Here is a 567,273-nt window from a genome sequence, read left to right on the forward strand (position 1 = left end):
GCAAGGAAAGCGACTTCCAGCAAAGTCTATTATCACACATGGAAGACTTATATTGCGTGGTGCGAATCTTTAGGATTTCCTCCACGTACCTATTCGGTGACTCGAATATTGGCCTTTTTGCAACAAGGGGTTGAGCAGAAGCTAGCCTTGAGCACCATCAAGGGTCAAGTTTCAGCATTAGCAATCTTCTTTCAGAAGCCTTTAGCTACCAAATCCTTGGTGCGGAATTTCATCCAGGGGGTGCGGCACCTGGCTCCTCCAGTCCGCGCGCCCTTACCGCCCTGGGATCTTAATTTGGTTTTGTCGGTTCTACAGAAACCTCCCTTTGAAAACATCAGGGAGATTCCCTTGCTTACTTTATCCCAGAAGGTGGCCTTCTTGGTGGCTATTACTTCTGCTCGCAGGGTGTCAGAACTGGCTGCATTATCATGCCAGTCCCCATACCTAGTGATTCATAGGGATAAGGTAGTACTTCATCCTAAGCCATCTTTTCTTCCTAAGGTGGTTTCAGATTTTCATCTGAATGAAGATATTGTACTACCTTCCTTGTGTCCTCAGCCCAAGCATCATCGGGAACATGCGTTGCATTCCTTAGATGTGGTTCGGGCAATCAGGGTATACCTGAAAGCTACGGAATCTTTCCGTAAGACGGATTCACTTTTTTGTGATCACGGATGGCCCCAGAAAGGGTTTGCCTGCATCTGCCGCGACCATTGCCAAATGGATTAGACAAACGGTGGTACAGGCTTATTCTATTAAGGGTCAGAGTCCTCCGTTCCCTGTTAGGGCGCACTCCACTCGAGCGCTCAGTACTTCCTGGGCCTTTCGCCATCAGGCGTCAGTGGTCCAGGTATGTAAGGCGGCCACCTGGTCGTCGGTACATACCTTTACAAAATTCTATAAAATTGATGTGACGGCATCGGCGGATGCCTCATTTGGCCGCAAGGATTTGCAGGCCGCAATTTGAGGAGACCGGTGGTCTACCTCGAGGGTTTTTTTCTGTTTGAAAAAAAAAAAAAAAAAAAATTTTTTCTCTTTTTTTTGTTGAGTCTCATCATTAAGGATGAGCATTGTAAACTTCTAGTTGGCACCGGTTGGGCCTTCTAGATTGGGATTTGATTTCATTTTCCCACCCCTCAGTTGTGATACTGCTCTGGGACGTCCCGAAGGTGGTGTATCACCGAGGACTACGTCTGTCAATGAGCGCTAGAGAAAAATGGATTTTTGTAAAATCTTACCGTAAAATCCTTTTCTCTTAGCTCATTGACAGACGTAGTCCCCGCCCCTCTGTTTTTTGAGTTGGGTTAAAATCTCTAAAGACTGCTTTTTCACATAACTGATTTGCTGAGGCAGAGAGAGAGAGGATATACCCTCTGGGACTGCCCCTAGGGTGTGGCCAGAGCTTTTTAATTTCCTGTCTAGTCCTGCTCCTGTGGAGGCAACATAACCCGAAGGTGGTGTATCACCGAGGACTACGTCTGTCAATGAGCTAAGAGAAAAGGATTTTACGGTAAGATTTTACAAAAATCCATTTTTTTGGAAGTACACTGCAAAGCACATTAATGCATTATGCTCTACTGCACCACACATCCATCCAAAGATTGGTTTAAATACACTTATAGAGGTGTACAGAGTCACGCTCATCTAAAGTGTACTAAGTGTAGTGTTTTAATATAGTGAACCATTAACGGGTAATAGTATATATATTAAAAATAAATCACTAATAACAATTGATATAAATATAAATATAAATATAAAGTGCATTAACAGTGGTGAATATAAAGTGCAACAAGAATAAGTGAAATAAATCACATATAAAGTCCCATGCACAGTAAAATTAATATAAAGTGCAGCAGCAATAAGTGAAAAAAATCGCAATAAGTGAAAAAATCGCATATAGAGTCCCATGCACCAACAGACTTCAGTGCAGTCTCCAAAGGATTCTTCCACACACAACCAGATGTTCAATCCCTTCACCACATGGACACCCAATGTGTAAAAACGCTTACCAGAAATCACCGACCCCTTAGTTATAGGGGGTCAGTGTAAGCAGAATGATATTCATCAAAAGCCAATATTACAGAGTAGATTAGAGCCCTCCTGGAGGATCCACCTTGCAATCGCCAGTATAATATATAACTTCAGAATCCTTAGCCAGCCCCACGTTCCTCAGCAGTGTAAAGTAAAGGAAAGGCCAATATAGTACAGGCAATATTTATTGAAATAAGGTAGATACAGGCAATATTTATTGAAATAAGGTAGATACACTTACATTTAGCAGGAAAAAAACAGGCATTGGATCAAACAAATGCTGGGGATATCGAGTGGTGCTTCCACGTCTCAATGCGTCTCATCCGGTCCCAGAAATAACATAGCAGTGTGATTGCACTCCTAGGTCCCGACCGGTTTCGATAGCACACAGGCCGTCGTCGCCAAGGGTCATAGGCCAAGGGTCAAGCCTTCCATATTGTTCCAATGTGGCCTTCACTCTGTATCTCTCCTCCAGTGGGATTCCTCCTCCCCTCTCCTCAAATCGGTGTTTGGAAACTCCGAAAAATGAATTGAAATCACATAGTGTAATACTGCAACATAACTTGATCGCCACAAATAAAAAAAAAACCCATATTACTCACAAAAGTGCGTGTATATATATATATATATATATATATATATATATATATATATATATATATATATATATACAGTGGGTACGGAAAGTATTCAGACCCCCTTAAATTTTTCACTCTTTGTTATATTGCAGCCATTTGCTAAAATCATTTAAGTTCATTCTTCTTCCTCATGAATGTACACATAGCACCCCATACTGACAGAAAAACACAGAATTGTTGACATTGTTGCAGATTTATTAAAAAAGAAAAACTGAAATATCACATGGTCCTAAGTATTCAGACCCTTTGCTGTGACACTCATATATTTAACTCAGGTGCTTTCCATTTCTTCTGATCATCCTTGAGATGGTTCTACACCTTCATTTGAGTCCAGCTGTGTTTGATTATACTGATTGGACTTGATTAGGAAAGCCACACACCTGTCTATATAAGACCTTCCAGATCGCAATGCACGTCAGAGCAAATGAGAATCATGAGGTCAAAGGAACTGCCTGAAGAGCTCAGAGACAGAATTGTGGCAAGGCACAGATCTGGCCAAGGTTACAAAAAGATTTCTGCTGCACTTAAGGTTCCTAAGAGCACAGTGGCCTCCATAATCCTCAAATGGAAGACGTTTGGGACGACCAGAACCCTTCCTAGAGCTGGCCGTCCGGCCAAACTGAGCTATCGGGGGAGAAGAGCCTTGGTGAGAGAGGTAAAGAAGAACCCAAAGATTACTGTGGCTGAGCTCCAGAGATGCAGTCAGGAGATGGGAGAAAGTTGTAGAAAGTCAACCATCACTGCAGCCCTCCACCAGTCGGGGCTTTATAGCAGAGTGGCCCGACGGAAGCCTCTCCTCAGTGTAAGACACATGAAAGCCCGCATGGAGTTTGCTAAAGAACACCTGAAGGACTCCAAGATGGTGAGAAATAAGATTCTCTGGTCTGATGAGACCAAAATAGAACTTTTTGGCCTTAATTCTAAGCGGTATGTGTGGAGAAAACCAGGCACTGCTCATCACCTGTCCAATACAGTCCCAACAGTGAAGCATGGTGGTGGCAGCATCATGCTGTGGGGGTGTTTTTCAGCTGCAGGGACAGGACGACTGGTTGCAATCGAGGAAAAGATGAATGCAGCCAAGTACAGGGATATCCTGGACAAAAACCTTCTCCAGAGTGCTCTGGACCTCAGACTGGGCCGAAGGTTTACCTTCCAACAAGACAATGACCCTAAGCACACAGCTAAAATAACGAAGGAGTGGCTTCACAACAACTCCGTGACTGTTCTTGAATGGTCCAGCCAGAGCCCTGACTTAAACCCAATTGAGCATCTCTGGAGAGACCTAAAAATGGCTGTCCACCAACGTTTACCATCCAACCTCACAGAACTGGAGAGGATCTGCAAGGAGGAATGGCAGAGGATCCCCAAATCCAGGTGTGAAAGACTTGTTGCATCTTTCCCAAAAAGACTCCTGGCTGTATTAGATCAAAAGGGGGCTTCTACTAAATACTGAGCAAAGGGTCTGAATACTTAGGACCATGTGATATTTCAGTTTTTCTTTTTTAATAAATCTGCAACAATGTCAACAATTTTATGTTTTTCTGTCAGTATGGGGTGCTATGTGTACATTTATGAGGAAGAAGAATGAACTTAAATGATTTTAGCAAATGGCTGCAATACAACAAAGAGTGAAAAATTTAAGGGGGTCTGAATACTTTCCGTACCCACTGTATATATATATATATATATATATATATATATATATGTGTGCGTGCGTGTATCCCTATAAACCCAGTGTCAGCTCCGCCGTGCAAATATATGAGCATCAATCATTCTATATACCTTACCAAACCTAAAATAATAGTGTGTCCTCAATTGATCCTCCCTGATGAGAATTCCTCGCTCTGTACCCTTCAGGTTGGCCGAATTCTTTCCCTCCCAGTCTTCTCTTTGTTGGAGAGAGCGTGGTTCCACTGGTATACTGATACACATATTATGATATTGTAAACATCTCAATAGTTTATGGGGGAGCGTCTTCCAAATCATAGCAAAGATAACTGGTTTCATAATATCCCCCTCCCCAGCACAAGCATTAATGAATTTGGATATAGATATGTTCCCTCCAACATTTCAAACTGTTGTAACCCGCATACTTTTAGTGGCCCAAATTATAACTCTGAGAAACTGGAAGACACAAGTACCTATACTCTCGGAAACTATTGAACTGGTCAAAACCAACTTTGTAAACAAACACCTTCTAGATTTTCTTCAAGACAAGTACCAGACGTTTCTTAAAGTTTGACACCGTTGGGTCACCTGGTGTACCTTTATGTCAGTCCATATGATGACTTGTCTCTGTATGTGTACACCTGCAGGTTTTATTTCCTCTTTTTGTGTATGCTACGCTAAAATATTTATTAATTGTAACTTACAATTTTTTCTATGCATTTTTGATACTAATCGCTCTTCACTTCCAACCACTTAACCCCATTTGTTTTTTCCTTTTTGTATTAGTTACCTAGAACCCTAATAAAAACTGATTGATAAAAAAGTATCTCTGTATAGACAGCTGACGACATGTTCAAAAATAATTTCTAAAGGGAGACAGCTGCACATTGTAAACAATCCTATTTGATTGAGAAATAGACAGGTCTACATTCTACGGTATGTAGCATCTAGAAGTATTTTTTAAAATGATTTCTACTCACAGTGACTTCATTATAATATGATGTACAAACAGGGAGACTCATAGCAATGCTTACCGGGAAACATGCAAATGCCATACATTATCTGCAGGCAGGAGCTACATACTTTTGCGCCTCAGTACGAATTTCCGACTTCATCTCGTTTGCTGAACCTCCCTCTCTTTTTCCTAGACATCTACTTTTACTAATTTATTGTCCTTCCATTTGGCTTCACATTGCTAAGATTCCCCTAGTAATTGTACTACCTCTACTGTGGGCCCCCCTATGCATGTAGAAAATGGTAAATTAAGACCTAAACACAGGAATAGCTAAAAAAAAAAACCGAGAGCCTTGGTGCAGTCACAGTTAACTTTCCTTTTGGGATAAAGCCTTTACATCTTTTTGGGATATTGACTTCGCAAATAAAATCTGATCATTGTAAGCGCCCCAGTCAGCGGTAAATGGTTTGTCTCATGCCTGTAACTGCTACGTCTTCATAACAGCTTGTTCTCTTGAAAAACAACAGACTTACTGGCCAGATCACTAGCTTAAATACAACTAATGCAACCATCACATCAAAGAATTAGTAAACTGTAAAACAATTAATGTTAACTTTTTGGGTTTAATAGTGCTTAAGCATGGATAAAATAGATACTTGTGAGCAAACCAGGAGATATGAAATGCATCTACAGGTAGAAACATTTCTGAATGCAGAGATTTTGCTAACAATTAATACATTTGGCAAGAGGAGCTAAGTTTGGAGTGTTGTTTTTTATACTTTTTCATCTCTTTGGTGGAGAGTGGAGACAGACTGTAGCACCCAGCTCCTGGATTATCCATGTGTTGTAGGAGGAGCGAGTCTTGAGTGGAGCTATGGATTCGGGTATGTTCTTGTAAAAAGTGTCACATTATCATTCCATATGCGACTATATACAAAACACTATATAACATAAACCCTAACTTTAGTAAGAAGGGTTCCTACCATACCTGCTGGATTTGTTTATTCTATATTATGGAGAATGTAACAGGAGTAGGCAAAACACACAAAGGTGGGTTGGGAAAACCCAACACTTTAAGGTGGGCTGGATAAGAGTCTGAAATTATGGCAAGGAAATCTGAATGTTGGAGTATACGAGACATAAAAGTCTACTGGTGGACTTAGACCATTAGGCTCATAATAGTGCTAAAAGTAACATTACCAAAAATAAATTACAGTGGAGCTCCACCCAAGAGGGGAAGCTCCGCTTATTTGCACCCTCCACTGCCACATTTGGCACTTATTTGTAGGTGGGGGGGGGTTAGCAGGTACCCTTTCCAACTTCCTGGTAAGATCGCCACAAAGAGGTCTTCATAATTTGCGGCCCCTCCCCGTTCCACCCACTGTCTTCTGTGACCTGTGTGTGTCCCAGAAGTGGAGGGGACTATTCAGGCTTTACTGACGGTTTACCTTACTTTCAATGTGCCGGCGCCTGCACCCAAAGCCCGATGGACGAATCGGCTTGGGGTGCCGACATCCCAAGATCTCTGGACAGGTAAGTGTCCTTATATTAAAAGTCATCAGCTACAGTTTTTGAATCTGGTGACTTAAATTTTTTTTATTTTTGTACAGGCCCGAACTTCGTTTACAGGCTGGAACTCCGTTTATTTTCAAATATTAGGTAAATATGAATTACAACTAGCAAAAGCAGAGACAGAAGCACTGGCATTGTGTGCAAAGTCTACTTATCATAAAACATTTGGGAAATCTGCCTAAAAATATTAGTGCCAAGTTAACCCTGAACACCTGCTTCATTAACTTTCTTCAGGTTGGCCCAGAATGTGGACAGATAAGATTAGGAAGATGGGGAGGTATAAAAGCTGGTATGAGGCTATAGAAGACACAACTGGATGAACATCATGAAGATCCTTCTACTTCTCTGTGTTCTTGGCTTTGCAGGTGAGTTTTACCATTCACTTTAGGTGAACTTTGCAATTCAATTATATTTTCTTCACACTTTACTAGTATTCTACTCCAAGAAATTCCCAGTTCAGTAATGATCTATATTTGCCTACAGACTGATTGCTAAAATAAGAAAACTGTAGGAATAAACAACTGCTGTAAAGAATTAAGTAATACACATTTGCTTCATGCATATACACTTGGAACATTTTTTTTTTTTTTAGTTTTAAAAGGTGCAGCGCTCAGGAACCTTAAAACATCCCTTACACATATAAATTATTAATATAAACATACAGTATGTAATGACAATATAGGCCTAAATTCTTTGTGCAACATATGTCCGTTAGAAAGGTGCAAAATTAGCAAAAAGTGCTAATTATGTACTTCAAAATAGTCCATATAGTTGAAAAAGGTTTTTCCTGCAGTTAATCTATTTATTTATTTATTACAAGTACTTATATCTTAGTTTTCAGTGCAAAATCTCCAATTCCTCCATACATGATTTCAATACGCTATAAACTTTTCCAATGCTTGTGATTTTTAGTGCCACTCTACACCCTCCCCAGCCATGTATGTGACTCCTTAAATTTGTAGGAAGGTCTCAATGTGCTCTTTTGCAAAAGAGCCAGCTTTACAGGTTAGGTCCAGCAAGGTGCATGACACCTTCTGGGCTTTGCTCTATTATTTATATCTGATAGCTTTATAGTACACACGGAAGACCGCTTTTGCTGTAGTTCTGGGAGCCCGACGCTGAACCTTCTGAACTATGCATCTTAAACAGGAGATACTCCATAGACCCTCCAGGATCTGAGAGGAGAGAAGCACACAATGCAGCTGTTATGCCCTCCCCTCTCCTCCTGCCCAATCACAGAAGCCTTGGTATTATGTGAGCACATTCACAAAATACAAAGGCTTCTGTGAATACGTAGCAGAGGGGAGCGACAGGCATGGCTGCTTTGTGTGCTTCTCTTCTCTCAGGTCCTGGTGTGTCTCTCCGACAGAACAATAAACCTGTGAAATGTAAATAATAGAGATAAGTCCAGGAGGTGTCATGCAGCTCCTTGGCTAAACTCATAGTGTGTCTCCACTTTTTTAAAGAGGCTTAATTCCTGGAATTTAGCTTAATTTACAGTCCCCAAAGGTCATAGGCTCTGCTAAGCAGGGCTACGAGAAAGGGGCAACAGGATTGCCACTCTGCTCTTCTTGGCTTTGTGGTTGATGGTGAGCTGGTAAGACCTGCCAAGCTTAATCAGCCAATCAGGAGAGAGATCTTGCCTGTAATAAGGACAATTTTAGGCTGCCTTATCCCTGGCAGGGTCAGCAGGCCAAGTTGGTAAAATATCAAGATTTGCTCAAGGTATCCTTATAAGGCAACCTAAAACTGTCCTTATTACAGGTAAGAGCTTGCCCCTGATTGGCTGATTAACCTGGGCAGGTCATACTAGCTCACTATCATCCACAAAGTCAATAAGAACAGAATGGCAATCCTGGGGTTCCTGTCCTGCCTGGGCCTGGTTAGCAGGGACCATGACCTTTGGAGACTAGTTAGGCTGCCTAACCAGAGAAGAAAGGGAGAAAGGAGGATAAGCCGTGAAGCTGGAACTTTTGAAAACACATTGGGATTGATGTACTAAAACTGGAGAGTACAAAATTCTGGTGCACCTCTGCATAGAAACCAATCAGTTTCCAGTTTATTTTGTCAAAGCTTAATTGAACAAGGTGAAGTTATAAGCTGATTTGCTACCATGCACGGCTGCACCAGATTTTGCACTCTCAAGTTTTTGTAAATCAACTCCTTTGAGACCTTCTTATTAATTTAAAGGGTCACATACATCTGGTGAGCTATTTTTTCACAAGGTGAGGAGTGGAATGGCACGGAAAATAAAAATCACTGGAAAAGTTAATATATTGAAATTTAGCATGGAAGCTCTTGAGATTTTACTCTCAAAATTGAGATTAACTGCACAGAAATGTTTTTTTGGACTATACAGACTATTTTGAAGCACATATTTTGCACTTTGAATTTGGGAGTACTTAACTAATGAACATATTTTGCACAAATAATTTAGGCCTATTTTGTCACTATACAGCCCTGGCCAAAAGTTTAGAGAATGATAGAAATATCATTTTCACAAAGTCTGCTACCTCAGTTTTTATGATGGCAATTTGCATATACTCCAGAATGTTATGAAGAGTGATTTGATGAATTGCAATTAATTGCAAAGTCCCTCTTTGCCATGGAAAATAACTAAATCCTAAAAAAAAACATTTCCACTGCATTTGTGAAGAAGGCTTTAGAGCACCCAAGAAAGCCCAGCAAGGGCCAGGACCGTCACCTACAGTTGATTCAGCTGCGGGATCGGGGGAACCATGGGTGCAGAGCTTGCTCAGGAATGGCAGCAGGCAGGTGTGAGTGCATCTGCACGCAGAGTGAGGAGAAGACTTTTGGAGGGTGGCCTGGTGTCAAGGGCTACGAAAAAGCCACTTCTCTCCAGGAAAAAACATCAGGGACAGACTGATATTCTGCAAAAGGTACCGGGATTGGACTGCTGAGGAATGGGGTAGTAAATGTCTCTGATGAATCCCCTTTTCCGATTGTTTGAGGCATCTGGAAAAAACCTTGTCCAGAGAAGAAAAAGTGAGCGCTACCATCAGTCCTGTGTCATGCCAACAGGTAAGCATCCTGAGACCGTTCATGTATGGGGTTGCTTCTCAGCAAAGGGAGTGGGCTCACTCACAAGTTTGTTGAAGAACACAGCCATGAATAAAGAATGGTACAATAACATCCTCCAAGAACTACTTCTCCCAACCTTCCAAGAACAATTTGGTGAGGGACAATGCCTTTTCCAGCATGATGGAGCACCTTGCCAAAGGGCAAAAGTGATAACTAAGTGGCTTGGGGAACAAAACATGGAAATTTAGTGTCCATGGCCAGGGAAACTCCCCAGACCATTATTCCATTGAGAACTTGTGGTCAATCCTCAAGGCGGTATGAACAAAAAAATGCCACAAATTCTGACAAACTCCAAGCAATGATTATACAAGAATGGGCTGCCATCAGTCAGGATGTGACCCAAACATTGATTGACAGCATGTCAGGGCGAATTGCAGAGGTCTTGAACAAGAAGGGTCAACACTGAAAATATTGACTCTGCATAAAATTCATGTAATTATCAATAAAAGCACTTATGAAATGCTTGTAATTATACTTCAGTATACCATAGTAACATCCGACAAAAAGATCTAAAAACACTGAAGCAGCAGACTTTGTGAAAATTAATATTTGCGTAAGTCTCAAAACTTTTGGCCACGGCTGTATGTTTATGTTAATAATTTATGTGTGTAAGGTTTTTTTAAGGTTCCTGAACTTTTGCACTTTTCAAAAATGTATTCGATTACTATTGTCCAGGTAAGGATTATATTTTACAAGTAGATAAAAAAAAAAAAAACACAAAATCACCTGCGCTTGAGAGAGGACAGAGTAACATTTGACAACATTCACATCCTATATTTCTTGGATAAGATCCGGTTTGCTGCCCTCATAAGAACAGGGAGGTCTAGGAACACTGAAACTATAAAGCAAAATAGAGGGCGTACCATTATCCCTAAAACATAACTTTATTTCATATAGAGGTGGTAAATATTATACTCACAGAATGGCACATTAATCAAAAGTTCATTATATAGAAACACCAATATCCAGTCCATGATTCATCATATAACATAACAGGATAATTGAATATCCAACCGGTTAGCCTGTTGGAAATTGCACATAACAATCCTGTGATTTGCTGGTTTTAAGCAAGGTTTGCTCAAATCAGCCATATACTCTAAACATATAATCAGCTCTCCTTTGCCCCCTCTCTTCTCCGTTCACTTCTGGGGACCAAAGTTTATACTCCCAAGTTTCGAAGAACATGTGACTAGCTCGATGTGATCAATAAAGAACCCCTGCACATGCTGGATTACAACATATACATAGGGATATACTTCACCAGCCTATGGCACTGATCATGTGTCCACTTTCTACTTGTTGTATGCCTTTAAGCAGGTATGTCCTGGTCACTGCAGCTCCTCGCACCCTCCACTGGGGGGCGGATAAAAAGCAGGTTCCAAACTGTAATAGAGGGAAGCGCACACAGACCTCGGGCAATATCGCCTGGACCCTGGCTTCTATGTGTTCAAATCCCATGAAAACACGTTCCTGCAAGTGTTCAGCTGCAGCAGAGGAGAAGTAATGGGGTGGGGGGGTTGGGTGCTGTCCTCCTCCTTGATCCCCTTCTCTGTTAGAATAAATCCACCATGCAGCACTTCCCAATGGGCAGTGAAAGCCCATTGGGAAGTGCTGCATGGTGGATTTATTCTAACAGAGAAGGGGATCAAGGAGGAGGACAGCACCCAACCCCCCCACCCCATTACTTCTCCTCTGCTGCAGCTGAACACTTGCAGGAATGTGTTTTCATGGGATTTGAACACATAGAAGCCGGGGTCCAGGCGATATTGCCCGAAGTCTGTGTGCGCTTCCCTCTATTACAGTTTGGAACTAACTCGATGTGACAGTTCTGTCTCATGACTTCATAGCCCTGTGTAAGCTATGACTCCAGTGACTCAGCTTACCTTGGAACTTTCTTCACTTCGGGCAACAGAACAGAGTGGTGGGGGTGATACAGAGAGATAAGCATTTGCTGCTGGTGAGGACTACATTAAAGTAAATTGGTTGTTTAGTCTTGCAAGTTCACTTTAAGAAGCTCCTTCTGAGATGCTTTAGAATTAACATTGATTTGTGTAAACATGAGCTCCATATGTGGCAGGAGAAAAGAAATGTCTACATCCATTTCTCTCTGAGTTAATGGAGATCACAGTTTTTTATTGCTTTAGACTGAGGGCTTTTTGCCTGTTTGTACCACCCCTGGCCGCCAGTGTGAAAAAGCCATATAGAGCAAGTCAAATGCTTTGAGCTGTTTATACATCCAAATCTTTCTGAGCTGCTGGAGTTCACACTGTTTTATGGCATCAAACTTAGGAGCAAGTCAAATGCTTTGAGCTGCTTCTACATCCATCTTGTTCTCTTTGAGTTGCTAGAGTTTAAATCGTTTTTAAGGCATCAACCTTAGGAGCAAGTCAAATTCTTTGAGCTGCTTCTGAGTTTCTTTGAGGTGTTTTAAGTTGCCTTTGCATTAACTGGTGGGATCTTTTTTACATTAATGTCCCATAATCCCCTGTACACTAGGCCTCAAAGAGAAAGGACTGGCACTGTATGCTCATGGGGCTCTATTATATTAAAGAGTATCATCATTCTGAAGATGTTATAAGGCACTGTAAACCATTATGGAAGGTGATTAGGCCATAGTCAGGAAGCCTAGGGGATAGGTGACAAAGCTTTATGTAACTTCATATTATATTTCTTTCCAGCTGCAACCCCTTTTGATGATGATGATAAGATAGTAGGCGGATACCCTTGCAATGTGCCATACCAGGTCTCTCTGAATTCCGGGTACCATTTTTGCGGAGGATCCCTGATCAATGAGCAATGGGTTGTATCTGCTGCTCACTGCTACAAGTCGTAAGTATATTCATTTTTCAGAGAGTCTGACCTTCTATGTGCTACTGGCCATCCATTTGAGGCCATATATCCGAAGAGATGGTGAAAGCAAGAACTAACCAAAATAATAAACGGACGTTGACACAGTCACAACTGTTCATAACCCCTTTCGGACCACCTGCTGCAGAAATACTGTGGCAGGCTGGCCCTCCTGCGTGAACCGCCATAGGTATACGTCAGTCGCGTGCCTGCAGCTGGGGGGAAAGCGCGTGCCGCCACCGGCGCGCTCCTGCCCCCACTCGGCAGTGGGGACTCCGATTGCTGCCTGCCACCCGTGATCGCTCCCCGCTGAGAGAGAAGAACGGTCAGCTGATGTAAACACAGCTGACTGTTCTTCTCTCTGGAATGATCACAGAGCTCTTGTGATCCTTCTATATAGAATCACAGGTCTTTGTGATCATTTCACAAGCCCCACCCCCATACGGTTAGAAACACGCCCCTAGGTACACATTTAACCCTTTGATCGCCCCTGGGTTAACCCCTTCCCTGCCAATGGCATTATTACAGTAACAGTGCATATTTTTAGCACTGATTACTGTAGTAATGTCTGTGGTCCCCCCCAAAAGTGTGAAAAATTTCAGTTAGGGGTCCGATCTGTCCTCCGAAATGCCGCAGTTCCGCTAAAAATCGCAGATCGCCGCCATTACTAGCAAAAAGAATTAAACAATAAAAAAGACATAAATCTTTCCCGTAGTTAGTAAATGCGATAACTTTTGCGCAAACCAATCAAAATACGCTCATTGCGTTTTTTTTTTTTTTTTTTTAACAAAAATATGTAGCAGAAAACAAATTGGCCTAAAATTGTTTTTTTTTTTTTGGGAATGTTATATAGCAGAATGTGAAAAATATTGTTTTTTTTTTTCCAGAATTGTCGCTCTATTTTTGTTTATAGCGCAAAAAAGAAAAATCAAATACCACCAAAAGAAAGCTCTATTTGTGGGGAAAAGGGCATCAATTTTATTTGGGTACAGCGTCGCACGACCGCGCAATTGTCCGTTAAAGTAACGCAGCGTCTTATCGCAAAAAATGGCCTGGTCATTAAGGGGGCAAATCTTTCCGGTCCAGAAGTGGTTAAAGGACCTTTAAGCCTAAAAGACATGTATACGAGCTGCTAATACCATCTCAACTATGTAAACATTTTCATATCACTAAAGAACTAATAAAATGTGCTTAACGTTCTTAAGTTCCAAAAAGCCATTGGAATTCTTGTCTGTTTTTTTTTTTTTATAACTTGTTCAGACGCATTGAAGTCAGAATTGGAGAATATGACATCAGAGCCACAGATGGAACAGAACAGTTCATTCAGTCGGCAAAGATCATCCGTCATCCAAAGTACAACTCTTACACGATTGACAATGACATCATGTTGATCAAGCTGTCTGAGCCAGCCCAGCTCAATGAAGTAGTTCAGTCCATCCCTCTTCCATCTCAATGTGCACCTGATGGTACCCTATGTCTGGTTTCTGGCTGGGGGAACACCATGAACACCGGTGAGTACTGAAGGCTGCCCTTTTACTGCATACTACCCAAAATATCACATGCTCAAAATGAGTACCACATTGGAGGATCTGAAGTCAGAGAGAAGACAATTCTTCAAGGGAATCTGTGCTGTAATAGATATGGTAGCTGCCATTGCTGTTCTTCTTATGAAAATGATAGGTGCTTGGCTGTCTTTGGCTTGTAAAGTTTCTGACCCATTACGCCCAAAAAAGTATCCAGAAAGTGGAGTCAGAGCTGATCTCCATACTATATACATAACAGCAAAGCATCTATTATTTCCAGAAGTTAAGGTCTGCAATAAAGTCATGTGTTGGGTTTAGGTATGAGTAGGGATGCACCGATCCGACTTTTTTGGTCCCGATCTTTTGCTTTGTGAATTTGCCGATCCAGAGTCCGATCCGGAAGTACTGTTTTGTGAGCTTATAACAAAATAATACTTCCGGATCGGTATCGGCAGATACCTTATAACATTGTGCATTCAAAATCTAAAATGTCATGGGTTTAGTCTTTAAGAGGTTAAACTTCCCTCCTCCGGCAGACGGAACGAAAAGATACATTGTAATCATTGTGTTTACTTAACTGGGAGAGTTGAAAGGCATTTGCAGGAGGCTCTTTTTTTTTTCTTTGACAGCTGTTCTCTGCTCCCTCACAAGCTATAAAGAGAAAAACCGGATCGGCCCGTGGATCTGTTAATTTTACCGATCTCCCGATCCAGCTATTTTGCCCGTATCGGGGCCGATATCCGATCCAAATATCGGATCGGTGCATCCCTAGGTATGAGTACCTTTAGGTAACTATGCCATTGATCATTTATAGGTGCAAAATAAAGGAAAAATGTTGTCATGGCTGAGTAACACTCGTCCAGTGAATTTAATAAAAGTAGACCTCCCAAGAAAATTTGATATTGTGTAGTGTAGTCATAGGGTGATTTTTTTATTGTTAGTTGACTCTTATAAGTGTTTTTATGCTCTTAAGTTGAATTTGCGCTCATTTGTGTAGTGGATTTCAATATCTTTTTTTTTTTTTTCTCTTGCAGCCTCCAACCCAGACATTCTGCAGTGTGTTGATGTTCCAGTTGTGCCTGCTGCAGACTGCTTGAAGTCCTATCCAGGACAAATTACAGATAATATGATCTGCTTGGGCTTCCCAGAGGGCGGAAAAGATTCCTGCCAGGTAACAAGTGTGAACCTGATTTCATAAAAAAAAAAATATCTATAGAAACAGAAATGGAAAGACAGGAGTAGACTTTTTAATAATAACTTTGGTGAAATAACAAATAGAAATTACACCAACATAGGGTGGAACTGTGGGTGCATAGTAGGTAGTGACAGAGGCTGCATCCTATTGGCTAGAGCATGCAGGTATCGGAAAAACATGAACTTTTTAGGCACCATTAACTGATTTTATAATAGGAGCCTAAAAAGTCCTTTTTTTTTTTGATACCTGCAAACTTTGGTGAAATACAATCTTGTATTTGAAAAATAAATAATGTAGACTTTACACTTTACACCGTGTTTCCCAGAAAATAAAACCTATCCTTAAAATAAGCCATACTGTTATTTTTGGGGAGGGCTGCAATATAAAGCGCTGCGCAAACTGTTGGCGCTATATAAATCCTGTATTATAATAATAATAATAATAAGCCCTACCCCGAAAATAAGCCCTAGTTTAGTGTTTGTAAAATCCTAGAATCCACTCTATTACCTTTTTATATACAGTAATGTCCAATGTGTTTCTGTAATATAATAGTGTGAAATACCTTCGGTACAGCGCCCAGCTGATCCCCCGCTGCTGTCCTTTTCTTCTCCCAGCTGTCAGCAGGGGATCTCTGCCCCTCCCCTCTGCAGTGTTCAGAGCGGGCCACGAAAGCGCAGAGTATTATATTATAATTGTGTGAAATACCTTTGTTACATCGCCGCTCAACGCCTCCGTGACCCCCAGCTGTCAGCGGGGAATAAGAGAAGGATAGCAGCCGGAGATCAGCTGAGCGCCGAGCAGCGCTATACCCTAAAATTAGCCATATAAAGGTCATCCAAATGACCTTCGGAGGCCAGGCGCGACGTTATTGCGTCAGGTCCGGCCTCGGCAGTTGTAAACACTGCGGTTGCCTCGGCTAGGAGACCGAGATCATTTTTTTAAATTTTTATTTTAGGCTTTCCAGCCTAGAGGAAAGATCTAGGGGCATATAGACCACGGATCTCACTGTAAAGAGGACCTGTCATGCCCTATTCCTATTACAAGGCATGTTTACATACAATGTAATAGGAATAAAAGTGATAAAAAAAAAAAAAAAACTGTAAGTGTCAAAATATAAAAAATAAACGTAAAAAAAAATATTTACAGCTTCCCCGCATGCTCGCATTCAGAAGTGAACGCATACGTACGGCTCTCCTGCATATGTAAACGCCATTTAAACCACATGTGAGATATCGCCGCAAGTGTTAGAGCGGGAGCAATAATTCTAGCTGTAGACCTCCTCTGTAACTCTAAACTGGTAACCTGTAAACATTTTTAAAGTGTCGCCTATGGAGCTTTTTAAGTACCGACGTTTGGTGCCATTCCACAAGTGTGCGCAGTTTTGAAGCATGACATGTTAGGTATCAATTTACTCGGCATAATATCATCTTTCACATTATGCAAAAAATTTGGGCTGACTTTAGTGTTTTTTTTAAATTCATGAAACTGCATGTGAAAATTTGCTGCGTAAATACTGTTTAAAGACATAAAAATTTGCAACAACCATCATTTTAGACATAAATATAAACAAGTCACGCTAAGTGATTGAGTACATAAAGTGAATAAGAAAAACATAAATTAGTGTGGAAAAATGTCCAATAAATATAATAAGAAGTTCATAAATTCCTTCCACAAATGGAAGACAAATGAATCGAAGTAACCCAAATAGGTGAATCCACAACTGATAAGTGTTCTGCTTACCAGAAACTAGTGAATAATACGCCCATATGCTGATCACACTCCGCCAAGTATGGTGAACCCGTAGATAGTCCAAATACCGGGAACTGTTCCAATAAGGACCATTTTAGACATAAAAAGTTGCAACGACCACCATTTTATTCCCTAGGGTCTCTGCTAAAAAAGACATATATAATGTTTGGGGGTTCTGAGTAGTTTTCTAGCAAAAAAATTATGAATTTTACATGTAGGTGAGAAGTGTCAGAATTGGCTTGAGTGGCAAGTAGTTAATCCCCTTTTTGTTTGATCCAGGGTGACTCCGGTGGACCAGTTGCTGTCAACGGAGAGCTCCAAGGTGTTGTGTCTTGGGGAAGAGGCTGCGCACTGCCCAATTATCCTGGAGTTTACACCAAAGTCTGTAATTACATCTCCTGGATTGAGGATACCATCGCCAACAACTAATTTCTGATGTCATCATGATTTCCACCTACGAAATATGAACACTGCAGAACCCTTGTCCGTCCACAGCTTCGTCCAACATTTTCCAGATTGCAACAAAGTTTATTCTTCCACCTTCTATAAAAGCTATAAATTGAGACCATTCCACACATTATCATGGGTGTTGTAAATTATGTCATCACATGATGGGCTGTGCGATTGGAAAGTATGAAATAAAATTTACATTTAGCACTAAAACTTGTGTCTTCTTTTAATTGAAGTAAAATTGGCAATTATCAGCTATGCTCTGATCTTAACTATAGTCCTTCATAAATGGCCCAGTATTTGCACACATCATTTACTATATGCTGGCAGGGTAGGGGGTCAATAGAAGACAAATAATGAGCTTCAACTAGTGCTTCTTGTTACTTCTTGCTGAAACTTAAACAATCTGGGAAAAATCTGAAGCTACCTCCAGTATGGTCTTTTTTTTTTTCTTTTATGTATTGAAGCCCAAATTTGGCCCCAATTTATTTATTTATTTTTTTAATTCGGGATCGAATACGGAAGGATTGGAGTCAGAGGTTTGTCTGCGTCTTAAAGGGAAGGTTTCCAGTGACTTTCCGTCAGAAGAGGAATTTATGAGAACTCTCTCCCACGGACACAAAGACAATAACCCATTTTTAATACAATGAGGAAGGGTTAGACCTTCTGATCTTCACAATTTTTTATTGAGTTTAAACCAGAACTCTATTCTGCAGGCATCTAACTTCTATACTGTGCCCAGCACAGTGTGGGTTTCTGCTCTTATTCTAGCATTTATCTGGCATTTTTTACCTTAATAAAGAAAAGAAAAAAAATAATTTGCATGACCATCCCTGGCCCTTTCAGCCTGATCCACATTGGCCTTTGGGAGGAGGATGTAAGGAAAGGGTAATTTCTAGAGTTATATACAATGTCCGGCTGGCTTATATAAGTTTCATAAATACACCTGGATGTAACCAGGTAAAAAACAAGTCCATAGGAGGTCAAAATCCATAGAAGGATTATAAGGGGATAAATAGAGAAACACCTGCAGGTACTGTCCACAGAGTTGTGACCCGCTCTGTGAAAACCAAATGGGAGAAGAGAGAGGGAAGGAAGCACCAGCTAAGTGTAGTATCCCAAGTAAAGGAATTTATTAAAGGGATTAAAAACATTCACAAGAATAAAAAGTGTACATGCTCATCTGATATGACAAAAAAGATCCAACCATCATCCATCCTGCAGGGCCACTGAGGTCTGGTTGCGACTGTTGGGGCTGTTAAGAGCCCTGGTCCTGGAGCCTGCACAAGTCCCAGGAGGCCACGCTAACCAGTGTGGAATCCACAAGAGGCAGTGACGTCACTGGAAGGCAGGACCAGAGGAAGGCAAGGCCTTACTCCCGGGACTCGTGAAGGCTCCAAAGCCGGGCCTTCACCACCCCAAGCAGTCGGAACCAGACTTCATCGGCCCCCTCTTTTCTTCCCTTTGGGAGGAGGCAGGTGGGGCCAGCACATCACTGTAGTTACACCCATTCAACAGTTACTGACATTTAGCAGACGTCATGCCTATCTAAATGGATACACATATCTTTGTCTAAGAGCTCATTCCTACCTGAGCGATTTGAGGCATGATTTCAAGCTTTACCAGAAGCTCTTTTAAGAGTTACATTAGGAATTTCATTATTTTCAGTAGTGTCCATTCACACCTGAGCAAAGTAACACTTAAAACTTGCTGCTTGAAAAAGTTCATGAGCTTCTTTTTGGGGCAGATTTTTGTGTTTTGGCCCCAATAGAATTCAATGGGAGCACCTGAAAAATGCATGAACATATAGTACCCAGTAATTAGCCTTCCACTGGCTAAAAATACTAGATGAAAAAAAGATCCAACCAAAAATGAAGTGTGATTTGGGACTGAATTTGACCTGTAGAACAGTGGTTCCCAACCTTTTTGGCACCAGGGACTGGCTTCTCAGGCGAGATCAGGGGGTCGTTGGGCGCTTCAATCATTCTGACACCATGGTTGATATGGTGTCAGGATGATTGAAGTGCATTATTCTATTATACATTGTAATATACAGTATAATAGAAATAGTTCAGTTTACCATAATTCTCACTCTAGCCTGTCAACAGGTACAGCTTGCCATTGTAGCCTGCCACCAGATGCATTGTGTCACTTATCACTGTAGCTTGCCACCACATGCAATGTGTCACTAGCCTTTCACAGCCACCAGATGCAGAATGTCACTAGCCTGCCACAGCCACCAGATGCAGAATGTCACAAGCCTGCCACCACCACCAGATACAGAGTGTCACTAGCTTGCCACATCCACCAGATTCAGAATGTCACTAACCTGCCACCACCACCAGATGCAGAGTTTCACTAGCCTACCACATCCACCAGATTCAGAATGTCACAAACCTGCCACATCCACCAGATTCAGAAGGTCACTAGCCTGCCACATCCACCAGATTTAGAGTGTCACTAGCCTGCCACATCCACCAGATTCAGAATGTCACTAACCTGCCTCCACCACCAGATACAGAGTGTCACTAGCCTGCCACCACCACCAGATACAGAATGTCACTAACCTGCCTCCACCACCAGATACAGAGTGTCACTAGCCTGCCACAGCCACCTGATGCAGAATGTCACTAGCCTGCCACAGCCACCAGATGCAGAATGTCACTAGCCAGCCACCACCACTAGATACAGAGTGTCACTAGCCTGCCACCACCACCAGATGCAGAGTGTCACTAGCCTGCAACCACCACCAGATACAGAGTGTTACTAGCCTGCCACCACCACCAGATAACGAGTGTCACTAGCCTTCCTCCCACCAGATACAGAGTGTTACTAGCCTGCCACCACCAGATAATGAGTGTCACTAGCCTTCCACCACCACCAGATACAGAGTGTCACTAGCCTGCCACCACCACCAGATACAGAATGTCACTAGCCTGCCACAGCCACCAGATACAGAGTGTCACTAGCCTTCCACAGCCACCAGATACAGATTGTCACTTTGTAAGGGTCAAGTGCAGTTAATGAACTTACTAAAGCTTCCTGCAGTATATCCCCAGTGCTACAGCTTCCCTAGAAATCTGGCATTCGAGTAAGGGGAAACCGGCACATACACAGTACAGGATAGGGATCTGCTCCTATCGTGATTCAGTATGCATGGAGGCCATCCTAAGAGCAGTGATGCGGGAGGAGATGCGGTCTCTCTGCTCTCCTACTGCTCACCGCGGCCCAGCTTGAAACAGGACATGGACCGGCACCGGTCCACAGTCCGGGGGGTTGGGCACCCCAGCAAACCAGGTGCTGCGTTGTACATGTGTTTACAGTGCAGATCTGTAGATCACACTGCACAGACACTGAGAAAATACACTGCATTCACACACAGAGAGCAACACAGGACTCTACTGTATACTATTAGCTGCAGCTCCAGAATCCTAGGTAGTATTCAGCGTGGACAGGGAACGGGCTCTGCAATAACTCATTTAGTTACATAGTTAGTGAGGTTGAAAAAAGACAACAGTCCATCCAGCTCAACCTAAAGTGTGTGTGTGTTTGCTGTTAACCGTACATTGTATACCCCTGTATGTTGTGGTCTTTAAGGTGCCCATCTAATAGTTTTTTGAAACTATCAATGCTCCCTGCTGATACCACTGCTTGCGGAAGAGAATTCCACATCCTTACTGTTCTCACAGTGAAGAACCCCCTGCGTATTTTAAGGTTAAACCGCTTTTCCTCTAGTTTTAGTGAGTGGCCACGTGTCTTATTGTATCTCCTTTCACTGAACAGGTTTTTCCATATGCTAGGGTTGCCAGTACAATATTTGTACATTGATATCATATCCCCCCTCAAGCGTCTCTTCTCCAGAGAGAATAAGTTCAGTGCTTGTAGTCTTTCCTCATAGCTGATGCCCTCCATTCCCCTAATTATTTTTGTTGCCCTTCTCTGGACTTTCTCCAGTTTCAGCACATCCTTCCTGAGGACCGGTGCCCTGAACTGGACAGCATACTTCAATCAGATGAAACTGCCTCAATGGAAGTTGTCTGCACCATACTGTGAACCCATTCAAGTGAATGGGGCCACTATGTGTGCAATGCTTATAATTGCAGTGATTAACCACTTCAGCCCCGTAAGGATTTGCCCCCTTTCTGACAAGGCCCTATTTTGCGAATCGGCACTGCGTTACTGTAACGGACAATTGCACGGTCATGCAAAGCTGTACCCAAACAAAATTGACGTCCTTTTTTTCCCACAAACAGAGCTTTCTTTTGGTGGTATTTGATCACCTGTGCGATTTAAAATTTTTGCGCTATAAACAAAAAAATTGACAATTTTGAAAAAAAAAATAAAACAATATTTTTCACATTCTGCTATATGACATTCCCCCCCAAAAAAAAAAATAAAAATAAAATTTTTTTTACATTTTAGGCCAATTTGTTTTCTGCTACATATTTTCGGTAAAAAAAATTGCAATAAGCATATTTTGATTGGTTTGCGCAAAAGTTATCGCGTTTACTAACTACGGGAAAGATTTATGTCATTTTTATTGTTTTTTTTTTTTACTAGTAATGGCAGCGATCTGCGATTTTTTGCAGGACTGCGACATTGCGGCGGACAGATAGGACCCCTAACTGACATTTTTGACACTTTTGGAGGGGACCAGTGACATTACTACAGTAATCAATGCTATAAATATGCACTGTTATTGTAATAATGACACTTGCAGGGAAGGGATTAATACTGTTGGTGATCAAGGGGTTAAATATATGCCTCATGCTTACTGACGTGTGTGGGGGCAGAGGGGGGTTCTGTGACAGACACAGAGATTGCAGTTTCAGCTATGCTGAGTCTGCAGATCCCTTCCTGTCTTTCACTGAGAAGATCCGCCTGCTTTGTTTACATAAGCAGGCAGGTCTTCTCACAGTTTCCCCGACGATCGGGGAAGGGAGGTGGCAATCGCCACCTCTCCTCCTCTGGCCTGACTCCCGCTGTGTTTAGCACGCCGCCGGAATCACTAGCAGTCCAGTGACGTAAGTCTACATCGCTGGACCCGGGGGAGCCGCACTGCCGCAGTAATATTACTGTGGGCAGTCGGCAAGTGGTTAAAGGGTCTTGCAGAATGCGATACAATGGTTTCTTACCACCTGTCAAATAGGGGTTTATTTACTAAAGCTAGAGAGGGCAAAATTAGTCACAATTCTGCAGAGAAACCAATCCGCTGCTAACCTCAGCTTGTTTATTTAAGTTTTAGCAAAAAAATCTGAAAGCTGATTGATTTCTCTGCAGAATTGTGACAAAATTTGCCCTCTCTAGCTTTAGTAAAAAAAATACTCTCTGAATGAGAGTGATCACTCTTCAGAGAGCACCACTAGTGTGAACGATTCCTTATACACCCGAACAACTGCAATTCCTCCCTCTTCCCCCTCTCCACAGGAATAGGAGGAGGATTCTTTTGGCCGCAGCTTCAGTCCTGGGAGCGCTGCCCACCACTCAGCGGGAGGAGAGGATACCCAGTAATAATGTGAGCTATATGGTCTCATGGAATCCCCAAAAAAGTGTCCTAAACCGAAGAAAGACTGAGGTGGGCTACAAGTCCCAGGAGAGGGAATTGTTGATGATGAAGAGGGAACTGTCAAGCCTGCACTGGTAAGACAGGCTCATATGGGGGTGAATGGAGAATAGTGTGCTGGTTGAAGCTCCTATGGCTGGTTTCCTAAAGGGGGCCAAGTGTGCTGCAGATAGCTAGAGGAGAAAAGACATAAGCTACTGCTGAGAGACTGCAGGGTGGGAATTGTATTGCTGAAAGAGAGAGAGAACCATGTGTGCTATGCTGTAATGGAACCTACAAGTCCACTTTGCTGCTTTGAGACTATAGGTGTTGTGTTTTTGCGGGTGAGGCCACTTCACACTGCATGTGAGGGTACCTTTTGCCATGTACGCGCTCACTAATGCCTGGGACCAGGCGGGGACCACATTCATGTAAAAGTCAAACATGGTGGTACCCCAGCTTAGAGCTGAGCCGTGCACTGTGTGCAGCGCTTTAAAGTACATTCCTCTGGATTGGTGGTTTCCCTTGGGGTGGGCATTAGTGGGTAGTCTTTGGGAGCCCTGGGGACTATATACTGACAGGTTGGTAGAGGTTTGTTTCATTTGTTACTAGCTGGTGATCTGGCTGACAGTGAGGCAATTGCATGAAACGGACAGAATAGGTAAGAACATGCTACTCTTTCTGGTGGAAAACTAAATTACCTTAAAGGTGGGATAAAAGGATTGAATGTGTATCTGTCCTTTGTTTTATTTTATAGTCTGGTGAGTTTTTGAGTTGGTGTAAAGGTGGGAGTTTTTTCTTTGGCTACTACTGGACCTGTTCTGGCTATGTGTCCTTATTGGATGACATCTACCTGACTTTTAGAGAGATGGAGGTGGAACCTGGAATGAGAAACCCTAGCTTCACTGGATACTAACTTACCAGTGCTTGGCTTGAATATCAGCCTGTTCATAGTGAGTATCGTGTGTTATGTATTTTCTGGTGCACTTTTGACCAGATAGCTTGCTGAGACTATACTGGTGGTTGTCCTATATTAATAAGTAGATTTACTGTATTTCTCTTTCATTCAGTGACTGACACAGCTCTCCATTATTCAGAACCATAGGTTATATTGCCCGCTACAGGACTAGGACACTATGCAGAAAAAAGACTTGGCTATGCCTATGGGCAGTCCCAGGTGGAATACTCCCCCTCTCTGCTATAGGTCTTCAGTTTTTTTCTGCCTAGTCAGGAGAAAGGACCTAATTCCTTTTCTTTTTACTGGCATTTTTTTCTCCTGTTTTTTTTAAATCTACAATCAACTTCCGGACTGGGCGACGGGCTGGATAATCTAGATCCAGTGGTCCCCCCCAATCTGGCCTGTGAGCTTGTGCAGACCACAGCTCCACACTGGGTTGGCCGCTACAGGCCCCATCCTGGACCGAGGTGGCCAGCGAGTTAAAAGTCTCGTGGGGCGCCAATAGTCAGTGTTACCCTGGCCGACAGCCCTCCACTTTGGTGGCGAGGAGGTTTTGTCTTGGGAGTGTTACCCACATGCACGATGGATCGGAAAGTAGATGGCCCCTTCCCTCCTTTCCTGGACGGTAAAGGGAGAACGAGTACTCCCTGTGTAGTCAGTCCCTCCTGGGTTCACCTCCAACACCCCCCCCAGTGGGGCAATGGGCTGGCACTTCTACTTGCCCTAAGTCCCCCTGGCCTAGGTATCTAGTGGGAGCACTGTCCCCCCCTCCACCCTCTGGGTTGTTTTTTACTGGGGGGGGGGTCTCCCTTGGACTTGCCTGTGCTGCTGTTTGGCCTGGGGAGCTGATAACCGGGCTTCCGCGGGTTCGTTGCTCCACGCAGTCAGACCCTGCAGTAATTTAGGCCATGGTTTTGCAGCTGGACGCTCTGTGGGGTGGCCCTAATGAAGGCAGCTGAAGCCGCCACTCTTTGTTTTGGCGTCCACCCTCCCCTCCACTGCCCTGGTTGCTCCCGGTCCCCTCAGATCCGCGACCTCGCTCCCGGGCTCCTGAAAATTTCATCAGTGGCTTGCGACCTACTAGGCAGTGTGGCCCAGCCGGGCTCTTCCTTCTGGAGGGGCGGCGCTGTGGGGGTGGTCCGGGTCACCTGCGACTGTAGCCCCCATTACACTGTAGGGCCCCTTCCTAGCAGTGTTGTGGGGCCCTAGAGGAATTCTACCTGCGGAACTTCAAACATCACAGTGGATGGCCCCCTTTATGGGGGCTTTTTTTGCAGCCTCCTCTGTGGGCCCTTGGAGGGGTGTCAGTGGTCTGTGCCCCCTGTGTGGGGCCTCAGTCGGCACCCTCTGTCTGGGGCCTCAGTCGCGGCCCCCTTTGCGGGGCCTTAATAAGCGGCCCCCTCTAGGGACTTTTAGTGTTTCCTGGAATCGGCCCCCGCCCTCCACTGCCTCATCTGTCGCCAGGTACTGTATCTGGCTCTGTTGCCGTGGATATGCCCACCCTGCGGGGTTGTACCTACATTCCCTGACCTGTCAGATAAGTGAGAATGATTCCTCCACAGCTGTAGCTATGCCCGAGAGGCGCTGGTTGGCGCACTGCTTACATCCATCCAGGGGACTTTGCAGATTAGGGGTGCAACTGAGGCAGCTGTGTAGGTGGCCATCCTTTTTCTTTTGGCACTCACAAGCGAACGTGTTTCCTTATCCCTCCTGTTTTGAAACCCCCCCTTGTGGTTCCTAAACGCTTTGCTGTGAGGTACCCCTTTAAGGAGTCGCTATTCAAGAAGTGGACTGTTTCAATGGTGGTGGACTAACCCCCCCCCCGTCTCCAGGTTGAACAAGGCAACTATGATTCCGGAAGAGGATTCGGCTGACAGGAAGGAAGAGGCTGTGGCCTGCAATATGTTCACTACTGCTGGCCCAGGGCTTAGGCCAGTACTGGCCATTGCCCTGGTGTCACAAACTCTAACTGGGCTAAGCTTTTGCGCCGTGGCCTGGAGGGTGAGCAAGTTCGCCCTGTCTTTGCTGAGTTGGTCCAGGGGCTGCAGTTTGTCTGCACTGCCTCTTTGGACACGGCACCCCTGATTCCTAAGGTATCTGTTTTACCAATGGACTTGGACACGTATTGTGGCTTAAGTGTTGCTGTGCAAACCAGACTTCTAAAGAAGCTCTGACTGCTTTACCCCTTCAAGGCGATCGCCTGTTTGGGACTACCCAGGATGACATCATTAAGAGTCTCTCAGGGGGGAAGATAACCTTTCTTTCACAGTCTGGATAGGGTAAAGAACCTTGTCACAGACGTGAACCGTCTTTCACTGATCACAAGAAGTTTTATACGTCACTCAGGGTCCACTGACAAGGGTTCAAAACCTTTCAAGTCCTCCTCGGGAGGTTTCAAGTGGCCCTGGTCTGGCAAGCCGAGAGTGGGATTCCCTAGAACCACGGACAAGGGTTCTTCAGGACTGTGGGCCTCTTCTATGAACTCTGATCTTTAGTTCTTTTCATAGATTTTTTTATTGGATACAAGTCAGGTGATTGGCTGGGCCATTCTAGCAACTTTATTTTTTTTTTCTTTGAAACCAATTGAGAGTTTCCTTGGCTTTGTGTGTGGGATGATTGTCTTACTTAAATGTCCACCCTCGTTTCATCTTCATCATCCTGGTAGATGGCAGCAGATTTTTAGCATGAATCTCTTGGTACATTTTTCCATTCATCCTTTCTTCGATGATATGAAGTTTGCCATTACCATATGCTGAAAAACAGCCCCACACTTTCTTGTGCATCATCTTTAGAAGAGGCTTTCTTCTGGGATGACAACCATGCAGACAAATTTGATGCAGTGTGCGGCGTATGGTCTGAGCACTGACAGGCTGACCCCCCACCCCTTTAACCTCTGCAGCAATGCTGGCAGCACTCATACATCTATTTCCCAAAGATAACCTCTGGATATGACGCTGAGCACGTGCACCAAACTTCTTTGGTCGACCATGGCGAGGCTTGTTCTGAGTGGGACCTGTCCTGTTATACGGCTGTATGGTCTTGGCCACTGTGCTGTAACTCGGTTTCAGGGTTTTGGAAATCTTCTTATAGCCTAGGCCATCTTTATGTAGAGCAGCAATTCTCTTTTTTCAGATCCTCAGAGAGTTCTTTGCCATGAGGTGCCATGTTGAACTTCCAGTTACCAGTATGAGAGAGTGAGAGCGATAACACCAAATTTAACACACCTGCTCCCTATTCCCACCTAAAACACTGTAACACTAACGTGTCACATGACACCAGGGAGGGAAAATAGCTAATTGGGCCCAATCTGGACATTGTCACTTAGGGGTGTACTCACTTTTGTTGCCAGCGGTTTAGCGGTGCTGTACACTCACTAATTTACATTGTAGCAAAGGTTCATGTCTTCAGTGTTGTCACATGAAAAGATAGAATAAAATATTTACAAAAATGTGAGGGGTGTACTCAGTTTTGATGGATACTGTATATTCTCTGTATATTCTCCCAGTATTTTACAGGCTTGTCTAAATGTAGTGCAGCAAACATTCAACATGCTTGCTTTTTCTTCAGTAATGGAGTCTTGCATGGTGAGCGTGCATACAGGCCATAGCGTTGAGTGCATTATTTATTGTTTTCCTTGCAACAATTGCAACTGCTAATTCCAGGTATTTTCCAAGCTATCCACAAGTGGTCCTTGGCTCTTGGACAACTCTTCTGATAATTCTATTTCACTCCTTTGTCAGAAATCTTGCGAGGGGCACCTGGTGGTGGCCAGTTTATGATGAAATAATGTTCTTTCCACTTCCAGATTATGGCCCCAACAGCGCTCACTGGAACATTTAGAAGTTTAGAAATCCTTCTGTAGCCAATGCCATCAGTATGTTTTGCAACAATAGGCTTGAAAAGATCTTGAGAGAGCTCATTGCTTACCCATCATGAGATGTTTCTTGTGTGACACTTTGGTAACAAGACACCTTTTTATAGGCCATCAGTTGAGACTGAACCAGATGATATTAATTTGCACTGACAAGGGGCAGGATTGCTTTCTAATTACTGATAGACATCAGCTGGTGTCTTGGCTTTCAATACCTTTTTACACCTACCTTTCCACGTGTTCAATACTTTTTCCCTTTGTCATTCTATTTTATTTCTATTTTATTACACATAACTTCATTTCTAAACGTATTTGTTTTGATTTCTTTGTATTTATGGAGTGCATGGGTTGCTACCAACATGTGGTGAACATTTCATGTCAATAGCACCTTTAGAAATAGATTTACCTAGAAAAATGGTGACGTGTTCAATACTTATATATACAGTGCCTTGCGAAAGTATTCGACCCCTTTGAACTTTGCGACCTTTTGCCACATTTCAGGCTTCAAACATAAAGATATAAAACTGTAATCTTTTGTGAAGAATCAACAAGTGGGACACAATCATGAAGTGGAACGAAATTTATTGGATATTTCAAACTTTTTTAACAAATAAAAAACTGAAAAATTGGGCGTGCAAAATTATTCAGCCCCCTTAAGTTAATACTTTGTAGCGCCACCTTTTGCTCCGATTACAGCTGTAAGTCGCTTGGGGTATGTCTCTATCAGTTTTGCACATCGAGAGACTGAAATTTTTGCCCATTCCTCCTTGCAAAACAGCTTGAGCTCAGTGAGGTTGGATGGAGAGCGTTTGTGAACAGCAGTTTTCAGTTCTTTCCACAGATTCTTGATTGGATTTAGGTCTGGACTTTGACTTGGCCATTCTAACACCTGGATATGTTTATTTGTGAACCATTCCATTGTAGATTTTGCTTTATGTTTTGGATCATTGTCTTGTTGGAAGACAAATCTCCGTCCCAGTCTAAGGTCTTTTGCAGACTCCATCAGGTTTTCTTCCAGAATGGTCCTGTATTTGGCTCCATCCATCGTCTCATCTATTTTAACCATCTTCCCTGTCCCTGCTGAAGAAAAGCAGGACCAAACCATGATGCTGCCACCACCACCATGTTTGACCGTGGGGATGGTGTGTTCAGGGTGATAAGCTGTGTTGCTTTTATGCCAAAGATAACGTTTTGCATTGTTGCCAAAAAGTTCGATTTTGGTTTCATCTGAGCAGAGCACCTTCTTCCACATGTTTGGTGTGTCTCCCAGGTGGCTTGTGGCAAACTTTAAATAACACTTTTTATGGATATCTTTAACAAATGGCTTTTTTCTTGCCACTCTTCCATAAAGGCCAGATTTGTGCAGTATACGACTGATTGTTGTCCTATGGACAGAGTCTCCCACCTCAGCTTTAGATCTCTGCAGTTCATCCAGAGTGATCATGGGCCTCTTGGCTGCATCTCTGATCAGTCTTCTCCTTGTATGAGCTGAAAGTTTAGAGGGACGGCCAGGTCTTTGTAGATTTGCAGTGGTCTGATACTCCTTCCATTTCAATATTATCGCTTGCACGGTGCTCCTTGGGATGTTTAATGCTTGGGAAATATTTTTGTATCCAAATCCGGCTTTAAACATCTCCACAACAGGATCTCGGACCTGCCTGGTGTGTTCCTTGTTCTTCCTGATGCTCTCTGCGCTTTAAACGGACCTCTGAGACTATCACGGTGCAGGTGCATTTATACGGAGACTTGATTACACACAGGTGGATTCTATTTATCATCATTAGTCATTTAGGTCAACATTGGATCATTCAGAGATCCTCACTGAACTTCTGGAGAGAGTTTGCTGCACTGAAAGTAAAGGGGCTGAATAATTTTGCACTCCCAATTTTTCAGTTTTTTATTTGTTAACAAAGTTTGAAATATCCAATAAATTTCATTCCACTTCATGATTGTGTCCCACTTGTTGATTCTTCACAAAAAATTACAGTTTTATATCTTTATGTTTGAAGCCTGAAATGTGGCAAAGGTCGCAAAGTTCAAGGGGGGCAAATACTTTCGCAAGGCACTGTATGTTTTTAGAAATTGGATTTTGTGTAATAAAGTATATTGGATATTTGAGAATATATGTGAAGGGTGCACTGATATAAAACTAAAGCTGCAATCAAAGATCCATATACCTGATTTGGAATAATGAAATTGAAAAAATAGTGGTCTGGTGCGCTATGCTGAATGAAAAATAATAATGTACAACTCATTTTATCTTCCGTGTAAAAGAGAACCATAAATAAACTCTGTGTATCTGTAATCAAATAATATGATCCAAATGTGTCTCAAACAAAGTAAAACTTAATAGTGACTTGTGTCCAAACATAAAGTCCACAAATGTCCATAGTATATAAACCACAAATCCTCTAGTGGAAAATGAAGAGATGTGGATCCAACAAAACAGTGAATGTCCAACAACAATGCGAATAACGTGCAAGTGAATCCCACCACCTCTAGGGCTATCTCCTTACTAGACGGATGAGGGCCACCTCTCCCTTCTGCGCATGCTCAGCCCCAACTCTTTCGATAGCGTCGTACCCTTCCCGCCTGTCCTCAGTGCGCAGGCGCGGACCCTCAGTAGGTGGACGGAGGCCGGCCCAGGCGGTGTAGGCGTGTGTCTCGCTGCACCACGTGGCCGGGCGTACAAGCTGCTACCAACGCTGCTTGCAGTATGGGGAGAGTCTGTGGATGAAATCACGGGAGAAGTGTAAGAGCCATAGAAGAGCTGTGCTGAGATACCCAGAGTTGTTCTACTGTTTCCGGTGGAAGAAAGATCCTTTAAGGGGATGGATCCATGCATTATATAATATTCATCTGGTAAGAGGCTTGGCATATCTGTCTCTCTCACAGGGTGAATAAGAGCACGGAATCACTTCCATACCACAGGAGTTTACTCTTGGGGGAGTTTATTGCACCTTAACCTTTTCCGTCTGGTAAGGAGATAGCCCTAGAAGTGGTGGGATTCACTTGCACGTTACTCGCATTGTTGTTGGATATTCACTGTTTTACTGTATTTGGATCCACATCTCTTCATTTTCCACTAGAGGATTTGTGGTTTATATACTATGGACATTTGTGGACTTTATGTTTGGACACAAGTCACTATTAAGTTTTACTTTGTTTGAGACACATTTGGATCACATTATTTGATTACAGATACAGATTGTGGTTCTCTTTTACATGGAAGATAATTATTTTTCATTCAGCATAGCGCACCAGACCACTATTTTTTATCAATATTGGATATTTGGATTTATTGGATTTTTAGATGTGATTGGATGTATTCTGTTATGAAATGTAAATACTGACAGGCCACTTATGAACACCCCCTTTTTTCGTATTTGTTGGTTTTTAAAAGTTTCTCTGTGAAATGTACTATCCCGTGTTACTACACACACACCATGCTGTCAAGTGTTTGCATTTAGGAGGAACACTGCTGAGCCTCTGCCCACTCCACCAGTCCAGCATACCTCAGAATGGGGTCCCGTGAGTGCCTAGCATGGACCTCAGGTAAGCTCTAGTTAACTCCTCCTCTCTTGTATCATGCGGTCAGGTACATAAGGTCTCCATACTGCAGGTTTTATCCCGGTTACTTTTGTGGAACTGACCGCTAGGGAGGAAACCAGAACACCAATCCACCTATGCCAGGTACCTCACCTCATGACTGGCTGCTTTTACTTTTCACTAGTTACTGGTTACCCATAGCAACTGCATTCCTTCTCCTCCTTCTTGCCTCTTCTTGTTAACCCTTGAGTAGCAGCTTTGCTTCATACTCCACACGTGCTTTACTGACCCTGTTCGTCTTTATACCAGGAACCACTATGCACTCCTTTGAATTACTTCAGACCAGGTTTGGAACCGTTTGACAACCTTCACTGTAACTCTTCTTTGCAGAACAAATAACAGATACAACATAGTCCAGGCCCTAAACAAACTAATGGGGGTGACTGTTCAGGCATAACTTTAAAGGTGTTAATTCATAAATGGTAATCTGCAATTACTGGTAGTGTCTACCGGAACCCCAAGATTTTGTGGGGCTACCTGCTGGCTCTTGAACTCCTGGACTCCAAAAATGTGGTGTGTTTACTCGCTCTCAAGCTTCCGTGGCGGCCCAGAGGACTGCACCTTACTTCTATTTATGTATCACACAGGGTTGAAGGCTGGCCCAAGACCAAAAGCCTAAGAACTGAGGTTCTGGGTGTTAAACCTTTCCCAGCCTGGGCGAGTCAAATACCTTACTAGTGCAGTACACTGTAGTCAACCTGCCTACATGCTCCAAAAACTGCCTTTGCCATCCTGATCACTGCTTCTGCACCTGAGTTCTGCTGCTGAATATGGGAGCCCACACACTTGGGGCTGCCACGTGGAGTAATCCTGGGGTATTTCCTCCCAGATCTGTACCAGGGCATCACTGAGCTCCTGAACAGACTGAGGTGCAACCTTGCGGCATCGAATGGACCGAAACATAATGTCCCAGAAGTGTTCTATTGAATATAGGTCAGGAGAGCATGGGGGCTATTCAAATGGTATCAATTCCTTCATCCTCCAGGAACTGGCTGCATACTCTCTCCACATGAGGCCGGGCATTGTCCTGTACCAGGAAGAACCCAGGACCCACTGCATCAGCGTAGGGTCGGTTAATGGGTCCAAGGATTTCATCATAATACCTAATGGCATTTAGGGTGGCTAGCGATTGTCTAGCCTGTAGAGGTCTGTGCATTCCTCCATGGATATGGCTCCCCAGACCATTACTGACCCACCACCAAACCATCCTGCTGAACAATATTACAGGCAGCATATCATTCTTCACTGCTTCTCCAGACCCTTTCACGTCTGTCACTTGCACTCAGGGTGAGCCTGCTCTCATCTGTGAAAAGCACAGGGCACCAGTGGTGGACCTGGCTATTCTGGTTTTTAATGGCAAATGCTAAACAAGCTTAACTGTGCCAGGCAGCAAGCACAGGGAACACTAGAGGATGTCAAGCCCTCAGGCCACCATCATGAGGTCTGTTTTTGATTGTTTGGTCAGAGATATTCACACCACTGGCCTGCTAGAGGTCATTTTGTAGGGCTCTGGCAGTGCTAATCCTGTTCATCCTTGCACAAAGGTGCAGATACTGGTCTTTCTACGGCCCTGTCCAACTCCTTTAGAATAACTGCATGTCTCCTGGAATCACCTCCATGCTCTTGATACTGTGCTGGGAGACACAGCAAACCTTTTGGCCATGGCACGTATTGATGTGCCACCCTGGAGGAGCTGGACTGCCTGTGCAACCTCTATAGGGTCCAGGTATCGACTCATGTTACCAGTAGTGACACTGACCCCAGCCAAATACAAAACTAGTAAAAAAAAACAGTTAGAAAAGATAAGTAGGGGGAAAAAATGCCAGTGGCCTCCACCTGTAAAGCCATTCCTGTTTTGGAGGTTGTCTCATTGTTGCCCATCTATTGCCCCTGTTGTTCATTTCATGAACACTGAAGTAGCTGAAACTGATTAACAACCCCCTCTGCTATTTAACTGACCAGATCAATATCCCAGGAGTTTAATTGACTTGCTGCTATACTCTGAATAAATTTATTTTTATAGGTTGAATATAAAAACAAAAATCACACCATAGTTTAGGCCATTAGTGTTAGTTTATTCATTGATGCAGATAGTATTTGCAATATTTTTCTAAAATCATTAGAAATTATCTTTCTGGATAGAGGTTTAGTTGGCAGCCACAGTGCTGGAGATCCAAGAGTTGTAGTTGCAGACCCTGGTGTAGACTCCGGGGTAGTTCTTCTGAGCACAGCCATATCCCCAAGAGACAATACCCTGGAGCTGTCCGTTACAGACCACGGGGCCACCGGAGTCACCCTGAGGAGACAGATTTTTCAAATCAAATAGACATCTTCAAAGTCGTCAACCACATTTAAAAGAACAATCTCCTTTTTAGCAGATGTAAAACTTAGAGAGCTTCCATAACCACTGCAGCAGTGCTGTATGGTCAAATGATCTTATATACTGTAAGAGGAAAATAATTCCTTAAGAGAACAATTACTCATGGCAGGGTTTCTCAACCAGGGTTCAATGGAACCCTAGAGTTCCTCGAGCAAGGAGCAACTTCTGCCTCTCAGATAAGTTCCCACTGACACCATTGATCTTTTTAGCTATCTAGAAGGGGGTAATTCTTCCCAATGACCATAAGTGTAAGGAGCATTCTTCCCACTGACCATTACACTAATGTATCATGAGTTGTAGATTTAGTCATTTTTAGCAGTGGTTCCCTGAGACTGGAAAATTATTTCAAGGGCTCCTCTGTGTTGAAACAGTAAAGAAAGGCTGACCTGTGGCATTCTTATACCTTGTGGTATATCTTGTCTAATACCTAAAGCCCATTGAACTTTCAGTTTCAATAAGCTAAATACATTCCAAAGGTATACAATCAAAAGGTGTTCACTGTCTTACAGTGCATTTTCTTTCTAAAGGAGCCATAGCCTGGGAAGAAATGCATATCCCCTGCCAGCATCTGCAGAGTGGGGCCCTTGCTTTCTGTGGGGAAGTCGTAGTCTCTCTGCAGAGGTCTAACACACCCAAGCTGTGTCAGACCTATAACCAGCAAAGCCCACGCTCCCTGCTGATTGGAGAACTCTGAATCTAGCTCAACAAAGGGGCATGCTAGACCTTTACAGAAAGACCACTACATCCCCACAGTGATCAAGGGAACTTCTCTAAAGCATGCTGGCAGGGGATAAAGTTTTATATTCAGGATCTGCATGTCTAATTAAAATTAACATAGGGCTTTGAACATAACTTGTTCGGACGCACATGGAATGTATTTTGAATTTAACAGGAAGTTCAGTTGGAATTTAACCACTTGAGTTCCATCTGCCATTTTTAGAACCACACTGGAATAGTGCCTTTCTATCCCCAATGCGCCTGTGGCCTTTGCCTGCACTGGCACACTGCCAAAGGTGTTCTATCAGGTTAAGGTCAGGACTCTGTGCAGGCCAGTCAAGTTCCTCCACCCCAAACTCACTCATCTATGTCTTTATGGACTTTATTCACTGGTGCGCAGTCATGTTGGAATAGGAAGGGACCATCCCAAAACTGTTCCCAAAAAGTTGGGAGCATGAAATTGTCCAAAATGTCTTGGTATGCTGAAGCCTTAGGAGTTCCCTACATTGGAACTAAGGGTCCAAGCCCAACCCCTGAAAAATAATCCCCCTCCACTAAATGATTTGGACCAGTGCACAAAGAAAGGTCCATATAGACATGGATGAACGAGTTTGGAGTGGAGGAACTTGACTGACCTCCACCTGAAAGAACACCTTTGGGATGAATTAGAGCAGAGACTGCGAGCCAGGTCTTCTCATCCAACAACAGTGTCTGACCTCACAAATGTGCTTCTGGAAGAATGGTCAAACATTTCCATAGACACACTCCTAAACCTTGTGGACAGCCTTCCCAGAAGAGTTGAAGCTGTTATAGCTACAAAGGGTGGGCCAACTCAATACTGAACCCTACGGGCCAAGACTGGGATGCCATTAAAGTTCATGTGCGTGAAAAGGCAGGCATCCCAATACTTTTGGTACTATAGTGTGTGTGTGTATATATATATATGTATATATATATATATATATATATATATATATATATGCAGTATTTACATAGTGACAGCGTTGGGCCCTGCAGCTGTAAAAAAAAAAAAAAAAGAGCCGCACAGGCTTCTCACGAATAGAGATTGAGAGACTCCAGAGTGGCTGTTCTAAGCATAGGTAACTGGAATTGGAACACCCAGCATTAGTTCTGGAGTTTGAAGGCTTCAAAGAGTCATTGGAGGTACGAAGTTCTATATCACTTTGTCCAAGTTTTACTGAGGACCAGCAGGCTGTGTGTGTGCGCAGGAGCAGCCAGGGCAAGGGGCAGTGCTACAGGGAGCAGCAGGGGCACATCTGTACTGACCAGGCTGGCACCTGGATTCTCAGTGGTGCAGAAGCATAGTGGAAACTGGATTGAGAGTCTGTTATCCAGGCTGAGAGCTGTGTAGCCCGAAGTGAGCTGTTAGGAACAGGAAGCTTTTTTTGTTAGCTTTAAATGCTGTTTGAAGCTGAACTGCCTGTGTGGGGATACTAATGTAAGGAACTTTATTTTTAAAGTGCACCAAAGAGCCCTAAAACCGTGTTTTCTGATATTTGGTACCTCAAAAAGCTGGCTTTGCAAGTTTTTTGATTCCTGTACGTTTGGGGATGTAGTACTTTGTTTCCCGACCCTACTCGCAAATACCTCTACAAATACAAAAATGATCATAGATTACCTGGCAGGAGTCCTTTCCACCGGCCAGATAGCCAGCACAGAACATATTTCTGGTGATTTCTCCGGGGTAAGAATTTTGGCACTGGCTATCTGTCAAAATTGGGGCATTGAGACACTGCAGGAGATCTGGATAATTAGCTGAAAGGGAAAAAAACAAAAATATAGGTCAGCAAAAAAAAAAATTAATCTTCTACTGTTGACCTTTCCAAGATTTAGGAGGGGTAGACAAGCTCTTGGGGGTAGCAAATACATAATTTTAGATGTAAAGCACAAGGCTAAGAAATAATATTTTGTGACTTACTTCCACTGCTCAGAGTGTTACCCCATCCTGAGATCAGACAGCTGGTGCCGGCAGCGGCACAGCCAGAGGGAAGAGGTGCGGCCTTGACGTAGGAGTTGAGGGTGGCGGGAGAGGCAAGCTTGATCAACATGATGTCGTTGTCCAGAGTTCTGGAGTTGTAGCTTCCATGTCTGATGACCCTGGCAGAGTTGATGTACTGCTCGGTACCCTCATTCAGGGCAATGTTGTGTTCTCCTAGTCTGACCTGAATGCTCCTGGAAAAATCAGCAAAACGTACATATTTATCATATAAAATTATCTTTATGCCTTTATGTAGGTAATTAAAGGTATTTTACATAGCACCAGTGTGCCTTTAAGTGTTCAATCTTAGCAGTTAGGTTGAGTAATAAGGTAATTGGTTGGGGAAGGTTTAAGCTTCACTTATTGGCATTTTTTTAAATGGGCCCCCTAAAAATATACTTAACAGTAACTTTTCTTCACCACAAGATGTCCTCAGTCTACCCAGCATCACTTGATGCATAAGATTATGGATGGACTGTGATTGCAGCGCATTCTAGCCCCACCCCTGAGCACCTTTGTATTCATGCAGATAGCTATGCTGATGTCATTATGTTAGCACCACATTCTGCATCCATCAGGAGCACCCACTACAGGGAGAAAACCCTAGCCTCACTCTTGAGCATCTTGTATTCATGCAGACAGTTATGCTGATGTCATCATGTCAGCCCCACTTTCTGCATCTGTGAGGACCACCCACCACAGGGATAAAACCCTAGTCCCACCCCTGAGCATCTTGTATTCATGTAGACAGTTATGCTGATGTCATCAAGTCAGCACCTCTTTCTGCATCTGTGAGGACCACCTACCACAGGGAGAAACCCTAGTTCCACCCCTGAGCATCTTGTAATTATACAGACAGTTATGCTGATGTCATCATGTCAACACCACTTTCTGCATATGTCAGGACCACCCACTGCAGGGAGAAAACCCTAGCCTCACCCCTGAGCATCTTCTATGCATGGATACAGTTATGTTAATGTCATCATGTCAACACCACTCTCTGCATCTGTGAGGACCACCCACCGCAGGGAGAAAACCCTAGCCCCACCCCTGAGCACCTTGTATTCATGCAGACAGTTATGCTGATGTCATCAAGCCAGCACCACTTTCTGCATCTGTCAGGACCACCCACTGCAGGGAGAAAACCCAGGAAAAAAAGGATTCAGTAAATCAGGCAACTGGCCAGAAGACAATGGGGGTTAGCCATAAGAGGAGCAAATGCAGACCCCAGAGTTGGCAGTCTATGTGCAAATTTAGCCTGCCTAGAAAAAAACCCACTCCTCCAGACCACCATCTACCCATCAAGGCATATTCATATTTGCAAGACCCCTCCCAAAAGCAAGCCCGCTGCGTGCATCAGGGCTGAGGGCTCTTGAAATAAGTACTAACTGAGGCAGGGTGCTTTGATGTTTTCAGTAAACAATGTAAAGCACCCTACCAGCCATGATCTGCCTACATTGCACAGAGAAACCCCGAGCCCCAGTGATGACATAGCTAGGACTAAAATAAGGCATTTTAAAAAATAGAAAGTTTGTTTTAATGTCAGTAGCATGTTGGTGGGGATTGGGGAAGGAACCAGGAAAGTCAAACTTCAGCTTTAATGATAACTACTGAAAACATGTTCTTTGACTATTAAAAAAAAGTAAAAAATAAAGGATTGAACAGGAAACATACAGGATTTAAGGAAGAATAGAAATTGCTCTTACGATTTGTAGCAGTGAGCAGCGGAGATCACCCATAGGCTGTTCATCAGGGTCCCTCCACAGAAGTGGTATCCGGAGTTCAGGGAAACCTGGTAGGGGACAGAGTTCTTGGAGCAGGTGAAACCTCCAACAATCTTGTCATCATCATCAAAGGCAGCTGCAGTCAGAGATAGAGAAAAGTACTGTTTATTGTCCAGCCACTGCAACAACAGATTGCTTAGAGTGTCACTGAACCCACATCATAAAAACTATCAATAAATGCTGTATTACATGATGTTCATACTCACAAACATTTCCAGGTTGAAGCTGCTGCGGCCTATCTCCCCCTTCTGTTCATGTCCCCAATTCAGCTAGGGATTTTGCAGAGCAGTGTTGGCAACTCTGCACATGCTCAGTTCTCAGTGAGTTTCTATGCTGAGCATTTCCTCCCTATCACATCTGAGCAGCCCATGTGACTATAGAGTCACACATGTGGGCGTATACACAGTGGTAATTGACAGCCCACTCCCTCCCTCCTCCTCGAATCCTCAATGCCAACCAACCAGCTAAACACAATGGGGTGGGATATTACATGTGGATTATTGATGCTGGCTGCTGGGGAATCTGTTGTTGCTGCTGGGGGTCTTTTGTGGCTGGGGTGGTATTTTGTTGCAGGAGGTCCATTGTTGCTGGGGGGGTCTATTGTTGTGTGGGGGATCTTTTGTTGCTGGGGTGGGGTCTATTGTTTCTGGGATGGAGTCTGTTAAATTCCATACAAATTACTTAGTAGCTGTGACGGACTCCGGATAGCCCGACTGGGTATCTCTGCCAAGAAGCTGCTTCCTAAGTTCTGGAATACGAGATCCGTGAATCTGGCTATAGTTACCCCAATAACTCGACAGTACAAGTTTTGGAGTGAACCAGAATAAGAACTGTTTATTCAAACACAGGCACAAAGAGATATACACTGTGGGACAATCCCCCCTCCCCCTTGGCAGCCAATCCACATACACATATACGTCCCATAATAGGTTGATCTTAAGGCAGACTGAAACAATAGAACAATGGGATACAGGTACTTAACAATAACAAACACCACCCCACTTCACTATCTAGCAAGGGTCTATGAGACACTCCTGCAATATTCTAGCAATCTGAAAAGTCAAACCTTCCATCTTCATATATTTCCTGAGGGACACTGTTCAGAAATATTATTGTCCCAAGGGAAAGAGGCCCTTCACTCTTTCAACACAAACCACACATATAGAACCCAGGATAATTGGGGTAACACGAAATGCTGATTCTGGTGTGGTTGTACAGGGAGTCTGATTAGTGCAGATCCGACTGGGGTTCTTGGTCACCTTGTGCCCCTAATAGACACAGGGTGACTTACACATATGAGGGTCGGGGAAGCTGGACAATGAGTTTTCTAACCTCTCTAAAGTAATCTTGGTTCCACGAGCCCCCCAACCAAAGTGACTCCTGTCACAGTAGCACAAAATAATACTTGGTTCTGTATTCTCTAAAAGTGGCGGTACAGAGAGGTTGGTAGGGGTGGGACCAAGGAACGGTGGTCAGAGGTGGGTAGGGGGCAGAGACGAAAGATAAATCAGAAGGGGGGAGTTCCTGCACCTATTCTCTGAGAAAAATAGCCCTGGGAGGGACACAGCCTGTGACTGGCAGATATCTGCCCCCACCATGTTATTGCTAAAAAATAATAAAGATTTGATTTCAAATATATATTTGTATGACAATTAAAAACAGTTTATCGATATTATTTACTTATTTTTACTCTGTATGCCAAAGGCTGTTTTTTTATTTTATTTTGAACATGTGACGAGCAGCAGAGGACTAGAAGCTCCTCCTGCCTATGTTTCCCTGCAGACAGGCTGGGAGAGAGCTGAGTCATGTGACGGCTGTATATTAATTAGGAAAAAGGTACTTAAAAATTTTTGTTTTTTAATTAAAATAATTACAGTGCCATCATCCACACAAAGAAAGAGGATGGTTAATGTAAATTAAACAGAGTGTATTTAGTATAATTTTAAACCTGAACCCCAGGCTTTCTGCTAAACACAGATGAAACATGAGGGAGCTTTATACCTACCAAAGGGTTTGCAGCTCTGTCCATCCAGTTCTGAGATTTACACAGCTCCGCCATGCCACAAAACCCTGCCTGATAGGGTAGGAGACTAGCTTATTTTTTTTCCCCTCCAGTTAATAACCTTTCCCTCCCTGATTTCTGCTTTCTCCTTCTATCAAGATGCCTCTTGCTAGCACACGAGTGTTGCAGAACAGCTAACTAGCTCCTTTTACTGCTTCTCTTTCTCCCATTATAAGCTCTGCTGTGCAGTACCTCTCCCAGTCTGAACTCTGCTTTACAGGGACTTCATGTGGCTTATACCAGGTCAAATTTCAATAAAAAAATAAATAAATACAATTATGTAGTAATTAAAACAGATATGTGTCTTTTTGATTTGCCTGGAATTCAGCTTATTATGAAATAAAACAGAGCAGTGAAAATACAGTTTTCAAGAGAGCATTAATAAATAGTGGTGTTCTATGTTGTGAATGAACAATCACCTTTGAATTATTAAATTAGACAACCTACCACAAACAGGTTGACCCCACAGATATCAAAGTAAGGTATTTGCCTTTTGCATAGATATAACATGGTAAAGAGTCATTTTGATACCTATATTTTCTTGAATGCTATGACTTCCTATTATCGTCAGCTCCATCTAGTGGCCAAAATGTGGTATATTTCCTGGTTGAATTATTTCATTAATATATACTGCATTTTGGCCCCCAGATGGAGCTGGCAATCATAGAGGGTTATACTGGAAAGGATTCATGGAAAATGCTTTACAGTCTGGACAAATGCTCATGACATTTGTCCAACTAATATTTTTCAAATAAACCCCTTAGTTTATGATCTATTTAAATAAAAATGAACTCATGAGACAGAAAGCTTATGTACAGTGCAATGAAAACTCATACCTGCCAAGCCCAGGAGGGCTGCAATTACGAGGAACTTCATGGTGGATTTCTGAGATGTTGAGTGTAAGTTTTAGCTGCTCTTGTCCTGAATTTATACCCTGAAGAAAAGCGCGGTGGGATTCTGTCCAAGGACACACGGCCTTGGCAATTAGAAATGCAATTAAATAAATCATATTGTGGCATGTCTATGGACAGTTGCCCTAATTGCCTTATGGCTTGATGTATAAAATTCCCATGCGTGGCAAAAAAAAAGAAGATTAAAAATCTGTTTATCGTCTTACCTGTTTCGCTAAGAACATTTAAACACCATAAAATAAGGTTTATTTATACAGTGCACACTTTTCAGAGGATTGTTAAAAAGCATGAATAAAAAATAGAAATATTATAAAAATAAAAATAGCGAAGAACAAAGTTTAAAACATTGCTAATGTTATTATATATGATACCAGTTTTATGTGTAAACTCCAAGAGAAAGATATTGATATTTTGCAGCTCTCATTTATTTTGGAAAATAAAGAAAAAACAGGAAAATGCATTTTTTTCTTCTTTTTTCAATTTTCAAAACTTTGTGACAAAAAGTGAGATCTGCAAAACACTCAACAGGCCTCTCTGCAAATAGCTTAGGGTGTCTACTTTCCGAAAAGGGGTCATTTGGGGAGGGGTTTGTGCTGTCTTGGCATTTCATGGCCTCCGAAACTGTGATAGGTAGTCAGGAGTGAAATCAACAATTTACGCCCTTGGAAAGCCATATACTCATGGCATGTGTGAGCAATATATCATTTAGTGACAACTTTGTGTTAAAAAAGAAAAATTGTATTTTCCCAAATGTTGTGGCAAAATATAAAATATTCCATGGGCTCACTATGCCTCTCAGAAAACAGCTTGGGGTGTCTACCTTCCAAAAATGGGGTCATTTGGGGGGGTTTGTGGTATCTTGACATTTCAGGGCCTCCTAAACCGTTATAGCTAGTGAGAAAATGCAATGAAAAATGTACGCCGTTTGAAATTCTGATGGTGGCGATTGGTTTTCGGGGTCCCGTACACAGCTAGGCTCACAAAAAGTCTCACATATGTGGTATCCCTGTACTCAGGAGAAGCAGCAGAATATATTTTGGGGTGTAATTACACATATACCCATGGCATGTGTGAGCAATATATCATTTCAATGACAACTTTGTGAAAAAAAAAAAAAATTTTTTAGTCATTATTCAAACACCTGTGACAAATAAATTAAATATTCAATGAGCTCAACATGCCTCTCAGGACATTCCTTAGGATGTATACTTTCCAAAAAGTGGTAATTTGGGTGGGTTTTGTACTGCCCTGCCATTTTAGCACTTCATGAAATTAGATAAGCAGTCAGAAAGTAAAAGCTGCATAAATTCCAGTATTTACACCATAGTTGTAGATGCTATAAATTTTCCGCAAACCAATAAAAATACGCTTATTGAGATTTGTTTTGTCAAAGACATGTAGCTACATACATTTTGGCCAAAATATATGACATAAATTGAGTATATTGTATATTTTTTAAAAGACAAAGTTGAAAATGTAATTTTTCTCAAAATTTTCGCTCTTTTTTTATTAATATCGCAAAAAATAAAAAGCGCAGAGGTGATCAAATTCCACCAAAAGAAAGCTCTGTTTGTGGGAAAAAAAGGACATAAATTTTGTATGGGTACAGCATTGCATGACAGCGCAATTCTCAGTTAAAAACACGCAGTGCCAAGTTGAAAAAAGGGGTCTGGTCTTTGAGCAGCCAAATCCTCCAGGGCTTAAGTGGTTAAAAAATCATTGCAGTGAGTGAGTGCACTGCTGCAGCAGTAGTGCACTGACTCCTCCCTCCAATCCACTGTCTAGCTGTTTGTTGTTGTTGTCTAGCTTTTTTTCTAGCAGTTTAATTTGCACTGACTGCAGTGTTAAAAATGATAATAAATAGACATTAACATTTTCAGTAACAGATTTGTGTTGAAATTTGTGTTTATTTTGCAAAGCTTTAAATGTTCAAAATATCGGCGCATGTCAGCTGATACCGATATGCAAAAATATCGGTATTAGCAACAACCGATATCGGTTGATCACTAGTTTGTGGTCGTTATGATGTTGGAATACTGCCCTGCGGCCCAGTCTCTGAAGGGAGGGGATCATGCTCTGAAAAGATAGAATAAAATATTTACAAAAATGTGAGGGGTGTACTCACTTTGTGAGATAGTGTATATTCTCCCAGTATTTCACAGGCTTGTCTACATGTTGTACAGCAAATTTTAAAACGAGCTTCAACATGCTTGCTTTTTCTTCAGCAATGGAGTCTTGTGTGGAAAGTGTGCCTACAGGCCATGGCGTTTGTAATGATGTCGTGCCCGGAGTACCCTAAAAGCTGTCGTGAGCAACCATCCTTGTCCCCACTGGCAGCCATCTTGTTTAGTGACACAGGCAGAATTCCAGTTTAAGCTGTAGCAGCAGATGTGTACTCAGCAGAGATATTTCTTTCCCCCCTCTCTCTCACTCAAAGTAGCCCCCACCTTCCCTTTGGCATTAGTATGCAAGGCCTCAAAAGAGTGCCTTATCTCCAAACACATCCTGGCTGGCAGGTTGTAAAGTCTTATCTGCCCTTCTAGCAGGAGTTGGGTCTCCGAGAACAGCATGGGGTCTGAGCAGATGTCCAGTGAAGCTGCCTTGTAAATTCCCCAAGCCAAATTGTAAATTTACATCTCACAATCCATGCTCAAATCATACCTTTTTACCCGAACATAACACATTGACAAAAAGTAGATATTTGGATGCCCCAAAAAATACAGATCAAATTATGATCAAACATGAACACCTTCATGCCTAGGAAAGACAAGCTAGCGATCAGATGCCTTACAGGTCAGAGGTTATTCCGAAATAATAAATAAAAAATTCAGCGCACCTGTATAAAATAATAATAGAAAGCTGCTATGCACTAAAGGATCAATAAACCAAAAGTCCCAATAACAAATATATAACAAAAAGTGCAGCGCTGTCAAAAATGGTTTATGAAGATGATATCAAGGAGAACAGTCCACAGGTGCAAATTATGGTGAAGCATGCACAAGATATGAACATTCAGTGCTCTTAAATGTGCTGGTAATCCTCCACCCAGTCTCATTAGCCTCTCACCTCACACTTAGCCCCTGTGTCATCAGACGGGCTAGTAAGACATAAAACTTTCTCCAAGGATATCACCAATACAGATCAGATCAGTATTCCTCTTCATCAGAAAAATAAGGCTCACAGGTAACAGATCACAGGTCCAAAAATCGGGTCACAGGTCCATAGGAAAACAAAGGTCCGGATATAGTGCATTACCGCAATAAAAATACTTTATTGAACATAGCATAAAATCATAAAATTACCTTGTAAAGCACTATACAAGTGCATGTGATGAGCAGATCGTATTACACACAGCGGTCTCGACCACAATGGATGGCGGGTGGTGTCACCGGCCGCTCCCCCTTCGCACACGTTACATTAGCTGAGGAAGTCCCGTACCATGGGACGTAACGCGTGCGAAGGGGGAGGGGCCGGTGACACCACCCGCCATCCATTGTGTATGCTTCACCATAATTTGCACCTGTGGACTGTTCTCCTTGATATCATCTTCATAAACTATTTTTGACAGCGCTGCACTTTTTGTTATCCCAAAATAACCCGTGTTTAGTGTCTGTAGAAAATAGATTAAATATCGTACAATCCAATGTCAGTTTCAAGCATGTAACTGCTACATATTTCCAGATATGAGTTATTTTAATACTCTGTCTAAACGGGATGTGTCTTAGCATGTGTGAGCTCCAGGGGGACCGCCCATGGACCCAGAGCCTATTGGCCAAGTACTTCTGGAGACACCCCCTGGAGGGTCAGAGAAAAAGGACAGGAACTGATAGAGAGTAAGTTCTCATCCTACCATCCAAGCCATAACATCGCTCAAGGGGAACCAATCATACCTGTTCAGCTTCTGAAACTAAGATAATATTAAGGAACGTTTTAATGCAAGTATTTTCATTCTTTCTAAATTGCTGTATTGTGTCTCTATTTCTTTGTAACCCATTTTTCTGTAAATATTTTTATTCGCACCAATTTTAACCTTTCTTATAATTAAACCTTATTTTAAAAAGTGTTAACTTTGTCTCTAAGCTCTTAAACGCAATCTGACCCAAAATAACCTGTCTCCTGAAAGAGCGCTACTGTTAGGATAAATCCTTCGGACATTCCTGTCTGCATGTGACAGGGCATGTTACAGATGATTATTCTAAGGTCATAGTTGATATTTCTAAAATCACGAGCGTCCGCTGGGCTCATTCAAACGTAGCGGTGGTGACAGACAAAGGGTTAATCGTTTAATTAACCCGGTGACAATCGCTCTCAGTCTGCTGACATCTAGATTGTGGTCCCGCAAGCTGGACAATCTGCGTGCTGGGTGAAGCTGAGAGTGGCATTGTTACGCAAGTGACGGCAGGGTGTGAGATCGCCTGGTCTTTGGTCACGAGGTGGATGAGAAGGCCAGGGGTCTGATAACCGTCACATATTGGCTGGCAGCATACGTGGGATAGCCTTGCATTTAAGAGCATTCAGTGCACTGTTAGGAATTAGCTCTGCACTGAAGGATGGTAACGGTTGTGGAAAGCAATCCTTAGAGACAAACTGGTGCATATTATTTTTTGTTTTTGAAAAGAGACATACAGCAATCTCTACTTTCTACAGCTCCTTCCTATCTTGCTTTCTGTTCTATCTTTTCTGCTTGCAAACATGCCTGGTTTATCAGAATATAAGAAAATGAACAAAAATGAACTTACTACGGAGTGCACATCAAAAGGACTTGGCGTCAGTGGCAAAACTCGTGAAGTAATGATTCATGCCCTGCAGGAGTATGATATTCGGGCAAGCCAAAATCTGGCGGAACCAGAGGAAGAGGCTTTCATTTCTTCAGAGCCCAGTGATTCAGGCACGGCCGCGCAGGATGGGCCAGCAGAGACTGACACTAGAATACCACTGGATGTCTGTCACCTCCACTCCACAACATGTGCAGACCAGCCCCAGCTTGCCTGCAACCAGCATAGACTCTCCTCAAATGCAGGAAACACTTCAACGTGTCAAGGGGATGGATCCTATGGCGTACCTGCAGTTTATGGAACGCCAGGCTGCAGCTGAGAGAGAGGAACGCCGGGCGGCGGCGGAAAGAGAGGCTGAGAGAGCCGAACGCCAGGCTGAGAGAGAGGAACGCTGGGCGGCGGCTGAGAGCGAGGATGCACAGAGGGAGGCTAATCGTCGGCACGAACTGGAGATGGCTAAGCTCCCGTCGCAGCGACAGACTCAGAACCTCGGATCGCTAGTGCACAGGGACACCTCTCTGCTTGTGAGCCCGGCAGCCAAATTTCCAGTCATGGAAAAGGACAGTGACATTGATGTGTACCTACTGTCGTTTGAAGACTTGCCGTCAGTACCAGCTGCCCCAAGCACAATGGGCTCGGTACCTGACGCCAGGGCTGCGAGGCAAGGCCCTGGACGCTTACATTGAATTGCCAACAGAAAAGGATGGTGATTATGAGGCCATAAAGGCTGCAATCACCCAAAAGTACCAGTTAGCCCAGGAAGTGTACTGGAAGCGATTTAGGTCCCTGCAAAAGGGGCCTGGGGACTCATATATGGATGTGGTAAGCCGCTTACACACCACGTTCCATCAGTGAACTAAGGGCTTGAAGGCCATTACGTTTGAGTCCCTGGAGGATCTCATGATTGGAGATCAATTGTTGCACATCTGTCCTACAGACGTCAGACAGTTTTTGCTGGAACGAAAGCCAGCCTCTGCCCAAGAAGCAGCAGAACTGGCAGATACCTACATCCACATTTGGGTATCTGACCATCGCAAGGCTCCTCTGTATGGTGCGAAAGGAGGGAAATCACACATGGAAACACCTCCTGCACCTAGGAGTCAAGCTCCCCAGCAACCAGCCCCTGCAGTTCCTGGTGTCTCCTTCACTGCATCTGACACCCGCAGATGCTACACCTGTGGAAAAGCGGGACATCTCAGGACACAGTGCCCTGAGTGGGAAGCAGATGACATCACCTGGTCAGCAGGCCAGCAATTCTTCCTCCGTGCTGTTTGTCCGCAGGAAATCCCGGGTGACCGCCGCCAACTTGCATCCCGTCACCGTGGGCAACCGGACTGTCACTGGTTTCCGGGACACAGGAGCTGAAGTCACCCTGGTCAAACCAGAAGTGATAAGAAGAAGGGACATCATCCCTGGAAAGGTTTTTACCCTCACGTACCCCGTGCCCGTGTTTTCATTGATTGGGGTGCTGGGAGTGGGTTGAGGGAGGTGTGAGTCTCTGAGGAAATCCCCACAGATGTTTTGTTGGGTGCCGACCTAGGCACCCTTGTTTCTTACTACACCCCTGCTAAAAGCACCCTGGATGCCTCTACGGAACTCTCTGGACTTGACAAGGTACTGTGTGCAGATATTGGGTTAATGTCTGGGCAACCTATGGATGGACAGAGAGAGGGGGAGGGAAAGGGTGGTGTTGAATTACCAGGTCCTCCATCTTTTGAAGAAGGAAGGGGGGCCCTCTTGCCTGTGAAGTTACCAGGGGTATGCTGTAGTAATGTTCATGATGAGGCTAATGATGATGCAAATAATGTTGATGATGATGATATTAATGATGATGATGATAATGTTGATACTAATCATAATGCTAATGATGTTTTACCCATGTTGGTGGTCCCTCGCAGTGCGGCACCGACAGTGGAGATGCAGGCCCTGGTAGCAGAGCAGCAGGAGGAGGTCTTGGTGCCCTCTCCCTGTTCTGACCCAGTGGTCTCCACCTCTGTTAGGCCTCAGCAGCTGTCTTTGTTCGCCACAGGACAGCTGGCTGGGACTTATAGTATTGCCTGTCAGGCAGCACTGCGGATCGACCAGACTTTCCAATCACTCAGGAATGGAGCTGAATGGCCCCCTGATGTGATGAGTAAACAGCTTGACTGGGACAATGGGCAGATAGGTGTGACAGGACAACAGGCAGGAGGCCTGGAAACTGAAGGGGTTAAACAGCTGTTCATTGTGTCCAGTCAACCTCACCGACATGTACTGAAGGTGTCACTTGATCTGTGTGGTAAGGGTCTCTGTGAGATCAGAAGGGGCCGGCCCGGAGTGAAGCACCAGGGCTTGTGGCTTAACCTGATTCTCACACAGCATCCTAGCCCAGCACATGCCAGGGGCAGAGTTAGTATCCCTGAACTGGGAAAGACAGGTATCCTGTTAGCGGTAGCTGACACTCAGGGCGTGGGTTTGGGCCTTCAGCTGAAGCCCCCCTTCTCCCTCCAGGTATCTATGCCGCTGGCAGTGCTTACTGCATGCCGCGTCAGAGATATCGGAGACCCTGGGAGGACACACCCTGACGTCCACGAGATGCGCGCCTGGGTGTCTGCTCCCCCCATACCTGCGACCCCCCCTGTCTCACAGGAGGCGCAGGCCGATGGGGAACAGGAGACCGAGAGAAGGCTTTGTGGAGCCTTTAGCAGGCTGAATGTCAGCCCTGCGATTGTGGCCTACCCCATGCCCAGGAACAATGAGGTGTCAAAGCAGCAGGCTGGTTCCGCTGTCTAACCACCTTGAACCTGAGAAGGGGGCGTGGACCAAACCTTCTAACCTGGAAGGCTCAGGACGAGCCAACCTTCCCCACCCCATGTGGCTTAACTGCGTCTACGGCAGTGCTAGATGGGGTTGGGAACGCATAAGACACCTCCCTAAGGGTCACGTGGGATCCACGGGGAGAGGTCGAACCTGGTGCAGTGGCCTGCTTTAGGGGCCTGGTAGTGTTCGGCCCTGTCTGGGTGGAACACCCAGAGCTCCTGTCCACAGTCCCAAACATTCTGGCACGGCCTAGTTTGGCAGTTCTGCATAGTAACTGCCAGATGGACCTGTCAGCAGTTTGGTACTGGGAACAGCAGGGAGGAGTAGGCACCCAGAGATCTGGAACTGAGGATACCAGGACCTGGCCTACTCCTCAAACCACAAATTTGGGTACGTCATTCCTGGGTACAGCTGGCCACAGGAGGATGCTGAGGTGCGAAGATAGTGGCTCAGCTGAACCTGTGACTGACCAACCCAATGGTACCCTGGTTACACTGGCATCCTTGACGCCAGTGTGTCAGAAGGACCGTCCGGCCCTGACGGAGGTACTGGCCCATGCACCTGGGGCCCGGAATGAAACGCCCAGTCCTGGCACAACCCTATGCCATTGCCTTTGGGCCAGATGCAGCCCTAGGCCAGAGGGATGCTAAAAGAGAGGAAACTCTCATCCTCTATTTGAGCCGGAAGCTGCTCCCCAGGGGAGTAGCCTCTGTCACCCAGCAGAAGAAAGGCAGCACCCATGGCAACGCTGATGGTTTGTCGCGTCAAGCCGGGCCGCAGGAGACGGGTGCGTCCGGATGGAAAATTGTAATCCTCTCCTATGCACCCACAAGAGGGGGAGGTGTAATGATGTTGTGCCCGGAGTACCCTAAAAGCTGTCGCGAGTAACCATCCTTGTCCCCACAAGCAGCCATCTTGTTCAGTGACACAGGCAGCATTCCAGTTTAAGCTGTAGCAGCAGATGTGTACTCAGCAGAGATATTTCCTTCCCCCCTCTCTCTCACTCAAAGTAGCCCCCACCTTCCCTTTGGCATTAGTATGCAAGGCCTCAAAAGAGTGCCTTATCTCCAAACACATCCTGGCTGGCAGGTTGTAAAGTCTTATCTGCCCTTCTAGCAGGAGTTGGGTCTCCGAGAACAGCATGGGGTCTGAGCAGATGTCCAGTGAAGCTGCCTTGTAAATTCCCCAAGCCAAATTGTTAATTTACATCTCACAATCCATGCTTGAATCATACCCATTTTACCCGAACATAACACATTGACAAAAAGTAGATATTTGGATTCCCCATAAAATACCGATCTAATTAAGATCAAACATGAACACCTTCATGCCTAGGAAAGACAGGCTAGCAATCAGATGCCTTACAGGTCAGAGGTTATTCCGAAATAACCTGTGTTTAGTGTCTGTAGAAAATAGATTAAATATTGTACATTCCAATGTCAGTTTCAAGCATGTAACCATTACATATTTCCAGATATGAGTTATTTTAATACTCTGTCTAAACGGGATGTGTCTTAGCATGTATGAGCTCCAGGGGGACCGCGCATGGACCCAGAGCCTATTGGCCAAGTACTTTTGGTGACACCCCCTGGAGGGTCAGAGAAAAAGGACAGGAACTGATAGAGAGTAAGTTCTCATCCTACCATCCAAGCCATAACATCGCTCAAGGGGAACCAATCATACCTGTTCAGCTTCTAAAACTAAGATAATATTAAGGACCGTTTTAATGCAAGTATTTTCATTGTTTCTAAATTGCTGTATTGTGTCTCTATTTCTTTGTAACCCATTTTTCTGTAAATATTTTTATTCGCACCAATTTTAACCTTTCTTATAATTAAGCCTTATTTTAAAAAGTGTTAACTTTGTCTCTAAGCTCTTAAACACAAACTGATCCAAAATAACCTATCTCCTGAAAGAGCGCTACTGTTAGGATAAATCCTTCGGACATTCCTGTCTGCATGTGACAGTGTGTGTTACGGATGATTATTCTAAGGTCATAATTGATATTTCTAAAATCATGAGCGTCCGCTGGGCTCATTCAAACGTAGCGGTGGTGGCAGAGAAAGGGTTAATCGTTTAATTAACCCGGTGACAATCGCTCTCAGTCTGCTGTCACTGGTTTCCGGGACACAGGAGCTGAAGTCACCCGGGTCAAACGAGAAGTGATAAGAAGAAGGGACATCATCCCTGGAAAGGTTTTTACCCTCACGTACCCCGTGCCCGTGTTTTCATTGATTGGGGTGCTGGGAGTGGGATGAGGGAGGTGTGAGTCTCTGAGGAAATCCCCACAGATGTTTTGTTGGGTGCCGACCTAGGCACCCTTGTTTCTTACTACACCCCTGCTAAAAGCACCCTGGATGCCTCTACGGAACTCTCTGGACTTGACAAGGTACTGTGTGCAGATATTGGGTTAATGTCTGGGCAACCTATGGATGGACAGAGAGAGGGGGAGGGAAAGGGTGGTGTTGAATTACCAGGTCCTCCATCTTTTGAAGAAGGAAGGGGGGCCCTCTTGCCTGTGAAGTTACCAGGGGTATGCTGTAGTAATGTTCATGATGAGGCTAATGATGATGCAAATAATGTTGATGATGATGATATTGATGATGATGATAATGTTGATACTAATCATAATGCTAATGATGTTTTACCCATGTTGGTGGTCCCTAGCAGTGCGGCACCAACAGTGGAGATGCAGGCCCTGGTAGCAGAGCAGCAGGAGGAGGTCTTGGTGCCCTCTCCCTGTTCTGACCCAGTGGTCTCCACCTCTGTTAGGCCTCAGCAGCTGTCTTTGTTCGCCACAGGACAGCTGGCTGGGACTTATAGTATTGCCTGTCAGGCAGCACTGCGGATCGACCAGACTTTCCAATCACTCAGGAATGGAGCTGAATGGCCCCCTGATGTGATGAGTAAACAGCTTGACTGGGACAATGGGCAGATAGGTGTGACAGGACAACAGGCAGGAGGCCTGGAAACTGAAGGGGTTAAACAGCTGTTCATTGTGTCCAGTCAACCTCACCGACATGTACTGAAGGTGTCACTTGATCTGTGTGGTAAGGGTCTCTGTGAGATCAGAAGGGGCCGGCCCGGAGTGAAGCACCAGGGCTTGTGGCTTAACCTGATTCTCACACAGCATCCTAGCCCAGCACATGCCAGGGGCAGAGTTAGTATCCCTGAACTGGGAAAGACAGGTATCCTGTTAGCGGTAGCTGACACTCAGGGCGTGGGTTTGGGCCTTCAGCTGAAGCCCCCCTTCTCCCTCCAGGTATCTATGCCGCTGGCAGTGCTTACCGCATGCCCCGTCAGAGATATTGGAGACCCTGGGAGGACACACCCTGACGTCCACGAGATGCGCGCCTGGGTGTCTGCTCCCCCCATACCTGCGACCCCCCCTGTCTCACAGGAGGCGCAGGCCGATGGGGAACAGGAGACCGAGAGAAGGCTTTGTGGAGCCTTTAGCAGGCTGAATGTCAGCCCTGCGATTGTGGCCTGCCCCATGCCCAGGAACAATGAGGTGTCAAAGCAGCAGGCTGGTGCCCGCTGTCTAACCACCTTGAACCTGAGCAGGGGGCGTGGACCAAACCTTCTAACCTGGAAGGCTCAGGACGAGCCAGCCTTCCCCACCCCATGTGGCTTAACTGCGTCTACGGCAGTGCTAGATGGGGTTGGGAACGCATAAGACACCTCCCTAAGGGTCACGTGGGATCCACGGGGAGAGGTCGAACCTGGTGCAGTGGCCTGCTTTAGGGGCCTGGTAGTGTTCGGCCCTGTCTGGGGGGAACACCCAGAGCTCCTGTCCACAGTCCCAAACATTCTGGCACGGCCTAGTTTGGCAGTTCTGCATAGTAACTGTCAGATGGACCTGTCAGCAGTTTGGTACTGGGAACAGCAGGGAGGAGTAGGCACCCAGAGATCTGGAACTGAGGATACCAGGACCTGGCCTACTCCTCAAACCACAAATTTGGGTACGTCATTCCTGGGTACAGCTGGCCACAGGAGGATGCTGAGGTGCGACGACAGTGGCTCAGCTGAACCTGTGACTGACCAACCCAATGGTACCCTGGTTACACTGGCATCCTTGACGCCAGTGTGTCAGAAGGACCGTCCGGCCCTGACTTAGGTACTGGTCCATGCACCTGGGACCTGGGGCCCGGAATTGAAACGCCCAGTCCTGGCACAACCCTATGCCATTGCCTTTGGGCCAGATGCAGCCCTAGGCCAGAGGGATGCTAAAGGAGAGGAAACTCTCATGCTCTATTTGAGCCGGAAGCTGCTCCCCAGGGGAGTAGCCTCTGTCACCCAGCAGAAGAAAGGCAGCACCCATGGCAACGCTGATGGTTTGTCGCGTCAAGCCGAGCCGCAGGAGACGGGTGCGTCCGGAGGGAAATTGTAATCCTCTCCTATGCACCCACAAAAGGGGGAGGTGTAATGATGTTGTGCCCGGAGTACCCTAAAAGCTGTCGCGAGCAACCATCCTTGTCCCCACAAGCAGCCATCTTGTTCAGTGACACAGGCAGCATTCCAGTTTAAGCTGTAGCAGCAGATGTGTACTCAGCAGAGATATTTCCTTCCCCCCTCTCTCTCACTCAAAGTAGCCCCCATATTCCCTTTGGCATTAGTATGCAAGGCCTCAAAAGAGTGCCTTATCTCCAAACACATCCTGGCTGGCAGGTTGTAAAGTCTTATCTGCCCTTCTAGCAGGAGGTGGGTCTCCGAGAACAGCATGGGGTCTGAGCAGATGTCCAGTGAAGCTGCCTTGTAAATTCCCCAAGCCAAATTGTTAATTTACATCTCACAATCCATGCTCGAATCATACCTTTTTACCCGAACATAACACATTGACAAAAAGTAGATATTTGGATTCCCCATAAAATACCGATCTAATTAAGATCAAACATGAACACCTTCATGCCTAGGAAAGACAGGCTAGCAATCAGATGCCTTACAGGTCAGAGGTTATTCCGAAATAACCTGTGTTTAGTGTCTGTAGAAAATAGATTAAATATTGTACATTCCAATGTCAGTTTCAAGCATGTAACCGTTACATATTTCCAGATATGAGTTATTTTAATACTCTGTCTAAACGGGATGTGTCTTAGCATGTATGAGCTCCAGGGGGACCGCGCATGGACCCAGAGCCTATTGGCCAAGTACTTTTGGTGACACCCCCTGGAGGGTCAGAGAAAAAGGACAGGAACTGATAGAGAGTAAGTTCTCATCCTACCATCCAAGCCATAACATCGCTCAAGGGGAACCAATCATACCTGTTCAGCTTCTGAAACTAAGATAATATTAAGGACCGTTTTAATGCAAGTATTTTCATTGTTTCTAAATTGCTGTATTGTGTCTCTATTTCTTTGTAACCCATTTTTCTGTAAATATTTTTATTCGCACCAATTTTAACCTTTCTTATAATTAAGCCTTATTTTAAAAAGTGTTAACTTTGTCTCTAAGCTCTTAAACGCAAACTGATCCAAAATAACCTATCTCCTGAAAGAGCGCTACTGTTAGGATAAATCCTTCGGACATTCCTGTCTGCATGTGACAGTGTGTGTTACGGATGATTATTCTAAGGTCATAATTGATATTTCTAAAATCATGAGCATCCGCTGGGCTCATTCAAACTAACTAATGGGGCGTGACGGTTAAAGCATAACTTTAAAAGTGTTAGTCCATAAATGGTAATCTGCAATTACTGGTAGTGTCTACCGGAAACCCCAGCATTTTGTGGGGCTACATGCTGGCTCTTGAACTCTTGGACTCTAAGAACTTGGTGTGTTCACTCACTCTCGAGCTACCGTAGCGGCCCGAGGACTGCACCTTACTTCTATTTATGTATCACACAGGGTGGAAGGCTGGCCTAAGACCAAACGCCTGAAAACTGAGGTCCTGGGGGTTAAACCTTCCCCAGCCTGGGCGAGTCAAATACCTTGCTAGTGCAGTACACTGTAGTGCACTGCTGCTGAATATGGGAGCCCACACACTTGGGGCTGCCACCTGGGGTAATCCTGGGGTATTTCCTCCCAGATCGTCCAGACGCCAATCGGACCTGTAATGACACATGACTCCCATTGGATGGTGGATCTCCATGGGGTCACCCTCTGCACCGCCCACCCAGGGGGCCCGCTTTGATGCAGCTGATCCAGATTAGAATTACACTTGCACATATAAAATGCTGGATGTCTCAGTACAATTGAGACACTCCAGCCAGGAGGAGAACACACACACTGGGAAGCTTTCTGTCTAAAGGAGGTAAAAAGAACTCTATACTTTTTAGATTTCCTTAATCATTCTACACTATATAATTAGCTAAAACATATGTCTTCCTTTTTGTTTATTTTCAAGAGCAGATGGCAACTACTCTAGTGCTCCACCTAGAGGATGTGCACTGAATATCTTCCTTATTAGACTTACAAGCCTAAAGTGTGGGTCCTTAAATTTACAATCAATCACTCGCTACCTAAACGGTGGGTGTATATGGTCACCTAATACCTATACATATATATATACAATCTTGTGAAGTAGCAATGAAATTTTGTTTACTAATGCCCCATACACACGTGCAGATTATCTGCAGACTTTTGTCTGCAGACTTACCAAAACCATATAATATGAGGTCAAACCTAAACACTTTCAATTTGTATGCAATCCAGCAGGCCCTTGCACTACATAGAAAAGGTAAGTCTGCAGACAAAAGTCTGCAGATAATCTGCACGTGTGTACGGGGCATAAGAAACCTTAAATCACCAAAACCACTAACAGATTTATAATACAAATCTATGTCTGTTGTGTAGAGTGATATATACATATATATATCCAATTCTGAACTATAGGGAGATTGACAATTGTGGAATGGCATCGTGCTGAGTGTATAATTTTCAGCACTACGCATCCAGTCTTCTTACAAATATATTTTTCAATATTTCAGTTCTAAGAATTGCAAGTCTAAATCTGGATACTCCTGTGTCACTACATTTTGGACCCCATGTGATGTCTTGACGTGCCGGCCCCCTCCTTCCTACTCACACTCGTTGCTCTCAAAACCTACACCTCTCCACTTTTGGTGTTTGGTAAGGTGAAGGTATTGTGGGATCTTGGAGCGATCTCGGGCATACTACTCCCTGCGGGTCGAACAGCTAAAGTTTTTATACAGGCGACTATGCTTAGAACTGTGACGTATCACATGAATATCTGTAATGGAACTATGGTCAAAAGCCCCTGAGGAAGAGACTTTTTGAAACGCGTAGGGTCTCCAGGACCAAACCCCAGGTTCCTCCATGTCACGTTCGTCACAATTTAGCTTTGTTCAGGCGCCATTTCTGAGATTTTAAAGTCATTTGAACATATATTTGTAAACGGTATATACTTTTCATTTTGTATTAATACATTTATACCTTTTTGACATATTTATGAGTTATTACTCGCTACAGTCCCATTTAGGGGGTCCCCTTCCTCTTTTACGCTCACTATTCAGTTGAGGGATGAGGGTTTTTTAACTCACCACTCTCCTTTTCCTGTACCCAACCTCCATACCAATAGATCTGTACTAGGGCATCACTGAGCTCCTGAACAGACTGAGGTGCAACCTTGTAGGCATCGAATGGACCGAAACATAATGTCCCAGAGGTGTTCTATTAGATATAGGTCAGGCGAGTGTGGGGGCTATTCAATGGTATAAATTCCTTCATCCTCCAGGAACTGGCTGCATACTCTCTCCACATGAGGCCGGGCATTGTCATGTACCAGGAATAACCCAGGACCCACTGCACCAGCGTAGGGTCAGTCAATGGGCCCAAGGATTTCATCCCAATACCAAATGGCAGTCAGGGTGGCTAGCCATTGTCTAGCCTGTAGAGGTCTGTGCGTCCCTCCATGGATGTGGCTCCCAGACCATCACTGACCCACCACCAAACGGTCCTGCTGAACAATATTACAGGCAGCATAACATTCTCCACTGCTTCTCCAGACCCTTTCATGTCCGTCACATGTGCTCATGGTGAACCTGCTCTCATCTGTGAAAAGAACAGGGCACCAGTGGTGGACCTGCCTATTCTTGTGTTTAATGGCAAATGCCAAACGAGCTCCACTGTGCCAGGCAGCAAGCACAAGGCCCACTAGAGGACGCCATAATGAGGTCTGTTTTTGATTGTTTGGTCAGAGATATTCACACCACTGGCCTGCTAGAGGTGATTTTGTAGGGCTCTGGCAGTGCTAATCCTGTTCATCCTTGCACAAAGGTGAAGAGATGTATAGTAACTAAGTAGAACTACTTCACTACTGTACTTAAGTACCGAAAGGCGGTATCTGTACTTTCCTAGAGTAGAATTTTTTTCTCCTACTTCCACTTTTACTTCACTACATTTTACTGTTATAAAAATTACCACTGCCAGAACAGTAGATAGCAGGTCTCATGAAGCTCAAAACATGTGTAGTATCAGCACATACGAAAATAAATGCTACTGTATGTATAAATAAAAGCTGCATTTGAAATAATAAAAAACAACATGATGTTCAAACTTTTGACTTCTTTCTTTAATAACTACATAACACAGTACTTGTACTTTTACTTTCAGTACTTGAGTAGCAATTTTTTTTCAAAACTACTGGTACTTTTACTTTCAGTACTTGAGTAGCAAACTTTTTTAAAAAACTACTTGCAATACTTAACCACCTCCCATCCGAGCTGTAGCCGAAGTACGGCTGCAGCGCGGACTCACATTTTCGGGAGGCCGTCTTTAAACGAATGAATGGCCAATGTGAATGGCCAATCACAGCGGCCATTCACCACGTGATCGGACCGTCCAATGAGAGATGATCTCATATGTAAACATATGAGATCATCGCCAGCGCTCCTTCCTCACACAGAGACTGCAGTGTGAGGAAGGAGAGAGCCGATCAGCCGTCGGGGACAAAGAAAAATGTAATCAGGGCACTGATCACCAGTGCCCTGATTACAACAAAGGTAAACTAAACACACTAACTGCCCACCATCAATGCCCACAGTGCCCGCCATCAGTGCCCACAATCAGTGCCCATAGTGCTGCCAGTCAGTGCCCATCAGTGGCTGCTCATCTAGGCACTGATGAGCACTGACTGGCAGCACTATGGGCACTGAGTGTGGGCACTGATGGTGCTGCCCATCAGTGCTCATCAGTGCCGCCCATCAGTGCTCATCAGTGCCACCCGTCAGTGTCAATCAGTGCCACCCGCCAGTGCCCATCAGTGCCGCCCGTCAGTGCCACCTCTCAGTGCCCAGCAGTGTCACCTCTCAGTGCCCAGCAGTGCCATCTCTCAGTCCTCATCAGTGCCGCCTATCAGTGCTCATCAGTGTGGCATATTAGTACCTCCTCATCAGTGCCACCTCATCAGTGCCCATAAGTGCCACCTCATCAGTGCCCATAAGTGCCACCTCATCAGTGCCCATAAGTGCAGCCTATCAGTGCCCATCAGTGCCGCCTCATCAGCGCACATCAGTGAAGGAGAAAAATGTATTTATTTTCAAAATTTACTCGCAGAAAATAAGAAAAACTTTTTTTTTCAACATTTTCTGTCTTTTTTCTTTTTTTTTTGTAAAAAATAAAAAACCCAGAGATGATTAAATACCACCAAAAGAATGCTCTATTTGTGTGAAAAAAATGATAAAAATTTCATATGGGTACAGTGTAGCATGACCGCGCAATTGTCATTCAAAGTGTGAGAGCACTGAAAACTAAAAATTGGTCCCCTGTTGTTCATTTCATGAACACTGAAGTAGCTGAAACCAATTAACCACCCCCTCTGCTATTTAACTGACCAGATCAATATCCCAGGAGTTTAATTGACTTGCTGCTATACTCTGAATACATGTATTTTTATAGGTTGAATATAAAAACAAAAATCACACCATAGTTTAGGCCATTAGTGTTAGTTTATTCATTGATGCAGATAGTATTTGCAATATTTTTCTAAAATCATTAGAAATGATCCTTCTGGATAGAGATTTAGTTGGCAGCCACAGTGCTGGAGATCCAGGAGTTGTAGTTGCAGACCCTGGTGTAGACTCCGGGGTAGTTCTTCTGAGCACAGCCATATCCCCAAGAGACAATACCCTGGAGCTGTCCGTTACAGACCACGGGGCCACCGGAGTCACCCTGAGGAGACAGATTTTTCAAATCAAATAGACATCTTCAGTCATCAACCACATTTAAAAGAACAATCTCCTTTTTAGCAGATGTAAAACTTAGAGAACTTGCATAACCACTGCAGCAGTGCTGTATGGTCAAATGATCTTATATACTGTAAGAGGAAAATAATTCATTAAGAGAACAATTACTTATGGCAGGGTTTCTCACCCAGGGTTCCATGGAACCCTAGCATTCCTCGAGAGTTTGCTAGAGTTCATTGAGCAAGGAGCAACTTCTGCCTCTCAGATAAGTTCCCACTGACACCATTGATCTTTTTAGCTATCTAGAAGGGGGTAATTCTTCCCAATGACCATACGTGCAAGGAGCATTCTTCCCACTGACCATCACACTAATGTATCATGAGTTGTAGATTTAGTCATTTTTAGCAGTGGTTCCCTGAGACTGGAAAATTATTTCAAGGGTTCCTCTGTGTTCAAACAGTAAAGAAAGGCTGACCTGTGGCATTCTTATACCTTGTGGTATATCTTGTGTAATACCTAAAGCCCATTGAACTTTCAGTTTCAATAAGCTAAATACATTCCAGAGGTATACAATCAAAAGGTGTTCACTGTCTTACAGTGCATTTTCTTTCTAAAGGAGCCATAGCCTAGGACGAAATGCATATCCCCTGCCAGCATCTGCAGAGTGGGGCCCTTGCTTTCTGTGGGGAAGTCCTAGTCTCTCTGCAGAGGTCTAACACACCCAAGCTGTGTCAGACCTATAACCACCAAAGCCCCATGCTCCCTGCTGATCGGAGAACTCTGGATCTAGCTCAACAAAGGGGCATGCTAGACTTCTACAGAAAGACCACTACATCCCCACAGTGATTAAGGGAACTTCTCTAAAGCATGCTGGCAGGGGATAAAGTTTTATATTCAGGATCTGCATGTCTAATTAAAATTAACATAGGGCTTTAAACATAACTTGTTTGGATGCACATGGAATGTATTTTGAATTAAACAGGAAGTTCAGTTGGAGTTTGTGGCCTTTGCCTGCACTGGCACACTGCCAAAGGTGTTCTGTCGGGTTGAGGTAAGGACTCTGTGCAGGCCAGTCAAGTTCCTCCACCCCAAACTCACTCATCTATGTCCTTATGGACTTTATGCACTGGTGCACAGTCATGTCATCCCAAAACTGTTGCCACAAAGTTGGGAGCATGAAATTGTCCAAAATGTCTTGGTATGCTGATGCCTTAGGAGTTCCCTACACTGGAACTAAGGGTCCAAGCCCAACCCCTGAAAAATAATCCCCCTCCACTAAATGATTTGGTCCAGTGCTCAAAGAAAGGTCCATATAGACATGGATGAACGAGTTTGGGGTGGAGAAACTTGACTGACCTCTACCTGAAAGAACACCTTTGGGATGAATTAGAGCAGAGACTGCGAGCCAGGCCTTCTCATCCAACAACAGTGTCTGACCTCACAAATGAGCTTCTGGAAGAATGGTCAAACATTCCCATAGACACACTCCTAAACCTTGTGGACAGCCTTCCCAGAAGAGTTGAAGCTGTTATAGCTGCAAAGGGTGGGCCAACTCAATACTGAACCCTACGGACCAAGACTGGGATACCATTAAAGTTCATGTGCGTGAAAAGGCAGGCGTCCCAATTTGTTACGATATAGTGTGTGTATATATATATATATATATATATATATATATATATATACAGTATTTACATAGTGACAGTGTTGGGCCCTGCAGCTGTAAAAAAAAAAAAACGAGCCGCACAGGCTTCTCACGAATAGAGATTGAGAGACTCCAGAGTGGCTGTTCTAAGCATAGATAATTGGAATTGGAACACCAAGCATGAGTTCTGGAGTTTGGAGGCTTCAAAGAGTCATTGGAGGTATGAAGTTCACGTTGTCCAAGTTTTACTGAGGACCAGCAGGCTGTGTGTGTGCAGGAGCAGCCAGGGCAAGGGGCAGTGCTACAGGGAGCAGCAGGGGCACATCTGTACTGACCAGGCTGGCACGGGCACCTGGAGTCTCAGTGGTGCAGAAGCATAGTGCGAACTGGATTGAGAGTCTGTTATCCAGGCTGAGAGCTGTGTAGCCCGAAGTGAGCTGCTAGGAACAGGAAGCTTTTTTTGTTAGCTTTAAATGCTGTTTGAAGCTGAACTGCCTGTGTGGGGATACTAATGTAAGGAACTTTATTTTTGAAGTGCACCAAAGAGCCCTAAAACTGTGTTTTCTAATATTTGCCATCTCAAAAAGCTGGCTTTGCAAGTTTTTTTTATTCCTGTACGTTTGGGGATATAGTACTTTGTTTCCCCACCCTACTCGCAAATAACTCTACAAATACAAAACTGATCATAGATTACCTGGCAGGAGTCCTTTCCACCGGCCAGATAGCCAGCACAGAACATATTTCTGGTGATTTCTCCGGGGTAAGAATTTTGGCACTGGCTATCTGTCAAAATTGGGGCATTGAGACATTGCAGGAGATCTGGATAATTAGCTAAAAGGGAAAAAAACAAAAATAAAGGTCAGCAAAAAAAAAAAAATAATAATCTTCTACTGTTGACCTTTCCAAGATTTAGATGTGAAGCACAAGGCTAAGAAATAATATTTTGTGACTCACTTCCACTGCTCAGAGTGTTGCCCCATCCTGAGATCAGACAGCTGGTGCCGGCAGGGGCACAGCCAGAGGGCAGAGGTGCGGCCTTGACGTAGGAGTTGAGGGTGGCGGGAGAGGCAAGCTTGATCAACATGATGTCGTTGTCCAGAGTTCTGGAGTTGTAGCTTCCATGTCTGATGACCCTGGCAGAGTTGATGTACTGCTCGGTACCCTCATTCAGGGCAATGTTGTGTTCTCCTAGTCTGACCTGAATGCTCCTGGAAAAATTTGCAAAACATACATATTTATCACATGGTAAAATGATCTTTATGTAGGTAATTAAATGTATTTTACATAGCACCAGTGTGCCTTTAAGTGCTCAATCTTAGCAGTTAGGTTGAGTAATAGGGTAATTGGTTGGGGAAGGTTTAAGCTTCACTTATGGGCATTTTTTTAATACTAAAAAAATACTTTCAGTCTGATGCGTTTGCCAACAGTACCTTTTCTTTTATGGTTACGTAGTCCTTTGGTGATTGTGGTAAGATTCCTACGCTTCTGGAGCGTGTATTGGGAAGGTTAGTGTAGAACTGAAGATGAGCATGTTGTGGAGGGAACATAGCTCTGTCTCTGGCAGTAAGCATAAGTTTTTCCTTAATATGGTAAAAGTGCAAACTCAGGATTACGTCCCTGGGGACATTGTCAGCCAGATAGGACGGTTTGGGAAGACGATGTATCCTATCTATGGTCACGTCCACGTCTGTGGCTTCAGGGAGCAAGGTTTTGAATAGGGCAGTGACTCCCCTGATCTTTAGATTGTTAGGCCTTGCCCTATCTTCAATATCTGCCATTTTGGCCTGTAGCTTATCCATCTCATCCTCCCTGCTATTATTAGCATCAACAAGCTCGTTTATAGTAGAAGCATACTCCCCCATTTTGCGTTCAATATGGTCCACCCTCTGTTCAACAGCCTGGAGATCCTTCCCATATTTGTGCATGCAGGAAACCAGGTCATTTTGGAGGGAGCTCTTAAGGGACACTAGCATATCCTTGAGGACTGTATCTAGGACAGGCTGGTTGTTGGTGGGAAAGTTGTTGATAGAGTCAGTGAGGGCCCTAGTGTCATCCTCTTCATCCCCCATAGGACTCACCTCCTTGCTGGTAGAGTTACCTCGGATACAGAGACCAAGGGCTTCAGGACTCCCAGAGTGTGGTGTGGATATAAAGGATCGGCATGGGAGCCAGGCTGGGGGTCACAGAGTCATCTGGGGATGCAGCTGGTGCAGGGAGAGAGAGAGCCGGCCGGCGCCATCTTGGCTGGAAGCGAATGGCGGAGGGGAGAAGAAGGCCGTCAGCTTCTGGGGCTGCCCTTACTCCTGCGACTTCTTAGAAGCATTCCCTGGCATCTCGGCAGGTAGAGGAGTCTATCTGCGCGGTGATCGTATCAGCGGTAAGCCCGGATGGAGCTGGATTGTGCCCTGATGCAGCAGAGCTCACAGCTTAGACGTCCAGCTCGACACGCTGCAGGCCACGCCCCCAACAGTACCTTTTCTTCAACACAAGTTGTCCTCAGTCTTCCCAGCATCGCTTGACGCATAAGATTATGGATAGACTGTGATTGCAGTGCATCCTAGCCCCACCCCTGAGCACCTTTGTATTCATGTAGAGAGCTATGCTGATGTCATTATTTTAGCACCACTTTCTGCATCCGTCAGGAGCACCCACTACAGGGAGAAACACCTAGCCTCACTCTTGAGCATCTTGTATTCATGCAGACAGTTATGCTGATGTCATCATGCCAGCCCCACTTTCTGCATCTGTGAGGACCACCCACCACAGGGATAAAACCCTAGTCCCAACCCTGAGCATCTTGTATTCATGGAGACAGTTATGCTAATGTCATCATGTCAACACCACTCTCTGCATCTGTGAGGACCACCCACCACAGGGAGAAAACCCTAGCCCCACCCCTAAGCATCTTGTATTCATGCAGACAGTTATGCTGATGTGATCAAGTCAGCACCTCTTTCTGCATCTGTGAGGACCACCTACCACAAAGAGAAACCCTAGTTCCACCCCTGAGCATCTTGTAATTATACAGACAGTTATGCTGATGTCATCATGTCAACACCACTTTCTGCATATGTCAGGACTACCTACTACAGGGAGAAAGCCCTAGCCCCACCCCTGAGCATCTTGTATTCATGCAGACAGTTATGCTGATGTCATCATATCAGCACCACTTTCTGCATCTGCCAGGACCACCCACTGCAGGGAGAAAACCCAGGAAAAAGAGGATTCAGTAAATCAGGCAACTGGCCAGAAGACAATGGGGGTTAGCCATACGAGGAGCAAATGTAGACCCCAGAGTTGGCAGTCTATGTGCAAGTTTAGCCTGCCTAGGAAAGCCCACTCCTCCAGACCACCATCTACCTATCAAGACATATTCATATTTGAAAGACCCCCCCAAAAGCAAGCCCACTGCGTGCATCAGGGCTGAGGGCTCTTGAAATAAGTACTAACTGAGGCAGGGTGCTTTGATGTTTTCAGCAAGCAATGTACAGAACCCTACCAGCCCCTCCTACCAGCCATGATCTGCCTACATTGCATAGAGAAGCCCAGCGCCCCAGTGATGACATAGCTAGGACTAAAATAAGGCATTTGAAAAAGTAGAACGTTCGTTTTAATGTCAGTAGCATGTTGGTGGGGATTGGGGAAGGAACCAGGAAAGTCAAACTTCAGCTTTAATGATAACTACTGAAAACATATTCTTTGACTATTAAAAAAAATGTAGAAAATAAAGGATTGAACAGGAAACATACAGGATTTAAGGAAGAAGAGAAATTGCTCTTACGATTTGTAGCAGTGAGCAGCGGAGATCACCCATAGGCTGTTCATCAGGGTCCCTCCACAGAAGTGGTATCCGGAGTTCAGGGAAACCTGGTAGGGGACAGAGTTCTTGGAGCAGGTGAAACCTCCAACAATCTTGTCATCATCATCAAAGGCAGCTGCAGTCAGAGATAGAGAAAAGTACTGTTTATTGTCCAGCCACTGCAACAACAGATTGCTTAGAGTGTCACTGAACCCACATCATAAAAACTATCAATAAATGCTGTATTACATGATGTTCATACTCACACACATTTCCAGGTTGAACCTGCTGCTCTCTATCTCCACCTTCTGTTCATGTCCCCAATTCATCTAGGGATTTTGCAGAGCAGTGTTGGAAACTCTGCACATGCTAAGTTCTTAGTGAGTTTCTATGCTGAGCATTTCCTCCCTATCACATCTGAGCAGCCCATGTGACTATAGAGTCACACATGTGGGCGTATACACAGTGGTAATTGACAGCCCACTCCCTCCCTCCTCCTCCATGCCCACCAACCAGCTAAACACAATGGGGGCAGGATATTACATGTAGATTGATGGAGGCTTCACTTCCCTCTTATTCTAAAACACTTATTTTGATATCTTGATTGATGCTGGCTGCTGGGGAATCTGTTGTCGCTGCTGGATTTTTTTGTGGCTGGGGTGGTATTTTGTTGCAGGGGGTCCATTGTTGCTAGGGGGGTCTATTGTTGTGTGGGGGATCTGTTGTTGCTGTGGTGTGGTCTACTGTTTCTGGGATGGAGTCTGTTAAATTCCATACAAATTACTTAGTAGCTGTGACGGACTCTGGATACCCCGACTGGGTATCTCCGCCAAGAAGCTGCTTCCTAAGCTCCGGAACATGAGATCCGTGAATCTGGCTATAGTTACCCCAATAATTCGACAGTACAAGTTTTGGAGTGAACCAGAATAAAAACTGTTTATTCAAACACAGGCACAAAGAGATATACACTGTGGGACAATCCCCCCTCCCCCTTAGCAGCCAATCCACATACACATATACTTCCCATAATAGGTTGATCTTAAGGCAGACTCAAACAATAGAACAAATTGATACAGGTACTTAACAATAAAAAACCCCACCCCACCTCACTATCAAGCAAGGGTCTTTGAGACACTCCTGCAATATTCTAGCAATCTGAAAAGTCAAACAGTTCATCTTCATATATTTCCTGAGGGACACTGTTCAGAAATATTATTGTCTCAAGTGAAAGACTCTTTCAACACAAACCACATATATAGAGCCCAGGATAACCGGGCTAACACGAAATGCTGATTCCGGAGTGGTTGTACAGGGAGTCTGATCAGTGCAGACCCGACTGGGGTTCTTGGTCACCCGGTGCCCCTAATAGACACAGGGTGACTTACAGATAAGAGGGGTCGGGGAAGCTGGACAAGGAGTTTCCTGACCTCTTTAAAGTAATCTGGGTTCCACGAGCCCCCCAGCCAAAGTGACTTATGCCACAGTAGCACAAAATAATACTTGGTTCTGTATTCTCTAAAAGGGGCGGTACAGAGAGGTGGGTAGGGGTGGAACCAAGGGACGGTGCTCAGAGGTGGGTAGGGGGCAGAGACGAAGAAAAAGTCAGAAGAGGGGAGTTCCTGCACCTATTCTCTGAGAAAAATAGCTCTGGGAGTGACAGCCTGTGACTGGCAGAAATACGCCCACACCATGCTATTGCTAAGAAATAATAAAGATTTGATTTCTAACATATATTTGTATGACAAATAAAAACAGTTTATCAATATGAATTATTTATTTTTTTCTCTGTATGCCAAAGGCTGTTTTTTTTTTTGAACATGTGACGAGCAGCAGAGGACTAGAAGCTCCTCCTGCTTATGTTTCCCTGCAGACAGGCTGGGAGAGAGCTTGGACATGTGACCGCTGTATATCGATTAGAAAAAAGGTACTTAGATGTTTTTGTTTTTTAATTAAAATAATTACAGTGCTGTCATCCACACAAAGAAAGAGGATTTAATGTTTAGTATAATTTTAAACCTGAACCCCAGGCTTTCTGCTAAACGCAGATGAAACATGAGGGAGCTTTATACCTACCTACCAAAGGGTTTGCAACTCTGTCCATCCAATTCTGAGATTTACACAGCTCTGCCATGCCACAAGACCCCGCCTGATAGGGTAGGAGACTAGCTTTTTTTTTTTTTTCCTCTGCGGTTAATAACCTTTTCCTCCCTGATTTCTGCTTTCTCCTTCTATCAAGATGCCTCTTGCTAGCACACAGGCATTGCAGAACAGCTAACTAGCTCCTTTTACCGCTTCTCTTTCTCCCATTATAAGCTCTGCTGTGTAGTCCCTCTCCCAGTCTGAGCTCTGCTTTACAGGGACTTTATGTGGCTGATGCCAGGTCAAATTTCAATAAAAAAATAAATAAAATTATGTAATAATTAATACAGATTTGCATTAATATGTGTCTTTTTGATTTGCCTGGAATTCAGCTTATTGCAATATAAAAGAGAGCAGTGAAATTACCATTTTCAAAAGATCTTTAAAAAATAGGGTTGTTCTATGTTGTGAATGAATAATCTCCTTTGAAATATTAAATTAATGTAAAGGAAGATGTTCTGAGGTATTACAGCAACAAACCTCCATCCCTGAAATTATGAATACAATAAGGGGGAGGGGAGGGATAATAGTGGCCATGGGACTTTTAATGAGGTAGGTTGTCAAAACAAAAAAAAAAAGAAAAAAATATATATTTTATTTATTGTTTTTTTTTATTTTTTTGTTTTGCCAAAACAAAAAAAGTATATAAAAAAAAATATATATTTTTTTTATTTGTTTTGGCAACCTACCTCATTTAAAGTCCCATGGCCACTATCCCCCCCCCCCCCTTATTGTATTTGAAATATTAAATTAGACAACCTACCACAAACAGGTTGATCCACAGATATCAAAGTAAGGTATTTGCCTTTTACGTAGATACAATATAGTAAAGAGTCAATACTATCGTTTTGATACCTATATTTTCTCTAATGCTATGACTTCCTATTATTGTCAACTCCATCTAGTGGCCAAAATGTGGTATATTTCCTGGTTGAATTATTTCATTAATATATACTGCATTTTGGCCCCCAGATGGAGCTGGCGATCATAGAGGGTTATACTGGAAAGGATTCATGGAAAATGCTTTACAGTCTGGACGAATGCTCATGGCATTCGTCCAACTAATATTTTTCAAATAAACCCCTTAGTTTATGATCCATTTAAATAAAAATGAACTCATGAGACAACAGAAAGCTTATGTACAGTGCAATGAAAACTCATACCTGCCAAGCCCAGGAGGGCTGCAATTACGAGGAACTTCATGGTGGATCTCTGAGATGTTGAGTGTAAGTTTTAGCTGCTCTTGTCCTGAATTTATACCCTGAAGAGAAGCGCGGTGGGATTCTGTCCAAGGACACATGGCCTTGGCAATACGAAATACAATTAAATAAATCATATTGTGGCATGTCTATGGACAGTCGCCCTAATTGCCTTATGGCTTGATGTATAAAATTCCCATGCGTGGCAAAAAAAAAAGAAGATTAAAGATCTCTTTATCATCTTACCTGTTTCGCTAAGAACATTTATTCCGAAACCCCATAAAATAAGGTTTGTTTATACAGTGCAAACTTTCCAGAGGATTGTTACAAAGCATGAATAAAAAATAGAAATATTATAGGAATCAAAATAGCAAAGACCAAAGTTTAAAAACATTGCTAATGTTATTACATATGATACCAGTTTTTTGTGTAAACTCCAAGAGAAAGATATTTGATTAGACGCCCGTCACTCATGCTTATTCTCAGCATGCTGTACACTGGGGTGGGCTACACGTGGAATGGGGAAGGGGGTACTTCGCACCTCACACCATAAAATATTTTGGTGGTGGCAGCAAACAGTAATAAATTCCTGTGGTTGCCCTCCCAAGTAGTAACAACACCCAAAAATAATTATTGTTATCGGCACACTGGAATAGTCCCAGTACTTGAGTTTCCACCTTAATAAGGCTTACGTTACCGGAGAAGCATCTATGGCCTCTAAGGAAAGGATTTTAAGGTGAACCCCATGCCAAAAAGAACCCCCACAAAAAGTGCATTGGGTCCCTCAAAATCCATACCCTTATCCCAGCATGCAGCCCCGACAGGCCAGGAAAGGAGGGGAACAAGCGAACGCCCTCATCCTCCCCAAAACTACATGACCTAATTGGGAGGGGGTACGTTGAACCCCTCCTGACATAGCACCTTGTCCCCATATTTGTTTATCTCAGATCCTGCCCCCCCCCCCCCCCATATGAATGACTAACCCTACTCAATCATGAAAAAAAGTAAAAAAAAAAAAAAAAACAAGACAGTTTTGACAAGTCCTTCATTAACAAAGAAATAAAAATGTTTGGTGAACCCAATCTCAGAGTCAAACCCCATTAAAGTCCGTAGAGTGGCATCTTGTTCAATTCTGGCCCTTTTGTGGCTGATAGGTAAACTAATGTCATAATAAGGCATTGCATGGTAAGATAGCGTACGATGGGGGAGAGGATCATTTTATGCAGCTTTGAATGCATCATTGACAATGCACAAATCTTTTAAATAACACGTTTGAGGGATCCATTTAAGTATTACTAAACCCAGGACTCTGCATTCACTATATCTGCTCTCCCACGCTATACAGAACATGGGCATGTAATTATTTTAGTAAATATGAACGGCTAAATATCGTTTCTCATCAGCAGTATATATAGTCTTGTGACTATCAGTGTCTGGCCGAGCACTGGTTAACCACTTGCCGACTGCCTAACGACTATCTACGTCGGCGGTCAGCCCCTCACAGGCAAAGTGACGTAGTACTACGTCGCTAGCCTGTGAGGCTCTAGGGAGCGAGCGTGCGCTGCCGGAGGTGCGCTCCCGCTCGCTCATGGACCCCCCCGCGTGTGTGAGCGGCGGACCCGATGTCCGCCGCTCACTCGCGATCGTCTGTTACACCGGGAGAAAGGCAGGCGGCTAATGTAAAGCCGCCTGTCATTCTCCCTTGTGTAACAGCAGAGATCATACGGTCCTGCTATGTAGGACCATAGATCTCTGCTGTTACATGAAAAGCCACATCCAATCACAGTTAGAAGACCCTCCCCTAGGGACACACTTAACCCCTCCTTCTTTAATAAAGTTAACCCCTTCCCTGCCAGTGTAATTTTTACAGTAACAGTGCATATGTATAGCACTGATTACTGTAGTAATGTCACTGGTACCCCCAAAAATGTCAGTCAAGGGTCCGATCTGTCCGCCGCAATGTCGCAGTCCCGCAAAAAAAATTGCAGATCGCCGCCATTACTCGTTAAAAAAAAAAAAACAATAAAAATGACAAAAATCTTTCCCTTAGTTAGTAAACACAATAACTTTTGCGCAAACCAATCAAAATACGCTTTTTGCAATTTTTTTTTACCAAACATATGTAGCAGAAAACAAATTGGCCTAAAATGTTAAAAAATTTTGATTTTTACATTTTTTTTGGGGGAATTTCATATAAAAAAAATGTGAAAAATATTTTTATTTTTGCAAAATTGTCGCTCTTTTTTTGTTTATAGCGTATGATCAAAAAATCGCACAGGTGATCAAATACCACCAAAAGAAAGCTCTGTTTGTGGGAAAAAAAGGACGTCAATTTAATTTGGGTACAGCGTCGCACGACCGCGAAATTGTCCGTTAAACTCACGCAGTGCCGAATCGCAAAATAGGCCCTGGTCAGGAAGGGGGTAAAATCTTCCGAGGCTTAAGTGGTTTTAAAGCTTGTGGGAGTTTTCATCCTGCTCTGATTCTCCTATCAGGATTTAGGACCCCTGACCTTCTGTCTGGACAGTGCTGATTGGCCCTGTGCTGAGCACATGTACCCTCCCCCCCAAAAAATAAAAAATAAATACTCTCTAGCAATACACACCAAACTGAGCGTGTACAGAGTGACTCCAAGACTCTGTTCTATCAGCAGATGATTTAAGGATAGTAAAAGAAGGGGAGGATCAGAAAAGACAGTATCAAGCAACCTTTTTACCCCTTAGGTTCAATAATGAGTATACCAAGCATGCTTTACTGCGTATACAGACTGACTTTACTGTTGTAGGTTTAGTAACATTTTATAGCTGTATGTGGTGTGTAGGGACTCACATCAAATGTAGTGCGTTTAACCACTTTACCACCGGAGGATTTTGCTGTCTTCCGTCCAGGCCACTTTTTGCGATTCGGCGCTGTGCGACTTCAACTGACAATTGCGCGGACGTGCGACGCCGTACCCAAACGAAATTTACGTCCTTTTTTTCCCACAAACAGAGCTTTCTTTTGGTGGTATTTGATCACCTGTGCGATTTTTACTTTTTGCGCTATAAACAAAAAAAGAGCGTTTATTTTGAAAAAATAACAATATTTTTAACATTTTTTTATATGAAATTCCCCCCAAAAAAGATGTAAAAACCAATTTTTTTAAAAATTTTTGGCCAATTTGTTTTATGCTACATATGTTTGGTAAAAAAAATCGCAATAAGCGTATTTTGATTGGTTTGCGCAAAAGTTATTGCGTTTACTAACAAAGGGAAAGATTTCTGTCATTTTTGGTGTTTTTTTTTTAACGCGTAATGGCGGCGATCTGCGTTTTTTTTTTTGCGGGACTGCGACATTGCGGCGGACAGATCGGACCCTTGACTGACATTTTTGACACTTTTGGGGGTACCAGTGACATTACTGCAGTAATCAGTGCTATATATATGCACTGTTACTGTAAAAATGACACTGGCAGGGAAGGGGTTAATTTTATTGGAGAGGGAGGGGTTAATGTATGCCTGGTGCTTACTGACGTGTAGGGGGGGAGGTGACTGTGTGAGTCATGGACAGATCGGATGTCCAGCTATGCTGAACAGTCCGATCTGTCACTCCCTGTCACTATGGAGATCCGCCCGCTGTGTTTACACACAGCGGGCGGATCTCCAGACTCGATCCCCGACGATCGGGTAAGAGCAGCGGCGATCGCCGCTGCTCCTCCCCTGGCCCGACTCCCGCTGTGAATGAAAACAGCGGGAGCGAGCCCAGAAGGGGGAGTGTCCAACGACGTTAATACTACGTCGCTGGACGATAACGAACCACTCTGCCGCAGTAGTATTACTGTGAGCGGTTCTAAAGTGGTTAAAGGACACCGCCACTCGCTTTTCTTCCTTTTAAGGGCTCTCCTCGCCCATGTTTATTAAAAGAAAGTTCATCAAGCAGAAACAATCTGGGTCATTAGTAATTAATAGATCCAACACGACATTCTTTCTAGTAGGAGAATGCACCAAGTGAGACATGTAGTTGTCCTGTAAGATATTCATGAAGAGATGGGTCTTTGGTGAGTGTGCAGTCCCCTCTTCCCAGTCAATGTCGGGATAATTGAAGTCCCCCAATATGATGACTGATCCCAGCTTTGCCACGTTACCCAACAGTGATATAAATGCCAACTCTACCTCCTCCCTTTGGTTGGGTGGTCTATAGCAAACCCCCACAATTACTTTCCCTTTTACTTCTTCCCTATGGAGTTCTACCCACACAGATTCTAACTCCATACTCATCCCTTACATAATATCACTCCTCTCTACCACCCTTACATTATTCTTGACATAGAGAGATACCCCTCCCCCTCTTTTTCCTACCCTGTCCTTCCTATGCACAGAATACCCTTGGATATTGGCCAACCAGTCGAGGGGTCGAACCAAGTTTCTGTTATTCCCACAAGGTCTATGTCCTCCTCGTGTACTAACATTTCCAGCTCATCCATTTTATTAGATAGGCTCCTGGCATTAGCATATACCCCTCTTAGTTAAGTGGAAGTTGATAGTGAATAGTGCTTAACCACTTCAATAGAGGGCAGTTACACCCCCTTTCTGCCCAGGCCAATTTTCGGCTTTTAGTGCTGTTGCATTTTGAATGACAATTCCGCGGTCATGCAACAATGTACCAAATTTATGTAATTTTCTCCCCACAAATAGAGCTTTCTTTTGGTGGTATTTGATCACTGCAAGTTTTTTTCTTTTTTGCTACACAAATAAAAAAAGACCGAAAAAGTTGGAAAATAAATAAATAAATTGTTGTTTTTGTTATAAAATGTTGTAAATAGATACGTTTTTTCCAGCACTGATGAGCACTGATGAGGCTGCACTGCCAGGTACTGATGAGGAGGCACTGATGGGGTGACACTGATGGGGTGGCACTGATAGGCGGCACTGATGGGAGGCACTGATATGCAGCACTGATGGGCACTGATTTGTGGCACTGATAGGTAGCACTGATATGCAGCATTGGTGTGCACTGATAGGCAGCACTGATGGGCACTGATAGGCAGCACTGATGGGCACTGATAGGTGGCACTGATGGGCACTGATAGGTGGCACTGTTCGGTACTGTTGGGCACTGATAGGTGGCACTGGTGGGCAATAATAGGCACTGGTGGGTGGCACTGATAGATGGCAATGATGGGCACTGTAGGACAGCACTGATAGGTAGCAATGGTAGGCAGCACTGATGGGGAGGGCATCACTGGCAGGCTCCCTGAACCCTGATTGCCATCCCTGGTGGCCATGGTGGGCATCCCTGGTGGTCATGGGTGGGCATCCTTGGTGGCCATCGATGGGCATCCCTGGTGGCTCTAGTGGCACCCCCCCAAGGGTCTGCACTGGTATTCAATGCTCTGATTACCAGCACAGACCCTTCCCCCTGTCAGGAAAGCCGAAGATCAGCTCTCCTCTACTCGCACCTGTCATGCACGAACTGAGGAAAGCCGATCAACGGCTCTTCCTATTTACTATGTGACCAGCTGTGATTGGACGCAGCTGGTCACATGGTAAAGAGCCTACGTCATTAGGCTCTTTACCGGGAATGGAGATGCGGTGAGTCAGAGTGACACACCACACCACCGATCGCCAATCTGCGTGCCAACTGCTCGACGTCATATGACGGCAGGTCAGGATAATGCAACCACCTTCCCGCCATCAATTGCCTATAGGGCGGGCGGGAAGTAGTTAATTTTATTCCTGTATAGTGTGCGGTTTGTCCCCACAGACCCGCCAGTTCAATTCAATACAGGAGGAATCAGAGACGCTAAAACGTTTGCGTAAACCAATTAATACACACTTATTGGGATTTTTTTTTTATCCAAAAACACGTAACAGAATACATATTGGCCTAAATTGATGAAGAAATTAGATTTTTTTAAAACATGTTTTATTGGATAAGTTATATAGTAGAAAGTAAAAAAATATTGTTTTTTTTTTCAAAATTGCAGATTTTTGTTTGTTTATAGCGCAAAAAATAAAAAAGCGCAGTGGTGGTCAATTACCACCAAAAGAAAGCTCTATTTATAGGGGCAAATTGCATACATTTTATTTGGGTACAGTGTTGCAGGACTGCGCAATTGTCAATTAAATTAACGCAGTGCCGTATCGCAAAAATTGCATTTTGGAGGTCAAATGGTAACAATGGGATGAATTGGAAATCTGATTGCCTGCCAAGTCTTCACATCCAATATCAGTACCTGACACTGCAAATGTTCTTTTGGCTCAGTGGGTACACATTCCCAGAAGAGTGGAGGCTGTTAACCACTTCAGCTCCCGAAAGGTTTTACCCCCTTAATGACCAGGCCATTTTCTGCGATTCGGCACTGCGTTATTTTGACGAAAAATTGCGTGGTCATGCGATCTACCCAAATACAATTGATGTTGTTTTTTCCCCCCACAAATAGAGCTTTCTTTTGGTGGTATTTGATCACCTCTGCGGTTTTTAGATTATGTGCTATAAACAAAAAAAGAGCGAAAATTTTGAAAAAAAATTCAATATTTTTTACTTTCTGCTCAATAACATTCCCAATAAAAAATTTTAAAAAATGTAATTTTTTTTATCAGTTTAGGCAATTTGTATTTTGTTACATATTTTTGGTAAAAAAACATCAAAAAAGCGTATTTTAATTGATTTGCACAAAAGCTATAGCGTTTACAAACTTCGGGATAGATTTTTGGAATTTTTTTTGTTTTTACTAGTAATGGCCATCAGCGATTTTTAGCGGGACTGCGACATTGCGGCGGACAGATCGGACCCCTAACTGACATTTCTGACACTTTTGGGGGGACCAGTGACATTACTACAGTAATCAGTGCTAAAAATATGCATTGTTACTGTAATAATGACACTGGCAGGGAAGGGGTTAACACTGGGGCTGATTAAAGTGTTAAATGTATGCCTAATAATGCTTACTGACTGTGTGTGTGGGGGGAGGGCTCTGTGACAGGCACAGAGAGATCAGGGTTTTAGCTTAGCTAAGCTGGATACACACTATACAACTTGTTGATAGATTTCCTTTAGATTTACCTTCAACTATGTAGTGCAAGGGCCTGCCTGATGGCATACAAATTGAAAGTGTTTAGATTTGACCTCACATTATATGATTTTGGTAAGTCTAATGCCCCGTACACACGTTCCGATAATCATACGATAATCGTACGACTAATCTTTCGCAAATTGTTGCATGGTACTAAAATCAAAACCAACTCTGGGTACAAACCATCAGATTTTCTTCGTTCGATTCACTGACCATTTGTTTTTTCGTAGCTGTTCGGTGGGTATTGTTTACTTTCTCCCATCTCCTTCCGGATTATTTTACTGTTTCCGATCATGCGTGGTATTTGTCGATCGATTTTTAGCGGACGCATACTGTACTGATGAAACTATTGTCGTTCGATAAGCTGTCGTACTGTCGTGATTGGCTGTCGAAAGCTGTGTACTAACGATCAGATTATTGTGCGATCAGGTCGAAAGCGAGTTTTGTCGTACGATTATCGGAACGTGTTTACGGGGCATTTGGGTCTTTTCACACAGTCCGCTGTGCGGTGCAGACCCTTCTCTGCTCAGTGGGGTTCGATCCGCTGATCCCCGCTGAGCAGGCGGATGACAGCTCCGTCTCCGCACTGTGTGCGGAGAGGGAGGTGTCAGAGCCCTGCTGCTCTCTATGGGGGAATCGGATGAGAACGGACCGCCTGGATGGCCGCTTGGATGTTAGGCCTCTGTATGTGGCTAGGCTGTGTAAAAGTGTTACACATGTGGTATCGCCATACTCAGGAGGAATAGCAGAATGTATTTTGGGGTGCAATTTTTGCTATGTACATGCTATGTGTTGGAAATATTTCATAAATGGACAGCTTTGTGTAAAAAAAAATGCGTTTTCATTTTCTTTCCACATTTTCCAAAAACTTGTGGGAAAATTACATCTTCAAAAGACTCATTATGCCTCAACAATTATACGTTGGGCTGTTTTCTTTCCAAAATGGGGTAATTTTATGGGGGTTTCCATTGTCCTGGTGCTCCAGGGCCTTCAAAAGTGCGATAGGTTGTCAGGAAATTATATGTGTAATTTATGCTCCTAGAATGCCGGACGGTGCTACTTGGATGTTAGGCCTCTATATGTGGCCAGGCTGTGAAAAAGTCTCTCACATGTGGTATCGCCATACTCAGGAGGAGTAGTAGAATGTGTTTTGGGGTGTAGTTGCAAGTATACATATGCTGTGTGAGATTTGTAAAAAAAAAAAAAAAAAAAATCTTCATTTTGCAAATAATTGTGGGAAAAAATTACAACTTCAAAAAAACTCACCATGCCCCTTATTAAATACCTTGGAATGTCTACTTTACAAAAAGGGGTCATTTGGGGGGTATTTGTACTTTCCTGACTTTTTAGTGTCTCAAGAAATGAAATAGGCCTTCAGTACATCAGGTGTGATCAAGTGTGATCAAATTTCAATGATTAGCGCCATAACTTGTGGACTCTATAACTTTCACAAAGACCAAATAATATACACTTATTTGGGTTATTTTTACCAAAGATAAGTAGCAGTATAAATTTTGGCCAAAATTTGTGAAGAAAAATTACTAATTTGCAAAATTTTATGACAGAAACAAAGAAAAATGCGTTTTTTCACAATATTTTCAGTCTTTTTTTATTTATAGCACAAAAAATAAAAAACCCAGTGGTAAATAAATACCATCAAAAGAAAGCTCTATTTGTGTGAAAAAAAGGACACAAATTTTTTATGGGTACAGTGTTGCATGACTGAGTAATTGTCATTCAAAGTGTGAGAGCGCTGAAAGCTGAAAATCGGTCTGGGCAGGAAGGGGGTGAAAGTGCACTGTAGAAAAATGTGGTTAAGTTTTTCAATGTTAAACCTCATTTGCCATTTATTTGACCACACCATTAATTTACTCAGGTCCTGTGGTAAAGGTTTCTATGTCCTGTTGTGAGGCTATTGCCCTACTTATTTTTGTGTCATCAGCAAACACTGTGATTGAGCTATTTATCCCGTCCTTTATATCATTTATGAATAAATTAAAAAAAGAAATGGTCCCAGGACAGATTCTTGCGGTACCTTACCAACCACTCTAGACCATTCTAAATACACATTATTTATTACCACTCTATAAACACACCCCTGTAGCCAGTTTTCTATCCAAGAACAAACCCTATGGTCCATACCCACAGACCTCAATTTGTAGATTAAGCGTTTATGGGGGAACTGTTTGAAATGTTTTTGCAAAATCCAGATACTGTACACCACATCTACCGGCCTTCCCTTATCTGGATGGCAGCTTACTTCCTCATAGAATGTTAACAGGTTGGTTTGGCAAGAGCGACCTTTCATAAACCCATGCTGATTATTACTAATGATACTGTTTTCTTCAAAAAATTATTTGATATCATCTCCTCAAATAGTTTACAAACTACCGATGTTAGGCTGACTGGCCTGTAGTTTTCAGGAATATATCTCTGCCTTTATGAATATAGGTACCACGTGGGCTTTTCTCCAATCAGCTGGTACCATTCCTGTCAGTATGCTGTCCATAAAGATAGCGGTCTGGCTATAACCTGACTGACTTCTTTGAGGACTCTCGGGTGTAAGCCATCCGGTCCTGGAGATTTATTTATGTTAAGCTTTTCTAACCCTTTCCAGACTACAGGCTCTGTTAGCCACAAGGGTAGATGCAGTGACGTGTTACCAATAATACATTCATGGTTGTTATACCCATCCTTTTCCTGTATAAAGACCAAGGAGAAGAAAGCATTTAGTATAGCTGCCTTCTCCTTGTGATTAGTAACCATCTTCCCTCATCGTCCATTTCGGGACCTCTCCTTTTTACTGTAAATATATTTAAAAAATTTCAAAGGATTTTTTTTTTTTACTCTCTTCTGCTATGTGTCTCTTATAGTCTTTTTTAGCCTCCCTGATTGCGTTCTTACATTCCTATTTGCATTCCTTGTAGACAATGACCCCTCAGCTTTATACTTTTTAAAGGCCATTTTTTTTGCCCTAATTTACGTTATAGTTTAGTCACCCAGGTTTAACCTTCGCTCTTCTATATTCATTACCCATTGGAATGCACTTAATGATACTTTTATTTAAAATGGTCATAAAGCACTCTAATTTTTCCTCCGTGTTCAATGTTTTAAGGATTTGGTCCCATTCAATATCTTGTAGTATTGAGCTCAGTTTAGAAAAGTTTGCTCTCTTTTAGTGTTAAGGAGTATACTAAATATTATTAAGATTGGTTCCTGCACTCCCTGTTGAATTGTTCATTCAAAGCTGATATTAAAGAGGGCTATATTTATATAAAAATTCACTGTGTGAATTTCTCAGAGTTTGCACAGATGTTGCAAATAATCCCTGGATTGTATCTACTATGTGTATTTTCAATGGTCATCAGCTCCATCATGTGGCCATAATGTGGTAGATTCTTGAAATACCCCAGCCAGGAAAATATCATTATTACCACTAGATGGACCAGACAATCATGGTAAATAAAACATATTATGGGATTAAGGATTAAGCCTCAGCATTTTTGCACAGCATTTATATATATATATATATATATATATATATATATATATATATATATATATATATAGATTTCTAAGTGTTTGGTGGATGCAGGAAAGTTAAAGTTGAACTATAGGAAAAACTTTTTTTTATCTTTTTTGGATAGAGTAAGGGAGTGTTCTAATCCATCTCCACTCTATCCAAAACTTAATAAAAAACAAAAAAAAAAACATTTTGCCTTCCGAACAGTTCCTTCTTTCTATTGTCCCTTGATAAAGTCATGTGCCAGTGACGCAACGCATCAGAAAGAGTCGGGTGACGTCACTTCCGGTTGTGGTCGAGACTGGAAGTTTGGATTCATCAGCGATCTGCTGCTTTGTGTCCCCACTGTTACTCCTGCTAGACTCAACTATGTAATTTTAACTGTAAGTGCCTACATTGTTTTTAAATAAACCTGCTTGACATACTACACCATGAAGATGTTTATTCTTATTCCATGTGCGAGCCGAGTAACATCCATTATTGAGTGACATTCACTCTATGAAGACCTGTGACTCTATTGTTGCGTGTTACCTTTTCTTTTAAGGTGAGCGGCCACTGCTGCACATGGTGGTGGATTGGAGTGATTGATCACTGGACTACACAAGTTGTTGGTTTCCATATGATTCTGAATCAGCAATATAGCACTTATATAGAACTTTATGTTTATTTATATTTGTGGTGTTCACTACCCTCACATTGGACATGCTATTTTTCACAATGGATTTGTTTAAGTGATATTCATGTGTTTGTTTAATTTTTTAGGTCATTATATTCACCTAATATATTTGTGATATACACTGCGTCTATATATATAATATTCTGTCAATAATATGGATATCTCTTTATAATTTGTGATTTCATTTAGAAATATATAAATGATAGAATATATCCATACATATATTTACCATTTGATTGTGTATGTGGTGACACTACAGGTGGTGACCGCTTTATCTGTTACATAGTTACATAGTTAGTGAGGTTGAAAAAAGACACAAGTCCATCCAGTTCAACCCATGATGCGTGTGTGTTTGCTTTTAACCGTACATTGTGTACCCCTGTATGTTGTGGTCTTTAAGGTGTACATCTAATAGTTTTTTGAAACTATCTATGCTCCCCGCTGATACGACTGCTTGTGGAAGAGAATTCCACATCCTTACCGCTCTTACAGTGAAGAACCCCTTACGCACTTTAAGGTTAAACCGCCTTTCCTCAAGTTTTAGTGAGTGGCCACGTGTCTTATTGTATTCCCTTTCTCTGAATAGTTTGTTCCTTATGCTAGGGTCGCCAGTACAGTATTTGTACATTGATATCATATCCCCCCTCAATCGTCTCTTCTCCAGAGAGAATAGGTTCAGTGCTTGTAGTCTTTCCTCATAGCCGATGTCCTCCATTCCCCTAATTATTTTTGTTGCCCTCCTCTGGACTTTCTCCAGTTCCAGCACATCCTTCCTGCGGACCGGTGCCCAGAACTGGACAGCATACTCCAGATGTGGCCGGACCAGAGTCTTGTAGAGCGGGAGAATAATCTCTTTATTTCTGGAGTGAATCCCCCTTTTTATACATCCCAGTATTCTGTTGGCTTTGCTTGCGGCGGCTTGGCATTGCATGCCACTGCCAAGCCTGTTGTCTACCAGTACCCCCAAGTCCTTTTCCATCCTAGACTCACCCAGAGGTTCACCCCCTAGTGAATAGCTTGCTTTCTGGTTTCTGGCACCCAAGTGCATTACTTTACATTTTTCTACATTAAACCTCATCTGCCATGTGGTTGCCCACCCCGTTATTTTGTTCAGGTCTGCTTGCAAGATTTCCACATCCTGCATAGAAGATATTGGCATGCCTAATTTAGTATCATCTGCAAATACTGAGATTGTACTAGATATCCCCTCCTCTAGATCATTTATGAATAAATTAAACAGGATTGGTCCCAGGACAGAACCCTGGGGGACCCCACTTTCCACACCCGCCCAATCCGAGTACTCCCCATTAATCACCACCCTCTGGACTCTCCCCTGGAGCCAGGTCTCTATCCAGGTACTCACCTTATGATCCATACCTACCTTCCTTAGTTTGTACAGTAAGCGTTTGTGAGGAACGGTGTCAAAGGCCTTTGCGAAGTCCAGATACACCACATCCACAGGCTTACCTTTATCTAGGTGGCAGCTCACTTCATCGTAGAAGGTTAACAGATTGGTTTGGCACGAACGATTTTTCATGAATCCATGCTGATTTCTACTTATAATACCATTTTCATTACTAAAGTCTTGTATGTGGTCCCTTATCATCCCCTCCAAAATTTTGCAGACTACTGATGTTAGGCTGACCGGCCTATAGTTACCCGGGATATATCTCGGCCCCTTTTTAAATATTGGTACCACGTTGGCTTTTTTCCAATCAGCTGGCACCATACCCGTCTGTAAACTATCCTTAAAGATCAAGAATAATGGTCTGGCAATCACCTGGCTGAGCTCATTAAGAACCCTCGGGTGCAAGCCATCCGGTCCCGGGGATTTATTTATGTTAAGTTTCTCTAGTTTAGCTCTAAGTCTATCCTCTGTTAGCCATGGCGGCACTTCCTGAGGTGTATTATTTAGTTCGGCCTTACAAGCGGGTTTCGTGTAGCCCCCCGATTCCTTTGTGAAGACTGAAGAAAAGAAATTATTTAACACTTCCGCCTTTTCTCTGTCCTCAGTGGCCATTTTTCCTTTATCATCTTTTATGGGGCCAATGTGCTCTGGCCTGGCTTTCTTACTGTTTATATACTTAAAGAACTTCTTGGGGTTCTTTTTGCTCTCCTCCGCTATATGTCTCTCGTGTTCTATTTAGCCGCCCTGTTATTATAATACACACATTTTTTGTTTTTATTTATATTTTTTACATTCTAGTTACATGCTTCTCTTTCATTTTTTGCACCTATGTATCCACACACAGAGTAGCGCACAAGCCATCTTTTTTACTTCTTCTTTCTATTGGTGAGATCACAGAGTTCCAGAGTTTGCTCTCGTAGTGTGCCAATTATAATGGACTCTTGCCAACCCTGCTGGAGCAGGAACACCCAAATGTCCAAGTGGAGAGGAACACTTTTTCGAGCTCCTGGAACTGTCCCCCCTCATGTGACTCCCCCATACTGTGCATGCCTTGCTCTTCTTTTCTACCTGCATGCCCAGGACCTGTATGGTGGGTGTCGCAGAGTAGAGGGTAAGGAGACCAGTGGTAGTCCCTTCGCTGATCTCCCTAGCTGCAAAGAACCTGGAAACACGTATAACATCACTAACAGTTTCTGGTGTCATTTTCCATGGCCCCTGTGGCCAGGTAAGAAGCTAATAGAGTGCAGTCTGTGTTAGTTTCAATGAAAGGCAGGTGAGACATCGGAGGTCTAATAGATCCCTGGGATCTTGTTAAAGAGAACCTGTCACAAAGGCACAGATAAGAACTGCTGAGATCCATCCTAGCTCCCGTCTCAGCTTTCAAACTCAAAGACCATTATGCGGGGCTCTGTGGATGGTAAAACTAAATCAGCCAAGGATGGTAAGTGCAGTGGGAACCAGGGGGTTTGAGGATGGTGTAAGGTGTTAGTTCACCTTTTCAATTGTATCACTTTAACCAAAACATATCAGATCAGTGCTGGAAATGTCATAAACAACTGGAAACACCCATCCACTTTAGAAAAATGTAGAGGCCCGAGTCTTCAACCTTTTGCAAGTTAAAATTCCATTGGACCTGTCTTTATACCTGCTGACACTTATCCAACAGTCTAAGTTTTCCAGAAGGTTATTTTTATGCTTACTGCTATCAGATACTTAATGACATCTCATTGGATAGACACACGGCCACACAATTCCCGACTTGTACTCATGAATTTTAGAGGTTAAACTTATGGAAGCTCTTACAGTGAAGGTAGGTAATACCCTTGTGGCTCTGGAGTGTGGGGTCCCTGAGTCCACCTGGATGCCACTTTATAAATGATATGTTGAGCCTTTGGTTCAGGGGATTCGGAAATTAACTATACCCAGCAGACATGCTCCCCCCCCCCCCCCTTTTTTTTGTGGTTTGTTTGGGTAGTTTGTTTTTGTTGTTCTTAATTGAAGCTATTTTTTTCCTCAAGGAAGGTGTTGGGAGTATTTTGGTAAACTGCATTACATGTATATTATAATTGTAGAATTTGTTTTGGGAAGGGAGGTGTGAGGTGCTAAAAGGTAACAGCGGGGTTTACATAATTGGTTCTGCGTCTGTGTATATGAAACAAGATCTTACAGTTGACAAGATTATATTGCGGTGTTTTTCGATGTTAAGCTGTATTTTGATATGCCTGTTGAAATACATCGGAACATTGTCTAATAAAGATACATTTAATGTAGAAATTGCAGATACAATATGACATGTTGGTTGTTAATTGGCGGCAATAGTGTCTTGGATCCAGGAGTTGTAGTTGCAGACCTTGGTGTAGACACCGGGGTAGTTCTTCTGGGCACAGCCGTATCCCCAGGAGACAACACCCTGCAATTCCCCACCACACTCCACGGGGCCACCGGAGTCACCCTAAGGAGAAAAACATCCATTTCACAATAAGTATCCATAAAGTAACTAATTGTTCCAAAGCATTTCTCACAGTTATAAGTGACAGACAAAAATCCCCCCCACACCAATCTCTCGGAACTGAAAGGGAGCCATCTGTACTCCAAACCTATGCCAAAAAACAAAACACTGCACACTGATGACATATCCAACATCATGACTTTAATCATCCAACATCAAGACTTTTTTCTAGAAAAGACAGTGGCCTTATGTGTGTAATGTTTCTTTTATTTTGATAATTTATCTTTAGCAAATCCATGGCAGTTTAGTTTACCAACCTCTTGTAGGCCACTCTCCTAAAAACAAAGACAAAGCACATTACCTGGCAGGAATCTTTCCCCCCTTCCATGTAGCCAACACAGATCATGTTAGCTGTGATTTCTCCAGGATAGGCGCTGTTGCATTGAGCATCAGTCAGGATTGGGGCGTTAACACAATGCAGGAGATCTGGATAATTGGCTGAAAAAAACAAGAAAGGGCTTGATTTATAGCCAAAACTCTAGGCACAATAACTATAATTTCACTGTATTCCTTAAAAGATAATGTAGCGCACTCCTAGGTAGGTGCTAGAGTGAGTGCATATAGTTTTTGGTTTCTCTGCTTAACAGGTAGACAGCTAGGCAAATGTATATGCGGTCTGCCTAACAGAGAGCTGTGATTGACTGGTAGAGTCTGCTCTGTGTGTTCTGGTGCTGCTCATGCTGTCTTGAAAGTTTCACACTGGTCTGGTAGCTATTGGATGTACTGGACAGTAGGTGGAAACCTTGCACATGCCCTGGCCAATTAGAAGGGTATGTGCCCCAAGGCATGCTAGACGACTGTATTTATATCTAAAGAGCACATGGGCTCTGGGTCTTCCTTTACAGAGAGAGGTTCAGTTGGGGAGGGGGCCATGCAGCCTTAGGGGGGAGACCAGAGGGCCTGAAATACTGAAGCTGAAACCCATGGTTCTCTTGCAAGCTGACTGAGGGTCGGGAGGATTCCCATGGATCCTGTCTGGTATCACAGAGGAAGATGACTTGCGGCCAGGGCCTTGTAAATACAGACCCCCCTAAAGGGATCATAGAGACTGTGTTTCTAAAATCTCCCTTTTGGTGCTATAAGTCAACATACTGGGTGTAAGCAAAAACGGACAGTGGCTAGTGTTTTGAAGAAGCAAGGACCACTAGATTCCTTCTACTACAAAGGGGCTTGCTCTATTCTGTACAGCCTGCTACATTGAAGAAGTTGTCCTCCCTTGTGAATAGTTATTTTGGCTCATCCCACTAAATCCCTTCCTATCCAAGTTCTGCAAATAAAATACAAAAAAAAAAAAAAATCACACCCCCTAGATTGGTTATTAGAGACAACAAGCGTAATCCTGTGTGCTATTGACTGTGTGAAAATACCCTGTGACTGGATGTAGATTAATCAGTGGGAGACACGTATTCAAGTGGCCCCTGCGGGGGTAGCGCTACAATAAGTTCACCTTTTGTACCATGTTATATTTTACACCCATATTCAGGGTGTAACGTGTAACATGTTACAAATGTACTGGCCCCAGCATCCCCGACTCCCCTGTTTTAGTAGTGGACAGGAGATATTCTCCCCCTGCTCACTGGCACAATCTGCCAGCTCAGCCGTGTCATGTCATGCATCCACTATGTTCTGTGAATGAATGAATGGACTACAACTACCAACACCCTTTACGGTTGTCCGCTTGTAGTTTCCAATGAACTACCATGGCGCTGTTGAGTGCTCTAGTAGTTCATTGATTCTTCCTGTCAGGGTGAAACTGCCTGGCCGTACGATGAGACAACTTACACTGATAGGTCTGCAGGAGACCTGCATGACATCAGTGATCTACTGTCCGCTGGTGCAATGCTTTCCAAGCACCTAAAACAAAAATAGTAAATGCACATTTTTTTTTACCTGCAAAAAAAGGTACATGCATTATTTTGTGTTAAAAGGTGAACTTATCCTTATCCGACTGAAAGATGGTTACAGCATGGGAGGGCATCTATGGACGTCCTCCTGTGATCGCGCTGCGTGACCCTTACAACCCAAAGATGTTCTATCGTGTTGAGGTCTAGACCAGTCAAGTTCCTCCACCCCAAACTCGCTCATCCATGTCTTTATGGATCTTGCTTTGTGCACTGGTCCAAATCATTTAGTGGTGGGGGGATTATGGTGTGGGTTTGTTTTTTAGGGGTTGGGCTTGGCTCCTTAGTTCCAGTGAAAAGAACTCCTAAGGTGTCAGCAAAACAAGACATTTTGGACAATTTCATACTCCCAACTTTGTAGGAACAGTCTGGGGATGGCCCCTTCCTGTTCCAACATGACTGCGCACCAGTGCACAAAGCAAGGTCCATAAAGACATGGATGAGCGAGTTTGTGGTGGAGGAACTTGACTGGCCTGCACAGAGTCCTGACCTCAACCCAATAAAATACCTTTGGAATTAATTAGAGCGGAGACTGCAAACCAGGCCTTCTTGTCTAAAATCAGTGCCTGACCTCACTAATGCGCTTCTGGAAGAATGGTCAAACATTCCCATAGACACACTCCTAAACCTTGTGGACGGCCTTCCCAGAAGAGTTGAAGCTGCTATAGCTGCAAAGGGTGGGCCAACTCAATAATAAACCCTACGGACTAAGACTTGGATGCCAACAAAGTTTATGTGCGTGTAAAGACAGGTGTCCCAATACTTTTGACTATATAGTGTATATTGACAGCAAGAGACATTTTTTGGGGAGTTTTTTTTTTCTTCTTTAATAAAGGGCTTCTCAAACAATTGGGCTGATGGGCACTGATGGGCAGTGATAGGCAGCACTGAGGAGCAGACAATGATGAGCACTGAAAGGCAGCACTGATGGGCACAGATTGACATCACTGATGGGCACAGATTGACATCACTGATGGGCACAGATTGGCATCACTGATTGGCACTGTTGGGGCTGCACTGATGATTTTCTGTGCAGGTCTCCCCTGTGAGGAGATGCCGCTGATTGGCTCTCCTCTCCTTACACTCTGTCAGTGCGAGGTGAGGAGAGCCAATAACTGACATTTCCTTGTTTACATGTGATCAGCTGTGATTGGACACACATGGGTAAAGAGCCCCGTCATTGGCTCTTTACTGAGATCCGGGTTGCACTGTGTCCCTGGGACACAGTGAGCCCACGATTGCTGCGCTGCACACCCCTGCGGGTGCTGGAGCGCAGTGAGACTGGGGCAACGTCATGTGACTTTGTCCCAGAATGAGAGAGCATCCCGCCCCCCCCCCCCCATCATTAGTCTACATGGCGGGCGGCGAGATTTTAGCAAACTGTTACAGATTCCTACCTTTTGTTATTCTGAAGAAATAGCTGTTTGTTTCTGTGTGTCTATGTGCAAAGTGAATGTGAGTGATTCTATCAATATCAATTAGCTGCTGCACCTGCAGGGCTCTAATGAGGAAAGTGGCAGGGTCTACAACCCTTTAGGCATGATTTCCCTTTGAGAGTATCACACCAAAAAAATTATACTTTTGTTGCAGGGGATGCAAAAAATCTGACTTGTATCTTAGTACAGACTTCTGGGAAAATCAGTGAGCCAATCACACAAGCAGGAAATTACATCTGTGTACAGAACGCCTGCAGGCGGCCATATTACATTTTACAGAAAACTACAGCGGCTGCAGCTTGAAAAGGAAAGGTCATTTTTGATGACATTCAATTACAATATGACTTGTGTTGCAGTTGTATATTTATATTATTTTTTGTATTATTTGTTTTTTTCCTCTGAAAGCGGAGTTATCCTTTAAGCTGGAGAAGCATCTGAATTTATTTATTTATTTAATTTTACCATATTGACTTTTCTTTGCTAATTCTTCTCTTTCCTTTATGACACGGCTCAGGAAAAGGCAGTAGATGTGCAGGTCAATAGTTATGTGGTGTAGATGTAAATTTATTGGTTTCTGGAAAAAAAAAAATCTAAATGGAAGAAAAATATAATTGAGAAAATAATAGATCCTCAGACTTACAGCCGCTGCTGAGTGTGTTACCCCACCCAGAGATCTGACATCTGGTCCCAGGGGACGCACAGCTGGAGGGAAGGGGGATGGCCTTCACATAGTTATTGAGAACAGCTGGAGCAGAGAGTTTGATGAGGAGAATGTCATTGTCCAGGGTCCTGGAATTGTATTTGGGATGTTTGATGATGGTCTTGGAGCTGCTGATAAACTGTTCTGTGCCTTCACTTACAAAGATGTTGTGTTCTCCCAGCCTGACCTCCAACCGTCTGTAGAAAGATCACAGCCTACATATAACAACAGTACTCTCTATATCAGTGTGATATAGCATTTATATTGTATTTTTGGCTAAAATCTGTAATAACTGCTAACTTCACTGAAAGAATAGTGAATTGCAAAAGCCATATTCTACTAAATTACCTCTAGTGAATGTTGCCAAATTAATTTCTCTAAAAATAGATTTTTTACAATTGCTTAGTCTCTTCACACACAAGATTTGGTAGCCATAAATAACAATAAAAAATAATAATATAAATAATAATAATAATATTGTTATCATTATTATTATTACAGTAGTAGTAATTATAAAAGTATAGTGTAGGTGTATTTTTTCTTTCTTTTTTTTTGGAGAATATTTCTGTTAATGCTCTATCGTTTTGAGATTGATCTGCATTAGTTTTCAAAATTTTGTTATTATTATTATCATTGTCCTAGATATTATTTTTAATAACAATAGAAATAACAGATATTATTAATAGCCAAAAGAATAATAATGGTAATAACAATATTAATAATAATAATACTAATACTATAACATCATATTATCATTATTATTATTATTATTATTATTATTATTATTATTATTATAAGAGTAATTATAGGAGCTCTAGGTGTTTTTTTTTTTATTATAAAATATTTCCAGTATATGCTTTATCATTTTGAGTTTGGTCTGTAGTAGTCCAGAGACAGTGTGGTTTTAAATCTTTTGTTATTATTAGTGTTGTTATTATTATTATTATTATTATTATTATTATTATTATCATTATTGTTATTATTAATAATAACAAGAATCATAATGCCACTAATAATGATAATAACAATAATGATAAAAACAGCAGATAATAATACTAATAGCCAAAACAATAGTGATAATAATAATAATAAAAATAATATAATAATAATAATAACAATAATAATAATAATAATAATAATAATAACAATAATATTATTATTATTATTATTATTATTATTATTATTGCTATTATAATATTGCTATTATAATCATTATTATTATTATTATTAGAGAAATTATGAGAGTATAGCTCCAGGTGTCTTTTTTTTTTTTGTAGAATATTTCAATATTTTAGTATATGCTTTATCATTTTGAGATTGGTCTGTAGTAGTCCAATAGACAGTGTGGTTAATTAATATTCGTGGAATAGTTCAGTATTTGCTTTAGAGTTTTGAGATTGGTCTGTCCTATCCAGGAGATAGGGTGGTTTTAAATCTTTTGTTATTATTGTCCTAGATATTATTTTTAATAACAATAGAAATAACAGATATTATTAATAGCCAAAAGAATAATAATGGTAATAACAATATTAATAATAATAATAATAATAATAATAATAATACTATATCATCATATTATCATTATTATTATTATTATTATTATTATTATTATTATTATTATTGTTATTATTATTATTATTATTATTAGAGTAATTATAGGAGCTCTAGGTGTCTTTTTTTTTTTTATTATAAAATATTTCCAGTATATGCTTTATCATTTTGAGATTGGTCTGTAGTAGTCCAGAGACAGTGTGGTTTTAAATATTTTGTTATTATTAGTGTTGTTGTTATTATTATTATTATTATTATTATTATCATTATTGTTATTATTAATAATAACAAGAATCATAATGCCACTAATAATGATAATAACAATAATGATACAAAAAAACAGATAATAATACTAATAGCCAAAACAATAGTGATAATAATAATAATAATAATAATAATAATAATAATAATAATAATAATAATAATAATAATAATAATAATAAAAAAATAATATCATATAAATAATAATAATAATAATATTATTATTATTATTATTATTATTATTGCTATTATAATCATTATTATTATTATTATTATTATTAGAGAAATTATGAGAGTATAGCTCCAGGTGTCTTTTTTTTTTTTGTAGAATATTTCAATATTTTAGTATATGCTTTATCATTTTGAGATTGGTCTGTAGTAGTCCAATAGACAGTGTGGTTTATTAATATTCGTGGAATAGTTCAGTATTTGCTTTAGAGTTTTGAGATTGGTCTGTCCTATCCAGGAGATAGGGTGGTTTTAAATCTTTTGTTATTATTATTATTATTATTATTATTATTATTATTATTATTATTATTATTAATAGTATAAACATATAATAATAATAATAATAATAATAATAATAATAATAATAACAACAACAACAATAACAATAATAATAATAATAATTATTATTATTATCATTATTATCATTATTATTTGTATTATTATTATTATTATTATTATCATCATTATTATCATTATTATTTGTATTATTATTATTATTATTATTATTATTACTACTGTTATAGTAGTAGTAATTATGGGAGTATAGCTCCAGGTGCCATTTCCTTTTTTGATTTTGTTTTTTGATTGTAGAATAGTTCAATATATGCTTTAGCATTTTGAGACTGGTCTGTAGTAGTCCAGGAGACAGTGTTATTATTAACAATAAAAGATGATAATATAAATATTAATAATAATAATACTACTAATAATGATAATAATATGTAGAAACAGTTTCAAAGAAATGCCTCTAAATGTATCTTTGGGTAAACCTGCACAAACAATTGAAACATCTTATTAATTTTACTTATTCTTTTTCTTCTATTATTTAACATATTATGGGGCATGTTATAGAATACTTGGGTCTATTCACATCAAACAATTTTCCCCAAGGAAGCTTACATCTCTCCACAGCACACATATGCACACAAGAGGCAAGGAAGGAGGAAGCCAATATAGGCTACTGGTATGGAGGAGGAGCACCTGGTGGAAACCCATGCAAAGGGGATGAGGACATAACTGCATGCAGATTATTTTTTTCAACATACACCAGGGCATTAAAAAAGAAAAAAAAAAAGTGGCTGCATTGCTTATCTACAGTTCAGACCTGTACCCCCCCCCCCCCCAGTACATGTTGTTCTCCACAAGATGTCCTTGGTCTTCCAAGTGACATACTTGCTGTAGTCCCCAAGGTGAGAGGGATTACCATTGGGATGGAGAACCGACAACTGGGCTTTAAGTGTTACCTATATAGCCACAAACAATATAAGTCCACTCTGCCTTTGCAAAGCCAGTTATTTCCTTGCAAAAGTAGCAAGTGACATCACCGATGTACATAACCTGTGCAGAGAGCAGAGCTGTGGGAGGGGCCCAGCAACTCCACCCACTACAGGCTGCCTGCAGAAAACTATACATTCATTCTTTACTTACTGTTTTTGACAATGAGCAGCAGAGACCACCCATTGGCTGTTGATTAAGGACCCTCCGCAGAAGTGATAGCCAGCATTTAATGACACCTGCCAGGGGACAGAGTTCTTGGTACAGACGGAACCTCCAACAATCTTATCGTCATCAAGGGCAGCTATAAGGAAACAGCATGTTGAAAATGACACGCGAGAGGATCATATAAAAACATTCATACATTGCTGACTCCTGACATGATAAAATCTAATATTTGCTACAAATGAATAAAGTCATGAAGCATCCAGGCATAAAAAATGATTTGTTCTGGACCGGGCCTTTTTCTGACACTGGTTGTTTACAAGTTAAAATCAGTTTTTTTGCTAGAAAATTACTTAGAACCCCCAAACATTACATACCGTGTTTCCCCGAAAATAAGACCGGATCTTATATTAATTTTGGCTACAAAAAACACACTAGGGCTTATTTTCAGGGGGTGTCTTATTTATTTACGGTACGTACAATAATTTACATTTATTCAAAAACAGTCATGTCATGATGACGCTCCTAAAGTGGTTAAAACCCTAACAAAAAAAATCCTGATCCTTTAGGGCCCGGGTGGCAAACACAAGGCCCGCGGGCCGAATCCGGCCCGCCAGGCCTTTTCATGCGGCCCGCGGCTGCCTGCCACCTCTGTCAGTGTAAAGAAAAAAAAAACATCCTCCGCATCTCTTTGCGCAAGCGTGGCTGGCCGGTCTCCAAGGAGACATCTCACGCTCCCTCTCCTAGCGGCGCCGCCTGTGTTTGTGTGCGAGCGCGTGCGCCGGCCGGTCTCCATGGCGACATCCTACACTCCCTCTGTCCTAGCGGCACCGGCAGATCGAGCTGTGCGCATGCCCGAATCTCCTGCTCTGTCTCTTCAGTCCCTCTAGTGGCGCTGGCTAGTACTGTCAGTGCTTTTTTCTTTTTTTTTTTTCCTGTCAGCTAGTTGCAACTCTGAGAGCGGGATTTTTGCCCAGTATAAACTACATAGGCAAAACTTGTACCAGAGCAGGGACAGATAGAAAGGTAGGATAATGTACAAATGTGAGAGAGTTCTTTTGGGTTTTTTTTGGCGAGGGACTGGGGTGGGGTGGTGAGGGCTGTGGAGGCAGGTGGGAGGATGGGAGCAGAACACACTCCTGAGCCCCGCACGCCAAAACTCCACACGCAACCCCGCACTCCATGCGCAGCGCACTCCTGAACCCGCACTCCATATGCAGCACACTCCTGAACCCCGCACTCCATACACAGCGCACGCCAAAACTCTTCACGCAACCCCGCACTCCATGCGCAGCACACTCCTGAATCCCGCACTCCGTACCCAGAGCACGCCAAAACTCCGCACGCAACCCCGCACTCCATGCGCAGGGCACTCCTGAACCCGCACTCCATATGCAGCGCACTCCTGAACCCCGCACTCCGTCCCCAGTGCACGCCAAAACTCTGCATGCAACCTCGCACTCCGTACGCAACTCTGCACACAACCCCGCACTCCATGCGCAGCACACTCCTGAATCCCGCACTCTGTACCCAGCGCACACCAAAACTCTGAACGCAACTCCGCACGCAACCCCGCACTCCGTACACAGCGCACTCCTGAACCCCACACTCCGTACACAGCGCACTCCTGAACCCCACACTCTGTACGCAGTGCATTTCTGAACCTTGCACTCTGTACATAAACACACTTCTGAACTCTGCACTCTGTATAAAGCGAATATAAACAGAAATGATATAACCCTGCTAGTGAAAAAATAATAAAGACGCTGCAGCTTCCAGTGTGATATCACCAAATAACAATGTAAATAAACAAGCTGCGCTAAGTGAAAAAAGACATAAATAACTAGTCTCAAAAACACAACTAGATTGTGCAATCATGTGCTCAAATAAGTGATCAACATATATTAACTCGGTACCAAAAAAGGTGAATGAATAGAGATCAGAAATACAATGAATAATTGGGTGGAAAAAAATATGTAAATAAAGTTTTTAATAAAAGTCCATAAGCCCAATCAGGGGATGTGACACACAGTGAACAATTGAAAAAAGATGTGCAATCCACTCAGAGTGATCAATCCTCCACCAACATATAAGCTGCTTACCAGATGCTGGTAAATATATCGCCTGTAGTACCGATAGGAGATAACTAAATGCGCTCATACGGACACAAGAGGCATCATGATTCAAAATTTCCCATGGGCCAGCTCAGTTTCGCTCACACAGTCCCCCAAATGCACCACCCGTGTGGCCAGGTCTGGTAAATGTCTGCTTTTCTAACAGCTCCTGGACTTGCTTTCAGCATACAGGATGGTGGAAATAATCCTCGGGCTGAAGAGCCGACACCAGGAAGTAAAACCTAAAAATACACGGTGCGCCCTCTTATGCGTCCTCTTTTAGCTCCATGTGGCTATATCTTTATAGCCCGTCCCAAAATCGCTATAGCCCTACCTTCTCTTTTCGCCGCTAACTAGATTTTGTGAGAACTCTGTCACTTCACGATTCCGTTATCGTGAAGTGACAGAGTTCTCACAAAATCTAGTTAGCGGCGAAAAGAGAAGGTAGGGCTATAGCGATTTTGGGACGGGCTATAAAGATATAGCCACATGGAGCTAAAAGAGGACACATAAGAGGGCGCACCGTGTATTTTTAGGTTTTACTTCCTGGTGTCGGCTCTTCAGCCCGAGGATTATTTCCACCATCCTGTATGCTGAAAGCAAGTCCAGGAGCTGTTAGAAAAGCAGACATTTACCAGACCTGGCCACACGGGTGGTGCATTTGGGGGACTGTGTGAGCGAAACTGAGCTGGCCCATGGGAAATTTTGAATCATGATGCCTCGTGTCCGTATGAGCGCATTTAGTTATCTCCTATCGGTACTACAGGCGATATATTTACCAGCATCTGGTAAGCAGCTTATATGTTGGTGGAGGATTGATCACTCTGAGTGGATTGCACATCTTTTTTCAATTGTTCACTGTGTATCACATCCCCTGATTGGGCTTAGGGACTTTTATTAAAAACTTTATTTACATATTTTTTTCACCCAATTATTCATTGTATTTCTGATCTCTATTCATTCACCTTTTTTGGTACCGAGTTAATATATGTTGATCATTTATTTGAGCACATGATTGCACAATCTAGTTGTGTTTTTGAGACTAGTTATTTATATCTTTTTTCCCTTAACGCAGCTTGTTTTATTTACCCTGTATAAAGCGTACTCCTGAACCGCACATTCCTGAACTCTGCACTCTGTATATAGCACACTCCTGAACTCTGCACTCTGTATATAGCACACTCCTGAACTCTGCCCTCTGTACACAGCGCATTCCTGAACCCTTCACTCTGTACATTGCGCATTCCTGAACCCTTCACTCTGTATGTAGCGCATTCCTGAACTCTTCACTTTGTACATACTATACTCTTAACTTCTGATGGTGGAGAGCTCTTGACATCTGATGTATGGGGGGTGGGGTGCTCTGGGTGTCTGCTTATAACTATTTGATTTATATCATCTTGTGGAAGATACCAGCAATGTATGACACTCCTTTTTGGACTTGCATTATCTGGTACAGCAGTGTGAGTGGGCTCCGTGCTGGTCTGCACCTGCCCTTCACAGCACTGCAATGGTAAAATAATATGGCAGGTGGAGCAGTAAACTTTGGATATACTGACCAATTCCATGTCACTTTACAGAGGTATAGGGACCCAAAAACTACAATCAAATCACCCCAAAATGTCCAAGAAAAGAAAAGTCGATGCAGAGGGAAGGCAATTTAATGAGAGATGGGAAAGTGAATACATGTTTGTACTTGATGGAGACAAGCCGGTATGTATTATTTGCTACGAAGCAGTGGCAGTGATGAAGGAATACAATTTACACCGGCACTTTGAGACCAAACATGGAGCCAAATATGCTAACCTTAGCCACCAAGAAAAGAAACAAAAGGTCCAGGAATTAAAAGGCAGACTGCATTCTCAACGAAATATTTTTGCAAAAATGACAGCAAAAAATGATGCAGCAGTGAAAGCCAGCTTTCTTGTGGCTGAAGAAATTGCGTGGGCTTCAAAGTGCTTTTCAGAAGGTGCATTTGTAAAGCAGTGTATGCTAAAGGTATGTGAGCAGGTGTGCCCTGAGCAGAGACAGGCTTTTAACAATGTCAGCTTGTCAAGAAACACTATCACAGACCGAGTCAGGGACTTAGCATGTAACCTTACAACACAGCTGGCTGAAGAAACATGCAGTTATCTGGCGTTTTCATTAGCTGTTGACGAAAGCACCGACAATACTGATACAGCTCATCTAGCCATTTTTGTTAGAGGTGTGAAGGGCGACTTGTCTGTCAGTGAGGAGCTCTTGGATGTGGTCGCTATGCAAGGGACAACAACTGGGAGGGACATCTTCAACGCAGTGGAGGAATCCATAAATAAAATGAAATTACCTTGGGAAAAGTTGGTGGGGCTTACTACTGATGGAGCACCTGCAATGTGTGGAGAGAGAATAGGCTTGGTTGGACTGTTAAAAGAGAAAATGAAAATAAGTAACTGTCACATGCAGCTGATAACTTATCACTGCATTATCCACCAAGAAGCTCTGTGTGGCAAGGTTCTGGAACTGGATAACATAATGTCCACGGTCACGAAAACAGTGAACTTTCTTTGTGCACGGGGCCTGAATCATCGCCAGTTCCAACAATTTTTGAAGGAGGTGGGCACGGAACATACAGATGTGCCATACCATACAGATGTAAGGTGGCTGAGTAGGAGCACTGTTCTCAAGAGATTTTTTGAGCTTTTGGAAGAAATTGCTCTTTTTATGCAAAGTAAAGGGAAGCCCTTGCCTGAACTGTCAGATCCAAATTGGCTGTGTGATTTTGCCATGCTATGTGACATAACAGAGCATCTCGCCCAACTGAATCTGAGGCTGCAGGGCCGCAAACAAGTCATAACGGCAATGTATGATGCAATCACAGCTTTCCAGGAGAAACTGCGCCTATGGAAGTCACAGCTTGAAAAAGAAAGTCTTGCCCACTTTCCTATCTGTCAGAGCATCTCAACCAAATTCCCAGGTGCTTTTTCATGTGCTCGATTGGCTACCAAAGTGAACCGTCTGATTGATGAATTCAACCGACGCTTTTCTGACTTTAAGGAACAACACTTAACCTTTAGCAGCTTTGCCAATCCCTTCAACATCCATGTTGACAGTGCACCACATCACCTTCAGATGGAATTAATAGAACTTCAGTGCAACAGTAGCCTGAGAGCAAAGTTCCAGGATGTGTCAGTCAACGACTTTTACCGTCTCCTCCCCCCTGATTTGATGCCACAGCTCCGACTTCAAGCTGCCCGTGTTCTGTCCATGTTTGGGAGCACCTATCTATGTGAACAGATGTTTTCAGTCATGAATCTGAACAAGACCAAGCTTAGATCACGCATCACTGATGATAACCTCCATGCTGTTTTGCGGATTGCTACAGCACAAGACCTAAAGCCAGACATTGATGGACTGACCTCAGGAAAACGGTGTCAGTCATCCAGTCAGAAAAGTTGAACAAAGTTAATGCCTTGTGTTTGCCATATGTGTAATAAACAGTGCTTGGCAATATTTGTATGTTTAAAAAAATGTACTTTCTGTTACCAAAACGAATTGTTCAATAAATTGTACAATAATTGTATTGTTGAATATCGGCTTGCCATTATTACTTCTAAGCTTCTGCTTTCAGAGTTAGTTATTACTTAAATTATCACTAAAACCAGTAATAATCGAACGCAGTTACAATTATTTATGATAATACAGAGTGGACACATAGTCCTACAGATACCACCGGCCCCTTGAGGGCAACTATACTGCTGATGCGGCCCCCGATTAATTTGAGTTTGACACCCCTGCTTAAGGGCATGATAGACAGCACAGTGTATTGTGTCATTTACCCCTCTCTTTGTTCTAAAAAACCTGGAATAAAACAATAAAATATTTTTTAAAAATGTCCTGTGTCCCCTGTCTTCCCTGTCAGCTCAGGAGTCAGCATTAGGACATTCTGTAATCACAAAAATAAACCTTGGTCAAAATCAGTTTTGTAAAAAGATTATAGAATGTGCAGTGTGTCTCCTTTTGTATTTTTATAGTGGAAAATACCCTATTTACAGCACCGTTGGGTGCTCACATGACCCACCGGAACTCTTCTTCCCAGCTTTGAGCACTGCAGAGTAAGGGGCCGCTGACGTCAACCGGGAGGAGAGCAGAAGCTCTACGGCAGGTCATGTGAGCGCCCAGCTGCACTGTAAGTAAGGTATATTCCACAATAAAGTTACAAAAGGAGACACACTGCATATTATATAATCTTTTTGCAAAATGGATTGCATGTTTTTACAACGACTTTAACTAGGGTTTATTTTCGGGGTAGGGCTTATATTGCAGCCATCCCCAAAATTAAAGCTAGGTCTTATTTTCAGGGTAGGGCTTATTTTCAGGGAAACAGGGTATATATATATATATATATATATATATATATATATATATATACAATAAACCCCCGCACCATCGCGGTTCAGTTTTTGCGATCCCGGTATATTGCTGTTTTATTTGTAATGTTCTTTTACTATATAAATCATTAAAAATGAAATATTTTTGTGTTTTTCCATAGCTCTTGCTATGTCTCTCAGTATCTTTTATGTGTTTAAATGAGTTTCTATTGTTTTAAAAGTGTGTTTAACCACTTCAATACTGGGCACTTCCACCCCCTTCCTGCCCAGGCCTATTTTCCCCTTTTAGCGCTGTTGCATTTTGAATGACAATTGCGCGGTCATGCAACACTGTACCTACACCAAATTTATGTCATTTTCCCCCCACAAATAGAGCTTTCTTTTGGTGGTATTTGATCACCTTTGGGTTTTTTCCTTTTTGCTAAACAAATAAAAAAAGACCGAAAAGTTTGAAAAAAAAAAAGTTTTTTTGTTTATGTTATACAATTTTGTAAATAAATACGTTTTTTTCCTGCGCTGATGAGCACTGATGAGACTGCACTGACAGGCACTGATGAGGAGGCACTGATGGGGTGGCACTGATGGGGTGGCACTGATAGGCGGCACTGATAGGCACTGATATGTGGCACTGATAGGTAGCACTGATATGTAGCATTGGTGGGTACTGATATGTGGCACTGCTGGGCACTGATAGGCGGCATTGATGGGCACTGATAGGTGGCACTGATAGGTAGCACTGATGGGCACTAATGGGCACTGATAGGCGGCACTGATGGGCACTGATAGGCGGCACTGATCGGCACTGACAGGCGGCACTGATGGGCACTAATGGGCACTGATAGGCGGCACTGGTGGTCAATAATGGGCACTGGTGGGCGACACTGATAGATGGCAATGATGGGCACTGGTGGGCAGCACTGATAGGGAGGGCACTGGTGGGCAGCACTGATGGGGAGGGCAATGGGGGGCTCCCTGAGCCCTGATTGCCATCCCTGGTGGCCATAGTGGGCATCCCTGGAGTCATAGTTGGGCATCCCTGGGGTCATGGGTGGGCATCCCTGGTGGTTCTAGTGGCACCCCCCCCCCCCCGAGGGTCTGCACTGGTAATCAATGATCTGATTACCAGTGCCGACCCCCCCCCTGTCAGGGGAGCCGCCGATCGGCGCTCCTTTACTCGTGCCTGTCAGGCACGAACTAAGGAAAGCCGATCAACGGCTCTTCCTGTTTACTATGTGACCAGCCGTGATTGGACACGGCTGGTCACATGGTAAAGAGCCTACGTCAGTTTGACTCCTCGTATCACCGATCGCCGCTCTGCGTGCCCCCGGGGGGCGCGCAGAGCTGTATTATCCTGCCGCCGTCATGATAATCTGGACGTCCGGTCAGGATAATACAACCACAATCCCGCCGTCCTTTGCCTATAGGGCGGGCGGGATGTGGTTAAAGACCTTAAAATGCTTTTACACGTACAGTGACAGTAAAAAAAACATGCCTACAATGCATTTTAATAGGGTTTTTCTATTTCGCGGATTTTCACTTTTCGCGGCTGGGTCCGGAACGTAACCCCCGCAATGGAGGGGGGTTTACTTTATATATATATATAGATATATATCTATATATATGTATATATATAGATATATATATATATATAGATATATACATATATATTTATATATATATTAGCAGAGACCCTAGAGAATAAAATGGAGATCATTGCAATATTTTTTATCACACCGTATTTGCGCAGCGGTCTTACAAACGCATTTTTTTTTTTGGGGGAAAAAATTTACTTTTTTAAATAAAAAAATAAAAAAACAGTAGAGTTAGCCCAATTAGTTTTTTCTATAATGTGAAAGATAATGTTACGCCGAGTAAATAGATACCCAAAATGTCATGTTTTTAAAAATTGCGCACGCTCGTGGAATGGCGACAAACATTGGAACTTAAAAATCCCCATAGGTGACCTTTTAAAAATTTCTACAGGTTACCAGTTTAGAGTTATAGAGGAGGTTTATAGCTCCAATTATTTCTCTCACTCTAACGATTGCGGCAATACCTAATATGTGTGGTTTGAACACCGTTTACATATGTGGGTGTGACTTGCATATGTGTTCGCTTCCGTGAGCTAACTGTGACGGTGCGCATTCATTTTTATTTTTTTCTATTTATTTTTTATTTATTTTTTTATTTTTACCCTTTTTTTTTTTTTTTTTAGTTTTTTTTTAACACTTTTATTCCTATTACAAATAATGTAAACATCCCTTGTAATAGAAATAAGCATGACAGGTCCTCTTTAATGTGAGATCTGGGGTCAGAAAGACCTATCAATGTGTGTCAAAGGGGAAAACACACACAAATATTGGTACCAATTGATTTGAATTGGGCTGCTGCTACCACTCAGATGCTTTTCCTCAGCAATAGGTATAGTACAGGTAATGGGTGAAAGTGCTGCGCTGCCATTAAATGAATCAATATATATGATAACCTTCGGGGAAAAGTGAAATATCCCAATAATGAATACAGTGCATTAAGCCCGATGGCTGGAAAATTAAGTATACACTTAAATCACAATACATATAAAAAAAACGTATTTGCGCTATAAACAAAAAAATAGCGAAAATTTTGAAAAAAAAAAAAAAAAGAGTTCCCTTGACTGGAACTAAGGGGCCAAACTCAACCGCTGAAAAGCAACCCCACACCATAATCCCCCCTTCACCAAATGATTTAAACCAGTGCACAAAGCAAGGTCCATAAAGACATGGATGAGCGAGTGTGGGGTGAAGGAACTTGACTGGCCTGCGAATAGTCCTGTCCCCAACCTAATAGAGCACCATTGGGGTGAATTAGAGCACAGACTGCGAGCCAGACCTTTTTGTCCAACATCAGTTCCTAACCTCACAAATGGGTTTCTGGAAGAATGATCAAATATTCCCATAGACACACTTCTAAACCTTGTGGACAGCCTTCCCAGAAGAGTTGAAGCTGTTATAGCTGCAAAGGGTGGGCCAACTCAATATTGAACCCTACGGACTAATGCCTCGTACACACGCAACGATTGTTGGCTGTGAATTTTCGGCCAACGTCCGATCGGCCAATTGTCGGCTTGTTAGTATGATGCTTCCGACAAACGACTCCGACTTTTCGACCGAACAAAATCTGGTGTGCATGCTATAAAATTTTTGTTGGCCGTCAACAGGACGGCCGATTTTCCGTCAATCAGTACCGATTTCGGCAGACAAAAATCTGATGAGCAAGACTGGGCATGCTCAGAGAAGAAAAAACACAGGGAAAGTAAACCAGCACATGACATCACTTCTGAAGTTGGTTTTTGTTGGCCGAGAAAATTCGTGTGCAGTCTAGAGCACATTTCAACCAACACAACACCACTGGACAAAAGACGGCCGATCGGTCGGCTGATAATTGTTGCGTGTGTACGAGGCCTAAGACTGGGATGCCGTTAAAGTTCATGTGTGTGTAAAGGCAGGCGTCCCAATACTTTTGACCACATAGTGCAGTTGTAACATTCTCAAGCATAGCATGCTAGGACATGCTCAACAGCACTTGCCAAAGAAAAATGTCTCTCTGTGCTTAGGGAACAGAAGGATACTCAGATAGGATATCTGTAGCCCAGTGCTTCCTATTGATCCCACAATTGTACAAAACAGAATTTGGAAAAAATGCTATGTTCCTACGCTTGAAAATAATTGGGTGATTTTAATCAATACAGCTTCATCTTTTTCATTAAAACAATAAACATTCACTTTCATAATTGATCATTCTCTTCCGTTTGGGAAAAAGCGCCTGTCAATGACTAAGCCCTTCAGGAAAATTCCAGTATTGCCATATCTCCACCAGCTAAACCATGACCCTTGGACAACTCCGAAACTCTACTGAAAACAAGGGGATTAGAGTATGCATCAACAGAGGTGGCAATCCGAATGCATAAAGTAAACAGTGTGCCACATCCTGATGGGAATTATGGGAAACTAGATATGAGATAAGAGATATGGACTTTACAGGCACATAAATAAAAAGTATCAAAATTTTTTAACCACTTCCCGACCACCCGCCGCAGTTTTACTGCGGCAGGGTGGCTCTCCTGGGCAAACCGACGTAGACCTAAATCGGTCGTGCGCGGGAAGCTAAGGGACTCGGCAGCGGGGAAGCCGACAGGGACAGCGCATATGTATAGCATAGGCGTGCGCACAGGGTGTGCCGGGTGTGCCTGGGCACACCCTAATCACCTAGGGCACATTAGCATTATCGCTCTGTTTGCCAGTGAGGAGATGGAAAAGATCTCCCTCTGACTTGATCTGCCATAAGAGAAGTGCCACACACTTCTATTTCACTGTGCCAGCAGGGAGAGTAATGTACCGGGGCCATATACATGTAGGCACACACATGCATGTGTATTGAAACTTTGGGGTGCACACCCTAATGCAATAGGCTGCGCACACCTATGATGTATAGCACTGATTACTGTAGTAATGTCACTGGTCCCCCCAAAAGTGTCAAAAATGTCAGTTAGGTGTCCTATCTGTCCGCCGCAATGTTGCAGTCCCGCTAAAAATCGCAGATCGCCGCCATTACTAATAAAAAAAAAACAATAAAATCCCGTAGTTAGTAGACGCGATAACTTTTGCGCAAACCAATCAGAATACGCTTATTGCGATTCTTTTTTTTATCAAAAATATGTAGCAGAAAACAAATTGGCCTAAAATGTTAAAAAAATTGTGATTTTCTTTTTTTTTTTTTGACAGCAGAATGTGAAATATATATATATATATATATATATATATATATATATATATATATATTTCAGAATTGTCGCTCTTTTTTTGTTTATAGCGCAAAAAATAAAAATCGCACCGGTGATCAAATACCACCAAAAGAAAGCTCCATTTGTGGGGAAAAAAAGACATTGATTTTATTTGGGTACAGCGTTGCATAACCACGCAATTGTCCGTTAATAACGCAGTGCCGAATCGCAAAATATGGCCTGGTCAGGAAGGGGGCAAATCCTTCCGGTCTTAAAGTGGTTAATACATAATAGTGACATACGATACAAAAAGGGAAACATAAAAAATTGGCATAGATACAGTAATACAGGCATAAAACCCAAATAGCAATGCCGGTCAGAAAGCTGGATCCCCTGGGGCAGTGATGGTGAACCTTGGCACCCCAGATGTTTTGGAACTACATTTCCCATGAAGCTCATGCACTCTGCAGTGTAGTTGAGCATTATGAGAAATGTGGTTCCAAAACATCTGGGGTGCCAAGGTTCACCATCTCTGCCCCAGGGGATAATGATAAGGTTACCAAAAGCCCATCAGGGGATGTCGGCCTGGTCGCAGTGCTATGTGGTAATGGTCAGAGTGTCAGCTCGACATGTTTCGCAAAACCGCTTCTTCAGGAACATAACTCAACACTACGGATACAAAAACATTGAATCAATATCCAAAGAGCATAACAAAATATTATCAACATCCAGCATTGCTATTTGGGTTTTATGTCTGTATTACTGTATCTATGCCAATGTTTGATGTCTTGTATGTTTCCCTTTTTTATATTCTATGTCACTATTATGTATTAATACATGTTGATACTTTTTATTTATGTGCCTATAAAGTCCATATATCTTGTCTAGTTTCCCATAACTCAGAAACTCTACTTTTAAAGAAACTCATTTTTGGTATTTGAATATAGTCAAGTGAACAAGTGAAAAGCAATCCATACATGTCCATACAAAGTTAGACTCACCAGCTGCCCCGAGGAGCACAAAAACTACAAAAAGCTTCATGCTGGAACACTTGGCCTTATCTGAATGTCAGCACTAGTATTTATACATTATTAGGGTTTGAAACTCCCTCAAGTTACTATTTAGAGCATTTAACGTGATATGGAGGAAGGCGTGTTTATGGGTGTCCTTGCTCACAATCCTATTTCTAAAATGTGAGCGAAATGGAAATGGTCCCACAAGTGCTAGTATCTGATCAAAAAAAGAACATGTGACATTTTGCTTTTTCATAACAAATATGGCTCTCTTTATCTAATCGATAGATATGTTATTGATTGACTCAAATATTTGTTTAACTGGAAAGTGGCCAAGAACAATTTTTGACCGAAATTATAATATGAGTTAAAGCCTAACTCCACGTTTCATGTTCCTTCAAATAGTTTGTTTGGGCCAAAGGGGGTCTTTAGATGATCTTTGAGCTTGTATTTCTGATATCTGTGGCCCTGAATCCTGCTTGATACATTTATTGACTCGGCTCGGCTTTCATCTGACCCGTCTGGATTACCCCTGTAACAATGTATTCCAATAGATGATCTGCAACTCTGTATATCTTCCATTAAAATCTGTCTTTTTAAATCATTCCATAGAAAACACAGACATATGGATGTTGATCTGTTTCAGTTTTAGTGTGCATTAGTTATGTCTAAGGCCGCTAGAGGCTGAAACGCGTTAACATCTTTGTACTAAGGTTGTGTTTTCTGTGGAATGGTTAATAAAGGAAGATTTCAATTAGCAATGTTGGGGATTATTTTCTTGGACTATATTGTTACAATTGTGCGACTGTGGATCATGCACCCATTTTCTCAAGGGATTTCTTTGATTCATAAGGTTGCAGCGCCCTATTTTTTGCAGTTATTCTGGATTTCCCCTGCCTGTTTTTGTCTGCTGCCTACCTGTGTTACCAACCTCAGACTGGACTCTTGACCAAGATTTTGTCTATCGATTCTGTACCTTGTTGCCTGCATGTTGCTACCCTTTGCTCTTCTCAGACCTTGATCCTGCTCGTGATTTTTCTGTTTCCTGCGCAGCTGACACTTAACTTGGCTTGTGACCTAGCTCTACTCTCTACTAGTTTGGAAAAAAATCAGGGTGCCCTCATCACTGTGCTTCTGCTTGCATGACACCAGCGCCCCCAAGTACAAGTCTTCGGTTCCAACTTCTGGTACCAGTACCCTTTTATTGCCATAGCAGTTGATGTCTCAACTTTTAGGCTTCCTCTGATTGACTGGGATGGGGATCTTAATGTCATCTGCCCACCTCTCTGCCTCAGCCAATCAGAGGAAACTTTGTATTCAATTATCGAATACAAACTTCCTGTGAATGGCTCAGCCAGGCTTTATTCTTTTCCAGAAGTGTAAAGGGAAGTTCTTGTCCCACTGCCGCAGCACAGTGCTGTATAAAGTATGTAGCTGAAGTTACAGAAAGTTTACTTGTTAGTGCAGTAAATAGTTCATTTTGGTCAACTTGGCCCAATTGAATTGTTTAATTACTTAAAGACTGCCTGCCCACAATGTACTGTGTACAGGCGGCCTGTACAGGCACAGTGATGTACAGTACCTGTACATTGCTGGCCTCTTCCAGGTAGAGGGCATGCACCCTTGCCTGCCGACTCCCGCTGTGATTGGACACCGCAGGATTTTGTCAGCAGGTCCCAGCCATGAATCACAGGTACCCCAGCAAGATCCCCCAGGATTTTGGCCCGCTCCTACTTCCCTCACCACTGGGCCATTCACAAAGCACAGCCCGCTTTGCACATTTGCAGTAGGGAACCGGCTGTGAAGTCGCAAGGCTTCACTACCGGTTTCCCCGTACGAGGAATGGCGGCAGCAGCACCCGAGAGACGATTGAAAAATCAGCTGGGGTGCTGGCATTCCGGTATCCCTGGACTGGTAAGTGTCTTCTTATTAAAAGTCAGCAGCTAAAGTATGTGTAACTGCTGACTTTTAATTTTTTGGTGGAGGGGCTGGAGCTCCGCCCACACAGCCGCGTCATTCATTTACACAGCAACGTGTGTCTGAACGCACACTTAGTGGTTGTTGGCTTGTAGTTCTCAACGAACTACCATGGCACTGTGGACATTCATTGAGTCTTTCTGTCTGCGAGTATCGGCCTGCCCGTACGGGATATACGGACAAGCCGATACACTGACAGTGTGCAGGAAGCCTTCATTTTATCAGTGATCTGCTGATCACTGGTGCAAGTCGTCATAAGCTCCTAAAATAAAAAATGATAAATGCACATTTTTTTTTACCTGCAAAAAGATGTGCATTTATTATTTTTCATAGAAAGGTAAACTTATCCTTTAATCTTTTTCCATTTGCTCACAAAAAGTGCACTGTCATGTTAGAACAGAAAGGGGCCATCCCCAAACTGTTCCCACAAAGTTGGGAGCATGAAATGTAAAAATCTAAAATGTCTTGGCATGCTGATGCCTTAAGAGTTCCCTTCACTGGAACTAAGGAGCCATGCCCAATACCTGAAAAACAACCCCACGCCATAATCCTCCCTCCACCAAATGATTTGAACCAGTGCACAAAACAAGGTCCATAAAGACATGGATGAGCGAGTCCTGACCTCAATCCGATAAAACATCTTTCTGATGAATTTGAGTGGAGACTGCAAGCCAGACTTTCTCGTCCAACATCAGTGTCTGACCTCACAAAAAGTGTCCCAGTCGGAGGGTGGAGAGAAGGTTGGTGCCATTGTTGCATACAACCATTCCAGGTTCAAGCTGCCATGGCATCAACCACCTCTGAGCGTGCCTCTGCAGAGCTGACAGAATCTCTGGCCCGGTATGGCTCCTGTCCCCTAGACAGACCAACTGAAGCGCTGCATGGCATCTTTTAGCCTGACTGCATGCATAGCCCCTTGAATGCTTAGGGAGCACTGCTGGTTCAGAGGACAATTCAGCAGAAGAGGACATAGAGGTGGAAGAAGAGTAGGGGGTGGAGCAGACAGATGAGGCAGAATTAGCAACAGCTTTTTGGAGGCGTGGTGGCAGAACAAGCTCTAGCACTGAACCTTGTCCTGCATCCCTCCCAGCTGCCACCAGATTTACCCAGTGCGCCATGAAAGAAATATAACGTTCCTGTCCATGCCTGCTGGACCAGGAGTCAGCAGTAATGTGAACCTTCCTCATGATGGTAGAAGCTGGAATGGCCTTACGCGAGAATAAATGTATTTTTAGAACCTGCCACTGTGGTACAGCACATTCCACAAATTCTTGAAAGGGGGCAGAGTCTACTAGATGAAAAGGCAGCAGTTGTAGTGATAGCAATTTGGCCAAGCTAGCATTTAGACGCTGAGCATGTGGATGGCTGGGACAGTGATTTTTTAATACGGTTCAGCAACTGGGGTAGCAAAATTTGCTTGCTGGTGAAATCAACAGGTGGTGTACTGCTAGCAGATTGGGTGAAAATATCTGTGGCACTCATTGTTATACCATCATCCCTCTCAGTGCAGGTTTTTGAGAAGACATGAGGTATAGTAGGGGTAGAGATCTCAGATGAGGAGCAAGGTGAAGTATGCTTTTTTTTTTATGATGTTAGTCTTTCAGGTGCTGTTGCCAACAGACTGCATGGCAGGTCGTCATATGTCTTGTCAAGCATGTGGTGCCAAAGCGGCTGGTGTTCTGGCCATGCTTAATCCGCTTCAGACAGAGATTGCAAACAGCAGCGCTGCGGTCTACTGCACATGTGTTGAAAAAAGCCCACTCCAATGAACTTTTGGAAGTCAGCGTGGAGCTAGCAGTGCCCTGCACCTATGGAGCTCTGTGGTGTGATGCAATAGGGTGGCTGCCCTTAAGGCGGCCCCTGGAGCACATCCTGCCTTGTTGGAGTTGTGCCACCTCCTCCTCCTTCTCACTTTCCTTCTCAATTCTCTCAGGCACCCAAGTACAGTCAGTGACCTCATCATCCCCTCCCTCCTCATCACTAGAGCAAACTTGGCAGTATGCTGCAGCTGTGGCAACATGACTTCTAGTTTCTTGTCTGTCATTGTCACCCCCTCTCTCTAGGCTCACGTTATTCCCTTCTTCAACCTGGGAACCAACATCGGATGATTCAAAGTGCTGCGCATCTTCCAGCATCATGTAACTGACACTATGATCCAATAATTCAGGTGACTCCTCCATGCATGATGGTGAGGCTACGGAAGGAGTAGCTGTAGACAAGGAGCCTGTGGAATGGGCCACTTTGGCAGCTGCGGTGGAAGGCAAACTTGTATGAGCCTGTGTGACAGAGGGCGAGGAAGATGAAGACGGCTTAGTTATCCACTCCACCAACTCTTCTGCATGTTATGGCTCAAAAACACGGCCAGCACCGGAAAAAAGGGCAGGCGTGCCCCGCCTGCAGAGGATGCACCATGTTATTAGTGCTGGTGCACCAACAACAAAAACACCCATGTCTGGAGCAGAAGGAATAGCGCCTGAGATGCACAAGGCCTTACAGCAATTGTGCCCTTAATATTATTAGTGCTGGTGCACCAACAACAAAAACAACCATGTCTGGAGCAGAAGAAATAGCGCCTGAGATGAACAAGGGGGTACAGCAATTGTGCCCCTCATATTATTAGTGCTGGTGCGCCAACAACAAAAACACCCGAGGGTGGAGTAGAAGGAAAAGAGCCTGAGATGCACAAGGGGGTACAGCTATTGTGCCCTTAATATTATTAGTACTGGTGTGCCAACAACAAAAACACCCATGTCTGGAGCAGAAGGAATAGCGTCTGAGATGCACAAGGGGGGTACAGCAATTGTGCCCTTCATATTATTAGTGCTGGAGCACCAACAACAAAAACACCCACGTCTGGAGCAGAAGGAATAGCGTCTGAGATGCAAAAGGGGGTACAGCAATTGTGCCCTTAATATTACTAGTGCTGGTGCGCCAAGAACAAAAACACCCACGTTTGGAGCAGAAGAAATAGTGCCTGAGATGCACAAGGGGGCAGCAATTATGCCCTTAATATTATTATTATGTAATAGTAAATTATTGGTAAAAGAAAAAATAATTGCTGCTTACACAGAAGGTCGCACTAGCACCCGCGACAAAGAAGATATATATATATATATATATATATATATATCAATTAAATAAAAAAGGGTATCAGTGGGCCGACACAGACGTGTTGTATACAATACACTTCAGTGGCCCCACTACAATTACAGCACAAAACTGACTGCAGTACACTGTGTAACATAAGAATCAGCCCAAAACTACACTACACTGGTTGATATACAGTATCTCACAGAAGTGAGTACACCCCTCACATTTTTGTAAATATTTTATTCTATCTTTTCATGTGACAGCACTGAAGAAATGACATGTTGCTACAATGTAAAGTAGTGAGTGTATAGCTTGTATAACAGTGTAAATTTGCTGTCCCCTCAAAATAACTCAACACACAGCCATTAATGTCTAAACCGCTGGCAACAAAAGTGAGTACACCCCTAAGTGAAAATGTCCAAATTTGGCCCAAAGTGTCAATATTTTGTGTAGCAAAAATTATTTTTCAGCACTGCCTTAATCCTCTTGGGCATGGAGTTCACCAGAGCTTCACAGGTTGCCACTGGAGTCCTCTTCCACTCCTCCATGATGACATCACGGAGCTGGTGGATGTTAGAGACCTTGCGCTCCTCCACCTTCCATTTGAGGATGCTCCACTGATGTTCAATAGGGTTTAGGTCTGAAAACATGCTTGGCCAGTCCATCACCTTTACCCTCAGCTTCTTTAGTAAGGTAGTGGTCATCTTAGAGGTGTGCTTTGGGTCGTTATCATGTTGGAATACTGCCCTGTGGCCCAGTCTCCGAAGAGAGGGGATCATGCTCTGCTTCAGAATGTCACAGTACATGTTGGCATTCATGGTTCCCTCAATGAACTATAGCTCCCCAGTGCCAGTTGTACTTTAGTTGCCCACATAGGGGCTTCTTCCACATAACATGCATAAACGAAAATATTGAGCCACCTGGCTCGCTTGTTGGCAGCACTGCTGCTCCTCTTACCAGTCCCTTTGACTGTTTTGTCCAGCTCTCCTTGAACACTTGGCTGTCCAACCTTCAGTCACAGTGCCCTGCTGTATGGCACACCTCTGGCCTAAGAATTGGGGTTCTCCTGACACCCTTGATAGGAGCGTACCTGACTCCTGGAACTGAAACCTACTGTTTCCTGGCTGGGTTCTCTGACCCTTTGATAAGACCTCTGTCTCATGGCTTCTGGCTGGGGCCCCCTGATCCCAGATGAGACCTTCTGTCTCCCACACTGGGGGTGGTCTCCAAGCTGGAAGCTGTCTCTAAAATGGGGGCCCTGAGCAATTCTCAGACCTGGGTATATAATGACCCTGCACACCTGTGTAGTCAGCCAGGTTGCAGGTGCCCAGCAAAACCCAGACACAAGATTGACTTTTCCAATCCACAGCTTTTCCCACTCAGAAATTATAATTTTGAACCTCACATTAACCCTAATGCAAATCCTGTGTAACATTTTCCTATATTCTTACAGTGACAGAGCCTCCCTCTGTCACACTATATATATATTTACATACACAGACATGTTGTCCCACCACAATACATATACTGTGGTGGGGTGGCAGTGGCACGTGCAGGCAGAATCATGTACATATATGTCATGGTGCCTACTGGGGCTAAGGGAGTAGCTGCATGCCCCTTGCAACTGCTGTGTCCACCGGACACAGCGGATTGTGGCTCATGATACCGTTCCACTTTGAGTGGCCCTGAGCTAATGGGATCGCTATGCGACCACAAGATCACAATGTCTACAAAGCTATTATAAATGAATCTAATTTCTAACAGTTTTGCTTCCTATACTAGTGAGCTGTGATTGCCCCACAGCTATCACATGGTACCTGGGCCTACTCAGAGCACCCTGTACCATGTGATTTGCTTTTAGCCAATCACATATCAGTAGTAATCACAACTGTCATGAATGAAACTTTTATGTATGACAGTTCAAAATATTGCTGGTGCAAAGATTTTCATTGTATCACCAATCAAAATGTTAACATAAAAAACATTGATTCCCCCACCCAGAGTAGTACAATGTCACTATGGTGACACTATGGTTACTATGGTGACACTGAACTCCTCGGAAGAAAGTAACATAACAAAAACATAGATTAAAAATGTATTTCAATAAAAAAATCTTAAAGTTTTTTTGTATACACATTTTTGTTTTTCTCCATTTTTAACATACTGTCCTCAGTCAGTGTCCCTAATCCCCACCAATCATATGCAGACGCATAAAAATATCGGTCATTTGCTTAGGCTAAGGACTGGTTCACATCACAAAAACCACACTCCAGATCTGTTACGGATGCATTTCTGTATAGGCGCTTTTAATACGTTTTTGACGGTGTGTTTTTGATGCATTTCCGTGCATTTTTCACTCTCTTTCCAGCATCCGCCATCTTGCTACTCCTCACAGGTGTGTCCTTTTTAGCTGCATCTGGCAGCTGGGATGACATCACATCTCCCTCCCACTCACCAGATTGGCGGCCTGCGGGGGGCGACTCCACCAATGTCCCCAGACTAGCTGACCCTCTGACGGTGGCTCCTCCTGCTGCACAGATCTCTCTGGCACGGTCTTTCCTGCGCCTGGTTCAGTGACCCTTTCACTGCTGCCATTAAAGCATTGCTCAGCAAACACAAATTGCACTGTGAAGCAGACAGTGTCCCCTGCCACAGATATACACAAGCATCCACTTCATCTGTCGCCACTCGAGTCTCGGCCACATTCCTTCGCTCATGTGCTAACCAAACTCCTTCACTGCTACTGCTGAGAACCCTTCTGTTACTATCGACTGTGTAGCAGACATTTTCTTCTATAGCATATGCACTGTCTCAACCCTTGACTCGCCAATTCCCACGCCCCGGGTGAACTCTTTCTTGGCCATAACTTGGGAATATACTTGCACTGGTGACTGTAAAGCAGACATTTTCTTCCATAGTGCAACACAGCCTTTCTTCAACCACACTCTCCCAACCTGCACAGTAAGACATGGCGTTTGCTGGGTACTTTAATTGGCCGTTGCCAATGGCAACCACTGCAATATATCAGAGGATAATGCTGGATAATGCCTTCAAATATAGCACTGCCCCCATAGGTGTTGCTGAGTATGAAGATCTCTGTGTCTCCTCATGATTATCCTGCAGCCAGATGATTGAGTGTTTTTACACAGTCAGGTGCACACTCATCCACTTGTTATCCAATTACTAGTCCAGGGTAATTTGTTTTTTTTGTATTCATTGGTAGAACTTGGATAGGAGAAGGGATTGGCGGGAAACTCCAACTTGAACTATGCACGGTAGAGGACAAATCTCACTTAGCTTTGCTTAATTGAACTGAATAGCAGACCCTCTGCTGAACCATGCATTTGTATGGAAAAAAAGTCCTTTGCACACTCTTGCAGCAGACCCAATGAACACTGACTCTTCAGGACACTACTCAGTATCCTCTTCAACTGGCACTCGTCCGTTGACTAGCATGAAGGGATTTCCCTCACCGAACAGGCCCCTAGATGTAGATCTATACTCACAGCAACCAGAAACAGATCCTTCCAGGTATCTCCCACCTTCCCATTCAGTTCTGCCAGACATCAGGGTTGCAGCTTCTGTAACTCCGGCCCTCTGGTTAATCACCTGAGGCTGCATGGCAGCCTGTACAGAGGAGGGGCAGCAGCCCCCTCCCTCTGGGATCACGCACTCCAGCCGAGGACCCCCTGCACACGTGCTCTCTTAGTTTAAATACAGTCACCCAGCATGCCTTGAGTCACTTTCCTCTGCCAATGGCCAGGGCTGTATCTGCACCTATGCTCCCATTTGTCAGGTTTCCTCTCACTGTTCAATACGCCCCATCCTATTTGACCACTGTGAAACTGGCATTTAACATGAGCAGCATCTGATCACACTGAGCAGACCCTATCAATGGATTACTGCTCCCTGTTAGGCAGAGAGTCCTTTAATTTGCCTGACAGTTCTCCTGGTAAGCAGAGAAACCCAAAAACTATGCACTCTCTAGCACCTACCTAGGAGGGTGCTACACATAATTAATAATTTACTAGCCTGTCAAATACAAAGCCTGGCCTGCTCTTCAGTGACCACAGCCCACCCTGATCTAAGATAAGAAGGTGCAGGAAATTGATATGATCTGAGATGTAAAGGTGTAGGAATTGGGTCTGATCTGAAATGTGAATGTGCAAGAATTGGGCTGATCTGAGATGTAAAGGTGTAGGAATTGAGTCTAATCTGAAATGTGAATTTGCAAAAAATGGGGTGATTTGAGGTGTGAAGGTGCAGGAATTGGGCTGATCTGAGGTCTGAATGTCCAAGAATTGGGGAGATTTGAGATGTGAATGTGCAGGAATTGGGGATGATCAGAAAACTGAATGTGCAGGAACTGGGCTGATCTGAGTTTTGAAGGTGCAGGAATCGGGTCTGATCTGAGATGTGAAGGTACAAAAATTGGGGAGATCTGAGATGTGAAGGTGCAGGAATCGGGGTGATCTGAGATGTGAAGATGTAGAAATGGGGGTGATCTGAGATGTGAAGGTGCAAGAATTGGAGTGATCTGAGATGTGAAGGTGTAGGAATAGAGTGATCTGAGATATGAAGGTGCAGGTATTGGGGTCATCTGAGGTGTGAAGGTGAAGGAATTTGGGCTGTTCGGAGGTGTGAAGGTGCAGGAATTGGGGTGATCTAAGATGTGAAGGTGCAGGAATTAGGGTGATCTGAGATGTGAAGGTGCAGGAATTAGGGTGATCTGAGATGTGAAGGTGCAGGAATTGGGGTGATCTGAGATGTTATGGTGTAAGAACTGGGGCTGGTCTGAGGTGTGAAGGTACAGGAATAGGGGTGATCTGAGATGTGAAGGTGCAGATATTGGGGTGTTCTGAGATGTGAAGGTGCAGGAATTGGGCTGATCTAAGGTGTCAGGGTGCAGGAATTGGGGTGATATGAGATGTGAAGGTGCAGATATTGGGGTGGTCTGAGATGTGAAGGTGCAGAAATTGGGCTGATCTAAGGTGTCAGGGTGCAGGAATTGGGGTGATATGAGATGTGAAAGTGCAGGAATTGTGGTCATCTGAGGTGTGAAGTTGCAGGAATTAGGGTGATCTAAGATGTGAAGGTACAGGAATTGAAGTGATCTAAGATGTGAAAGGTGCAAGAATTGGGAGGAGGGTGCTACACATAATTGATAATTTAATAGCCTGTCAATTACAAAGCCTGGTCTGCTCTTCAGTGACCACGGCCCACCCTGATCAAAGATAAGAAGGTGCAAGAATTGGAGATGATCTGAGATGTAAAGGTGTAGGAATTGAGTCTAATCTGAAATGTGAATTTGCAAGAAATGGGGTGATTTGAGGTGTGATGGTGCAGGAATTGGTGTGATCTAAGATGTGAAGGTTCAGGAATTGGGGCCGATCCGAGGTGTGAAGAAGCAGGAATTGGGGGGATCTGTGAATTGAAGGTGCAGGAATTTTGGGTGATCTGAGGGGTGAAGATGCAGGAATTGGGGTTATCTGAAATGTGAAGGTGCAGGAATTGGGATGATCTGAGATGTGGAGGTGCAGGAATAGGGGTCATCTGAAATGTGAAGGTGAAGGAATTGGGGGTCATCTGAGGTGTGAAGGTGCAGGAACTCAAGCTGATATGAGGTGTGAAGGTGCAGGAATTGGGGTGATCTGAGATGTGAAGGCGCAGGATTTGGGGTGATCTGAGATGTGATGGTATAAGAATTGGGGCTGATCTGAGGTGTAAAAGTACAGGAATTGGGGCTGACCTGAGGTGTGGAGGTGCAGGAATTGGGGTGACCTGAGATGTGAAGGTGCAGGAATTGGGATCATCTGAAATGTAAAGGTGCAGCAATTGGGGTGATCTGAGATGTGAAGGTACAGGAGTTGTGGTCTTCTGAGATGTGAAGGTGCAGGAATTGAGGTGATCTGAGATGTGAAGGTGCAGGAATTGGGGTGATCTGAGGTGTGAAGGTACAGGAATTGAGGTGATCTGAGGTGTAAAGGTGCAGGAATTGGGGTCATCTGAAATGTAAAGGTTCAGGAATTGGGTGATCTGAGATGTGAAGGTGCAGGGATTGTGGTCATCTCAGATGTGAAGGTGCAGGAATTGGGATCATCTGAAATGTAAAGGTGCAGCAATTGGGGTGATCTGAGATGTGAAGGAGCAGGAATTGAGGTGATCTGAGATGTGAAGGTGCAGGAATTGGGGTGATCTGAGGTGTGAAGGTACAGGAATTGAGGTGATCTGAGGTGTAAAGGTGCAGGAATTGGGGTCATCTGAAATGTAAAGGTTCAGGAATTGGGTGATCTGAGATGTGAAGGTGCAGGGATTGTGGTCATCTCAGATGTGAAGGTGCAGGAATTGGGATCATCTGAAATGTAAAGGTGCAGCAATTGGGGTGATCTGAGATGTGAAGGTACAGGAGTTGTGGTCTTCTGAGATGTGAAGGTGCAGGAATTGGGGGGGTCTGAGATGTGAAGGAGCAGGAATTGAGGTGACCTGAGATGTGAAGGTGCAGGAATTGGGGTGATCTGAGGTGTGAAGGTACAGGAATTGAGGTGATCTGAGGTGTAAAGGTGCAGGAATTGGGGTCATCTGAAATGTAAAGGTTCAGGAATTGGGTGATCTGAGATGTGAAGGTGCAGGAATTGTGGTCATCTCAGATGTGAAGGTGCAGGAATTGGGGTGATCTGAGATGTGAAGGTGCAGGAATTGTGGTCATCTCTGATGTGAAGGTACAGGAATTGAGTCTATTCTGAAATGTGAATTGGCAAAAAGGGGGGGATTTGAGGTGTGAAGGTTCAGGTATTGGGGCTGATCTGAGGTGTGAAGGTGCAGGAATTGGGCTAATCTGAAATGTAAAGGTGCAGGAATTGGGGTGATCTGTGATGTGAAGGTGCAGGAATTGGGGTGATCTGAGGGGTGAAAGTGCAGGAAATGGGGTTATTTGAAATGTGAAGATGCAGGAATTGGGGTGATCTGAGATGTGAAGTTGCAGGAATTGGGCTCATCTGAGATGTGAAGATGCAGGAATTGGAGTCACCTAAGGTGTGAAGGTGCAGGAATTCGGTCTGATCTGAGGTGTGAAGGTGCAGGAATTAGGATGATCTAAGATGTGAAGGTGCAGGAATGGGGGCAATCTAAGATGTGAAGGTGAAAGAATGGGGGTGATCTAAGATGTGAAGGTGCAGAAATTGGGTCTGATCTGAGGTGTGAAGATGCAGGAATTGGGGTCATCTGAAATGTAAAGGTGCAGGAATTGGGGTGATCTGAGATGTTAAGGTGCAGGAGTTGTGGTCATCTGAGATGTGAAGGGGTAGGAATTGGGGTCATCTGAGGTGTGAAGGTGCAGGAATTGGGTTCATATGAAATGTCAAGGTGCAGGAATTGAGATGATCTGAGTTGTGAAGGTGCAGGAATTGGGGTCATCTGAGGTGTGAAGATGTAGGAATTGAGTGCATCTGAGATTTGAAGGTGCAGGAGTTGGTCTGATCTGAGGTGTGAAATGCAGGAATTGGGGTTATCCTAGATGTGAAGGTGCAGACGTTAGTGTGATCTGAGGTGTAAAAGTGCAAGAATTGGGGTCATCTAAGATGTGAAGGTGCAGGAATTGGGGCTGATCTAAAGTGCGAAGGTGCAGGAATTGGGGCGATCTGAGATGTAAAGGTGCAGGAATTGGGGTGATCAGAGGGGTGAAAGTGCAGGGATTACGGCTAACTAAAATGTGAAGGTGCAGGAATTGATGTGATCTGAGATGTGAAGGTGCAGGAATTGGGGTGATCTGGGGTGTGAAGGTGCAGAAATTAGGGTGATCTGAGATGTGAAGGTGCAGGAAATGGGGTCATCTGAGGTGTGAAGGTGCAGGAATCAGGGTCATCTGAGATGTGAAGGTGCAGGAATTGGGGTGATCTGAGGTGTGAAAGTGCAGGAATTAGGGTGATCTGAGGTATGAAGGTGCAGGAATCGGGGTCATCAGAGATGTGAAGGTGCGGGAATTGGGCTGATCTGAGGTTTGAAGGTGCAGGAATTGGGGTGATCTGAGACGTGAAGGTACAGGAATTTGGGTTATCTGAGTTGTGAAGGTGCAGGAATTGGGGTGATATGGGGTGTGAAGTTGCAGGAATTGGGGTGATCTGAGGTGTGAAGGTGCAGCAATTGGGGTGATCTGAGATGCGAAGGAGCAGGAAATGGGGTCATCTGAGGTGTGAAGGTGCAGGAATTGAGGTGATCTGAGATGTAAAGGTGCAGGAATTGGGGTGATCTGTGATGTGAAAGTGCGGGAATTGGGGTGATCTGAGGGGTGAAGGTGCAGGAAATGGGGTTATCTGAAATGTGAAGTTGCAGGAATTGGGGTGATTTGAGGTGTGATTGTGCAGGAATTGGGGTGATCTGAGATGTGAAAGTGCAGGAATTGGGGTGATCTGAAGTGTGAAAGTACAGGAATTGGGTTGATCTGAGGTGTGAAGGTGCGGGAATTGGGCTGATCTGAGGTTTGAAGGTGCAGGAATTTGGGTGATTTGAGATGTGAAGGTGTAGGAATTTGGGTTATCTGAGTTGTGAAGGTACATGAATTGGAATGATCTGAGTTGTGAAGGTGCAGTGGCTAGGGCTGATCATTAGCAGTACAACTATGAGTACAAACATTGAGAAAATATACAACCCTAGGATGCTAATGTTCACAGGCCCAACAGCTATCTAATGCTTATATATTGATGTTTATTCTTGGAAAGGTTGCTGACCTTTAGTCTAGTTTATATGTTCTTGTAGCATATCATGAACTTCTTCTTAAACCTATTTTAAACTAATCAGCAAACAATTTAGAACCTTGGCTGAGTTATTAATCTAGCAAAACACACATCAGAGTACACTGAGCTCATGAACGTGCTGCAGCCTATATATTGTGATTACACAATATGTGTATTCTAATAATCTTTAGCTACAATGATTATAATTTTAGCTGTAGCTGAAATTCAAGAACATGTAAACCTCAACAGAATTTTTTTTAAAATACCTGTTTTCATGTTTTTTCTTCTTATTTAGTTATCTTATTTACTTATTTTTTAAGTAAATTACTGTTCCTACCAGCCAATTCCTATCTACATACACTCCAGCGATGACTGCGTGGTCTTTCTCAGGGAGGGTTTCAACAGCAGACTATGTTTGCATAATACGTATTGTTGTGCCAGTTTGTTTTCTCCATTAGAAGCACAAGTAACAAGGTGACAACAGAGGAGCACAATTGAGTTACAGAGACAGGGTGTTGTCAAAACATGAAGTACAGGAAGTGCCTGATCAATAATCTTCATGGTAGGCCTGCCAGGTACTATTTTATTGAACTCTGCAGATTTTTAAAAAATTCAAATTATTTTTTTTATGATAACACGGTAAAGTTTAAATGATATTTTAATGATTGGGTTACATCTACTTTAAAGCAAAACATATTGTAAAAAAGGAACATGCTCAGTGTAGTATACAACCCCTGTGAGTGGAGGACTGATAATACATTGGGTTTTATGGGAGCACTGTAGTCACTGATTTACATATTGTCCGAGCAAACCCTGTTGCTGTCAGAATAAACAGATCAGTGCTGCAGCTGAATGGCGTATCTGCAAAGCAAACAACAGTTAACAATAAAACACAGTAACAATAAAATATTAACTCAATAAAACAACAACTTTTTATTTTTTTATTGCAGCCTGTACCAAAAAAGAGTAAAAAATGTATGGTGAAGCATAGGGGTCATCCGCTCTCTGTCCATCCCAGCCCTTATGCTTTGCCATATATGTGCTTTTTTTAACTGCAGTGGTGAAATCTCTTCCTACAGTGCTGGAGTCACTGATTTACATATGCTGAAAGCAAATACTGTTGCTGTCAGAATAAACAGATCAGTGCTGCAGCTGAATGAACAGTAACAATAAAACATTACAAAATAGCAGTCTAGTATACAGTACAGTAAAACAGTAGAATGACGTACCTGCAAAGCAAACAATGGTTAGCAACGAAACACAGTAACAATAAAACATTACAGTATAGCAGTATAGTATAAAGTACAGCAAAACAGTAAGAACAGAATATTAACTCAATAAAAGGACAACTATTTTTGACTTATTTTTTAAACTTTTTTTTAAACTATAAAAAAACTTTAAATGTTCCAGGCTAGGGTCTCTCAAAATGCAAAAGCCATCTAACATCTTTCAAGATGAAAGTGTGCACTAGACTGTGCCATGCTGTACCCTATACTAATACTTTACTAGTGTGTGGTAGCGGCGGAAACAGTCCCCGATGCAGAGACCAGGTTGGCCAGGACAGGAGAGACACGCCTATATCCACATTTGCTACAGACATGACATCTTCTTTGTGGTGCTCTTTGGGTAGGGATACTGGGGAGGACATCCCAAAAATGCCTCCCATGCAGCTGGCTCACTGCATCTGGATTGGGAAATTGGGCCACAGCACCTTCTGGATACAAAAGGGCTGTAATGATCTCTTCCTGGAATTTTAGGAAGGATCCACTTCTTCCTGATGATTTGTATAGCACATAAACGTTCAGCAGAGCCAATTGGAATAAATATACAGACATTTTTTTGTACCAGCATCTGACCTTAGGGGTAACTAAGTATCTGGTCATTGAAGTCCACCCCTCCTATGTTAAGGTTGTAGTTGTGGATACAGAAGGGCTTCTCAACAACACCAGTCGTAGTTGCAATTTGGACTGTCGTATCTGCGTAAATGGAAGACAGAATGAAAACGTTCAGTTTGTCCCTCCACTTTACTGCAAGTAATTTTATTACACTTCAAGCAGGCTCTCTCCCCCCATCTAATTCGGGAATTTACAAGTCGCTGAGGAAACCTCCGGCGATTAAATCTCATGCGCCAATTCCAAATTCAAAAAGGTTTCTAAAAAGTGCCACGCTTGAGTATTAATTGTCTACGTACAAGTTGTTCCCTTTTCCAAATAAAGGTAACACCAATTCCCAAACAATCTTGCAGCTTCTTCTTATGTAGTCTTGGCAGTTTGGGGGGCTCCACATTGCTATCTTTTCCCTCGTAAACCAGGAAACAACATGTATAGCCTGTTGCCCTGTCACAGAGCTTATACATTTTGACCCGATAGCTGGCTCGCTTGCTGAGGAGAAACTGTTTAAAAACAAGGCAGCCAGAAAGCGTAATCGGGGCTCATCTATGCAGACAGCTTGTTGGGGCATAAACAAGGCTGCAAATTTTTGGTTTAAGTGATTTACGAGGGGCCAAATTTTGTGGAGCTGATCATATTTAGGGTCATCCCGAAGGTGACAGAGTTTATTGTCATTGAAGTGCATGAACCGCAATATTTGCTTGCATCTAGTCCTGGCCATGGCAGCAGAGAACATGGGTATATGATGAATTGGGTCAGTGGACTCATTCTTTTTAGTATTGCCCATGAGGAGGAATAGGCCCAGAAAAGTCTTCAATTCGGAAACTGTAATAGGTTTCCATGCAAATTCTCTTGCAAGGGTTACATTTGGGTTTGCGGCAATACATTTATAGGCAAACATGCCACAGTGGGTGACTTTTATGTAGCAATGTAGGTACACAACAATGAAGGATATTCTTGTGTTATGGTGTTGTGTGGTGTGTCATACTTCACTGTGCATTTGGGTGCCAGTCACAGTGAATGGCACCACCCACACAGCAGGCACATCAGCAGTGTGGGAATGCACGATTTAGTGCACGTTGAATAAGCCACTGAACAGACACACAGAAAGGAGAATTAATCCACTGGATAGCCAATTTCTACCAAATTCTCATTAAGAATTTTAAGAGACCACAGATGATAAAGCAGTGTAATGTTGGTGGCATCAGGACATTTTTAATGAGGGAGAAATACCCCATTCCTTCCAGTTTTTGGTTTTATCACCATACTTTAAATATTTATACATAAATATGTATTTTTTACAGATACGCATTCATGCATAATGCACCTTCTCCTGAGGAAGTGGAGCATTCTCCACAAAATGCGTTGAGCGTATTTGATGCATCTTTGCCATACTTATGCGTTTAAATGTCCGTTTTATAGTATTGTTTCTGCAATCATGTATTATTCTTTAACAAAACTGTATAGAAAGACTTCAATACAAATTGGCTCTTTTTTATCGTTATGCATAAATTATAAGAATTAGAGTAGGAGTTTAGGCTATACAATACCCCACCTTTTAAATGTTGCTTTCCCACTGCTCACTATTGTACTGCATAGAATTTAGCATACAGGTTCATCCAAAAAAATTATAATATCATCAAAAAGTGAATTCATTTCAATAATTCAATTTAAAAGTGAAACTCATATATTATATAGATTTGTTACACTCAGAGTGATATACTTCAAGCATTTCTTTCTTTTAATTTTGATGATAGTTCAGCATCTCAGAAAATTTGAATATTACATAAGACCAATAAAAAAAAAGGATTTTTTTAATACAGAAAGGTTGGCGCACTGAAAAGTATGTCCATGTACATTATAGTATGCACTCAATACTTGGCTGGGGCTCCTATTGCATTAGTTACTGCATCATTGTGGCATGTCATGGAGGTGATCAGCCTGTGGCACTTCTGAGATGTTATGGAAGCCCAGGTTGCTTTGATAGCGGCTTTCAGTTTGTCTGCATTGTTGGGTCCGGTGTCTCTTATCTTCTTCTTGACAATACCCCACGGATTCTATATGGGTGTTTAGGTCAAGCTAGTTGGGTGGCCAATCGAGCACAGTGATACCATGATCATTATACCAGGTATTGGTACTTTAGGCAGTGTGGGCAGGTGCCAAGTCCTGCTGGAAAATGAAATCAGCATCTCCATTAAGCTGGTCAGCAGAGGGAAGCATGAAGTGCTCTAGAATTTCCTGCTAGAGGGCTGCACTGACGTTGGACTTGATAAAACACAGCGGACCAACACCAGCAGATGACATGGCTCCCCAAACCATCACTGACTGTGGAAGCTTCACACTGGACCTCATGTAACTTGGATTCTGTGCCTCTCCACTCTTCCTCCAGACTCTGGGACCTTAAATGCCAAATGAAATGCAAAATGTACTTTCATCTGAAAAGAGAAGAACATATTTTATATTAATATTTTATGTTACCAAAAAAGAGAGCAGCACTCACAGGTCTTGAAAGGTGAACGTACAATAACAGTTTTATTCAACGTTTCGACAAGGCACAAGCTTGTCTTCCTCAGGCTTGTGCCTCATCGAAACATTGAATAAAACTGTTCTCGTGCGTTCACCTTTCAAAATCTGTGAGTGCTGCTCTCTTTTTTGGTTTATATGCGCTGCAGTGTCTGCTGTGCCCCCGGTCCCATTTTCTTTTATCCCTGATTTGTGTGCAGTGGCAGCCATTGGATATCAATATTTTATGTTATGTAGGTGGAGGTTATGATTTTCACATGTTAACATCTTTTTCAGTTTTGTTAAAAAAAGGATGGTAGTTTCCAAACTTAGTGAGCCATTAGAGGAATGACTTGTCCCCATACAGTTCCATATATGATTTTTGCTGTGTTGTGCTCCTAACCCATAGCTTTCTAGAGGTTCTTTGTGGTAGATTAAATGTTTATTTATAATAATAATAATATATATACATATATATATATATATATATATATATATATATATATATATATATATATATATATATATATATATATATATATATATAAAAATGTATACATTTTGTAAAAAAATACATACATACAGTATATAGTATCAGTTAAAGAAAAACATAGAAAAACAGCCAAAATAAAAAAAACAAAACAAAACCATAATAGTTTGTTTTTAAAATGTTTAGCTTGTCCATCCCCTATAAATTATTTTCTTTTAGTGTATATATGTTGAATGTTACCAAGGGGCATTCATTCAAGGTTCTAAATTATTTGCTTATTAGTTTAAAATAGTCCTGGGTAAACAGTCATTTAACTCTCTAGTCCTTCTCTCTCTATACATTATCTTTACATTGCCTTGTTCAAGGATACGTTATCAAAAGTTGAGGGGAGTTCAAGATGAAGTATTTAATTTTTTGGGTATAAATACTGGCTGCTACCACCGTCAACTCATCTGGTCTGGATTTCACCATGAAGTTCCTTCTGATCTGTATGCTCCTCGGAGCTGTTGGTGAGTTGTCCAACTTAATACTATCTGAACGTCTGTCCTTCCTCATGTCCAGCATCTCAATGTATTTAAAAAAAAAAATGTCACTGGTAATCCAAGACATAATGTAAGTAAGTCACTTTGGGGTCAATTCACTAAGCTTTACCACATAGGGGGACCAATTCATGAAACAGGAACTAAAAAAGGTGTGATATTTAACACCACCCTTTTGGTGGCAGTAACCAGTGCGAAACCAGAAAGAGGTGCACATTCATACCTTCAGAAAGGGGCATTCCACCCACAAGAGCCTAATTCAACCCACAGAAGATCCACAGAAAGTTGCCTAATTCCACCCACAGCACACCCACAGGAAAGGGGTACTATTCCAATCACAGAAAGGGGTGCAATACTATTCTCAGAGAGGGGTCTTATTGCACCCACAGAAAATTGACACTATTCCACCAGCAGTGGACACACAAAAATGTGGCATTATACATCAAGTATTTATTTATTTTTTATTATTTAATCAAAAAGCATGACGCGCAATGCAAATTAACGACATAACGACTGCCCAGCGCAGATATACTGCGGCAGGCAGCCGCTGCTGGGCAAAGTGACGTAGGGGTAAGTCACTCGCTCAGCCGCCTGTAGGGGGCGACGGCCACTCGCGATCTCCCGCAGGAGAGGGAGAAAGGCAGATGGTTGATGTAAACACAGCCGTCTGTCATTCTCCCTGATCTAACTGCAGAGACTATATGATCCTGCTATGTAGGATGGTATGTCTCTGTGGTTACATCACAAGCCACGCCCCCCCCCACAGTTAGAATCACACCCTTAGGGACACACTTAACCCCTTGATCATCAATAAAGTTAACCCCTTCCCTGCCAGTGTCATTTTGACAGTAACAGTGCATATTTATAGCACTGATTACTGTAGTAATGTCACTGGTACTCCCAAAAGTGTCAAAAATGTCAGTAAGGGGTCCGATCTGTCTGCCACAATGTCGCAGTCCCACAAAAAAATCGCAGATCGCTGCCATTACTAGTAAAAAAAAAAAACAATAAAAATGGCATAAATCTTTCCCGTAGTTAGTAAACGCAATACGTTTTTTGCGCAAACCAATCAAAATACGCTTATTGTGATTTTTTTTTACCAAACATATGTAGCAGAAAACAAATTGGCCTTAAATGTTAAAAAATGTTGATTTTTACATTTCTTTTGAGAATTTCATATTAAAAAAATGTGAAAAATATTGTTATTTTTTCAAAATTGTCGCTCTTTGTTTTTTATAGTGCAAAAAATATAAATCGCACAGGTGATCAAATACCACCAAAAGAAAGCTCTATTTGTGGGAAAAAAAAGGACGTCAATTTTGTTTGAGTACAGTGTCGCACGACCGCGCAATTGTCCGTTAAAGTGACGCAGTGCCGAATCGCAAAATAGGGCCTGGTCTTTGAGCAGCCAAATCTTCCGGGGCTCAAGTGGTTAAATGCAAACATCGGCTAAAATTTAACATCAAGAACTTAAAAAAAAAAATAATAATATATATATTTTTTTAAGTAAACGTTGTTTACAACACTTTTGTAAACAACGTTTACTTAAAAAAATATATATTATTATTATTTTTTTTTTTAAGTTCTTGATGTTAAATTTTAGCCGATGTTTGCATATAACCACTTGAGCCCCGGAAGATTTGGCTGACATACAATGGAGTATGTCAACCATGACAATTAATCCAGCTTGAAGTGACCTATTATATTAGCCACTGTAAAAGTTTTGGTTATATACACCAATACAACAAGTTAAACTAAGATAGAAAAAAAAATAATCAAAAAAATGTTAAAAAATTATTAAAAAAAAATATATATAGGTAAGTTTTCTTTAGTTTCCACAATATAAACATAGGCAGCAGTAGCAGCAGCAGCAGCAGCAGCAGCAGCAGCAGCAGCACAGAATTGGGCCAAACACATGGAACAATTTAGTAAAGAGTACTTTCAAAAGCTCTAGTAGGCAATACATTTACAAAAAAAACCCCCACATTTTTATGAATGTATGGCATGATGGATTTAGTAAAGGAGCGCAGCACAGCTTAACAGCTATTTTCAGGCAACAGAGTTCCACATGGATTACCAAGCATCAGGAGACATACATTTTAGAAGGTAGTTCATATTTCAATGCCTCCAGATACAGATTACTGTAAAAATATGTAAGATTAAAAAATTGTTTTTTTGCAAAAGAAAAATAACAAACAGGGTAAAACGTAAAATGTTATAAGGAAATGACCTTAAACAACCCTTAACCGCTGACACGTGTGATACCGCGTGAGACAATGCGGTAATTAACAAACAAATGAAAAAATAACACATTCGCTATTTAACGCTAAATTCTTGAATTTGAACTTTCACAACTGATTTCCCGCATACGCTATTTTACCGCAATTTATTTGCTGTTTGTTAAATATTAGTGAATTGACCACATTGTCTTTTTGTTAAAAGTCAACTTCATCAAATATTTTTTACATAGATTAGGGAAAGGCTAAAAATCATTTACATGTTACATACTAACTCCATAGGCTTTGAGGGGAAATTACCCCAAAGAGGAACACAATTAAAGGTTATGCCCCATCAATTTTTTTCATGAATTCCAATGTATCTAAGGCAAACATTTTATTTTATTTTTTTGGGAGCTGCTGGTTACGGGTTCTCCTGGGTTACCCAGTGCAACAACTTGACAATATATCATATTCTAAGTGCTTAGCTCAGTCAGAAAACAGTCCAGGGGTTTTGGTTTTTGTTGATTTATTTGAGAACTGGGATAGGAGAAGGGATGAGTGGGATACTCCAACTGAATAACTATGCACAATTTGCTGAGACTTCTGGTTAATACTTGATGTGGCAAGGCCGCTGCTTCACCTTGCCACTTTAGTGAAGAAGATTTAAATAAAATGTACTGTACTGTGAATCACTCTTCATGGTCCTAGTTGGCACCCCCTTTGTCCCTACTCTTCAGGGTTCTAAACGGCACCCCCTGTACTCTGACACTCTGTGAGAGCTGACCACTTGATCCTCTGACTTCACTGGAGTGGCCCCCCTTCCTTGGCAGACCCTTTGGCAAGTCCCCTGGTACTCACGAACACTGTTTTTCCCGGAAAACTCTGCCAGCAGCTCCACTGTTAGCTCCACTAGATCTTCTGCAGCTCAGCTCCACACCTGGTTCACTAGTCCGACTGCCTAAGACCACGTTCCTCATGCAACAGGAGGAGAGACCAGCCGTCAGCCTTCTCCTGGGACTCTGCTTCCCGCCAAAGACGCCCTGTCACATGTCCTCCTGGCTTTTATGAGCAATCCCAGGATGCAATGCAAGAGTGCGCACCCACTGAGACTCCCACAAAAGCCAATGTGTCACTGGCTGGGTTTCCTCCGCTGTCCAACAAGCTCCCTTATTGGATACAGTGAGGACACTCCCTCAGACCCAGTGAATCACACCTGGAAACATGCAACAGGCAACCTAATAGATCAGGCTCCCCTGATAAGCAGAAGGAGCATATATGCATTTATCTAGCACCTACCTAAGAGGGTGCTACATGTACCCAGAATTCAACCACAGACAAGACCAATAGTATTATCGCAAACAGAAGATGTATCGATACAGTTACTCTTGTCTTATGTGGATGGTCGTATTACTACTATTATAATATTATTGGTCTTGTTTGTGGTTGAATTCTGGGTAGACATACATTACATGATTACAGGGAGACATTATCTCCCTTCTTTGTTGTTCATCTCATTGTGGATGGGGCTAGCTGGGCAACATGACCTAACCCCTTCTCTTTTTTAACATATGTGATGGTTTTATTGTTTGTTTCAATAAATTTAGTTTTATGCAAGTTTCTTTGTATACATGTCTCATGTTGTGCCTCTAAAGTCCACGCTTGTTATATAGGGATCTCTATAGGAGAAGCCATGTTTCTCTATTCACTGTGCATTTCCAAGCTTGTGTACAACAATTTGGTGAACACTACAAATTCTGGATGGACCCTCTGTACACAGCTATACACCCTTTCCAGCAAACTTTGCTATGAAAAACAGGGACTTTTAGTTCCCACATGCAATACATGCTTAAGCTGGCCAACTGCATCAAAGTAATCCCTCTTATGGCCAGTCCTACAATGCTCTGCCACTGCAAATACTATGGTGGACACCATGCCAACCTGGGGCAAAAAGACACATAGTCTAAATCTGATAGTTTAAATACATGTACAAGCTATTTGGATTTGAGCACAGGTATAACTTTTCTCTCAACGATTTGGTTAAGGCACTTTCCAGTTTTAGATTCGCTATTCCCCTTTGCACAAAGCCAGCTCAAGGTCGGATAGGGTTTAACTACTTTCCCCCGGTGCTATAGCCAAAAGAAGGCTACAGCACGGGCTTTTAATGCCGGGAGGGCGTCTATAGATGTCCTCCTGTGATCACGCTGTTTGTGTGCCCCCTGCGGTGCGTGGGCAACGGGCTTTGTGATCATCATGTCCTTTGGGCGTAGCTGTTTACAGAAAAGGGTAATCACAATTTCTCTTTACCACGTGATCAGCTGCCAGCCAATGACAGCTGATCATGGAAGTAAACAGAAGTTGGTTATCGGCTTTTTGTCTTCTCACGATTAGCGTAAGGAGAAAAGAAGAAAGTCGGTAACTGGCTTCTGTGCCCAATGGTGCTGCTAATCAGTGCCACCTATCAGTGTCACATATTAGTGCCCACCAGTGCTGCCAATCAATGCTACCAATTAGTGCCCATCAGTGCCTCATCATCAATGTTGCCTATTAGTGCTGCCTAACAGTGCCCCATCAGAGCCCATATGTGCCACCTCTTACTGCCCGCTATTAGAGCCCACCAGTGCCAACTATCAGTGCCCATCAGTGCCACCTATCAGTGCAACCTCATCAGTACCTCCTCATCAGTGCCTCCTTATCATTGCCCACCAGAGGTGCCTTATCAGTGCCTATCAGTGCAGCTTCATCAGTGCCCCCTATCAGTCTCCACTCCATGAGTGCTGCCTCATCAGTGCCTATCAGTGCCCATCAGTGCAGCTTCATCAGCTCACATCAGTGAAGGAGAAAAATTACCTGTTTGAAATTTTTTTTTAACAAACTATGAAAAATGTTTTTTTCTTTTTCAAAGTTTTTTTGTTTCTTTAGCAAAAAGTAAAAAGTCCAGTGGTGATTAAATACCAACAAAAGAAAGCTCTATTTATGTGAAAAAAATTATAACAATTTTGTTTGGGTAGAGCGGTGCATGACCGCGCAATTGTCATTTGAAGTGCAACAGCGCTGGAAGCTGAAAATTGGCCTGGGCAGGAAGAGGATATGAGTGCCCCGTAAGCAGGTGGTTATTGGATTTGGTGTAGGGAAATTTGAGTGGCCAGCTAAGTGCTGACCTCAGCTCTGCTTAACACCTTTGAGTGAATTCTAACTCCGATAGCAAGCCGGGATTTGTTTGATGATTTGCTCTGGCAAATTGGTAAGGGGGCGGGGGGGGGGGCATCATTCCATATTCATTACTTTAGAATGGCAGTCCAACAAACTTATTTAAGTGTAATTGTCAGGTTTTCACAAATGTTTGGCTATGTAGTGCACACAATACAATGACTTAGGGATTTCCAAGGATATACACGACATTGTGGAATGTGGTTGGATGGTAAAGTGGACACGAATAGGTCCATAAAGGATGACAAATGGGTGATTTAATTACATCATCTTGAGTTTTTCGCCATCTACTTGGATGTGTTTCCATTAGCACACACCCTGCATCATCTAACCTCAAGTGGTCAGCTCCTTCCTGTGGCATGACCTAAAGTCTGAGCAGGAAGTAAGGCAGAAGTAATCAAGCAGTGTATTTAAACAGCGATGAAGAGAGTAAGGTAAGCCTGTGTGTAATTATTGGAAAGCTATTTTATTTTTGCAAAATAAGTACATTAATGCTATATTAGTACTTAGGGGAACTGGAATTTAGAAAAAAAACAAAACATGTGAACAAAGGTGAACTTATCCTTCAAGGTAAAAAACCTTCTGCATGCAGCCCCCCTTTCCTGAGCCTAATTTCCATCCAGCTCTGTGCACGGGAGCAGCAGCTTCCATAAGCTCTCTCTCTCTTCATCAGACAGAGAGGCAGCAGTGAGAGGCATTTGGCTCCTGCTGCTGACAATACCAGCCAGTGAGGGGGGTGGGGCCGAGCTACGCTTTGTCCATCAGCCGGCTCAGGAGTGATCAAGCAAAAGTGCCTCCACAGCAAGCTGCTTATTATGGGGGCACTCAAAAGGAGGGAGTTAACAGGAGCACCAGCGGGGGACCCCTGAAGAGGGGAATCAGTGCTGCTTGGTGAGAAACCATTGCAGGGGAGCAGAAGCTTCCATAAGCTATCTCTCTCTCCTCATCAGACAGAGAGGCAGCAGTGAGAGGCATTTGGCTCCTGCTGCTGTCAATACCAGCCAGTGAGGGGGGTGGGGCCGAGCTACGCTCTGTCCATCAGCCGGCTCAGGAGTGATCAAGCAAAAGTGCCTCCACAGCAAGCTGTTTATTATGGGGGCACTTGACAAGGGGGAGGGGACAGGAGCACCAGCGGGGGACCCCTGAAGAGGGGATGCAGGGCTGCTTGGTGAGAAAACATTGCAGGTAAGTATGACATGTTTGTTTTTAAAAAAAATAATACAATTTTGCCTAAAGGATTACTTTAAGCAGATTATTCATAGCCCTAAAACTTAACACATGTACCTAGTCTGTCTGGTTCTGGCTGCACAACAGAATTCCTTTCTAGCAGGGAAATAGAGCATGTGCTAAGATTCTCTTTCAATAGACATAGTTTTAACTTGCCATATCTTCCATTACACAAGTCTCTCTATAGAGCAATATGCTCTGGCTTTTTCAAGATTTGTGAGATATGAGTCAGACCATCATGAAGGAAGCTCTCTCCTATGCTGAGAACAATTACAGCTTTGCACTAACAGCCCTTGAGTTTTCTCATTTCTCAGGTACACACAGCACTCTTTCCTAGCCAAACTGACTTTCCAACTGCATCTCTCAGGGTAGAAACAAAGTTAATTGTCTGTTTAACCATTATATACAACGTTGAAAGTTATCCCTTATTATGCTTCACAGAACAGCACGTGATTTTCTAACTTTTTTACTCATTACTAAAATAGGAGCATGCAGGTCAGACTGGGAGAGCACAGCATCGCTGTCTCTGAGGGACCGAGCAGTTCATCAACTCCGTCAAGGTTATCAGATATGCCAGCTACAACTCCAGAACCATCGACAATGACATCATGTTGGTCAAGCTGGCCTCTCCTGCCACCCTCAACTACGTCAGAGCGGTGTCCCTGCCCACTGGCTGTGCTGCCGCTGGCACCAGCTATGTGATCTCCGGATGGGGCAACACTCTGAGCAGTGGAAGTAAGTAGAAAGAAACCAACATGGAAATATAGTATCATATTGCAGGTAATATGGAAATACTGTATGTGTCAATAATAGGATTAAAGTTTTGTTTGGAGATTTTTTAAAGCATCCTCCTATGTTCTCGAAAAAGCATCCATGGTCTTTGCTACTGATGTATAAAGGGATAGTTACTGTTGGTCCCCCAACTATCCTTAGTAGACTTTTTTTTAGATGTCTTAATTCAATTAATTCCAGGTTTTTAATACTCTCATAATACTATCAACAATAGTGTACATTTTCAAAATGGATATACCGTATTTTGCCGCAGTGGAGCCAGGTGGGGAACACATTTTTCCTCAATAGAAAAAAAATAAATAAAAAAAATGGGCCAGAGTTTATAAAGGCTCTGTGCTTTTTTCTGCAGGTTTAGGGTTCTGAGGATATAAGGTTTTTTTTTAAAAAAAATATTTTTCATTAATTTATTTATTTTAGTTGAACATAATTAACATGTCTTTGTTTAGCCTAAGTATGGAATTATAATTTTGTTTCTAAATCACTGCATCTCCAATAGATTGTACATACAATTGCCTAAAAGTTTAAAGATTACCTGAAAGTGTTAATCACCTTGTGATTTCAGTTCCATTTACCCATTTTACTCTTACTCTTTACTCTTCTATTAGGTCCTTATTCTACAGCGCATCACAGAACTTTGAAACATTCATATTAGAAATAATTTAGTAAATGTCATTATATTTTATTTTTAGCCAGCATGCCTAACCTCCTGCAGTGTGTGAACGCCCCCATCCTGACTTCCACCCAGTGCAGCAACGCCTACCCCGGCCAGATCACCTCCAACATGATCTTTGTTGGCTACCTTGAAGGTAGCAAGGATTCATGCCAGGTGATATACCCTTACTTTTATTTTACTATTAGGACAAGACATTATTACTGAATCTATTTAATAATGAAAATAAACCTTTGTGTGTCAATAGTGAAATGCAGTCTAAACAGTTAAAGTGGAACTAAACTCTCTCAATCAACACATAGTATAGTAAATCGATAGGAAGCTGTAATAAATTTACTTGATAATTTACTTGATAAGCACACCCTCCTGCCTGAGCTAAGAGCAGATGAAAATAAATACTACAAAAATCATCTGCCCTTACTCAAAATTGTCGCAACTAGAAATTGTAATGAGTGTTTTTCAAAGTGATTTCTCAACTAAATAAAGCATGGAGACATGAATGGATGGGTGAGTTTGCTGTGAATATAAAAAAAAAAAAAATGAAATAAGGTTTTTAGTTTACGGTGCTTAGATACAGTTTAGTTCCGTTTTAAAAATGTCTGGTTTTTATGTATTAGTGCTTTAGCCATATATCAAACTGTTCTGTGCCATTGCTATATGTTAGAGCACTAGTCCAGATCCCCAACATGCTGCTGGTCGCACACACCCCCAGCAGGGTCACAACTAGTGTGCTCCAATCAACAATTTCCATGATCCCTGAGCTGCATTGTTGATTTGAGCATCATGTATGGGGTGTGTTGGTCCACTTGACACCATTACGCTATTATTTTACCACCCCATTATTTTGTTCAGGTCTGCCTGTAAGGTTTCCACGTCCTGCCCAGAAGTTATTGCCCTGCTTAGTTTAGTATCATCCGCAAATACCGAGATTGTGCTAGATATCCCCTCCTCTAGATCGATTATGAATAAATTAAACAGGATTGGTTCCAGGACAGATCCTTGGGGACCCCACTTTCCACACCCGCCAATCCGAGTACTCCCCATTTATCACCACCCTCTGGACTCTCCCCTGGAGCCAGTTTTCTATCCAGGTACTCACCCTATGGCCCATACCTTTGTACAGTAAGCGTTTGTGGGGAACTGTGTCAAATGCCTTTGCAAAGTCCACACCACATCCACAGGCTTACCTTTATCTAGGTGACAGCTCACTTCATCGTAGAAGGTTAATAGATTGGTCTGGCAAGAACAATTTTTCATGAATCCATGCTTATTACTACTAATAATACAGTTTTCATTACTAAAGGCTTGTATATAGTCCCTTAACATCCCCTGCAAAATTTTGCAGACTACTGATGTTAGGCTGATCGGCCTATAGTTACCCGGGATATATCTCGGCCCTTTTTTAAATATTGGTACCACGTTGGCTTTTTTTCCAATCAGCTGGCACTATACCCGTCTGTAGTATATTCCTTTGCTTTCCATATGTTTTTTTATCAAACAGCCACATTTCAATCATGTCCTCAGGTTCTAATCATTCTTTCCTTTTGTTAGGGTGACTCTGGTGGCCCTGTGGTTTGTAATGGACAGCTTCAGGGTATTGTCTCCTGGGGATGCGGCTGTGCCTGGCTAACTACCCCGGTGTCTACACCAAGGTCTGCAACTACAATTCCTGGATCGCCAGCACCCAGGCTGCCAACTAAATTATCTTATTTAGTCATTTTAATGGTCTTATACTTTCTATTACTTTACAAAACTATGTATTAAATGGTTTGTGAATAAATATACTGTACCTTAAAAAATGTTGTTTATTGTTTAGATTCAACAAAACCTAACCCCCCCCCCAAAAAAAAAATAAAAAAAAAATAAAAAATAGAAAAGCCATATTAGTGGAAAAACACAAAACACAAAATGCTATTATAATAGGGGGATGTGAGGTAAATGTAAATGGTCAAAAAGTTTTGAAAGTGTGAAATGTATCAAGAAATTGTTAAATATCAGTAAAATAATCACAGCTCATACAAATAAATATATACAAACATGAATATAAATTAGGTGCCGCTAGTGCAAGACGTGTTAAAGTGCGATATATGATATACAGATGAATCAGAGAAGTGGTGGCCTGTGCAAAATAGATAGGCTCAATGCATAGTCAAAATAAAAGATAATTATAAACAATGTTGATAAAATCAATCTGCCGTGGATAAGCAATAAAGTGATATCGTGTAAGGTATAGTGTAAGGTAGTAAAAAAGTCAATAAAGTGGCTAGTGAAACCAAATTATATAAACTATATAGTTCTAATCAACAAAAAAACGGTGGTACTAATATTAAATATCGATCTTTGGTGGACCATGGAGGATAAGAATAATTAGTGAGAATATATCCTTGTTAAGGAAAGGAAGACATATGTGTTTTAATCACTAATGTGTGGAGAGAATAGAGTAATTCATGCACAATCAAATTGGGTATATTTGGAATAAAAGAGGCTGTATCTAATCAGATAAATTGATATAGGGGAGGAGTGAAATAAAAATATGTGAAATGTAAACCAATAGGTGATATCTAAGGCAACAGTCAATGGAGAGGGTATAGTACACTGGATCCATAACTCTAAAAATTGGAAATAAAACAGTTCAGATCTATATCTAAGTTAAGGCCACTGGGTTGGAGGGATTCTAGTAGGTAAATCCATCTAGTTTCATTTTGTGATATTTTCTTTAACTTAAATCATAGTGCAGCGCAGTCATAAACCCTCTTACAATAAATGATATGACTCAAATTGCATATTCAAACAATGGAATTTGCAGAGTCAACAATGAAAATAATAATGATAATAAGGGAGACAGTCTATAGCTTGGAGTGATGTAAGAGAGAAAAAAGTCTACCTGTGGTCTGGTGAACAACAACATTCAGTGTGACTTCTGTGCTCGCAGCTTCCCACCACCAAGCATTATCTGCCTCTCACCTTAATGGTACGACCCTACAGGGTCAAATCGCATAAATCACTTAAAATCAGGAAACTCAGCTCCAAGCACACAACCATCAGAGTTTAGAAAAGCAGTCTTCACCGTGGAATGAATGGCTGATACAAACAACTCTCCTGGATACATCCCCAAAAATATGTAATAAAAAACCAAAGGGATCTAGTGCTCTCTGTATATATTGCCAAATGTATTAGCCCAAAGACAAGAATCGCACTTACATTGTATCCATAGATAATAAGCATAGAAAATGCAGAGCGTGCAGCGTGCTGTGATGCTTCCTAGTTACTTCCTGGTTAGTACGGCCGTGGATCATGTGACCAATCCCCCGTATACGTTACGTCTGAGTAGGCGGGAATTCTTCAGCGGGGATATGGATGTGTCAATCATCCGACTCTTTATAGTAGTAAGCTCCGCCCTCGTCCTACCTCTGGCGTTCACCATCGCCATGGAGATGAACACTTCCTCTAAACGGAAGCTGACAGACAGGGACAGAGTAAATATTGCCTCCCGATTCAACTTAGTCCAACTTCCGGCATCAGCCGTCACTATGGGAACATACGTTCAACTCGGAAGTGGATGGACATATAACAATTAGAATTTAGGAATATTACCTAAGCCAAAAAGGATTTTTAAAAACCTTTATTGCAAATTCTATTTGAAACGTGCCAGTTTAAATTGTATCCATCTTTATAGTTAATTATGCATAATAAATTGCAGAATCCAAATTAATGGATCGATCAACGATACTTGGTGTTGGTCACATAGAAACACGGCCATAACTACAACTGACCACAAGATGTCAGCACACTGCTCACTCTGTTAAAACCATATTAAACACAATGGGATACATAACAGTAAAAATTGTGAATATTTATCATAAACCATAAATGTACATAAATCTAAATTTTATTTTTATTACACATAATAACAGTACAATTAAATAATATCACTAAAGACATAAAAAAGATTAATATATAAAACATTTTTTTTATATATATAAAACCTTTTATATTTACAAAAAAAAGACCGTAAAATAACCTTTTATCTATCCCATATAAAACAATTAAGGTCAAAGTCAACGTTAAGTCCTAGTGGCGTTAAAACTTTAGCCTCATAGATCCAGAAAGACTCACGATGACTAAGTTGTCGAATAAAGTTACCACCTCTCCAATGATGGCTGACTCTTTCGATCCCCCAGAATTTCAGACCACTCTGGTTTTTTTGATGATGATTTTTAAAGTGCCTTGATACATTATGGGTTATTAGACCCTTACAGATGTTATTCACATGTTCTCCGACCCGTACATGCAAAGCTCTCTATGTGCGTCCAATATATTGCAACCCACAGTCGCACTCTAACATGTAAACCACACCTTGTTACATGTTATCAAATTCCTAATTTTGTAATTTTTTTGTGTGACTGTGGATATAAAGTCCTTCCGCTTTTTTATATTTTTCTTGCAACTCTTGCAGGTGGCGCACTTGCCACATGCATAGAAGCCTGCTAAAAAGGGGGAACAACCCATTATTCTTGATTTGAGGGGGGTCGACTACTCCTGGGGCAACTTTATCTCTAAGGGATGGGTCTTTTCGATAAACAAATTTAGGCTGATCAGACAAGACTGGGCCCAATACCCTATCTTCTTTCAAAATAGCCCAATGTTTACGAATAATTCATTCGACTTTTTTATGCTGAATGTTAAAATCTAAGACCATCCAAAATTGGTTATCTACCTCTTTATTTTTAGAATTATCTAATAAGCTTTCCCTACTTGTATTTTTAACCCATTCTAATTCTTTTTTTATGTCCTCTTGTACATATCCCTTCTCTAAAAACCTTTCTGCTAAAACATCAGACTGTGAAATAAAATCATCCTCAGTGGTGCAATTCCGCCTTAAAAGCGTGAATTGTCCACGCGGGATATTGCATAACCACTGTCTGTGATGGCAGCTATCTAAGGGAATAAAAGAATTTCGATCCATTGGTTTAAAATAATTGCATGTTTTAAATACACCGTCAGCCTTATACACTTCTAGATCCTAGAAAATAATTTGTTCATTTTGTAAACTCCAAGTCAAGGTAATATTTTTATCATTGCTATTTAATTTGTTCATGAAAAATTCAAGGCTGTCTCTGTCGCCTTCCCAAATCATGAACAAATCGTCAATGTAACGCCGGTAGCATTTAAGCTGTGGGGGCGGATTATCAAATACAACGTCCTCCTCCCTGTGGGCCATGAACAGGTTGGCCACACTGGGAGCGAACTTAGCCCCCATCGCTACTCCTTTGACTTGTAAATAATAGCAATGATCATACCAAAAGTAATTTTTCTTTAGGCAAAATTTTAAACTCCTCTGGAGAAACCTTATTTGCTTTCTAGATAACTCTGAATTCGACAAAGCCCATTTAACTGCACTCAACGCATCTGAGTGATCTATAATGGTATATAATGATCCCACATCAGCTGTGATCATTATACACTCAGAGGAAGAGGACAACGTCTTCAATATTTGTATGATGTGCTTCGTATCTTTAAGGAATGATTTTGTCTTTTGCACAATAGGCTGGAGGAAAAAATCTATATATTGTCCCAACCTGGCCGTGACGGAATCAATCCCATTTACTATAGGTCGGCCAGGGGGATTTTCCAATTGCTTGTGAATTTTTGGCAGGCAGTATATTATGGGCCTCCTACAAAATAGGGGATCCAAGTAGAGAGCCTCTTTGTGGCTCAGTACACCACTAGACTCACCCTTGGTGACTAGACAAGTGCAATTCTTCCTTAAAATCAAACATAGGATCTTTAGACAAAATTTGGTAAGTAGAGCGGTCAATTAAAAGTCTTAACATTTCATTTTTATAATATGTGCCACTGAGGACTACTAAACCCCCCCCCCTTTGTCCGCCGGACATATGACGATATCACTTCTATTCTCTAGAGACTGAATTCCCCTCTTGATACATTGAGGATCATAGGCTTTTTTATATTTCAGTTTATCTAGATCAAACCATGTGTTTAAACACATCTAGATGTTAAGTGTCCTGACCCGGCGGGTTAAGGTAGATTTATTTCTTAGGGAGGAATGATGATAAGTCGAGGGGATGGAATTACGAGTGATAGGGTTAGACAGAAAGTATTTCTTTATACTTAACTGTCTAGTGAATTTTTGGATGTTAACGTAGGTTCGGAATTTATTTAAATTTCTAATGGGGGCAAATTTCAACCCTTTATCCAAGACTTTAAGTTCGTCTTCCGTAAGGGGAACGCCACTTAAATTATAAATTCCTGTGCCTATCTGGGTCTCTGTCTTTTTGGTTTGTCGTCCTCCTCTACATCCTCTCTGTTTTTTCTTTTGCCTATTTTGTAATTGGCATTGTCTACATGATAATGGTTCCCTCTCCAGGAATGGTTTTGGGACGAAGTTCCTGGGAGTGGGGAATGGGATTGGGTTTGTGGCCCCCTCCATGGGGACCTCCCTTCCTCTAAAAATACCTTCGGTCTGGTGTTTCCTCGGAATCCTGGAGGGGGGTGAATCGATGGCACCTCTAGGTAGTTTCTCTGTTGGGCATATGCTCCCTGTTGGGATCTACCTCTTCCTCTTCCTTTTCCCCTTCCTCTACCTCTCCCTCTTCCTCTGGCTACTTGCCAATCTTCTCCCTCTCTAATGATAGGTTTTTGGACAAAATAATTATTATTGGGAGGAGGAGGAGGGGGAGGATTGGAGGAATGTCCTTTACCTTTTCATCTTCCTCTTTTGTTATTATTAATTTTTTTAGAGGGGTATAATAACTCGGAGAGGTAGGTATTGGGACATAGTAGGAGTTCCTTTGGGGGGCTGCCTCCAACTGGTCAGTATTGTTACCGACCTGGGAGGCATCGTTAATTTCCATATCCGAAGTAGTTTGGCCAATCTGAAATGATTGTTGCCACTTATAAATCTGCCAAATCCCGTTGGAACTTACTTTTCTTTTTTTCTTGGGTTTCTTTATCCTATTTTTCTATTTTTATTTTAAGATCATTTGTTAATTTAGTAAGCTGTGGATGGTCTTTAGCTAGTTCAACTTTATCATTAATGTCCTTAATTTGTGTTTCTAAAACAGTCATTTTTTTCTTTTTATGAATAAGTAAAAACACTAAAAGTTCCAGGCCTTTACTGGTAAAAAAACTCTTCCCAATCTTTGAGGGATTCGCTATCCAATAAGTCGTCGTTTGGAGGGACATCCCACCTCAGACGGCGTGGGATAACTTTAGCTATTATATAGTGTTCAAATGACACTATATCCCACCAAACTTTTCTTTTCTTTTCAAATAAATATCCCAACTTTTTGAATAAATAAGGGAGATCTCCAGGATCTTTTTGCGTTGTTGGTTTATTTGAAAATATCTCATTGAATTTAATTTCTCTTTTCTCTAAATATCGGAAAATCTCCATATTCTGCTGCTAAATCGTATAGATTGAATAATTAATACTAGAATGTAATAAAGATTCAGCACTGAATTTTTGAAAATATGTCGACCAGCAATTTTCACTCAAGGGCAATCTGAACACCTTCAACATATAACTTAAATCATTGTGCAGCGCAGTCATAAACCCTCTTAGAATAAATGATATGACTCAAATTGCATAATCAAACAATGGAATTTGCAGAGTCAACAATGAAAATAATAATGATAATAAGGGAGACAGTCTATAGCTTGAAGTGATGTAAGAGAGAAAAAAGTCCACATGTGGTCTGGTGAACAACAACATTCAGTGTGACTTCTGTGCTTGCAGCTTCCCACCACCAAGCATTATCTGCCTCTCACCTTAATGGTACGACCCTACAGGGTCAAATCGCATAAATCACTTAAAATCAGGAAACTCAGCTCCAAGCACACCACCATCAGATGTTTACAAAAGCAGTCTTCACCGCGGAATGAAAGGCTGATACAAATGACTCTCCAGGATACATCCCACGAAATATGTAATAAAAAACCAAAGGGATCTAGTGCTCTCTGTATATATTGCCAAATTTATTAGCCCAAAAACAAGAATGCACTTACATTGTATCCATAGATAACGAGCATAGAAAATGCAGAGTATGCAGCGTGCTGTGCTGTGATGCTTCCTATTTACTTCCTGGTTAGTATGGCCATGGATCATGTGACCAATCCCCCGTACGTGTTACGTCCGAGTAGGCGGGACTTCTTCAGCGGGGATATGGATGTGTCAATGATCCGGCTCTTTATAGTAGTAAGCTCCGCCCTCGTCCTACCTCCGGTGTTCACCATCGCCATGGAGATGAACACTTCCTCTAACCGGAAGCTGACAGACAGGGACAGAGTAAATATTGCCTCCCGATTCAACTTAGTCCAACTTCCGGCATCAGCCGTCACTATGGGAACATACGTTCAACTCGGAAGTGGATGGACATATAACGATCAGAATTTAGGAATATTACCTAAGCGAAAAAAGGATTTTAAAAAACTTTAATTGCAAATTCTATTTGAATCGTGGCAGTTTAAATTGTATCCAGGTTTATAATGAATTATGCATAATGAATCCAAATAAATGAATCGATCAACTTGTTACATATGAAAGGTTTTATATATATATATAAAAACATTTTTTATATATTAATCTTTTTTATGTCTTTTAGTGATATTATTGAATTTTACTGTTATGTGTAATAAAATTTAAATTTATATTTATGTACATTTATGGTTTTATGATAAATATGCACTATTTTTACTGTTATGTATCCTATTGTATTTAATATGGTTTTAACAGAGTGAGCAGTGTGCTGACATCTTGTGGTCAGTTGTAGTTATGGCAGTGGCGGCTGGTGCTCAAAATTTTTGGGGGGGCGCAAAAAGAAAAATGTAATAGGTATTGCTTCGCGTCAAAAAACGCAGTAAAAAATTGCGTAACTTTGAAGTCATGGTACAGGCATGGCACAGGTGATGGTATAGGCATGGCATAGGTGATGGTACAGGCATGGCACAGGTGATGGTATAGGCATGGCACAGATATGGTATAGGCATGGCACAGATATGGTATAGGCATGTCACAGGTCATGGTACAGGAGATGGTATATGCCCCCTTTCAATGCAGTGACCAGCGTACATGCCCCCTTCAATACAGAGTTCAGCGTGCGTGCCCCCTTCAATGCAATGAACATTGTGCTGTGCCCCCTTCAATGCAATAAACACTGTGCTATGCCCCCTTCAATGCAATAAACACTGTGCTGTGCCCCAACAATGCAGAGTTCAGCGTGCATGCCCCCTTCAATGCAACACTGTGCTGTGCCCCCTTCAATGCAATAAACACTGTGCTGTGCCCCCTTCAATGCAATAAACACTGCGCTGTGCCCCCTTCAATGCAATAAACACTGCGCTGTGCCCCCACAATGCAATGAACACTGTGCTGTGCCCCCTTCAATGCAATAAACACTGTGCTGTGCCCCCTTCAATGCAATAAACACTGTGCTGTGCCCCCTTCAATGCAATGAACTCTGTGCTGTGCCCCAACAATGCAGAGTTCAGCGTGCATGCCCCCTTCAATGCAACACTGTGCTGTGCCCCCTTCAATGCAATAAACACTGTGCTGTGCCCCCTTCAATGCAATAAACACTGTGCTGTGCCCCCACAATGCAATGAACACTGTGCTGTGCCCCCTTCAATGCAATAAACACTGTGCTGTGCCCCCTTCAATGCAATAAACACTGTGCTGTGCCCCCTTCAATGCAATAAACACTGTGCTGTGCCCCCTTCAATGCAATGAACACTGTGCTGTGCCCCAACAATGCAGAGTTCAGCGTGCATGCCCCCTTCAATGCAACACTGTGCTGTGCCCCCTTCAATGCAATAAACACTGTGCTGTGCCCCCTTCAATGCAATAAACACTGTGCTGTGCCCCCACAATGCAATAAACACTGTGCTGTGCCCCCTTCAATGCAATAAACACTGTGCTGTGCCCCCTTCAATGCAATAAACACTGTGCCCCCTTCAATGCAATGAACACTGTGCTGTGCCCCAACAATGCAGAGTTCAGCGTGCATGCCCCCTTCAATGCAACTGTGCTGTGCCCCCTTCAATGCAATGAACACTGTGCTGTGCCCCCTTCAATGCAATGAACACTGTGCTGTGCCCCCACAATGCAGAGTTCAGCGTGCGAGCCAATGCAGAGCGCCACAGCATTGTCCCCAATGATTGCAGAGCGCCACAGCATTGTCCCCCAATGATTGCAGAGTGCCACAGCATTGTCCCCCAATGATTGCAGAGTGACACAGCATTGTCCCCCAATGATTGCAGAGTGCCACAGCATTGTCCCCCAATGATTGCAGAGTGCCACAGCATTGTCCCCCAATGATTGCAGAGTGCCACAGCATTGTCCCCCAATGATTGCAGAGTGCCCACAGCATTGTCCCCCAATGATTGCAGAGTGCCACAGCATTGTACCCCAATGATTGCAGAGTGCCCACAGCATTGTCCCCCAATGATTGCAGAGTGCCACAGCATTGTACCCCAATGATTGCAGAGCACCACAGCATTGTACCCCAATGATTGCAGAGCGCCACAGCATTGTCCCCCAATGATTGCAGAGTGCCCACAGCATTGTACCCCAATGATTGCAGAGCACCACAGCATTGTACCCCAATGATTGCAGAGCGCCACAGCATTGTCCCCCAATGATTGCAGAGTGCCACAGCATTGTACCCCAATGATTGCAGAGTGCCCACAGCATTGTCCCCCAATGATTGCAGAGTGCCACAGCATTGTCCCCCAATGATTGCAGAGTGCCACAGCATTGTACCCCAATGATTGCAGAGTGCCCACAGCATTGTCCCCCAATGATTGCAGAGTGCCACAGCATTGTCCCCCAATGATTGCAGAGTGACAGCATTGTCCCCCAATGATTGCAGAGCACCAAAGCATTGTACCCCAATGATTGCAGAGCGCCACAGCATTGTCCCCCAATGATTGCAGAGTGCCACAGCATTGTCCCCCAATGATTGCAGAGTGCCCACAGCATTGTCCCCAAATGATTGCAGAGTGCCACAGCATTGTCCCCCAATGATTGCAGAGCGCCACAGCATTGTACCCCAATGATTGCAGAGTGTCAGCGTGCGTGCTCCGTTCAAACTTACCTGGCGGCGGCGCGGCTCAGCTTCTTCCTCCTCTTCTGTGGCGGGTCCTTCTCCCTCGTTGTCTCGGCGGCGGGAACCGGCGGGCGGCCTCTCCTCTTCTCTGAGCGGCGGTGACGGTGAGTGATTGACGCACGCACCGGCACCGCCCCCATTGCGACGTCAGCGATATCCTGGATGATGATTGGTCCAGGCTGTAGACTGGACCAATCACAGCCAGGATATCAGAAAGTGGGGGTGTCCAACCGCAAAGACTTGCGCCCAGGATACCCCCCTACCTCCCCAGAAGGCAGCCAATCGGCGCCTCTTCTGGGAGGTAACCCCACCCCCCCCAGCCACCAGTTCCTTGGGTCCAGGCCGGCGAACCCAATTTTTTTTTTGAACAACTTTATTTGTTCGTTTTGTTTTTTTTTTTTTCTTTTTTTTTTTTCTTTTTTTTTTTAGGGGTAGGGGGGGCGGCGCCCTGGCGCCCCCTATGCACGGGCCGCCACTGAGTTATGGCCGTGTTTCTATGTGACCAACGACAAGTATCGTTGATCAATTAATTTATTTGGATTCTGCAATTTATTATGCATAATTAATTATAAAGATGGATACAATTTAAACTGCCACGATTCAAATAGAATTTGCAATAAAGGTTTTTTAAAATCCTTTTTGGCTTAGGTAATATTCCTAAATTCTAATCGTTATTCTAATCGTTATATGTTCATCCACGTCCGAGTTGAACGTATGTTCCCATAGTGACGGCTGATGCCAGAAGTTAGACTAAGTTGAATCGGGAGGCAATATTTACTCTGTCCCTGTCTGTCAGCTTCCGGTTAGAGGAAGTGTTCATCTCCATGGAGATGGTGAACACCGAAGTCAGGACGAGGGCGGAGCTAACTACTATAAAGAGTCGGATCATTGACACATCCATATCCCCGCTGAAGAAGTCCTGCCTACTCGAACGTAACGCGCATGGGGGATTGGTCACATGATCCACGGCCGTACTAACAAGGAAGTAACTAGGAAGCATCACAGCACGCTGCACGCTCTGCATTTTCTATGCTCGTTATCTATGGATACAATGTAAGTGCGATTCTTGTCTTTGGGCTAATAAATTTGGCAATATATACAGAGCACACTAGATCCCTTTGGTTTTTTATTACATATTTCGGGGGATGTATCCTGGAGAGTCGTTTGTATCAGCCATTCATTCCGCGGTGAAGACTGCTTTTGTAAACATCTGATGGTTGTGTGCTTGCAGCTGAGTTTCCTGATTTTAAGTGATTTATGCGATTTGACCCTGTGGGGTCGTACCATTAAGGTGAGAGGCAGATAATGCTTGGTGGTGGGAAGCTGCGAGCACAGAAGTAACACTGAATGTTGTTTTTCACCAGACCACATGTGGACTTTTTTCTCTCTTACATCACTTCAAGCTATAGACTGTCTCCCTTATTATCATTATTATTTTCATTGTTAACTCTGCAAATTCCATTGTTTGATTATGCAATTTGAGTCATATCATTTATTCTAAGAGGGTTTATGACTGCGCTGCACTATGATTTAAGTTATATGTTGAAGGTGTTCAGATTGCCCTTGAGTGACAGCTGCTGGTCTACATATTTTCAAAAATTCAGCGCTGAATCTTTATTACATTCTAGTATTAACTATTCAATCTATACGATTTAGCAGCAGAATATGGAGATTTTCCGATATTTAGAGAAAAGAGAAATTAAATTCAATGAGATATTTTCAAATAAACCAACAGTGCAAAAACATCCTGGAGATCTCCCTTATTTATTCAAAAAGTTGGGATATTTATTTGAAAAGAAAATAAAACTTTGGTGGGATATAGTGTCATTTGAACACAATATAACAGCTAAAGTTATCCCACGCCGTCTGAGGTGGGATGTCCCTCCAAACGACGGCTTATTGGATAGCGAGTCCCTCAAAGATTGGGAAGAGTTTTTACCAGTAAAGGCCTGGAACTTTTAGTGTTTTTACTTAACTGTAAAAATAAAAAAATGACCATTTTAGAAACACAAATTAAGGACATTAAAGATAAAGTTGAACTAGCTAAAGACCATCCAGAGCTTACTAAATTAACAAATGATCTTAAAATAAAAATGGAAAAATAGGATAAAGAAACCCAAGAAAAAAAGAAAAATAAGTTCCAACGGGATTTGGCAGATTTATAAGTGGCAACAATCATTTCAGATTGGCCAAACTACTTTGGATATGGAAATTAACAATGCCTCCCAGGTCAGTAACAATACTGACCAGTTGGAGGCAGCCCCCCAAAGGAACTCCTACTATGTCCCAATACCTACCTCTCCGAGTTATTATACCTCTCTAAAAAATTTAATAATAACAAAAGAGGAAGAGGAAAAGGTAAAGGACATTCCTCCAATCCTCCCCCTCCCCCTCCTCCCAATAATAATTATTTTGTCCAAAAACCTATCATTAGAGAGGGAGAAGTTTGGCAAGTAGCCAGAGGAAGAGGGAGAGGTAGAGGAAGGGGAAAAGGAAGAGGAAGAGGTAGATCCCAACAGGGAGCATATGCCCAACAGAGAAACTACCTAGAGGTGCCATCGCATAATCGATTCACCCCCCTCCAGGATTCCGAGGAAACACCAGACCGAAGGTATTTTTTAGAGGAAGGGAGGTCCCCATGGAGGGAGCCACAAACCCAATCCCATTCCCCACTCCCAGGAACTTCGTCCCAAAACCATTCCTGGAGAGGGAACCATTATCAAGTAGACAATGCCAATTACAAACATAGGCAAAAGAAAAAACAGAGAGGATGTAGAGGAGGACGACAAACCAAAAAGACAGAGACCCAGATAGGCACAGGAATTTATAATTTAAGTGGCGTTCCCCTCACGGAAGACGAACTTAAAGTCTTGGATAAAGGGTTGAAATTTGCCCCCATTAGAAATTTAAATAAATTCCAAACCTACGTTAACATCCAAAAATTCAGTAGACAGTTAAGTATAAAGAAATACTTTCTGTCTAACCCTATCACTCGTAATTCCATCCCCTCGACTTATCATTATTCCTCCCTAAGAAATAAATCTACCTTAACCCGCCGGGTCAGGACACTTAACATCTAGATGTGTTTAAACACATGGTTTGATCTAGATAAACTGAAATATAAAAAAGCCTATGATCCTCAATGTATCAAGAGGGGAATTCAGTCTCTAGAGAATAGAAGTGATATCGTCATACGTCCGGCGGACAAAGGGGGGGGGGGGGGTTAGTAGTCCTCAGTGGCACATATTATAAAAACGAAATGTTAAGACTTTTAAGTGACCGCTCTACTTACCAAATTTTGTCTAAAGATCCTATGTTTGATTTTGAGGAAGAATTGCACTGTCTAGTCACCAAGGGTGAGCCTAGTGGTGTACTGAGCCACAAAGAGGCTCTCTACTTGGATCCCTTATTTTGTATGAGGCCCATAATATACTGCCTGCCAAAAATTCACAAGCAATTGGAAAATCCCCCTGGCCGACCTATAGTAAATGGGATTGATTCCGTCACGGCCAGGTTGGGACAATATATAGATTTTTTCCTCCAGCCTGTTGTGCAAAAGACAAAATCATTCCTTAAAGATACAAAGCACATCATACAAATATTGAAGACGTTGTCCTCTTTCTCTGAGTGTATAATGATCACAGCTGATGTGGGATCATTATATACCATTATAGATCACTCAGATGCGTTGAGTGCAGTTAAATGGGCTTTGTCGAATTCAGAGTTATCTAGAAAGCAAATAATGTTTCTCCAGAGGAGTTTAAAATTTTGCCTAAAGAAAAATTACTTTTGGTATGATCATTGCTATTATTTACAAGTCAAAGGAGTAGCGATGGGGGCTAAGTTCGCTCCCAGTGTGGCCAACCTGTTCATGGCCCACAGGGAGGAGGACGTTGTATTTGATAATCCGCCCCCACAGCTTAAATGCTACCGGCGTTACAATGACGATTTGTTCATGATTTGGGAAGGCGACAGAGACAGCCTTGAATTTTTCATGAACAAATTAAATAGCAATGATAAAAATATTACCTTGACTTGGAATTTACAAAATGAACAAATTATTTTCTTGGATCTAGAAGTGTATGAGGCTGATGATGTATTTAAAACACGCAATTATTTTAAACCAACGGATCAAAATTCTTTTATTCCCTTAGATAGCTGCCATCACAGACAGTGGTTATGCAATATCCCGCGTGGACAATTCACGCGTTTAAGGCGGAATTGCAACACTGAGGATGATTTTATTTCACAGTCTGATGTTTTAGCAGAAAGGTTTTTAGAGAAGGGATATGTACAAGAGGATGTGAAAAAAGAATTAGAATGGGTTAAAAATACAAGTAGGGAAAGCTTATTAGATAATTCTAAAAATAAAGAGGTAGATAACCAATTTCGGATGGTCTTAGATTTTAACATTCAGCATAAAAAAGTCGAACGAATTATTCGTAAACATTGGGCTATTTTGAAAGAAGATAGGGTATTGGACCCAGTCTTGTCTGATCAGCCTAAATTTTGTTTATCGAAAAGCCCCATCCCTTAGAGATAAAGTTGCCCCAGGAGTAGTTGACCCCCCTCAAATCAAGAATAATGGGTTGTTCCCCTTTTTAATGCATGTGGCAAGTGCGCCATCTGCAAGAGTTGCAAGAAAAATATAAAAAAGCGGAAGGACTTTATATCCACAGTCACACAAAAAAAATTACAAAATTAAGAATTTGATAACATGTACCACACAAGGTGTGGTTTACATGTTAGAGTGCGACTGTGGGTTGCAATATATTGGACGCACATTGAGAGCTTTGCATGTACGGGTCGGAGAACATGTGCATAACATCCGTAAGGGTCTAATAATCCATAATGTATCAAGGCACTTTAAAAATCATCATGAAAAAAACCAGAGTGGTCTGAAATTCTGGGGGATCGAAAGAGTCAGTCATCATTGGAGAGGTGGTAACTTTATTCGACAACTTAGTCGTCGTGAGTCTTTCTGGATCTATGAGGCTAAAGTTTTAACGCCACTAGGACTTAACGTCGACTTTGACCTTAATTGTTTTATATCGGATAGATAAAAGGTTATTTTATGGTCTTTTTTTAACATATAAAAGGTTTTATATATATAAAAAAATGTTTTATATATTAATCTTTTTTATGTCTTTTAGTGATATTATTGAATTTTACTGTTATTATGTGTAATAAAATTTAAATTTATATATATATGTACATTTATAGTTTTATGATAAATATGCACAATTTTTACTGTTATGTATCCTATTGTATTTAATATGGTTTTAACAGAGTAAGCAGTGTGCTGACATCTTGTGGTCAGTTGTAGTTATGGCCGTGTTTCTATGTGACCAACAACAAGTATCGTTGATCGATTCATTTATTTGGATTCTGCAATTTATTATGCATAATTAATTATAAAGATGGATACAATTTAAACTGCCACGATTCAAATAGAATTTGCAATAAAGGTTTTTTAAAATCCTTTTTGGCTTAGGTAATATTCCTAAATTCTAATCGTTATATGTCCATCCACTTCCGAGTTGAACACATGTTGCCATAGTGACGGCTGATGCCGGAACTTGCAAAAAACAAACAGGGGAGGCGCCTCTAAGTGCAGTAAGTTTTGAATCCAACAGACACACAAAGTGTAACAACTCACATGGGATATAGAATGGTAGGCTCGATCTGATCCCAGGAAATGGTGGTAAAGTCCAAAGTCCAGAGTCCGGGAGAATGGGTGACCGAAGCCAGTAGATGGAATCGGAGGACAGAACAAGCCGGCTGCTATCTTCCGGGACCGGCTGATCTCCGCGTGTCAAGCTGGAACGCAGCGTCTGCCACGTGACATCACCAAGACCAGAGGGATTACACAATGTGTTTCAGAGCATTCGCCAAGCTCACAGTGAGCATGCGTGCTCTTTTTTCAAGTGTTAGTGCAGAGACATTAGAGGGAGCCAAAGTTTATGAAAACTATAAGTTTATGAAAACTTTATAAACTTTGGCTCCCTCTAATGTCTCTGCACTAACACTTGAAAAAAGAGCGCGCATGCTCACTGTGAGCTTGGCGCATGCTCTGAAACATGTCGTGTAATCCCTCTGGTCTTGGTGACGTCACGCGGCAGGCGCTGCGTTCCAGCTTGACACGCGGAAATCAGCACAGCACAGCACACTGCACGCTCTGCATTTTCTATGCTCGTTATCTATGGATACAATGTAATTCTTGTCTTTGGGCTAATAAGTTTGGCAATATATATACAGAGAGCACTAGATCACTTTGGTTTTTTATTACATATTTCGGGGGATGTATCCTGGAGAGTCGTTTGTATCAGCCTTTCATTCCACGGTGAAGACTGCTTTTGTAAACATCTGATGGTTGTGTGCTTGGAGCTGAGTTTCCTGATTTCAAGTGATTTATGCAATTTGACCCTATAGGGTCGTACCATTAAGGTGAGAGGCAGATAATGCATGGTGGTGGGAAGCTGCAAGCACAGAAGTCACATTGAATGTTGTTGTTCACCAGGCCACATGTGGACTTTTTTCTCTCTTACATCACTTCAAGCTATAGACTGTCTTCCTTATTATCATTATTATTTTCATTGTTGACTCTGCAAATTCCATTGTTTGATTATGCAATTTGAGTCATATCATTTATTCTAAGATGGTTTATGTCTGTGCTGCACTATGATTTAAGTTATATGTTGAAGGTGTTCAGATTGCCCTTGAGTGACAGCTGCTGGTTGACATATTTTCAAAAATTCAGCGCTGAATCTTTATTACATTCTAGTGATATTTTCTTTGTCTTGTTGTCACCTCGCCAGTGACCTTTGATTGTGTCAATACCGTAGAAGACTTTTCCATTTGGGTTTCGATTATGTACCTTAGAGAAATGTCTGGACAGACTATGCTTGGGGAAACCATTTTTTATATTATTGATATGCTCCCTGATACACACATGTAGTGGTCTGGTGGTCCGTCCGACATATTGGAGTCAGCATGGACGTTCTACCACGTATGTTACATGAGTACTGTTACAAGTAATCAGGTCATTTATTTGGAATGTCTTGTTATTGACCCTTGATTTAAACATAGTCCTTTTCCTTTGTTGTAATCGGTTAGTTTTTCATGCTAGGCATTTATGACATCGGATAAATCCCTTCATGTCCAGAAATAATCTGATGGTTTGTGGTGGTCTACCACATTGTGGACCAACTGGTTCCTCGATGTGGGGGCCTTCCGGTATATGAATTTTGGTCTATTTGGTAGAATTTTGGAAAGCATCTTATCAGACTTCAAAATAGGCCAATACTTGTTAAAGATTTTCTCCACCGATCTAAATTGATTATTAAATCTGGTAATAAAGGCGCAGTCAAATTGTCCCTTATTTTCTTTCTTTTTACCCATAAGCAGATCCTCTCTTTTCATGTTTTTAACTTTATTCTTTGTGGTCTCTAGTATCATCTTTTGGTAACCTTTCTCTTCAGAAAGTAGTAGTAGTAGATCCGCTTGTAGTTCATATTCTTCATCTTTTGCGCAATTCCATCTCAACCTCATGTATTGTCCCTTAGGGATATTTTGTTTCCATTTGTAATGATGACAACTGGAGGTCGGAATATACCCATTTTTATCGGTGGGTTTGAAATATGTTCTTGTTTGTAAGTCCCTTCTTCTTTATACAACTGCAGATCCAGAAAATCAATCTGTTCCCTACTATAGTTGCCCGTGAATTTGTATGAAAATATCCAGGGATTCTTGTGGTCCCTCCCATAACATAATAATGTCATCAATGTAACAGTGATAAAAATGTAGGTACGGCCTGTGTGTACTGTATATTAGTTCATCCTCTAACATATTCATAAAAAGCTTTGCGACGCTAGGTGCGTAGCAAGCCCCCATCGCAACACCTTTTGTCTGTACGTAGATAGTTTTGGTGTATCAAAAATAATTACTGGCCATAGCCAATTTTAACCCCTCAAGAATATATTTAATTTGTACCTGTTTAAGGTCTATTTCCTCATATAAAGCTTTTTTAACTCCTTTTAGGCCATCCAGCTGATCAATGCTAGTATATAGAGAGTTAACATCTATGGTGACCAAAATGCAGGATTCAGCAATGTCTAGATCTTGGATCTCTCTAATGAGCTGTGTGCTGTCTTTAAGGTAGGATTTGCCTTTGCATATGGCTTAAGAAACTTGTCTAAATATTCTCCAAGTATTGAAAATATAGAATCCACTCCACTAACGATAGGTCTTGCCAGTGGTTTGTCAAGTTTCTTATGTATTTTCGGTAGATGGTATATTACCGGTGTTTTAGAAGATCTTGGGAGTAAGTATCTCACCTCTTTTTTCTGTGAATATCCCAATGTATTTGCCTTTGTTGATATATAGTTCGAGTTTCTTTTTGTATTCTTAAATTGGATTAGATTTAAGTTTCGTGTATGTACCAGGGACCTGCAGAAGATTGGTCATTTCATCTTCATGGTCCTGTTTCATTAAAATGACTAGTGTTGAGCGAACACGGACTGTATTATTCGTGTTCGTACCGAATAATTGGATTTTTTGTACCCGAACACGGACACGGACACTTTACTGTATGTTCGGGTAAAAATCCGTGTTCGGTCGTTTTATTTCCGGGTTTTGCATGCTTTGGCGCTCTTTTCATGGCGGGCTTTCAACAGCCAATCAACAATCGTTTAACTGGTGTGCCTTAAGCCATCCCAGCCATGCCTGCAAATGTCTCAGTAGCTGTGATTGGCCGTCTGAAGCATGTGACCAAGTCTTTATAAGTTCGAGGCAGCCGCAGCGGCGTCATTATGCTGCTTAGATTCAGGGACAGAGCACACATCAACGTGCTGGCTGCTGATTAGGGAAAGATAGGCAGGAAAAAACCATTTGTGTCCGGATAGAATTGAGGGACAGGTCGGAGTGTTTAGGCAGGGCGAGTTGTAGGCATTTTAGGGATAGAGTCTGCTGAATTATAGGGTCAGTGTCTTCTACAAACTACAATCGATATTGCTGTGTGGGGGGTGGGGTCTGCACTCAATCCTGATCTACGATCTCTTCTCAATCCTGTTAGGGACAGAGTCTGCTGAATTTTAGGGAAACTGTGTTCTACAAACTACAATCGATATTGCTGTGTGGTGTGGGATTGGAGATAGGCAGGTGTCAGTGATCCACATCCATTTTTCTGTGTGTGAGCTGCAGTGAACACAATCTTTTTGGGCTGCAGTGAACACAATCTTTTTGGGCTGCAGTGAACACAATCTTTTTGGGCTGCAGTGAACACAATCTTTTTGGGCTGCAGTGAACACAATCTTTTTGGGGTGCAGTGAACAAAATCTTTTTGGGGTGCAGTGAACACAATCCTTTTTGGTGTGCAGTGAACACAATCTTTGTGGGGTGCAGTGAACAAAATCCTTTGTGGGGTGCAGTGAACACAATCTTTTTGGGGTGCAGTGAACAAAATCCTTTTTGGGGTGCAGTGAACAACATCCTTTTTGGGGTGCAGTGAACACAATCTTTTTGGGGTGCAGTGAACAAAATCCTTTGTGGGGTGCAGTGAACACAATCTTTTTGGGGTGCAGTGAACACAATCTTTTTGGGGTGGAGTGAACAACATCCTTTTTGGGGTGCAGTGAACAAAATCCTTTTTGGGGTGCAGTGAACAAAATCATTTTTGGGGTGCAGTGAACACAATCTTTTTGGGGTGCAGTGAACACAATCTTTGTGGGGTGCAGTGAACACAATCTTTTTGGGGTGGAGTGAACAACATCCTTTTTGGGGTGCAGTGAACAACATCCTTTTTGGGGTGCAGTGAACACAATCTTTTTGGGGTGCAGTGAACACAATCTTTGTGGGGTACAGTGAACAGAATCTTTGTGGGGTGCAGTGAACACAATCTTTGGGGGGTACAGTGAACACAATCTTTGTGAGGTGCAGTGAACACAATCTTTGTGGGGTGCAGTGAACACAATCATTGTGGGGTGCAGTGAACTCAATCTTTGTGGGGTACAGTGAACACAATCTCATACTTCTGAAGGTTTGAGGGTGCTGCCTGTTCCATACTCCCCCTACTCCTCATCTAGCCTTTTAGGGGTACAAACAATAGTAATTGGGGCCTAGTGTGGTTGTGTACGTGTGATATACATACACTTTTTTGGGATCATATTTTCTATTCCGCTATTTAATCAAAAACCTTTGGGGATCAGTTAAATTGGGGGATAGTCTGTGTTGGTACGTGTGAGAGAGATCCACCTTTCCAAGTTGTTGGGGTTCATCTCATACTTCTGAAGGTTTGAGGGTGCTGCCTGTTCCATACTCCCCCTACTCCTAGCCTTTTAGGGGTACAAACAATAGTAATTGGGGCCTAGTGTGGTTGTGTACGTGTGATATACATACACTTTTTTGGGATCATATTTTCTATTCCGCTATTTAATCAAAAACCTTTGGGGATCAGTTAAATTGGGGGATAGTCTGTGTTGGTACGTGTGAGAGAGATCCACCTTTCCAAGTTGTTGGGGTTCATCTCATACTTCTGAAGGTTTGAGGGTGCTGCCTGTTCCATACTCCCCCTACTCCTAGCCTTTTAGGGGTACAAACAATAGTAATTGGGGCCTAGTGTGGTTGTGTACGTGTGATATACATACACTTTTTTGGGATCATATTTTCTATTCCGCTATTTAATCAAAAACCTTTGGGGATCAGTTAAATTGGGGGATAGTCTGTGTTGGTACGTGTGAGAGAGATCCACCTTTCCAAGTTGTTGGGGTTCATCTCATACTTCTGAAGGTTTGAGGGTGCTGCCTGTTCCATACTCCCCCTACTCCTAGCCTTTTAGGGGTACAAACAATAGTAATTGGGGCCTAGTGTGGTTGTGTACGTGTGATATACATACACTTTTTTGGGATCATATTTTCTATTCCGCTATTTAATCAAAAACCTTTGGGGATCAGTTAAATTGGGGGATAGTCTGTGTTGGTACGTGTGAGAGAGATCCACCTTTCCAAGTTGTTGGGGTTCATCTCATACTTCTGAAGGTTTGAGGGTGCTGCCTGTTCCATACTCCCCCTACTCCTAGCCTTTTAGGGGTACAAACAATAGTAATTGGGGCCTAGTGTGGTTGTGTACGTGTGATATACATACACTTTTTTGGGATCATATTTTCTATTCCGCTATTTAATCAAAAACCTTTGGGGATCAGTTAAATTGGGGGATAGTCTGTGTTGGTACGTGTGAGAGAGATCCACCTTTCCAAGTTGTTGGGGTTCATCTCATACTTCTGAAGGTTTGAGGGTGCTGCCTGTTCCATACTCCCCCTACTCCTAGCCTTTTAGGGGTACAAACAATAGTAATTGGGGCCTAGTGTGGTTGTGTACGTGTGATATACATACACTTTTTTGGGATCATATTTTCTATTCCGCTATTTAATCAAAAACCTTTGGGGATCAGTTAAATTGGGGGATAGTCTGTGTTGGTACGTGTGAGAGAGATCCACCTTTCCAAGTTGTTGGGGTTCATCTCATACTTCTGAAGGTTTGAGGGTGCTGCCTGTTCCATACTCCCCCTACTCCTAGCCTTTTAGGGGTACAAACAATAGTAATTGGGGCCTAGTGTGGTTGTGTACGTGTGATATACATACACTTTTTTGGGATCATATTTTCTATTCCGCTATTTAATCAAAAACCTTTGGGGATCAGTTAAATTGGGGGATAGTCTGTGTTGGTACGTGTGAGAGAGATCCACCTTTCCAAGTTGTTGGGGTTCATCTCATACTTCTGAAGGTTTGAGGGTGCTGCCTGTTCCATACTCCCCCTACTCCTAGCCTTTTAGGGGTACAAACAATAGTAATTGGGGCCTAGTGTGGTTGTGTACGTGTGATATACATACACTTTTTTGGGATCATATTTTCTATTCCGCTATTTAATCAAAAACCTTTGGGGATCAGTTAAATTGGGGGATAGTCTGTGTTGGTACGTGTGAGAGAGATCCACCTTTCCAAGTTGTTGGGGTTCATCTCATACTTCTGAAGGTTTGAGGGTGCTGCCTGTTCCATACTCCCCCTACTCCTAGCCTTTTAGGGGTACAAACAATAGTAATTGGGGCCTAGTGTGGTTGTGTACGTGTGATATACATACACTTTTTTGGGATCATATTTTCTATTCCGCTATTTAATCAAAAACCTTTGGGGATCAGTTAAATTGGGGGATAGTCTGTGTTGGTACGTGTGAGAGAGATCCACCTTTCCAAGTTGTTGGGGTTCATCTCATACTTCTGAAGGTTTGAGGGTGCTGCCTGTTCCATACTCCCCCTACTCCTAGCCTTTTAGGGGTACAAACAATAGTAATTGGGGCCTAGTGTGGTTGTGTACGTGTGATATACATACACTTTTTTGGGATCATATTTTCTATTCCGCTATTTAATCAAAAACCTTTGGGGATCAGTTAAATTGGGGGATAGTCTGTGTTGGTAAGTGTGAGAGAGATCCACCTTTCCAAGTTGTTGGGGTTCATCTCATACTTCTGAAGGTTTGAGGGTGCTGCCTGTTCCATACTCCCCCTACTCCTAGCCTTTTAGGGGTACAAACAATAGTAATTGGGGCCTAGTGTGGTTGTGTACGTGTGATATACATACACTTTTTTGGGATCATATTTTCTATTCCGCTATTTAATCAAAAACCTTTGGGGATCAGTTAAATTGGGGGATAGTCTGTGTTGGTACGTGTGAGAGAGATCCACCTTTCCAAGTTGTTGGGGTTCATCTCATACTTCTGAAGGTTTGAGGGTGCTGCCTGTTCCATACTCCCCCTACTCCTAGCCTTTTAGGGGTACAAACAATAGTAATTGGGGCCTAGTGTGGTTGTGTACGTGTGATATACATACACTTTTTTTGGATCATATTTTCTATTCCGCTATTTAATCAAAAACCTTTGGGGATCAGTTAAATTGGGGGATAGTCTGTGTTGGTACGTGTGAGAGAGATCCACCTTTCCAAGTTGTTGGGGTTCATCTCATACTTCTGAAGGTTTGAGGGTGCTGCCTGTTCCATACTCCCCCTACTCCTAGCCTTTTAGGGGTACAAACAATAGTAATTGGGGCCTAGTGTGGTTGTGTACGTGTGATATACATACACTTTTTTGGGATCATATTTTCTATTCCGCTATTTAATCAAAAACCTTTGGGGATCAGTTAAATTGGGGGATAGTCTGTGTTGGTACGTGTGAGAGAGATCCACCTTTCCAAGTTGTTGGGGTTCATCTCATACTTCTGAAGGTTTGAGGGTGCTGCCTGTTCCATACTCCCCCTACTCCTAGCCTTTTAGGGGTACAAACAATAGTAATTGGGGCCTAGTGTGGTTGTGTACGTGTGATATACATACACTTTTTTGGGATCATATTTTCTATTCCGCTATTTAATCAAAAACCTTTGGGGATCAGTTAAATTGGGGGATAGTCTGTGTTGGTACGTGTGAGAGAGATCCACCTTTCCAAGTTGTTGGGGTTCATCTCATACTTCTGAAGGTTTGAGGGTGCTGCCTGTTCCATACTCCCCCTACTCCTAGCCTTTTAGGGGTACAAACAATAGTAATTGGGGCCTAGTGTGGTTGTGTACGTGTGATATACATACACTTTTTTGGGATCATATTTTCTATTCCGCTATTTAATCAAAAACCTTTGGGGATCAGTTAAATTGGGGGATAGTCTGTGTTGGTACGTGTGAGAGAGATCCACCTTTCCAAGTTGTTGGGGTTCATCTCATACTTCTGAAGGTTTGAGGGTGCTGCCTGTTCCATACTCCCCCTACTCCTAGCCTTTTAGGGGTACAAACAATAGTAATTGGGGCCTAGTGTGGTTGTGTACGTGTGATATACATACACTTTTTTGGGATCATATTTTCTATTCCGCTATTTAATCAAAAACCTTTGGGGATCAGTTAAATTGGGGGATAGTCTGTGTTGGTACGTGTGAGAGAGATCCACCTTTCCAAGTTGTTGGGGTTCATCTCATACTTCTGAAGGTTTGAGGGTGCTGCCTGTTCCATACTCCCCCTACTCCTAGCCTTTTAGGGGTACAAACAATAGTAATTGGGGCCTAGTGTGGTTGTGTACGTGTGATATACATACACTTTTTTTGGATCATATTTTCTATTCCGCTATTCAATAAAAACCTTTGAGGATCAATTGAATTGCGGGATAGTCTGTGTCGGTACGTGTGAGAGAGATCCACCTTTCCAAGTTGTTGGGGTTCATCTCATACTTCTGAAGGTTTGAGGGTGCTGCCTGTTCCATACTCCCCCTACTCCTCATCTAGCCTTTTAGGGGTACAAACAATAGTAATTGGGGCCTAGTGTGGTTGTGTACGTGTGATATACATACACTTTTTTTGGATCATATTTTCTATTCCGCTATTCAATAAAAACCTTTCTAGGGCAAGATCTTAAATTACAGAAATATGAGGAGACCGTCAAATAAGGGCCGTGGCCTGGGTCGTGGTGCTGCTGGTAGAGCTCCTGTTGCAAGGAGAGGACATGGTCGATCTGTGCCAGCTACACGCACAAGTGAAACACCTTCCTCAAGTGTGAGTAGGCGACAGAACCTGCATCAGTATTTGGTAGGGCATCAAACGCCCCTAGAAGTGATGAGGCCAGAACAAGTTGAGGCGATAGTAGATTGGTTTGCTGCTGACAGTGCCTCCAGTTCCTTCACATTGTCTCCCACCCAGTCTACTGCAGAAAGGTCAGAGTTGGCACCTGCAGCCAATGTCCAACCGTCTTTCACCTCACCCCCTTGCAAATCAGGCCAGCAGTCTGAGCCCCAAGCCATACAGCAGTCTCTTATTCTTTTTGAGGACTCTGTCAGCAGGGTTTCCCAGGGCCATCCACCTAGCCCTGCCCCAGAAGTGGAAGAGATTGAGTGCAGCGATGCCCAACCACTTATTTCTCAAGATGAGTACATGCAAGGATCATCGCAGCACGTCTCCGATGATGACGAAACGCAGGTGCCAACTGCTGCGGCGTTCAGCATTGTGGAGACCGACAAGGAGGGCAGGGGTGAAGACTGGGTGGAAGATGATGTGGAGGACGATGAGGTCCTCGACCCCACATGGAATGAACGTCATGCAGGTGACCTGAGTAGTTTGGAGGAAGAGGCGGTGGTCGCACAGAGCCACCAGCACAGCAGAAGAGGGAGCAGGGTGCAGAAGCGGAGCGGCCGTGCCCTAGACACTACGCCCGCTACTGCCCAACGCAGCAAGGGAACGAGCGCACCAAAGTCAGCTCAAAGGAGTTCTCTAGCGTGGAAGTTCTTTAGAAAATGTGCTGATGACAGGACACGAGTGGTTTGCACCCTGTGCAATCAGAGCTTGAAGCGAGGCATGAACCTTCTCAACCTGAGCACAACCTGCATGATCAGGCATCTAAGTGCAAAGCACGAGCTGCAGTGGAGTACACACCTTCAAAACCAAGAAACGTCTCTGGCTCATCCTGCTTCCTCTTCTGCTGCAGTCTCGGCCGCTCCAGCCACATCTGTAGTGATACCGGCACCTGCCACCCCGCAAACAGACGATCTGTCAGCAACACCACCACCTGGGTCACCAACAACCATCTCCACAATGTCCCGTGGAAGCGTTCAGCTTTCCATCTCCCAAACACTTGAGAGGAAGAGGAAGTACCCCCCTACCCACCCGCGATCCCTGGCCCTGAATGCCAGCATTTCAAAATTATTGGCCTTTGAAATGCTGTCATTCCGTCTGGTGGAGACGCACAGTTTTAAAAACCTTATGTCGGTGGCTGTCCCACAGTACGTCGTGCCCAGCCGCCACTACTTTTCCAGGCAAGCCATCCCTTCCCTGCACAACCAAGTGGGGGAAAATATCAGGTGTGCACTGCGCAACGCCATCTGTGCCAAGGTCCACCTAACTACGGATACGTGGACCAGTAAGCACGGTCAGGGGCGTTATATCTCCCTAACGGCACACTGGGTAAATGCAGTGGCGGATGGGCCTGAGGCGGATAGCAATTTGGCGCATGTCCTTCCACCACCGAGGATTGCAGGGCGCTTCAGTTTGCCTCCTGTTCGTAACTCCTCCTACTCCGCTTCCTCATCCTCTACCGCCTCCTCATCCGGACAGCGTAACACCTTCACCACCAACTTCAGCACGGCCAGGGGTAAACGACAGCAGGCAGTTTTACAACTTGCCTGTTTGGGGGACAAACCACACACCGCGCAGGAGTTGTGGAGGAGCATGGAACAGCAGACAAATGAGTGGTTGCTGCCAGCGAGCCTCAAGCCCGGCCTGGTGGTGTGTGATAACGGGCGAAATCTCATAGCAGCTCTGGGCCTAGCCGGTTTGACGCACATCCCTTGCCTGGCGCATGTGCTGAATTTGGTGGTGCAGAGGTTCCTTAAAAACTACCCCGATATGTCAGAGCTGCTGCAGAAAGTGCGGGCCGTTTGTGCGCACTTTCGGCGTTCTCACCCTGCTGCTGCTCGCCTGGCAGCGCTGCAGCGTAACTTCGGCCTTCCCGCTCACCGCCTCATATGTGACGTGCCCACAAGGTGGAACTCCACCTTGCACATGCTGGAAAGACTGTGCGAGCAGCAGCAGGCCATAGTGGAGTTTCAGCTGCAGCACGCACGCGTGAGTCGCTCTGCGGAACAGCACCACTTCACCACCAATAACTGGGCCTCCATGCGAGACCTGTGTGCCTTGTTGCGCTGTTTTGAGTACTCCACCAACATGGCCAGTGGCAATGACGCCGTTCTCAGCTTAACTATCCCACTTCTATGCCTCCTTGAAAAAACAATTCGGGCGATGATGGAAGAGGATGTGGCACAGGATGAGGAGGAGGAGGAGGATGAAGAGGTAACATTTCCAAGGCTTTCAGGGCAGTCATTCGCAAGGGGCTCCGAGGGTGGGTTCCTGCACACGCAAACGCCAGGGACGCAATTGTCCAGCAGGGGCACAGTTCTGGAGGATGAGGAGGATGAGGAGGAGGAGGAGCTGGAGGAGGAGATGGAACCATGTTCACAGCAGGGTGGCACCCAGGCCAGCTCATGGCCATCACTGGTGCGTGGCTGGGGGGATACAGAGGACACGGACGATACACCTCCCACAGAGGACAGCCTTTCGTCGCCTCTGGGCAGCCTGGCACACATGAGCGATTACATGCTGCAGTGTCTCCACAACGACCGCCGAGTTGCCCACATTCTAACTTGTGCTGATTACTGGGTGGCCACGCTGCTGGATCCCCGTTACAAGGACAACGTACCGTCCTTAATTCACTCACTGGAGCGCGATCGCAAGATGCGCGAGTACAAGCGCACGCTGGTAGACGCCATGCTGCTGGCATTCCCATCTGACAGCGGGGCCACAGTGGAAGCACAAGGCAGAGGAGGAGGAGGAGGAGGTCGCCAACGCAACCAGGGCACCGCCAGCACCTCAGAAGGCAGGGTTAGCATGGCCGAAATGTGGAAAAGCTTTGTCAGCACGCCACAACAAACAGCAGCACCAGCAGCTCAGATGGAACGTCTTAGCAGGAGGCAGCATTTTACCAACATGGTGGAGCAGTATGTGTGCACACGCCTACATGTAGTGAATGACGGGTCTGCCCCCTTCAACTTCTGGGTCTCCAAATTGGGCACATGGCCTGAGCTTGCCCTTTACGCCTTGGAGGTGCTGGCGTGCCCTGCAGCCAGTGTATTATCTGAACGGGTATTTAGCACGGCTGGGGGCGTTATAACAGACAAGCGCAGCCGCCTGTCCAGAGACAATGTGGACAAGCTCACGTTCATTAAAATGAACCAGGCATGGATCCCACGGGACTTTTCCGTACCTTATGCAGAATAGCAATGGATACCGACCTTACCCACCCATTGTTCCATTTTTGCTCTTTCTCACTCTTTTGGGGTGTACCCTCATTTAAAATTTTTGAAAAGAAGCAGTGTTGGCTACCTCGTCCTCCTCCTCAGGGCCAGATTAATGTAGGGGCTATTGGAGCTGCAGCTCCAGGCCCCTACCTTTTATATAGGCCCCGGGTTGGCCATATTCACTGTTACCGCTCTTCTGTCACTTGTAAACACAGAAGTCTGGCTTCTATGCTCGCTTCCCCAGGCAGCACCCTCAGAACCTCCCCACACAGCGTGAAGGCCGGACAAGGAGGGACAGTTGGCGATGCATGGATGTGTTTATGGGCTTCAGAGACAGCATCCCATGTTGAATTAGGCATGCATGGCTGCACCCTTCCTCCTCTGGGTGCATGGCAAGGCACGGCCCTTAAGGCCCTTCAAAATCCTCAGCACCAAGCCCATGATGCTGTTAATCCGGCCCTGGTCCTCCTCCACCGCCGCTTCCACCTACACCGCCCATAGGTGTGCGCAGCCTATTGCATTAAGGTGTGCACCCCAAAGTTGAAATACACATGCATGTGTTTGCCAGCAGGGAGAGTAATGTATCGGGGCCATGTACCTGTAGGCAAGGAGAAATAGAGCAACATCCACCACCACCTCAACCTCCCTCCTACTCCATATGGGCCTCGTCCTTCAGAGATGAAGAAGAACATTGTTTTATTTTTCTGATTTTTTTTTGTTGTTTTAAGTTATTTCCCTATCCACATTTGTTTGCAGAGCACTTGCCATGCTCTTAATTACGTTTTGCTGCCATTTGCAGCACTCTAGCCCTTTCCTTTGGTGTTTTAGAGCCATTTTAGTGCCTTAAAGTTCGGGTCCCCATTGACTTCAATGGGGTTCGGTGTCCGGGAAAAGTTCGGTAAAAGTCCGGGACACGGACCCGGACTTTTTTTTAAAGTTCGGCCGAACCCGTCGAACACGGACATCTAGGTGTTCGCTCAACCCTAAAAATGACTAACCCCCCGCCTTTGTCCGCTGGGCGGATTACCACTTCTTTATTCTTCTCTATATTCCTAATAGTATTCCAAATTCTCTTGTTTTCTTTACTTTGGACATTTAGTTTCTTAACATCATGTTCCACCATTTTCTTAAAAGCTTTTACACAATTATTATAGGGACTTTAGGATTAATAATGGAGTGATTCATAAGATCTGTATGTTTGAATTGGGTGGTGTGTTTGGGTTTATATTCTCTTTTCAAATTAAAACATTTCTTAATATTTAACTTCCTAATACATTTCTGGACGTCGATATAGACCTCAAATTTGTCAAAGTCTTTATTCGGAGCATATTTGTGGCCCAAATCTAAAACCACAAGTTCGTCTCTGGTGAAGTTCACTCCGCTCAAATTGAATATTCCGGTGCCTAATGTTCTCGTCTTCTTTTTCTTCCTTCCGCCGCGTTTACCTCTGGTGCGTTTCCTCTTTCCCAACTTCCATTCCATGCATTCGGCCTCCCAGAATTTGGATTGTACGATGTAGGGTTTCCTCCTCTTCCATGGTGTGGTGGCCCCTGGTTGTTCATAAGGCCCGGCATCCATCGATTGGCTGTATATGCTGGGGGTCCTCTCCCTCCTTGCCTCCTTGGTTGGTTGTACCAACCTTGGTGCCGTGGAGGTCTCACTCGATTGGGCCCTTGAAAAAAATTCTCCTGTTTTTGATAGTGTCTGTTAGTGTCTGTCATTGCCACCCCTTCCTCTGGGTGTGTAAGGTCTCCTATTCCCTAATGGGGAGAATCTATTAAAGATGGGGACCTGATAGTGAGGAGATTCATATGTATGATTAAAGGACCTTCCTTCTCTGTTCTGCCAAAGGGTCTTGGGTGGGTAATCATAATTATTCCTTTTTGGTCTAGGTGGGTATTCATAAATATCCCTATTAGGTCTGGTAGGCCTGAATGTGGGGTCTCTTGGTGTTAATGGGATGGGTGTTTCCGGTCTTCCCTCTCTGGGGTAGATTCCTTGGATACAAATACTGGTATGGAGTCTGGTATTTCCATGGTTTCTTCTCCTATGGATGATTGCCATTTGTAAACTCTATGGTTTTTGCAGTCTAGGGTATCCCTGCTAATTTTCTTCTGTTTTTTTATTTGAATCTCGGTGTCATATTTGGCAATAGCCGTTTGTAATTCCTTTTCTTTGTCCTTATACTCTTTGGTTTGTGAAAAATGTGTTAAAAGATTTATGAGCTGTGATATTTTTCTCCACCTCTTTTAGCTTGAATTTCCTCCTCCCAATGATTTGGTGAAACAATTCCATTTCGCATGTGTTAAAGAATGCATATCCATCCATCAGACCTTGTTCACTGAGTCCATCATTGGGGTGGACATCCCATGGGAGTTTTCGTGGAGTGATTCTTTCTTTGGTGTACATCTCTAAAGTAGAGATGTCCCACTATACCCTAAGTTGCTTTTCAAGGGCATGTTTGAGTTGTTTGAATAGACAGTTGAGGTCATGATTAATGATGACCCTTTGATGGTTAAACACCTCCTCTATATTAATATTTCTGTTTCCGATGTAGCTAAAAATATCCATAGCTGCAGATACTAGTACCAAAAAGGTGCAGATAAATAAAAAGAAAAAAAATCTGCGCTAAAGATAGTAGGTATGGCTGCTGCCTACCTCTGAAATATGACCCCACCGGGGTATATCTAATAATAATAGGGGGATGTGAGGTAAATGGCGCTGCCTCTCTCAATATGTTCGCAAGGTCATGTAAATGGTCAAAACGTTTTGAAAGTGTCAAATGTATCAAGAAATTGTTAAATATCAGTAAAATAAGCACAGCTCATACAAATAAATACTTATGGGTAAAAAGAAAGAAAATAAAGGACAATTTGACTGCACCTTTATTACCAAATTTAATAATCAATTCAGATCGGTGGAGAAAATCTTTAACAGGTATTGGCCTATTTTGAAGTCTGATAAGACGCTTTCAAAAATTCTACCAAATAGACCAAAATTCATATACCGGAAGGCCCCCACATTGAGGGACCGGTTGGTCCACAATGTGGTAGACCCACCACAAACCATCAGATTATTTCCGGACATGAAAGGATTTATCCGATGTCGTAAATGCCTAGCATGCAAAACTAACCCATCACAACAAAGGAAAATGACTATGTTTAAATCAAGGGTCAATAACAAGACATTCCAAATAAAAGACCTGATTACTTGTCATAGTACTCACGTAATATACGTGGTAGAATGTCCCTGCCAACTCAAATATGTCGGACGGACCACCAGACCACTACATGTGAGTATCAGGGAGCATATCAATAATATAAAAAGTGGTTTCCCCAAGCATAGTCTGTCCAGACATTTCTCCGAGGTACATAATCGAATCCCAAATGGAATAGTCTTTTACGGCATTGACACACTTAAAGGTCACTGGAGAGGTGACAACAAGACAAAGAAAATATCACAAATTGAAACTAGATGGATTTACCTACTAGAATCACTCCAACCTGGTGGCCTTAACTTAGAAATAGATCTGAACTGTCTTATTTCCAATTTTTATAGTTATGGATCCACTATACTTATAGGTACTATAGGTACTATACCTTCTCCATTGACTGTTGCCTTAATTGCCTTAGATATCAGCTATTGGTTTACCTTTCACATATTTTTATTTCTCTCCTCCCCTATATAAATTTATCTGATTAGATACAGCCTCTTTTATTCTCAATATACCTAATTTGATTGTGCAGGAATTACTCTATTCTCTCCACACATTAGTGATTAAAACACATATGTCTTCCTTTCCTTAACAAGGATATATTCTCACTAATTATTCTTATCCTCCATGGTCCACCAAAGATCGATATTTAATATTAATACCACCAGTGAACAATTACTTATCCCAGTCTTCATCCCTTCATAATTGGGTTCATAGTACAGGTTTACTACTTCTACATACCAAATAGATTTTTTTGGTTAATACAGTTCTAAATATGGATTTATCTATTTTTATCTTATATATGGTTTTTATTTTTGTTATTTTATTTATTTTTTATTTTTTGCAACTCTAACATATTTAATCCTTTTTTTATTAAGTTAATAATCTTTATTTTTCAATTTTATTATTTCATAGTTCAAATAAAAACGTTATCTATACACTTAATTTTAATTATATAATGTATATTGTAGACCTTGGTAATACAGCCCTTACACAATATTTATTTTTGTGCAATAGGCTATGGTTACTGACATACATATATACATATTTAATGTCCATCTCTGCCCGGAGATGTTCCTTTAATCCTTGCCCAGTAGCCATTTTTAATTCGATTTTTTAAGTCACTACCGGCCTCAAACACCATTTCTCTTTTTACTTAGCAACTAAAGCATTTGGTATTAATATTTTTGCTATTGGCCACGAGTATTTGCTACTCGTGTCTTATAGTTTTTTCCATCTGCCTGGCAACACTTGACCACTCTCTGATGTGCTCAGTGATAGGCTGTGATGAGTACATTGAACTCCAGTGATTCCCGGTTGCCTAGTAACCATCTATTTTATATGTGGACGGAGGTGGCGTGATTGACGCTGCTCCTGATGATGTCAACCTGACGAAAGAGCGTCATCGCGTCATTTCCGTTCTTTGCTGGCACGCACATCCGGCGGGTGGATCTAAATAAATTACATCATGAAGCAATACTTCACTATGTGAGTACTCTTTTTCCTATACATGGCCTGGAGCTCCCCATAATTTATTTCCTAATGTCATAATGACTGAATGGAGTATAATCCTGCATTCTTGAGGATCCAACTGGATGACCAGAGCCTTTGGGATCAGTGCCCCTTATTTGATGGGATATTACCCCTAATTTATACCACGCTCCTTACCCCTTTAGGGGTACATAGCTCCAGTGAGTATTGAGAGGGGAGCACTTTTTTTCCTCACCTGCACAGCCAGTTTTGGATCACCTCAAGGTTCACCACTCTTTGGGATTACATTGAATTATGCACCTGATGTACTATTAATATTTGTATATTCGTTCACCTTTGCACCAGTCACTTTAATAAATATTTATGATATTTTGTTTTTTGTCATTTTAGCATTTATTATAAATGATTTAGCTGTTCGAATTTTGTTGATTAGAACTATATAGTTTATATAATTTGGTTACACTAGCCACTTTATTGACTTTTTTACTACCCCACATTATATCAATTTATTGCTTATCCACGGCAGATTGATTTTATCAACATTGTTTATAATTATCTTTTATTTTGACTATTCATTGAGCCTATCGATTTTGTATGGCCCACCACTTCTCTGATTCATCTGTATATCATATATTGCACTTTAACACATCGTGCACTAGTGGCACCTATTTCATACTCATGTGTGTATATATTTATTTGGGATTATTTTACTGATATTTAACAATACCAATTTCATGATACATTTGAAACTTTCAAAACATTTTGACCATTTACATGACCTTGTGAAGATATTGAGAGAGGCAGCGCCATTTACCTTACATCCCCCTATTATTATTAGATATACCCCGGTGGGGTCATATTTCGGAGGTAGGCAGCAGCCATACCTACTATCCTTAGCGCATATTTTTTTCTTTTTACAAAATGCTATTATTTTTTCTGAACATATTTATTCCTAAAAAGGTTCCCAGCCAAAATAAATTATTTATAAGGGTTAAAAAAAAAAAACCCACTAAATACGATGACTACTAAAAACAGAATTTGCTGCTCATTAGCATGATTGTTTATATATTTAGGATTTTTTGCGTGGCCACGTTAAAAAGGAATATCTGCATGGAAAGATGCACCCATTGCTGTGCCCTACATCAATGGTTTCCAACAGCTGCTGGACTGTGTGGGAGCGGGTCTGGAATAGGGACCAGGTGGAGATTAGGGTCATATGAAGAATCTAACATTAAGGCAGTTTCTGAGCTTAGAGTAAATAAAAGAATATAAGATCAGCGCTAGAACCAACCACAGCTGCTAGCAATGAAGGAGTTACACAACCCTCAAGAAATGGATAGTCCATTGATGTTGGCTGCTGGGAGATTTATAATTGCTGGGGGGTGGGTCCTATTTTGCTGGATGGTCAATCATCTCTAAGAGACATCTGCTGCTGAGGAAGGGGTCTATTGAAGCTAGCTGCTGTAAGCGCATTGTTGCTTCCATTGTTGCTGGGATAAATCTATCATTGCTAGGGTAAATCTGTTGTTGCTGGGGTGGATGTATTGTTGCTAGCTACTTTTACTGCTTTTCTTGTTGTCATTAACAAAGTCCATACACATTACTTAGTACCACAAAATGATACTTGGCTCTGTATTCTTTAAAAGGGGCGGTACTGGTAGGTAGGCTGGGGGTGGAACCAAGGGAGGGTGCTTGGAGGTGGGTAGAAGTCAGACCCAAAGGGTGACTTGGAAGGTAGGAGTTCCTGCACACATTCTCTGAGAAAAAAAGCTCTGATTTAAAGTATATCTAAATTCAAGAAAAAAAAATATATATATTGAAGTTTACCAGATCTTAGGTGTGTTTGCCAGTTTTTTTTCTGTTTTTTGGACTAAATACACGTTTTGCAGGTATAGAAAAATAACTGTTGGTTCTGCATATACTCTGTCTCTGTTTAACTTTCTGCACAGTGCACTGAAACCTCAATGTTATCAACCTTCCAAGCTAGTTCTTGTAGACTACAGAACACCTCTTTCTATGTTATGGTGATTACAAGTAAAGGAGGTGTTTGTAGTTAGAATCAGGAGAGCAACCTAGGGTGACTATGCTGCTCCTCCATAGACACAGTACAGGAAATTAGGGTTTTCACCCTGGAAAAATCAGGGTAAAAAAAAAAAAAAAATCTTACATGGGCTCACATAAAACATATAATGAAGATAAAATGTACAAGAAAAATTGCGCTAGGACATAAAAATATCAAACGTATTGAAAGGAAGTGCTTTATTAAATATGATAAAACTCTGCACACAGGGTACTCACATTAAATCAAAAGATAAAAGCATGTAGTAAAAACGTATATCTGTTTCTCATCCAAAAACATGGCCGACCTCCAGCAGCATAACAGCATCTTGTGGTTAAGCTCCTCCCAACATGTTTCGTCACACTTGACATCATCAGGGGGCGTCATATAATGAAGATAATCATATAATGAAGATAATCACTGAGCCTCTTCTTTACCAGCTATAAATGGGGCTCATTGGGGTTTCAGACACAAGGGTTGTGTTCATTATATACTCTATTTGAACCAAAGTAGCATTTAAAGCGGCTCTTCAGTCATTTTTTTCATCTTTCCATCTATTAAATCTTCTGCCCTTGTTGTTTCAACTTTGGATAGTAAAACATTTTTTTCTCCCAGTAAAGAACCTTATACAGCCCACTTCTTCTTTCTTGTCTGGTTATTAGCCTAGGCTAATCACATCATGCACAACTCTCTCTCTCTCACTCTTGTGAGAGTTTGCCAGCAAGGGAGGAGGGTGAGTCTTAGGAGAGCCAAGGAGAGCTGGAGGGGGCTGGATGAGGGTGGAGATAACAGGAGACTGCAGAGATCCATGTGTATTCATCAAGAGAGGAGAAGTGTGCAGGCAAGCAGTGGTGGAAGTGTGTCTTTCTGTATATATATATATATATATATATATATATATATATATATATATATATGTGTGTGTGTGTGTGTGGGTGTGGGTGTCTGTAAATATATACAGTAACTCACAAAAGTAAGTACACCCCTTACATTTTTGTAAATATTTTATTGTATCTTTCCATGTGAAAACAATGAAGAAATGACACTTTGTTACAATGTAAAGTAGTGAGTCAACAGCTTGAATAACAGTGTAAATTTGCTGTCCTCTCAAAATATCTCAACACGTAGCCATTAATGTCTAAACTGCTGGCAACAAAAGTGCGTACACCCTTAAGTGAAAATGTCTGACTTGGACCCAAAGTGCCAATATTTTGTGTGGCCACCATCATTTTCTAGCACTGCCTTAACCCTCTTGGGCATGGAGTTCACAGAGCTTCACAGATTGGCACTGGAGTCCTCTTCCACTCCTCCATGACGACATTACGGAGTTGGTGGATGTTAGAGACTTTGTGCTTCTCCGCCTTCTGTTTGAGGATGTCCCACAGATGCTCAATATTGTTTAGTTCTGGAGACAGGCTTGGCCTGTCCATCACCTTTACCCTCAGCTTCTTTAGCAATGCTGTGGTCATCTTGGAGGTGCGTTTGGGGTCATTATCATATTGGAATACCCAGTCTCCGAAGGGAGGGGATCATGCTCTGCTTCAGTATGTCATGGTACATGTTGGCCTTCATGGTTCCCTGAATGAACTGTAGCTCCCCAGTGCTGGAGGCACTCATGCAGCCCCAGAACATGACACTCCCACCCCCATTCTTGACCGTAGGCCATACACACTTGTCTTTGTAATCCTCACCTGGTTGCCGCCACACACGCTTGACGCCATCTGAACCAAATAAGTTTATCTTGGTCTCATCAGACCACAGGACATGGTTCCAGCAACCCATGTCCTTAGTCTGCTTGTCTTCAGCAAACTGTTGGCGGGCTTTCTTGTGCATCATCTTTAGAAGAGGCTTTCTTCTAGGAGGCCAGCCATGCAGACCAATTTGATGTAGTGTTCGGCGTATAGTCTAAGCACTGACAGACTGAACCTCCACCCCTTCAACCTCTGTAGCAGTGCTGGCAGCACTCATATGTCTACTTCCCAAAGACAACCTCTGGATATGACGCTGAGCATGTGCACTCAACTTCTTTGATCAACCATGGGGAGGCCTGTTCTGAGTGGAACCTGTCCTGTTAAAGCGCTGTATGGTCTTGGCCACCATGCTGCAGCTCAGTTTCAGGGTCTTGCCAATCTTCTTATTGCCTAGACCATCTTTATGTAGAGCAAGAATTATTTTTTTCAGATCCTCAGAGTTCTTTGCCATGAGGTGCCATGTTGAACTTCCAGTGACCAGTATGAGAGAGTGAGAGCGATAACACCAAATTTAACACATTCACACCTGAAACCTTGTAACACTAAGGTGTCACGTGACACCGGGGAGGGAAAATGGCTAATTGGGCCCAATTTGGACATTTTAACTTCGGGGTGTAGTCACGTTTGTTGCTAGCGGTTTAGACATGAATGGCTGTGTGTTGAGTTATTTTGAGGGGACAGCAAATTTACACTGTTATACAAGCTTTACACTCACTACTTTACATTGTAACAAAGTGTAATTTCTTCATTGTTGTCACATGTCTCAGCGCCAATTGAACATACAGGCGTAGGAAGAATTGGGGTTGGAGGCAATAAATTGATCTGCCTAAAGGTTTGTTTGGTCCACCATGTACTGCAGCAAATCTTGGGGAAAAAACAAATAAAAATAATCTAATAGGGAAAAATTGGAAGTGTTGGGCTGCACACCTGGCTGTGCGGTGAAAGGGGGGATTATAGTTGATACTGAGCTGGCAGGCAACCATACGGGGTTTGCCAGGCCATCAGGAAGGTGGGTTTGGGCCCGGCTTCTTCGGGTTGCACTCGTTATTCCAGTGCTGGTACTGGGCTCCTCTTCTTGGGGTCTAGCTGTGGCGGTGTTGGTGCTGCTAGTTGTAGGAAGGTGTTCTGGGCTTACTCTCCTTATTCTCCTTATCCTTTTAGGAGGAGGGACTGTTTCCTCCTCGGATTCAAGGTCTGATCCGCTATCCTCCACTTGCTCGTATTCCGAACCGGTATCAGATGATGCGAGCTCCCCGATGCTCTCATCATCCAACACGGTTAGCATTTCATATGCCTCCTCTGCTGTGAAAAGCCTTTTAGACATACTGGCGGTACTGATGGGTATTGGCGGTACTGATGGTACTGATTGGTACTGGCGGTACTGGTGGGTACTGTCGGTACTGATGGGTACTGGCGGGCTGTTGGATGTGCTGACATATGATCCAGATGTGCTGACAGATCCAGATGTTCTGACAGATCCAGAAAAGGCAGGGATGGGCTGTGACACTAGGTGACAGGTCCTCTTTATTGGGGGGGGGGGGCTGTGTAGTGCACTTTTACAGTAAAAATTAAGGATTTTTACCCACAGATCACTGATCTCTGCTGTTCTCCTCACACAATCGATGTGTGTGAGGAGAACAGCTCAGATCAGTAGTAACGGCTCTCCTGTGTTATTGTTGTGACCGGCTGTGATTGGACACAGCCGTTCACGTGGTAAACAGCCAATTTTATTGGCTGTTTACCCTGATCGGGTATGCGCTGTGTCCAAGGGACATACTACATGCCCGATCGCCGGGTCAGGATAACCCAACCACATTTCCGCCATCATTCTGTAATAGGGCGGGCGGGAAGTGGTTAAATATGGGAGATACTTACTCCTTACATGGGAGAAATGTGCTAGCTACAGAAACCACTGCTTAACCACTTCTGGACCGCCCACTGTGTATTTATGTCTCTACTTTCACGTTAAATGCTGGAGTTATGGCAGCAGCTAGCTGCCATAACCCCGGTATTTTTCTACACGGCGGGCGATCCTCTTTAACATGAAAGTGGTCCCAGCAGTGGATTCACTGTGGGATCACTTTTATGGGTGGCGGGAGAGGTGCCCCCCCCTCCCGCCGCTTCCTGGTCATTTTCCTCACTTACCGGAGCCTTTGGTAGTGGGGAAAACGATCCAGTCCTTTAAGTGTAATAAGTGTAAGAAATAGGCCTGGTCCTGAGTAAGCAGTGATTTCTGCAGCTAGCACATTTCTCCCATGTAAGGAGTAGGTATCTCCCATGGTTAAGAGAAGTGGGTTTTATATATTATTCTATGAATAGTGTAGAACCCACTGAAAATGGGGTGCTTTGATGCAGTGGTGGGCTTTAGCACGGTATGGCTATATGGTGTGACTAAATCCTCATATATTCTCATTAAAATCAGGTGTTTTTTAAGTACCCTTGTAGGATGGTGAGACTTAGGAAATGTGTGTCTGTGTCTATGTACAGTGCCTTGCAAAGGTATTCGGCCCCCTTGAACTTTTCGACCTTTTGCCACATTTCAGGCTACAAACATAAAGATATAAAACTGTAATAAGAATCAACAACAAGTGGGACACAATCATGAAGTGGAACAAAATTTATTGGATATTTCAAACTTTTTTAACAAATAAAAAACTGAAAAATTGGGCGTGCAAAATTATTCAGCCCCCTTAAGTTAATACTTTGTAGCGCCACCTTTTGCTGCGATTACAGCTGTAAGTCGCTTGGGGTATGTCTCTATCAGTTTTGCACATCGAGAGACTGAAATTTTTGCCCATTCCTCCTTGCAAAACAGCTCGAGCTCAGTGAGGTTGGATGGAGAGCGTTTGTGAACAGCAGTTTTCAGTTCTTTCCACAGATTCTCGATTGGATTCAGGTCTGGACTTTGACTTGGCCATTCTAACACCTGGATATATTTATTTGTGAACCATTCCATTGTAGATTTTGCTTTATGTTTTGGATCATTGTCTTGTTGGAAGACAAATCTCTGTCCCAGTCTCAGGTCTTTTGCAGACTCCATCAGGTTTTCTTCCAGAATGGTCCTGTATTTGGCTCCATCCATCTTCCCATCAATTTTAACCATCTTCCCTGTCCCTTCTGAAGAAAAGCAGGCCCAAACCATGATGCTACCACCACCATGTTTGACAGTGGGGATGGTGTGTTCAGGGTGATGGGCTGTGTTGCTTTTACGCCAAACATAACGTTTTGCATTGTTGCCAAAAAGTTCGATTTTGGTTTCATCTGACCAGAGCACCTTCTTCCACATGTTTGGTGTGTCTCCCAGGTGGCTTGTGGCAAACTTTAAACAACACTTTTTATGGATATCTTTAAGAAATGGCTTTCTTCTTGCCACTCTTCCATAAAGGCCAGATTTGTGCAGTATACGACTGATTGTTGTCCTATGGACAGAGTCTCCCACCTCAGCTGTAGATCTCTGCAGTTCATCCAGAGTGATCATGGGCCTCTTGGCTGCATCTCTGATCAGTCTTCTCCTTGTATGAGCTGAAAGTTTAGAGGGACGGCCAGGTCTTCGTAGATTTTCAGTGGTCTGATACTCCTTCCATTTCAATATTATCGCTTGCACAGTGCTCCTTGGGATGTTTAAAGCGTGGGAAATCTTTTTGTATCCAAATCCGGCTTTAAACTTCTCCACAACAGTATCTCGGACCTGCCTGGTGTGTTCCTTGTTCTTCATGATGCTCTCTGCGCTTTAAACGGACCTCTGAGACTATCACAGTGCAGGTGCATTTATACAGAGACTTGATTACACACAGGTGGATTCTATTTATCATCATTAGTCATTTAGGTCAACATTGGATCATTCAGAGATCCTCACTGAATTTCTGGAGAGAGTTTGCTGCACTAAAAGTAAAGGGACTGAATAATTTTGCACGCCCAATTTTTCAGTTTTTTATTTGTTAACAAAGTTTGAAATATCCAATAAATTTAGTTCCACTTCATGATTGTGCCCCACTTGTTGTTGATTCTTCACAAAAAATACAGTTTTATATCTTTATGTTTGAAGTCTGAAATGTGGCAAAAGGTTGCAAAGTTCAAGGGGGCCGTATACTTTCGCAAGGCACTGTAAATCCAGGAAGTGAACAGGCTGCACCTTCAGCTGCCCACAGTTAAAATGGCTGCAGCCAGACTTAGTGGAGGGAGATTTTCTGCTGCATATTTGGCAAGTACAGAATCACAGTAGAAATAAAATAATATGCAAAGTGGTTGGAGGGAAGCTTCGGAATGGCATAGATGTTTTTATTACCTATTCCAGATTTTTGTTGGGCTTGTGTCAATGGCATCAGTTTGACATCAGTCAGCTTGCGGGTGTGACTGGAGTAGAGCTAGCAGATATCAGATGTCCTTTTCTTCCGTCGTGCATTGACCCAGCAGCTTCCAGGTATGTGTTGGGAGCAGGGCTGCAGTCCAACTATCTTCTGCCATACGCAGGCCTGACAGCTTCCAGGTGTTTGTCAGGAGCAGGGCTGGAGTTCTTCCTTCTAATTTCTCTGGTCAGTTTTTTTGTTTCTTGAAAACAAAAGTTTATTGATAACAACAACAACAATACATCGTTCAAAGAAAGAGGGCAATGATCAACGTGGTACAAAAATAGTACAGCCATAGGCAAAGTGGTACATACATGTGACTCGACAGTACAGAAATGCACAGGCAACATAGCTGAAGTAGCCAATGCATAACAGACCTAAATAGGTTAGAAGAAGACATTTTCCAGTAGTCAACAGGAAGAGACTCCGCCTAATAGGGGAATGATATAGGTACAGTGTAACGTTCATGCGTTTTTGTTAGTGGATGGATTTACAGCTGCAGAATTATTACACTCAGTAGCCTTGTAGAGATTCTGTTGAACAACATATCCAACTCTCAGGACTTCATCACAGTGCACAGCCTGTTATGCAATATACATATACTCAATCAGATGTTTAATGGAGGGATAGAATATATGAGAATGTATAGATGAGAGACAGGCAATTGTATGGTGAACACTAAGAGTAGTATTAGGAGAGTTGCAGGTGATGGTAAGCAGATAGGTTCTGATGTCAAGTATAGTGCAGATGGTGAGAGGACACAGATGGAGTATACTTAGACAGAGTAACCTAGTGCAAAGATAGTTGAAGGTAGTCCCAAGAGCTAACTGTCTATGCAGATGATAGTAGATAGATAGATACAGATAGTCCTGGTAATTGCAGTAGAAGACAGTAATTAGATAGATACAGATAGTCCTGGTAATTGCAGTAGATGACAGTAGGAGATTGGTTAGTAAGAATCCCCTGTGGGGTACTTATCACTTAGATAGGTTAGTAGTAACAGTGTCCTTAGAGAGAGGTGATCCCGTAGCGAAATACGGACCAGCAGCGAGGTTCCGGCTTCAGTTCAGCAAAGGGAAATGTCAGCAGCTCCGACTTCACAGGAGAAGGTGCGGTGAACATGTGGTTTGAACGAGCAATGAGTGAGAGAAAGCCGGCGATTGAAATAGCCGCTCATAGCGGCGCTCGGCAATGATGTCATCCGGTCTTAAAGGTGTATGCGTCTCTTGGATAACAAGATGGGATGCAATTTAGTAAGAGAGAAATAGGGAACAAGGGTACCAGAGGTACCAGAACATTACATACAGACAACAGTACTAATCAGAGCAGGTAACATCACTCTCCAACCATCTACCCCAAACTTTCTCATATTTAGTTGGGCAGCCCCTATGGCGGTATATCAGTTTTTTGTATAAGAGGGTTGAATTCACGTCAGCTCTCTACGTCTGTATTGTGGGGGGTTGCGCCTGTATCCACAACCTAGCTATCAATTTTCGGGTGCTAAAGAGTGTATCATGGAGAAATGTAGCAAGGAATTTATCTATGTCCGTGTCTGGGAACAGACCAAGAAGACATATCTTTGGGTCAAGCTGAAGTGGGGAGCCCATATGGTCGTTTAGGAATTTAATTATTTGCAGCCAAAAGGATTGGATTAGCGGGCACGACCATATCAAGTGCAAAAAAGTGCCTGTCTGTGTGTGGCATCTAGGGCCTGTTGAACTATAGTGTGGACGATATTGTGAGATCCACACTGGGGTCAAGTAGGCTCTATGTATAATATAAAGCTAGGTCAGTCTGTCAGACAGTTTTGGGGAGGAGAGGTGAGGGCAGTCCAGTACAACGTCCCAGTCCGTCTCATCCAGTGGACCCAGATCTCGCTCCCATTGCACCTTAGTCCTTGTCTGGTCAGTTTTAGCTTTAACGGGTCCTGAGAGTCTGTGTGGTCAGCAGCTCGATTTACCCTGGAGTGGTGTACCCAGGGGGTCACCTCAATCACCTTAATGGCTGTGGGGGTTGAAAGTAGGACTATATAAGGACCCCCCCATTTTTGTCCTAAGGTGGTTGCATTCCACTCTTTCACCCATACTGTATCTCCTGGCACAAAGGGATGGACTAGGTTTAACAGATTTATGGGGAGCTTTTCCTTGACCCATTTACCTATGTCCTGCATATTGTCCTCTAATTTCTGTAACAGCTCACGGTTCACCCCCCCCCCCCTCCATCCGGTGTAAGTCTCCCTTAATGTTTTTTTATGATGGGTGGGGGCCTACAATATAGTACTTCAAAAAGGCACAATTGTGTCCTTTTTGTTGGAGTACTCCGAATTCTCAGCAGAGCAATGGGCAGCATCAGGGTCCACTTAATTTGGGTTTCCTGACAGAGTTTGGTCAGTTGCGATATCAGGGTATAATTCTTCCTTTCCACTTTTCCAGAGCTTTGAGGTTGATATGCAGAATGTAGTTTTCAAGTGATCTTGAGTGCTGTTGCTAATTCCTGGAGGCACTTGTGAACAAAGGCCGGGCAGTTGTCTGAACCTATGGTTGAGGGGATTCCATATCTGGGGATGATTTCATGGAGCAGGTATTTGACCACTTCTTTTGTAGTCTCAGTTTGTGTGTGCCAGGCCCCTACCCAGCCCAAATGTAGGAGCAGACGACCACCAGCAAATATTTGTATCCTCCTAAGGGAGGCATGACAGTCAAGTCAACCAGTAATTCTTCCATCAGTGAGGCTTCTACAGCTTGTATTCCGGGAGTTGGTACAGGCCCTTGTCTGGGGTTGTTTCAGGCACATTCTATGCATCTGCTGGCTGCTGCTTGTGCCAGTGTGGGTAGCCGGGGAATATAAAAATGTCTCTCTAGGGCCTTTTCAATGGCTGTTTTGCCTATGTGTCTTCCCCTGTGGAATTCTGTCATTATTTCAGTTGCTACTGCAGCTGGGATGACAATTCTTTCGTCCTGAAGCTGGTACCACCGGTCTTCGTTAATTAAGAAAAAAGTTATCACTGGGTGTGAGACCACCCAGTGATGAGGGGTAAGAGTACTCGCTGACTCACCAATTAGGTGTGGATTTAGCCTGAATGCATATGGGAAAATAAAAAGGAAAATACAGCTGTGTAGTACTGACTGTATAAAGTAGGCTTACAATAGACCATGCAGCATAATGTACAAAATTATTTATTGATCTTCAATAGATGGTAAAATACCATCTGTGTAACCTCACACCTTCCAGACAAGCAAGACAAGACACATATCTCAACATATCACTAAAAACCATCCCGGATGGGTAAACTATGTGTTGGAGCCTGTATTCATAGACTAACTCAGCAGTATAGTGGATAATCTCTTAATTCAGTGACAGTCACAAAATAGCACCGGAAATTAGAGTATCGACCTCTGGTGGATGAATATGTAGCTCTAAATGAAAAGCTATGACCCTTAGAAAATGTAGCCTTCACGCGAGTCGAGTTACTTTTAACAAATATTCCATAGATCTTATTCCTTAGCATGTAGATTGAATCAAATCTATGAGCATTCAGATGTGGCTCTTATACGTTCTTGAAGTTGAGAATGAGGGAAAGAATTCTAGGAAGTCTTCAGAGCCAAAGATAATGGGGCTAGGTCAATATTTCTTATGTCATAAATGACAAATTCACTCCACAAGTGGTCATTCAAAATTTGCATATACAGAGTTATTAGTAGTTTTTAGCAAGCCATTAAAACTAATTAAGCAGAAAAAGAGGAATGCATGAGTGGCGCTGATTTGCACATTGAGTAGCACATATGTGCCAAGCACATCAATTATCACAGTACAGTCACAGTTAAGTCTTTCTTATCAATTGGGTGCTTACCACTCTACTATACCATAAATCGCCACTTCGCTATATCCTCCTCCTTTTATGTCTTCCGCATGTCAGTGTCAAGACCGCAGCTTCAAAAGTATAGAGAAGGCTTGTAACTTTCTCCAAAGTTCATTTTCTGCCGTTCAGATGACCGAGTGCATAAGCTGGCCACTTGTTTGTTTGCTTCCTCACATGTGAGACGGCATTTGGAACGCACGTTGGTCTCTCTTCTGGGTGTGATGATGTCACTATGTTGATGCGTTTCATCCGCCAATCAGCAGACGTCTTCAAAACAAAGAGGGGTTATTCTAATGTTCCTTATATACTCTATTGGAAAGTGCTTGTTAACCACTTTTGGACTGTAAGGATTTGCCTCCTTAATGACCAGGCCATTTTTTGCAATTCGACATTGCATATATTTAACGGAAAATTGCGTGGTCTTGCAACACTGTACCAAAATAAAATTGATATATTTTTTTTCCCCCACAAATAGAGCTTTCTTTTGGTGGTATTTGATGACCAGTGCGATTTTTAATTTTTGCGTTATAAACAAAAAGAACGACAATTACTATGAAAAAAAAACAATATTTTTCACATTCTGCTATATAACATTCCCCCCCCAAAAAATTTAAAAATCTAAAATTTTCATCCTTTTTAGGGCAACTTGTGTTCTGCTACATATTTTTGGTAAAAAAAAATCACAATAAGCGTATTTTGATTGGTTTGCACAAAAGTTATCGCGTCTACAAACTAAGGGAAAGATTGTTTTTATTTATTTATATTTTATTACTAGTAATGGCGGCTATCTGCAATTTTTAACGGGACTGCGACATTGCGGCGACAGATCGGACCCCTAACTGACATTTTTTACACTTTTGGGTGACCGGTGACATTAATACAATAATCAGTGCTAAAATATGCACTGTTACTGTAATGATGACATTGGCAGGGGAGGGGTTAACCTATTGGGTGATCAAAGGGTTAAATGTGAGCCCAGGGGAGTGTTTACTAACTGTGGGGGGGGAGGGGTTTGCGAAATGACCATAGAGACCTGTGATCCTATATAGAAGGATCACAGGCCCTCTGTGATCATTTCAGAGAGAAGAACAGTCAGCTGTGTTTACAACAGCTGACCGTCTCTCTCAGCGGGGAGCGATTGTGGGTGCCCGGGAAACAATCACGGCCGCTGGTCCCGTGTATCGGCATCCCCGCTGCCCAGTGACCAGTGACATTAATACAGTAATCAGTGCTAAATAATATGCACTGTTACTGTAATAATTACACTGGCAGGGAAGGGGTTAACACTGGGGGTGATCAAAGGGGTTAAGTGTGCTCCTAAATGTGCTTGCTAACTGTAAGGGGAGGGGAGGGCTCTGTGACAGGCACATGGAGATCAGTGTTTCAGCTTAGCAGAGACACAAAATCTCACTGTGCCTGTCTGACAGGAGAGCCACCTGCTTTTTTTTACCTAGGCGGCTCCTCTGTCAGTTTCTTTGAAGATTGCGGGAGGCCGGCGGTGATCGAGCCCGCTCCTCTCACGGACTGGCTCCCGCTGTGTCTAATCTGGCAGCGTGCATGCCCTGCCGAGACCGCATGCAGATAATCACGTACATGTACGGGATTACGGGCAGCTGAACTGCCCTGCCGCAGTAAATCTACGTGGGGCGGCCGGCAAGTGGTTAATCTTCCAGGAGAAGCTTTATTTAATCTTAATTATTTTTTACAGAATTTTTTGCATCGTGTACAGAATATAGTTACATTGGATCTCAAAGGCAAATTAAGTTGTTGCAGTGGTAAAAAAAAATTGAGGAAAAATATTCTATGCTATTATAATTATTTTCTATGCAGAATCAGATGTTCATGTACACTGCTCATATTTAGGACAGTATACAATCACATATATGCATAACAATATTTTTATTTTATTTTTTCCTTTCATGGTTATGTTATTGAGGCACTTTGTAGTATACTACTTTATCAATAGCATATATTTTTTTTTTTTTTCATTATTTCTTTTGTCACTACCGTCTTATATTTAAATGTATATAAACTTAAATTACAGTTCTCTCATCAGAAATAAAAGGCTGACATTTTTTGAATACCAATCTCTGGACAGATACACCATACAAGATACAAATTAATGCATCTCTATATTCATGAATACATCCTGAAATGTATTTTATTTAATGGCAAGCAGTGTAAATATCTGAATTTAACTTGCTATCAGGCAAGTCCCTACACAGCAGGGCTTAGAGAAGGATAGAGAGAATAAGCACAGTACGCCAATCAGATGTGCCACAGTACAATAATGCAGTCCAATCACATGATCCTCCTCCAAATTCAAAGCCAATTGGGCCTGCTGGATCCATTACCGCACCACTGATTACTAAAGCCACCACCATTACTAAAGCTGTTTTTACAAACAAGGTTGCTCTTTATTGAAAAAGACAGGGGTAAATAACAGTATACAACATAGGTGTAGCCAGTGTACAGCATCGCACAACAGGGGGGAAATTGGTGTACTGGAAACAGATGCACAATCACATAGGGGGAAATACAGCATAATCACAAACAAAGAGTATACAGGAAAGAAAAGTATCGCCCACAGATAATACAATCAGCGCAGTCAAACATCAATATGCAGATCATGAATTAATTCGAACCATCCAACCAGGGTTACCAAATTTTCTCATACTTTTGGGGGCAATTCCTATTGATGTAGGTGAGTTTATACATCGGGAGAGCCCCGTTGAACAGGGCCTCCCACGCGGCCGACGTAGGGGGGGGGGGGACCCAGCGAAGGACTATTTCCTTTTTAGCATAGTATAGCAGCAGAGAAATCAGCAAACGAGAATACTTAGAGCGCCTGACCTTATCGGCAATGCCCAAGAGTGCCAGCTCAGGGTGCGCGTGACCGAGAGATGGATACGAGTGTTCAGGATGTCAAACACCGCCCCCCAGAACTCCGCCACCCGCGGGCATGTCCAAAACATGTGGAAGTACAAACTCTCTGCAGTAAGACACTTAGGGCACTCTGCTGACCTCGCAGGGTACATTCTGTGCAGTCTCTGTGGAGTGAATTAAACCCTATGGAGGAACTTGGTCTGAATAAGTTTGTCCCTAGAAGCAATTATCAGTCTGGAGCCATTCCCCAAGCAGTCCTCCCATTCCTCGCTATCCATGTCAGGTATGTCCGAAGACCACCACTGCCAGAGACGCTCCAACGCAGGGGAGTCTGTAGCCAACAGGGTAGCGTAAAGGGCAGAGAGAGGTTTAGGAATTTCAGCCTGTGCCAGCACATCCTCCAGACGGTCAGTCTGCAGGACAGGGGTGACCGGGAACTGAGCATTAACCGCATGGCACAACTGTAGATAACGGAAACCTATCCAATGGGGTAAGGCAAATGACCCTCCCAAGTCCAGGAGAGTACGAAGCGTGCCGAGGGGCATAGTGTCTTTCAAGCGCTGGATGCCGCACCGGGCCCATACCTGCGGATCAGGAAGCATCCGCAGGTGAGGGAGCCATGGGTTGCCCCAGAGGGGCTGGTAGGGAGACCAGGTGTTAGGCTGGAGAAACCGTGCCCTGGCCACCTTCCAAATCCGCAGAGTGGTTTTAGTGGGAAGAGGAAGGGACAGGTACGCACCCGCGCCCCAGTAGGCCAGGTTGCCAAGAGAGGCCAAGGAGCCCAGGCAAGCCGCCTCCAGGCATGTCGCCGCGTTCGACCAAGACCCTGCGAACCACCAGTGAATGGTGACCAACATGGCTGCCCAAAAATAACATTTAAAGTGTGGAAGGGCCAAGCCTCCCGAGGCAATCGGGAGTTGCAAGGTAGAGCGCGCCAAACGGGGGTGCGAACCAGCCCACAGAAACGCACTAATGCAGCTGTCCAGGTCTCGGAAGAAGGCGGCAGGAATCCATGACGGGGAGTGATGAAAAACATAAAGAAATTTAGGCAAAAAAAACATTTTGATAATATTGAGAGGCAAGGCAGCCCAACCAGCGTAACGCACCCGCAACCATTCTAGAATAGGGAGGACATTATTAGCAAGGTACGCCCCCTGATCTTTGGTAAGCCTAACACCTAAATATTTAAAATCATCAACCCACAGTAGAGGGGAGGGGGCTGCAAGGGTCCTGGAGTCCGGATCCAGAGAAAACAGGACAGATTTACTCCAATTAATCCATATCCCCCAGAACCCATCATAAGAATCAAAAATGGCCAGGGCCGCCCGTAGGGAGGAGGACGCATCAGCCAGATACAAAAGAGCATCATTGGCGTACAGGGACACCTTTTCCTCGAGGGGACCAATCTGCCAGCCGCGCACCGCCTCAGAGGAATGGAGCAGGGTAGCCAGGGGCTCCAATGCCAGGGCAAAGAGTCCCGGCGAGAGGGGGCACCCCTGCCTCGTCCCCTTACCCAATGGGAATGCCTCAGAGGTGGCACCGTTGGTGCGAACCCGGGCCAACGGGTGCTGGTAGAGCAAGCGCAACCATCCCAAAAAAACTAGGACCAAACCCAAAGCGACGCAACACACTCCAGAGATAAGGCCACTCAACCGAGTCGAAGGCCTTTTCTGCATCGAGAGGGGCCACCACCCGCTGACGATGCGAAGCAGAGAGGTTAAGGAGGAGGCGACGGAGGTTAATGTCCGTCCCCTTCCCCGGCATAAACCCTGTCTGATCCACATGTACAAGATCCTCAAAAACCAAGGCCAAGCCAAGAGCCAGAACCTTGGCTAAGAGCTTAGCATCGGCGTTCAGCAGAGAAATCGGGCGATACGAGGCACAGTCCTGCGGATCCTTGGCAGGCTTGAGTATGAGCACAATGAGGGCCTCAGAGAACGAGTCCGGCAAGGCATCCAGGTCTGCAAACCTGCCCATCAACTCCACCATGCGGGGGCGCTAGCTGTTCCTGAAAACAGGAGAAAAACTCAATAGGTATACCGTCAGGGCCCGGGGCCTTTCCGGACTGCATCCGGGCCAAGTCGACCTGAATCTCCTCTAGCATGATAGGGGCATCCAACCTGTCCCTAGCGTCTGCATCCAGCTCAGGGAGTGAAATGCCATCTAGAAATCGTTCCAAGTCCTCTTCACTATAAGCCACCCTGGAAGTATAAAGAGTGTGGTAATAATCACTAAAACAACTGTTAATGTCAGCTAAGTCAGTCAGGAGAGCACCAGACAGCGAGCGGACCCGACCAATGTGTGTGATGGCGGTCTGTTCAATCAACAGCCAGGCAAGGAGGCACCCATTCTTATCTCCATATTCAAAAATGCGCTGACCAGGTAGAAGGAGGGTGGAGGCGGTCCAGATCCAGAGTAGGTGACAGATTAAAATCCCCCAACAGTAGTACATTAACTACATCATAGGAAATAATGAGCTGCATAAGGGTGTAGAGAAATGCAGGGTCAACAGGGGGAGATAAATACAAACCCACAAGAACAAAGGGTACAGAATATATGGTAGCATGTAACAGCACATAGCGTCCACCCGGGTCGGTCCGAACTTCCAGCAGGTGGAAGGGTAACGATCTGTGGACAAGGATACTGACCCCCCTGGCGTAGTTAGAATATGTGGCGTGGTAATGAGTGCCCACCCAAGCCCGTTTAAGGCCCAGAATACGAGAGCCCAGCAAGTGAGTCTTCTGCAGCACACAGATGTGGGGGGCAAATCTACGCAGGAAGGTAAAAACCAACGAGCGCTTAACCGCAGAATTTATGCCCCGCCCATTCCAGGAGATCACGTCAACCTTAGCCATAGAGAGACAAGAGACTCACCGCCAGGGGGGCGGGCGCCAACCACCACCCCACCAGCGCCAGAGGGGGCAGGCCAGCCACATACCACCAGGTCCCACAGAGCAGAGCGCCAGGCCACGGCCACACAAGAGCACACATAAAGAGCAACAACAGTAAAAAACAGTAAAAATGCAAAAAGAACAAAATAGAAAAAAAAAACAAAAACAAAAATACCCATCAGTACCAAAGACCAGCAACGGCTGGGTCCCTCCACCCCCTACCCCGCCCGACCCCATCCAAGAGGTAGGCATGGATCCCCCAACCCCAACAACAGTCAAGTCAGGTAGGTGGCGTGCAACCAAGGGCCAACGGGCAACAGGGTAGCGTAGCAAAAAGAGGCACAACAGGTACCAATTCAGTGCAGCTGCTTAGTGCAGCCGAGAGCAAAAGACAAATAGGATCCAGAGGCTTGAAAAAAAAAAGGTTAGGCCGCAGCCGTCCAGCATCCCAACAGGTGCAGCATAGGGGACAAAAGTCTACCGGGTCCGGATGACCACAGGCCCCAATGAGTCCAGGAGCAGTCCTACGATCAAGGGGCACCAGGAGAAAGACCAATCCAGGCTGCCAGGATCAGGGTACGTTACACGGGGGGGATACGGAAAGGGCAGCAGCACCCGGGGATTGCAGATCACAAGCGGAGCTTCAAGGCATGATCGCAGGGCTCAGAGGCAGGCAAAAAAGGAAAAACTCACCCTCTGGGAGGTAGTTGCTCCAGCCAGTCCGAGGCTTCCTTCAGATCCAGAAAGAATCGGGTGGTCTCCCCATCAGCCACTCTCAGCTTGGCAGAAAGAGCATGTTGTACTTGAGACCCCTGGTGCGGAGGGCCGCTTTAACAGCATCGAAAGAGCGATGCTGCTTCTGGGTCTCCACCGTGTAATCCAGAAAAATCATCAACCTGGCGTTTTGATAGGAGAGGGAGCATGCAGCCCTGGCTGCCCGCAGAGTCTCATCCTGGTCCCTGAAGTTAAAATACGAAGGATCAGCGTGCGCGGCGGGGAGCCTTCAGGGCCTGGGCGCGGGGGGGGCCCTGGTGAGCCCGTTCCACGATGTAGTGTGGGGAGTAGTGAGCTGCGGGCAGGAGGGATTTCAGCAGGTCCTCCACAAACAGCGTCGGGTCCCTGCCCTCCGCACGCTCCGGAAGGCCCACAATGCAAGGGTTGTTGCGCCTGTTGCGGTTTTCGGCATCCTCGGTGCGGTATTTCAAGGCCCGGACCCTGGAATGGAGGACCTGCAGAGAGGCCGAGTGTTCCGCGAGGGTGTCCTCCACTGGACCGACACTTTGCTCCACCAAGGTGAGTCTTGAGTGGACCTTGTCGAAGTCCTGCCGCAGCAGACCCACGTCCATCTGAACCACCTCTATTTTAGAGTTAAGGGCCGATTGACAGGACACGATAGCCATGACCTCCAGGATGCCAGGTGGGTGTGCAGCATCAGCAGCAGTCGGTTCCGTCTGCGAGCCCATGCTGGCAGTGTGTGGCGGCAGCTGCGGCCTAGCCGGAGCGGGAGCAGAGGCCTCAGGGGAACCAGTGTTCGGAGGAAAACTGAGCTTCTTCCCCCTCTGAGACCTCCCGGAGGACCTGCAGGGCATGCAGAAGGCAGGAGCGGTGCACAGGTGGGTAGAATCAAGCCACGGATAGAAAGCAGGATGGAACGCTCTAGGAGCTCACAGCAAGCACGTCTGCTCAGGTCGCCATCTTGGACACGCCCCACTAAAGCTTTTTTTACTCCCATGTATAACCTCTCAATGGGGAAATGATGACCATGCCTGATTCTATACCACCCCCCCCCCCTTTTGGGGGATTCAACTAAAGACCTTGTACATGATTCATATGTATCACCCCTACAATGAGGGGAGAGGAACTGGAAGGGGCCCCCCATTGGAGAGATCTCGTAATGGTCTATTTTTCCTCTTTACCTTTAACATGTCCTACACTCCCTATCTCTTCCTTCTCCTACTATTAATTCCTAATAACCTCAAGTGCCACCCCTTTCCCCTTTTTTATTTATTTATCCCAGCTAGGAGGGTTTTATTAGCCAATGTATTTTGTCTCCTTTTTGCACTCCGTATACCCCTGGCAAACCCTCCTACCTCAACTAAACATGCTTTGCCATGGCTCCCCAAATCATCATGGACAGTGAAAAATGTTGCATTCCATTTGGAAATCAAGATCCCACAGTCTGGAGGAAGAGTGGAGAGGCACATAAGTTGCATGAGGTCTAGTGTAAAGCTTCCACATTCAGTGATGATTTGGCGAGCCATGTCATCTGCTGGTGTTGGTTCACTGGGTTTTATTGAGTCCGAAGTCAGCGCAGCCCTCTTCCAGGAAATTCTGGAGCACTTCATGCTTCCTTCTACTGACCAGCTTTATGGAAATGCTGATTTAATTTTCCAGCAGGACCTGCTCACACTGCCAACATTTCTAATACCTTGTTTAATGAGTCTGTGGGGTATTGTCAAGAAGAGGATGACAGACACCAGCCCCAAAAATGCAGATGAGCTGAAGGCCGCTATCAAAGCAACCTGGGCTTCCATAACACCTCAGCAGTACCACAGACTGATCGCCTCCATGCCACGCCGCAATGATGCTGATTTATCTGCAATCCCTCTGGTAAGCAGAAGGGATGCAAAACTATACTCTCTCTATAGCACCTACCTAGGAGGTTGCTCCATGTACATGGACATACTTTTCAGTAAGCCAACATTTCTGTATTAAAATTCCTTTTTTTATTGGTCTTATTTAATATTCAAATTTTTTGAGATACTGAATTTTGGGTTTCCACTATCTGTAAGCCAAATTCATCAAAATAAAAAGAAAGAAATGCATGAAATATTTCACTCTGTGTGTAACCCAATCTATATAAAATATATCAGTTTCACTTTTTGAATTGAATTACTGAAATAAAATAACTTTTTGATGATATTCAAATTTTAGGAGATGCGTATATACTGTATATATATATAATTTTTTTTTTTTTTAATCTTCAAATCCCCTCTCACTTATCCACTTATTTGGTCTTTGCCCAGTTATTTGATGTTCATTGTCAGGTGATTGACACATGTTGCCTTTCTCGGTTCCTCGCAGCGACGGCTCCTGAGCGGGCAACTTGATTTACCTGTGTTACTCCTACTACTGCTTATTGCAACACACTACTTGTGTAACTACATAATCGACATATTCTTGTACTGTATGTTCCAAAAATGTTTTCAATAAATCTTTAGGAAGTTAGTAAAGAGAGCCCACAATTTTATTTTCTGCACAGATGTATACTGTTAATATAGCAGTTGTTCACCACTTGCCACCCATGTAACGCATACACAATATTGTCAAAAGTATTGGGACACCTGCCTTCACACGCCCATGAACTTTAATGGCGTCCTAGTCCATTGGGTTCAATATTGAGATGGCCCAATCTTTGCAGCTATAATAGCTTCAACTCTTCTGGGAAGGCTGTCCAATAAACTCGCTCATCCATGTCTTTATTGACCTTGCTTTATGCACTGGCCCAAATCATTTTGTGGAGGGGGGATTAGGGAGTGGGGTTGTTTTCCAGGGGTTGGGCTCGGCCTCTTAGTTTCAGTAAAGGGAACTTTTAACGCATCAGCATACTAAGACATTTTGGAGGATTTCATACTCCCAACTTTGTAAGAACAGCTTGGGGATGGCCCCTTCCTGTTCCAACATGACTGCACCCCAGTGCACAAAGCAAGGCCCATAAATACATGGATGAGTGAGTTTGGGGTGGAGGAACTTGTCTGGCCTGCAAAGAGTCCTGACCTCAACATGATAGAGCACCTTTGGGATGAATTAAATCGGAGACTGTGAGTCTGGCCTTATCATCCAAAATCAGTGCCAGACCTCACAAATGCACTTCTGGAGGAATGGTAAAACATTCCCATAGACACACTCCTAAACCTTGTGGACAGCCTTCCCAGAAGAGTTGAAGCTGTTATAGCTGCAAAGGGTGGGCCAGCTCAATATTGAATCCTACAGACTAAAGCCCCGTACACACGATCAGATTATCGAATGATCTGTCGTCTGTTTTTTTTGTGGCATGCTAGTCTGATGTGGAAAGTGAAGAGGTTATTTATTTCATACAAATTTTCCCGTACGACAGAATTCTACTTCAGAAGTGATGTCATGTGCTGGATTGTTTTGTATGTGTTCTTTCCTCTCTGAGCATGCCTAGTCTTGCTCTTAAGATTTTTTTCCATCAAAACCTGTACTAATGAGACCAAAATCGGACGTTCTTTTGAAGGACGACAAAAATTATATAGCCTGCACATCAGGAGTTTGTCAGCCGAAAAGTCGGAGTCGGCTGTCGAAAGCACCATACTAACAATACGAAAATCGACAGATCGGTGGTCAGATAAATTTTCCCTACAGATTTTCTTATCGTGTGTACGGGCCTTAAGACTGGGATACCATTAAAGTTCATATGTGTATAACGGCAGGTGTCCTAATACTTTTGAAAATATAGTGTATGTGCATCGTCAAAGAGGGTGGGCTTTAACACCCACACTCCGCACATATCTTGAGCATGCTCACTGCACATTTCCAGCAGAGCGATCGAGCTGTCGTATACAGTTCTTGATCTCTAGTCATGATCAGTAGGTGGCAGGAAGGGTTCCATATCATCACTGTCACAGCCAATAACAGTGGTCATGTGTTTAGGAAGTCTGTCCTATCCCCCCGGGCATAATGACCCACTTAAATGAGAACTAAAGTCAGAAAAAAATTATAAGCAGGCAGACCCTTGATTAGAGAAGAAATATGCAGTGTCTCTTCTGCAGGAAAAAAAATGAGAGGGAGTGACATCATACCATGCTTACAAATCAAGATTGCCAAAAATCGGCACCCAGAAGAAACCAAGGAGAAGATGGCGGCGCTGGCGGAGGACTTTACAGACATCAGACCTCTAGAGTAGAGGTGAGTACTCCTTGGTTGAGTTTGGCTTTAATGGAATGCCAGGTCTGGGTCGGAAGGGGTTAAGTTATGATTTACTGGCCCTAAGTAAGTATATGGATGATAAGCTTTGGCTTTTATCTGACCTCTTAGCCTGCATACTTGCTCCAGGTCAGTGACTCAGAAGTTTGGTAAACTGGAGACAGTTAAGTTACTAAAATTTTCAGAAGCAGGTCACTGGTTTAAAGTGAAATTCCAGCTTTAAAAAAGCAGGTTCCATCTTACTGACTACACTGATGGACTTCATACATGTAGTCTCGCTACAGGGCATTAGTAGCTCTTAGGTGGTTGCTGGAGACTCATAAGGAATCAACCAAAGGTTACAATGGAACTAGATCATCCTTGTTAAAAGAAAAGATCCAGGGTTCATGCCTACAAGAAGAAATGTCTCTTATTTAACCCATGGACTGCTTTTTATTGCTTCTGCAAAACCCAATGTAAAATCTGTCCTTGATTTTCAACAAGAACATTCCCTAAATAAAGTGGTTTTCAAGACTCAAGGTTCTTTACCCTAAAGCATTCTGTGCTGGGTGCAGTTCCTCCCCAAACCCCCCCCTCCCCATATATTTACCCGAGCCCCACCTCAATCCAATGATGTGCATGAGAGCAGTGGCTCTCCTAGGTCTCTCTCTTCTCACTGGCTCACACAGCAGTGGGAGCAACTGGCTCCTGCTGCTGTTAATCACATCCAGTGAGCCAATGAGGAGAGAGCAGGGGGAGCAGCCAATGAGGAGAGAGCTATGCTCTGTGTGTGAATGGACACACAGAGGGGGGCTTGGGAGCGAGGCTGCTTGAGTGCCTCCAGAGCAAGAGGCCTGCTATTGGGGGCACTTGGCTGGGATGAGGAGCCAGGACCCCAAATGAAGAGGGAAACTATTGCACAGAGCAGGTAAGTATACCATGTTTGTTATTTTTTTTATCTTTTCCTTTAGAATCACTTTAAATATAGCACTCTTCCTTTCTCATACAGTATAATTATTTTAACTTGATTCTGAGGTGCATATGCATGTCATTCCTAGGTGTTATACCTACACTATATAACCAAAGATTTGTGGACACCTGACTATCTATCACATCTATATAAGCTTGTTAGACACCCAATTTCAAAACCATAGGATCATAAGTTTTGACTCTGATCTTTTTTTTTTAACTCAGCATTTTATTGTTTTCAAATACATTACATACTTATCTACAATATATCGATAACATTTACATCGCCACTTCACCCAGCCTCCCCCCATCCCGGCAAGAAATAACCAAAACACACGATAAAACACAAAAAAAAAAAAAAAACCCCCTTCCTTGGAGGATACACACCATGTGATTCCCTTATGCCTTCTGCACAAAAAAAAAAAAAAAAAAAAAAAACACTTCTATTATACCTTCTTTAATATCCATTAGTGCACTTTGACCTTCGACCCGACAGGGAGAAGGAAGTTTGTACTCTCCCACCCGTGGATAGGAACATAATATAACACACAAACATAAACAACAAAAACATAAGAGGAGGGGAGGTGGAACCCTTCCCTACTCCCCCCCATGTCATATACCGTGAGCATTTCACTCAATTCGTGAGACCACACACCAAAACACGTTAATTAACCCCCCATTTCGCCAGCCCTCACAAATCCAAACTCATCCGTGAGAAAAAAAAAAAAAAAAGAAAAAAACCCCACAAGCGCCGACACAGAAATCATTTCTCTTCGGCATAAGGAAGAAAGTCCTCCCCTTTCCTCTCCCCCTGTCCTTGACAGCGGGAGGGAAGAAGAAGAAAAAAAAAAAAAAGGGGGGGGGATGGGGGGAGAAAAATCCCCTTCCCAGACAAGACATACACAACATATATTCCGGATAACCCGCCTAATTGTCAAAACCTCACCTATCTATCTCCTCCACTGTCACACCCGGTATAGAGAGAGCAAGACAGAAGATCGCAGAAGAAAGGAAAAAAAAAAAAAAAAAAAAAGAATTTGAAAACAGTAAAATTAAAAAAAAAAAAAATGAATAAAAATAGCCTCTCTCCCGCCCTCTCCAACCCACCTCCCCCCCTCCCCCCCGCGCCCGCCCCCCTATCCTACTGTCTGTAAGTATTCCTCTGAGCATGTGAACAACGTCCAGGGTTGCCATCATACCCTATGCCGCTCTTCCATACTTAATCGTGCTGCAGTTAATGATTCCATCCTCTGAATCTCCCTTATTTTGGAGAGCCACAAACGTACTGTTGGGCTCTGAGTCTGTCCCCACATAGCTGGTATACAGGCCTTCGCTGCGTTCAATAAATGTATCAAAATAGAATTTCTATATCTTTTAATAGAATTACTCGTACAATGTAGTAGGCACAATGCCGGATCTTCTCTTACCTTAATTGTTGTTAATTCCTCAATTATTCGGGCCACCTCGTTCCAAAACTCCCCAATTGCTGGGCATGACCAAAATATATGTATCATAGTCCCCCCCTCTTCTCCGCATCGCCAACATTTGTCCGAGTGTTTTCGATCCATTTTGTGCAGGATCCTTCGGCACCCTATACCATCTGGTTAATACTTTATAACTAATCTCCTGATATCTGCTGGCAATTGATGCTTTATGAGCGAGTCTCAGGATTTTATTTACTTGTTGTTGATTGAAAGAGACAGCAAGATCTTTCTCCCATTTCTGCACAAACCTCGGACGGTGTAGGTCCTGTATACCCCCTAGGAGCGAGTACATGTAAGATAGTACATGCGGAATTCGCTCCCCACCCTCACATAAAGACTCAAATGGTGTTAATGACCTTGGGATATACCCACTATTTTGTAGCTGTTTACAATAGTGTCTGATTTGGAATGCACTAAAAATGTCCAACTTCCCTTCGGGCCATGTCATTATCTCTTCAGTAGTTGGTGGATCACCTTGAGTCCATACGTCCCTCAGACGTGCTCTACCCGCCTTGGCTAGCTCTATAATTTTCCCATTGGTATTCCCAGGGATAAAGGAGGCGTTTCCTACCAACGGCGTCAAGGGTGAGACCGAGGGTGCTACTGCTTGATGGTTTTGTAGTTTTGTTGCTATATGTAGCGTTGCCCCTATTGTCGGATGGGAGAGTATTTTGTCTGTTTTCAGAATGGGAGTCCATGGGGCAACTGGTGTGGGAGAATTCATAATCTCTCTTTCCATATGTGCCCACTGTTTGTGTGATTGGTTGCAGTGCCAGTCATACACCCTCATAAGGTGGGCCGCCCTATAGTACCGTAACAGGTCAGGCAATCCCACCCCTCCCTTTGCCTTCGGGAGGGTTAAGATCTGCATCCCTATACGGGGAGATTTTTTCGCCCAGATAAAATTTTGAAATAAACTTTTAACCTGAACAAAGAAAGCCATTGGTATTGTAATTGGCACAGCTTGTATAACATACAGAAGTCGGGGCAGCACATTCATTTTTAAAGCACTACATCGGCCAAACCATGACAATACCAATGTCTGCCATTTCTGTACATCAGTCCTCAATATCTTCAGAAGTGGGGAGAAATTTACCTCAAACAAATCCGAAGGTTTTGAAGTGATATGTATTCCTAGGTATTCTATTGATTGATTGTTCCACTGAAAAGGAAAACATTGCCGCAAGTTCTTATATTTTCCTGCAGGCATAGAGACGTTTAATGCCGATGATTTAGATATGTTTATTTTGAAAAAGGATACCTCTCCATATTTACTAATAGCGTCTAGTATTTGTGGGAGTGTTTTTTCGGGCTCTGTCACAAAAAATAGTAGATCATCTGCATACGCTGCCACCTTGTGTTGTCCCTTTGCCACATTAAGTCCCGCTATTTCCGCATTTTGACGTATATTCCACAAAAGGGGCTCTAGCGCAAGAATAAAAATCAGTGGGGACAGAGGACATCCCTGGCGAGTGCCGTTTTTAATCTGAAAGAAGTCAGAATTCCACCCATTTACCCTGACCGCCGCCGAGGGCCTAGAATACAATGCCATAATGTAAGTCAACATTCTTTCTCCTAGGCCAATGTGCGTCAGGGTGGCCCTGATAAAGTTCCAGGCCACCCTGTCAAAAGCCTTCTCGGCGTCTACGGCCAACAGCATCATTGGCACTTTCCGTCGTTGCGCATTGTACACTAGGTCCACTGCTCGGGTGGTGTTGTCCCTCACCTCTCTTGTAGGGACAAACCCCACCTGATCATAATGGATTAGGCTCGGTATGTATGGCAGAATCCGGTTCGCAATCATCCTTGCGAATAACTTGGTATCCAAATTCAGCAAGGAGATTGGACGGTAACTTCCACATATCGTTGCATCCTTCCCATCTTTGTGGATAAGGGTGATGTACGCCCGTAGAGAATCTATTGGCATACTTCCTCCCTCCCCAATATAATTCAAATGCGCTAGTAGAGGAGCTTTCAGGATCTCAAAAAATTGCTTATAATATACAAAGGAGAAACCGTCTGGACCGGGGGCTTTGTGTGGTTTTGTCTGCGCCAAGGCCAACTTAAGCTCTTCCTCTGAAATCCTCTCCTCCATCACGCTCGCCTGGTCCAGTTCCAATGTCCGCATGTCCGAATTTTTGATATATTTGATCGCCTCGTCGAAGCCAGCCCCCCCCACTCTGGCTGGCTCCGAGGAGGCGATGTCATATAATCCTTGATAAAATCTACTAAATTCCTCTGCAATTTCTTCTATTCCAGATATTTTTTGTCCCCCTTTTGCACGTATATGGTTTATTACCGTTCGTTTCTGCGGTCCCCTTAAGGCTCGGGCCAGCATCGCCCCCGGTTTGTCTGAGTATTCATAGAAATGTCTTTTTTGTGCCACTAAGGATCTCATAACTCTCTCATATAGCAATTCATTGAGTTTTTCCCTGGCCTTCGTTAAGGGCGACAGTTGTATCTTCGCTACTGTTTTTTTATGCACTAAACTCAAAGTCTCTATCTGAGCCAACAACTCAGCAATCTCTCTCTCTTTTTCACGTTTGCGTTTGGCACCCAACCGTATCATCACTCCTCTGATGACACACTTGTGTGCCTCCCAAATGCTCGATGGTGTCGCTTGCTCGCTCGTGTTTTCCTGGAAATACCTTTCTAATTCTGTCTGAATCTCTGTTTTTGTTTCTATTGATTGTACTAAGATTTCGTTCAATCTCCATGTCGGTGGCCTTTTTGGGCCTGCTTCAAAATTTATTGTGATATGGATAGGTGAGTGATCCGACATGGAAAAAGATCCAATCTGGGACGACACTACTCTGGATAGCTCTGTCTGTGAAATCAGAATCCGATCAATCCTGGAATATCTATTATGTATTGGGGAGAAATACGTATAGTCTTTCTCCTCTGGATGCATAATTCTCCAGGGGTCAATTAAACTAAGCAGGGACAACTCCCTGCTGAGTTTTTTCAACCGAGCGTATGGTAAATGTGACGTTCCCACTGACGTATCCAACATAGGCTCGGCCGCGTAATTGAAATCCCCACCCATAATTAGTGAACCCTCTTGGAATTCAAGGATTATTGGTGTCAAAAGTAATAGAAAAGCCAGCTGGCTACTGTTGGGGAAGTATGTATTTACCAGAGTGATCATTTTATTCCCAATCTTGCCTTTTAACATTAAATATCTTCCCTGTGGATCTGAGCGCGTGTCGATATGGGTCCAAGCAACCTCTTTTGCTATAATAATGCTAACTCCCTTTGACTTTGCTATTGGAGATGGGGCATGGTATGCCCACGGGAAGTTCTTATTATGTAGCCTCGGAATTTTTTCATGTTTAAAGTATGTTTCTTGAATAAATGCAATCTGTGTTCGGCTGCGTCTCATGTCCAGCAGCAAACGTGATCTTTTTTCGGGGGTTGAAAGCCCCCTGACATTTAAGGACGTAATTTTAGTACCTTGCATTCTACCACCTTCTTACCTGATCCTTCCCTGTCTTATTTTTATTCCTATCTTACTTAAACCGACAGGAATCTCACGACTCCCTTCCCACTAAAACTTCACTTATATAGTACAGCGGGGACTAGGGCGGGAGAGGTGGGAAGGAGAGAGAGAGGGAAGGGACAGGAGAAGAAAAAATCAGGAGAAAGCAAAAGGAAGAGAAAGAAAAAAAAAATAAAAAATAGGGGGGAGTGACCCCCCCCCCCTAACCTCTTCCCCGTTCCCCTCCGCCTTCCGCTCCCCCCACTACCGGTGTGTCAGTGTGTTTGACTAACTTTGGTCTACTCTTGACCTTGCGTACCACAACGCGTCCTATTTGGGCGGGCAATCAAGATGCGCGCCGTGAGGAGGACTTCTTACTACCTTTACGAATAACACGACATCCACACAAAAAAAAAAAAAAAACAAGGGACAAAAATCAAGACAACAGACCTTCGAGGGTCCGTGCGTCCCCGGGCGTCCGCCCTTCTCACACAACTGTATCGGGTGGGTTTGGATTTGGGGGGTTCTAAATGGGTATCATGCAGCGCATTAATAGTACATTATATCACAACTCACCACATTATCATATATCACAACACCCCTTGATTTATCAATTCCAGACCCGTCTTATGGCAACCCCCCTCCACCCCTTAACCCCAACCCCTTGTATGTATGGTCCAGCAAGCCCCCCTCCCCGTAATTACGGCCATTACCTTTAACAAATAGCTGATGCCTGTCTACCCATCTACCTAAATTAACTTGGCCCGCTAATTATTCAACACATCCCGACTTCGGCCCATCTGTCTATCCACCCTCTCCCTCCTGCTACTTAATTCCTCGAGAGCTAGTTCTACGGTATTAATACATCTAACCAGTCTGCTACCTCAATTGGCTGTATTTTTAAGAAAGAAAAAAGTCCTTGCAACTGGTCAGGGCATCTCAAAATAAACATAGAGTCCTCCTTCTTTATCCTTATGTGGAATGGGTGTCCCCAATGGTACGTTGCCCCTGCTTTCCGAATTTCTTCAAACAAAGGCTTGACCGCTGCACGCATTCTTAGTGTCTTTTTAGAAAGGTCTGGCAGGATCCTGATCTTTGACCCTTCGTAATCAAAGGGGCCCCTATCCCAGACTTTCAACATAATTTGTTCTTTTTGAGCAAAAAAATGAATCCTTGCTAATACGTCCCGGGGGAAATCCGCCCCCACACTACGGGGAGCTCTCACTCTATGGACTCTGTCTATTTCAATGGCCTCTGTAAGGGGTCGTTCCAGTAGGCCATTGAATATTTCACCGAGCTTACCCCTTAATTCCGTACTTGAGATATCTTCAGAGAGACCCCTGAGACGTATATTGTTCCGACGTTGTCTGTTCTCCCCGTCATCCTGTTGTAATTGTAGCGTGATAAATTTATTAGCCATTGATTTCTGCACAGCCTCAATATGTTCCACTCTCTGCATTGACTGACTTTGACCATTCTCTACCACCACAATCCTGCCATCCAAATTATTAATCTGTCCCTTTAAGGAGGTTATTTCAGTAGTTAAAGAACTTACTATGTTTGCAGCTATTTCCATCAAGTCCTTCTTAGTAGGCATCATGGCTAGGATCTCCTTCCAGCTCTCTGGCTGCGTTTGCAGGGCTTGAGGTGATGGAGACTGTGCTGTTGGCCATTCATCCCGAACTGTGGATATCTCATCCCTTTTTCCGCCTATAAGTTGTTCTTGGATTTCCTTACTGTTACCTGAGCATTTAGCGTCTTTTTTTGCCGCCATCTCGGTGTTTGCAGCCGGCCGCTTTGGCGCCATACTAGCGCGTTCTTCCACCCCTCCACTCCGAGACCCCCGGAGAAAATATGTGGAAATATCCACGCTCCGGACCGACAGGCCTTGGCTCCTCACACCGGGCACTTCTCCAGCTTGCATGAGCTGATCACGAGCACTATTCAATTGTCCTCCTCTGCTTGCGCCTCTGAGGGAAATCCACCACCATTCACTCCTCCACAGCTATATACTCCTTCGGCATGCTGGAGGTTAAGCGACTCTCAATCCTCTGTAAGGCCCCCACCGCCTCCGCTCGCCACTCCAGACACAGAGTCAGGATCCGAACTAGCGCGGGGTTGCCCTCGTGACTTCAATAGCGTACCTCCGCCGCCACTCGTACCCCTGCTTGCGGAGCTGCACGCCGTCCGGCTTCGGCTGTCCCCACGCTCAGAGGCGGTGTGTGAGCTCCGAGGTGAGCCGCAAGTCTCGCGAGGTTTCCGGGGAGGGATATGCCGGGCTACCACTGATTACGGGCGGACGCCATTGCGGAGAGCACGGAGCTCCTCAGCGAGCCTCCTCACGGCACCATCTTCCTGCCACGCCCCCTTGACTCTGATCTGACCTCTTAGCCTGCATACCTGCTTCAGGTCAGTGACTCAGAAGATGGTTAAGCCAAATATAATTAAGCTACTAATATTTTCAAAAGTAGGTCACCTGTTTAACCCCAGCATTAAAAAAAAAAAAAAACATATACTGTTTTACTGACTACTGATGGACATCATTGTATTGCTACAAGGCATATGTAGCTTTAATTTGGTTGCTGGAGACATAAGGTTGTCAGCCAGATAATAAATGGGACCAAGGAAATTTCATTTAAAAATGCCAGGCCTGATACCCACAAAACAAAATGTGTCTTACTTAGCTCATGGATGTATTTTCCTTGCTCATGTAACACCCAATATAATATCTGTCCTCATTTCCTACAAGGAAATTCTTTAATTACATATAGCACTTTTCCTTTCTCATATAATTCTTTATTATTTGATTCTGGGGTGTGTTTACATATTAACACTAGGTTTCATACAAAAGTTTGAAGCAGATCTATGTGTTACACTTACACTATTTGACCAAAGATTTGTGGACACCTGACCATTACACAAGCTTGTTTTAATATCCCATTCCAAAATCATAGGATCAACAGTTTTGAGATACCTGCTCTAGGTCAATGACTCAAAAGATGGCTTAACTGGAGACAGTCAAGCTACTAATATTTTCAGAAGTACCTCACCAGTATAAGTCGAACTCCAGCTTTACAAAAGCAGATTGCCTTTTAATGACTCCACTGATGGACCTCAATGTCTTGCTTTAGGGCACCAGTAGCTTTTGGGTGGTTGCTGAAGACTCATAAGGCATTAACCAAGTACTAAAGGGGACCCAGATAATTTATTTGAACAAATTTCAGACCTCATTTCCACAAAAATTAATGTATCTTACTGAGCTCATGGACTGCTTTTCGTTGCTCCTATAAAACCCAATGTATTATCTGTCCTCCACTCATTTCCCACAAGACCATTTTTAATTAAATACAGCTCTCTACTGGGGTTGTATACTACACTGAGCCTGTTCCTTTTTTAGGTTTAGTTTTGCTTTAAGAGATGTAACCTAATGACTAAAACATCATGTAAACTACAACTTGTTAACATAAATTCAAAAAATAATTAATAAAAAAGTGCAGCCATTGATGTACAATCAATATTATAAATATAACATATTATGCATAATACTTTTAAAATTGGAATCACAAATAAAGTCTCTTGCATCAATAATTTTCCAAATTAAATATGTGAAAAAACATTCTACTTGTGATTAATCATTATCTTGTGTATTTCCACCACTGTGTTCTATTTATTCCTTGTGATCATCACCAGTTGTGCTCTCACCTGGACTTGATGACCTTACATATTTATGTTAGGTCAATTGCGCTTTTGTCTGCATGCCAGGAATATAAACTTCATGTCAGGGTTACCTGATCCGAGGCCGAGGTGCTGAGAGGGCTCCCCTTGCGGCTCAGTGCGGCACACCCCTGGAGATGGTACAAAGGGTGTGGCGCCCCAAGTGGCACGGGTTACCAGCTGCAGGCAGGTAGGTAGAACCAGAGCAATCCGAGAGCGAACTGGAACAGGCTGGAATCGCAGCAGGGTATGAGTCTTCAAGGCTCTGAAGCAGCCGGGCTACCTTGTGCCAAGGAATAGTCTCTAGTAGCGGAAACCGTGGTACAAGCCGAGGTCATGCACAGGAGACAACCAGAATAGCCGAGGTCTTGAAGCAAGCTGGGGTCATACACAGTAGGTAACGGAAGCAAGGTCAGTGGGAGAAGCCAAGGGTCAAACCAGGAGCAGGAGATCAAACGGAATCAGGAACAAGCCAAGTCACAACAGGAAATCTAAACAGGAAACAGGAAGCACAGGAAACACAGGAAGCTGAGAGATAATCCAGCAATGAGTCTGATCCTATGGCCACCTTTTATAGGCCATTTCCCTGACAGGCCAGCAGAGGGCTGTGTCAGTTGAGTCAGGAGCGTCCATTTCTATTACTGGCAATGTTGCCAGTTCTCCTATGGCCATTTCCCTGACACTTCATAAATTGATGCAAGAGACTGTATTTGTGAATTCAATTTTAAAAGTATTGGGCATAATTATGATATATTTATAATATTGATTCAGAGTTTAATAAAAGACCACATAGATGAGTTCTTGCTGGGAAAAAAACATTTAAGGCAAATGTGAGCCGGATTAATGAAAGACAGAAGTTGTCAGACAAATCTGATTTCTTTTTCTGAGGAGGTAAGTAAAACATTGGACATAGGGGTGGCTGTGGAAGTGGTACACTTAGATTTAGCAACAGCATATTGCACAGTTCCCTACGCACGGCTAATGTGTAAGGTAAAGTATACAGGCTTGGAAAAATCAGTTTGTAATTGGATGGAAAACTGGCTAAAAGACAGATTTCATAGAGTAATGGTTAATGATTCTCACTTTGAATGGGCTAAGATTACAAGTGATGTACCCCAAGGTTCAGTGTTTGGACCCTTACTTTTTTTTTAAAAAATATATTTTATTTGAAACTTTCAATTACAAAATAAACAGAAACATTAACAGAGATGTCACAGATTTTCTAGGCACACTAGCATTCAATAGGATAATATGCAGGCACAAGCCCCCGCATGTTTGTCATTTCCACAATGGCTGACTGCGGTGAATAATGGTGTACATTCAAATCTGGGGAAGGCCCAGAGAACAACACTATTACATTACATGTGGAATAAGCAAGAGATGGAGGCCTACACTCCTGGAATCTGGGGGGGGGGGAGGCGGAAGGGGGGGGGGGGAGGGGAAGGGGAGATGGGAGAGGAAAGCCGGGAGTGGGAGGAGGAAAGATAAAGGAAGGGGAGGATGGATAGTACCATGGTTTACGAAGTTACCGAGTTCACCCCCTTCCCGTCAGAAGGCCAACGAGGATGCAATCAGGTTGCACGTAAATTGAAAACAATCAACATCAGATTAACAATAAATAAGGTGAAAGTGATTAGTTTAGGCGTCAGAATCGGTGCAAGCCGTGATGGGTGGAATTAATTTGTGTGGAAGTATAGAACCAGGGGAGGTCCCAAATGGATGTGAAGGTGCTAGATGTGAAGATGAGGGGGTCACCCCTGACCAAGGTAATTTGTCCACATATGGGTGGACCCTTACTTTTTAATACATTTATCAATGATATAGGGTCTGGGATTAAATGTACCATTTCAGTCTTTGCAGATAACACCAAGCTATGCAGTGAAATAACTTCCTTGCAGGATGTCTCCAACTTACAAGCCAACCTCAATGCACTGTTTCATTGGGAAACTAAGTGGCAAATGAGGTAAATGTAAAGTTATGCACTGGGGGGCTAGGAATATGCATGCATTATAAATAGGGGAGTCAATGGTGGAGAAGGATCTGGGTGTTCTGGTAGATCATAAGCTTAACAATAGCATACAATGCAAAGCCGTGGTTTCTAAAGCTAGAAAAATATTTTCTTGTATTAGGAGAGATACGGACTCCAGAGAGAGAGCTATCATTTTGCCCTTGTACAAACCATTAGTAATACCTTATCTGCAATATGCAGTTCAGTTTTGGGCACCAGTTCAGGAAAAGGATATTGAGGAACTGGAGAAAGTGCAGAGAAGAGCAACCAAACTGATAAGAGGCATGGATTCTTTCCTTAATGTACATAATATAACAGGGTACTAACATTTATAGGTAAAGTTAATCAAGGGAATATCCGATTGCCTGTTAGGAGACCAGGAAGGACATTTTTTTCCCCACTGGAGCAAATTCGATCATGCTTTATTTATTTATTTTTACTTCCTCTGGATCAACTGTGGGTATAGAATTGTATATATCAAAGGTATTCAAACTATGGCCCTCCAGCTGTTCAGGAACTACAATTCCCATCATGCCTAGTTGTGTATCCAGGTTGATTTAGACTGTGCACTCTGCAAGTGCAATTGCTCCAGAGCTTAGTAAATGAGGCAAAGCTTCACTTTGCAAAGAATACCCAATCACATGCAAGGAAAATAAAGAAAACAGAATTTTTGTTTTCCCATGATGCGATGATGGAAGGCAGCAGAGCTTCTGCTCATTTACTAAACCCTGCAGCAACTGCTCTTTCCAATTAACTGTAGCACCCTCCTAGGTAGGTGCTAGGTAAAACACATATGTGACCCTGTTCTGCTTATCAGGAGGGTCTGATCTGTCAGTTAGCCTGTCAGATGTTTCCAGGAGTGTTCTGTTGAGCCTGGGGAGTCTCCCCACTGTATCCAATGGGGGACCTTGTTGGACAGTGGAGGAAACCTAGCCAATAGCACACCAGGGTTTATGACTGTCCCAGTTGGTGGGCATTGCTGCAATGCATCCTGGGATTGGCAATAAATCTGGAGGGAGCATGTGACAGGGTGTCTTTGGGCAGGAAGCCAGGTCTCAGGAGGAGCGTGATGGCTTTCTCTCCTCCTGCTGCTGAGGAAGGTGGTCCAGGCAGTCGGCCTAGGGACCAGGGGATGAGCTGTGCTGTAGAGGATACGGTGTGTGCTGACCAAGTGGAGCTGTGGGGCAGGATTCTTCCGGAAAACAGTTTCGTGAGTACCTAAGCATCTATCCAGGGGTCTGCCTAAGAGAGGGGACCACTCCAGAAAGGTCAAGGGGATCCAAGAGCCCGGTGCCCAGAGTGTTACTGTAAAAGGGGGTGCCAAGTTGTAAAGCCCTGAAGATTAGGTGGTAAAGGGGGCGCCTGAAGTTGCACAGCTGTGCAGTCTACTTTAGAGGACAGCTACCTCATGAAAGGAGTGCCTTAGGAAGCTAAATTACTCTTTCACAGTCAAAAGGCAAAGTAAATTAAGCGGCCTAGCCGTGACTAGCTCAACTCAGCGTTACTCAGCATTTAACCAGCGTTAAACAGAATTTATCAGATTGTCCCTGCTCATTGTGCACTTGTGTACAGTTTAGTTCTGTTGGAGTATCCCAATCATCCCTTCTCCTATCCAAGTTTCTAATAAAACATAAAACCAACAAAACTGGACTGGTCCTTGTCTGAGGTAATATCACTTGGAAACATGTCTAAATGTTCTACTGTTGCTAATGGTAACCCAGGGGAACCCGTCTTCAGTCTTGGGAGTAGTGCTACATTTGGGGGCTCATCCGGGATGTCGCCTTGAGTTACTGGCCCGGTTGCTAATGGCAGCGGTCGAAGAAGATTTTCAAAATCTCCATTTTTGTGTCCGGGACTTTGTTCTAATTCTCAAACCAATTGTGAGGCCTGCTCTACAGAAGATAGGGAGAGTGGGATGAAGACAAAAGTGCACTTTGAAGGTTGCCCACAGCAATGCAAAATTTTCATTTAGAACTGTAAAATGGCGGGAATCTTCCATCTGAGCTATGAACTGTATGCCACTGTGAAATGCTGGATGGCGGAAAAAGGGCCTTTGACTGTGCAGAAAGACTGTATCTGCCTGACAGGAAAAGGTGCAAGCGTGGACAGAGAAAATGGCAGCCAGGGGTACGTGGATCAGTGTGCCAGGGGCTGTGTGTGTGTCAAGGCTAAATGGAATGATATTGACCGTGCATACTACAGCGGGACATTTATTCTGTATAGCGACAGTGTCAGTACTGTGAAGATAGCAGTCGGCCATGCCGGGAAGTGCAGTGGGGCTTTCTTCGGAGACAGTATGGTGACGGGCCTTGCTTGTACATGTGCTGGGAGGAGGACTGTTGACCATGCATACGACAGCGGGACATTTCTCTGGACTGGCAAAGAGGGACAGCTGGCTCAAGGGGATGGAGGCGCAGCTGGGGCCCTGCTACAAGCAAGAAGAGTGGATGCATGTCTGGTGAGGGATATGGTCCGCTTTGCAGTACCTTCTATGTCGGCTTAGGTGATAGAGTGTGGCATTAGAGGGGTTACTGCACCGCGCGGGAAAGCGCAAGCTAGAAAATTCTGCCTAGCAGGAAGAGCCACCGCCAAACAAGGAATGTGGGTGGAGACGTCGGTCCCGGTCAGCCAATCAGGAGTGACAAGGGGAGTCCATAAATTTCTTACACCTTTGGGTGTGGCTGAGAGGGAGACACGTGCAAGGAGAACCAACATGGAGTTTGCTGGAGAGCGAAAGTGTGCAGCCACAACTATTCCACCCATCGGCGGAGAACCTGTTGGAGCAGACCAAAGAGTCGAGGGGGACTGTCCTGTGGGATACAGGAGTGCGGATGGTGCCCGATGGAGGACTGGTGTTGTGCACCGGAGGAGGCGGGGAACACGGGTGCGGGCGTGGAGCCAGTGCGGGCACAGCGGCTATCTGCTGCTGCGGACTGAGAAGAGTGAGGGTCGGCTTAGACAGTTATGTGTGTCGTGGGAGACAGGGACCGTTCGAGCTATGACAGTTATGGAATCGGGGCCCCTCCGCATAGGCGGGAGGGGGGTCTTCAGAGTATTGATGCGGCTGGAGGCCATGCAACCTGGCAGTGGTTCAGCTTACCCATCAAAGGAAACCCAATCACCGGACGAAGGGTGCATGCAGGTAGTCAGGGCCGGGAAGTGGCCACCATATGCACTGAATGTCCCCGCAGCAGTAACAGGGTCTGCTCCCATCCCTATTAAGGAGAGAAGATGGAGAGTGTGAGCAGTGAGGAGGAGGTCGGGTCCATCAATGTGGGGTCTGCCTAAAAGAAGGGACCACTCCAGAAAGGTCAAGGGGATCCAAGAGCCAGCTACCCGGAGTGTTACTGTAAAAGGGGGTGCCAAGTTGTAAAGCCCTGAAGATTAGGGGGTAAAGGGGGCGCCAGGAAGGGTCCTGAAGTTGCACAGCTGTACAGTCTACTTTAGAGGACAGCTACCTCAGGAAAGGAGTGCCTTAGGAAGCTAAAGGACTCTAGCCGTAACTAGCTCAACTCATCGTTATTTAGCATTTAACCAGCGTTAAGCAGCATTTAACCAGCGTTAAACAGCATTTATCAGATCGTCCCTGCTCATTGTGCATAGTTTAGTTCTGTTGGAGTATCCCACTTCATCCTATCCAAGTTCCTAATAAAACATAAAAACCAAAGAAATTGGACTGGTCCTTGTCTGAGGTAAAATCACTTGGAAACATATATGAATGTTCTACTGTTGCTAATGATAACCCAGGGGAACCCGTCTTCAGCAGCTCCCTTGGGAGTAGTGCTACATAACCTTTAGTAAATAAACCCCATTGTGTCGCCTCCTCACCCCCTTTTTGAACCCCTTGGATGCCACACAAGCAACTCCATTGGGTCATGATCAGCAGGCGTATAGGGGATATAATTCCTGTAACAGCTGCAAAGCAAACAATGACCCTGCCCCCTTGTGACATCATCAACCCAGCATTCCCCAGTGAGTGATGTCACAAGGAGGCAGGCTCACCCACTGATGTTATCAGATGACTCCACCCCTTAGCTATATAGGAACTGTAAGACGGAGGAGCATGCAGTCCGCGGGAAGTGTTGGATGAGCCCGGAGGTTTTTTGTTTTTTTATTTTTTTTGGTGGTCAGCATGAGATGGATCTACATCAGGGGACATTGTTTTTTATTTTTTTTTTAAAAAAAGGAATTGTCAAAAATGTGTTTACTGTCTTTATTTACTTTTTACACATTTTTGGTGAATGGGTAGGATACTCACATGTCTAGTAATTATTCAACGTAAAATGTTTGTAAAATAAATAAGGTAACTCCTTTCCACCTAGCCCCCGGCATCCCTTTAATTTAGCTAATATACCAGGGACAGGAAGTTCTATGCAATCATATAACCCCTGAGATTGGCTGTCACAGTTGTCACATGATTATGGGCTGGTCCTGTTGACTCCTGATCATTACTAGAGACCAGGATACATCTTTGACAGGTTGGGCACTGTGCTGGGAATGTACAGTGAGGGTGTTCTCAGTATAGAAAACTCTGCCACCCATGGATGTAAATGTGTGGTGTTTTGGGAGTTGAAGCCCACCCTCTTTGCCTCTTTGCAACAGGTTAGGTTTATTTGACAGAGGGAATTTAAAATGTAGGTGAATTGCACTAATTGCAGAGAATGTTGGGGTAAAATGGGGGTATTAAGCTGTTATTTTTTGTTCTGGCAGGACCAACTGAAAAAAAAAAAATGATTAAACAGATATAATGAAACCCTTTTGATGGTATACTAACAACAACATTTCGGGAAAAGAGGGCCTGGCCTTGAAACACATCGGTTTATGCAAAACTGAGTCAGTGACAGAGGGTGAGTTTATGGTCCTTCATTGGTCATGTGTATCTAGTGATATAAAAGGATCAAAACTAGGGATGGGCCGAAAACGGTGAACCCCATTGAAGTCTATGGGAGCAGAACATGAAAAATCAAAATTGCCCATTTTTAAGGCTTATATGCCCAGATAAGGGTCTGGTATGGATTTTGGGCGGGACCTCATGCCATTTTTTCAAAATTTTGGCATGGGGTTCCCGAACAGGGAAATGTTCGGACCGAGCGTGAGTTTGCCCAACCCTAAACAAAACGGGGACGAGTGTTGTATTTTACATACTGCTTTCAAATACTCTTGTAAATATTTCAAGTTTTTTAAGGCCCGTGAGCTCTCTGTTTTGTTTTTGGTCCAGTTTGAAGATTTTTCTAGTCTTGCGACAGCTGCAATACCGAGAACACTACTGTCTAATTGTGGTCCTATTGGAGCATGTGAAGGAGCGTTGGGCAGTTGGCTACCCTTCGAAGTGTATTCTGTAGCACTTGAGCGCTGGCTGGGAGCAAATTAATAGTATATTAAACAAAAAGGGAACAAATAGGAATGTTTATACACACTTTAGGCCCCTTTCAAACGGGCTGTCGCATCAGGTAGGCCAGTCAGTTTTTCAGGCAGACTAGATCCGACCTTGGAATCTCCCCTATGGAGCGGCCAATGTCAGCGGTGACATGTCCACTGCCATCCCCCACTATCTGATCCAATCCTGTCTGCAAAATCCAGATGGATGGTGGTCCTATTTTTCATCCGTCGGATTGGATAGGTTAGGGTGAAAAGGGACTGGCGGTTTGTTTTTGCCCAATTTCCCCATAGAGGAACACAGTAAGCGGAGACAGACCTGTCATCCACCTGCTCAGTGGGGATCAGTGGAGTGATCCTCCCCATGAGTAAGCAGGGGCCTAACAAGCCAGGACAGTACAAATATCCCTCAAATTAGCCTTTTTTGAAAAGTAGACATTCCAAGGTGTTTAGTAAGAGGCATGGTGAGTTTTTTTTTTAAGAAGATTTTAGCATAGACCTTTATGCAGAGTGGTTTCAGGAAAATGCATTTTTGCCTGCTTATTACATTCATGTACAGTGCATTGCGAAAGTATTCGGCCCCCTTGAACTTTTCGACCTTTTGCCACATTTCAGGCTTCAAACATAAAGATATAAAACTGTTTTTGAAGAATCAACAACAAGTGGGACACAATCATAAAGTGGAACGAAATTTATTGGATATTTCAAACTTTATTAACAAATAAAAAACTGAAAAATTGGGCGTGCAAAATGATTCAGCCCCCTTAAGTTAATACTTTGTAGCGCACCTTTTGCTGCGATGACAGCTGTAAGTCGCTTGGGGTATGTCTCTATCAGTTTTGCACATCGAGAGACTGAAATTTTTGCCTATTTCTCCTTGCAAAACAGCTCGAGCTCAGTGAGGTTGGATGGAGAGTGTTTGTGAACAGCAGTTTTCAGTTCTTTCCACAGATTCTCGATCGGATTCAGGTCTGGACTTTGACTTGGCCATTAACACCTGGATATGTTTATTTGTGAACCATTCCATTGTAGATTTTGCTTTATGTTTTGGATCATTGTCTTGTTGGAAGACAAATCTCCGTCCCAGTCTCAGGTCTTTTTTAGACTCCATCAGGTTTTCTTCCAGAATGGTCCTGTATTTGGCTCCATCCATCTTCCCATCAATTTTAACCTTTTTCCCTGTCCCTGCTGAAGAAAAGCAGGCCCAAACCATGATGCTGCCACCACCATGTTTGACAGTGGGGATGGTGTGTTCAGGGTGATGAGCTGTGTTACTTTTACGCCAAACATAACGTTTTGCATTGTTGCCAAAAAGTTTGATTTTGGTTTCATCTGACCAGAGCACCTTCTTCCACATGTTTGGTGTGTCTCCCAGGTGGCTTGTGGCAAACTTTGAACAATACTTTTTATGGATATCTTTAAGAAATGGCTTTCTTCTTGCCACTCTTCCATAAAGGCCAGATTTGTGCAGTATACAACTGATTGTTGTGCTATGGACAGAGTCTCCCACCTCAGCTGTACATCTCTGCAGTTCATCTAGAGTGATCATGGGCCTCTTGGCTGCATCTCTGATCAGTCTTCTTCTTGTATGAGATGAAAGTTTAGAGGAACGGCCAGGTCTTCGTAGATTTGCAGTGGTCTGATACTCCTTCCATTTCAATATTATCGCTTGCACAGTGCTCCTTGGGATGTTTAAAGCTTGGGAAATCTTTTTGTATTCAAATCCGGCTTTAAACTTCTCCACAACAGTATCTCGGACCTGCCTGGTGTGTTCCTTGTTCTTCATGATGCTCTCTGCGCTTTAAACGGACCTCTGAGACTATCACAGTGCAGGTGCATTTATACGGAGACTTGATTACACACAGGTGGATTCTATTTATCATCATTAGTCATTTAGGTCAACATTGGATCATTCAGAGATCCTCACTGAACTTCTGGAGAGAGTTTGCTGCACTGAAAGTAAAGGGGCTGAATAATTTTGCACGCCCAATTTTTCAGTTTTTTATTTGTTAACAAAGTTTGAAATATCCAATAAATTTAGTTCCACTTCATGATTGTGTCCCACTTGTTGTTGATTCTTCACAAAAAAATTATAGTTTTATATCTTTATGTTTGAAGCCTGAAATGTGGCAAGAGGTTGAAAAGTTCAAGGGGGCCGAATACTTTCGCAATGCACTGTATTTGAAGCCAGGCATTGATTTTGGATGATAAGGCCAGACTCGCAGTCTCCGCTTTAATTCATCCCAAAGGCGCTCTATCATGTTGAGGACAGGACTCTGTGCAGGCCAGTCAAGTTCTTTTACCCCAAACTCGCTCATCCATGTCTTTATGGGCCTTGCTTTGTGCACTGGTGCGCAGCCATGTTGGAACAGGAAGGGGCCATCCCCAATCTGTTCCCACACAGTTGGGAGTATGAAATCATCCAAAATGTCTTAGTATGCTGATGCCTTAAAAGTCCCCTTCACTGAACCTAAGAGGCCAAGCCCAACCCCTGAAAAACAACCCCACACCATAATCCCCCCCTCCACCAAATGATTTAGGCCAGTGCATAAAGCAAGGTCCATAAAGACATGGATGAGCGAGGACAGCCTTCCCAGAAGAGTTGAAGCTATTATAGCTGCCAAGGTTGGGCCAACTCAATATTGAACAAAATGGACTAGGACGCAATTAAAGTTCATGTGCGTGTGAAGGCAGGTGTCCCAATACTTTTGACAATATAGTGTATGCATTACATGGGTGGCAAAACAAATTACAGTTTTATATCTTTATGTTTGAAGCCTGAAATGTGGCAAAAGGTCGAAAAGTTCAAGGGGGCCGAATACTTTCGCAATGCACTGTATACCTTAGTGGTTTTGCTTGAATTTATATAACAGACTAAATTTTGAGCTAAATCACACATTTTGGTCTATCTCTGTTGAAATGCTTGACCCAACTGTACACACCTAAACACAAACTAACACTGTATATTTTTTTTATGAATTACATTTATTTGACAGGTGCTGTAGGTAAAAACAAAGTGAACGGAAAAAAACATTACAGCCATTTGGTTGAATGAGCGGGTATATTCGTTTATGTTTGTTGATGGCAACAGGGCTGGAAATGTAGCTATTGTAGTGCAGGACTTGCAGAGTATTTTTGCTTAAATGGCTTCCTTAAAAAAGTTTTAATTGATCAATGATATGTTTGTAAGATTGTATCTCAATAATTACCCATGTTGTGAAATGAAATATCAGTGCAGCTGATTTTTAATATAACACACAATACATTTTAGTTTCTTATAATATTTTATTCACATTCCAGCTGATATATAGCTGTGGATAGATAACATGAAAAGTCTAGTATTTAGTTGGCAGCCTGGGTGCTGGCGATCCAGGAGTTGTAGTTGCAGACCTTGGTGTAGACACCGGGGTAGTTTCTCAGAGCACAGCCGTATCCCCAGGAGACAACACCCTGGAGCTGTCCATTGCAGACCACGGGGCCACCAGAGTCACCCTGAGAAAAGAAAAAAATATGTTTCAATTTATAAAGTCATAACATTTAAGGACTCTCCAAACACAATTGAGAGGAGGAGATTCCCATTCCAAAGTCTATTCTTCTTGACAGTTTATTGCATATATTATTCATTATTGAACACAGATATCTAGGCAAATCCAACTTTTCTGACAGCAAACCACTTATACATTTCTTAGGGTACAACATGTGCAGAGACATGTTCAACATTTCATAAAGTTAATAGCTCTAATATTTGAACATGAAACATATTTGCGAAGTTACCTGGCAGGAATCCTTGCCACCTTCCAAGTATCCAAGACAGATCATGTTGCCAGTGATCTCACCAGGGTAAGCATTGCTACACTGGGAAGCAGTCAGAATGGGGGCATTTAGACACTGCAGGAGGTCAGGGTAGTTGGCTGCAGAAAAGGAGAGACATAATAAATTACATAGAAATAAATGGATGAGTGAAAATGTTGATTATACTAGGAAGTAAAGCAAAGATGAAGCCTCTAAGCGGCTGTTAGTCAACCAGTTTAGGGAAAGGTCTTAAGTAACTGTTAGCTGAATTTGGTATGCTCACACCTAGATAGACCCCCAATTATGCCAAAGGTTTTTTTTTCTCAGATTCTTCCCTATATTTATCCATATTCCTTGGATAAATAAAGATTATGGAATTGTTTAAAATCCCGCACTTAGTTTCTTTTTTTGCCCTCTGCGTGTGATTGGGGAGATTTTTTTCTTGCTTTCTGTCCTGTAGGGATAACAGGAAGATGGAGGACATCTCTTCAAAGTGAGAGTAAATCCCTACTCAGACCATTGCATTATTTACCTTATATTCTTCTTCTGGTGACAATTAAAAATTTGCATATAACTTCACATTTAGGGCAGTGCTATTGAACACCAGGTTAAAACACAGAGAGAGAAAATCCCAAGTAGGGACACAGACAGCAATACAATCCCTTCACCATTTCATCTAGAAAAAAATGTCCTGGCTTTAGATACACTTTAACTTGACAATTGGCTAAGGAGATTAATGGTCAGTTATACAACTGCCTTGACTTACTTCCACTGCTGAGAGTGTTGCCCCATCCGGAGATCAGGCAGCTGGACCCAGCAGCAGCACAGCCACTGGGCAGAGACACAGTCTTGACGTAGGAGTTGAGGGTGGCGGGTGAAGCTAGCTTGATCAACAGAATGTCATTGTCCAGGGTTCTGGAGTTGTAGCTTCCATGTCTGATGACCTTGGCAGAGTTGATGAACTGCTCGGTGCCCTCAGAGGAAGCAATGTTGTGTTCTCCCAGTCTGACCTGAAGGCTCCTGGATAGACATAAAGAGTGTGCAATGAAGTTATGGAATCCAGATCTACTATCTAATCTGCATTGGACATTTAAGAGTGATGTAGGCTGAAAATAGATACTTTTCCATCCTTTAAATCAGAACTCGGGGCAAAAAGTTTTCATTTAAATTTATATTTTTTTGAAGAGTCAGACAAATATCCAAAAAGTTACAACCCCTAAACATACAGAGGAAGCATGATGATTGAATCTGAGGTCCATATTTCATAGTGGTAAGCTAAGCTATGTGTCACGATTACACATACATATGTGACTGAATGAGAAGGTGATCACTATTCACTGTGGATGTTAAAAGTTTCAATATCAACACTCTTAGAGGATCCGCTGTCTACAAGTCCCACAAAAGGATATAAATCAACATTGTGTGGACAATGTTTCCTTCTAGTCTATGTTTGGGAAAGCAGCCCTCAGCATTGGGAATCTGGCAACCTTTACAATTAAATGTTTTTTCATCTTGCTAGTATATGCTTGTTGTTTGAAGTTTGAATAAAATTATGTAATGTCCACCGCTATCGAGATTTTACTTTATTAACACTAATTTGGTCAACATTACCATGTCGAATAGAGTTCCATGTTTACTTTTAAGTCCCATAAAATTATCCTGTGACAAATGTATAACTTTCTGCCTTGTATACAGTGTATGTCGGCAGTAGAACATTCAGTGAAGGAGAATTTGAAATGTTTTTGCATTATTTTCCATTTTCTTTTAAAGTGAGTTTGCCAGGACAGAAATATGGATGCTGCCTACGATTTCCAGCATAATGATTTCCAGCATTTCCAGCATAAATGAGAGTGAGAGAGGTTTGGAATGTCTATAAGACCACCAGGGATGCTTGCAGAATTGCATCAGCAGTTTTTTTTTTTTTTTTCTGTAAGAGAATTTATACCATGGGAATAAGGAGGACCATGGTTCATGGTAAGCACTATGGATAGTCTTAGGCTGACCATAGACAGATCGGAATTCAACTGGTTCAGCAGGAACTGGCCAAATGTCTATCCATGAATGGCCATTCGCATTCATGGGAAGCCAATCTACATGTCAACTTTTCATGAATAGACTTGTTGGTATATTTTCACTTAATCAGCTCATGTAGCCAATCAGCTGCAGCGCTGATCAGTATATACTGACATTGGGAGAGTCCCGCCCTCAGAATGCAATGACACAGCAGGGAGGACATCCAAATACACCTTGAATATGTGAATGGGAAACTTAGTTCAGTCTTTTTTTTTGTTCAGCCAACTGGCTAAATGAAAAAAAAAAAGAAAATGAAGCCATGTATAGCTAACTTTTTTATTTGTCCCAACTTGTCACTTTTGTAGGACAACTCGGTCTGCATGTCAATAGGGTGAAGAATATAAAAATTGAAATAAAAAAAGAAAGTGTACTTAATATTTAATGACATGTAATAATCTAATGCAATACCAGAATTAAATATTGTTGTGATAGTAATCTTTTAATATAAAGTAAATCAAGAAATCAGACCAACCAGTCATCCCGTCTATAATCAAACTAAGCATACAGCCAGCCAGTTAGACAATTATGACTCCAAACTATCCTAGTACAAACTGTTGCCATCACAATTCTACTTACGCCTTGTAGCAGTGAGCAGCGGAGATCACCCACAAGGAGTTGAGGAGGGCTCCACCACAGAAGTGATATCCAGAGTTCAGAGATACCTGGTAAGGGACGGAGTTCTTGGCGCAGGTGTAACCTCCAACGATCTTATCATCATCCAAAGCAGCTGGGAATAAAATACACAGTGTCATTCAGAAACTCTATGTAAAACTATTAAGACCAGCAAAACTACAAAATAAGAAGTACTTTGTGCATATGTTAGCATCTAAATTTCTGCATACAAGGATTTTTCCTTTTAAGTAAAGGTAAAGAGGACTCACCAGCTGCTCCGAGGAGCACACAGATCAGAAGGAGTTTCATGGTGTTTAGGTGACCAGTGAGTGACCATTTGGACTGTAACATGGGTATTTATATGTTTAGCTGCATGCCACCTATCTGTGTCTGTATGTGTAAACTTCTGTTAATGTATAGACAATATTTTCAAAATATGCCTAAAATGGGTATATTTATCAGCAACCTTGAGATAAGGTTTTGGTAATGGAAGGAAATCTTTATCAAATGTAAATATAATTTTTATCACTCTACACATCCACAGAAAACGTGTATAGATTATAGTTACATTGGTCCTCAAAGACAAATTAAGTTGTTACAGTGGTAAAAAAAAATTGAGGAAAAATATTCTATGCTATTATAATTATTTTCTATGCAGAGCAGAATCAGAAGTTCATTTACACTTCTCTTATTTAGGACAGTATACAATCACATATATGCATAAAAAAATATTTTTATTTTATTTTTTCCTTTCATGGTTATGTTATTGATGAACTTTGTAGCATACTACTTTATTAATATCAGATTTTTTTTAATTTTTTTTATTATTATTACTTTTGCCACTACAGTCTTTGATTTAAATGTATATCAACTTAAATGACAGTTCTCTCATATGATAGAAAAGGCTGACATTTTATGAAAGCCAATCTCTGGAGAGATACACTATAAAAGATACAAATTAATGCTGCTCTATTTTCATTAATACATCCGAAAATTTAGTTTATTTAATTGAAAGCAGTGTAAATATGTCAATGTAACTTGGTATCAGGCATTAACAGTCCCTGTACAGCAGACCTCAGAGAAGGGTAGAGAGAAGAAGCACAGTACACCAATCAGATGTTCCACAGTATAAGGAGGCAGTCCAATCACAGGGTGGGGGTGGGAAGGAGACCCTTAAGTGCTACTCCACGTCGGAGACTCAAAAAATGCTAAAGTCATGGAAGAACTCATCTACCTATTAAAGGATTCCCCCTTCAAATTCACAGCCACTTTGGCCTGCTGAATCCATTAATGCACCACTGATTATTACTAAAGCTTTTTTTTTTACTCCCATGTTTAACCTCTCAATGGGAAAATGATCATCATGTCTGATTCTATACCCCCCCCCCCACACACACACACACACACACCTTTTGGGGGATTCAGCTGGTCCATTTTTCCTCTTTACTTTTAACATGTCTTTCATTCCCAATCTCTTCCTTCCCCTACTATTAATTCTTATTAAATCCCAAGTGCCACCCCCTTCCCCCCTTTTTTTTTAATTTAGCCCCAGCTAGGAGGGTTTCATTAGCTATTGTATTTTGTCTGCTTTTTGCACTCCTTATTAAGGATGATCGAACTTTTGAAAAGTTCGGTTCGACCAGAACACCCGAATTTCCCAAAAGTTCGGTTCGGATTTCAGAACCCCTTTGAAATCAAGGGGACCCGAACTTCGGTAATAAAAAAACACAATGTTTAAGCCCTAAAACCCAATAAATGCCCCTAAAAAGTGCCTAGGGTTCTGGGTCATGCCCCATTAACTATTAATCACACAAAAAAAAGTTCTTAAAAATTGTCTTTTTGATAAAAAAGCCAATTATTGAAAAATTAAAAAAAAAAAAAGAGATTTTTTGATTTTTACTTTGGAGTTAGTATCTGGGGGTCTAAAAGGTGTGCATGTGAAGTTTCAGCTCTGTAGCATGTCCAGAACCATGAAAAAAAAAAGATAATTTTTCAGTAGAACAGGGATGTGGGTCGGGACCCTCCTTTAACTTTAACACCTATATGATCTTTTTTTCTGGTTCTGGACATGCTACAGAGCTGAAACTTCACAGGTACACCTTTTAGACCCCCCAGACACAAAACCACACAAAAAAGTTCTTAAAAATTGTTATTTTTGATAAAAAAAGCCAATTATTGAAAAATTAAAAAAAAAAAAAAAAATAGATTTTTACTTTGGATTTAGTATCTGGGGGGTCTAAAAAGTGTACATGTGAAGTTTCAGCTCTGTAGCATGTCCAGAACCATGAAAAAAAAGATAGTTTGTATTAGAAAACTTTCAGCACAGGAGGTTGGCTCCGCTGCTGTAACACCTTGCCGGTTTAATAGAAGGCATTTTTTTGGGTTCTTTGCAGTCAGGAAAAACATCTGAACTTGTGTATAGTGGTACTGTGCACAAGTTCTGATGTTTTGCCTGCCTCCAGAAACCCCCAAAAAATGCCAGCAAAAACACACCTGGGCATTTTTTTTTGACGCTAGCGTTTTTTTTGGCATTTTTTGGGGTTCTTTTGAGGCAGGCAACATCTGAACTTGTGTATAGTGGTGTTTATACACACATCCATATATTTATATACTCACCTAGACATATATAGGTGTGATAGTAGCAGAAATAAATGCTTGCGCTAATGAAATCATTTACAGTAATATATTTCTGCTACTATCACACCTATATATGTCTAGGTGTGTATATAAATATATGTATGTGTGTATATATACCACTATACACAAGTTCAGATGTTTTGCCTGCCTCAAAAGAACCCAAAAAAATGCCAAAAAAACGCTAGCGTCAAAAAAAAAATGCCCAGGTGTGTTTTTGCTGGCATTTTTTGGGGGGTTTTGGAGGCAGGCAAAACATCTGAACTTGTGCACAGTACCACTATACACAAGTTCAGATGTTTTTCCCGACTGCAAAGAACCCAAAAAAATGCCTGCTTTGAAACCGGCAAGGTGTGGAGAGAAGCTAACCCCCTGAGCTGAAAGTTTTCTAATACATACAATCCTTTTTTTTCTGGTTCTGGACATGCTACAGAGCTGAAACTTCACAGGTACACCCTTTAGACCCCCCAGGCACAAAATCACACAAAAAAGTTCTTAAAAATTGTTATTTTTGATAAAAAAAGCTAATTATTGAAAAAATTTTAAAAAAAAAAGAGATTTTTTTGATTTTTACTTTGGATTTCAGATCTGGGGGGTCTAAAAAGTGTACATGTGAAGTTTCAGCTCTGTAGCATGTCCAGAACCATAAAAAAAAGATTGTTTGTATTAGAAAACTTTCTGACAGGGGGTTGGCTTCGCTGCTGTAACACCTTGCCGGTTTAATAGAAGGCATTTTTTTGAGTTCTTTGCAGTCAGGAAAAACATCTGAACTTGTGTATAGTAGTACTGTGCACAAGTTCTGATGTTTTGCCTGCCTCCAAAATTCCCCAAAAAATGCCAGCAAAAACACACCTGGGCATTTTTTTTTTTTTGGCTCTAGCGTTTTTTTGGGCATTTTTTGGGGTTCTTTTGAGGCAGGCAAAACATCTGAACTTGTGTATAGTGGTGTATATACACACATCCATATATTTATATACACACCTAGACATATATAGGTGTGATAGTAGCAGAAATATATGCTTGCGCTAATGAAATCATTTACAGTAATATATTTCTGCTACTATCACAGTAGTCCCGGACTTTTTCCGAACTTTACCCGGACACCGAACCCCATTGAAGTCAATGGGGACCCGAACTTTCAGGCACTAAAATGGCTCTAAAACACCAATGGAAAGGGCTAGAGTGCTGCAAATGGCAGCAAAACGTAGTTAAGAGCATGGCAAGTGCTCTGCAAACAAATGTGGATAGGGAAATAACTTAAAACAACAAAAAAAACCTGAAAAATAAAACAATGTTCTTCATCTGTGAAGGACGAGGCCCATATGGAGTAGGAGGGAGGTTGAGGTGGTGGTGGATGTGGCGGTGTCATAGGCGTGCGCACAGGGTGTGCCGGGTGTGCCTGGGCACACCCTAATCACCTAGGGCACATTAGCATTATCGCTCTGTTTGCCAGTGAGGAGATGGGAAAGATCTCCCTCGGACCTGCTCTGCCATAAGAGAAGTGCCACACACTTCTAATTCACTTTGCCAGCAGGGAGAGTAATGTACCGGGGCCATGTACATGTAGGCAAACACATGCATGTGTATTTAAACTTTGGGGTGCACACCCTAATGCAATAGGCTGCACACACCTATGGGCGGTGTAGGTGGAAGCGGCGGTGGAGGAGGACGAGGTAGCCAACACTGCTTTTTTTCAGTCATTTTAAATGAGGGTACACCCCAAAAGAGTGAGAAAGATCAAAAATAGAACAATGGCTGGGTAAGGTCGGTATCCATCTCTATTCTGCACAAGGTACGGAAAAGTCCTGTGGGATCCATGCCTGGTTCATTTTAATGAACGTGAGCTTGTCCACATTGTCTCTGGACAGGCGGCTGCGCTTGTCTGTGATAAGGCCCCCAGCCGTGCTAAATACACGTTCAGATAATACACTGGCTGCAGGGCACGCCAGCACCTCCAAGGCGTAAAGGGCAAGCTCAGGTCATGTGCCCAATTTGGAGACCCAGAAGTTGAAGGGGGCAGACCCGTCATTCACTACATGTAGGCGTGTGCACACATACTGCTCCACCATGTTGGTGAAATGCTGCCTCCTTCTAAGACGTTCCATATGAGCTGCTGCTATTTGTTGTGGCGTGCTGACAAAGCTTTTCCACATTTCGGCCATGCTAACCCTGCCTTCTGAGGTGCTGGCGGTGCCCTGGTTGCGTTGGCGACCTCTTCCTCCTCCTCCTCCTCTGCCTTGGCCTTGTGCTTCCACTGTGGCCCCGCTGTCAGGTGGGAATGCCAGCAGCATCGCGTCTACCAGCGTGCGCTTGTACTCGCGCATCTTGCGATCGCGCTCCAGTGAGGGAATTAAGGACGGTACGTTGTCCTTGTAACGGGGATCCAGCAGCGTGGCCACCCAGTAATCAGCACAAGTTAGAATGTGGGCAACTCGTCGGTCGTTGTGGAGACACTGCAGCATGTAATCACTCATGTGTGCCAGGCTGCCCAGAGGCAACGAAAGGCTGTCCTCTGTGGGAGGTGTATCGTCTGTGTCCTCTGTATCCCCCCAGACATGCACCAGTGATGGCCATGAGCTGGCCTGGGTGCCACCCTGCTGTGAACATGGTTCCATCTCCTCCTCCATCTCCTCATCCTCATCCTCCTCATCCTCCAGAACTGTGCCCATGCTGGACAATTGTGTCCCTGGCGTTTGTGGGTGCAGGAACCCACCCTCGGAGCCAATTGCGAATGACTGCCCTGAAAGCCTTGGAAATGTTACCTCTTCATCCTCCTCCTCCATCATTGCCCGAATCGTTTTTTGAAGGAGGCATAGAAGTGGGATAGTTAAGCTGACAACGGCGTCATTGGCACTGGCCATGTTGATGGAGTACTCAAAACAGCGCATCAAGGCACACAGGTCTCGCATGGAGGCCCAGTTATTGGTGGTGAAGTGGTGCTGTTCCGCAGAGCGACTCACGCGTGCGTGCTGCAGCTGAAACTCAACTATGGCCTGCTGCTGCTCGCACAGTCTTTCCAGCATGTGCAAGGTGGAGTTCCAACTTGTGGGCACGTCACATATGAGGCGGTGAGCGGGAAGGCCGAAGTTATGCTGCAGCGCTGAAAGGCGAGCATCAGCAGGGTGAGAATGCCGAAAGTGCGCACAGATGGCCCGCACTTTCTGCAGCAGCTCTGACATATCGGGGGATTATTTTTAAGGAACCTCTGCACCACCAAATTCAGCACATGCGCCAGGCAAGAGATGTGCGTCAAACCGGCTAGGCCCAGAGCCGCTATGAGATTTCGCCCGTTATCGCACACCACCAGGCCGGGCTTGAGGCTCGCTGGCAGCAACCACTCATTTGTCTGCTGTTCCATGCTCCTCCACAACTCCTGCGTGGTGTGTGGTTTTTCCACCAAACAGGCAAGTTTTAAAACTGCCTGCTGTCATTTACCCCTGGCTGTGCTGAAGTTGGTGGTGAAGGTGTTACGCTGACCGATTGAGGAGGCGGTAGAGGATGAGGAAGCGGAGTAGGAGGAGTTAGGAACAGGAGGCAAACTGAAGTGCCCTGCAATCCTCGGTGGTGGAAGGACATGCGCCAAATTGCTATCCGCCTCAGACCCATCCGCCACTGCATTTACCCAGTGTGCCGTTAGGGAGATATAACGTCCCTGACCGTGCTTACTGGTCCACGTATCGGTAGTTAGGTGGTCTTTGCCAGAGATGGCGTTGCGCAGTGCACACCTGATTTTTTCCCCCACTTGGTTGTGCAGGGAAGGGATGGCTTGCCTGGAAAAGTAGTGGCGGCTGGGCACGATGTACTGTGGGACAGCCACCGACATAAGGCTTTTAAAACTGTGCGTCTCCACCAGACGGAATGACAGCATTTCAAAGGCCAAGAATTTTGAAATGCTGGCATTCAGGGCCAGGGATCGTGGGTGGGTAGGGGGGATACTTCCTCTTCCTCTGAAGTGTTTGGGAGATGGAAAGCTGAATGCTTCCACGGGACATTGTGGAGATGGTTGGTGACCCAGGTGGTGGTGTTGCTGACAGATCGTCTGTTTGCGGGGTAGCAGGTGCCGGTATCACTACAGAGGTGGATGGAGAGGCCGAGACTGCAGCAGAAGAGGAAGCAGGAGGAGCCAGAAACCTTTCTTGGTTTTGAAAGTGTCTACTCCACTGCAGCTTGTGCTTTGCACTTAGATGCCTGATCATGCAGGTTGTGCTCAGGTTGAGAAGGTTTATGCTTCGCTTCAGGCTCTGATTGCACAAGGTGCAAACCACTCGTGTCCTGTCATCAGCACATTTTCTGAAGAACTTGAAGAGAACTCCTTTGAGCTGGCTTTGGTGCGCTCATTCCCTTGCTGCGTTGGGCAGTAGCAGGCGTAGTGTCTAGGGCACGGCCGCTCCGCTTCTGCACCCTGCTCCCTCTTCTGCGGTGCTGGTGGCTCTGTGTGACCACCGCCTCTTCCTCCAAACTACTCAGGTCACCTGCATGACCTTCATTCCCTGTGGGGTCGAGGACCTCATCGTCCTCCACATCATCTTCCACCCAGTCTTCACCCCTGCCCTCCTTGTCGGTCTCCACAATTCTGAGTGCCGCAGCAGTTGGCACCTGCGTTTTGTCATCATCGGAGATGTGCTGCGATGGTCCTTCCATGTACTCATCTTGGGAAATAAGTGGTATGGCATCGCTGCACTCAATCTCTTCCACTTTTGGGGCAGGGCTAGGTGGATGGCCCTGGGAAACCCTGCTGACAGAGTCATCAAAAAGAAGAAGAGACTGCTGCATGACTGAAAGAAGGATGGACATTGGCTGCAGGTGCCAACCGTGACCTTTCTGCAGTAGACTAGGTGGGAGACAATGTGAAGGAACTGGAGGCACTGTCAGCAACCCAATCTACTATCGCCTGTGCTTCTTATGGCCTCATCACTTCTAGAGGCGCATGATGCCCTACCAAATACTGCTGCAGGTTCTGTCACCTACTCACACTTGAGGAAGGTGTTTCACTTGTGCGTGTAGCTGGCACAGATCGACCACGTCCTCTCCTTGCAACAGGAGCTCTACCAGCAGCACCACGACCCAGGCCACGGCCCCTATTTGACGGTCACCTCATATTTCTGTAATTTATGATCTTGCCCTAGAAAGGTGTTTATTGAATAGCGGAACAAAACAACAACAGTATCGCACGGGTGTATCTCACAGTCAAATATGCAAACTATGCCGCAATTTAATTTTTTTTACCCCAAAAGGGTGTTTATTAAATAGCGGAATAGAAAAACAGTATACAAATACAACGGGTGTATCTCACAGTCAAATATGCAAAGTATGACGCAAATTTAATTTTTTTCACCCCAAAAGGGTGTATATTGAATAGCGGAATAGAAAAAAATATATAAAACGGTATATCTCACGCGTACAAACACGGACTAGGCCCCGATTACAATTTTTTGTACCCTAAAGGCAGGATGAGGAAGAGGAGTAGGAGGAGTTCGGAACAGGAGGAAAACTGAAGCGCCCTGCAATCCTTGGCGGTGGAAGGAGATGCGCCAAACAAATTTAAAAGGTGTATCTCACACGTACCGATACAGACTATGCCGTAATTTAATTTTATGCACTCCAAAAGGGTGTATATTGAATAGCGGAATAGGAAACATTTTATAAAACGGTGTATCTCACACGTACAAACACAGACTAGGCCCGATTGCAATTTTTTGTACCCTAAAGGCAGGATGAGGATGAGGAGTAGGAGGAGTTTGGAACAGGAGGCAAACTGAAGCACCCTGCAATCCTCGGTGGTAGAAGATGCGCCCCAAAAGATTGGAAGGTGTATCTCACACGTACCGATACAGACTATGCCGCAATTTAATTCTTTTTACCCCAAAGGGTGTAGATTGAATAGCGGAATAGAAAATATGATATCAAAAGGTGTATCTATCTCACACGTACAGACCCAGACTAGGCCCCGATTACTATTTTTTGTACCCCAAAGGCAGGATAAGGAGTAGGAGGAGTTTGGAACAGGCAGGAGCCAAACTGAAACACCCTGCAATCCTCGGCGGTGTAAGATGAGCCCCAAAAATTGGAAAGGTGTATCTCACACGTACCGATACAGACTATGCCGCAATTTAATTCTTTTTACCCCAAAGGGTGTAGATTGAATAGCGGAATAGAAAAAATGATATCAAAAGGTGTATCTATCTCACACGTACAGACCCAGACTAGGCCCGATTACTATTTTTTGTACCCTAAAGGCAGGATGAGGAGTAGGAGGAGTTTGGAACAGGCAGGAGGCAAACTGAAGCACCCTGCAATCCTCGGCGGTGGAAGATGCACCCAAAAATTGGAAAGGTGTATCTCACAAGTACCGATACGGACTATGCCGCAATTTAATTCTTTTTACCCCAAAGGGTGTAGATTGAATAGCGGAATAGAAAATATGATATAAAATTAGTGATTTTTCAATAGCACATGTGAACACAGCAGTGTCTTATGTCAGTCAGCTCTGCTGCAGGCTATGAAGGGGAAAAAAAAAGAAAATTCCCCTTTAAGTTTGTAATTTTTAAATAGATTAGTACAGACTATGCCACAATTAAATTTTTTTAACCCAAAAGGTTGTATATTGAATAGTGGAATAGAAAAAAGTATATAAAATTGAAAATCATTCAATAGCACATGTGAACACAGCAGTGTCTTATCACAGTCAGCACTGAAGCAAAAACGCTGCACACAACTGACTGATAAAAATAGATTCTTTTCTCCCTCCTCCTCAGCGGGCTTAACTGAGGGCAAAACGATTGTGTTCACTGCACCAACCCCCACACAGCAAAATCGATGTAGAACACTGACCCTGCCTATTCTCCAGCCTCACCCTAATATTCTTGATAAGATCGTTCACTGGCACTGCACAACCAACCCCCCACACAGCAAAATCGATGTAGAACACTGACCCTGCCTATTCTCCAGCCTCGCCCTAAAATGCCCTAATAACTCGCCCTGCCTGCACTCCGACCTGTCCCTGCATTCTTTTCGGACACAATACAATTTTTCACTGTCTGTCCCTAATCAGCAGCCAGCACGTATGATGTGTGCTCTCTCCCTAATACTACAGCAGAATGACGCAGCGCGCTGGGTCTCGAACTTATAAAGACATGGTCACATGCTTCAGATGGCCAATCACAGCTACTAATACATTAGTAGGCATGGCTGGGATGGCTTAAGGCACACCAGTTAAACGCTTGTTGATTGGCTGTTGAAAGCCTGCCATTAAAAGCGCGCCATTACATACAAAACAGGAAGTAAAATGACCGAACACGGATTTTAAACCCGAACATATAGTAAAGTTTTCGGGTCCGTGTTCGGGTAACAAAAATCCAATTATTCGGTACGAACATGAATAATACAGTCCGTGTTCGCTCAACACTACTTATGAGTTATCTTTTAGTTGCATAAGTATACAAATATAGCTATCTTAATCATATTGTTTATTATTGTGACACTAACTTTATCTTTCTTAGTTGACTCTTGTGATGTCTTATGGAGTCAACTTGTACTTTAATTCTCAGTAAAGCTACTTTGGTTAAGCAAAAGTCTGTGTGTTGCACTTTGTGTCACCCAGAGGGACTGCGGCTGGAGAAAGGTAACAAGTTACTTATTGGGGTGATCTCCTGAATTCTTTGTTCTCCTGTAGCCATTTGGTATTATAGTCCCATTTCGTGTCAGTTGTGCCTAGGGAGGGTTTGAGCCAATTCCAGGGGTTGGTAGGCAGGACGTAGACCCAATAATCTAATCAGCAGCTCCTGCGGGGGTGGTGCTACAGTATGATTTACTGGCTCTAAGTAGGTATATGGATCATTAGCTTTGGCTTTTCATGGACTGCTTTTCATTGCTCCTATAAAACTCAATGCATTATCTGTCCTCCACACATTTCGTACAAAAATATTTTTATTTAAATACAGCACTCTACTGGGGTTGGATACTATGCTGAGCATGTTCCTTTTTATGTTTAGTTTTGCTTTAAAAGATGTAACCCAATGACTAAAACTTCATATAAACTACAATCAATATTATAAATATAACATATTATGCTCAATACTTTAAAAATTGGAATCACAAATAAAGTTTCTTGCATCAATGATTTTTCAAATAAAATATGTGAAAAAACATTCTATTTGTGATTAATCATTATCTTGTGTATTTCCACCACTGTGTTCTATTTATTCCTTGTGACCATCACCAGTTGTGCTCTCACCTGGACTTGATGACCTTACATATTTATGTTAGGTCAGTTGCGCTTTCATCTGCATGCCAGCCAGCATGCAGCAATGTATCTAGTATTAGAACTGGAATATAACTTCATAAATTGTTGCAAGAGACTGTATTTGTGATTGGAATTTTAAAAGTATTGGGCATAATTATGATATTTTTATAATATTGATTGGGAGTTTAATAAAAGACCACATAGATGAGTTCTTGCTGGAAAAAAACATTTTAAGCAAAAGTCAACATGAATTCATGAGAGACAGAAGTTGTCAGACAAATGTGATTTCTTTTTATGAGAGGTAAGTAAAATCTTGGACAGAGGGATGGCTATGGACGTAGTATACATGGATTTTGCAAAAGCATATTACACAGTTCTCCACAAATGATGTATAAAGAAAAGTCTACAGGCTTGGAAAAATCAGTTTGTAAATGAATAGAAAACTGGCTAAAATATAGAATTCAGAGAGTAGTGGTTAATGATTCTTACTCTAAATGGTCTAAGGTTATCAGTGGTGTACCCCAAGGCTCAGTGCTGGGACCCTTACTTTTTAATATCTTTATAAATTATATAGGGTCTAGTATGAAAAGTAGCATTTCAGTCTTTGCAGATGACACCAAGCTTTGCAGTGGAATAACTTCCAACTTACAAGCTGACCTCAATGCACTGTTTCATTGGGCAACTATGTGGCAAATGAGGTTTAATGTTGATAATGTAAAGTTATGCACTTTGGGGCTAAGAATATGCATGTATCATACATACTAGGTGGAGTAGAACTGGGGGAATCCATAGTGGAGAAGGATCTGGGTGTTCTGGTAGATCATAAGCTTAATAATAGCATGCAATGCCAAGCTGCGGTTTCCAAAGCAAACAAAGTCCTTCCTTGTATTATGAGAGGTATGGACTCCAGAGAGAGAGAGAGATCGAGATCATTTTGCCCCTGTACAAATCATTAGTAAGACCTCATCTGGAATATGCAGTTCAGTTTTGGGCACCCGTTCTTAAAAAGGATATCAGGGAACTGGAGAAAGTGCAGAGAAGGGCAACCAAACTGATTAGAGGCATGGAGGAGCTTAGCAATGAGAAAAGATTAGAGGAACTGAATTTATTCTCTCTGGAGAAGAGGAGATTAAGGGTAGATAAGATCAACATGTATAAATACAGAAGGGGTCCATATAGTGAAATTGGAGTTCAGTTGTTCACTTTAAGGTCAATACAGAGGACAAGGGGGCACTCTTTACGTCTAGAGGAAAACAGATTTTGTCTCCAAATACGGAAAGGTTTCTTCACCGTAAGAGCTGTGAAAATGTGGAATAGACTCCCTCCAGAGGTGGTTCTGGCCAGCTCACTAGATTGCTTTAAAAAAGGTCTGGATTCATTCCTGGGTGTACTTAATATAAGTGGGTACTAACTTTTTTTTAGGTAAAGTTGATCCAGGGAATATCCAACTGCCTCTCGGGTGATCAGGAAGGAATATTTTTCCCCTGCTGTAGCAATTCGGATCATGCTTTGCTGGGGTTTTTTCACCTTCCTCTGGATCAACTGAGGGTATAGGATTGTGTATATGGGATTGTATGGTTGGGTTTTCAATACTGTTTTTTTTTTTTTGTTGGTTGAACCAGATGGACTTGTGTCTTTTTTCAACCTGACTAACTATGTAATTATGAATATGCATGCATCATACATACTAGGGTGAGTACAACTGGGGGAGTCAATGGTGGAATGGGATCTGGGTGTTCTGGTGGATCATAAGCTTACTAATAGCATACAATGCCAAGCTGTGGTTTCTAGAGCTAGAAAAATCCTTTCTTGTATAAGGAGAGGCATGGACTCCAGAGAGAGAGATATAATTTTGCCCCTGTACAAATCATTAGTAAGACCTCATCTGGAATATGCAGTTCAGTTTTGGGTACCAGTTCACGAAAAGGGTATTAACCACTTAAGCCCCGGAAGATTTTACCCCCATTCCGACCAGGGGGTATTTTGCGATTCGGCACTGCGTGACTTTAACGGACAATTGCGCGGTCGTGCGACGCTGTACCTAAACGAATTTGGCGTCCTTTTTTTCCCACAAACAGAGCTTTCTTTTGGTGGTATTTGATCACCTGTGCGATTTTTTGATCACGCGCTATAAACAAAAAAAAAGCGTCAATTTTGCAAAAATAGCAATATTTTTCACATTTTTTTATATGAAATTCCCCCCCAAAAAAATGTAAAAATCAAAATTTTTTAACATTTTCGGCCAATTTGTTTTATGCTACCTATGTTTGGTAAAAAAATCGCAAAAAGCGTATTTTGATTGGTTTGCGCAAAAGTTATCGCGTTTACTAACAAAGGGAAAGATTTTTGTCATTTTTGTTGTTTTTTTTTTTTTAACGCGTAATGGCGGCGATCTGCGATTTTTTTTGCGGTACTGCGACATTGCGGCGGACAGATCGGATCCTTGACTGACATTTTTGACACTTTTGGGGTTACCAGTGACATTTCTACAGTAATCAGTGCTATATATATGCACTGTTACTGTAAAAATACACTGGTAGTGAAGGGGTTAACTTTATTTGGGAGGGAGGGGCTGTGTGTGTCCCTAGGGGCGTGCTTTCTACTGTGATTGGCTGTGGCTTGAGCTGTAAGGACACTGATCAACGGATCTACATAGTAGATCCATGTGATCAGTGTCTTTACAGCGAGGAGAATGACAGGCAGCTTGTTTACACAAGCTGCCTGACATTCTCCCTCTCCCCCGCGGATCGCCGAGTGGCCGGCGGACATCGGGTCCGCTGGTCACACGCGCGGGGGGGTCCGTGATCACGCGGGAGTGGGAGCGCGCCTCCGGGGGCGCGCGCTCGCTCCCTAGACCCTCACAAGCAAGCAATGTAGCCCTACGTTAGTTTGCCTGTGAGGGGCTGACCGCCGACGTAGATAGTCGTGCGGCGATCGGCAAGTGGTTAAGGAACTGGAGAAAGTGCAGAGAAGAGCGACCAAACTGGGTACCAACATTTATAGGTAAAGGTAATCAACGGAATATCCGGTTGCCTGTTAGGGGATCAGTAAGGAAACTTTTTCCCCTGCTGGAGCAAATTGGATCATGCTTTATTGTTTTTTTTTTTTTTGTTTTTTTTTTTACTTCCTCTTCAACTGTGGGTATAGGATTGTATATTCAACCAGATTAACTATGTAACCATGTAACTATATTGTCACCATATGGACTTGCTCATATCCATGTTTGGATTGTTCTTCAGAGAGCATTTGACATGCAATGAGGAAGCATCTGGGTTGATTTACTAAAGGCAAATAGACTGTGCACTCTGCAAGTGCAATTGCTCCAGAGCTTAGAAAATGAGGTAACGCTTCACTTTGCAAACAATACCCAATCACATGCAAGGAAAATAAAGAAAACAGCATTTTTGCTTGCACATGATTGGATGATGGAAGTCAGCAGAGCTTCTGCTTATTTACTAAACTCTGGAGCAACTGTTCTTTCCAATTAGCCTTTAGTAAATTAACCCCATTGTGTTGCCTCCTTACCACCTACTTTAACCCCTTGGATGCCACACAATCAACTCCATTGGGTCATAATCAGCAGGCGTAGAGGGGATCCTGCAACAACTGCAAAGCAAACAATCACAGCCAGGTGGTGATGCCACCTGGTGACCCCGCCCCTTGTGACATCATCAACCCAGCATACCCCATTCAGTGACATCACAACAAGGCAGGCTCACCCACTGATGTCATCGAATGACTCCACTCCTTAGCTATATAGGAACTGTAAGACAGAGGAGCAGGCAGTCCGTGGGAAGCGTTCAACAAGGCTGGAGGTTTTTTTTTTCTTTTTTTCGGCAGGCAGCGTGAGATGGATCAGGGGACATTGTCAAATTCTTATTTACTGTCTTTATTCACTTTTTACACACTTTTTTGTGAAAGGGTAGGATACTCATTCACATAGGGGGGGCTGGGATCTGGGAGCCCCCTTGTTAAAAGGGGCTTCCAGATTATGATAAGCCCCATGCCCACAGACCCACACAACCACTGGCCATGGTTGTGGGAATGAGGCCTTTGTCCCCATCAAAATGGGGACAAGGTGCTTTGGGGTGGGAGGCAGAACCTCTCCTACCCCAAAGCACCCACCCCCCATGTTGAGAGCATGTGGCCTGGTATGGTTCTGGCGGGAACGGCGCTCGCATGTCCCCATCTTTCCTAAACCTGCTGGGCTGTATGCTCAGAAAAATAATTGGTATAAATTTTGAGGGGACCCCATGCTGTTTTTTTGGGGGGCATGGGGTTTCCCTTAGAATAAATACCAGACCTAAAGGCCCACGCTGTTTTTTTTCAGAATTTTCAGCTGTCAGTGGGGAAGCCAGTTGACAGCTGATAACTCATCGGTTGTTAAGGATGCAGTGGCCGGCTTCCCAGCCCGCTGCTTAACAACCAGCTTTTCTTCACACAGAATTTGAGTCAGTCAATCATTTGTCAACCGATCCGAATTCCAATTGTTCTGAAAATTCAAAATTCGTTACAGAATAAATAAATGAAAAAAATTTTAACGAATTTCAACAAAATTTGTTACTATTTAATTTGGAGATTTAGATACATCTGAATCTCCGAATAACAAAAACGTAGTCTGAATTTTTATTCAGACTGAAACAAATTGCACATGTCTAGTAATTAATCACTGCAAAATGTCTTTAAAACAAATAAGGTAACTCCTTCCCACCCAGCCCCTGGCATCCCTTTATTTTAGCTAATATACTAGGGGTAGGAAGTTCTGTCCGATCATATGACCCTTGAGATTGGCGGTCCCAGTGGTCACATGATTATGGGCTGGTCCTGTTGGCTCCTGATCATTACTAGAGACAAGGAGACGTCTTTGACAGGTTGGTCGCTGTGTTTGGAATATGCAGTGAGGGTGTTCTCAGTATAGAAACCTCTGTCACCCATGGATGTAAATGTGTGGTGTTTTAGGAGTTGAAGCCCACCCTCTTTGCAACAGGTTAGGTTTATTTGGCAGAGGGAATTTAAAATTTAGGTGAATTGCACTAATTGCAGAGAATATTGGGGTATAAAGGGGGTATAAAGCTGTTATATTTTGTTCTGGCAGGACCAGCTGAAATAAACTTATTAAACAGATATAATGAAATCCTTTTGATTGTATACTAAAAACAACATTTCGGGGAAAGAGGGCTTGGCCATTGAAACACACGTCAGTTAATGCAAAACTGAGTCAGTGACAGAGGATGACTTTATGGTCCTTTATTGGTCATTTGTATCTAGTGATATAAAAGGATCAAAACTACGGATGGGCCGAAAACAGTGAACCCCATTAAAGTCTATAGGAGCTGAACAGGAAAAATCAAAAGTGCCCATTTTGAAGGCTTACATGCAAGCCCCAAAGCACCCCCCCCCCCGAGTTGAGGGCATGTGGCCTGGTATGGTTCAGGCGGGGGGCACTTGCTCGCTCCCCCCCCCTTTCCTGACCTGCCAGGCTGCATGCCCAGATAAGGGTCTGGTATAGATTTTTGGGGGGGACATTTTTTTAAATTTTTGTGTGGGGTTTCCCTAAAATCCATACCAGACCCCAAGGTCTGAACGGCTGAACAGGCAAATGTTTGGCCCAAACTCATGATCGGGCCAAACTGTTTGCTCAACCCTAATCAAAACGGGGATGAGTTGTGTTTTACATACTGGTTTCAAGTGATCTTGTGAATATTATACGTTTTTTAAGGCCGGTTAACTCTCTGTTTTGTTTTTGGACCAGTTTGAAGATTTTCCCAGTCCTGCGACAGCTAAAATACAGAGAACACTACTGTCTGATTGGGTTCTATTGGAGCATGTGAAGGAGCGTTGGGCAGTTGGCTACCATTCAGAGTGTATCCTATAGCACTTGAGCACTGGCTGGGAGAAATTTAATAGTATATTAGACGAAATGGAGCAAATAGGAATGTTTATATACACTTTAGGCCCCTTTCAAATGGGCTGTCTGATCGGGTCAGTCAGTCAGTTTTTCAGGCAGACCAGATCGGACCGTGCACTCTCCCCTATGGAGCAGCCAATGCCAGCTGTGACGGGTCCACTGCCATCCGCCACTATCTGATCCAATCCTTTCTGCAAAATCTAGGCGAATGGTGCTCCTATTTTTCATCCATAGGATTGGATAGGTTAGAGTGAAGACGGACTGGTGGTACATTTTCACCCAACTTCCCCATAGAGGAGAGCAGGACTGTGTTTGTCTCCACTCTGCACAGTGAGCAAAGACAGACCTGTCATCTGCCTGCTCAGCGGGGATCAGTGGAGAAACAGAGGCGCCTGTGTGGAAGGGGCCTAACAAGCCAGGACAGTACAAATATCCCCCAAATTAGCCTTTTTTTGGAAAGTAGACATTCCAAGGGATTTAGTAAGGAGCATGGTGAGTGTTTTTGAAGTTGTCATTTTTTTTACTGCTTTTTTATTTTTAATTTTTTTTTAACTAAACAGTTCCCTAGCTGGTCCAAATATGAGGTAGCTGAGATTTGAGCTACTTAAAAGCCATCACAATGTATACTCAGGGACTTGGAAGACTTTAGCATGGGCATTTATGCAGAGTGGTTGTTTATGTTTATTACAGTCATGTGTACCTTAGTGGTTTTGGCAGAATGTATTTAGCAGACTAAACTTTAAGCTAAATCACACATTTTGGTCTATCTATGTTCAAATGCTTGACCCAACCGTACACACCTAAACATAAACTATCACTGTATATGTAAAACATTACAGCCATTTGGTGGAATGAGCGGGTATATTCGTTTAGGTTAGTTGATGCCAACAGTGCTGGAAATTTAGCTATTGTAGTGTGGCAGAACTTGCAGAGTATATTTGCTTAAATGTCTTCCTTAAAAGAGTGTTAAGTGATCAATGATATGTTTGTAAGATTTTTTCTCAATAATTACCTATGTTGTGAAATTAAATGTTAATGCAAACAGAGAACAGGGATCGTGGGGCTTTAAATAAGGCAGGTCAAGAACTGAGATATACAAAAATAGAATTTAAACGTAATAATTTATTATACATACAGTGATTGATACAAATGTTGACAGTGTGATGGACTCCGGACACCCCGACTGGGTATCTCTGCCAAAAAGCTGCTTCCTAAGCTCTGGAACACGAGATCCGTGAATCTGGCTATAGTTACCCCAAGAACTAGACAGTGCCAGTTTTAGAGTAAACCAGAATAAGAACTGCTTTTTCAAACACAGGCACAAAGAGATATACACTGTGGGACAACCCCCGATCCACATACACATATACTGTACATGCCATAATAGGTTGATCTTAAGGCAGACAGAAACAATAGAACAATTGGATACAGGTACTTAACAATAACAAACCCCACCCCACCTCACTATCTAGCAAGGGTCTATGAGAGACTTCAACAATATTCAAGCAATCTGAAAAGTCAAATTGTTTATCTTTATATATTTCTTGAGGGATATTGTTCAGAAATATTATTGTCCTAAGTGAAAGAGGCTCTTCATTTTTTCAACACAAACCACACATATAGAACCCAGGATAACCGGGGTACCACGAAATGCTGAGTCCTGTGTGGTTGTACAGCGAGTCTGATTAGTGCAGACCCGACTGGGGTTCTTGGTCACCCTCTGCCCCTAATAGACACAGGGTGACTTACACATAAGAATGGCCGGGGAAGCTGGACAAGGAGTTTCCTGACCTCTCTAAAGTAATCTGGGTTCCACGAGCCACCCACCCAAAGTGACTCCTGTCACAGACAGCAGTTACAAATATGATGCAGACATGTATACAAAAAAGGCTGACACGAAAAAATATATATAGTAAAGACATTGTTATAATAGTAATAAGATATATTCAGTAAAAAAGTACATGCTTGTCACTAAATGTTGCATCTTTGCATCTAAGTAACTCTACGCGTTTTGTGGATCCCTGTCCACTCATCAGGAGTTTAAAGCCATAGAATTACCTGTAAATGTATAACATGCGAATTTGTATAAAAATACACGAAATCTCAAAGAAAAAAAAGAAAAAAAGAAAAAACTTTGCCTCATCACTTACACATGTCGGCATCAAAAATATACCCAGCATCTGGGTAGAAATGAACGCACCAGGGCAGACGTCTAAACCAGGGCCATGGCAAGGATGAACCACCCAGTCCAAGGGGGAGGGGAAGGAAGAGTTGGGAAGGCAGCCAGAAGGCAAACCAGGACATATGGAACCATTCGTGAGAAGTGAACCTACATGTAGAGAGGTGCAAATCTAAAAAAAAGTATATATATATATATATTATATTTATAATATTTTTTTTTGTTTTTTTTTCCCCCATGTATATGGTTTTAACCTCCATTTTATCCTTTGGTCACTGAGCACTGTTTAGTGTCTTTCACGAATCTCCCTCAGTACCTTTGAATTTCCCATGGCTTTGGGGAACACATTATCAGACACTAATCTCTACCTATCTACTTATTAGCATATACTTTTCACTTTTTAATGTATATATATATATATATATATATATATATATATATATATATATATATATATATATATAAATGTGGACGCCTGAATATATTTTAAGATAGCAATTGTACCAGCATCCCAAAAAGATATATCATATGGGAAATTTTAGGAATACCACACAACCAACCTCCCAATTGGTCGATGGGGGGGAAAAAAGGGAAGGGGGGGGGGAAAGGGAAAGAAAATGAAGGGGGAATGTGTCTAGGACTTTCAAGGTACCTTATTCAATAATAAACAATAGTAAAATCTATAATTTTTATTGTGAGAAAACAAGATAATAAAATCACATGACAAAAAATATGGATACAATCCGTGTTACCATATACTCCAAATAATGTATTACATGTACAGTATAAGTTTTGCAATCCTGGAGTGGATTTTCAAACTTCAAACAATGCGCAACCTCGACATGTTTCGTGGTATACCCACTTCTTCAGGAGGATGTTATGCACATTAATACTTGCATCTAGTAATGACAATAGGATGATTAATAATGACATTTAACAATGAACAGTATAGCAAAGATCATACAGCTCAAAATAGGGGAGGAGCCATCTTACCCAAAATTGGGAGCGTGGGTAGATCACAAATTATAGGACCCAGCCATCATGTGCCTCTCACCGGCGGACATGGGGGACACTATATATAGATTGGTTATAAAAGGTATACATGTTTTATCGGCTAGTATAATTTAGAAAATTAATCACCACCATCACCAAAAAAGTCAAAGGGAAAACAAGAGAGATATATAAAGGATGGGGAAAGATAGAGAAGGAAAAGGGGAAAAAAAGAGGGGAATGGGGAAGGGGAGGGGGGGGGGGTTTGGGGGGGAAGGGAGGAAAAAGGGGCCAGAAGGAAGGAAGAGGGAGGGGAAAGAAAAGAAAATAGGTAAAAGTGGGGAGAAAAACATAAGGCAGAGGGAAAAAAACAAAAGATGGGTGTAGGATATAATGAAGGAAAGACAAAAGAAAGATGGAAGGATATGGTGGTGGCTTAGATGGATAAAACCATGAATGAAAATAAGGAAAAGGAAATCACCAATCACCCAGTGAGAAAGCACCCCGGTGTTTTGGAGGTCATGCTTATATATGTCTATAACCAGACAAAGAAACATACCCCAGAACAAATCATACGGAGCCACCCACTGATGAGGTAAGTATATAAAATCAAATCAATCCCAACCGATTTCCAACCTGGACAGGGGTCAGACAGAGGAGGATAATGTATAAGCACTATATAGATGGTATAGTGCTGATAGCTGTTATATCCCACTTGATGATGGAAATTCAAAGGACAATTTACTTGTATCCAGACCCGTTTCCCTGGGCCAGGAAAGACACAGGGAATAGACCACCTGCAAAATATATAAACTGTATGAGCATGGATTAGCCCTATACATCTCGGTTATGTGGTCATGTAATGGCACCACACTGTAGCCTAATGATAGCTGTCCAGGTTTGTCTTACCCTCTAAGGTCCTCAGTCTGTGTGTCCAGGTGGATGGTAAGGAATGCTAGCGTCAGCCGCCATTGTTAATAGCGGGCGCTATTTAAGTGTCCGCCTAGTGGGCGGACGTCACCGCACTCTGTGGAGGTGCGTGACGTCAGACCACTCTGACCACCAAGGTCCGCGCATGCGCGAATGAATCTCTACCTGGGGGGTTGGGAGAGGATGGTCTTTTCGGAGGCCAGCTTTAAATCTTACCTTGAATGTGTGCCCTTCTGGCACAGATTCATAGATGACTTGTTCCTTGCCTGGACAGGCACTGAGCAGCTTCTGGAGGAATTCCTGGACAGGCTGAATGAGAATGAGTGGAACTTACGTTTCACCTATTCTCACAGCAAATCTGAGATTCCTTTCTTAGATCTATTAATTTTGAAATCTCCTGAGGGGTATTTATCCACGGATTTATATCGCAAACCCTCAGCAGGGAATACTTTACTACATGCCACCAGTGCACATCCTAGACCACTCATTCATAGTATTCCCTACGCACAATATTTAAGATTGCGTCGCAATTGTTCTCGAGACGAGGACTTCTTTGCTCAAGCCAATCTGCTACGTCAACGTCTCTTGCAAAGGGGATATACTCGCACCAATCTAAGGAAAGCTTTCAATAGGGCTGCCGCATTAGATAGATCCTCTCTACTCCATCCGCCTCCTAAAGCTCCCCCTTCTAACACTGTGAAATTGATCACTAAATTCTCTACCCATCACCAGGAACTACGTACCATTATTGCACAACACTGGCATATGCTCACAGAGCATCATGTGTTAAACAAATATGTCAGGGATACCCCAGAATTAGTGTTCCGTAGAGCTACCTCTCTACGCGACCGCCTAGTACATAGTCACTACAATGTAAGTGAACGCAGAACCATGGGCTCTCGTGGTACATTCCCCTGCGGGGACTGCCCACGTTGCCCGTGGATACTAGCGGGCACCACATACCGCTTACCAGACGGTAATTTGTTTTCACCACGTGTCCATATCACATGTGAAACTAAAGGAGTCATATACTTGATGATATGTGACTGTAAAGCCTTTTACGTAGGGAAAACAAGACGGGAATTAAAACAACGGATTGGGGAACATTTATATTGCTCTAACACGGGCAAACTGACAGCAGTAGGCAGACACATCGGCCTACATCATAGGTTTCAACCTGAGGTGGTTAAGTTCTTTGCCTTAGAGGCCGTCCCAGAAAACCCTAGGGGTGGAAACTGGGACAGGGAACTACTACAGTGTGAAACCCGGTGGATAGAGAGATTGAATGCGGTAGTCCCCCCAGGGCTAAATGAAGTAAACAGTTACAAACCTTTTTTGTAACTGTCTAACCATGTCCAATTATTTATTGACATATATTTCATTTCATTTTATTTTTCTTTTTCTTCCCTCCTATCTTAATTCTAATTCTATTTATTTGGCCTTGTCTGTGCCTTACTCCATCCCCCTCTCTTCCTTCCTTTCCTCCTATCCCCTTCCCTTCCTTTCCCCTTTTTATTATTTTTATTATTATTTTCATTATTATTATTTTTCCCCCTACCATATCTTTCCCTCCCCTTTACTCTATCCACCTATCTATTGGAATACCCTAACAATCAATGATACAATTAACCACTAGATGGTGTTTTTCTAATATGAGTACTTCTTTGTGTTAAGTGTAATAACACGTATATATATATCCATATGTTTAATATGACATACTCTATTTGTCAATGATGTGTATTGAACGTTGTATGGGGCATATTATATATTTTTTGCTGCATATTTAACCCCCTTTTTGTTTGTTTCCATCTACAATTTGGGAGCCTTGGCTGGATCTGGATTCGGGGGCGGGGCCAACTCTCACTGGCGGACATGTGACCCCATGGTTGGGAGCGTCATATCACGCTCAACCAAAGTCACGGATTATTTCCGGTGATGCCGCGCACGCGCGTTCATTCGCGCATGCGCGGACCTTGGTGGTCAGAGTGGTCTGACGTCACGCACCTCCACAGAGTGCGGTGACGTCCGCCCACTAGGCGGACACTTAAATAGCGCCCGCTATTAACAATGGCGGCTGACGCTAGCGTTCCTTACCATCCACCTGGACACACAGACTGAGGATCTTAGAGGGTAAGACAAACCTGGACAGCTATCATTAGGCTACAGTGTGGTGCCATTACATGACCACATAACCGAGATGTATAGGGCTAATCCATGCTCATACAGTTTATATATTTTGCAGGTGGTCTATTCCCTGTGTCTTTCCTGGCCCAGGGAAACGGGTCTGGATACAAGTAAATTGTCCTTTGAATTTCCATCATCAAGTGGGATATAACAGCTATCAGCACTATACCATCTATATAGTGCTTATACATTATCCTCCTCTGTCTGACCCCTGTCCAGGTTGGAAATCGGTTGGGATTGATTTGATTTTATATACTTACCTCATCAGTGGGTGGCTCCGTATGATTTGTTCTGGGGTATGTTTCTTTGTCTGGTTATAGACATATATAAGCATGACCTCCAAAACACCGGGGTGCTTTCTCACTGGGTGATTGGTGATTTCCTTTTCCTTATTTTCATTCATGGTTTTATCCATCTAAGCCACCACCATATCCTTCCATCTTTCTTTTGTCTTTCCTTCATTATATCCTACACCCATCTTTTGTTTTTTTCCCTCTGCCTTATGTTTTTCTCCCCACTTTTACCTATTTTCTTTTCTTTCCCCTCCCTCTTCCTTCCTTCTGGCCCCTTTTTCCTCCCTTCCCCCCAAAACCCCCCCCCCTCCCCTTCCCCATTCCCCTCTTTTTTTCCCCTTTTCCTTCTCTATCTTTCACCATCCTTTATATATCTCTCTTGTTTTCCCTTTGACTTTTTTGGTGATGGTGGTGATTAATTTTCTAAATTATACTAGCTGATAAAACATGTATACCTTTTATAACCAATCTATATATAGTGTCCCCCATGTCCGCCGGTGAGAGGCACATGATGGCTGGGTCCTATAATCTGTGATCTACCCACGCTCCCAATTTTGGGTAAGATGGCTCCTCCCCTATTTTGAGCTGTATGATCTTTGCTATACTGTTCATTGTTAAATGTCATTATTAATCATCCTATTGTCATTACTAGATGCAAGTATTAATGTGCATAACATCCTCCTGAAGAAGTGGGTATACCACGAAACATGTCGAGGTTGCGCATTGTTTGAAGTTTGAAAATCCACTCCAGGATTGCAAAACTTATACTGTACATGTAATACATTATTTGGAGTATATGGTAACACGGATTGTATCCATATTTTTTGTCATGTGATTTTATTATCTTGTTTTCTCACAATAAAAATTATAGATTTTACTATTGTTTATTATTGAATAAGGTACCTTGAAAGTCCTAGACACATTCCCCCTTCATTTTCTTTCCCTTCCCCCCCCCTTCCCTTTTTTCCCCCCCATCGACCAATTGGGAGGTTGGTTGTGTGGTATTCCTAAAATTTCCCATATGATATATATATATATATATATATATATATATATATATATATATATAATTTTTTTTAGATTAACACCTCTCGACATGTATGTTCACTTCTCACGGAATGGGTCCATATGTACTGGTTTGCCTTCCGACTGCCTTCCCAACTCTTCCCTCCCCTCCTCCCCCTTTGGACTAGGTGGTTCATCCTTGCCATGACCCCAGATCATACTTCTGCCCTGGTGCGTTCATTTATTACACACCCCCTCCCAGATGCTGGGTATATTTTTGATGCCGACATGTATAAGTGATGAGGCAAAATTGTTTCTTTTTTTTTTCTTTGAGATTTCATGTATTTTTATACAAACCCACATGTTATACATTTACAGGTAATTCTTTGGCTTTAAGCTCCTGATGAGTGGACAGGGATCCATGAAACGTGTAGACCTACTTAGATGCATAGTTGCAACATTTATTGACGACCATGTACTTTTTTACCGAATACATCTTATTACTATTATAACAATGTCTTTACTATATGTATTTTTTTGTGTCAGCCTTTTTTGTATACATGTCTGCATCATATTTGTAACTGCTGTCAAGTGTTTGATTTAACCATTAGAGATGGAGGCACTGTGTTTTCTTGGGATCAAATTCCTGTCTTTAAAATTAAATATAAGTGCAGCTGATTTTTAATATAACACACAATAAATTTTAGTTTCTTATAATATTTTATTCACATTCCAGCTGATATATAGCTGTGGATAGATAACATGAAAAGACTAGTATTTAGTTGGCAGCCTGGGTGCTGGCGATCCAGGAGTTGTAGTTGCAGACCTTGGTGTAGACACCGGGGTAGTTCCTCTGGGCACAGCCGTATCCCCAGGAGACAACACCCTGGAGCTGTCCATTGCAGACCACGGGGCCACCAGAGTCACCCTGAGAAAAGAAGAAAATATGTTTAAATTTAGAAAGTCATGTTATCATTAAAGGACTCTCCAAACACAATTGAGACAAAGAGGTTCTCATTCCAAAGTCTATTCTTCTTGACAGTTTATTGCATATATTATTCATTAAATATTGAACACAGATATCTAGGCAAATCCAACTTTTCTGACAGCAAACCACTTATACATTTCTTAGGTAGAGGTGTACCGAACTGTTCGCCGGCGGACAGTTCCCGGCGAACTTAGCATGTTCGCGTTCGCCGCTGCGGGCGAACATATGCGATGTTCGGTCCGCCCCCCATAATACATCATTGAGGCAAACTTTGACCCTGAACTTCACAGTCAGCAGGCACATTTCCAGCCAATCAGCATACCTCCCTCCCACACCCTCCCACCTCCTATAAATAAGCAAGGGCAGCATCCATCTTAGATCATTCTGAAGCAGTGTGTGTTAGTGAGAGCAGGGAGAGCTGCTGCTGCTGCTGATGTTAATAGCTAGGGACAGTTGTTAGTCAGTGTTCCTGGTCTTGCTAGTCAGTGTTCTTGGTCCACTACTGCTGTAAGGACAGCATCCTGACAGCACCCCAAAAAGCCCTTCTAAGGGCTGGTATTTGTGTAATTTTTTATATATATATATATATATATATCTAGTGTCCCCAAAAGCCCCTTAAGGGCTGGTAATTGAGTTTTTTCTTTATATATATATATATATATATATATATATATATATATCTATTGTACACTGCAGTTGCCTGCCCGCTGTGTGTGAGAGGCCACAGACCCACCACAGACTGTACTGTGTGCACACCACACTCATTTCGGGTGGCACAGGCACAGTACCTTGCATTTTAAAAAATATTTTTTTTTTTCCTCTGTCATAATTGCAGTGAGTGCTGTGTCAGGTCCACAGAGTGTACTGTACCCACTGCAGTGCACTGCCCACCACTGATATATATATGGTGGCACAGCATCTTGTTGCAAATTGAAAAAAAAAAATATTTTTATTATTGCAGTTGCCTGGGCTGCCAGTGACTGTCAGGTCCACAAAGTGTACTGTGCCCACTGTAGTGCCACTGCGTGCCCACCCACCACTGATATATATACGGTGGCACAGCAGCTTGCAAAGTAAAAATATATATATTTTTTTTATAATTGCAGTTGCCTGGGTGCCAGTGACTGTCAGGTCCACAGAGTGTACTGTGCCCACTGCAGTGCCACTGCCCACCCACCACTGATATATACGGTGGCAGGCATGACTTTTTTTGGATTAGTGTCTGGGGGGGTCTAAAAAGCGTACCTGTGAAGTTTCAGCTCTGTAGCATGTCCAGAACCAGAAAAAAAAGATCATATAGGTGTAAAAGGGGTTCCCACCATCCCTGCTCTACTGAAAAATGATCTTTTTTTCTGGTTCTGGACATGCTACAGAGCTGAAACTTCACAGGTACACTCTTCACAGGTACACTTTTTAGACCCCCTAGACACTAAATCACACAAAAAAAGTTCTTAAAAATTGTCATTTTTGATAGAGAGCCAATTATTGGAAAAATTAAAAAAAAAAAACTTAAAAAAAAATTTCTTTGTATTTATTGTCTGGGGGGGTCTAAAAAGCGTACCTGTAAAGTTTCAGCTCTGTAGCATGTCCAGAACCAGAAAAAAAGATCATATAGGTGTAAAAGGGGTTCCCACCATCCCTGCTCTACTGAAAAATGATCTTTTTTTCTGGTTCTGGACATGCTACAGAGCTGAAACTTCACAGGTACACTTTTTAGACCCCCTAGACACTAAATCACACAAAAAAGTTCTTAAAAATTGTCATTTTTGATAGAGAGCCAATTATTGGAAAAATTAAAAAAAAAAAAAACTTAAAAAAAAAAAACTTAAAAGAAAATATATTTGTATTTATTGTCTGGGGGGTCTAAAAAGCGTACCTGTGAAGTTTCAGCTCTGTAGCATGTCCAGAACCAGAAAAAAAGATCATATAGGTGTAAAAGGGGTTCCCACCATCCCTGCTCTACTGAAAAATTATCTTTTTTTTCTGGTTCTGGACATGCTACAGAGCTGAAACTTCACAGGTACACTTTTTAGACCCCCTAGACACTAAATCACACAAAAAAGTTCTTAAAAATTGTCATTTTTGATAAAGAGCCAATTATTGGAAAAAAAAAACTTAAAAAAAAAAATGTCTTTGTATTTATTGTCTGGGGGGTCTAAAAAAGCGTACCTGTGAAGTTTCAGCTCTGTAGCATGTCCAGAACCAGAAAAAAAGATCATATAGGTGTAAAAGGGGTTCCCACCATCCCTGCTCTACTGAAAAATGATCTTTTTTTTTCTGGTTCTGGACATGCTACAGAGCTGAAACTTCACAGGTACACTTTTTAGACCCCCTAGACACTAAATCACACAAAAAAAGTTCTTAAAAATTGTCATTTTTGATAGAGAGACAATTATTGGAAAACTTAAAAAAAAACTTAAAAAAAAAAAATGTATTTGGATTTATTGTCTGGGGGGTCTAAAAAGTGTACCTGTGAAGTTTTAGCTCTGTAGCATGTCCAGAACCAGAAAAAAAATAGAATTAGGGTTAGGGCTAGGGTTAGGGTTAGGGCTAGGGTTAGGGTCAGGGCTAAGGTTAGGGTTATTTTTAGTGCTTAGGGTTAGAGGGTTAGAGTTAGAGGGGTAGGGGTAGGGTTACTAACTCTAACCCTAAGTATCTCACCGTAACCCTAACCCTAGCCCCTAACACTAAACCTAACCCTAACCCTCTAACCATAACCCTAACCCTCTAACCTTAACCCTAACCCTCTAAGCCTAGCCATAAAAATAACCCTAACCCTAAACCTAACCCTAGCCCTAACCCTAGCCCTAAGCCTAACCCTAGCCCTAACCCTAATTTGTATTTTTTTTCTGGTTCTGGGCATGCTACAGAGCTGAAACTTCACAGGTACACTTTTTAGACCCCCCAGATGCTAAATCCAAAGAATTTTTTTATTTTTATTTTTTTAAAATTTTTCCAATAATTGGCTCTCTAACAAAAAATTACAATTTTTAAGAACTTTTTTTGTGTGATTCAGGGTCTGGGGGTCTAAAAAGTGTACCTGTGAAGTTTCAGCTCTGTAGCATTTCCAGAACCAGAAAAAAAATTAGAATTAGGGTTAGGGCTAGGGTTAGGGTTATTTTTAGTGCTTAGGGTTAGACGGTTAGGGTTAGAGGCGTAGGGGTAGGGTTACTAACTCTAACCCTAAGTATCTCACCGTAACCCTAACCCTAGCCCCTAACACTAAACCTAAGCCTAACCCTAACCCTTAAAGCCCAGTTCCTGTCCCATTTTGGTCGGTTCTGGTCTGTTTGCGGTTGTTTGCGGTGCGTTAAACGGGTAGTTTGGTCTGTCACTGTGAAGCGGGCGTAATCCTTACACTACCTGATCGATACAACATCATACCTGATCGTATACACACACTGGATGTTTTAAAGCACGTTATTCCAAACAATTTAGGAATGTTAGGTGATTTATGCCCTTTATGGAATAAAACCCGACTCTGCGTCAACTACGTAATTTTCCATGGGAGTTTTGCCATGGATCCCCCTCCGGCATGACACAGTCCAGGTGTTTGTCCCCTTGAAACAACTTTTCCATTACTATTGTGGCCAGAAAGAGTCCCTGTGGGTTTTAAAATTCGCCTGCCTATTAAAGTCTATGGCGGTTCGCAATGTTCGCCGGTTCGCAAACATTCGCCGATGTTCGCGTTCGCCGTTCGCGAACGGCGAATTTTATGTTCGCGACATCACTATTCTTAGGGTACGACATGTTCAACATTTCATAAAGTTAATAGCTCTAATATTTGAACATGAAACATATTAGCGAAGTTACCTGGCAGGAATCCTTGCCACCTTCCAAGTATCCAAGACAGATCATGTTGCCAGTGATCTCACCAGGGTAAGCATTGCTACACTGGGAAGCAGTCAGAATGGGGGCATTTAGACACTGCAGGAGGTCAGGGTAGTTGGCTGCAGAAAAGGAGATATATAATAAATTACATAGAAATAAATGGATGAGTGAAAATGTTGATTATACTAGGAAGTAAAGCAAAGATGAAGCCTCTAAGCGGCTGTTAGTCAACCAGTTTAGGGAAAGGTCTTAAGTAACTGTTAGCTGAATTTGGTATGCTCATACCTAGCTAGACCCCAATTACGCCTAAAGCTTTTTCTTCCTCAGATTCTTCCGTATATTTATCCATATTCCTTGGATAAATATAGATTATGGAATTGTTAAAAACCGTGCATTTCATTTCTTTTTTTTTGCCATCTGTGTGTGATTGGGGAGATTTTTTTCTTGCTTCCTGTCCTGTAGGAATACCAGGAAGATGGAGGACATCTCTTCAAAGTGAGAAGAAATCCCCACTCATACCATTGGATGATTTACCTTATATTCCTCTTCTGGTGACAGCTAAAAATTTTGCATATAACTTCACATTTAGGGCAGTGCTATTGAACACCAGGGAAAAATAGAGCGAGAGAGAGAAAATCCCAAGTGGGGACACAGACAACAATACAATCCCTTCAACATTTTATCTAGAAGAAAATGTCCTGGCTTTAGATACACTTTAGCTTAACAAGTGGCTAAGGAAATGAATGGTCAGTTATACAACTGCCTTGACTTACTTCCACTGCTGAGAGTGTTGCCCCATCCGGAGATCAGGCAGCTGGACCCGGCAGCTGCACAGCCACTGGGCAGAGACACAGTCTTGACGTAGGAGTTGAGGGTGGCGGGTGAAGCTAGCTTGATCAACAGAATGTCATTGTCCAGAGTTCTGGAGTTGTAGCTTCCATGTCTGATGACCTTGGCAGAGTTGATGAACTGTTCGGTGCCCTCAGAGGAAGCAATGTTGTGTTCTCCCAGTCTGACCTGAAGGCTCCTGGATAGACATAAAGAGTGTGCAATGAAGTTATGGAATCCAGATCTACTATCTAATCTGCATTGGACATTTAAGAGTGATGTAGGCTGAAAATAGTTACTTTTCTATCCATTTAATCCAAACTCGGGGCACAAAGTTTTCATTTCAATTTATATTTTTTTGAAGAGTCAGACAAATATCCAAAAAGTTACAACCCCTAAACATACAGAGGAAGCATGATGATTGAATCTGAGGTCTATATTTCATAGTGGTAAGCTAAGCTATGTGTCACGATTACACATACATATGTGACTGAATGAGAAGGTGACCACTATTCACTGTGGATGTTAAAAGTTTCAATATCAACACTCTTAGAGGATCCACTGTCTACAAGTCCCACAAAAGGATATAAATCAACATTGTGTGAACAATGTTTCCTTCTAGTCTATGTTTGGGAAAGCAGCCCTCAGCATTGGGAATCTGGCAACCTTTACAATTAAATGTTTTTTCATCTTACTAGTATATGCTTGTTGTTTGAAGTTTGAATAAAATTATGTAATGTCCACCGCTATCGAGATTTTACTTTTTAACACTAATTTGGTCAACATTATCATGTGGAATAGAGCTCCATGTTTACGTTTAAGTCCCATAAATTTATCCTGTGACAAATGTATAACTTTCTGCCTTGTATACAGTGTATGTCGGCAGTAGAGGCCACACTCAACATTCAGTGAAGCAGAATTTGAAATGTTTTTGCATTATTTTCCATTTTCTTTTAAAGTGAGTTTGCCAGGACAGAAATATGGATGCTGCCTACGATTTCCAGCATAAATGACAGTGAGAGAGGTTTGGAATGTCTATAAGACCACCAGGGATGCTTGCAGAATTGCATCAGCAGTTTTTTTTTTTTTTCTGTAAGAGGATTTATACCATGGGAATAAGGATGGCCATGGTTCATGGTAAGCACTATGGATAGTCTTAGGGTGAAGAATATAAAAATTGAAATACAAAAAGAAAGTGTACTTAATATTTAATGACATGTAATAATCTAATGCAATACCAGAATTAAATATTTTTGTAATAGTAATCTTTTAATATAAAGTAAATCAAGAAATCAGACCAACCAGTCAGCCCCTCTATAATCAAACTAACCATACAGCCAGCCAGCCAGTCAGACAATTATGACTCCAAACTATCCTAGTACAAACTGCTGCCATCACAATTCTACTTACGCCTTGTAGCAGTGAGCAGCGGAGATCACCCACAAGGAGTTGAGGAGGGCTCCACCACAGAAGTGATATCCAGAGTTCAGAGATACCTGGTATGGGACGGAGTTCTTGGCACAGGTGTAACCTCCAACGATCTTATCATCATCCAAAGCAGCTGGGAATAAAATACACAGTGTCATTCAGAAACTCTATGTAAAACTATTAAGACCAGCAAAACTACAAAATAAGAAGTACTTTGTGCATATGTTAGCATCTAAATTTCTGCATACAAGGACTCACCAGCTGCTCCGAGGAGCACACAGATCAGAAGGAGTTTCATGGTGTTTAGGTGACCAGTGAGTGACCATTTGGACTGTAACATGGGTATTTATATGTTTAGCTGCATGCCACCTATCAGTATGTGCAAACTTCTGTTAATGTATAGACAATATTTTCAAAATATGCCTAAAATGGGTATATTTATCAGCAACCTTGAGATAAGGTTTTGGTCATGGAAGGAAAACTTTATCAAATGTAAATATAATTTTTATCACTCTACACATCCACAGAAAACGTGTATAGATTATAGTTACATTGGTCCTCAAAGACAAATTAAGTTGTTACAGTGGTAAAAAAAAATTGAGGAAAAATATTCTATGCTATTATAATTGTTTTATATGCAGAATCAGAAGTTCATTTACACTTGTCTTATTTAGGACAGTATACAATCACATATATGCATAAAAAAAATATTTTTATTTTATTTTTTCCTTTCATGGTTATGTTATTGATGAACTTTGTAGCATACTACTTTATTAATATCAGATTTTTTTTTATTATTACTTTTGCCACTACAGTCTTTGATTTAAATGTATATCAACTTAAATGACAGTTCTCTCATATGATAGAAAAGGCTGACATTTTATGAAAGCCAATCTCTGGAGAGATACACTATAAAAGATACAAATTAATGCTGCTCTATTTTCATTAATACATCCGAAAATTTAGTTTATTTAATTGAAAGCAGTGTAAATATGTCAATGTAACTTGGTATCAGGCATTAACAGTCCCTGTACAGCAGACCTCAGAGAAGGGTAGAGAGAAGAAGCACAGTACACCAATCTGATGTTCCACAGTACAAGGAGGCAGTCCAATCACAGGGTGGGGGTGGGAAGGAGACCCTTAAGTGCTACTCCACGTCGGAGACTCAAAAAATGCTAAAGTCATGGAAGAACTCATCGACCTAGTAAAGGATTCCCCCTTCAAATTCACAGCCACTTGGGCCTGCTGAATCCATTAATGCACCACTGATCATTACTAAAGCTTTTCTTTTTTACTCCCATGTTTAACCTCTCAATAAGAAAATGATCATCATGTCTGATTCTATACCCCCCCCCCCCCACACACACACACACACACACACCTTTTGGGGGATTCAGCTGGTCCATTTTTCCTCTTTACTTTTAACATGTCTTTCATTCCCAATCTCTTCCTTCCCCTACTATTAATTCTTATTAAACCCCAAGTGCCACCCCCTTCCCCCTTTTTTTTTTAATTTAGCCCCAGCTAGGAGGGTTTCATTAGCCATTGTATTTTGTCTCCTTTTTGCACTCCTTATATCCCTGGCAAACCCTCCTACCTCAACTAAACATGCTTTTAACATGGCTCCCCAAATCATCACGGACGGTGAAAAATGTTGTATTTCATTTAGAAATCAAGATCCCAGAGTCTGGAGGAAGACTGGGAGGCACAGAATCCAAGTTGCATTGGGTCTAGTGTGAAGTTTCCACAGTTAGTGATGATTTGGGGAGCCATGTCATCTGCTGTTGTTGGTGCACTACCAGGACATTCTAGAGCACTTCATGCTTCCCTCTGCTGACCAGCTTTATGGAAATGCTGATTTCCTTTTTCAGCAGGACTTGGCACCTGCCCACACTGCCAAAAGTACCAATACCTGATATAATGATCATGGTATCACTGTGCTTGATTTGCCAGCAAACTTGCCTAACCTAAGCCCCATAAAGAATCTGTGGGGTATTGTCAAGAAGAGGATGAGAGACACCAGACCCTACAATGCAGATGAGCTGAAGGCCGCTATTAAAGCAACCTGGGCTTCCATAACACCTCAACAGTACCACAGGCTGATCGTCTCCATGTCACGCCACGTTGATGCAGTAATTCATGCAAAAGGAGCACCGACCAAGTATTGAGTGTGTACTATACTGTGTGTAGCACTGTCCCTGCCACTGAAGGGCTTGCTGTTTGATGAATTCTTGGGCCTCCTCTGATTACCAGCAAGCAGTCACTTAGGGTACAGTTCACACATTCATCCTTACTGCCAATTGGTTTTTAGTATTAATTGTGGAACTTTTGTGTATACTCCGACTGGAACTATATATATATATATATACATATATATATGGAAAAGGTTAAGTCTCCTTGCTCTTTCTCCAGCAATAGACTTGGTGATCTACTTTATCTTCAGTATACTCTCTAGCATCCCCTTTACTAAGACCCATCCACTGACTCTTCTAGCTACATGGTTAGATAGTTACTCAGGTTGAAAAAAGACACAAGTCCATCTGGCTCAACCAATAAACAAAAAAAAAAAAAAAAACAGTAAAGAAAACCCAACCATACAATCCCATATACACAATCCTATACCTGCAGTTGATCCAGAGGAAGGTGAAAAAAAACCCAGCAAAGCATGATCCAATTTGCTACAGCAAGGGAAAAAATTCCTTCCAGATCCCCCCAGAGGCAATCGGATATTCCCTGGATCAACTTTACCTATAAATATTAGTACCCAGTTATATTATGTACACCCAGGAAAAAATCCAGGCCTTTTTAAAGCAATCTAGTGAGCTGACCAGAACCACCTCTGGAGGGAGTCTATTCTACATTTTCACAGCTCTTACGGTGAAGAAACCTTTCCGTATTTGGAGACAAAATCTATTTTCCTCTAGATGCAAAGAGTGCCCCCTTGTCCTCTGTGTTGACCTTAAAATGAACAACTCAACACCAAGTTCACTATATGGACCCCATATGTATTTATACATGTTGATCATATCCCCCCTAATCTCCTCTTCTCTAGAGAGAATTCAAATTGTAAATTCAGTTAAAATAAATTCAGTTCCACTAATCCTTCCTCATAGCTGAGCTTCTCCATGCCTCTTATCAGTTTGGTTGCCCTTCTCTGCACTTTCTCCAGTTCCCCGAAATCCTTTTTAAGAACTGGTGCCCAAAACTGAACTGCATATTCCAGATGATGTCTTACTAATGATTTGTACAGGGGCAAATTATATCTCTCTCTCTGGAGTCCATGCCTCTGTTAATACAAGAAAGGACTTAGCTTGCTTTGGAAACCGCAGCTTGGCACTGTATGCTATTATTAAGTTAGGATTAGTGTTGAGCGAACACGGACTGTATTATTCGGGTTTGTACCGGATAATTGGATTTTTGCTACCCGGACACGGACCCGAAAACTTTACTGTATGTTCGGGTTTAAAATCCGTGTTCGGTAATTTTATTTCCTGTTTTGTATGTAATGGCGCGCTTTTAATGGCGGGCTTTAAACAGCCAATCAACAAGCGTTTAACTGGTGTGCCTTAAGCAATCCCAGCCATGCCTACTAATGTATTAGTAGCTGTGATTGGCCATCTGAAGCATGTGATCCATGCCTTTATAAGTTTGAGAGACACAGCGCAGTGCGTCATTCTGCTGTAGTGTAGGGAGAGAGCACACATCATACGTGCTGGCTGCTGATTAGGGACAGACAGTGAAAAATTGTGCCCGAAAAGAATGCAGGGACAGGTCGGAGTGTAGGCAGGGAAAGTTATTTGAGCATTTTAGGGACAGGCTGGAGAGATTAGGCAGGGACAGAACAATCGTCTGTTAGCGATCTACATCGATTTTGCAGTGTGGGGGGTGGTGCAGTGAACAATCTTTTTGCCCTCACTTGAGCCCACTGAGGAGGAGGAGGGAGAAAAAAATATATTTTTATCAGTCTGTTGTGTGCAGCGTTCAGCTATATTTTACTACAGATTGCTGTTCTAATCTGCTATTTAAAAACTACAAAGTTAAAGGGGAATTTTTTTTCCCCCTTCATAGCCTGCTTGCTGCTGAGCTGACCGTGACATAAGACACTGCTGTGTTCACATGTGCTATTGAGTGATTTTCAATTTTATATACTTTTTTCTATTCCACTATTCAATATACACCCTTTTGGGTTAAAAAAAAAAATTAAATTGTGGCATAGTCTGTACTAATCTGCTATTTAAAAATTACAAAGTTAAAGGGGAATTTTTTTTCCCCTTCATAGCCTGCTGCAGAGGTGACCATGACATAAGACACTGCTGTGTTCACATGTGCTATTGAGTGATTTTCAATTATATATACTTTTTTCTATTCCACTATTCAATATACACCCTTCTGGGTTAAAAAAAATTAAATTGTGGCATAGTCTTTACTAATCTGCTATTTAAAAATTACAAAGTTAAAGGGGAATTTTTTTTTTCTCTTCATAGCCTGCTGCTGAGCTGACCGTGACATAAAACATAAGACACTGCTGTGTTCACATGTGCTATTGAAAAATCACCAATTTTATATCATATTTTCTATTCCGCTATTCAATCTACACCCTTTTTGGGTAAAAAGAATTAAATTGCGGCATAGTCTGTATCGGTACGTGTGAGATACACCTTCCAAATTTTTGGGGCGCATCTTCCACCGCCGAGGATTGCAGGGTGCTTCACTTTGCCTCCTGTTCCAAACTCCTCCTACTCCTCATCCTGCCTTTAGGGTACAAAAAATTGTAATCGGGGCCTAGTCTGGGTCTGTACGTGTGAGATACACCTTTTTATATCATATTTTCTATTCCGCTATTCAATCTACACCCTTTTGGGGTAAAAAAAATGAAATTGCGGCATAGTCTGTATCGGTACGTGTGAGATACACCTTCCAAATTTTTGGGGCGCATCTTCCACCGCCGAGGTTTGCAGGGTGCTTCAGTTTGCCTCTTGTTCCGAACTCTTCCTACTCCTCATCCTGCCTGTAGGGTACAAAAAATTGTAATCGGGGCCTAGTCTGTGTTTGTACGTGTGAGATACACCGTTTTATAACATTTTTTCTATTCCGCTATTCAATATACACCCTTTTGGAGTGTAAAAAAATAAATTACGGCATAGTCTGTATCGGTACGTGTGAGATACACCTTTTTAAAATTGTTTGGCGCATCTCCTTCCACCGCCGAGGATTGCAGGGTGCTTCAGTTTGCCTCCTGTTCCGAACTCCTCCTACTCCTCTTCCTCATCCTCATCCTCCCTTTAGGGTACAAAAAATTGTAATCGGGGCCTAATCTGTGTTTGTACGTGTGAGATACACCGTTTTATAAATTTTTTTCTATTCCGCTATTCAATCTACACCCTTTTGGGGTAAAAAAAATGAAATTGCGGCATAGTCTGTATCGGTACGTGTGAGATACACCTTCCAAATTTTTGGGGCGCATCTTCCACCGCCGAGGTTTGCAGGGTGCTTCAGTTTGCCTCTTGTTCCGAACTCTTCCTACTCCTCATCCTGCCTGTAGGGTACAAAAAATTGTAATCGGGGCCTAGTCTGTGTTTGTACGTGTGAGATACACCGTTTTATAACATTTTTTCTATTCCGCTATTCAATATACACCCTTTTGGAGTGTAAAAAAATAAATTACGGCATAGTCTGTATCGGTACGTGTGAGATACACCTTTTTAAAATTGTTTGGCGCATCTCCTTCCACCGCCGAGGATTGCAGGGTGCTTCAGTTTGCCTCCTGTTCCGAACTCCTCCTACTCCTCTTCCTCATCCTCATCCTCCCTTTAGGGTACAAAAAATTGTAATCGGGGCCTAATCTGTGTTTGTACGTGTGAGATACACCGTTTTATAAATTTTTTTCTATTCCGCTATTCCATATACACCCTTTTGGAGTGTAAAAAATTAAATTACGGCATAGTCTGTATCGGTACGTGTGAGATACACCTTTTAAATTTGTTTGGCGCATCTCCTTCCACCGCCGAGGATTGCAGGGCGCTTCAGTTTGCCTCCTGTTCTGAACTCCTCCTACTCCTCTTCCTCATCCTCCCTTTAGGGTACAAAAAATTGTAATCGGGGCCTAGTCTGTGTTTGTACGTGTGAGATACACCGTTTTATATCCTTTTTTCTATTCCGCTATTCAATATACACCCTTTTGGGGTGAAAAAAATTAAATTGTGGCATAGTTTGCATATTTGACTGTGAGATACACCCGTGCGATACTGTTGTTGTTTTGTTCCGCTATTCAATAAACACCTTTCTAGGGCAAGATCATAAATTACAGAAATATGAAGAGACCGTCAAATAGGGGCCGTGGCCTGGGTCGTGGTGCTGCTGGTAGAGCTCCTGTTGCAAGGAGAGGACGTGATCGATCTGTGCCAGCTACACGCACAAGTGAAACACCTTCCTCAAGTGTAAGTAGGCGACAGTATTTGGTAGGGCATCATGCGCCTCTACAAGTGTTGAGGCCAGAACAAGTAGAGGCGATAGTAGATTGGTTTGCTGCTGACAGTGCCTCCAGTTCCTTCACATTGTCTCCCACCCAGTCTACTGCAGAAAGGTCAGAGTTGGCACCTGCAGCCGATGTCCAACCGTCTTTCACCTCACCCCCTTGCAAATCAGGCAAGCAGTCTGAGCCCCAAGTCATGCAGCAGTCTCTTCTTCTTTTTGATGACTCTGTCAGCAGGGTTTCTCAGGGCCATCCACCTAGCCCTGCCCCAGAAGTGGTAGAGATTGAGTGCAGCGATGCCCAACCACTTATTTCTCAAGATGAGTACATGGAAGGACCATCGCAGCACGTCTCCGATGATGACGAAACGCAGGTGCCAACTGCTGCGGCACTCAGAATTGTGGAGACCGACAAGGAGGGCAGAGGTGAAGACTGGGTGGAAGATGATGCGGAGGACGATGAGGTCCTCGACCCCACATGGAATGAAGGTCATGCAGGTGACCTGAGTCGTTTGGAGGAAGAGGCGGTGGTCACACAGAGCCACCAGCACAGCAGAAGAGGGAGCAGGGTGCAGAAGCGGAGCGGCCGTGCCCTAGACACTACGCCTGCTACTGCCCAATGCAGCAAGGGACCAAGCGCACCAAAGCCAGCTCAAAGGAGTTCTCTAGCGTGGAAGTTCTTCAGAAAATGTGCTGATGACAGGACACGATTGGTTTGCACCCTGTGCAATCAGAGCCTGAAGCGAGGCATAAACCTTCTCAACCTGAGCACAACCTGCATGATCAGGCATCTAAGTGCAAAGCACGAGCTGCAGTGGAGTAGACACCTTCAAAACCAAGAAAGGTCTCTGGCTCCTCCTGCTTCCTCTTCTGCCGCAGTCTCGGCCTCTTCATCCACCTCTGTAGTGATACCGGCACCTGCCCCCCCGCAAACAGACGATCTGTCAGCAACACCACCACCTGGGTCACCAACCATCTCCACAATGTCCCATGGAAGCGTTCAGCTTTCCATCTCCCAAACACTTCAGAGGAAGAGGAAGTACCCCCCTACCCACCCGCGATCCCTGGCCCTGAATGCCAGCATTTCAAAATTCTTGGCCTCTGAAATGCTGTCATTCCGTCTGGTGGAGACGCACAGTTTTAAAAGCCTTATGTCAGTGTCTGTCCCACAGTACGTCGTGCCCAGCCGCCACTACTTTTCCAGGCAAGCCATCCCTTCCCTGCACAATGAAGTGGGGGAAAAAATCAGGTGTGCACTGCGCAACGCCATCTGTGCCAAGGTCCACCTAACTACCGATACGTGGACCAGTAAGCACGGTCAGGGGCATTATATCTCCCTAAAGGCACACTGGGCAAATGCAGTGGCGGATGGGCCCGAGGCGGATAGCAATTTGGCGCATGTCCTTCCACCACCGAGGATTGTAGGGCGCTTCAGTTTGCCTCCTGTTCCTAACTCCTCCTTCTGCGCTTCCTCATCCTCTACCGCCTCCTCATCCGGTCAGCGTAACACCTTCACCACAAACTTCAGCACAGCCAGGGGTAAACGACAGCAGGCAGTTTTAAAACTTGCCTGTTTGGGGGAAAAAACCACACACCACGCAGGAGTTGTGGAGGAGCATGGAACAGCAGACAAATGAGTGGTTGCTGCCAGCGAGCCTCAAGCCCGGCCTGGTGGAGTGCGATAACGGGCGAAATCTCATAGCAGCTCTGGGCCTAGCCGGTGCCCTGGCGCATGTGCTGAATTTAGTGGTGCAGAGGTTCCTTAAAAATTACCCCGATATGTCAGAGCTGCTGCAGAAAGTGTGGGCTGTCTGTGCGCACTTTCGGCGTTCTCACCCTGCTGCTGCTCGCCTGTCAGCGCTGCAGTGTAACTTCGGCCTTCCCGCTCACTGCCTCATATGTGACGTGCCCACATGGTGGAACTCCACCTTGCACATGCTGGAAAGACTGTGCGAGCAGCAGCAGGCCATAGTGGAGTTTCAGCTGCAGCACGCACGCGTGAGTCGCTCTGCGGAACAGCACCACTTCACCACCAATAACTGGGCCTCCATGCGAGACCTGTGTGCCTTGTTGCGCTGTTTTGAGTACTCCACCAACATGGCCAGTGCCGATGACGCCGTTGTCAGCTTAACTATCCCACTTCTATGCCTCCTTCAAAAAACGATTCGGGCGATGATGGAAGAGGATGTGGCACAGGATGAGGAGGAGGAGGAGGATGAAGAGGTAACATTTCCAAGGCTTTCAGGGCAGTCATTCGCAAGTGGCTCCAAGGGTGGATTCCTGCACACAAAAACGCCAGGTACACAATTGTCCAGCAGGGGCACAGTTCTGGAGGATGAGGAGGAGGAGATGGAGGAGGAGATGGAACCATGTTCACAGCAGGGTGGCACCCAGGCCAGCTCATGGCCATCACTGGTGCGTGGCTTGGGGGATACAGAGGACACAGACGATACACCTCCCACAGAGGACAGCCTTTCGTTGCCTCTGGGCCGCCTGGCACACATGAGCGATTACATGCTGCAGTGTCTCCACAACGACCGCCGAGTTGCCCACATTCTAACTTGTGCTGATTACTGGGTGGCCACGCTGCTGGATCCCCGTTACAAGGACAATGTACCGTCCTTAATTCACTCACTGGAGCGCGATCGCAAGATGCGCGAGTACAAGCGCACGCTGGTAGACGCGATGCTGCTGGCATTCCCACCTGACAGCGGGGCCACAGTGGAAGCACAAGGTCAAGGCAGAGGAGGAGGAGGAAGAGGTCGCCAACGCAACAGATGAAGAAAATTGTTTGATTTTTCTGTTTGTTTGGTTGTTTTTAGTTATTTCCCTATCCACATTTGTTTTCAGAGCACTTGCCATGCTCTTAACTACATTTTGCTGCCATTTGCAGCACTCTTGCCTTTTCCATTGTTTTTTTTAGAGCCATTTTAGTGCCTGAAAGTTCGGGTCCCCATTGACTTCAATGGGGTTCGGTGTCCGGGTAAAGTTCGGAAAAAGTCCAGGTCACGGACCCGGACTTTTTTTTCAAGTTCGGCCGAACCTGCCGAACACGGACATCCAGGTGTCCGCTCAACTCTATCCAAGACCAAAAATGGGGAGGAGAACAAGATCCCACATCCCATTCACACTTCAAAGACCTATGAATAATAGCCACATAACTACTCAAAGATAATTAAGGAGGGTTGAAGGGGAAGGTTTGGGAGATTGATAAAATCAAGAGTAAATGCATAAATATAACAAAAGGACTGAGAGAAAGAAAAGGGGATATAACAATAATCCATCCTTTATTACCTCCTTGTGTTGTGATCCGCATCAATAGAGAGTCGAGAGGAGCCGCTACTGGCGTCCTCCCCACGCTCTCTACTTAAAGCCGGTCCCACCGGAAGTGATGCGTCGCCCGCTAGCATCGCTTCCGGTGCGGCCACATCACTACTACCATGACAACCGCTAGTAGGCGGAGAATCCACCCGCAGCGGCGCCACGTAGTCCCGGCCAATTGGCCGGGAGAGATAGAACCCAAAAAGGATCTAATCTCTGCTTTGCGCCCGAGCCTACACTATGGGGCAGTTTTAATAACGATTCTAATGAAACCTAGAGCCGCACAATACAAAAGAAACAGACATGCAAATACAAATTCACAAAAGTGTATTATTCAAGTATCAAATTATATAGCAGTATATTTGGAGTACCAATAATATAGGTACCAGTTTAACTAGTCAGGCGTACATTTGTAACATCCTGGAAAAATATCATCCCCCCAGCCACATATAGTTACAACAACACATGACATGTACATATATGTAACATACAACACCAGGACATGAGTCAAAAAGAACAAGGACACAAACAAAAAAACAAGACACAAGAAATAAAAATCATACTTTGTCCATGCAATATCCGTAAGTATATATACTAACATAGACCTAAAAGTATGAGGTCACTGTAAAGAGTGAACAACAAGGTATTATTAATAATCATAATAAAGAAAATGAAGTATACAAATGACAAATATGATGTCCTATAATCATGATAAAGTAAAGACCATATGATCCCAAAAGTTTTTTAGGAGTTTTTTTATTTTAAAGAAAAGGTTTGTACGAAACCGCCGTGTTAAGGCCAGGCCATGTCGTTGCCTGTAAATTAAAAATACACTTGGCCTCCTTCTGTAGTATTCGGTTATCGAAGTCACCCCCACGAGGGTTTTTGGGGATGACCTCAAGAACCGAAAACGAAATAAAGTTAGGATTAAACCCACGATACATGCCTACATGTTTGCATATGGGCGTATACTGTAAATCAGCCCCACTTCCATGTAGTAAAGGTGATCTTGAATTCTTTTAGCTAGTTTTCTTTTTGTCTTCTTTACATAGAATGCTCTGCAAAGGCAGTTTGCGATGTAAACCACACCCTCTGTTTGGCAATCAGCAAAGGCACTGCATTTATGTATTCCACCCCTAGGGAGGGGAAAAGTATCCCCTTCCTGGACCCATGGTCATTGATCACATGCCCCACATCTGAATGTCCCCACAGTACATACCAACCCATTCTCCAGTTCCTGAGGTGGGCAGTAGTGGCTATGGACAAGAGAATCCCTGATGGATCTAGACCTGCGAAAGGTAATTTGTGGTTGTGTCTTAACATATTTTGCGATCACACGGTCCTCTTGTAAAAAGCGCCAGTTTTTAGATAGAATGGTTCGAATTGCTTGATGGTCAGCATTTAATTTCGTAATGACCATAGTGGTACCATCTTGTTGGCCCACAATCGTGCCTTTGCTTATTGCCAAACAGAGGGTGTGGTTTACATTGCAAACTGCCGTTGTGGAGCCTTCTATGTAGGGAAGACGAAAAGAAAACTAGCTAAAAGAATTCAAGATCACCTTAACTACATGGAAGTGGGGCTGATTAATACGCCCATATGCAAACATGTAGGCATGTATCATGAGTTTCATCCTAACTTCATTTTGTTTTTGGTTCTTGAGGTCATCTCCAAAAACCCTCGCGGGGGTGACTTCGATAACCGAATACTACAGAAGGAGGCCAAGTGGATTTTTAATTTACAGGCAAGGACATGGCCCGGACTTAACACGGCAGTTTCATGCAAACCTTTTCTTTAAAATAAAAAAACTCCTAAAAAACTTTTGGGATCATATGGTCTTTACTTTATCATGATTATAGGACATCATATTTGTCATTTGTATACTTAATTTTCTTTATTATCATTATTAATAATACCTTGTTGTTCACTCTTAGTCTTTACACTTACGGATATTGCATGGACCAAGTATGTTTTTTATTTTTTTGTTTCTTGTTTTTTTGTTTGTGTCCTTGTTTTTTTGACTCATGTCCTGGTGTTGTATGTTACATGTATGTACATGTCATGTATTGTTGTATCTATATGTGGCTGGGAGGATGATATTTTTCCAGGATGTTACAAATGTACGCCTGACTAGTTAAACTGGTACCTATATTATTGGTACTCCAAATATACTGCTATAAAATTTCGATACTTGAATAATACACTTTTGTGAATTTGTATGTCTGTTTGTTTTGTAATGTGCGGCTGTAGGTTTCATTAGAATCGTCATTAAAACTGCCCCATAGTGTAGGCTCGGGCGCAAAGCAGAGATTAGATCCTTTTTGGGTTCTATCTCTTCCAGCCAATTGGCCAGAACTAGGTGGCGCCGCTGCGGGTGGATTCTCCACCTACTAGCGGTTGTCATGGTAGTAGTGTTGCGCCTGCACCGGAAGTGATGCTAGCGGGCGACGCATCACTTCCGGTGGGACCGGCTTTAAGTAGAGAGCGTGGGGAGGACGCCGGTAGCGGCTCCTGTCGGCTCTCTATTGATGCGGATCACAACACAAGGAGGTAATAAAGGATAGATTATTGTTATATCCCTTTTTCTTTCTCTCAGTCATTTTGTTTAGAGTTGAGCGGACACCTGGATGTCCGTGTTCAGTGGGTCCGGTCGAACTTGAAAAAAAGTCAGCGTACGTGACTTTTTCCGAACTTGACCCGGACACCGAACCCCATTGAAGTCAATGGGGACCCGAACTTTCAGGCACTAAAATGGCTCTAAAAAAACAATGGAAAGGGCTAGAGTGCTGCAAATGGCAGCAAAATGTAGTTAAGAGCATGGCAAGTGCTCTGCAAACAAATGTGGTTAGGGAAATAACTTAAAACAACAAAAAAAACAGAAAACTAAAACAATTTTCTTCATCTGTGAAGGACGAGGCCCATATGGAGTAGGAGGGAGGTTGAGGAGGCGGTGGATGTGGCGGTGTAGGTGGAAGCGGCGGTGGAGGGGGACGAGGTAGCCAACACTGCTTTGTTTTAGTCATTTTAAATTAGGGTACACCCCAAAAGAGTGAGAAAGATCAAAAATATAACAATGGCTGGGTAAGGCCGGTATCCATCTCTATTCTGCACTAGGGAGGATCGAACGGTTCGGGTCGACCATTGGTTCGGCCCGAACATTGGGTGTTCGAGGTTCGGCCGAATTTAGAACTTTTTGCCCAAAAAGTTCGGAATTCGGCAACCAGAACCGACCAAAATGCAATGGGACAGGAAATGGGCTTTAAAAGCCTGTGATTGGACCAGAACCATTAGTAAAAGCCAATTGAGGGGGCAGGAGAATGCTAGGAATGTGATTGGAGTGACTAGGGGGTCCCTAGGCCAATCATTAGTGAATACGCCCCCCAGTATATAAGATAGCCCCCGCCAAATTCCTAGCATTGTTATACAGGACATGGAAGAGAATGGAAGCAGTTCTGTTAATTTTACTTTAAACGTGTCATTTAGCATTTATTAGTGTGAGGAAAGGGATATCTAGTGTAGTTAGAGTGCTCCTTTACACTTTAGTTAGCTTCAAAAATGTAGTTTCTGTAGGGAAAGTGTGAAGTGTCAGGGTGACCGTAATGTAGTGTAGGGTGAACTGACAGTGACTGCTATGGCACAAGTTCAGATGTTTTGCCTGCCTCCAAAGAACCCAAAAAAATGCCCAAAAAAAACGATAGCGCCAAAAAAAAAAAGCCCAGGTGTGTTGTTGCAGGCATTTTTTTGGGGTTTTTGGAGGCAGGCTAAACATCTGAACTTGTGTATGCGGGTATATATAAACACATACTTATATGTATATACACACCTAGACACATATAGGTGTGATAGTAGCAGAAATATATGCTTGCGCTAATGAAATCATTTACACTAATATAGTTACGCTCCTATCACACCTATATCTGTCTAAGTGTAAAATACATATAAGTATGTGTGTTTACACAAGTTCAGATGTTTTGCCTGCCTCCAAAACCCCCCAAAAAATGCCTGCAACAACACACCTGGGCGTTTTATTTTTTGACGCTAGCGGTTTTTTGGGCATTTTTTTTGGGTTCTTTAGAGGCTGGCAAAACATCTGAACTTGTACTATACACAAGTTCAGATGTTTTTCCTGACTCCAAAGAACCCAAAAAATGCCCAAAAAAACGCTCGCTACTAAACCGGCAATGTGTGAAAAGCGAGAAGCAAACAGCCTGTGTTCTAAGTGACAAAATACAAAAAATCTTTTTTTTTATGGTTCTGGACATGCTACAGAGCTGAAACTTCACAGGTACACCTTTTAGACCCCCCAGATACTAATTTTTTTTTTCAACAATTGGCTCTCTGTCAAAAATCTATCAAAAATGACAATTTTTAAGAACTTTTGTTTGTGTGATTTTGTGTCTGGGGGATCTAAAAGGTGTACCTGTGAAGTTTCAGCTCTGTAGCATGTCCAAAACCCCAAAAAAAAGATCATATAGGTGTAAAAGGAGGGTCCCACCATCCCTGCTCTACTGAAAAATTATCTTTTTTTCTGGTTCTGGACATGCTACAGAGCTGAAACCTCACAGGTACACTTTGTAGACCCCCCAGATACTAAATCCAAAGAAATTTTTTTTTTCATTTTTTCAATAATTGGCCCTCTATCAAAAATCTATCAAAAATGACAATTTTTAAGAACTTTTTTTTGTGTGATTAATAGTCCCTGTGGCATGATCCAGAACCCTAAACACTTTTTAGGGGCATTTATTGGGTTTTAGGGCTTTAAAATGGTGTTTTTTGATTACCGAAGTTCGGGTACCATTGATTTCAATGGGGTTCTGAAATCCGGGCCGAACTTTCGGTAAGTTTGGATGTTCTGGCCGAACCGAACTTTTGAAAAGTTCGATCATCCCTATTCTGCACAAGGTACGGAAAAGTCCTGTGGGATCCATGCCTGGTTCATTTTAATGAATGTGAGCTTGTCCACATTGTCTCTGGACAGGCGGCTGCGCTTGTCTGTGATAACGCCCCCATATGTGTATGTCAATCGATTTTCTCCATGGTATCCATGTTCGTGCTGTTTTAAACCCTATTTTATTGATTGATATGTTTTTTGATCAATTGCTGCCTGACTTTTTATTCGTCATGGAGCCATTTATAAAACAAATCCTATTTGGCACCAATCTTTCAATTTTCTCATTAACAGCTAATATGCTCACCTCACTCAAAGTCCCACTGGCCCCCTTATTTTCTTTTCACAATTTCAGGGATGGAGGTTTTAGCTGTGGTGTTGCAGATCTATTTCTTAAAATATACATAAATTGGGTGGAAGACACCCGCGTGCCCCTTTTTATCTGCCTGCATCTGTTCTCACAAATATAGCGGTCCAATTTTGTTATCAGCCTATCTGAAATGCTATCTTTAATATATTTTTTATAGATATTTTTATAGATATTTTCAATAATATTGCCTTCATTTGTTTCCTGCCCAGATGGTTCTCTGATTCCGGGGTTGCGATGCTCGGCCTGCTACCCCGCCCTCCTTCTTTGCATGAGTGGGGGGCGGAGATTGTCATGCTGAGCATCGGCGTCATGCCTTTAGCCCATCCACTGTCCGTTTTTGCGGATCAGTGGATTCGTTTTTTTCTTCCACTCTGACTGCTGGGAGGGGCTAGCGAGGTGGGCGGAGTCCGGCACCCACCGGAAGCCGAGTCTGTCCCATCCCGCCCCTTCCCTTGGCGTCCGCATGGCGCTGGCGGGGACTCGCCCAGGTCTGGGGAGATATAAACCCGATGGATCATTGGGATCCTATTTCAATATGCGTTGCCTGCACCTTGGTTGTATTCATCACCGTCTCGACATCCTCTTTGTAAGTTACTAATATCTCAACACCTATTCCCTTTAACTCACACTTGTTTTTTCTTTTTCTTTTTTTTTTTCCCCTCGCACACATTTCCTTCCAATCCTGGAAGCAGGGTCCTTTTTGCTTCTTTTCCCTTTCTACCTACTCGCCTAATTGGCTTGCATGGCACTTTGGTGTTTCTCTTTGGGATCCTATGGTATTCATTCCTTTTATTTTGAACTTCCTCACACTTATCACCCTAATATGGACCTTGTCCTTTATTAGTATATATTCATATACGTTATTTACACTAAATAATCCAATGTTGTTTTTGTACAGATCATTGGGTCACATATGTGTGAGAATATTGGCAAAATCTATTTTCTTTGTGGGGTCCATCTGGCTCCTCCCCCCTGTTCCACCTTGGACCTCTTGTGGCGTGCACCCGCCTCAGCCCCGAATCAGACGTATACCCATTCTGGTGCATCCAGCAATGAGAAATGTTTTTTCCTTTATATCCTTTAAAATCCCAGAATATCCTTGGAGATTTTCTGGTCGATTAATTAATACAATCGTGTCTCTGTAAGTATTCAAACTCTTCAGATTTTGGCTGTTCTCAAGTTGAATTTTCCGGTATACTTGTTTTATTACTAATATATCTGTGCCAAATAATTTTACTTATAGGTATTTTTACAAAGATCCTGAAGAGTGGATGTAAATTCCACGAAACGCGTAGAGCTAAAAAATGACAGATCACGACATGAATTCATGGAATGTTGATGAGACCGTATCTCTGATGCGTGTGGATGTGGACATTTTCCCTATTTTGATTTGAAGTATTCATGTAATGTGTATTATTTGTATGTATATGGTTCCTAATATGGTATATATTCATTTTTTGATGTTACATACATATGTGTATGTCAATCGATTTTCTCCATGGTATCCATGTTCGTGCTGTTTTAAATCCTATTTTATTGATTGATATGTTTTTTGATCAATTGCTGCCTGACTTTTTATTCGTCATGGAGCCATTTATTAAATAAATCCTATTTGGCACCAATCTTTAAATTGTCTCATTAACAGCTAATATGCTCACCTCACTCAAAGTCCCACTGGCCCCCTTATTTTCTTTTCACAATTTCAGGGATGGAGGTTTTAGCTGTGGTGCTGCAGATCTATTTCTTAAAATATGCTGTGAACATGGTTCCATCTCCTCCTCCATCTCCTCCTCCATCTCCTCCTCATCCTCCAGAACTGTGGACAATTGTGTACCTGGTGTTTGTGGGTGCAGGAACCCACCCTCGGAGCCACTTGGGAATGACTGCCCTAAAAGCCATGGAAATTATCCCTCTTTCTCCTCCTTTCTCCTCAATTATCTTTGAGTAGTTATGTGGCTATTATTCATAGGCCTTTGAAGTGTGAATGGGATGTGGGATCTTGTTCTCCTCCCCATTTTTGGTCTTGGATAATTAAATTATACATGAGTAATATGCTATATTATATGGACATTATATATAGTGATGATGCCCAATATAGCTCAATGCTTATCTCTCCTTATATAGATTCAGTATCATAGTTGTTAGACAATCCGGGGGTAATGAATTGGGAAATAATCAGGGATTATTGGATACCCTTTTAATGATTATATATATATATATATATATATATATATATATATATATATATATATATATATATACAATATATATATATTTTTTTTTTCTGAATCCTTTATATAGACTCTCCCTATCTCCACCTATTGCCTGCTGGGGTGTTATTTACCTTGAAGCCGGTCCAGTCTGCACCCTCATTACCGCCCCTATGGGAGGATCATGGTGTGCCCCCCCCTGGGTGGACGGTTGGGGATCGTTGGTTGATGGCTCTGATGACACCTTCTGCCAAATCAATGTGTAATTTTGATAAATAAAATGAAGTATGGTAAGCATGGACTTAACTATATGAATGGCTGTTTTATATGCTCAAATTAATTGATCTATGATTGACATTACTGGTGTTGTATTTTCTTTTTTTTCTCTTTGTATTTTTTCTTACTTGAAGCGGTTTTTAGGTGAATCACTTGCCTACATTTCTGACGAAGCAACGAATAATCTGCGAAATGCATTGAATGGGCAAATGTATCAACTACTGATCACCTATGTATATGTCATACTCATGTTATGTATCATGACCGAATCAATTATGCTGCTATATGTATTTGACTAAATTTGGAATAAATGATATTTTGTCATTTTATGCTTGCCTATTTTACTATTAGTATCAGACCCGATACAGTCCCACCCATTTATGACCATAACTGGTTTCTAGGGCCAGCAGGTCAGACATTTGTTTTCAATAATTGACTAAGGGATGTGGATCTGATATGGAAAACCGACGGGATAAATCTTTACCTTTTAAAATTGGAATCACAAATAAAGTCTCTTGCATCATAATTCTTCCAAATAAAATATGTGAAAAACCATTCTATTTGTGATTAACCATTATCTTGTGTATTTACACCACTGTTGTTCACATGTGTTCTATTTATTCCTTGTGACCATCACCAGTTGTGCTTTCACCTGGACTTGATGACCTTACATATTTATGTTAGGTCAACTGCGCTTTCGTCTGCATGCCAGCCAGCATGCAGCAATGTATCTAGTATAAGAATTGGAATATAAACTTCATAAATAGACGCAAGAGACTTTATTTGTGATTCCAACTTTAAAAGTATTGTTCATAATTATGATATATTTATAGTATTGATTGAGAATTTTTTTTTTTTTTTTAAAGATATGTGTATTCATTTTATAAAACAGATTACACAACTCTAGCACAACGCAGTGTGCAATTTAAAAAACAAACAACAACACTCAAAAAAACAAAGCAAAAAAAACAACCCCATCAATAAACAATTTCTCTCTCCACTCCTCTCCCCTGCAAGGTTATCCTATCTGCAGTTTACAGTCAGTGATTACATAGAATGTACACACCTTCGCCTACAGTTTCATCATAAGCAGGTATGCCATTTGTCAAAGTGTGACGTATAGGTAGTATAAACACATTTTTATACTCGTGGCAAATCAGGAGTAAGGGTCAGAGGACAGGCAATCCACCAATCCCATATTTTGTGAAATGTTTTATCTCTTTTCCTATTCTCAAAGGTAAGCTTATACATCAGAAGCGAGTCATTGACCAGTTTTAACCACAGCGATCTTGTTAAAGATATCGATGCCTTCCATGATAATAGTAGCATACAAAGTAAAGAATTTGCAGAAAAGTAAAGAATACGGAGCAATCTCTTAGCACTAGAAGGGATGGCCAGATCCCCAAAGATACCCAGGAGACAGTTTTTAGGTTTCACAATGTTTGGCAGGCCCAGTGCAGATGAAATGAAGGAGTTTGTGTCTCTCTAGAACTCCTGGACTAAGCCCCGGTTCACACTTCTGCGTGTGCGGGGTTCGCATGTAATGTCGGAGCGCACTGCTCCGACATTACATGCGATCAGCTGTGCGGTGCGAGTTTAGCCATACAGTTTGTATGGCTAAATTCGCATCGCACCCGCAGCAAACACGCACAGGAGGCATTTTTGCTGCCGCATCAGGATCGGATCGCACAGCGGTTCACACTTGTGCGATCCGATCCTGTGCGAACTGCACGATCGCACTGCGATATGCGATCAAACTGGGGGTGTCGTTAAGATTACATTGACACCCCCAGCGTATCGCATATGGCAGTGTGAACTGCCGGGGGTGCGTGTGCGATGCGGGAAAAGGCTGCGAATTCGCAGCCTTCCCGCATCGCATATATGTGAACCGAGCCTAAAGGACACGTCCAGAAGCAGTGGAGAAAGTCAGCATCCTGACTGCAACCCAGTGCCATCTTAAGAGCATTAAAGGGCCCCGGGCAATGCAGTGCACTGGGGCCCAGGCTACACAATCACTCACGAGAATAAAAATTCAAATCATCGATAAGGAGATATTTATTGGTATTTATTGGTACAGCAGTGCCAGGCTAATGACAGCCTCAAAGTTGGGCGGCTGGCTCTGGTGAACACACACACGAACGGGAGTCAGACTCGACTGTCCTGTGTGTGCCTGTTCCTGTGGAGGTGGACAGGCATTCCTGCAGTTGTGGGCTTCCCCTCCACGGCCCAAGTGGCCTGACAGAAGCGCAGGGCCAACAGGCACTTGCCACCTTCTAAGTTCAGCTGTGGGATGCACATGGGAATCGGAATTGATGCTTGGCTGGGGCTGGGTCACTGGGCAGGTGGGGCCCCCCGGGCAAGTGGGGCCCTCGGGCAACTTCCCAGCGTGCCCAATCGGTAAGATGGCCCTACGGCAACCCCTAAAACACTCGGCCAAATTAGATCATCCCATCTTAAAAAGTCTAGCAGGAGTGAGATGTGAATGGTGGAACATTTTTAGTTGTATAATGCGATCTCTAGAGCAGGGATTCCCAAACTACGGCCCTGCAGCTGTTGCAGAACTACACATCCCATGAGGCATTGTAAAACTCTGACATTCACATACATGACTAGGCGTGATGGGAACTGTAGTTCCTGAACAACTGGAGGGTCGTAGTTTGGGAATCCCTGCTCTAGAGGATATCACTGAAGTACCGTATGTATCACTGAATTCAGACCAGTCTGATTCTGTAAGGAGTATATCCATATCTACCAATTTAGCCTGCGCAGTTTGAAATCTAGAGTTAGAATCAGCAATAAGAGCAGCATAATACATAGACATAAGCCTAGCGGGATCAGGGTGGCTCAGCATTTTCTCCATGAAAGGGATCTCAATAGGATTCTTCAACTAACCAAACTGTGCACGCACTGCATGTCTAAGTTGATAATAATAGAAGAGATATGTGCAGGGTAAATCAAAGTTTGTGCGCATCTGGTGAAAGGATTTGAACCCTTGTGAGGTATATAGGTGACACAGGTATTTAACTCCCCTAGAATACCATCGCTGTGGGTCAGGCAAAACATAAAACTCTCTGAGGTTGGGATTCAACCAAAATGGACTATTGGGGTATGTGGACCATGAGTCTTTGGAAACTGTAGCCACTACAGATTGAAACAGGGATAGGGATGTATTTAGCAGTGACATACCCGGAAGATCCAGAGTGCGCCCCCTATATATAATTTTATGGAGAGTTTCCATAGAGGAGGCAATAGCCCCTATGTAGTAGTACAGTCATTGGCCGAATCTGGGTGCAGCCAATTATGAATGGGAACCCCTTGGATCACGGTGGTGGTGGTGACCCTTTGAGAACTACACCTGTATATCAAATCATCCCAGGAGAAATATTGAAGGATCATGGACTGATTGATATCAATATTATTATTTCCTGATGCTATTATTGACATGTGTGTAATGTTGGACTTTGTGCAGTCTTACCAGTCGTATTTTTATACACATACGTATATGGCACTTGCTTTTTGTTAAGTTTGCGCTACTGGTTCATCTAGAAGTTATTGTGGAATACCTTCTGTTTATCCATCGTGTACGTATATGAATGGGAACCAACTGGGATGCCAAATAGTATAGGTAAAAGTTAGGGAATGCCAGTCCCGCTAGCCGGGCAGGGAGTTGCAGTGTCTCCATTGCCACTCTGGGTGAACGGCCACTCCACAGGAATGCTGTGTAGATTGTGTGAATACAATTAAAAATTGATTTGGGAATTTTACATGGTGAGTTGGCCATAACATAAAGAAGTTTAAGGAGGTAAATCATCTTGATGACATTGGCCATTTCCCATGAGGTCTGAAGGCAGATCCATCCACTGCTTGGTTTGCAATTGCAGCTGAATCAGCAGAGGGCACAAGTTATTGCTAATGTACGAGGATAAAGGCAACTGGTTTACAAATCCCAGGTATCTAAATGTGGATACAACCTGTAGTCTGGAGTCCGGGTGATTTTTGGGAATAGCATCCAGATCTAGTGGAACGATTGAGAATTTAATAAAGGCCATATAGATGAGTTCTTGCTGGAAAAAAAACATTTTAAACCAACCAAACCGATAAGAGGTATGGATTCTTTCCCTAATGTACATAATTGAACTGGGTACTAACATTTATAGATAAAGTTAATGAAAGGAATATCCAATTGCCTGTTAGGGGATCAGGAAGGACATTTTTCCCCCACTGGAGCAATTTGGATCATGCTTTATTGTTTTTCTTTTTTTTCTTTTTTATACTTCCTCTGGATCAATTGTGGATATATGATTGTATATATGGAGGTTTTTTTGTCACCATAAGGACTTGGTCACATCCATGTTTGGATTCCTCTTCAGAGAGCATTTAACAGGCAATGAGGAGACATTGGGGTTGATTTACTAAAGGCAAATAGACTGTGCACTCTGCAAGTGCAATGGCTCCAGAGCTTAGTAAATAAGGTAAAGCTTCACTTTGTAAAGAATACCCAATCACGTGCAAGGAAAACAAAGGACATAGCATTTTTGCTTGCACATGATTGGATGATGGAAGTCAGCAGAGCTTCTGCTTATTTACTAAACTCTGGAGCAACTACTCTTTCCAATTAGCTTTTAGTAAATTAACCCTATTCTGTCACCACCTCACCACTTACTTTAACCCCTTGGATGCCACACAAGCAACTTGATTGGGTCATCATAATAAGCAGGCGTACAGGGGGAAAAAATCCTGCAACAGCTGCATAGCAAACAATCACAGCAAGGTGGTGATGCCACCCTTGGTGACCCCGCCCCCTTGTGACATCATCGACCCAGCATGCCACCCCATTTGTCAACCGTTTCAAATTCTAATCATTCCGAAAATTCGAAATTTGTTACAAAACAAATAAATGAAACAAATTTTAACGAATTTCAACAAAATTTGTTACTATTTATTACTATTTCATTTGAAGATTCAGATATATCCGATTCTCCAGATAACAGAAAATTTGTCCGAATTGAAATGAATTGCACATGTCTAGTACTTAATCAATGCAAAATGTTTGTAAAATAAACAAGGCAACTCCTTCCCACCCAGCCACTGGCATCCATTTAATTTAGCTAATATACCAGGGGCAGGAAGTTCTGTCCGATCATATGACCCCTGAGATTGGCTGTCACAGTGGTCACATGAATATGGGCTGGTCCTGATGGCTCCTGATCATTACTAGAGACCAGGATATGTCTCTGACAGGTTGGTCACTGTGCTTAAAATATGCAGTGATGGGGTTCTCAGTATAGAACCTTCTGCCACCCATGGATGTAAATGTGTGGTGTTTTGGGAGTTGATGCCCACCCTCTTTGCCTCTTTGCAACAGGTTAGGTTTATTTGGCAGAGGGAATTTAAAATTTAGGTGAATTGCACTAATTGCAGATAATATTGGAGTATAAATGGGGTACAAAGCTGTTATGTTTTGTTCTGGCAGGGCCAACTGAAATAAACTGATTAAACAGATATAATGAACCCCTTTTGATGGTATACTAAAAACAAAATTGCAGGAAAAGAGGGCTTGGACCTTGAAACACGTTGGTTGTTGCAAACTGAGTCAAAGACAGAGGGTGACTTTATGGTCCTTCACTGGTCATTTGTATCTAGTGATATAAAACGATGGGCCGAAAGCAGTGAACCCCATTGTAGCCTATGGGAGCCAAACAGGAAAAATCAAAAGTGCCCATTTTGAGGGCTTATATGCAAGCCCCAAAGCACCCACCCCTTATGTTGAGGGTATATGGCCTGGTATCGTTCGGGGGGGGGGGGGGAGCACACGCTCGCTAGTCCCCCCCTTTCCCGACCTGCCAGGCTGAGTGCCCAGATAAGGGTCTGGTATGGATTTTGGGGGGGAATCCCATGCCATTTTTTAAAAAATTTTGGTGTGGGGTTTCCTTAAACTCCAAACCAGACCCCTATGTCTGAACGGAGGAACAGGCAAATGTTCGGCCCAAACTCATGCTTGGGCCGAACCGTTCTCCCTACACGAAACGGGGATGAGTGTTGTGTTTTATCCTACTGGTTTCAAGTACTCAATATTTCAAGTTTTATAAGGCCGGTGAGCTCACTGTTTTGTTTTTGGTCCAGTTTGAGGATTTTGAGAACACTACTGTCTAATGGTCCTATTGGAGCATGTGAAGGAGCATTGGGCTGTTGGCTAATATTCGGAGTGTATCTTGTAGCACTTGAGCGCTGGCTGGGAGAAATGTAATAGTATATTAAACAAAAATGGAGCAAAAAGGAATGTTTATATACACTTTAGGCCCTTTTCAAACGGGTTGTCCGATCAGGTCCGCCAGTCAGTTTTTCAAGCAGACCAGATCAGACCTTGCACTATGGAGCAGGCGATGTCAGCAGTGACATGTCCACTGCCATCTGCCACTATCTGATCCAATCCTGTCTGCAAAATCCAGATGGATGGTGGTCCTATTTTCCATCTGTCTAATTGGATAGGTTAGGGTGAAAACGGACTGGCGGTCCATTTTCACCCAAATTCCCCATAGAGGAGAGTGGGACTGTGTCTGTCTCCACTCTGCAAAGTGAGAGGAGATGGACCTGTCACCCACCTGCTCAGCAGGGAATCAGTGGAGTGATCCCCCCGATAAGTAAGCAGGGTCTGCCAAACAGAGGCGCCTTGTGGAAGGGGGCTCACAAGCCAGGACAGTACAAATATCCCTCAAATTAGCCTTTTTTTGAAAAGTAGACATTCCAAGGGATTTTTTAAGAGGCATGGTGAGTATTTGTAAAATAAATAAATAGTGTTGCGCAAATATAAAGTGACAAAAACTATTCAATGTGCATTAAAATCATTAAAACCCCAGGAATCAGTATAAGTAGTAAAATATTAAAGTGCAAATAGTGTCAATAAATATGATATAATTTCATAGAGGAGAAAAAACTGAAGATAAATAGATAAAACGTCCAAAGCAGTTCAGTGTAAAAAGGTGTATAGCCGTACTAAAACTAGAAAATAGAGTCCAAAATACAATCCTAAAGTGATCTGTGCTCCCAGAGAAAAGTGACAAGAGTGTCACAGTGGACAGCCAGCCGTGCACCCCCTTGTGAATGGGTGCTCTCCTCAAATCTTTAAAAAGAGTGCATGGGTTAATAGATCCAAAAGATCATCCATCCATATCCTTCAGGGCTCCTCTCATTCACAGGAGTAGCAGCGTAAACCAATGCAGCATATATGTAAACAAAAAGACTTGCAATAGTGCATGAAATCCTTAAACAACCAACTTTATTATGCAAAGAGGTGGATTGATCTCACTCACATTTGTTGGTGCAGCAAATGCACTTGGACAAACACATCAGATAAATAGTGGAAATCGTGGTGGTATAGTGGGAGAGACTATGCAGCGCCGCCGGTCTCCACAGCGTGCGCTGATAGCTGACAGCCTCACCAAAGCAACGGTGTATCGCTCCGTCCGTCCTTGCCCCTCCCCTACGCGTGACGACACAGGGACCACGTGTCTTCCTCAGGGGGATATGATGGTGAGTATTTTTGAAGTTGTCATTTTTTATACTGCTTTTTTTTTTTAACTAAACAGTTTCCTAGCTCATCCAAACATGAGGTAGCTGAGATTTTAGCTACTTTAAACCATCAAAATATATGATCAATGACTTGGAAGACTTTAGCAGGGACCTTTATCATTGTGGAGTGATTTCAGGAAAATGCATTTTTGCCTGTTTATTACAGTCACGTGTAGTGGTTTTTGGCAGAATTTATCTAGCGGACAAAATTTTGAGCTAAATCACAGATTTTGGTCAATCTCTGTTGAAGCCACTCGGCTGTCATTACAAGGAGTGGGAGGGGACATCCCCCCCTCCCGCCGCCTTCCATGACCCCAAGATCCCTTCACAAGAGTACCTGTGAAGTAGAAAAAAAAAAAAATTAAATGTACAAAAATATACCTCCTAGATAGGTGCTAGAGAGAGAGTATAGTTTTGAATCCCTTCTGCTTACCAGAGGGAATGCAGGAAAATCTATTCTGTTCTCTGCCTACCAGAGAGCAGGATCTGCTAGTGAGGTCTGCCCAGTGTGCTCAGGTGCAGCTCGGTCTGAAGAGTATTTCACATTGGTCCAATAGGGAGGCATAATGGACAGTGGGAGGAAACCTGACTAATGGGTGCACAGGCATTTAGTACAGCTCTGGTGATTTGGCCGAGGAAAAGTGCATCGTTGCATGTCCTAGATACTGTATAAATGTCACGTGTGGTCAGGGTCTTTCAGCTGGGGAGCAGAGTCCCAGAGGGAGGGGGGGTGCCTTTTCCTCTTTAGAGGTGCCATGCGACCTCAGGTGGTTGACCTGAGGGCCTAAAGAGCTAGAGAGGAAAAGAACCTGGAGGTCCTGTGAAGCTGACTAGAATGGAGTAGTGGGGGTACAGATCTGTGTCAAGGGCCCTAACGTGGGGGGGGGGGGGCGCCTGCAGCTGACCTTACAAGCGGACCTCAATGCACTGTTTCATTGGTCAACTATGTGGCAAATGAGGTGTAATGTTGATAAATGTAAAGTTATGCACTTGGGGGCTAAGAATATGCATGCATCATACATACTAGGGGAGCAGAACTGGAGGAATCCATAGCAGAGAAGGATCTGGGTGTTCTGATAGATCCTAACTTAATAATAGCATACAGTACCAAGCTGCGGTTTCCAAAGCAAGCTAAGTCCTTTCTTGTATTAACAGAGGCATGGACTCCAGAGAGAGAGATATCATTTGCCCCTGTACTAATCATTAGTAAGAAATCATCTGGAATATGCAGTTCAGTTTTGGGCACCAGTTCTTAAAAAGGATTTCGGGGAACTGGAGAAAGTGCAGAGAAGGGCAACCAAACTGATAAGAGGCATGGAGGAGCTCAGCTATGAGAAAGGATTAGTGGAACTGAATTTATTTTAACTGAATTTATAATTTGAATTCTCTCTAGAGAAGAGGAGATAAGGGGGGGATATGATCAACATGTATAAATACATAAGGGGTCCATATAGTGAACTTGGTGTTGAGTTGTTCACTTTAAGGTCAACACAGAGGACAAGGGGGGCACTCTTTGCATCTAGAGGAAAATAGATTTTGTCTCCAAATACGGAAAGGTTTCTTCGCTGTTAGAGCTGTGAAAATGTGGAATAGACTCCCTCCAGAGGTGGTTCTGGCCAGCTCACTAGATTGCTTTAAAAAAGGCCTGGATTCTTTCCTGGGTGTACATAATATAACTGGGTACTAATATTTATAGGTAAAGTTGATCCAGGGAATATCCGATTGCCTCTGGGGGGATCTGGAAGGAATTTTTTCCCCTGCTGTAGCAAATTGAATCATGCTTTGCTGGTTTTTTTTCACCTTCCTCTGGATCAACTGCAGATATAGGATTGTGTATATGGGATTGTATGGTCGGGTTTTCTTTACTGTTTTTTTTTTTTTGTTGTTGTTTATTGGTTGAGCCAGATGGACGTTTTTTCAACCTGAGTAACTATCTAACCATGTAGCTAGAAGAGTCAGTGGATGGGTCTTAGTAAAGGGGATGCCAGAGAGTATCCTGAAGATAAAGTAGATTACCAAGTCTATTGCTGGAGAAAGAGCAAGGAGACTTAACCTTTTCCATATATATATATATATATATATATATATATATATATATATATATATATATAGTCAGAGTTGTATAAAGTACTCGAAAACCATACTTGAGTAAAAGTACAAGTGCTCGATCAAAAAGTGACTTGAGTAGAAGTGGAAGTGCTCGATCAAAAAGTACAGATACCGCCTTTCGGTACTTAACCACTTGCCGACTGCGCACAGTATATTTACTGCGGCAGTCAGCCCCGGCCAGGCAGAGTGACGTAGGTCTACGTCGCAAGCCTGTGACCGGCTTGTGAGCCAATAGCGGGCTCGTTCACTGAGGAGTCCGCGCGTGTGACCGGCGGACCCGATGTCCGCCGGTCACACTACGATCGTCGGTAGAGAGGGAGAAAGGCGGGCGGCTTATGTAAACAAGCCGCCTGTCATTCTCCCCTGTGTAAAAATGGAGATCAGACGGTTCTACTATGTAGAACCAATGATCTCTGTTTTTACAATAGTACACATGTCCCATCACAGTTAGAAACACGCCCCTAGGACACACTTAACCTCTCCCTCTCCAATACAGTTAACCCCTTCCCTGCCAGTGTCATTTTTACAGTAACAGTGCATATGTAAAGCACTGATTACTGTAGTAATGTCACTGGTAACCCCAAAAGTGTAAAAAATGTCAGTCAAGGGTCCGATCTGTCCGCCGCAATGTCGCAGTCCCGCAAAAAAAATTGCAGATCGCCGCCATTACTCGTTAAAAAAAAACACCAAAAATGAGAAAAATCTTTCCCTTTGTTAGTAAATGCGATAACTTTTGCGCAAACCAATCAAAATACGCTTTTTGCGATTTTTTTTACCAAACATATGTAGCATAAAACAAATTGCCGAAAATGTTAAAAAAGTTTGATTTTTACATTTTTTTGGGGAATTTCATATAAAAAAATTTGAAAAATATTGTTATTTTTGCAAAATTTACGCTCTTTATTTGTTTATAGCGCATGATCAAAAAATCGCACAGGTGATCAAATACCACCAAAAAGAAAGCTCTGTTTGTTGGAAAAAAAGGACGTGAAATTAGTTTAGGTACAGCATCGCACGACCGCGCAATTGTCCGTTAAAATCACGCAGTAAAAAATCGCAAAAAAAACCCTGGTCAGGAAGGGGGTAAAATCTTCCGGGGCTTAAGTGGTTAAGTACAGTAGTGAAGTAGTTCTACTTAGTTACTATACATCTCTGTATATAGTCCCAGTCGGAGTATCCACAAAAGTTCCACAATTAATACTAAAAACCAATTGGCAGTAAGGATGAATGTGTGAACTGTACCCTGAGTGACTGCTTGCTGGTAATCAGAGGAGGCCCAAGAATTCATCAAACAGCAAGCCCTTCAGTGCTTCAGGGACAGTGCTACATACAGTATAGTACATAGTGTTGAGCGAACACGGACTGTATTATTTGTATTTGTACCGAATAATTGGATTTTTGTTACCCGAACACGGACCCGAAAACTTTACTGTATGTTCGGGTTTAAAATCCGTGTTCGGTCATTTTATTTTCTGTTTTGTATGTAATGGCGCGCTTTTAATGGCGGGCTTTCAACAGCCAATCAACAAGCGTTTAACTGGTGTGCCTTAAGCCATCCCAGCCATGCCTACTAATGTATTAGTAGCTGTGATTGGCCATCTGAAGCATGTGACCATGTCTTTATAAGTTTGAGAGCCCCAGCGCGCTGCGTCATTCTGCTGTAGATTAGGGAGAGAGCACACATCATACGTGCTGGCTGCTTATTAGGGACAGACAGTGATTCTGTGAAAAATTGTGTCCGAAAAGAATGCAGGGACAAGTCGGAGTGCAGGCAGGGAAAGTTATTAGAGCATTTTAGGGACAGGCTGGAGAGATTAGGCAGGGACAGTCTTCTACATCGATTTTGCTGTGTGGGGGGTGGTGCAGTAAACGATCTTATTGAGCATATTAGGGACAGGCTGGAGATTAGGCAGGGACAGTATACATCGATTTTGCTGTGTGGGGGGTGGTGCAGTGAACAATCTTTTTGCCCTCACTTGAGCCCACTGAGGAGGAGGAGGAGGAGGGAGAAAAAAAAATCTATTTTTATCAGTCAGTTGTGAGCAGCGTTCATCTTAGATCTATTTTACTACAAGGTAAAGGGGGGGGGGGGGGTTTCCCCCTTCATAGCCTTTTTGCTCCAGTGCTGACTGTGACATAAGACATTGCTGTGTTCACATGTGCTATTGAGTGATTTTCAATTTTATACACTTTTTTTCAATTCCACTATTCAATATACACCCTTTTGGGTTAAAAAAAATTAAATTGTGGCATAGTATGTACTAATCTATTTAAAAATTACAAACTTAAAGGGGAATTTTCATTTTTTTTCCCCTTCATAGCCTGCTGCAGAGCTGACTGTTGCATAAGACACTGCTATGTTCACATGTGCTATTGAAAAATCACCAATTTTATATCATATTTTCTATTCCGCTATTCAATCTACACCCTTTGGGGTAAAAAGAATTAAATTGCAGCATAGTCTGTATCGATACTTGTGAGATACACCTTTCCAATTTTTGGGCGCATCTTCCACCGCCGAGGATTGCAGGGTGCTTCAGTTTGCCTCCTGCCTGTTCCAAACTCCTCCTACTCCTCACCCTGCCTTTAGGGTACAAAAAATAGTAATCGGGGCCTAGTCTGGGTCTGTACGTGTGAGATAGATACACCTTTTGATATCATATTTTCTATTCCGCTATTCAATCTACACCCTTGGGGTAAAAAGAATTAAATTGCGGCATAGTCTGTATCGGTACGTGTGAGATACACCTTTCCAATTTTTGGGGCGCATCTTCCACCGCCGAGGATTGCAGGGTGCTTCAGTTTGCCTCCTGCCTGTTCCGAACTCCTCCTACTCCTCATCCTGACTTTAGGGTACAAAAAATAGTAATCGGGGCCTAGTCTGGGTCTTTACGTGTGAGATAGATACACCTTTTGATATCATATTTTCTATTCCGCTATTCAATCTACACCCTTGGGGTAAAAATAATTAAATTGCGGCATAGTCTGTATCGGTACGTGTGAGATACACCTTTCCAATTTTTGGGGCGCATCTTCCACCGCCCAGGATTGCAGGGTGCTTCAGTTTGCCTCCTGCCTGTTCCGAACTCCTCCTACTCCTCATCCTGCCTTTAGGGTACAAAAAATAGTAATCAGGGCCTAGTCTGGGTCTGTACGTGTGAGATAGATACACCTTTTGAAATCATATTTTCTATTCCGCTATTCAATCTACACCCTTGGGGTAAAAAGAATTAAATTGCGGCATAGTCTGTATCGGTATGTGTGAGATACACCTTTCCAATTTTTGGGGCGCATCTTCCACCGCCGAGGATTGCAGGGTGCTTCAGTTTGCCTCCTGCCTGTTCCGAACTCCTCCTACTCCTCATCCTGCCTTTAGGGTACAAAAAATTGTAATCGGGGCCTAGTCTGGGTCTGTACGTGTGAGATACACCTTTTTATATCATATTTTCTATTCCGCTATTCAATCTACACCCTTTGGGGTAAAAAGAATTAAATTGCGGCATAGTCTGTATCGGTACGTGTGAGATACACCTTCCAAATTTTTGGGGCGCATCTTCCACCGCCGAGGATTGCAGGGTGTTTCAGTTTGCCTCCTGTTCCGAACTCCTCCTACTCCTCATCCTGCCTTTAGGGTACAAAAAATTGTAATCGGGGCCTAGTCTGGGTCTGTACGTGTGAGATACACCTTTTGATATCATATTTTCTATTCCGCTATTCAATCTACACCCTTTGGGGTAAAAAGAATTAAATTGCGGCATAGTCTGTATCGGTACGTGTGAGATTCACCTTTCCAATTTTTTGAGAAAAAAAGAATGAACAACAGTTCAAAAAGTGGGACTTTAAATGAGGCTCTGCCCAATGGGGCTAGACACCTCCATCCCTATTCATAAGAATATGGGGGAATATGGTAAAAAAAGGGATAATAAAGACGGGTACGTAGGGCAGTGGGCTTATATAAAGATAATATAGTAGATACATGATATAGTAGATACATAATAATATGCCAGTAATCATTGTACATTAGTAGAATATAACCCATTGCCTGAAGAGGGTAATACATAGGGGGAGCGGTAAAAAAGGGGGGGGAAATGGGACTTTAAATGAAGTGTGTGAGCAGGTGGTGGGTAATAAAAAATGTAAAATCATTGGTAGAAAGAAACACATAGGTTTAATAATACATGTAAATTGTATAACATTGCATTGATTGCATGGTACATACATATAATGCGTAAAACCATAATACAATACAGGACATGATAATAAAGGCACATTAGGATAGTATAACATGTACCTAAAATAAAAACATAGTCTATGTAAGCAATTGTAAAGTCCATATAGAGGGTATAGTGGATGCATCGATAATAGGCTCGACGCGTTTCGTGGGCAATTCCACTTTATCAAGAGCAAGTGCATCATGGATATAATAGTAGATCAATACAGATGGTAAAATTTAAAACATCCTGAAGTATAGGTCCAGAGGGCTAGAACATCCCCGCCGGGAGCTGAGGGAGCCCCCCCAGTATCCAACATAGGGCACATCAAATTTAACATCCCAGAAGGCAGAAAAATAAAGCCAAGATAAGTCATAAGGGACGGTATAAAGTGGTCATCACCAGAGGTATCTGTGTGAGTGAATAAAAATGTGTATGTAAGTATTCAATGATAATGGCATAAAAATGGATAGTCTAAGAAAGGTAGAGAGTGATAATCAATCAAGGGTTAAAAGAAAATATGTACCAACAAGATGATGGTAGTGAGTCGAATCAAGAAAAAGTGGGTGGTGCAGAGAAAACGTACCAGGAAGTGAGAAATGTCTGAGGTGAATAAGGGAGCCACCAAGCAAGACTACCGAAAAAATGTCATAAAATAAACAAGTGAAGGTGATAAAGGAAATAAAGGTGCAGGAAAGAAGCATGTCAACGTATGTACCTCAGTTGGTCATGGTGGGAGCCCCCAACGTCACGTCCACGCTCACCATGGGAAGGAGACCGCCGCATCTCGGATGATTCCGCATCCAGGATAACGGCGAACACCCTCCCCATAAAAGGGCGCGAGAATGGAGTCACGTGCCGCACGCAGTGGCGCCAAAATGACGTCACGCGTGCCGCCGTGGTGACGTGACGCCGATGCGCCGAGATGAACCGCCCAAGTCCCCCGCGTCCAATAAGGATGAGGGGGAGGAGGGAGGCCCCCAGAGCGCATCGCAGCTCCCGGCATGAAGGACCGCCCAATGATTGAACAATTCGTCAGAAAGGATCATGTCACTGTATACTGATATATAAACAAGCCATGAGGTCATGAAAAAGGGATAGATTGCAGGCAAATAATCACCTAGCAAAGCCCAACCACAGTCACACACTTCCATCCCTAATCATTGAGAAAAAAAGAATGAACAACAGTTCAGAAAGTGGGACTTTAAATGAGGCTCTGCCCAATGGGGCTAGACACCTCCATCCCTATTCATAAGAATATGGGGGAATATGGTAAAAAAAGGGATAATAAAGACGGGTACGTAGGGCAGTGGGCTTATATAAAGATAATATAGTAGATACATGATATAGTAGATACATAATAATATGCCAGTAATCATTGTACATTAGTAGAATATAACCCATTGCCTGAAGAGGGTAATACATAGGGGGAGCGGTAAAAAAGGGGGGGGGAAATGGGACTTTAAATGAAGTGTGTGAGCAGGTGGTGGGTAATAAAAAATGTAAAATCATTGGTAGAAAGAAACACATAGGTTTAATAATACATGTAAATTGTATAACATTGCATTGATTGCATGGTACATACATATAATGCGTAAAACCATAATACAATACAGGACATGATAATAAAGGCACATCAGGATAGTATAACATGTACCTAAAATAAAAACATAGTCTATGTAAGCAATTGTAAAGTCCATATAGAGGGTATAGTGGATGCATCGATAATAGGCTCGACGCGTTTCGTGGGCAATTCCACTTTATCAAGAGCAAGTGCATCATGGATATAATAGTAGATCAATACAGATGGTAAAATTTAAAACATCCTGAAGTATAGGTCCAGAGGGCTAGAACATCCCCGCCGGGAGCTGAGGGAGCCCCCCCAGTATCCAACATAGGGCACATCAAATTGAACATCCCAGAAGGCAGAAAAATAAAGCCAAGATAATTCATAAGGGACGGTATAAAGTGGTCATCACCAGAGGTATCTGTGTGAGTGAATAAAAATGTGTATGTAAGTATTCAATGATAATGGCATAAAAATGGATAGTCTAAGAAAGGTAGAGAGTGATAATCAATCAAGGGTTAAAAGAAAATATGTACCAACAAGATGATGGTAGTGAGTCGAATCAAGAAAAAGTGGGTGGTGCAGAGAAAACGTACCAGGAAGTGAGAAATGTCTGAGGTGAATAAGGGAGCCACCAAGCAAGACTACCGAAAAAATGTCATAAAATAAACAAGTGAAGGTGATAAAGGAAATAAAGGTGCAGGAAAGAAGCATGTCAACGTATGTACCTCAGTTGGTCATGGTGGGAGCCCCCAACGTCACGTCCACGCTCACCATGGGAAGGAGACCGCCGCATCTCGGATGATTCCGCATCCAGGATAACGGCGAACACCCTCCCCATAAAAGGGCGCGAGAATGGAGTCACGTGCCGCACGCAGTGGCGCCAAAATGACGTCACGCGTGCCGCCGTGGTGACGCGACGCCGATGCGCCGAGATGAACCGCCCAAGTCACCCGCGTCCAATAAGGATGAGGGGGAGGAGGGAGGCCCCCAGAGCGCATCGCAGCTCCCGGCATGAAGGACCGCCCAATGATTGAACAATTCGTCAGAAAGGATCATGTCACTGTATACTGATATATAAACAAGCCATGAGGTCATGAAAAAGGGATAGATTGCAGGCAAATAATCACCTAGCAAAGCCCAACCACAGTCACACACTTCCATCCCTAATCATTGAGAAAAAAAGAATGAACAACAGTTCAGAAAGTGGGACTTTAAATGAGGCTCTGCCCAATGGGGCTAGACACCTCCATCCCTATTCATAAGAATATGGGGGAATATGGTAAAAAAAGGGATAATAAAGACGGGTACGTAGGGCAGTGGGCTTATATAAAGATAATATAGTAGATACATGATATAGTAGATACATAATAATATGCCAGTAATCATTGTACATTAGTAGAATATAACCCATTGCCTGAAGAGGGTAATACATAGGGGGAGCGGTAAAAAAGGGGGGGGGGGAAATGGGACTTTAAATGAAGTGTGTGAGCAGGTGGTGGGTAATAAAAAATGTAAAATCATTGGTAGAAAGAAACACATAGGTTTAATAATACATGTAAATTGTATAACATTGCATTGATTGCATGGTACATACATATAATGCGTAAAACCATAATACAATACAGGACATGATAATAAAGGCACATTAGGATAGTATAACATGTACCTAAAATAAAAACATAGTCTATGTAAGCAATTGTAAAGTCCATATAGAGGGTATAGTGGATGCATCGATAATAGGCTCGACGCGTTTCGTGGGCAATTCCACTTTATCAAGAGCAAGTGCATCATGGATATAATAGTAGATCAATACAGATGGTAAAATTTAAAACATCCTGAAGTATAGGTCCAGAGGGCTAGAACATCCCCGCCGGGAGCTGAGGGAGCCCCCCCAGTATCCAACATAGGGCACATCAAATTGAACATCCCAGAAGGCAGAAAAATAAAGCCAAGATAAGTCATAAGGGACGGTATAAAGTGGTCATCACCAGAGGTATCTGTGTGAGTGAATAAAAATGTGTATGTAAGTATTCAATGATAATGGCATAAAAATGGATAGTCTAAGAAAGGTAGAGAGTGATAATCAATCAAGGGTTAAAAGAAAATATGATGGTAGTGAGTCGAATCAAGAAAAAGTGGGTGGTGCAGAGAAAACGTACCAGGAAGTGAGAAATGTCTGAGGTGAATAAGGGAGCCACCAAGCAAGACTACCAAAAAAATGTCATAAAATAAACAAGTGAAGGTGATAAAGGAAATAAAGGTGCAGGAAAGAAGCATGTCAACGTATGTACCTCAGTTGGTCATGGTGGGAGCCCCCAACGTCACGTCCACGCTCACCATTCCCCCCCCTTTTTTTACCGCTCCCCCTATGTATTACCCTCTTCAGGCAATGGGTTATATTCTACTAATGTACAATGATTACTGGCATATTATTATGTATCTACTATATCATGTATCTACTATATTATCTTTATATAAGCCCACTGCCCTACGTACCCGTCTTTATTATCCCTTTTTTTACCATATTCCCCCATATTCTTTCCAATTTTTTGGGTGCATCTTACACCGCCGAGGATTGCAGGGTGCTTCAGTTTGCCTCCTCCCTGTTCCAAACTCCTCCTACTCCTCATCCTCATCCTGCCTTTAGGGTACAAAAAATTGTAATCGGGCCTAGTCTGGGTTTGTATGTGTGAGATACATCTTTTTATATCATATTTTCTATTCCGCTATTCAATCTACACCCTCCGGGGTAAAAAGAATTAAATTGCGGCATAGTCTGTATTGGTATGTGTGAGATATACCTTTCCAATTTTTTGGGCGCATCTTACACCGTCGAGGATTGCAGGGTGCTTCAGTTTGCCTCCTGTTCCGAACTCCTCCTACTCCTCATCCTCATTCTGCCTTTAGGGTACAAAAAATTGTAATCGGGGCCTAGTCTGTGTTTGTACGTGTGAGATACACCGTTTTATAAAATTTTTTCTATTACGCTATTCAATATACACCCTTTTGGAGTGTAAAAAATTAAATTATGACATAGTCTGTATCGGTACGTGTGAGATACACCTTTTTAAATTTGTTTGGTGCATCTCCTTCCACCGCCGAGGATTGCAGGGAGCTTCAGTTTGCCTCCTGTTCCGAACTCCTCCTACTCCTCTTCCCCATCCTCATCCTGCCTTTAGGGTACAAAAAAATTGTAATCGGGGCCTAGTCTGTGTTTGTACATGTGAGATACACCGTTTTATAAAATTTTTCCTATTCCGCTATTCAATATACACCCTTTTGGAGTGTAAAAAATTAAATTACGGCATAGTCTGTATCGGTACGTGTGAGATACACCTTTTTACATTTGTTTGGCGCATCTCCTTCCACCGCCGAGGATTGCAGGGCGCTTCAGTTTGCCTCCTGTTCTGAACTCCTCCTACTCCTCTTCCTCATCCTCATCCTGCCTTTAGGATACAAAAAATTGTAATCGGGGCCTAGTCTGTGTTTGTACGTGTGAGATACACCGTTTTATAAAATTTTTCCTATTCCGCTATTCAATATACACCCTTTTGGAGTGTAAAAAATTAAATTATAACATAGTCTGTATCGGTACGTGTGAGATACACCTTTTTAAATTTGTTTGGCGCATCTCCTTCCACCGCCGAGGATTGCAGGGAGCTTCAGTTTGCCTCCTGTTCCGAACTCCTCCTACTCCTCTTCCCCATCCTCATCCTGCCTTTAGGGTACAAAAAAATTGTAATTGGGGCCTAGTCTGTGTTTGTACGTGTGAGATACACCATTTTGTAAAATTTTTCCTATTCCGCTATTCAATATACACCCTTTTGGAGTGTAAAAAATTAAATTACGGCATAGTCTGTATCGGTACGTGTGAAATACACCTTTTTACATTTGTTTGGCGCATCTCCTTCCACCGCCGAGGATTGCAGGGAGCTTCAGTTTGCCTCCTGTTCCGAACTCCTCCTACTCCTCTTCCCCATCCTCATCCTGCCTTTAGGGTACAAAAAAATTGTAATTGGGGCCTAGTCTGTGTTTGTACGTGTGAGATACACCGTTTTATAAAATGTTTCCTTTTCCGCTATTCAATATACACCCTTTTGGAGTGTAAAAAATTAAATTACGGCATAGTCTGTATCGGTACGTGTGAGATACACCTTTTAAATTTGTTTGGCGCATCTCCTTCCACCGCCGAGGATTGCAGGGCGCTTCAGTTTGCCTCCTGTTCCGAACTCCTCCTACTCCTCTTCCTCATCCTCCCTTTAGGGTACAAAAAATTGTAATCGGGGCCTAGTCTATGTTTGTACGTGTGAGATACACCGTTTTATAAAATTTTTCCTATTCCACTTTTCAATATACACCCTTTTGGAGTGTAAAAAATTAAATTACGGCATAGTCTGTATTGGTACGTGTGAGATACACCTTTTTTAATTTGTTTGGCGCATCTCCTTCCACCGCTGAGGATTTCAGGGTGCTTCAGTTTGCCTCCTGTTCCGAACTCCTCCTACTCCTCTTCCTCATCCTCCCTTTAGGGTACAAAAAATTGTAATCGGGGCCTAGTCTGTGTTTGTACGTGTGAGATACACTGTTTTATAAAATTTTTCCTATTCCACTATTCAATATACACCCTTTTGGAGTGTAAAAAATTAAATTACGGCATACTTTTCATATTTGACTGTGAGATACACCCGTTGTATTTGTATACTGTTTTTCTATTCCGCTATTTAATAAACACCCTTTTGGGGTAAAAAAAATTAAATTGTGGCATAGTTTGCATATTTGACTGTGAGATACACCCGTGCGATACTGTTGTTGTTTTGTTCCGCTATTCAATAAACACCTTTCTAGGGCAAGATCATAAATTACATAAATATGAGGAGACCGTCAAATAGGGAATGCATGGAATGAAGGTCATGCAGGTGACCTGAGTAGTTTGGAGGAAGAGGCGGTGGTCGCACAGAGCCACCAGCACAGCAGAAGAAGGAGCAGGGTGCAGAAGCGGAGCGGCCGTGCCCTAGACACTACGCCTGCTACTGCCCAACGCAGCAAGGGACTGAGCCCACCAAAGCCAGCTCAAAGGAGTTCTCTAGCGTGGAAGTTCTTCAGAAAATGTGCTGATGACAGGACACGAGTGGTTTGCACCCTGTGCAATCAGAGCCTGAAGCGAGGCATAAACCTTCTCAACCTGAGCACAACCTGCATGATCAGGCATCTAAGTGCAAAGCACGAGCTGCAGTGGAGTAGACACCTTCAAAACCAAGAAAGGTATCTGGCAGTCTACTGCAGTGGAGTTGACACCTTCAAAACCAAGAAAGGTCTCTGGCTCCTCCTGCTTCCTCTTCTGCTGCAGTCTCGGCCTCTTCATCCACCTCTGTAGTGATACCGGCACCTGCCACCCCGCAAACAGACGATCTGTCAGCAACACCACCACCTGGGTCACCAACCATCTCCACAATGTCCCGTGGAAGCGTTCAGCTTTCCATCTCCCAAACACTTGAGAGGAAGAGGAAATACCCCCCTACCCACCCGCGATCCCTGGCCCTGAATGCCAGCATTTCAAAATTCTTGGCCTTTGAAATGCGGTCATTCCGTCTGGTGGAGACGCACAGTTTTAAAAGCCTTATGTCGGTGGCTGTCCCATAGTACGTCGTGCCCAGCCGCCACTACTTTTCCAGGCAAGCCATTCCTTCCCTGCACAACCAAGTGGGGGAAAAAATCAGGTGTGCACTGCGCAACGCCATCTGTGCCAAGGTCCATCTAACTACCGATACGTGGACCAGTAAGCACGGTCAGGGACGTTATATCTCCCTAACGGCACACTGGGTAAATGCAGTGGCGGATGGGCCTGAGGCAGATTGCAATTTGGCGCATGTCCTTCCACCACCGAGGATTGCAGGGCGCTTCAGTTTGCCTCCTGTTCTGAACTCCTCCTACTCCTCTTCCTCATCCTCTACCGCCTCCTCATCCGGTCAGCGTAACACCTTCACCACCAACTTCAGCACAGCCAGGGGTAAACGACAGCAGGCAGTTTTAAAACTTGCCTGTTTGGGGGAAAAACCACACACCGCGCAGGAGTTGTGGAGGAGCATGGAACAGCAGACAAATGAGTGGTTGCTGCCAGCGAGCCTCAAGCCCGGCCTGGTGGTGTGCGGTAACGGGCGAAATCTCATAGCAGCTCTGGGCCTAGCCGGTTTGACGCACATCCCTTGCCTGGCGCATGTGCTGAATTTGGTGGTGCAGAGGTTCCTTAAAAATTAACCCGATATGTCAGAGCTGCTGCAGAAAGTGTGGGCTGTCTGCGCGCACTTTCGACGTTCTCACCCTGCTGCTGCTCGCCTGTCAGCGGTGCAGCGTAACTTCGGCCTTCCCGCTCACTGCCTCATATGTGACGTGCCCACAAGGTGGAACTCCACCTTGCACATGCTGGAAAGACTGTGCGAGCAGCAGGCCATAGTGGGGTTTCAGCTGCAGCACGCACGCGTGAGTCGCTCTGCGGAACAGCACCACTTCACCACCAATAACTGGGCCTCCATGCGAGACCTGTGTGCCTTGTTGCGCTGTTTTGAGTACTCCACCAACATGGCCAGTGCGATGACGCCGTTGTCAGCTTAACTATCCCACTTCTATGCCTCCTTCAAAAAACGATTCGGGCGATGATGGAAGAGGATGTGGCACAGGATGAGGAGGAGGAGGATGAAGAGGTAACATTTCCAAGGCTTTCAGGGCAGTCATTCGCAAGTGGCTCCGAGGGTGGGTTCCTGCACACACAAACGCCAGGGACACAATTGTCCAGCAGGAGCACAGTTCTGGAGGATGAGGAGGATGAGGAGATGGAGGAGGAGATGGAACCATGTTCACAGCAGGGTGGCACCCAGGCCAGCTCATGGCCATCACTGGTGCGTGGCTGGGGGGATACAGAGGACACAGACGATACACCTCCCACAGAGGACAGCCTTTCGTTGCGTCTGGGCAGCCTGGCACACATGAGCGATTACATGCTGCAGTGTCTCCACAACGACCGCCGAGTTGACCACATTCTAACTTGTGCTGATTACTGGGTGGCCACGCTGCTGGCTCCCCATTACAAGGACAACGTACCGTAGTAATACACTCACTGGAGCGCGATCGCAAGATGCGCAAGTACAAGTGCACGCTGGTAGACGCGATGCTGCTGGCATTCCCACCTGACAGCGGGGCCACAGTGGAAGCACAAGGCCAAGGCAGAGGAGGAGAAGGAAGAGGTTGCCAATGCAACCAGGGCACGGCCTGCACCTCAGAAGGCAGGGTTAGCATGGCCTAAATGTGGAAAAGCTTTCTCAGCACGCCACAACAAACAGCAGCACCAGCAGCTCATATGGAATGTCTTAGCAGGAGGCAGCATTTCACCAACATGGTGGAGCAGTATGTGTGCACACGCCTACATGTAGTGAATAACGGGTCTGCCCCCTTCAACTTCTGGGTCTCCAAATTGGGCACATGGCCTGAGCTTGCCCTTTACGCCTTGGAGGTGCTGGCGTGCCCTGCAGCCAGTGTATTATCTGAACGTGTATTTAGCGCAGCTGGGGGTGTTATCACAGACAAGCGCAGCCGCCTGTCCAGAGACAATGTGGACAAGCTCACGTTCATTAAAATGAACCAGGCATGGATCCCACAGGACTTTTCCGTACCTTGTGCAGAATAGAGATGGATACCGACCTTACCCAGCCATTGTTATATTTTTGATCTTTCTCACTCTTTTGGGGTGTACCCTCATTTAAAATGACTGAAAAAAAGCAGTGTTGGCTACCTCGTCCTCCTCCACCGCCGCTTCCACCTACACCGCCACATCCACCACCACCTCAACCTCCCTCCTACTCCATATGGGCCTCGTCCTTCACAGATGAAGAAAATTGTTTAATTTTTCTGTTTTTTTTTTGTTGTTTTAAGTTATTTCCCTATCCACATTTGTTTGCAGAGCACTTGCCATGCTCTTAACTACGTTTCACTGCCATTTGCAGCACTCTAGCCCTTTCCATTGGTGTTTTAGAGCCATTTTAGTGCCTGAAAGTTCGGGTCCCTATTGACTTCAATGGGGTTCGGTGTTCGGGTAAAGTTCGGAAAAAGTCCGGGACACGGACCCGGACTTTTTTTTCAAGTTCGGTCGAACCCGCCGAACACGGACATCCAGGTGTCCGCTCAACTCTAATAGTACACACTCAATACTTGGTCGGTGCTCCTTTTGCATGAATTACTGCATCAACGTGGCGTGACATGGAGACGATCAGCCTGTGGTACTGTTGAGGTGTTATGGAAGCCCAGGTTGCTTTAATAGCGGCCTTCAGCTCATCTGCATTGTAGGGTCTTGTGTCTCTCTTCTTGACAATACCCCACAGATTCTTTATGGGGTTTAGGTTAGGCAAGTTTGCTGGCTAATCAAGCACAGTGATCCCATGATCATTATACCAGGTATTGGTACTTTTGGCAGTGTGGGCAAGTGCCAAGTCCTGCTGAAAAATGAAATCAGCATTTCCATAAAGCTGGTCAGCAGAGGGAAGCATGAAGTGCTCTAGAATTTCCTGGTAGTGGACCAGAAACAGCAGATGACGTGGCTCCCCAAATCATCACTAACTGTGGAAACTTCACACTAGACCCAATGCAACTTGGATTCTGTGCCTCTCCACTCTTCCTCCAGACTCTGGGATCTTGATTTTCAAATGAAATGCAACATTTTTCACCGTCCGTGATGATTTGGGGAGCCATGTTAAAAGCATGTTTAGTTGAAGTAGGAGGGTTTGCCAGGGATATAAGGAGTGCAAAAAGGAGACAAAATACAGTGGCTAATGAAACCCTTCTAGCTGGGGCTAAATTAAAAAAAAGGGGGGGAAGGGGGTGGCACTTGGGGTTTAATAAGAATTGATAGTAGGGGAAGAAAGAGATTGGGAATGAAAGACATGTTAAAAGTAAAGAGGAAAAATGAACCAGCTGAATCCCCCAAAAGGTGTGTGTGTGTGTGTGTCGGGGGGGGGGGGTATAGAATCAGACATGATGATCATTTTCTTATTGAGAGGTTAAACATGGGAGTAAAAAAAAAAGCTTTAGTAATGTTCAGTGGTGCATTAATGGATTCAGCAGGCCCAAGTGGCATTGAATTTGGAGGGGGAATCCTTTACTAGGTAGATGAGTTCTTCCATGACTTTAGCATTTTTTGAGTCTCCGACGTGGAGTAGCACTTAAGGGTCTCCTTCTCACCCCCACCCTGTGATTGGACTGCCTCCTTGTACTGTGGAACATCTGATTGGTGTACTGTGCTTCTTCTCTCTACCCTTCTCTAAGCTCTGCTGTACAAGGACTGTTAATGCCTGATACCAAGTTACATTGAGATATTTAAATTAAATAAACTAAATTTCCGGATGTATTAATGAAAATAGAGCAGCATTAATATGTATCTTTTATAGTTTATCTGTCCAGAGATTGGCTTTCATAAAATGTCAGCCTTTTCTATCATATGAGAGAACTGTCATTTAAGTTGATATACATTTAAACCAAAGACTGTAGTGGCAAAAGTAATAATAAAAAAAAAAAATCTGATATTAATAAAGTAGTATGCTACAAAGTTCATCAATAACATAACCATGAAAGGAAAAAATAAAATAAAAATATTTTTTTTTGCATATATGTGATTGTATACTGTCCTAAATAAGAAAAAGTGTAAATGAACTTCTGATTCTGCATATAAAATAATTATAATAGCATAGAATATTTTTCCTCAATTTATTTTTTACCACTGTAAAAACTTAATTTTTCTTTGAGGACCAAAGTAACTATAATCTGTACACTTTTCCTGTGGATAAAAAATTATATTTACATTTGATAAAGTTTTCCTTCCATTACCAAAACCTTATCTCAAGGTTGCTGATAAATATACCCATTTTAGGCATATTTTGAAAATATTGTCTATACATTAACAGAAGTTTGCACATACTGACACAGATGGGTGGCATTCAGCTAAACATATAAATACCTATGTTACAGTCCAAATGGTCACTCACTGGTCACCTAAACACCATGAAACTCCTTCTGATCTGTGTGCTCCTCGGAGCAGCTGGTGAGTCCTCTTTACCTATACTTAAAAGGAAAAATCCTTGTATGCAGCAATATAGATGCTAACAAATGCACAAAGTACTTCTTATTTTGTAGTTTTGCTACCCTTAATAGTTTTACATAGAGTTTCTGAATGACACCGTGTATTTTATTCCCAGCTGCTTTGGACGATGATAAGATCGTTGGAGGTTACACCTGCGCCAAGAACTCCGTCCCTTACCAGGTATCTCTGAACTCTGGATATCACTTCTGTGGTGGAGCCCTCCTCAACTCCTTGTGGGTGATCTCCGCTGCTCACTGCTACAAGGCGTAAGTAGAATTGTGATGGCAACAGTTTGTACTAGGATAGTTTGGAGTCATAATTGTCTAACTGGCTGGCTGTATGGTTAGTTTGATTTTAGAGGGGATGACTGGTTGGTCTGATTTCTTGATTTACTTCATATTAAAAGATTACTATCACAAAAATATTTAATTCTGGTATTGCATTAGATTATTACATGTCATTAAATATTAAGTATACTTTCCTTTTTTATTTCATTTTTTATATTCTTCACCCTATTGACATGCAGACCGAGTTGTCCTACAAAAGTGACAAGTTGGGACAAATAAAAAAGTTAGCTATACATGGCTTTGTTTTCTTTTTTTTTTTCATTTAGCAAGTTGGCTGAACAAAAAAAAAAGACTGAACTAAGTTTCCCATTCACATATTCAAGGTGTATTTGGATGTCCTCCCTGCTGTGTCATTGCATTCTGAGGGCGGGACTCTCCCACTGTCAGCATATACCGATCAGCGCTGCAGCTGATTGGCTACATGAGCTGATTAAGTGAAAATATACCAACAAGTCTATTCATGAAAAGTTGACATGTAGATTGGCTTCCCATGAATGCGAATGGCCATTCATGGATAGAAATTTGGCCAGTTCCTGCTGAACCAGCTGAATTCCGATCTGTCTATGGTCAGCCTAAGACTATCCATAGTGCTTACTATGAACCATGGTCCTCCTTATTCCCATGGTATAAATTCTCTTACAGAAAAAAAAACAAAACTGCTGATGCAATTCTGCAAGCATCCCTGGTGGTCTTATAGACATTCCAAACCTCTCTCACTGCCATTTATGCTGGAAATCGTAGGCAGCATCCATATTTCTGTCCTGGCAAACTCACTTTCAAAGAAAATAGAAAATAATGCAAAAACATTTCAAATTCTCCTTCACTGAATGTTGATTGTTGCCTCTATTGCCGACATACACTGTATACAAGGCAGAAAGTTATACATTTGTCACAGGATAATTTTATGGGACTTAAAAGTAAACATGGAGCTCTATTCGACATGATAATGTTGACCAAATTACAACAAGCATATACTAGTAAGATGAAAAAACATTTAATTGTAAAGGTTGCCAGATTCCCAATGCTGAGGGCTGCTTTCCCAAACATAGACTAGAAGGAAACATTGTCCACACAATGTTGATTTATATCCTTTTGTGGGACTTGTAGACAGCGGATCCTCTAAGCGTGTTGATATTGAAACTTTTAACATCCACAGTGAATAGTGATCACCTTCTCATTCAGTCACATATGTATGTGTAATCGTGACACATAGCTTAGCTTACCACTATGAAATATAGACCTCAGATTCAATCATCATGCTTCCTCTGTATGTTTAGGGGTTGTAACTTTTTGGATATTTGTCTGACTCTTCAAAAAAATATAAAATTAAATGAAAACTTTGTGCCCCGAGTTTGGATTAAATGGATAGAAAAGTAACTATTTTCAGCCTACATCACTCTTAAATGTCCAATGCAGATTAGATAGTAGATCTGGATTCCATAACTTCATTGCACACTCTTTATGTCTATCCAGGAGCCTTCAGGTCAGACTGGGAGAACACAACATTGCTTCTTCTGAGGGCACCGAACAGTTCATCAACTCTGCCAAGGTCATCAGACATGGAAGCTACAACTCCAGAACCCTGGACAATGACATTCTGTTGATCAAGCTAGCTTCACCCGCCACCCTCAACTCCTACGTCAAGACTGTGTCTCTGCCCAGTGGCTGTGCTGCTGCCGGGTCCAGCTGCCTGATCTCCGGATGGGGCAACACTCTCAGCAGTGGAAGTAAGTCAAGGCAGTTGTATAACTGACCATTAATCTCCTTAGCCACTTGTTAAGCTAAAGTGTATCCAAAGCGAGGACATTTTCTTCTAGACAAAATGTTGAAGGGATTGTATTGCTGTCTGTGTCTCCACTTGGGATTTTCTCTCGCTCTATTTTTCCCTGGTGTTCAATAGCACTGCCCTAAATGTGAAGTTATATGCAAAATTTTTAGCTGTCACCAGAAGAGGAATATAAGGTAAATCATCCAATGGTATGAGTGGGGATTTCTTCTTACTTTGAAGAGATGTCCTCCATCTTCCTGGTATTCCTACAGGACAGGAAGCAAGAAAAAAATCTCCCCATTCACACACAGATGGCAAAAAAAAGAAATGAAATGCACGGTTTTTAACATTTCCATAATCTATATTTATCCAAGGAATATGGATAAATATAGGGAAGAATCTGAGAAAAAAAAAAGCTTTAGGCGTAATTGGGGTCTAGCTTGGTGTGAGCATACCAAATTCAGCTAACAGTTACTTAAGACCTTTCCCTAAACTGGTTGACTAACAGCCGCTTAGAGGTTTCATCTTTGCTTCCTAGTATAATCAACATTTTCGCTCATCCATTTATTTCTATGTAATTTATTATGTCTCTTCTTTTCTGCAGCCAACTACCCTGACCTCCTGCAGTGTCTAAATGCCCCCATTCTGACTGCTTCCCAGTGTAGCAATGCTTACCCTGGTGAGATCACTGGCAACATGATCTGTCTTGGATACTTGGAAGGTGGCAAGGATTCCTGCCAGGTAACTTCGCTAATATGTTTCATGTTCAAATATTAGAGCTATTAACTTTATGAAATGTTGAACATGTCTCTGCACATGTTGTACCCTAAGAAATGTATAAGTGGTTTGCTGTCAGGAAAGTTGGATTTGCCTAGATATCTGTGTTCAATATTTAATGAATAATATATGCAATAAAATGTCAAGAAGAATAGACTTTGGAATGAGAACCTCTTTGTCTCAATTGTGTTTGGAGAGTCCTTTAATGATAACATGACTTTCTAAATTTAAACATATTTTTTTCTTTTCTCAGGGTGACTCTGGTGGCCCTGTGGTCTGCAATGGACAACTCCAGGGTGTTGTCTCCTGGGGATACGGCTGTGCCCAGAGGAACTACCCCGGTGTCTACACCAAGGTCTGCAACTACAACAGCTGGATCGCCAGCACCCAGGCTGCCAACTAAATACTAGTCTTTTCATGTTATCTATCCACAGCTATATATCAGCTGGAATGTGAATAAAATATTATAAGAACCTGAAATGTATTGTGTGTTATATTAAAAATCAGCTGCACTTATATTTAATTTCAAAGACAGGAATATGATCCCAAGAAAATACAGTGCCTCCATCCCTAATGGTTAAATCAAACACTTGACAGCAGTTACAAATATGATGCAGACATGTATACAAAAAAGGCTGACACAAAAAATACATATAGTAAAGACATTGTTATAATAGTAATAAGATATATTCGGTAAAACATGGTCGTCACTAAATGTTGCAACTATGCATCTAAGTAGCTCTACACGTTTCATGGATCCCTGTCCACTCATCAGGAGCTTAAAGCCAAAGAATTACCTGTAAATGTATAACATGTGGGTTTGTATAAAAATACATGAAATCTCAAAGAAAGAAGAAATAAACAATTTTGCCTCATCACTTACACATGTCGGCATCAAAAATATACCCAGCATTTGGGGGGGAGTTGTAATGAATGAACGCACCAGGGCAGAAGTCTGATCTGGGGTCATGGCAAAGATGAAGCACCCATTCCAAAGGGGGAGGAGGGGAGGGAAGAGTTGGGAAGGCAGTCGGAAGGCAAACCAGTACATATGGACCCATTCCGTGAGAAGTGAACATACATGTCGACAGGTGTTAATCTAAAAAAATGATATATATATATATATATATATATATATATATATACATTAAAAAGTGAAAAGTATATGCTAATAAGTAGATAGGTAGAGATTAGTGTCCGATAATGTGTTCCCCAAAGCCATGGGAAATTCAAAGGTACTGAGGGAGATTCGTAAAATTCCAGCTTCCCCCGGCCCCTCTTATGTGTAAGTCACCCTGTGTCTATTAGGGGCAGAGGGTGACCAAGAACCCTAGTTGGGTCTGCACTAATCAGACTCGCTGTACAACCACACAGGACTCAGCATTTCGTGTTACCCCGGTTATCCTGGGTTCTATATGTGTGGTTTGTGTTGAAAGAATGAAGGGCCTCTTTTACTTGGGACAATAATATTTCTGAACAATATCCCTCAAGAAATATATAAAGATAAACAATTTGACTTTTCAGATTGCTTGAATATTGTTGGAGTCTCTCATAGACCCTTGCTAGATAGTGAGGTGGGGTGGGGTTTGTTATTGTTAAGTACCTGTATCCAATTGTTCTATTGTTTCTGTCTGCCTTAAGATCAACCTATTATGGGATGTATGTGTGTATGTGGAGCGGGAGTTGTCCCACAGTGTATATCTCTTTGTGCCTGTGTTTGAAAAAGCAGTTCTTATTCTGGTTTACTCTAAAACTGGCACTGTCTAGTTCTTGGGGTAACTATAGCCAGATTCACGGATCTCGTGTTCCAGAGCCTAGGAAGCAGCTTCTTGGCAGAGATACCCAGTCGGGGTGTCCGGAGTCCATCACACTGTCAACATTTGTATCAATCACTGTATGTATAATAAATTATTACGTTTAGATTCTATTTTTGTATATCTCAGTTCTTGACCTGCCTTATTTAAAGTCCCACGATCCCTGTTCTCTGTTTGCATTAACATTTAATTTCACAACATAGGTAATTATTGAGATACAATCTTACAAACATATCATTGATCACTTAACACTCTTTTAAGGAAGACATTTAAGCAAAAATACTCTGCAAGTTCTGCCACACTACAATAGCTAAATTCCCAGAACTGTTGGCATCAACTAACCTAAACGAATAGACCCGCTCATTCAGCCAAATGGCGGTAATGTTTTTTATATATACAGTGTTAGTTTATGTTTAGGTGTGTACGGTTGGGTCAAGCATTTCAACATAGATAGACCAAAATGTGTGATTTAGCTTAAAATTTAGTCTGCTAAATAAATTCTGCCAAAACCACTAAGGTACACATGACTGTAATAAACAACCACTCTGCATAAATGCCCATGCTAAAGTCTTCCAAGTCCCTGACTATACATTGTGATGGCTTTTAAGTAGCTCAAATCTCAGCTACCTCATATTTGGACCAGCTAGGGAACTGTTTAGTTAAAAAAAATAAAAATAAAAAAGCAGTAAAAAAAATGATAACTTCAAAAACTCTCACCATGCTCCTTACTAAATCCCTTGGAATGTCTACTTTCAAAAGAAGGCTAATTTGGGGGATATTTGTACTGTCCTGGCTTGTTAGGCCCCTTCCACACAGGCGCCTCTGTTTCTCCACTGATCCCCGCTGAGCAGGTGGATGACAGGTCTGTCTTTGCTCACTGTGCAGAGTGGAGACAAACACAGTCCTGCTCTCCTCTATGGGGAAGTTGGGTGAAAATGTACCGCCAGTCCGTCTTCACTCTAACCTATCCAATGCTACGGATGGAAAATAGGAACACCATTCCTCTGGATTTTGTAGACAGGATTGGATCAGATAGTGGCGGATGGCAGTGGACCCGTCACCGCTGGCATTGGCTGCTGCATAGGGGAGAGTGCACGGTCCGATCTGGTCTGCCTGAAAAACTGACTGACTGACCCGATCAGACAGCCCATTTGAAAGGGGCCTAAACGCTCCTTCACATGCCCCAATAGAACCCAATCAGACAGTAGTGTTCTCTGTATTTTAGCTGTCGCAGGACTGGGAAAATCTTCAAACTGGACCAAAAACAAAACAGAGAGTTAACCGGCCTTAAAAAAACGTATAATATTCACAAGATCACTTGAAACCAGTATGTAAAACACAACACATCCCCATTTTGATTAGGGTTGGGCGAACAGTTTGGCCCGATCATGAGTTTGGGCCGAACATTTTCCTGTTCAGCCGTTCAGACCTTGTGGTCTGCTATGGATTTTAGGGAAACCCCTCGCCAAAATTTTAAAAAATGGTCCCCCCCAAAATCTATACCAGACCCTTATCTGGGCATGCAGCCTGGCAGGTCAGGAAAGGGGGGGGGCAAGCGAGTGCCCCCCCGCCTGAACCATACCAGGCCACATGCCCTCAACTCGGGGGGGGGGGGGTGCTTTGGGGCTTGCATGTAAACCTTCAAAATGGGCACTTTTGATTTTTCCTGTTCAGCTCCTATAGACTTCAATGGGGTTCACTGTTTTCGGCCCATCCCTAGTTTTGATCCTTTTATATCACTAGATACAAATGACTAATAAACGACCATAAAGTCATCCTCTGTCACTGACTCAGTTTTGCATTAACTGACGTGTGTTTCAATGGCCAAGCCCTCTTTCCCCGAAATGTTGTTTTTAGTATACAATCAAAAGGATTTCATTATATCTGTTTAATAAGTTTATTTCAGCTGGTCCTGCCAGAACAAAATATAACAGCTTTATACCCCATTTATATCGCAATATTCTCTGCAATTAGTGCAATTCACCTACATTTTAAATTCCCTCTGCCAAATAAACCTAACCTGTTGCAAAGAGGGTGGGCTTCAACTCCTAAAACACCAAACATTTGCATCCATGGGTGACAGAGGTTTCTATACTGAGAACACCCTCACTGTACATTCCCAGCACAGCGACCAACCTGTCAAAGACGTCTCCTTGTCTCTAGTAATGATCAGGAGCCAACAGGACCAGCCCATAATCATGTGACCAATGGGACCGCCAATCTCAAGAGTCATATGATCGGACAGAACTTCATACCCCTAGTATATTAGCTAAAATAAAGGGTGGGAAGGAGTTAACTTATTTGTTTTAAAGACATTTTGCAGTGATTAATTACTAGACATATTCAATTTGTTTCAGTCTGAATAAAAATTCAGACTAAGTTTTTGTTATTCAGAGATTCAGATGTATTTAAATCTCCAAATTAAATAGTAACAAATTTTGTTGAAATTCGTTAAAATTTGTTTCATTTATTTATTCTGTAACGAATTTAGAATTTTCAGAACAATTGGAATTCGGATTGGTTGATAAATGATTGACTGACTCAAATTCTGTGTGAAGAAAAGCTGGTTGTTAAGCAGCGGGCTGGGAAGCCGGCCACTGCATCCTTAACAACCGATGAATCATCAGCTGCCAACTGGCTTCCCCACTGACAGCTGAAAATTCAGAAAAAAAACAGCGTGGGCCTTCAGGTCTGGTTTTTATTCTGAGGGAAACCCCATGCCCCCCCAAAAAAACAGCATGGGGTCCCCTCAAAATCTATACCAATTATTTTTCTGAGCATGCAGCCCAGCAGGTTTAGGAAAGATGGGGGACATGCGAGCACCGTTCCCGCCAGAACCATACCAGGCCACATGCTCTCAACATGGGGGGTGGGTGCTTTGGGGTAGGAGGGGTTCTGCCTCCCACCCCAAAGCACCTTGTCCCCATTTTGATGGGGACAAAGGCCTCATTCCCACAACCATGGCCAGTGGTTGTGTGGGTCTGTGGGAAGGGGCTTATCATAATCTGGAAGCCCCTTTTAACAAGGGGGCTCCCAGATCCCAGCCCCCCCCCCCTATGTGAATGAGTATCCTACCCTTTCACAAAAAGTGTGTAAAAAGGGAATAAAGTCAGTAAATAAGAATTTGACAATGTCCCCTGATCCATCTCACGCTGCCTGCCGAAAAAAAGAAAAAAAAACCTCTGTCCTTGTTAAACGCTTCCCACGGACTGCCTGCTCCTCCGTCTTACAGTTCCTATATAGCTAAGGGGTGGAGTAATTCGATGACATCAGTGGGTGAGCCTGCCTCGTTGTGATGTCACTGAATGGGGTATGCTGGGTTGATGATGTCACAAGGGGCGGGGTCACCAGGTGGCATCACCACCTGGCTGTGATTGTTTGCTTTGCAGTTGTTGCAGGATCCCCTCTACGCCTGCTGATTATGACCCAATGGAGTTGATTGTGTGGCATCCAAGGGGTTAAAGTAGGTGGTAAGGAGGCAACACAATGGGGTTAATTTAGTAAAGGCTAATTAGAAAGAACAGTTGCTCCAGAGTTTAGTAAATGAGCAGAAGCTCTGCTGACTTCCATCATCCAATCATGTGCAAGCAAAAATGCTGTTTTCTTTATTTTCCTTGCATGTGATTGGGTATTGTTTGCAAAGTGAAGCGCTACCTCATTTTCTAATCTCTGGAGCAATTGCACTTGCAGAGTGCACAGTCTATTTGCCTTTTGTAAATCAACCCAGATGCTTCCTCATTGCATGTCAAATGCTCTCTGAAGAACAATCCAAACATGGATGTGAGCAAGTCTATATGGTGACAATATAGTTACATGGTTACATAGTTAATCTGGTTGAATATACAATCCTATACCCACAGTTGATCCAGAGGAAGTAAAAAAAAAAAAAAAACAATAAAGCATGATCCAATTTGCTCCAGCGGGGGAAAAAGTTTCCTTACTGATCCCCTAACAGGAAACCGGATATTCCGTTGATTACCTTTACCTATAAATGTTGGTACCCAGTTTGGTTGCTCTTCTCTGTACTTTCACCAGTTCCTTAATACCCTTTTCGTGAACTGGTGCCCAAAACTGAACTGCATATTCCAGATGAGGTCTTACTAATGATTTGTACAGGGGCAAAATTATATCTCTCTCTCTGGAGTCCATGCCTCTCCTTATACAAGAAAGGATTTTTCTAGCTCTAGAAACCACAGCTTGGCATTGTATGCTATTAGTAAGCTTATGATCCACCAGAACACCCAGATCCCATTCCACCATTGACTCCCCCAGTTGTACTCACCCTAGTATGTATGATGCATGCATATTCATAGTTACATAGTTAGTCAGGTTGAAAAAAGACACAAGTCCATCTGGTTCAACCAACAAAAAAAAAAAAAACAGTATTGAAAACCCAACCATACAATCCCATATACACAATCCTATACCCTCAGTTGATCCAGAGGAAGGCGAAAAACCCCAGCAAAGCATGATCCGAATTGCTACAGCAGGGGAAAAATATTCCTTCCTGATCACCCGAGAGGCAATTGAAAATTCCCTGGATCGACTTTACCTAAAAAATTAGTACCCACTTATATTAAGTACACCCAGGAATGAATCCAGACCTTTTTTAAAGCAATCTAGTGAGCTGGCCAGAACCACCTCTGGAGGGAGTCTATTCCACATTTTCACAGCTCTTACGGTGAAGAAACCTTTCCGTATTTGGAGACAAAATCTGTTTTCCTCTAGACGTAAATAGTGCCCCCTTGTCCTTTGTATTGACCTTAAAGTGAACAACTCAACTCCAATTTCACTATATGGACCCCTTCTGTATTTATACATGTTGATCTTATCCCCCCTTAATCTCCTCTTCTCCAGAGAAAATAAATTCAGTTCCTCTAATCATTTCTCATTGCTGAGCTCCTCCATGCCTCTTATCAGTTTGGTTGCCCTTCTCTGCACTTTCTCCAATTCCCTGATATCCTTTTTAAGAACTGGTGCCAAAAACTGAACTGCATATTCCAGATGAGGTCTTATTTATGATTTGTACAGGGGCAAAATGATCTCTCTCTCTGGAGTCCATACCTCTCCTAATACAAAAAAGGACTTTGTTTGCTTTGGAAACCGCAGCTTGGCATTGCATGCTATTATTAAGCTTATGATCTACCAGAACACCCAGATCCTTCTCCGCTATGGATTCCCCCAGTTCTACTCCACCTAGTATGTATGATGCATGCATATTCTTAGCCCCCAAGTGCATAACTTTACATTATCAACATTAAACCTCATTTGCCACATAGTTGCCCAATGAAACAGTGCATTGAGGTCAGCTTGTAAGTTGGAAGTTATTCCACTGCAAAGCTTGGTGTCATCTGCAAAGACTGAAATGGTGCTTTTCATCCTAGACCCTATATAATTTATAAAGATATTAAAAAGTAAGGGTCCCATCACTGAGCCTTGGGGTACACCACTGATAACCTTAGACCATTTAGAGTAAGAATCATTAACCACTACTCTCTGAATTCTATATTTTAGCCAGTTTTCTATTAATTTACAAACTGATTTTTCCAAGCCTGTAGACTTTTCCTTATACATTAGCCATGTGTGGAGAACTGTGTAATATGCTTTTGCAAAATCCATGTATACTACGTCCATAGCCATCCCTCTGTCCAATGTTTTACTTACCTCCTCATAAAAAGAAATCACATTTGTCTGACAACTTCTGTCTCTCATGAATTCATGTTGACTTTTGCTTAAAATGTTTTTTTCCAGCAAGAACTCATCTATGTGGTCTTTTATTAAACTCCCAATCAATATTATAAAAATATCATAATTATGCCCAATACTTTTAAAATTGGAATCACAAATACAGTCTCTTGCATCAATTTATGAAGTTTATATTCCAATTCTTATTACTAGATACATTGCTGCATGCTGGCTGGCATGCAGACGAAAGCGCAACTGACCTAACATAAATATGTAAAGTCATCAAGTCCAGGTGAGAGCACAACTGGTGATGGTCACAAGGAATAAATAGAACACAGTGGTGGAAATACACAAGATAATGATTAATCACAAATAGAATGTTTTTTCACATATTTTAGTTGGAAAATGATTGATGCAAGAATCTTTATTTGTGATTCCAATTTTTAAAGTATTGAGCATAATATGTTATATTTATAATATTGATTGTACACCAAGCACTGCTCTTTTTTATTAATTACTTTTTGAAATTATGTTAACACGTTATAGTTTATATGAAGTTTTAGTCATTGAGTTACATCTTTTAAAGCAAAACTAAACATAAAAAGGAACATGCTCAGCATAGTATCCAACCCCAGTAGAGTGCTGTATTTAAATAAAAATATGTTTGTACGAAATGTGTGGAGGACAGATAATGCATTGAGTTTTATAGGAGCAATGAAAAGCAGTCCATGAAAAGCCAAAGCTAATGATCCATATACCTACTTAGAGCCAGTAAATCATACCTTAACCCCTTCCCACCCAGACCTGGCATTCCATTAAAGCGGAACTCAACCCAGGATTACTCACCTCTACTCCAGAGGTCTGATATCTGTGAAGTCCTCTGCCTGCGCCGCCATGTTCTCCTTGGCATCTTCTGGATGCAGATATTGGGCAATCTTGATTTGTAAGCATGGAATGATGTCACTTCCTCTCATGCATGAGAGTCATTAATCTTGGCACACTGTCAATGTGGTGGAAATGTAAGCTGAGCTGCACATGTACATTCTGCACAAGATTGTGAATAGGCTGGTCAGTTTTTTATTCATCTTTTTTTCTGCAAAGAGACACTGCATGTCTCTTCTCCAATCAAGGATCTGCTTGCTTGTAATTTTTTTCTGACTTTAATTCTGATTTAAGTGAGTCCTTATGCCCTGGGGGATAGGACATACTTCCTGATCACATGACCACTGGTATTGGCTGTTTCCGTGATGATATGGAACCTACTGCCACCTGCTGATCATGACTAGAGACCAAGATCGCTCTGCTGGCAATGTGCAGTGAGCGTGCTCAGCATATGTGCGGAGTGTGGGTGTTGAAGCCCACCCTCTTTGCCGATGCACATACACTATATTTTCAAAAGTATTGGGACACCTGCTTTGACACGCACATGAACTTTAATGGTATCCCAGTCTTAATCTGTAGGGTTCAATATTGAGGTGGCCCACCCTTTGCAGCTCTAACTGCTTCAACTCTTCTGGGAAGGATGTCCACAAGGTTTAGGCGTGTGTCTATGGGAATGCTTGACCATTCATCCGGAAGTGCATTTATGAGGTCAGACACTGATGTTCGAAGAGAAGGCCAGGCTCACAGTCTCTGTTTTAATTCATCCTAAAAGTGTTCTATCAGGTTGAGGTCAGTACTCTGTGAAGGCCAGTCAAGTTCTTCCACTCCAGAGTCGCTTATCCATGTCTTGCTTTATGCAATGGTGTGTAGTCATGTTGGAACAGGAAGGGGCCATCCCCAAACTGTTTCCACAAAGTTGGGAGCATGAAATCATCCAAAATGTTTTGGTTTGTTGATGCCTTAAAAGTTTCCTTCACTGAAACTAAGAGGCCAAGCCCAACCCCTGAAAAACAACCCCACACCTTAATCCATCCTCCACCAAATGATTTGGGCCAGTGCACAAAGCAAGGACCATAAAGGCATTGGTGAGCAAGTTTATTGGACAGCCTTCCCAAAAGAGATGAATCTGTTATAGCTGCAAAGGGTGGGCTAACTCAATGTTGAAACAATTGGACTAATACGCCATTAAAGTTCATCTGCGTGTGAAGTAAGGAAGGACTGATTATCGGCAAAGTGCTTGAGGCATCACCCCGGTACCGACGTCCATAGACAACGGTCGGCTGTCTTGTAATGACAACCGATGCGGCTGAGAAGCCACTCGGCTGTCATTACAAGGAGCGGGAGGGGACTTCCCCCCCTCCCGCCGCCTTCCGTGGCCCAGGGTTTCCTGTCCCGGGTTTCCTGTCCCTCCGGGAGACCCAGGCAACCAGCCTGCATGGCCACCGAAGACCCCGATCAAAGCCACATTCAGCTCTGATAGGGTGTCCATTTTTTTTATCTGGCACCAGTACCCGGAAGTGATGTCATGACATTACTTCTGGATACTGGCGCCAGATAAAAAAAAAATGACAGCATTCAAAACAGTCAAACTTGGCGTGCAAAGGAGGGGTTTTGGGTCTTTTAGACCCCCAGATCCCTTCACAAGTACCTGTGAAGTAGAAAAAATAAAAAAAAATGTTTTTTAAATGTACGAAAATATCGGCCCATATCGGCCGATACTGATATGCGATGACCAAAATATCGGTATTGGTATCGGCAATGAAAAAATAATATCGGTCAATCACTAGTGTGAAGGCAGTTGTCCCAATACTTTTGACAATATAGTGTTTGAATTACATGGGTGGCAAGTGGTGAACAGAAAATAAAATTGTTGGTTCTCTTTACTAACTTCCTAAAAATTTATTGAAAACATTTTTGGACCATACAGTAGAAAAATATGTTGATTATGTAGTTACACAAGTAGTGTGTTGCAATAAGTAGTAGTAGGAGTAACACAGATAAGTAAAATTGCCTGCTCAGGGGCTGTCGCTACGAGGAACAGAGAAAGACAACATGTGTCAATCGTTCATCTGACACTGAACATCAGATAACTGGGCAAAGACCAAATCATTAGATAAGTAAGAGGGTATTTGAAGATTAAAAAAAAATTATATACATATATATATATATATATATATATATATATATATATATATATATATATATATATATATATACATCTCCTAAAATTTTAATATCATCAAAAAGTTAATTTATTTCAGTAATTCAATTCAAAAAGTGAAACTGATAAGTATGATGAGTAATATATTTCAAACATTTCTTTTTTTCATGGCTTACGGATAGTGAAAACTCAAAATTCAGTATCTCAGAAATTTAGAATAATAAATAAGACCAATAAAAAAAGGATTTTTAATACAGAAATTTTGGCTTACTGAAAAGTATGTCCATGTACATTTAGCAACCTCCTAGGTAGGTGCTAGAGAGAGAGTGTAGTTTTGAATCCCTTCTGCTTACCAGAGGGAATGCTGGTAAATCTATCCTGTTCTCTGCCTACCAGAGAGCAGGATCTGCTAGTGAGGTCTGCCCAGTGTGCTCAGGTCAGCTCGGTCTGAAGAGTATTTCACATTGGTCCAATAGGGAAGCATAATGGACAGTGGGAGGAAACCTGACTAATGGGTGCACAGGCATTTAGTACAGCTCTGGTGATTTGGCCGAGGAAAAGTGCATCGTTGTATGTCCTGGATACTGTATAAATGTCACATGTGCTCAGGGTCTTTCAGCTGGGGAGCAGAGTCCCAGAGGGAGGGGGGCTGCCTCTTCCTCTGTAGACGTGCCATGCGACCTCAGGTGGTTGACCTGAAGGCCTAAAGAGCTAGAGAGCAAAAGAACCTGGAGGTCCTGTGAAGCTGACTAGAATGGAGTAGCGGGGGTACAGATCTGTGTCAAAGGCCCTGACATGGGAAGGGGGGTTGGGGGGGCGGGGAACTGGAGAAAGTGCAGAGAAGGGCAACCAAACTGATAAGAGGCATTGAGGGACTCTGCTATGAGAAAGGATTAAGGGAACTGAATTTATTTTACCTGAATTTATAATTTGAATTCTCTCTAGATAAGAGGAGATTAGGGGGATATGATCAACATGTATAAATACATAAGGGGTCCATATAGTGAGCTTGGTGTTGAGAAAAATAGATTTTGTCTCCAAATATGGAAAGATTTCTTCACCGAAAGAGCTGTGAAAATGTGGAATAGACTCCCTCTAGAGGTGGTTCTGGCCAGCTCACTAGATTGCTTTAAAAAAGGCCTGGATTCTTTCCTGGGTGTACATAATATAACTGGGTACTAATATTTATAGGTAAAGTTGATCCAGGGAATATCCGATTGCCTCTGGGGGGATCAGGAAGGATTTTTTTCCCCTGCTGTAGAAAATTGGATCATGCTTTGCTGGGTTTTTTTCACCTTCCTCTGGATCAACTGCAGGTATAGGATTGTGTATATGGGATTGTATGGTTTGGTTTTCTTTACTGTTTTTTTTTTGTGTTGTTTATTGGTTGAGCTAGATGGACTTGTGCCTTTTTTTAACCTGACTAACTATCTAACCATGTAGCTAGAAGAGTCAGTGGTGACAGTGGATGGGTCTTAGTAAAGGGGATGCTAGAGAGTATTCTGAAGATAAAGTAGATCACCAAGTCTATTGCTGGAGAAAGAGCAAGGAGACTTAACCTTTTCCATATATATATAGTTCCAGTCGGAGTATCCACAAAAGTTCCACAATTAATACTAAAAACCAATTGGCAGTAAGGATGAATGTGTGAACTGTACCCTAATCAAACAGCAAGCCCTTCAGTGGCAGGGACAGTGCTACATACAGTATAGTACACACTCAATACTTGGTCGGCGCTCCTTTTGCAAGAATTACTGCATCAACGTGGCGTGACATGGAGACGATCAGCCTGTGGTACTGCTGTGGTGTTATGGAAGCCCAGGTTGCTTTAATAGCGGCCTTCAGCTCATCTGCATTGTAGGGTCTGGTGTCTCTCATCCTCTTCTTGACAATACCCCACAGATTCTTTATGGGGCTTAGGTTAGGCAGGTTTGCTGGCCAATCAAGCACAGTGATACCATGATCATTATACCAGGTATTTGTACTTTTGTCAGTGTGGGCAGGTGCCAAGTCCTGCTGAAAAATGAAATCAGCATTTCCATAAAGCTGGTCAGCAGAGGGAAGCATGAAGTGCTCTATAATGTCCTGGTAGTTGACCAACAACAGCAGATGACATGGCTCCCCAAATCATCACTAACTGTGGAAACTTCACACTAGACCCCACTTGGATTCTGTGCCTCCCAGTCTTCCTCCAGACTCTGGGATCTTGATTTCCAAATGAAATGCAACATTTTTCACCATCCGTGATGATTTGGGGAGCCATGTTAAAAGCATGTTTAGTTGAGGTAGGAGGGTTTGCCAGGGATATAAGGAGTGCAAAAAGGAGACAAAATACAATGGCTAATGAAACCCTCCTAGCTGGGGCTGAATTAAAAAAAAAGGGGGTGGCACTTGGGGTTTAATAGGAATTAATAGTAGGGGAATGAAGAGATTGGGAATGAAAGACATGTTAAACGTAAAGAGAAAAAATGGACCAGCTGAATCCCCCAAAAGGTTTGTGTGTGTGTGTGTGTGTGTGTGTATAGAATCAGGCATGATGATCATTTTCCCATTGAGAGGTTAAACATGGGAGTAAAAAAGCAAAAAGCTTTAGTAATGATGAGTGGTGCATTAATGGATTCAGCAGGCCCAAGTGGCTGTGAATTTGAAGGGGGAATCCTTTACTAGGTTCTTCCATGACTTTAGCATTTTTTGAGTCTCCGACCTGGAGTAGCACTTAAGGGTCTCCTTCCCACCCGCACCCTGTGATTGGACTGCCTCCTTGTACTGTGGCACATCTGATTGGTGTACTGTGCTGCTTCTCTCTACCCTTCTCTAAGCTCTGCTGTACAGGGACTGTTAATGCCTGATACCAAGTTACATTCAGATATTTACACTGCTTGCAATTAAATAAAATCAGTTTCCGGATGTATTAATGAATATAGAGCTGCATTAATATGTATCTTTTATAGTGTATCTGTCCAGAGATTGGCTTTCATAAAATGTCAGCCTTTTCTATCATATGAGAGAACTGTCATTTAAGTTGATATACATTTAAATCAAAGACTGTAGTGACAAAAGTAATAATTAAAAAAAAATAAAATATAATCTGATATTAATAAAGTAGTATACTACAAAGTTCATCAATAACATAACCATGAAAGGAAAAAATAAAATAAAAATATTTTTTTTATGCATATATGTGATTGTATACTGTCCTAAATAAGATAGGTGTAAATGAACTTCTGATTCTGCATAGAAAATAATTATAATAGCATAGAATATTTTTCCTAATTTTTTTTTTTTTTTTACCACTGTAACAACTTAATTTGTCTTTGAGGACCAATGTAACTATAATCTGTACACGTTTCCTGTGGATATGTAGAGTGAAAAATTACATTTACATTTGATAAAGTTTTCCTTCCATGACCAAAACCTTATCTCAAGGTTGCTGATAAATGTACCCATTTTAGGTATATTTTGAAAATATTGTCTATACATTAACAGAAGTTTACACATACTGACACAGATAGGTGGCATGCAGCTAAACATATAAATACCCATGTTACAGTCCAAATGGTCACTCACTGGTCACCTAAACACCATGAAACTCCTTCTGATCTGTGTGCTCCTCGGAGCAGCTGGTGAGTCCTCTTTACCTTTACTTAAAAGGAAAAATCCTTGTATGCAGCAATATAGATGCTAACAAATGCACAAAGTACTTCTTATTTTGTAGTTTTGCTGGTCTTAATAGTTTTACATAGAGTTTCTGAATGACACCGTGTATTTTATTCCCAGCTGCTTTGGATGATGATAAGATCGTTGGAGGTTACACCTGCGCCAAGAACTCCGTCCCTTACCAGGTATCTCTGAACTCTGGATATCACTTCTGTGGTGGAGCCCTCCTCAACTCCTTGTGGGTGATCTCCGCTGCTCACTGCTACAAGGCGTAAGTAGAATTGTGATGGCAACAGTTTGTACTAGGATAGTTTGGAGTCATAATTGTCTAACTGGCTGGCTGTATGGTTAGTTTGATTATAGAGGGGCTGACTGGTTGGTCTGATTTCTTGATTTACTTTATATTAAAAGATTACTATCACAAAAATATTTAATTCTGGTATTGCATTAGATTATTACATGTCATTAAATATTAAGTATACTTTCCTTTTTTATTTCAATTTTTATATTCTTCACCCTATTGACATGCAGACCGAGTTGTCCTACAAAAGTGACAAGTTGGGACAAATAAAAAAGTTAGCTATACATGGCTTCGTTTTCTTTTTTTTTTCATTTAGCCAGTTGGCTGAACAAAAAAAAAGACTGAACTAAGTTTCCCATTCACATATTCAAGGTGTATTTGGATGTCCTCCCTGCTGTGTCATTGCATTCTGAGGGCGGGACTCTCCCAATGTCAGCATATACCGATCAGCGCTGCAGCTGATTGGCTACATGAGCTGACTAAGTGAAAATATACCAACAAGTCTATTCATGAAAAGTTGACATGTAGATCGGCTTCCCATGAATGCGAATGGCCATTCATGGATAGAAATTTGGCCAGTTCCTGCTGAACCAGCTGAATTCCGATCTGTCTATGGTCAGCCTAAGACTATCCATAGTGCTTACCATGAACCATGGTCCTCCTTATTCCCATGGTATAAATTCTCTTACAGAAAAAAAAACAAAACTGCTGATGCAATTCTGTAAGCATCCCTGGTGGTCTTATAGACATTCCAAACCTCTCTCACTGCCATTTATGCTGGAAATCGTAGGCAGCATCCATATTTCTGTCCTGGCAAACTCACTTTCAAAGAAAATGGAAAATAATGCAAAAACATTTCAACTTCTCCTTCACTGAATGTTGAGTGTAGCCTCTATTGCCGACATACACTGTATACAAGGCAGAAAGTTATACATTTGTCACAGGATAATTTTATGGGACTTAAAAGTAAACATGGAGCTCTATTCGACATGATAATGTTGACCAAATTAGTGTTAATAAAGTAAAATCTCGATAGCGGTGGACATTACATAATTTTATTCAAACTTCAAACAACAAGCATATACTAGTAAGATGAAAAAACATTTAATTGTAAAGTTTGCCAGATTCCCAATGCTGAGGGCTGCTTTCCCAAACATAGACTAGAAGGAAACATTGTCCACACAATGTTGATTTATATATCCTTTTGTAGGACTTGTAGACAGCGGATCCTCTAAGCGTGTTGATATTGAAACTTTTAACATCCACAGTGAATAGTGATCACCTTCTCATTCAGTCACATATGTATGTGTAATCGTGACACATAGCTTAGCTTACCACTATGAAATATAGACCTCAGATTCAATCATCATGCTTCCTCTGTATGTTTAGGGGATGTAACTTTTTGGATATTTGTCTGACTCTTCAAAAAAATATAAATTTAAATGAAAACTTTGTGCCCCGAGTTTGGATTAAATGGATAGAAAAGTAACTATTTTCAGCCTACATCACTCTTAAATGTCCAATGCAGATTAGATAGTAGATCTGGATTCCATAACTTCATTGCACACTCTTTATGTCTATCCAGGAGCCTTCAGGTCAGACTGGGAGAACACAACATTGCTTCTTCTGAGGGCACCGAACAGTTCATCAACTCTGCCAAGGTCATCAGACATGGAAGCTACAACTCCAGAACCCTGGACAATGACATTCTGTTGATCAAGCTAGCTTCCCCTGCCACCCTCAACTCCTACGTCAAGACTGTGTCTCTGCCCAGTGGCTGTGCTGCTGCCGGGTCCAGCTGCCTGATCTCCGGATGGGGCAACACTCTCAGCAGTGGAAGTAAGTCAAGGCAGTTGTATAACTGACCATTAATCTCCTTAGCCACTTGTTAAGCTAAAGTGTATCTAAAGCGAGGATATTTTCTTCTAGATAAAATGTTGAAGGGATTGTATTGCTGTCTGTGTCTCCACTTGGGATTTTCTCTCGCTCTATTTTTCCCTGGTGTTCAATAGCACTGCCCTAAATGTGAAGTTATATGCAAAATTTTTAGCTGTCACCAGAAGAGGAATATAAGGTAAATCATCCAATGGTATGAGTGGGGATTTCTTCTCACTTTGAAGAGATGTCCTCCATCTTCCTGGTATTCCTACAGGACAGGAAGCAAGAAAAAAATCTCCCCAATCACACACAGATGGCAAAAAAAAGAAATGAAATGCACGGTTTTTAACAATTCCATAATCTATATTTATCCAAGGAATATGGATAAATATAGGGAAGAATCTGAGAAAAAAAAAGCTTTAGGCGTAATTGGGGTCTAGCTTGGTGTGAGCATACCAAATTCAGCTAACAGTTACTTAAGACCTTTCCCTAAACTGGTTGACTAACAGCCGCTTAGAGGCTTCATCTTTGCTTTACTTCCTAGTATAATCAACATTTTCACTCATCCATTTATTTCTATGTAATTTATTATGTCTCTTCTTTTCTGCAGCCAACTACCCTGACCTCCTGCAGTGTCTAAATGCCCCCATTCTGACTGCTTCCCAGTGTAGCAATGCTTACCCTGGTGAGATCACTGGCAACATGATCTGTCTTGGATACTTGGAAGGTGGCAAGGATTCCTGCCAGGTAACTTCGCTAATATGTTTCATGTTCAAATATTAGAGCTATTAACTTTATGAAACGTTGAACATGTCTCTGCACATGTTGTACCCTAAGAAATGTATAAGTGGTTTGCTGTCAGGAAAGTTGGATTTGCCTAGATATCTGTGTTCAATATTTAATGAATAATATATGCAATAAAATGTCAAGAAGAATAGACTTTGGAATGAGAACCTCTTTGTCTCAATTGTGTTTGGAGAGTCCTTTAATGATAACATGACTTTCTAAATTTAAACATATTTTTTTCTTTTCTCAGGGTGACTCTGGTGGCCCTGTGGTCTGCAATGGACAGCTCCAGGGTGTTGTCTCCTGGGGATACGGCTGTGCCCAGAGGAACTACCCCGGTGTCTACACCAAGGTCTGCAACTACAACTCCTGGATCGCCAGCACCCAGGCTGCCAACTAAATACTAGACTTTTCATGTTATCTATCCACAGCTATATATCAGCTGGAATGTGAATAAAATATTATAAGAACCTGAAATGTATTGTGTGTTATATTAAAAATCAGCTGCACTTATATTTAATTTCAAAGACAGGAATATGATCCCAAGAAAATACAGTGCCTCCATCCCTAATGGTTAAAGCAAACACTTGACAGCAGTTACAAATATGATGCAGACATGTATACAAAAAAGGCTGACACAAAAAATACATATAGTAAAGACATTGTTATAATAGTAATAAGATATATTTGGTAAAAAAGTACATGGTCGTCACTAAATGTTGCAACTATGCATCTAAGTAGCTCTACACGTTTCATGGATCCCTGTCCACTCATCAGGAGCTTAAAGCCAAAGAATTACCTGTAAATGTATAACATGTGGGTTTGTATAAAAATACATGAAATCTCAAAGAAAAAAGAAATAAACAATTTTGCCTCATCACTTACACATGTCGGCATCAAAAATATACCCAGCATTTGGGGGGTGTAATGAATGAACGCACCAGGGCAGAAGTCTGATCTGGGGTCATGGCAAAGATGAAGCACCCATTCCAAAGGGGGAGGAGGGGAGGGAAGAGTTGGGAAGGCAGTCGGAAGGCAAACCAGTACATATGGCCTCATTCCGTGAGAAGTGAACATACATGTCGACAGGTGTTAATCTAAAAAAAAATGATATATATATATATATATATATATATATATATATATATACATTAAAAAGTGAAAAGTATATGCTAATAAGTAGATAGGTAGAGATTAGTGTCTGATAATGTGTTTCCCAAAGCCATGGGAAATTCAAAGGTACTGAGGGAGATTCGTAAAAGTCCAGCTTCCCCGGCCCCTCTTATGTGTAAGTCACCCTGTGTCTATTAGGGGCAAAGGGTGACCAAGAACCCCAGTTGGGTCTGCACTAATCAGACTCGCTGTACAACCACACAGGACTCAGCATTTCGTGTTACCCCGGTTATCCTGGGTTCTATATGTGTGGTTTGTGTTGAAAGAATGAAGGGCCTCTTTTACTTGGGACAATAATAATTCTGAACAATATCCCTCAAGAAATATATAAAGATAAACAATTTGACTTTTCAGATTGCTTGAATATTGTTGGAGTCTCTCATAGACCCTTGCTAGATAGTGAGGTGGGGTGGGGTTTGTTATTGTTAAGTACCTGTATCCAATTGTTCTATTGTTTCTGTCTGCCTTAAGATCAACCTATTATGGGATGTATGTGTGTATGTGGAGCGGGGGTTGTCCCACAGTGTATATCTCTTTGTGCCTGTGTTTGAAAAAGCAGTTCTTATTCTGGTTTACTCTAAAACTGGCACTGTCTAGTTCTTGGGGTAACTATAGCCAGATTCACGGATCTCGTGTTCCAGAGCTTAGGAAGCAGCTTCTTGGCAGAGATACCCAGTCGGGGTGTCCGGAGTCCATCACACTGTCAACATTTGTATCAATCACTGTATGTATAATAAATAGATTCTATTTTTGTATATCTCAGTTCTTGACCTGCCTTATTTAAAGTCCCACGATCCCTGTTCTCTGCATTAACATTTAATTTCACAACATAGGTAATTATTGAGATACAATCTTACAAACATATCATTGATCACTTAACACTCTTTTAAGGAAGACATTTAAGCAAAAATACTCTGCAAGTTCTGCCACACTACAATAGCTAAATTTCCAGAACTGTTGGCATCAACTAACCTAAACGAATAGACCCGCTCATTCAGCCAAATGGCTGTAATGTTTTACATATACAGTGTTAGTTTATGTTTAGGTGTGTACGGTTGGGTCAAGCATTTCAACATAGATAGACCAAAATGTGTGATTTAGCTTAAAATTTAGTCTGCTAAATAAATTCTGCCAAAACCACTAAGGTACACATGACTGTAATAAACAACAACTCTGCATAAATGCCCATGCTAAAGTCTTCCAAGTCCCTGACTATACATTGTGATGGCTTTTAAGTAGCTCAAATCTCAGCTACCTCATATTTGGACGAGCTAGGGAACTGTTTAGTTAAAAAAAATAAAAAAATAAAAAAGCAGTAAAAAAAATGATAACTTCAAAAACTCTCACCATGCTCCTTACTAAATCCCTTGGAATGTCTACTTTCAAAAGAAGGCTAATTTGGGGGATATTTGTACTGTCCTGGCTTGTTAGGCCCCTTCCACACAGGCGCCTCTGTTTCTCCACTGATCCCCGCTGAGCAGGCGGATGACAGGTCTGTCTTTGCTCACTGTGCAGAGTGGAGACAAACACAGTCCTGCTCTCCTCTATGGGGAAGTTGGGTGAAAATGTACCGCCAGTCCGTCTTCACTCTAACCTATCCAATGCTACGGATGGAAAATAGGAACACCATTCCTCTGGATTTTGTAGACAGGATTGGATCAGATAGTGGCGGATGGCAGTGGACCCGTCACCGCTGGCATTGGCTGCCGCATAGGGGAGAGTGCACGGTCCGATCTGGTCTGCCTGAAAAACTGACTGACTGACCCGATCAGAAAGCCCATTTGAAAGGGGCCTAAACGCTCCTTCACATGCCCCAATAGAACCCAATCAGACAGTAGTGTTCTCTGTATTTTAGCTGTCGCAGGACTGGGAAAATCTTCAAACTGGACCAAAAACAAAACAGAGAGTTAACCGGCCTTAAAAAAACGTATAATATTCACAAGATCACTTGAAACCAGTATGTAAAACACAACACATCCCCATTTTGATTAGGGTTGGGCGAACAGTTTGGCCCGATCATGAGTTTGGGCCGAACATTTGCCTGTTCAGCCGTTCAGACCTTGTGGTCTGCTATGGATTTTAGGGAAACCCCACGCCAAAATTTTAAAAAATGGTCCCCCCCAAAATCTATACCAGACCCTTATCTGGGCATGCAGCCTGGCAGGTCAGGAAAGGGGGGGGCAAGCGAGTGCCCCCCCACCTGAACCATACCAGGCCACATGCCCTCAACTCGGGGGGCGGGGTGCTTTGGGGCTTGCATGTAAGCCTTCAAAATGGGCACTTTTGATTTTTCCTGTTCAGCTCCTATAGACTTCAATGGGGTTCACTGTTTTCGGCCCATCCCTAGTTTTGATCCTTTTATATCACTAGATACAAATGACCAATAAAGGACCATAAAGGACCATAAAGTCATCCTCTGTCACTGAGTTTTGCATTAACTGACGTGTGTTTCAATGGCCAAGCCCTCTTTCCCCGAAATGTTGTTTTTAGTATACAATCAAAAGGATTTCATTATATCTGTTTAATAAGTTTATTTCAGCTGGTCCTGCCAGAAAAAAATATAACAGCTTTATACCCCATTTATACCCCAATATTCTCTGCAATTAGTGCAATTCACCTACATTTTAAATTCCCTCTGCCAAATAAACCTAACCTGTTGCAAAGAGGGTGGGCTTCAACTCCTAAAACACCACACATTTGCATCCATGGGTGACAGAGGTTTCTATACTGAGAACACCCTCACTGTACATTCCCAGCACAGCGACCAACCTGTCAAAGACGTCTCCTTGTCTCTAGTAATGATCAGGAGCCAACAGGACCAGCCCATAATCATGTGACCAATGGGACCGCCAATCTCAAGGGTCATATGATCGGACAGAACTTCATACCCCCTAGTATATTAGCTAAAATAAAGGGTGGGAAGGAGTTACCTTATTTGTTTTAAAGACATTTTGCAGTGATTAATTACTAGACATGTGCAATTTGTTTCAGTCTGAATAAAAATTCAGACTAAGTTTTTGTTATTCGGAGATTCAGATGTATCTAAATCTCCAAATTAAATAGTAACAAATTTTGTTGAAATTCGTTAAAATTTGTTTCATTTATTTATTCTGTAACGAATTTAGAATTTTCAGAACAATTGGAATTTGGATTGGTTGATAAATGATTGACTGACTCAAATTCTGTGTGAAGAAAAGCTGGTTGTTAAGCAGCGGGCTGGGAAGCCGGCCACTGCATCCTTAACAACCGATGAATCATCAGCTGCCAACTGGCTTCCCCACTGACACCTGAAAATTCAGAAAAAAAACAACGTGGGCCTTCAGGTCTGGTTTTTATTCTAAGGGAAACCCCATGCCCCCCAAAAAAAACAGCATGGGGTCCCCTCAAAATCTATACCAATTATTTTTCTGAGCATGCAGCCCAGCAGGTTTAGGAAAGATGGGGGACATGCGAGCACCGTTCCCGCCAGAACCATACCAGGCCACATGAGTTTAGTAAATGAGCAGAAGCTCTGCTGACTTCCATCATCCAATCATGTGCAAGCAAAAATGCTGTTTTCTTTATTTTCCTTGCATGTGATTGGGTATTGTTTGCAAAGTGAAGCGTTACCTCATTTTCTAATCTCTGGAGCAATTGCACTTGCAGAGTGCACAGTCTATTTGCCTTTAGTAAATCAACCCAGATGCTTCCTCATTGCATGTCAAATGCTCTCTGAAGAACAATCCAAACATGGATGTGAGCAAGTCCATATGGTGACAATATAGTTACATGGTTACATAGGTAATCTGGTTGAATATACAATCCTATACCTACAGTTGATCCAGAGGAAGTAAAAAAAAAAAAAAAAACAATAAAGCATGATCCAATTTGCTCCAGCGGGGGAAAAAGTTTACTTACTGATCCCCTAACAGGAAACCGGATATTCTGTTGATTACCTTTACCTATTAATGTTGGTACCCAGTTTGGTTGCTCTTCTCTGCACTTTCACCAGTTCCTTAATACCCTTTTCGTGAACTGGTGCCCAAAACTGAACTGCATATTCCAGATGAGGTCTTACTAATGATTTGTACAGGGGCAAAATTATATCTCTCTCTCTGGAGTCCATGCCTCTCCTTATACAAGAAAGGATTTTTCTAGCTCTAGAAACCACAGCTTGGCATTGTATGCTATTAGTAAGCTTATGATCCACCAGAACACCCAGATCCCATTCCACCATTGACTCCCCCAGTTGTACTCACCCTAGTATGTATGATGCATGCATATTCATAGTTACATAGTTAGTCAGGTTGAAAAAAGACACAAGTCCATCTGGTTCAACCAACCAACCAACAAAAAAAAAAAAAAAACAGTATTGAAAACCCAACCATACAATCCCATATACACAATCCTATACCCTCAGTTGATCCAGAGGAAGGCGAAAAACCCCAGCAAAGCATGATCCGAATTGCTACAGCAGGGGAAAAATATTCCTTCCTGATCACCCGAGAGGCAATTGAAAATTCCCTGGATCAACTTTACCTAAAAAAAAATTAGTACCCACTTATATTAAGTACACCCAGGAATGAATCCAGACCTTTTTTAAAGCAATCTAGTGAGCTGGCCAGAACCACCTCTGGAGGGAGTCTATTCCACATTCTCACAGCTCTTACGGTGAAGAAACCTTTCCGTATTTGGAGACAAAATCTCTTTTCCTCTAGATGTAAAGAGTGCCCCCTTGTCCTTTGTATTGACCTTAAAGTGAACAACTCAACTCCAACTTCACTATATGGACCCCTTCTGTATTTATACATGTTGATCTTATCCCCCCTTAATCTCCTCTTCTCCAGAGAGAATAAATTCAGTTCCTCTAATCATTTCTCATTGCTGAGCTCCTCCATGCCTCTTATCAGTTTGGTTGCCCTTCTCTGCACTTTCTCCAATTCCCTGATATCCTTTTTAAGAACTGGTGCCAAAAACTGAACTGCATATTCCAGATGAGGTCTTATTTATGATTTGTACAGGGGCAAAATGATCTCTCTCTCTGGAGTCCATACCTCTCCTAATACAAAAAAGGACTTTGTTTGCTTTGGAAACCGCAGCTTGGCATTGCATGCTATTATTAAGCTTATGATCTACCAGAACACCCAGATCCTTCTCCGCTATGGATTCCCCCAGTTCTACTCCACCTAGTATGTATGATGCATGCATATTCTTAGCCCCCAAGTGCATAACTTTACATTATCAACATTAAACCTCATTTGCCACATAGTTGCCCAATGAAACAGTGCATTGAGGTCAGCTTGAAAGTTGGAAGTTATTCCACTGCAAAGCTTGGTGTCATCTGCAAAGACTGAAATGGTACTTTTCATCCTAGACCCTATATAATTTATAAAGATATTAAAAAGTAAGGGTCCCATCACTGAGCCTTGGGGTACACCACTGATAACCTTAGACCATTTAGAGTAAGAATCATTAACCACTACTCTCTGAATTCTATATTTTAGCCAGTTTTCTATAAATTTACAAACTGATTTTTCCAAGCCTGTAGACTTTTCCTTATACATTAGCCATGTGTGGAGAACTGTGTAATATGCTTTTGCAAAATCCATGTATACTACGTCCATAGCCATCCCTCTGTCCAATGTTTTACTTACCTCCTCATAAAAAGAAATCACATTTGTCTGACAACTTCTGTCTCTCATGAATTCATGTTGACTTTTGCTTAAAATGTTTTTTTCCAGCAAGAACTCATCTATGTGGTCTTTTATTAAACTCTCAATCAATATTATAAATATATCATAATTATGCCCAATACTTTTAAAATTGGAATCACAAATACAGTCTCTTGCATCAATTTATGAAGTTTATATTCCAGTTCTTATTACTAGATACATTGCTGCATGCTGGCTGGCATGCAGACGAAAGCGCAACTGACCTAACATAAATATGTAAGGTCATCAAGTCCAGGTGAGAGCACAACTGGTGATGGTCACAAGGAATAAATAGAACACAGTGGTGGAAATACACAAGATAATGATTAATCACAAATAGAATGTTTTTTCACATATTTTAGTTGGAAAATCATTGATGCAAGAATCTTTATTTGTGATTCCAATTTTTAAAGTATTGAGCATAATATGTTATATTTATAATATTGATTGTACACCAAGCACTGCTCTTTTTTATTAATTACTTTTTGAAATTATGTTAACACGTTATAGTTTATATGAAGTTTTAGTCATTGAGTTACATCTTTTAAAGCAAAACTAAACATAAAAAGGAACATGCTCAGCATAGTATCCAACCCCAGTAGAGTGCTGTATTTAAATAAAAATATTTTTGTACAAAATGTGTGGAGGACAGATAATGCATTGAGTTTTATAGGAGCAATTAAAAGCAGTCCATGAAAAGCCAAAGCTAATGATCCATATACCTACTTAGAGCCAGTAAATCATACCTTAACCCCTTCCCACCCAGACCTGGCATTCCATTAAAGCAGAACTCAACCCAGGATTACTCACCTCTACTCCAGAGGTCTGATATCTGTGAAGTCCTCTGCCTGCGCCGCCATGTTCTCCTTGGCATCTTCTGGATGCAGATATTGGGCAATCTTGATTTGTAAGCATGGAATGATGTCACTTCCTCTCATGCATGAGAGTCATTAATCTTGGCACACTGTCAATGTGGTGGAAATGTAAGCTGAGCTGCACATGTACATTCTGCACAAGATTGTGAATAGGCTGGTCAGTTTTTTATTCATCTTTTTTTCTGCAAAGAGACACTGCATGTCTCTTCTCTAGGGTTGAGCGGACACCTAGATGTCCGTGTTCGACGGGTTCGGCCGAACTTTAAAAAAAAGTCCGGGTCCGTGTCCCGGACTTTTACCGAACTTTTCCCGGACACCGAACCCCATTGAAGTCAATGGGGACCCGAACTTTAAGGCACTAAAATGGCTCTAAAACACCAAAGGAAAGGGCTAGAGTGCTGCAAATGGCAGCAAAACGTAATTAAGAGCATGGCAAGTGCTCTGCAAACAAATGTGGATAGGGAAATAACTTAAAACAACAAAAAAAAACAGAAAAATAAAACAATGTTCTTCTTCATCTCTGAAGGACGAGGCCCATATGGAGTAGGAGGGAGGTTGAGGTGGTGGTGGATGTGGCGGTGACATAGGCATGCGCACAGGGTGTGCCGGGTGTGCCTGGGCACACCCTAATCACCTAGGGCACATAGCATTGCCAGTGAGGAGATGGGAAAGATCTCCCTCGGACCTGCTCTGCTCTATTTCTCTCTGCCTACAGGTACATGGCCCCGATACATTACTCTCCCTGCTGGCAAACACATGCATGTGTATTTCAACTTTGGGGTGCACACCTTAATGCAATAGGCTGCGCACACCTATGGGTGGTGTAGGTGGAAGCGGCGGTGGAGGAGGACCAGGGCCGGATTAAGAGCATCATGGGCTTGGTGCTGAGGATTTTGAAGGGCCTTAAGGGCCGTGCCTTGCCATGCACCCAGAGGAGGAAGGGTGCAGCCATGCATGCCTAATTCAACATGGGATGCTGTCTCTGAAGCCCATAAACACATCCATGCATCGGCAACTGTCCCTCCTTGTCCGGCCTTCGCGCTGTGTGGGGAGGTTCTGAGGGTGCTGCCTGGGGAAGCGAGCATAGAAGCCAGACTTCTGTGTTTACAAGTGACAGAAGAGCGGTAACAGTGAATATGGCCAACCCGGGGCCTATATAAAAGGTAGGGGCCTGGAGCTGCAGCTCCAATAGCCCCTACGTTAATCTGGCCCTGAGGAGGAGGACGAGGTAGCCAACACTGCTTCTTTTCACAAATTTTAAATGAGGGTACACCCCAAAAGAGTGAGAAAGAGCAAAAATGGAACAATGGGTGGGTAAGGTCGGTATCCATTGCTATTCTGCACAAGGTACGGAAAAGTCCCGTGGGATCCATGCCTGGTTCATTTTAATGAACGTGAGCTTGTCCACATTGTCTCTGGACAGGCGGCTGCGCTTGTCTGTTATAACGCCCCCAGCCGTGCTAAATACCCGTTCAGATAATACACTGGCTGCAGGGCACGCCAGCACCTCCAAGGCGTAAAGGGCAAGCTCAGGCCATGTGCCCAATTTGGAGACCCAGAAGTTGAAGGGGGCAGACCCCTCATTCACTACATGTAGGCGTGTGCACACATACTGCTCCACCATGTTGGTAAAATGCTGCCTCCTGCTAAGACGTTCCATCTGAGCTGCTGGTGCTGCTGTTTGTTGTGGCGTGCTGACAAAGCTTTTCCACATTTCGGCCATGCTAACCCTGCCTTCTGAGGTGCTGGCGGTGCCCTGGTTGCGTTGGCGACCTCCTCCTCCTCTGCCTTGTGCTTCCACTGCGGCCCCGCTGTCAGATGGGAATGCCAGCAGCATGGCGTCTACCAGCGTGCGCTTGTACTCGAGCATCTTGCGATCGCGCTCCAGTGAGTGAATTAAGGACGGTACGTTGTCCTTGTAACGGGGATCCAGCAGCGTGGCCACCCAGTAATCAGCACAAGTTAGAATGTGGGCAACTCGGCGGTCGTTGTGGAGACACTGCAGCATGTAATCGCTCATGTGTGCCAGGCTGCCCAGAGGCAACGAAAGGCTGTCCTCTGTGGGAGGTGTATCGTCCGTGTCCTCTGTATCCCCCCAGCCACGCACCAGTGATGGCCATGAGCTGGCCTGGGTGCCACCCTGCTGTGAACATGGTTCCATCTCCTCCTCCAGCTCCTCCTCCTCCTCATCCTCCTCATCCTCCAGAACTGTGCCCCTGCTGGACAATTGTGTCCCTGGCGTTTGTGTGTGCAGGAACCCACCCTCGGAGCCCCTTGTGAATGACTGCCCTGAAAGCCTTGGAAATGTTACCTCTTCATCCTCCTCCTCCTCCTCATCCTGTGCCACATCCTCTTCCATCATCGCCCGAATTGTTTTTTCAAGGAGGCATAGAAGTGGGATAGTTAAGCTGAGAACGGCGTCATTGCCACTGGCCATGTTGGTGGAGTATTCAAAACAGCGCAACAAGGCACAGAGGTCTCGCATGGAGGCCCAGTTATTGGTGGTGAAGTGGTGCTGTTCCGCAGAGCGACTCACGCGTGCGTGCTGCAGCTGAAACTCCACTATGGCCTGCTGCTGCTCGCACAGTCTTTCCAGCATGTGCAAGGTGGAGTTCCACCTTGTGGGCACGTCACATATGAGGCGGTGAGCGGGAAGGCCGAAGTTACGCTGCAGCGCTGCCAGGCGAGCAGCAGCAGGGTGAGAACGCCGAAAGTGCGCACAAACGGCCTGCACTTTCTGCAGCAGCTCTGACATATCGGGGTAGTTTTTAAGGAACCTCTGCACCACCAAATTCAGCACATGCGCCAGGCAAGGGATGTGCGTCAAACCGGCTAGGCCCAGAGCTGCTATGAGAATTCGCCCAGGCCGGGCTTGAGGCTCGCTGGCAGCAACCACTCATTTGTCTGCTGTTCCATGCTCCTCCACAACTCCTGCGCGGTGTGTGGTTTGTGCCCCAAACAGGCAAGTTGTAAAACTGCCTGCTGTCGTTTACCCCTGGCCGTGCTGAAGTTGGTGGTGAAGGTGTTACGCTGTCCGGATGGGGAGGCGGTAGAGGATGAGGAAGCGGAGTAGGAGGAGTTAGGAACAGGAGGCAAACTGAAGCACCCTGCAATCCTCGGTGGTGGAAGGACATGCGCCAAATTGCTATCCGCCTCAGGCCCATCCGCCACTGCATTTACCCAGTGTGCCGTTAGGGAGGTATAACGCCCCTGACCGTGCTTACTGGTCCACGTATCGGTAGTTAGGTGGACCTTGGCACAGATGGCGTTGCGCAGTGCACACCTGATTTTTTCCCCCACTTGGTTGTGCAGGGAAGGGATGGCTTGCCTGGAAAAGTAGTGGCGGCTGGGCACGACGTACTGTGGGACAGCCACCGACATAAGGTTTTTAAAACTGTGCGTCTCCACCAGACGGAATGACAGCATTTCAAAGGCCAATAATTTTGAAATGCTGGCATTCAGGGCCAGGGATCGCGGGTGGGTAGGGGGGTACTTCCTCTTCCTCTCAAGTGTTTGGGAGATGGAAAGCTGAACGCTTCCACGGGACATTGTGGAGATGGTTGTTGGTGACCCAGATGGTGGTGTTGCTGACAGATCGTCTGTTTGCGGGGTGGCAGGTGCCGGTATCACTACAGATGTGGCTGGAGCGGCCGAGACTGCAGCAGAAGAGGAAGCAGGATGAGCCAGAGACGTTTCTTGGTTTTGAAGGTGTGTACTCCACTGCAGCTCGTGCTTTGCACTTAGATGCCTGATCATGCAGGTTGTGCTCAGGTTGAGAAGGTTTATGCCTCGCTTCAAGCTCTGATTGCACCGGGTGCAAACCACTCGTGTCCTGTCATCAGCACATTTTCTAAAGAACTTCCACGCTAGAGAACTCCTTTGAGCTGACTTTGGTGCGCTCGTTCCCTTTCTGCGTTGGGCAGTAGCGGGCGTAGTGTCTAGGGCACGGCCGCTCCGCTTCTGCACCCTGCTCCCTCTTCTGCTGTGCTGGTGGCTCTGTGCGACCACCGCCTCTTCCTCCAAACTACTCAGGTCACCTGCATGACGTTCATTCCGTGTGGGGTCGAGGACCTGATCGTCCTCCACATCATCTTCCACCCAGTCTTCACCCCTGCCCTCCTTGTCGGTCTCCACAATGCTGAACGCCGCAGCAGTTGGCACGTGCGTTTCGTCATCATCGGAGACGTGCTGCGTTGATCCTTGCATGTACTCATCTTGAGAAATAAGTGGTTGGGCATCGCTGCACTCAATCTCTTCCACTTCTGGGGCAGGGCTAGGTGGATGGCCCTGGGAAACCCTGCTGACAGAGTCATCAAAAAGAAGAAGAGACTGCTGTATGGCTTGGGGCTCAGACTGCTTGCCTGATTTGCAAGGGGGTGAGGTGAAAGACGGTTGGACATCGGCTGCAGGTGCCAACTGTGACCTTTCTGCAGTAGACTGGGTGGGAGACAATGTGAAGGAACTGGAGGCACTGTCAGCAGCAAACCAATCTACTATCGCCTCCACTTGTTCTGGCCTCATCACTTCTAGGGGCGTATGATGACCTACCAAATACTGATGCAGGTTCTGTCGCCTACTCACACTTGAGGAAGGTGTTTCACTTGTGCGTGTAGCTGGCACAGATCGACCACGTCCTCTCCTTGCAACAGGAGCTCTACCAGCAGCACCACGACCCAGGCCAGGGCCCTTATTTGACGGTCTCCTCATATTTCTGTAATTTAAGATCTTGCCCTAGAAAGGTTTTTATTGAATAGCGGAATAGGAAATATGATCCAAAAAAGTGTATGTATCTCGCACGTACAAAACCACACTAGGCCCCAATTACTATTGTTTCTACCCCTAAAAGGATGGATGAGGAGTAGGAGGAGTATGGAACAGACAGCACCCTCAAATCTTCAGAAGTATGAGATGAACCTCAAAAACTTGGAAAGGTGGATCTCACACGTACCGACACAGACTATCCCGCAATTCAATTGATCCTCAAAGGTTTTTATTGAATAGCGGAATAGGAAATATGATCAAAAAAAGTGTATGTATCTCGCACGTACACCACTACACTAGGCCCCAATTACTATTGTTTGTACCCCTAAAAGGATGGTTGAGCAGTAGGAGGAGGAGTTTGGAACAGGCAGCACCCTCAAATCTTCAGAAGTATGAGATGAACCCCAAAAACTTGGAAAGGTGGATCTCACACGTATCGACACAGACTATCACGCAATTTAATTGATCCCCAAAGGTTTTAATTGAATAGCGGAATAGAAAATATGATCAAAAAGAAAGTGTATGTATCTCACACGTACACCACCACACTAGGCCCCAATTACTATTGTTTGTACCCCTAAAAGGATGGTTGAGCAGTAGGAGGAGGAGTATGGAACAGGCAGCACCCTCAAATCTTCAGAAGTATGAGATGAACCCCAAAAACTTGGAAAGGTGGATCTCACACGTACCGACACAGACTATCACGCAATTTAATTGATCCCCAAAGGTTTTAATTGAATAGCGGAATAGAAAATATGATCAAAAAGAAAGTGTATGTATCTCACACGTACACCACCACACTAGGCCCCAATTACTATTGTTTGTACCCCTAAAAGGATGGTTGAGGAGTAGGAGGAGGAGTATGGAACAGGCAGCACCCTCAAATCTTCAGAAGTATGAGATGAACCCCAAAAACTTGGAAAGGTGGATCTCACACGTACCGACACAGACTATCACGAAATTTAATTGATCCCCAAAGGTTTTAATTGAATAGCGGAATAGAAAATATGATCAAAAAGAAAGTGTATGTATCTCACACGTACACCACCACACTAGGCCCCAATTACTATTGTTTGTACCCCTAAAAGGATGGTTGAGGAGTAGGAGGAGGAGTATGGAACAGGCAGCACCCTCAAATCTTCAGAAGTATGAGATGAACCCCAAAAACTTGGAAAGGTGGATCTCACACGTACCGACACAGACTATCACGCCATTTAATTGATCCCCAAAGGTTTTAATTGAATAGCGGAATAGAAAATATGATCAAAAAGAAAGTGTATGTATCTCACACGTACACCACCACACTAGGCCCCAATTACTATTGTTTGTACCCCTAAAAGGATGGTTGAGCAGTAGGAGGAGGAGTATGGAACAGGCAGCACCCTCAAATCTTCAGAAGTATGAAATGAACCCCAAAAACTTGGAATGGTGGATCTCACACGTACCGACACAGACTATCACCCAATTTAATTGATCCCCAAAGGTTTTAATTGAATAGCGGAATAGAAAATATGATCAAAAAGAAAGTGTATGTATCTCACACGTACACCACCACACTAGGCCCCAATTACTATTGTTTGTACCCCTAAAAGGATGGTTGAGGAGTAGGAGGAGGAGTATGGAACAGGCAGCACCCTCAAATCTTCAGAAGTATGAGATGAACCCCAAAAACTTGGAAAGGTGGATCTCACACGTACCGACACAGACTATCACGCAATTTAATTGATCCCCAAAGGTTTTAATTGAATAGCGGAATAGAAAATATGATCAAAAAGAAAGTGTATGTATCTCACACGTACACCACCACACTAGGCCCCAATTACTATTGTTTGTACCCCTAAAAGGATGGTTGAGGAGTAGGAGGAGGAGTATGGAACAGGCAGCACCCTCAAATCTTCAGAAGTATGAGATGAACCCCAAAAACTTGGAAAGGTGGATCTCACACGTACCGACACAGACTATCACGCAATTTAATTGATCCCCAAAGGTTTTAATTGAATAGCGGAATAGAAAATATGATCAAAAAGAAAGTGTATGTATCTCACACGTACACCACCACACTAGGCCCCAATTACTATTGTTTGTACCCCTAAAAGGATGGTTGAGCAGTAGGAGGAGGAGTATGGAACAGGCAGCACCCTCAAATCTTCAGAAGTATGAGATGAACCCCAAAAACTTGGAAAGGTGGATCTCACACGTACCGACACAGACTATCACGCAATTTAATTGATCCCCAAAGGTTTTAATTGAATAGCGGAATAGAAAATATGATCAAAAAGAAAGTGTATGTATCTCACACGTACACCACCACACTAGGCCCCAATTACTATTGTTTGTACCCCTAAAAGGATGGTTGAGCAGTAGGAGGAGGAGTATGGAACAGGCAGCACCCTCAAATCTTCAGAAGTATGAGATGAACCCCAAAAACTTGGAAAGGTGGATCTCACTTGTACCGACACAGACTATCACGCAATTTAATTGATCCCCAAAGGTTTTAATTGAATAGCGGAATAGAAAATATGATCAAAAAGAAAGTGTATGTATCTCACACGTACACCACCACACTAGGCCCCAATTACTATTGTTTGTACCCCTAAAAGGATGGTTGAGGAGTAGGAGGAGGAGTATGGAACAGGCAGCACCCTCAAATCTTCAGAAGTATGAGATGAACCCCAAAAACTTGGAAAGGTGGATCTCACACGTACCGACACAGACTATCACGCAATTTAATTGATCCCCAAAGGTTTTAATTGAATAGCGGAATAGATAATATGATCAAAAAGAAAGTGTATGTATCTCACACGTACACCACCACACTAGGCCCCAATTACTATTGTTTGTACCCCTAAAAGGATGGTTGAGGAGTAGGAGGAGGAGTATGGAACAGGCAGCACCCTCAAATCTTCAGAAGTATGAGATGAACCCCAAAAACTTGGAAAGGTGGATCTCACACGTACCGACACAGACTATCACGCAATTTAATTGATCCCCAAAGGTTTTAATTGAATAGCGGAATAGAAAATATGATCAAAAAGAAAGTGTATGTATCTCACACGTACACCACCACACTAGGCCCCAATTACTATTGTTTGTACCCCTAAAAGGATGGTTGAGGAGTAGGAGGAGGAGTATGGAACAGGCAGCACCCTCAAATCTTCAGAAGTATGAGATGAACCCCAAAAACTTGGAAAGGTGGATCTCACACGTACCGACACAGACTATCACGCAATTTAATTGATCCCCAAAGGTTTTAATTGAATAGCGGAATAGAAAATATGATCAAAAAGAAAGTGTATGTATCTCACTCGTACACCACCACACTAGGCCCCAATTACTATTGTTTGTACCCCTAAAAGGATGGTTGAGGAGTAGGAGGAGGAGTATGGAACAGGCAGCACCCTCAAATCTTCAGAAGTATGAGATGAACCCCAAAAACTTGGAAAGGTGGATCTCACACGTACCGACACAGACTATCACGCAATTTAATTGATCCCCAAAGGTTTTAATTGAATAGCGGAATAGAAAATATGATCAAAAAGAAAGTGTATGTATCTCACACGTACACCACCACACTAGGCCCCAATTACTATTGTTTGTACCCCTAAAAGGATGGTTGAGCAGTAGGAGGAGGATTATGGAACAGGCAGCACCCTCAAATCTTCAGAAGTATGAGATGAACCCCAAAAACTTGGAAAGGTGGATCTCACACGTACCGACACAGACTATCACGCAATTTAATTGATCCCCAAAGGTTTTAATTGAATAGCGGAATAGAAAATATGATCAAAAAGAAAGTGTATGTATCTCACACGTACACCACCACACTAGGCCCCAATTACTATTGTTTGTACCCCTAAAAGGATGGTTGAGCAGTAGGAGGAGGAGTATGGAACAGGCAGCACCCTCAAATCTTCAGAAGTATGAGATTGTGTTCACTGTACCCCACAAAGATTGTGTTCACTGCACCCCACAAAGATTGTGTTCACTGCACCTCAAAAAGGATTTTGTTCACTGCACCCCACAAAGATTGTGTTCACTGCACCCTAAAAGGATTTTGTTCACTGCACCCCAAGAAGATTGTGTTCACTGTACCCCCCAAAGATTGTGTTCACTGCACCCCACAAAGATTCTGTTCCCTGTACCCCACAAAGATTGTGTTCACTGCACCCCACAAAGGATTTTGTTCACTGCACCCCAAAAAGATTGTGTTCACTGCACTCCAAAAAGGATGTTGTTCACTGCACCCCAAAAAGGATTTTGTTCACTGCACCCCAAAAAGATTGTGTTCACTGCACCCCACAAAGATTGTGTTCACTGCACCCCACAAAGGATTTTGTTCACTGCACCCCAAAAAGATTGTGTTCACTGTACCCCCCAAAGATTGTGTTCACTGCACCCCACAAAGGATTTTGTTCACTGCACCCCAAAAAGATTGTGTTCACTGTACCCCCCAAAGATTGTGTTCACTGCACCCCACAAAGATTCTGTTCACTGTACCCCACAAAGATTGTGTTCACTGCACCCCACAAAGGATTTTGTTCACTGCACCCCAAAAAGATTGTGTTCACTGCACCCCAAAAAGGATGTTGTTCACTGAACCCCAAAAAGGATTTTGTTCACCGCACCCCAAAAAGATTGTGTTCACTGCACCCCACAAAGATTGTGTTCACTGCACCCCACAAAGGATTTTGTTCACTGCACCCCAAAAAGATTGTGTTCACTGTACCCCCCAAAGATTGTGTTCACTGCACCCCATAAAGGATTTTGTTCACTGCACCCCAAAAAGATTGTGTTCACTGTACCCCCCAAAGATTGTGTTCACTGCACCCCACAAATATTCTGTTCACTGTACCCCACAAAGATTGTGTTCACTGCACCCCACAAAGGATTTTGTTCACTGCACCCCAAAAAGATTGTGTTCACTGCACCCCAAAAAATGATTTTGTTCACTGCACCCCAAAAACGATGTTGTTCACTTCACCCCAAAAAGGATTTTGTTCACTGCACCCCAAAAAGATTGTGTTCACTGCACCCCACAAAGGATTTTGTTCACTGCACCCCAAAAAGATTGTGTTCACTGCACCCCAAAAAGGATTTTGTTCACTGCACCCCAAAAAGGATGTTGTTCACTGCACCCCAAAAAGGATTTTGTTCACTCCACCCCAAAAAGATTGTGTTCACTGCACCCCACAAAGATTGTGTTCACTGCACCCCAAAAAGGATTTTGTTCACTGCACCCCAAAAAGATTGTGTTCACTGTACCCCCCAAAGATTGTGTTCACTGCACCCCACAAAGATTCTGTTCACTGTACCCCACAAAGATTGTGTTCACTGCACCCCACAAAGGATTTTGTTCACTGCACCCCAAAAAGATTGTGTTCACTGCACCCCAAAAAGGATTTTGTTCACTGCACCCCAAAAAGGATTTTGTTCACTGCACCCCAAAAAGATTGTGTTCACTGCACCCCACAAAGGATTTTGTTCACTGCACCCCAAAAAGATTGTGTTCACTGCACCCCAAAAAGGATTTTGTTCACTGCACCCCAAAAAGGATGTTGTTCACTGCACCCCAAAAAGGATTTTGTTCACTCCACCCCAAAAAGATTGTGTTCACTGCACCCCACAAAGATTGTGTTCACTGCACCCCAAAAAGGATTTTGTTCACTTCACCCCAAAAAGATTGTGTTCACTGCACCCCACAAAGATTGTGTTCACTGCACCCCAAAAAGGATGTTGTTCACTGCACCCCAAAAAGATTGTGTTCACTGCACCCCACAAAGATTGTGTTCACTGCACCCCACAAAGGATTTTGTTCACTGCACCCCAAAAAGATTGTGTTCACTGCACCCCAAAAAGGATGTTGTTCACTGCACCCCAAAAAGGATTTTGTTCACTGCACCCCAAAAAGATTTTGTTCACTGCACCCCAAAAAGGACGTTGTTCACTGCACCCCAAAAAGATTGTGTTCACTGCAGCCCAAAAAGATTGTGTTCACTGCAGCTCACACACAGAAAAATGGATGTGGATCACTGACACCTGCCTATCTCCTATCCCACACCACACAGCAATATCGATTGTAGTTTGTAGAACACAGTTTCCCTAAAATTCAGCAGCAGCCTCTCCCTAACAGGATTGAGAAGAGATCGTAGATCGGGACTAAGTGCAGACCCCACACAGCAATATCGATTGTAGTTTGTAGAACACTCTGACCCTAAAATTCAGCAGCAGCCTGTCCCTAACAGGATTGAGAAGAGATCGTAGATCAGGATTGAGTGCAGACCCCACCCCCCACACAGCAATATCGATTGTAGTTTGTAGAAGACACTGACCCTATAATTCAGCAGACTCTATCCCTAAAATGCCTACAACTCGCCCTGCCTAAACACTCCGACCTGTCCCTCAATTCTATCCGGACACAAATGGTTTTTTCCTGCCTGTCTTTCCCTAATCAGCAGCCAGCACGTTGATGTGTGCTCTGTCCCTGATCTAAGCAGCAGAATGAAGACGCTGCGGCTGCCTGGAACTTATAAAGACTTGGTCACATGCTTCAGACGGCCAATCACAGCTACTGAGACATTTGCAGGCATGGCTGGGATGGCTTAAGGCACACCAGTTAAACGATTGTTGATTGGCTGTTGAAAGCCCGCCATGAAAAGAGCGCCAAAGCATGCAAAACCCGGAAATAAAACGACCGAACACGGATTTTTACCCGAACATACAGTAAAGTGTCCGTGTCCGTGTTCGGGTACAAAAAATCCAATTATTCGGTACGAACACGAATAATACAGTCCGTGTTCGCTCAACACTACTCTTCTCCAATCAAGGATCTGCTTGCTTATAATTTTTTTCTGACTTTAATTCTGATTTAAGTGAGTCCTTATGCCCTGGGGGATAGGACATACTTCCTGATCACATGACCACTGTTATTGGCTGTTTCCATGATGATATGGAACCTACTGCCACCTGCTGATCATGACTAGAGACCAAGATCGCTCTGCTGGCAATGTGCAGTGAGCGTGCTCAGCATATGTGCGGAGTGTGGGTGTTGAAGCCCACCCTCTTTGCCGATGCACATACACTATATTTTCAAAAGTATTGGGACACCTGCTTTGACACGCACATGAACTTTAATGGTATCCCAGTCTTAATCTGTAGGGTTCAATATTGAGGTGGCCCACCCTTTGCAGCTCTAACTGCTTCAACTCTTCTGGGAAGGATGTCCACAAGGTTTAGGTGTGTGTCTATGGGAATGTTTGACCATTCATCCGGAAGTGCATTTATGAGGTCAGACACTGATGTTCGAAGAGAAGGCCAGGCTCGCAGTCTCTGTTTTAATTCATCCTAAAAGTGTTCTATCAGGTTGAGGTCAGTACTCTGTGAAGGCCAGTCAAGTTCTTCCACCCCAGAGTCGCTCATCCATGTCTTGCTTTATGCAATGGTGTGTAGTCATGTTGCAACAGGAAGGGGCCATCCCCAAACTGTTTCCACAAAGTTGGGAGCATGAAATCATCCAAAATGTTTTGGTTTGTTGATGCCTTAAAAGTTTCCTTCACTGAAACTAAGAGGCCAAGCCCAACCCCTGAAAAACAACCCCACACCTTTATCCATCCTCCACCAAATGATTTGGGCCAGTGCACAAAGCAAGGACCATAAAGGCATTGGTGAGCAAGTTTATTGGACAGCCTTCCCAAAAGAGTTGAATCTGTTATAGCTGCAAAGGGTGGGCTAACTCAATATTGAAACAATTGGACTAATACGCCATTAAAGTTCATCTGCGTGTGAAGTAAGGAAGGACTGATTATCGGCAAAGTGCTTGAGGCATCACCCCGGTACCGACGTCCATAGCCAACGGTCGGCTGTCTTGTAATGACAACCGATGCTGCTGAGAAGCCACTCGGCTGTCATTACAAGGAGCGGGAGGGGACTCCCCCCCCTCCCGCCGCCTTCCTTGGCTTGCCCGGGTCTCCTGTCCCTCCGGGAGACCCAGGCAACCAGCCTGCATGGCCAACGAAGACCCCGATCAAAGCCACATTCAGCTCTGATAGGGTGTCCATTTTTTTTATCTGGCACCAGTACCCGGAAGTGATGTCATGACATTACTTCTGGATACTGGCGCCAGATAAAAAAAAATGACAGCATTCAAAATAGTCAAACTTGGCGTTTTGAATGCTTTTAAGTGCAAAGGAGGGGTTTTGGGTCTTTTAGACCCCCAGATCCCTTCACAAGTACCTGTGAAGTAGAAAAAATAAAAAAAATGTTTTTTAAATGTACGAAAATATCGGCCCATATCGGCCGATACTGATATGCGATGACCAAAATATCGGTATTGGTATCGGCAATGAAAAAATAATATCGGTCAATCACTAGTGTGAAGGCAGTTGTCCCAATACTTTTGACAATATAGTGTTTGAATTACATGGGTGGCAAGTGGTGAACAGAAAATAAAATTGTTGGTTCTCTTTACTATCTTCCTAAAAATGTATTGAAAACATTTTTGGACCATACAGTAGAAAAATATGTTGATTATGTAGTTACACAAGTTGTGTGTTGCAATAAGTAGTAGTAGGAGTAACACAGGTAAGTAAAATTGCCTGCTCAGGGGCTGTCGCTACGAGGAACCGAGAAAGACAACATGTGTCAATCGTTCATCTGACACTGAACATCAGATAACTGGGCAAAGACCAAATCATTAGATAAGTAAGATAGGGTATATGAAGATTAAAAAAAAAATTATATACACATATATATATATATATATATATATATATATATATATATATATATATATATATATATATATGCATCTCCTAAAATTTTAATATCATCAAAAAGTTAATTTATTTCAGTAATTCAATTCAAAAAGTGAAACTGATAATTTTTATATAGATGTGTTACACACGGAGTAATATATTTCAAACATTTCTTTTTTTCATGGCTTACGGATAGTGAAAACTCAAAATTCATTATCTCAGAAATTTAGAATAATAAATAAGACCAATAAAAAAAGGATTTTTAATACAGAAATTTTGGCTTACTGAAAAGTATGTCCATGTACATGTAGCAACCTCCTAGGTAGGTGCTAGAGAGAGAGTGTAGTTTTGAATCCCTTCTGCTTACCAGAGGGAATGCTGGTAAATCTATCCTGTTCTCTGCCTACCAGAGAGCAGGATCTGCTAGTGAGGTCTGCCCAGTGTGCTCAGATCAGCTCGGTCTGAAGAGTATTTCACATTGGTCCAATAGGGAAGCATAATGGACAGTGGGAGGAAACCTGACTAATGGGTGCACAGGCATTTAGTACAGCTCTGGTGATTTGGCCAAGGAAAAGTGCATTGTTGTATGTCCTGGATACTGTATAAATGTCACATGTGCTCAGGGTCTTTCAGCTGGGGAGCAGAGTCCCAGAGGGAGGGGGGCTGCCTCTTCCTCTGTAGAGGTGCCATGCGACCTCAGGTGGTTGACCTGAAGGCCTAAAGAGCTAGAGAGCAAAAGAACCTGGAGGTCCTGTGAAGCTGACTAGAATGGAGTAGCGGGGGTACAGATCTGTGTCAAGGGCCCTGACGTGGGAACAGGGGGGCAGGGAACTGGAGAAAGTGCAGAGAAGGGCAACCAAACTGATAAGAGGCATTGAGGGACTCTGCTATGAGAAAGGATTAATGGAACTGAATTTATTTTAACTGAATTTATAATTTGAATTCTCTCTAGAGAAGAGGAGATTAGGGGGATATGATCAACATGTATAAATACATAAGGGGTCCATATAGTGAGCTTGGTGTTGAGGAAAATAGATTTTGTCTCCAAATGTGGAAAGGTTTCTTCACCGTAAGAGCTGTGAAAATGTGGAATAGACTCCCTCTAGAGGTGGTTCTGGCCAGCTCACTAGATTACTTTAAAAATGGCCTGGATTCTTTCCTGGGTGTACATAATATAACTGGGTACTAATATTTATAGGTAAAGTTGATCCAGGGAATATCCGATTGCCTCTGGGGGGATCAGGAAGGAATTTTTTCCCCTGCTGTAGAAAATTGGATCATGCTTTGCTGGGTTTTTTTCACCTTCCTCTGGATCAACTGCAGGTATAGGATTGTGTATATGGGATTGTATGGTTTGGTTTTCTTTACTGTTTTTTTTTTGTGTTGTTTATTGGTTGAGCCAGATGGACTTGTGTCTTTTTTCAACCTGACTAACTATCTAACCATGTAGCTAGAAGAGTCAGTGGTGACAGTGGATGGGTCTTAGTAAAGGGGATGCTAGAGAGTATTCTGAAGATAAAGTTGATCACCAAGTCTATTGCTGGAGAAAGAGCAAGGAGACTTAACCTTTTCCATATATATATAGTTCCAGTCGGAGTATCCACAAAAGTTCCACAATTAATACTAAAAACCAATTGGCAGTAAGGATGAATGTGTGAACTGTACCCTAATCAAACAGCAAGCCCTTCAGTGGCAGGGACAGTGCTACATATAGTATAGTACACACTCAATACTTGGTCGGCGCTCCTTTTGCAAGAATTACTGCATCAACGTGGCGTGACATGGAGACGATCAGCCTGTGGTACTGCTGTGGTGTTATGGAAGCCCAGGTTGCTTTAATAGCGGCCTTCAGTTCATCTGCATTGTAGGGTCTGGTGTCTCTCATCCTCTTCTTGACAATACCCCAAAGATTCTTTATGGGGCTTAGGTTAGGCAGGTTTGCTGGCCAATCAAGCACAGTGATACCATGATCATTATACCAGATATTTGTACTTTTGTCAGTGTGGGCAGGTGCCAAGTCCTGCTGAAAAATGAAATCAGCATTTCCATAAAGCTGGTCAGCAGAGGGAAGCATGAAGTGCTCTATAATGTCCTGGTAGTTGACCAACAACAGCAGATGACATGGCTCCCCAAATTATCACTAACTGTGGAAACATCACACTAGACCCCACTTGGATTCTTTGCCTCCCAGTCTTCCTCCAGACTCTGGGATCTTGATTTCCAAATGAAATGCAACATTTTTCACCGTCCGTGATGATTTGGGGAGCCATGTTAAAAGCATGTTTAGTTGAGGTAGGAGGGTTTGCCAGGGATATAAGGAGTGCAAAAAGGAGACAAAATACAATGGCTAATGAAACCCTCCTAGCTGGGGCTGAATTTAAAAAAAAAGGGGGTGGCACTTGGGGTTTAATAGGAATTAATAGTAGGGGAATGAAGAGATTGGGAATGAAAGACATGTTAAACGTAAAGAGAAAAAATGGACCAGCTGAATCCCCCAAAAGGTGTGTGTGTGTGTGTGTGTGTGTATAGAATCAGGCATGATGATCATTTTCCCATTGAGAGGTTAAACATGGGAGTAAAAAAGAAAAAAGCTTTAGAAATGATGAGTGGTGCATTAATGGATTCAGCAGGCTCAAGTGGCTGTGAATTTGAAGGGGGAATCCTTTACTAGGTTCTTCCATGACTTTAGCATTTTTTTGAGTCTCCGACCTGGAGTAGCACTTAAGGGTCTCCTTCCCACCCCCACCCTATGATTGGACTGCCTCCTTGTACTGTGGCACATCTGATTGGTATACTGTGCTGCTTCTCTCTACCCTTCTCTAAGCTCTGCTGTACAGGGACTGTTAATGCCTGATACCAAGTTACATTCAGATATTTACACTGCTTGCAATTAAATAAAATCAGTTTCCGGATGTATTAATGAATATAGAGCTGCATTAATATGTATCTTTTATAGTGTATCTGTCCAGAGATTGGCTTTCATAAAATGTCAGCCTTTTCTATCATATGAGAGAACTGTCATTTAAGTTGATATACATTTAAATCAAAGACTGTAGTGACAAAAGTAATAATTAAAAAAAAAATAAAATATAATCTGATATTAATAAAGTAGTATACTACAAAGTTAATCAATAACATAACCATGAAAGGAAAAAATAAAATAAAAATATTTTTTTTATGCATATATGTGATTGTATACTGTCCTAAATAAGATAAGTGTAAATGAACTTCTGATTCTGCATAGAAAATAATTATAATAGCATAGAATATTTTTCCTAATTTTTTTTTTTTTTACCACTGTAACAACTTAATTTGTCTTTGAGGACCAATGTAACTATAATCTGTACACGTTTCCTGTGGATATGTAGAGTGAAAAAAATTACATTTACATTTGATAAAGTTTTCCTTCCATGACCAAAACCTTATCTCAAGGTTGCTGATAAATATACCCATTTTAGGTATATTTTGAAAATATTGTCTATACATTAACAGAAGTTTGCACATACTGACACAGATGGGTGGCATGCAGCTAAACATATAAATACCTATGTTACAGTCCAAATGGTCACTCACTGGTCACCTAAACACCATGAAACTCCTTCTGATCTGTGTGCTCCTCGGAGCAGCTGGTGAGTCCTCTTTACCTATACTTAAAAGGAAAAATCCTTGTATGCAGCAATATAGATGCTAACAAATGCACAAAGTACTTCTTATTTTGTAGTTTTGCTACCCTAAATAGTTTTACATAGAGTTTCTGAATGACACCGTGTATTTTAATCCCAGCTGCTTTGGATGATGATAAGATCGTTGGAGGTTACACCTGCGCCAAGAACTCCGTCCCTTACCAGGTATCTCTGAACTCTGGATATCACTTCTGTGGTGGAGCCCTCCTCAACTCCTTGTGGGTGATCTCCGCTGCTCACTGCTACAAGGCGTAAGTAGAATTGTGATGGCAACAGTTTGTACTAGGATAGTTTGGAGTCATAATTGTCTAACTGGCTGGCTGTATGGTTAGTTTGATTATAGAGGGGCTGACTGGTTGGTCTGATTTCTTGATTTACTTTATATTAAAAGATTACTATCACAAAAATATTTAATTCTGGTATTGCATTAGATTATTACATGTCATTAAATATTAAGTATACTTTCCTTTTTTATTTCAATTTTTATATTCTTCCCCCTATTGACATGCAGACCGAGTTGTCCTACAAAAGTGACAAGTTGGGGCAAATAAAAAAGTTAGCTATACATGGCTTCGTTTTCTTTTTTTTTTCATTTAGCCAGTTGGCTGAACAAAAAAAAAGACTGAACTAAGTTTCCCATTCACATATTCAAGGTGTATTTGGATGTCCTCCCTGCTGTGTCATTGCATTCTGAGGGCGGAACCCAATGTCAGCATATACCGATCAGCGCAGCAGCTGATTAAGTGAAAATATACCAACAAGTCTATTCATGAAAAGTTGACATGTAGATTGGCTTCCCATGAATGCGAATGGCCATTCATGGATAGAAATTTGGCCAGTTCCTGCTGAACCAGCTGAATTCCGATCTGTCTATGGTCAGCCTAAGACTATCCATAGTGCTTACCATGAACCATGGTCCTCCTTATTCCCATGGTATAAATTCTCTTACAGAAAAAAAAACAAAACTGCTGATGCAATTCTGTAAGCATCCCTGGTAGTCTTATAGACATTCCAAACCTCTCTCACTGCCATTTATGCTGGAAATCGTAGGCAGCATCCATATTTCTGTCCTGGGAAACTCACTTTCAAAGAAAATGGAAAATAATGCAAAAACATTTCAAATTCTCCTTCACTGAATGTTGAGTGTAGCCTCTATTGCCGACATACACTGTATACAAGGCAGAAAGTTATACATTTGTCACAGGATAATTTTATGGGACTTAAAAGTAAACATGGAGCTCTATTCGACATGATAATGTTGACCAAATTAGTGTTAATAAAGTAAAATCGCGATAGCGGTGGACATTACATAATTTTATTCAAACTTCAAACAACAAGCATATACTAGTAAGATGAAAAAACATTTAATTGTAAAGGTTGCCAGATTCCCAATGCTGAGGGCTGCTTTCCCAAACATAGACTAGAAGGAAACATTGTCCACACAATGTTGATTTATATATCCTTTTGTAGGACTTGTAGACAGCGGATCCTCTAAGCGTGTTGATATTGAAACTTTTAACATCCACAGTGAATAGTGATCACCTTCTCATTCAGTCACATATGTATGTGTAATCGTGACACATAGCTTAGCTTACCACTATGAAATATAGACCTCAGATTCAATCATCATGCTTCCTCTGTATGTTTAGGGGTTGTAACTTTTTGGATATTTGTCTGACTCTTCAAAAAAATATAAATTTAAATGAAAACTTTGTGCCCCGAGTTTGGATTAAATGGATAGAAAAGTAACTATTTTCAGCCTACATCACTCTTAAATGTCCAATGCAGATTAGATAGTAGATCTGGATTCCATAACTTCATTGCACACTCTTTATGTCTATCCAGGAGCCTTCAGGTCAGACTGGGAGAACACAACATTGCTTCTTCTGAGGGCACCGAACAGTTCATCAACTCTGCCAAGGTCATCAGACATGGAAGCTACAACTCCAGAACCCTGGACAATGACATTCTGTTGATCAAGCTAGCTTCCCCTGCCACCCTCAACTCCTACGTCAAGACTGTGTCTCTGCCCAGTGGCTGTGCTGCTGCCGGGTCCAGCTGCCTGATCTCCGGATGGGGCAACACTCTCAGCAGTGGAAGTAAGTCAAGGCAGTTGTATAACTGACCATTAATCTCCTTAGCCACTTGTTAAGCTAAAGTGTATCTAAAGCCAGGACATTTTCTTCTAGATAAAATGTTGAAGGGATTGTATTGCTGTCTGTGTCTCCACTTGGGATTTTCTCTCACTCTATTTTTCCCTGGTGTTCAATAGCACTGCCCTAAATGTGAAGTTATATGCAAAATTTTTAGCTGTCACCAGAAGAGGAATATAAGGTAAATCATCCAATGGTATGAGTGGGGATTTCTTCTCACTTTGAAGAGATGTCCTCCATCTTCCTGGTATTCCTACAGGACAGGAAGCAAGAAAAAAATCTCCCCAATCACACACAGATGGCAAAAAAAAGAAATGAAATGCACGGTTTTTAACAATTCCATAATCTATATTTATCCAAGGAATATGGATAAATATAGGGAAGAATCTGAGAAAAAAAAAGCTTTAGGCGTAATTGGGGTCTAGCTTGGTGTGAGCATACCAAATTCAGCTAACAGTTACTTAAGACCTTTCCCTAAACTGGTTGACTAACAGCCGCTTAGAGGCTTCATCTTTGCTTTACTTCCTAGTATAATCAACATTTTCACTCATCCATTTATTTCTATGTAATTTATTATGTCTCTTCTTTTCTGCAGCCAACTACCCTGACCTCCTGCAGTGTCTAAATGCCCCCATTCTGACTGCTTCCCAGTGTAGCAATGCTTACCCTGGTGAGATCACTGGCAACATGATCTGTCTTGGATACTTGGAAGGTGGCAAGGATTCCTGACAGGTAACTTCGCTAATATGTTTCATGTTCAAATATTAGAGCTATTAACTTTATGAAACGTTGAACATGTCTCTGCACATGTTGTACCCTAAGAAATGTATAAGTGGTTTGCTGTCAGGAAAGTTGGATTTGCCTAGATATCTGTGTTCAATATTTAATGAATAATATATGCAATAAAATGTCAAGAAGAATAGACTTTGGAATGAGAACCTCTTTGTCTCAATTGTGTTTGGAGAGTCCTTTAATGATAACATGACTTTCTAAATTTAAACATATTTTTTTCTTTTCTCAGGGTGACTCTGGTGGCCCTGTGGTCTGCAATGGACAGCTCCAGGGTGTTGTCTCCTGGGGATACGGCTGTGCCCAGAGGAACTACCCCGGTGTCTACACCAAGGTCTGCAACTACAACTCCTGGATCGCCAGCACCCAGGCTGCCAACTAAATACTAGACTTTTCATGTTATCTATCCACAGCTATATATCAGCTGGAATGTGAATAAAATATTATAAGAACCTGAAATGTATTGTGTGTTATATTAAAAATCAGCTGCACTTATATTTAATTTCAAATACAAGAATATGATCCCAAGAAAATACAGTGCCTCCATCCCTAATGGTTAAAGCAAACACTTGACAGCAGTTACAAATATGATGCAGACATGTATACAAAAAAGGCTGACACAAAAAAATACATATAGTAAAGACATTGTTATAATAGTAATAAGATATATTCGGTAAAAAAGTACATGGTCGTCACTAAATGTTGCAACTATGCATCTAAGTAGCTCTACACGTTTCATGGATCCCTGTCCACTCATCAGGAGCTTAAAGCCAAAGAATTACCTGTAAATGTATAACATGTGGGTTTGTATAAAAGTACATGAAATCTCAAAGAAAAAAGAAATAAACAATTTTGCCTCATCACTTACACATGTCGGCATCAAAAATATACCCAGCATTTGGGGGGGGGGTGTAATGAATGAACGCACCAGGGCAGAAGTCTGATCTGGGGTCATGGCAAAGATGAACCACCCATTCCAAAGGGGGAGGAGGGGAGGGAAGAGTTGGGAAGGCAGTCGGAAGGCAAACCAGTACATATGGACCCATTCCGTGAGAAGTGAACATACATGTCGACAGGTGTTAATCTAAAAAAAAATGATATATATATATATATACATTAAAAAGTGAAAAGTATATGCTAATAAGTAGATAGGTAGAGAATAGTGTCTGATAATGTGTTCCCCAAAGCTATGGGAAATTCAAAGGTACTGAGGGAGATTCGTAAAAGTCCAGCTTCCCCGGCCCCTCTTATGTGTAAGTCACCCTGTGTCTATTAGGGGCAGAGGGTGACCAAGAACCCCAGTTGGGTCTGCACTAATCAGACTCGCTGTACAACCACACAGGACTCAGCATTTCGTGTTACCCCAGTTATCCTGGGTTCTATATGTGTGGTTTGTGTTGAAAGAATGAAGGGCCTCTTTTACTTGGGACAATAATATTTCTGAACAATATCCCTCAAGAAATATATAAAGATAAACAATTTGACTTTTCAGATTGCTTGAATATTGTTGGAGTCTCTCATAGACCCTTGCTAGATAGTGAGGTGGGGTGGGGTTTGTTATTGTTAAGTACCTGTATCCAATTGTTCTATTGTTTCTGTCTGCCTTAAGATCAACCTATTATGGGATGTATGCGTGTATGTGGAGCGGGGGTTGTCCCACAGTGTATATCTCTTTGTGCCTGTGTTTGAAAAAGCGGTTCTTATTCTGGTTTACTCTAAAACTGGCACTGTCTAGTTCTTGGGGTAACTATAGCCAGATTCACGGATCTCGTGTTCCAGAGCTTAGGAAGCAGCTTCTTGGCAGAGATACCCAGTCGGGGTGTCCGGAGTCCATCACACTGTCAACATTTGTATCAATCACTGTATGTATAATAAATTATTACGTTTAGATTCTATTTTTGTATATCTCAGTTCTTGACCTGCCTTATTTAAAGTCCCACGATCCCTGTTCTCTGTTTGCATTAACATTTAATTTCACAACATAGGTAATTATTGAGATACAATCTTACAAACATATCATTGATCACTTAACACTCTTTTAAGGAAGAAATTTAAGCAAAAATACTCTGCAAGTTCTGCCACACTACAATAGCTAAATTTCCAGAACTGTTGGCATCAACTAACCTAAACGAATAGACCCGCTCATTCAGCCAAATGGCTGTACTGTTTTACATATACAGTGTTAGTTTATGTTTAGGTGTGTATGGTTGGGTCAAGCATTTCAACATAGATAGACCAAAATGTGTGATTTAGCTTAAAATTTAGTCTGCTAAATAAATTCTGCCAAAACCACTAAGGTACACATGACTGTAATAAACAACCACTCTGCATAAATGCCCATGCTAAAGTCTTCCAAGTCCCTGACTATACATTTTGATGGCTTTTAAGTAGCTCAAATCTCAGCTACCTCATATTTGGACCAGCTAGGGAACTGTTTAGTTAAAAAAAAATAAAAATAAAAAAGCAGTAAAAAAAATGATAACTTCAAAAACTCTCACCATGCTCCTTACTAAATCCCTTGGAATGTCTACTTTCAAAAGAAGGCTAATTTGGGGGATATTTGTACTGTCCTGGCTTGTTAGGCCCCTTCCACACAGGCGCCTCTGTTTCTCCACTGATCCCCGCTGAGCAGGAGGATGACAGGTCTGTCTTTGCTCACTGTGCAGAGTGGAGACAAACACAGTCCTGCTCTCCTCTATGGGGAAGTTGGGTGAAAATGTACCGCCAGTCCGTCTTCACTCTAACCTATCCAATGCTACGGATGGAAAATAGGAACACCATTCCTCTGGATTTTGTAGACAGGATTGGATGAGATAGTGGCGGATGGCAGTGGACCCGTCACCGCTGGCATTGGCTGCTGCATAGGGGAGAGTGCACGGTCCGATCTGGTCTGCCTGAAAAACTGACTGACTGACCCGATCAGACAGCCCATTTGAAAGGGGCCTAAACGCTCCTTCACATGCCCCAATAGAACCCAATCAGACAGTAGTGTTCTCTGTATTTTAGCTGTCGCAGGACTGGGAAAATCTTCAAACTGGACCAAAAACAAAACAGAGAGTTAACCGGCCTTAAAAAAAAGTATAATATTCACAAGATCACTTGAAACCAGTATGTAAAACACAACACATCCCCATTTTGATAAGGGTTGGGCGAACAGTTTGGCCCGATCATGAGTTTGGGCCGAACATTTGCCTGTTCAGCCGTTCAGACCTTGTGGTCTGCTATGGATTTTAGGGAAACCCCACGCCAAAATTTTAAAAAATGGTCCCCCCCAAAATCTATACCAGACCCTTATCTGGGCATGCAGCCTGGCAGGTCAGGAAAGGGGGGGGGGCAAGCGAGTGCCCCCCCACCTGAACCATACCAGGCCACATGCCCTCAACTCGGGGGGGGGGTGCTTTGGGGCTTGCATGTAAGCCTTCAAAATGGGCACTTTTGATTTTTCCTGTTCAGCTCCTATAGACTTCAATGGGGTTCACTGTTTTCGGCCCATCCCTAGTTTTGATCCTTTTATATCACTAGATACAAATGACCAATAAAGGACCATAAAGTCATCCTCTGTCACTGACTCAGTTTTGCATTAACTGACGTGTGTTTCAATGGCCAAGCCCTCTTTCCCCGAAGTGTTGTTTTTAGTATACAATCAAAAGGATTTCATTATATCTGTTTAATAAGTTTATTTCAGCTGGTCCTGCCAGAACAAAATATAACAGCTTTATATCCCATTTATACCCCAATATTCTCTGCAATTAGTGCAATTCACCTACATTTTAAATTCCCTCTGCCAAATAAACCTAACCTGTTGCAAAGAGGGTGGGCTTCAACTCCTAAAACACCCCACATTTGCATCCATGGGTGACAGAGGTTTCTATACTGAGAACACCCTCACTGTACATTCCCAGCACAGCGACCAACCTGTCAAAGACGTCTCCTTGTCTCTAGTAATGATCAGGAGCCAACAGGACCAGCCCATAATCATGTGACCAATGGGACCGCCAATCTCAAGGGTCATATGATCGGACAGAACTTCATACCCCTAGTATATTAGCTAAAATAAAGGGTGGGAAGGAGTTACCTTATTTGTTTTAAAGACATTTTGCAGTGATTAATTACTAGACATGTGCAATTTGTTTCAGTCTGAATAAAAATTCAGACTAAGTTTTTGTTATTCGGAGATTCAGATGTATTTAAATCTCCAAATTAAATAGTAACAAATTTTGTTGAAATTTGTTAAAATTTGTTTCATTTATTTATTCTGTAATGAATTTAGAATTTTCAGAACAATTGGAATTCGGATTGGTTGATAAATGATTGACTGACTCAAATTCTGTGTGAAGAAAAGCTGGTTGTTAAGCAGCGGGCTGGGAAGCCGGCCACTGCATCCTTAACAACCGATGAATCATCAGCTGCCAACTGGCTTCCTCACTGACAGCTGAAAATTCAGAAAAAAAACAGCGTGGGCCTTCAGGTCTGGTTTTTATTCTAAGGGAAACCCCATGCCCCCCCAAAAAAACAGCATGGGGTCCCCTCAAAATCTATACCAATTATTTTTCTGAGCATGCAGCCCAGCAGGTTAAGGAAAGATGGGGGACATGCGAGCACCGTTCCCGCCAGAACCATACCAGGCCACATGCTCTCAACATGGGGGGTGGGTGCTTTGGGGTAGGAGGGGTTCTGCCTCCCACCCCAAAGCACCTTGTCCCCATTTTGATGGGGACAAAGGCCTCATTTCCGCAACCATGGCCAGTGGTTGTGTGGGTCTGTGGGAAGGGGCTTATCATAATCTGGAAGCCCCTTTTAACAAGGGGGCTCCCAGATCCCAGCCCCCCCCCTATGTGAATGAGTATCCTACCCTTTCACAAAAAGTGTGTAAAAAGGGAATAAAGTCAGTAAATAAGAATTTGACAATGTCCCCTGATCCATCTCACGCTGCCTGCCGAAAAAAAGAAAAAAAAACCTCTGTCCTTGTTAAACGCTTCCCACGGACTGCCTGCTCCTCCGTCTTACAGTTCCTATATAGCTAAGGGGTGGAGTCATTCGATGACATCAGTGGGTGAGCCTGCCTCGTTGTCACTGAATGGGATATGCTGGGTTGATGATGTCACAAGGGGCGGGGTCACCAGGTGGCATCACCACCTGGCTGTGATTGTTTGCTTTGCAGTTGTTGCAGGATCCCCTCTACGCCTGCTGATTATGACCCAATGGAGTTGATTGTGTGGCATCCAAGGGGTTAAAGTAGGTGGAAAGGAGGCAACACAATGGGGTTAATTTAGTAAAGGCTAATTGGAAAGAACAGTTGCTCCAGAGTTTAGTAAATGAGCAGAAGCTCTGCTGACTTCCATCATCCAATCATGTGCAAGCAAAAATGCTGTTTTCTTTATTTTCCTTGCATGTGATTGGGTATTGTTTGCAAAGTGAAGCGTTACCTCATTTTCTAATCTCTGGAGCAATTGCACTTGCAGAGTGCACAGTCTATTTGCCTTTAGTAAATCAACCCAGATGCTTCCTCATTGCATGTCAAATGCTCTCTGAAGAACAATCCAAACATGGATGTGAGCAAGTCCATATGGTGACAATATAGTTACATGGTTACATAGTTAATCTGGTTGAATATACAATCCTATACCCACAGTTGATCCAGAGGAAGTAAAAAAAAAAAACAAAAAACAATAAAGCATGATCCAATTTGCTCCAGCGGGGGAAAAAGTTTCCTTACTGATCCCCTAACAGGAAACCGGATATTCCGTTGATTACCTTTACCTATAAATGTTGGTACCCAGTTTGGTTGCTCTTCTCTGCACTTTCACCAGTTCCTTAATACCCTTTTCGTGAACTGGTGCCCAAAACTGAACTGCATATTCCAGATGAGGTCTTACTAATGATTTGTACCGGGGCAAAATTATATCTCTCTCTCTGGAGTCCATGCCTCTCCTTATACAAGAAAGGATTTTTCTAGCTCTAGAAACCACAGCTTGGCATTGTATGCTATTAGTAAGCTTATGATCCACCAGAACACCCAGATCCCATTCCACCATTGACTCCCCCAGTTGTACTCACCCTAGTATGTATGATGCATGCATATTCATAGTTACATAGTTAGTCAGGTTGAAGAAAGACACAAGTCCATCTGGTTCAACCAACAAAAAAAAAAAAAAACAGTATTGAAAACCCAACCATACAATCCCATATACACAATCCTATACCCTCAGTTGATCCAGAGGAAGGCGAAAAACCCCAGCAAAGCATGATCCGAATTGCTACAGCAGGGGAAAAATATTCCTTCCTGATCAATTGAAAATTCCCTGGATCAACTTTACCTAAAAAAAAATAGTACCCACTTATATTAAGTACACCCAGGAATGAATCCAGACCTTTTTTAAAGCAATCTAGTGAGCTGACCAGAACCACCTCTAGAGGGAGTCTATTCCACATTTTCACAGCTCTTACGGTGAAGAAACCTTTCCGTATTTGGAGACAAAATCTGTTTTCCTCTAGACGTAAAGAGTGCCCCCTTGTCCTTTGTATTGACCTTAAAGTGAACAACTCAACTCCAATTTCACTATATGGACCCCTTCTGTATTTATACATGTTGATCTTATCCCCCCTTAATCTCCTCTTCTCCAGAGAGAATAAATTCAGTTCCTCTAATCATTTCTCATTGCTGAGCTCCTCCATGCCTCCTATCAGTTTGGTTGCCCTTCTCTGCACTTTCTCCAATTCCCTGATATCCTTTTTAAGAACTGGTGCCAAAAACTGAACTGCATATTCCAGATGAGGTCTTATTTATGATTTGTACAGGGGCAAAATGATCTCTCTCTCTGGAGTCCATACCTCTCCTAATACAAAAAAGGACTTTGTTTGCTTTGGAAACTGCAGCTTGGCATTGCATGCTATTATTAAGCTTATGATCTACCAGAACACCCAGATCCTTCTCCGCTATGGATTCCCCCAGTTCTACTCCACCTAGTATGTATGATGCATGTATATTCTTAGCCCCCAAGTGCATAACTTTACATTATCAACATTAAACCTCATTTGCCACATAGTTGCCCAATGAAACAGTGCATTGAGGTCAGCTTGTAAGTTGGAAGTTATTCCACTGCAAAGCTTGGTGTCATCTGCAAAGACTGAAATGGTACTTTTCATCCTAGACCCTATATAATTTATAAAGATATTAAAAAGTAAGGGTCCCACTGATAACCTTAGACCATTTAGAGTAAGAATCATTAACCACTACTCTCTGAATTCTATATTTTAGCCAGTTTTCTATTAATTTACAAACTGATTTTTCCAAGCCTGTAGACTTTTCCTTATACATTAGCCATGTGTGGAGAACTGTGTAATATGCTTTTGCAAAATCCATGTATACTACGTCCATAGCCATCCCTCTGTCCAATGTTTTACTTACCTCCTCATAAAAAGAAATCACATTTGTCTGACAACTTCTGTCTCTCATGAATTCATGTTGACTTTTGCTTAAAATGTTTTTTTCCAGCAAGAACTCATCTATGTGGTCTTTTATTAAACTCTCAATCAATATTATAAATATATCATAATTATGCCCAATACTTTTAAAATTGGAATCACAAATACAGTCTCTTGCATCAATTTATGAAGTTTATATTCCAGTTCTTATTACTAGATACATTGCTGCATGCTGGCTGGCATGCAGACGAAAGCGCAACTGACCTAACATAAATATGTAAGGTCATCAAGTCCAGGTGAGAGCACAACTGGTGATGGTCACAAGGAATAAATAGAACACAGTGGTGGAAATACACAAGATAATGATTAATCACAAATAGAATGTTTTTTCACATATTTTAGTTGGAAAATCATTGATGCAAGAATCTTTATTTGTGATTCCAATTTTTAAAGTATTGAGCATAATATGTTATATTTATAATATTGATTGTACACCAAGCACTGCTCTTTTTTATTAATTACTTTTTGAAATTATGTTAACACGTTATAGTTTATATGAAGTTTTAGTCATTGAGTTACATCTTTTAAAGCAAAACTAAACATAAAAAGGAACATGCTCAGCATAGTATCCAACCCCAGTAGAGTGCTGTATTTAAATAAAAATATTTTTGTACGAAATGTGTGGAGGACAGATAATGCATTGAGTTTTATAGGAGCAAAGAAAAAGCAGTCCATGAAAAGCCAAAGCTAATGATCCATATACCAACTTAGAGCCAGTAAATCATACCTTAACCCCTTCCCACCCAGACCTGGCATTCCATTAAAGCGGAACTCAACCCAGGATTACTCACCTCTACTCCAGAGGTCTGATATCTGTGAAGTCCTCTGCCTGCGCCGCCATGTTCTCCTTGGCATCTTCTGGATGCAGATATTGGGCAATCTTGATTTGTAAGCATGGAATGATGTCACTTCCTCTCATGCATGAGAGTCATTAATCTTGGCACACTGTCAATGTGGTGGAAATGTAAGCTGAGCTGCACATGTACATTCTGCACAAGATTGTGAATAGGCTGGTCAGTTTTTTATTCATCTTTTTTTCTGCAAAGAGACACTGCATGTCTCTTCTCCAATCAAGGATCTGCTTGCTTGTAATTTTTTTCTGACTTTAATTCTGATTTAAGTGAGTCCTTATGCCCTGGGGGATAGGACATACTTCCTGATCACATGACCACTGTTATTGGCTGTTTCCGTGATGATATGGAACCTACTGCCACCTGCTGATCATGACTAGAGACCAAGATCGCTCTGCTGGCAATGTGCAGTGAGCGTGCTCAGCATATGTGCGGAGTGTGGGTGTTGAAGCCCACCCTCTTTGCCGATGCACATACACTATATTTTCAAAAGTATTGGGACACCTGCTTTGACACGCACATGAACTTTAATGGTATCCCAGTCTTAATCTGTAGGGTTCAATATTGAGGTGGCCCACCCTTTGCAGCTCTAACTGCTTCAACTCTTCTGGGAAGGATGTCCACAAGGTTTAGGCGTGTGTCTATGGGAATGTTTGACCATTTATCCGGAAGTGCATTTATGAGGTCAGACACTGATGTTCGAAGAGAAGGCCAGGCTCGCAGTCTCTGTTTTAATTCATCCTAAAAGTGTTCTATCAGGTTGAGGTCAGTACTCTGTGAAGGCCAGTCAAGTTCTTCCACCCCAGAGTCGCTCATCCATGTCTTGCTTTATGCAATGGTGTGTAGTCATGTTGGAACAGGAAGGGGCCATCCCCAAACTGTTTCCACAAAGTTGGGAGCATGAAATCATCCAAAATGTTTTGGTTTGTTGATGCCTTAAAAGTTTCCTTCACTAAAACTAAGAGGCCAAGCCCAACCCCTGAAAAACAACCCCACACCTTAATCCATCCTCCACCAAATGATTTGGGCCAGTGCACAAAGCAAGGACTATAAAGGCATTGGTGAGCAAGTTTATTGGACAGCCTTCCCAAAAGAGTTGAATCTGTTATAGCTGCAAAGGGTGGGCTAACTCAATGTTGAAACAATTGGACTAATACGCCATTAAAGTTCATCTGCGTGTGAAGTAAGGAAGAACTGATTATCGGCAAAGTGCTTGAGGCATCACCCCGGTACCGACGTCCATAACCAACGGTCGGCTGTCTTGTAATGACAACCGATGCGGCTGAGAAGCCACTCGGCTGTCATTACAAGGAGCGGGAGGGGACTCCCCCCCCTCCCGCCGCCTTCCTTGGCTTGCCCGGGTCTCCTGTCCCTCCGGGAGACCCAGGCAACCAGCCTGCATGGCCAACGAAGACCCCGATCAAAGCCACATTCAGCTCTGATAGGGTGTCCATTTTTTTTATCTGGCACCAGTACCCGGAAGTGATGTCATGACATTACTTCTGGATACTGGCGCCAGATAAAAAAAAATGACAGCATTCAAAATAGTCAAACTTGGCGTTTTGAATGCTTTTAAGTGCAAAGGAGGGGTTTTGGGTCTTTTAGACCCCCAGATCCCTTCACAAGTACCTGTGAAGTAGAAAAAATAAAAAAAATGTTTTTTAAATGTACGAAAATATCGGCCCATATCGGCCGATACTGATATGCGATGACCAAAATATCGGTATTGGTATCGGCAATGAAAAAATAATATCGGTCAATCACTAGTGTGAAGGCAGTTGTCCCAATACTTTTGACAATATAGTGTTTGAATTACATGGGTGGCAAGTGGTGAACAGAAAATAAAATTGTTGGTTCTCTTTACTAACTTCCTAAAGATTTATTGAAAACATTTTTGGACCATACAGTAGAAAAATATGTTGATTATGTAGTTACACAAGTAGTGTGTTGCAATAAGTAGTAGTAGGAGTAACACAGGTAAGTAAAATTGCCTGCTCAGGGGCTGTCGCTACGAGGAACCGAGAAAGACAACATGTGTCAATCGTTCATCTGACACTGAACATCAGATAACTGGGCAAAGACCAAATCATTAGATAAGTAAGAGGGTATTTGAAGATTAAAAAAAAAATATATACATATATATATATGCATCTCCTAAAATTTTAATATCATCAAAAAGTTAATTTATTTCAGTAATTCAATTCAAAAAGTGAAACTGATAATTTTTATATACATGTGTTACACACGGAGTAATATATTTCAAACATTTCTTTTTTTCATGGCTTACGGATAGTGAAAACTCAAAATTCAGTATCTCAGAAATTTAGAATAATAAATAAGACCAATAAAAAAAAGGATTTTTAATACAGAAATTTTGGCTTACTGAAAAGTATGTCCATGTACATGTAGCAACCTCCTAGGTAGGTGCTAGAGAGAGAGTGTGGTTTTGAATCCCTTCTGCTTACCAGAGGGAATGCTGGTAAATCTATCCTGTTCTCTGCCTACCAGAGAGCAGGATCTGCTAGTGAGGTCTGCCCAGTGTGCTCAGGTCAGCTCGGTCTGAAGAGTATTTCACATTGGTCCAATAGGGAAGCATAATGGACAGTGGGAGGAAACCTGACTAATGGGTGCACAGGCATTTAGTACAGCTCTGGTGATTTGGCCGAGGAAAAGTGCATTGTTGTATGTCCTGGATACTGTATAAATGTCACATGTGCTCAGGGTCTTTCAGCTGGGGAGCAGAGTCCCAGAGGGAGGGGGGCTGCCTCTTCCTCTGTAGAGGTGCCATGCGACCTCAGGTGGTTGACCTGAAGGCCTAAAGAGCTAGAGAGCAAAAGAACCTGGAGGTCCTGTGAAGCTGACTAGAATGGAGTAGCGGGGGTACAGATCTGTGTCAAGGGCCCTGACGTGGGAAGGGGGGTTGGGGGGGGCGGGGAACTGGAGAAAGTGCAGAGAAGGGCAACCAAACTGATAAGAGGCATTGAGGGACTCTGCTATGAGAAAGGATTAATGGAACTGAATTTATTTTAACTGAATTTATAATTTGAATTCTCTCTAGAGAAAAGGAGATTAGGGGGATATGATCAACATGTATAAATACATAAGGGGTCCATATAGTGAGCTTGGTGTTGAGGAAAATAGATTTTGTCTCCAAATATGGAAAGGTTTCTTCACCGTAAGAGCTGTGAAAATGTGGAATAGACTCCCTCTAGAGGTGGTTCTGGCCAGCTCACTAGATTGCATTAAAAAAGGCCTGGATTCTTTCCTGGGTGTACATAATATAACTGGGTACTAATATTTATAGGTAAAGTTGATCCAGGGAATATCCGATTGCCTCTGGGGGGATTAGGAAGGAATTTTTTCCCCTGCTGTAGAAAATTGGATCATGCTTTGCTGGGTTTTTTTCACCTTCCTCTGGATCAACTGCAGGTATAGGATTGTGTATATGGGTTTGTATGGTTTGGTTTTCTTTACTGTTTTTTTTTGTGTTGTTTATTGGTTGAGCCAGATGGACTTGTGTCTTTTTTCAACCTGACTAACTATCTAACCATGTAGCTAGAAGAGTCAGTGGTGACAGTGGATGGGTCTTAGTAAAGGGGATGCTAGAGAGTATTCTGAAGATAAAGTAGATCACCAAGTCTATTGCTGGAGAAAGAGCAAGGAGACTTAACCTTTTCCATATATATATAGTTCCAGTCGGAGTATCCACAAAAGTTCCACAATTAATACTAAAAACCAATTGGCAGTAAGGATGAATGTGTGAACTGTACCCTAATCAAACAGCAAGCCCTTCAGTGGCAGGGACAGTGCTACATACAGTATAGTACACACTCAATACTTGGTCGGCGCTCCTTTTGCAAGAATTACTGCATCAACGTGGCGTGACATGGAGACGATCAGCCTGTGGTACTGCTGTGGTGTTATGGAAGCCCAGGTTGCTTTAATAGTGGCCTTCAGTTCATCTGCATTGTAGGGTCTGGTGTCTCTCATCCTCTTCTTGACAATACCCCACAGATTCTTTATGGGGCTTAGGTTAGGCAGGTTTGCTGGCCAATCAAGCACAGTGATACCATGATCATTATACCAGGTATTTGTACTTTTGTCAGTGTGGGCAGGTGCCAAGTCCTGCTGAAAAATGAAATCAGCATTTCCATAAAGCTGGTCAGCAGAGGGAAGCATGAAGTGCTCTATAATGTCCTGGTAGTTGACCAACAACAGCAGATGACATGGCTCCCCAAATCAACACTAACTGTGGAAACTTCACACTAGACCCCACTTGGATTCTGTGCCTCCCAGTCTTCCTCCAGACTCTGGGATCTTGATTTCCAAATGAAATGCAACATTTTTCACCATCCGTGATGATTTGGGGAGCCATGTTAAAAGCATGTTTAGTTGAGGTAGGAGGGTTTGCCAGGGATATAAGGAGTGCAAAAAGGAGACAAAATACAATGGCTAATGAAACCCTCCTAGCTGGGGCTGAATTAAAAAAAAGGGGGTGGCACTTGGGGTTTAATAAGAATTAATAGTAGGGGAATGAAGAGATTGGGAATGAAAGACATGTTAAACGTAAAGAGAAAAAATGGATCAGCTGAATCCCCCAAAAGGTGTGTGTGTGTGTGTGTGTGTATAGAATCAGGCATGATGATCATTTTCCCATTGAGAGGTTAAACATGGGAGTAAAAAAGAAAAAAGCTTTAGTAATGATGAGTGGTGCATTAATGGATTCAGCAGGCCCAAGTGGCTGTGAATTTGAAGGGGGAATCCTTTACTAGGTTCTTCCATGACTTTAGCATTTTTTGAGTCTCCGACCTGGAGTAGCACTTAAGGGTCTCCTTCCCACCCGCACCCTGTGATTGGACTGCCTCCTTGTACTGTGGCACATCTGATTGGTGTACTGTGCTGCTTCTCTCTACCCTTCTCTAAGCTCTGCTGTACAGGGACTGTTAATGCCTGATACCAAGTTACATTCAGATATTTACACTGCTTGCAATTAAATAAAATCAATTTCCGGATGTATTAATGAATATAGAGCTGCATTAATATGTATCTTTTATAGTGTATCTGTCCAGAGATTGGCTTTCATAAAATGTCAGCCTTTTCTATCATATGAGAGAACTGTCATTTAAGTTGATATACATTTAAATCAAAGACTGTAGTGACAAAAGTAATAATTAAAAAAAAATAAAATATAATCTGATATTAATAAAGTAGTATACTACAAAGTTCATCAATAACATAACCATGAAAGGAAAAAATAAAATAAAAATATTTTTTTTATGCATACATGTGATTGTATACTGTCCTAAATAAGATAAGTGTAAATGAACTTCTGATTCTGCATAGAAAATAATTATAATAGCATAGAATATTTTTCCTAATTTTTTTTTTTACCACTGTAACAACTTAATTTGTCTTTGAGGACCAATGTAACTATAATCTGTACACGTTTCCTGTGGATATGTAGAGTGAAAAAAATTACATTTGCATTTGATAAAGTTTTCCTTCCATGACCAAAACCTTATCTCAAGGTTGCTGATAAATATACCCATTTTAGGTATATTTTGAAAATATTGTCTATACATTAACAGAAGTTTGCACATACTGACACAGATGGGTGGCATGCAGCTAAACATATAAATACCCATGTTACAGTCCCAATGGTCACTCACTGGTCACCTAAACACCATGAAACTCCTTCTGATCTGTGTGCTCCTCGGAGCAGCTGGTGAGTCCTCTTTACCTATACTTAAAAGGAAAAATCCTTGTATGCAGCAATATAGATGCTAACAAATGCACAAAGTACTTCTTATTTTGTAGTTTTGCTACCCTAAATAGTTTTACATAGAGTTTCTGAATGACACCGTGTATTTTATTCCCAGCTGCTTTGGATGATGATAAGATCGTTGGAGGTTACACCTGCGCCAAGAACTCCGTCCCTTACCAGGTATCTCTGAACTCTGGATATCACTTCTGTGGTGGAGCCCTCCTCAACTCCTTGTGGGTGATCTCCGCTGCTCACTGCTACAAGGCGTAAGTAGAATTGTGATGGCAACAGTTTGTACTAGGATAGTTTGGAGTCATAATTGTCTAACTGGCTGGCTGTATGGTTAGTTTGATTATAGAGGGGCTGACTGGTTGGTCTGATTTCTTGATTTACTTTATATTAAAAGATTACTATCACAAAAATATTTAATTCTGGTATTGCATTAGATTATTACATGTCATTAAATATTAAGTATACTTTCCTTTTTTATTTCAATTTTTATATTCTTCCCCCTATTGACATGCAGACCGAGTTGTCCTACAAAAGTGACAAGTTGGGACAAATAAAAAAGTTAGCTATACATGGCTTCGTTTTCTTTTTTTTTCCATTTAGCCAGTTGGCTGAACAAAAAAAAAGACTGAACTAAGTTTCCCATTCACATATTCAAGGTGTATTTGGATGTCCTCCCTGCTGTGTCATTGCATTCTGAGGGCGGGACCCAATGTCAGCATATACCGATCAGCGCAGCAGCTGATTAAGTGAAAATATACCAACAAGTCTATTCATGAAAAGTTGACATGTAGATTGGCTTCCCATGAATGCGAATGGCCATTCATGGATAGAAATTTGGCCAGTTCCTGCAGAACCAGCTGAATTCCGATCTGTCTATGGTCAGCCTAAGACTATCCATAGTGCTTACCATGAACCATGGTCCTCCTTATTCCCATGGTATAAATTCTCTTACAGAAAAAAAAACAAAACTGCTGATGCAATTCTGTAAGCATCCCTGGTGGTCTTATAGACATTCCAAACCTCTCTCACTGCCATTTATGCTGGAAATCGTAGGCAGCATCCATATTTCTGTCCTGGGAAACTCACTTTCAAAGAAAATGGAAAATAATGCAAAAACATTTCAAATTCTCCTTCACTGAATGTTGAGTGTAGCCTCTATTGCCGACATACACTGTATACAAGGCAGAAAGTTATACATTTGTCACAGGATAATTTTATGGGACTTAAAAGTAAACATGGAGCTCTATTCGACATGATAATGTTGACCAAATTAGTGTTAATAAAGTAAAATCTCGATAGCGGTGGACATTACATAATTTTATTCAAACTTCAAACAACAAGCATATACTAGTAAGATGAAAAAACATTTAATTGTAAAGGTTGCCAGATTCCCAATGCTGAGGGCTGCTTTCCCAAACATAGACTAGAAGGAAACATTGTCCACACAATGTTGATTTATATATCCTTTTGTAGGACTTGTAGACAGCGGATCCTCTAAGCGTGTTGATATTGAAACTTTTAACATCCACAGTGGATAGTGATCACCTTCTCATTCAGTCACATATGTATGTGTAATCGTGACACATAGCTTAGCTTACCACTATGAAATATAGACCTCAGATTCAATCATCATGCTTCCTCTGTATGTTTAGGGGTTGTAACTTTTTGGATATTTGTCTGACTCTTCAAAAAAATATAAATTTAAATGAAAACTTTGTGCCCCGAGTTTGGATTAAATGGATAGAAAAGTAACTATTTTCAGCCTACATCACTCTTAAATGTCCAATGCAGATTAGATAGTAGATCTGGATTCCATAACTTTATTGCACACTCTTTATGTCTATCCAGGAGCCTTCAGGTCAGACTGGGAGAACACAACATTGCTTCTTCTGAGGGCACCGAACAGTTCATCAACTCTGCCAAGGTCATCAGACATGGAAGCTACAACTCCAGAACCCTGGACAATGACATTCTGTTGATCAAGCTAGCTTCACCCGCCACCCTCAACTCCTACGTCAAGACTGTGTCTCTGCCCAGTGGCTGTGCTGCTGCCGGGTCCAGCTGCCTGATCTCCGGATGGGGCAACACTCTCAGCAGTGGAAGTAAGTCAAGGCAGTTGTATAACTGACCATTAATCTCCTTAGCCACTTGTTAAGCTAAAGTGTATCTAAAGCGAGGACATTTTCTTCTAGATAAAATGTTGAAGGGATTGTATTGCTGTCTGTGTCTCCACTTGGGATTTTCTCTCACTCTATTTTTCCCTGGTGTTCAATAGCACTGCCCTAAATGTGAAGTTATATGCAAAATTTTTAGCTGTCACCAGAAGAGGAATATAAGGTAAATCATCCAATGGTATGAGTGGGGATTTCTTCTCACTTTGAAGAGATGTCCTCCATCTTCCTGGTATTCCTACAGGACAGGAAGCAAGAAAAAAATCTCCCCAATCACACACAGATGGCAAAAAAAAAGAAATGAAATACACGGTTTTTAACAATTCCATAATCTATATTTATCCAAGGAATATGGATAAATATAGGGAAGAATCTGAGAAAAAAAAAGCTTTAGGCGTAATTGGGGTCTAGCTTGGTGTGAGCATACCAAATTCAGCTAACAGTTACTTAAGACCTTTCCCTAAACTGGTTGACTAACAGCCGCTTAGAGGCTTCATCTTTGCTTTACTTCCTAGTATAATCAACATTTTCACTCATCCATTTATTTCTATGTAATTTATTATGTCTCTTCTTTTCTGCAGCCAACTACCCTGACCTCCTGCAGTGTCTAAATGCCCCCATTCTGACTGCTTCCCAGTGTAGCAATGCTTACCCTGGTGAGATCACTGGTAACATGATCTGTCTTGGATACTTGGAAGGTGGCAAGGATTCCTGCCAGGTAACTTCGCTAATATGTTTCATGTTCAAATATTAGAGCTATTAACATTATGAAATGTTGAACATGTCTCTGCACATGTTGTACCCTAAGAAATGTATAAGTGGTTTGCTGTCAGAAAAGTTGGATTTGCCTAGATATCTGTGTTCAATATTTAATGAATAATATATGCAATAAAATGTCAAGAAGAATAGACTTTGGAATGAGAACCTCTTTGCCTCAATTGTGTTTGGAGAGTCCTTTAATGATAACATGACTTTCTAAATTTAAACATATTTTTTTCTTTTCTCAGGGTGACTCTGGTGGCCCTGTGGTCTGCAATGGACAGCTCCAGGGTGTTGTCTCCTGGGGATACGGCTGTGCCCAGAGGAACTACCCCGGTGTCTACACCAAGGTCTGCAACTACAACTCCTGGATCGCCAGCACCCAGGCTGCCAACTAAATACTAGACTTTTCATGTTATCTATCCACAGCTATATATCAGCTGGAATGTGAATAAAATATTATAAGAACCTGAAATGTATTGTGTGTTATATTAAAAATCAGCTGCACTTATATTTAATTTCAAATACAAGAATATGATCCCAAGAAAATACAGTGCCTCCATCCCTAATGGTTAAAGCAAACACTTGACAGCAGTTACAAATATGATGCAGACATGTATACAAAAAAGGCTGACACAAAAAAATACATTGTTATAATAGTAATAAGATATATTCGGTAAAAAAGTACATGGTCGTCACTAAATGTTGCAACTATGCATCTAAGTAGCTCTACACGTTTCATGGATCCCTGTCCACTCATCAGGAGCTTAAAGCCAAAGAATTACCTGTAAATGTATAACATGTGGGTTTGTAAAAAAGTACATGAAATCTCAAAGAAAAAAGAAATAAACAATTTTGCCTCATCACTTACACATGTCGGCATCAAAAATATACCCAGCATTTGGGGGGGGGGTGTAATGAATGAACGCACCAGGGCAGAAGTCTGATCTGGGGTCATGGCAAAGATGAACCACCCATTCCAAAGGGGGAGGAGGGGAGGGAAGAGTTGGGAAGGCAGTCGGAAGGCAAACCAGTACATATGGACCCATTCCGTGAGAAGTGAACATACATGTCGACAGGTGTTAATCTAAAAAAAAATGATATATATATATATATATATATATATATACATTAAAAAGTGAAAAGTATATGCTAATAAGTAGATAGGTAGAGAATAGTGTCTGATAATGTGTTCCCCAAAGCCATGGGAAATTCAAAGGTACTGAGGGAGATTCGTAAAAGTCCAGCTTCCCCGGCCCCTCTTATGTGTAAGTCACCCTGTGTCTATTAGGGGCAGAGGGTGACCAAGAACCCCAGTTGGGTCTGCACTAATCAGACTCGCTGTACAACCACACAGGATTCAGCATTTCGTGTTACCCCAGTTATCCTGGGTTCTATATGTGTGGTTTGTGTTGAAAGAATGAAGAGCCTCTTTTACTTGGGACAATAATATTTCTGAACAATATCCCTCAAGAAATATATAAAGATAAACAATTTGACTTTTCAGATTGCTTGAATATTGTTGGAGTCTCTCATAGACCCTTGCTAGATAGTGAGGTGGGGTGGGGTTTGTTATTGTTAAGTACCTGTATCCAATTGTTCTATTGTTTCTGTCTGCCATAAGATCAACCTATTATGGGTAGGGTTGAGCGGACACCTAGATGTCCGTGTACGACGGGTTCGGCCGAACTTTAAAAAAAAGTCCGGGTCCGTGTCCCGGACTTTTACCGAACTTTTCCCGGACACCGAACCCCATTGAAGTCAATGGGGACCCGAACTTTAAGGCACTAAAATGGCTCTAAAACACCAAAGGAAAGGGCTAGAGTGCTGCAAATGGCAGCAAAACGTAATTAAGAGCATGGCAAGTGCTCTGCAAACAAATGTGGATAGGGAAATAACTTAAAACAACAAAAAAAAACAGAAAAATAAAACAATGTTCTTCTTCATCTCTGAAGGACGAGGCCCATATGGAGTAGTAGGGAGGTTGAGGTGGTGGTGGATGTGGCGGTGACATAGGCATGCGCACAGGGTGTGCCGGGTGTGCCTGGGCACACCCTAATCACCTAGGGCACATAGCATTGCCAGTGAGGAGATGGGAAAGATCTCCCTCGGACCTGCTCTGCTCTATTTCTCTTTGCCTACAGGTACATGGCCCCGATACATTACTCTCCCTGCTGGCAAACACATGCATGTGTATTTCAACTTTAGGGTGCACACCTTAATGCAATAGGCTGCGCACACCTATGGGTGGTGTAGGTGGAAGCGGCGGTGGAGGAGGACCAGGGCCGGATTAAGAGCATCATGGGCTTGGTGCTGAGGATTTTGAAGGGCCTTAAGGGCCGTGCCTTGCCATGCACCCAGACGAGGAAGGGTGCAGCCATGCATGCCTAATTCAACATGGGATGCTGTCTCTGAAGCCCATAAACACATCCATGCATCGGCAACCGTCCCTCCTTGTCCGGCCTTCGCGCTGTGTGGGGAGGTTCTGAGGGTGCTGCCTGGGGAAGCGAGCATAGAAGCCAGACTTCTGTGTTTACAAGTGACAGAAGAGCGGTAACAGTGAATATGGCCAACCCGGGGCCTATATAAAAGGTAGGGGCCTCGAGCTGCAGCTCCAATAGCCCCTACGTTAATCTGGCCCTGAGGAGGAGGACGAGGTAGCCAACACTGCTTCTTTTCACAAATTTTAAATGAGGGTACACCCCAAAAGAGTGAGAAAGAGCAAAAATGGAACAATGGGTGGGTAAGGTCGGTATCCATTGCTATTCTGCACAAGGTACGGAAAAGTCCCGTGGGATCCATGCCTGGTTCATTTTAATGAACGTGAGCTTGTCCACATTGTCTCTGGACAGGCGGCTGCGCTTGTCTGTTATAACGCCCCCAGCCGTGCTAAATACCCGTTCAGATAATACACTGGCTGCAGGGCACGCCAGCACCTCCAAGGCGTAAAGGGCAAGCTCAGGCCATGTGCCCAATTTGGAGACCCAGAAGTTGAAGGGGGCAGACCCCTCATTCACTACATGTAGGCGTGTGCACACATACTGCTCCACCATGTTGGTAAAATGCTGCCTCCAGCTAAGACGTTCCATCTGAGCTGCTGGTGCTGCTGTTTGTTGTGGCGTGCTGACAAAGCTTTTCCACATTTCGGCCATGCTAACCCTGCCTTCTGAGGTGCTGGCGGTGCCCTGGTTGCGTTGGCGACCTCCTCCTCCTCCTCCTCTGCCTTGTGCTTCCACTGCGGCCCCGCTGTCAGATGGGAATGCCAGCAGCATGGCGTCTACCAGCGTGCGCTTGTACTCGCGCATCTTGCGATCGCGCTCCAGTGAGTGAATTAAGGATGGTACGTTGTCCTTGTAACGGGGATCCAGCAGCGTGGCCACCCAGTAATCAGCACAAGTTAGAATGTGGGCAACTCGGCGGTCGTTGTGGAGACACTGCAGCATGTAATCGTTCATGTGTGCCAGGCTGCCCAGAGGCAACAAAAGGCTGTCCTCTGTGGGAGGTGTATCGTCCGTGTCCTCTGTATCCCCCCAGCCACGCACCAGTGATGGCCATGAGCTGGCCTGGGTGCCACCCTGCTGTGAACATGGTTCCATCTCCTCCTCCAGCTCCTCCTCCTCCTCATCCTCCTCATCCTCCAGAACTGTGCCCCTGCTGGACAATTGTGTCCCTGGCGTTTGTGTGTGCAGGAACCCACCCTCGGAGCCCCTTGCGAATGACTGCCCTGAAAGCCTTGGAAATGTTACCTCTTCATCCTCCTCCTCATCCTGTGCCACATCCTCTTCCATCATCGCCCGAATTGTTTTTTCAAGGAGGCATAGAAGTGGGATAGTTAAGCTGAGAACGGCGTCATTGCCACTGGCCATGTTGGTGGAGTACTCAAAACAGCGCAACAAGGCACACAGGTCTCGCATGGAGGCCCAGTTATTGGTGGTGAAGTGGTGCTGTTCCGCAGAGCGACTCACGCGTGCGTGCTGCAGCTGAAACTCCACTATGGCCTGCTGCTGCTCGCACAGTCTTTCCAGCATGTGCAAGGTGGAGTTCCACCTTGTGGGCACGTCACATATGAGGCGGTGAGCGGGAATGCCGAAGTTACGCTGCAGCGCTGCCAGGCGAGCAGCAGCAGGGTGAGAACGCCGAAAGTGCGCACAAACGGCCCGCACTTTCTGCAGCAGCTCTGACATATCGGGGTAGTTTTTAAGGAACCTCTGCACCACCAAATTCAGCACATGCGCCAGGCAAGGGATGTGCGTCAAACCGGCTGGGCCCAGAGCTGCTATGAGATTTCTCCCGTTATCGCACACCACCAGGCCGGGCTTGAGGCTCGCTGGCAGCAACCACTCATTTGTCTGCTGTTCCATGCTCCTCCACAACTCCTGCGCGGTGAGTGGTTTGTCCCCCAAACAGGCAAGTTGTAAAACTGCCTGCTGTCGTTTACCCCTGGCCGTGCTGAAGTTGGTGGTGAAGGTGTTACGCTGTCCGGATGAGGAGGCGGTAGAGGATGAGGAAGCGGAGTAGGAGGAGTTAGGAACAGGAGGCAAACTGAAGCGCCCTGCAATCCTCGGTGGTGGAAGGACATGCGCCAAATTGCTATCCGCCTCAGGCCCATCCGCCACTGCATTTACCCAGTGTGCCGTTAGGGAGATATAACGCCCCTGACCGTGCTTACTGGTCCACGTATCGGTAGTTAGGTGGACCTTGGCACAGATGGCGTTGCGCAGTGCACACCTGATTTTTTCCCCCACTTGGTTGTGCAGGGAAGGGATGGCTTGCCTGGAAAAGTAGTGGCGGCTGGGCACGACGTACTGTGGGACAGCCACCGACATAAGGTTTTTAAAACTGTGCGTCTCCACCAGACGGAATGACAGCATTTCAAAGGCCAATAATTTTGAAATGCTGGCATTCAGGGCCAGGGATCGCGGGTGGGTAGGGGGGTACTTCCTCTTCCTCTCAAGTGTTTGGGAGATGGAAAGCTGAACGCTTCCACGGGACATTGTGGAGATGGTTGTTGGTGACCCAGATGGTGGTGTTGCTGACAGATCGTCTGTTTGCGGGGTGGCAGGTGCCGGTATCACTACAGATGTGGCTGGAGCGGCCGAGACTGCAGCAGAAGAGGAAGCAGGATGAGCCAGAGACGTTTCTTGGTTTTGAAGGTGTGTACTCCACTGCAGCTCGTGCTTTGCACTTAGATGCCTGATCATGCAGGTTGTGCTCAGGTTGAGAAGGTTTATGCCTCGCTTCAAGCTCTGATTGCACAGGGTGCAAACCACTCGTGTCCTGTCATCAGCACATTTTCTAAAGAACTTCCACGCTAGAGAACTCCTTTGAGCTGACTTTGGTGCGCTCGTTCCCTTGCTGCGTTGGGCAGTAGCGGGCGTAGTGTCTAGGGCACGGCCGCTCCGCTTCTGCACCCTGCTCCCTCTTCTGCTGTGCTGGTGGCTCTGTGCGACCACCGCCTCTTCCTCCAAACTACTCAGGTCACCTGCATGACGTTCATTCCATGTGGGGTCGAGGACCTCATCGTCCTCCACATCATCTTCCACCCAGTCTTCACCCCTGCCCTCCTTGTCGGTCTCCACAATGCTGAACGCCGCAGCAGTTGGCACGTGCGTTTCGTCATCATCGGAGACGTGCTGCGATGATCCTTGCATGTACTCATCTTGAGAAATAAGTGGTTGGGCATCGCTGCACTCAATCTCTTCCACTTCTGGGGCAGGGCTAGGTGGATGGCCCTGGGAAACCCTGCTGACAGAGTCATCAAAAAGAAGAAGAGACTGCTGTATGGCATGGGGCTCAGACTGCTTGCCTGATTTGCAAGGGGGTGAGGTGAAAGACGGTTGGACATCGGCTGCAGGTGCCAACTGTGACCTTTCTGCAGTAGACTGGGTGGGAGACAATGTGAAGGAACTGGAGGCACTGTCAGCAGCAAACCAATCTACTATCGCCTCCACTTGTTCTGGCCTCATCACTTCTAGGGGCGTATGATGCCCTACCAAATACTGATGCAGGTTCTGTCGCCTACTCACACTTGAGGAAGGTGTTTCACTTGTGCGTGTAGCTGGCACAGATCGACCACGTCCTCTCCTTGCAACACGAGCTCTACCAGCAGCACCACGACCCAGGCCACGGCCCTTATTTGACGGTCTCCTCATATTTCTGTAATTTAAGATCTTGCCCTAGAAAGGTTTTTATTGAATAGCGGAATAGGAAATATGATCCAAAAAAGTGTATGTATCTCGCACGTACAAAACCACACTAGGCCCCAATTACTATTGTTTCTACCCCTAAAAGGATGGATGAGGAGTAGGAGGAGTATGGAACAGACAGCACCCTCAAATCTTCAGAAGTATGAGATGAACCTCAAAAACTTGGAAAGGTGGATCTCACACGTACCGACACAGACTATCCCGCAATTCAATTGATCCTCAAAGGTTTTTATTGAATAGCGGAATAGGAAATATGATCAAAAAAAGTGTATGTATCTCGCACGTACACCACCACACTAGGCCCCAATTACTATTGTTTGTACCCCTAAAAGGATGGTTGAGCAGTAGGAGGAGGAGTATGGAACAGGCAGCACCCTCAAATCTTCAGAAGTATGAGATGAACCCCAAAAACTTGGAAAGGTGGATCTCACACGTACCGACACAGACTATCACGCAATTTAATTGATCCCCAAAGGTTTTAATTGAATAGCGGAATAGAAAATATGATCAAAAAGAAAGTGTATGTATCTCACACGTACACCACCACACTAGGCCCCAATTACTATTGTTTGTACCCCTAAAAGGATGGTTGAGCAGTAGGAGGAGGAGTATGGAACAGGCAGCACCCTCAAATCTTCAGAAGTATGAGATGAACCCCAAAAACTTGGAAAGGTGGATCTCACACGTACCGACACAGACTATCACGCAATTTAATTGATCCCCAAAGGTTTTAATTGAATAGCGGAATAGAAAATATGATCAAAAAGAAAGTGTATGTATCTCACACGTACACCACCACACTAGGCCCCAATTACTATTGTTTGTACCCCTAAAAGGATGGTTGAGCAGTAGGAGGAGGAGTATGGAACAGGCAGCACCCTCAAATCTTCAGAAGTATGAGATGAACCCCAAAAACTTGGAAAGGTGGATCTCACACGTACCGACACAGACTATCACGCAATTTAATTGATCCCCAAAGGATTTAATTGAATAGCGGAATAGAAAATATGATCAAAAAGAAAGTGTATGTATCTCACACGTACACCACCACACTAGGCCCCAATTACTATTGTTTGTACCCCTAAAAGGATGGTTGAGCAGTAGGAGGAGGAGTATGGAACAGGCAGCACCCTCAAATCTTCAGAAGTATGAGATGAACCCCAAAAACTTGGAAAGGTGGATCTCACACGTACCGACACAGACTATCACGCAATTTAATTGATCCCCAAAGGTTTTAATTGAATAGCGGAATAGAAAATATGATCAAAAAGAAAGTGTATGTATCTCACACGTACACCACCACACTAGGCCCCAATTACTATTGTTTGTACCCCTAAAAGGATGGTTGAGCAGTAGGAGGAGGAGTATGGAACAGGCAGCACCCTCAAATCTTCAGAAGTATGAGATGAACCCCAAAAACTTGGAAAGGTGGATCTCACACATACCGACACAGACTATCACGCAATTTAATTGATCCCCAAAGGATTTAATTGAATAGCGGAATAGAAAATATGATCAAAAAGAAAGTGTATGTATCTCACACGTACACCACCACACTAGGCCCCAATTACTATTGTTTGTACCCCTAAAAGGATGGTTGAGCAGTAGGAGGAGGAGTATGGAACAGGCAGCACCCTCAAATCTTCAGAAGTATGAGATGAACCCCAAAAACTTGGAAAGGTGGATCTCACACGTACCGACACAGACTATCACGCAATTTAATTGATCCCCAAAGGTTTTAATTGAATAGCGGAATAGAAAATATGATCAAAAAGAAAGTGTATGTATCTCACACGTACACCACCACACTAGGCCCCAATTACTATTGTTTGTACCCCTAAAAGGATGGTTGAGCAGTAGGAGGAGGAGTATGGAACAGGCAGCACCCTCAAATCTTCAGAAGTATGAGATGAACCCCAAAAACTTGGAAAGGTGGATCTCCCACGTACCGACACAGACTATCACGCAATTTAATTGATCCCCAAAGGATTTAATTGAATAGCGGAATAGAAAATATGATCAAAAAGAAAGTGTATGTATCTCACATGTACACCACCACACTAGGCCCCAATTACTATTGTTTGTACCCCTAAAAGGATGGTTGAGCAGTAGGAGGAGGAGTATGGAACAGGCAGCACCCTCAAATCTTCAGAAGTATGAGATGAACCCCAAAAACTTGGAAAGGTGGATCTCACACGTACCGACACAGACTATCACGCAATTTAATTGATCCCCAAAGGTTTTAATTGAATAGCGGAATAGAAAATATGATCAAAAAGAAAGTGTATGTATCTCACACGTACACCACCACACTAGGCCCCAATTACTATTGTTTGTACCCCTAAAAGGATGGTTGAGCAGTAGGAGGAGGAGTATGGAACAGGCAGCACCCTCAAATCTTCAGAAGTATGAGATTGTGTTCACTGTACCCCACAAAGATTGTGTTCACTGCACCCCACAAAGATTGTGTTCACTGCACCTCAAAAAGGATTTTGTTCACTGCACCCCACAAAGATTGTGTTCACTGCACCCTAAAAGGATTTTGTTCATTGCACCCCAAAAAGATTGTGTTCACTGTACCCCCCAAAGATTGTGTTCACTGCACCCCACAAAGATTCTGTTCCCTGTACCCCACAAAGATTGTGTTCACTGCACCCCACAAAGGATTTTGTTCACTGCACCCCAAAATGATTGTGTTCACTGCACTCCAAAAAGGATGTTGTTCACTGCACCCCAAAAAGGATTTTGTTCACTGCACCCCAAAAAGATTGTGTTCACTGCACCCCACAAAGATTGTGTTCACTGCACCCCACAAAGGATTTTGTTCACTGCACCCCAAAAAGATTGTGTTCACTGTAACCCCCAAAGATTGTGTTCACTGCACCCCACAAAGGATTTTGTTCACTGCACCCCAAAAAGATTGTGTTCACTGTACCCCCCAAAGATTGTGTTCACTGCACCCCACAAAGATTCTGTTCACTGTACCCCACAAAGATTGTGTTCACTGCACCCCACAAAGGATTTTGTTCACTGCACCCCAAAAAGATTGTGTTCACTGCACCCCAAAAAGGATGTTGTTCACTGCACCCCAAAAAGGATTTTGTTCACTGCACCCCAAAAAGATTGTGTTCACTGCACCCCACAAAGATTGTGTTCACTGCACCCCACAAAGGATTTTGTTCACTGCACCCCAAAAAGATTGTGTTCACTGTACCCCCCAAAGATTGTGTTCACTGCACCCCACAAAGGATTTTGTTCACTGCACCCCAAAAAGATGGTGTTCACTGTACCCCCCAAAGATTGTGTTCACTGCACCCCACAAAGGATTTTGTTCACTGCACCCCAAAAAGATTGTGTTCACTGCACCCCAAAAAGGATGTTGTTCACTGCACCCCAAAAAGGATTTTGTTCACTGCACCCCAAAAAGATTGTGTTTACTGCACCCCACAAAGATTGTGTTCACTGCACCCCACAAAGGATTTTGTTCACTGCACCCCAAAAAGATTGTGTTCACTGTACCCCCCAAAGATTGTGTTCACTGCACCCCACAAAGGATTTTGTTCACTGCACCCCAAAAAGATGGTGTTCACTGTACCCCCCAAAGATTGTGTTCACTGCACCCCACAAAGATTCTGTTCACTGTACCCCACAAAGATTGTGTTCACTGCACCCCACAAAGGATTTTGTTCACTGCACCCCAAAAAGATTGTGTTCACTGCACCCCAAAAAGGATTTTGTTCACTGCACCCCAAAAAGGATGTTGTTCACTGCACCCCAAAAAGGATTTTGTTCACTGCACCCCAAAAAGATTGTGTTCACTGCACCCCACAAAGATTGTGTTCACTGCACCCCACAAAGGATTTTGTTCACTGCACCCCAAAAAGATTGTGTTCACTGCACCCCAAAAAGGATTTTGTTCACTGCACCCCAAAAAGGATGTTGTTCACTGCACCCCATAAAGGATTTTGTTCACTCCACCCCAAAAAGATTGTGTTCACTGCACCCCACAAAGATTGTGTTCACTGCACCCCAAAAAGGATTTTGTTCACTGCACCCCAAAAAGATTGTGTTCACTGTACCCCCCAAAGATTGTGTTCACTGCACCCCACAAAGATTCTGTTCCCTGTACCCCACAAAGATTGTGTTCACTGCACCCCACAAAGGATTTTGTTCACTGCACCCCAAAAAGATTGTGTTCACTGCACCCCAAAAAGGATTTTGTTCACTGCACCCCAAAAAGGATGTTGTTCACTGCACCCCAAAAAGGATTTTGTTCACTGCACCCCAAAAAGATTGTGTTCACTGCACCCCACAAAGATTGTGTTCACTGCACCCCACGAAGGATTTTGTTCACTGCACCCCAAAAAGATTGTGTTCACTGCACCCCAAAAAGGATTTTGTTCACTGCACCCCAAAAAGGATGTTGTTCACTGCACCCCAAAAAGGATTTTGTTGACTCCACCCCAAAAAGATTGTGTTCACTGCACCCCACAAAGATTGTGTTCACTGCACCCCAAAAAGATTGTGTTCACTGCACCCCACAAAGATTGTGTTCACTGCACCCCAAAAAGGATGTTGTTCACTGCACCCCAAAAAGATTGTGTTCACTGCACCCCACAACGTTTGTGTTCACTGCACCCCACAAAGGATTTTGTTCACTGCACCCCAAAAAGATTGTGTTCACTGCACCCCAAAAAGGATGTTGTTCACTGCACCCCAAAAAGGATTTTGTTCACTGCACCCCAAAAAGATTTTGTTCACTGCACCCCAAAAAGGACGTTGTTCACTGCACCCCAAAAAGATTGTGTTCACTGCAGCCCAAAAAGATTGTGTTCACTGCAGCTCACACACAGAAAAATGGATGTGGATCACTGACACCTGCCTATCTCCTATCCCACACCACACAGCAATATCAATTGTAGTTTGTAGAACACAGTTTCCCTAAAATTCAGCAGCAGCCTCTCCCTAACAGGATTGAGAAGAGATCGTAGATCGGGACTAAGTGCAGACCCCACACAGCAATATCGATTGTAGTTTGTAGAACACTCTGACCCTAAAATTCAGCAGCAGCCTCTCCCTAACAGGATTGAGAAGAGATCGTAGATCAGGATTGAGTGCAGACCCCACCCCCCACACAGCAATATCGATTGTAGTTTGTAGAAGACACTGACCCTATAATTCAGCAGACTCTATCCCTAAAATGCCTACAACTCGCCCTGCCTAAACACTCCGACCTGTCCCTCAATTCTATCCGGACACAAATGGTTTTTTCCTGCCTGTCTTTCCCTAATCAGCAGCCAGCACGTTGATGTGTGCTCTGTCCCTGATCTAAGCAGCAGAATGAAGACGCTGCGGCTGCCTGGAACTTATAAAGACTTGGTCACATGCTTCAGACGGCCAATCACAGCTACTGAGACATTTGCAGGCATGGCTGGGATGGCTTAAGGCACACCAGTTAAACGATTGTTGATTGGCTGTTGAAAGCCCGCCATGAAAAGAGCGCCAAAGCATGCAAAACCCGGAAATAAAACGACCGAACACGGATTTTTACCCGAACATACAGTAAAGTGTCCGTGTCCGTGTTCGGGTACAAAAAATCCAATTATTCGGTACGAACACGAATAATACAGTCCGTGTTCGCTCAACACTAATTATGGGATGTATGCGTGTATGTGGAGCGGGGGTTGTCCCACAGTGTATATCTCTTTGTGCCTGTGTTTGAAAAAGCGGTTCTTATTCTGGTTTACTCTAAAACTGGCACTGTCTAGTTCTTGGGGTAACTATAGCCAGATTCACGGATCTCGTGTTCCAGAGCTTAGGAAGCAGCTTCTTGGCAGAGATACCCAGTCGGGGTGTCCGGAGTCCATCACACTGTCAACATTTGTATCAATCACTGTATGTATAATAAATTATTACGTTTAGATTCTATTTTTGTATATCTCAGTTCTTGACCTGCCTTATTTAAAGTCCCACGATCCCTGTTCTCTGTTTGCATTAACATTTAATTTCACAACATAGGTAATTATTGAGATACAATCTTACAAACATATCATTGATCACTTAACACTCTTTTAAGGAAGACATTTAAGCAAATATACTCTGCAAGTTCTGCCACACTACAATAGCTAAATTTCCAGAACTGTTGGCATCAACTAACCTAAACGAATAGACCCGCTCATTCAGCCAAATGGCTGTAATGTTTTACATATACAGTGTTAGTTTATGTTTAGGTGTGTACGGTTGGGTCAAGCATTTCAACATAGATAGACCAAAATGTGTGATTTAGCTTAAAATTTAGTCTGCTAAATAAATTCTGCCAAAACCACTAAGGTACACATGACTGTAATAAACAACCACTCTGCATAAATGCCCATGCTAAAGTCTTCCAAGTCCCTGACTATACATTTTGATGGCTTTTAAGTAGCTCAAATCTCAGCTACCTCATATTTGGACCAGCTAGGGAACTGTTTAGTTAAAAAAAAATAAAAATAAAAAAGCAGTAAAAAAAATGATAACTTCAAAAACTCTCACCATGCTCCTTACTAAATCCCTTGGAATGTCTACTTTCAAAAGAAGGCTAATTTGGGGGATATTTGTACTGTCCTGGCTTGTTAGGCCCCTTCCACACAGGCGCCTCTGTTTCTCCACTGATCCCCGCTGAGCAGGCGGATGACAGGTCTGTCTTTGCTCACTGTGCAGAGTGGAGACAAACACAGTCCTGCTCTCCTCTATGGGGAAGTTGGGTGAAAATGTACCGCCAGTCCGTCTTCACTCTAACCTATCCAATGCTACGGATGGAAAATAGGAACACCATTCCTCTGGATTTTGTAGACAGGATTGGATCAGATAGTGGCGGATGGCAGTGGACCCGTCACCGCTGGCATTGGCTGCTGCATAGGGGAGAGTGCACGGTCCGATCTGGTCTGCCTGAAAAACTGACTGACTGACCCGATCAGACAGCCCATTTGAAAGGGGCCTAAACGCTCCTTCACATGCCCCAATAGAACCCAATCAGACAGTAGTGTTCTCTGTATTTTAGCTGTCGCAGGACTGGGAAAATCTTCAAACTGGACCAAAAACAAAACAGAGAGTTAACCGGCCTTAAAAAAAAGTATAATATTCACAAGATCACTTGAAACCAGTATGTAAAACACAACACATCCCCATTTTGATTAGGGTTGGGCGAACAGTTTGGCCCGATCATGAGTTTGGGCCGAACATTTGCCTGTTCAGCCGTTCAGACCTTGTGGTCTGCTATGGATTTTAGGGAAACCCCACGCCAAAATTTTAAAAAATGGTCCCCCCCAAAATCTATACCAGACCCTTATCTGGGCATGCAGCCTGGCAGGTCAGGAAAGGGGGGGGGCAAGCGAGTGCCCCCCCGCCTGAACCATACCAGGCCACATGCCCTCATCTCGGGGGGGGGGGGGGTGCTTTGGGGCTTGCATGTAAGCCTTCAAAATGGGCACTTTTGATTTTTCCTGTTCAGCTCCTATAGACTTCAATGGGGTTCACTGTTTTCAGCCCATCCCTAGTTTTGATCCTTTTATATCACTAGATACAAATGACCAATAAAGGACCATAAAGTCATCCTCTGTCACTGACTCAGTTTTGCATTAACTGACGTGTGTTTCAATGGCCAAGCCCTCTTTCCCCGAAATGTTGTTTTTAGTATACAATCAAAAGGATTTCATTATATCTGTTTAATAAGTTTATTTCAGCTGGTCCTGCCAGAACAAAATATAACAGCTTTATACCCCATTTATACCCCAATATTCTCTGCAATTAGTGCAATTCACCTACATTTAAATTCTCTCTGCCAAATAAACCTGACCTGTTGCAAAGAGGGTGGGCTTCAACTCCTAAAACACCACACATTTGCATCCATGGGTGACAGAGGTTTCTATACTGAGAACACCCTCACTGTACATTCCCAGCACAGCGACCAACCTGTCAAAGACGTCTCCTTGTCTCTAGTAATGATCAGGAGCCAACAGGACCAGTCCATAATCATGTGACCAATGGGACCGCCAATCTCAAGGGTCATATGATCGGACAGAACTTCATACCCCTAGTATATTAGCTAAAATAAAGGGTGGGAAGGAGTTACCTTATTTGTTCTAAAGACATTTTGCAGTGATTAATTACTAGACATGTGCAATTTGTTTCAGTCTGAATAAAAATTCAGACTAAGTTTTTGTTATTCAGAGATTCAGATGTATTTAAATCTCCAAATTAAATAGTAACAAATTTTGTTGAAATTCGTTAAAATTTGTTTCATTTATCTATTCTGTAACGAATTTAGAATTTTCAGAACAATTGGAATTCGGATCGGTTGATAAATGATTGACTGACTCAAATTCTGTGTGAAGAAAAGCTGGTTGTTAAGCAGCGGGCTGGGAAGCCGGCCACTGCATCCTTAACAACCGATGAATCATCAGCTGCCAACTGGCTTCCCCACTGACAGCTGAAAATTCAGAAAAAAAACAGCGTGGGCCTTCAGGTCTGGTTTTTATTCTAAGGGAAACCCCATGCCCCCCCCAAAAAACAGCATGGGGTCCCCTCAAAATCTATACCAATTATTTTTCTGAGCATGCAGCCCAGCAGGTTTAGGAAAGATGGGGGACATGCGAGCACCGTTCCCGCCAGAACCATACCAGGCCACATGCTCTCAACATGGGGGGTGGGTGCTTTGGGGTAGGAGGGGTTCTGCCTCCCACCCCAAAGCACCTTGTCCCCATTTTGATGGGGACAAAGGCCTCATTCCCACAACCATGGCCAGTGGTTGTGTGGGTCTGTGGGAAGGGGCTTATCATAATCTGGAAGCCCCTTTTAACAAGGGGGCTCCCAGATCCCAGCCCCCCCCTATGTGAATGAGTATCCTACCCTTTCACAAAAAGTGTGTAAAAAGGGAATAAAGTCAGTAAATAAGAATGTGACAATGTCCCCTGATCCATCTCACGCTGCCTGCCGAAAAAAAGAAAGAAAAACCTCTGTCCTTGTTAAACGCTTCCCACGGACTGCCTGCTCCTCCGTCTCACAGTTCCTATATAGCTAAGGGGTGGAGTCATTTGATGACATCAGTGGGTGAGCCTGCCTCGTTGTGATGTCACTGAATGGGGTATGCTGGGTTGATGATGTCACAAGGGGCGGGGTCACCAGGTGGCATCACCACCTGGCTGTGATTGTTTGCTTTGCAGTTGTTGCAGGATCCCCTCTACGCCTGCTGATTATGACCCAATGGAGTTGATTGTGTGGCATCCAAGGGGTTAAAGTAGGTGGTAAGGAGGCAACACAATGGGGTTAATTTAGTAAAGGTTAATTGGAAAGAACAGTTGCTCCAGAGTTTAGTAAATGAGCAGAAGCTCTGCTGACTTCCATCATCAAATCATGTGCAAGCAAAAATGCTGTTTTCTTTATTTTCCTTGCATGTGATTGGGTATTGTTTGCAATGTGAAGCGTTACCTCATTTTCTAATCTCTGGAGCAATTGCACTTGCAGAGTGCACAGTCTATTTGCCTTTAGTAAATCAACCCAGATGCTTCCTCATTGCATGTCAAATGCTCTCTGAAGAACAATCCAAACATGGATGTGAGCAAGTCCATATGGTGACAATATAGTTACATAGTTAATCTGGTTGAATATACAATCCTATACCCACAGTTGATCCAGAGGAAGTAAAAAAAAAAAAAAAAACAATAAAGCATGATCCAATTTGCTCCAGCGGGGGAAAAAGTTTCCTTACTGATCCCCTAACAGGAAACCGGATATTCCGTTGATTACCTTTACCTATAAATGTTGGTACCCAGTTTGGTCGCTCTTCTCTGCACTTTCTCCAGTTCCTTAATACCCTTTTCGTGAACTGGTGCCCAAAACTGAACTGCATATTCCAGATGAGGTCTTACTAATGATTTGTACAGGGGCAAAATTATTAGGGATGATCGAACTTTTGAAAAGTTCGGTTCGACCAGAACACCCGAACTTCACGAAAGTTCAGCCCGGATTTCAGAACCCCATTGAAATCAATGGGACCCGAACTTCTGTAATCAAAAAACACAATTTTTAAGCCCTAAAACCCAATAAATGCCCCTAAAAAGTGCCTAGGGTTCTGGGTCATGCCCCATTAACTATTAATCACACAAAAAAAAGTTCTTAAAAATTGTCATTTTTGATAAAAAAGCCAATTATTGAAAAATTAAAAAAAAAAAAGAGATTTTTTGATTTTTACTTTGGATTTAGTATCTGGGGGGTCTAAAAGGTGTGCATGTGAAGTTTCAGCTCTGTAGCATGTCCAGAACCATGAAAATAAAAAAGATAATTTTTCAGTAGAACAGGGATGTGGGTCGGGACCCTCCTTTAACTTTAACACCTATATGATCTTTTTTTCTGGTTCTGGACATGCTACAGAGCTGAAACTTCACAGGTACACCTTTTAGACCCCCCAGACACAAAATCACACAAAAAAAAGTTCTTAAAAATTGTAATTTTTGATAAAAAAAGCCAATTATTGAAAAATTAAAAAAAAAAAAAAAAAAGAGATTTTTTGATTTTTACTTTGGATTTAGTATCTGGGGGGTCTAAAAAGTGTGCATGTGAAGTTTCAGGTCTGTAGCATGTCCAGAACCAGAAAAAAAAAGATTGTTTGTATTAGAAAACTTTAAGCACAGGAATATGGCTTCTCTGCTGTAACACCTTGCCGGTTTAATAGCAGGCATTTTTTTGGGTTCTTTGCAGTCAGGAAAAACATCTGAACTGGTGTATAGTGGTACTGTGCACAAGTTCTGATGTTTTGCCTGCCTCCAAAACCCCCCAAAAAATACCAGCAAAAACACACCTGGGCATTTTTTTTTTTGACGCTAGCGTTTTTTTGGCATTTTTGGGGTTCTTTTGAGGCAGGCAAAACATCTGAACATGTGTATAGGGGGTATATATAAGCATATATGTCTGAATATATACCCCTAGACATATATAGGTGTGATAGTAGCAGAAATATATTACTGTAAATGATTTCATTAGCGCAAGCATTTATTTCTGCTACTATCACACCTATATATGTCTAGGGGTATATATTCAGACATATATGTCTATATATACCCCCTATACACATGTTCAGATGTCATGTCTGACATCAAACATGTCCTCAAAAAAGCACTGGCAGTGGCAGCCCCTGCAGCATAAAAAATGCTTGGCTGGTGAGAAGCCACATACCTGTCCCGAAGCAACTCAGAGAAATGATCATTTCTCTATAGCGGTCACCCTGCTATGGAGGGGTTTTGTCACCCTGCCATAGCAGTCACTGTCAGTTAACCCTACACTACACTACGGTCCCCTTACACTTAACACTTTCCCTACAGAAACGAAATTTTTGAAGCTAACTTAAGTGTAAAGGAGCACTCTAACTACACTAGATATCCCTTTCCTCACACTAAAAATAGCTAAATGACACTTTTAAAGTAAAATTAACAGAACTGCTTCCACTCTCTTCCATGTCCAGTATAACAATGCTGGGAATATGGCGGGGGCGATCTTATATACTGGGGGGCGTATTCACTAATGATTGGTCTAGGGACCCCCTAGTCACTCCAATCACATTCCTAGCATTCTCCTGCCCCCTCAATTGGCTTTTGCTAATGGTTCTGGTCCAATCACGGGCTTTTAAAGCCCATTTCCTGAAGCATTGCATTTTGGGTGGTTCTGGTTGCCGAATTCCGAACTTTTTGGGCAAAAAGTTCTAAATTCGGCCGAACCTCGAACACCCAATGTTCGGGCCGAACCGATGGTGGACCCGAACCATTCGATCATCCCTAAAAATTATATCTCTCTCTCTGGAGTCCATGCCTCTCCTTATACAAGAAAGGATTTTTCTAGCTCTAGAAACCACAGCTTGGCATTGTATGCTATTAGTAAGCTTATGATCCTCCAGAACACCCAGATCCCATTCCACCATTGACTCCCCCAGTTGTACTCACCCTAGTATGTATGATGCATGCATATTCAAAGTTACATAGTTAGTCAGGTTGAAAAAAGACACAAGTCCATCTGGTTCAACCAACCAACAAAAAAAAAAAAAAAAAAAACAGTATTGAAAACCCAACCATACAATCCCATATACACAATCCTATACCCTCAGTTGATCCAGAGGAAGGCGAAAAACCCCAGCAAAGCATGATCCGAATTGCTACAGCAGGGGAAAAATATTCCTTCCTGATCACCCGAGAGGCAATTGAAAATTCCCTGGATCAACTTTACCTAAAAAAAATTAGTACCCACTTATATTAAGTACACCCAGGAATGAATCCAGACCTTTTTTAAAGCAATCTAGTGAGCTGGCCAGAACCACCTCTGGAGGGAGTCTATTCCACATTTTCACAGCTCTTACGGTGAAGAAACCTTTCCGTATTTGGAGACAAAATCTGTTTTCCTCTAGACGTAAAGAGTGCCCCTTGTCCTTTGTATTGACCTTAAAGTGAACAACTCAACTCCAATTTCACTATATGGACCCCTTCTGTATTTATACATGTTGATCTTATCCCCCCTTAATCTCCTCTTCTCCAGAGAGAATAAATTCAGTTCCTCTAATCATTTCTCATTGCTGAGCTCCTCCATGCCTCTTATCAGTTTGGTTGCCCTTCTCTGCACTTTCTCCAATTCCCTGATATCCTTTTTAAGAACTGGTGCCAAAAACTGAACTGCATATTCCAGATGAGGTCTTATTTATGATTTGTACAGGGGCAAAATGATCTCTCTCTCTGGAGTCCATACCTCTCCTAATACAAAAAAGGACTTTGTTTGCTTTGGAAACCGCAGCTTGGCATTGCATGCTATTATTAAGCTTATGATCTACCAGAACACCCAGATCCTTCTCCGCTATGGATTCCCCCAGTTCTACTCCACCTAGTATGTATGATGCATGCATATTCTTAGCCCCCAAGTGCATAACTTTACATTATCAACATTAAACCTCATTTGCCACATAGTTGCCCAATGAAACAGTGCATTGAGGTCAGCTTGTAAGTTGGAAGTTATTCCACTGCAAAGCTTGGTGTCATCTGCAAAGACTGAAATGGTACTTTTCATCCTAGACCCTATATAATTTATAAAGATATTAAAAAGTAAGGGTCCCATCACTGAGCCTTGGGGTACACCACTGATAACCTTAGACCATTTAGAGTAAGAATCATTAACCACTACTCTCTGAATTCTATCTTTTAGCCAGTTTTCTATTAATTTACAAACTGATTTTTCCAAGCCTGTAGACTTTTCCTTATACATTAGCCGTGTGTGGAGAACTGTGTAATATGCTTTTGCAAAATCCATGTATACTACGTCCATAGCCATCCCTCTGTCCAATGTTTTACTTACCTCCTCATAAAAAGAAATCACATTTGTCTGACAACTTCTGTCTCTCATAAATTCATGTTGACTTTTGCTTAAAATGTTTTTTTCCAGCAAGAACTCATCTATGTGGTCTTTTATTAAACTCTCAATCAATATTATAAATATATCATAATTATGCCCAATACTTTTAAAATTGGAATCACAAATACAGTCTCTTGCATCAATTTATGAAGTTTATATTCCAGTTCTTATTACTAGATACATTGCTGCATGCTGGCTGGCATGCAGACGAAAGCGCAACTGACCTAACATAAATATGTAAGGTCATCAATTCCAGGTGAGAGCACAACTGGTGATGGTCACAAGGAATAAATAGAACACAGTGGTGGAAATACACAAGATAATGATTAATCACAAATAGAATGTTTTTTCACATATTTTAGTTGGAAAATCATTGATGCAAGAATCTTTATTTGTGATTCCAATTTTTAAAGTATTGAGCATAATATGTTATATTTATAATATTGATTGTACACCAAGCACTGCTCTTTTTTATTAATTACTTTTTGAAATTATGTTAACACGTTATAGTTTATATGAAGTTTTAGTCATTGAGTTACATCTTTTAAAGCAAAACTAAACATAAAAAGGAACATGCTCAGCATAGTATCCAACCCCAGTAGAGTGCTGTATTTAAATAAAAATATTTTTGTACGAAATGTGTGGAGGACAGATAATGCATTGAGTTTTATAGGAGCAATGAAAAGCAGTCCATGAAAAGCCAAAGCTAATGATCCATATACCTACTTAGAGCCAGTAAATCATACCTTAACCCCTTCCCACCCAGACCTGGCATTCCATTAAAGCGGAACTCAACCCAGGATTACTCACCTCTACTCCAGAGGTCTGATATCTGTGAAGTCCTCTGCCTGCACCGCCATGTTCTCCTTGGCATCTTCTGGATGCAGATATTGGGCAATCTTGATTTGTAAGCATGGAATGATGTCACTTCCTCTCATTCATGAGAGTCATTAATCTTGGCACACTGTCAATGTGGTGGAAATGTAAGCTGAGCTGCACATGTACATTCTGCACAAGATTGTGAATAGGCTGGTCAGTTTTTTATTCATCTTTTTTTCTGCAAAGAGACACTGCATGTCTCTTCTCCAATCAAGGATCTGCTTGCTTGTAATTTTTTTCTGACTTTAATTCTGATTTAAGTGAGTCCTTATGCCCTGGGGGATAGGACATACTTCCTGATCACATGACCACTGTTATTGGCTGTTTCCGTGATGATATGGAACCTACTGCCACCTGCTGATCATGACTAGAGACCAAGATCGCTCTGCTGGCAATGTGCAGTGAGCGTGCTCAGCATATGTGCGGAGTGTGGGTGTTGAAGCCCACCCTCTTTGCCGATGCACATACACTATATTTTCAAAAGTATTGGGACACCTGCTTTGACACGCACATGAACTTTAATGGTATCCCAGTCTTAATCTGTAGGGTTCAATATTGAGGTGGCCCACCCTTTGCAGCTCTAACTGCTTCAACTCTTCTGGGAAGGATGTCCACAAGGTTTAGGCGTGTGTTTATGGGAATGTTTGACCATTCATCCGGAAGTGCATTTATGAGGTCAGACACTGATGTTCGAAGAGAAGGCCAGGCTCGCAGTCTCTGTTTTAATTCATCCTAAAAGTGTTCTATCAGGTTGAGGTTAGTACTCTGTGAAGGCCAGTCAAGTTCTTCCACCCCAGAGTCGCTCATCCATGTCTTGCTTTATGCAATGGTGTGTAGTCATGTTGGAACAGGAAGGGGCCATCCCCAAACTGTTTCCACAAAGTTGGGAGCATGAAATCATCCAAAATGTTTTGGTTTGTTGATGCCTTAAAAGTTTCCTTCACTGAAACTAAGAGGCCAAGCCCAACCCCTGAAAAACAACCCCACACCTTAATCCATCCTCCACCAAATGATTTGGGCCAGTGCACAAAGCAAGGACCATAAAGGCATTGGTGAGCAAGTTTATTGGACAGCCTTCCCAAAAGAGTTGAATCTGTTATAGCTGCAAAGGGTGGGCTAACTCAATGTTGAAACAATTGGACTAATACGCCATTAAAGTTCATCTGCGTGTGAAGTAAGGAAGGACTGATTATCGGCAAAGTGCTTGAGGCATCACCCCGGTACCGACGTCCATAGCCAACGGTCGGCTGTCTTGTAATGACAACCGATGCGGCTGAGAAGCCACTCGGCTGTCATTACAAGGAGCGGGAGGGGACTTCCCCCCCTCCCGCCTCCTTCCGTGGCTCCTGTCCCTCTGGGAGACCCAGGCAACCAGCCTGCATGGCCACCGAAGACCCCGATCAAAGCCACATTCAGCTCTGATAGGGTGTCCATTTTTTTTATCTGGCACCAGTACCCGGAAGTGATGTCATGACATTACTTCTGGATACTAGCGCCAGATAAAAAAAAATGACAGCTTTCAAAATAGTCAAACTTGGCGTTTTGAATGCTTTTAAGTGCAAAGGAGGGGTTTTGGGTCTTTTAGACCCCCAGATCCCTTCACAAGTACCTGTGAAGTAGAAAAAATAAAAAAAATGTTTTTTTAATGTACGAAAATATCGGCCCATATCGGCCGATACTGATATGCGATGACCAAAATATCGGTATTGGTATCGGCAATGAAAAAATAATATCGGTCAATCACTAGTGTGAAGGCAGTTGTCCCAATACTTTTGACAATATAGTGTTTGAATTACATGGGTGGCAAGTGGTGAACAGAAAATAAAATTGTTGGTTCTCTTTACTAACTTCCTAAAGATTTATTGAAAACATTTTTGGACCATACAGTAGAAAAATATGTTGATTATGTAGTTACACAAGTAGTGTGTTGCAATAAGTAGTAGTAGGAGTAACACAGGTAAGTAAAATTGCCTGCTCAGGGGCTGTTGCTACGAGGAACCGAGAAAGACAACATGTGTCAATCGTTCATCTGACACTGAACATCAGATAACTGGGCAAAGACCAAATCATTAGATAAGTAAGAGGGTATTTGAAGATTAAAAAAAAATTATATACATATATATATATATGCATCTCCTAAAATTTTAATATCATCAAAAAGTTAATTTATTTCAGTAATTCAATTCAAAAAGTGAAACTGATAATTTTTATATAGATGTGTTACACACGGAGTAATATATTTCAAACATTTCTTTTTTTCATGGCTTACGGATAGTGAAAACTCAAAATTCAGTATCTCAGAAATTTAGAATAATAAATAAGACCAATAAAAAAAGGATTTTTAATACAGAAATTTTGGCTTACTGAAAAGTATGTCCATGTACATGTAGCAACCTCCTAGGTAGGTGCTAGAGAGAGAGTGTGGTTTTGAATCCCTTCTGCTTACCAGAGGGAATGCTGGTAAATCTATCCTGTTCTCTGCCTACCAGAGAGCAGGATCTGCTAGTGAGGTCTGCCCAGTGTGCTCAGGTCATCTCGGTCTGAAGAGTATTTCACATTGGTCCAATAGGGAAGCATAATGGACAGTGGGAGGAAACCTGACTAATGGGTGCACAGGCATTTAGTACAGCTCTGGTGATTTGGCCGAGGAAAAGTGCATTGTTGTATGTCCTGGATACTGTATAAATGTCACATGTGCTCAGGGTCTTTCAGCTGGGGAGCAGAGTCCCAGAGGGAGGGGGGCTGCCTCTTCGTCTGTAGAGGTGCCATGTGACCTCAGGTGGTTGACCTGAAGGCCTAAAGAGCTAGAGAGCAAAAGAACCTGGAGGTCCTGTGAAGCTGACTAGAATGGAGTAGCGGGGGTACAGATCTGTGTCAAGGGCCCTGACGTGGGAAGGGGGGTTGGGGGGGCGGGGAACTGGAGAAAGTGCAGAGAAGGGCAACCAAACTGATAAGAGGCATTGAGGGACTCTGCTATGAGAAAGGATTAATGGAACTGAATTTATTTTAACTGAATTTATAATTTGAATTCTCTCTAGAGAAGAGGAGATTAGGGGGATATGATCAACATGTATAAATACATAAGGGGTCCATATAGTGAGCTTGGTGTTGAGGAAAATAGATTTTGTCTCCAAATATGGAAAGGTTTCTTCACCGTAAGAGCTGTGAAAATGTGGAATAGACTCCCTCTAGAGGTGGTTCTGGCCAGCTCACTAGATTGCTTTAAAAAAGGCCTGGATTCTTTCCTGGGTGTACATAATATAACTGGGTACTAATATTTATAGGTAAAGTTGATCCAGGGAATATCCGATTGCCTCTGGGGGGATCAGGAAGGAATTTTTTCCCCTGCTGTAGAAAATTGGATCATGCTTTGCTGGGTTTTTTTCACCTTCCTCTGGATCAACTGCAGGTATAGGATTGTGTATATGGGATTGTATGGTTTGGTTTTCTTTACTGTTTTTTTTTGTGTTGTTTATTGGTTGAGCCAGATGGACTTGTGTCTTTTTTCAACCTGACTAACTACCTAACCATGTAGCTAGAAGAGTCAGTGGTGACAGTGGATGAGCAAGGAGCAAGGAGACTTAACCTTTTCCATATATATATAGTTCCAGTCGGAGTATCCACAAAAGTTCCACAATTAATACTAAAAACCAATTGGCAGTAAGGATGAATGTGTGAACTGTACCCTAATCCAACAGCAAGCCCTTCAGTGGCAGGGACAGTGCTACATATAGTATAGTACACACTCAATACTTGGTCGGCGCTCCTTTTGCAAGAATTACTGCATCAACGTGGCGTGACATGGAGACGATCAGCCTGTGGTACTGCTGTGGTGTTATGGAAGCCCAGGTTGCTTTAATAGCGGCCTTCAGTTCATCTGCATTGTAGGGTCTGGTGTCTCTCATCCTCTTCTTGACAATACCCCACAGATTCTTTATGGGGCTTAGGTTAGGCAGGTTTGCTGGCCAATCAAGCACAGTGATACCATGATCATTATACCAGGTATTTGTACTTTTGTCAGTGTGGGCAGGTGCCAAGTCCTGCTGAAAAATGAAATCAGCATTTCCATAAAGCTGGTCAGCAGAGGGAAGCATGAAGTGCTCTATAATGTCCTGGTAGTTGACCAACAACAGCAGATGACATGGCTCCCCAAATCATCACTAACTGTGGAAACTTCACACTAGACCCCACTTGGATTCTGTGCCTCCCAGTCTTCCTCCAGACTCTGGGATCTTGATTTCCAAATGAAATGCAACATTTTTCACCATCCGTGATGATTTGGGGAGCCATGTTAAAAGCATGTTTAGTTGAGGTAGGAGGGTTTGCCAGGGATATAAGGAGTGCAAAAAGGAGACAAAATACAATGGCTAATGAAACCCTCCTAGCTGGGGCTGAATTTAAAAAAAGGGGGTGGCACTTGGGGTTTAATAAGAATTAATAGTAGGGGAATGAAGAGATTGGGAATGAAAGACATGTTAAACGTAAAGAGAAAAAATGGACCAGCTGAATCCCCCAAAAGGTGTGTGTGTGTGTGTGTATAGAATCAGGCATGATGATCATTTTCCCATTAAACATGGGAGTAAAAAAGAAAAAAGCTTTAGTAATGATGAGTGGTGCATTAATGGATTCAGCAGGCCCAAGTGGCTGTGAATTTGAAGGGGGAATCCTTTACTAGGTTCTTTCATGACTTTAGCATCTTTTGAGTCTCCGACCTGGAGTAGCACTTAAGGGTCTCCTTCCCACCCGCACCCTGTGATTGGACTGCCTCCTTGTACTGTGGCACATCTGATTGGTGTACTGTGCTGCTTCTCTCTACCCTTCTCTAAGCTCTGCTGTACAGGGACTGTTAATGCCTGATACCAAGTTACATTCTGATATTTACACTGCTTGCAATTAAATAAAATCAATTTCCGGATGTATTAATGAATATAGAGCTGCATTAATATGTATCTTTTATAGTGTATCTGTCCAGAGATTGGCTTTCATAAAATGTCAGCCTTTTCTATCATATGAGAGAACTGTCATTTAAGTTGATATACATTTAAATCAAAGACTGTAGTGACAAAAGTAATAATTAAAAAAAAATATATATAATCTGATATTAATAAAGTAGTATACTACAAAGTTCATCAATAACATAACCATGAAAGGAAAAAATAAAATAAAAATATTTTTTTTATGCATATATGTGATTGTATACTGTCCTAAATAAGATAAGTGTAAATGAACTTCTGATTCTGCATAGAAAATAATTATAATAGCATAGAATATTTTTCCTAATTTTTTTTTTTTTTTTTTTTACCACTGTAACAACTTAATTTGTCTTTGAGGACCAATGTAACTATAATCTGTACACGTTTCCTGTGGATATGTAGAGTGAAAAAAACTTACATTTACATTTGATAAAGTTTTCCTTCCATGACCAAAACCTTATCTCAAGGTTGCTGATAAATATACCCATTTTAGGTATATTTTGAAAATATTGTCTATACATTACCAGAAGTTTGCACATACTGACACAGATGGGTGGCATTCAGCTAAACAAATAAATACCCATGTTACAGTCCAAATGGTCACTCACTGGTCACCTAAACACCATGAAACTCCTTCTGATCTGTGTGCTCCTCGGAGCAGCTGGTGAGTCCTCTTTACCTTTACTTAAAAGGAAAAATCCTTGTATGCAGCAATATAGATGCTAACAAATGCACAAAGTACTTCTTATTTTGTAGTTTTGCTGGTCTTAATAGTTTTACATAGAGTTTCTGAATGACACTGTGTATTTTATTCCCAGCTGCTTTGGATGATGATAAGATCGTTGGAGGTTACACCTGCGCCAAGAACTCCGTCCCTTACCAGGTATCTCTGAACTCTGGATATCACTTCTGTGGTGGAGCCCTCCTCAACTCCTTGTGGGTGATCTCCGCTGCTCACTGCTACAAGGCGTAAGTAGAATTGTGATGGCAACAGTTTGTACTAGGATAGTTTGGAGTCATAATTGTCTAACTGGCTGGCTGTATGGTTAGTTTGATTATAGAGGGGCTGACTGGTTGGTCTGATTTCTTGATTTACTTTATATTAAAAGATTACTATCACAAAAATATTTAATTCTGGTATTGCATTAGATTATTACATGTCATTAAATATTAAGTATACTTTCCTTTTTTATTTCAATTTTTATATTCTTCACCCTATTGACATGCAGACCGAGTTGTCCTACAAAAGTGACAAGTTGGGACAAATAAAAAAGTTAGCTATACATGGCTTCGTTTTCTTTTTTTTTTCATTTAGCCAGTTGGCTGAACAAAAAAAAGACTGAACTAAGTTTCCCATTCACATATTCAAGGTGTATTTGGATGTCCTCCCTGCTGTGTCATTGCATTCTGAGGGCGGGACTCTCCCAATGTCAGCATATATCGATCAGCGCTGCAGCTGATTGGCTACATGAGCTGATTAAGTGAAAATATACCAACAAGTCTATTCATGAAAAGTTGACATGTAGATTGGCTTCCCATGAATGCGAATGGCCATTCATGGATAGAAATTTGGCCAGTTCCTGCTGAACCAGCTGAATTCCGATCTGTCTATGGTCAGCCTAAGACTATCCATAGTGCTTACCATGAACCATGGTCCTCCTTATTCCCATGGTATAAATTCTCTTACAGAAAAAAAAAACAAAACTGCTGATGCAATTCTGTAAGCATCCCTGGTAGTCTTATAGACATTCCAAACCTCTCTCACTGTCATTTATGCTGGAAATCGTAGGCAGCATCCATATTTCTGTCCTGGCAAACTCACTTTCAAAGAAAATGGAAAATAATGCAAAAACATTTCAAATTCTCCTTCACTGAATGTTGAGTGTGGCCTCTATTGCCGACATACACTGTATACAAGGCAGAAAGTTATACATTTGTCACAGGATAATTTTATGGGACTTAAAAGTAAACATGGAGCTCTATTCGACATGATAATGTTGACCAAATTAGTGTTAATAAAGTAAAATCTCGATAGCGGTGGACATTACATAATTTTATTCAAACTTCAAACAACAAGCATATACTAGTAAGATGAAAAAACATTTAATTGTAAAGGTTGCCAGATTCCCAATGCTGAGGGCTGCTTTCCCAAACATAGACTAGAAGGAAACATTGTCCACACAATGTTGATTTATATCCTTTTGTAGGACTTGTAGACAGCGGATCCTCTAAGCGTGTTGATATTGAAACTTTTAACATCCACAGTGAATAGTGATCACCTTCTCATTCAGTCACATATGTATGTGTAATCGTGACACATAGCTTAGCTTACCACTATGAAATATAGACCTCAGATTCAATCATCATGCTTCCTCTGTATGTTTAGGGGTTTGTAACTTTTTGGATATTTGTCTGACTCTTCAAAAAAATATAAATTTAAATGAAAACTTTGTGCCCCGAGTTTGGATTAAATGGATAGAAAAGTAACTATTTTCAGCCTACATCACTCTTAAATGTCCAATGCAGATTAGATAGTAGATCTGGATTCCATAACTTCATTGCACACTCTTTATGTCTATCCAGGAGCCTTCAGGTCAGACTGGGAGAACACAACATTGCTTCTTCTGAGGGCACCGAACAGTTTATCAACTCTGCCAAGGTCATCAGACATGGAAGCTACAACTCCAGAACCCTGGACAATGACATTCTGTTGATCAAACTAGCTTCACCCGCCACCCTCAACTCCTACGTCAAGACTGTGTCTCTGCCCAGTGGCTGTGCTGCTGCCGGGTCCAGCTGCCTGATCTCCGGATGGGGCAACACTCTCAGCAGTGGAAGTAAGTCAAGGCAGTTGTATAACTGACCATTAATCTCCTTAGCCACTTGTTAAGCTAAAGTGTATTTAAAGCGAGGACATTTTCTTCTAGATAAAATGTTGAAGGGATTGTATTGCTGTCTGTGTCTCCACTTGGGATTTTCTCTCGCTCTATTTTTCCCTGGTGTTCAATAGCACTGCCCTAAATGTGAAGTTATATGCAAAATTTTTAGCTGTCACCAGAAGAGGAATATAAGGTAAATCATCCAATGGTATGAGTAGGGATTTCTTCTCACTTTGAAGAGATGTCCTCCATCTTCCTGGTATTCCTACAGGACAGGAAGCAAGAAAAAAATCTCCCCAATCACACACAGATGGCAAAAAAAAGAAATGAAATGCACGGTTTTTAACAATTCCATAATCTATATTTATCCAAGGAATATGGATAAATATAGGGAAGAATCTGAGAAAAAAAAAGCTTTAGGCGTAATTGGGGTCTAGCTTGGTGTGAGCATACCAAATTCAGCTAACAGTTACTTAAGACCTTTCCCTAAACTGATTGACTAACAGCCGCTTAGAGGCTTCATCTTTGCTTTACTTCCTAGTATAATCAACATTTTCACTCATCCATTTATTTCTATGTAATTTATTATGTCTCTCCTTTTCTGCAGCCAACTACCCTGACCTCCTGCAGTGTCTAAATGCCCCCATTCTGACTGCTTCCCAGTGTAGCAATGCTTACCCTGGTGAGATCACTGGCAACATGATCTGTCTTGGATACTTGGAAGGTGGCAAGGATTCCTGCCAGGTAACTTCGCTAATATGTTTCATGTTCAAATATTAGAGCTATTAACTTTATGAAATGTTGAAGATGTCTCTGCACATGTTGTACCCTAAGAAATGTATAAGTGGTTTGCTGTCAGAAAAGTTGGATTTGCCTAGATATCTGTGTTCAATATTTAATGAATAATATATGCAATAAAATGTCAAGAAGAATAGACTTTGGAATGAGAACCTCTTTGTCTCAATTGTGTTTGGAGAGTCCTTTAATGATAACATGACTTTCTAAATTTAAACATATTTTTTTCTTTTCTTAGGGTGACTCTGGTGGCCCTGTGGTCTGCAATGGACAGCTCCAGGGTGTTGTCTCCTGGGGATACGGCTGTGCCCAGAGGAACTACCCCGGTGTCTACACCAAGGTCTGCAACTACAACTCCTGGATCGCCAGCACCCAGGCTGCCAACTAAATACTAGACTTTTCATGTTATCTATCCACAGCTATATATCAGCTGGAATGTGAATAAAATATTATAAGAACCTGAAATGTATTGTGTGTTATATTAAAAATCAGCTGCACTTATATTTAATTTCAAAGACAGGAATATGATCCCAAGAAAATACAGTGCCTCCATCCCTAATGGTTAATGCAAACACTTGACAGCAGTTACAAATATGATGCAGACATGTATACAAAAAAGGCTGACACAAAAAATACATATAGTAAAGACATTGTTATAATAGTAATAAGATATATTCGGTAAAAAAGTACATGGTCGTCACTAAATGTTGCAACTATGCATCTAAGTAGCTCTACACGTTTCATGGATCCCTGTCCACTCATCAGGAGCTTAAAGCCAAAGAATTACCTGTAAATGTATAACATGTGGGTTTGTATAAAAATACATGAAATCTCAAAGAAAAAAAAAATAAACAATTTTGCCTCATCACTTACACATGTCGGCATCAAAAATATACCCAGCATCTGGGAGGGGGTGTAATGAATGAACGCATCAGGGCAGAAGTCTGATCTGGGGTCATGGCAAGGATGAACCACCCATTCCAAAGGGGGAGGAGGGGAGGGAAGAGTTGGGAAGGCAGTCGGAAGGCAAACCAGTACATATGGACCCATTCCGTGAGAAGTGAACATACATGTCGACAGGTGTTAATCTAAAAAAAATGATATATATATATATATATATATATACATTAAAAAGTGAAAAGTATATGCTAATAAGTAAATAGGTAGAGATTAGTGTCTGATAATGTGTTCCCCAAAGCCATGGGAAATTCAAAGGTACTGAGAGAGATTCGCGAAAGACAGTAAACAGTGCTCAGTGACCAAAGGATAAAATAGAAGTTAAAACCATATACATGGGGAAAAAAAAAACAAAAAAAATATATTATATATATAATGTATATATATATATAATTTTTTTTAGATTAGCACCTCTCTATATGTAGGTTCTCTTCCTTCCCCTCCTCCTTTGGACTGGGTGGTTCATCCTTGCCATGGCCCCGGATCAGACGTCTGCCCTGGTGCGTTCATTTCTTCCCCCACCCCCCCCCCAGATGCTGGGTATATTTTTGATGCCGACGTGTGTAAGTGATGAGGCAAAGTTTTTTCTTTTTTTTTTTTTTGAAATGTTGTGTATTTTTATACAAACCCACATATTATACATTTACATGTAATTCTATGGCTTTAAGCTCCTGATGAGTGGACAGGGATCCACAAAACGCATAGAGCTACTTAGATGCAAAGATGCAACATTTAGTGACAAGCATGTACTTTTTTACTGAATATATCTTATTACTATTATAACAATGTCTTTACTATATGTATTTTTTCGTGTTAGCCTTTTTTGTATACATGTCTGCATCATATTTGTAACTGCTGTCTGTGACAGGAGTCACTTTGGGTGGGTGGCTCGTGGAACCCAGATTACTTTAGAGAAGTCAGGAAACTCCTTGTCCAGCTTCCCTGGTCCCTCTTATGTGTAAGTCACCCTGTGTCTATTAGGGGCAGAGGGTGACCAAGAACCCCAGTCGGGTCTGCACAAATCAGACTCGCTGTACAACCACACAGGACTCAGCATTTCGTGTTACCCCGGTTATCCTGGGTTCTATAAGTGTGGTTTGTGTTGAAAGAATGAAGGGCCTCTTTTACTTAGGACAATAATATTTCTAAACGATATCCCTCAAGAAATATATAAAGATAAACAATTTGACTTTTCAGATTGCTTGAATATTGTTGGAGTCTCTCATAGACCCTTTCTAGATAGTGAGGTGGGGTGGGGTTTGTTATTGTTAAGTACCTGTATCCTATTGTTCTATTGTTTCTGTCTGCCTTAAGATCAACCTATTATGGGATGTATATGTGTATGTGGATCGGGGGTTGTCCCACAGTGTATATCTCTTTGTGCCTGTGTTTGAAAAAGCAGTTCTTATTCTGGTTTACTCTAAAACTGGCACTGTCTAGTTCTTGGGGTAACTATAGCCAGATTCACTGATCTCGTGTTCCAGAGCTTAGGAAGCAGCTTCTTGGCAGAGATACCCAGTCGGGGTGTCCGGAGTCCATCACACTGTCAACATTTGTATCAATCACTGTATGTATAATAAATTATTACGGTTAGATTCTATTTTTGTATATCTCAGTTCTTGACCTGTCTTATTTAAAGTCCCACAATCCCTGTTCTCTGTTTGCATTAACATTTAATTTCACAACATAGGTAATTATTGAGATACAATCTTACAAACACATCATTGATCACTTAACACTCTTTTAACCGGTTGCCGACCGCCGCACGACTAAATACGGCGGCGGTCAGCCCTGGCCAGGCAAAGTGACGTATATATACGTCACTAGCCTGTCACTTGCTTGGGAGCCAATAGCGAGCGAGCGCGCAACCCGCGGAGGTGCGCTCCCACCCCGGCTCGTTGCCTAGCAAGTCCGTGCGTGTGACCGGCGGACCTGATGTCGGTGCAGAGGGAGAAAGGCAGGCGGCTGATGTAAACAAGCCGCCTGTCATTCTCCCCTGTGTAAGAATGGTGATCATACGGTTCTACTATGTAGGACCGTTGATCACTGTTCCTACACCAGTAGCCATGTCCAATCACAGTTAGAAGCACGCCGCTAGGGACACACTTAACCCCTTCTTCCCCAATAAAGTGAACCCCTCCCCTGCCAGTGTCATTTTGCAGTAACAGTGCATATGTATAGCACTGATTACTGCAGTATTGTCACTGGTAACCCCAAAAGTGTCAAAAATGTCAGTCAAGGGTCCGATCTGTCTGCCGCAATGTCGCAGTACCGCAAAAAAAATCGCAGATCGCCGCCATTACGCGTTAAAAAAAAAAACAACAAAAATGACAAAAATCTTTCCCTTAGTTAGTAAACGCAATAACTTTTGCGCAAACCAATCAAAATACGCTTTTTGCGATTTTTTTTACCAAACATATGTAGCATAAAACAAATTGGCCAAAAATGTTAAAAAATTTTGATTTTTACATTTTTTTGGGGGGGAATTTCATATAAAAAAATGTGAAAAATATTGTTATTTTTGCAAAATTGACGCTCTTTTTTTGTTTATAGCGCATCATCAAAAAATCGCACAGGTGATCAAATACCACCAAAAGAAAGCTCTGTTTGTGGGAAAAAAATGATGTCAAATTAGTTTAGGTACAGCGTCGCAGGACCGCGCAATTGTCCGTTAAAGTAACACAGTGCCGAATCGCAAAAAAAGCCCTGGTCAGGAAGGGGGTAAAAATCTTCCGGGGCTTAAGTGGTTAAGGAAGACATTTAAGCAAAAATACTCTGCAATAGGGATGATCGAACTTTCCAAAAGTTCGGCCCGGATTTCAGAACCCCATTACCCGAACTTCGGTAATCAAAAAACACCATTTTGAAACCCTAAAACCCAATAAATGCCCCTAAAAAGTGCCTAGGGTTCTGGGTCATGCCCCAGGGACTATTAATCACACAAAAAAAGTTCTTAAAAATTGTCATTTTTGATAGAGAGCCAATTATTGAAAAAATTATTGAAAAAAAAAAAAGAGATTTCTTTGGATTTAGTGTCTGGGGGGTCTAAAAAGTGTACCTGTGAAGTTTCAGCTCTGTAGCATGTCCAGAACCAGAAAAAAAAGTTTGTTTGTATTAGAATTAATATAGAACAGGGATATGGCTCTGCTATTTTCACACCTTGCCGGTTTTGTAGCAAAAAAAAACAAAAAAGAAAAAAAAAGAAAATACAACACCAGTAATGTCAATCATAGATCAATTAATTTGAGCATATAAAACAGCCATTCATAAAGTTAATGCTTACCATACTTCATTTTATTTATCAAAATTACACATTGATTCGGCAGAAGGTGTCATCAGAGCCATCAACCAACGATCCCCAACCGTCCACCCAGGGGGGACACACCATGGTCCTCCCATAGGGGCGGTCATGAGAGTGCAGACTGGACCAGCTTCAAGGTAACAACCACCCCAGCAGGCAATAGGTGGAGATAGGGAGAGTCTATATAAAGGATTCAGAAAAAAAATATAAATATAATCATTAACCACCTTGGCGGTAATCCCGAGCGTGACTCGGGGTGGATTTTTCATTGCAGGATCGGTAACCCCGAGTCACGCTCGGGGTGGATGTGCAGAGAGCGCAGCGGTGTTCTCTTACCTTATCCTGGCGATCCAGCGATGATCTCTCATTGCTGAGATCGCCAGCCGAGAGTCCCGCCGCTCCTCCGTTCTCTGTCGGTATGATCACTTCCTAGTTCCGTTCCCTGCAGCAGCAATGCTGCATGGGAGCGGAACTAGGGAGGGAAATTAAAAAAAAAAAAAAAAAAAAACGTTGCACAAAACACATTTTATATATATGTATATATATATATATATATATATATATATATATATATATATATATATGTGTGTGTGTGTATCAATAATATTATTTTATTATTTAATATATAATATATATAATAAAATTATATTATTGATTAGATTATAATTCATGCATTATATATTATATATAGATATATGTGTGTGTGTGTGTATATATATATATATATATATATATATATATACACACATATATATATATATATAATATATAACGCATGAATTATAATTGAATCAATAATATAATTTTATATATATATATATATATATGCATATATATATATATATATATGTATATATATATATATATATACCAGTATATATATATATATATATATATATATATATATATATATATATATATATATATATATATATATGCATATATATATATATATATAAAATTATATTATTGATTCAATTATAATTCATGCGTTATATATTTTATATATATATATATGTGTGTATATATATATATATATATATATATATATATATATATATATATATATATATATATATATATATACACACACACACACACATATATCTATATATAATATATAATGCATGAATTATAATCTAATCAATAATATAATTTTATTATATATATTATATATTAAATAATAAAATAATATTATTGATTCGATTATAATTCACGCGTTTGTGTTTCAAATTTATCACATCTGGGATGTCTGCTAGACTCTTGTTTTGGTCAGGTTTAAGTCAGTAATTACTAAGAATTGTAGGCCTATAATACATAACGCCAAATTTCCATGAAAACAATTGTACCGCTTTTGGTATGTAATTCCTGACATAATCATACCGCCAGGGAGGTTAAAAGGGTATCTAATAATCCCTGATTATTTCCCAATTCATTACTCCCGGATTGTCTAACAACTATGATACTGAATCTATATAAGGAGAGATAAGCATTGAGATCTATATTGGGATCCTAACTTCAATGACCATGGGTCCAGGAAGGGGATACTTTTCCCCTCCCTAGGGGTGGAATACATAAATGCAGTGCCTTTGCTTATTGCCAAACAGAGGGTTTGGTTTACATCGCAAACTGCCGTTGTGGAGCCTTCTATGTGGGAAGACGAAAAGAAAACTAGCTAAAAGAATTCAAGATCACCTTAACTACATGGAAGTGGGGCTGATTTATACGCCCATATGCAAACTTGTAGGCATGTATCATGAGTTTGATCCTAACTTCATTTCGTTTTTGGTTCTTGAGGTCATCCCCAAAAACCCCCGCGGGGGTGACTTCGATAACCGAATACTACAGAAGGAGGCCAAGTGGATTTTTAATTTACAGGCAAAGACATGGCCCGGCCTTAACACGGCAGTTTCATATAAACCTTTTCTTTAAAATAAAAAAACGCCTAAAAAACTTTTGGGATCATATGGTCTTTACTTTATCATGATTATAGGACATCATATTTGTCATTTGTATACTTAATTTTCTTTATTATCATTATTAATAATACCTTGTTGTTCACTCTTTACAGTGACCTCATACTTGTAGGTCTATGTTAGTATATATACTTACGGATATTGCATAGACCAAGTATGATTTTTATATTTTGCTTCTTGTTTTTTTGTTTGTGTCCTTGTTCTTTTTGACTAATGTCCTGGTGTTGTATGTTACATATATGTACATGTCATGTGTTGTTGTAACTATATGTAGCTGGGGGGGGTGATATTTTTCCAGGATGTTACAAATGTACGCCTGACTAGTTAAACTGGTACCTATATTATTGGTACTCCAAATATACTGCTATATAATTTCAATACTTGAATAATACACTTTTGTGAATTTGTATTTGCATGTCTGTTTGTTTTGTATTGTGCGGCTCTAGGTTTCATTAGAATCGTTATTAAAACTGCCCCGTAGTGTAGGCTCAAGCGCAAAGCAGAGATTAGATCCTTTTTGGGTTCTATCTCTCCCGGCCAATTGGCCGGGACTACCTGGCGCCGCTGCGGGTGGATTCTCCGCCTACTAGCGGTTGTCATGGTAGTAGTGATGCGGCCGCACCGGAAGCGATGCTAGCGGGCAATGCATCACTTCCGGTGGGACCGGCTTTAAGTAGAGAGCGTTGGGAGGACGCCGGTAGCGGCTCCTCTCGGCTCTCTATTGATGCGGATCACAACACAAGGAGGTAATAAAGGATGGATTATTGTTATACCCCCTTTTCTTTCTCATAGTCCTTTTGTTATATTTATGCATTTACTCTTGATTTTATCAATCTCCCAAACCTTCCCCTTCAAGCCTCCTTAATTATCTTTGAGTAGTTATGTGGCTATTATTCATAGGCCTTTGAAGTGTGAATGGGATGTGGGATCTTGTTCTCCTCCCCATTTTTGGTCTTGGATAATTAAATTATACATGAGTAATATGCTATATTATATGGACATTATATACAGTGATGATGCCCAATATAGATCTCAATGCTTATCTCTCCTTATATAGATTCAGTATCATAGTTAAAAAATCCGGGGGTAATGAATTGTTAAATAATCAGGGATTATTGGATAGCCTTTTAATGATGATATATATATATATATATATATTTTTTTTTTCCTCTGAATCCTTTATATAGACTCTCCCTATCTCCACCTATTGCCTGCTGGGGTGGTATTTACCTTGAAGCCGGTCCAGTCTGCACCCTCATGACAGCCCCTATGGGAGGATCATGGTGTGCCCCCCCCTGGGTGGACGGTTGGGGATCGTTGGTTGACGGCTCTGATGACACCTTCTGCGGAATCAATGTGTAATTTTGATAAATAAAATGAAGTATGGTAAGCATGGACTTAACTATATGAATGGCTGTTTTATATGCTCAAATTAATTGATCTATGATTGACATTACTGGTGTTGTATTTTCTTTTTTTTCTCTTTTTTGTTTTTTATTTCCTTCTTTGTATTTTTTCTTACTTGAAGCTGTTTTTAGGTGAACCTACATTTCTGACGAAGCAACGAATAATCTGTAAAATGCATTGAATGGGCAAATGTATCAACTACTGATCACCTATGTATATGTCATACTCATGTTATGTATCATGACCGAATCAATTATGCTGCTATATGTATTTTACTAAATTTGGAATAAATGATATTTTGTCATTTTATGCTTGCCTATTTTACTATTAGTATCAGACCCGATACAGTCCCACCCATTTATGACCATGACTGGTTTCTAGGGCCAGCAGGTCAGACATTTGTTTTCAATAATTGACTAAGGGATGTGGATCTGATATGGAAAACCGACGGGATAAATCTTTAACTTTTAAAATTGGAATCACAAATAAAGTCTCTTGCATCATAATTCTTCCAAATAAAATACGTGAAAAACCATTCTATTTGTGATTAATCATTATCTTGTGTATTTCCACCACTGTGTTCTATTTATTCCTTGTGACCATCACCAGTTGTGCTTTCACCTGGACTTGATGACCTTACATATTTATGTTAGGTCAACTGCGCTTTCGTCTGCATGCCAGCCAGCATGCAGCAATGTATCTAGTATAAGAATTGGAATATAAACTTCATAAATAGACGCAAGAGACTTTATTTGTGATTCCAACTTTAAAAGTATTGTTCATAATTATGATATATTTATAGTATTAATTGAGAATTTATTTTTTTTTTAAAGATATGTGTATTAATTTTATAAAACAGATTACACAACTCTAGCACAACGCAGTGTGCAATTTACAAACAAATAACAACACTCAAAAAACAAAAAAAAAAAAACAACCCCATCAATAAACAATTTCTCTCTCCACTCCTCTCCCCTGCAAGGTTATCCTATCTGCAGTTTACAGTCAGTGATTACATAGAATGTACACACCTTCGCCTACAGTTTCATCATAAGCAGGTATGCCATTTGTCAAAGTGTGACGTATAGGTAGTGATGTATAAACAAATTTTTATACTCGTTGCAATTCAGGAGTAAGGGTCAGAGGACAGGCAATCCACCAATCCCATATTTTGTGAAATGTTTTATCTCTTTTCCTATTCTCAAAGGTAAGCTTATACATCAGAAGCGAGTAATTGACCAGTTTTAACCACAGCGATCTTGTTAAAGATATCGATGCCTTCCATGATAATAGTAGCATACAAAGTAAAGAATTTGCAGAAAAGTAAAGAATACGGAGCAATCTCTTAGCACTAGAAGGCATGGCCAGATCCCCAAAGATACCCAGGAGACAGTTTTTAGGTTTCACAATGTTTGGCAGGCCCAGTGCAGATGAAATGAAGGAGTTTGTGTCTCTCTAGAACTCCTGGACTAAAGGACACGTCCAGAAGCAGTGGAGAAAGTCAGCATCCTGACTGCAACCCAGTGCCATCTTAAGAGCATTAAAGGGCCCCGGGCAATGCAGTGCACTGGGGCCCAGGCTACACAATTACTCACGAGAATAAAAATTCAAATTATCGATAAGGCGATATTTATTGGTACAGCAGTGCCAGGCTAATGACAGCCTCAAAGTTGGGTGGCTGGCTCTGGTAAACACACACACGAACGGGAGTCAGACTCGACTGTCCTGTGTGTGCCTGTTCCTGTGGAGGCAGACAGGCATTCCTGCAGTTGTGGGCTCCCCCTCCACGGCCCAAGTGGCCTGACAGAAGCGCAGGGCCAACAGGCACTTGCCACCTTCTAAGTTCGGTGGTGGGATGCACATGGGAATCGGAATTGATGCTTGGCTGGGGCTGGGTCACTGGGCAGGTGGGGCCCCCCGGGCAAGTGGGGCCCTCGGGCAACTGCCCAGCGTGCCCAATCGGTAAGATGGCCCTGCGGAAACCCCTAAAACACTCGGCCAAATGAGATAATCCCATTTTAAAAAGTCTAGCAGGAGTGAGATGTGAATGGTTGAAAATTTTTAGTTGTATAATGCGATCTCTAGAGCAGGGATTCCCAAACTACGGCCCTGCAGCTGTTGCAGAACTGCACATCCCATGAGGCATTATAAAACTCTGACATTCACATACATGACTAGGCGTGATGGGAACTGTAGTTCCTGAACAACTGGAGGGCCGTAGTTTGGGAATCCCTGCTCTAGAGGATATCACTGAAGTACCGTATGCATCACTGAATTCAGACCAGTCTGATTCTGTAAGGAGTATATCCATATCTACCAATTTAGCCTGCGCAGTTTGAAATCTAGAGTTAGAATCAGCAATAAGAGCAGCATAATACATAGACATAAGCCTAGCGGGGTCAGGGTGGCTCAGCATTTTCTCCATGAAAGGGATCTCAATAGGATACCTAAACTAACCAAACTGTGCACGCACTGCATGTCTAAGTTGATAATAATAGAAGAGATATGTGCAGGGTAAATCAAAGTTTGTGCGCATCTGGTGAAAGGATTTGAACCCTTGTGAGGTATATAGGTGACACAGGTATTTAACTCCCCTAGAATACCATCGCTGTGGGTCAGGCAAAACATATAACTCTCTGAGATTGGGATTAAACCAAAATGGACTATTGGGGTATGTGGACCATGAGTCTTTGGAAACTGTAGCCACTACAGATTGAAACAGGGATAGGGATGTATTTAGCAGTGACATACCCGGAAGATCCAGAGTGCACCCCCTATATATCATTTTATGGAGAGTTTCCATAGAGGAGGCAATAGCCCCTATGTAGTAGCATAGTCATTGGCCGAATCTGGGTGCAGCCAATTATGAATGGGAACCAACTGGGATGCCAAATAGTATAGGTAAAAGTTAGGGAATGCCAGTCCCGCTAGCCGGGCAGGGAGTTGCAGTGTCTCCATTGCCACTCTGGGTGAACGGCCACTCCACAGGAATGCTGTGTAGATTGTGTCAATACAATTAAAAATTGATTTGGGAATTTTACATGGTGAGTTGGCCATAACATAAAGAAGTTTAAGGAGGTAAATCATCTTGATGACATTGGCCCTTTCCCATGAGGTCTGAAGGCAGATCCATCCACTGCTTGGTTTGCAATTGCAGCTGAATCAGCAGAGGGCACAAGTTATTGCTAATGTACGAGGATAAAGGCAACTGGTTTACAAATCCCAGGTATCTAAATGTGGATACAACCTGTAGTCTGGAGTCCGGGTGATTTTTGGGAATAGTATCCAGATCTAGTGGAAAGATTGAGAGTTTAATAAAGGCCATATACTGTAGATGAGTTCTTGCTGGAAAAAAAAAACATTTTAAACCAACCAAACCGATAAGAGGTATGGATTCTTTCCTTAATGTACATAATTGAACTGGGTACTAACATTTATAGGTAAAGTTGATGAAGGGAATATCCAATTGCCTGTTAGGGGATCAGGAAGGACATTTTTCCCCCACTGGAGCAATTTGGATCATGCTTTATTGTTTTTCTTTTTTTTTTTTTTTTTTTTTTTTTATACTTCCTCTGGATCAATTGTGGGTATATGATTGTATATATGGAGGTTTTTTTGTCACCATAAGGACTTGGTCACATCCATGTTTGGATTCCTCTTCAGAGAGCATTTAACAGGCAATGAGGAGACATTGGGGTTGATTTACTAAAGGCAAATAGATTGTGCACTCTGCAAGTGTAATGGCTGCAGAACTTAGTAAATAAGGTAAAGCTTCACTTTGCAAAGAACACCCAATCATGTGCAAGGAAAACAAAGGACATAGCATTTTTGCTTGCACATGATTGGATGATGGAAGTCAGCAGAGCTTCTGCTTATTTACTAAACTCTGGAGCAACTACTCTTTCCAATTAGCTTTTAGTAAATTAACCCTATTCTGTCACCACCTCACCACTTACTTTAACCCCTTGGATGCCACACAAGCAACTTGATTGGGTCATCATAATAAGCAGGCGTACAGGGGAAAAAAATCCTGCAACAGCTGCATAGCAAACAATCATAGCAAGGTGGTGATGCCACCCCTGGTGACTCCGCCCCCTTGTGACATCATCGACCCAGCATGCCCCAGTCGGTGACATAACAAGAAGGCAGGCTCACCCACTGATGTCATCGGATGTCTCCACCCCTTAGCTATATAGGAACTGTGAGACAAAGGAACAAACAGTCCGCGGGAAGTGTTTGATGAGGCTGGAGGTCTTGTCAAAATGGGGACAAGGTCTCCCTGTAAGGGGCGTGGCTGAGGATATGGCGCCGTGAGACAACTCGTGGCGGGGCTCCGTGTGCGCTGGTGAGCGGCCGCTCTGGGGAAAGAAGCCGGCGTTCCCTACAGGACACAGCGGTTGCTCAATCCAGAGGAGTGAGGGGAGAGAACGGGAGTCAGACAGCCTGGTGAGCCAAAGGAGCAACCCGGGATCCGTATCGCCCTGCTGTTAAACACAGAGCCGAATCGATCCCTGGAGGTCCGCAGCGAGCCGTACCTAGTTAGAGGAGAGTCTGATGCCAAGGTGATCAGAAGCAGCCCCAGACATCACTTCGGAACTGTAAGTGAATTTCCTTAAAATAATATTTCTCTAAAAGGGGGAACTGACTCCTGAGAAAACAGCCGAAGCAATACACTGGGTGGACAAAAGCTGTATTCTGGTCTATGAGTGGGGAAGGGGAGAGAGCGGCTGTTAACACGCCGGTGAGACATACAGACATTTCTCAGTACTTTATTCGAACCCCCCCCACACAAGAAGAAAGTGTTTCTTATTCCAAAATGGCACAGACACGCTCGGGGTCGGCTAATATAAATGCCTTAAAAAAAACTGGCAGTAATCAACGGGAACCTGCTGAAATCCCATTAGGGAATCTCAATCAGCAAGGGACGGACAAAAACACGCAGAGAACTGACTCCCCTACCCCCCAAAACTCCCGAACACAGGACAGTTTAAACGTGGAGTTGAAAGACTTATTGGCAGCTATACCCACAAAACAGGACATGTCGGAAATGGCATCCTCAATTGTCCTGGCATTGACACAAGAAATCAATTCTCTTAAAGGACAGATGGATGCAATGTCTAAAAAAATAGAAACGGTGGAAGTGGAGACAAACGCTTTAAATGCTAGAGTGGTTCATATGGAAGACACACATAAAAATTTTGCTAGGCAATTACTGATCTTGAAACTCCAACAAGACGATGGGGAGAACAGAAACAGAAGGAACAATATACGCCTTCGGGGGTTAACGGACGCAGTGCAAGGCCCAGATTTAAAAACTAAAGTAATGGCTATATTAAATATATTCTTAGAAACCACTCAAAATGAGGAGATAGAAATAGACCGAGTCCATCGGGTTAAAGCCCCCAGAAGCATGGGAACAGACTTTCCCCAGGACGTCCTTATAAGGATCCATTACTTTTCAATTAAGGAAAGAATTATGAAAAACGCATGGAGAAAAGGCCCACTTGATTATGAAGGTTCAACAATACGGCTGTTACCGGACCTATCAAGACAGACACTTAGGATGAGAGCAACCTTAAAACCAGTTTTGGAAACCATACAGAACGCTGGGGCCAAATACTATTGGGGCCACCCTTTCCATTTAATTGTGGTTAAAAAAGATAGTTCTTACATTCTACGGTGGCCGGATCAACTACCGGGTCTTTTTACATTTCTCGGAACCCCCCCTGTAGTGGTGCCGGACTGGCTGGAGTTGCAGGGATACAAAGACTCCCTGGGGCTCCATATGCCCGGGAAGGGCCTATAAGAAGGGGCTAACACCCCGAAAGGGGTGAGACCCCACATTGGGCCGTGGAAATGAAGTACACACCGAGGGGGATTCACCCCCGAATAGAGGGACCTAAAATGTTGTGTTTTCTGTTTTTGATTTCCCTTTTTAGCCTAGAGGGAACAGGTAATATGGCTTGGGGAGCAGGAATAGCACGAAACAGACTAGAATTGGGTATTTTGTACCGACCATAAGGGGGGGATAGACCTTTAATTGGCCAGATAAACAATTGGATAATTCCCCCTCAATGAGGGACCATACGTATTGGGCTTAAATCAATCTTTTAAACAATATAGACATCTTTCGTGCTGTCCTGCTCTTCATAAATAAGTAAAGTCGGAGCGGCTGCTCGCCGGTCCTCAGGGAGCAACGCTTATAGTTTGAAGTGGGAAGACTATTGTATTGGGTTGTTTTTTCCTGTGATTTCTTTTTCATTTTTTTCTTTTGTCTTCTCGCTTCCTATAAATAGTATAGGTCCCACGGAACGACCTTCTCACTCGCCCCGAGAGTAGATAAGTGCATAGTTGCGCTTCGGTCAAGGTTTGACAATTAGGGAAAACAGGAGATTAACAGTGAGGATCGAGCATTGATATATCCCATCCCTCCATTTTTTTTTTTTTTTTTCTCTCTCTCCCTCCCCTCTTTCCCCCCCCCCCCCCCGCCCCCTTATATTGAAAAGGTGGAATAAGTTAAAGTTACTGGGGATTGAGGAGGGGGAGGTAAAATGGCCAGGGCTGGCAGAGCAGGTTTAAAGATGACCTCATTAAATGTAAGGGGTCTATCTACCCCCGAAAAACGCATGCGGGTATTGAATGACATAAGAAAGGGCCATACGCAGGTAGCCTTCTTCCAGGAGACATACTTTAAAACTGATAATATACCTAAACTGTGCAATAGATTTTATCCATGGGCATACCACGCCCCCTCACCAATATCAAAATCAAAAGGGGTCAGTATGGTTATAGCGAAGGAAGTAGACTGGATACACCGGGAATCAAAGATAGATCCACAGGGAAGATACCTTATGATAAAGGGTACAGTGGGACAAAAGGTAATAACACTGATCAATGTATACTTCCCAAATGTGAATCAATTAACATTTTTACAGCAGCTATTACCGATGATCCTTGATTTTCGGGAAGGAATACTGATAATGGGCGGAGACTGGAATTATGTGGCAGAACCCCTACTAGACACTTCACGAGGCTCCTCCCACCTGTCTTATGCAAAACTCAATGGTCTGAGAAAAGAACTTTCTCTTCTCGATTTGATTGATCCGTGGAGGATTATGCATGCAGGTGAAAAGGACTTCTCGTATTTCTCCGCATCGCATAACATGTATTCAAGGTTAGATAGATTCATGATCCCTCAGAGTGAACTGGGAAGGGTTAAAGCTACTGCAATTGGAACGCCTATTATGTCGGACCATGCTCCAGTACACATAGTACTGGATTTGGACTCTGTACCATCAAAACCCCCCACATGGAGATTAAATGAATCCCTTTTACAATCCACGGAAATAAGAACAGAAGTAGAACTCGCTTTGACAAATTACTTCAAAGAAAATAATGGAACGCAGATGTCACCGTCTATGACGTGGGAAGCACATAAATGTGTTATTAGGGGGACGTTAATGATGTTAGGATCACGGCGTAAAAAAGAATATGAAAAGAGAATATCGGAATTGTTGACACAGCTAGGAAAACTTAGTTCAATGCATAAAAAATCATTAGCGCAGGTACATTTGCATGATCTTACTAAAACTAGAGAAGAACTAAATACCCTTCTATATCAAAAAACAATCAGAAGTTTAACACTCATGAGGAGGCAAATATATGAATTCTCCAATAAACCGGGGGCCATGTTGGCAAGGGCGCTACGTGGACCTCAAAAAAAAACAACAATTGCTCAGATACAAACAAAAAAGGGTGAGAAAGTTGTAAGGATAGAAGAAATTGTGAAGGAGTTTGGTAATTTTTACCAATCTCTTTACAATATAAACACAGGGGGAGAAGTAGATAAAGGAGACAGAGATCAAGTTATAAGAGCAAGGGAATATGTGGAATCTTCTGGGATGCCCTCACTAAAGAAAGAACAAATAGAGGCAATGGAAGGAGACATTTCAGAGGAAGAATTAGATTATGCTATAAATCAAAATAAACCCCACAAAGCTCCGGGCCCGGACGGTTTAACCTTACCATACTATAAACAGTTCTGGTCCCAGTTAAAACCCCCCTTATTAGCTCACTTCAATAACATTTCTAAAGGAAATCAGGTCCCTAGAGACAGCCTTCGAGCATACATTTCCTTAATACATAAAGAGGGTAAAGATCCCTCCTTATGTGGAAATTACCGCCCTATTGCGTTATTGAATCTGGACACAAAACTTTTTGCTAAGATCATTGCAAATAGAATTATAACATATATCCCACAGCTAGTACAATTCGACCAAGTGGGATTTATCCCCTCAAGAGAAGCAAGGGACAACACAACCAGAGTAATCGATCTCATATCTTACGCCCAGCGCACACATAGGCCCCTAATGCTCCTATCGGTGGATGCCGAGAAGGCCTTTGACAGGGTGGCCTGGGATTTTATCGAGGCCACCCTGTCACATATTGGGCTGGGAGAGGGAATGAGAACAAATATCATGGCATTGTATTCTGGACCTACAGCTGCAGTGAATGTAAACGGATGGAGATCAGATTTTTTCGAAATCAAAAACGGAACAAGGCAAGGCTGCCCGCTGTCGCCGTTAATCTTCATCCTGACGCTAGAGCCTCTTTTGTGCTTAATCCGCAAAAACACAGAGATCAAGGGGTTACACATGGGGGGAGGGTACCATAAATTAGCGGCCTATGCGGATGACCTAATTTTCTTTACAACAAACCCAGTACAGGAGCTGCCTTTAATTTTAGAAACAATGCAGAAATATGGGAAATTTTCACAATTTAAAGTAAACCTAGCAAAATCAGTGGCAATGAATATTACAATTCCAACGGAGATTTGGAGGGAACTGCAGCCCTCTCTTTCCCTTCAATGGACAACAAAGTCATTTATATATCTAGGAGTGCATATCACACCCCGAACAGAAGATCTATTTGAGGCTAACTTTCCCCCTTTCTTGAGAACACTTAAAAAAGATATTTTGAAGTGGCAGACCCTGGCTTTGACGTGGTTTGGTAGAAGCAGCTCTTGGAAGATGAATATACTCCCAAGAGTGCTCTATTTATTACAAGCTCTGCCAATAGAAATTCCAGAATATTTTTTTATGCAAATGAATACCTTGATGAGAACTTTTGTCTGGGCTAATAAAACTCCAAGAATAGGAATAAACATTCTTACCCGGCCTAAAATCCAAGGGGGGATAGGTCTGCCGGATTTGAAACGCTATCACAGGGCAATACATCTTACAAGGGTGCTTGACTGGCATTGTAATGAGAAAGCTAAACAATGGGTAAGCTTGGAAAATGCGTTGACAGAAAGCCCAGTTCCCTAGGGCCCTTGGGTACCGATATCTTCTGGCGACCCTATCTTCTCGCACCCGACGATAGGGACTACAATGAAGGTATGCAGAAGTATACAAAAAAAAGTACAGATTGCACCTCCAATATCCCCTATGTTACCATTAGTAGGAAATAGAGAGTTCCTGCCGGGTCATAATAAGGGCATGATCAGAATCCTATCACAGAGAGGGAAAACACGACTGGTAGATATATGGACGCAAGAGAATCCCCCTACGGTGAGAGAGATTATGACCGGGTCAGAGGAAACGATGGATATATTTTCTGCGTTCCAAATTAGACATTATTTGGTGAAATTACAGAAACAGGGATATTCCCCTCGGCCCCTGACATCTTTCGAAACTCTATGTAAAGGAGGTAATACAATTCCACATGCTCTATCGTTCTTTTACTCCCTTCTGACTAAGGAACAGGACGAACAAGCATTACCCTTTATGGTCAAATGGGAAAGAGAACTAGGAACTAATTTTAACCCGCAACAAATAAAAAAAATATTAGCACTCGCACATAAGGCCTCTATAGCTAATAGATACCAGGAGATTAGTTATAAAATTATGACGAGATGGTACAGAGTCCCAGTAGTATTGCATAAGATGGACAAAAAAAAAAACCCTGACAATTGTTGGAGATGCGGAGAAACGGGGGGATCAATGCTTCATATCTTCTGGTCTTGTCCCCGGATCAGAGGCTATTGGTCAGAGATAGCGAGAGTGATTAAGGATCTCACTACAATCGAGGTGGGAGAAGATCCGGCTTTATGCCTATTGCACTTGACAAAGTTATCAACCAGGAAATATAGAAATTCCCTGTTGATCCATTTGCTTAATGCGGCCAAGGCGTGCATCCCTGGGGTATGGAGACAAATTACACCACCATTATTACAAACTTGGTTCGCTAAGGTAAACGAAATATACCGGATGGAGACATTAATAGCAGCACGTAACAGTAGGGAGGAAAAAGCCCGCATCTGCTGGCAGCCCTGGACCATTTATACAGCCTCGGAAGAGTACCTGAGACTGCGAGAAGAGGAGATGGGAAACGGAGGGTAGGGGGGAATGTCGTTTTTCTTCTTTTTTTTTTTTTTTTTTTTTTGTTTCTTTCTCTCTTTTTGCAGGATGGGATATATCAAGTGTATCAATTATTTTAATTAGGAGAATAGTTATGGAGGATAGGAGATTCAAAGTGTCTGGGGGAATATGAAGGTGGAGTTTTTTTTTTTTTTTTTCCCTAAACACTTGGGGTAACTGAATAGTAATATACTGAAGGGGAAGAGATAGTATATTTGATTTATGGTTTTAATATGTAATCACGTTTATGTTCTGTTAGATTTGTATTTTCCACTGGGTGGAATGTGGTAAGGATGAAGTGTATCACTAATAATTGATGTGCAGGGAGGGGGGGTGGAACAAATGGGTAGGTGCTTGTTTGACCTACCCCCCCCCCTTTTTTTTTTTTTTTTTTGCTCACTTTTTGAGCACTAGGGGTAACTAAATAACAAACATATGGAAGAGAAAGAGAGAGCACATTTTGACTTATGGTTTAACATGTAACCACATCTATGTTTTGTTAAGATTTGTAATCTTCACCGGGTGGATTGCGTTTTGAAAGTAGGGTATCACTACTCACTGAAGTGAAGGGGAGAAAGAACAAAGGGGTAGGATTTTGTTCAATCCTACCCCTTTTTTTTTTTTTTTTTTCTTTTTTTTTTTTTTTTTTCTCTCTCCCCCTCTCTCTCTCCCCCACTTCTGTAGAAACTTGGGAGAATCTCCTTTAGGGATTTATATGTTGATCAGAATGGACATTTATGCAGTAAGCTTTCTGAATATTATGAACATCAGATATTGTTTGTATGTGAACGTGTTGTGTGGAAAAATAATAAAATATTGGAATTAAAAAAAAAAATGGGGACAAGGTGCTTTGGGGTGGGGGGGGCAGAGCCCCTCCTGCCCCAAAGCACCCATCCCCCATATTGAGAGCATGTGGTCTGGTATGGTTCTGGACGGAAGGGCACTCACACGTCCCCCTCCTTTGCTGAGCTGCATGCTCAGAAAAGGGTTTGTTATGGATTTTGGGGGGACCCCATGCTGTTTTGTTTGGGGGGGGGCATGGGGTTTCCCTTGGAATATATAGCAGGACCGAAAGCCCATGCTGTTTTTTTTTCAGAATTTTATATTGTCGGCATTATTTTGTTTACATTTCAGCTGTCAGCTGGGAAGCCAGCTGATGACTCATCGGTTGTTAAGGACGCGCCGGACGGCTTCCCGGCCCACTGCTTAACCAACAGCTTTTTTTCATATCGAATTCGAATCAATCAATCATTTGTCAACCGATCCAAATTCTAATCATTCTGAAAATTCGAAATTCATTACAAAACGAATAAATGAAACAAATTTTAACGAATTTCAACAAAATTTGTTACTATTTATTACTATTTCATTTGAAAATTCAGATATATCCGAATCTCCGGATAACAGAAAATTTGTCCGAATTGAAATGAATTGCACATGTCTAGTACTTAATCAATGTGAAATGTTTGTAAAATAAACAAGGCAACTCCTTCCCACCCAGCCCCTGGCATCCCTTTAATTTAGCTAATATACCAGGGGCAGGAAGTTCTGTCCGATCATATGACCCCTGAGATTGGCTGTCACAGTGGTCACATGAATATGGGCTGGTCATTTTGGCTCCTGATCATTACTAGAGACCAGGATATGTCTTTGACAGGTTGGTCACTGTGCTGAAAATATGCAGTGATGGTATTCTCAGTATAGAACCTTCTGCCACCCATGGATGTAATTGTGTGGTGTTTTGGGAGCTGATGCCCACCCTCTTTGCCTCTTTGCAACAGGTTAGGTTTATTTGGCAGAGGGAATTTAAAATGTAGGTGAATTGCACTAATTGCAGATAATATTGGAGTATAAATGGGGTACAAAGCTGTTATGTTTTGTTCTGGCAGGACCAACTGAAATAAACTGATTAAACAGATATAATGAAACCCTTTTGATGGTATACTAAAAACAACATTGCGGGAAAAGAGGGCTTGGACCTTGAAACACGTTGGTTTTTGAAAACTGAGTCAGTGACAGAGGGTGACTTTATGGTCCTTCACTGGTCATTTGTATCTAGTGATATAAAAGGATGGGCCAAAAACAGTGAACCCCATTGTAGCCTATGGGAGCCAAACAGGAAAAATCAAAAGTGCCCATTTTGAGGGCTTATATGCTAGCCCCAAAGCACCCACCCCTTATGTTGAAGGTATATGGCCTGTTATCGTTCGGGGGGGGGGGGGGCGCGCTCGCTAGTCCCCCCCTTTCCCGACCTGCCAGGCTGAATGCCCAGATAAGGGTCTGGTATGGATTTTGGGGGGAATCCCATGCCATTTTTTAAAAAATTTTGGTGTGGGGTTTCCTTAAACTCCAAACCAGACCCCTATGTCTGAACGGCGGAACAGGCAAATGTTCGGCCCAAACTCATGCCTGGGCCGAACCGTTCTCCCTACGCTAATCGAAACGGGGATGAGTGTTGTGTTTCACCTACTGGTTTCAAGTACTCAATATTTCAAGTTTTTTAAGGCCGGTGAGCTCAATGTTTTGTTTTTGGTCCAGTTTGAGGATTTTGAGAACACTACTGTCTAATGGTCCTATTGGAGCATGTGAATGAGCATTGGGCTGTTGGCTAATATTCGGAGTGTATCTTGTAGCACTTGAGCGCTGGCTGGGACAAATGTAATAGTATATTAAACAAAAATGGAGCAAAAAGGAATGTTTATATACACTTTAGGCCCTTTTCAAATGGGTTGTCCGATCAGGTCCGCCAGTCAGTTTTTCAAGCAGACCAGATCAGACCTTGCACTCTTTCCTATGGAGCGGGCGATGTCAGCAGTGACATGTCCACTGCCATCTGCCACTATCTGATCCAATCCTGTCTGCAAAATCCAGATGGATGGTGGTCCTATTTTCCATCTGTTGAATTGGATAGGTTAGGGTGAAAACGGACTGGCGGTCCATTTTCACCCAATTTCCCTATAGAGGAGAGTGGGACTGTGTCTGTCTCCACTCTGCAAAGTGAGAGGAGATGGACCTGTCATCCACCTGCTCAGCAGGGAATCAGTGGAGTGATCCCCCCGATAAGTAAGCAGGGTCTGCCAAACAGAGGCGCCTTGTGGAAGGGGGCTCACAAGCCAGGACAGTACAAATATCCCCCAAATTAGCCTTTTTTTGAAAAGTAGACATTCCAAGGGATTTATTAAGAGGCATGGTGAGTATCTGTAAAATAAATAAATAGTGTTGCGCAAATATAAAGTGACAAAAACTATTCAATGTGCATTAAAATCATTAAAAGCCCAGAAATCAGTATAAGTGGTAAAATATTAAAGTGCAAATAGTGTCAATAAATATGATATAATTTCATAGAGGAGAAAAAACTGAAGATAAATAGATAAAAAGTCCAAAGCAGTTCAGTGTAAAAAGGTGTATAGCCGTACTAAAACTAGAAAATAGAGTCCAAAATACAATCCTAAAGTGATCTGTGCTCCCAGAGAAAAGTGACAAGAGTGTCACAGTGGACAGCCAGCCGTGCACCCCCTTGTGAATGGGTGCTCACCTCAAATCTTTAAAAAGAGTGCATGGGTTAATAGATCCAAAAGATCATCCATCCATATCCTTCAGGGCTCCTCTCATTCACAGGAGTAGCAGCGTAAACCAATGCAGCATATATGTAAACAAAAAGACTTGCAATAGTGCATGAAATCCTTAAACAACCAGTTTTATAATGCAAAAAGCTGTATTGATCTCACTCACATTTGTTGGTGCAGCAAATGCACTTGGACAAACACATCAGATAAATAGTGGAAATCGTGGTGGTATAGTGGGAGATACTATGCAGCGCCGCCGGTCTCCACAGCGTGCGCTGATAGCTGACAGCCTCACCAAAGCAATGGTGTATCGCTCCGTCCGTCCTTGCCCCTCCCCTACCCGTGACGACACTGGGACCATGTGTCTTCCTCAGGGGGATATGATGGTGAGTATTTTCGAAGTTGTCATTTTTTATACTGCTTTTTTTTTTAACTAAACAGTTTCCTAGCTCATCCAAACATGAGGTAGCTGAGATTTTAGCTACTTTAAACCATCAAAATATATGGTCAATGACTTGAAAGACTTTAGCAGGGACCTTTATCGTTATGGAGTGATTTCAGGAAAATGCATTTTTGCCTGTTTATTACAGTCACGTACGTGTACCTTAGTGGTTTTTGGCAGAATTTATCTAGCGGACAAAATTTTGAGCTAAATCACAGATTTTGGTCTATCTCTGTTGAAGCCACTCGGCTGTCATTACAAGGAGCGGGAGGGGATGTCCCCCCCCCTCCCACCGCCTTCCACGACCCCCAGATCCCTTCACAGATCTTCAAGAGTTCCTGTGAAGTAGAAAAAAAAAATTTAAATGTACAAAAATATACCTCCTAGGTAGGTGCTAGAGAGAGAGTATAGTTTTGAATCCCTTCTGCTTACCAGAGGGAATGCAGGAAAATCTATCCTGTTCTCTGCCTACCAGAGAGCAGGATCTGCTAGTGAGGTCTGCCCAGTGTGCTCAGGTGCATCTCGGTCTGAAGAGTATTTCACATTGGTCCAATAGGGAGGCATAATGGACAGTGGGAGGAAACCTGACTAATGGGTGCACAGGCATTTAGTACAGCTCTGGTGATTTGGCCGAGGAAAAGCGCATCGTTGCATGTCCTGGATACTGTATAAATGTCACGTGTGGTCAGGGTCTTTCAGCTGGGGAGCAGAGTCCCAGAAGGGGGGGGGGCTGCCTCTTCCTCTGTAGAGGTGCCATGCGACCTCAGGTGGTTGACCTGAGGGCCTAAAGAGCTAGAGAGGAAAAGAACCTGGAGGTCCTGTGAAGCTGACTAGAATGGAGTAGTGGGGGTATAGATCTGTGTCAAGGGCCCTGACGTGGGGGGCGCCTGCAGCTGTCCTTACAAGCAGACCTCAATGCACTGTTTCATTGGTCAACTATGTGGCAAATGAGGTGTAATGTTGATAAATGTAAAGTTATGCACTTGGGGGCTAAGAATATGCATGCATCATACATACTAGGGGAGCAGAACTGGAGGAATGCATAGCAGAGAAGGATCTGGGTGTTCTGATAGATCCTAACTTAATAATAGCATACAGTGCCAAGCTGTGGTTTCCAAAGCAAGCTAAGTCCTTTCTTGTATTAACAGAGGCATGGACTCCAGAGAGAGAGATATCATTTACCCCTGTACTAATCGTTAGTAAGACATCATCTGGAATATGCAGTTCAGTTTTGGGCACCAGTTCTTAAAAAGGATTTCGGGGAACTGGAGAAAGTGCAGAGAAGGGCAACCAAACTGATAAGAGGCATGGAGGAGCTCAGCTATTATTATTATTATTATTATTCAGGATTTCTAGAGCGCCAGCAGTTTACGCAGCGCTTTACAATGTTAGAGGGAGACAATACAGTTACAATACGATAAAATACAAGAGGATTAAGAGGGCCCTGCTCAGAAAAGCTTACAATCTAATAGGGTGGGGCAGGTGGTACAAGAGGTAATAACAGTAGGGAATGAGCTGATGGAAGATTAGTTGGAGGTGTGATAGGCTTCCCTGAAGAGATGAGTTTTCAGGGATCGCCTGAAAGCAGCTAGACTAGGAGATAGCCGTACAGGTTAAGGTAGAGCGTTCCAGAGGATGGGGGAGGCCCTGGAGAAATCCTGGAGACGAGCATGAGAGGAGGAGACAAGGGAGCTTGAGAGTAGGAGGTCTTGAGAGGAGCGGAGAGGACGGTTTGGGTGATATTTGGAGACAAGATTGGTGATGTAGCTTGGGGCAGAGTTGTGAATGGCTTTGTATGTTATGGTTAGTATTTTGAATTTAATTCGCTGGGCAGTGTAGGGATTGGCAGAGAGGGGAGGCAGACACTGAGCGGTTGGTAAGGTGGATAAGCCTGGCAGCAGCATTCATGATGGACTGAAGAGGGGATAGCCTATGAAGTGGTAGGCCTAAGAGAAGGGAGTTGCAGTAGTCGAGGCGAGAAATAACAAGGGAGTGAATGAGTAGCTTGGTGGTTTCAGTTGTTAAAAAGGGGCGAATTTTTGAGATGTTGCGGAGGTGAAGTCTACAAGTTTTTGACAATGATTGGATTTGGGGCTGAAAGGACAGGTCAGAGTCTAGGATTACACCTAGTACCCTGGCATGAGGGGAGGGATTGATGGTTGCATAACTAGTTTTGATGGAAAAGTCATGGAGGGGGGCACGGGCGGGGGGGGGGAATTAAAAGCTCAGTTTTAGAGAGATTTAGTTTGAGGAAGTGGTGCGACATCCATGTTGATATGTCAGTAAGTAAGTTAGCAATGCGAGAGGAGACTGAAGGAGTGAGGTGAGGAGTAGACAGATAGATTTGAGTGTCATCGGCGTAGAGATGATATTGAAAACCGTGAGCGGTTATCAAGGGACCTGAGGGAGGCGGTGTAGATAGAGAAGAGGAGAGGTCCAAGAACAGAGCCTTGGGGAACCCCCACAGAAAGGGGCAATGGGGAGGAGGAGATAGAGTTGTGGGTAACACTGAAGGAGCGCTGCGATAGGTAGGAGGAGAACCAAGATAGAGCAGAATCTTGGAGGCCAAGGGAACAGAGTTTATTAAGAAGGAGCGGGTGGTCAACAGTGTCAAAGGCCGCAGAGAGGTCAAGTAGTAAGAGTATGGAGTAGTGGCCATTGATTTTGGCAGTTAGTAATTCATTGGTGAGTTTTAGTAAGGCGGTTTCCGTGGAGTGCTGTGAGCGAAAGCCAGACTGTAAGGGATCAAGAAGGTTATTTTCACTGAGGTAGGAGCTGAGACGGTTGTAGACTAAGCGTTCCAGAAGTTTAGACGTGAATGGGAGCAGTGAGATGGGTCTTAAGTTGTTCAGGTTGGTGGGGTCCAGTGAGGGCTTTTTAAGTATGGGAGTGATCTGCGCATGATTTAGAGGGGAGGGGAAGGTGCCACTAGAGAGGGAGAGATTAAAGATGTGAGTAAGGGAGCATAGGATAGAATAAGAGGGTGTCTGTAGTAGTTGCGAGGGAACAGGATCCAGGGAGCAGGTGGTTAGGCGGGCATCTGAGAAAATGTTTTTAACCTCTTCAGTAGTAGCCAGTTCAAAGGAGGAGAGTGTTGACTGTACTGTTAGGCAAGGTATGTTGAGTGGGGAAGATGTGCGCACAGTGGCGGCGTCCTCACGTATTGCATCAACCTTATCTTTGAAGTGGTTGGCAATCTCCCGGGCAGTGATTGTGTTAGTGAGCAGAGGGGGGTGGGGGACGAAGCAGAGAGTTAAAAGTTGAGAAGAGCCGATGGGGACTGGATGACAGGGTAGTAATAAGAGAGACAAAGTAGGCTTGTTTGGTAGCATGGAGGCATGAATTGTATGTTTGGAGGGAAGATTTATATAGGGTGAAGTCCTGCAGGCATTTGGTTTTGCGCCACCGTCGTTCAAGAGCACGGCAGTGTCTCTTGAGATTTCTACTCTTGTCAGTTTGCCAGGGTTGCAATGGCCGGGGCTTGATTCTACGTGTAGTTAGAGGAGCAAGTGCATCAAGTGATGATGAGAGTGAGCTGTTGTAAACAGAGGTGGCCAGGTCAGGACAGGACAAGGGAGAGATTATGTCATGTAGGTGTTCAGTAGCAGAATAGAGGAGAGAGGGGTTAAAGTGACGAAGGTTCCTACAGGTAATTGCTTGCTGCTTTGGGGGATGGGGAGCTATGAGAAAGGATTAGTGGAACTGAATTTATTTTAACTGAATTTATAATTTGAATTCTCTCTAGAGAAGAGGAGATTAGGAGGGATATGATCAACATGTATAAATACATAAGGGGTCCATATAGTGAACTTGGTGTTGAGTTGTTCACTTTAAGGTCAACACAGAGGACAAGGGGGCACTCTTTGCATCTAGAGGAAAATAGATTTTGTCTCCAAATACGGAAAGGTTTCTTCACCGTAAGAGCTGTGAAAATGTGGAATAGACTCCCTCCAGAGGTGGTTCTGGCCAGCTCACTAGATTGCTTTAAAAAAGACCTGGATTCTTTCCTGGGTGTACATAATATAACTGGGTACTAATATTTATAGGTAAAGTTGATCCAGGGAATATCCGATTGCCTCTGGGGGGATCTGGAAGGAATTTTTTCCCCTGCTGTAGCAAATTGGATCATGCTTTGCTGGGTTTTTTTTCACCTTCCTCTGGATCAACTGCAGGTATAGGATTGTGTATATGGGATTGTATGGTTGGGTTTTCTTTACTGTTTTTTTTTTTTGTTGTTTATTGGTTGAGCCAGATGGACTTGTGTCTTTTTTCAACCTGAGTAACTATCTAACCATGTAGCTAGAAGAGTCAGTGGATGGGTCTTAGTAAAGGGGATGCTAGAGAGTATTCTGAAGATAAAGTAGATCACCAAGTCTATTGCTGGAGAAAGAGCAAGGAGACTTAACCTTTTCCATATATATATATATATATATATATATATATATATCGTTCCAGTCGGAGTATCCACAAAAGTTCCACTATTAATACTAAAAACCAATTGGCAGTAAGGATGAATGTGTGAACTGTGCCCTAAGTGACTGCTTGCTGGTAATCAGAGGAGGCCCAAGAATTCATTAAACAGCAAGCCCTTCAGTGGCAGGGACAGTGCTACATACAGTATAGTACACACTCAATACTTGGTCGGCACTCCTTTTGCATGAATTACTGCATCAACGTGGCGTGACATGGAGACGATCAGCCTGTGGTACTGTTGAGGTGTTATGGAAGTCCAGGTTGCTTTAATAGTGGCCTTCAGCTCATCTGCATTGTAGGGTCTGGTGTCTCTCATTCACTTCTTGACAATACCCCACAGATTCTTTATGGGGCTTAGGTTAGGCAAGTTTGCTGGCCAATCAAGCACAGTGATCCCATGATCATTATACCAGGTATTGGTACTTTTGGCAGTGTGGGCAGGTGCCAAGTCCTGCTGAAAAATGAAATCAGCATTTCCATAAAGCTGGTCAGCAGAGGGAAGCATGAAGTGCTCTAGAATGTCCTGGTAGTGGACCAACAACAGCAGATGACATGGCTCCCCAAATCATTACTAACTGTGGAAACTTCACACTAGACCCAATGCAACTTGGATTCTGTGCCTCTCCACGCTTCCTCCAGACTCTGGGATCTTGATTTCCAAATGAAATGCAACATTTTTCACCGTCCGTGATGATTTGGGGAGCCATGTTAAAAGCATGTTTAGTTGAAGTAGGAGGGTTTGCCAGGGATATAAGGAGTGCAAAAAGGAGATAAAATACAATGGCTAATGAAACCCTCCTAGCTGGGGCTAAATTTAAAAAAAGGGGGGAAGGGGGTGGCACTTGGGGTTTAATAAGAATTAATAGTAGGGGAAGGAAGAGATTGGGAATGAAAGACATGTTAAAAGTAAAGAGGAAAAATGGACCAGCTGAATCCGCCAAAAGGTGTGTGTGTGTGTGTTTGTGTGGGGGAGGGGGGGGGTATAGAATCAGACATGATGATCATTTTCCCATTGAGAGGTTAAACATGGGAGTAAAAAAAAAAGCTTTAGTAATGATCAGTGGTGCATTAATGGATTCAGCTGGCCCAAGTGGCTGTGAATTTGAAGGGGGAATCCTTTACTAGGTAGATGAGTTCTTCCATGACTTTAGCATTTTTTGAGTCTCCGACATGGAGTAGCACTTAAGGGTCTCCTTCTCACCCCCACCCTGTGATTGGACTGCCTCCTTGTACTGTGGAACATCTGATTGGTGTACTGTGCTTCTTCTCTCTACCCTTCTCTAAGCTCTGCTGTACAGGGACTGTTAATGCCTGATACCAAGTTACATTGAGATATTTAAATTAAATAAACTAAATTTCCAGATGTATTAATGAAAATAGAGCAGCATTAATATGTATCTTTTATAGTTTATCTGTCCAGAGATTGGCTTTCATAAAATGTCAGCCTTTTCTATCATATGAGAGAACTGTCCTTTAAGTTGATATACATTTAAATCAAAGACTGTAGCGGCAAAAGTAATAATAAAAAAAATAAAAAAATCTGATATTAATAAAGTAGTATGCTACAAAGTTCATCAATAACATAACCATGAAAGGAAAAAATAAAATAAAAATATTTTTTTATGCATATATGTGATTGTATACTGTCCTAAATAAGAGAAAGTGTAAATGAACTTCTGATTCTGCATATAAAATAATTATAATAGCATAGAATATTTTTCCTCAATTTTTTTTTTACCACTGTAACAACTTAATTTGTCTTTGAGGACCAATGTAACTATAATCTGTACACGTTTCCTGTGGATGTGTAGAATGATACAAATTATATTTACATTTGATAAAGTTTTCCTTCCATGACCAAAACCTTATCTCAAGGTTGCTGATAAATGTACCCATTTTAGGCATATTTTGAAAATATTGTCTATACATTAACAGAAGTTTTCACATACTGACACAGATAGGTGGCATGCAGCTAAACATATAAATACCCATGTTACAGTCCAAATGGTCACTCACTGGTCACCTAAACACCATGAAACTCCTTCTGATCTGTGTGCTCCTCGGAGCAGCTGGTGAGTCCTTTTTACCTTTACTTAAAAGGAAAAATCCTTGTATGCAGCAATATAGATGCTAACAAATGCACAAAGTACTTCTTATTTTGTAGTTTTGCTGGTCTTAATGGTTTTACATAGATTTTTAGAATGACACTGTGTATTTTATTCCCAGCTGCTTTGGATGATGATAAGATCGTTGGAGGTTACACCTGTGCCAAGAACTCCGTCCCTTACCAGGTATCTCTGAACTCTGGATATCACTTCTGTGGAGGAGCCCTCCTCAACTCCTTGTGGGTGATCTCCGCTGCTCACTGCTACAAGGCGTAAGTAGAATTGTGATGGCAGCAGTTTGTACTAGGATAGTTTGGAGTCATAATTGTCTGACTGGCTGGCTGGCTGTATGGTTAGTTTGATTATAGAGGGGCTGACTGGTTGGTCTGATTTCTTGATTTACTTTATATTAAAAGATTACTATTACAAAAATATTTAATTCGGGTATTGCATTAGATTATTACATGTCATTAAATATTAAGTACACTTTCCTTTTTTATTTCAATTTTTATATTCTTCACCCTATTGACATGCAGACCGAGTTGTCCTACAAAAATGACAAGTTGGGACAAATAAAAAAGTTAGCTATACACGGCTTCATTTTCTTTTTTTTTTTCATTTAGCCAGTTGGCTGAATAAAAAATAAGACTGAACTAAGTTTCCCATTCACATATTCAAGTTGTATTTGGATGTCCTCCCTGCTGTGTCATTGCATTCTGAGGACGGGGCTCTCCCACTGTCAGCATATACTGATCAGCGCTGCAGCTGATTGGCTACATGAGCTGATTAAGTGAAAATATACCAACAAGTCTATTCATGAAAAGTTGACATGTAGATTGGCTTCCCATGAATGGGAATGTGGCCATTCATGGATAGAAATTTGGCCAGTTCCTGCTGAACCAGCTGAATTCCGATCTGTCTATGGTCAGCCTAAGACTATCCATAGTGCTTACCATGAACCATGGTCCTCCTTATGCCCATGGTATAAATACTCTTAAAGAAAAAAAAAAACAAAACTGCTGATGCAATTCTGTAAGCATCCCTGGTGGTCTTATAGACATTCCAAACCTCTCTCACTGTCATTTATGCTGGAAATCGTAGGCAGCATCCATATTTCTGTCCTGGCAAACTCACTTTAAAAGATAATGGAAAATAATGCAAAAACATTTCAAATTCTCCTTCACTGAATGTTGAGTGTGGCCTCTACTGCCGACATATACTGTTTACAAGGCAGAAAGTTATACATTTGTCACAGGATAATTTTATGGGACTTAAAAGTAAACATGGAACTCTATTCGACATGATAATGTTGACCAAATTAGTGCTAATAAAGTAAAATCTCGATAGCGGTGGACATTACATAATTTTATTCAAACTTCAAACAACAAGCATATACTAGTAAGATGAAAAAACATTTAATTGTAAAGGTTGCCAGATTCCCACTGCTGAGGGCTGCTTTCCCAAACATAGACTAGAAGGAAACATTGTCCACACAATGTTGATTTATATCCTTTTGTGGGACTTGTAGACAGCGGATCCTCTAAGCGTGTTGATATTGAAACTTTTAACATCCACAGTGAATAGTGGTCACCTTCTCATTCAGTCACATATGTATGTGTAATCATGACACATAGCTTAGCTTACCACTATGAAATATAGACCTCAGATTCAATCATCATGCTTCCTCTGTATGTTTAGGGGTTGTAACTTTTTGGATATTTGTCTGACTCTTCAAAAAAATATAAATTTAAATGAAAACTTTGTGCCCCGAGTTTGGATTAAATGGATAGAAAAGTAACTATTTTCAGCCTACATCACTCTTAAATGTCCAATGCAGATTAGATAGTAGATCTGGATTCCATAACTTCATTGCACACTCTTTATGTCTATCCAGGAGCCTTCAGGTCAGACTGGGAGAACACAACATTGCTTCCTCTGAGGGCACCGAACAGTTCATCAACTCTGCCAAGGTCATCAGACATGGAAGCTACAACTCCAGAACCCTGGACAATGACATTCTGTTGATCAAGCTAGCTTCACCCGCCACCCTCAACTCCTACGTCAAGACTGTGTCTCTGCCCAGTGGCTGTGCTGCTGCCGGGTCCAGCTGCCTGATCTCCGGATGGGGCAACACTCTCAGCAGTGGAAGTAAGTCAAGGCAGTTGTATAACTGACCATTAATCTCCTTAGCCACTTGTTAAGCTAAAGTGTATCTAAAGCCAGGACATTTTCTTCTAGATAAAATGTTGAAGGGATTGTATTGCTGTCTGTGTCCCCACTTGGGATTTTCTCTCTCTCGCTCTATTTTTCCCTGGTGTTCAATAGCACTGCCCTAAATGTGAAGTTATATGCAAAATTTTTAGCTGTCACCAGAAGAGGAATATAAGGTAAATCATCCAATGGTATGAGTAGGGATTTCTTCTCACTTTGAAGAGATGTCGTCCATCTTCCTGGTATCCCTACAGGACAGGAAGCAAGAAAAAAATCTCCCCAATCACACGCAGAGGGCAAAAAAAAGAAATGAAATGCACGGTTTTTAACAATTCCATAATCTATATTTATCCAAGGAATATGGATAAATATAGGGAAGAATCTGAGAAAGAAAAAGCTTTATGCGTAATTGGGGTCTAGCTAGGTGTGAGCATACCAAATTCAGCTAACAGTTACTTAAGACCTTTCCCTAAACTGGTTGACTAACAGCCGCTTAGAGGCTTCATCTTTGCTTTACTTCCTAGTATAATCAACATTTTCACTCATCCATTTATTTCTATGTAATTTATTATGTCTCTCCTTTTCTGCAGCCAACTACCCTGACCTCCTGCAGTGTCTAAATGCCCCCATTCTGACTGCTTCCCAGTGTAGCAATGCTTACCCTGGTGAGATCACTGGCAACATGATCTGTCTTGGATACTTGGAAGGTGGCAAGGATTCCTGCCAGGTAACTTCGCTAATATGTTTCATGTTCAAATATTAGAGCTATTAACTTTATGAAATGTTGAACATGTCTCTGCACATGTTGTACCCTAAGAAATGTATAAGTGGTTTGCTGTCAGAAAAGTTGGATTTGCCTAGATATCTGTGTTCAATATTTAATGAATAATATATGCAATAAACTGTCAAGAAGAATAGACTTTGGAATGAGAACCTCTTTGTCTCAATTGTGTTTGGAGAGTCCTTTAATGATAACATGACTTTCTAAATTGAAACATATTTTTTTCTTTTCTCAGGGTGACTCTGGTGGCCCTGTGGTCTGCAATGGACAGCTCCAGGGTGTTGTCTCCTGGGGATACGGCTGTGCCCAGAGGAACTACCCCGGTGTCTACACCAAGGTCTGCAACTACAACAGCTGGATCGCCAGCACCCAGGCTGCCAACTAAATACTAGTCTTTTCATGTTATCTATCAACAGCTATATATCAGCTGGAATGTGAATAAAATATTATAAGAACCTGAAATGTATTGTGTGTTATATTAAAAATCAGCTGCACTTATATTTAATTTCAAAGACAGGAATATAATCCCAAGAAAACACAGTGCCTCCATCCCTAATGGTTAAAGCAAACACTTGACAGCAGTTACAAATATGATGCAGACATGTATACAAAAAAGGCTGACACAAAAAAATACATATAGTAAAGACATTGTTATAATAGTAATAAGATATATTCAGTAAAAAAGTACATGGTCGTCACTAAATGTTGCAACTATGCATCTAAGTAGCTCTACACGTTTCATGGATCCCTGTCCACTCATCAGGAGCTTAAAGCCAAAGAATTACCTGTAAATGTATAACATGTGGGTTTGTATAAAAATACATGAAATCTCAAAGAAAAAAAAATAAACAATTTTGCCTCATCACTTACACATGTCGGCATCAAAAACATACCCAGCATCTGGGGGGGGGGGGGGGGGGGGTGTAATGAATGAACGCATCAGGGCAGAAGTATGATCTGGGGTCATGGCAAGGATGAACCACCCAGTCCAAAGGGAGAGGAGGGGAGGGAAGAGTTGGGAAGGCAGTCGGAAGGCAAACCAGTACATATGGACCCATTCCGTGAGAAGTGAACATACATGTCGACAGGTGTTAATCTAAAAAAAATGATATATATATATATATATATATATATATATATATATATATATATATATATATACATTAAAAAGTGAAAAGTATATGCTAATAAGTAGATAGGTAAAGATTAGTGTCTGATAATGTGTTCCCCAAAGCCATGGGAAATTCAAAGGTACTGAGGGAGATTCGTGAAAGACACTAAACAGTGACCAAAGGATAAAATGGAGGTTAAAACCATAGTGCATGGGGGAAAAAAAACAAAAAAAATATATTATATATATAATGTATATATATATATATATAATTTTTTTTAGATTAGCACCTCTCTACATGTAGGTTCACTTCTTTTTTTAAATAATCTTTATTTAACAAATTCAAAACAACATACAGAAATATAAAATAGCAAAGAAGTGCATAAGTGCATGTAGGAGAAAAAGAACACAGAAAAGGCACAATCGGCATTATGGTCAGTCCGGACATCATTAGTGAAACAAAAAGAAAAAGTCCATAGGGATCAATTAATCAGTCATTGTGAAAGCGTGTGCCAATATCGGCCAAACAGCAAATACAATTATGGACCCCCAGGATGCGCTGTGTCTGTCAGTGCCACCCAAAAAAAGGGATCCCCGCAGAGGAGGCCGGAGGGCCCGACAGACACCACACACAATTCCAGCATCTGTACACATTAACGTCCGTGTTACAGTTTATACAGCCGCAGAATCGACTACTGGCCTCAGAGAGACAAGAAAAGAAAAGAAAAGGGAAAAAAGAAAAAGGGGGGGGGGAGAGATAGTATAGAGGAAAAGACAAACATGAAGGATAAAACAGGGAGGGAAAGGGAGGTCCAGGGAGGGGGCGCGGGCCCCAGGCTGGAGAAGACCAGGTAGGAGTCCCAGAGTTCATCCGCTAATATTAGAAGTGTGTTCATCCGAGATCTCATCAGAGTAATACATCCACCCCGTCCAAGTGTCCTTAAAGCGTTCCTCCCTACCCTGTGACGTGAGAACACGTCTTTCGGCTTCCATCACTAGGTTGACCTCCTTTTTCCACTCAGAGAGCGTGGGGCAGGCGGAACTCCGCCAATGCCTCGGTATGAGGCACTTGGCGGCGTTCAGCAGGAAAGGAACTATACTACGTTTGTAGCGTTTAATCGAGGAGTGTGTATCATGGAACAGGTATTGAAGGGGAGCACGGGAAGGAGGGGTGAGCGACAGCTTGGACACCCAAAGATGTACAGCGTCCCAGAAGGGCTGCAGCAGGGGACACTCCCACCAAATGTGGAGGAAAGTGCCTACCCGACCGCAGCCCCTCCAACAATGGGGGTCCGAGCCCGGAAATATCCGAGCCAACTTGGCAGGGGTCCTGTACCAGCGGGCCACAAATTTATAGGCCGACTCCTGTATCCTGGTGCTAATGGAGGAGACATGGGTCAAACGCAGAATGCGAGAGAGTTGCGGAGGGGAAAATTCCACCCCCAGCTCTCTCTCCCATTCCTTCATGAAATAGGGAGGCGAGGAGGAGACCCCGCTCAATAACAATTTGTACATGTGCGACAGTAGGTGGCGGGATTCCGGAGGATCGACAAACCACTTTTCGAAGTCCGAGAGGCCAGTTATCGGGCGTGGAGCAGTTGGGAGTGTGACGAAAAAGTCAGTCAGTTGCCTATAGCGCCAGTCAGACATCGGAAAATCGCCGAAGCGATCGCGCAAAGTCGCAAGGGGCAGCAAAGTGCCTGCCGGGGCAAATTTCCCGCAGTACAGTTTGCCATCAGCGTTCCAAGAGCGAAAAAAGCGTACATCCTCCCCCGGGGGGAACCAGGGAAATCCCCCCAGGGGAGCCAGAGGGGACACGCCGGAAGACATGGCGCCAGACGCATTAAGGCCATCCCAGATGCGGAGTGTGGCCACAGTCAGGGGTGACGTCCAGGCTGACAGTCCACGATCGCCCGAAGGAATCCACGGGGCACCCGCAAGATTCCGGCCCGCCAGCGTTTTCTCCAAGGGGACCCAAGGTTTAGACTGACCGTCGTGCGCCCAATTCAGCATACGAACTAATGCCATAGCTTTATAGTACAATGTAACATCCGGAAGCCTGACGCCACCGTTGGCTTTCGTCCGCCTGAGGACAGCATAGGCCAGGCGAGGGCTCCCCTCCCTCCAGACGAATTTTAGAAAAGCCCGCCGCAGACGTTTAAAAAAGGATACCCGAGGATAGCCGGGGAAGTATGGTCATTTTAAGCACGTTGATGCGGCCAAACCAAGTTACCGAGTGGGATGCCCATGATTCCAGGTCAAGATGGATACGCGCCAGCAGGTCGCCGAAGTTCCTGTCATATAGAGTTTTCAAGTCAGGGGAGATGTTCACGCCGAGGTATGGGAGGTAGTCCTCCCGCCATCTAAAGCCAAAGGTTTGCCGTAGAGTCGAAGCCAGGTCGGGGGGTACATGAATAGGTAGCAATTCAGATTTATCATAATTGACCTTGAAATTGGAAAGTCGCCCGAACAAATCCAGCTCTCGTACCAGTACAGGGAGGGAGAGCTGTGGTCGGGTAAGATAGAACAGCAGGTCATCGGCATAAGCCGACACCTTATGCTCCGTACCACCCACCGTAACACCAGCAATGTCAGACAGTGCCCTCACTCTCCTCAAAAAGGGTTCCAGGGCCAGGGCAAAAAGAAGGGGTGACAGGGGACAACCCTGTCGGGTGCCATTATAAATGGGAAAGGGATCCGACAACAACCCGTTCACCCTGACCCTGGCACTTGGGCCGTGATATAGGGCCAAGATCCACCCCAACATACGGGACCCGAGCCCCAGAGATCGAAGAACCCCCGACAGGTATGGCCAGGCCACCCTGTCGAAGGCCTTCTCCGCATCCAGGGATAGAGCCAGACAGGGAAGTCTGTCCGGTCCATGCTGAGCCCAGTGGAGCACATGGAGAGCCCGGACCGTATTGTCCTGGGCTTCTCGGAGGGGCATGAATCCCGCCTGGTCAGGGTGGATCAAGGACGCGATATGGTCTTGAAGGCGAAGCGCCATAATTTTGGCCAAAATCTTGGTATCAGCGTTGAGGAGAGAGAATGTAGGTTCACTTCTAACGGGATGGTTCCATATGTCCTGGTTTGCCTTCTGGCTGCCTTCCCAACTCTTCCTTCCCCTCCCCCTTTGGACTGGGTGGTTCATCCTTGCCATGGCCCCAGATCAGACGTCTGCCCTGGTGCGTTCATTTCTTCCCCCCCCCCCCCCAGATGCTGGGTATATTTTTGATGCCGACCTGTGTAAGTGATGAGGCAAAGTTTTTTTCTTTTTTTTTTCTTTTTTTTCTTTGAGATTTCGTGTATTTTTATACAAACCCACATATTATACATTTACAGGTAATTATTTGGCTTTAAGCTCCTGATGAGTGGACAGGGATCCACAAAATGCGTAGAGCTACTTAGGTGCAAAGATGCAACATTTAGTGACAAGCATGTACTTTTTTTACTGAATATATCTTATTACTATGATAACAATGTCTTTACTATATGTATATTTTCGTGTCAGCCTTTTTTGTATACATGTCTGCATCATATTTGTAACTGCTGTCTGTGACAGGAGTCACTTTGGGTGGGGGGCTCGTGGAACCCAGATTACTTTAGAGAGGTCAGGAAACTCCTTGTCCAGCTTCCCCGGCCCCTCTTATGTGTAAGTCACCCTGTGTCTATTAGGGGCAGAGGGTGACCAAGAACCCCAGTCGGGTCTGCACTAATCAGACTCGCTGTACAACCACACAGGACTCAGTATTTCGTGTTACCCCGGTTATCCTGGGTTCTATATGTGTGGTTTGTGTTGAAAGAATGAAGGGCCTCTTTCACTTGGGACAATAATATTTCTGAACAATATCCCTCAAGAAATATATAAAGATAAACAATTTGACTTTTCAGATTGATTGAATATTGCTGGAGTCTCTCATAGACCCTTGCTAGATAGTCAGGTGGGTGGGGTTTGTTATTGTTAAATACCTGTATCCAATTGTTCTATTGTTTCTGTCTGCCTTAAGATCAACCTATTATGGGATGTATATGTGTATGTGGATCGGGGGTTGTCCCACAGTGTATATCTCTTTGTGCCTGTGTTTGAAAAAGCAGTTCTTATTCTGGTTTACTCTAAAACTGGCACTGTCTAGTTCTTGGGGTAACTATAGCCAGATTCATGGATCTCGTGTTCCAGAGCTTAGGAAGCAGCTTCTTGGCAGAGATACCCAGTCGGGGTGTCTGGAGTCCATCACACTGTCAACATTTGTATCAATTACTGTATGTATAATAAATTATTACGTTTAGATTCTATTTTTGTATATCTCAGTTCTTGACCTGCCTCATTTAAAGTCCCATGACCTCTGTTCTCTGTTTGCATTAACATTTAATTTCACAACATAGGTAATTATTGAGATACAAACTTACAAACATATCATTGATCACTTAACACTTTTTTAAGGAAGACATTTAAGCAAAAATACTCTGCAAGTTCTGCCACACTACAATAGCTAAATTTCCAGCACTGTTGCCATCAACTAACCTAAACGAATATACCTGCTCATTCCACAAAATGGCTGTAATGTTTTACATATACATTGTTAGTTTATGTTTAGGTGTGTACGGTTGGGTCAAGCATTTCAACATAGATAGACCAAAATGTGTGATTTAGCTTAAAATTTAGTCTGCTAAATAAATTCTGCCAAAACCACTAAGGTACACGTGACTGTAATAAACAACCACTCTGCATAAATGTCCATGCTAAAGTCTTCCAAGTCCCTGACCATACATTGTGATGGTTTGAAGTAGATCAAATCTCAGCTACCTCATATTTGGTCCAGCTAGGGAACTGTTTAGTTAAAAAAAAAAACAGTAAAAAAAAATGACAACTTCAAAAACACTCACCATGCTCCTTACTAAATCCATTGGAATGTCTACTTTCCAAAAAAGGCTAATTTGGGGGATATTTGTACTGTCCTGGCTTGTTAGGCTTCTACCACACAGGCGCCTCTTTTTCTCCACTGATCCCCGCTAAGCAGGCGGATGACAGGTCTGTCTCCGCTCACTGTGCAGAGTGGAGACAAACACAGTCCTGCTCTCCTCTATGGGGAAGTTGGGTGAAAATGTACCGCCAGTCCGTCTTCACTCTAACCTATCCAATCCTACAGATGGAAAATAGGAGCACCATTCCTCTGGATTTTGCAGACAGGATTGGATCAGATAGTGGCGGATGGCAGTGGACCCGTCACCGCTGGCATTGGCTGCTCCATAGGGGAGAGTGCAAGGTCCTATCTGGTCTGCCTGAAAAACTGAGTGACTGACCCGATCAGACGGCTTGTTAGGCCCCTTCCACACAGGTGCCTCTGTTTCTCCACTGATCCCCGCTGAGCAGGCGGATGACAGGTCTGTCTCCGCTCACTGTGCAGAGAGGAGACAAACACAGTCCTACTCTCCTCTATGGGGAAGTTGGGTGAAAATGTACCGCCAGTCCGTCTTCACTCTAACCTATCCAATCCTACGGATGGAAAATAGGAGCACCATTCGTCTGGATTTTGCAGACAGGATTGGATCAGATAGTGGCGGATGGCAGTGGACCAGTCACCGCTGGCATTGGCTGCTCCATAGGGGAGAGTGCAAGGTCCGATCTGGTCTGCCTGGAAAACTGACTGACTGACCCGATCAGACAGCCCATTTGAAAGGGGACTAAAGTGTATATAAACATTCCTATTTGCTCCATTTTGTCTAATATACTATTAAATTTCTCCCAGCCAGTGCTCAAGTGCTATAGGATACCCTCCGAATGGTAGCCAACTGCCCAACGCTCCTTCACATGCCCCAATAGAACCCAATCAGACAGTAGTGTTCTCTGTATTTTAGCTCTCGCAGGACTGGGAAAATCTTCAAACTGGACCAAAAACAAAACAGAGATTTAATCGGCCATAAAAAACATATAATATTCACAAGATCACTTGAAACCAGTATGTAAAACACAACACATCCCCATTTAGATTAGGGTTGGGCGAACAGTTTGGCCTGAGCATGAGTTTGGGCCCAATATTTGCCTGTTCAGCCATTCAGAACTTGGGGTCTGGTATGGATTTTAGGGAAACCCCATGCCAAAATTTTAAAAAATGGACCCCCCCCCAAATCTATACCAGACCCTTATCTGGGCATGCAGCCTGGCAGGTCAGGAAAGATGGGGGGGGGGGGAGCGGGCGAGTGCCCGCTGCCTGAACCATACCAGGCCACATGCCCTCAACACGGGGGGGGGGTTGGGGCTTGCATGTAAGCCTTCAAAATGGGCACTTTTTTCCTGTTCAGCTCCTATGGACTTGCATGTAAGCCTTCAAAATGGGCACTTTTTTCCTGTTCAGCTCCTATGGACTTCAATAGGGTTCACTGTTTTCGGCCCATCCCTAGTTTTGATCCTTTTATATCACTAGATAAAAATGACCAATAAAGGACCATAAAGTCATCCTCTGTCACTGACTCAGTTTTGCATTAACTGACATGTGTTTCAATGGCCAAGCCCTCTTTCCCCAAAATGTTTTTTTTTTAATATACAATCAAAAGGATTTCATTATATCAGTTTAATAAGTTTATTTCAGCTGGTCTTGCCAGAACAAAATTTAACAGCTTTATACCCCATTTATACCCCAATATTCTCTGCAATTAGTGCAATTCACCTACATTTTAAATTCCCTCTGCCAAATAAACGTAACCTGTTGCAAAGAGGGTGGGCTTCAACTCCTAAAACACCACACATTTACATCCATGGGTGGCAGAGCTTTCTATACTGAGAACACCCTCACTGCACATTCCCAGCACAGCGACCAACCTGTCAAAGACGTACCCTTGTCTCTAGTAATGATCAGGAGCCAACAGGACCAGCCCATAATCATGTGACCAATGGGACCGCCAATCTCAAGGGTCATATGATCGGACAGAACTTCCTACCCCTAGTATATTAGCTAAAATAAAGGGATGCCAGGGGCTGGGTGGGAAGGAGTTACCTTGTTTGTTTTACAGACATTTTGCATTGATTAATTACTAGACATGTGCAATTTGTTTCAGTCTGAATAAAAATTCAGACTAAGTTTTTGTTATTCGAAGATTCAGATGTATCTGAATCTCCAAATTAAATAGTAACAAATTTTGTTGAAATTCGTTAAAATTTGTTTCATTTATTCATTTTGTAACAGATTTCAAATTTTCAGAACAATTGGAATTCGGATCGGTTGAAAAATGATTGACTGACTCAAATTCTGTGTGAAGAAAAGCTGGTTGTTAAGCAGCGGGCTGGGAAGCCGGCCACTGCATCCTTAACAACCGATGAGTCATCAGCTGCCAACTGGCTTCCCCACTGACAGCTGAAAATTCTGAAAAAAAAACAGCGTGGGCCTTCTGGTCTGGTATATATTCTAAGTGAAACCTCATGCCCCCCAAAAAACAGCATGGGGTCCCCTCAAAATCTATACCAATTATTTTTCTGAGCATGCAGCCCAGCAGGTTTAGGAAAGATGGGGGACATGCGAGCGCCGTTCCCGCCAGAACCATACCAGGCCACATGCTCTCAACATGGGGGGTGGGTGCTTTGGGGTAGGAGGGGTTCTGCCTCCCACACCAAAGCACCTTGTCCCTATTTTGATGGGGACAAAGGCCTCATTCCCACAACCATGGCCAGTGGTTGTGTGGGTCTGTGGGCAAGGGGCTTATCATAATCTGGAAGCCCCTTTTAACAAGGGGGCTCTCAGATCCCAGCCCCCCCTATGTGAATGAGTATCCTACCCTTTAACAAAAAGTGTGTAAAAAGTGAATAAAGACAGTAAATAAGTATTTGACAATTCCTTTATTAAAAAATAAAAAACAATGTCCCCTGATCCATCTCACGCTGCCTGCCGAAAAAAAGAAAAAAACCCTCTGGCCTTGTTGAACGCTTCCCACGGACTGCCTGCTCCTCCGTCTTACAGTTCCTATATAGTTAAGGGGTGGAGTCATTCGATGACATCAGTGGGTGAGCCTGCCTCGTTGTGATGTCACTGAATGGGGTATGCTGGGTTGATGATGTCACAAGGGGCGGGGTCACCAGGTGGCCTTACCACCTGGCTGTGATTGTTTGCTTTGCAGTTGTTGCAGGATCCCCTCTACGCCTCCTGATTATGACCCAATGGAGTTGATTGTGTGGCATCCAAAGGGTTAAAGTAGGTGGTAAGGAGGCAACACAATGGGGTTTATTTACTAAAGGCTAATTGGAAAGAACAGTTGCTCCAGAGTTTAGTAAATGAGCAGAAGCTCTGCTGACTTCCATCATCCAATCATGTGCAAGCAAAAATGCTGTTTGCTTTATTTTCCTTGCATGTGATTGGGTATTGTTTGCAAAGTGAAGCGTTACCTCATTTTCTAAGCTCTGGAGCAATTGCACTTGCAGAGTGCACAGTCTATTTGCCTTTAGTAAACCAACCCAGATGCTTCCTCATTGCATGTCAAATGCTCTCTGAAGAACAATCCAAACATGGATGTGAGCAAGTCCATATGGTGACAATATAGTTACATGGTTACATAGTTAATCTGGTTGAATATACAATCCTATACCCACAGTTGATCCAGAGGAAGTAAAAAAAAAACAATAAAGCATGATCCAATTTGCTCCAGCTGGGGAAAAAGTTTCCTTACTGATCCCCTAACAGGCAACCGGATATTCCGTTGATTACCTTTACCTATAAATGTTGGTACCCAGTTTGGTTGCTCTTCTCTGCACTTTCTCCAGTTCCTTAATACCCTTTTCGTGAACTGGTGCCCAAAACTGAACTGCATATTCCAGATGAGGTCTTACTAATGATTTGTACAGGCGCAAAATTATATCTCTCTCTCTGGAGTCCATGCCTCTCCTTATACAAGAAAGGATTTTTCTAGCTCTAGAAACCACAGCTTGGCATTGTATGCTATTAGTAAGCTTATGATCCACCAGAACACCCAGATCCCATTCCACCATTGACTCCCCCAGTTGTACTCACCCTAGTATGTATGATGCATGCATATTCATAGTTACATACAGTGCTTTGAGAAAGTATTCGGCCCCCTTGAACTTTGCGACCTTTTGCCACATTTCAGGCTTCAAACATAAAGATATAAAACTGTAATTTTTTGTGAAGAATCAACAACAAGTGGGACACAATCATAAAGTGAAACAAAATTTATTGGATATTTCAAACTTTTTTAACAAATAAAAAACTGAAAAATTGGGCGTGCAAAATTATTAGGCCCCCTTAAGTTAACACCTTTTGCTGCGATTACAGTTGTAAGTCACTTGGGGTATGCCTCTATCAGTTTTGCACATAGATAGACTAAAATTTATGCCCATTCCTCCTTGCAAAACAGCTCGAGCTCAGTGAGGTTGGATGGAGAGCGTTTGTGAACAGCAGTTTTCAGTTCTTTCCACAGATTCTCGATTGGATTCAGGTCTGGACTTTGACTTGGCCATTCTAACACCTGGATATGTTTATTTGTGAACCATTCCATTGTAGATTTTGCTTTATGTTTTGGATCATTGTCTTGTTGGAAGACAAATCTCCGTCCCAGTCTCAGGTCTTTTGCAGACTCCATCAGGTTTTCTTCCAGAATGGTCCTGTATTTGGCTCCATCCATCTTCCCATCAATTTTAACAATCTTCCCTGTCCCTGCTGAAGAAAAGCAGGCCCAAACCATGATGCTGCCACCGCCATGTTTGACAGTGGGGATGGTGTGTTCAGGGTGATTAGCTGTGTTGCTTTTATGCCAAACATAACGCTTTGCATTGTTGCCAAAAAGTTCGATTTTGGTTTCATCTGACCAGAGCACCTTCTTCCACATGTTTGGTGTGTCTCCCAGGTGGCTTGTGGCAAACTTTAAACGACACTTTTTATGGATATCTTTAAGAAATGTCTTTCTTCTTGTCACTCTTCCATAAAGGCCAGATTTGTGCAGTATACGACTGATCGTTGTCCTATGGACAGAGTCTCCCACCTCAGCTGTAGATCTCTGCAGTTCATCCAGAGTGATCATGGGCCTCTTGGCTGCATCTCTGATCAGTCTTCTCCTTGTATGAGCTGAAAGTTTAGAGGGACGGCCAGGTCTTCGTAGATTTGCAGTGGTCTGATACTCCTTCGATTTCAATATTATCACTTGCACAGTGCTCATTGGGATGTTTAAAGCTTGGGAAATCTTTTTGTATCCAAATCCGGCTTTAAATTTTTCCACAACAGTATCTCGGACCTGCCTGGTGTGTTCCTTGTTCTTCATGATGATCTCTGCGCTTTAAACTGACCTCTGAGACTATCACAGTGCAGGTGCATTTATACAGAGACTTGATTACACACAGGTGGATTCTATTTATCATCATTAGTCATTTAGGTCAACATTGGATCATTCAGAGATCCTCACTGAACTTCTGGAGAGAGTTTGCTGCACTGAAAGTAAAGGGGCTGAATAATTTTGCACGCCCAATTTTTCAGTTTTTTATTTGTTAACAAAGTTTGAAATATCCAATAAATTTGGTTCCACTTCATGATTGTGTCCCACTTGTTGTTGATTCTTCACAAAAAATTACAGTTTTATATCTTTATGTTTGAAGCCTGAAATGTGGCAAAAGGTAGCAAAGTTCAAGGGGGCCGAATACTTTCGCAAGGCACTGTATATTGTGAGGGATTAGCTCGGTGGCGGGTGTGGATGACCCCTTGGGGGGTGCGTTTTCCCAGAGAGGTAGCCGACAAGTGCTTGCAAACAAACAGTGTGGTTTATTAAATGGTGTTTTCTTCACCAGGCTGTATGCAGCAAAACATCCAAAATAAAATAAAACAGAAAATAAATCCTTGCCTCTGTGGGCGGCTACCTTCTCACAACTGGAACCTGCCTAAGTGTCTGCCTCCAACCTACCGTCGGGCAGACTTCCTTGTCCTCCAGCGGACACTCAATAGTCCTTTTATAATAGCTTCACAGGGCAACACTGTCCTTTGTTTCTTTCACATCAACAGTTCGTCTTCTCACCTTTGAGACGTATTCACCCTTGGTTACCGTCCCGGGCACACATCACTCCGGGGGGTCTTCTCCCAGGCCCACACATCCTGTCGGGAGGCACACGCTGACTGTCCTCCTGCTCCCAGCCCACATGGCTTCAGGACACAGCTTCTGGAGGCAGCAAACAATAGGACTTTCTCTGAACAAATTATAGAGCCTTAACTCCCTCATTCTGAACAGGTGAAGGCCTTTCAACTTCCTGCTGGCTAGCTCTGTAGCCAACACCCTAAATTAATTAATGGACTTTCTAAATCAGGTGGAAATGTATCTCCTTCCTGTGACTACATTCCCAGATTTAGCTGACTTCCTGTCACATACCCCCCCCTCTTGTTTCAACCCTAGGGTTGGGACACATATTTCCAGGCACGCATGTGTCAGGCACTGCTGACTCACTGATAAGCCTCCTATTATCCTCAAGCTTCCGGATGAAACTGTTTTGTCATCTTCATTGACGGATTTCTCATAAATGCCACACAGTTTGTCTCTCATCTCATATACACATTCTTCAACTGCATTTTTGGCATCATTTTGCTCCTTCTCGTTTCTGTCATCTTCATTGACAGCTTTCTCATAAATGTCAGACAGCTTGTCCCTCATAACCGTCTGTCCAATCCACCATGGAGGACCGTGATCCATAGGCAACTCAATTGGGCTAGTCTTAATGTCTTCAACATTCTTAAGACGCCTCTCTCTGCAATCCATAAATGTTTTCCACAAAACTTTGAGAACCTTTGCTTCACTAAGCTTTGTTCCAAGTAGGGACTCTTGACATCCCTCTGTGACTTGAGTTGCCTCTCCATACATCTGTACACAATCATTGACTTTTTGTTGTAAAAGGGAATGATCTTCCTTCTTGAGCTTTGCTTGCTCTAAGATGCTGTGCAGAGGATTTTCCAATTGAGACAACAGGCTGTCACACATTTCTTCAAAGTGACCCCTGTTCCTTTTCCCAGAGATATCAATATCATTCACCAAACATTTCATATTCATAGGCAGATCTGAAGCATTTGCACTCATCAACTTCTTAAACTTTTCGCCCTCCTGAGCGAGTCGCAGTAAAGGCCTACTATTTGATTTGATATTCAGTTTATATTTCTTGCCAAACTCTTCACAGAAGAAGCCAACCAGAACATCATCAACTTTCCTTCCACCAACATAGGGGTCAAAGGCAACAACACAGTTGAACCCAGCGATCTGGGTGGTATCCATTATAGACCTCCTCTCTGCATCAGTGAAGAAGCATGGAACTGCAACACATTCTTTTACAGGTTTCTTCAATGCACTTTCTGCTGAACTATTTGACCGCTCAAGGTCACCTAGTTCTTTTTCTCTATCTGAATTCCACATGGAATGCATCTCAAGATCACGATCAAACTTCTGCCACCCGTCTTTCACCAGTTCCATTTTGGAAACACTCCCTGAAAGGCACTTATTCATTTGCTTCACGTTTTCACCAACAGCCTTAGTTTTCTCCACTAGGTTTTCAGCCTGAACTGAGAAATCACCACATTTCTTACTCAGCTCCTTTGTTTGCTGAAGTTCTAATGATACATTTTCCAATGCTTGAAGTTTTTGAAGGAACGGTTTATTCCAAAGGGGTGATTTAAAGCCACATGTCGTCACATTTCTGAGGCTCACTCAGGACAGACCCCAAAACACTGATCCTTTTAAAAACTGCATCAGGCACACTATCCCCTCTTTGGGACAGATCCTCTGTTGCCTGGAATTCCTCTTCCAGTTCCTGCAACGGAATCTTCATCTCTTCTACTTGCTGTTCTAAGGCTCGCTTAGACTTTTCTAGCTCCTGAACGCTTTTCACAACATCATCCTTGGAGCTGACCAATTCTTCCATTTCTGTACGCAGCTGTTTAACACTTTCTAGTTCAGCCTTACACTCTAGAGCTTCCTCCAAAGAGCGAGCCAAGAACAGGGCTTTGCTCTCGTTATCACGCACCTCCGTTTCTGCACGTGCGCGTTCTTCTGCATATTTTGCAGACACATTCTTCTCTTCACCAAGCATCTGATCAAACTTCTTTTTCACATCTTCAACACACTGTAATGAACCAACGCTTTCTTCCATGCGTTTTTTCATAACCGCTATCTGAGCTTGCAATGTTGCGACTTGCTCTGATAGGTTTTTCTTTGCTTCCGCCTCCTCTTTTAATTGTTCCAGGAAGCCATTTTTCTCATCTTCCATTTGTTTGAGCTTTGTGCTAAAACTCAGCCTTTGACACCTCTCTTCCTGTAAGAGTTCCTGCGTGTCTTGCAGCTGCGATTCCAAGATAGAAAAATCTTCCGCAATTTCTCTAGATTTGCTGTCTGCTTGAGAAAGCTGATTTGTAACATTGTCCAACTCAACCTGCAGTCGGTTTGCCTTCTCTGACAGCTTAGCACACAATCGGTCACCTTCTGACACCTTGACTTGCGATTCCAGAAGCTGTGCCTCTACTTTTTCCCTCTTATGTTCACAATCTCCTTTTCCCTGCATAAGAGCCTTCACCTCATTGGCTAGCATCTGGGAATAAGAATGTAATTCTGCCACACAGGCTTCTTTCTCCTTTAACTGCTGCTGGACACGTTGGGCTTCCCCTTTCCAACTTTCACAGTCCGCACGCCATTCATTTACCACATTGCTCAAAGTAGTGAGCTCATACACAGTACTCAGTAATTTAGCCTCTCTTTCACTTTTCTCGTTGTCGCTGAGAGACAATGTCGTTTTCAGAGCGACATTCTGTTCCTGCGACTCCTGCAGGTCTATTTTTGTAGCTCCCAAAGACTGAAGACTTTTTTCCAGCTGATTACGCAACTCCAACATATCAGCCATACTTTGCTTCTGCAAAGTCTGAATTTCACTTTCCTTTTCCATGAGGATGGTATCTTTCTCCATTATAGTCTCTCTGCGTTTTTGCAACTCGACCAAAAGAAGAGCAGTGGATTCTTCCCACTGTAACACATGAGACTTGAGTAGTTCATTCATTTCCTGCAAGTTTCTATGCTCCATTTTAAGCAATTCCAAGGCTTGTTCCTTTTCTTCCATTTTCCGTTGCAAGGCATCCAACTCAGCCCTGCACACATACTCGGTTTCCTCCAAACCGATGGCCTCCATTGGCTGCTGGCGTCTCTGTTTCCAGCCTGCCATGCTCTCTTGATGAGCCTTTTGTTGAGCTGCAAAGCTCTGCTGAAAATCCGCATTTGCCTGCTGTTGAGCTGCATTTGCTTGCTGTTGAGCTGCATTTGATATAATCAGCTGTTTCAACATCTCCTCCATTTTGAGTTTACTTTTCATCTGAGCACACTGCGTCTCCATAGCGGTTTCATCAGTGTTGCTAGGGACAACAACCTTCCTCTTTAGTAGACTCTCTTTAGGCATGGATGGGGCTGGTTCAGACGGCAACATCCCCTCCATCCATAGAATCCGGTCTCTCATTTCATCTATCTTTGCATTCTTCAGGCGTTTTGAACGCCCCATCTTCAATAACTCCACAAACAAATTTTTCACAGTCCAGCAAAAATTTTTCAGACCACTGTCTCTTTAACACATGTAGTTTTTCTCTCTCTCTTGCAAGATCTCTTTTCCTGCACACACAGTTTGTGCAGTCACTTGCACCAGACACAACAAAGTTCATCAAATAATTTTGAGACCGCTGTCTCTTTAAAACACTTTTTTTTTTTTTGTCAGGATCTTCTCTCCTGCACACATAGATTGTGCAATCTCATGCACCAGATAAAGTTCATCAAACATTTGCACTTCCTTGCAGGGATCTCTGCTTATGCCCACTGCATACCTCCACCATATGTGAGGGATTAGCTCGGTGGCGGGTGTGGATGACCCCTTGGGGGGTGCGTTTTCCCAGAGAGGTAGCCGACAAGTGCTTGCAAACAAACAGTGTGGTTTATTAAATGGTGTTTTCTTCACCAGGCTGTATGCAGCAAAACATCCAAAATAAAATAAAACAGAAAATAAATCCTTGCCTCTGTGGGCGGCTACCTTCTCACAACTGGAACCTGCCTAAGTGTCTGTCTCCAACCTACCGTCGGGCAGACTTCCTTGTCCTCCAGCGGACACTCAATAGTCCTTTTATAATAGCTTCACAGGGCAACACTGTCCTTTGTTTCTTTCACATCAACAGTTCGTCTTCTCACCTTTGAGACGTATTCACCCTTGGTTACCGTCCCGGGCACACATCACTCCGGGGGGTCTTCTCCCAGGCCCACACATCCTGTCGGGAGGCACACGCTGACTGTCCTCCTGCTCCCAGCCCACATGGCTTCAGGACACAGCTTCTGGAGGCAGCAAACAATAGGACTTTCTCTGAACAAATTATAGAGCCTTAACTCCCTCATTCTGAACAGGTGAAGGCCTTTCAACTTCCTGCTGGCTAGCTCTGTAGCCAACACCCTAAATTAATTAATGGACTTTCTAAATCAGGTGGAAATGTATCTCCTTCCTGTGACTACATTCCCAGATTTAGCTGACTTCCTGTCACAATATATACATTTCTAATACTGTTATTTTACCCTATAGATATATGTTACGCATCTACCGATGAGGAAACAAACTTTGATTCGCGAAACGCATTGGGTTTATCCGATGCAGTTTTTTATACACATTTTATATTCATGCCAATATTGGAATTTTGTATGAATTTGATGTCACAAATCAGTCTATTATGATTTTAACAAGATTTTACTATGATGTAATTTATTGTGTTAATAAAGCTTTCATCATGTGGAATATATATGTATTTTGATGTTGTATGATTGATGTGCCTCAATCAAAGTCCCTAAGGCAAATGTAGCAATACTGTGTATGTATGAAATTGGGATAGAGATACACCACCCTTATAGTGGCTCCAGATCACATTCTTTTTATTCATGCTGGGAGTGTCAATACAAAGTTAATGACAGCCCCAGATTAGTGGGCATATCGCGAAGTGAACTGTCAATTCAGATAGGAAGCGGGTCACATTGGTGTGAACTCCCATGCGATCCGATTCTGGTGCGGACCAAAAAAAGAGTCCTGCCTGACGTTGGTCCCAATACAATGCAAATGCAGCCATACAATCTGTATGGCTGAATTCGCATCGCACAGACATTGTATGTGAATTGCATAGTAGTGCGGTGCGAATCACATGCAATGTCTAACTTCGCTATAGTGTGAACTGACACTTAATGTATGGAACAATGTTTTGTATGTGTAACCTAGAATTGTTTATTATATTTCAAAATTATTTGTAAATTCATCTGATCTTAGTACCCTCCACTACAGTAGGGCACCTGTAACTAGGGTGAACCTTATAAAAGAGTAGCAAAATTAAAATATTAGATATACATATATTGAAGAAAAAAAACATTTTTGTTTAAAGGCTGTATCTGCTATGTTGATGTAGCACCCTCCTAGGTAGGTGCTAGGAAAGGTATATGGTGGCCCTGTCTGCTTATCAGGGGGGCCTGATCATTTAGCTAGGCTGTCATGTGTTTCCAGGTGTGTCTGCTGAGTCTGGAGAGTCTCCCCACTGTGTCCAATGAGGGCTCTTATTGGACAGTGGAGGAAACCTAGCCAATAGCACACCAGGGCTTGTATCTACCCCAGAGGGCAGAGTCTGCCGTAATGCATCCTGGGATGGGGTATAAGTCTGAGGGGAGCACATGATAGAGCATCTTTAGCGGGAAGCAGAGTCCCAGGAGGAGGGTGACGGATGTTTATCCTCCTGTCAGCAGCAGTAGAGGTGTCCTGGGCAGTCGACCTAGAGGACGAAGGTTGAGCTGGGCTGCAGAGAGGGATCCAGAGTGCTGTGGACCCAGTGGAGCTTCTGGGCAGAAGTTTTGGGAAAAACAGTGTTGTGAGTACTTGAAACCGCCCAGGAGTCTGCCTAGGAGAGGGGACCACACCAGAAGGTAAGAGGGATCCAAGAGCCAGCTAACCAGTAGAGAAAGCTTAGAAAGGGGCTGCCAGTGTCTAAGCCCTGAAGATAAGCTAGTAAGAGAGAGGGCGCTGGTGCGGGCCCTGAAGTGTTCAGCAGTGCAGCACTTTATACAAGTAGCTACCTCAGCAAGGAGTGCTTAAGGGAGCTTAAAGAGAACTTCTTTATGTAGGAAAGCAGTCACAAGTGAGTTCAGCATTAACAGGGTACAAAAATTCAGCCCAGCGCTCACTCCGAATGGGAAGACTGGCGTGCTGCTCTCCTCAGGCAGGGAACTCCAATACGGGTACATAGAAAAGAAAGAAAGAGGAGGCGCAAACACCTAGTGCATTACCCGTGGAGCTCTGAGGAAGGGGGCCTGACCCCCGAAACGCGTTATCGGTCCTGACTGAAGGACGTGTCCCAGTTCACACATGGTGGATTCTTTTAACATGTTTTTATCTCTACGTCTGTGAGTATGCATTTGGCATTTTTTTATTAAACAATTTGCAAATTGACCACGGGTAATGCACTAGGTGTTTGCGCCTCCTCTTTCTTTCTTTTCAGCATTAACAGGCATCAGGCCAGCGTTAACCAGCGTTAACCGAACCTTGACTGGCATCCTGCCAGCGTCAAGTCAGCGCCAATCAGCATGTTTCAAGTGTCTCCGCTAAGTTGTACAAAGTTGAGCCAAAGAAGTATCCCGCTCATCCCTTCTCCTATCCAAGTTACAAAATAAATACAAAAAAAACCCAAAGATACTGGACTGGTCAGTGTCTCTCACTTAGAGAAACTTGCACAAAGGTACTTTTGTTGCACGCAGTGACCCAGGGGGACCCATATCCAGCAAAACAACTGGGAATCCTGCTACATTACATTTTTTATTTTTTTATTTAAAGGTTATTTAAATTAAATAGTGGAAAATCAAATAATTGTGCTTTGATTTTGATATACAATTATCTTATAAACAGGTTTAGGTTTCTGCATTTCAGGAGTGATAGATTATAATATCAGTTTAAAGACAAGAGAAAACAAACTATGGCTATATACTGTCGTGGCATACCTATCTCGCATTTTCTGGATACCTTATTGGCCTTTACAGGATGCCTTGACTGGCATTTAGAATGGTTATCTTAAACAAAATGTCTTTTGAGTTAATCTCATTTTACTTTGATTTCTTTACATGTGTCACTGAGCTTGCAAAGGCTAAGAATATATCAGATGACCGAAACAGTGGAAATTCCCTATCTCTCAGAATATCAACTCTGTCTGGACAGCTGACCACAAAGCCAATAATATCTTCTAAAAAGCCCCTTTGGAACTTTTATTGTGCGTCACCAAGAAATTTTCCCTGATGACAGAGAATCACGATCTAGATTGACATAATGCTTACTATAATTAGTTGTTAACTTTGATTGGACAAAAGATGTTAATAACAACCCATTTCTTGTACGTCAGATTGTAATGACAAACCCATTTCTGAGTATATTTAAACTTCAGAAATGCTGTAATAAATCAGGTCACTATGATTCAGCCATCTTGAGTCTTGTCTGATCTCATTATATATATATAGCTATATATTGTCTGATTTGGTATCACTGACTAACAGGTAACAGGTATTTTGTACCTGAGAAAAATTCCACAACAATTTGGCGAGCTTGAGCCCAGGAGAGGTGACGTCGTCTGCGGACGGAGTGAAACATCTGGACTGCATTGGATACACTGAAAATATCTGGCCAGGTAAGCCCATTGTCTGCTTACAATGTTTTTCAGTCCATCCAATGACGTCCAGGTAACTCTGTTTTATTTTTGACATAATACCTTCTTAAAGAACCTAAACCCTTAGTCGGTGTATATATTGTTGCTACTAACATTTGTTGCGAAAGGTGAGGTTGGGTCAACCCTCACCACTGTGGGTGTCTTGGACACGCAGGAACGTGACCCCCAGTTGTGTTCTGGTAAAGCGGCCTCATTTCGGAGTGTCCATTTGAGACGTAGCAAGCATTGAATGTATATGACTGTTTTAGCCTGACATTTCATATACATGTAAAGGTTTCTATCTCTATGTTATAGTATATATGTAAACATATGTATATGGTAATAGGCTGTTTTTAAGTCCAGATCACAGAGATCTCGGAAGTTAGAGGTAATTCCAAGTCACAGAGAACTCGGAAGTTAGAGGTAATTCCAAGTCACAGAGAACTCTGAAGTTAGAGGTAATTCCAAGTCACAGAGAACTCGGAAGTTAGAGGTAATTCCAAGTCACAGAGAACTCGGAAGTTAGAGGTAGTTATTCTATTTTTTGGATAGAAAAGGTGCTTCAGCCTAGCGTTTTGTTGTGTGCCACATCCCTAATAGTAATAGGCAAGAAATGGGGGTCCCCTTGTGGGATTTTTCAGGCACATAAAATATAATATATATGAAAATATATGATAGAGGTAATAGAAAAAATTATTTTATTATAAACACAAGAATATAATAATTAAAAACAGTACAGGCAAAGAAGAGGAACAGGTAAATCAACCACAGTAGTCTGAACAGACACCCAACATGTTTCGAAGCCAAAGAGAAATTTTGCTTCTTCTTCAGGGGATGGTTCAAACGGTACTCTAATGAATAAGAAAATATGAAAAATATAAAAACCAAAGAATTCTTTATGGTCTTTTAGGAAAAAAACATTCCAAAATAACTCTTTAGAGTTTTACATAGTAATTTTTGATGACATTTAGCGAGTACTCACAGGGTTGAAAAAATAGCTGTGCTCAGGTAGCCTGCACGATTAAAACCATCTGGTGGGTATGAGTGTCCTTGCGACCAAATGCAGTAGATAAGATGGTAGATGAGTGTACTGGTCAGTAAACCGACAGCTGTTCAGCTCAGGTGTGTGGCCCACAATCAGTGGACGTCTGAAGTCCTTATTTAGGAGAACCCAGGAACAGCCTTAAACACAATGATAAATGGCAAGGATGTAAGTAATGCCGATCTGAAGAGTAGACGGATCAGGACTAAATACATTAATATATCTAATCAAAAAAGCAAAGGGAAAGAAATGTGTAATGATGGATGTCGACATGTGAAATAGCCACATGTTTGTATATATTATAGTGAATATGTAAAAAACACTATATCAAAAAATGTGCCAAAAAAGGTAGCCCAACAAAAGGGGGCAATAGGGTCACATAAAATATGTCACTGCATATACATATATAAGGCCGATCAAAAAAGGTTTTTTTATCTTTTAAAAGGAATAGGCAGGAAATTGGATGGAAGATAAATACCTGGATGTTAAATGATGGTAGAGCCAAACGGCGACCTCTCAGCACCACAGCCAGCAAACAAATGCGCTGGCTGCGTGTTGCGAGAGGTGCACTATAAGAGTGCTGGCCGATTAGCACAAGACGTGTATCAGCTGGCTTCAGGGAAGGGCTTCCCGGAACGCCGGTGCCGAGCCCGCCCCCAACCAACATGCGTCACACATGACGCAACGTGGGCGGGATCGGCGTCTGCGCTCCACCGACACGGGGGTCAGAGCCGGAAGTGCGGGTGCACTACGGCTACTGATTGGTCCGGGCTGAACCGCAAGGGGACAGAGGATGGAAATAGGACCAAGTTACCACGCAAGCGCGGTATATGTCTCCCCGTGCCGGGACGCCCACTGGAGGAGGGGCACCACCCGGAGTGAACATGGACAGCTGAGAGGGGTTTACAAAAACCAAATTGAAAAAAATATAATGCAAGAGGAATATGAAAAATATCATTGTATCAATCAAAGATAATTTAAGATTGTAATTGTTGCATATGGATATCAGCAAGGACACGACCCACAGATGTAACGATTGCAGACACTGGAATACAAAAATGACAAGGTCAACATACAGGGAACAGAAAAAATATATACAATGTATGACAATAACAATGTAATATACATCAACATATGCATATATAATTATACAAAGTATTTCCAACACATATAATTTTGGTATTAGAGAGAATTGCATGTTAGCACAGTGTGGTACAATATACTTGAGGCCAAAACAATAGAATATGTAAATATATGGACACTGAGAATGTTGTATGGGAGCCATAGATATAACTAGAAGTAGATGGCCATCTGGTTAAGGCGGAGAGGATTAGATCTCCATTCCTCCAGAATTAAAGCCCTCAAGAAAGGGTTTGAACGACAGGGATCCATTAAGTCCTGGGGGCTCGGTGGCCTTAAGCAAAAAAATCCACCTTAGTTCGAGTTGGAGGAGGGACTTATTCCAGTCCCCTCCTCTAGGGGCGGGGTGAACTCGGTCAAGGATCAGAAACTTAACCTTAGGCATTTTTCCGGCGTGTACAGTAGCCACATGTCTACCCAGGGGTAGCTCGGGGTCTGCTTTCCTCATACTTAAAAGATGGCGGTATGCGCGCTGCCAAAACTCCTGCTTGGTCTTGCCAATGTAAAAACACTGGCAAGAACAAAGCAGGAGATAAACCACGCCTATCGTGCGGCAATTGGCAAAATGCCTAGGTTGATAGACATCTCCATTAGGCAATATGGGAGATCTTTGTGTGAACATGTAGCCACAATATTTGCAATTGCCGCACATGTATGTCCCTCTATATTTGCAACAGGTGGACATATCAGTGTCGCGAAACTCGCTACGAACTATTTTGTCTCTCAATGCTGGGGCCCTTTTGTAGGTGAAGTTAGGTGTATCTGACACATATTGGCCCAATACAGGATCCGAGGCCAATAGGTGCCAGTGTTTAGAGACAATGCGTCTAATTTTTTGATGCTGTTGGTTATAAGGAGTTATAATCCTTATTGTATCTTCCTTTTTGGGACCCGCTGATGTTTTTGGAGCCAATAGTGTATCTCTATCACTCTTAAGGGCTCGTTGATAAGCCTGTTTTAGAGATTTCTTAGAATAACCCCTACGTAATAGGCGTTTTTGGAGGGCGTCAGCAGCCGCTTGGAATAGTTTGAGGTCTGAACAATTTCGTCTTAACCTTAAGTACTGACTCGTGGGAATTGATCTAAGTAGGGGAGTAGGGTGAAAACTTGATCCATGCAATATTGTGTTTCCCGCGGTGGGTTTTCGGTAGAGATTACTTTGTAGGGTTTCGTTTTCACTACGTGCAATCTCGACATCCAGGAAAGTAATCCGGTCAGGGTCCATGTTCATTGTAAATGAAAGGTTAAAGTCATTTTTGTTCAATTGAACTAAAAAGGCTTGAAGGGATTCCAGAGGGCCATCCCAGATGAGGAATACGTCGTCGATGTACCTGGTCCAAAAAAGAATGTGACCAGTGTACATCGACATTGCATCGTCATCTGAAAGAAAATGTTCCCACTCCCCCAGGTACAGGTTGGCATACGACGGAGCACAACAAGTGCCCATCGCTACCCCCTGTACCTGGAGGTAGTGGGAACCGTTAAATGTAAACACGTTATGTGTGAGGATATGTAACAATAAGTCTAACATAAACTCTCCATAGGCATCGAGTGGGTCCTGACTAGATATAGTATGCTTCACAGCTGCAATACCCCTGGAGTGGGGGATTGAGCTGTAGAGAGCCTCTACATCGATGGTAACTAAAATCGCGGTGGGGGGTATCCAGAGGTCCTTAATTTTGTTAATGAAATGAATAGTGTCCTTTGTAAAGGAAGGTAACTTATGGACAAGGGGTTGAAGATATGCATCAACTAGCTTACTTGCGTTGTCTGTAATAGATCCGCATCCAGAAATGATCGGTCTTCCGGGAGGATCCGTGGTACTTTTGTGTACCTTTGGGAGGCCATAAAATGTGGGGGTGACAGGAAATTTAGTGCGGACAAAATTCCAAGTGTCTTTAGAAAAAACGTTGTTAAGATAGGCAGTATCCACCAACTGATAAAATTCCAAGTTATACTTGGTAACTATCTCTGGTGTGATACGCCTATACCAATTGGTATTATTTAAGATATTTGTACACATTTTGATGTATTGGGTATTGTCCATTATCACAATGTTCCCCCCCTTGTCAGCCTGCTTGATGGTAATAGATGTGTTGGTTGCCAAGGTGTTAATTGCCTCTCTTTGTACTTGAGAGATATTAGGTTGGGATAGCGGACGTGTATTTAGTTTTTCAACTTCCTTTGACACTATTTTTAAAAAGGCGTTGATATTAGCGTTCTGGATGGGGGGGTAGGCATCAGATTTTTTGCGTAAATCAGTGCCTACTGTCTTTTGTTCTCTGGATGCGGGTGAGATACCAGCGAGTAAGGAGGGAAGGTCCACACGATCTATAAGATCCTCGTTTTCTTCGAGGAGAGTGATTAACGTGTCTAAAATGGGATCCTGTTCATGTGATTTTTGTTTATCTTTGTGATAGATGTATTTGAGATTTAATTTACGGGCAAATAAATGGAGATCCTTAACAAAATCAAATTTATTTATGTTATTCGTGGGACAAAAATTAAGACCTTTTTGTAATATGGATAATTCAGATTCGGATAATTGGTAACTGGATAGATTAATGATAGAGAAGTCCACATTATCTTGTGCTAAATCAGTGGGGGGATGGGGAGTGGCAATGGGGACGGTTAAGTGAGAGGCAGGGGTGATGGAAGTGCAAGTGTGAGTTGTGAAGCTCGTTGGTGGACCACATCTAAAAAAGTTTGGTCGTCTAGATGAGTAATAGAGGAGTGATGTGTGGGTAAATTGGACACATTAGTGGAGGGTGGTATTTGTTGTGAGGGGGGGATGTTAGATAATGGAGGTATTGATGGTGTAGGAAAAAGGGATAAACCCTCTTTGTGTTGGGGTTGGGTGTTAGACTTTTTAGATGCCGGGTCCGAACCAAATGCAAGAGGGCGCTTGGTGCGTTCCATAGATGTTTTGTGGTTCTTCACAAAGGGTGGTGGTTTAGTTATTTGTTGAGGTGCTGGGGCGTTAGAGTCCCTATTAAGTGGTCGAATGTAATGTTGGTTGTTTGTCCAATGGAAAGCCTTGCCTTGTAGGTAGGTGTTTTTATCCTTGTTAAGAATTTTTTGTTTCTTAACAAGGGTATTTTTATTGAAGGTGTCTAGTTGTTGTTTTAATTTAGCTTCCCGATGGGGAAACGTAGTGTGACTTTTATACCTTTTTAATTTTTCACATGTAGTAGCTATATATTTATCCAGCTCCGTGGTTCTTAGGGAATATTCCTCAATGAGGAGGTTCATAAGAGTCACAGAGCATTGTTGTAGGGCTTGTTCCCATTTGATTTTGAAAGAAGGAGTTGGGTCCTCAAGTATCGGAAAAACTTGGGCTCTAAGGCCAAATGGGCTAACATTTTCTTTTATGTGTTCCTGGAAGGATCTAATGTTCCAAAAGAACATCGATTTTTTCTCTAACATTTTGGACAGATGGAAGAACATAGATGACAATTCTGTCTCTATAAATTCATTGTCTTCAAAATCTTGTTGATATTGTTGCATAAGATTATTCCAACTATCCCCGATGAGACCTGACAAAATGGTGTCCTGTGCCATTATAAAAGTCAAACAGAAGAATCAAATAATCAGAAAAGATAAACAAATAGAATGTTTTAGTTTTTTGGAGAGTGAACTCTAGGGTAAACTGCAGAAGCAAATACCTGAAGTAAACGGTAGGCTGAAAAAAAGCGGCGGGGGCGGTATCTGCTACCAAAAATGAATAGAAAAGGTGCTTCAGCCTAGCGTTTTGTTGTGTGCCACATCCCTAATAGTAATAGGCAAGAAATGGGGGTCCCCTTGTGGGATTTTTCAGGCACATAAAATATAATATATATGAAAATATATGATAGAGGTAATAGAAAAAATTATTTTATTATAAACACAAGAATATAATAATTAAAAACAGTACAGGCAAAGAAGAGGAACAGGTAAATCAACCACAGTAGTCTGAACAGACACCCAACATGTTTCGAAGCCAAAGAGAAATTTTGCTTCTTCTTCAGGGGATGGTTCAAACGGTACTCTAATGAATAAGAAAATATGAAAAATATAAAAACCAAAGAATTCTTTATGGTCTTTTAGGAAAAAAACATTCCAAAATAACTCTTTAGAGTTTTACATAGTAATTTTTGATGACATTTAGCGAGTACTCACAGGGTTGAAAAAATAGCTGTGCTCAGGTAGCCTGCACGATTAAAACCATCTGGTGGGTATGAGTGTCCTTGCGACCAAATGCAGTAGATAAGATGGTAGATGAGTGTACTGGTCAGTAAACCGACAGCTGTTCAGCTCAGGTGTGTGGCCCACAATCAGTGGACGTCTGAAGTCCTTATTTAGGAGAACCCAGGAACAGCCTTAAACACAATGATAAATGGCAAGGATGTAAGTAATGCCGATCTGAAGAGTAGACGGATCAGGACTAAATACATTAATATATCTAATCAAAAAAGCAAAGGGAAAGAAATGTGTAATGATGGATGTCGACATGTGAAATAGCCACATGTTTGTATATATTATAGTGAATATGTAAAAAACACTATATCAAAAAATGTGCCAAAAAAGGTAGCCCAACAAAAGGGGGCAATAGGGTCACATAAAATATGTCACTGCATATACATATATAAGGCCGATCAAAAAAGGTTTTTTTATCTTTTAAAAGGAATAGGCAGGAAATTGGATGGAAGATAAATACCTGGATGTTAAATGATGGTAGAGCCAAACGGCGACCTCTCAGCACCACAGCCAGCAAACAAATGCGCTGGCTGCGTGTTGCGAGAGGTGCACTATAAGAGTGCTGGCCGATTAGCACAAGACGTGTATCAGCTGGCTTCAGGGAAGGGCTTCCCGGAACGCCGGTGCCGAGCCCGCCCCCAACCAACATGCATCACACATGACGCAACGTGGGCGGGATCGGCGTCTGCGCTCCACCGACACGGGGGTCAGAGCCGGAAGTGCGGGTGCACTACGGCTACTGATTGGTCCGGGCTGAACCGCAAGGGGACAGAGGATGGAAATAGGACCAAGTTACCACGCAAGCGCGGTATATGTCTCCCCGTGCCGGGACGCCCACTGGAGGAGGGGCACCACCCGGAGTGAACATGGACAGCTGAGAGGGGTTTACAAAAACCAAATTGAAAAAAATATAATGCAAGAGGAATATGAAAAATATCATTGTATCAATCAAAGATAATTTAAGATTGTAATTGTTGCATATGGATATCAGCAAGGACACGACCCACAGATGTAACGATTGCAGACACTGGAATACAAAAATGACAAGGTCAACATACAGGGAACAGAAAAAATATATACAATGTATGACAATAACAATGTAATATACATCAACATATGCATATATAATTATACAAAATATTTCCAACACATATAATTTTGGTATTAGAGAGAATTGCATGTTAGCACAGTGTGGTACAATATACTTGAGGCCAAAACAATAGAATATGTAAATATATGGACACTGAGAATGTTGTATGGGAGCCATAGATATAACTAGAAGTAGATGGCCATCTGGTTAAGGCGGAGAGGATTAGATCTCCATTCCTCCAGAATTAAAGCCCTCAAGAAAGGGTTTGAACGACAGGGATCCATTAAGTCCTGGGGGCTCGGTGGCCTTAAGCAAAAAAATCCACCTTAGTTCGAGTTGGAGGAGGGACTTATTCCAGTCCCCTCCTCTAGGGGCGGGGTGAACTCGGTCAAGGATCAGAAACTTAACCTTAGGCATTTTTCCGGCGTGTACAGTAGCCACATGTCTACCCAGGGGTAGCTCGGGGTCTGCTTTCCTCATACTTAAAAGATGGCGGTATGCGCGCTGCCAAAACTCCTGCTTGGTCTTGCCAATGTAAAAACACTGGCAAGAACAAAGCAGGAGATAAACCACGCCTATCGTGCGGCAATTGGCAAAATGCCTAGGTTGATAGACATCTCCATTAGGCAATATGGGAGATCTTTGTGTGAACATGTAGCCACAATATTTGCAATTGCCGCACATGTATGTCCCTCTATATTTGCAACAGGTGGACATATCAGTGTCGCGAAACTCGCTACGAACTATTTTGTCTCTCAATGCTGGGGCCCTTTTGTAGGTGAAGTTAGGTGTATCTGACACATATTGGCCCAATACAGGATCCGAGGCCAATAGGTGCCAGTGTTTAGAGACAATGCGTCTAATTTTTTGATGCTGTTGGTTATAAGGAGTTATAATCCTTATTGTATCTTCCTTTTTGGGACCCGCTGATGTTTTTGGAGCCAATAGTGTATCTCTATCACTCTTAAGGGCTCGTTGATAAGCCTGTTTTAGAGATTTCTTAGAATAACCCCTACGTAATAGGCGTTTTTGGAGGGCGTCAGCAGCCGCTTGGAATAGTTTGAGGTCTGAACAATTTCGTCTTAACCTTAAGTACTGACTCGTGGGAATTGATCTAAGTAGGGGAGTAGGGTGAAAACTTGATCCATGCAATATTGTGTTTCCCGCGGTGGGTTTTCGGTAGAGATTACTTTGTAGGGTTTCGTTTTCACTACGTGCAATCTCGACATCCAGGAAGGTAATCCGGTCAGGGTCCATGTTCATTGTAAATGAAAGGTTAAAGTCATTTTTGTTCAATTGAACTAAAAAGGCTTGAAGGGATTCCAGAGGGCCATCCCAGATGAGGAATACGTCGTCGATGTACCTGGTCCAAAAAAGAATGTGACCAGTGTACATCGACATTGCATCGTCATCTGAAAGAAAATGTTCCCACTCCCCCAGGTACAGGTTGGCATACGACGGAGCACAACAAGTGCCCATCGCTACCCCCTGTACCTGGAGGTAGTGGGAACCGTTAAATGTAAACACGTTATGTGTGAGGATATGTAACAATAAGTCTAACATAAACTCTCCATAGGCATCGAGTGGGTCCTGACTAGATATAGTATGCTTCACAGCTGCAATACCCCTGGAGTGGGGGATTGAGCTGTAGAGAGCCTCTACATCGATGGTAACTAAAATCGCGGTGGGGGGTATCCAGAGGTCCTTAATTTTGTTAATGAAATGAATAGTGTCCTTTGTAAAGGAAGGTAACTTATGGACAAGGGGTTGAAGATATGCATCAACTAGCTTACTTGCGTTGTCTGTAATAGATCCGCATCCAGAAATGATCGGTCTTCCGGGAGGATCCGTGGTACTTTTGTGTACCTTTGGGAGGCCATAAAATGTGGGGGTGACAGGAAATTTAGTGCGGACAAAATTCCAAGTGTCTTTAGAAAAAACGTTGTTAAGATAGGCAGTATCCACCAACTGATAAAATTCCAAGTTATACTTGGTAACTATCTCTGGTGTGATACGCCTATACCAATTGGTATTATTTAAGATATTTGTACACATTTTGATGTATTGGGTATTGTCCATTATCACAATGTTCCCCCCCTTGTCAGCCTGCTTGATGGTAATAGATGTGTTGGTTGCCAAGGTGTTAATTGCCTCTCTTTGTACTTGAGAGATATTAGGTTGGGATAGCGGACGTGTATTTAGTTTTTCAACTTCCTTTGACACTATTTTTAAAAAGGCGTTGATATTAGCGTTCTGGATGGGGGGGTAGGCATCAGATTTTTTGCGTAAATCAGTGCCTACTGTCTTTTGTTCTCTGGATGCGGGTGAGATACCAGCGAGTAAGGAGGGAAGGTCCACACGATCTATAAGATCCTCGTTTTCTTCGAGGAGAGTGATTAACGTGTCTAAAATGGGATCCTGTTCATGTGATTTTTGTTTATCTTTGTGATAGATGTATTTGAGATTTAATTTACGGGCAAATAAATGGAGATCCTTAACAAAATCAAATTTATTTATGTTATTCGTGGGACAAAAATTAAGACCTTTTTGTAATATGGATAATTCAGATTCGGATAATTGGTAACTGGATAGATTAATGATAGAGAAGTCCACATTATCTTGTGCTAAATCAGTGGGGGGATGGGGAGTGGCAATGGGGACGGTTAAGTGAGAGGCAGGGGTGATGGAAGTGCAAGTGTGAGTTGTGAAGCTCGTTGGTGGACCACATCTAAAAAAGTTTGGTCGTCTAGATGAGTAATAGAGGAGTGATGTGTGGGTAAATTGGACACATTAGTGGAGGGTGGTATTTGTTGTGAGGGGGGGATGTTAGATAATGGAGGTATTGATGGTGTAGGAAAAAGGGATAAACCCTCTTTGTGTTGGGGTTGGGTGTTAGACTTTTTAGATGCCGGGTCCGAACCAAATGCATGAGGGCGCTTGGTGCGTTCCATAGATGTTTTGTGGTTCTTCACAAAGGGTGGTGGTTTAGTTATTTGTTGAGGTGCTGGGGCGTTAGAGTCCCTATTAAGTGGTCGAATGTAATGTTGGTTGTTTGTCCAATGGAAAGCCTTGCCTTGTAGGTAGGTGTTTTTATCCTTGTTAAGAATTTTTTGTTTCTTAACAAGGGTATTTTTATTGAAGGTGTCTAGTTGTTGTTTTAATTTAGCTTCCCGATGGGGAAACGTAGTGTGACTTTTATACCTTTTTAATTTTTCACATGTAGTAGCTATATATTTATCCAGCTCCGTGGTTCTTAGGGAATATTCCTCAATGAGGAGGTTCATAAGAGTCACAGAGCATTGTTGTAGGGCTTGTTCCCATTTGATTTTGAAAGAAGGAGTTGGGTCCTCAAGTATCGGAAAAACTTGGGCTCTAAGGCCAAATGGGCTAACATTTTCTTTTATGTGTTCCTGGAAGGATCTAATGTTCCAAAAGAACATCGATTTTTTCTCTAACATTTTGGACAGATGGAAGAACATAGATGACAATTCTGTCTCTATAAATTCATTGTCTTCAAAATCTTGTTGATATTGTTGCATAAGATTATTCCAACTATCCCCGATGAGACCTGACAAAATGGTGTCCTGTGCCATTATAAAAGTCAAACAGAAGAATCAAATAATCAGAAAAGATAAACAAATAGAATGTTTTAGTTTTTTGGAGAGTGAACTCTAGGGTAAACTGCAGAAGCAAAAACCTGAAGTAAACGGTAGGCTGAAAAAAAGCGGCGGGGGCGGTATCTGCTACCAAAAATGAATAGAAAAGGTGCTTCAGCCTAGCGTTTTGTTGTGTGCCACATCCCTAATAGTAATAGGCAAGAAATGGGGGTCCCCTTGTGGGATTTTTCAGGCACATAAAATATAATATATATGAAAATATATGATAGAGGTAATAGAAAAAATTATTTTATTATAAACACAAGAATATAATAATTAAAAACAGTACAGGCAAAGAAGAGGAACAGGTAAATCAACCACAGTAGTCTGAACAGACACCCAACATGTTTCGAAGCCAAAGAGAAATTTTGCTTCTTCTTCAGGGGATGGTTCAAACGGTACTCTAATGAATAAGAAAATATGAAAAATATAAAAACCAAAGAATTCTTTATGGTCTTTTAGGAAAAAAACATTCCAAAATAACTCTTTAGAGTTTTACATAGTAATTTTTGATGACATTTAGCGAGTACTCACAGGGTTGAAAAAATAGCTGTGCTCAGGTAGCCTGCACGATTAAAACCATCTGGTGGGTATGAGTGTCCTTGCGACCAAATGCAGTAGATAAGATGGTAGATGAGTGTACTGGTCAGTAAACCGACAGCTGTTCAGCTCAGGTGTGTGGCCCACAATCAGTGGACGTCTGAAGTCCTTATTTAGGAGAACCCAGGAACAGCCTTAAACACAATGATAAATGGCAAGGATGTAAGTAATGCCGATCTGAAGAGTAGACGGATCAGGACTAGGGTTGAGCGAACACCTAGATGTCCGTGTTCGACGGGTTCGGCCGAACTTTAAAAAAAAGTCCGGGTCCGTGTCCCGGACTTTTACCGAACTTTTCCCGGACACCGAACCCCATTGAAGTCAATGGGGACCCGAACTTTAAGGCACTAAAATGGCTCTAAAACACCAAAGGAAAGGGCTAGAGTGCTGCAAATGGCAGCAAAACGTAATTAAGAGCATGGCAAGTGCTCTGCAAACAAATGTGGATAGGGAAATAACTTAAAACAACAAAAAAAAACAGAAAAATAAAACAATGTTCTTCTTCATCTCTGAAGGACGAGGCCCATATGGAGTAGGAGGGAGGTTGAGGTGGTGGTGGATGTGGCGGTGACTAGACATATGCCGGTTTTCGGTAATTCGATATATCGCGGTATTGCATAGCCACGGTATTGTTATTGTGGCATTTTTAAAATACCGAGTTTCTCTGTCAAGTCTGCCTGACTTGTGAATTGATACATTTCAGTGAGCTGGATGACTCATTCACTCACTCAGCTAACACCTTTCAGCATTAAGTCTCCTAACTATAAACAAAAATGATTACATTTGTATCTTTTCCTTCCCTCTGCCAGGGAGAAAGGAAGTTTAACCTCTTAAAGACTGGATCTTTTTCTGACACTTGCAGCTTGCAAGTTAAAATCAGTTTTTTTTTTGCTAGAAAAGTACTTAGAACCCCCAAACATTTTATATATTTTTTTAGCAGAGACCCTACAGAATAAAATGGCGATTGTTGTAATATTTTATGTCACACTGTATTTGCGCAGCAGTCTTTCAAACGCAATGATTAGACTTTAATGAATAAAAAAAAAAAAAAAAACGTAACAGTAAAGTTATCCCAATTTTTTTTTTTTTTGTTACACAGAGAATCGTGAGAGAATCGTGATCTTTATTCCAAGCTAAAAAATCGTGATTCTCATTTTGGCCAGAATCGTGCAGCTCTAATAAATATATATATACACACACACACGCCTAGCAGCCCACATTACATTATTATATAGCCATCAAGCAGTGTCTGGCCTACCTGGTGATGACTGGTCCTGGCGCTCTGATCCGATGGCCTGGTCTTTAAAGGGGCAAATCCTTGCGATCCAGAAGTGGTTAAACCTGCAGGAGGACCGGTGTTTTTATCTATTAATGACTTTACTATTGCTTTAGGCCTGGTTCACATGTATGCGGGTTGGTGGTTCACATGTATGCGGGTTGGCGGTTCACATGTATGCGGGTTGGCGGCCCACATTTGCACAGGCATAGCAGCCCATTGATTTGAACGGGCTGCTATGCCCTCATTTTCCGCAGAAAAAAGGTGCATGCAGCATTTTTTTTAAATTCAGTGGCCTTGAAATCCATCCTGCTTTTGCACCATGCGACTAACCTGCAGTTCCTGCTCTGGCAAGCTTTCTGCATTTTTTGTATACGTGGGCACGGCATTTAAAAATAAACAGTTTGCGTGTGCAGCAACGGCAGGTAAGTCGCATGGTGCAAAAGAAGGATGGATTTCATGGCCACTGCATTTTTTTAAATTCTGCATGCACCTTTTTTCAGCTGAAAACGCAGGCATAGCAGCTCAAGCCCATTCACATCAATGGGCTGCTATGCCTGTGCAAATGTGGGCCCCCAACCCGCATACATGTGAACCAGGCCTAAAGCAATAGTAAAGTCATTAATAGATAAAAACACCGGTCCTCCTGCAGGTTTAACCAATTAATGACTTTACTATTGCTTTAGGCCTGCTATGCCTGCGTTTTCAGCTGAAAAAAGGTGCATGCAGAATTTAAAAAAATGCAGTGGCCATGAAATCCATCCTTCTTTTGCACCATGCGACTTACCTGCCGTTGCTGCACACGCAAACTGTTTATTTTTAAATGCCGTGCCCACGTATACAAAAAATGCAGAAAGCTTGCCAGAGCAGGAACTGCAGGTTAGTCGCATGGTGCAAAAGCAGGATGGATTTCAAGGCCACTGAATTTTAAAAAAATGCTGCATGCACCTTTTTTCTGCGGAAAATGAGGGCATAGCAGCCCATTCAAATCAATGGGCTGCTATGCCTGTGCAAATGTGAACCACCAACCCGCATACATGTGAACCAGGCCTAAAGCAATAGTAAAGTAATTTATAAACAACACCTCCTTCAGGTTTAACCACTTCTTGACCACAAGGATTTGCCCTCTTAATGACCAGGCCATCGGATCGGAGCCGAGCGCCAGAACCAGTTATCACCAGTTAGGCCAGACACTGCTTGATGACCTATTTTAGGCCTGGTTCACAGAGTCTGTACTGACTGACTATATAATAATGTGCATAAGTGAACCAAAGCCCCTAAATTCAGCAATGAAATTGAAGTGAGGTGGAAATTTAATAATTTAAATTTAATAATAGAATACCGTGATAATACCGTATACCGTGGCAAAACCTTAATCAATTAATCGCAGCATGAAAATCTGATACCGTCACAAGCCTAGCGGTGACATAGGCGTGCGCACAGGGTGTGCTGGGTGTGCCTGGGCACACCCTAATCACCTAGGGCACATAGCATTGCCAGTGAGGAGATGGGAAAGATCTCCCTGGGACCTGCTCTGCTCTATTTCTCCTTGCCTACAGGTACATGGCCCCGATACATTACTCTCCCTGCTGGCAAACACATGCATGTGTATTTCAACTTTGGGGTGCACACCTTAATGCAATAGGCTGCGCACACCTATGGGCGGTGTAGGTGGAAGCAGCGGTGGAGGAGGACCAGGGCCGGATTAACAGCATCATGGGCTTGGTGCTGAGGATTTTGAAGGGCCTTAAGGGCCGTGCCTTGCCATGCACCCAGAGGAGGAAGGGTGCAGCCATGCATGCCTAATTCAACATGGGATGCTGTCTCTGAAGCCCATAAACACATCCATGCATCGCCAACTGTCCCTCCTTGTCCGGCCTTCACGCTGTGTGGGGAGGTTCTGAGGGTGCTGCCTGGGGAAGCGAGCATAGAAGCCAGACTTCTGTGTTTACAAGTGACAGAAGAGCGGTAACAGTGAATATGGCCAACCCGGGGCCTATATAAAAGGTAGGGGCCTGGAGCTGCAGCTCCAATAGCCCCTACATTAATCTGGCCCTGAGGAGGAGGACGAGGTAGCCAACACTGCTTCTTTTCAAAAATTTTAAATGAGGGTACACCCCAAAAGAGTGAGAAAGAGCAAAAATGGAACAATGGGTGGGTAAGGTCGGTATCCATTGCTATTCTGCATAAGGTACGGAAAAGTCCCGTGGGATCCATGCCTGGTTCATTTTAATGAACGTGAGCTTGTCCACATTGTCTCTGGACAGGCGGCTGCGCTTGTCTGTTATAACGCCCCCAGCCGTGCTAAATACCCGTTCAGATAATACACTGGCTGCAGGGCACGCCAGCACCTCCAAGGCGTAAAGGGCAAGCTCAAGCCATGTGCCCAATTTGGAGACCCAGAAGTTGAAGGGGGCAGACCCGTCATTCACTACATGTAGGCGTGTGCACACATACTGCTCCACCATGTTGGTAAAATGCTGCCTCCTGCTAAGACGTTCCATCTGAGCTGCTGGTGCTGCTGTTTGTTGTGGCGTGCTGACAAAGCTTTTCCACATTTCGGCCATGCTAACCCTGCCTTCTGAGGTGCTGGCGGTGCCCTGGTTGCGTTGGCGACCTCCTCCTCCTCCTCCTCTGCCTTGTGCTTCCACTGTGGCCCCGCTGTCAGATGGGAATGCCAGCAGCATGGCGTCTACCAGCGTGCGCTTGTACTCGCGCATCTTGCGATCGCGCTCCAGTGAGTGAATTAAGGACGGTACGTTGTCCTTGTAACGGGGATCCAGCAGCGTGGCCACCCAGTAATCAGCACAAGTTAGAATGTGGGCAACTCGGCGGTCGTTGTGGAGACACTGCAGCATGTAATCGCTCATGTGTGCCAGGCTGCCCAGAGGCAACGAAAGGCTGTCCTCTGTGGGAGGTGTATCGTCCGTGTCCTCTGTATCCCCCCAGCCACGCACCAGTGATGGCCATGAGCTGGCCTGGGTGCCACCCTGCTGTGAACATGGTTCCATCTCCTCCTCCAGCTCCTCCTCCTCCTCATCCTCCTCATCCTCCAGAACTGTGCCCCTGCTGGACAATTGCGTCCCTGGCGTTTGCGTGTGCAGGAACCCACCCTCGGAGCCCCTTGCGAATGACTGCCCTGAAAGCCTTGGAAATGTTACCTCTTCATCCTCCTCCTCCTCCTCATCCTGTGCCACATCCTCTTCCATCATCGCCCGAATTGTTTTTTCAAGGAGGCATGGAAGTGGGATAGTTAAGCTGAGAACGGCGTCATTGCCACTGGCCATGTTGGTGGAGTACTCAAAACAGCGCAACAAGGCACACAGGTCTCGCATGGAGGCCCAGTTAAATTAAATAGCGGAATAGAAAATATGATCCCAAAAAAGTGTATGTATATCACACGTACACAACCACACTAGGCCCCAATTACTATTGTTTGTACCCCTAAAAGGCTAGGAGTAGGGGGAGTATGGAACAGGCAGCACCCTCAAACCTTCAGAAGTATGAGATGAACCCCAACAACTTGGAAAGGTGGATCTCTCTCACACGTACCAACACAGACTATCCCCCAATTTAACTGATCCCCAGAGGTTTTTGATTAAATAGCGGAATAGAAAATATGATCCCAAAAAAGTGTATGTATATCACACGTACACAACCACACTAGGCCCCAATTACTATTGTTTGTACCCCTAAAAGGCTAGGAGTAGGGGGGAGTATGGAACAGGCAGCACCCTCAAACCTTCAGAAGTATGAGATGAACCCCAACAACTTGGAAAGGTGGATCTCTCTCACACGTACCAACACAGACTATCCCCCAATTTAACTGATCCCCAAAGGTTTTTGATTAAATAGCGGAATAGAAAATATGATCCCAAAAAAGTGTATGTATATCACACGTACACAACCACACTAGGCCCCAATTACTATTGTTTGTACCCCTAAAAGGCTAGGAGTAGGGGGAGTATGGAACAGGCAGCACCCTCAAACCTTCAGAAGTATGAGATGAACCCCAACAACTTGGAAAGGTGGATCTCTCTCACACGTACCAACACAGACTATCCCCCAATTTAACTGATCCCCAGAGGTTTTTGATTAAATAGCGGAATAGAAAATATGATCCCAAAAAAGTGTATGTATATCACACGTACACAACCACACTAGGCCCCAATTACTATTGTTTGTACCCCTAAAAGGCTAGGAGTAGGGGGAGTATGGAACAGGCAGCACCCTCAAACCTTCAGAAGTATGAGATGAACCCCAACAACTTGGAAAGGTGGATCTCTCTCACACGTACCAACACAGACTATCCCCCAATTTAACTGATCCCCAGAGGTTTTTGATTAAATAGCGGAATAGAAAATATGATCCCAAAAAAGTGTATGTATATCACACGTACACAACCACACTAGGCCCCAATTACTATTGTTTGTACCCCTAAAAGGCTAGGAGTAGGGGGGAGTATGGAACAGGCAGCACCCTCAAACCTTCAGAAGTATGAGATGAACCCCAACAACTTGGAAAGGTGGATCTCTCTCACACGTACCAACACAGACTATCCCCCAATTTAACTGATCCCCAAAGGTTTTTGATTAAATAGCGGAATAGAAAATATGATCCCAAAAAAGTGTATGTATATCACACGTACACAACCACACTAGGCCCCAATTACTATTGTTTGTACCCCTAAAAGGCTAGATGAGGAGTAGGGGGAGTATGGAACAGGCAGCACCCTCAAACCTTCAGTATGAGATTGTGTTCACTGTACCCCACAAAGATTGAGTTCACTGCACCCCACAATGATTGTGTTCACTGCACCCCACAAAGATTGTGTTCACTGCACCTCACAAAGATTGTGTTCACTGTACCCCCCAAAGATTTTGTTCACTGCACCCCACAAAGATTCTGTTCACTGTACCCCACAAAGATTGTGTTCACTGCACCCCAAAAAGATTGTGTTCACTGCACCCCAAAAAGGATGTTGTTCACTGCACCCCAAAAAGGATGTTGTTCACTCCACCCCAAAAAGATTGTGTTCACTGCACCCCACAAAGATTGTGTTCACTGCACCCCAAAAAGATTGTGTTCACTGCACCCCAAAAATGATTTTGTTCACTGCACCCCAAAAAGGATTTTGTTCACTGCACCCCAAAAAGGATGTTGTTCACTCCACCCCAAAAAGATTGTGTTCACTGCACCCCAAAAAGATTGTGTTCACTGCACCCCACAAAGGATTTTGTTCACTGCACCCCAAAAAGATTGTGTTCACTGCACCCCAAAAAGGATGTTGTTCACTGCACCCCAAAAAGGATTTTGTTCACTGCACCCCAAAAAGATTGTGTTCACTGCACCCCACAAAGGATTTTGTTCACTGCACCCCACAAAGATTGTGTTCACTGCACACCAAAAAGGATTGTGTTCACTGCACCCCAAAAAGATTTTGTTCACTGCACCCCAAAAAGATTGTGTTCACTGCAGCCCAAAAAGATTGTGTTCACTGCAGCTCACACACAGAAAAATGGATGTGGATCACTGACACCTGCCTATCTCCAATCCCACACCACACAGCAATATCGATTGTAGTTTGTAGAACACAGTTTCCCTAAAATTCAGCAGACTCTGTCCCTAACAGGATTGAGAAGAGATCGTAGATCAGGATTGAGTGCAGATTCACCCCACCCCCCACACAGCAATATCGATTGTAGTTTGTAGAACACAGTTTCCCTAAAATTCAGCAGACTCTGTCCCTAACAGGATTGAGAAGAGATCGTAGATCAGGATTGAGTGCAGATTCACCCCACCCCCCACACAGCAATATCGATTGTAGTTTGTAGAACACAGTTTCCCTAAAATTCAGCAGACTCTGTCCCTAACAGGATTGAGAAGAGATCGTAGATCAGGATTGAGTGCAGATTCACCCCACCCCCCACACAGCAATATCGATTGTAGTTTGTAGAAGACACTGACCCTATATAATTCAGCAGACTCTATCCCTAAAATGCCTACAACTCGCCCTGCCTAAACACTCCGACCTGTCCCTCAATTCTATCCGGACACAAATGGTTTTTTCCTGCCTATCTTTCCCTAATCAGCAGCCAGCACGTTGATGTGTGCTCTCTGTCCCTGAATCTAAGCAGCATAATGACGCCGCTGCGGCTGCCTCGAACTTATAAAGACTTGGTCACATGCTTCAGACGGCCAATCACAGCTACTGAGACATTTGCAGGCATGGCTGGGATGGCTTAAGGCACACCAGTTAAACGATTGTTGATTGGCTGTTGAAAGCCCGCCATGAAAAGAGCGCCAAAGCATGCAAAACCCGGAAATAAAACGACCGAACACGGATTTTTACCCGAACATACAGTAAAGTGTCCGTGTCCGTGTTCGGGTACAAAAAATCCAATTATTCGGTACGAACACGAATAATACAGTCCGTGTTCGCTCAACACTAATCAGGACTAAATACATTAATATATCTAATCAAAAAAGCAAAGGGAAAGAAATGTGTAATGATGGATGTCGACATGTGAAATAGCCACATGTTTGTATATATTATAGTGAATATGTAAAAAACACTATATCAAAAAATGTGCCAAAAAAGGTAGCCCAACAAAAGGGGGCAATAGGGTCACATAAAATATGTCACTGCATATACATATATAAGGCCGATCAAAAAAGGTTTTTTTATCTTTTAAAAGGAATAGGCAGGAAATTGGATGGAAGATAAATACCTGGATGTTAAATGATGGTAGAGCCAAACGGCGACCTCTCAGCACCACAGCCAGCAAACAAATGCGCTGGCTGCGTGTTGCGAGAGGTACACTATAAGAGTGCTGGCCGATTAGCACAAGACGTGTATCAGCTGGCTTCAGGGAAGGGCTTCCCGGAACGCCGGTGCCGAGCCCGCCCCCAACCAACATGCGTCACACATGACGCAACGAGGGCGGGATCGGCGTCTGCGCTCCACCGACACGGGGGTCAGAGCCGGAAGTGCGGGTGCACTACGGCTACTGATTGGTCCGGGCTGAACCGCAAGGGGACAGAGGATGGAAATAGGACCAAGTTACCACGCAAGCGCGGTATATGTCTCCCCGTGCCGGGACGCCCACTGGAGGAGGGGCACCACCCGGAGTGAACATGGACAGCTGAGAGGGGTTTACAAAAACCAAATTGAAAAAAATATAAAACAAGAGGAATATGAAAAATATCATTGTATCAATCAAAGATAATTTAAGATTGTAATTGTTGCATATGGATATCAGCAAGGACACGACCCACAGATGTAACGATTGCAGACACTGGAATACAAAAATGACAAGGTCAACATACAGGGAACAGAAAAAATATATACAATGTATGACAATAACAATGTAATATACATCAACATATGCATATATAATTATACAAAATATTTCCAACACATATAATTTTGGTATTAGAGAGAATTGCATGTTAGCACAGTGTGGTACAATATACTTGAGGCCAAAACAATAGAATATGTAAATATATGGACACTGAGAATGTTGTATGGGAGCCATAGATATAACTAGAAGTAGATGGCCATCTGGTTAAGGCGGAGAGGATTAGATCTCCATTCCTCCAGAATTAAAGCCCTCAAGAAAGGGTTTGAACGACAGGGATCCATTAAGTCCTGGGGGCTCGGTGGCCTTAAGCAAAAAAATCCACCTTAGTTCGAGTTGGAGGAGGGACTTATTCCAGTCCCCTCCTCTAGGGGCGGGGTGAACTCGGTCAAGGATCAGAAACTTAACCTTAGGCATTTTTCCGGCGTGTACAGTAGCCACATGTCTACCCAGGGGTAGCTCGGGGTCTGCTTTCCTCATACTTAAAAGATGGCGGTATGCGCGCTGCCAAAACTCCTGCTTGGTCTTGCCAATGTAAAAACACTGGCAAGAACAAAGCAGGAGATAAACCACGCCTATCGTGCGGCAATTGGCAAAATGCCTAGGTTGATAGACATCTCCATTAGGCAATATGGGAGATCTTTGTGTGAACATGTAGCCACAATATTTGCAATTGCCGCACATGTATGTCCCTCTATATTTGCAACAGGTGGACATATCAGTGTCGCGAAACTCGCTACGAACTATTTTGTCTCTCAATGCTGGGGCCCTTTTGTAGGTGAAGTTAGGTGTATCTGACACATATTGGCCCAATACAGGATCCGAGGCCAATAGGTGCCAGTGTTTAGAGACAATGCGTCTAATTTTTTGATGCTGTTGGTTATAAGGAGTTATAATCCTTATTGTATCTTCCTTTTTGGGACCCGCTGATGTTTTTGGAGCCAATAGTGTATCTCTATCACTCTTAAGGGCTCGTTGATAAGCCTGTTTTAGAGATTTCTTAGAATAACCCCTACGTAATAGGCGTTTTTGGAGGGCGTCAGCAGCCGCTTGGAATAGTTTGAGGTCTGAACAATTTCGTCTTAACCTTAAGTACTGACTCGTGGGAATTGATCTAAGTAGGGGAGTAGGGTGAAAACTTGATCCATGCAATATTGTGTTTCCCGCGGTGGGTTTTCGGTAGAGATTACTTTGTAGGGTTTCGTTTTCACTACGTGCAATCTCGACATCCAGGAAAGTAATCCGGTCAGGGTCCATGTTCATTGTAAATGAAAGGTTAAAGTCATTTTTGTTCAATTGAACTAAAAAGGCTTGAAGGGATTCCAGAGGGCCATCCCAGATGAGGAATACGTCGTCGATGTACCTGGTCCAAAAAAGAATGTGACCAGTGTACATCGACATTGCATCGTCATCTGAAAGAAAATGTTCCCACTCCCCCAGGTACAGGTTGGCATACGACGGAGCACAACAAGTGCCCATCGCTACCCCCTGTACCTGGAGGTAGTGGGAACCGTTAAATGTAAACACGTTATGTGTGAGGATATGTAACAATAAGTCTAACATAAACTCTCCATAGGCATCGAGTGGGTCCTGACTAGATATAGTATGCTTCACAGCTGCAATACCCCTGGAGTGGGGGATTGAGCTGTAGAGAGCCTCTACATCGATGGTAACTAAAATCGCGGTGGGGGGTATCCAGAGGTCCTTAATTTTGTTAATGAAATGAATAGTGTCCTTTGTAAAGGAAGGTAACTTATGGACAAGGGGTTGAAGATATGCATCAACTAGCTTACTTGCGTTGTCTGTAATAGATCCGCATCCAGAAATGATCGGTCTTCCGGGAGGATCCGTGGTACTTTTGTGTACCTTTGGGAGGCCATAAAATGTGGGGGTGACAGGAAATTTAGTGCGGACAAAATTCCAAGTGTCTTTAGAAAAAACGTTGTTAAGATAGGCAGTATCCACCAACTGATAAAATTCCAAGTTATACTTGGTAACTATCTCTGGTGTGATACGCCTATACCAATTGGTATTATTTAAGATATTTGTACACATTTTGATGTATTGGGTATTGTCCATTATCACAATGTTCCCCCCCTTGTCAGCCTGCTTGATGGTAATAGATGTGTTGGTTGCCAAGGTGTTAATTGCCTCTCTTTGTACTTGAGAGATATTAGGTTGGGATAGCGGACGTGTATTTAGTTTTTCAACTTCCTTTGACACTATTTTTAAAAAGGCGTTGATATTAGCGTTCTGGATGGGGGGGTAGGCATCAGATTTTTTGCGTAAATCAGTGCCTACTGTCTTTTGTTCTCTGGATGCGGGTGAGATACCAGCGAGTAAGGAGGGAAGGTCCACACGATCTATAAGATCCTCGTTTTCTTCGAGGAGAGTGATTAACGTGTCTAAAATGGGATCCTGTTCATGTGATTTTTGTTTATCTTTGTGATAGATGTATTTGAGATTTAATTTACGGGCAAATAAATGGAGATCCTTAACAAAATCAAATTTATTTATGTTATTCGTGGGACAAAAATTAAGACCTTTTTGTAATATGGATAATTCAGATTCGGATAATTGGTAACTGGATAGATTAATGATAGAGAAGTCCACATTATCTTGTGCTAAATCAGTGGGGGGATGGGGAGTGGCAATGGGGACGGTTAAGTGAGAGGCAGGGGTGATGGAAGTGCAAGTGTGAGTTGTGAAGCTCGTTGGTGGACCACATCTAAAAAAGTTTGGTCGTCTAGATGAGTAATAGAGGAGTGATGTGTGGGTAAATTGGACACATTAGTGGAGGGTGGTATTTGTTGTGAGGGGGGGATGTTAGATAATGGAGGTATTGATGGTGTAGGAAAAAGGGATAAACCCTCTTTGTGTTGGGGTTGGGTGTTAGACTTTTTAGATGCCGGGTCCGAACCAAATGCATGAGGGCGCTTGGTGCGTTCCATAGATGTTTTGTGGTTCTTCACAAAGGGTGGTGGTTTAGTTATTTGTTGAGGTGCTGGGGCGTTAGAGTCCCTATTAAGTGGTCGAATGTAATGTTGGTTGTTTGTCCAATGGAAAGCCTTGCCTTGTAGGTAGGTGTTTTTATCCTTGTTAAGAATTTTTTGTTTCTTAACAAGGGTATTTTTATTGAAGGTGTCTAGTTGTTGTTTTAATTTAGCTTCCCGATGGGGAAACGTAGTGTGACTTTTATACCTTTTTAATTTTTCACATGTAGTAGCTATATATTTATCCAGCTCCGTGGTTCTTAGGGAATATTCCTCAATGAGGAGGTTCATAAGAGTCACAGAGCATTGTTGTAGGGCTTGTTCCCATTTGATTTTGAAAGAAGGAGTTGGGTCCTCAAGTATCGGAAAAACTTGGGCTCTAAGGCCAAATGGGCTAACATTTTCTTTTATGTGTTCCTGGAAGGATCTAATGTTCCAAAAGAACATCGATTTTTTCTCTAACATTTTGGACAGATGGAAGAACATAGATGACAATTCTGTCTCTATAAATTCATTGTCTTCAAAATCTTGTTGATATTGTTGCATAAGATTATTCCAACTATCCCCGATGAGACCTGACAAAATGGTGTCCTGTGCCATTATAAAAGTCAAACAGAAGAATCAAATAATCAGAAAAGATAAACAAATAGAATGTTTTAGTTTTTTGGAGAGTGAACTCTAGGGTAAACTGCAGAAGCAAAAACCTGAAGTAAACGGTAGGCTGAAAAAAAGCGGCGGGGGCGGTATCTGCTACCAAAAATGAATAGAAAAGGTGCTTCAGCCTAGCGTTTTGTTGTGTGCCACATCCCTAATAGTAATAGGCAAGAAATGGGGGTCCCCTTGTGGGATTTTTCAGGCACATAAAATATAATATATATGAAAATATATGATAGAGGTAATAGAAAAAATTATTTTATTATAAACACAAGAATATAATAATTAAAAACAGTACAGGCAAAGAAGAGGAACAGGTAAATCAACCACAGTAGTCTGAACAGACACCCAACATGTTTCGAAGCCAAAGAGAAATTTTGCTTCTTCTTCAGGGGATGGTTCAAACGGTACTCTAATGAATAAGAAAATATGAAAAATATAAAAACCAAAGAATTCTTTATGGTCTTTTAGGAAAAAAACATTCCAAAATAACTCTTTAGAGTTTTACATAGTAATTTTTGATGACATTTAGCGAGTACTCCAACCAACGAGCTTCACAACTCACACTTGCACTTCCATCACCCCTGCCTCTCACTCAACCGTCCCCATTGCCACTCCCCATCCCCCCACTGATTTAGCACAAGATAATGTGGACTTCTCTATCATTAATCTATCCAGTTACCAATTATCCGAATCTGAATTATCCATATTACAAAAAGGTCTTAATTTTTGTCCCACGAATAACATAAATAAATTTGATTTTGTTAAGGATCTCCATTTATTTGCCCGTAAATTAAATCTCAAATACATCTATCACAAAGATAAACAAAAATCACATGAACAGGATCCCATTTTAGACACGTTAATCACTCTCCTCGAAGAAAACGAGGATCTTATAGATCGTGTGGACCTTCCCTCCTTACTCGCTGGTATCTCACCCGCATCCAGAGAACAAAAGACAGTAGGCACTGATTTACGCAAAAAATCTGATGCCTACCCCCCCATCCAGAACGCTAATATCAACGCCTTTTTAAAAATAGTGTCAAAGGAAGTTGAAAAACTAAATACACGTCCGCTATCCCAACCTAATATCTCTCAAGTACAAAGAGAGGCAATTAACACCTTGGCAACCAACACATCTATTACCATCAAGCAGGCTGACAAGGGGGGGAACATTGTGATAATGGACAATACCCAATACATCAAAATGTGTACAAATATCTTAAATAATACCAATTGGTATAGGCGTATCACACCAGAGATAGTTACCAAGTATAACTTGGAATTTTATCAGTTGGTGGATACTGCCTATCTTAACAACGTTTTTTCTAAAGACACTTGGAATTTTGTCCGCACTAAATTTCCTGTCACCCCCACATTTTATGGCCTCCCAAAGGTACACAAAAGTACCACGGATCCTCCCGGAAGACCGATCATTTCTGGATGCGGATCTATTACAGACAACGCAAGTAAGCTAGTTGATGCATATCTTCAACCCCTTGTCCATAAGTTACCTTCCTTTACAAAGGACACTATTCATTTCATTAACAAAATTAAGGACCTCTGGATACCCCCCACCGCGATTTTAGTTACCATCGATGTAGAGGCTCTCTACAGCTCAATCCCCCACTCCAGGGGTATTGCAGCTGTGAAGCATACTATATCTAGTCAGGACCCACTCGATGCCTATGGAGAGTTTATGTTAGACTTATTGTTACATATCCTCACACATAACGTGTTTACATTTAACGGTTCCCACTACCTCCAGGTACAGGGGGTAGCGATGGGCACTTGTTGTGCTCCGTCGTATGCCAACCTGTACCTGGGGGAGTGGGAACATTTTCTTTCAGATGACGATGCAATGTCGATGTACACTGGTCACATTCTTTTTTGGACCAGGTACATCGACGACGTATTCCTCATCTGGGATGGCCCTCTGGAATCCCTTCAAGCCTTTTTAGTTCAATTGAACAAAAATGACTTTAACCTTTCATTTACAATGAACATGGACCCTGACCGGATTACTTTCCTGGATGTCGAGATTGCACGTAGTGAAAACGAAACCCTACAAAGTAATCTCTACCGAAAACCCACCGCGGGAAACACAATATTGCATGGATCAAGTTTTCACCCTACTCCCCTACTTAGATCAATTCCCACGAGTCAGTACTTAAGGTTAAGACGAAATTGTTCAGACCTCAAACTATTCCAAGCGGCTGCTGACGCCCTCCAAAAACGCCTATTACGTAGGGGTTATTCTAAGAAATCTCTAAAACAGGCTTATCAACGAGCCCTTAAGAGTGATAGAGATACACTATTGGCTCCAAAAACATCAGCGGGTCCCAAAAAGGAAGATACAATAAGGATTATAACTCCTTATAACCAACAGCATCAAAAAATTAGACGCATTGTCTCTAAACACTGGCACCTATTGGCCTCGGATCCTGTATTGGGCCAATATGTGTCAGATACACCTAACTTCACCTACAAAAGGGCCCCAGCATTGAGAGACAAAATAGTTCGTAGCGAGTTTCGCGACACTGATATGTCCACCTGTTGCAAATATAGAGGGACATACATGTGCGGCAATTGCAAATATTGTGGCTACATGTTCACACAAAGATCTCCCATATTGCCTAATGGAGATGTCTATCAACCTAGGCATTTTGCCAATTGCCGCACGATAGGCGTGGTTTATCTCCTGCTTTGTTCTTGCCAGTGTTTTTACATTGGCAAGACCAAGCAGGAGTTTTGGCAGCGCGCATACCGCCATCTTTTAAGTATGAGGAAAGCAGACCCCGAGCTACCCCTGGGTAGACATGTGGCTACTGTACACGCCGGAAAAATGCCTAAGGTTAAGTTTCTGATCCTTGACCGAGTTCACCCCGCCCCTAGAGGAGGGGACTGGAATAAGTCCCTCCTCCAACTCGAACTAAGGTGGATTTTTTTGCTTAAGGCCACCGAGCCCCCAGGACTTAATGGATCCCTGTCGTTCAAACCCTTTCTTGAGGGCTTTAATTCTGGAGGAATGGAGATCTAATCCTCTCCGCCTTAACCAGATGGCCATCTACTTCTAGTTATATCTATGGCTCCCATACAACATTCTCAGTGTCCATATATTTACATATTCTATTGTTTTGGCCTCAAGTATATTGTACCACACTGTGCTAACATGCAATTCTCTCTAATACCAAAATTATATGTGTTGGAAATATTTTGTATAATTATATATGCATATGTTGATGTATATTACATTGTTATTGTCATACATTGTATATATTTTTTCTGTTCCCTGTATGTTGACCTTGTCATTTTTGTATTCCAGTGTCTGCAATCGTTACATCTGTGGGTCGTGTCCTTGCTGATATCCATATGCAACAATTACAATCTTAAATTATCTTTGATTGATACAATGATATTTTTCATATTCCTCTTGCATTATATTTTTTTCAATTTGGTTTTTGTAAACCCCTCTCAGCTGTCCATGTTCACTCCGGGTGGTGCCCCTCCTCCAGTGGGCGTCCCGGCACGGGGAGACATATACCGCGCTTGCGTGGTAACTTGGTCCTATTTCCATCCTCTGTCCCCTTGCGGTTCAGCCCGGACCAATCAGTAGCCGTAGTGCACCCGCACTTCCGGCTCTGACCCCCGTGTCGGTGGAGCGCAGACGCCGATCCCGCCCACGTTGCGTCATGTGTGACGCATGTTGGTTGGGGGCGGGCTCGGCACCGGCGTTCCGGGAAGCCCTTCCCTGAAGCCAGCTGATACACGTCTTGTGCTAATCGGCCAGCACTCTTATAGTGCACCTCTCGCAACACGCAGCCAGCGCATTTGTTTGCTGGCTGTGGTGCTGAGAGGTCGCCGTTTGGCTCTACCATCATTTAACATCCAGGTATTTATCTTCCATCCAATTTCCTGCCTATTCCTTTTAAAAGATAAAAAAACCTTTTTTGATCGGCCTTATATATGTATATGCAGTGACATATTTTATGTGACCCTATTGCCCCCTTTTGTTGGGCTACCTTTTTTGGCACATTTTTTGATATAGTGTTTTTTACATATTCACTATAATATATACAAACATGTGGCTATTTCACATGTCGACATCCATCATTACACATTTCTTTCCCTTTGCTTTTTTGATTAGATATATTAATGTATTTAGTCCTGATCCGTCTACTCTTCAGATCGGCATTACTTACATCCTTGCCATTTATCATTGTGTTTAAGGCTGTTCCTGGGTTCTCCTAAATAAGGACTTCAGACGTCCACTGATTGTGGGCCACACACCTGAGCTGAACAGCTGTCGGTTTACTGACCAGTACACTCATCTACCATCTTATCTACTGCATTTGGTCGCAAGGACACTCATACCCACCAGATGGTTTTAATCGTGCAGGCTACCTGAGCACAGCTATTTTTTCAACCCTGTGAGTACTCGCTAAATGTCATCAAAAATTACTATGTAAAACTCTAAAGAGTTATTTTGGAATGTTTTTTTCCTAAAAGACCATAAAGAATTCTTTGGTTTTTATATTTTTCATATTTTCTTATTCATTAGAGTACCGTTTGAACCATCCCCTGAAGAAGAAGCAAAATTTCTCTTTGGCTTCGAAACATGTTGGGTGTCTGTTCAGACTACTGTGGTTGATTTACCTGTTCCTCTTCTTTGCCTGTACTGTTTTTAATTATTATATTCTTGTGTTTATAATAAAATAATTTTTTCTATTACCTCTATCATATATTTTCATATATATTATATTTTATGTGCCTGAAAAATCCCACAAGGGGACCCCCATTTCTTGCCTATTTCTATTTTTTGGATAACAGTGAAATGGGAAACTGGGTTTCCGTAGATACCGACCAGGGGTCGATGAGAAAGGTCATTAGGACCATGGCCTTAGAGTGTATGGGTAACAGGGTTACCAGATAAATGGGGCAGACCAGGGAGTTTGCATTCGAAGATTAAATCCTCTGGGAGCATAGTTTTTGGGCTACACAGCCAATTAAAGTGTTCTGTAGTTGGACAGCTAATAATCCTAGTTGTAGGATAAGATAAGATAGGATATGGCAGATTTTTGTAAAGTGTATGAAACAGATTTGGCAAGAACAAACTTAAAATCAGTTGCAGAAATATGGAAGCAGGAGAGTATGAAGTTGAATGAGTATTGATATTATGATAAATGAGTTGAAACAAGTATAAACAATAATGTGTTGAATTGTTTCATGAGAAAACACAGCAAATCTTGTATTCATAAGAAAAGTAAGGATGATCGTTGCCCTTTAATTCATAAGCCTGTTGCGGTTTCTTTTAAGACAGGAAAAAAAAAACAGGCTCTGTGTCTTTGATATAAAAAGAGGAAGTAGTCCTCTGAGTTTGTAGCACGGAGAAAAAGATTGTTTCTTTATATGATAAATGAACGGCATATGATATTTTTGGGGTTATTCTCTATTAAATTAAACTAAGATGAAAAATAATAGGTTGCCCTTTAAACCAGGAATCTTTGTTTAGACATTAAGGGTTACCGCAATTAACATGACCATTGAACCCTATTTGGCACTGAGCCAAAAGTTTTAAAATAGAATAACTTTTTATATAATTATGGTATTTTAAGTGGTATTTCAGGGGCACCCTCCGTAACCAAAGGGGAACCTCTGATAAGATTTTTTGAAATTCGGGACAAAGTTTTAGAGGATATTTGTTTGAAAGATAAAGAGTACATTACTTCCTGTCATTATGGGTGTATAAAAAGTGACCTACTACAAATAGTGTAAAGACAGGACATTAGAGCAAAGAATTGCAGCCAGCCCCTCTCCCCCAGATAGACAGTAAATAAGGTATACAGCTAACCTGTGTCCGCATGTTCCATCAGAAGCGTCCAAGAGGTTTACAGTAGGAATAACAGTAGCAGGGGTGAGAGTGGTTTCCTGCCTGGCTTCAAAGGAAAAGGGGAAGTCGTTTTAAAAAAAAAAAATGTTTGTGTTGAGTTAAAATTTCAGTGTTCAGTTTCAGATGAAGTGCCCATTAATCCAGTATGAAGCATATGTCTCTTGCCAGCTTGACCCAGTGATAAAAGGATCCTCAGCTGTGTGCGGGCCACAGCCTGCAAAAGAGCTGCTGGATAAAACAGGTGCAATGTATTTAAGCCAGTTTACTTCCAGTACAGGAGCAGGCACTAGAGGGGGGAGGGGAAAAAATGTTTGTTAAATATCCCCCATGACTGTTTTTGAGCTGATGATGGCAGAATCTGAATTGTTGAGCCCTGCCAAAAAGGCTCCTCTCTGGAGCCCTGATGAGACCCTTTATGTAGATGGATCATGTTTGTAAACAGAGGAGGGTAAGCCTGTAACTGGGTATGCAGTAGTAACAGCAATAAATAAACAAAAGGAATGCAGAGGCATTAAATCTAAAGTTCTAAGCACAAGCAGCTGATGGTTTTGGCAAAGGCCTGTGAATTTTAAAGAGTTAACATTCACATTGACATGATTTTGGTCATATTTTTGAAAGCTTGTAACTTTTTGACCTCAGCTGGTAAGCCAAGAAAAAGCATGCAGATATAATAGAGACTGTTCTTAGTCTTCCAGTGTTTCACCAAGGTGGCCATTTATTAAAAAAAACCAAGGCACATGCAAGAGAGGACACAGAAGAAGCTGCAGGAAACGCAAGGGCCAACAGAGCAGCGAAGAAGGCTGCACTGGAACAGGTCCCTATCCGGGTACTGACACTCCTAGGAAAGCAACCAACTCCTGTAAGTATGGCAATCTTGATATCATTGCAGAAAAAGGCCCCTCACAGGAGCGTGAGAAGTGGCGGAAGAACAGTGCAACACAGGATGTAACTGGTTGCTGGAGGAGCATTTCTGTCTGATCTCAGGCCCTATACCCGAGGGTGGCAGCCGCAGCTCACGGATCGTGTCATATCTCAAAGACTCTAATGACCACCTTGGTGATGCAACACTGGTTAGCACCAGGTTTTCCTGGAGTAGCTGCAAAATATACTGCTTCTTGTCTTACCTGTGCTAGGTACAATGTAGGTAGAGCTGTAAGCACCCTATAAAAGCACCGCCTAAGTCAGACTGTCTTTTTCAAGGAGTTCAAATAGATTACATTGATTTCCCACAGTCTGGTCCCGATGCACATGTTTTAGTAGACATTTTTCAGGGTGGCCTAAGGCCTGGCCAGTCTCTAGGGGTACAGTACAAACCACAGGAAAAAGGCCTTTGCCCCAGGTAATGTGCAGGTATAGAATCCCAGAAACTATGGAAAGTGACAGGGGCACTCACTTTACAGGAAGGGTTCTACAAGAGATCCTATCCGCACTAAATATAGAGAAAGCCTTTCACACTCCATATCACTCACAGAGTAGCGGAAAGGTACAAAAGGTTGTATGAAAAAAAAAAAAACACCAGTTGAGTAAAATAATAGCAGAAACAGGTAGATTGTTTTAAGTTTTTTTCCTTTGTCAGGAACACTCCCAAGAGAGGTGTGGGTACCTGAAGCAGGTCTCTATTTACCACAGCAATTGCAAGCCACACACTCAGATCTCACTAGATGTGTTGCAGCGCTTTAGAAGCAATTGAAAAAAATGCATAATAGTGTGTTTTCATCCCTACCAGATCCAAATGAGGATACTAAGTCATAAAGTAAGGCTACTAAGAGTGAAATTGGTTACACCAACATCCCTCAAGGTAGAAGGGATACATGGATTCACGCCAGTCATTGAAAAAAGGTGGTACAATGATTTTCTTTTAATTTTTAATATGTATGGGAATGTTGGGTATAAAAGAGACAGACAACCTAAGGCCCAATGTACTGTTAAGTTTAAATACCAGGTAGCCAGGAAGTCAGGGTACTCAGGGTGCTAGATATGTCCACAATTACACCCAGAGTCCCAGACTATACCTGTGCTAGTAAACCCACGTGCATTAGAGGATCTAAATCAGACAGAGTTTTCAAAATCCTATAGAAACATTACCAGTGCACAAAAGGACATGTTAATTCCCCCAAAAGTCACAGGTTTCAAGAATCCTACGGTGTGTATAGTGTTCTATGGAAAAAAACTGATGTAGGGAGGGTGGACTGTTCACAAGCACTGATAAACATATCCTGCCTACAGCTGACTGTGAACAGCCCATGAAAGGAAACATGCATGCATTACAGAAATGAAACTGTTAAACATAAAATATGAGCCATATTAAATGACAATATGGACATTTCTCACCTAGGAGAAGCCCTCAGGTTTCTGTTGTTCAGACAGAAACTGGGGTATTATGCAGAAAAGTTATTAATACCCATTTTCACCCCAGGGTGGTCACATTCGGGGTTGGGAATCTATTATGTCTGTGTCAATAAGGCCCATAGATTACTTCCTCAGTGTGTCACAGTAACAGGTACTATAACCTCTTTACTTCCAATGGTGTCCGCCCATCCTAATGAACACAGTATTTTGGAGGTTTTGCCTTATCTTCTAAAATAATGAAAGTGGTGTATTTATATTGATGTTTATGATAATTATGATCTCTAGTTATCTGTTGAATTAAAATAATTATGTGTTTGGTTGATAAGGTTAAGGAGACAACCTATTTCAACTCTATACGAAAATGAGAAGTGATTGATGATGCTGAGTATGCTGTAATGAGAAATCTGTCACCTCAAACCCCCCATGTATGAAGTAATCTCCGCCTCAGAACCTTACCAAGACTCGGACACCCCCCACTGAGGTTTTCCCTCTGGGCCAGTGTTCCAAGCGTAAGGGGCTGCTCCCTTGGAGGAATCTGATAAGCGGAATAGGTAGTTAGTTAGCCTGATCAATAAATTCTCAAGAGGGGGGAGATGTCGTGGCATACCTATCTCGCATTTTCTGGATACCTTATTGGCCTTTACAGGATGCCTTGACTGGCATTTAGAATGGTTATCTTAAACAAAATGTCTTTTGAGTTAATCTCATTTTACTTTGATTTCTTTACATGTGTCACTGAGCTTGCAAAGGCTAAGAATATATCAGATGACCGAAACAGTGGAAATTCCCTATCTCTCAGAATATCAACTCTGTCTGGACAGCTGACCACAAAGCCAATAATATCTTTTAAAAAGCCCCTTTGGAACTTTTATTGTGCGTCACCAAGAAATTTTCCCTGATGACAGAGAATCACGATCTAGATTGACATAATGCTTACTATAATTAGTTGTTAACTTTGATTGGACAAAAGATGTTAATAACAACCCATTTCTTGTACGTCAGATTGTAATGACAAACCCATTTCTGAGTATATTTAAACTCCAGAAATGCTGTAATAAATCAGGTCACTATGATTCAGCCATCTTGAGTCTTGTCTGATCTCATTATATATATATAGCTATATATTGTCTGATTTGGTATCATTGACTAACAGGTAACAGGTATTTTGTACCTGAGAAAAATTCCACAACAATACCATATGAATACAATTTACACTAATGAGTAGATTTAGCCAAATAAGTTCTAACTGTATTTAGCTAGGTAAACCTTTTTGGTATTGTCTCTTAAAGCGGAGTTTCACCCAAAAGTGGATGTTACGCTTTAGGCTCTCTTCACCGCCGGACATGCCACATTTGGCATGTAATTTTTTTGGGGGGGAAGGGTACCTAGTTTTGACAGGTACCTGCTCCCCCTAGGTGGCTGTTGTGGAGGTTCTCCTCTCCCTCTCCCTCCTTGCAATCTTCTGGGACACATCACAGGTCCCAGAAGATTGCCCGACCATTCATGACAACGACTTGTGCACTGCACACTCAGCTACGAAGCAGCAAGCTGTCACACTAGGGAGCCGCGGGGGAAAGATTTGAGGCTTTGGGCAACTGCATCGCTGGATCGTGGGACAGGCGAGTGTGTGTTAATTCAAAGTCAGTAGATACCCTTTTCGTAGCTGGTAACTTTTAATAAACACAGAAACGCTTTAATCATTAAAACAACTTTTCCCTCCCTCCCCCACCTGAACTATCATGCTCTCCACAATTCGTTATTACTACTGGTTTCAGGTCTAATCTCTAAAAATCAATTTCTTTGAATGTTATCATTAACATTGCCTATCTCATCTATTTCAGATCAACAAGACCAGTCTGAGGGGAGAGTGCAGTCCAGAACGCCTCACTCACCTGTCCTTATTTCAAATGAGGGCAGTGAGATATAGGCAGAGCTGTCCCCTGTGAATCCCCAGTCTCCTGCATTATTTGCATGGCCACAGGAGGAGGACATGGTCCAAAGTTCCCTCATCATCCTGCCACCAGTCTCTGATGCTGCCCCCATCAATGTGCCTGTACACAGCTGTTGCCGCCTCCTGCCCAAATGCCACCTACTGCTCTACCGCCTGGCCCAGCAACTATCCAGGAACTTCTACAGAGTGTGCATACAGAAGTTAGGAGGCTGTCAAGTGAAAACAGGAGGATGTCACGTGACATTAGAAAGCTAACCTGGGTTATTCATCTGGTAGGCAGACAACAGACTGACCATTTTGAATTAGTTACATAGTTACATAGTAGATGAGCTTGAATAAAGACATCCATCCATCCATCCATCCAGTTCAACCTGTATAGGTGTGTGTGAGTGTGTCAGTGGCCTGCTCATTTCCCATAACCCTGAATGTTATGATCTGTGAGATGTACATCCAAAAGTCTTTTAAAAGTAGCCATACTCCCTGCAGCTACCACCATTTGTGGAAGAGAGTTCCGCATTCTCACCGCCCTTACAGTGAAGAACCTCTTACGCAGCATAAGGTTAAACCAGCTCTCCTCTAATCTCATTGTGTGGCCACGTGACTTCTTGCACTCCTTGAGACTAAATTGTTTTCTACCTAAGCTAGGATCACCATTAATGTATTTGTAGATTGCTATCATGTCCCCCCTCAGGCGTCTCCTCTCCAAGGAGAAAAAATTAAGCGCTTGTAATCACTCTTCATAATGAAGGTCCTCCAATCCCCTAATTAGTTTAGTTGCCCTTCTTTGGACTCTCTCCAGTTCCAGCACATGCTTTGTAAGGATTGGCAACCAGAACTGACAGACTACTCCAGGTATGGCTGAACCAGAGTTTTATAAAGTGGCAGGATTATAGCTTTATCTCTGGAGTATATCCTCTTCCATATGCATGCTAATATTCTGCCGGCTTTGACGGCTGCAGCCTGATATTGCATGCTACTACTTAGTCTATCCTACACTAGAACCCCCAAATCCTTCTCCATTCTGGATTCGCCCAGAGGTTCCCCCCCAGAGCATAATTTGCGTTTATATTTTTTTCCCCCAAGTGTAATACTTTACACTTCTCTATGTTAAATCTCATTTGCCACGTAGTTGCCCACTCTGTTAATTTGTTAAGGTCTTTCTGTAAAATTTCTATATCTTGATGAGAAGTTATTGCCCTACATATCTTTGTGTCATCCACGAAAACTGAGATTGAGCTACTGATTCCATCCTCTATGTTATTGATGAATAAATTAAACAAAATTGGTCCTAGGACTGAGCCCTGGGGGACCCTACTTACCACTCTAGACCAGTCTGAATACGTGTTATTTATCACCCTCTTTGGACACGCTTATGTAACCAGTGTAACCAGTTTTCTATCCAAGAACAAGGTCAATGCCTGCAGACCTTAGCTTGTATATTAAGCATTTGTGGGGAACAGTGTTGAATGCCTTAGCGAAATCAAGATACACCACATCCACAGGTCACCTCACAGCTTACTGTGTTGTCTCAGGTAAACCTGGAGCAGAACCAGACGAAGGAGAAAATTAGACTTTCTTTACTGGAAGCAATTTCCAGGTACAATGCTCCATTGCCTCAGAGCTCCTCCACATCACAAAGCAGCAGAGCACCCTCTGAAAGCGAAACATGAAGGCTATGCCTTTATCCACCCCAGAACCCAAGGCCATACAGCTAACTTCATGACAGGAAGGGTCCGTACCCCAAACTATTTTTTATTAACATTTTTTTTTAATCATATTTTTTTTAAGTTTACAATTTATTTTATTTCTAGTAATACATATGTTTTGTTTGCTACTTTTTGAAAACCTTTTGTTAGTGTAAATAAAAACAATTATTTTTTTAGTTCAATAAGTTTCATTGAGTGATAAAATATAACAACAATCTGATAGTTATAAGTAGTGTTGAGCGAACACGGACTGTATTATTCGTGTTCGTACCGAATAATTGGATTTTTTTGTACCCGAACACGGACACGGACACTTTACTGTATGTTCGGGTAAAAATCCGTGTTCGGTCGTTTTATTTCCGGGTTTTGCATGCTTTGGCGCTCTTTTCATGGCGGGCTTTCAACAGCCAATCAACAATCGTTTAACTGGTGTGCCTTAAGCCATCCCAGCCATGCCTGCAAATGTCTCAGTAGCTGTGATTGGCCGTCTGAAGCATGTGACCAAGTCTTTATAAGTTCCAGGCAGCCGCAGCGTCTTCATTCTGCTGCTTAGATCAGGGACAGAGCACACATCAACGTGCTGGCTGCTGATTAGGGAAAGACAGGCAGGAAAAAAACATTTGTGTCCGGATAGAATTGAGGGACAGGTCGGAGTGTTTAGGCAGGGCGAGTTGTAGGCATTTTAGGGATAGAGTCTGCTGAATTATAGGGTCAGTGTCTTCTACAAACTACAATCGATATTGCTGTGTGGGGGGTGGGGTCTGCACTCAATCCTGATCTACGATCTCTTCTCAATCCTGTTAGGGAGAGGCTGCTGCTGAATTTTAGGGTCAGAGTGTTCTACAAACTACAATCGACATTGCTGTGTGGGGTCTGCACTTAGTCCCGATCTACGATCTCTTCTCAATCCTGTTAGGGAGAGGCTGCTGCTGACTTTTAGGGAAACTGTGTTCTACAAACTACAATCGATATTGCTGTGTGGTGTGGGATAGGAGATAGGCAGGTGTCAGTGATCCACATCCATTTTTCTGTGTGTGAGCTGCAGTGAACACAATCTTTTTGGGCTGCAGTGAACACAATCTTTTTGGGGTGCAGTGAACAACGTCCTTTTTGGGGTGCAGTGAACAAAATCTTTTTGGGGTGCAGTGAACAAAATCCTTTTTGGGGTGCAGTGAACAACATCCTTTTTGGGGTGCAGTGAACACAATCTTTTTGGGGTGCAGTGAACAAAATCCTTTGTGGGGTGCAGTGAACACAATCTTTGTGGGGTGCAGTGAACACAATCTTTTTGGGGTGCAGTGAACAACATCCTTTTTGGGGTGCAGTGAACACAATCTTTGTGGGGTGCAGTGAACGAAATCTTTTTGGGGTGCAGTGAACAAAATCCTTTTTGGGGTGCAGTGAACACAATCTTTGTGGGGTGCAGTGAACACAATCTTTTTGGGGTGGAGTGAACAAAATCCTTTTTGGGGTGCAGTAAACACAATCTTTGTGGGGTGCAGTGAACACAATCTTTTTGGGGTGCAGTGAACAAAATCCTTTTTGGGGTGCAGTGAACAACATCCTTTTTGGGGTGCAGTGAACAAAATCCTTTTTGGGGTGCAGTGAACACAATCTTTTTGGGGTGCAGTGAACAAAATCCTTTGTGGGGTGCAGTGAACACAATCTTTGTGGGGTACAGTGAACAGAATCCTTTGTGGGGTGCAGTGAACACAATCTTTGGGGGGTACAGTGAACACAATCTTTTTGGGGTGCAGTGAACAAAATCCTTTGTGGGGTGCAGTGAACACAATCTTTGGGGGGTACAGTGAACACAATCTTTTTGGGGTGCAGTGAACAAAATCCTTTGTGGGGTGCAGTGAACACAATCTTTGTGGGGTGCAGTGAACACAATCTTTTTGGGGTGCAGTGAACAAAATCCTTTTTGGGGTGCAGTGAACAACATCCTTTTTGGGGTGCAGTGAACACAATCTTTTTGGGGTGCAGTGAACAAAATCCTTTGTGGGGTGCAGTGAACACAATCTTTGTGGGGTACAGTGAACAGAATCTTTGTGGGGTGCAGTGAACACAATCTTTGGGGGGTACAGTGAACCCAATCTTTTTGGGGTGCAGTGAACAAAATCCTTTGTGAGGTGCAGTGAACACAATCTTTGGGGGGTACAGTGAACACAATCTTTTTGGGGTGCAGTGAACAAAATCCTTTGTGGGGTGCAGTGAACACAATCTTTGTGGGGTGCAGTGAACACAATCTTTTTGGGGTGCAGTGAACAAAATCCTTTTTGGGGTGCAGTGAACAACATCCTTTTTGGGGTGCAGTGAACACAATCTTTTTGGGGTGCAGTGAACAAAATCCTTTGTGGGGTGCAGTGAACACAATCTTTGTGGGGTACAGGGAACAGAATCTTTGTGGGGTGCAGTGAACACAATCTTTGGGGGGTACAGTGAACACAATCTTTTTGGGGTGCAGTGAACAAAATCCTTTTAGGGTGCAGTGAACACAATCTTTGTGGGGTGCAGTGAACAAAATCCTTTTTGAGGTGCAGTGAACACAATCTTTGTGGGGTGCAGTGAACACAATCTTTGTGGGGTACAGTGAACACAATCTCATACTTCTGAAGATTTGAGGGTGCTGCCTGTTCCATACTCCTCCTCCTACTGCTCAACCATCCTTTTAGGGGTACAAACAATAGTAATTGGGGCCTAGTGTGGTGGTGTACGTGTGAGATACATACACTTTCTTTTTGATCATATTTTCTATTCCGCTATTCAATTAAATCCTTTGGGGATCAATTAAATTGCGTGATAGTCTGTGTCGGTACGTGTGAGATCCACCTTTCCAAGTTTTTGGGGTTCATCTCATACTTCTGAAAATTTGAGGGTGCTGCCTGTTCCATACTCCTCCTCCTACTCCTCAACCATCCTTTTAGGGGTACAAACAATAGTAATTGGGGCCTAGTGTGGTGGTGTACGTGTGAGATACATACACTTTCTTTTTGATCATATTTTCTATTCCGCTATTCAATTAAAACCTTTGGGGATCAATTAAATTGCGTGATAGTCTGTGTCGGTACGTGTGAGATCCACCTTTCCAAGTTTTTGGGGTTCATCTCATACTTCTGAAGATTTGAGGGTGCTGTCTGTTCCATACTCCTCCTCCTACTCCTCAACCATCCTTTTAGGGGTACAAACAATAGTAATTGGGGCCTAGTGTGGTGGTGTACGTGTGAGATACATACACTTTCTTTTTGATCATATTTTCTATTCCGCTATTCAATTAAAACCTTCGGGGATCAATTAAATTGCGTGATAGTCTGTGTCGGTACGTGTGAGATCCACCTTTCCAAGTTTTTGGGGTTCATCTCATACTTCTGAAGATTTGAGGGTGCTGCCTGTTCCATACTCCTACTGCTCAACCATCCTTTTAGGGGTACAAACAATAGTAATTGGGGCCTAGTGTGGTGGTGTACGTGTGAGATACATACACTTTCTTTTTGATCATATTTTCTATTCCGCTATTCAATTAAAACCTTTGGGGATCAATTAAATTGTGTTATAGTCTGTGTCGGTACGTGTGAGATCCACCTTTCCAAGTTTTTGGGGTTCATCTCATACTTCTGAAGATTTGAGGGTGCTGCCTGTTCCATACTCCTTCTCCTACTCCTCAACCATCCTTTTAGGGGTACAAACAATAGTAATTGGGGCCTAGTGTGGTGGTGTACGTGTGAGATACATACACTTTCTTTTTGATCATATTTTCTATTCCGCTATTCAATTAAAACCTTTGGGGATCAATTAAATTGCGTGATAGTCTGTGTCGGTACGTGTGAGATCCACCTTTCCAAGTTTTTGGGGTTCATCTCATACTTCTGAAGATTTGAGGGTGCTGCCTGTTCCATACTCCTCCTCCTACTGCTCAACCATCCTTTTAGGGGTACAAACAATAGTAATTGGGGCCTAGTGTGGTGGTGTACGTGTGAGATACATACACTTTCTTTTTGATCATATTTTCTATTCCGCTATTCAATTAAAACCTTTGGGGATCAATTAAATTGCGTGATAGTCTGTGTCGGTACGTGTGAGATCCACCTTTCCAAGTTTTTGGGGTTCATCTCATACTTCTGAAGATTTGAGGGTGCTGCCTGTTCCATACTCCTCCTCCTACTCCTCAACCATCCTTTTAGGGGTACAAACAATAGTAATTGGGGGCCTAGTGTGGTGGTGTACGTGTGAGATACATACACTTTCTTTTTGATCATATTTTCTATTCCGCTATTCAATTAAAACCTTTGGGGATCAATTAAATTGCGTGATAGTCTGTGTCGGTACGTGTGAGATCCATCTTTCCAAGTTTTTGGGGTTCATCTCATACTTCTGAAGATTTGAGGGTGCTGCCTGTTCCATACTCCTCCTCCTACTCCTCAACCATCCTTTTAGGGGTACAAACAATAGTAATTGGGGCCTAGTGTGGTGGTGTACGTGTGAGATACATACACTTTCTTTTTGATCATATTTTCTATTCTGCTATTCAATTAAAACCTTTGGGGATCAATTAAATTGCGTGATAGTCTGTGTCGGTACGTGTGAGATCCACCTTTCCAAGTTTTTGGGGTTCATCTCATACTTTTGAAGATTTGAGGATGCTGCCTGTTCCATACTCCTCCTCCTACTCCTCAACCATCCTTTTAGGGGTACAAACAATAGTAATTGGGGCCTAGTGTGGTGGTGTACGTGTGAGATACATACACTTTCTTTTTGATCATATTTTCTATACCGCTATTCAATTAAAACCTTTGGGGATCAATTAAATTGCGTGATAGTCTGTGTCGGTACATGTGAGATCCACCTTTCCAAGTTTTTGGGGTTCATCTCATACTTTTGAAGATTTGAGGGTGCTGCCTGTTCCATACTCCTCCTCCTACTCCTCAACCATCCTTTTAGGGGTACAAACAATAGTAATTGGGGCCTAGTGTGGTGGTGTACGTGTGAGATACATACACTTTCTTTTTGATCATATTTTCTATTCCGCTATTCAATTAAAACCTTTGGGGATCAATTAAATTGCGTGATAGTCTGTGTCGGTACGTGTGAGATCCACCTTTCCAAGTTTTTGGGGTTCATCTCATACTTCTGAAGATTTGAGGGTGCTGCCTGTTCCATACTCCTCCTCCTACTCCTCAACCATCCTTTTAGGGGTACAAACAATAGTAATTGGGGCCTAGTGTGGTGGTGTACGTGTGAGATACATACACTTTCTTTTTGATCATATTTTCTATTCCGCTATTCAATTAAAACCTTTGGGGATCAATTAAATTGTGTTATAGTCTGTGTCGGTACGTGTGAGATCCACCTTTCCAAGTTTTTGGGGTTCATCTCATACTTCTGAAGATTTGAGGGTGCTGCCTGTTCCATACTCCTTCTCCTACTCCTCAACCATCCTTTTAGGGGTACAAACAATAGTAATTGGGGCCTAGTGTGGTGGTGTACGTGTGAGATACATACACTTTCTTTTTGATCATATTTTCTATTCCGCTATTCAATTAAAACCTTTGGGGATCAATTAAATTGCGTGATAGTCTGTGTCGGTATGTGTGAGATCCACCTTTCCAAGTTTTTGGGGTTCATCTCATACTTCTGAAGATTTGAGGGTGCTGCCTGTTCCATACTCCTCCTCCTACTCCTCAACCATCCTTTTAGGGGTACAAACAATAGTAATTGGGGCCTAGTGTGGTGGTGTACGTGTGAGATACATACACTTTCTTTTTGATCATATTTTCTATTCCGCTATTCAATTAAAACCTTTGGGGATCAATTAAATTGCGTGATAGTCTGTGTCGGTACGTGTGAGATCCACCTTTCCAAGTTTTTGGGGTTCATCTCATACTTCTGAAGATTTGAGGGTGCTGCCTGTTCCATACTCCTCCTCCTACTGCTCAACCATCCTTTTAGGGGTACAAACAATAGTAATTGGGGCCTAGTGTGGTGGTGTACGTGTGAGATACATACACTTTCTTTTTGATCATATTTTCTATTCCGCTATTCAATTAAAACCTTTGGGGATCAATTAAATTGCGTGATAGTCTGTGTCGGTACGTGTGAGATCCACCTTTCCAAGTTTTTGGGGTTCATCTCATACTTCTGAAGATTTGAGGGTGCTGCCTGTTCCATACTCCTCCTCCTACTCCTCAACCATCCTTTTAGGGGTACAAACAATAGTAATTGGGGGCCTAGTGTGGTGGTGTACGTGTGAGATACATACACTTTCTTTTTGATCATATTTTCTATTCCGCTATTCAATTAAAACCTTTGGGGATCAATTAAATTGCGTGATAGTCTGTGTCGGTACGTGTGAGATCCATCTTTCCAAGTTTTTGGGGTTCATCTCATACTTCTGAAGATTTGAGGGTGCTGCCTGTTCCATACTCCTCCTCCTACTCCTCAACCATCCTTTTAGGGGTACAAACAATAGTAATTGGGGCCTAGTGTGGTGGTGTACGTGTGAGATACATACACTTTCTTTTTGATCATATTTTCTATTCCGCTATTCAATTAAAACCTTTGGGGATCAATTAAATTGCGTGATAGTCTGTGTCGGTACGTGTGAGATCCATCTTTCCAAGTTTTTGGGGTTCATCTCATACTTCTGAAGATTTGAGGGTGCTGCCTGTTCCATACTCCTCCTCCTACTCCTCAACCATCCTTTTAGGGGTACAAACAATAGTAATTGGGGCCTAGTGTGGTGGTGTACGTGTGAGATACATACACTTTCTTTTTGATCATATTTTCTATTCTGCTATTCAATTAAAACCTTTGGGGATCAATTAAATTGCGTGATAGTCTGTGTCGGTACGTGTGAGATCCACCTTTCCAAGTTTTTGGGGTTCATCTCATACTTTTGAAGATTTGAGGATGCTGCCTGTTCCATACTCCTCCTCCTACTCCTCAACCATCCTTTTAGGGGTACAAACAATAGTAATTGGGGCCTAGTGTGGTGGTGTACGTGTGAGATACATACACTTTCTTTTTGATCATATTTTCTATACCGCTATTCAATTAAAACCTTTGGGGATCAATTAAATTGCGTGATAGTCTGTGTCGGTACATGTGAGATCCACCTTTCCAAGTTTTTGGGGTTCATCTCATACTTTTGAAGATTTGAGGGTGCTGCCTGTTCCATACTCCTCCTCCTACTCCTCAACCATCCTTTTAGGGGTACAAACAATAGTAATTGGGGCCTAGTGTGGTGGTGTACGTGTGAGATACATACACTTTCTTTTTGATCATATTTTCTATTCCGCTATTCAATTAAAACCTTTGGGGATCAATTAAATTGCGTGATAGTCTGTGTCGGTACGTGTGAGATCCACCTTTCCAAGTTTTTGGGGTTCATCTCATACTTCTGAAGATTTGAGGGTGCTGCCTGTTCCATACTCCTCCTCCTACTCCTCAACCATCCTTTTAGGGGTACAAACAATAGTAATTGGGGCCTAGTGTGGTGGTGTACGTGTGAGATACATACACTTTCTTTTTGATCATATTTTCTATTCCGCTATTCAATTAAAACCTTTGGGGATCAATTAAATTGTGTTATAGTCTGTGTCGGTACGTGTGAGATCCACCTTTCCAAGTTTTTGGGGTTCATCTCATACTTCTGAAGATTTGAGGGTGCTGCCTGTTCCATACTCCTTCTCCTACTCCTCAACCATCCTTTTAGGGGTACAAACAATAGTAATTGGGGCCTAGTGTGGTGGTGTACGTGTGAGATACATACACTTTCTTTTTGATCATATTTTCTATTCCGCTATTCAATTAAAACCTTTGGGGATCAATTAAATTGCGTGATAGTCTGTGTCGGTATGTGTGAGATCCACCTTTCCAAGTTTTTGGGGTTCATCTCATACTTCTGAAGATTTGAGGGTGCTGCCTGTTCCATACTCCTCCTCCTACTCCTCAACCATCCTTTTAGGGGTACAAACAATAGTAATTGGGGCCTAGTGTGGTGGTGTACGTGTGAGATACATACACTTTCTTTTTGATCATATTTTCTATTCCGCTATTCAATTAAAACCTTTGGGGATCAATTAAATTGCGTGATAGTCTGTGTCGGTACGTGTGAGATCCACCTTTCCAAGTTTTTGGGGTTCATCTCATACTTCTGAAGATTTGAGGGTGCTGCCTGTTCCATACTCCTCCTCCTACTGCTCAACCATCCTTTTAGGGGTACAAACAATAGTAATTGGGGCCTAGTGTGGTGGTGTACGTGTGAGATACATACACTTTCTTTTTGATCATATTTTCTATTCCGCTATTCAATTAAAACCTTTGGGGATCAATTAAATTGCGTGATAGTCTGTGTCGGTACGTGTGAGATCCACCTTTCCAAGTTTTTGGGGTTCATCTCATACTTCTGAAGATTTGAGGGTGCTGCCTGTTCCATACTCCTCCTCCTACTCCTCAACCATCCTTTTAGGGGTACAAACAATAGTAATTGGGGGCCTAGTGTGGTGGTGTACGTGTGAGATACATACACTTTCTTTTTGATCATATTTTCTATTCCGCTATTCAATTAAAACCTTTGGGGATCAATTAAATTGCGTGATAGTCTGTGTCGGTACGTGTGAGATCCATCTTTCCAAGTTTTTGGGGTTCATCTCATACTTCTGAAGATTTGAGGGTGCTGCCTGTTCCATACTCCTCCTCCTACTCCTCAACCATCCTTTTAGGGGTACAAACAATAGTAATTGGGGCCTAGTGTGGTGGTGTACGTGTGAGATACATACACTTTCTTTTTGATCATATTTTCTATTCTGCTATTCAATTAAAACCTTTGGGGATCAATTAAATTGCGTGATAGTCTGTGTCGGTACGTGTGAGATCCACCTTTCCAAGTTTTTGGGGTTCATCTCATACTTTTGAAGATTTGAGGATGCTGCCTGTTCCATACTCCTCCTCCTACTCCTCAACCATCCTTTTAGGGGTACAAACAATAGTAATTGGGGCCTAGTGTGGTGGTGTACGTGTGAGATACATACACTTTCTTTTTGATCATATTTTCTATTCCGCTATTCAATTAAAACCTTTGGGGATCAATTAAATTGCGTGATAGTCTGTGTCGGTACATGTGAGATCCACCTTTCCAAGTTTTTGGGGTTCATCTCATACTTCTGAAGATTTGAGGGTGCTGCCTGTTCCATACTCCTCCTCCTACTCCTCAACCATCCTTTTAGGGGTACAAACAATAGTAATTGGGGCCTAGTGTGGTGGTGTACGTGTGAGATACATACACTTTCTTTTTGATCATATTTTCTATTCCGCTATTCAATTAAAACCTTTGGGGATCAAATAAATTGCGTGATAGTCTGTGTCGGTACGTGTGAGATCCACCTTTCCAAGTTTTTGGGGTTCATCTCATACTTTTGAAGATTTGAGGGTGCTGCCTGTTCCATACTCCTCCTCCTACTCCTCAACCATCCTTTTAGGGGTACAAACAATAGTAATTGGGGCCTAGTGTGGTGGTGTACGTGTGAGATACATACACTTTCTTTTTGATCATATTTTCTATTCCGCTATTCAATTAAAACCTTTGGGGATCAATTAAATTGCGTGATAGTCTGTGTCGGTACATGTGAGATCCACCTTTCCAAGTTTTTGCGGTTCATCTCATACTTCTAAAGATTTGAGGGTGCTGCCTGTTCCATACTCCTCCTCCTACTCCTCAACCATACTTTTAGGGGTACAAACAATAGTAATTGGGGCCTAGTGTGGTGGTGTACGTGTGAGATACATACACTTTCTTTTTGATCATATTTTCTATTCCGCTATTCAATTAAAACCTTTGGGGATCAATTAAATTGCGTGATAGTCTGTGTCGGTACGTGTGAGATCCACCTTTCCAAGTTTTTGGGGTTCATCTCATACTTCTGAAGATTTGAGGGTGCTGCCTGTTCCATACTCCTCCTCCTACTGCTCAACCATCCTTTTAGGGGTACAAACAATAGTAATTGGGGCCTAGTGTGGTGGTGTACGTGTGAGATACATACACTTTCTTTTTGATCATATTTTCTATTCCGCTATTCAATTAAAACCTTTGGGGATCAATTAAATTGCGTGATAGTCTGTGTCGGTACGTGTGAGATCCACCTTTCCAAGTTTTTGGGGTTCATCTCATACTTCTGAAGATTTGAGGGTGCTGCCTGTTCCATACTCCTCCTCCTACTCCTCAACCATCCTTTTAGGGGTACAAACAATAGTAATTGGGGGCCTAGTGTGGTGGTGTACGTGTGAGATACATACACTTTCTTTTTGATCATATTTTCTATTCCGCTATTCAATTAAAACCTTTGGGGATCAATTAAATTGCGTGATAGTCTGTGTCGGTACGTGTGAGATCCATCTTTCCAAGTTTTTGGGGTTCATCTCATACTTCTGAAGATTTGAGGGTGCTGCCTGTTCCATACTCCTCCTCCTACTCCTCAACCATCCTTTTAGGGGTACAAACAATAGTAATTGGGGCCTAGTGTGGTGGTGTACGTGTGAGATACATACACTTTCTTTTTGATCATATTTTCTATTCTGCTATTCAATTAAAACCTTTGGGGATCAATTAAATTGCGTGATAGTCTGTGTCGGTACGTGTGAGATCCACCTTTCCAAGTTTTTGGGGTTCATCTCATACTTTTGAAGATTTGAGGATGCTGCCTGTTCCATACTCCTCCTCCTACTCCTCAACCATCCTTTTAGGGGTACAAACAATAGTAATTGGGGCCTAGTGTGGTGGTGTACGTGTGAGATACATACACTTTCTTTTTGATCATATTTTCTATTCCGCTATTCAATTAAAACCTTTGGGGATCAATTAAATTGCGTGATAGTCTGTGTCGGTACATGTGAGATCCACCTTTCCAAGTTTTTGGGGTTCATCTCATACTTCTGAAGATTTGAGGGTGCTGCCTGTTCCATACTCCTCCTCCTACTCCTCAACCATCCTTTTAGGGGTACAAACAATAGTAATTGGGGCCTAGTGTGGTGGTGTACGTGTGAGATACATACACTTTCTTTTTGATCATATTTTCTATTCCGCTATTCAATTAAAACCTTTGGGGATAAAATAAATTGCGTGATAGTCTGTGTCGGTACGTGTGAGATCCACCTTTCCAAGTTTTTGGGGTTCATCTCATACTTTTGAAGATTTGAGGGTGCTGCCTGTTCCATACTCCTCCTCCTACTCCTCAACCATCCTTTTAGGGGTACAAACAATAGTAATTGGGGCCTAGTGTGGTGGTGTACGTGTGAGATACATACACTTTCTTTTTGATCATATTTTCTATTCCGCTATTCAATTAAAACCTTTGGGGATCAATTAAATTGCGTGATAGTCTGTGTCGGTACATGTGAGATCCACCTTTCCAAGTTTTTGCGGTTCATCTCATACTTCTAAAGATTTGAGGGTGCTGCCTGTTCCATACTCCTCCTCCTACTCCTCAACCATCCTTTTAGGGGTACAAACAATAGTAATTGGGGCCTAGTGTGGTGGTGTACGTGTGAGATACATACACTTTCTTTTTGATCATATTTTCTATTCCGCTATTCAATTAAAACCTTTGGGGATCAATTAAATTGCGTGATAGTCTGTGTCGGTACGTGTGAGATCCACCTTTCCAAGTTTTTGGGGTTCATCTCATACTTCTGAAGATTTGAGGGTGCTGCCTGTTCCATACTCCTTCTCCTACTCCTCAACCATCCTTTTAGGGGTACAAACAATAGTAATTGGGGCCTAGTGTGGTGGTGTACGTGTGAGATACATACACTTTCTTTTTGATCATATTTTCTATTCCGCTATTCAATTAAAACCTTTGGGGATCAATTAAATTGCGTGATAGTCTGTGTCGGTACGTGTGAGATCCACCTTTCCAAGTTTTTGGGGTTCATCTCATACTTCTGAAGATTTGAGGGTGCTGCCTGTTCCATACTCCTCCTCCTACTGCTTAACCATCCTTTTAGGGGTACAAACAATAGTAATTTGGGCCTAGTGTGGTGGTGTACGTGTGAGATACATACACTTTCTTTTTGATCATATTTTCTATTCCGCTATTCAATTAAATCCTTTGGGGATCAATTAAATTGCGTGATAGTCTGTGTCGGTACGTGTGAGATCCACCTTTCCAAGTTTTTGGGGTTCATCTCATACTTCTGAAGATTTGAGGGTGCTGCCTGTTCCATACTCCTCCTCCTACTGCTTAACCATCCTTTTAGGGGTACAAACAATAGTAATTGGGGCCTAGTGTGGTGGTGTACGTGTGAGATACATACACTTTCTTTTTGATCATATTTTCTATTCCGCTATTCAATTAAAACCTTTGGGGATCAATTAAATTGCGTGATAGTCTGTGTCGGTACATGTGAGATCCACCTTTCCAAGTTTTTGGGGTTCATCTCATACTTCTGAAGATTTGAGGGTGCTGCCTGTTCCATACTCCTACTGCTCAACCATCCTTTTAGGGGTACAAACAATAGTAATTGGGGCCTAGTGTGGTGGTGTACGTGTGAGATACATACACTTTCTTTTTGATCATATTTTCTATTCCGCTATTCAATTAAAACCTTTGGGGATCAATTAAATTGTGTGATAGTCTGTGTCGGTACGTGTGAGATCCACCTTTCCAAGTTTTTGGGGTTCATCTCATACTTCTGAAGATTTGAGGGTGCTGCCTGTTCCATACTCCTTCTCCTACTCCTCAACCATCCTTTTAGGGGTACAAACAATAGTAATTGGGGCCTAGTGTGGTGGTGTACGTGTGAGATACATACACTTTCTTTTTGATCATATTTTCTATTCCGCTATTCAATTAAAACCTTTGGGGATCAATTAAATTGCGTGATAGTCTGTGTCGGTACGTGTGAGATCCACCTTTCCAAGTTTTTGGGGTTCATCTCATACTTCTGAAGATTTGAGGGTGCTGCCTGTTCCATACTCCTCCTCCTACTGCTCAACCATCCTTTTAGGGGTACAAACAATAGTAATTGGGGCCTAGTGTGGTGGTGTACGTGTGAGATACATACACTTTCTTTTTGATCATATTTTCTATTCCGCTATTCAATTAAAACCTTTGGGGATCAATTAAATTGCGTGATAGTCTGTGTCGGTACGTGTGAGATCCACCTTTCCAAGTTTTTGGGGTTCATCTCATACTTCTGAAGATTTGAGGGTGCTGCCTGTTCCATACTCCTCCTCCTACTCCTCAACCATCCTTTTAGGGGTACAAACAATAGTAATTGGGGCCTAGTGTGGTGGTGTACGTGTGAGATACATACACTTCCTTTTTGATCATATTTTCTATTCCGCTATTCAATTAAAACCTTTGGGGATCAATTAAATTGCGTGATAGTCTGTGTCGGTACGTGTGAGATCCACCTTTCCAAGTTTTTGGGGTTCATCTCATACTTCTGAAGATTTGAGGGTGCTGCCTGTTCCATACTCCCCCTCCTACTCCTCAACCATCCTTTTAGGGGTGCAAACAATAGTAATTGAGGCCTAGTGTGGTGGTGTACGTGTGAGATACATACACTTTCTTTTTGATCATATTTTCTATTCCGCTATTCAATTAAAACCTTTGGGGATCAATTAAATTGCGTGATAGTCTGTGTCGGTACGTGTGAGATCCACCTTTCCAAGTTTTTGGGGTTCATCTCATACTTTTGAAGATTTGAGGGTGCTGCCTGTTCCATACTCCTCCTCCTACTCCTCAACCATCCTTTTAGGGGTACAAACAATAGTAATTGGGGCCTAGTGTGGTGGTGTACGTGTGAGATACATACACTTTCTTTTTGATCATATTTTCTATTCCGCTATTCAATTAAAACCTTTGGGGATCAATTAAATTGCGTGATAGTCTGTGTCGGTACATGTGAGATCCACCTTTCCAAGTTTTTGCGGTTCATCTCATACTTCTAAAGATTTGAGGGTGCTGCCTGTTCCATACTCCTCCTCCTACTCCTCAACCATCCTTTTAGGGGTACAAACAATAGTAATTGGGGCCTAGTGTGGTGGTGTACGTGTGAGATACATACACTTTCTTTTTGATCATATTTTCTATTCCGCTATTCAATTAAAACCTTTGGGGATCAATTAAATTGCGTGATAGTCTGTGTCGGTACGTGTGAGATCCACCTTTCCAAGTTTTTGGGGTTCATCTCATACTTCTGAAGATTTGAGGGTGCTGCCTGTTCCATACTCCTTCTCCTACTCCTCAACCATCCTTTTAGGGGTACAAACAATAGTAATTGGGGCCTAGTGTGGTGGTGTACGTGTGAGATACATACACTTTCTTTTTGATCATATTTTCTATTCCGCTATTCAATTAAAACCTTTGGGGATCAATTAAATTGCGTGATAGTCTGTGTCGGTACGTGTGAGATCCACCTTTCCAAGTTTTTGGGGTTCATCTCATACTTCTGAAGATTTGAGGGTGCTGCCTGTTCCATACTCCTCCTCCTACTCCTCAACCATCCTTTTAGGGGTACAAACAATAGTAATTGGGGCCTAGTGTGGTGGTGTACGTGTGAGATACATACACTTTCTTTTTGATCATATTTTCTATTCCGCTATTCAATTAAAACCTTTGGGGATCAATTAAATTGCGTGATAGTCTGTGTCGGTACGTGTGAGATCCACCTTTCCAAGTTTTTGGGGTTCATCTCATACTTCTGAAGATTTGAGGGTGCTGCCTGTTCCATACTCCTCCTCCTACTCCTCAACTATCCTTTTAGGGGTACAAACAATAGTAATTGGGGCCTAGTGTGGTGGTGTACGTGTGAGATACATACACTTTCTTTTTGATCATATTTTCTATTCCGCTATTCAATTAAAACCTTTGGGGATCAATTAAATTGCGTGATAGTCTGTGTCGGTACGTGTGAGATCCACCTTTCCAAGTTTTTGGGGTTCATCTCATACTTCTGAAGATTTGAGGGTGCTGCCTGTTCCATACTCCTCCTCCTACTCCTCAACCATCCTTTTAGGGGTACAAACAATAGTAATTGGGGCCTAGTGTGGTGGTGTACGTGTGAGATACATACACTTCCTTTTTGATCATATTTTCTATTCCGCTATTCAATTAAAACCTTTGGGGATCAATTAAATTGCGTGATAGTCTGTGTCGGTACGTGTGAGATCCACCTTTCCAAGTTTTTGGGGTTCATCTCATACTTCTGAAGATTTGAGGGTGCTGCCTGTTCCATACTCCTCCTCCTACTCCTCAACCATCCTTTTAGGGGTACAAACAATAGTAATTGGGGCCTAGTGTGGTGGTGTACGTGTGAGATACATACACTGTCTTTTTGATCATATTTTCTATTCCGCTATTCAATTAAAACCTTTGGGGATCAATTAAATTGCGTGATAGTCTGTGTCGGTACGTGTGAGATCCACCTTTCCAAGTTTTTGGGGTTCATCTCATACTTTTGAAGATTTGAGGGTGCTGCCTGTTCCATACTCCTCCTCCTACTCCTCAACCATCCTTTTAGGGGTACAAACAATAGTAATTGGGGCCTAGTGTGGTGGTGTACGTGTGAGATACATACACTTTCTTTTTGATCATATTTTCTATTCCGCTATTCAATTAAAACCTTTGGGGATCAATTAAATTGCGTGATAGTCTGTGTCGGTACATGTGAGATCCACCTTTCCAAGTTTTTGCGGTTCATCTCATACTTCTAAAGATTTGAGGGTGCTGCCTGTTCCATACTCCTCCTCCTACTCCTCAACCATCCTTTTAGGGGTACAAACAATAGTAATTGGGGCCTAGTGTGGTGGTGTACGTGTGAGATACATACACTTTCTTTTTGATCATATTTTCTATTCCGCTATTCAATTAAAACCTTTGGGGATCAATTAAATTGCGTGATAGTCTGTGTCGGTACGTGTGAGATCCACCTTTCCAAGTTTTTGGGGTTCATCTCATACTTCTGAAGATTTGAGGGTGCTGCCTGTTCCATACTCCTTCTCCTACTCCTCAACCATCCTTTTAGGGGTACAAACAATAGTAATTGGGGCCTAGTGTGGTGGTGTACGTGTGAGATACATACACTTTCTTTTTGATCATATTTTCTATTCCGCTATTCAATTAAAACCTTTGGGGATCAATTAAATTGCGTGATAGTCTGTGTCGGTACGTGTGAGATCCACCTTTCCAAGTTTTTGGGGTTCATCTCATACTTCTGAAGATTTGAGGGTGCTGCCTGTTCCATACTCCTCCTCCTACTGCTTAACCATCCTTTTAGGGGTACAAACAATAGTAATTTGGGCCTAGTGTGGTGGTGTACGTGTGAGATACATACACTTTCTTTTTGATCATATTTTCTATTCCGCTATTCAATTAAAACCTTTGGGGATCAATTAAATTGCGTGATAGTCTGTGTCGGTACGTGTGAGATCCACCTTTCCAAGTTTTTGGGGTTCATCTCATACTTCTGAAGATTTGAGGGTGCTGCCTGTTCCATACTCCTTCTCCTACTCCTCAACCATCCTTTTAGGGGTACAAACAATAGTAATTGGGGCCTAGTGTGGTGGTGTACGTGTGAGATACATACACTTTCTTTTTGATCATATTTTCTATTCCGCTATTCAATTAAAACCTTTGGGGATCAATTAAATTGCGTGATAGTCTGTGTCGGTACGTGTGAGATCCACCTTTCCAAGTTTTTGGGGTTCATCTCATACTTCTGAAGATTTGAGGGTGCTGCCTGTTCCATACTCCTCCTCCTACTCCTCAACCATCCTTTTAGGGGTACAAACAATAGTAATTGGGGCCTAGTGTGGTGGTGTACGTGTGAGATACATACACTTTCTTTTTGATCATATTTTCTATTCCGCTATTCAATTAAATCCTTTGGGGATCAATTAAATTGCGTGATAGTCTGTGTCGGTACGTGTGAGATCCACCTTTCCAAGTTTTTGGGGTTCATCTCATACTTCTGAAGATTTGAGGGTGCTGCCTGTTCCATACTCCTCCTCCTACTGCTCAACCATCCTTTTAGGGGTACAAACAATAGTAATTGGGGCCTAGTGTGGTGGTGTACGTGTGAGATACATACACTTTCTTTTTGATCATATTTTCTATTCCGCTATTCAATTAAAACCTTTGGGGATCAATTAAATTGCGTGATAGTCTGTGTCGGTACGTGTGAGATCCACCTTTCCAAGTTTTTGGGGTTCATCTCATACTTCTGAAAATTTGAGGGTGCTGCCTGTTCCATACTCCTCCTCCTACTCCTCAACCATCCTTTTAGGGGTACAAACAATAGTAATTGGGGCCTAGTGTGGTGGTGTACGTGTGAGATACATACACTTTCTTTTTGATCATATTTTCTATTCCGCTATTCAATTAAAACCTTTGGGGATCAATTAAATTGCGTGATAGTCTGTGTCGGTACGTGTGAGATCCACCTTTCCAAGTTTTTGGGGTTCATCTCATACTTCTGAAGATTTGAGGGTGCTGTCTGTTCCATACTCCTCCTCCTACTCCTCAACCATCCTTTTAGGGGTACAAACAATAGTAATTGGGGCCTAGTGTGGTGGTGTACGTGTGAGATACATACACTTTCTTTTTGATCATATTTTCTATTCCGCTATTCAATTAAAACCTTTGGGGATCAATTAAATTGCGTGATAGTCTGTGTCGGTACATGTGAGATCCACCTTTCCAAGTTTTTGGGGTTCATCTCATACTTCTGAAGATTTGAGGGTGCTGCCTGTTCCATACTCCTACTGCTCAACCATCCTTTTAGGGGTACAAACAATAGTAATTGGGGCCTAGTGTGGTGGTGTACGTGTGAGATACATACACTTTCTTTTTGATCATATTTTCTATTCCGCTATTCAATTAAAACCTTTGGGGATCAATTAAATTGTGTGATAGTCTGTGTCGGTACGTGTGAGATCCACCTTTCCAAGTTTTTGGGGTTCATCTCATACTTCTGAAGATTTGAGGGTGCTGCCTGTTCCATACTCCTTCTCCTACTCCTCAACCATCCTTTTAGGGGTACAAACAATAGTAATTGGGGCCTAGTGTGGTGGTGTACGTGTGAGATACATACACTTTCTTTTTGATCATATTTTCTATTCCGCTATTCAATTAAAACCTTTGGGGATCAATTAAATTGCGTGATAGTCTGTGTCGGTACGTGTGAGATCCACCTTTCCAAGTTTTTGGGGTTCATCTCATACTTCTAAAGATTTGAGGGTGCTGCCTGTTCCATACTCCTCCTCCTACTCCTCAACCATCCTTTTAGGGGTACAAACAATAGTAATTGGGGCCTAGTGTGGTGGTGTACGTGTGAGATACATACACTTTCTTTTTGATCATATTTTCTATTCCGCTATTCAATTAAAACCTTTGGGGATCAATTAAATTGCGTGATAGTCTGTGTCGGTACGTGTGAGATCCACCTTTCCAAGTTTTTGGGGTTCATCTCATACTTCTGAAGATTTGAGGGTGCTGCCTGTTCCATACTCCTTCTCCTACTCCTCAACCATCCTTTTAGGGGTACAAACAATAGTAATTGGGGCCTAGTGTGGTGGTGTACGTGTGAGATACATACACTTTCTTTTTGATCATATTTTCTATTCCGCTATTCAATTAAAACCTTTGGGGATCAATTAAATTGCGTGATAGTCTGTGTCGGTACGTGTGAGATCCACCTTTCCAAGTTTTTGGGGTTCATCTCATACTTCTGAAGATTTGAGGGTGCTGCCTGTTCCATACTCCTCCTCCTACTCCTCAACCATCCTTTTAGGGGTACAAACAATAGTAATTGGGGCCTAGTGTGGTGGTGTATGTGTGAGATACATACACTTTCTTTTTGATCATATTTTCTATTCCGCTATTCAATTAAAACCTTTGGGGATCAATTAAATTGCGTGATAGTCTGTGTCGGTACGTGTGAGATCCACCTTTCCAAGTTTTTGGGGTTCATCTCATACTTCTGAAGATTTGAGGGTGCTGCCTGTTCCATACTCCTCCTCCTACTGCTCAACCATCCTTTTAGGGGTACAAACAATAGTAATTGGGGCCTAGTGTGGTGGTGTACGTGTGAGATACATACACTTTCTTTTTGATCATATTTTCTATTCCGCTATTCAATTAAAACCTTTGGGGATCAATTAAATTGCGTGATAGTCTGTGTCGGTACGTGTGAGATCCACCTTTCCAAGTTTTTGGGGTTCATCTCATACTTCTGAAGATTTGAGGGTGCTGCCTGTTCCATACTCCTCCTCCTACTCCTCAACCATCCTTTTAGGGGTACAAACAATAGTAATTGGGGCCTAGTGTGGTGGTGTACGTGTGAGATACATACACTTTCTTTTTGATCATATTTTCTATTCCGCTATTCAATTAAAACCTTTGGGGATCAATTAAATTGCGTGATAGTCTGTGTCGGTACGTGTGAGATCCACCTTTCCAAGTTTTTGGGGTTCATCTCATACTTCTGAAGATTTGAGGGTGCTGCCTGTTCCATACTCCTCCTCCTACTCCTCAACCATCCTTTTAGGGGTACAAACAATAGTAATTGGGGCCTAGTGTGGTGGTGTACGTGTGAGATACATACACTTTCTTTTTGATCATATTTTCTATTCCGCTATTCAATTAAAACCTTTGGGGATCAATTAAATTGCGTGATAGTCTGTGTCGGTACGTGTGAGATCCACCTTTCCAAGTTTTTGGGGTTCATCTCATACTTCTGAAGATTTGAGGGTGCTGCCTGTTCCATACTCCTCCTCCTACTCCTCAACCATCCTTTTAGGGGTACAAACAATAGTAATTGGGGCCTAGTGTGGTTTTGTACGTGCGAGATACATACACTTTTTTGGATCATATTTCCTATTCCGCTATTCAATAAAAACCTTTCTAGGGCAAGATCTTAAATTACAGAAATATGAGGAGACCGTCAAATAAGGGCCGTGGCCTGGGTCGTGGTGCTGCTGGTAGAGCTCCTGTTGCAAGGAGAGGACGTGGTCGATCTGTGCCAGCTACACGCACAAGTGAAACACCTTCCTCAAGTGTGAGTAGGCGACAGAACCTGCATCAGTATTTGGTAGGGCATCATACGCCCCTAGAAGTGATGAGGCCAGAACAAGTGGAGGCGATAGTAGATTGGTTTGCTGCTGACAGTGCCTCCAGTTCCTTCACATTGTCTCCCACCCAGTCTACTGCAGAAAGGTCACAGTTGGCACCTGCAGCCGATGTCCAACCGTCTTTCACCTCACCCCCTTGCAAATCAGGCAAGCAGTCTAAACCCCAAGCCATACAGCAGTCTCTTCTTCTTTTTGATGACTCTGTCAGCAGGGTTTCCCAGGGCCATCCACCTAGCCCTGCCCCAGAAGTGGAAGAGATTGAGTGCAGCGATGCCCAACCACTTATTTCTCAAGATGAGTACATGCAAGGATCATCGCAGCACGTCTCCGATGATGACGAAACGCAGGTGCCAACAGCTGCGGCGTTCAGCATTGTGGAGACCGACAAGGAGGGCAGGGGTGAAGACTGGGTGGAAGATGATGTGGAGGACGATGAGGTCCTCGACCCCACATGGAATGAACGTCATGCAGGTGACCTGAGTAGTTTGGAGGAAGAGGCGGTGGTCGCACAGAGCCACCAGCACAGCAGAAGAGGGAGCAGGGTGCAGAAGCGGAGCGGCCGTGCCCTAGACACTACGCCCGCTACTGACCAATGCAGCAAGGGAACGAGCGCACCAAAGTCAGCTCAAAGGAGTTCTCTAGCGTGGAAGTTCTTTAGAAAATGTGCTGATGACAGGACACGAGTGGTTTGCACCCTGTGCAATCAGAGCTTGAAGCGAGGCATAAACCTTCTCAAACTGAGCACAACCTGCATGATCAGGCATCTAAATGCAAAGCACGAGCTGCAGTGGAGTACACACCTTCAAAACCAAGAAACGTCTCTGGCTCATCCTGCTTCCTCTTCTGCTGCAGTCTCGGCTGCTCCAGCCACATCTGTAGTGATACCGGCACCTGCCACCCCGCAAACAGACGATCTGTCAGCAACACCACCACCTGGGTCACCAACAACCATCTCCACAATGTCCCGTGGAAGCGTTCAGCTTTCCATCTCCCAAACACTTGAGAGGAAGAGGAAGTACCCCCCTACCCACCCGCGATCCCTGGCCCTGAATGCCAGCATTTCAAAATTATTGGCCTTTGAAATGCTGTCATTCCGTCTGGTGGAGACGCACAGTTTTAAAAACCTTATGTCGGTGGCTGTCCCACAGTACGTCGTGCCCAGTCGCCACTACTTTTCCAGGCAAGCCATTCCTTCCCTGCACAACCAAGTGGGGGAAAAAATCAGGTGTGCACTGCGCAACGCCATCTGTGCCAAGGTCCACCTAACTACCGATACGTGGACCAGTAAGCATGGTCAGGGGCGTTATATCTCCCTAACGGCACACTGGGTAAATGCAGTGGCGGATGGGCCTGAGGTGGATAGCAATTTGGCGCATGTCCTTCCACCACCGAGGATTGCAGGGCGCTTCAGTTTGCCTCCTGTTCCTAACTCCTCCTACTCCGCTTCCTCATCCTCTACCGCCTCCTCATCCGGACAGCGTAACACCTTCACCACCAACTTCAGCACGGCCAGGGGTAAACGACAGCAGGCAGTTTTACAACTTGCCTGTTTGGGGGACAAACCACACACCGCGCAGGAGTTGTGGAGGAGCATGGAACAGCAGACAAATGAGTGGTTGCTGCCAGTGAGCCTCAAGCCCGGCCTGGTGGTGTGCGATAACGGGTGAAATCTCATAGCAGCTCTGGGCCTAACCGGTTTGACGCACATCCCTTGCCTGGCGCATGTGCTGAATTTGGTGGTGCAGAGGTTCCTTAAAAACTACCCCGATATGTCAGAGCTGCTGCAGAAAGTGCGGGCCGTTTGTGCGCACTTTCGGCGTTCTCACCCTGCTGCTGCTCGCCTGGCAGCGCTGCAGCGTAACTTCGGCCTTCCCGCTCACCGCCTCATATGTGACGTGCCCACAAGGTGGAACTCCACCTTGCACATGCTGGAAAGACTGTGCGAGCAGCAGCAGGCCATAGTGGAGTTTCAGCTGCAGCACGCACGCGTGAGTCGCTCTGCGGAACAGAACCACTTCACCACCAATAACTGGGCCTCCATGCGAGACCTGTGTGCCTTGTTGCGCTGTTTTGAGTACTCCACCAACATGGCCAGTGGCAATGACGCCGTTCTCAGCTTAACTATCCCACTTCTATGCCTCCTTGAAAAAACAATTCGGGCGATGATGGAAGAGGATGTGGCACAGGATGAGGAGGAGGAGGAGGAGGATGAAGAGGTAACATTTCAAAGGCTTTCAGGGCAGTCATTCGCAAGGGGCTCCGAGGGTGGGTTCCTGCACACACAAACGCCAGGGACACAATTGTCCAGCAGGGGCACAGTTCTGGAGGATGAGGAGGATGAGGAGGAGGAGGAGCTGGAGGAGGAGATGGAACCATGTTCACAGTAGGGTGGCACCCAGGCCAGCTCATGGCCATCACTGGTGCGTGGCTGGGGGGATACAGAGGACACGGACGATACACCTCCCACAGAGGACAGCCTTTCGTTGCCTCTGGGCAGCCTGGCACACATGAGCGATTACATGCTGCAGTGTCTCCACAACGACCGCCGAGTTGCCCACATTCTAACTTGTGCTGATTACTGGGTGGCCACGCTGCTGGATCCCCGTTACAAGAACAACGTACCGTCCTTAATTCACTCACTGGAGCGCGATCGCAAGATGCGCGAGTACAAGCGCACGCTGGTAGACGCCATGCTGCTGGCATTCCCATCTGACAGCGGGGCCGCAGTGGAAGCACAAGGCAGAGGAGGAGGAGGAGGAGGTGGCCAACGCAACCAGGGCACCGCCAGCACCTCAGAAGGCAGGGTTAGCATGGCCGAAATGTGGAAAAGCTTTGTCAGCACGCCACAACAAACAGCAGCACCAGCAGCTCAGATGGAACGTCTTAGCAGGAGGCAGCATTTTACCAACATGGTGGAGCAGTATGTGTGCACACGCCTACATGTAGTGAATGAGGGGTCTGCCCCCTTCAACTTCTGGGTCTCCAAATTGGGCACATGGCCTGAGCTTGCCCTTTACGCCTTGGAGGTGCTGGCGTGCCCTGCAGCCAGTGTATTATCTGAACGGGTATTTAGCACGGCTGGGGGCGTTATAACAGACAAGCGCAGCCGCCTGTCCAGAGACAATGTGGACAAGCTCACGTTCATTAAAATGAACCAGGCATGGATCCCACGGGACTTTTCCGTACCTTGTGTAGAATAGCAATGGATACCGACCTTACCCACCCATTGTTCCATTTTTGCTCTTTCTCACTCTTTTGGGGTGTACCCTCATTTAAAATTTGTGAAAAGAAGCAGTGTTGGCTACCTCGTCCTCCTCCTCAGGGCCAGATTAACGTAGGGGCTATTGGAGCTGCAGCTCCAGGCCCCTACCTTTTATATAGGCCCCGGGTTGGCCATATTCACTGTTACCTCTCTTCTGTCACTTGTAAACACAGAAGTCTGGCTTCTATGCTCGCTTCCCCAGGCAGCACCCTCAGAACCTCCCCACACAGCGCGAAGGCCGGACAAGGAGGGACAGTTGCCGATGCATGGATGTGTTTATGGGCTTCAGAGAAAGCATCCCATGTTGAATTAGGCATGCATGGCTGCACCCTTCCTCCTCTGGGTGCATGGCAAGGCACGGCCCTTAAGGCCCTTCAAAATCCTCAGCACCAAGCCCATGATGCTCTTAATCCGGCCCTGGTCCTCCTCAACCGCCGCTTCCACCTACACTGCCCATAGGTGTGCGCAGCCTATTGCATTAAGGTGTGCACCCCAAAGTTGAAATACACATGCATGTGTTTGCCAGCAGAGAGAGTAATGTATCGGGGCCATGTACCTGTAGGCAAAGAGAAATAGAGCAGAGCAGGTCCGAGGGAGATCTTTCCCATCTCCTCACTGGCAATGCTATGTGCCCTAGGTGATTAGGGTGTGCCCAGGCACACCCGGCACACCCTGTGCGCATGCCTATGTCACCGCCACATCCACCACCACCTCAACCTCCCTCCTACTCCATATGGGCCTCGTCCTTCAGAGATGAAGAAGAACATTGTTTTATTTTTCTGTTTTTTTTGTTGTTTTAAGTTATTTCCCTATCCACATTTGTTTGCAGAGCACTTGCCATGCTCTTAATTACGTTTTGCTGCCATTTGCAGCACTCTAGCCCTTTCCTTTGGTGTTTTAGAGCCATTTTAGTGCCTTAAAGTTCGGGTCCCCATTGACTTCAATGGGGTTCGGTGTCCGGGAAAAGTTCGGTAAAAGTCCGGGACACGGACCCGGACTTTTTTTTAAAGTTCGGCCGAACCCGTCGAACACGGACATCTAGGTGTCCGCTCAACCCTAGTTATAAGCTGTGTAACAAGCACATGTCAATGGAGTCAAAAATTCTCATGGCATCGCATAGTTATATCATCATTACAATCATATGATAATGTAGCCAAAAAAGCAAACTCATCTATAACTTTTGTTAAAGAGAGTCTAATCACCACTTTATTTCTAGGTGATTCAATATTTGAATATTGCTCATGTTTTCATAACTAATAGACAGTTAATTCTTGTGTAAGATATGTCAAACAAGATACGGAAATTATAGAACAAGATAGAATGATGAAAGAATATATATATATATAAAAAGTACAGAAGTTGCCAAAGCCCATTTAAACACTTTAAGTTTTTGCCAAGTATTTAAAATCCTCAGATTGTGTAAAAGTGACCCAAGCATTCCACGTTTTGCTAAAGTTCTCAGTTGTTTTGTGTGCTAATGCTTTGGGTTTCTTCCAAGGCATATAAATTCTGTACTTTGTGAATCCACTCTTTAATTGTGGGCGTGTGTGTGGTTTTCCAGTATCTCGGGATTATAGAATTTATGCCGGTGTTTCGTGAAAAAACCATACCCGTGAAAATTCCCTACCCTCGTCACTTCCGGTGCACCTATGTCGCACCTATGTCATTCAACAGCTGAGGAACTTACTAGTGCGCATGCTCGGAGGGTAGGGAATTATCACGGTAGTGTGTAGTAACGTTACACCGCATCAGCTGTTGCGGCGGTTACATTAAAACATCTTGTCTGCAACATGAGTCATCTCCGCTCCTACCCCTGTCACTTCCCTGATCTTGGCTACTAAATATAAAAGCGGCGACGGATCTATGAAAAAACCCGCCGCCGCTTTTACATTTAGTAGCCGAGATCAGGGAAGTGACAGGGGTAGGAGCGGAGATGATTCTTGTTGCAGCCGAGCTGTTTTAATATAACCGCCACAACAGCTGAGGCAGTGTAACGTTACAACACACTACCGTGAAAATTCCCTACCCTCTGAGCATGCGCAATGCTAAGCTCCTCCAGCTGTTCAATGACGTATCCGGAGCTCTGAGCATGCGCACTGCTACGCTGCTCAGCTGTTCCATTACGTTTCTGACAGGAAGTGACGTAGGTATGGAATTTTCACAAGGTATGGTTTTCTAACGTTACACCGGTAAGCAAGAACATAGTCAATGAGTGTTTGTATTTTTTCATTGAGCAATTACAGATATGCAATAGGCAGCAAGATACTGTCAATTGAATGGAGGTTTCCGTGATGCATTTTATGAGATCACAAACTTTCTGCCAGAATGGCTGTATTAGGATACAATCCCACCATATCTGTTTTAACCTCGCTAGCGGTATCCCCGAGCGTGACTCGGGGTAGGAATTTTCTGCTATTAGCGGTATCTCCGAGTCACGCTCGGGGTCAATGGGCAGAGCGTGCAGACAGTGCAGAGAGCGCAGCGGAGCTTCTCTTACCTTATCCTGGCGATCCAGCGATGAGCTCTCATTGCTGTGACCGCCAGTGAGATCTCCGCCGCTCGTCTGTCGGTAGGAGGACTTCCTGGTTCCGTTCCCTGCAGCAGCAATGCTGCATGGGAGCGGAACTGGGAGTAAAAATCAAAGTAACACAAAACACAAACATATAAAAGGGAGGTGATACAGTGTAATCTGAGAGGCCACGCATCCTGTGCCCAAACTCAAGAAAATCTGGGAGGTGTACCAAATGATCGTCAAAAACTTCCAGCAGACCTATGTGCCAGACAGGGATGTTTGTGTGGACGAAAGTCTCATGGCCTACAAGGGACGCCTGAGCTGGATCCAATATATTGCATCGAAAAGAGCGCGGTTCGGGATTAAATCTTACATGCTCTGTGAGTCGTCCACAGGATATATATGGAATGCTGTAATTTATACCGGGAAAGGTACAAAGTTCGATCCCAAGTACAGCGGCTATGGGATGGCCACATCCTCTGTCCTTTCACTGCTGGACCCCCTTTTGAACCAGGGATATTGCGTTACAACAGATAACTTTTATACCTCTCTGGAACTATTTGAAGTTTTGCTCCAAAACAAAACAGATGGGTATGGCACTGTTAGGCCAAACCGGCAGGACATGCCATCCATGTTTGGCAAGAAAAAGCTAAAAAAAGGAGAGATGGTTGCCTTTCAAAACGGTAAAATGATGGCAATGCGGTGGCGAGACAAAAAGGACGTGTGTTTCATGAGCACCGTGCACAACACCACCACTGCCATGGTCCGCACAAAACATGGAATAGATATGCAGAAGCCGCAAGTCGTGATCGACTACAATCACACGATGGGAGGTGTCGATCGAGCCGATCAGGCAATGACCTTTTACCCGGCGATGCGGAAGCAACAAAAAAAGTATTACAAAAAGATTTTTAGGCATCTCCTTGAACAGTGCCTCTGGAACGCCTATATTCTTTACAAAGCCAACACTGCCATACCCCTCGTTTATTCGGACTTTATCTGGAAGGTGGCTGAGCAGATTTTCATCAACCACCCGACACCATCATCAGTATCTGCAAACAGACCCGGACGACGTGCTGTTGATGTTGGCAATCCAGAGCGCCTGACAGGCCGTCATTTTGTGGACTTTGTACCGCCCACCCCAAAAAAGTTGGCACCTACCAGGATGTGCGTCGTCTGCTGTTCTAAAAAGGATGGCAATGGAAGAAAAGTCCGAAAGGAAACAAGGTACTATTGCCCAGATTGCAATGTCGGACTTTGTCTAGTGCCCTGCTTCAAACTTTTTCACACTCAGGATGTGTATTGAATTTCTTTGACAAATTTCATTATTTTTCCTTGCCTTCTTGAATAAAATTCTATTATTGATTGGATTATAATTCATGTGTTTGTGTTTCAAATTCATTACATCTGGGATGTCTACTAGAGTCTTGTTTTGGTAAGTTTTAAGTCAGTAATTACTAAGAATTGTAGGCCTTTAATACATAACGCCAAATTTCCATGGAAAGAATTGTACCGCTTTTGGAACAGAATTCCTGACAGAATCATACCGCTAGGGAGGTTAAAGTACCTTTCATTTGCCCACATCGCCAGCAAAGATCCGATGCAGTGGAAAACGATCTGTGTAGTTTGACTGGTGTGGCATACCATTGTGTTAGGAGTTTGTATGATTTTTCCTGGGTTCGTGTGCTGACAGAGCATTTGTGAGCAAACACACAGGCCAGCAACCATTGATCATCGCTAAATGCGGTATTAAATGCAGTTTCCCAATATTCTTTATGTCTGTTTAATTCCTGAGGATTAAAGGATTGTAACCAGCTATATGTTAGAGAGATGGTTTTGTCTGTCTTGGTGGCTTTGAAGCAGACTGTTTGAAATGCTGTTAAGGGTCTTATTAAGTTTTTGTTCCTCTTAGTGTTAGAAATATAACTATGTAATTGGCGATAATCCCAGGTTGTTAAAACTGCCCTTCATCTTTCTGTGTTGAGCTACAAAAGTGATTCAGTTTACCTCTTTTTATGCAGTGTTTGACTAGAAAGGGTTTTCTTTTGTCAACATACACCTGCGACGTTATGTTCATGCCCGGCAGAAAGTCCGGATTAAGTCCTAATGGTGTTAAGGGGCCTGGGGATGATTTTAGATCAATATCCTTGATCATTTTTTGAAAAGCTTTAAGGGTAGCTCCAACTAGTGGGTGGTGTTTCAAATGGTCAGGGCATGATTCCCATGGTATCCATGGTGAGTGAACCACAGGTATAGGCCCTATATTGTTTTCCAGAGCTATACAATCCTTATTGTCAGGGTGGCAGTTCCAATCGATAATTCGAGTTAGGTGTGAAGCAAAATAGTAGTATTTAAAATTTGGAGAGCCCATTCTGTCCTTGTGTTTAGCTTGGGTAGGTACTGTAGATGAAGGTTGATGCGGGGTTTTGTGTGCACCCATAAAAATCCTAAGCATGGAATTCAGAGATTGGAAAAAGCATTTTGGCAAAAGGATCGGTATAGCCTAGAAAAGATACAAAATTCTAGGTAGTATTGTCATTTTAATTATGGTTGCCCTCCCGAACCAAGAGAAATATTTTAAATTCCACCTTTTCAGGTCCTGACCTATACTTCGTAGCATAGGTTTGAAATTATTTGTGTGCATCGGGTTTTGGTGTTAGATGTATCCCTAAGTAATTAAGGGCTATCTCTTCCCATTTACAGGTGCGATTTTTCCGTTTGATTAATAGGTCATCAGCCTTTAAGGATAGGTTCAATGCCTCAGATTTTTTGTAATTTATTTTGAAGTTAGACACATAGCTATAGTGCGTTAGCACCTTGCTAAGATTAGGCGTGGTAATATGTGGCTGTGTATCACGTACCTGGTGTGGAGGCCAATGGAGAGAGGGATTCCCTTGCGGCTAAGTTCCAGACTCCCCTGAAAGTGAGAACAGGAGGAGTCAGGCTCAAAGTAGCACAGGTCGCCTGTGATGTTGATTGCAGAAGAACTCAGAAAGGTTTCTGATGTGCGAAGTAGTGGCTGCAGCCAGGTGATGCCAGTGAGAGGTGGCAGGTCTGTGTTTGCACTAAGGCAATGGGAAATCAGTTCAAGAGCCGGGAGGATACCAGAGCAGGCACAGTCAGATAGGGAAGTCGAGATCAGACACAGGTAACAGGAGAGAATATAAAGAGACAAGCCGAGTTTGGGTCAGGAGACAAGCAGAATAGTAAGGACAAGCCGGGTCGGTAACAGAGAACTTTAAGGAACAAGGATCACAGGAACACGGTACAAGCTGAAGATCAATCAGCAACTTCAATCACTGGCACACTTCCTTATAAAGGCCCATGTGATGTGCTGGCTGAGATGCTGGGTCCTAGAGCCCTTCTCCTGCTATTGGTGTCCTGACTGATGCTGGGTCCTAGAGACCCTCTTCTACCACTGGAGCCCTGACACTGTGTTATAAAAAAATAAAAGATCGTCCCCGTATGCCCCAGATTTGTAATGTCTGCCCCCTACCTAGAATCCATGGATGAACAGAGAGTTATTAACCATCCTAATCAATGGCTCTAGGGTGAGGATAAAGAGTAACGGTGAAAGAGGGCATCCCTGCCATGTGCCATTACGAATTTACACCGTATCCGATAAGGCACCATTAATCCTGAAAGAGTGTATCAATGCGCCTTACTGAAATATTATATTTCGTAATACATTCCAGCTCGTGCCCACTCTACAATGGAATGTGGCCACTTGCAATTACATATTGAAGACACCTCATTCATACATCCTTTGACACTTGGCAGTTGTATTTTTGCATATAGACGACAGACAACACCTGAACACAATTGACAATTGCTTATATTAACACATCAGACAGCTGAACACAGACGGAGCGGCTTTCACACAAAACACAATTTCAGACAGAAGACACCCCACATTGACAGAGATGTATGGGGAACACAAGGGCCGTAAATCATCTTGTAATTGCCTCCTGACAAGATTGAACTAACAGTTTGGTGTCAAGAAGTTGGGATCTGCCATAACACAGTATTGGGTGAGTAATTCTATTTTTTTATTTATTGCCACCCTATACTGTCAGAGCAGATTAACGGTACCCAGTTAGCGCTATTTTTAGCACCTCCCAGGAATCTGATATTCCTAAAGAAAATAGGGGTCTGATGCCCCAAAGATAAGAGGGGGTCTGATACCCCAGGGTCTGATACCGAGTTACAAAGCAGTACTGTGTGTGATTCTCCCTCTAAACCTTGTATATTTGCTGTATAGGCATTTAAGTGTATTTTTAGTCGTTATATAAGATTGCATGCCATTGTATAGATGTATGTGGAGATTGTATGTGATATTAAACTGAGCTTGAAGGTATGAACTTGCCCACCAAGGATAGTTAACAGCAAACCATAAATTGGGTGTATATAAATCTGATTATTAAGACGCAGGAAACCACATAAGTTGGAAACTAGGTTTTCCAATAAAGTCTAAATACTGACCTCACCATCCCTATATATATATACTGTATATATAAACCTTCAAACTCAGCTAAGCTCATTTTATATTCTGAGCTTAGAATAATGGGCAATTAAAGGTAAGGAGAATCCCAAAGGAAATAAATGAAATTTACGTTTAGGAAAATTGTATGAAAATTGTATCGTGTATGGGCAACCTTAGTTGTGTAGAGGTGTGTGAGATCCATGGATTGTTATGTTGTGTTAGTTTTAATAATGTTCCTAAAAGTGCTGTATCAGCAAAGAATTTGATAACACTGAATGAATACTGGTTGCATAATGATTTGTTTTGTGTTTATTACTTATGTTTTAAAGTGATGTGACTTTGCCACGAGTACAACTAAAAGGTAACAAATCCATGCTATGCTGGTCATGGCAGCTTTTAGAAGCAAGAAAATATATTTGGTGTGTAAAGTGTGACCTTAAGGACTAAAATTGTATTTCTATCCTTAAAATCGTGAGCAATTTTGAACTTTATCATTGAGGTTTTTATCACTGACCTTTTATCTTTATCACTGACTTTTTAAAACAAAAGATTTGGTGCCTTTCAGCACAACCCCCCCCCCCCCCCTTCCGTCCTTGACACAGGTAATTGCAAAGGCTTGGGAGTGTAAACAGTTGTATTGTCATATAAATTTAATGAGCTGAGTAAACTTGAAGAGGAACGTACAAAAGAATCTGTTAATTGTATATGCAGATGTATAGTAACTATCAGTTTTTTCTTTTGTAGAAAAAAACAGTTTTTGAATAATGTTCCAAATGGGTGAAAAATGGTGACGTATGATTTCTTGTAGCCAAATGGGAAATTACTAATGTTTATTTTTGAGCTGCTCATTTTTTAACCATGGTGAACAATAATATTTTTTTTCTTTAAATGTATGGTATACCATAACACAAAAAAAAAAATATAGAAATCCACGTGGTAATAATTAATTTGACGTCAACAATTTTTGGTATTAGAGAAGTGCACTGTTAGGAAGGAAAATGTTTGACATGCTTACTGTATGCTAATTTCCTCTAACCGTTGGTTTATTTTTAGGAGGAAAAGTAAAATGTTTTGTTACTAAATTTTTCTTGATGCTTATTTCTCAGATAAATTTGATTTGAGACTTTCAGAACGAAGGACGATCACAGCCTTCAACGACAACTCACCAATGGGAGTATTGTTTACAAATTGTTTTTTTCTGATTGATTAGACTGTTTTTATGGGTGTTAGAAAGTTCTTATTTATTGGGTATCAGATATTTGATGTGTTCTAATTTGACACATATGAGCTCTGGCATTAATGAGGTTCTATGCCTTAGATAATTAAGCATCTCTTGTCTTATAAAGTTTTTTTATTATATTGTGAGATGGAAGAATAGGATGGAATTGGATAAATTGTTGCTCTATTATTACACCTATAGTGTGCTAAGAATTATAATGAATTTATGTCAGCGTTACCACTTTGGTACAAGGTAACCTCCTGTTGTTAATTCAATTAGTTGCATGGCCAGCCAAGCCATCTCTTTTCATTCTAAGGTGACTCATTGCCCCAGGCTTTGCATATAAATGGTCCTTGAAGTCAAACCCTGTGTCTCCAAGGCTGTTTGGTTTCAATTTCCTGTTTGGTGTTACTGGGCAACTGTGAAATCCCTTATAAATTTATGTTTGCATGGGTACTCACTTCTAGCTGTTTTGTGTGTCTCTGTGTGTCCATGTACACAAGACAGCTTGAATTTTACTCCCTACTGTTTAGTGATCACAGCATCTTAGCCATGTAAGGGATTCTCAGTTGTCTATTGTTCTTTAGTTCTAGGTAGCTGCCTGCTTGGGTGAGTAAGAGGACTGCAAGTTAACCCATCTCCACCTTTGGAGAATACAAGGCAGTGCAACCCCTCCAAGGGCCCTCACCATTGTTGCATGTGTGGACATGCTGTGTTCTCCCAAGATAGTGCCATTAGGTATCCTTCCTGTCTTAGGGTTACCTGCCTTCCTGTAGGACCTGAACCCCAGTGCTGCAAGTGGTTCTTACTAGCATTTATTTTGCTGCCTGCCTGTAAGACCAGAAGCCCAGTGCCGCAATATACTCCTGCCATTCTTGTAAACCTTGTATTCTGTGCTATCCAAGAGGTTTTGTCTCTGTACTTACCTGCTATTCTTGCTGAAGTCAGAATGACTCCAGACCCAAGTACCAAGCTATCTCCCTTTGAAATTTTGAGAGGGAGACCCCTTCCCAACCCCATGAATCCATAAATTCTCATACCTGGAGATCTGCAGCAGATGCAAGAGGAATATGTGGCAGAATTAATTGAAAAATTAAACAGTGATTATGGTGATATTTCTCTCTTGTTTCCTTTGCCAATAGGTGCACCGACCCACCCATTCAAGCCTGGAGACAGAGTCCTGGTGAAAGGCCCCCCATAAGCTGACATCGCTAGACCCACCCTACGGACCTCCTGCCACAGTTCAAGCAGTGACCAGAACAGCGGTATTGACAGACGACTCCCCGGTTTGGATCCACGCATCGCGACTGAAGGAAGCCCCACCTCTGGACCCCACGACTGCGGACCGGAGATTGTGACGAGCACCAGACGAATTCCAGTTGGATCCAGACAGATGCATTGGTACAATGCCAATGGACACCCCTACTCCTGGAAGACTTCCCATTCGTGCAGCAGTGGTACTCTTTGTAGCAAGCTTAACACTAGTAGCCACTGTCTGGTTACTTGCAACATGTGCTCACCACCCGGAGAACCTTTCCTCATTTTGCCCTTCCTCACCCCAGGAAAGGAGAGAGACACGAGACATTCATGTCTCCACTTTACAGTTGAAGTCAAGCATATTGGACACAAAGGACATTGTCTAACGTTGTACCCGCCAGGGATTTAGTCTGACTGCTCTGATGATACGGGGGTCGAAAGGGAATTTTTTCCTCCCATTGAACGGGGGGTTTATTTTTGCCCTTTCCTGGCAAAGGCTTTAGGTGATGTTGAAGATTCACATGCTATAGTCAACAGGTGGTATGTGCTGCCATGGTCTATTTGTAGTGACTTTATTGCCATAATATGGAGTTTATATTTTCAGGCCATAGATTCTTGCAAGCTATGGCCCTCCCCATTGAACATGTCTGTTTTGATTTGACAGAATTCTAAGAAGTTATATCCCTATGTGCACACAACCAAGTCGCCAGCCTACACACACCTTAGAATATACTGTCACCTGTCTAGAACCTCGTCTGTGCAAAGTCAGTTACCAATAATATGACATGCACTCATACAATAACACAACCCAGGTATGTCAGGAATGTCCAGCTCCCTAAGGGATGGGTACTATCATATGGGACTCATAGTTGGGCATATATCCCAGGAGGGCACATACTGCTATTTTCAGACTCTAGGTGACCCCACCCTTATGAATAAGGTTGGGATCAAAGGTTGGGTTGAAAGAGTGTATCAATGCACCTTACTGAAATATTATATTTCATAATACATTCCAGCTGGTGCCCACTCTACAACGGAATGTGGCCACTTGCAATTACATATTGAACACACCTCATTCATACATCCTTTGACACTTGGCAGTTGTATTTTTGCATATAGACGACAGACAACACCTGAACACAATTGACAATTGCTTACATTAACACATCAGACAGCTGAACACAGACGGAGCGGCTTTCCCACAAAACACAATTTCAGACACAAGACACCCCACATTGACAGAGATGTATGGGGAACACAAGGGCCGTAAATCATCTTGTAATTGCCTCCTGACAAGATTGAGCTAACAAATCCCTATCCCTGCAGTCGGGTTATGGTATAAGGTGAATATCCAGGAGAGCATATGTGGTTTTAACCCTATATGCGTGCAGGTAGAAAGCAAGAAAACCCATGACACCCAATCAAAAGTTTTCTCAGCGTCTGTGGAGAGTAACATACCTGAAAAATCGTCTGTTTGTGTTCTATGGATTACGTTTAAAGCTTTTGTTATGTTATCCCAGGCTTCTCTTCCTGGCATAAATCCCAACTGTTCTGGACCAATCTATTGGTGTTAAAATGATTGTATTGTTTTTGCTAGGACTTAAGCGAACAGTTTCAAGTCGAGGTTAAGTAGTGAACTTGGTCTATAACTAGCACAATCTACTGGGCCTTTGTTTGGTTTCGATAGCACAGTAACATGTGCCCTTAAGAGGTCTTCTGAGATCTCATGGGGGTCTTTTAGGTAGTTAAAGGTTTTTAAGAGGTGTGGTACCAAAAGCGTAGAAAAGGCTTTACAGTAATGGGCAGTAAAGCTAGCAGGACCGGGGCTTTTCCCAATTTTGCGTGATTTAATAGCCTGTGATATTTAATGTGTTATTTATAAGGCGTTTAGTGAGTGTCTGTAAGGATATCGATATAAGTGCATGGTCTGAGAAAGATGTAAATCCTATTTTGGCATTTTGAAGAAGTGGCAATTCTCTCTATAAGAGAAAAATGTAATCTATGCGCGTGAATTTGTTGTGGAAAATTGGGAGAAATCCCTACCTATAGGATTGACTGTGCACCAGGTGTCTACTAGCGTAAGATAAGTTAATAATGCTTTAATTTTCCGCAGTTTTTTATAAGGTAGGCTCAACTTGCCATCTGATGTGTCTTGTAATGGGTTCAACGCTATGTTGAAATCTCCTCCTAGCACTATGCAACCTGAGGCAAAGCTTTTTAATTCCTCAACAACATGCTGACAGAAAGTAACTTGAGCCGTATTTGGGAAATAAACATTCACCAACGTTATAGGTATTCAAGCCCATTGTCCTTTCAGAAATAAAAATCTACCATTTGGGTCAGCAAATTGTTGAATTATCTCAAAGCCCACATTTTTGTGAAGTAATATGAATACTCCTTTAGACTTTAGACTTGGAGATGGAGTTTGTAGAATGATATTCCTAGGTGTAGTGTTTGTTGTACAAGCGTGGTAGGGTTCCTGTTTTAAAATGTGTTTCCTGAAGGAAAACCTCAAGTGGCTTTATTTTATTGAGTTCTCTGAGTAAGGAGACACATTTCTCTGGTATGTTTAGACCTCTAACATTGTGAGAGCTCAGAAATGGTCGTTTAATTAGTGTGGAATATGACATGGTAAAAGTGTGGTCACAACTTTTGAATTTCCGGTAGGTGAACTAAGAATCTGTTTAAATGAGGCAATAGAGAAACTTTGAGATAGAGTAGAAAAGCAACAGGAGTAGAATTTGAAGTATGAGACGAAAGCAAGGAGGAGAAATGATAATTAATCAAAGGGAATCGGGCTTAGGTATTTAAGTGTAACTTAAAAGAAGCGTGTAGTATAACTCACTCCCCTTCCTTCAGCGAGGGGTTCCAAGTAAACAAAGGAGAATAAAATGAAACCTCTCCAGGTAATAAGCAAAATTTAGGGATTATCTATTAAGCTATGAAGCCAAACAGAATCCACTGGTGGAGGCTATTGGAAGTGAATAGAGCAGGAATGTAGTTAAGGTGTTCGTTAAACCAGTAAAATTAGAGGGTATACCTATGCATCATTTCCACAGCCTTTATGGCATTGCAAATGAAAAACATTCAGTGTTAGTGTACCCCTTCCAGCTAAAGAGCTAATGCTGTTATTAGGTGTCTAAATACATGGCAGATAGAGGTGGTAATAAAAAAGGATATGCTTATACCTATGACAAATGTCATATGTCCCTCTGTGTCCCAACTCTGAATTAAGTAACAACAACTAATAACTATTAAACTGAGTGGTATCTGTACATAGGAAATCAGAGTCCTGTTTCAAAGAAAAGCAACTTATAGTAACATCCAATATGTCAGTGACTGACTCTAGAATACAGTTCAACATTTCTGAAGTGGGCGGTATGAGATCTGTGGGGGGGGGTTACACACAAAAAAAAAGTGGGGGGTTGATACGTACACATGGATGTACCAACAAATGCATATCACTACACAAATCATTTCATATCCCTCTGTAATTTAGTGCGCATTAGACAGTATATCCATCCGGGGAAAATGTTCCGAGGGCGATACGGAATATCTTCACTAGGTGGCGTCCACGATTATATGAAAACGTTTCAGATGTCAAGGGATCCTTGAAATAGCTTTGCATATTATTGATCAAAACTCTGCAGTTGCATGTTAAAAATAAAAGTCTGTCATGTATTAAAAAAAGGAGGGAAAAGTAAAAGGAAAAATTAAACATCAAAATGATCCGATAAGTCTTGGTATATCGCTACATAAATTAGTTTGTATTCCTCTGTAAATTAGTGCACATTAGGCAGTGTATACATTGGGGAAAATGTTCAGAGGGCAATATGAAATATCGTCACTAGGTGGCGTCCACGATTATATGAAAACGTTTCAGGTAGCAAGGGATCCTTGAAATAGCTTTGAATAGTATTGATCAAAATTCTGCAATTGCATGGTAAACGAAAAGTCTATCATGCCATCCCAAATTATCCCATAAGTCTTGGTATATCGCCACATAAATTAGTTCATATTCCTCGGTAAATTAGTGAGCATTAGACAGTATATCCATCCAGGGAAAATGTTTTAGAGCGATATGGAATATCGTCACTAGGTGGCATCCACGATTAAATGAAAACGTCTCAGGTAGCAAGGGATCCTTGAAATAGCTTTGAATATTATATTATTATTATTATTATACAGGATTTATATAGCACCAACAGTTTGCGCAGCGCTTTACAATGTGGGGGAAGACAATACAGTTTCAGTACAATTCAATACAGGAGGAATCAGAGGGCCCTGCTCATTAGAGCTTACAATCTAGTATATATATTTATATATAAGGGAAACTTAAACATCTCAAGTGATCCGTTAAGTCTTGGTATTTGCGTGGTAGAAACATTGTGGAGGTTCTCCACAATTTTAGAAAGGGGGCATATAGACATAATATCCTATCGCATGGGCTGTGTCCATGGGACCAGAAAACAATGAATGCAGCGATTGTGCCTCTCACCTTTCAGGTGTTATCCCTGGGTCTAGAGCCCTTGATTGCAAATGGGGATCTGCCGAGATTGGAGCCATTTCGTTTGTTGAATTTTGGATTCTTGGAGGAAGGAGGTTTAGACCGAGAGGCCTGTGGGGTATGTGAGGGGGATATACCCTGAGTTGGGAGACGAAATTCCTTATACCATTCCTGGAGCTCAATTAGTGGTTAGATGTAACTGCTCACAAAAGTCTGGAATGTCTTCTGGCATCCTCAGGTAGTATTGTTTGACCTGATACGTAGCATTTAGGGCAAAGGGGAACCGCCATCTGTATGGAGTATTTTTTCCTGCAGCACTTCTTATAGGGGATGCAGGGCTCGCCTATTTTGGAGAGTGATGGGTGAAAGGTCCTGGAACAAGGAGATGTTATCTTCATTAAAGAGAATTTGGTCATTCTGCCTTGCCTTGTTTAAAATTTCTTCCTTAAGTGGAAAGCTGTGTAGACAGCAGACAATGTCCCTGGGGGGAGCAGTATCAGGGGGGTGAGGTTCTAGAGCCCTGTGAGCCCTGACAAAATCTATGGCAGTGTCCTTAGGGCACTCCAGAAGCTCATTAATAACAGCCTGTAGATTCTGATTGATCTGGGGGGGGGGGGGCTCTGTTGATTTAGGGATCCCTCTGATTCTGATATTCTGCCTCCTCCCTCTATTATCCAGGTCCTCCAGGTGTTTGTTAATGCAGATAAGATATGTAGCATGAGAAGAGATGACAGTTTCTAGGTGTTCCGCAGCCCTATCTCTCTTGGCATCTGCTCTTTCTGTCTTACATAGGCATTCAGATAGGGACAGAAGACCTGCTTTTAGATCAGTTAGGGCCATAGAAAAGGTATTTTTTTTATGTCAGCTGCTATCTGTGTCATTTCAGAGAGTTGTAGTGGATGGTCTGCTATCTCTGAGTCTCTTACCAGATTCTCTGAAGCTGGCATGGAGTCCTCACTGTGGTTAGCCTCATGTCTCGTCGGCGCCATCTTGACAGCAGAACGGCATCTGATTTGATAAGATTGTGACATGAGCGACGCTGACTGGTGCCAGGGGTGGATTTATCATATGTGCTCATCGCCATTGTTGTTGTGTAGCTGGAAGGGGTTATGCAGAGCTCCTCTATGCAGAGACCATTGCCGCCAAGCAGCAAGCCATGCCCACAATAAAAATAATTATGGTTTAATAAAGCATACTTTCATGATTATATTGATGATTATTATTATGTGTTATTTTACAATACATCACAAATCTGTTTAATCAATAATTCCTTATCACACATGGTAATCATTCACAACTTCACACTTGAAGTCCACAATAGTTAAAGTTATTCATTCAGATTTAGCTATTATGGTGCCCCACCGCTCTTAATGTTCTTTTAAAATGTGTTAATTTTCCAAGATAATTTTATATTGTAGTCCAAAGTAGCTGAAATGGAAATATTCAGTATTCACCTATTTGTGTATTTATCTTCTATATTTAGCACAACGGTCTTGATTTTATGTTTAAAGGGACATGCATCGCTTTTTTTTTTTTTTTTTTTTTTTAACCAGCAAGCAAACTTATGTTTGCACAACTATGGAAACTGAAATAAAGCAAGTACATTTTTTAAAGTTTGTAAACTTACTGTAAACTTTATGAGGTTTCTTTTTAAGGAACACCTCCTGACTAGGAGATGTTTTTTTCAATCTTTGGGACGGCAGAGAAATCGGGAAAAAAAACTCATTTTGACCTGCTGTATTTTGAGGGAGCCACCGCCCATCTTCCTGACTGGTTGGGAAGCCATTTCTATGCTCTCTCACAGCACAGCAGGTCAGAGGGAGGTTTTCCGAATCCTGATCTTCTTGTCTTTGGTGAGAAAAAAATTCCCCTTGACCGGCAGTCGTATGGAGCATGTGAAGGAATGTTGGGCAGTTGGCTACCATTAGGAGCGTATCCTGTAGCACTTGTAAGGGAGTAAATAGGAGTGTTTATATACACTTTAGATTTTATATTGTTTTTATTTATATTGACGTATGATATTCAAATAACAGTTGTTTTTTTTAACTGAAAGGGACTACTCCTAACAACTAAACTGTTCCCTAGCTGGTCCAAGCATGAGGTAGCTGAGATCTAAGCTGCTTTAAACCATCACAATGTAAGCTCTTTGACTTGGAAGACTTTTTTTAATTAGAAAAAATGTTACTTGTATAAAAAAAAAATTCTTATCAAAAAAAGGTAAAAAATGTACAGCAATATACTGTATATGGTTGCAGTACATGGTATAAGTTTGGAATTTAACAGGATCAAACAAATTATCAATAAACATATTCCCATTCTGTATGGTGATAAGGACTGTGCCAGGATCTTAGAGGGAGGAGTGAATATTGTCGCCAAGAGGGCCAAAACACTGGGAAACCAGTTATCCCCAAGTCTGTTTAGCACTACAATTAAAAATACATCAGAAACATGGTTGCATCTGAAAGGTAATTTCCGATGTGGGGCTAAGGACTGCATTACATGTCCCCATATTCTAGGGGGTGTTAACTTTCAATCCTCTATTGAGAACAAAACATACAAAATCAACAGGTTTTTTAATTGTAACACTACATACCTTATTTATCTCATTACTTGCAGAGAATGTTTTGTACAATATGTGGGTCGCACCACACGAAAACTTAAAGACAGATTTAGGGAACACCTTAGTGATGTCAGATTGAGGAAATCCACGAATGTGGCCCGACATTTTAATTCAGAACATGACGGTGATCTGTCTTTGATATCGGTCCAAGTGATCGAACGTGTGGTTGCTCCTGTAAGAGGGGGCGATGTGTTCCGCCTTCTGTGTAAGCGGGAGGTTTTCTGGATTCATAAACTCCAGACCCGCTTACCTGGCGGTTTAAACTTTGAATGGGATGTTACTCACTTTTATTCCCAGTAATGATTCATGTATCTATTCGTGGGTACATACATTTAACTATACATACAGAGAGGGCTACCTGTATCCCATACACATACATGGTACATGTTTCTTTGATTGGCCATTCTATGTCTTAGTGTTTCTTTGTTTCTTCTTTTCTCTTTTTTTTTTTTTTTTCTCATTTCTCCTTCCCTTTTGTCCCATTTCGGTCTCTGCATCTTTTTTTTTTTTTTGGAATGCATGTGTTCATCGATATATATGCATGTTGTTCCGTTCGGCTTGCCTCCATGGCTATATATTTATGCAATGTGTGGCTGATTCCTTTATGGATATTGATTGTGCTATATGCACGGTGGTTCACACATGTGCATGCTATACTCTGTGTTCAGTATGATCTAAGTCGACATGTACACGTAAGCATATATATATATATATTTTTTTAAATTTTTTTTTTTTTTTTGTTAGATCGATGTGGGATATGCCTGAGATGTTACCAATGTCTTGGGTATATATCCATTTAAATGTCCCTATTTTTATATCTTTATAGGGGATAATAATACCATTATGCTGATAAAGACACACAGGACTTCTATGTTTATGCATTTATGTATTTATTATTATTTTTATGGTAATGTTTAGTGTTCTTACATATCTCATTGGTTATTTTTATATTCTTTCGATTGGGTGGATTGCCCTATGTATGTGAACACAGTTGCAGATATACCACTCAATGGATGGGGTTATACGTTTTTGGGGGTTGTGCTCATACCTATTACATATGTGTACAATTTCCCCCCCCATTTATCTATTTGTTTCATATGCTATATGGACGTGATGTATGTGTTTGTGGTTACACATTTATTATTTTTATGTGTACCACTTATATATTTACACATATATGCTCTTCATGACTATATTATACACCATTTCTTTTTATACCATAGTTCCATCTGGGTATGAACACATCTATATGCTTCCGTTTTACTGTTTACTTTTTCTTTGTCTTTTTTCTTTTTCTTGTTTTTTTTTTTTTTTCCCCCTTTTTTTTTTTTTCCCTTCGTTTTTTTCTCTTCGTTTTTCTTTTTTCTTTTCTCCCTTTACTTTGTTTTTGTTAGTTTTTTGGCTTCTACCAGCTGTCTTTTTATATTATCACTACTGTTTTTTCCTTAGTTTTATTGAAAGCTTTTTCGCATATGCATTTATAGAACTTTTTTGCTATGCGTTTTTGGACAAAAGGTGAAGCAAAAGCAAACCTACAATTCCTGCTGGGCTGTTTGTGTGCCCTTAATTGGGATTTAGTATCTGCAGCTGTGTGGGCTCAATCAAGCACATTCTGGGAGGTACATGTTATTTGAAATGCCTTTTCCTCTATATATAGCAGTGTCTTGTATTGTACAGCATGGTTACGACTAAGCGGAAGACTCCGTGAAACGCGTCAACCGCCGTGCTCCCCTTTTCCCCCCCATGTCTCCGACTGTTTTGGTTTCATCTTGGATGATTTTATCTTTTTGCCTGCAAAATAAATTTGGATTTTAACTTTTTGCATCTTCAACCAGTTGTGCGGCTTTTTGTGCTCTTCCATTTGCTGCAGTACATGGTATAAAACAGGTGAGGAGAAGAGAGAAAAGCATATATGTATATACATATATATATATATATATATATATATATATATATATATATATATGTACATACATTTTCCCAGCTTGGGTATCAAACAAGAAAAGAATGATATGCATGCAGTTCAATAAAATGTACAAGTTAACTATAAATATATGATACGCATCTATGAAATGTGTCTATGAAATGCATCTATGAACTCTGGGACATCCCAAAAAAAATCAAAAATAAAAATTTAAAAAGGAAAAGAAAACTACACATGACCTCCTTTAATACAAACATAGGAAGGACTACTGTCCTCTGAACCAACCAAACCCATTTTCCATCAGAACCCTGAACTGGACCTATCCCTGAAGAATTCTGTCCATCACCAACTGGTGCGGTGCCAGGCTCGGAACATCTAGCCATGGTTGCCACATAGAGTAAAATTTTCGAGCAAGATTTCTATGTTAATAAGTTAATTTCTCACGAATGAGCATATTGTTCAATTGTTCTATCCACTATCCCCTGGTGGGCACCCGAGGAGCAATCCAATACCGAGGAGCAATCCAATAATGAGCTTGCGAGCTGTATAAAATAAACGTAGAACCGCTGTATGTATGTGCATGAGAACCCTGGATTGGACCTATCCCCAAATAATTCTGTCCCTCAACAACTGGTGCGATGCCAGGCCTGGAACATCTAGCCATGATTGCCACATAGAGAAACATATTCGAGGAACATTTCTATGTTGATAGGTTCATTTCTCACAAATGAGCATATTGTTAACTTGTTCTATCCACTGTCCCCTGGTGGGCACCTGAGGAACATTCCATTACTGAGCAATGAGTTTGGGAGCTGTATATAATAAGCGTACAACCGCTGTATGTGCATGAGGTGTAAGATTCCTCCTCCAAGACGCCCAAAAGACAAACAACAGGATCCCTCGGAAGTTTAAACATATACACCTGTGATATAGTGTCAATAATCTTGTTCCAATTGCAGGTAAGCTTGGGGCATCTCCAAAACATATGGACAAGATCACCATGATCTTGTGCACATTTTGAAAGGATAGGTGTAGCTCTGCTCCCCCATTTATGTAATTGGACTGCAGTCCAGTATACCCAATGTAGTAGATATAGATGAGAAAGTTTGTGTGAACCCGATACTGAAACCAACAGGGCAGAAGATAAACAGAGCTCCCACTTTTCACCATCAATCGCACCCAGGCCCCTTTCCCACCCCTTTCTGCATGGTATGGCCAAGGCATCCTGAAGCGCAGAGAGAAGAAAGGAGTAAGTGCTTTTTTGTCTGTCACTTGAAGGACGTCCTGTATGACAGGATGATCAGTTAGACATGCAAAAATCAAGAAATTTTACCAGTCCATGCACAGATCCTAAACTTGAATTCCCAGGCTGGAGATTCCTTTAAAAGAGGCTGATGGTGATGGAAATGATGAGGTGTTGCAGCTCACCTAACCCTCCACTGGGTGATGGGCCAAACACTGTGCAATGAAAAAAAGAAGAGAGCGCACAGCCGCCCTAGCATAACAAAGTTTTATTTGTTTTTATTAAATAAAACGGTGTTATGCTAGGGCGGCTGGGCACTCTCTTCTTTTTTATCATTGATCGGTTAGACATAATTTTAAAAAATGAGACTGTGAATGAAGAGCATGTCTCAACTTTAAGTATTTATAAAATTATGTTCAGGGGAGACCAAATTCGAATTGTAAATCTGAGAATGATTTAGGAATTGTCTCCTGCATATAGTTGAGATATAATTATATCTCACCGCACTATAATTAGAATTACGCTAAAGTGGGATATGATAAAAAAAAACCCTGTATCCCCAACACAATTTTAACAGAAGACTGCAAAGTTATAAGTAAATCTATTGTGGGAGCTGTAGAGTCCAGATATGGAAAACTTGCTTTCAGGAAGGAAAAAATGGGACCACCTGACCCTCTAGGAAGAAGATAACTGACAGGGTCTAAGCTGGGAGGCAAGATAATATATTGTAGAATGAATGATAGCTAGACCACCCTGGTCCTTATTGTATTGTAGGGTTGATAAGCTTATGCGGGCTACACGTTTACCCCATATTAGTACCCTGAATTGGGAGTCTATTCGATCAGACTTGGAAGATTTTGGCATGGACCTTTAAGCAGAGTGGTTACAGCAAGAGGCATTTTTTGGCTGTTTATTACAATCATGTATACCTTAGTGATTTTGGCAGAATTTACCTAGCAGACTAGATTTTGAGATAACTCCCACATTTGGGTCTATCTCTGTTAAAATGCTTGACCTACCTTACACACCTAAACATAAACTAACACTGTATATTTTTTACAAAATAAATGTATTTGACACATGATGTAGGTAAAAATAAAATGAAGGGAAAAACATTAGAGCCATTTGGTGGAATGGGTTGGTGGGTATGTATGTTTAGCTTAGTTGGCGGCAACAGTGCTGGAAATTTAGCTATTGTAGAGGCAGAACTTGCAGATTATTTTTGAATAAATGTCTTCCTTAAAAAAGTGTTAATTGTTTAATGGTATGTTTGTAAGATTGTATGTCAATAATTAACCATGTTGTGAAATTGGATATTAGTGCCACTGATTTTTTATAATAACACACATGACATTTCAGTTTCTTATAATATTTTATTTACATACCAGCTGATTTATAGCTGTGGATAGATAACATGAAAAGACTAGTATTTAGTTGGCAGCCTGAGTATTGGCAATCCAACTGTTGTAGTTGCAGACCTTGATGTAGACACCGGGGTAGTTCCTTAGGGCACAGCCATATCCCCAGGAGACAATACCCTGGAGCTGTCCACTGCAGACCATGGGGCCACCAGAGTCACCCTGAGAAAAGAAAAAAAAATGTTTTAATTTAGAAAGTCATATTAATAATCAAGGACTCTGCAAACACAATTGAGACAAAGAGGCTCTCATGCCAAAGTCAATTCTTATTGACAGTTTATTGCATATATTAGCCATTAAATATTGAACACAGATTTCTAGATTAATCCAACTTTTCTGAGCGTAAACCATTTATACATTTCTTAGGTTACAACATGTGCAGAGAGATGTTCAACATTTCATTCAGTTACTGTAGTTGCTCTAATAGTTGAACATGAAAAATATTAGAGAAGTTACCTGGCAGGAATCTTTCCACCTTCCAAGTATCCAACACAGATCATGTTGCCAGTGATCTCACCAGGGTAAGCATTGCTGCACTGGGAAGCAGTCAGAATGGGGGCACTTACACACTGCAGGAGGTCAGGGTAGTTGGCTGCAGAAAAAAGAGACATAATAAAATAAATCAAAATAAATGGAAGAGTGAAAATGTTGAATAAACTAAAAAGTAAAGCAAAAATTATGCCTCTAAGCAGCTATTACTCAACTAGTTTCGGGAAAGTTTTTAGGCAACTGTTAGCTGAATTTGGTATGCTTACAACTAGCTAGACCCCAACTACTACCTTAGGGTTTTTTTTCTCAAATTCTTCACTACAGTATATGTATCCATATTCCTTGGATTTATATAGATTAGGGAATTGTTAAAGCCCCTGGCCTTTTTTTTTGTTGTTTTATGTTTTTATTTTTTTGCCATCTGTGTCCGAATAGGGAGATTCTTTCTTGCTTGTCCTGTAAAGATAACAGTTAGATGGAGGATATCTCTTCTAAGTGTGAAGAAATCCCTACTCAGACCATTGTATTATTTACTCTAAATTCCTCTTCTGGTGACAACTAAACATGTAACTCCATTTTCAGGACAGTGATATTGCTCACCAGGGCAAAAAATAAAGAGAGAAAATCACAGATGGGGACACAGACAGCACTACAATCCTTTCCCCATTTCATCTAGGAAAAAAACATTCTGGCTTTAGTTTTACTTTAACTGCACAAGTGGCTAAGGAGATTAATGGTCAACTATACAATTGGCCTGACTTACTTCCACTGCTGAGAGTGTTGCCCCATCCAGAGATCAGACAGTTGGAGCTGACAGCAGCACAGCCAATGGGCGGAGACACGGCCTTGACGTAGGAGTTGAGGGTGGCGGGAGAGGCAACTTAATCAACATAATGTCTTTGTCCAGGGTTCTGGAGTTGTACCTTCCATGTCTGATGACCTTGACAGAGTTGATGAACTGCTCGGTGCCCTCGGAGACAGCAATGTTGTGTTCTCCCAGTCTGACCTGAAAGCTCCTGGATAGACATAAAGAGTGTGCAATGTAGTTATGGAATGCAGATCTACTATCTAATCTGCATTGGGTATTTAAGAGTGATATAGGCTGAAAATGGATACTTTTCCATCCTTTAAAACTGAACTCGGGGCACAATTTTTTTTTATTTCAATTTATATTTTTCAAGAGTCACACAAATATCCAATAAGTTACAACCCCTAAACATACAGAGGGAGCATGGTGATTGAGTCTCACATCCATATTTCATAGTGGTAAGCTATGTGCCATGATTACACATACATATATGACTGAATGAGAAGGTGAGCACTATTCACTTAAAGGTTTGAACATAAACACACTTAGAGGAGCCTCTGTCTACAAGACTCACAACAGGATATAAATCAACTTTGTGTAGACAATGTTTCCTTTCAGTCTATGTTTCGGAAAGCAGCCCTCAGCATTGGGAATCTGGAAACCTTTACAATTTAAGTGTTTTTGTCTTATCAGTATGTGCTTGTTGTTTTAATCTACGTTTAAATAAAATCATGTAATGGTCACCGCTACACAAATTCTACTTTATTAGCACAAAATTGTTCAAGATTACAAGGTCTAATAGAGATACATGTTTAGTTGGGGCATCTATAAAATGTTCTATAAAATTATCCTGTGACAAGTTTATAACTTTCTGCCCCGTATCTGTGTCGGCAGTAGAGGTGACACTCAACATTTAGCGAAGGAGAATTACAAATCCTTTTGCATTATTTTAAATTTCCTTTTAAAGTGAGCTTGTCAGGACAGAAATATGGATACTGCCTAAGTTTTCCAGCATAAATGATAGTGAGGGAGGTTGGGAGTGTCTATAAGACTGCTAGGGATGCTTGCACATTTGCAGCAACAGTTGTGTTTTGTTTTCTGTAAGAAGATTTATACTGTGGGAATAAGGATGACCATGGTCCATGGTAAGCACCATGAATAGTCTTAAGCTGGCCATACATGGATCGAAATTTAGACGGTTCAGCAGGAACGGAACAAATTTTGATCCATGAATGGGCACTCCCATTCATAAGAAGTTAAGTCGATCAAATTTCATGAATGGGCTTGTTGGTATCATTTCGCTCGAACAACTCATGTAGCCAATCAGCTGCAGCACTTATCAGTATATTCTGATGGTGGGGAACTGCCACTGTCAGAATACAATGACACAGCAGGGAGGATTTCCCCTTCCACCTCAAATACGTGAATGGGAAAATTGGTTCAGTTTTTTTTTTTTGTCGTTCAGCCAACTAATTAAAAAAAAAAAAACTAGCCACTTGTCACTTTTGTAGGACAACTTGCTCTCCATGTTAATTTGGAGAGAAATATATGTATATATATATATATATATATATATATATATATATATATATATAAACTAAATAAAAAAGGAATAGTATTCTGAATATTTAATTATGTAGATTAATTGAATACAGCTACCAGAATTATTTTTGTGATAGTAATCCTTTATTAATTTTAAATAAGTAAATATATAAAGTAGTAAATAAGTAAATCAATAAACCAGACCAACCAACCAGCCCCTCCATAATCCAACCAACCAACCAACTAACCAGTCAGCCAGGCAACCAACCAATCAATTAACCAACCAGCCAACCAATCTACCAACCAACAAAACAATCATGACTCCAAATTATTCTAGTAAAAACTTCTGTCATGAAAATTCCACTAACGTCTTGTAGCAGTGAGCAGCGGAGATCACCCACAAGGAGTTGAGGAGGGATCCAGCATTTGTAACCTTAAAAAAAATATGCATACAAGGATTTTTGTTTCAAGTAAAGGTAAAAAGGCAGGGCCGATGCTAGACTATTTTGCTCCCTAGGCAAGACCAGCTACTTGCACCGCCCCCCCAAAATAAAAACAGTACAAATTGCCCCTCTTCCTGCAAATAATGCCCCCCCTTTAACCCTACACCCCCCTTCCTGTATACACTGCCCTCCCCCTTCTGCCCTTCTGCACACACTGCCCCCCTTTAATGCTACACCCCCTCCCTGCATACATTGCCCCCCTTTAATGTTACACCCTCTTTAACCCTACACCCCTTCCTATACACACTGCCCCTTTTAACCCCTACAACCCCATCGTTTACACACTGCCCTCCTTTAACACTACACCCCTCTCCCTGCATACACTGCCCTCCTTTAATGCTTCACCCCATTTAACCCTACACCCCCATTCCTATACACACTGCCCTCCTTTAACACTACACCTCTTTCTTGCACACATTTCCCCCCTTTAATGTTACACTCCCTTTAACTCTACACCCCCTTCCTATACACACTGCCCCTTTTAACCCCTACATCCCCTTCCTATACACACTGACCTCTTTTAACGTTACACCCCCCTCCCTGCATACACTGCCCTCCTTTAATGCTTCACCCCATTTAACCCTACACCCCCTGCCTATACACACTGCCCTCCTTTAACACTACACCCCCTTCCTGCACACACTGCCCCCCTTTAATGTTACATCCCCTTTAACCCTACACCCCCTTCTTATACACACTGCCCCTTTTAACCCCTACACCCCCTTCCTATACACACTGCCCTCCTTTAACACTACACCCCCTCCCTGCACACACTGCCCTCCTTTAATGCTACACCCCCTTTAAGCCTATACCCCCTTCCTATACACACTGCCCCCTTTTAACCCTACACCCCCTTCCTGTACACACTGCCCCCCTCTCTAGAGGTGACATCCACCGGGGATGAGAAGATGACAGGAGAGGAATGTGGCACTGACTATGGCTGTGCCTTTGAAGGCAGTGCACCCTAGGTGGATGCCTAGTTCGCCTAGTGGTAGCACTGGCCCTGTAAAGAGGACCCACCAGCTGCTCTGAGGAGCACACAGATCAGAAGGAGTTTCATGGTGTTCAGGTGACCAGTGACTAGTTGGACTGTAACATGGGTACTTATATGTTTAGCTGCACGTCACCCATCTGTGTCAGTATGTGCAAACTTCTATTAATGTATAGACAATATTTACAGAATATGCTAAAAAATTGTTATATTTATCAGCAACCTTGAGATATGGTATTGGTCATGGAAGGATAATTTTTTACAAATGTAAATGTAGATTTTATCACTCTAAACATCCAAAGGAAACGTGTACAAATTATAATTACATTGCTCCACAAAAGACAAATTAAGTTGTTACAGTGGTAGAAAAAGTGAAGAAAAAAATTGTCTATGGTATTATAATTCTCTTCCATGTAGAATCAGATGTTCATTTACAGTTAATTTCTTATTTAGGAGAGTATACAATTATATATATATATATATATATATATATATATATATATATATATATATATATATATATATATATATATATGCATGAAAAAATATTTTGTTGATGGTTTTGCTTTCATGGTTATATTAATAATGTACTTTGTAGTATACTACTTTATCAATATCATCATTTCTTTATTTTTCATTATTACTATTGCCACTACAGTATTTGATTTTAATGTATATTAAAGGGATTGTAAAGACAGAAGGTTTTTTTTTATCTTAATGCATTCTATGATTATTATCCACTTCTGGACTGGAAGATTTGTCCCCTTGATGACCAGGCCAATTTTGCGATTCAGCACTGTGTTACTTTAATGGACAATTGCGCGGTCGTGTGACGCTGTACCCAAATAAAATTGTCCTTTTTTTCCCCACAAATGGAGCTTTCTTTTGGTGGTATTTGATCACCTGTGCGATTTTTGTTTGCGCTATAATTGAAAAAGGTGTGTCAATTCTGAAAAAAAAAAATACGTTTTTCACTTTCTGCTAGAAAACATTACCAATTAAAAAAAAATGTAAAAATCAACTTTTTTTCATCATTTTAGGCCAATTTGTATTCTGCTACATATTTTTGGTAAAAAAAAATCACAATAAGCGTATTTTGATTGGTTTGCACAAAAGTTATGCTCTCTACAAACTAGGGGAAAGATTTATGTCATTTTTTCTTATTTATTTATTTACTAGTAATGGCGGCGATCTGCAATTTTTAGTGGGACTGCGACATTGCGGTTGACAGATCGGAATCCTAACTGACATTTTTGACACTTTGGGGGTGCCAGTGACATTACTACAGTAATCAGTGCTAAAAATATGCACTGTTACTGTAATAATGATACTCGCCCAGGGACGATCAAATGGTTAAATGTGAGCCTAGGGGTGCTTTCTATCTGTGGTGGGGAGGGGCTTATGGAATCAACACTGAGACTTGTGAGCCTAAATAGAAGGAACACAGGAGCTCTGCATTGATTCCTGAGAGAGCAACGGTCTGCTGTGTTTACAACAGCAGACCGCTGTTCTCTCTCCACGGGGAGCGATCGCAGGTGCCTGGCGGCAATAGCAGCAGCAGAGTTTTTATTTAGTTATTTTTTTTTATTAGTAATCAGCGATTTTTTTATCGGGACTGCGACATTGCGATGGACAAATCTGACACTTTTTGGGGACCAGTGACATTAATACAGTGATCAGTACTATACTTAATTTGATTGTGCTCTAATATGTATTGTTACCATAATTGATACCTACATCCCAAATTATACTAGTTTCGTATTGCCAGTTCCCCCTAGAGGAAATTGATGATGTGTGGGCTTATGGGGACTTTACTGGTATCATACTCAAGATTGTATGACTACACATATATTTATATAAAAAGTTGTATTTTTATTTATATCTAAAAAAGAGTCATTTAAATTTACACATTGAAATTAACAAAACATCCAGAAAAGTACATAAAGAAAAAATATAAATACATGACCAACAAATATTGGTGACAATTCAAAGTTGTTTGACAAGTAAGATCCTCCTTATGTTGAATTGGGGCTATTCATGCCACCACTTAAATCCTTGCCCGGCATGTTTCGCTATACAAAGCTTCTTCAGGGAGGGATTAGCTTGATAAAGATATCATTACTGTCTATAAGATATCGATACAAAATAGTTATTAGTGCGCAATTCCCTATTTTTCCACCTAGCCATCTGGAATGCTGCATGCGGGGTACGTGTGGGTATTGGGATCTGCTCTCCAACTATATCAACACTCTGAAAGTTTTCCTATTTGTGTAATTCACTAATAACTATTTTGTATCGCTATCTTATAGACAGTAATGATATCTTTATCAAGCTAATCCGCCCCTAAAGAAGCTTTGTATAGCGAAACATGTCGGGCAAGGATTTAAGTGGTGGCATGAATAGCCCCATATCAACATAAGGAGGATCTTACGTGTCGAAACAACTTTGAATTGTCACCAATATTTGTTGGTCATGTATTTATATTTTTTCTTTATGTACTTTTCTGGATGTTTTGTTAATGTCAATGTGTAAATTTTAGGCTCCGTTCACATCTAGGCGTTTTGGGGCGTTTTTGGGGCGTTTTTCTGCTCTAGGATCAGCTCTCAAAACGCCCAACAAGACAAATCCTATTCATTTCAATGGCCCCTGTTCACATCTGAGCGTTTTGACGCTGTATACAAAACGCCCAACGCTCAAAAAAGTACATGAGCTTCTTTTTGGGCAGATTACAGGCGTTTTCCATTGATCTCTATTCAATCTAAAAACGCCTGCACAAAAATCGCGGTAAAAATCGCGGTAAAATCGCGGTAAAAAACGCCGCAAAAATCGTTGTAAAATCGCGGTAAAAAACGCGCGAAAAACGCTACGCTCAGGTGTGAATGTAGCCTAAATGTCTCTTTTTTAGATATAAATACAAATAAAAATTTTTATATAAATATATGTGTAGTCGTACAACCTTGAGTATGATACCAGTAAAGTCCCCTTAAGCCCACACATCACCAATTTCATCTAGGAGGAATTGGCAATACGAAACTAGTGATCAGTACTAAATAATATGCACTGTTACTGTATAAATGACACTGGCGGGGAAGGGGTTAACACTAGGGGTGATCAAGGGGTTAAATGTGTTCCCTAGATGTGCTTACTAACTGTGTGGGGGATGGATTGAACAGAGGCACAGAGAGATTGGTGATTCAGCTTAGCTGAATCAGCTTATCATTTTGATCAGCTTAGCTGAATCACAAGATCTTTCCCTGCCTCTCTGACATTGTTTACATTCCAGACAGCTCTTCTGTCAGTCTTGCCGAAGATCGCAGGAGGCCAACGGCGATCGCGCCCTCTCCTAGCGTGGTCTGCATCCCGCTGTGCCTAATCACAGCGGGAGTGCCACTCGTGCGCGCCGCTGAGATCATCTGCACACAATCATGTAGATCTATTTGATTATGAGCAGCCGAGCCACCCTGCCGCAGTAAATCTGCGTTAGGCGGTTGGCAAGTGGTTAAATACAGCACTCTACGGGGGTTGTATACTATACTGAGCATGTTTTTTTATTTTTTTTACATTAAGTTATGCTTTATAGTAGATATAACCCAATCACTAAAATGTCATTTAAACTTTACCGTGTTATCATAAAAAAGTAATTTTCATTTTTTTTAAATCTGCAGATTTTAATAAAATAGTACCTGGTGGGCCTACCATGAAGAATCTTGATTGGGCACTTCCTGTTATAGAGTGACAACACCCTGTCTCTGTAACTCAATTGTGCTCCTTTGTTGTCACCTTGTTACTTGGGCTTCTAATAGAGAAAACAAATTGCCGCAAAAATGCATATTATGCAAACATAGTCTGCTGTGGAATCCCTCCCTGAGAAAGGCCACGCAGTCATCGCTGGAGTGCATGTAGATAGGAATTCTATCTACATTTTAATTTCTAATTTTAATTCACTTAAAAAACAAGGAAATAAGATAAATAAATAAGAAGCAAAAACATTAAAAAATGTATTTTAAAAAAAATCAATATATATATAATAGTTTAGCAAACTAAATATCATTCTGTTTAGGTTTACATGCAATTGAATTTCAGCTACAGATAAACTTATTAATCATTGTAGCTAAAGATTATTCAAATACAAATATTGTGTAATAACAATATATAGGCTGCAGCATGTTCACGAGCTCAGTGTTCTCTGATGTGTGTTTTGCTAGATTAATAACTCAGCCAAGGTTCTAAATTGTTTGCTGATTAGTTTCAAATAGGTTTAAGAAGAAGTTCATGATATGCTACAAGAACATATAAACTAGACTAAAGGTCAGCAACCTTTCCTAGAATAAACATCAATATATAAGCATTAGATAGCTGTTGTGCCTGTGAACATTAGCATTCTGGGGCTGTGTATTTCTTCAATGTTTTATACTCATAGTTAGTGTTGAGCGAACACGGACTGTATTATTCGTGTTCGTACCGAATAATTGGATTTTTGTTACCCGAACACGAACACGGACACTTTACTGTATATTCGGGTAAAAATCTGTGTTCGGTCGTTTTATTTCTGGGTTTTGCATGCTTTGGCGCTCTTTTCATGGCGGGCTTTCAACAGCCAATCAACAATCGTTTAACTGGTGTGCCTTAAGCCATCCCAGCCATGCCTGCAAATGTCTCAGTAGCTGTGATTGGCCGTCTGAAGCATGTGACCAAGTCTTTATAAGTTCGAGGCAGCCGCAGCGGCGTCATTATGCTGCTTAGATCAGGGACAGAGCACACATCAACGTGCTGGCTGCTGATTAGGGAAAGATAGGCAGGAAAAAACCATTTGTGTCCGGATAGAATTGAGGGACAGGTCGGAGTGTTTAGGCAGGGCGAGTTGTAGGCATTTTAGGGATAGAGTCTGCTGAATTATAGGGTCAGTGTCTTCTACAAAGTACAATCGATATTGCTATGTGGGGGGTGGGGTCTGCACTCAATCCTGATCTACGATCTCTTCTCAATCCTGTTAGGGAGAGGCTGCTGCTGAATTTTAGGGTCAGAGTGTTCTACAAACTACAATCGATATTGCTGTGTGGGGTGGGGTCTGCACTTAGTTCTCCTGATCTACGATCTCTTCTCAATCCTGTTAGGGACAGAGTCTGCTGAATTTTAGGGAAACTGTGTTCTACAAACTACAATCGATATTGCTGTGTGGTGTGGGATAGGAGATAGGCAGGTGTCAGTGATCCACATCCATTTTTCTGTGTGTGGGCTGCAGTGAACACAATCTTTTTGGGGTGCAGTGAACACAATCCTTTTGGAGTGCAGTGAACAAAATCTTTGTGGGGTGCAGTGAACAAAACCTTTGTGGGGTGCAGTGAACACAATCTTTGTGGGGTGCAGTGAAGACAATCCTTGTGGGGTGCAGTGAAGACAATCCTTGTGGGGTGCAGTGAACAAAATCTTTGGGGGGTACAGTGAACACAATCTTTGTGGGGTGCAGAGAAGACAATCCTTGTGGGGTGCAGTGAACAAAATCTTTGGGGGGTACAGTGAACACAATCTTTGTGGGGTGCAGTGAACAAAACCTTTGTGGGGTGCAGTGAACACAATCTTTGTGGGGTGCAGTGAAGACAATCCTTGTGGGGTGCAGTGAAGACAATCCTTGTGGGGTGCAGTGAACAAAATCTTTGGGGGGTGCAGTGAACAAAACCTTTGTGGGGTACAGTGAACACAATCTTTGTGGGGTGCAGTGAAGACAATCCTTTTGGAGTGCAGTGAACACAATCTTTGTGGGGTACAGTGAACACAATCTTTGTGGGGTGCAGTGAACAAAACCTTTGTGGGGTACAGTGAACACAATCTTTGTGGGGTGCAGTGAACACAATCTTTGTGGGGTGCAGTGAACAAAACCTTTGTGGGGTGCAGTGAACACAACCTTTGTGGGGTACAGTGAACACAATCTTTGTGGGGTGCAGTGAACAAAACCTTTGTGGGGTACAGAGAACACAATCTTTGTGGAGTACAGTGAACACAATCTTTGTGGGGTGCAGTGAACAAAACCTTTGTGGGGTACAGTGAACACAATCTTTGTGGGGTGCAGTGAACAAAACCTTTGTGGGGTACAGTGAACACAATCTTTGTGGGGTGCAGTGAAGACAATCCTTTTGGAGTGCAGTGAACAAAATCTTTGTGGGGTACAGTGAACACAATCTTTGTGGGGTGCAGTGAACAAAATCTTTGTGGGGTACAGTGAACACAATCTTTGTGGGGTGCAGTGAAGACAATCCTTGTGGGGTGCAGTGAAGACAATCCTTGTGGGGTGCAGTGAACAAAACCTTTGTGGGGTACAGTGAACACAATCTTTGTGGGGTACAGTGAACACAATCTTTGGGGGGTGCAGTGAACAAAACCTTTGTGGGGTACAGTGAACACAATCTTTGTGGGGTGCAGTGAACAAAACCTTTATGGGGTACAGTGAAGACAATCTTTGTGGGGTGCAGTGAAGACAATCCTTTTGGAGTGCAGTGAACAAAATCTTTGTGGGGTACAGTGAACACAATCTTTGTGGGGTGCAGTGAACAAAATATTTGTGGGGTACAGTGAACACAATCTTTGTGGGGTGCAGTGAAGACAATCCTTGTGGGGTGCAGTGAAGACAATCCTTGTGGGGTGCAGTGAACAAAATCTTTGGGGGGTACAGTGAACACAATCTTTGTGGGGTGCAGTGAACAAAACCTTTGTGGGGTACAGTGAACACAATCTTTGTGGGGTGCAGTGAACAAAACCTTTGTGGGGTACAGTGAACAAAACCTTTGTGGGGTACAGTGAACAAAACCTTTGTGGGGTGCAGTGAACAAAACCTTTGTGGGGTGCAGTGAACACAACCTTTGTGGGGTACAGTGAACACAATCTTTGTGGGGTGCAGTGAACAAAACCTTTGTGGGGTACAGTGAACACAATCTTTGTGGGGTGCAGTGAACACAATCTTTGTGGGGTGCAGTGAACAAAACCTTTGTGGGGTGCAGTGAACACAACCTTTGTGGGGTACAGTGAACACAATCTTTGTGAGGTGCAGTGAAGACAATCCTTGTGGGGTGCAGTGAAGACAATCCTTGTGAGGTGCAGTGAAGACAATCCTTGTGGGGTGCAGTGAACAAAATCTTTGGGGGGTACAGTGAACACAATTTTTGTGGGGTGCAGTGAACAAAACCTTTGTGGGGTACAGTGAACACAATCTTTGTGGGGTGCAGTGAAGACAATCCTTTTGGAGTGCAGTGAACAAAATCTTTGTGGGGTACAGTGAACACAATCTTTGTGGGGTGCAGTGAAGACAATCCTTGTGGGGTGCAGTGAAGACAATCCTTGTGGGGTGCAGTGAAGACAATCCTTGTGGGGTGCAGTGAACAAAATCTTTGGGGGGTACAGTGAACACAATCTTTGTGGGGTGCAGTGAACAAAAGCTTTGTGGGGTACAGTGAACACAATCTTTGTGAGGTGCAGTGAAGACAATCCTTGTGGGGTGCAGTGAAGACAATCCTTGTGAGGTGCAGTGAAGACAATCCTTGTGGGGTGCAGTGAACAAAATCTTTGGGGGGGTACAGTGAACACAATTTTTGTGGGGTGCAGTGAACAAAACCTTTGTGGGGTACAGTGAACACAATCTTTGTGGGGTGCAGTGAACAAAACCTTTGTGGGGTACAGTGAACACAATCTTTGTGGGGTGCAGTGAAGACAATCCTTTTGGAGTGCAGTGAACAAAATCTTTGTGGGGTACAGTGAACACAATCTTTGTGGGGTGCAGTGAAGACAATCCTTGTGGGGTGCAGTGAAGACAATCCTTGTGGGGTGCAATGAAGACAATCCTTGTGGGGTGCAGTGAACAAAATCTTTGGGGGGTACAGTGAACACAATCTTTGTGGGGTGCAGTGAACAAAACCTTTGTGGGGTACAGTGAACACAATCTTTGTGGGGTGCAGTGAACAAAACCTTTGTGGGGTACAGTGAACACAATCTTTGTGGGGTGCAGTGAAGACAATTCTTTTGGAGTGCAGTGAACACAATCTTTGTGGGGTGCAGTGAACAAAACCTTTGTGGGGTACAGTGAACACAATCTTTGTCGGGTACAGTGAACACAATCTTTGTGGGGTACAGTGAACACAATCTCATACTTCTAAAGCTTTGAGGGTGCTGCCTGTTCTATACTCCTCCTCCTCCTCCTCATCCATCCTTTTAGGTGTACAAACAATAGTAATTGGGGCCTAGTGTGCTTCTGTACGTGTGAAAAACATACACTTTTTTTTGATCATATTTCCTATTCCGCTATTCAATAAAAACATTTGGGGCTCAATTAAATTGCGGAATAGTCTGTGTCGGTACGTGTGAGATCCACCTTTCCAAGTTTTTGGGGTTCATCTCATACTTCTGAAGCTTTGAGGGTGCTGCCTGTTCTATACTCCTCCTCCTCCTCTTCCTCATCCATCCTTTTAGGTGTACAAACAATAGTAATTGGGGCCTAGTGTGCTTCTGTACGTGTGAAAAACATACACTTTTTTTTGATCATATTTCCTATTCCGCTATTCTATAAAAACCTTTGGGGCTCAATTAAATTGCGGAATAGTCTGTGTCGGTACGTGTGAGATCCACCTTTCCAAGTTTTTGGGGTTCATCTCATACTTCTGAAGCTTTGAGGGTGCTGCCTGTTCTATACTCCTCCTCCTCCTCCTCCTCATCCATCCTTTTAGGTGTACAAACAATAGTAATTGGGGCCTAGTGTGCTTCTGTACGTGTGAAAAACATACACTTTTTTTTGATCATATTTCCTATTCCGCTATTCAATAAAAACCTTTGGGGCTCAATTAAATTGCGGAATAGTCTGTGTCTGTACGTGTGAGATCCACCTTTCCAAGTTTTTGGGGTTCATCTCATACTTCTGAAGCTTTGAGGGTGCTGCCTGTTCTATACTCCTCCTCCTCCTCCTCATCCATCCTTTTAGGTGTACAAACAATAGTAATTGGGGCCTAGTGTGCTTCTGTACGTGTGAAAAACATACACTTTTTTTGATCATATTTCCTATTCCGCTATTCAATAAAAACCTTTGGGGCTCAATTAAATTGCGGAATAGTCTGTGTCGGTACGTGTGAGATCCACCTTTCCAAGTTTTTGGGGTTCATCTCATACTTCTGAAGCTTTGAGGGTGCTGCCTGTACTATACTCCTCCTCCTCCTCCTCATCCATCCTTTTAGGTGTACAAACAATAGTAATTGGGGTCTAGTGTGCTTCTGTACGTGTGAAAAACATACACTTTTTTTTGATCATATTTCCTATTCCGCTATTCAATAAAAACCTTTGGGGCTCAATTAAATTGCGGAATAGTCTGTGTCGGTACGTGTGAGATCCACCTTTCCAAGTTTTTGGGGTTCATCTCATACTTCTGAAGCTTTGAGGGTGCTGCCTGTTCTATACTCCTCCTCCTCCTCTTCCTCATCCATCCTTTTAGGTGTACAAACAATAGTAATTGGGGCCTAGTGTGCTTCTGTACGTGTGAAAAACATACACTTTTTTTTGATCATATTTCCTATTCCGCTATTCAATAAAAACCTTTGGGGCTCAATTAAATTGCGGAATAGTCTGTGTCGGTACGTGTGAGATCCACCTTTCCAAGTTTTTGGGGTTCATCTCATACTTCTGAAGATTTGAGGGTGCTGCCTGTTCCATACTCCTCTTCCTCATCCTCCCTTTAGGGTAGGAAAAAATTTAATCGGGCCTAGTCTGTGTTTGTACGTGTGAGATACACAGTTTTTTATCCTATTCCGCTATTCAATACACACCCTTTTGGTGTAAAAAACATTAAATTGCGGCATAGTTTGCATATTCGACTGTGAGATACACCCGTGCGATACTGTTGTTCTTTTGTTCCGCTATTCAATAAAGACCTTTCTAGGGCAAGATCTTAAATTTCAGAAATATGAGGAGAGCGTCAAATAGGGGCCGTGGCCTGGGTCGTGGTGGTGCTGCTGCTAGAGCTCCTGTTGCAAGGAGAGGACGTGGTCGATCTGTGCCAGCTACACGCACAAGTGAAACACCTTCCTCAAGTGTGAGTAGGCGACAGAACCTGCATCAGTATTTGGTAGGGCATCATACGCCCCTAGAAGTGATGAGGCCAGAACAAGTGGAGGCGATAGTAGATTGGTTTGCTGCTGACAGTGCCTCCAGTTCCTTCACATTGTCTCCCACCCAGTCTACTGCAGAAAGGTCACAGTTGGCACCTGCAGCCGATGTCCAACCGTCTTTCACCTCACCCCCTTGCAAATCAGGCAAGCAGTCTGAGCCCCAAGCCATACAGCAGTCTCTTCTTCTTTTTGATGACTCTGTCAGCAGGGTTTCCCAGGGCCATCCACCTAGCCCTGCCCCAGAAGTGGAAGAGATTGAGTGCAGCGATGCCCAACCACTTATTTCTCAAGATGAGTACATGCAAGGATCATCGCAGCACGTCTCCGATGATGACGAAACGCAGGTGCCAACTGCTGCGGCGTTCAGCATTGTGGAGACCGACAAGGAGGGCAGGGGTGAAGACTGGGTGGAAGATGATGTGGAGGACGATGAGGTCCTCGACCCCACATGGAATGAACGTCATGCAGGTGACCTGAGTAGTTTGGAGGAAGAGGCGGTGGTCGCACAGAGCCACCAGCACAGCAGAAGAGGGAGCAGGGTGCAGAAGCGGAGCGGCCGTGCCCTAGACACTACGCCCGCTACTGCCCAACGCAGCAAGGGAACGAGCGCACCAAAGTCAGCTCAAAGGAGTTCTCTAGCGTGGAAGTTCTTTAGAAAATGTGCTGATGACAGGACACGAGTGGTTTGCACCCTGTGCAATCAGAGCTTGAAGCGAGGCATAAACCTTCTCAACCTGAGCACAACCTGCATGATCAGGCATCTAAGTGCAAAGCACGAGCTGCAGTGGAGTACACACCTTCAAAACCAAGAAACGTCTCTGGCTCATCCTGCTTCCTCTTCTGCTGCAGTCTCGGCCGCTCCAGCCACATCTGTAGTGATACCGGCACCTGCCACCCCGCAAACAGACGATCTGTCAGCAACACCACCACCTGGGTCACCAACAACCATCTCCACAATGTCCCGTGGAAGCGTTCAGATTTCCATCTCCCAAACACTTGAGAGGAAGAGGAAGTACCCCCCTACCCACCCGCGATCCCTGGCCCTGAATGCCAGCATTTCAAAATTATTGGCCTTTGAAATGCTGTCATTCCGTCTGGTGGAGACGCACAGTTTTAAAAACCTTATGTCGGTGGCTGTCCCACAGTACGTCGTGCCCAGCCGCCACTACTTTTCCAGGCAAGCCATCCCTTCCCTACACAACCAAGTGGGGGAAAAAATCAGGTGTGCACTGCGCAACGCCATCTGTGCCAAGGTCCACCTAACTACCGATACGTGGACCAGTGAGCACGGTCAGGGGCGTTATATCTCCCTAACGGCACACTGGGTAAATGCAGTGGCGGATGGGCCTGAGGCGGATAGCAATTTGGCGCATGTCCTTCCACCACCGAGGATTGCAGGGCGCTTCAGTTTGCCTCCTGTTCCTAACTCCTCCTACTCCGCTTCCTCATCCTCTACCGCCTCCTCATCCGGACAGCGTAACACCTTCACCACCAACTTCAGCACGGCCAGGGGTAAACGACAGCAGGCAGTTTTACAACTTGCCTGTTTGGGGGACAAACCACACACCGCGCAGGAGTTGTGGAGGAGCATGGAACAGCAAACAAATGAGTGGTTGCTGCCAGCGAGCCTCAAGCCCGGCCTGGTGGTGTGCGATAATGGGAGAAATCTCATAGCAGCTCTGGGCCTAGCCGGTTTGACGCACATCCCTTGCCTGGCGCATGTGCTGAATTTGGTGGTGCAGAGGTTCCTTAAAAACTACCCCGATATGTCAGAGCTGCTGCAGAAAGTGCGGGCCGTTTGTGCGCACTTTCGGCGTTCTCACCCTGCTGCTGCTCGCCTGGCAGCGCTGCAGCGTAACTTCGGCCTTCCCGCTCACCGCCTCATATGTGACGTGCCCACAAGGTGGAACTCCACCTTGCACATGCTGGAAAGACTGTGCGAGCAGCAGCAGGCCATAGTGGAGTTTCAGCTGCAGCACGCGCGCGTGAGTCGCTCTGCGGAACAGCACCACTTCACCACCAATAACTGGGCCTCCATGCGAGACCTGTGTGCCTTGTTGCGCTGTTTTGAGTACTCCACCAACATGGCCAGTGGCAATGACGCCGTTCTCAGCTTAACTATCCCACTTCTATGCCTCCTTGAAAAAACAATTCGGGCGATGATGGAAGAGGATGTGGCACAGGATGAGGAGGAGGAGGAGGAGGATGAAGAGGTAACATTTTAAAGGCTTTCAGGGCAGTCATTCGCAAGGGGCTCCGAGGGTGGGTTCCTGCACACACAAACGCCAGGGACACAATTGTCCAGCAGGGGCACAGTTCTGGAGGATGAGGAGGATGAGGAGGAGGAGGAGCTGGAGGAGGAGATGGAACCATGTTCACAGCAGGGTGGCACCCAGGCCAGCTCATGGCCATCACTGGTGCGTGGCTGGGGGGATACAGAGGACACGGACGATACACCTCCCACAGAGGACAGCCTTTCGTCGCCTCTGGGCAGCCTGGCACACATGAGCGATTACATGCTGCAGTGTCTCCACAACGACCGCCGAGTTGCCCACATTCTAACTTGTGCTGATTACTGGGTGGCCACGCTGCTGGATCCCCGTTACAAGGACAACGTACCGTCCTTAATTCACTCACTGGAGCGCGATCGCAAGATGCACGAGTACAAGCGCACGCTGGTAGACGCGATGCTGCTGGCATTCCCATCTGACAGCGGGGCCACAGTGGAAGCACAAGGCAGAGGAGGAGGAGGAGGAGGTCGCCAACTCAACCAGGGCACCGCCAGCACCTCAGAAGGCAGGGTTAGCATGGCCGAAATGTGGAAAAGCTTTGTCAGCACGCCACAACAAACAGCAGCACCAGCAGCTCAGATGGAACGTCTTAGCAGGAGGCAGCATTTTACCAACATGGTGGAGCAGTATGTGTGCACACGCCTACATGTAGTGAATGAGGGGTCTGCCCCCTTCAACTTCTGGGTCTCCAAATTGGGCACATGGCCTGAGCTTGCCCTTTACGCCTTGGAGGTGCTGGCGTGCCCTGCAGCCAGTGTATTATCTGAACGGGTATTTAGCACGGCTGGGGGTGTTATAACAGACAAGCGCAGCCGCCTGTCCAGAGACAATGTGGACAAGCTCACGTTCATTAAAATGAACCAGGCATGGATCCCACGGGACTTTTCCGTACCTTGTGCAGAATAGCAATGGATACCGACCTTACCCAGCCATTGTTCCATTTTTGCTCTTTCTCACTCTTTTGGGGTGTACCCTCATTTAAAATTTGTGAAAAGAAGCAGTGTTGGCTACCTCGTCCTCCTCCTCAGGGCCAGATTAACGTAGGGGCTATTGGAGCTGCAGCTCCATGCAAGCCCCTACCTTTTATATAGGCCCCGGGTTGGCCATATTCACTGTGACCGCTCTTCTGTCACTTGTAAACACAGAAGTCTGGCTTCTATGCTCGCTTCCCCAGGCAGCACCCTCAGAACCTCCCCACACAGCGCGAAGGCCGGACAAGGAGGGACAGTTGCCGATGCATGGATGTGTTTATGGGCTTCAGAGACAGCATCCCATGTTGACTTAGGCATGCATGGCTGCACCCTTCCTCCTCTGGGTGCATGCCAAGGCACGGCCCTTAAGGCCCTTCAAAATCCTCAGCACCAAGACCATGATGCTCTTAATCCGGCCCTGGTCCTCCTCCACCGCCGCTTCCACCTACACCGCCCATAGGTGTGCGCAGCCTATTGCATTAGGGTGTGCACCCCAAAGTTGAAATACACATGCATGTGTTTGCCTACATGTACATGGCCCCGATACATTACTCTCCCTGCTGGCAAAGAGAAATAGAGCAGAGCAGGTGCGAGGGAGATCTTTCCCATCTCCTCACTGGCAAACAGAGCGATAATGCTATGTGCCCTAGGTGATTAGGGTGTGCCCAGGTACACCAGGCACACCCTGTGCGCACGCCTATGACACCGCCACATCCACCACCACCTCAACCTCCCTCCTACTCCTTATGGGCCTCGTCCTTCAGAGATGAAGAACATTGTTTTATTTTTCTGTTTTTTTTTTGTTGTTTTAAGTTATTTCCCTATCCACATTTGTTTGCAGAGCACTTGCCACGCTCTTAACTACGTTTTGCTGCCATTTGCAGCACTCTAGCCCTTTCCATTGGTGTTTTAGAGCCATTTTAGTGCCTTAAAGTTCGGGTCCCCATTGACTTCAATGGGGTTCGGTGTCCGGGAAAAGTTCGGTAAAAGTCCGGGACACGGACCCGGACTTTTTTTTAAAGTTCGGCCGAACCCGTCGAACACGGACATCTAGGTGTCCGCTCAACCCTACTCATAGTTGTACTGCTAATGATCAGCCCTAGTCACTGCACCTTCACACCTCAGATCACCCCAATTCCTGCATCTTCACACCTCAGATCACCCCAATTCCTGCACCTTCACAACTCAGATCACCCCAATTCCTGCACCTACACAACTCAGATCACCCCAATTCCTGCACCTTCACATCTCAGACCAGCCCAATTCCTGCACCTTCACATCTCAGATCAGCCCAATTCCTGCACCTTCACATCTCAGTTCAGCCCAATTCCTGCACCTTCACAACTCAGATCACCCCAATTCCTGCACCTTCACATCTCAGACCAGCCCAATTCCTGCACCTTCACACCTCAGATCAGCCCAATTCCTGCACCTTCACATCTCAGTTCAGCCCAATTCCTGCACATTCATGTCAAATATCACCCTAATTCCTGCACCTTCACACCTCAGATCACCCCAATTCTTGTACCTTCACACCTCAGATCACCCCAATTCTTGTACCTTCACATCTCAGATCAGCCCAATTCTTGTACGTGCACATCTCATATCAGCCCAAATTCCTGCACTTTCACCTCTCAGATCATCTCAATTTTTGCACCTTCAAATCTCAGATCAACCCAAATTCCTGAACCTTCGCATCTCAGATCAACCCAATTCCTGCTCATTCACATTTCAGATGACCCCAATTCCTGCACCTTCATGTCTCAGATCACCTCAATTCCTGCTCCCTCACATCTTAGATCAGCCCAATTCCTGCACCTACACATCTAAGATAAGCCCACTTCTTGCACCTTCACATCTCAGATAACCCCAATTCCTGCACCTCCATGCCTCAGATCACCCCAATTTGTGCACCTTCTCATTTCAGATCAGCCCCAATTTCTGCAACTTCACATCTCAGGTTACCGCAATTCCGGCACCTTCACACCTCAGATCAGCCTCAATTCCTGCACCTTCACACCTCAGATCACCCCAATTCCTGCACCTTCACACCTCAGATCACCCCTATTCCTGCACCTTCACATTTCAGATCACCCCAATTCTTGCCTTTACACCTCAGATCAACCCCAATTCCTGCACCTATCACATCTCAGATCACCCTAATTCCTGCACCTTCACACTTCAGATCAGCCCCAATTCCTGCTCCTTCACACCTCAAATCCGCCCCAATTCTTGTACCTTCACACCTCAGATTACCCACATTTTTGCACCTTCACATCTTAGAACAGACCCAATTGCTACACCTTCACACCTCATATCACCCCAATTCTTGCACATTCACATTTGAGATCAGACCCAATTTCTTGACCTTCACATCTCAGATCATCTCCAATTCCTGCACCTTCTTATCTTAGATCAGAATGGGCCTTGGTCACTGAAGAACAGGCCAGGCATTGTATTTGAAAGGCTAGTAAACTATCAATTATGCAAAAAAGTGTCAACCTGCCCAACCTACAACTAGCATTTGCAGTAAGCTGTACATCAGAAACAAAGAATTCCCATCACTCTTACCAGCTAACCTGAAAAACAACCAGCTTTTTAGGTTGTAGCTGGGGACTCTTAAGGTGTTAACCAGATGCTACAGGGGACCCGGATAATTAAATTTGCAAATGTTCTGGCTTCATGTCCACTAAAAGGAAAAAATGTGTCTTACTGAGCAAATGGACTTCTTTATTTTTTGCTCCTATGTATTATCTGTTCTCCACTCATTTCCTAAAAAGACATTTTTAATTAAATACAGCACTCTACGGAGGTTTTATACTACACTGAGCATATTCCTTTTTTACATCTGTGGCATTGTGTATAGCGGTGGGTGCCCAGCAGGTGGTGCTGTGCTACAGGAGGAAAGGGCACGGAAATCAGTGACAGCTGAGTTGAGCGTGTGTGAGGAGTGTCAGCTGAGCGTGTGTGAGTGAGCGTAGGAACCAAAAACTGTGACCCCCCCCCCCAAGACAGAGAGAGACTGGGGGCCCGGGAGCGAAGGCGGCGGCAACAGAGGAGGGAGGGACAGACAGCGTCACCCCACAATGCTGGCTGTCTGATAGAGGAGCCGAGGTGGGACCAGGAGGTGACAGAGGCGGAGGAGTGTATCCACATACTGGAGGGGGAATGTATGGGAGTGTGACAGAAGCAGAGCAGGGAGTGACAGGCTGACTGGGGGAGAGGGAGAAAACGGTGCTGTGGAGTAACAGAGTACTGCTGAGTGCTGTGGAGTAACATAGTACTGCTGAGTGCTGTGGAGTAACAGGGTACTGCTGAGTGCTGTGGAGGGACTGATGTGGGGTAACTGAGTGCTGTGGAGTACTTGAGTAGTGTGAATACCTGAGTAAGGGAATACCTAAGTATTGGGAGTACCTTATGCGTTCCTTGATCATGCGATTGAGGGGGAATACAGCTGCACAAAATATAAGCATATTGCTTACCTAGAAGCTCAGGTCCTGAATCTAGGGAAGCAACTGGCAACACTGAGAAGAATCTCCATACTTAAAGAGAACTGGGAGCGTACCGGCAGGGGCCAGCACAGAGGCGGGTGGAGAGACAAAGGGGCAGGCACCAGAGCAGAGTAGTTAGGTGACAGTTAGGAAGGGTAGAAGGGAAAGAGTCAAGGAGGCCAGTCCTGGGCTGGAACATCCCAATAAATTTGCCCTGTTGCGTAATGATGGGAAAACTAGTCAGGTACCAGCATTGCGTGAGCAGGATGATGCCCCTGGCTTCCAGGGGAAGAACTCCTCCAGTGAGGGCAGGAGTGACAGTAAGGAAAGACATGTTTTTGTGGTAGGGGACTCAATTATTAGAAGGACAGAAAGGGCAATCTTTCGAAAAAAAAAAACGTGAGCGACAAATTGATTATTGTTTACTGGGCGGACAGACTATTTGGTGGGGCTGGGGAGGACCCGGCTGTCATGGTACATGTGGGTACTAATGACAAAGTTAGAGGAAGGTGGAGAATCCTAAAAAACAATTTTGGGGAGCTAAATTGAGGAGTAGGACCTCCAAGGTAATATTGTCAGAAATCCTACCTGTACCTCAAGCCATGCCAGAGAGGCAGCGGGAGATTATGGCTAACAAGTGGCTGAGGAGCTGATGTAGTATGGGGGAGTTTGGGTTCCTGGAGAACTGGGCCAACTTCTCAGTTGGCTACCTGCTCTTTAGTAGGGATGGGCTAGACCTAAATGGGGAAGGAGCAGCCGTCCTGGGAGAGAAGATGGCCAAAAAGTTAGAAGGGCTTTTAAACTAGGCTATGGGGGGGGCGATGTAGAATTAGCCAGCAGGGAGCAAGGTTCAGCGGGCATTATTGGAGGCATTAGCGGTAGGGTGACCAGAAAGCCAAAACCTAATGTAGGTAGGCTGAAAAAAATGAAAGTGCAGCCTCATAACATCTAACGAGAATACAGTATGCAACCAGGCTCAATTACAAGGTTTGTATACCAATGCTAGAAGTCTGGCCAACAAGATGGGAGAACTGGAGCTGTTAATGTATGAGGAGGATTTCGATTTTGTGGGAATCCCAGAGACTTGGTCTGACAGCTCTCATGATTGGCTGGCAAACATACTGGGGTATTCCCGTTATCGTAGAGATAGAGAGGGTAAAAAAGGAGGAGGGGTATGCCTTTACATCAAGAACAATCTGCAAGTGAATATGAGGTACAATATCACTAATGGAGCTAGGGAGGAGGTGGAATCCCTATGGGTGGAACTTCAAAGGAAAGGTACTATTGGGGATAGTAATATAGGCCTCGCAACCAGAGGGAGGAGGGGGAGGTGACCTCCTATCACAGCTTGGAATTGCAGCAAGGATGGGAAATGTCATTATAATGGGGGACTTAAATTATTCAGATATAGACTGGGCAGACGGAACCCGCGCATTCATCTAGGGCTTGCCATTTCCTAAATGTTTTGCAGGACAATTTCATGGGTCAGATGGTGAACGCACCAACAAAAAACACTGTGTTACTAGACCTACTAATTACTAACAATACAAACCTGATTGCGGATATAGAAATACGGGAAACTTAGGAATTAGTGACCATAGGTAAATACAAGGGTAATATAAGGACACCGAATTTCAAAAGAGCCAATTTCCCCTAAACTGCACTCCATGCTAGACGCTAATAAATGGGATAAAATCCTAGGAACAAAGAACACGGAGGAAAAATGGAAGTGCTTTAGGAACATACTAAATAAAGGTGCCAGTGCATTCCAACAGGGAATCAGTTTAAAAGAGCTAAAATAAACCCTGGGTGGCTAAACTCCAATGTAAAAATGCATACAAAATCTAAAGAAAAGGCCTTCAAAAAATACAAGGCTGAGGGGTCATTGGCAGCATTCCAAAATTACAAAGAATGCAACAAGAAATGCAAGAGTGAAATTAGGGTGGCTAAAATAGATCATGAAATGCACATAGCGGAAGAGAGTTACAAAAAACCCCAAGAAATTATTTAAATGGTAACTCCACTTTTGTGGAAAAATAAATTGGAAATAAAGAAAAAAATAATATAGTGTATACAATTGCGACACAAATCATATTGTAATGGAATGTTAATAAAAATGTCCTTTCCTTTTCAATCATCAGCCATTGTAATTTTCTGAAAATGCAATGCCATATGGCTACCTGGAACTCTTCTGTACACAGAATGTGTACTGACCACACCCCAGAAACATAATTTCCCGCTTGTGTGATTGGCTCACTGATTTTCCCAGAAGTCTGCCTAAGATACAAATCAGATTTCTGGCATCCCCTGCAACAAAAATGTCATTTTTGGTGAGATACCCCCAATAGGAACACGTCTAAAGGGATGCAGGCCCAGCAGCTTTCCTCATTAATGCTCTGCAGCTGCCACAGCTACGTGATAATTATGAAACTACTCCCATTAGACCCACTTAGCACAGAGGCACAGAGGAACAAGCAGGGATTTCTTCAGAATAACAAATGGTAGGAATCTGCAACAAAGTTTGTTATAATCCCTGCAATGTGCAGAGATCACCCAGAGAGGAATGTTTTTTTCTCAACAAAAGTGGAGTTACGCTTTAAGTATATAAATAGTAAGAAAGTGAGACCAGAACACATTGGCCCCATAAAGGACAACAAACGGAATCTGGCTACAAAGAAAAGAGAGAAGGCGAAGGTGCTAAATAAATTCTTCTCCTCAGTCTTCACAAAGGAATTGGGGGGCTACATTAACCCAGCTTGTAATGTTAAAGTTAATAATATGTCACAGGAAGCACCCTCATAGTTAACAAACTCAGAACTAGACTTGAAAAACTTAACATAAATAAGTCATTGGGACCAGATGGCTTACACCCAAGGGTCCTTAAAGAGCTCAGCCAGGTGATAGCCAGACCATTGTTCCTAATTTTTATCGATAGTCTACTGACAGGAATGGTACCAGCTAGTTGGAAAAAAGCCAATGTGGTACCAATATTTAAAAAAGGGCCGAGATATATCCCGGGGAACTACAGGCCGGTTACCCTAACATCAAAGCTCTGTAAGATATTGGAGGGGATGATAAGGGACTATATACAAGACTTTAGTAATGAAAATGGTATCATTAGTAGTAATCAGCATGGATTCATGAAAAATCGCTCTTGCCAGACCAATCTATTAACCTTTTATGAAGAAGTGAGCTGCCATCTAGATAAAGGAGGGCCTGTGGATGTGGTGTATCTGGATTTTGCAAAGGCATTTGATACAGTTCCCCACAAACCCTTACTGTACAAACTAAGGTACGTAGATATGGACCATAGGGTGAGTACCTGGATTAAAAGCTGGCTACAGGGGTGAGTCCAAAGGGTTGTAATAAATGGGGAGTACTCAGAATGGTCTGGTGTGGAAAGTGGGGTCCCCCAAGGATCCCTCCTGGGACCAATCCTATTTAATTTATTCATAAACGACCTAGAGAATGTGATAAACAGCTCAATATCTGTATTTGCAGACAATACTAAATTAAGGAAGGCAATAACTTCTACGCAGGATGTGGTATTCTTACAAGATGACCTGAACAAAATAATGGGATGGGCATCTACATGGCAAATGAGGAAAAATGTAAGGTAATGCATTTGGGTGCCAGAAATACGAACGCAAGTTACTCATTAGGGGGAGAACCTCTGGGGAAATTAAAGATGGAAATTGATCTGGGGGTCCTAGTAGACAACAAGCTCAGCAATGGCATGCAATGCCAAGCTGCTGCAAGTAAAGCCAACAGAATATTGGCATGTATTAAAAAGGGGATTCATTTCATAGATAAAACAATAATTTTCCCACTCTACAAGACACTGGTCTGACCACATCTGGAGTATGCCGTCCAGTTCTGGGCACCGGTCCTCAGGAAGGATGTGCTGGAACTGGAGAGAGTCCAGAGAAGGGCAACAAAGCTAATAAATGGACTGGAGGATCTCAGCATTGAACTAATTCTCTCTGGAGAAGAGACGCTTGAGAGGGGATATGATATCAATGTACAAATACCATACTGGTGACTCTAGCATAGCGAAAAAACTATTCAGCGAAAGGGAATACAAAAAGACTAGCAGCCATTCGCTAAAATTTGAAGAGAAGTGGTTTCACCTTAAACTGCGTATGGGGTTCTATACCGTCAGAGCAGTAAGGATGTGGCATTCTCTTCCACAAGCAATGGTATCAGCGAGGAGCATCGATAGTTTAAAAAAACTTTTAGATGGGCACCTTAATGACCGCAACATACAGGGATATATAATGTACTATTGACATAAACCCACACACACACATACACTCATCATAGGTTGAACTGGATGGACTGGTGTCTTTTTTCAGCCTCTCTAACTATGTAACATTAAGTTTTGCTTTATAGTAGATGGAACCCAATCACTAAAATATCATTTAAACTTTACTGTGTCATCATAAAAAAGTAATTTTCATTTTTTTAAATCTGCAGATTTCAATTAAATTGTACCTGGCGGACCTACCATGAAGATTCCTGATCAGGCACTTCTTGTTATAGAGTGACAACACCCTGTCTCTGTAACTCAATTCTGCTCCTTTGTTGTCACCTTGTTACTTGGGCTTCTAATAGAGAAAACAAATTGCCGCAACAATACATATTATGCAAACATAGTCTGCTGTTGATTCCCTCCCTGAGAAAGGCCACGCAGTCATCGCTGGATTGTATGTAGATAGGAAGTGGCTGGTAGGAACAGTAATTTATTTAAAAAACAAGTACCGGTAAATAAGATAAATAAATAAAAAGTAAGAACATTAAAACTGTTTTTTTTTTAAAATCAATATATATAAAATAAACAAGCAAAAAGTAGGGGGAGCAAACTCTGAATATGCAATTCTAAAGCTGGTGCAGCTATGAACCAAGCGACATGCATTTTAAAAAAGAATAGCGCACACATTTTTCATTTATGGATTGTCTCCATATTTGTTAGTCATTTCTTTTGCATGTGTGCGCTATTCTTTTTTAATATATATATAAAATAGTTTAGCAAAATAAATGTAATTCAGCTGTTTTACATGGGCTTGAATTTCAGCCACAGCTAAAATTATTAATCATTGTAGCTAAAGATTATTCAAATACAAATATTGTGTAATAACAATATATAGGCTGCAGCATGTTCACGAGCTCAGTGTTCTCTGATGTGTGTTTTGCTAGATTAATAACTCAGCCAAGGTTCTAAATTGTTTGCTGATTGGTTTGAAATAGGTCTAAGAAGAAGTTCATGATATGCTACAAGAACATATAAACTAGACTAAAGGTCAGCAACCTTTCCTAGAATAAACATCAATATATAAGCATTAGATAGCTGTTGGGCCTGTGGACATTAGCATCCTAGGGCTGTATATTTGTTCAATGTTTTATACTCATAGTTGCACTGCTAATGATCAGCCCTAGTCACTGCACCTTCACAACTCATATCACCCCAATTCCTGCACCTTCACACCTCAGATCACCCCAATTCCTGCACCTTCACACCCCAGATCACCCCAATTCCTGCACCTTCATACCTCAGATCACCACAATTACTGTATCTTCACACCTCAGATTACCCCAATTCCTGCTCCTTCAGATCTCGGATCACCCCAATTTCTGCACCTTCACACCTCAGATCAGCACAATTCCTGCACCTTCACACCTCTGATCACCCCAATTCCTGCACCTTCACGTCTCAGATCAGCACAATTCCTGCACCTTCACACCTCTGATCACCCCAATTCCTGCACCTTCACACCTCAGATCACCCCAATTACTGTATCTTCACACCTCAGATTACCCCAATTCCTGCACCTTCACATCTCATATCAACGCAATTCCTGCACCTTCACATCTCAGATCACCCTAATTCCTGCACCTTCACATCTCATATCACCGCAATTCCTGCACCTTCACATCTCAGCTCACCCTCATTCCTGTACCTTCACATCTCAGATCACCCCAATTCATGCATGTTCACACCTCAGTTCAGCCCAATTTCTGCACCTTCACACCCCAGATCACCCCAATTCCTGCACCTTCACATCTCAGATCAGCCCAATTCCTGTACCTTCACATCTCAGATCACCTCAATTCCTACACCTTCACATCTCAGATCACCCCAATTCCTGCACCTTCACACCTCAGATCAGCCCAATTCCTGCCCCTTTACACCTCAGATCAACCCACATTCCTGAACCTTCACATCTCAGATCACCCCAATTCCTGCTCATTCACATTTCAGATCACCCCAATCCCTACACCTTCACGCCTCAGATCACCTCAATTCCTGCTCTCTCACATCTCAGATCAGCCCCAATTCCTGCACCTTCACATTTTAGATCACCCCAATTTCTGCACCTTCACACCTCAGATCAGCCCTAATTTGTATACCTTCACACCTCATGTCAGTCCAGTTCTTGCACCTACACATCTCAGATAACCCTACTTCTTGCACCTTCACATATCAGATAACCCTAATTCCTGCACCTTCACGCCTAAGATCACCCCAATTTTTGCACCTTCACACTTCAGATTAGCCCTAATTTCGGGCACCTTCACATCTGAGGTTACCCCAATTCCTGCACTTTCACACCTCAGCTCAGCCTCAATTCCTGCACCTTCACACCTCAGATCAGCCTCATTTCCTGCACCTTCATACCTCAGATCAGACCAATTCCTGCACCTTCACATCTCAGATCAGCCCAATTCCTGCACCTTCACATCTCAGATCAGCCCAATTCCTGCACCTTCACACCTCATATCACCCCAATTCTTGCCCATTCACATTTCAGATCAGACCCAATTCCTACTCCTTCACATCTCAGATCATCTCCAATTTCTACACCTTCTTATCTTAGATCAGGATGGGCCGTGGTCACTGAAGAGCAGGCCAGGCTTTGTGTTTGAAAGGCTAGTAAACTATCACTTATGCAAAAAAGTGTCAACCTGCCCAATCTACAACTAGCATTTGCAGTAAGCTGTACATGGAAGGACAATGCCTATCAGAAACAAAGAATTTCCATCACTCTTACCAGCTAGCCTGAAAAACAACCAGCTTTTTAGGTTGTAGCTGGGGACTCTTAAGATGTTAACCAGATACTACCCAGATAATTTAATTTACAAATGTCTTGGGACCCAGATAATTTAATTTACAAATGTCTTGGCTTCATGTCCACCAAAAGAAAAAAAATTGTTTTACTGAGCAAATGGACTTCTTTTTCTTGCTCCCATGTATTATCTGTCCTCCACTAATTTCCTAAAAATACATTTTTTAATTAAATACAGCACTCTACAGGGGTTGTATACTACACTGAGCATGGGCACAGAGATCAGTGACAGCTGAGCTCAGCGTGTGTGAGTAAGCATGGGAACCGCAAACTGTGACCCCCCCCGAGACAGAGAGTGACTGGGGGCCCGGGAGCAAAGGCGGCGGGAGGGACTGACAGCATCACTCCACAATGCTGGCTGCCTGATAGAGGAGCCAAGGTGGGACCAGGAGGTGACAGAGGCAGATGAATGTATCCACATACTGGAGGGAGAGTATATGGGAGTGTGACAGAAGCAGATCAGGGAGTGACAGGCCGACAAGGGGAGAGGGAGGAAACTGACAAGCCCTACAGAGACAGTACAGGGGAGGCACAACAAATAGATAACAGACTGACTGTGACTGGCTGATGGAGTGTAGTGGGGACACTGGGTGAGTATTGCTGAGTACTGTGAGTAACTAGGTACTGTGAGTGGCTGAGTACTGTGGAGGGACTGATTATTACGGAGGGACTGAGTACTGCTGAGTACTGTGGGTGACTGATTACTGAGGAGTGACTGAGTGCTGTGGAGTGGCTGAGTACTATGGAGGGACTGAGTACTGTGGAGTAACTGAATACTGCTAAGTACTGTGAGTGACTGAGTATTACGGAGGGACTGAGTACTGTGGAGTAACTGAATACTGCTGAGTACTGTGAGTGGCTGAGTACTGTGAGTGACTGATTACTGCGGAGTGACTGAGTGCTGCGGAGTGACTGAGTACTACGGAGGGACTTAGTACTGTGAAGTAACTGAATACTGCTGAGTACTGTGAGTGGCTGAGTACTGTGGGTGACTGAGTACTACGGAGAAACTGATTACTACGGAGGGACTTTGTACTACGGAGGGACTGAGTACTGCTGAGTACTGTGGGTGACTGATTACTGCGGAGTGACTGAGTGCTGTGGAGTAACTAAATACTGCTGAGTACTGTGAGTGGCTGAGTACTGCGGAGTGACTAAGTACTACGGAGGGACTGAGTACTGTGGAGTAACTGAATACGGCTGAGTACTGTGAGTGGCTGAGTACTGTGGGTGACTGAGTACTGCAGAGTGACTGAGTGCTGCGGAGTGACTGAGTGCTACAGAGGGACTGAGTACTGTGGAGTAACTGAATACTGCTGAGTACTGTGAGTGGCTGAGTACTGTGGGTGACTGAGTACTGCAGAGTGAATGAGTGCTGTGAAGTGACTGAGTACTGCTGAGTGCTGTGGAGTAACAGAGTACTGCTGAGTGCTGTGGAGTAACAGAGTACTGCTGAGTGCTGTGGAGGGACTGCTGTGGGGTAACTGAGTGCTGTGGAGTACTTGAGTAGTGTGAATACCTGAGTAAGGGAATACCTAAGTATTGGGAGTACCTTAGTGGAGTAACTGTGTAGTGTTGAATATTGCTGAGTAACTGTGTGTGACTAAAGAGTAACTGTGTGCTGAGAAATTTGAGTCAGGAAGCTAGTTAAGAGTTAATCGGACAGAGTGGAACCCCCAATACCCATTTGAGTAGTGGGTACGATGCCAGCAGGTGTGGAGATGCGACTCAGTGTACATCCTGTGGCATGTATGCGTTCCTCGATCATGCGATTGAGGGTGAATACAGCTGCACAAAATATAAGCATATTGCTTACCTAGAAGCTCAGGTCCTGAATCTAGGGAAGCAACTGGCAACACTGAGAAGAATCTCCATACTTAAAGAGAACTGGGAACGTACTGGCAGGTGCCGGCAGGGGTCAGCACAGAGGCGGGTGGAGAGACAAAGGGGCAGGCACCAGAGCAGAGTAGTTGGGTGACAGTTAGGAAGGGTAGAGGGGAAAGAGTCAAGGAAGCCAGTCCTGGGCTGGAACATCCTAATAAATTTGCCCTGTTGCGTAAAGTTGGGGAAACCAGTCAGGTACCAGCATTGCTTGAGCAGAACAATGCCCCTAGCTTCCAGGGGAAGAACTCATCCAGTGAGGGCAGGAGGTAGGGGCAGGTGGTAGGGGACTCCATTATTAGAAGGACAGAAAGGGCAATCTGTCGAAAAAAAATGTGAGCGACGAACTGATTATTGTTTACTGGGCGCCCGGGTTCGGCACATTACAGATCTGGTGGACAGACTATTTGGTGGGGCTGGGGAGGACCCAGCTGTCATGGTACATGTGAGTACTAATGACAAAGTTAGAGGAAGGTGGAGAGTCCTAAAAAACGATTTTAGGGAGCTAAATTGAGGAGTAGGACCTCCAAGGTAATATTGTCAGAAATACTACCTGTACCTCGAGCCATGCCAGAGAGGCAGCGGGAGATTATGTTTAACAAGTGGCTGAGGAGCTGATGTAGTAAGGAGGGGTTTAAGTTCCTGGAGAACTGGGCCGACTTGCTCTTTAGTAGGGATGGACTACACCTAAATGGGGAAGGTGCAGCCGTACTGGGAGAGAAGATGGCCAAAAAGTTAGAGGGGCTTTTAAACTAGGCTATGGGGGGAGGGAGGGACCAGATGTAGAATTAGCCAGCGGGGAGCAAGGTTCAGCGGGCATTGTTGGAGGCATTAGCGGTAGGGTGACCAGAAAGCCAAAAAAAGGTAGGTAGGCTGAAAAAATGAAGGTGCAGCCTCATAACATCTAACGAGGATACAGTATGCAACCAGACTAAATTACGAGGTTTGTATACCAATGCTAGAAGTCTGGCCAACAAGATGGGAGAACTGGAGCTGCTAATGTACGAGGAGGATTTTGATTTTGTGGGAATCTCAGAGACTTGGTTTGACAGCTCTCATGATTGGCTGGAAAACATTCAGGGGTATTCCCGTTATCGTAGAGATAGAGAGGGTAAAAAAGGAGGAGGTTCTATCAAGAACAATCTGCAAGTGAATATGAGATACAATATCACTAATGGAGCTAGGGAGGAGGGGTAATCCCTATGGGTGGAGCTTCAAAGCAAAGGTACTAATGGGGATAGTAATATAGGCCTCGAAACCAGAGGGAGGAGGGGGAGACGGACCTCCTATCACAGCTTGGAATTGCAGCAAGGATAGAAAATGTCGTTATAATGGGGGACTTCAATTATCCGGATATAGACTGGATAGACGGAACCCGCACATTCATCTAGGGCTTGCCATTTCCTAAATGTTTTGCAGGACAATTTCATGGGTCAGATGGTGAACGCACCAACAAAAAACAATGCGTTACTAGACCTACTAATTACTAACACTACAGACCTGATTGCGGATGTAGAAATGTGTGGAAACTTAGGAAATAGTGACCATAGGTCAATTAGTTTCAGTATAAATCATAGAAATAGGAAACACAAGGGTAATACAAGAACACTGAATTTCAAAAGAGCCAATTTCCCCTAAACTGCACTCTGTGCTAGACGCTATTAAATTGGATAAAATCCTAGGAACAAAGAAGACCGAGGAAAAGTGGGAGTGCTTTAGGAACATACTAAATAAAGATGCCACTGTATTCCAACGGGGAATCAGTTTAAAAGAGCTAAAATAAACCCTGGGTGGCTAAACTCCAATGTAAAAATGCATATAAAAACTAAAGAAAAGGCCTTCAAAAAATACAAGGCTGAGGGGTCATTGGCAGCATTCCAAAATTACAAAGAATGCAACAAGAAATGCTCTGCAGCTGCCACAGCTGCATGATAATTATGAAATCACTCCCATTAGACTCACTCAGCACAGAGGCAGAGAGGAACAAGCAAGGATTTCTTCAGAATAACAAAAGGAAGGAATCTGCAACAAAGTTTGTTATAATCCTTGTAATGTACAGAGATCACCCAGAGGGGAATGTTTTTTCTCAACAAAAGTGGAGTTACGCTTTAAGTATATAAATAGTAAGAAAGTGAGGCCAAAACACATTGGCGCCATAAAGGACAATGAAGGGAATCTGGCTACAAAGGACAGAGAGAAGGCGAAGGTGCTAAATAAATTCTTCTCCTCAGTCTTCACAAAGGAATTGGGGGGCTACATTAACCCAGCTTGTAATGTTAAAGTTAATAACATGTCACAAGAAGCACCCTCATGGTTAACAAAGCTAGACTTGAAAAACTTAACATAAATAAGTCACCGGGACCAGATGGCTTACACCCAAGGGTCCCTAAAGAGCTCAGCCAGGTGATAGCCAGACCATTGTTCCTAATTTTTATCGATAGTCTACTGACAGGAATGGTACCAGCTAGTTGGAAAAAAGCCAATGTGGTACCAATACTTAAAAAAGGGCCGAGATATATCCCGGGGAACTACAGGCCGGTTAGCCTAATATCAAAGGTCTGTAAGATATTGGAGGGAATGATAAGGGACTATATACAACACTTTAGTAATGAAAACGGTATCATTAGTAGTAATCAGCATGGATTCATAAAAAATCGCTCTTGCCATACCAATCTATTAAACTTCTATGAAGAAGTGAGCTGCCACCTAGATAAAGGAGGGCCTGTGGATGTGGTGTATCTGGATTTTGCAAAGGCATTTGATACAGTTCCCCACAAACGCTTACTGTACAAACTAAGGTACGTAGGTATGGACCATAGGGTGAGTACCTGGATTAAAAGCTGGCTGCAGGAATGAGTCCAAAGGGGGGTAATAAATGGGGAGTACTCAGAATGGTCTGGTGTGGAAATTGGGGTCCCCCAAGGATCAGTCCTGGGTCCAATCCTATTTAATTTATTCAAAAACGACCTAGAGAATGGGATAAACAGCTCAATCTCTGTATTTGCGGACAATACTAAATTAAGGAAGGCAATAATTTCTACGCAGGATGTGGTAATCTTACAAGATGACCTGAACAAAATAATGGGATGGGCATCTACATGGAAAATGAGGTTTAATGTTTAAAGATGTAAGGTAATGCATTTGGGTGCCAGAAATACGAACACAAGTTACTCACTAGGGGGAGAACCTCTGGGGAAATTAAAGATGGAAAAGGATCTGAGGGTCCTAGTAGACAACAAGCACAGCAATGGCATGCAATGCCAAGCTGCTGCAAGCAAAGCCAACAGAATATTGGCATGTATTAAAAAGGGGATTCATTTCATAGGTAAAACAATAATTTTCCCACTCTACAAGACACTGGTCCGACCGCATCTGGAGTATGCCGTCCAGTTCTGAGTGATGGTCCTCAGGAAGGATGTGCTGGAACTGGAGAGAGTCCAGAGGAGGGCAACAAAGCTAATAAATGGACTGGAGGATCTTGGCTATGAGGAAAGACTACAAGCATTGAACTTATTCTCTCTGGAGAAGAGACGCTTGAGAGGGGATATGATATCAATGTACAAATACCGTACTGGCGACCCTAGCATAGGGAACAAACTATTCAGCGAAAGGGAACACAAAAGGACAAGCGGCCATTCGCTAAAAATAGAAGAGAAGTGGTTTAACCTTAAACTGCGTAAGGGGTTCTATACCGTCAGAGCAGTAAGGATGTGGAATTCTCTTCCACAAGCAGTGGTATCAGCGAGGAGCATCGATAGTTTAAAAAAACTTTTAGATGGGCATCTTAACGACCGCAACATACAGGGGTATACAATGTACTATTAACATAAACCCACACACACACATACACTCATCAAAGGTTGAACTGGATGGACTGGTGTCTTTTTTCAGCCTCACTAACTATGTAACATTAAGTTTTGCTTTATAGTAGATGTAACCCAATCACTAAAATATAATTTAAACTTTACTGTGTTATCATAAAAAAGTACTTTTTTTTTTAAATCTGCATATTTCAATTAGATTGTACCTGGCAGGCCTACCATGAAGATTCCTGATCAGGCACTTCTTGTTATAGAGTGACAACACCTTGTCTCTGTAACTCAATTCTGCTCCTTTATTGTCGCCTTGTTACTTGGGCTTCTAATAGAGAAAACAAATTGCCGCAATAATACATATTATGCAAACATAGTCTGCTGTTGAATCCCTCCCTGAGAAAGGCCACGCAGTCATCGCTGGAGTGCATATAGATAGGAAGTGGCTGGTAGGAACAGAAATTTACTTAAAGCGGAGTTCCAGCCATTTCACTCACCTGTCCAACGGTCCAGCGATGCGGCCGCCCGAAGCCTCGATCCTCTCCCTCCGGTCTCGGCGGCGCCGGCATCACTGCTGTGGGCACCCGGCTGTGACAGTTTGCGGCTTCACAGCCGGGTACCCACTGCGCATGCGCGAGTCACGCTGCGCGTCTTGATTGGCCGGCAATCTTCTGGGACCTCTGGCATGTCCCAGAAGATTGCAGGGAGGGAGGGGGAGAGGAGAACTTCTGTTCAGGGTGCCGCGGCGTGTCAGGGGGTTAAAATACCTAAAGCGGAAGTTCCACTTTTGGTTGGAACTCCGCTTTAACCACTTAAGCCCTGGAGGATTTGGCTGCTCAAAGACCAGGCCCTATTTTGCGATTCGGCACTGCGTGACTGTAACGGACAATTGCGCGGTCGTGCGACACTGTACCCAAATTAAATTGATGTCCTTTTTTTCCCACAAACAGAACTTTCTTTTGGTGGTATTTGATCACCTGTACGATTTTTCCTTTTTTCGCTATGAACAAAAAAAGAGCGACAATTTTGAAGAAATAACAATATTTTTCACATTTTTTTATATGAAATTCTCAAAAAAAATGTAAAAATCAAAATTTTTTAACATTTTAGGCCAATTTGTTTTCTGCTACATATTATGGTAAAAAAAAATCGCAATAAGCGTATTTTGATTGGTTTGCGCAAAAGTTATTGCGTTTACTAACTACGGGAAAGATTTATGTCTTTTTTTAATTGTTTTTTTTTTTTAACTAGTAATGGCGGCGATCTGCGTTTTTTTTGCGGGACTGCGACATTGTGGCGGACAGATCGGACCCCTGCCTGACATTTTTTACACTTTTGGGGGTACCAGTGACATTACTACAGTAATCAGTGCTATAAAGATGCACTTTTACTCTAAAAATGACACTGGCAGGGAAGGGGTTAACTTTATTGGTGATCAAGGGGTTAAGTGTGTCCCTAGGGGTGTAATTCTAACTGTCAGGAGGCGTGGCTTGTTAGATCATCACAGAGACATACAACCCTACATAGCAGGATCATATGGCCTCTGTCATGATCTAAGGGAGAATGACAGACGGCTGTGTTTACATCAGCCGTCTGTCTTTCTCCCTCTCCTGAGGGAGATGGCGAGTGGCCGGCGGACATCGGAGCCGCTGGTCACACGCGTGGGGAAGGCAGGGAACGAGCAGGGGCGAGAGCGCACCACCGGCGGCGTGCGCTCGTAGTGACGTAGGTCTACGCCGAGCGACGTAGGTCTACGCCACTTAGCCAAGGAGCGGCTGACTGCCGCATTAAATAGTCATGCGGCAGTCGGCAAGTGGTTAAAAAACAAGTAAATAAGATAAATAAATAAAAAGTAAAAACATTCAAACTGTTTTTTTTTTTTTTTAAATCAATATATATAAAATAGTTTAGCAAAATAAATGTCACTCTGTTGAGGTTTACATGTGCTTGAATTTCAGCCACAGCTAAAATTTTTAATCATTGTAGCTAAAGATTATTTAAATACAAATATTGTGTAATAACAATATATAGGCTGCAGCATGTTCACGAGCTCAGTGTACTCTGATGTGTGTTTTGCTAGATTAATAACTCAGCCAAGGCTCTAAATTGTTTGCTGATTGGTTTAAAATAGGCTTAAGAAGAAGTTCATGATATGCTTCAAGAACATATAAACTAGACGAAAGGTCAGCGACCTTTCCTAGAATAAACATCAATATATAAGCATTAGATAGCTGTTGGGGCTGTGAACATTAGCATCCTGGGGCTGTATATTTCTTCAATGTTTGTACTCATAGTTGTACTGCTAATGATCAGCCCTAGCCACTGCACCTTCACAACTCATATCACCCTAATTCCTGCACCTTCACACCCCAGATCACCTCAATTCCTGCACCTTCACACCCCAGATCAACTCAATTCCTGCACCTTCACACCTCAGATCACCCCAATTCCTGCACTTTAACACCTCAGATCACCCCAATTCCTGCACCTACACATCCCAGATCACCTCAATTCCTGCACCTTCACACCCCAGATAACCCCAATTCCTGCACCTACACATCCCAGATCACCTCAATTCCTGCACCTTCACACCTCAGATCACCCCAATTCCTGCACTTTAACACCTCAGATCACCCCAATTCTTGCACTTTCACACCTCAGATCACCCCAATTCTTGCACCTTCACACCTCAGATCACCCCAATTCCATCACCGTCACACCCCAGATCACTCCAATTCCTGCACCTTCACACCTCAGATCACCCCAATTCCTGTATCTTCACACCTCAGATCACCCCAATTCCTGCACCTTCACACCCCAGATCACCCCAATTCCTGCACCTACACATCCCAGATCACCCCAATTCCTGCACCTTCACACCTCAGATCACCCCAATTCCAGCACTTTCACACCTCAGATCACCCCAATTCTTGCACTTTCACACCTCAGATACCCAAATTCTTGCACCTTCACACCTCAGATCACCCCAATTCCTGCACCGTCACACCCCAGATCACCCCAATTCCTGCACCTTCACACCTCAGATCACCCCACCTCCTGCACCTTCACATCTCAGATCACTCCAATTCCTCTACCTTTAAACCTCAGATCAGCCCAATTCCTGCTCCTTCAGATCTCAGATCACCCCAATTCCTGCACCTTCACACCTCAGATCACCCCAATTCCTGCACCTTCACACCTCAGATCACCCCAATTCCTGCACCTTCACACCTCGGATTACCCCAATTCCTGCACCTTCACACCTCAGATCACCCCAATTCCTGCACCTTCACATCTCAGATCACCCCAATTCCTCTACCTTTACACCTCAGATCAGCACAATTCCTGCACTTTCACATCTCATATCAGCCTCAGTTCCTGCACCTTCAAACCTCAGATCACCCCAATTCCTGCACTTTCACACCTCAGATCACCCCAATTCCTGCACCTTCACACCTCAGATCAGCCCAATTCCTGCTCCTTCAGATCTCGGATCACCCCAATTCCTGCACCTTCACACCTCAGATCCCCATATTCCTGCACCTTCACACCCAGATCACCCCAATTCCTGTACCTTCACACCTCAGATCCCCCAATTCCTGTATCTTCACACCTCAGATTAGCCCAATTCCTGCTCCTTCAGATCTCGGATCACCCCAATTCCTGCACCTTCACACCTCAGATCCCCCCAATTCTTGCACTTTCACACCTCAGATCACCCAAATTCCTGCACCATCACACCTCAGATCACCCCAATTCCTGCACCTTCACACCCCAGATCACCCCAATTCCTGCACCTTCACTTCTCAGATCCCCCCAATTCCTGTATCTTCACACCTCAGATTAGCCCAATTCCTGCTCCTTCAGATCTCAGATCAGCCCAATTCTCTCACCTTCACATCTCAGATCACCCCAATTCCTGCACCTTCACATCTCATATAAGCCTCAGTTCCTGCACCTTCACATCTCAGATCACCCCATTTCCCGGACATTCAGACCACAGTGAATGAAACACAAAGGTGACCAGCGCTATGGAATGACTCAAATATAGGAAAAATATATAAATACAGGTGTAAGCTCCCACAAACCCAACCCTGAAAAAACAGGGGTGCAATGTATGGAAGAAGGGAGAGATGTTTGCATACGGCGCTACCTGTTTGAGCAGTTATTCCAAATAAAAAAAGAGGGGTAAAAAACCCCCTACACAAATTATATGTGCACAAAAGAAAAAGTCTCAGTGTTGAGTGAAGTGCCAAGGAGACTAGTGAAAGGGGTGGATTGACATGCACCCCTTAGAAATAAAGTGCTCAGTGCAGAATAAATATTATAAACAACTGCTCATATATATAAAATCAATAAATAAAAAGTGCACACAAGTGTCATAAATCATTTAATGCCTGATGGCGGTACCAGTGAAACACAAAAGATACACAATAACGGTGAACAGTTGTGTTTAAAATATGTCACTGATGAAAAATAAAAATATAAAAACACCTTACAAGTGGTGTATAAAAAACATGGGTAGGTGATATTAAAAGGTGAGACAGAAATGTCTGAAACTGTGATACCAAAAGGTAACGCTCTCACTCTATTTCCCTTTTCTGGGCCAGGTGTATGGTGAATAGCCACAGAGAGGGGGATTCCTATGGGTCTGGGGTACCTTCAGGCTAAAGGGAGCCACTCTGGGAGCTGCCTCCCTCTGATATGCCAAATCTGTGGTGCTCAAGCAGAAATAGGGACCCGATGGCGTAGTATACGAGTTATAATACAGTAGCAAGTGAAAGAACTTACATTCGGACCGATCACTTCAGCTTCAGAAAAAATGGACACCGGGATACTTCCACGTTCCACGGCTCTGAACCACTAAACCGGAAGTGACGTGTGGCGTACGTAGCTCCGCCCTACGCGTTTCGTCATCAGATGTCTACTGGAGCGGCGTCATCTGACGTACTCCCGGCCTGTCTTATAGCTCAACGTATCCTAGCAACCAGTGTACACAGCGCAGCCATGTTGGTGCTCTCGTGAAAAAGCCGATAGGCGGACATACTACTCCACCCATACATTTGGTCAGCTCTGCATAGGATACTTGTATTCTCATAGGCTAATTACATCATACGTGATCAGTCCGAATGACATACAAACAAATACACAATAATACTTTGTGTGTCACACATGACCATAAGAATAGTGACACATTTTTTTCTTGAGAGGGTATCTTCAGAGGATATAGTCCTAGATACATCCTCTCTCTTATAACACACATACAATTTGCTTTTAACATTGGGTTTTAAAATATTGTCATTTTTAATAAAGTATTATTGTGTATTTGTTTGTATGTCATTCGGACTGATCACGTATGATGTAATTAGCCTATGAGAATACAAATATCCTATGCAGAGCTGACCGAATGTATGGGTGTAGTAATATGTCCGCCGGTCGGCTTTTTCACGAGAGCACCAACATGGCCGCGCTGTGTACACTGGTTGCTAGGATACGTTGGGCTATAAGACAGGCCAGGAGTACGTCAGATGGCGCCACTCCAGTAGACGTCTGATGATGAAATGTGTAGGGCGGAGCTACGTACGCCACACGTCACTTCCGGTTTAGTGGTTCAGAGCCGTGGAACGTGGAAGCGGAAGTATCCCGGTGTAACGTGAGAATTACCTACCCCGTGAGAAAAAACCTACCCTCGTCACTTCCGGCCAGGAACAGCTGAGCAGCGCAGCAGTGCGCATGCTCACAGCCCCGGATACCTAATGTAACAGCTGAGGAGCTGACTAGTGCGCATGCGCACTAGTCTGAAAAGATCACGGTGTACCGTGAAAAAAACCTACCCACACGGCGGTTACATAAAACAGCTGGGCTGCAATACGAGTCATCTCCGCTCCTGTCCCTGTCACTTCCCTGATCTGGGCTAGAAAATATAAAAGCGGCTCTCGGCTCCGTCATTTATGTTTTCATACACCCGCCGCCGCTTTTATATTTACTAGCCCAGATGAGGGAAGTGACAGGGATAGGAGTGGAGATGACTCGTATTGCAGCACAGCTGTTTTAATGTACCCGCTGCATTACATACAGTGCCGTGAATCGGAAGTGACGAGGGGTAGGTTTTTCTCACTGGTAGGTAATTCTCACGGAACACCGGCGTCCGTTTTTTCTGAAGCTGAAGCGATCGGTCCGAATGTAAGTTCTTTCTCTTGCTACTGTATTATAACTCGTATACTACGCCATAGGGGTCCCTATTTCTGCTTGAGCACCACAGATTTGGCATATCAGAGGGAGGCAGCTCCCAGAGTGACTCACTTTAGCCTGAAGGTACCCCGGACCCATAGGAATCCCCCTCTCTGTGGCTATTCACTATACACCTGGCCCAGAAAAGGGAAATAGGGTGAGAGCGTTACCTTTTGGTATCACAGTTTCAGACATTTCTGTTTCACCTTTTAATATCACCTACCCACGTTTTTTATACACCACTTGTAAGGTGTTTTTATATTTTTATTTTTTGTCAGTGACATATTTTAAACACTACTGTTCACCGTTATTGTGTATCTTTTGTGTTTCACTGGCACTGCCATCAGGCATTAAATGATTTATGACACTTGTGTGCACTTTTTATTTATTGATTTTATATATATGAGCAGTTGTTTATAATATTTATTCTGCACTGAGCACTTTATTTCTAAGGGGTGCATGTCAATCCACCCCTTTCACTAGTCTCCTTGGCACTTCACTCAACACTGAGACTTTTTCTTTTGTGCACATATAATTTGTGTAGGGGGTTTTTTACCCCTCTTTTTTATTTGGAATAACTGCTCAAACAGGTAGCGCCGTATGCAAACATCTCTCCCTTCTTCCATATTCAGACCACAGATCAGCCCGATTACTGCACCTTCACACCTCATATCACTCCAATTCTTGCACAATCACATGTCAGATCAGACCCATTTCCTACACCTTTACATCTCAGATCATCTCCAGTTCCTGCACCTTCTTATATTAGATCAGGATGGGCCATGGTCATTGAAGAGCAGGCCAGGCTTTTTAATTGACAAGCTAGTAAACTATCAATTATGCGCAAAAGTGTCAACCAGCCCAACCTATAACTAGCCTTTGCAGTAAGCTGTACATTTAAGTACAATGCCCATCAGAAACAAAGAATGTCCATCACTCTTACCAGCTAGCCTGAAAAACAACCAGCTTTTTAGATTGTAGCTGAAGACTCTTAAGGTTTTAACCAGATACTACATGGGACCTATATAGTTTCATTTACAAATGTCCTGGCTTCATGTCCACAAAAAATAAAGAAATGTGTTTTACTAAGCAAACTGAGATCTTTTTCTTGCTCCCATGTATTATCTGTAATTCCACTTATTTCCTAAAAGGACATTTTTAATCAAATACAGCAATCTACAGGGGTTGTATACCACACTGAGCATGTTCATTTTTTACATCTGTGGCATTGTGTACAGAGGTGGGTGTCCAGCAGGTGGTGCTGTGCTACACTGAGTATGTTCCTTTTTTACATTAAGTTTGGCTTTAAAGTAGATGTAACCCAGACTAGATGCAGAAAAGGCATTCGATAATGTCAGCTTTTCTTGGCTCAACTTAGTTCTCCAGAGATTCAGATTCGAAGGTCCTTTTCTGCATCTCGCCACAGCCATGTATTCTTCCCCTTGTGCCAATGTCATCACTAATGGTCAAATCTCGGCGTCCTTCCCCTTTTCAAGGCTACTAGACAGGGGTGCCCTCTTTCCCCCTTCTATTTAACATGGCTATGGAACCCCTATCACGTTTCTTAATCTCACACCCTCATCTGCATGGTGTACAGATTGGAGACCAGGAACTCCGCACGGCCTTATTCGCAGATGACATTCTCATCTTCACCTCTAATCCCCCTCTCTGGACATCCCTCAGATCCACGACATCTTCACCACATTCCGCCTTTGTTCATGGCTCAAAATGAACTTCTCCAAAAGTGAAGTTCTCCCTCTCTTCCACACTAGGCCCCCTCCATGGACAGCACTATCCATTTTCTCAATCGCCAAATCTCACATCAAATACCTGGGTATTAAAATAGGGAAATCCCCATCTTCCATTTATTCTCTAAATTTTCCCCCAATTATCAAAAATATAATGAGAAAACAATTGGAAGCGTGGTCAGAACTCCCCTTATCCTTCCTTTGAAGGTGTAATTTATTTAAAATGGTTAGCTTCCCCAAACTCCTTTACCCCTTACAAACTATCCCCCTTCTGAACAGACACAAAGACTCCCAAACAATATATAAAGCTCTTCAGTCATTCCTCTGGCGGAAGAGACATCCCCTTATTGCCCTCAAAAAACTTTTTTCTACCGAAAAAGTAGGGAGGGACTAACTTGCCTGACATCTCAAAGTACAATCTAGTATGCCTACTGCGAATTGGTCTGGACTGGTTGTCAGGTCAATCCTGCTTTTTTTATTATCGCATTGAATCTTAGATGGGGGCACCTTACTCCCTGAGTGCCCTTCTGCACTGCCCTGTAGCATCCCTTCCTCCTCACCTCAAATCTAACCATCTCTTGAGATTTACCATTATAACGTGGCGGAAGATCAGCAAACTGCTTAAATTGTCTCCTCGAATAACCAAACACTTACCTCTGGAGGGTCACCCCCATTTTGATCATACCTGCCGCTACTGTGATTTCTCCCTATGACCCTCTAAGGGACTGAAAACATTTTCACAAATATTCAATTCCTCCTCGGGTCTCCCACTCCCATTGCAGGACATATGCTCAAAACATCAGATACCGACTGGACATTTCCTCCACCTGCAACAAGCTATACACTTTGCAACATGACTTTGCCAAGACAAACTTCAATGCTTCCACCCCTCTCTACTGGACACCTTGTTGGAACTTAACAAACTTTGCATATCTGATATATACAAGCCCATCAACTCATACCGGTCATTGAGGAAAGGCCCCGGTTCAGTCTTCACCATGTCAAAAGGACTTCCACTATGACATCCTTCAACAACGCATCCTCATGGGATATAATACAACCTGCACTTCCATTACAAATGAATTCTGGAGGGAACACCAATTGAAAATTTTTCACAGAGCCTATCCCCCTTTACAATGTCGAAGGACTCGACAAATCCACAAAAATGCTCCTGGTGCCTACTACAAAGACCCACTCTGTCCCATAGACTATGATCTTGCCCAGCCATTTCTACATTCTGGCACTGGGTAGATAAGTTTGTTTCTTCGGTCACAGGTCTCTCTCCTACTGGCAACCCTGTCATCTTACTGTCTGGTTTCCTTGATGGTAGAGCCCTCGGCCTGGATAAAGCACAATCATCGCTACTTACAACTCATAAAGCCTGGAATTCTACTTGTTTTATGCTGGCCAGGAGAGCCATTCTCAACAAATGGACTGTGGCATCCCCTCCTACACTCAAGGATGTACAATTGGAACTAACCAAATTGCTCAGCAAGGATCTTATAGACATTTGATTTACCTCAGGTCCCACCTCATGGTTCTCCTCCAAATGGGACTATTTCCTTGCCAAGTTCCCTTTACTGGAGGACAAATCGTTCAGCCTGCAAAATTACACAACCTATGGGGACACGCCGTTGTCTCCCTATTCCTCACTACTCCTTCCATCCTCCCCTCGCCACCATTCATGAGCCAGTCAAAGTGAAGTGACTGTAAACCCAAAACATCTTCATGATCGCATCTCTTACGTTACTCACTCCTATGAACATCTATAGACTCTTGGAACTCGCACAGTGCCCACCCTCTTGTCTTATCTCCTATCTCACCCACCTCAATAGGAGGTTTCCCGGATAGACCTCCTCCTTCCTTCTTTCTTATTTTGTTGAAGCAATTATCCAATTGGCTCGTTTGCGCTCAATTGAGATGCACAAGGACTTTGCCAGCTATTGTTATATAACCTTTCCTACCAAGGTATTCCCCTCTCCCCCCTCATTGCTTATTGCTCCCCTCTCCCTCCCCTGTTTCCCCCCCTTTTATTCACCCTCTCTGGTTTTTACTTTACTCTTTCTATCTCTCTCTTAATCTAACCTCTTTCCCCAGGTTGCATGTAGCATTGGCAAGACGAGCAACGCCACTCTAGGTTGTCTGTTTGGTTTTGACATAATCATCTCGCTAATGTATACATATAACAAAACATTGTTTTTTTTTCTCATTTATACATTTGTATTATTTACTTTTGTACTGTTTGAAAAAATTTCAATAAAGTGTGTTAAAAAAAAAGGAGATGTAACCCAATCACTAAAATATAATTTAAACTTTTTTGTTGTCACCTTGTTACTTGGGCTTCCAATGGAGAAAACAAATTGCCGCAACAATACATATTAGGCAAACATATATCTGCTGTTGAATCCCTCCCTGAGAAAGACCTTGCAGTCATCGCTGGAGTGCATGTAGATAGGAAGTGGCTGGTAGGAACAGTAATTTACTTAATAAACAAGTAAATAAGATAAATAAATAAGAAGAAAAAACATTAAGAGCCCGTTCACATACAGGCGACCCGACTTGCCGGGGCGACCTGTGAAGTTGCGGTGCGCAGCTCGCACCGCGACCTCGGAGCGGCATGCACGGACTTCATATCATTAAAGTCAATGCAGGTCGCTCCAGGTCGCCCCAAAGTAGCTCAGGACCCTTGTGTCGCTCCTATTAGAACGGGTCCCGTGCTAATCTATGGCAGGCGACCCGCCTGACAAGTCGCCCCAGTGTGAACCGGCTCTAAAACAGGTATTTAAAAAAAAAATCAATATATGTAAAATAGATTAGCAAACTAACTATCATTCTGTTCAGGTTTACATGTACTTGAAATTCAGCTACAGCTAAACCTATTAATCATTGTGGCTACAGATTATTCCAATACAAATATTGTGTAATAACAATATATAGGCAGCAGCATGTTCATGAGCTCAGTGTACTCTGATGTGTGTTTTGCTAGATTAATAACTCAGCCAAGGTTCTAAATTGTTTGCTGATTACTTTAAAATAGGTTTAAGAGGGGGGGCGTGGCCTGAAGACCTATGTGAGCAGACGTGTTCTAGAGAGGCTCTCCCGGCGGATCTCCGTTTAAGCTATCCTGCGGCTCCGAACTCGAGCGATACCCTTACCTCCGACCGCCGGTGGACACCGCCATCCAGCCCTGGTCATGTCTCCACCGAAACGGCCATCCGAAGCGGCGGCTAAGCTGGAGAAGTTTCGGCGCCAAGAGGTGAGCGGCGTGGCCCAAAATGGCGGACCGTCCCAGCCAGCTCCCACTGCAGCGGCACAGGCTGTGGACCAGGCGATCATCCTGGCTGCCATCACGGACTGCAAGGCGTCCCTTACCACAAAAATAGAGGAGGTAAAGGTGGACATATCCTTGCTCAGGCAGGACCTTCAGAAGTTGAGGGGCAGGATGTCGGAAGCCGAGGGACGGCTCTCCAGAGTGGAGGATGATTTACCCCCCATACAGAACGCTGCTGAACAGGCCGCCAGGGATATACAGTTCTTGCTACATAAACAGGATGACCTGGAGAACAGAGCCCGGCGTAATAACGTTCGTTTTATTGGCTTGCCGGAGGCTGCGGAGGGGTCGTTCCCTGCCACGTTCCTGGAAGATCTCCTGGTTAAATCATACGGCAGGGAGGCATTCTCGCAGGCCTTTGTTGTGGAACGGGCGCACCGAATGCCAGCTAAGAAGCCGCCCCCAGGTGCACCACCCCGGGTCTTTATCGCCCGATTCATGAACTTTCGGGATAGGGATGCGGTGCTCCGGCTATCCAGGGAGCGGGGGAATATCCCACTGGACAACCATAACATCATGGCGTTCCTGGACTTCTCGGCGGAAGTCCAGAAGCAGCGCAGCCAGTTTGGAGAAGTCAAGAGGTGCCTTAGGACCCGCAACCTCAAGTATGCGATGTTATACCCGGCCAGGCTACGAGTGGTTGGTGAGGATAGAGTACATTTTTTTCGAGGATCCTGACGCTGCGATAGCCTGGTTGGATCGTCTGCCGTGAGCGGTGAGTCTGTTGCCCCTTCCCCGCCCCTGAGTACATTGGAAGACTGTACGTACTTCAGCCTGAACTGCCCTGATGGTTCTCCCATTGCTTCTCACTTCCTTCACCTGCCCTACATGCCTTGGAAGCTCGTGTCGGCACTCCCTTTGTCCCCCTGACACTCTAGTATCCTTGGAATGAACTCCTTCGTGGGATGCCTGTTTACCTTTTACCTGCCCCCCTTTTGACTCCCCTTGGTCGAACGGAACCCTTTCCCTCCCCCTCCCCCCTGGAACTTTTTTCTTTTTCTCATCTGGTTTGCCGATACAGACTTTTTCTTTCTATTTTTGCCTTCCGGCCGGGAGGCCTCTATGCAATGGGTACTGTGAATTTTCGATGTCATGTTTTGTGCTCACTGTTGCGTTCCAGATGGGACCCCTCTTCGCCCCCACGGGTTCGTGGTGCTCTGGTTGGTCCTGGGGGGCTTCGCCTTTTGGTGGAACTACCCGGGGCGGCTGGTCACTGCTGCCTGTGGACTGTTTGGTTCTGGGATTGATGCTCACACAAGTTGGGGTGTGTGTTGGGCTGGGTGGGGGGTGGGGGTTTATGTTTATTGAGTTATGCTATGTGATTTGTGTACTGACATGTATTTGCACTACCCTATATTTTCGCACTGTTTGGTTGGACTCCTGGATTTCGGGCCATGGGCGGCGGGTGCAGTTTAAACTTGTCCCGGAGTGCTGTCCACGTCCTGTGCCACGACATGTTCTCTCCTCCTTGATGATATGGCAGGGCTGACCTTTCTTACGTGGAACGTGCGGGGCATCCGAGACAGGGTCAAGCGCACCGTTATCCTGTCCTACCTCAAGGAACAGAGGGCGGATGTCATTACACTAGTTGAAACGCATGCTGAGGGTAACTTACTCGGGGCCATCCGCAGACCGTGGGTCGGCTGGGCTTTTCATGCGTCACACTCCTCTCATTCGAGGGGTGTGTCGTTGCTGGTCTCCTGGTCTGTGGCTTTCGCGGTGAGGGAGGTGGTGACGGACCCCTTGGGTAGGTATGTCTTTGTGGCTGGAGCTATAGGGGGGCATGACATACTTCTTTTAGCCTGGTACTTTCCTCCCCCCTTTAGTGCTACCCTTCTGACGGAGGGCATGATGTTTATGGCGAGGTACCCCTCGGTTCCTGCAGTCTGGATGGGGGACTTTAATACGGTCTCCAATCCGTTTCTGGATAGGGTGGGTGCCCCGGGCTCCCCACCCTGCCCGGATAGAGCCACGCGCTTCCATAGATTGTTGTCCGGCTGTCACCTCTTTGACTCGTGGAGGTGTTTACATCCCACTGCACGGGCCTACTCGTGCTTCTCCACGACCCACTCCACCATGTCTAGGATTGATGGTATATGGATCTCCCAGGCCCTTCTGCCCAGGCTTCTGGGTGCCCGCTTTGGCCCGAGACTGCTCTCGGACCACGCCCCGTACATGGTTACTCTGTCCCCACTTACCGCCCCTCCCCAGAGACATTGGCGCTTGAATCCCTTTTGGCTCAAGACTATCCCGGACATTGACTCCTTGACGACAGAATGGGACTTTTTTTTCAGCTCCAACTCTGACACTGCTTCCGCGTTAACTGTGTGGGAGGCCTTCAAGGGCCATGCACGTTTACTTTTGACGTCGCGTATAGCTCGACATCGCAGGGCGTCGCGGACCGACCTACTTACTGCTGAACGTCAATTGGCTGAACTGGAGGCTGAATATGCCGGCTCTCCGACGCCGGACGCACTTTCCCAACTCAAACTACGGTCTAGGGCCCTGGACCATATGTTCCAGGAACGGGCTAATCATAAATTATTTTTCAGCCGGCAACGCGTTTTTGAGCATGGCGAGCGATCGGGCAAATTGCTTGCCTATTTGGCACATATGGACGATAGACCGCCCGTGGTGATTACACTTTACCCTTCGGTGCTGGGGGACTCCTCGGATTCAGAGGCTGTGGCGGAGCTATTTGCTTCGTACTTTAGCGAGGTTTATTCCTCTAAGGTGGATTATGACCCGTTGGATCTGACAGGTTTGCTGGATACCCTGGAGTTCCCTGCACTGACCCCTGAACAGGTAGCGGTGCTTGAGGCCCCGATTTCTCGGACCGAAATAGTCTCTGCCATTTCTAGTTTTGCTAGGGCTAAAGCGCCTGGATCTGATGGCCTCCCCATCGAGTTTTATTTGCAGTATGCGGAGTCCTTGACCTCCCGTCTGCTTGCGGTGTTTGAGGCGGCATTTGAGTTGGGCTCTCTACCTGCCTCGATGTGTGAGGCACTGATCATTTTGCTCCCCAAGCCTGGCAAGGATCCCTGGTATCCGGAATCCTACAGGCCCATCTCACTGTTACAGTGCGATGTTAAAATCCTGGCCAAGGTACACCCCGATCAGACGGGATTCATGCCAGCCAAGAATACGGCCTTCAACACCAGGTGCTTGTTCATGAACATGCAGGCCCCCCATGACTGTGTCGGTACCAGGGTTGTTGTGACTTTGGATGCCGCCAAGGCCTTTGATTCCGTCGAGTGGTCCTACTTGTGGCAGTGTCTCCGTAAATTTGGGTTTGGTCCGAAGTTCATAAAATGGCTTACAGTATTATACAGTCAACCTCGGGCTCGGGTGGTGGCCAATGGCTGTACTTCTAGGTCCTTTCCTCTTTCTCGTGGCACGCGTCAGGGGTGTCCAATCTCCCCACTGCTGTATGCCCTGGAGGTCGAGCCACTTGCGATGGCCCTCCGGGCGGACTCAGGCATTAAGGGCCTCCGCCGCGGGGACCTTGAGGAGCTTATTGGGCTGTACGCAGACGACATGATCCTGTACCTGGCAGACTCCGGACCCTCTTTGAGGCGTGCCCTGGAGGTCATACAGCGGTTCGGGAGATTTTATGGCCTGACGGTCAATTGGGACAAGTCCCTCGTCCTTCCAATAGACAGTTTCCCCCCAGCAGCTGACCAAGCGTCGCTCCCCCTGTCGCGGGTGTCGGAATTCAAGCATCTTGGGGTCCGGGTGACTAGATCCCTTCCTGACTATATCCCGTTAAATATTGAACCCCTCTTTGCCTTGGTTAAGGACAAAACGCAGGTTTGAGCTAGGTTGCCTTTGGGCGTCATGGGCAGGGTGGGCCTGGTGAAGATGATCCTGCTCCCCAAAATCCTATACCTGCTGTGGCACTCTCCGGTTTATATTCCGTATAGATACTTTATGACTCTAGAGAGCTTGCTGCGATCATTTATTTGGGGTTCCTCCAGACACAAGCTGTCCTGGAAGCACACCCAGAAACCCTCCAAGTTAGGGGGCATGGCGGTTCCTGAATTGGCAAGGTATAACCTAGCTGCCCAATTGTCGCATTTCTTTCATCTGGATAAACAGGACTCGGTCAGGTATATGGCGCTGGTCTGCAGAGGTGTGGAGTCGCGGCTCCCTCACCCGTTCTGTGATGTCCTATAGGTGTTGCCGGGTCTACGCCTGTGGCTCCTCGGGGAAGTCTCTTGTTCCATCATAGGCGGGTCTGGGACCTGGCGTTGTCCAGAACCGGGGATGCGACTTTGCATTCCATGACTCCCTTGTGGTTTAACCGTCAGCTGCCGGAGCTTCTCCATATCCCTGACCCTGGGGTGTGGATCTGTAGGAATGTATATTTGCTATCCCATGTTGTCTCTGCTGGGTCTGTTAAGTCTTTTAGCCTACTCCAGGAGGAATTACAACTCCCGGCATCCATGCACTTTTATTATTTGCAGTTGTCCCACGCTTTGAGAGGGCAATTTGCCCATGCCATCCCGGACTTACCGTCAGTTGACATACTTGAGGTGATCAGGGGCCAGGAACACCGCAAGCTCATTTTGTTGCTCTATGAAATGTTAGGCACCAAACGGGTGACTGCTCTGGCATATGGGGTGCGGGGGTCCTGGGTGAGCGATGCTGGAGAGCTGGGGGACGAGGAGTGGGACGAGGCCTTGGAAGCTTGCACCTTGGTTTCTCCTAAATTGTCGGACCGGCTAACTCAAATCTATATTGTCCACAGATCGTATCTTACTCCTGTGCGACTGGCTCGCTTTGACTCCTCCCGCTCCTCTGCATGCCCCAGGTGTTCTCACTCCCCGGGCACCTTCGGGCACATGATTTGGTCCTGCTCGGGCGTGCAGGGATTTTGGACGCAGGTTGTCCAGTTCCTGCATGACCGCATGGGATGCCCGACTACCCTGGACCCCAAGCTATGCCTACTTGGGATACTTCCCGAGTCGGATGCAGACAAACATATGGTTCAATTTCTCCGGGAGACCCTGTTTACTGCTAGGAAAGTAATAGCCTTGAAATGGATGCAGCCTGTGTCCCCTACCCTTGCGCTACTCTCCCTTTCAAGAAAGTCATGTATGCTAATAGGGGTTGCCCCAAAAGGTACAACAAAATATGGGACAGGTGGCTGGAGGCCCCTGACACATGCGAGACTTAGGAGACAGTGGATACTGTACGTTTATGCTTTGACACAGCGACTGGTTTCTGGGCCTGCGCCCATGGCCTCTACTGTGAGTTGGACTGAGATGGGTAGTTCGGCTCTGCTTATGACCCGTCCTGTGTATTGTTATCTTACTGTTTGACTCTTATGCCTTTTACTTTTTTCCCAGTGTGAGGCTTGCATTTTTTGATTATGTACTCCTGTACTTGTGCAAATGTCTGACGGTATTTTTTCTTTTGTATGTTTCTATGTTATGCTTAACTCAATAAACGTTTGTTTGGTTCAAAAAAAAAATAGGTTTAAGAAGTTCATGATATGCTTCAAGAACATATAAACTAGACTAAAGGTCAGCAACCTTTCCTAGAATAAACATTGTTATATAAACATTAGATAGCTGTTGGGCTTGTGAACATTAGCATCCTGGGGCTGTATATTTTTTTCAATGTTTGTACTCATAGTTGCACTGCTAGTGATCAGCCCTAGTCACTGCACCTTCACAACTCAGATCATTCCAATTCCTGCACCTTCACACCTCAAATCAGCCCAATTCTTGCACTTTCACATCTCAGATCAGCTCAATTCCTGTACTTTCATACCTCAGAACAGACACAATTGCTGCACCTTCACACCTCCGATCAGCCCAGTTCCTGCACCTTCACACCTCAAATCAGCCCAAATTCTGGCACTTTCACATCTCAGATCAGCTCAATTCCTGCACCTTCATACCTCAGAACAGACCAAATTGTGTCACCCTCACACCTCAGAACAGCCCAATTCCCGCACTTTCAAATCTCAGATCAGCCCAATTGCTGCACCTTCACACCTCAGATCACCCAAAATTTTGCACCTTCACTTTTCTGATCATTTCCAATTCCTGTACCCTCACATCTCAGATCACCCCATTTCCTGAACATTGAGACCTCAGATCAGCCCCATTCCTGCACCCTCACACCTCATATCACCCCCAATTCTTGAACATTCACATTTTAGATCAGACCCAATTCCTGCACCTTCTTATCTTAGATCAGACAATATCTTAGAATTGACAAGCTAGTAAACTTTTAATTATGGAAAAAAGTGTCAAACAGCCCAACCTATAACTAGCCTTTGCAGAAAGCTGTACATGGAAGGACAATGCCCATCAGAAACAAAGAATTCCCATCGCCCTTACCAGCTAGCCTCTTAAGATGTTAACCAGATACAACATGGGACCCAGATAATTTAATTTACAAATGTCCTGGCTTCATGTCCACCAAAAGAAAAAAAATTGTTTTACTGAGCAAATGGACTTATTTTCTTGCTACCATGTATTATCTGTCCTCCGCTCATTTCTTAAAAGGACATTTTTAATTAAATACAGCACTCTACAGGTGTTTTTATACTACACTGAGAATGTTCCTTTTTTACATTAAGTTTGGCTTTAAAGTAAATGTAACCCAATCACTAAAATATAATTTAAACTGTACCGTGTTATCATAAAAAAAGTAATTTTCATTTTTTTAAATCTGCAGATTTCAATAAAATAGTAGCTGGTGGGCCGACCATGAAGATTCTTGATCGGGCATTCCTGTTTTAGAGTTACAACACCCTGTCTCTGTAATTCAATTGTACTCCTTTATTGTCACCTTGTTACTTGGGCTTCCAATGGAGAAAACAAATTGCCGCAAAAATACATATTATGCAAACATAGTCTGCTGTGGAATCCCTCCCTGAGAAAGACCACGCGGTCATCGCTGGAGTGCATGTAGATAGGAAGTGGCTGGTAGGAACAGTAATTTACTTAAAAAACAAGTAAATAAGATAAATAAATAAGAAGTAAAAACATTAAAACAGGTATTTAAAAAAAAATCTATATATGTAAAATAGATTAGCAAACTAAATATCATTCTGTTCAGGTATACATGTACTTGAATTTCAGCTACAGCTAAACTTATTCATCATTGTAGCTACAGATTATTCAAATACAAATATTGTATAATAACAATATATAGGCTGCAGCATGTTTATGAGCTCAGTGTTCTCTGATGTGTGTTTTGCTGGATTAATAACTCAGCCAAGGTTCTAAATTGTTTGCTGATTAGTTTAAAATAGGTTTAAGAAGAAGTTCATGATATGCTTCAAGAACATATAAACTAGACTAAAGGTCAGCAACCTTTCCTAGAATAAACATCAATATACTGTATAAGCATTAGATAGCTATTCAGCCTGTGAAAATTAGCATCCTAGGGTTGAATATTTTTTCAATGTTTTATACTCATAGTTGTACTGCTAATGATCAGCCCTAGTCACTGCACCTTCACAACTCAGATCACCTCAATTCCTGCACCTTCACATCTCAGATCACCCCAATTCCTGCACCTTCACATCTCAGATCAACAAAATTCCTGCACCTTCACACCTCAGACCACCAAATTTCCTGCACCTTCATATCTCAAATCACCCCAATTCCTGCACCTTCACATTTCAGATCTCCCCAATTCCTACACCTTCACACCTCAGATCAGCCCAATTCCTGCACCTTCACACCTCAGATCAGCCCAATTCCTGTTCCTTCACATCTCAGATCAGCCAGATTCTTGCACCTTCCCATCTCAGATCACCCCAGTTTCTGCACCTTCACATCTCAGATCACCCCAGTTTCTGCAACTTCACATCTCAGATCAGCCCAACTCCTGCACCTTCAAAACTCAGATAAACCCCAATTGCTGCCCCTTCACATCTCAGATCATCCCAATTCATACACATTCACACCTTAGATCACCCCAATTCCTGTTCCTTCACATCTCAGATCACCCCGATTTCTGCTTCTTCACATCTCAGATCACCCCAATTCCTGTACCTTCACATCTCAGATCACCCCAATTCCTGTACCTTCACATCTCAGATCACCCCAATTCCTGCACTTTAACATCTCAGATCACCCTAATTCCTGCACTTTCACATCTCAGATCACCTCAATTCCTGCAACTTCACATTAGGGATGATAGAACGGTTGGGGTCAACCATCGGTTCGACCCGAACATTGGGTGTTCAAAATTCGGCCGAATTCCGAACTTTTTGCTGTAAAAGTTGGGAATTCGGCCACCAGAACCGCCCAAAATGCAATGGGGCAGGAACTGGGCTTTGAAAGCCCACGATTGGCCCAGAAACATCAGTAAAATGTGATTGGAGTGACTACGGGGTCCAGAGCCCAATCAGTAGTGAATACGCCCTCCATACGCCCCCCAGTATATAACATAGCCCCACCAAAACTCTAGCACTGTAATACAGAGGCTGTGGAAGAGAGTGGAAGCATTTGGGTTTCTACTGCTGCTTGTAAAGCTCCAGTGTCATTTTGCAATTATTTTTTTTTTCTTTTTTTTTTGTGTGAGGAAAGGGATATGCAGTGTAGCTAGGGTACTATATACCACTATAATTAGATTCAAAAATCTAGTTTTTGTAGGGAAGTGTCAGGGTGACCGTAGTGTAGTTTAGGGTGACCTGACTTTGCCATGTCAGGGTGACCGTAGTGTAGTTTAGGGTGAACTGACTCTTCCATGTCAAGGTGACCGTAGTGTAGTTTAGGGTGAACTGACTCTGCCATGTCAGGGTGACTGTAGTGTAGTTAAGGGTGAACTGATTCTGCCATGTCAGGGTGACCCCACTATGCAGATTCTGGGTTAGGGGTATACATATATACATATATATATATATATATATATATATATATATATATCAAAAACGACAATTTTTAAGAACTTTTTTTTGCCTGATTCATAGGCACTATTTAGGTGCATTTATTGGGTTTTAGGGCTTCAAAATGGTGTTTTTTGATTCCAGAAGTTCGGGTCTTATTGATTTCAATGGGGTTCTGGAATCCGAACCAAACTTTTGGGAAATTCGGGTGTTCTGGTCGAACCGAACTTTTCAAAAGTTCGATCATCCCTACTTCACATCTCAGATCACCCCAATTCCTGCTCCTTCACATCTCTGATCATCTCAATTCCTGCACCTTTACATCTCAGATCACCTCAGTTCCTGTACCTTCACATCTCAGATGAGCCCAAATCCTGCTCCTTCACATCTCAGATCAGCCCAAATCCTGCTCTTTCACATCTCAGATCAGCCCAAATCCTGCTCCTTCACATGTCATATCAGCCCAATTCCTGCACCTTTTGGAGAAAAAAACCCCTTGTGTGGGTGGGACTTTAACAGTAATAATAAGTTTGCTTGAATAAATGATCTCTTAAAATTCATTAGATTTATTTGATTTTAAATATTGGGAATAGTTCATACATGATATTCTGGTAAATGTTAACAGATGGTGTTGGACCATATAACTTAATCCATGATTACAAAACATTCACAAATTCATCATTTCCATAAATATATAATCAACCTTCTACTGTAATAGGAGTGTCCTGCACCTTTACATCTCAGATCAGCCCAATTCCTGCACCTCCACACCTCAGATCACCCCTATGTATGCACCTTCAGACCTCAGGTCAACCCAATTCCTGCACCTTTACACCTAAAATCACCCCACTTCCTGGATCCTCACATCTCAGATCACCCCAATTCCTGCTCCTTCTCATCTCAGATCAGCCTAATTCCTGCACCTTTACATCTCAGATCAGCCCAATTCCTGCACCTTTACACCTCAGATCATCTCAAATTGCACATTCTTATCTTAGATCAGGGTGGGCCGTGGTCACTGAAGAGCAGGCCAGGATTTTTAATTGACAGGCTGGTACACTATCAATTATGCAAAAAAGTGTCAACCTGCCCAATCTATAACTAGCCTTTGCAGTAAGCTGTACATGGAAGGACAATGCCCATAAGAAACAAAGAATTCCCATCACTCTTACCAGCTAGCCTGAAAAACATCCAGACTGACCCTGTCTAATAATTAACTTTAAAAAAAAAAAAAAAAAAAAACTTTAAAGTGGTAGTAAAGGCTGCTGAAAAAAATATATATATTCTCCATGCAAAACAATGTCATAATGTGCTAGTATGCACTGCATATTACCTCATATGGAAGAATTACCTAAAAGGAGAGCCCTTAAGCAGCATGCTGTTACCGCTGAAAGTACTTTCATCTTCACTGGTTTGCGAGCTCTGACCGCTTGAACAGCTGAGCCAGGATGATGTCACCCCGCACGTGTGCACAAGAATCGCAGCAGCTGCACAGAGCCCTTAAGGGGTGCTATTAGTAGGCAGTCACTTCAGAGCGCATGCGCCAGTGACTTCACCAGCTGAAGAGATAGTGAATATCTCCTAAATGTGCACTGTTTAGGAGATATTTCTTTTACCTACAGGTAAACTTTATTTCAAGCTTATCTTTAAGGTACAAGTGCCCAAGTGCTGTTTACAGGCATTTGGATATATATATGTAAGCATCAATGCCTATGTCAAGGCTCCTTCGTGTATTGTAGTCCTAAATTTTCAGAGCCTCCCAAGTTGAAGCACATATAGCAGTGGATAGATTAAGGGCAGGTTTGCCTGGAGGGAGCCCACTCATAGTGACAGAAACATAGGCAATATTGCTAAATTAATTCCTAGGAAAAATAATAAGATAAGGTTTCTTGTGTACCAGAATCTCCTTTTTTCAATGTAGTGTAACCATCTATATCATTATAACTGTTTAAACTGATGGACTTCCTCTTAGCTAATGTATGCTAGCTGGGTGGCCACCCACAATAACACCAATTATTTTGTCTATATCTAAGGGCATCTCGCTCAGTCACGACATTGTTCAAAATATTTCTGGAGTCAAATGTGGGCACTAGTTAGCCTATATAGGAGCAGGATGGATAGGATATGTCTTGTGATTTATGTAGTCTATATGTATATTTTTTATTGTTTTGCAAATATTATAAAGAT

The 567,273-nt window shown here is 42.8% G+C and overlaps 10 protein-coding genes and 2 pseudogenes across 13 annotated transcripts; 6 read left to right on the top strand and 6 right to left on the bottom strand.

Moving 5' to 3' along the window:
* Window positions 1–7,180: 7,180 nt before the first annotated feature.
* On the top strand, window positions 7,181–288,095 carry LOC309563154 (trypsin-like; the record flags this gene model as incomplete). Of its 2 annotated transcripts, none has more annotated exons than XM_082267488.1 (5): window positions 7,181–7,229; window positions 12,645–12,795; window positions 14,074–14,324; window positions 15,371–15,507; window positions 17,560–17,724. In XM_082267488.1, 5 exons carry the CDS (start codon window positions 7,181–7,183, stop codon window positions 17,707–17,709), a joined length of 738 nt encoding a protein of 245 aa, XP_082123614.1. The 2 variants fall into 2 exon arrangements, with proteins under 2 accessions (XP_082123614.1, XP_082123615.1); XM_082267489.1 differs by lacking the exons at window positions 7,181–7,229; window positions 12,645–12,795; window positions 14,074–14,324; window positions 15,371–15,507; window positions 17,560–17,724 and adding exons at window positions 284,722–284,761; window positions 284,916–285,066; window positions 286,621–286,874; window positions 287,520–287,656; window positions 287,946–288,095.
* Window positions 33,765–41,538, bottom strand: LOC309563156 (trypsin-like). Its single transcript, XM_082267491.1, has 5 exons — window positions 41,489–41,538; window positions 38,513–38,666; window positions 36,747–37,000; window positions 36,447–36,583; window positions 33,765–34,006 (listed from the first exon to the last, which is right to left on the bottom strand). The coding sequence occupies exons 1-5, from the start codon at window positions 41,526–41,528 to the stop codon at window positions 33,857–33,859; spliced, it is 735 nt and encodes a 244-aa protein (XP_082123617.1). The 5' UTR covers window positions 41,529–41,538; the 3' UTR covers window positions 33,765–33,856.
* Window positions 59,023–68,077, bottom strand: LOC309563155 (trypsin-like). The gene is made up of 5 exons (XM_082267490.1): window positions 68,025–68,077; window positions 64,705–64,858; window positions 61,878–62,131; window positions 61,618–61,754; window positions 59,023–59,264 (listed from the first exon to the last, which is right to left on the bottom strand). The coding sequence occupies exons 1-5, from the start codon at window positions 68,062–68,064 to the stop codon at window positions 59,115–59,117; spliced, it is 735 nt and encodes a 244-aa protein (XP_082123616.1). The 5' UTR covers window positions 68,065–68,077; the 3' UTR covers window positions 59,023–59,114.
* On the bottom strand, window positions 83,024–103,028 carry LOC309563157 (trypsin-like; the record flags this gene model as incomplete). The annotated part of the gene is made up of 5 exons (XM_082267492.1): window positions 83,024–83,173; window positions 83,532–83,668; window positions 87,208–87,464; window positions 90,736–90,886; window positions 102,989–103,028. The coding sequence occupies 5 exons, from the start codon at window positions 103,026–103,028 to the stop codon at window positions 83,024–83,026; spliced, it is 735 nt and encodes a 244-aa protein (XP_082123618.1).
* On the bottom strand, window positions 207,111–210,554 carry LOC309563158 (trypsin; the record flags this gene model as incomplete). Its single annotated transcript, XM_082267493.1, has 5 exons — window positions 207,111–207,260; window positions 207,543–207,679; window positions 208,327–208,580; window positions 210,210–210,360; window positions 210,515–210,554. 5 exons carry the CDS (start codon window positions 210,552–210,554, stop codon window positions 207,111–207,113), a joined length of 732 nt encoding a protein of 243 aa, XP_082123619.1.
* LOC309563170 (trypsin-like) lies at window positions 235,389–241,983 on the bottom strand (the record flags this gene model as incomplete). The annotated part of the gene is made up of 5 exons (XM_082267504.1): window positions 235,389–235,538; window positions 239,412–239,548; window positions 240,203–240,456; window positions 241,668–241,818; window positions 241,944–241,983. The coding sequence occupies 5 exons, from the start codon at window positions 241,981–241,983 to the stop codon at window positions 235,389–235,391; spliced, it is 732 nt and encodes a 243-aa protein (XP_082123630.1).
* A 13,722-nt stretch (window positions 288,096–301,817) lies between the features above and the next one.
* Window positions 301,818–305,256, top strand: LOC309563164 (trypsin-like; the record flags this gene model as incomplete). Its single annotated transcript, XM_082267498.1, has 5 exons — window positions 301,818–301,857; window positions 302,012–302,162; window positions 303,778–304,031; window positions 304,681–304,817; window positions 305,107–305,256. The coding sequence occupies 5 exons, from the start codon at window positions 301,818–301,820 to the stop codon at window positions 305,254–305,256; spliced, it is 732 nt and encodes a 243-aa protein (XP_082123624.1).
* Window positions 305,257–329,694: 24,438 nt separating this feature from the next.
* On the top strand, window positions 329,695–333,112 carry LOC309563163 (trypsin-like; annotated as a pseudogene). The gene is made up of 5 exons: window positions 329,695–329,734; window positions 329,889–330,039; window positions 331,634–331,887; window positions 332,537–332,673; window positions 332,963–333,112. The product of its transcript is annotated as a trypsin-like (transcript).
* Window positions 333,113–346,751: 13,639 nt separating this feature from the next.
* Window positions 346,752–350,170, top strand: LOC309563160 (trypsin-like; the record flags this gene model as incomplete). The annotated part of the gene is made up of 5 exons (XM_082267495.1): window positions 346,752–346,791; window positions 346,946–347,096; window positions 348,691–348,944; window positions 349,595–349,731; window positions 350,021–350,170. 5 exons carry the CDS (start codon window positions 346,752–346,754, stop codon window positions 350,168–350,170), a joined length of 732 nt encoding a protein of 243 aa, XP_082123621.1.
* Window positions 350,171–375,873: 25,703 nt separating this feature from the next.
* On the top strand, window positions 375,874–379,311 carry LOC309563162 (trypsin-like; the record flags this gene model as incomplete). Its single annotated transcript, XM_082267497.1, has 5 exons — window positions 375,874–375,913; window positions 376,068–376,218; window positions 377,833–378,086; window positions 378,736–378,872; window positions 379,162–379,311. The coding sequence occupies 5 exons, from the start codon at window positions 375,874–375,876 to the stop codon at window positions 379,309–379,311; spliced, it is 732 nt and encodes a 243-aa protein (XP_082123623.1).
* A 28,184-nt stretch (window positions 379,312–407,495) lies between these two features.
* Window positions 407,496–410,945, top strand: LOC309563159 (trypsin-like; the record flags this gene model as incomplete). Its single annotated transcript, XM_082267494.1, has 5 exons — window positions 407,496–407,535; window positions 407,690–407,840; window positions 409,463–409,716; window positions 410,370–410,506; window positions 410,796–410,945. The coding sequence occupies 5 exons, from the start codon at window positions 407,496–407,498 to the stop codon at window positions 410,943–410,945; spliced, it is 732 nt and encodes a 243-aa protein (XP_082123620.1).
* Window positions 410,946–510,892: 99,947 nt separating this feature from the next.
* LOC309564203 (trypsin-like) lies at window positions 510,893–554,257 on the bottom strand (annotated as a pseudogene). The gene is made up of 5 exons: window positions 554,207–554,257; window positions 514,088–514,152; window positions 512,133–512,385; window positions 511,337–511,472; window positions 510,893–511,042 (listed from the first exon to the last, which is right to left on the bottom strand). The product of its transcript is annotated as a trypsin-like (transcript).
* Between the last annotated feature and the right edge of the window lie 13,016 nt (window positions 554,258–567,273).

The sequence above is a fragment of the Pelophylax lessonae genome, assembly GCF_965119305.1.
Source record: "Pelophylax lessonae genome assembly, chromosome: 9".
In the NCBI taxonomy this organism is placed as follows: Eukaryota; Metazoa; Chordata; class Amphibia; order Anura; family Ranidae; genus Pelophylax; species Pelophylax lessonae.

What these genes read in the sequence shown, in the direction of transcription:
- LOC309563156 (XM_082267491.1), bottom strand. Translation starts at nt 41,528, where the DNA reads ATGAAGTTCCTCGTAATTGCAGCCCTCCTGGGCTTGGCAG. An exon ending in AGCCCTCCTGGGCTTGGCAG is followed by an intron (nt 38,667 to 41,488) that starts GTATGAGTTTTC and finishes CTCTGACTGCAG; the next exon opens with CTGCCTTTGATGATGATGAC. An exon ending in GTGGAAAGGACTCCTGCCAG is followed by an intron (nt 34,007 to 36,446) that starts GTAATCTATGAT and finishes CTGTCTCCTCAG; the next exon opens with GGTGACTCCGGTGGCCCCGT.
- LOC309563155 (XM_082267490.1), bottom strand. Translation starts at nt 68,064, where the DNA reads ATGAAGTTCCTCGTAATTGCAGCCCTCCTGGGCTTGGCAG. An exon ending in GCTGCTCACTGCTACAAATC is followed by an intron (nt 62,132 to 64,704) that starts GTAAGAGCAATT and finishes AAATTTTTCCAG; the next exon opens with GAGCATTCAGGTCAGACTAG. An exon ending in CAACACTCTGAGCAGTGGAA is followed by an intron (nt 61,755 to 61,877) that starts GTGAGTCACAAA and finishes TTTCCCTTTTAG; the next exon opens with CTAATTATCCAGATCTCCTG.